We start from the raw sequence: 576,716 nt of genomic DNA on the forward strand, positions 1-576,716 counted from the left end.
CAATAAGTTGGCCAGACCCCATCTCAACCAACAAAAGCTGGGCATGGTGGCTCATGTCTGTCATTCCAGCTACACGAGAGGTGTAAATAGGAGGGTTGCAGTCCAGCCAGACTGGGCATAAACAGTGAGACTCTATTCAAAAAATAACCAAAGCAAAAGGGGTTGAGAGAGTGGCTCAGGTGTTAGAGCACCTGCATAGCAAGTGTGAGGCACTGAGCTCAACCCCAGTAACACCAAAAAAAAAAAGTCCTCAATGGATTGACCGATAAAGGATTTTCAGAAGAGCCATGTGTGAGAAGCAATTTAAACTGTTTGTTGTGACTGTAGAGAGAGGCATGGGAGCCCCTCCCTCCCTGTTCACAAACCTCCACAGAGCTTCAGACCATTGCCTTCCCACTTTCCTCTTTCCTACCCCTACTCTCCTAGGTTTTGAGATAATTTTGAATCTTAGCCAAGGCTGTTAAGTTTTTCCCCTATAATAAATCTCATCTGATTAAAATTCTCTTCATTCTTCTGCTCCTGGCAGTACTGGGGTTTGAACTCAGAACTTTGTGTGGTTGCAAAGCAGGCACTCTACCACTTAAACTATGCCCCTGGCCCTTTTTGCTTTTTTTATTTTTGAGATAGGTTTTGATTTTTTTTCCTCAAGGTGTCCTGGACTGTCATTCTCCTATTTGTGCTTTGTGCAGTAGCTTGGGATGACAGGTGCTACCCACCATGCCTAGCTATTGGCTAAGATGGGGTCGTGACTTTTTGCCCTAACTGGCCTCAAGCTGTGATCCTCCTGATCTCAGCCTCCTATGTAACTGGGATGTGCACTGAGATTATTTTCTGGAGTACTTTCTTAACTAATTTCTTCATATAGAACAGTGGGTAGTATATTTTCTGCCCTTTAGTACTTCTCTTTTTTTGTCCTTGTATGTTTTGACTGGATATAAGATTCTCAGATCACAACTCATTTTTTTTGCCTGGTAGCCTGTGAATATCACTCCTTTGCTTACCAAGAGCCTCCAGTTTTGCTAGTGGTGTAACTCCTTTGTCAATAACTTGTTCTTTCTTGCTGAGAATGAAAAATTTATCCTTAGAGCTAATAAATTTCACAGAACACTTCTTTGTGTGACAGTGTATCTTTCATTAACTGCATCTGGAACTAGCAAAGTCATTTAAACCTAAAGAAGCCAGTCTTTAGTTGTCCATATTTTCCTTTCTCCTCCTGAAATCCTATTATTAGACTCATAAGTCTCCACCTAACTGGTTCTCTATAATTTAGAAATTACACTTTCATTCCTTAATTTCATATTTTTGGTCTTGTCTTTTGTGGTACCAGGGATTGGACACGGGCCTTGTACATGCTAGGCAGGCAGTCTACCTCTGAGCTATATCCCCAGCCCCCATAATTTCATTTTTTATGCTCTAATTATAGCTCCTTATGTTTTTGTATGTCCTCATTACGTTTTTCCCCTCATCATGTTTGAAGTTCACTTCCGTTTCTTCCGTTAATTCTGCCTCTGTCGGCCACATCCCTCTGGTCATGCAATTTAGCCTTTTTCCTGAAAATTACATGTTCCCTTTGTAATCTTTTCTCTCCTCCCCCCACCCCCATAACTTATCAAGCCATCTGTTGGAAGCCCTCAAGCAGCAGTGGACTGGCTGCCACCAGAACATGGGTCAGCGGTTACTGGGACAGGAAGTGGGGACTTTTCTGCTGAGGTTTTGGGGGTGGGCTCTCTGCACTGGCAGCAGCGAACGGATCGGATTTTCTCAGATAGCCACAGCAAAGGGGAGAGGCAGCCAGACTTGGAGCCTCGTCCCTGGATGCCAAGCAATGAGCTCTTAGCTGGGTCATGACTCTTCATTTGGCGACTGAGTTGTCCTAGCTAGTGACTATACAGGGTGTCATGTTCTCAGAAGTCTCCAGGGCTGGGTCAGTGCAGCACTGCTGGCCTGAGCCACAGGGACTGGGAAGGACAGAGAGTGCCGCCTAGCTTCATCTGGTACCTCTGGCTCAATGTCATTAGACACAGTCATGGCGATCTCCCATACATCTGCCCCCACACTCTGGGCACTCCATGAAAACAAAGCAAAAATGTCAAGTTTCAACCACCCTGGTGACAAACTTCAAAATCCCAGGTTCTAAGAAAAGCAGCGTTTGAAAAAGAAAAATTTGTTACCTTTCAATGAGTTTTTCTCTGCCTCTACTTTCCCAATCTGGTACTAGTCCTCTTATTGGCCAGTCAACACCCACTCTTCCATATGGCATAGCTTGAAGACCCCTGGCTGTGGGAACCTCCGGTGAGCACACTTGTACTGGACCACTTCACCTAGAGATTAACAAAATGATGACCGAGTTCCTCCCATTCCATCTTCCTATGCAGCCCATGCTGGCCTTGAACTTGTGATCCTCCTTCCTCAGCCTCCCAATTGCTGAGATGATAGGCATGTACCACCATGCCCAGCTCCACTATTGTTGATCTGTGGAAAATGCATCCTCCTGGTGAGCCGTGTCTATGGAGATGGTCCTCGAACAGTGTCTGCATCTGAATCTCAGGACAGCTTGTATGGTGCCGAGTCCTCGGCTCCATCATCCTGTAGTAGGGCACTGCATTTGACATTGAAAACAATTCTCATTCATAGAGTTAGACAACCATTAAAGCTACCAAGCCAAATGGAAAAAAGTCCATTTCAAGTGGAGAGTTCTAGAAAGACCTACACACCCCATGCTTGCTTCTCTCAGTGCCCAGAGTTAGAGAATGTGTGGGAATAGTTTTTGAATCACACAGGACCAGTTGTCCATACAAAGAAACATTAGCTGGAAACATTCCAGCCAGGTGAGATTGCTTGAATGTCGCCCATGCATCTTTTTCCAGGAGACATATGCAGAGCTGTGCTGTAATGCATTTGTCCTCAGACACTGGAGACTACTCTTGTAAACACAGATTGTGCAATGAGGTCCTATGGTTGTTTCTCAGGTTTTGCAAGGCAATCCATTGATTCTTACACTCCAAACATTGTGATGCTGGCTGCAATAGCATTATTTGTCATAGTTCAAATGAATCAGATTGATTTTCTCTTGAAGAATAAGATTTTTTTTGGGGGGGCGGGTACTGGGGTTTGAACGCAGAGCCTACACCTTCAGCCACTCCACCAGCCCTTTTTCATGAAGCGCTTTTTCAAGCTAGGGTCTTGTGACCTATTTACCCTGCTGGCTTTGAACCTCTATCCTCCCCGATCTTTGCCTCCTGGGTAGTTGGGATTACAGGCGTGAGCCACTGGTACCCGGCAACAATAAAATCTTTACTGTGAAGCACCCAGGGCTGAGGGTCAGTTCCTTTAGAAGAGGTCGTGCAACCCTCTCCAGCAGATGGTGAGCAAGTCTGTTCCATGATCCTTGAAGGAAGCAGAGATATCCTCTGGGAAATCATGATTTTTGTTTGCAGTGAGGACCATAACCTAGTGCTTGCTACCCAGCCCATGGCAACCAACACTGTTACAGAGAATGTGGCTTTTCAAGGGCATGACCCCCTTACTCCTCACACCAACCTGGAGAAGTTGCTAACACTGGTGCCCACTGAAGCAGCACCTGGGAAGTGGACTCCGACCGCACAGTGTGTACTCCTTGCTCCTGTGTGACTGGCTGTAGGCTAATATTAATGATATGGGCATACTTATCTTTATTTGTTCAATAAAAAGGACTTTGTGTCAGGTCTGAAGTTAGGCGCTTGGGACACAGAGTTGGGACACAGAGTCATTACCGACACTCCCTAACCTTCACATTCCAATCTAAGATGAACACAAACAATGACCTGGGCAATTACAGTAATGAATGTGTTAAGAGCTAGGGCCAAAACCAAGGGCGAGGCTGTGGAGGCACAGACAACTGGGATGCACCATGTGAGGGCATGAGGAAAACCCTCAGGGAGAAACTGGCATCTGACGTAAGTCCCATGGGCAGAGTGAGGGTTGGTTAGAGGAACTGGGGACCCAATCGAAAAAGCAAAGATCAGAGCAGGAAAGCAAGATGTCAGGAAACAGCAGGGAGCTCACTATGAGGAGTGGATATGAGTGGATTAAGGAAAGTGGTGAGAGGTGAGGCAGGAGTTGACTGAGACTTAACCTAGCCATGAGAAAAGCACTGGCTTTATCTTGAAGGCAACATCAAGCATGAAGCTTTTTAGAGGCTAGGGCTAGGCATGATGGTTCACGTCTATAATCCCAGCTACTCCAGAGGCAGAGAAGGAAGGATTGCGGTTTGAGTCCAGCCCACACAAGAGTTAGAGGTCCTGTCCTAAAAAGCAAGGTGGCACACAGTTGTAATCCCAGCTACTTTGAAGGTAGAGGTAGGAGGATCATGGTTCAAGGCTGGTTCCAGCCAAAAAGCACAGGATCCTAACTGAAAAAGAACAAGCAAAAAGGGGTCGTAGCTCAAATGGTAAAACATCTGCCTAGCAAGTGAGGCCCTGAGTTCGAACTCTAGTGCCTCCAAAAGAGGAGGGGCAACAGGGCTAGGTTTTCTTGCCAGTCTGAAGACACAGATAGGAATGAAATGGACGACATTGTGGGCAACTCTACTCTCAGACCAGGGCCCAGGTTCAATGTGCAAAGGGCTGCACAGCACCTCAGAAAAAGAAGACACTTGAAAAGAATTCTGACAATGCTATGTGCATCTGCTATAACTGAAATCAACTTCTAAAATGTAGGAACTATGAAGCCTTTGGTATCAAACAAATAAACTGAAAGCATGGATGTGCCAGGCCCATTCCATTTTTACAGATCAGTTCCTTTAAGCTTTTAAGGATCAGAGAATGACTACATCATTTTTTTCCTAGCGCATAGAGAAAAAAAAATAGACCAACTGACTTTGCAGTTAACATGCTCACTCTGAAGCTTAGAAAACAGATCAGAAAATACTAGCAAATACAATTTGGAAATGAACTGAAAAAAAAAAGTTCAGAGGCCAAGCATGCTTTATTTCAGAACTGCAGAGATGTACGGACATTGCTAAAGGTTTTTTCTTTTTTCTTTGTAAGCAGTACTGGGGTTTGAACTCAGGCCCTTGCCTTTGATAGGCAGGCACTCTACCACTTGAGCCACCCCTCTACCTGAAATATGTACAGACTCTGAACATACTCTCACCTGAAAGCCAAACAAGGTTTCTTTGGAAAAGAGGGAGGGAAATCACCTATGAGGAAGATTGATCTTTTTGATCTGGACTTTTGTGGAATAAACAGTTGCACAAATGCCAATCAAGTATTTGTATGCCTGCCCATCTTGCCTTGGGGAAATATTACCCTCTATACAAAGGATTTTGAAGAGCGAAGGATTCTGTTTGGTCCTATAAATTTTTTATATGGTTAAAACGATAAGAGATGTGGAAAAAACAGTAAGAAGCCATTGAGAGCCTCATTTAAGTAAGATTAAAAATGGAAGAAATTTCAACGGCTAGCAATTATACACACAAAAGTAAATTCTACCAGTCACTTAAAAATTCCCTATGTTTAAACAATGAGATCAAAAAGAAGCCAAAGTCAAAGGTTAAGCTTAGATCACTGTGAAGACAAGGCAGGAAATGAAACAAACAACATAGGCAAAAATAAGCAAATCAGAACAAAATAAAATTATGCACCGTGGTCAGAACTGTTTTTAGCCTAGCATCACTGGGACCTTGGGTGGGAGTGTCATTGTGGCAGTGTCCACATGAGTGCACAGCTTTCTCTCCTTCTTCCCACTCCCAAGCTGAGCCATCTGACTTCTGCCACCATCCTGGAAATGGCTTCCAGGAGCAGACGTTTTTCAAAGGTTTCTTTGACACACAAGCACATGGGCACTCTTCAGGGTAGGAGCCATTCCTGACTCTCAAAGTCTCATTCCTTCCTCTTTCATGGGAAAAAGTATATCATGAAACAAGAAAAGTCACTCATAAAGAAGCAAGGTCACTCCCACACGGATGCACCTATCTCTTTCTGGCAGCACTGGGACTTGCACTCAGGGCCTCACCTGCCATTCTTTTTTATTTTTGGCTGATACTGGGGTTTAAACTTAGGGTCCCACACTTGCTAGGCAAGCACTCTACTTCTTGAGCCATGCCCCCAGCCCTTTTTTTTTTTTTTTTTTCATTTTTCTTTTATTATTCATATGTGCATACAAGGCTTGGTTCATTTCTCCCCCCTGCCCCCACCCCCTCCCTTACCACCCACTCCACCCCCTCCCGCTCCCCCCCTCAATACCCAGCAGAAACTATTTTGCCCTTATCTCTAATTTTGTTGTAGAGAGAGTATAAGCAATAATAGGAAGGAACAAGGGTTTTTGCTGGTTGAGATAAGGATAGCTATACAGGGCATTGACTCACATTGATTTCCTGTGCGTGGGTGTTACCTTCTAGGTTAATTCTTTTTGATCTAACCTTTTCTCTAGTTCCTGGTCCCCTTTTCCTATTGGCCTCAGTTGCTTTAAGGTATCTGCTTTAGTTTCTCTGCATTAAGGGCAACAAATGCTAGCTAGTTTTTTAGGTGTCTTACCTATCCTCACCCCTCCCTTGTGTGCTCTCGCTTTTATCATGTGCTCATAGTCCAATCCCCTTGTTGTGTTTGCCCTTGATCTAATGTCCACATATGAGGGAGAACATACGATTTTTGGTCTTTTGGGCCAGGCTAACCTCACTCAGAATGATGTTCTCCAATTCCATCCATTTACCAGCGAATGATAACATTTCGTTCTTCTTCATGGCTGCATAAAATTCCATTGTGTATAGATACCACATTTTCTTAATCCATTCGTCAGTGCCCCCCAGCCCTTTTTTTTTCTGGCATAGGCCTTGGATAACAATCCTCTTACCAAATGCCTGCTGTGTAGCTGGGATTACAGGCATGAACCCATATGCCTGGCTTGTTGAGATTGGGGTTTTGCTAACTTTATGCCTGGGCTGGCCTTCAACTGTGATCGTCCTAATTAATCTCTGCCTCCTAGGTACCTAGATTACAGGCATTGACTCTTTTTTTTCTTTTTTGCAGTACTGGGGTTTGAACTCAGGGCCTATACCTTAAGCCACTCCACCAGACCTTTTTTGTTAAGGGTTTTTTCAAGACAGGGCCTTATGAAGTATTTGTACAGGTTGGCTTTGAACCTTGATCCTCCTGATTTCTGCCTCCTGAGTACCTGGGATTATAGGCATGAACCACAGGCACCTTGCAACTATTTCTTTCTTGAAACTTCTTTCCAAGGTAACTTCATGATACTCCTACTATTGTTCTTTTTTGGAAGCAGAAAGGAACTGTCACTATGCATTGTACACATTACTCATTTAAATTTCTCTAATCTCAGGAGGGCTTTAATACCCACCGTTCTATGAGGTAATAAATTTAGGATCAGAAAGGTTAAGGAAGTTGTCCAAAGACCCACAGCTACCAAGATGTGCAGTTCAACCCCAGGCTTGGCAGCCTCACTTCCTGACTTTGTCCCCAAGATTCTGTCCTTACAGGTCATCTATTGACACTGTGGTTATAGCATTCACCATCTTCAGCCATGAGCTCTACGGAAATGACTCCTAAGCCTTCGCCTGAACTCTACCACTGGAGCCACACCTCCATTCCTTTTTGCTCTGGTTATTTGAGAGATAGGGTCTCTCTTTTTGCCCAGGCTGGTGTGGACCATGATCTTATTTTATGCTTCCTGCCATAGTGAGATGATAGGTGTATTCTAACATGCTCAGCTTTTTTGTTGGGATGAGATCTCAGTAACTTTTTTGCCCAGTTTGGCTTTGAGCCATGATCATCCTGATCTTGGTCTCCCAAGTAGCTAGGATTACAGTCATGACTCACTGGTGCCAGGCAGTGGGTCACGATCCTTCTGCCTCAGCCTCCTGAGTGCTGAGACTATAGGTGTGAATCACTATGCCCAGACCCAGACCCCACATCTAACCCCACTCTTTTCTCAGGCTCCAGAGCTGCACCAGTCTGCTAGACTTCTCCAACTTCCTGCCTCTCTCCCTCTAGCTGTCTGATATCCATCAGGGGAAATGATAGATGTCCCAGGGCTGGTGACAAGGGCCAGAAAGCAAAGGTGGCTTGGTCACAAGGTGGGTGGGCACAGACACTTGGTTCTGTAGGGAAATATACACTATTCCTAAATTTAAGTTAGATAATTTAAATGAGTTAGATAAGTTTAAATTATTTAGTTCATGCTATTAGCATCGATGTCTTAATGACTAACAGTCTAAACAGCATAAGTGCACGAAACCACCCCAGACACCCAACTCTGCCACTCTTTCCTAGGGCATGTGCAAGTTTAGCATATTTTGGTTCTTAGGCAGCTTGCTGGGTAAGGGTCTGTTAAAGACATGTATTTCTACCTGTTCATAAAATGCTGAGCGTGGCCAGGTGCCAATGGCTCATGCCTGTAATCCTAGCTAATAAGGAAGCTCACAGTTTGAAGCCAGCCAGGGCAAATAGTTTTTGAGATCCTCTGTTGAAAAAAACTCATCACAAAAAAGGGCTGGTGGAGTGGCTCAAAGTGTAGGCTTTGAGTTCAAATCCCAGAAGAAAAAGAAAACGCTGAGTGATTTTAAACTCTCTTGCTAGATGCTGATATTTGTAAAACAAATTCTCTGAGTAAGGGCCTATCCTCACAGTTCTGCAGGAATAACTGCTCACCATTTGGTAATGGTGTTTTCTTTCCACAAAAAGGAAGTTTAGGTGGTCTATAACTTAATGAATAAATAACAATGCAAGCACTAGACCACACTATTTTCAGTCACACGAACACAGTATCATGGCTTGTCCTAATCTCTACCAATAATGTGTATAAATTATTTTACCTAAACTAGCTTTGTAACAACTTACCTGCTTGTTCTGCAGGTTTGAATCTGGTTCCCTACAAAGATTTTTAAGAGTTAGAATACTGATATTTATTAAACCTATGGACTCTTAGCAAGGTGTGGAGGCACATGCCTGTAATCTAGCATGTAGGAGGCTGTGGCAAGATAGTGAGTTTGAAGCCAGCCTGAGGTACACAGCAAGACTCCATCTCAAAAAAGACTTAAAACAATAAACAAAACCTTCCAAAACAACAACAAACCCCAAAACACTTCAAAAATCTATGGATTAAAAAAGTATGTTAAGGTACATATAAGTTTTGAAGCTGTGGCTGAACTCCCAGCTCTACCTCTAAGATCATGGCTACCTAACACTTAACATTGTGCTCACCACTACACGCATCTCAGCTTCTTCACTCTAACAAGGTTTAGGGATCTTTCAGGTTTGCCTCACTGTAAAATTCTAAGACTTACTCATCTTTTGTTGGTTACGTCTTAAGTGCTAAGGTTAGAAGTACATAAACCAAAAGGAATGAGCTTGCTTACTGGGTCAAAGTGCTAGGAGTGGGGCCTGTGACAGTCAGGCAGCTCTTTCGAATTCTACCTGTCAGGCCTGCTGTAACCAGGCCCCATGGACTGGGTGGCTTACAAACCACAGGAATTTATTTGACCATTCTGGAGGTTGGAAAGTCTAAGATCGTGGTACTGGAGTAAGGGTCCACATCCTGGTGCTTTCTCCCTGCATCCCCTAATTAGTCACCTTCCAAAAGCCCCACCCTGAACTATCCTCACATTGGTATTAAGCTTCACCATGAATTTTGGAAGGCGACACAAACATTTAGTCTATGGCACATTCCTTTTCTCCCTGGGATTTGGTCTCCAGTTAAAAGCACTGCTTCTCAAGAGCTGGTGGTAAAACAGGCCTGGGAGTGTCTGCAGCTTGGGAGGAGCCAGCCCTGGCCAGAACATGGGGCAACTTGGTCCATCTCCCACTTAGGCCTCAGGCAGCAATGCCAACCCAGTTCTTCCTTAAATTTAACCTTCCTAGCCATGGGAGAGGCAAAGTCTAAAGGCTGAGTTCAAGCTTTGCCCCTGGGGGAGAGGGGCCAAAGGGAACAGAATCTCTCCTACATGTTATTGAACAGCCTGTGATTCTCAGAGTAGAGCCACTGGCAGAGCTCAGGCCACACCCAGAATGATTATGTACCCATGTCTCTGTGGGTAGGGCCCAGGCATTTGTATTGTTTTAGAGTTCACTAGGTGATTCTATCTTGCAACCCATACAGAAAACCTCTCCTTTGCCATAGGACTGCTTGCTGCACAGGTAACAGCAAAATTTCAAAGTTAACACCTTGACAGAACACTTCTAACAATTCTGGTGTGAATAGTGGAAGATGTTAGATTATTTATAAAAATATGCAAGGAAAGGAAAAAGACAGTGAACAAAAATGTTTTGATTGTATTCAAATTTTTATTTTTTTGAACAAAAAACTTAAGACAATGATTTTAAATAATAAAACATGGCATATTCTAGACACTTTTTTTTTAAAGATGGCTTATAATAAATTTGGACTCCCCAGTTCTGTTGTGAGGCTTTCTTCAACATTTATATTATTTCTTACCATTTTATCTTCACTCCAAACTTGCTTAACAAAGAATCACTGTCTGTTTACGGGAAGTTTCACTTTAAGGGAATACTCCACTACCACATAAAACACACAGGACAGTAATTTTTTTTTCATATTTACAGAACACAAGAAGTCTGTCCAGCCATTTTGGTTTTGTTGTTTCTTTGCCCGTTCTGAGATCAGCAAAAAAGCCAATGAGCAAGATTTCATTTCAGCCGTGCAAAGGATGGTATCAACCAAACTTCATCAAACAAATCGACAAATCACAAACACAGTCAGCAACATTCAACTCATGTAAAGGGACTAAAAAAACCGAACATGTAGTGGGTCACAACTAGACTGGTTTTTACTGTGAAACTTTCCTCAGGGAACACTACTGCCCATTTCACATAAAGAAAGGAACATGCATCCAAGCCTTTGTTCATGAAAAATGCCCTTCAAACAAATTCATCATAAGGCAAAAAAGAAAAGAAGAAGTATGGAAAAAAAAAAAAGATGAAGCAGTTTGGCCCAGAGAGAAACTTAAATAAAATGCGTATACACAGTATATACACATTTACAGACATATTGCAATTTAAACCAGGTATCTAGTCATTAGACAATTAAATGAACTGGCTCAGTAAAGTGAAAAAGTATTGTCTATAAATATGTAGTTATTGCTAATGTGCCACACATTACGCGTTGATGTGGAAACTGTAGTAACGCAGAATTTGAAGCTGCCATATTGTCAGTGTTAGCCCTGCAGTAGGCAATCCATCCCATGGTCAACATGCTGCCTGATCCTGGAAAAAAAAGCAAAGTGCCACTACGAGAGAGAGAGAGAGAGAGAGAGAGAGAGAGAGAGAGAGAGAGAGAGAGAGAGAGAGAGAGAGAGGAGAGAGAGGGAGGGAGAGAGAGGGAGAGAGGGAGAGAGAGGGAGAGAGAGAGAGAGAGAGAGAAAGGCTTTGCACCATCCCCTTACATTTTTGCTTTTTTTTTTTAAAAACAAAAACAAGTCCAGTTCACCACGAGTGAAGTGCAACCTGACGAGCAAGTTAGTCACACAATGGGGAGAGAAGAGTGAAATACAGCATGCATGCACAGCTAGCGCTGATCTAGTCTACTTGTCATACAAACCGGAGTACAAAAATCCAATTTAAATAAGACTAGACTGTCATAGTAAAAAAAAAAAAAAACACACACAGTAGACTTAGTTTGATACTGATTGATTTTAAGAGTAAAATTCATTCTGCCAGCTCCTAACACTCTACTGCAATTTATTTATTAATGGCTAGAATATTTACTTACTTAAAAAAGATATTAAATACCTGTATCATGAAATTACATTCTTATTAACAATAAGACATACTGTGTAAGAAAATAGGTCATGTGTGAAATGTGTCTGAAATGCATTTTTCCTTACAACTATCAAAAACATCCACTCACACTAAAACAAAATAGTCCCCTATACCCGCCTCCCCCCTCCCCCCCAAAAAAAAGTTAAGGAAAGACTGGGGTAGGCTGGGCAAGGAGCAGGGAAGGAAAGATTTAGCTATACTAATTATAGCACAGTGATTAACAATGGTTCAAGACAGAACCAACAAGAGTTGGTCAAAAAGATGCCTTCAATACATGGTTACAATTAAAAACCAAACTCAGCCACTTTTGGTTCATTGCAGTGAGACCAAAAAAAATATCTCTTACAGATTCATATAAATATTAGACTCCAGCTCTTGTGTTATTATTTTTTAAAGTTTTTTTTCATTGTTTTTGCAAGGCCTAGCTACCTTATTAACAATTTATATTTGCTCTGCCACAACTACAAGAGGTAGGCAAAAAGCACGAAAAAGTTTCTCAGTTAGTACCTCGCTGAGGGCTGCTCGCTGCACACTGCCGTCCATTTTACACAACTAAGGCCAGGACTTTGTTGCCACCCACCCCTCTATGTTCTAAAAAGTGTACTCACAAGTAAGAAACTTTTCCTACTGAAGGATACTGTCATAGTGTGTTACAGAGCATTCATATATGTATATATAGATATATTTATTTGTTTAAAAAAATAAACAAACAACAACAAAAAACAAACCGGGGTTCCTAGAACCAATTCTCTTGATTCTCTACTTCCACAAAAAAAAGTGTATCATTTAGCCAAGACTACAGATGTGTTTTTTTTTTTCTTTTTCACAGATGCAAGTGCCATGCAAAATAAATTAAAGAACAGATACCAAAAACATACATGTGATAAAACTATTGAAGGTAGATCTTTAAAAGCATTTATATAAACATAATTTATAATACTTCTCTTTTCTCCTGTATATACAGTCACAAAGCTGTAGTTATACATCTAGGATTTCCTCTGCCGTTCCTCCACAGCGCAACCTGTAGCGACCAGTTCTCCAGCTTATAGTAGGGTCCCATAATGCTGACAAAAAAATGTATATCGTCATGGATTCGCGGATGAACCAAGCGACGGCATAATCAAGTTTTGAAAAACACAGCGAGCCACCCTAAGAGTTAAAAAAACAAACAAATTTACTCATTGTCACACTAAAGACACAGTTAAAAAAATGAAGCGCTTAGATCTCACTCTTCTCAATACAGTACAGAGTCTGTTTCCTTGGGTAATTTCACTGTCATGCAATACTGTTTAAGAAAATGTTGCCGGGCTCCAGTGACTTGGGGAGGCTGGGGTCAGAAGGATCAAGGTTCAAGACTAGTTTAGGCAAATAATTTGTGAGACCCCCATCTCTAAAATCCCTAGCGCAAAATGGACTGGAGGTGTGTCTCAAGTGGTAGAGTGCCTGCCCAGCAGGCCTATCAAGCGTGGGGCCCCTGACTTCAAACTTCAGTACCTCCAAAGGGTGGGGAAGGAAGGATCTTCTAAATCCCAGCCCTACCAAAAAATAAATAAATAAATAAATAAATTTGGAGGAGGAAGGGGGAGGGGAAATGAAAATAAATATATTGGAGGGAGTGAGCATGTTCAAGATACACTGTATGCATGGAATTACCACAATGAAGCCCCCTGGTAATACAATGTATGCTAATTTAAAAATAAAATAAAAAAGAAAAGGTTGACCATTACTAACAGCAGCATTTAAATAACTATTGTTGTGTAATCTTAGTTTGAATGCCTGCATAACCAACTGAAAATTCCATTTTCATTTCACCACATGACTGTCAACCTTCTGGTGCCTGTCCACATACCTGAACACCCCTGAGTTGAATGTAGTCAAATATAAACCATGCCAGGCAATGACACATGAAAAATACCATAATATCCCATCTGAATACATGGTGAGCCGCCCATCCAATAATTAAACTGGCCACAAAGCATTCAGAAATTGGCTCACAAATTATTGTAGCAGGAAGCATATTAATTCGTAGTTTGGTCCACCTAAAAAAATAAAAAAGGATTTCAAGACAATATCTTTGCTACAAGATTAATCAAATTTTCCCCAAAATGATCAACTTTCTATCTTGTTATATAAGTCCTCCTTGTTAAAGATTTTTTTTAGGGTTTTGGGTTTTTTTTGCTATGTTTTGTTTTTATGAATCTGTCTTCCACTTTTATTTATTATATCAAAGAGAAAAGTTTATAAATTCACTTGCATGGCCTATATCCTGAATATAGATTTATAACATTTAACCAAGATGTAGGAAGTTAAAAAACAAATTACCATATAAAAAATTCAAAATCTCAGTATCTGTTTTGAAAAATTCAGTGTTACACAGCAAAGTAAATATATTAGGCTTTCAATTTATTTTAATACAGAATACTTTCTGGAACTAAACAAAAAATCTGACTTCTGGATACATTTCTCAAATCACGTTTAGTCATATAAAAATAACCCCTTCTCCCTTTTCTTTTAACAAAGTATAAAAAGACAGCTGATTTACCTGATCATTCTGGACTGAAACTGAGAAATTGAGTATGAACCAGAGTTTTGCATTGCAACTTGAGTGGACATCGCAAACCTCCAACCTCTGAAATAAAGATAATTACAAAGTGATCTGTGATGATGAACACTCACGAGTTGACAGGCTATGCGTTCCTAATTACTGTAACAGCAAGCAGCTGCCAACACTCAGGGTGACCCTAGCTCTCACAATTAGTGCACTCATGCTATGAATGTTTCAGTCCAAGTTGGCCCAAGACGTAAGTACAGTGTGCAAACTAGACGGGACTACAGCCCTCTTACTTTACAGCTGAAGGAACTGAGTGCGGTCATTCATTCTGTCACTCAGATGGAGAGGATTCTGTAACTAGCAGTTTAGTCTCTAATCACTACTACCCACCTCCCCGGGAAATTCGGTAGGGGTGTGTGTGTATTCAACAAGAGATGTAAACAAGAACGGCGTGCCGTGTCTCGTGGGAAATATTAGGTGGCCTTGAAGCCTGTGAGCACCGTCATGACAGAACTTTAAAAGTATACTTCATTTTAAAACCACACTTTTAATAAATGATCATACAAGGCGGCGATCTCTTTTAAAAGCAAACAAGCCCCTGTGAGAGTGAAATGACAAGGCAATCGTGAATCATTAAGTGGTTTACTAGCAGAACATCAAATAATTGGCTGAGAAGTTCCAAATTCTAAAATGATACTTTTTAAAATTTCACCTACTGAGGGCTTGCGACTGTACGAATAACTTTAATTCTAAAATGGGTGGAAATCTTTAGCTAGACTAATGAAAATGCGTGATCAGAGACCCTTCTTTTTAATCACTTCAAGCCATGTCAATCTGAGTGCAGATGAATGCATTTGCTCCATCAGTACATATCTATGAATATTTAATGTGAACTGTTTTGCCAAGATTACTAACCTAGCAAAAAAGTAAAGTGAAATGAAAAAGTCCTAATCCATGGTTTGAACGAGGCAGCAAAACCACTGGGGCTTAATTTGCTTTTCTTACCTGTCCGCTATTGCTTTGGCCATAAAGTAATCTTCAGCAATGTACTGGGCAAAAGCTATAAGCCCTCCTGCTTGGTCTAACACGTCTTTCCTCATTAAACAAGACATTCCTGTCACACACTTGAAGCCAGTCACATTGGCAGAGATATAGGACCTTGGATGTGAAGTTCCAAAATATACCTGTCCAAAAGCACACACAAATGTATACAATTACAATTTGATGTTAAAAGTATTAATTTCATAAACTCTTTCCTAATAATTTTTCTTTAAATATAAATTGAGTGAATATCCTATTGTTCTTACATAAACTACCTGAATAAAAAGTGGCACACAATTGTGTTTTCATACAGCAGGCAGTTAAAAAAAAAAGAGGCAAATTTACTTGTAGGAGGAAAAGCATATTCTACTCTCAAACAGTACTGTCTTTTTTAAAACTAAGAGTCAAAGATTTATCCAAATAAAACTTAATTTGGATACAAAATAAGACACATAAAAATACTACCGGCATATGCAATATTAACAAATGTTTACTGCACCCTGCTCTCAGGATGTTCATATGAAGATATATAAGACACAAATCTACTTACTTTATTTGGTCCATATACCTACATATATGTACATAGTTTCGGTATGTATGTACCTATAAGTACACATATGCATGTGCAAACAGACACATACCACCCATATCAACCTTGGGGACGATCCTATTTCTTAATTCCCTTTCTTGCAACCTTTCACTGCTAACTGGTTTCTGGCCCTGAGTCAGTGAGTTTCCTCCCAATTTCTCCAATTTTGTACACACACACACACACACACACACACACGTATATTTATGTAAATAAGGAAGATGCTAATTCTACCCCCCATCTCTTGTGTCCTTTCTCTAAATGTACTTTGAAGTAATGAGATATGGCTACAGACTGAAAAATCAACAGCCAGAGAAAGACTGTGATCATCCTCTCAATAGACACAAAAGCCCTACTTATTATTTATTCCTCGGATATGCTGCCTTTTCTAATTAGCTTGAAATAAAGAGCAGTGGTCTTTCCAATGGCAGTTATACACACAATGCAGGACAGGAGAATTTTAAGGGGTAAATAAGAATGATTCCCTCTACCTACCCTAAGCCCACACTCCACAGAAGTGAGACTGAAGCAAAACTAATTTCTAACACCAGAGCATACATCTTAATCCCTTAAGCACTGTTTCTTGGGTTTTTTTTTTTTTTCCAGTCTCACTACCATTTGTCTGGGTTTGCCTCAAACTTGTGATCCTCCTGTCTCTAAGCAGCTGGTATTACAGACATGTACCCCAGCTCCCTTAAGCAATAATTAAGAAAGGTTTTAGGACTAGGTGGGACTATGGACCAGGTTGATGATTTCCTTACAGTCTAGAGAGATGCTGGTCTCTATTTGTTCTAAGTATGGCAGACTGACTTCCAGCAATTCTGCCTACAGAAGAAAGTGGGTATGTTCTGGGAAATAGTTATTATTGACATATACATCATCTTGGATAGTTCTAAAAAAACAGTTCAATATGCTATATAAGAAGATAGAGCATTTTATTTTAAAACAGTGACCCAGTGTTTCTTTTACTAACCAAAAAACTTAGGAATTTAAGACTAACAATTACTTGTGGTAGGAGAACTGTATTGATGGGCGACGTTTAAGGAGAGAGCATGATTTGATCTGGTGCAGCAGCTCATGGCTGTAATCCCAGCTACTAGGGAGGTAGAGAGCAGGAAGATCAAAGCTCAAGGACAGTCCAGGGAAAAAAACCAGTAAGATCCCACCTCAACCAGTAAGCTGGGCATGGTGGTGCAGGGTGGTTGTCCCAGTAAGAGGGAGACAAAGGAAGGAGGATACTGATGTGGGCAAACACTCAAGATCCTACCTGAAAAATAACTAAAGCAAAAAAAAAAAAAATGGCTGGGAAGAGTCCCTCAAGTGGTAGAGTACCAGCCTAGCAAGCAAGGGCCCTGAGTTCAAACTCCAGTACCTCCAAAAAAAGCAAAAAACAAAAAACAGAATATGGTTCAAACTGCCAAAGGTCAAATACAATTTCCTTCTGTGTACCTAAACTCCTTCAGATCTGTGGCAATCATATGCTTAGGAGGAAGTTGAGGGCTGGTGGAGTGGCTCAAGTGGTAAAGGTGCCTGTCTAGCAAGCATGAGGCCCTGCGTTCAAACCCCAGTACCACAAAAACAAAACAAAACAAAAACCTTCTAATTAGTAGGGCTATAATTTGTTTATTGCTCTTTATGCTTGACTGTAATTTATAGTTTCCTATACAAGTTAGTATTTCTGTTTTAAATTGAAAAGAAAGGGCTAGGGATGTAGCTCAGTGGCAGAGCACTTTCCTAGTATGTCCAAGGCCCTGGGTATGATCCCCAGCACTGAAAAAACTACAACAAAAAAATAATTGAAAAGAAAAAACAGAAAATATGTTTCTCATAAAATTATTAGAATTTTGTTTTAGCAGGAATCAGTGGACTGTATAAGGGCTTGTGTGAACAACTTCTTTTGTGTATTTGAAATTCTTCATGATACATAAGAAAGCTTTTTCGGTTTGGATTTTCACCCTTTTATGCAAGTCAGTAAGTGTAGAAGTGAAAGGGAGGATCGTACGTAAGTGTTCAGCTGGCCGTAGGACCACAGGATGTGTGAGGTCAGCTCAGCTCTGTGGTCAGGGATGGGAGGACTCCCTCATTAATGAAGACAGCTATGCCCGCCTGGAGAGTTCCTTCTAGTTCACCTGAGCTCACAGATGGATTCTCAAAATGGCCTGCAGGCTCTAGTTTAGCAGTCATTGTTTAACTGCCATACTCACTTGCTCTAGAGTGGCTGCAAAGCCCTGTCTGTCCGCGACATAAGGCAGCCCATGGACCAAGCCAACTTTTTCTGTCATTTGATTCACCATGTCAGTTAGCGTATCTGGAATTACTAAAAATTATATTAAATTAAATTAAAAAGTAGGAAAAAGGGAGAGCAAAAAAAACCTTTTTAGTAAAATGCCCACCAACAGAAAGTACTGTATGAATTATAATAAAGACAAATTATCTTAAACCTTTTGGACTTAATAAGGCGAATCTTGATTACTTTCCTGAGTAGGATACAAAATTTCAAAAAGGCATACGTTATGGTAAGCTAATTTACTCTACGCATTTTTAGTCCAGGATATGCCACAGCCTCCAAACTGGAGTAAGGACAATGTGTCCCAGGGAAAAGGTTCAGGAGCAGAGTCAAGGGCCTCCGTTCTTGTCTCTACTCTTCAAGTACAGGGAGTACCTGGACCTCCCCTCATCTGACTGCTGATGGGAATGGAATGAGATTACATCTAACAGATTTACACACTGAAACACATAACTATGACAGTGAATAACTTAAGATAGCAAATGTGAAGAATGATCATTATCTCAGACCATGAGGTGATGGCAGTCCTGATTAATGGTAGAGTACTCCCCCTGTTAATTTTTGAATTTTCATTGTAAGCTAATGAAAAATTTAAATCATTGCCCTGTTTGCAAATAGCAAACATCTCAACTTGTCTTTAAGACCCAAGTTCACTGTCTAAAGCAAAGCTGCTCTGCACCTTAAACATTCCTAGTCAAGGTCAGTGGTTCTTGACAGGAGCAATCCTCTCCATAGGGGACACCTGAAAATGTCTGCAGACATTTTTGGTCATTCCAGCTGAAAAGGATGGTGCTAGTGGTATTTAGTGAGCAGAGGCCAGAGGCCAGAGAGGATGGTAACATTTCCTGGAGGACCACCCCATCATAAAAATTTATAAGGTCAAAATGTCAATAGTGTTGAGGTACAGAAACTGAAGGTAATTAAAATATAACAAAGTATTATTATAGGAACTAATGTAAATATAGGAAATAGAGGAAAATGATAATTTCAGCATATAAAAGGCTTTTTGCTTAAACCACCTAAATGAACAGACATCAATGCATCCTAGTAAATATACAAATCCTAGGAACACATGCACTTGCCGATTTCTGCCTCTCTGTGTGAGACAATGTATTAGGCAAGCCACGACGGATTCAAGCAAAAGAGTCACAGAAATGAGGGAAAAGTTACACCTGTGAGAAAATGTGCACATGACTCTTTTTAAGGGCTGGAATTTTCTCTTCAAAATGAAAAAAACATAACATTCTAGGTCAAGATAAAAACAATTAAAATCTTAGTAAGCGTAACTCTATCACCATGAAATAAATTACTTTATTAGGCAAATAAAAAGAATTGGCGAATTTATTTTTGGATTGTTTTTGGAATTTTATAGTCAAATGAATAGTTTAATAAAAGAAATAAGGAAAAAAACTCACCTCTTATTCCACTATCACATATCCATATAAGATCATACTTTGCAACTTCATATCCTGGCATCAAATTATTAATTTTAGGATTAATGCCAACCTTTTTGCCACCTAAAAATGTAAAGGTACAGTAGTAGGATATTTATGTAATATTGAAAATACTTTATTATAAAGATACATGGTAGGGAGAAGTATTAAGAACTTTCATATTCAGTAATTTAAACAGACTTACCTTTACAGCTTTTACATTTCCTATTATTCATAATAATGTATGTAGACAAATCATTCATTCTCAAAAGGAGACTTATTTGCCTCTAAAAATTCACTGTTTACTTTTTAAAATCTTAAATACTTGCATTAACAGTGAATGTGAATCAGTATTTAAGGGCAATTGTAAAACTGCTGAGGGTAGTTTTCACCATAAATAAATAAATAATAAATAAATAAATACGTGTTTGAGGTATGTACATGTTAATTAGCTGATTTAGCCATTCTGTCGTGCACACACAGTTCAAAACATTACACTCTAAACCACAAATACAGATAAATTTTAGTTGCCAATTTAAAAAAAAAAGTGATAGAAAAAAAAAAGCGATAGGACTTTTCTGAAGGTCTGGTAATTAAGACAGAATAGAGAAAATGACCACTAGGCTAGAACAGAGAGTTCACGTATTTATTTTTAAAAAGGGCTGAGGATGTAGCTCAGTGGTACACACAGTGCTTACCTAGCATGTACAAAGCCCTGGGTTCAATCCCCAGGACTGACAAGAAAAAAGAAAGAAAATAACAAATATAAGTTTTAGAATTAAGCTTGTAGACTTTTGAAAAAATACTTTTTGCAATACAATAAAAGTGAACTTCTGTTTTCTCTCAATTTTAGTCCATGGTATATAAAAAAGGCTGCACACTGAAGATATTAAAGAAACAGAAAAGAACCTCTTATGTCTGATTATTGAGCAAAATGTAACATTTTTCTGTTTTGTTAATCACAGACATGAAAAAAACTTGGTTTTACCACTTTTCTCCAAGGAATGTAAACATCTTTCACAACTCCAAAAAACATGTTAGAGAAAACATGCTTCATAACATGGAGTGGCTAATGCTCCAGTCTATGGTTTAATACAGAAAGGATTACTGATACTTAATGCTATCAAAGCAGAAGGGTCAGTGTAGATTGTATATGCTACTTACCTATAAATAACCTAGCATCGACATTTGGATATTTCCCAAGCAGCTTCTTACATACATCGATGGCTGGGTCATCATGATCTTGCACACAAAGAAGCACTTCATACTAGTCAAAGAAGATGTTTTATGTAAATTAACCTCTCAAAACAATAAGTACGCATTAAGTTTACAGATTGATCACAATGCCTAAGAAAAACAAGCAAGTGTATATACAAAGTTAAGAGTATAATCATAATGGATGCTAACACAGGTAATGGTCTTGCTTCGATGGAGGGGATGGAGGGATGGAGGGGACGGAGGGGACGGAGGGGATGGAGGGAGCGTCTTCAGGACAGAGGCATGTATGCAAGCAGAGGAATGGAGAAGACACTGGCAGTGCAGAAGACTGAAGTCTGAACACAGACTTAGGCTACTGGGTAGACTGGATCTAAAGCTTGTCCATGACCTACGTCATTGAAGACTTAGGGTGCCCAGTGGAGTAAAAAAACACCATTTGAAAGGAAGCAAAAGAAATACACCCTCCATTCTCTAGAGGCTTTGTCTCCAAACTTAATGTTATTTCATGAAGATGCTATAAATTAAAATAAAATCCATAATGATAAACTTAAAGACGCAATGTGACTAGACTTTTTTGTATAATTCTTTTGAAATAAAATAGAATTTGACTGAACATGTACCATCCTGAAAATCTTCACCAGCCTTCGCTCAGTGCTGTGTGTAGTCAGAACGCCACATCTTGGATGGCCGTGTAAAAATCACCCTGGGACATTTGCTTTGGAAAGAGAACTGGGCGGTATTGTGAGACTTCCGAATCAGACCTCTGAGAGGACTGACACACAAAGTGCCACGTTCATACGATCTGGAGCTAAAACTCCAAGTACCATTTAGTAAACTAACAAATGTTGAAAGTGTTTGCTTTCACATACAAAGATGCTACTCCGCTGTTTTGTAGGATACGGATTCTTAAGTAATTTTTTTTCAGAGGTGGTGATAAATTCACGCTGACTCAACAACAAATTTCCTTCCAAATCCTCTTTATAAATAACTAGCTGAACACTTTAAACACAGAAAGGAAGTTAATTACACTTATGAAAAATAACAAGCCTATGTGCTCTAAAAAAAAAATAAAGGGCCAAGGATGAAACATTTTAAGTGCTTAATGTCGTATAAGGACTAACTCAGGAAGGCCTCTGTTATTTACTTCTATGGATAAGTATACATAAGTAAAAAGTGGAAATGAAATGTCTACAGTGCCTTTAAGCATAATAAGTAATTCCTGCTTGCCAATACTTCTTATCTCACCAAAATTCACTGAAGAATCTGGCTGGGCGTGCTGGAACACGGCTATGATTCCAGCACTTGGGAGGTGGACGCAGGAGAATCAAGTGTTTTGAGAGCAGCCTGGGCTACCTGGACTACATAGTGAAACCCTGTCTCAAAAAGCAAAACCAAAACCAAAAATGACTTACTTTCCAAAAGGCAAAAGTAACAATTAGCTCACCCACCACAGTAAACTGCTTAGCCAGGCTTCCTGTAAAGAGCTCTTCGTTATTTCAAATGGCAGTTTATTTAATGCTGCTACAGCTCAGGTTATTTCACTGGTATGAGTGAGCATAATGAAAGATATTTCTAAGCAACCCAAGTCCACCTTGGTATTTTTCCTCTAGCAAGAGAAAATTTTGTAAAATATAGTACTAAAGATGTACTCAAAGAGGGAAAAAAAAAAAACGGCTAACCTGGCAAATGGGTTACAGGAAAACTTTAGAGAAGTAAATGAAGTATACAGTGTTAATAAGAGAGGCTGCAGGTAAGGGAGGTAGTTTATGCCTATTCAAGTATAAGCCTCAAGGATTTAGTCGTTATTATACTTCTTAAACTTAATTCCAAAATAAAAACAACCTTCTGACTAGCCAGAGTGAAAAATGAAAACTCAATTCATATTATCCAAAACACTTGCAGGTTCTTAAACGCAGAGCTTTTAATTCTTGTTTTTTGTTTTTGCAGTCCCGATTGAACCTAGGGCCTCACACGTGATAGGCAATTGCTCTACCACTGAGCTACATCCCAGCCCTTTAAGTGTTTCTGATAATAAATTGGAGGAAGCATTCCAAGTGTCTTCTAAAGTATTGTACTTTAATGAGGAATCTTCATTTCTCAGCTAAGATAATCACCTCTGACTCCAGTTTTATTAAAAATTTTATTTGCTAGGGATCCTTGCACTATAACTCCACCCACCAGCTGCAGTGCAACTGGCAAAACATAAGACATTAAATTGGTTAAAGTCCTTCTTGACTAACACAAAAAATTCTCAGGTATTTTTACACTCTCTAAAGGATTAGCTATAAATAGATACACTAAAAATTACAGTGTGGATTAAAAATACACATTTAAGATATTTCAAGAATATCTTTACAGACACTTAATATTTATTATCTTTTTATTTGTTTATTCATTGGTGGTACTGGAATTTGAACTCTGGACCTTTTGCTTGTTAGGCAAGCACTTTTTTAAAAAATTTTTTTGGCAGTACTGGAGTTTGAACTCAAGGTCTCACCCTTGGCTAGGCAGGAGCTCTACCACTTGAGCCACTCTGCCAGCCTAACATCCCCAGAACTTTTTCCTTAGTTTATTTTAGATAGGATCTCTCTTTTTTTTTGCCCAGATCAGCCTTGGACTATGATCCTCCTACCTCTCAAGTAGCTGGTATTATAGCTGTGTACCACAACATCTGGCTTGTTTTTTGAGATCATGTCCTACTAAATTTTTTGCCTAGACTAGCCTCAAGCTGAGAATCTCCTATCTCCACCTTCTAAGTAGCTGGGATTTAGATATGCACCACCACCCCCTGGCAATATTTAATATTTTTAATCTTGCAAGAGTAAATTCTACTCTCAACTAACATAGTTTATCTATAAACTCTAAACTAAGGAGAAGGTCAGCCTCCATCAAATCTTTAGTAAGAATGCTAAACAAATAACTAAACAGTATAACGTCCCCTTTTGCTTTTCTTTGCTTTCCTTCTTTTTTTTGGTGGCACTGGGGTTTGAACTCAGGGCCTCACCTGCTAGGCAGGTGCTCTACTACTTGAGCCACTTTGCCAGCCCCTTTTGCTTTTCAAACAATGAAATGATTAAAAGGCTGGACAAGATAGGTAACAACAATCAAAAAAAAAAAAAAGAGAAAATCCTCAATCGGAGAACATTCAGCCCTTTGATATTTAAAAAACGATCTAAAATGCAATAATGATGACTTGCTTTTGCACTCATGAATAAATTTAAGTGCATAAACAAGAATTAAGTGTATAAATTTTTTTTAAATCTCAATGATTCAGTCCTGTAGACCTCAGGAATGTAAACTTTTTACTATAGTAACCAGGATAAATATCCTGTTAAAATAGATTTGTGTGTGTGCTGGGACTGATGCCAGGGCCTTGTACACGCTAAGCGCTCATTCCACCCCTGTACGGCACGCAGCCCTGAAAAATGTCTCAATAATGAATTAATTATACTGCATACCAAGGAGGAAGAACATCTCAAAATATCTTCAATTATTACTTATAAATAACTACACATTTATAGGAAATTTTATAATAATAAGATATACAATAAATAAAATAAAATCATAAATATAGTCTAATATGTTACAGAGCAGACCTAGCTCCCCATCGCCTACATCATTTGCTGGTCCTAGGTCAGTGATATGTCGGTGAAGTTCATACCTTTGTTCTGAGAAACATCTTGTAAAAGAAAGATGACAGAAGAGGATGTTTTAGAAGAAAACTGCTCTAAATTCAAAGTTCTAGAAGGTAGTGTTGAATGTTATCTATTCTGAAGAACTGTATAGTTTATACAGTTTTTCAAATTTATTTGATAAATTCCTAACCTTGCAGACTGTTTCACTACACCATATTAACAACACTCATGCATCACCTTTCAACTGATCCTGTTTTTAAGCCTTTAATTCTTTGTTAGAAGACTACCTGGTTAGGAAAAAAGTCCTTGAGGTTAGCTACAACTCAAACAATGAGGAATCCAAAACATGGCTCTGTAAACATTTCGAACTATTGTATGATTAAAAAAAAAAATCACAATTACTATAGCCTCGCTTTGTTCATAACTCTGACCATTCACTTAAAATTTCTTCACAGGACTAGAATTTGCTGGCATGCAGCCAGAAAGCCACTTACTCATTTTCCCACTACTGCTGGGTCTCCCCAGGTTCTTTCTATGCTGACACCAAGTGACAATCAATTTTGCAAAAAATGAATCATGACATTTTTTTCATTCTTATATTTTTTTCTCCAAATACTATATATCAATGTAAAGGTCGATTTATAAGATACTTAAAGCACAGAAATCTTCCAGAGCAGTTGGTACAGTCTCACCCAAATTGAAGCCTGGAAATTCAGAACAAGTACAAGTCATAAACATTCTTGCACATGTCCAAAATTAAATAAAGTTTTAAAACTCAGTATATATTTTCCAACCCCCTCCCCATGGCTTTTGATGTTCCAAATCAAATACTAGGAAGAGAAATTTATGTCCAGAATGAAGGTCTTCCTGTGCTCTGTAAAGCGACGTTCACACCCAATGCAAAACAAGATTAAAGTACGCTGGGCAAGGCAGTCATGTGAGTGTTTGATTTGTGACTACCTGCTTCTGTGGTGACACAAGTACCTTATTTGCTCACACCCCAGTTGGTGTAAGTTCAGTGGGTTAACTTCAGTCTCTGTGGAACATTTACCACTGTGTTTGGTTTTTTAAAAAGTAAAAAGTTGCAAGGTCAAACATTTCCCTTAGATTGTAGGTGCTTTGCACTTTCCCTTGCTATTTACACAGCTGACAGTACTTTTATAATTAGAAAATAAAAATTGTGTCTTATGAAAGAATACAAACCATCCCCTGCATATGCTGTTACTCATTTGATAATGAGCAGCGACCTAGCTTTCTCTTCAACAAATCTAAAAGCCACAGTGATATGGCGTAAATGGGAGCAGGACTGTGTGAAATGAGAGCTCGAGATAATCCTGAATTGTAATCGTTAACAAAATCTTTATTCAGGAGAACAAATCAATTATAGATTCATCCCAAAAGTTCCTAATTAATGAATACATATGTCCCAGGGTTAGTTTTAGAAACACTTTCTATAACTAACGGCAGCAGTGACTTCCCCAATCATCTAAATCCCATGACTCTCATATCACAAGGGCTACAGCAGAAAATGACTGGGGGAAGACAGTCAAAAAACTGAAGCGCCAGATCACGTTCCACCATGACAACTGCATATGACTCTATGCTATGTGCTAAGATTTATTCATAATGAATGAAAACATTCTTTTCATTTCATTCATAAAATAAACTTTCCTTTGCATTTGCTGATATAATATGGGACTGGAAAATTTCTATTTTCCTTATTGCAAAACTTACTATGTTATCAATTTTATTCTCATCCTTCTTTCTGAATTATAAAGGCCACATTTTGCATTTTTAATTTGAAGAAAATCATGCATAGACTATTGCATGTTCTTTTTTAAAAAAAAAAAGTTAATTAATATAATTCAAGTCTCTAAAATTATTAAATATAAACACATGTAAACTAGAAGACATGTAATCTTATACTTTAAATGAGGTTCCAATACCTAAACCCCAAAACAAAAAAATATCACACAAAGTGATATTTTGAAAATAACACTAAAAAGTAACTGAATGACACTCATGTTCACAGACCTCATAATGTCTGCCTTGGGGCTTTCATGTCTGTGTCTATTCATTGTTGCTACTGAGAAAAATAAGGGTCAAAGGGAAAGAAAGAAGAGCATGAAAGCCAGTCACCACGTGAAGTGTGGCGTTTTCCATCTTCCTTCTGGCTACATTGTCCTAAGAAAATATGAGGGAAGAGTCTTCAAATAGCAAAAATAATTGAAAAAAACCTGAGGCAATGGGCTAAAAATCGAGGCAAGTGAGTAGAGACCCCAAAGGAGAAATTAAGCTGCACTGAAAACCAAGCAGGGAGAAATGTAAAGACACATTCTTCTCAAAAGCAATCTGTCATCACCAAAATACCCTGTCAAAAGCAGAGTCTCAAACAGGCAATATGTAAAAACTCCAGTAATGCTAAATACAAAAATAAAGGCATATTAAGTTCTTCAAAGAAACTAGAGGTGAAATGCTAAAGAGAAGCCATAGAAAGAATACTCCTATCTTAAGAAAACCAGAAGTTCTCCAATAAAGGGAGTACACTGAATTCACAGATGTATGTGTTGTGTAGATAAGCACTATGAGCAATACAATTAGCCACTGATAACCAGAACAACAAAGATACTAAAAATTAGGTAAGATGAAATACCTCGCCTCTAACTATAAGCTATTCTCTTGGCTTAAAGCCAGTTTGCCAAGGGGATTCATGTCTATTCTAGCTGTCTTTCATCCCATCTCAAACCATCGAACACTTTCCTCACTCTCTGCCTCTTCTTCCTCTCCACTTCTGACTCACACGGATGGTCACATTCAAACTTCCAGCATTGATAATGTCTGAGCTCCAGGAGGTTTTTTTGGGAATTTCTCCTTCAGACAGACATGCAGGTGGCCAGAAAGGAAAGCCCACTAGTGTTCTGTGATCACCACTATTAAAGCTTAAGTATCACAAGACCAACATCATGGTCAATTTTCTAAGCCTCCATCTTATACTGTGTTGACATTTCTAAGTGTTTACAATGAGCAAAAAGTAAAGTCATGGTCCAAGCCCATCTCATGAGTACAACACTGTACTTACTTTGGGATAATCCAGTTCAAAGAATGTTTCCAAATTGTTGATTAGGTTAGGATCCACTCCTTTCAGTGGCTTCAGGAGCGAGACACCTGGTAGTTTGCTATATGGCTGTTTGTCTGTGGCCTTCTTGTTGAGGTGTAATCGTCTAAAAAGAAAATGACACGTAAATTATCTCTAGAGAATTCATTAGTTCCAAAAGAAAATAGAGCACACACCAAACGATCACACAGCACTAGATTTTAAGATGAGATTCTGAAAAAATGACACCTTTCTAAATGAGCTGGAAGACTCAGCCATGCACAGAGCAGTTGACCAACGTTCGCCCTGCTTGTTCATGTCATGGGTGCTATAATACACAGCTCCTAAGTGAGGAAAGTCCCGCCAATCAGAGAGAGAGATGTGCCCAGGCAACATCAGGCTGTCAAAACTAGATGCCATCCAGCCAAGAGGAGAAGTTTAGGCTTCCTCCCTATTTCTTATAAGTAGGTCTCCAAGCATTCAGCCAGAATCATACACAAGAACAACTACGGGTTCATCTGTAAGATGTTCTCAGACACTCTTTTCCTGTACTTTAATATATCTGCAATCAATAGAATCTTAAAATTGCTGCCAAAGACAGTGGCATTGCTAACAGTACTGCAAAAACTAACCAATGAGACCAAGAAGACCCCAAAATTCCACACGTGCCAATGCACCTCTGACTCACTGTGAATCCGTGGAGCACTTTTAGAAGCACACGAGTGCAGCAGCTAGAGAGGATGGCCAACGAAGGCAGGGGCATGTTGCAAGGAACACCTAATACTTTCAATACTGCCACAGAACCAGCAGACACAAGAAAACGGGCTACCAAAAACAAATTGATGAGAACTCTAAAGAACATGGTGGTACTAATTTCTGCTCATTTTTGACCAAAATGCCAGAAAATAATGGAGACTGCTGGTGCTGGTGGCTCATGCCTGTAATCCTAGCTACTCAGGAGGCAGAGATCAGGAAGATCATGGTTCAAAGCCAGCCCTGCCAAATAGTTTGCAACACCCTATCTTGAAAAACCATTCACAAAAATAGGGCCAGTGGAGTGGTTTAAGGTGAAGTCCCTGAGTTCAAGGCCCAGTACTGCAAAAAAAGAAAATAATGGAGCACCATCTATATAGCAGTGCTACCCACTAGAGAGTGGACCACTACAGAGTGGGCTGGTCCATCAGTTGCTTTTTACTGGCTTGCAATGAAAACAAATTGACAAGCACTCACTTTGGCAGCACATATACTAAAATTGGAATGATATAGAGATTAGCATGATTCCTGCACAAGGATGACACACAAATTTGTGAAGTGTTCCACATTTAAAAAAGAAATTGAAAAAAAAAAATTTAAACAGCAATTTGAACTGGGTGCTGGTGGCTCACATCTATAATCCTAGCTACTTGGGAGACTGATTTGAGGAGGCTCATGGTTCAAAAGGCCAGCCGAGACCCAATCTCCAAAATAAACAGAGCAAAACGGACAGGAGGCATGGCTCATGTAGTAGAGAGACTGCTTTGCAAGCCCTGAATTCATACTCCAGTATCACCAAAAATAAAATAGAAAATAAATATAAGATTAAAAAAAATAGCAATTTGACATGGTCATGCCATCCAAGCATGTGGTCAGCAACTTTTTGTTACTGCAGTTTAGCAAAGTATCAGTCTGAAGTAGATTGGAATGTTGTAAAGAGCTAACACCTTACCACAGAGAGTTTGGAAAATACTGATTGACAAGAGTTCACATACAGTGCTTGCTACACAGAGGCAAAGCCAGGATCTAAAACTTACACAACCACAAAAATGACTGCTCTTCCATTTCTAATAAAATAGCAGACCAGATTTTGGAGAGACCTATCCAGTACAGGACATCTGGACTGCTACAGGAAAAGTTTATATCAAATATTTAACTAACTGAATCAGTAACACAGTCACATGGCTGAAATCACCAAAGCATTAAGAGATTCTCATAAAAGAAGTCTCCCTGTCACCCTACTCCCATTGACCCCATTCCAATCATGACTTTCCCAGCATTATTCAGTTCTTTCTTATCCTTCTTGGGATTTATTTATTTATTTATTTTTGGGGCAGTATTGGGGTTTGAATCCAGATCTCCCGCTTGCTAGGCATGCACTCCACCATTTGAGCCATGCTTCTAGCCCTTCCTGCTCTGGTTATTTTTGAGACGGAGTCTTGCTTTTTGCCCAGGCAGGCCTGGACTATGATCCTCCTACTTTATTTACACTTTTTGCTGTTGCTGGGATGACAGGTGCATGCCACCATGTCCAGTTTTTTTCTGTTGAGAAGGGGGTCTCGTAAACCTTTTTGCTCAGGTTAGCCTGGAACCACGATCCTCCCGAACTCAGCTTCCCAAGTAGTTAGAATTATAGGCTTGAGTCACTGGTACTTGACTCATTCTTGAGATTTTTAAATGTATATACAAGCTGAAATGTACATACAGTATGTTTATGAATATCTTTATGTGTATACATATAATGTATTATTATATATACATTTTATATATATATAAATAATTTTCTCCCTTTTTGAGTACACTAAAAGCTTATTTTTAAATACATGATTGAACTGTTATGAAAAAAACCATAAAGGCCCCAAATGTCAGAAATAAGGAGAAACTTCTCAGAGAAAGTGTCAGGGCCAGCTGTTGATCCCAGGTCACTTAGAGTGCAGAAAAGAATGAGAAGTAATGAATAAGAAGAAATTTGTTCTGAGAGCCTTATATAAATCTGGGATCCCTGAAAAGCAAAGCAAAAAACTCTTAGCCCTCAGAGGAAGATGGAGATGTCCCTTGTCTTAGATTCTGCCCTCTGGGTTGTGAAACAAAAGGAAAAAGCCGTCCTGGAAATCACCTCACCACATGAGTTTGGGGCCCAGACCTGCGTTGTCTGAACAAAGTCCAAGAGAAGGAATGAGAGAAACGGTGATCATGAAAAGAAGCAACAACGTGTAGAGATCAAAGGTATGCTCACTGACATTAGAAACTCAACAGAACACAGACTTCATACCAACAGTACAAGAGAGAACTGGAAGCTAGATTTGAAAAATTACCAGACTGCATCACAGAGAGAAGCAAAGACATGGAAATCATGAGCCTGAGCTGTGAAGAAGGTGGCTCACACTTGTAATCCTAGCTACTCAAGAGGATTGTGGTTTAAAGGCAGTTCTGGGTAAATAGTTCGTGAGACTGTAGCTTGAAAAAACCCATCACAAAAAAAAGGGCTGGAAGAGTGGTTTAAGCCACTGTTAAGAGTACCTGCCTAGCAAGCAGTGCCACCAAAAAAAAAAAAAAAAAAAAAAAATTTCCCAAGGTGAAACTTTCCATAATCTATACCCAGGTCATGAAACAAAAGCATTACCAGAACCCCAGAAGTCTCTGTATGTCTCCATCAACTTACTACTCTCCTTTCAAGGGTAATCACTAAACTAAATGCTAAGACTATAGACTAGTTTTACTAAATTTTAATGCAAATGGAATCCCACAAGATATACCTACCTTCTTGTGTCCCGGTTCTTTTGTTTAACATTACAGTAGTGAGACTCATCCATGTTGTTACATTTAGTTATAGGTTACTCATTCTTACTGTGTTATTCCTTATGTTAACATACCACATTTTGTCTATTTGCTGTTGATAGACAGGTAGGTTGCTTACAATTTGGAGCTATTACAAATAGATTATAATACAAGTATTAAAAACCCTAGATGTCCCCATCCCTCCAAGACTTCAACTTTTGGACAAAATACACACACACACACGTTATATGTATGTTTCAGCTTGTAGATACATTTTATAAGCTCTGGAAGGTAAGAAACAAATGAATAATGCCAGGGAAGAATTGTTGGAATTAGGGCAGATGGGAGGTAGGTGTAACAGGGAGATGTCTTTGATGAAAGCCCTTAATACTTTTGTGATTTTTTAACCAGGTGGGTTGTTTCCTACCTGAAACAACAACAAAAAAATCAGGCAAAATATAGGAGAAGACAGTTTTAAGACACTGAACACTAGGTAAAGGAGGACAGTAGTTCCTGAGACACAGAACACAAATGTGGTGAGCACTGTAATTACCCTGGCTTACTGCTTTAAGACCACTTCCAGGCTAGGGTGCAGGGAAAGAGGAACCCAGGCCGAGCACAGCAGAGTCCTCTAAATGGAGGTGAGAGCTGAATCCAGAAAAAACTACCAGCACCCAACTAAGTGAAATTCAAAACATCTGCCATTTAATAAAAATTGCCAGGTATGCAAAGAACTAGGGAAAGAAACACCAATAATGAGGGGGGGAAAAAATCAATAAATTGAAACCAACCCTGAAATGTCACTGGGACTAGAATTAGCCGACAAGACTGACTCACTGCTTTGTACTCCGTCTTCACTTCCAGAACATGGTGGATATTGTCCTTCTTATTTTTAGAATCTGTGTGTGTGTGTGTGTGTGTGCGTGATCATTACAGCAGTTCCATGTATTTGAGATAGAACAGGTGGTTCTCACCTTTGCACAAGCCACCTGTCATTCAGAAGTAACTTTTGTCCAAGTCACTGCAGTGGGATAGACTATCATCAAAGCATGCTTAGAACACTCTACCTTTTGCATTCTTTAAGACTTCTCACAATCCAAGTGTGGTCCATTGACCAGCACCCTTGTTACCACCTGGGAGATTGTGAGAAATGCAGTCTCAGCTCACCACCCTCTTCCCCTCCCCACAAACTATTGAACTAGAACCTACATTTTAACAGGATCTCTAGGTGATTCACAGCACATTCAAGCTTGGGAAACCTGCTTTCAGACTCCTCTCAGCTATAAACTCTTCAACTTCATAGGTAAGGATGAAAAGGCAGTTCACCTTCTGGCCAAGATAAAACCATGAAAGACTACAAGGAAGTAACAAGGATTATTTTTGCATTTGTACAAATTAAGAAGATAAAGTACAGGTAAAGCAGATGCAAGGTGGGAGAAAATGTTTTAAAGTTCCAGAAAAAAATAGGTGCACAGACCAAAAACGCAACAAAAGGAAGAGTCAAGAAAAAGTGAGAATTCAGAATTCAGGGGGCTTGGTTAATAACTGAAGAGAGGGATGGAGGTGATACATGAGAGTGTGAAGCAGACTAGAAGTAGGAAAAGTTTGGGGCTCATGTAGGTTGCCTGGGGATGGCCCAGACCACCTGCACCTGGCTGGAAACCGCCCAGGCCCCTCCCAACTTGCTCATTATTGGTGGGAATCACCTGAGTCTGCCCTCCCAATGGGTTAGTGTAGGTTTTAAAAGCATCTGAAAAAGAAAAGGGCCTTCTCTCTTCCAGCAGACTTCAACCTGCATCCACTGTGCTCCCTTTGTATTTCCTTTCCTAACTTTTAATATACCCCATTTCCACCCTCACATTCCGCTTGGATTCTTCCATGCTAGAACGCAAGACCAAGGTCTTCTGAAATCACCGTTTGCCATTAACAAGTGCACATGGATGACTCCCAAGTCTGAGCTTAAGTAACTTATAGTGCCATTCATAAAATCTGGACACAATGAGCGATGGAACAGAGTTTGAACACACTAACTTTAAAGTTACTCTTAAGACATCTCGTGGTGATGGCTTTGATCCAGGGGCTTGAACTCAGGACCACACACTCGCTAAGCAGGTAAAAATTTTGTAAGAGTACTTGAGTGCATGGGGAAGAGAGCTAGTCAAAAGGTAACAACAAGACAAGGGGGAAAAAAAGCGACACGCCAGGATCCACAGTGTTAGAAGTTAAGGTAATATGTCCGGAATGGGGTAGAATGGTCGGGGTTGACTAGGTCATGGGTAACAGTGCAAGACATAGAAAGCAAGTACTGCCAGAGAGCACTGCATGTTTAGCTGAGATCTGAAACTCTGAATGTGTGATAGTACTAACCCACATGGCAAGTGATTACCCCTGCATGATTTTGAAAGCTGAGAAGCTATAAATTACTGGATGGAGTCAGGACAACATGACAGACAGATATGAGGTGAGGCAAGGGGCAGCAAGGCAAGAGGCAAGGACAAACTGTGGGTTCTGTGCTAAAAGAATTAAATGAAGCCAGGAGGTGGCAGATGCAGGATATAACTGTGGATAAATAGCCTAGGGCAGTCATTCTCAACCTAGGCTGCACAGTGCAATCACCTTAGGAGTTTCGTTTTTGTTTTTTTTTTAAATCCTGATGCTGGGATCAATTAAACCAAAACCTCCAGTGATAAGAAGCAGACAGTCCTCCATGTGACTCCAGGGTGCAAAGTAGAAAACCTCAGACCCAAAAAGACTCAGTTACCAGAAGGACAGGAGAGTGCCAAGGTGGAAACATTTAGAAAGATCAACAGTCATGGGCTGGACTGAACTTGTTAAGACTGTGAGAGAACAGGACAAGTGATGTGAAAATGGGAAGAGAGCAGAGTAGGTAAATACCTTCTCCATGGCCATCTAAATGTTGCTAATTGTCACAAACTAAGCCTCTCAACAGGTGGAAAAATTCCCATACAGATATCCTATCCATAATGATTACTTCCGGGGTTATTTTTAGGTTACCTCTGGCAGTATATGGAATAGTATTTAAGAGTGTGAACTGGTGGCAGGTTGTCTGAGTTTCTATCCCAGCTTACTAGCTATGTGTCCTTGGACAAGTTACTTTTTTATCTTAAGTTTTGTTTTTTAAGTGTACATAGTAAGTACCTGCCTCAGCTGTGAGAAACACATGAGATTAAGTCACAAAATAAGCATTCAATAACAGCCATTATCCACAACTTAAAAAAAAAAAACTCTCAAGAACATTTTCCTTGAAATATAACTTCTCTGAATTACCATACTGCTGATAAGAGATGTAGAGATGTCAAATATTGAAGTCATTCCCCAAAATGGAAGGACTAGAAATTCACTTTAAAAAAAAAAAAGATTCACATGTATTTATATTAAGCATTTATGTTCACTTTTTAAAAAGAGAAAATAAACTCTTGCATATTAATAAAGATTAAAAGGGGTAAGGGAAATGATTTAAAGCAGTTTAAATTATGTTCAATATTGAGGTTAACACTAGATGGAAGTTAAAATTCTAGCCGAGTGCTGGTAGCTCACACCTGTTATCCTAGCTTCTCAGGAGGCGGAGATCAGGAGGATTGTGGTTCGAAGCCATCTGGGCAAATAGTTCATGAGACCCTATCTCAGAAAAAAGAGTTGGTGGAATGGCTCAAGGAGTAGGCCCTAAGTTTAAAAAAAAAAAGGCTCCTTAGGTGGAGTGGCTCAACTGGTAGAGCCTACCAAAATTAAGACCCTGAGTTCAAACTCCAGTATTACCACCCCCTCAAAACAACAGAAAAACAAACAAATGGGCCATTATTTTTGTTGTTGTTTTTGTTTTTTCTTTCTTCAAGCTAGTCTCTCCTTTTAAACTTAGATGGGTTCACAATTAGGCAGCAACTCTGCAGAATCCTGGCTTTTCTTAATCACTATATTCTTAAAATCTGACTGGAGATGCTGGATCACATGGACACAAGAACCTCCTTCAGTTGGCTCTAGTAGAAGGAGAGGGGCCCACCATGGGAGACACAAGACAGCTTTATTTCAGCTCTGCAGCAGATACAATGTATAAAGTAACTGCTGGTTACTATGTTAACTCTGAATGAGCAAGACCACCTTCTAGCATGAAGATGTTGAGAAGGATTGGAAGAGCCTGCAGAGACTGCATTCTGTTTCACTGTCCATTACACCCCTGTGTCTAGCACAGGCCTGGAGCAAAGGCTGTAAGTCAGCCTTCTCACTCCACTCCATGGGTGAGAGGAAGCCCCTCCCACTGCCCCCAATGCGCTCGCTCTAACAAAATAACACATGATCTTTCAATTTTCAGAAATCTGATTTTATTACATCTTCTGAATGCAGTGGGAATAAAGGAAATGGTCTGATTATGTAGCTAGTCGGTTAAACTTTTAACAAGTAAAGTGATCCTGAAACTTAAGTGGACAATTTGGGGGAGGTAAAAAACAGTTAATTTTCAATATGTGTATCATTTTTCTTGGAGATCACGTCTAAACTAAAAATTTAGGAGCTAAAATCACTCTCCATCAAAAAAAAAAAAAAAAAAAAAAGCATTCTGGTTATAAGGCAGGGCCATTCCCAAGGCTAGAGTGGAGAGGGGCTCCCAGGACCCTGCAGGGCTGACCTGCCAGCAGCAGGGATTGGGGGAGTGAGTAGAGGCACATCCAGGGTGCTTCCTCAGAGGAACTAACACTTGCTCAAAGTCCACAGGTTATGAGAGATAAATCACAGGCAAAAGAGAGAGGCCTTCAGCACCCTGTTTTTTCTGTTGTGAGCTCGAGGGACATCATTGAGGGAACACTTCAGAGAATTCCAAGTGACAGGAAGAAGTGTTCAGGGGTTCTGCTGGATTTTGCTTTGGCTTTCGGAATCCTAACTATTTCCTGAAGTGATGGGAGAGACTTGATTTTTATTTAACAGCATCTCATTATTGCCTTTTTCACTGTGTTAGCTGATGGCTTCAGTCTTCTTAGCTTTTAGTCTCACACCACCAACAGCTTTTGACTTACTGGTTTGTTCCATGTGTACTGGTTTCTCTTGCAGCTTTGTTTCATAACTTAGCTGTAGCAGCAGGGAAGTGTAGTAGAAAGGGAAACTGTTTGGAGAGTAGTCAGGAGGAGCAAGAGCGAGCCATGCTGGAGGCTCTTCCCCCTTGGCAGCTGGCAGCAGCCTCCTTGGCTGCAGCCTTCTACAGCTCTTCACCATCAGAGTCACAAGAATGTCACCTAAGGCTTGTGAGGGAGAAAATGGATTCTGGGAGGACAAAGGTCATGTACCTTTAACAGCCCCAGATTGTGCTGTTTTATAGTTCGGCTGTGTGATTCAGGAATTTACCTCCTCAGCTCCAAGCTTGTTAATATTTCACATAAAATTAGGCTGATTGCACTATCAGCAGGCACCTACTTTCCTTAGTCCATGCCAGCAGTTCCCAGTGATTGAAGGCCTCTGTTGCTATTTATGACCATGCCCCGGAAGGCTGTTGCTGTGTGCTTATGATCAATCAGTTATGTGTCACAACTAATGTTAACTGCCACTGAGTACTTATCACTTCAAAATAGTACACCCTTAACGTTGCTGACCTAAGATTCCCCAGAGAATGAAAAGTAACCAATGGTGAATTAGCTGTGTAGGAAAACGCAAACTATTTCTACCAGACAATGGGTTCACCTATTGCAGAGTATAACATAGAAAACAAGTATGATATCTTTATTGAGTTTTCAAACAACAAAATCACCAAAAACAAACAAACAAACCCAACTCACTAGCCTACTGGTGACAATGGCATTAACTCTAGTGCTCAGAAAATGGGTAGAGCATGGTGTTTTGCTGATAGCAACTAAGTAAGCAAGGTTCCCAGCAGGAGATATGGACCTACCAGATAGTGCTCAAAAACAGAACAGAACTCACCACACCATGAGCATCTCTACACAGTTCCCTCAAGCTACCCTTGTAAAGCTGACCTTAATGTTTAAACTAAAACTAATTCATGTCTGAAATAAAATTCTGTGAATGAAGGATAAGTAGGGACATTGTATGACTTGCCTCTGTAAAGGCCTTGGCGCTACATTCCCCAAAGGACAGATTTGAATGTAAAGATTATTTATTGCAAGACAATCGGTCCCTTTGGAAATTCAGATTTAACTAAGATGCTGAAGGTAAACAAATGATTGTTATAGCCCTGTTTCTATTTTAACCTGCAACTGGTTAGAAATAGTGAGATCAAGTATGGGGTGTGGCTCAAGGAGTAGAGGCACCTGCCTAGCAAGAGCAAAACCCTGAGTTCAAACCCCAGTCCCAGCAAAAAAAAAAAAAGAAATAGTGAGATCAGAGATTCCACTTGGGTCTAATTAATTTTATTAAATTCTATGTCTAATTATATATATGTATGAAAATAGCATAGTAAAACTGTTTGAAAGGAGGAAGATAAAAATGTTATTAGTCTTCTATTGAAGGGGTGAATTTGATGAAAGTACATTATATGCATGTATGGAAATACCACAAGGAAACCCCTTTGTGCAGCTTACACCAATACAAATTTATCTACCAAAAGCACCCCATTTTCTGACCATCTACCTCAAACTATAATTACCATCAGAGACTAAATTAATGAATGAGCAAAACTCTGGTAACACCACTGAAGAAACCCAGAGAGCATTCACTCAACAAGAAATAACTGAATGCTTAGGAGACTGTGGAGATACAATGGTAAACAGGACATTATCTGTACCCTCAAAAGCTCAGTGTAATTGGAAAAAGAGACAGTTATTTACAATTTAGATGGTTAAGTCCAAAGTACTATGGAAATACATAAGAGGAAACACCTAACATTGTAGAGAATGAAAGTCTAAATTGCCTTGAATGAGGAGGAGATAGTTAAGCTCAAAGAAAGAAAAAGGAAGGAAGGAAGGAAGGGAGAGACAATTAAAGAAAGTATATTCAGAGGAATGTCAGTAATTCAACATTGCTGAAGCCATGACACAAAGCAATGGCTGGGCTCAGAAGGGCTGTGTATAGGTCTGGCTAAGACGTTTGCATTTTTAACCTGAAAGCAATGGGGACTCATGGCAAGATTTGAAGCACATGATCCAAGATTAGTGCTCTAGCAGGATGAGGGGATGTACAGTAAGAAAAACAAAACAAAAACATGCTGTAGGTAGAGATGGTGGTGAGCACTGAGGTTCCCACAAGCTAGGGTAGATATGAAGATTCACTGAATGGTGCGGAGAAAGGGACGCTAATGAGTCAAGGGAACTATCAATTACAATGTTCATTTTAAACTTTTTTTTTTGTGCTGGGTGGGGTTACAATGTGGCATTTACAAAGGTTCTTACTATGTATCAAAAATATCATACTTGAACCCCCCCCTTCACCACTCTCTTTTATCCCCTCCCATTTTGAACTTTAAAGTTATCATATTATATCTTTATCTTCCAGGCTCAATTTAAAAGGGTTCAATTGCTGAAATGCCTCATTCACTTACCAAAAAAGTAGTCCTATAGCAATTATCTTGACTGATCAACAGTTGACCAAAGTCCAAGGGTATCCTCAGGATAAACCCATAAAAGAAGATTGCAATATACATTCCACCAACATTTAGCACACTAATGTATTCCCGAGTTTAAGGCCCAAATCATACCACAGCTAAATATTTGAAGTGCTAAAATCTAGATTAAAAATACAACCAGCTTCTGACAGGTGGTTTATCAGAATTATTCTGATACAATGCATATGTAGACTCCATTCAAAAGCTATGCAACAGGTATAGAAGCTGCTATACTAGAAATATTAGAAATATGTTTGTAGAAAGCAGAATTAACTTGAAAAAAATCTTTAAGAAAAGGACCTCTGCTTTACTAGCATATAGTTAGTATTTGTGTATACAAGAAATAGTTCCATACTAGCTTGGCACCTCCAGTCAACTAATAGACAAGATAAAAGCTTAATACTAAACGTGAGGACATTATGTATAGAGTGGAAAGTGATAATCCGAGGGAGAGGGTGGGATGGCAAAGAGAGGAGAAAAAGAATGGAGGCAGGCCAGGTGCAGTGGCTCAAGCCTGTAATTCTAGCTACTTGAGAAGAGGAGATCAGGAGGATGATAGTATGAGGACAGCCTGGGCAAAATGATACCCCACCTCAACCAATAAAAGCTGGGAGTGGTGGCATGTGCCTGTCATCCTAGCTATGCAGAGAACAAAAATAGGAGGATTGTGATTGAGGCTACTAGCTAGGGCACAAAACAAGACCCTATCTCAAAAGTAACCAAAGCCGAAAATAGGGTGTGGCTCAAGCAGTAGAGATCCTGCCTAGTAAGCATGAACCCGAGTTCAGCCCTCTCCCCCCCCCACACAAACAAAAAATGGAGGGGAGGAGAATAAGATATGGTGTTTTGCTCAAATACTCTTACTATCATCCAACAAGATGGCTTCTAAAAGAGAAGAAACAATTCTGAGACTTCTGTATGATTTCATCCTAGTCCCAACTATCAAAGCATACTCACTCTTACAAAAAAGAAACAAACAACCCATAAAGATCACCTAACTTACTCTGCCTACTGAGCTATAATCATCAGTTATTTTTAGGAAATTAAAAATCTGGGGAATAAGATCCTTCCTGCTCCAAGTACGTGCCACCTAGAAGACGTTATGAAGTGACTAAGCTTCAGTTCAATATTACAATTGAGAAGGAGCAAAATGGTAGAAACAGTGGTAAGTTTCTAAACACTGGAATACAGGGTTTCTTATAAGCTATCACTTTTTTGGGGGGGCACACTTATAGAAATTGTAAGACATTTGTGAAATCAGAAACAAAACAAAATAACTTTCTTCAGCAAGAGTTGCTCACTGTATAACAAGATTCAGCCCAATTTTTATTTTATTAGTTTTTTTGAGACAGTATCTATATAGTCTCTATGCACCCTAAACTGGCTTACCTGCTGAGTGGTAGGATTACAGGAATGTACCACCATACCTGACTTCCATTTAAATTTTTTTCTAATTTATTTATTTGGTGGAACTGGGGTTTGAACTCAGGGCTTCATGTTTGCTAGGCAGGCGCCCTACTCACGCCTCCACCCCCAGGTCAATACTTAGCTGGTTATCTAATTGTAAGAAGACACAGTAAGACATCAAGTCCAAACTCAATAGATGCCATTGCACACTGTATTTAATGTTTTTTAAATAACCAGTTTTCAAAATGCTTTAGTTTTTCTCGGTCATTTTATTACAAAATTGATCATTATGTGAACATTTTTACCAGTTAGAAGCCTACAGATTACACTCCTTAATCTGACACCCAGATGCAGAGCAGTTTTTGAAAATAGGCTCCATTTCCACCAGCTGCAAGCACAAGTTTCTGAAGGAGAGCATCAGTATTTGCTTACTTATGTCAAAAAGGCCTGGCAGGGATATAGAATATGTACTCAGAAAACTTACCCTTATAATATCACATAGGATATTTATCACATTGTTTTAACCAAAACACTGTTGTCAAAGTTCTCTAACTCTGCCTGTTAAGTGCTGAGGTTCAACTGCAATTTTACTAAGTAAGTAGGGAGAGGGAAAGGAAAAAAAATGTATAGTTCTCTGCCTGGAAACGACTCTTACATTAAACTGGGAAGTGTCTTTACTTCAGTAAGAAAGGTATCAAATCATACGTGTAAAAAAAAAAAAAAGAAAGATGGAAGGTGGGAGTAGACTAGAAGATACTTATCAAAAAAGGGTAAGATTCAATTTATACAGAAATTAATCTGTTCATTGCTTTATATTCAGTTATCCATTTCAAAAAAGTACTCACAAGTTTTCTATATTTAGCAAATCAGTCTAACCTATTATAAACTAATTGTTTTTTTGGGTTTTTTTTTTTTTTTTTTTGTCAGGACTGGAGTTTGAACTCAGGGCCTCTAGGCAGGCACTCTACCACTTGAGTCACTAGGTGGTCACTAGTGTAGTCACCCTGCCACTTGAGTCACTAGGCCAGCCCTTCTTCATTGATTCTCGTGGTGTAACTTTTCAGGAACCTGTTACTGTCAATAAAAATGGTATTGTTGTGGAGCATTAGAAAATAAATATGCAGTCTCTCTACAGTATCTCAACTAATCTAAAAGTTTTCACTATTCTCAAAAGCCTAAACTCTTTTAAGAAAAATGTTTGCTGCTATCATTAAGCACAAGAAATAAAACAATTCTGAAGTTGACTCAACTTTAAGACTGCAAACATTTCCAGATGGTTATTTGAAAGATTAGAACATAACAATAATGTTAATTTTAAACAAATAAGTGTCACATTTATTATTTTGTATACCTATTGGTGGAGGGTGGTACATTATGGTGCCATGTGGAAAGAAGTTGCTTTTCTCCCCAAATCCAGCTATAAACTTAATTTTAACCAAAATTACTTAAAACTCTAAAACAAAGATTCTAAAGTCCATCTCTAAGTAAAAATGTGTTAAAAAGTAAAAAAAAATCTGCAAAAGAATGAGAGGTTTGCCTCACCAGATAATAAAATTCCATTGGTCAGGAAAAGAACTAGTAGATATAGTGTAAAAACTAATAGATGTACAAAAATGCACTGGAACGTATGAAACACCCAAGTACAAAGCAGAACTTAGTCTATGATAAAGACAGTATTTTCAAAACTATGGAAAAACCAAATAGTCATGTGATAAATGATTTGGGGATAAGTGGCTAAATATTTAAATAAAGCTAAAATTAGAGCCCTAAATCTCATCATATTTCAGAGTAAGATACTGGGTGAATTACAGAGTGATATGCGAGAAAAAAAAAGTTAAGAAAGAAAACTCCCAAAACTAAAAGGAAACAGACTAACACATACAGTAATTGGGAATGAGGAGGATAAAAAAAAATATTACACCAAAGTCCGACATCAAAAAAGAAAAAAAAGACTTGTGTACCTACAACACACATACATTGTCGGGCACCGGGTGGCTAACGCCTGTAATCCTAGCTATTCAGGAGGCAGTCAGTTCGAAGCCAGTGTACACACACACACACACACACACACGCACACACACATTTAATGTTAAATATGTGTGAAGTTGAAAGACAATAAAACAGGCTGGGAAAAAATTACAGCACACGGGTAAAGTGCCTGCCTAGCAAGTGCAAGACCCTGAGTTCAAACTCCAGTACCACAAAAAAACAATTGCAATACATACAGGTAACAGAAGAATTACACTCATTACAAAAATAGATGAACTCAGCAATAGACTGCAGTACAGGCAAAAGATTATGAGCATGTAATTTACAACTAAATGTAACTACCACATAAATAAAAGTGTTCAATGGAGCTTGTAATTAAATGAATGAAAAGCCTGATGCAAGTAGGGGAAATGGGGACCAGCAAACAATGTTACCAGGACTATGAATGCATGTAGTATTTTTATAGGGCAATATTGTATCTAATAATTCCTCTTCCAGAAATGTAAACTCAGGAGATGCATTTTGAAGAATTCATCATAGGGGATAAGAATGTAGCTCAGTGATAAAGCACTTGCCTAGCATGCAGTAGGCCCAGGGCTCCATCACCTGGGTACTGAAAAACTTAATAAAAATTAAATCCTCACTGAGATGTTTGATGAACTGGAAAAAACCCAAATGTCTATCATAATAACACATAATAGTACTTCATCAGCTAAAATGTTATGCATTTAAAATGATGAAGTTCATACATATATTGATGTAAAAAAAATGGTGATGACATTTTACATGGCAGCTCTGTGTATGCAGCAGGCTTGGATGTTTTGCTCCTCACTCTTACTTCTTCTAGTACCTAGCACAGTGCCCTATACAAAACTGCTTCTCAGGAACAATTTATTAAATACATGAATTTTAAGGAAGCTACAGAATAATCATAATAGGGTGGCTTTCTCTCCTCTTCCCTTCCCGCCCCAAAGAAATACAGTTGGAAGGATTGTCACAAAAGGTTCACAATGTAATGCTGCTTTAGTATGTGTGTTATAATTTTTTATTCCACTCTGGATTGTCTAAATTCCTTATATAGTAAGCATTCTTTTTTTTTAAGAACCCATAATATTTAAAATGATCTCCAGAATGTGTCCAGTGACTACAACTCAAAAACTCCAAAAGCTAAAACCAACAATATTGAAGTGGCACATTTTCAGTATTAGGGAATGCCACACTGTATTAATAAAAACAAAACAGCAATAACAAAAAGCACACTTGTTCTGTAGTAAAAAGAAAACAAACAAAAAACCCTAAAAGTAACTAATTTCTTAAAGTTCTCCCCTCTTCTCTACTAATAATATACTCCTGACTCTGCTTGGTGGTAAAAATCGTTTTTTCTTATTATTTTTTGCTGGCTAAAAAGTCAAGTGAATCCATATCGGTAATGCTCTCTACACAATTCTTTCATTTATTTACACAGCCTTCATTTTAAAGACATTTAATTGAAGTATCAAAACTAGCTACATGGCTCATGTCTCTTTTTTTCCTCTCACCCTGTTCTATTTTATTCCCAGGCTTTATCTGGAATATCCTTACTTGGATTTTTGTTATGTTTCTTCCTTCTAGAATGAAAGCTCCATGAAGACATAAATTCTGTCCTGCTCACCACTGTGCCCCCAGCACAAGAACCGTGGTGAGTAGTATCCAGTAGGCCTCAAGAACTATCTCCTAAATGATGAAAGATGTGGAGGGCAGGGGAAGGGGACAAATCTAAACAAGGCAATAAATGAAGAGAAAAAAAGAAGAAAGGAAGAAAGCAACCATCCTGAAATATGCACCCTAACAGGACTCGAAGCTATAACGCAAGCTCGGAGGTTTGCTGGTTATTTTTCAAGGTGGACAGGTGCTCCACACCTAAGCGCACACAGCTCTTCCAGGAACAAAATCCACAGGGAGGTCCCCAGGTAGCTGGTAAGCAGCTGCCAGCAGAGTGGAAATGATCATCACAGAGAGAGAGAGAGAGACTGAAGAGAAGAGAGGGAGGGAGAGAGAAAGAGAGAGAAAGAGAGAGAGAGAGAGAAAGAAAGAGAGAGAGAGAGAGAGAGAGAGAGAGAGAGAGAGAGAGAGAGAGAGAGAGAGAGAGAAAAAAATACGCCGTACATCTTGGCCCAGATGAAAAACCACACGAATCCCCAACACAATCAGACCGAGCAAGCAACCTTCCGGCTGACACGTAGTAGCGGTCACCTCTCCCCTGGCTTTGCAGTAGCCTGCATCCCAGCAGCCCCTTCACCGGTCACTTTTCCCTCCCAAGGATCCCCGACCCCAGCGGTCCAAGGAGAGAGGAGATGGAGGGGACAGAGAATTTGCTTCTTTCACCCCCACCCGAGCCCTGTCCCCTCCAAAGCGCAAACGCCTTCCAGCCTCGCCTGTCCCCGAGGCTTGGCCCCTCGTCACCCACCAGCTCCTCCGGCTGCCCCTCACTCACGTGTAGATGATGGCCATGAAATGCATCAGCCACAGCACCAAGAAGAGGATGAACCCGAACACGGCCATTCCCTCCAGGGCCAGGTCCAGCAGCGCCATCCCCCGGCCCGCCGGCCCGGCCCGGCCCGCTCCAGCCGCCGCCGCGGACAGCGCTCCCGCCGCAGGAGAACAGGGTGGGCGCCCGGTGCGGGGGCGCGGGAAGCGAGAGGAAGGTGGGGAGAGGAAGGGGCGGAGGGGGTGGGGACGGAAGGGGCGGGCAGGGCCTGCGCGCCCCCGCTGGCGCGCCCTCGCCGGTGCGCGGGTCCTCGGCGCGCTCGCGGCTGCGGGCGCTGCGGTGGCCGGGCTCCGTGGTCTGGGCGGCCTCTGCCCCACGCTCCGGCTCGCGTCTCCAACCCTCGGCGGCCACAGCCCGGCCCGTGCGCCCCGCCGCCGCCCCTGCCTCCCTGCCGCCGGGCTTTGGGCGGTGCAAGTCCACTGTCCTGCTCTGTTGCCGCAGCTCCGCGCACTAATCGAAACCTGCAGCTGGCGCCCAGACTCGTCGGCGCGGCGCACCCCCGCCCCGCGGAACCGCGGTTCCCGCCCCTCAGAGGGGCGGGGCCATTGCCGATCCCCGCCCACCCCGCCGCCCGCGCGCCCGCTGCGTCGCCGGCGAGAGCGCGCCCCGGGGCGGCTGCTGCTGGGCTTGGGGTGGGCTCCGGGACTTCCGACTGCTAGCCCACTTAGCCACCGAGGCGCCACGGACGCGCAGCCCGAGCAGGACGCATGCTCGGAAGTACGCTCTACCCGTCTCTGGCTCGACTCCCGGGCTCCGCAGAAAAGGACAGCGGCAGCTTCCCAAGCTGGTCTCAAAATCCGACTTGCAACGCTGTGTGTGTCTGCAGTACCCCCCACCCGGCCTGGCTGTCGGAGCGGCTAGGCCCTGCTTCAGGCTACGTTCCCTGGCTGCCGGGGCTTCCCACACGCCTTTCCCCCAAACTGAACAGGGCTGCGCAATCCTGGATCAAAAGGGACCCTTGTGCCTCGCAGATCTCTGTGCACCTTAGAGACAGTGTGTAGTGTAAAAGAAATTCTCAAACTCAGAATCTAAGAATCGGTTGGTGCTGAGATTCCCCCCAGCATTGGGCTGTCCATCACCGTGGCTACATTGTGACTAAGAGAGCGCTTGAAATACAGCTAGCTGCAATGGAGATGCGCTGTTGGTGTTGACAACACACCACGGATGTCGAAGATCGTCTCCTTAATAAGTCTTATAATGACATGCTGAAATGATAAATGTTGTATTTATTGGGTTAAATCAATTATAAAGTTAGTTTCACTTTTTAAGACATTGTTAAAATGTGGCTAAGTAGAAAAAATGTGGACAACACCTAAGGTGGAAAGAAGAGTTTCCATAGTACTTTCCTGTAGTCCCAGCAACTTCTGTATTCCCACCTATTCAGGAAGCTGAGGCAGGAGGATTACTTGAACGTGAGTACAGGAGTTCCAGACCAGCCTGGGGCAAATAAAGAAACCCAGTCTCAAAAAGAAGAGTAGAAGTTCAAACTCCATCCAGTACCACCAAAAAAAAAAAAAAAAAAAAAAGTAACAGTATTTATACTCATTTTGCATCAGTCTGAGATGCTAGTAACTGATGCTTCCGTTTGTTTCTTTAGCCTGGGTGAGTTTATATTGTTGTTCGGTTGTTTCATATTTAAACAGTGTTTATTATTTCAAGTTATTTCCTTTTAAATAATCCATGACCTCCCTTGAGATTTCAGAAGTGAATTCAGTTTCGCAAAGAAGTTGTTTATTTTATTATGGCTATTTATTGTAGCTGATAATGATTGAGGTAACCCCGAAAGCCATGATTTAAATGATAAACCACAGTTAGGAAAAAGTTTAAGGTCTATACTGAGAACCAACCCTGGATTGATGACGTCTTTTTTTCTGCTGCTGTAAAAGTAGTAGAAAGAACAGTGATTAGAAATTAAATTCCCATTGTTGATAAAGTTATAGCAGGATAGAATGCTAATATTGACATAACATCACAAATTTTAAAGTGTCACTATTGTAGTGAATTGAAACAAATCTAAGACACTTTTTACAAAACACATTTTAACATTTCTGGAATGGGACTGCATCTCAGTCAATGGTGTCTTACAAATAGTTGGCTGCATTTTTTTTTTACTACTATGCATCTTAGATATAAAATAATGCTGCAGCTTATAATTAATGCCCCCTTACAATGATGACTATATCAATTGCTCAATTTTATCCATTTTGTCATATTCTGCATTTTCCCAAAATTTTTTCTGGAACCTTAGAACAAAGGATTTCATACAGGATGATCAAAAACACAAAAAAATGAGGCCAAAGAAAGTGGAAAGTAGACGTTTTTAAGAGGTAACAGAATTGCTGTAATTGGGTATCATCAATAGGTATACTTCACCCTAGTTAAATTAAAGCCAAACCTGGTTTTAAAACAACAGCATTAGAAAGTGAAATCTAATATTTTATACATAATGCACTTTCCAGAGTCTAAATTTCTCCTGTGGAATGAGGCAGTACAGGAGGCGAGCCAAGACCCTGATTGCTTAGCTAGCTCACTTTGGGCTGCTTTTTCCTTCTCCTCCTCCTCCTCTTCTTCCTCCTTCTCTCTCCCTCCTCTGTCCTTTCTCTTTCCCCAGTCCTCTTCCTCTCTTTTAGAAACACAATTCAACCAATTCTGATTTTTTTTCTAGTGTTGACAACACACTGCGGATGTTGAAGATCTGGCAATGTTTGGTATATGTTAGAATTCCTATATTAAAATTTTAAGGAGCAAACAAACCCCAAATTTGACTTATTTAATGACTGTAAATAGTTTATAAAACCTGAATGAGACAATAATTCAAAATGTCTACTTCAAACCAAGCAGTTGACATATTTTTGGTTTGAACCAAACCCAAACCAAAATTATTTAATTATAGCTGATTCTAACTGTAACTGAGATGAAAATTGTATTGTTTTAACATCCCAGAAAAGAACAAAAGGCTAGGAGAACACAGATACAAGAGGCATTTAGAGAACAAAACAGTTGAATCTTGATCAGTTGACACTCCTAGTTCTGTTTTGCCCTAAATACCTATAGTTATATGTTCATGTTACTTTTTTGAATTTATCATATTCTTAATGATTGGGATTTTTTTTTTTTTTTTTTGGTGGGACTGGGGTTAGAACTCAGGGCTTTGTGCTTGCAATGCAGGCACTTTACCTCTTGAGCCAGTCCATTTTGCTCTGGTTATTTTGGAGTTGGAGGTCTCATGCACTATTTCCCCAGGCTAGCTTCAGTCTCCCAAGTAGAGATTATGGACAAGAGACACCAGTTCCCATATAATAATTGGCATTCTTTACGTCTAAGATTGAGACCCTTCCATGAGATTTCTAAAAGAAGCCAATTTGAAAAATCTACATACTGTATGATTTCAATTATGTGATACTTTGGAAACATCAGACATATGGACAGTATGAAATATCAGTGGTGAGCTAGGCGCTGGTAGCTCACACCTGTAATCCTAGATACTCAGGAGGCAGAGAGCAGAAGGATCACAAGTCAAAGCCAATGGGGACAAATTGTTCTTGAGACTGTATCTTGAAAATAACCAACACAAAAAAGGGCTGATGGAGGGTCTCAAGCAGTAAGAGTGCCTGCTTAGCAAGTGTGAGGCCCTGAGTTCAAACTCCAGTACCAACATAAATATATCAGTGGCTGCCAAAGGGCAGAACAGATAGATGGATCTCATGGAAGATTTTTTAGGGCAGTGAAACTGTGATCCTGTGAGGCGGATACATGCCATATATGTGCTAAACCCCATAGAAAGTACACCAAGAGTGACTCCTAAGTAATCTGTAGACTTTAGGTGATAAATGATGTGTTAATGTAAGTTCATCAATTGTAACAAATAGCCACTCTGACAATGAAGGAGGCTGAGGGGAAATGTAGGGGTACATGGAATGCTGTATTTCCTGCTCAGGTTTTCTGTGAACATAAAACTATGCTAAAAATAGTCTGTTAAAAAAATAGTGAGTGCTACACTCACATATAATGTAAATAGTATTTAATATATTCAAATATTTAACCCAAAATGTATTTTATAAATTATATATATAATTGGAAATAAGTGTCCAAATAAGTAGGATAAACTAATTTGTCATGAGATTCCATGGCTTTGCACCTTGCAGGCACTCAAATATTTGTTCAGCACATGAATAAATAACCTAATTTACATTGACCCATGTTACTGGAAAAATTGTTCAGATTTCTCCTTGTTTGTAAATATTTTAAAACTGTTTTTTTCTTTGTGGAAAAAAAATATACCTTAGCCACCATATCTTTTCTTTCATCTTACAAAATGAAAACCTATAACAAAGCCCATCTTCTGTTTGACAGTCAATAGCAAAATTTTCATTTCAATATTGGCCATATCTTTTATTGCTGTCAATATTATTTAAAAATCCTTCATATAAGCATTTAAAAAATTAGAATTCAGAGCTGTGTGGTGTCGTATTTGTAATCCCAGCACCTAGAAAGAAGAGGCAGGAAGATTGCAAGTTTGCAACCTGGGCTACAAATTGAGACAATAAATAAATAGCATAATTTAGTTCCATATGGCTAACATATTAAAAGATAGGTGTGTTGTCAATTTTCAACTCTCTAAAAACTTTTAAAAAATAAGGTAGGAAAAAAAAGATGATTCCCCAGAAACCGTCTAAACTTAATGTTTGAAAAGCAAAGTTAGAATCAATTGACCTGAAATTTGTGATTCTAATGCCAAGAGAAACAATGATTGATTTCATTTATTCTTTCGTGAATATGTTTGGGATTAGGAGGATAATACCTTATCTGTCTATCAGCTCAGATGATTAATTTAACATTGGTTGGTTACCCAGAGATGGTAACTTTGTAAAAAGCTTTCAGATCCTAAAATACAGGAATAGCCTTCACATGATACAAAGATTCCAGGCAAATTGTCAGTTGGGGGCCTGATCTTGTTGATAAACTGCTGGTGGAGTGTGTTTATGCATATAGGTGTGGTCCAGGGGAGGGCCAGGTTCACCAGAGTTCATGTGATCTTCAGCTGCTTTGCTAACTCCTATTCCAATGCCTAATGAGATCTGTTTTACTGCATACTCATTTTTCTTTTGAAATTTCATACTTGGTTTTATTTTCATCCACAGCTTGCTAGGTTGAAGCACTAATGTTCATTCTTAAAAGAAGATAAAAGATCTCCAAATATGCCCCATATAAATATCAATGATGTTTTTAAAATGTTTTCTTTTTAGATAGGTAATCATGTCTTGATTGGGTTTATTTAGTAAAGTTCATAATGTTAAAATGCTCTTATGATATTTGTGTGTGTGCATGGGTGCACATAAACAAACTTGGTTAGCTTATTGTATCTGTGTGAGAGAGAGAGAGAGAGAAAGAGGGATTTTTATTGATTTATTGAACATGGCACAAGCTATGTGGTGCAAGGCAGTATTTTAAAATATTACCTCAATTTTTACAGCAATCATGAAATACATAATTGGAAGCCAAAGATTAAGTTAACTATCCAGCCGATAAGTGAAGGAGATGGAGTTTGGACCCAGGTCTGTCAGACTGCAGATCCATTGCTATTTATATAAGTACAGTATTGAGTTAGCTTAAATAATACATAGTAGATGTTCAACCCCCAAAGTTCTGTTTGCAAAGTAGATTTCTGTCCAGCATTGTTTCCTTTGGTATACATTGTTAAGTATAAGTCAATTTTACATCTGAGATTTAGGAAAGTGTATTTTAAAAGCTATGTTTTTCTGCTAATGTTGTGGGATTCTCAGAGATGAGGAACCCCGAAACAGTACAGCAGGAAGCAACGTTTTATTGTGCCAGCAGACTCAGCGAACTTGAGTCCAAGGGCTGAGCATGGAGACCAAAAGGGTCTCACCTTCCATACCCTTGCAAGCAGGTTACAGAAGCAAGACACACACACACACACACACACACACACACACACACACACACACACACAGACACACACACACACACACACACACACACACACACACACACAATGTGACCTTCCTCACATTTAGATTCTTTGAGTTTTTTCTCCCTGCTATCCCTGCTATGCCATCCCCTCCCCACTGCTATGTTATCAGAACACAGACTTGCTTGCTTCTTTTCTGGCCCTCCTCCCTGCTACACTAAGATTCACTGGCAATTTAAACATCTTGAGTTTTCCTTTTATCATATAATTTACTTCAATTAAGAGGAATTTCATGAGATACGGTGTCATTTCAAAATAATTCACTTAAGAGAGTAAGCAACAAGCAGAATTTAAGAGTGTCTTTTTCATAAATGCTTAAAATATGAATTTAACTTTTACTAAGGAACAAAGGTTGTTAAGATAAATTACATTTTCTGAGTTTAGTAGGATATCTACAAAATAACTTCTATCCTAAAAATGCTTTGTTTTAGGATACCATGTAGACTACTAGCTAAGCAAATATACCTTGAAAGTCTAACTGGCTATGTTTGAAGCACAGTTCCACATTTGTTTCCTATATGACCTAAACAAGTCATGCAACTGCTCTTGCCTTTGTTTACTTGTCTATAAAATGGGTTGTTGTAAGGAGTAGACAAGTTAGCATATATATAAGATAATAGTTCCAGGCATCATTATATTCTATGGCAGTTTATTATTATTCCTTAGTAAAGAAGATTGATTCAGTTTCATCTCAGATTACTAGTGGGTTCTTTTTGTTTTGTTTTGTTTTTGCTTTTTCTTGTGAGACTGGGGTTTGAGCTCAGGGCTTCATGATGGAAAATTAGGCACTCTACCACTTGAGCCACACCTCCAATCCATTTTGTTCTACTTATTTTGGAGATGCGGCCTCTTATTTCCCAGGTTGGCCTCGAACTTTGATCCTCCCAATCTCTGCTGCCTAAGTAGCTAAGATTATGGGCATGAGCCACTGGTAACTTTTGTTTTTGCCAGTTCTTTTACTGTTTCTACCTCCTTTTAGATTTAAATCTGATTTTTTCACTTTAGCTGTAGTTAGGAGGATATTTTTAAGCAAATCAACTGATCTGTGAGCGAAACATATAGTATGTCAGAGTTCTTGCTTCTTACTGAGGCAGAATATCCAATAAATCTTATCTTCTTGTTATATACATGGCTTAGTCAATCAGAAACAAATGCAATTAGATGACATTTGTATGAAATAGAAAAAATATAAACAATAAGGAACAAATATATTTTTATTTCATAGGGAAAATAAATATCAAATCTTATATCAAAATATTCTAGCTGGGTGTTGGTGGCTCACATCTGTAATCCTAGCAACTCAGGAGGCAGAGATCAGGAGGGTCTTGTTTCAAGCTAGCCCTGGCAAAGAGTTCGTGAGACCCTGTCTCAAAAATACCAACACAATAAAGGGCTGGCAGAGTGGCTCAAGTGGTAGAGCACCTGCCTAGCATGAGGACCTAGGTTCAAACCCCAGTACTGCCAAAAAAACAAATAAATAAACAAAATATTCTACACAAGCAAAGTATATGCTGAGAAAGGTACACATAGGGGCCTTCTGACACATAAGAAACAGAACTGTCAAATAGGTATTAATTTTTTTTTGTAAAAAAATGCCTTAGAAAATATTTAGAATAAAATATGTCAAGATTACCACAAGGCAAAGTTTCAGATTCAAATTTACATGAAAATATATTTTTAGCTCAGGATTAGGGGGAAAGTTATACCATTTGCATGAATGGATGCCAAATGAGCAATATATTTGTGAAAAATAGAGCTGTCTCCCAGTAACTTTCCAGGATGTAAGCTCATTAAATTCAATTATTTACATTAACTATGTTGAGATCATTTGGGCTTGGGAACCATCATTACCAGTCATTTGCTATACAATAGAAAATATTGAAAAAAATTATTTGAACATACTGTTAAGATGAAGTAAACAAATTAATGGGTTTCTTATCCAGTTATTTCTTTTCCTTTATTCCTCAACCAATACTAAAATATTATTACATTCCAGTTACACAGTGTTCTCACACTTTGGATAGAAAGTTAAAGATGACATAGTTCTTTTTTTAGAAGTTTAGTCAGCTATGCAAGATAGACACAAAAACATCACTGCAATTCAGCAAATATTGATCCAGAGATATAAGAATTGCTTGGGAGTTTGGGAGTTGTGTCCTTTACAGGAGGTTGCCTGGGTCCTGGAGAAAGAAAAAGAGATTGCCAGGCAAAGAGTGAGGAAAGCCAGCTGTTTTCTGTGGTGATTTTTTGAATCTCAGTTATTCAAACCACTGAAGAATCTGAGGGAGCATGCCAGAGGCCACCCAGAAAACAGCCTGATGGACACAATTTTAGAACAGCTGACCTTGTTTAACTATTACATTAATTGATAAGTGGATGGAAATCCAGTTGTGGGACATGTGACCACATGAGTGATTTATATAAACCAGGACACTTCTGAGAAAGAAAGGGAGCAGTATTAGCAAACAGGCCAGCAAAACTGCTGTAAACTGAGTCTGTTCCTGACAAATTAGTCATCTAGTCACACACTATTTAAAGGACACAAGGGTCAAGCTTGGCTCAATCAGGGCTCTTGCTCCACCATTTTGGTAGTCTTGCCTCGCTCCTTCTCTATATATTAATTTTCTGTTTAAGCTGACCCCCCTTTTGGCTGTAAAATGGCCTGCCAACAATGACATGTACTTCACAGTTGTCACTTCACACCCCAAAAGAGAGACTGTGTTAGTTATTCACAACCACCTAAAAAAAACTTTAAGCTTTCTTTTTTCCTAATGGAATACCTTTGAACATCTTTTACTCACAGGCTCAAGCTATGGGAAGGAAGACTAGAATGGTCAAATCAAGATCCAGTGAAGCTGGCACTACAAATGATCCCACTGACACTGTGGAGTGTCACTGTGGAGTGTCACTGTGGAGTGTCACTGTGGAGTGTGGGTGGGGTGGAAATGGTATTGGCTAATGAACCACAATACCCATGACACTGAGCTTTTCTAAACAGTGGGAAAGTTCCAGAAAACCTGAAATACAAAAGATCCCAGGTGACATCTTTCAGCTTTTACTCCTTTTTCCTTTTTGAAATAACAGCTTTATTGAGATATGTCACATATCATGAAATTCACTTTTTAGATCATACAATTCAGTGGTTTTAAATATATTCACAGAGTTGTACAAATCATCACCACCTAACTTGAGAACATTTTCATTTCAGCAAAAAAGAAACCCCACATTCCAAAGCAGTAATTTCCCATTTTCTTCTCCACCCAGCCCCTGGCAACCACTAATTTATCTCAGTGTAGATTTGCCAATCTGGGACAGTTCATCAAAATGGAATTATACAACATGTAACCTTTTAAATTTTTTCTGTTGACAGTACTGGGGTTTGATCCCAGGGCCTCATGCTTGCTTGAGCTGCTCAGCCAGCCCACATGTAGCCTTTTCTGATACCTTCTTTCATAGCATAGTATTTTCAACTTTCACCCATGCTGTAACATGTATCACTACTTCATTCCTTTCTGTATCTAAATAATACTCCATTGTATGGACATACCACATTTTGTTCATCCATTCATTAGTTGAGTTGAATTTGGGTTGCTTCCATTCTTTAGTCATTATGAATAATACTGTTATGAACATTCATGTATAGTTTTTTGTGTGTATTTATATCTTTTTATTTCTCTTGGGAATATACCTAGAAATACTGGGTTTCACGGTAGCTTTATAAAATTCTGAGGAACTAACACTTTCTTCTAAAGTGGTTGCACCATTTTACAATCTTGCCAACAATATATGTGGGTTCCATTTCTCCATATCCTCACCCAAATGTGTTGTAGCCACTTAGAAAACATGCAATGATATCTTGCTATGGTGTTGATTCTTCATTTCCTTAGTGGGTAATGGCACTGGTCATATTTTTATATGCGTTTGGCCATTTGTATATATTCCTTGGAGAACTGCTCATTAAATTCCTTGATGATTTTTTAATTGGGTTTTTATCTCTATTATTGAGTAGCAAGAATTCATTATATATTCTAGATTTGAGTCCCTTAACAGATAAATAATTTGCAAATGCTGTCTCACATCTGTAAGTTATCTTTTCCCTTCCTTGATGGTATTACTGGAAACATGGGGTTTTTAAAAATTTTGTTAGTCCAATTTATCTGTTTTCTCTTTTGTCTCTGGTACTTTCATGTCATCAAAGAAATCATTGTCTAATTCAAGATCACAAGGTTTATGACTATGTTTTCATCTAAGGATTTTGTATTTTTAATTTCTTTGTTAAGGTCTTTGAATAATTTCAGTTAATGTTTATATACAGTGTGAGATAGGGTTTAAACTTCATTCTTCTACATGTAAATATCAAATTGTTCTCAGGACTATTGTTGAAAGACTTTCCTTTCCCTACTGAATTTCTTGATACCCTTGTCGAAAACCAATGGACTACAGATGAATTGATTTATTCTTGACCTCTCAATTCTAGTCTATTGATTAACATATCTATCCTTATGATAGTAACATCTAATCCTGCTTATGGTCAATTTGTAAGTTTGAAATTGGGAAGTGTAAGTTCTCCAATTTTGTTCTTTTTCAAGATTATTTTGATTCTTCTGTGTCTTTTCAGTTTCAATATGAATTTTAGGGTCAGATTGTCAACTCCCACAAAAAATACAGCTGTGATTTTTTTTCTTTTTTTTTTTCTGGGTCAGAATTGTCATTTTATTTTTTTTTAATTTCTTTTATTCATATGTGTATACAATGTTTGGGTCATTTCTCCCCCCTCCCCCCCACCCCCTCGCTACCAGGCAGAAACTATTTTGCCCTTATCTCTAATTTTGTTGAAGAGAGAGTATAAGCAATAATAGGAAGGAACAAGGGTTTTGGCTACTTGAGATAAAGATAGCTATACAGGGAGTTGACTCGCATTGATTTCCTGTACATATGTGTTACATTCTAAATTAATTCTTCTCGAACTAACCTTTTCTGTAGTTCCTGGGCCCCGTCTCCTATTGGACTGTGTCACTTTAAAGTTTCTGCATTAATTCCTTTGCATTGAGGACATCAAATGCTATCTTGTTTTTTTTTGGGTTTCGTGCCTATCCTCATACCTCCCTTGTGTGCTCTTGTCTCATCATGTGATCAAAGTCCAATCCTCTTGTGTTTGCCCTTGATCTAAAGTCCACATATGAGGGAGAACATATAATTTTTGGTCTTTTGGGCCTGGCTAACCTCGCTCAGGATGATGTTCTCCAGTTTCATCCTTTTACCTGCAAATGATAAGATTTCATTCTTCTTCATGGCTGAGTAGTATTCCATTGTGTATAAATACCACATTTTCTTAATCCATTCATCAATAGTGGGGCATCTTGGCTGTGTCCATAACTTGGCTATTGTGAGCAGTGCAGCAATAAACATGGGTGTGCAAGTGCTTTTGGAGTAACCTGTTTTGCATTCCTTTGGGTATATCCCCAAGAGTGGTATTGCTGGATCATATGGCAGATCTATGTTTAGATTTTTAAGAAGCCTCCAAATTTTTTTCCAGAGTGGTTGTACTAGTTTGCATTCCCACCAGCAGTGTATAAGGGTTCCTTTTTCCTCACATCCTCATCAACATCTCTTGTTGTTGGTGTTTCTAATGATGGCTATTCTAACAGGTGAGGTGGTGGTTTTGATTTGCATTTCCTTTATGGCTAGAGATGGTGAGCATTTTTTCATGTTTTTTGGCCACTTGAATTTCTTCTTTTGAGAAAGTTCTGTTTAGTTTACTTGCCCATTTCTTTATTGGTTCATTAATTTTGGGAGAGTTTAGTTTTTTGAGTTCCCTATATATTCTGGTTATCAGTCCTTTGTCTGATGTGTAACAGCTGTGATTTTTTAAAATGAAAGTTGCATTGGATATGTAGATCCACATGGGTAGTATCACATCATGGCAGTATTAAATCTTCTGATCCATGAACATGGGCTTCCTTTCCATCTATTTTGACCTTTAATTTAATTCAGCAATGCTTTCTAGTTTTCAGTGTATAGGTCTTGAACTTATTTTCTTAAAACTGTTGCCAAATGTTTTAGTTCTCTTTGCTGCTATTGTAAATGGAATTATTTTTTAATTTTACCTATGGATTATTTATGGCTAATGTATAGACATACAATTGAATTTTGTATGCTGATCTCGTATCCTGAAGCTTTGCTAAGCTTTTTAGTTCTATACATCTGTAGGTGTTTGTGGATTCATTGAAATTATTTATGTATGAGATCATGTCATTTTTAAATACAGTTTTACTTCTTTCTTTGCAATCTCAGTTCCTTTTATTTTTTTTTCCTTGCATAATTGCCCAAACTAGAGCCTCTAATATAATGTAAAAAGAAGTGATAAAAACAAGCATCATTGTCTTGTTCCTATATAAAGGGGAAAGCTTTCAGTTGTTTACTATTAATTATGATATTAGCCATAAGTTTCTTGTAGATGCCCTTTGTCATATTGAGGAAATTGCCTTGTATACCTAGATTGTTGAGTATTTTTGCCATGAAAGAGTATTAAATTTTGTCATATGCTTTTTCACTGAGGTGATAATGTGGTTTCTGACTTTTATTCTATTAATATAGTATATTATCTTGGATTTGAGATGTTAAAACAACCTTGCATTCTTTAGAATAAATCTCACTTGATCACATTGTGTAAATTTTTTTTTTTGTAATACTGGGGATGGAACCCAGGGCCTCGTACATGCTAGGTGAGTGCTCTACCACTTAAGCCATACCCCCAGCACTTTTGCTTGTATTTGAATTCAGAGATTTGGGTCTCACTAACTTTACCCTGACTGGCCTCAAAATTCTGACCTTTCTGCCTTTACCTCCAGAGCATATGGAATGATAGGCATGCACCACCACACCTGGCCCTGAAGAATTCATTTTAGATACTACTTGACTTAGTTCACTAGTATTTTTTTTTTTGAGATAGGGTCTTGCTATGTAGGCCAGACTGGCCTTAAACTCAGCATCCTCCTATTTCAGCCTCCTGAGGAGCTGGGATTACAGGCATATGCCACTATGATGGTAGCTTGCTAGTATTTTATTGAAGATTTTTGTGCCTATATTCATAAAGGATATTAGTCTATGGTTTTATTTTCTTGCAATTTTGGGGGGATTAGTGTCAAGGTAATACTGGTCTCATAATGGTTGAGACCTGTTCCCTCCTCTTCTAATTTTTGAAGAGTTATTTTAAAATTCTGTTAATTTTTCTATAAATGGATAGTAGAATTCATTAATGATGCCATTTGAGTTTTGGCTTTTCTTTCGGGTAAGTTGTTTGTTTTTCTTATGGATTAATTAAATGTCTTTACTTGTTATAGGTCTATTCAGATAATCGATTTCTTGAATAACTTTCAGTGGTGTAGTATGTGTCTTCATAGTAATTTGTCCATTTCATATGGGTTATCTAATTTGTTGACAAATATTTGTTTATAGTATCAACCACCTTTTTTTTTTTTTTTGGTACTGGGGCTTGTACTCAAAGCCTCACATTTGCTAGGCAGGCACTCTACCACTTGAGCCATTCCACCAGCCCTTTTTTGTGTTGGGTATTTTCGAGACAGGGTCTTGGGACTACTTGCCCAGGCTGGCTTCAACTGTGATCCTTCCAATCTCTGCCTCCCGAGAAGTTAGGATTATAGGTGTATAGTATCCCTTAAAAACTCTTGTATTTCTGTAAGCTTTATAGTAATGTGTCTTCCTTCATTGCTAATTTTAATAATGTAAGCCTTCTCTCTCTCTCTCTCTCTCTCTTTAAATGTTTAAATGTCTGTGAATTTTTTAATTTTCTTGATCTCTTCAAAGAACCAATGTTTGGCTCTATTGATTTTCTGTACTCTTTTTCTATTCTCTATTTACATTTATTTCCACTTTAATTTTTACTATTTTACTACTTATGCTTACATCAAATTTAGCTTGCTCTTTTGTTTTCAGTTTTTCAAGGTAAACATTTAAGTTAATAATTCTTTAAATGTAGGTGTTTACAGCTACCCAGTTCTCTTTGCACTGCTTTAGCTATATGCACTGAGTTCTGGTATGTTGTACTTTTGTTTTCATTCACCTAGGACATGGAAATAGGAAGCATTAAAATTCCAGAAAGCTAACTGTTTCACCTAGAGTAAGAGGCTCCTTAGATAGTTGTGGATCTTTCATTTATTTTCCAAAGTTCTGAAAAAGTTAATTTTGACCATTTTTGCAAGTGGAGGAGAGGCTCTTCAGGGCCATTCCAAGGTATTCTCCTCCAACTTTTGTTTGGCACATTTTTATCTTGGCTAGAGTTTATTGGAGTTCCATTTAGCTAGGCACTAGTTGAGGACAGATGGTGGGTAAAACCGTTTAAAATAGTTAAAATAAAAATAATTTAAAATGATTAGTCAGTCATTGATAATAAATTAGGACAAAATTTTCTCCTCCTGGGTTTAAAAAAATATCCTTGGAAGGCAGCATCAACTAAGTTTAGAATATTTTCTTTTCTTTCTTTCTTTCTTTTTTTTTTTTTTTTTTGAATTCTTCTCAGGCCCTTTGTCTCACCACTTTTCATCACAAGGGAAAATGAACCTTTGGAAATTTTTTCTTTGGGTTAAAAATGATAATAATGATTTCCTTCTTGTCCAAAACCACCCTGCTATAGGAAGAGGACTAATTCCTATATAATCTAGAATGCTATGGATAGCAGATTATGAGACGCCTATGAGAACTGGATATAAGCAAGACGTGATGCAGCTCAGCTGCTTTTCCTAAAATGTTTATCTATAGGCTGAGATTGGCATAGCCCCAGCCACAGAAGCAGGAACGCAGGTTTCTCCTGTTACAATGTCACGCTCCTCTCCAAGAACTGCTGCTCCACCCTGTTTACCACTGGATATAAAAGACTTGCTGAAGGAGGATGCTAGGCTTTTTGCTTTTGGGGCTTTGGATATAAAAGACTTGCTGAAGGAGGATGCCAGGCTTTTTGCTTTTGGGGCTTTTGCTTTGGAGGCTTTTGCTTTGAGGATTTTGTTTTGGGCTTTTGGGGTTTTGACTTTTTGATACGGGAGGGCTTTGGAAGGGAAAAGGATTGCATTGGGAAAAGGATTGCTGAAGGGAAAATGAATTGCTGAAGGGAAAGTGCTGAAGGAAGATTGCTGAAGGGGGAAAATGAATTGAAGGGAGGATTGCTGAAGGAGAATTTCTAAAGAGGAATTGCTAGCAAATCTGAGGCCTGAGACTTTAAGAAAGCTAAAGAGAGAACATGGGACAGTGCACGTCTGGGGGCAAAGACTTTAAGAAAGATTATGCTAAAGAACAGCTAAGAGAAAACATGGGACAGAGTGAGTCTAAGGAAAGAGACTTTAAAGAACAGAAAAGAAGACTTTAAAAGCAAGGTTTTAAGGAAAGACTGTGGAAGCAAGGTTTTAAAGAATTGCAAAGGAGTAAGACCTTAAAGAATAAAGATAGAGAAAAGAAGCAATGAGGATTGTGCGTCTCCACCCAAGTGCCCAACACACCTGGTCCCAACTTTCTGTCTGTCTGCCTATCCTGTGTCTTTTCTGCATCTCCAGTCTCCCCCAGTTAGGCCCAGTTAGGTTCAGTAATAACCAGGAGCAAAAGAAAGCTCACTCCGACAAGGGAGCGAGAAAAATCTTGTTTTAGGATGCTACTCTTTTGGCACATTATATTAGCTATTTTCACCAACTTTATTCTATGTTCAAGCATTAGACATAATTAATAAATTTGTTGAGCAATTTTCTGTTTAGATTGACTATCTCTAGATCTCATTCCCCATGGTTAGACACAAAGCCCTGTTGGACTCATCATTAGTCCTGATATTCACTTACCAATAAGCTGTTAACTTCATAGTGAGATAGATCAAATACATAAAAGTTAACATGAACTGTATGACCATTTGACAGGACAATGCAAGAGGAGAAGAATTACAAATAATCCATAGAGTTGGCATTTAGAATTTTTCAGATACTTTGTTGATAGCTACATTAATAAGACATAGAGAGTTAAATAGCTTGCCCCACGTCAAACAGCTAATAAATGGATCCAGATGCTTATATATTTTTTTTAAATTTACAAAGTGAGAGCATTAAGGAGTGTCTTATTTCAATAATTTCACTGCTTTGGGAGAAAAGGAGAGCTTTGGGATTCACTTTGGCTCCTCAATGCTCATTGCCAGCAGCCTAGGCCAGAGATTCTCAGACTTCAATGTGCAAGTGAATCACTGGTATGCTTGCAAAATTCAGATTGCAATTCAATGAATCTAGGGTATATAACCTGTGAGTCTATATTTTTAATAAGGACCCAGGCAATGCCCAGACTGGTGTACAATATTGCCCACATCTGGATTAACAGCAAGATAGTTCTAAGTGGTCTGCCGTCCAGACCTAGATCTAACTCAGGGCCTTGCCCATGCTAAAATATTCTCTATCACTGTTAGCTACAGCCCTAACCCCTAAAGTTTGATACTTTATATTAACTTGAGATAGTTTAGTGACCATTTACCATACATGGTGCTGTGGGAGTTAAGCTATTTCCTTACTTAAGAGTTATGGAGAAACAAAACTTTCATGAACATTGATAAACTCCCATATTACAGTCCCTTTCTCAATCTCATCTCATCATAATCTTCCATCACTTTGACCAGCATATGTGATCTATGGGCCTTGATTTACTCCATAATTTACAGCACTAACTAGCCTTGGCTAGTACATACATTAATCAGTGGAACTAGACTCTTGCCAGAGGGGTATAAAATGCATATGCAAGAAAGAGATAATAGATAAATTAATATTCTGAAAGAGGAACAAGAAGAAAGTCATTGCATTATGTTTGGCAATTCACAGCTATTCTAAGAGGAGCTATTATTAAATCCCTAGGATAAAATGAAAAAAGGCAGATTCAAAAATTTTATGCCTTTCTTTGATTTGCAATTGAATCACTTCATGATTAATAACAGGGGAAGTGCTAGTCTATACAGATCCAAATTATCCTACAGATTTTGTTGAACATCCTCTCTGGCTTTGGGTGTTGGAGCACCCAGCAGGCTAGACACACTCATTTATTCATTCAACAAATATGTATTGGGCATTAATTATGCCACAGGTGATGTTTTGAGTGATGGGGAAACAGAAATAATAAGGCTAAGCTCCTGCTCTCATAGAACTTATCTCCTAATGTAGCAAACAGGTAATAAAACTAATACCTAGGATAGTGTAAAAGAGGAGATACAGAGTAAATGTTGGTGTTCTCCAAAGAAAAGTTATTTGAGCAGAGTCCTGAATGAAGCAAGGGTGTAAGTCATGTCAATGTGTAAGGAAGAAGAGTTGTATGTAAGAAGAAGTGCAACTTTAAAGGCCCTACAGAGGAGCACATATGGCTCTGAAGATCATTTGGACTTCACTTGGAGATATCATGCCACCAGAACATTGTGTGCACAAGATGACATGATTTGACTTACCTCTAAAAGGATCTTAGAGGGTATGGCACAGAGGAGTTATAAAGATAAGAGTGGTAGGTGATAATTCAGCTGAGGGACTATATGAATATAATCTAAGAAAAGGATTATAGTGGATTGGATAAGGGTGATAACAATAGAGATGGAGAGAGTGAGCAGTTAGATTGAGGATGTATTTCAAAATGGTCCCACCAGGATTTGCTAATAAAGTGCATATAGAGTATAGGACAAAGAGGACAGTCACTGACAAGCCAAGAAGTGGAAGCTGAGCAACTGGTCTGAGTTACTGGGGTGATGATCATCAGGAAGGAACAGAGTTTGAGAGAAAATTAAGAGCTTTTGTTTGATTTGTTATAAGTGATATTAGGCATCTGTGATAGATTATATATGGCCACAAATTCATTGTTTCTTTTCACTTTGAGAAGTTGAAGCTAATTCCTCTGCTTCCAAATCTGGGCTGCTTTACATTTATTTGACCCATAAACGATGGTAAAAGTAATATTTTTGGGACCCTACAATTAGGCCTTAGAATCTTTCCATTTCAACCCAGGCCTGTTTGGTGCCTTGAGCCATCATGTAAGCAATATTACCACTCCAAGACCACCATGCTGGAGAGGCTACAGTAGGAATTTCAGTCAATGGTTCCAGGTAAGCTCAGCTTTCCAGACACCACTACCAGTACCAGATGTGTGAGGAAGCTGTCTTAGATTCTGCAGATATGGCTACCTGCCAACTGAATGCTAACAAGTAACTCCTGTCAACATCAAAGTCCTCACTTACAAAATGTTGAGATTTAAAAAAAGTTGTTTTATACCATTATTTTTTTTTAGAAATTTGTTATAAAGCAGTAAATAACTGGATTAAAATTCAAGTGCTAGAAATATAAGTATGAAGATCATTTAAAGACATGAATGAAATTATGTGGGCCTTTTAACATTTTTTTCTTTCTCTATTTTTTTTTTTTGTACTGGGGTTTGAACTCAGGGTCTTGCACTCACTAAATAGGCAATCAACCCCTTGAGCCATGTCCCCAGCTCAGGTGTCTTAGTGTTTCTTATGCTGCGATAATTGAGATTCCTATGGACTTCCTCACAAAAAAAGTTTTTGGATGCAAAATATAAAACATACATGATTATAAGAAAGCCAGTTATATTGAAATAGCAGTCCACTGAGTATGTCTCTGCCCTGTGTGTGAACACACGTACACTAGTACTCTATTTCCTTTGCATTCATATAAACTTGTACGTAACCAGAATAGAAACTTTTCTGTCCAGTGAAGGAAAGATGATCATTTGGTGATTTAAAATATTTTTTAGTTAAAAAAGGAAGTCGTTAAAAATGATATATTTAAACAAATTAATTAATTTAATTTTTAACATTTTTATTAGTACATGATAGTTATACAGGGGTTTCACTGTGACATTTCCATAGATATAAATATTATATCCCAGTTTGTTTTATCTCCTCCATCATCCTGCCCAAGACCAAAAATTTACTTAAAACCTTTTTTTTGGATTTACGTGTACTGATTAGTTGCATATTCTCTTTCTTAGATAAACTAGACATAAAATGCATTTTCTATATTCTCCATTTAAAGTAAGTTTTTAATTTTAAAACATTATTATGATTACATAGGTAGAATAAAGACTTTGAAGCAACCTCAGGATAAGTTCTTTTTTGACTTTTCAGTTTTTCCCCAATAATTTCTTTCTTTTCTTTCTTTCTTTCTTTCTTTCTTTCTTTCTTTCTCTCTCTCTCTCTCTCTCTCTCTCTCTCTCTCTTTCTTTCTTTCTTTCTTTCTTTCTTTCTTCTTTCTTCCTTTCTTCCTTTCTCTTTCTCTCTCACCTTCCCTTCTTTCCTTCCTTTTTTTTTAGCAGTACTGGGATATGAACTCAGGGCCTTACATTTGCTAGGCAGGTGCTCTACCACTTGAGCCACTCCACCAGCCCATCCCCAGTAATTTTTACTTGCTTCTCCCACAGCTAATTTGATACATTTTTTAAAAAAAATCCTCATCTTTATCAAGTGTTTCCAAAGCACTTTGTATAAATGATGCAAATTTTGCATTCATTTTCATCAGTTTATGTAAAAATCAATTGAATTACTCAAATAGAATAATAACTACAATCGGCATAGACGAAGTTAGAATAAACACAAGTTGAATTTTGGTAAGCATGATACTCCCCTGGTAGAAGCAGACATGTGGATGTTGTAGACACTCATTGTGTTTTCCAGAGAAAGTGAAGAGTTTTGACTTATGAGTCAGCTAAGTGGAGGTTTGGTTATGAAAGCATCTATTTTGAGTAAAGGTACATGTTTGTGTGTGTATGTGTTTGTATATGCAGAGAAACTTTCTGATTGAATATTCAGGAAATTGGTACCTATGACTACCTCTGAGGAGGCTGTCTAGAGCATGACAGGAGGGAGAATTTCTTCTCATTGCATACTCTCATACTGTTCAAAATTTTTTCCAGGTAAATTTATTAGTTTCCTTTTTTTAACTAAAAATAGTTTTGAAAATGATTTGATTTATCTCATTACTGAGTTCTTTTGTTTGTTAGACATTCTTTGTCTACGGCCATACCACCCTGAACACTCCCGATCTTGTCTGTTAGACATTCTTTCTATCCTTTCATTTGGTGAGACATCCTGAGTCTCTTGTCACCATCCCAGGTGAGGCTGATCATAGGATCCTTCCCTGTGGTACAGTGATGGGTGCAGTGATTGATGAGGGTCAATTATGACTAGGTCAACCAGATTCTTTCCTGGTATCTTTCTTCCTAATTAAAGCATCTTTCTGGTGAAGAAAGTATTTTAGGATGTAGAAAGCCTCAAAATAACATGACACCCACTATAGCAACACTAAAAAGCCAGATAATCTACAAATTATTTTGTCTTCTTGAGATTATCACATAAGCCCAAAATGCAGTAGTTATGCTATAACTAGTTTGGCTATAAAATGGCTCCACAGGCCCACACGTTGAAGGCTTGGTCTACAATGCAATGTTCAGAGGGAAGTGATTGGATCATGATGGTTCTGACCTAATTAATGGATTAATCCATTAAGGGACTGATAATTGAACGGACTATTGGGAAGTGGTAAAAACTGTAGAAGGTGGGGACCCTGGAGGAAGTGGACCACTGGGGTTGTGCCTTTCAAGGATGTGTGTTGTCCCTGGCCTCTTCCTCTCTTTGTTTCCTGATTATCATGAGGCAGGCATCTCTGCTCCATCACACCCTGTCTGCCTTGCCTTGGGCCCAAAGCAATGATACCAGCCAACCATAGGCTAAAACCTCTGAAACCCTGAGACAAAAGAAATCTTTCCTCCTTAAAGTAGTTTTTCTCAAGTATCTTATCATGGCAATGAAATACTGACTAATACAGCAACTAAGTAAATTAAACTCCCAAAAGAGTAACAAGCTATTCCAAAGAGATATGAGACACACAAACTCATCTGTGGCAGATCACAGGAGAAAGAGGATACTTCAGTGTAAAAAGGTAAAAGGAAATTGGCTAAAATGTTAACAGTTCCTAAAGGATATATGTGATCTACTATATGTCATTTTGGAATAGTTAAAAGCCACAGATATAAGGGGGATTTGCACTTGCTAGCAAACTCCATTCATAGCCTCCTTTGGTTGCTCACAAGAAATATGAAGGGCAGAATAGGACACTCATGAGAGCTCTCTTAGGTGCTCCAGGTGTGATGAAGATGATTAATTGCCATTAGAGACTAGGCACAAAAGCCCTACCCAATTCCCCAGGTCTTTTTCTCAAAGGAAACAAAAGCCTTACAGCACTGGAAAGGGGCAGTAAATCTTTTTTTTTTAATTTGCAGATAATAATTGTATATGTTTATGAGGTACAATATGATATTTTGATACATATTTACATTGTGGAATGATTATATCAAGTTCATTAACATACACATCACCTCAATACTTATTATTTTTGTGTCACAAAAATTTAAAAATCTATTCTTAGCAATTTTGAAACATACAATTATTTATCTTAGTCACCTGTGTAATAGATCACTAAAGATGACTCTGTCTACCTGAAATTCTGTACTATTTGATCAACAATAACTTTTCATATCCACCCAGCTTTCCTAGTCTCTGGTAACCTCTGGGCCAAGAAAAATACCATGGTTTCTGCAAGAGGAGTAAAAGCAAAATCGGTTTGATTCAGGAATAAATGAAGAAAATCTTCTTGCCCCTACAACAAAGGCAAAGACCTGTTGCAGCTGGGGGAATGGATAAGAGCAAAAATCCTTTCCCTTTGAGAAAGGAACAAGAAACCTCCCATGGGCCTAGGATTGTGCACTGAAATGAAGCAGAGGTCTGCTACCCCTAAGGAAGTAAAGGAAACTCTCTCATGCCCAAGACTAACCACAGATACAGGGCAGAGCTTAACTACAAAGGTTAAGGCATAGGAAGAAGGAAGACAGGGCAGGATACTGTATTCAGGAACATATGGCCTGCATAAACCTGAGGCCGGCTCAGGACAACAGAGAACTTTCCCTGTTCTGATGAGCCTAGTACCAAGCAGCAAGCAACAGCAATCTACTATTAGAGAAGTACATAGAGACTCTTTCTGTTAGTACTGATGCACAGGAATCATCAAAAGTTGAGAATGGAGAAAGAAAACTGAGATTAAAATTTCAGCATGCTAGGCCATACTATGTACATAAGGTAACAGCAACCAACTACTAGAGGAATATGAAGACTGTGTACAGTTAGGATAATAGACACACCAACAAAATCCAAACTCATCTCAATTCCTGATTAGATTGATTCAATCCTCCATATTAATAGCCTAAGAGAATCAGAGCTGTATAAGAACCACAGAAGATATGTCAGTAGAAATTGTCCAAACTGAAACATTGAGAAGGAAAAAGTGAACAATATAGAAGAGAGTATCCAAGAGCTGTAAAACTGAAAGTTCACCTGAAGTACAACCAGAGTTCCAGAAAAAAAGAGGACAAGGCAGAAGAAATATTTGAAGAGATATTAGTCAAGAGATTTCTAAAGTTATTGAAAGATAATAAGCCATAGACTCATAAATCCCAGAAAAACCACAATCAGACCAACAAGAAAACAAAAGAACCCTAGAGACTTCATAGTCAAACTTCCTAAGAATGAAAAGTTAAAAAGGAAATCTTGAAAGTAGCCAGAGGGGGAAAAATAGCATTCAGTATGTCAAAAATAAGAAGTACAAGAAAAAAAAATGGATTGGAAAAGAATTACAGCATATTTCTAATTAGAAACTACACTAACTAGCAGGCAATGGAATGACGTTTTCTGTTCTTTTCTTTCTTTCTTATTTCTTTTTTTTGCATTGTTAAGGAAATAAAAGATAATACAATCCTATAATTCTGTAAGGTTAGAATTCTATATCCAGCCAAAATATCTTTTGAAAGTAAAGGCAAACTAAAGCCTTTATTTCAGACAAACAAAAAGCTAAAAAGATTTATTGCAAGAACTCCTACACATTAAGAAATGTTAAAGGAATGTCACCATGCAGAAGAATTATGATAGCAGATGGAAGTTTTGAGCTAAAAAAAGAAGTCAGAAATGAGAAAAGTTATAGTAAATATAAGGCATTTTTAATTTATAACTACTTTATAAGAATGCATAAGACCATAATTCTATAACTGCTCTTCACCTTCATTGGAGAAACTTGAAAGAATGAATTCAATAAAGAGTAAAGAAGTGGAGATGAGAGATGAAAAAGGAGTGCATACAACAGCATTTAATTCCTTTGTTCTAGGAACCCTTAAGACAAGCATCATTCCCTTTCCCATGATTTGGTTATTGAGCTTATGAATTCTCTTTATTCTGTTCAGCAGGCGTAAGTCCGATTTCAGTCACTTTTAATCAAAGATCATCCAACTTTTCACCGTTTTCCTGTATATTTGCAACAAGGTGACTCTGGGTGAAACTGGACTCCAAGGTTCTAGAATTCTCAATTTAAAAAAACACTGAAATAGAACAAAAGTAAATTTTACATAGACTCAGAGATAACCCAGATGTTGAAACTATCAGACTACCAGACTTAACCTAAACTGATCCAAAATATAATCTTTTTAAAAAAGATTCAGAAAATTGGGGATTATAAACATTGAGAGCATGTATCTTACTGGTTCCACAGATGCCAATCATATGGGTTATCTCCCTGCAGTTAATTCATTGTCAACTATCTTAGGATAATTCCCTTTTTGATGTGAAAAATAGATTGTAGCAGACTTCCATGGGGTTTAGAATGAAGTAGGAGGAAAAATGACCCTTCCTTGTGAGACTAGAGGACCAGTTTGGCCTTAACATTGAGGGGCACAGTTAGCAACAATGATTCCAGTGGTAGAATTATGGAGTCAGATGCGCTACCATTGTGCCATGAGGTCACTAATGGTAGAATTATGAACTAACCCTTCAGCCATAGAGTACATGAGCAAAGTACACAAGCTGACCCTGTCAGGAAGAAACCTCAGGACATTTGTGATGGTTTTAAGATGTTCTCATTATTGCATGATCCCTTCATAATCCCTGAACCATTAATCATATCCCATTAAAAGTTATTGACTTGTCTCCTCTGAACTGTTTTACATTATACAATTTCCAAAGTGTGTTCTATACCTTAGAAAAGTATCCCTTACCTTGAGGGTCTGTGTGATTTCCAAGAAAGAACCCTGTGGCCTGGTATGGTGGCACATGCCAGTTATTCCAGCAGTTGGGAGGCTGAGGCAGAGGATTGTGTTTGAGGCTATATAGTGAGACCCTGTCTTAACAAACAGACAAACAAACCAATCCTGTGTCCAGTGGCTCAGCTACCCATAAAAGTTGAGAGTTGTAGGTGGCAGTCTGCAGTGTGGACAGCTCAGGAGGGGACCACATGGAAGATCACGATGAGCCTCTTCCTGACCACACATGAGGCAACACCCTGGATAATGCCCAGGAATTCATGAAGAATGCACTTCACTTCACAGAAGGCCTCTAAAAGTAGAACTTAGGACAGGGCCTTGGATGCAGGTCATTTATTTGGGAGATGATCACAGGGATCAAGAGTGAGCAGGTTTAGTATGTGTGTAGCAGGGTAAAATTTGATATTAAACAATGTGTTTTTTTCTCTTCCTTTTGCTAAGGCTATTCTTCTCACTATCCAAGAGCAAAAAGACACACACATACATATGCAGAGTTGTATTATTTGGATTTGAGCTTTTGGGTAGAATTTTGTAAATCTATGGCAGAGACGATGTTGAAAGTCACATTTTTCAACTTCATAAGCCTGATGGTTAAGAAGGAAAATAATTAAGAAATTAGCTTTAAAAACAAAGGTAGGGCAAGGAATGTACCTCAGTAGTAGAGTACTTACCTAGAATGCACAAGGCCCTGGGCTTAACCCCAATATGGCAAGAAAACAAACAACAACAACAACAAACTCCCAAATCTAAAAACCAATGGCAAAGCTTGGAAACTCAGACGATAGAATTCTTCCATGTGGCTTTTTTTTTTTTTTTCCTGGTTCTGGCGAGTGAACCCAGGATCTTGTGCTTGGTAGGCAAGTGCTCTACCACTGAGTTACTCCCCTAGCCTCTCTGCCCCCCTCTGGCCCACCATACGACTTTTAATCAATGTAGGATAAGTTAGGGTTAGTGCAAGAGTTATTTTTCCACCCAAAGTAGTAAGAATGTGACTTTCTAGCAGAGAAGGGAAGGAGATGTGATGAACCTTACATACTGCCTGGATCCTTGGGAAGTTTCCTAAAACAGTACCTGCTGGTGGTGGGTCAGAGGAGGCCCAGGGAAAGAAAGCCCTGACAGGGCCAAGGAGATGGAGAACCCAAAGATGCTAACCTTATAAAGAAGTGTAGAATCTAACATAGGACTAAGAGGCAGTTGGGGCTGGGAAGATAGCTCAGGGTAGCGCACTCAGAGACCTTAGAGAGAGAGAAGGTGAGGGGTAAGGAGGGAGAGATAGATTGAAAGAGAATGAGAGTGGGACTCTTGGGGATATACCCAAAAGACTGTGACACAGGTTACTCCAGAGGCACTTGCACACCCATGTTTATTGCAGCACTATTCACAACAGCCAAGTTATGGAAACAGCCAAGATGCCCCACCACTGATGAATGGATTAAGAAAATGTGGTATCTATACACAATGGAATTTTATGCAGCCATGAAGAAAAACAAAATTTTATTATTCGCTGGTAAATGGATGGAATTGGAGAACATAATTCTGAGTGAGGTTAGCCTGGCCCAAAAGACCAAAAATCGTATGTTCTCCCTCATATGTGGACATTAGATCAAGGGCAAACACAACAATGGGATTGGACTTTGAGCACATGATAAAAGCGAGAGCACACAAGGGAGGGGTGAAGATAGGTAAGACACCTAAAAAATTAGGTAGCATTTGTTGCCCTTAATGCAGAGAAACTAAAGCAGATACCTTAAAAGCAACTGAGGCCAATAGGAAAAGGGGAACAGGAACTAGAGAAAAGGTTAGTTCGAGAAGAATTAACTTAGAAGGTAACACACATGCACAGGAAATCAATGTGAGTCAATGCCCTGTATAGCTATCCTTATTTCAATCAGCAAAAACCCTTGTTCCTTCCTATTATTGCTTATACTCTTTCTACAACAAAATTAGAAATAAGGGCAAAATAGTTTCTGCTGGGTATTGAGGGGGTGGGGGGGAGAGGGAGGGGGCAGAGTGGGTGGTAAGGGAGGGGGTGTGGGCAGGGGGAGAAATAACCCAAGCCTTGTATGCACATATGAATAATAAAAGAAAAAAAAAAGAGAGAATGAGAGTGGGAGGATCAGCCTCACCTTAATCCTACCCTGTCCAGTGCAAACCGGGGAAATTAGGTGAAAGGTCCTGAGTACTCAAGGGTGTGGCACATGAAGTGCTGAGTTTAAGTCAGTGTTCTCAAAAGGACTTGGAGTTAGCATAAGAGGCTATAGAATGGATAAATGGCCTCATCCAAGGTCATGCTTCCATCCCAGGACTGATCAAGACTGGGTGGGATATAAAGACCCAGCTCTCTCACCCCAACTTGGGTAATTCTGATTACTCAAATGTTATCCCAGTGTCAGTTGGGAACATAATAGCAGCTGGGGCCTTCTTGCACCTGCATGTCAGTTTAACTTCTTCTATTCAAACCACTTCCTTCCCTTCCATTTTATAGCTGTAACACCAAAGAGGACTCCCTGAGAAATCTTCTGCATGCCCATCTCCATCTGAGTCTGCTTCTTGGGGAACCTACTCTGTACCAGTCTTTCAGCCTACTTTGAGAATGAAAGGCTTGATAAGTCAAATGAAGAATTTGCACTGTATTATGCAGACAAAGTGAAGTCACCAAAGGGTTTTAAGTCTGGGTGATGACAACAGTTTGGGTGTTAGATCACTTGGCCAGAGTGTGAAGAGTAGACCCCAAAGAGCAGGAACCATCACATGGGTGGCTATTGGATTATACAGACAAGATAACAATGCCATGAATTTGGAGATGTAACCAATATTGATGGAAACAAGCTTATAAATTCTAAAAACATTTAGGAGATGCAATCAAAAGGACTAATTGATTATATGTGGGAGTAACAGAGAGAGAAGAATCAGAGATGATGTCCAGGTTTCTAGATTGAGCAACTAGTGATGCCATTATTGACCCCAATTTAAGTCATGATTCTTAAAAAAGAAAAGAAGGACACTTCTTACTTGTTTCCTCCTATTTGCTAGGGCATTTGAGCCTAATAATTATCTAGACCCTGTGTATGACAACTTTCTCCCTATCACATCCTGATAGGATATTTTGCCAGCTCCCCACAACCTTCCACTTCCCCCCTGCCATAAGCAGAGAAAAGTAGAACTAAGCCCAACTACTGAAGCATCCAAAACATACATCTAATTATTTATGACTAGAAAAGAAAGCAAATTAAACATACGGGGAAACTGAGGAGAAGCCATATAGTATAGAGATTAAAAAAACCATACTTACTGGAGCTACTTGACCTGTATTCAAATCTTCCACCAATCATAATAATGTCAGTTATTGGAAAGTTATTAAATTCTCAATGCCTCAGTTTCCTTTATCTACAAAATACAGGTAAGGGTAGTACCTATCCCAAAGGATTAGGGATAGGTACTCAAATAAATTAGCACAAATAAAATTCTTAAGATCATGTCTAGCATGTATTAATCACTTAATAAGTGTTATCTCTTATTCCACTAGAATGTAAGCTCTGTGAAGATAAGAATTTGTTCTTTTTTTCCCTTGATGTTAGGAATAGTGTCTAACAAAATTTATATCATAAATATTTGTTGGATGAATAATATCCTTGAGAAGAGAAGACTAGTTGCTTACCTCAACATAGATTATTCTTTTTCTCCATAGTAGCAGAATCTGAATTTCAGACTGGGCATCTTACTACCTGGCATTGTTTTCCAGCTTCCCTTGAAGTTAGTTTTGGTCAATGAAATATAAACTGAAATGTTTGTGAAACTCTCAGAAAGGCCATTGTAAAGAAAACTGTCTCATCTGAAAGTGCCCTTTGTTTCCCTTTAAGCCTTTTCCTTCTGGCCTGCAACTAAGACAAGAGGCCTGAAGCTACAGCTGCCATCTTGAACCATAAGAAACTCTTGAGGATGAAAAACTAGGTACTAAGATGGTGGACAGACAGAGTAGTTTGAGGTTTCTTATGTTTCTAGACTGCTGCCAAGCCAACCCATGAATGCCTGCTTCCAAACTTCTTTTACATGAGAGAGAAATACATTTCTGTATTTTTGAGCCACTGTTGTTTTAAGACTTTTGGTTAGATACTGTCAGACTAATCCTAACATATATTTCAAATTGATTTGAAACTACAGCAGTAAATGTGATTGTTCAAGTTGGGTGTTGTCAACCAATTTTTAATAGCATTTTAGTGAAAGATGGAAGATGAAAGATGGAATAACAACTAAGAGTGCATTTTAGAGGGCAAAGATGACTACTTGACACAATTAAGAAAGATTGTAAAATAGGATTTTGAAAAACAGTTTATAGAAAATATTATAGTATTTGGTGAAGTGCTCCGAGTATGCTGGTTTGCCCCTCAGGACTGATTATTATGATGTGAACAAGGGCCACACACCTATCCATAACAAGAGAAAATTTATGTAAATTGAATAACTATAATGGATTAACCTTTCCCATATACATGAATTTGTTTAAACATCACATCTATGAATGAGAGTATTATTTGAGACATTTTACAAATAGAAAACTAAGGCTATGAATGTTTGATTGACTTGCTGTTGGTCATATTGTAAGTTAGTAATGAAGACAGGATTTGAACCTCTGACTGTTTAACTCTGGAGCCCTCATTCTTCTTCACACCCCTAATACTGCACAATGATGCAAATGCATTCTCAAAGTCCCCAGAGCCATGTTCTTCTTCACTTGGTGAAAGATGGTTGGTATATTTATTTGCTTTGGCATAATCTGCCCTTACCTTTTCCTTTCCTGACATTTAGAAACTAGAGGCCCATTATTTTAAATCTCTCTCTCTCCCCACATAGATCTTGTTTTCAAACCACAGATTCCTATTCATGAGGTAATATTGACTCCTTAATTCTCCCCTCAACCGCTCTGACTGGCTCCAGCCTGTTCTTCCAGTACCAATATAATACAGGTGGCTCAAATTAAGATTATGAACATCTCATCAGACCAGCTGGAGAGAGTGGATGGCCTGTCTTGGCCACACCCAGTTTTTCTTCTCAGAGTTTTCCTCATTTACTAAATATGACTTCAAGCCTGCTCCACCTCCCATGCTCCTTATTTCAGTGAATGTCATCCACATCCATCCTGTTGCCTAAATCAGAATCTTCTGAATCATTCTTAGCACTTCCTTCCCCCTCATCCACCACATACAGGAAGTACCAAACCCTTTTCTTACCTTTTCTGTGTAAAATTCATCTATCTCCTATGTGAGGCCACCATAATCTCTTATTGAGATAACTGCTAATTTTCTTCCTTGCCTCTTGTCTACTCTATAACTAGAGTGGCCCTCTAAAAAGCAAACTGTGTTATGTCACTCTCCTTTTAATTTTTATATATATAAGTTATCTTGCATATAGGAAAATGCCCAAGTGGCTTGATATGCTTTAAAATATGTATACCAGAGAAAATATGGAACATTTCCAGCCTTCCAGAAGTTTCCCTCACATCCCTATTTGAGTCATACCCCACCCATGAGGTAACTATTTTTCTAACTTCTGTCACCATAGATTACTTTTGGTAATTCATTAAAAATTCATAAAAAATTCATATTAAAAAATTCATATAAGTGGAATCATATAATAGATTCTTTTGCATGTGACCTTTTCATGTGACATTGTTTGTGACAATCACCTAGTATATGGTATATGTAAATAGCTTATTATTCCTTATTGCTGTATGAATACATCTCAACTTATTTATCCTTTTTACTAGTGATATTGTTATATATTATAAATAAAAGTATTACAAATATTTTTGTGTGCATTTTTTGATTGACATCAGCACTCACTTTACTTGGATACATAATCTAGGGAGGAATTGTTTGGTCCTGGAGCCTCCACCTCCTTATCACCTCTTGGTGTTGTTGGTCTTGGTTTTAACTATTGTGGCAGCTTTAAAAATCTTTCTATGACACCCTACCTGGACAAAACCCAAATTCCATACATGATACACAGGTGTTCTCCCTCCCCTGCCAAGGTCTGTCTTTTGCTTACACAGTCAATCTTATCTCTAATCACTACTCACCTTGAATTTTAAGCTGTGGCCATAGTAAACTACTTATGATCCCCGAATATTCTTTGTTGTTTGGTTTTGTTCTGATCACATCACATCCTCCCTCTTTGGGCCCTTGTGGTTAGAATTCTCTTGTGTCCTTTCTTCATTTAAGTCCTTCACATTCACTGAGCCTCAGTTAAGATCCTTTCTAACACTTTCCCAACCTCCAAGATTCAATTAAGCCTTCAATATGTATCCAGAGTTCCCAGTGCTTACTCTTTTCTTAATATACATCACACTATATTGTAATTGCTTTTTGCTTTGTCAATTTTTCCTGAGGGCAGGGGCTGTATCTTGATCATTTTGCATCCCCAAGGCTTAGATGAGTATAAAAAGTGATTAGCAACATGTTGATTTAATGAACAAATAAATGACTGAAATTACTGAGTATCAATGGAGTAATTCAAATTATCATTGCTATTTTTAGGAACCCAATTATCAGGATTGGGTTGATATGATAGTTTCTAAACTCACATTCCTTAAGCTGGGCTTTTCATGAATGTTAGAAAAGAAAAGCATGTATTACACAATGAATTATCCAATCCATAGAACTATGCAATCTTAAGTCTTATTTTAGTAAACAAATCTTAATGGGTAAGAGGGGATAGAATTTTTCAAAATACACATGATTCCATCAATTCAGTTCTTGTAATTCTCAATGAAGTAGATCATTTGAATATTTGGGAGCTTCAAAAAATACCTATGCTAGAGACCCACTTCTGGAGTTTCTAATTTGGAATAGATTGTGTCTTTTTGAGGCTTGCTCAAAAGTAAAACAATATGGGCTATGATCAAAAATTCCTGGGAAGAAAAGTAGTTTATTGACCATAAACAAAAATAGAACAGCCAGTAAACAGTTACCTGGCATGCTATGAAAGTATAGAATCTGTCATAGTTCATATTGAGCCATTGTTTCTTATGGGAAATCTATAATGTGAGGTCAGGTAGAAAGAAGAGAATTATTTATGTAAGGCAATACTGTAAACATCTGCTCTTGAACTGGAACTTCAGTAATATAAATAAGAAATTTGGCTATTTAGCTGAGATCTTGAACTTGATATAGATTCTAGTTTTTTGAGTGTGACATATTTGAAGTGTGACAAATAATAAATTTAGGTAGGGATCTGAGAGAATTGGGTAGCAAAGTATTTAGATGGAGTGTTCTGAAGCAATGGTTCATATCAATCTAATGCATTCTTTCTTCCTCCAACTGCTCTTTTAGCTATAAATTGGATGTACTGGCAGGATTCTACCCTACTCCTTCATGGGACCCACAAGGACCTTCCAAACAGGATTTATAGTTCATCTTAATCTGGTTCTTAGATGTGAACTCCTGGATCCTTCAGAGCTGAATAAAACTGGTTCAACTGTCTTCATTCCATGATCAGCCAGATCCTAGAGCCCTTTGTGAGGTCTGCACCTTCCAGACTTACAGCTCATTGCCTCTTCTGCATCCCAGGCTGCTGCTTCCTCTGACATATTTTCTATTCTGAGCAGGATAATCTATACATGCAAGCCAGCCACTCCATTGGTTTCCACAGCAACTCCACTAACACACAGACTTTACATAAGAGTGGGGGTTCACAAGGGAGAGATTATATTACATAGAATGTCAGGCTCCATATTCCTGTCTTAAAAAGTCCCTCTCCATTTGCTGACTTAGGGATTTCGCTCCTGACCATTTTCCCCGTGCAGAACCCAGTCTCATATCTTCTTCCCCAGGCTCTCTCTTTTCCTCTCCCATTACAATCAACTATGTTCTCCTGCTTTGCTGTCTTCTCCTGTAAACAATTCCTCTCTTTGACCAAAGTAGCAAGGTTGGTCCCCAAAGCCTGACTACCAGTCAATATATACATTCTTAGGTCCACCTTCTGTCTCAAACAGTTTTTTCCATGCCATCGTTAACTTACAATTTTCTCCATCTTATTACAAACCTTTGCCAGGTGAGAGGTGGGCTTAAAACAAACAGCCTTGCTCTCCTCCCCTTGATCAAGCTTAGCTACCACAGTCTCATCCATCCTCCATTGTGAGCTGTGGAGAAGAGAGAGGGAAAGGAAAGAAGAAACCTAAAAAGATTGTTAACTTCAGGGGAAGTTGGGGCTTGGGAAAGAAAATACAAAAAAGAGACAGGAAGTAGAAGGGTGCTGCTTCTCCTTGCTCTCTCATTTTCCTTCCCTCTTACTTTTCTCAAACAGTATCTCTGGTCCTGAGATCTAGAATCTGGTGTCCTTGGGTTTGGGAAGGTTCTGATCCAATCCTTATTTTCATTAAAATTTTGATATTTTTTTCATCATGCTATTTTTGTATTCATTTTTACTGTAGCTTTATTGAGGTATAATTCACATGCCATAAAACTTGTCCCTTTAAAATGCCCAATTCATTGGGTTTTTTTAATTCACTAATTTCAGAACATGTTCATCCTCCAAAGCATTAATTATTATTTTAAAAGTTACATTAAACATTGTGTATCTTGATCACTAAATATTTAGAAATGTCCTTTAATTCTGTGACTGAGCAAAGCATGCCACTCATCTGACTCTACTGGGCTCTATTGGGCAACCCTGGCAGGTGAAGTTTGAAGTGTTTTCTGCCTTCATTGTCTCTACTGGAAAAATGGAGGCCAAACATCATGGCTCAAGCTAACTACTTGGGAGGCAGAGATCAGGAGGATCATGGTGTAAGGCCAGCCTGATCAAAAAGTTCATGAGACCCCCCATCTTAACTAATGCCTGGGTGTGGTGGCATGCCTGACATCCCAGCTACACAGGGAAGCAGAAATAGGAAGATGGTCCAGGCCGGCCCAGGCATAAAGTGAGACCCTATCTCAAAAATAAACAACACAAAAAGGGTTGGCAGAGTAACTCAAGAGGTAAAGCACTTGCCTAACAAGTGTGAGGTCCTGAGTTCAACCCCCAATAATACCTCCCAAAAAATCAGCTGGAGAGAGAAACAGGACTCATATTCACTTGTTGCATCTTCTGGCTATATATTTAGCATATATATACACCATTTAATTTTTAGAACTAACACAGTTGTTGGTAATGTACTGTTTTAAATATGCAGAAACTGAGATGCAGAGAGGTTAAGCAACTTGCCTTGGGTCACATTGCAAGAAATGGAGCCCAAATTTAATGAAAGATCTGCTTGTTTCTAAATTATGGGTTCTTTTTCAGTGTTTTATTTTTTGAGCAGTAAGAGGAATAACCTTGGGATCAAAGAAAGCAGAAAGGAAATGACAGATAAATTTAAAAGGCTTAGAAAATGTTTATCTCTAAGTTTTTTAGCTAGATCTGAAGGCCAATGTAGGAAGTGAAGGCAAGTTGGGGAGGCAGGACAGATGGGAGAAATCCTATTGCCTGTTTTCCTACTTCTTCTCAGGCACACAGCTTCGTAATTCAGGAAAAACAAGAGTCTCTTCTTAGGACACATATTGATACATTAAAATTTTTCCCACACCACCTGATATTTTTATCCATTATGAATGCATATTTCATATTCACATTCAAAATTGCTCATCTTTCAGGGTTTTTTTTTTGTGGTACTGGGGTTTGAAGCCAGGGCCTCACCCTTGCTAAGCAGGTTCTCTACCACTTGAGCCACTCTACCAGTACTTTTTTTGTGTTGGGTATTTTTGAGATAACGTCTTGTGAACTGTTTGTCTGGGCTGGCCTTGAACAATGATCCTCCTGCTCTCTGCCTCCTGAGTAGCTAGGATTATGGCGTGAGCAATCAGATCCCAGCTATCTTTCAGATTTTACTGAAATTTGGGTAGCAATTTATGATTTCTCCAATGTCCCACATTATGTTGTAGGAGATAGTTGTCTTTGTTTAATTAACCCCCCAAAGAATGTTTACTTAATTCAGGTGTTACCTTCAGAGTTGGACAAACAAAACTAACAAAAAGTAAGAAGTAACCAAAGGTTACTGTCTTACATGGGTACCTCAGAAGACAAAAATCCATGCTGACCCTGCTTTCCTTTTGTCGTGAACAGGATACTCACCTTTTCTGGGTCTTACCACTGCATTTCTGAGATAAGAAGATTTTGGACCAGAATAGTGTTTCTATAGGAAGAAAGAGTGACGTAAGTGATCTAAGGATCATTTTTCAAAACTCCCTGGAAACTAAGCCACCCTCCCATCTCCATTCCCAATCCAAGTCTCAGATTCAATTGTACTACTGCTTCCCTCCTTACCCTGAGTGAGAGCTACAGCTAGAGAATCTCTGAGGATCTTTTCCTAGACAGTGTTCTAAGAGTCTACACATTGCAGGACAGAAGTGAACAAAATATTAATACTGTACATAAAAATGAGGCTGTGTGTCATGTGACTCAACCTCAGGGATGCCGGGACATGAAATGAAGCCCCCAGGGTGGGAACATTGTGAGGGGTCTCCTTCTCTCCTGAGCTCCGGGGAGCATGGAGAAGGACACATCCAGGGTGTAACTGAGGAAGCACTGTGTTGGAGTCTCACTGCCCACTTGTCTTTTAGGCATGACTAATCCATACAGAGGGGACTAAGGTCCTCTTTTATTGTAATTAGCAATGAGTACCTTCCTGGTCCCTAAAGACAATGGAAACAGGATAAGCAGGTCAGACAGAAAAGCTGCACAATGGTGACTTGGCTTTCTAATTGTGACTTGGCTTTCTTTCTTGTAGGGTCTCATTGTCATTGTGAGGCCCAAACTACACACACAGTTACCAAACACACATACTTGTCATAAACATATGGGCGTTGGTCTACCACCTGCCAACATTCTAGGGCTCCATGGGTAACATGTATGCTTGCTCTTGTCCTACTATACTGGCGCATGAGTGTGCAGGCACACACACACACTCTTTTTCTCTCATACCTTGTCCAAATATCAACAAATAACCTATCCAAATACAAATAACCTTGTTTGTATTTACAAATGCCTCAAAGCTGCCTCCCTGTATCCCCCCACCACAATGTGCTCACATTCATACACACCCATACACATATTGCATCTACTCCTCACCTTCTTGAATACCCTGTTACATTTATTTATAGACTGTTCCCACCACTTTCTCCACGCTTCTCACTTAGCTACCACCAACAGCTTCTGTCTCTCTCTCACACATACAAACCAAACATGCTCATACTCAGTCCATTCACACAGACTTATTTCTCTTCTGTATCACATATTTAAGATTCCTACACCATACCTTCTCAATCATATAAACCCTGACCATACACACATACACACTTTGTACCACCATCCTATCTACAGCACATACTTGCTTTCCACTAACCATCTTTATTCTTGCTCACACAGGCACATTCTCTTTTAATATCTCTCTCTCTCTCTCTCTCTCTCTCTCTCTCTCTCTCTCACACACACACACACACACACACACACACACACACACACACTGCCACTGCTTAGCCTTTACAGATGATGTATGTACAATACACTGAGACACCAGATATTCCCTTTCCTAGGCCCATGAACATAACATTTCTTGCTTCCTCCACCCATACCTCTCTGTTTCTGCTCCACACACACCTCATGCACTGCTCAAATTTGCTCTATAACTCCACCCCAAAATATTGCCCTCTCCCTCATATATAGCAACATTAAAAGATGGAATGATATATAAGAATTCTGGGGTTATTTGGGGGATGATTATACTTATCACACATACAATTTTTCTTTCATGTTGAAGGACTAGCTTGGGCTTTCCACTAGTAACTGTATTTCTGGGTAACACAACATTTCCCCTATCATCAGTTACCACAACTTTTAAATTGCTACACCATGTTCTTTTTGAAAAAGGCCAAGGAAAGCTTGACCACACACATACAGAGAAACACATAAAGCAATGATAAACTGAAAAATTAAGATATTTTTAAACTTTTCATTAAGAAGAACTACTACCTTGACTTTGTGCTCTGTGAAGTCCAAAGCCAAAGGTAGTTGGCACCTCATGATACGTCCTAGGTCTCAGAAGAGCAGAATCCAGTAACATATGCAATTTTAGCTGAAAAAAATTATGTGCATGCATGCTTAAATCTTAGGTTCAGAAGTAGCCTAATAATTAATTCTCACTGTACCCAGTCTAGGAATTCAGTCTGTGGTGGCAACTCCATACCAGGTGAAAATTCAGCTTCCTGAGCATTGCCAAGAGTGCTAAGCTCTTGACCTCTCAGTACCACCACTGACCTCTGATGCTGGATCTTGAAGTCAAAATACTTTCCTAAGTATTAATGTTACTGCCCTAGTCCCTCCCTCTGAAATAAAATAGACCTCTCTTTTCCATTTGTCCTAATAAACAGTCTGTTGGGAATTTATTCTTAATTAACTCATTTTACAACTATTTACTGAACTCTGTTGGATGCCATGCACTAGAGTAGCTACTGTGGATATAATGATGAAAAGAACAGACACCATCTCTGTTGTAAAGTCTAGTAACTGTAACTTGTACTTGCATCATTTGCATGTACTTGGAACATCATTATGAAAGAGAACTTGAGTAAGTGGGAACAATTGGCAATGTGAATTGGGAAAGAGACATGATTGTTAAATAAACTCAGGATCTGGTAGTCATTTCTGCTGTTTTGTTGTAATGAAGGCAGGAGACAGGAGCAGCGGAAGCATAGGATTTGATATTAGATGAAGTCAAAAGACAGTTTTAATTTCAGAAAAAACTGAAGAGATGCCAATAGATGCCAGGGAAATTACATGGTAGGCATCTCCTGGACACTTGGGGTTCCTGTGATGCTAGGTTTCCAAGACAGAATACAGAACATTTTATTACATTTTAATTTTAGCTAGATATATAATTTTAGTATAAGTATGCATCATAGAGTACTTGGAACACATGCTAAAATGTAGCTACTATTTATCTAAAATTCCTGTGTTCTGTATTTTAATTAGCTAAATGTGGCAAACTTACATGGTGCCAATGACAGGTAAGAAGCCAATGTTCTCCAATTTGTGTAACTAGACTTTTCATTTATCTAGAATATAGATGTAAAACAAATGGAGGCACACTGAAGAAGCCAGCACTCCATAGATCTTCAGGGTAGACAGAGGTTAAAAGAGGAGGTCAGAGACAGGAAACTGACAAGAGGTGATGGAAATTATAGAGCCAATTACCTAGGGTCCACTCCTAGCATGGATCCCACACTACAGATCCTACAGTTTAGTTTTGTTACCAAACCAAAATCCATCTCATATCATGTGGATATCATAATTTACCATTTAAGGCAGTCTAAAAATGATATGGAAAGGAACCAGAAGCTATGGACCCTCTTAATTATGCTAACCAATTGCATTTGGGGCCAGGTTTTAGTTTACTATGGGATTAATCTGTAATAAGAAATTTTTTTCTTGCTAGCTATCACTGTAGCCAACATGATATCTATTTATTTTCGTAGTACAACTCCTTTTGGAAAACTCAAATTGGTCCAAGAAGAAAAGGATATTTCAACATCCAGCACTGGCTATATAAGGTATGGAACTCAGTGCAAAATGAAAATGCCAGGTCTATGGTTCAAAAGCTGTTAAGAATTTCAAGAAGTTTCAAGAGATCTATTATATAACATGGTAGCTGTAGTTAACAGTAATGTATTGCATACTTGCAAATGCCTGAGATTTTAACAACAAAAAAGAAAGCATGTGAGGAAATCAATGCGTTAATTGGCTTGATTTCACCATTCTACAATGTATACACATATCTAGCATCATATTGTATGCCATAAATATGTACAACTTGTATTTGTTAAAGAAAATTAACTTTTTAAATTTGTAGTACTGGGGTTTGAACTCAGACTTCACACTTGCTAGGTAGGTGCTCTATCACCTTGAGTCACTCCACCAGCCCTTTTCTGTGTTGGGTATTTTTGAGATAGGGTGTCTCGAACTATTTGTGTAGGCTGGCTTCAAACTATAAGCCACCTGATCTCAGCCTCCTCAGTAGCTGGGATTACAGGTGTGAGCCACCAGTGACTAGCAAAGAAGATAAATTTTAAAAGAAAGCATTTTAGGGAGATAGTAAACTGAGCATGGAGTCCTTCTCCTTCTAACCACGGGGTCCTGTGCAGTAGCAGATCATGTACCTATGAAGTTGATCCTGTCCATACCTTAATCAAGATGGAAGGCTAAATCTGTATGCTTAGAGGTAGAGATGGTGATGGGAGAAGTTTAGACTCCTTTCAGAACTCATAGGGGTAGAATGAACTGGGCAGAGAGAGGGAATAGGGGTAGGACAGAGATGGGGGCCAACAAACTATTGCTATATTCTTCTTGATTTCTGTTCTCTGGCTCACACTGACCTTGGTGAAGACATCTAGCAGGTCTCCTTCTACCTTTCTCCTTTATTCTGAAATGGTTTTATGGACCCTTTTCTAGTTTTTTACCTCTCATTGTCGACCCCTCTCCCTCTACCTCACCAGTTCAGGCTTACCATAGAAAATCACATTTCTAATATGGTATATGAATACACAGTATGGTATATAATTCCTTATTTTGATTTAAATTCTACTTTTTACATCATAGTCTAATAACATGTTAGGCTTTTCAGTAGTTGCCTTATGCTTTGGGCTTACATTAAGCTAATATTCCATTAGAACCCAAAAAACCAATCCATAAGACTTGAATTTCTACACAGTGGTCTATACATTTGATTTAAATTTTATTTTATTAGTTTCACAGCAGCATTCCATCCCATTGAATCATGTTTAAAACTGATTCTGTCATCTTAGCTATCCTTTCCGACTTTGAGTCACCTGTAGATTTGGTAATTCTGTCACCTATGTCTTCATACACATCCCTGTTAAAAATGATGAACTGGGCAAGGCCAGTGACAGACAGGATCCTCCACAAAAGATACAGACTTAAAAGGCACAGAAACAATAATCTCTTCTTTCTAGGTGTGGCTCTAACAAGTGTAGGAAAATGTGGAACTCAGAAAAGGAAGTTATGACATTCTTTGTTAAGTGAACAGTCTGGAGAATTATTTGAAATTATTTTTGGTAGTATGTTAGAAGCCCAAGTATCACCAGAAGACTATTTTAAATCCCCACAGAGATACTGGGAATCATAAGATATAAATTAAGACAAAAATTAGAGAACAAAAGAAAAAGAAAATGGGCAAAGAGGAAGGAAGAAGATCAAAAAGGACCGATCAAGAGAGATAGACGGAGAGAGACTGTCAATGACATCAGTTCTAAAAGTCATGTGATCTTTGTTTTAAGATTTATCACTTCCTGTCCCTGAGTGCAAAACGAAGTAAACAGCCAGACCTTAGAAAGCCTTTCTTGTGAATACAGTAATTTGACTTATGGGCTACATCAGATAAAAAAGGATTCCCTGAGGCTGATCCAAGCTGATGTGGTTTGGAGTCTATTTAACACAACTGGTCATGCTTTCCTATTTTATGAAAAATGGAATTAACTTAATTGTGATTTGAATGAAATACTGCCTGGAAAATCAGCTGAGAATAATTGAGAAAGTATTTCTTTAACTATTCCTATTAATAATCATTGCCCTCAGCAAACAGCAAGAGTAACTACTAAAAGAAAGTTGACCGAATGAAAAATTTCCTTCAAGTTTTCTCCCCTTGAATTGGTATTAATATGCTTCTGATTAAATGACATAGAATCAGATTTTATTTTTAGATTTTAAAGGATTTTACTATAAAGAGGGTTAGAAGTGTGGGGTAATTTCATTTTCCTAAAATGTGATCATCAGAATGAGTGCCCTGTGCTCTTCCGTATCTAATCCTACACAATGTCCTCCAGCTGTGCCTCTCATTTACAGATTCACTCTGTGCTTTTAGTTACCCATGTGGGTGTTTATGATGTCTCTTTTGTTTGGATGCTCATTCCCCTTTTCTGCTTAGCTAACTCTACTCATCAGTTAAAGAATGAGTTCAAGTATCACCTCCACTGATCATCCAGTTGAAGTTAGGAAAATAAATGTCCTGCCAGGCTCTTGGATGCAGAAACATTCTTTTCTCTACCTGACAGAGCTAATGGTGGAAATTGATTCTTTTTTTTTTTTTTACTGGGGTTTGAATTCAGGGCCTACACCTTGAGCCACTCACTCTAGCTTTTTTTGTGATTTTTTTTTTTTTTTTGAGATAGGGTCTCACAAACTATTTGCCAGGGCTGGCTCCAAACCACAATCCTCCTGATCTCTGGCCTCCTGAGTAGCTAGGATTACAGGTATGAGCCACTGGTGCCCAGCTGGAAATTGATTCTTGTTCATTACTCTTTCCTTAATATAGAACCTAATGTATTGTGGATGCTTGGTACAAGCTTATGAAAAGAGGACAAAAAGGAAGAAGAAAGAAGAAAGGGAAGTTGCTAGGAATAAATTATAAAAACTTTTATAATTCTAGTCTATCTTTTCATTTACAGGTTTTCATCCATCTAAGCTCTGTATGACCCATGATTTGAAGAGAAGACAGATGACTGTTTAGCAGAACTGCACTGCAGATGTTCAAGTACACTGAACAATGTCATTCTGCTCATTCAAGAAAATCTTCAAGTTTCTGATGAATGTTCAAGCACACGTTGCCATAATATTTATAACCAAAGTGTATTAGAATGAAAGAGTATATTGACTATGGTAGTTCAGAACAACATATGATAAATTTAAAGTATGTAATGAAGCTATTGAGACTGACAAGCAAGTGTGTTCTATTTTATCAGGAAGAATTTAGAATATGATAAAGTTCCCTGAAGTCATTTCACCCAAAGACCAAAGACATGCTACCCAAGAGTTCTCCAGCTGCTACCTCTCCCTACTATTAGTGTAGCATGTACTCGCTAAGGAGGCAGTACTCAAAAGGGAGGGTGAAGTATCTGTAGAAGAGAGGTCACTTTGACTCCAGAGAGCATTTCTTTTAATTGTCTGCACATTGTCCTTAAATTGTTCCACAATGCTATAAAAATATAGAAATTCAGAGTGACATTGTCTGTTCTTTCCTCTCAAATCTTAAGATTTGAGAATTGTTTTCTAGTCATATACCTGGAAGTTGGGATAAAATTCAGTTATAACATCTGTGCTTTCAGTGTTATAGAAAGCTCTTTGAAATAAATGTGTTAAAGACCCTTTGGAGAAAAGCTCAAGGATAAGAAATACCAGGGATATTCCCATGCTAGATAATGGCTAGTTACAAATCTTTGATGTATCAGAGTTAAAAACCTGGAACTCTGGAGAGTTTTATTTCCAGGGTTGATCATCTGTCTTTGCATCTTTACACCTCCTACTTGACTTTTTCACTGGCATGGCCCATCAAACCTTTCATTTTAAAAAGTAAAGTACCAGTTCCTAATTCTCATTTTAAGATAATTTCCCTTTTCTGATTTTCCTACTTCTGTCAAAGGTGGTCCTGAAAACATACTCCAAGAAGACATTTCTCAGGCATAGGAAAGACCTAGTAACAAGGATTTACTTGGGGCAGAAGCTTCTTCTGAGATGCAAGCAGAGAGGGAGGCATTAATGATACCAGAGAGCTAGCTAACAAAATTAGGTCTATGAGGAGGTAATATAAAAGGCTTTAATTTTAGATTAGCTTTAAATCAGAGAAAGGAAGAAAGGATTTGAACAGATGAAAGTAAATTTGTACTCTGGAGATGAAGGGCAGACAATTAAGTAATTTACTCTTTAATACTTTTTTCTTAGCTAGAGATGTGGCTCAAGTGATAGAATGTCTGCCTATCAAATGTAAATCAAACCCCAGTAACACCAAAAAAATAAATAAAAAGAAAGAAAAGAATTCTCTTTAAGTTATTAAATGAAGCCATTTTTGTAAGAAGAGGTAGGCTGGGATAGAGGAGGGAGTTTGAGAAAAGTAGAAAAGTTTGAAATAACTACTACGGGGCCTTAGGAAAGAGAATGACCAGGGATGTGCCTTATGGAAGGTTACAGGGATAAAAGAACAGATGCTTTTGTCAACACAGCACTGATATGAAGATCTAAGGATTTAAGTTAGATAGGGGAGAGACAGACAGCCTGGACAAAAATAGGAAAAATCAAAGGCTGAAAGATTTTGTTAAGATCAACAATCAAGTCTAGAAGGCACAAGGAGTGAAATGGAAGGTTTAAGCCAGGAGATAAGATACCACAGTGTACACTTCTGGAGGTGGAGTACTGTGCAGCAACTGACAAGATCCAAGATTTGTCTGTGAATGTGTGACTAATGTTACACAGAAGCCACAGGGTTGAAAAGGTCAAGGAGTTTTTGGACAGGTCATCTACCTGTACGTTGTGACTGCTCATAATGATTGTGAGGCTGGAGGTAAATCAGGGGCTGGAGGTAAGCATGGAAGATGGCCCTGTAAGACGGTGGTCAGAGTCAAGAAAAAGAGCTGTGGCCTTGTGGACTGAAATGCAACAGGAGGATTTTTTTTTTTTTTTAACTTGAGGGTATATGTGATGTGTAATGGTCTACAGCAGGCACTGAGGTGTAAGAAGAATGCTTTCCTTACTTCTGGGCCTGTGGTTGGTGGAATATGGAAAAAGCAATAGGGAAAGTAGTGTCTCTAGATAAGAACCTGTGTCAGTTATGTCAGAAAGAAGAGATTAAAGATGTACAGGACCTGAGTTATCCTGTTTTGGATTATTCAGGAGTGAAAGGGAGAGAAAAGTAGGAAGTTGGCCTTAAAAGTGGAAGCAGAGTATATGGACCACTTCCTCCCTCACAGGAACTCTTCCCAGTTCATCCAGTCTTTATTTATCCTTCATTCTCTGCACCTTAACAATTGTTATCTTCAAGTGCAGAAACTGAAGGGCATCCTTCAGCATTCTGATTGCCTGAGTCCTTCTAGAGTGCTACATCCTCTGGGCCTCCTCCTAGCTTTTGACAAGGTTACCCAATTCCCTAACTTCAGACTGTGCAAAAACCCCAGATGGTCCAGCAAGTTGAAAAGGATCAGGCAGGAGTGGGCAGTGATTGCATGCTCTGACTGCCGAGAAGCCTCAGTAACCGGAACTCATCCTGATTCCTGCTTTTTCTCTCTTTTTTCTTTTCTTTTTCTCCTTTGGGCATGCAGAGTAACCCAAAAGCCAGAGTAATCCTTGCCAACAGATTCTCTGCAGTCCTCTCTGAGGACTCAGAGCTTCTGCACCAAAAGTAAATGTACTCTTAGGACTTGTTAAAGATATCTGGGCCTTGCAGAAGGCACATCTCTAGTCATTTCTCTCTCCTATTCTCCCACACAAGTTATTTCAAAATTTTCAAACTTCTAATTCCTACCCTACCTCTTCTTACAAAACAGACTGACTTAATACGTTACAGAGAAAATCAAAAAGTATTAAGGAATAATTATCCTGTCTCTGTCTTTCATCTCCAGTACACAACATTACCTTGATGTGTTTAAATTCTTTCCTCCTTCCTCTGGCCTAAAACTAATCCAAAGCAAAAAGCTACTTGTATTCTGAGTTTCATGTTTAGGATTTATGCCTGAGCTCTTTTATCTTTTTCTCCAAGAAATTCTTTCGGTCAGGTACCCCCAAATCCTGGAAGAGCTAGTTGGTCATTGACACAAGTTGTATATAATGTTCACAGTAGCAGACTGAGGGAAAGGCCATGATCTAGGGGGTGGTTGATCATGACCATCAAGCCAACAATGCAAAGATGGCAGATGACCAGGAATTCACAACCTTCCTGACTATGCTGTGCTCTGACATCCCACTTGGCAGGAAGAAGCACCTGGACTCTCTTACATGATCAGGCAGGAGGCTAACAGGCAGAAGGCTACCCTTCACACTGAATAGTCCTACCTTCCATCTGCTGCCTATGGTTTCCTTCCAGTTGCAGTGAAAGCTGAGGTTTGTAGGATCCATAGCTAGATACATCTCTGAAATGGATTGTTCAAGTTTGAGGTCATCTCTATCTACCCTATTGTTCTATTGTACTTAACTGGGCCATTCTTAGCTTTGTTCTTATCATGTGGAGAAGAGATCATTGTCATTATCAATAATAATAACCACTTATAAGAACTTATTATTATATACCAGACACTTTGTATATATTGACTCATCTAATTTTTTTTTTTTTTGCCATGCTAGGGATCAAACTTGGGGCCTTGTTCATGCCAGGAAAGCACTTTACCACTGAGCCACAACCACAGCCCCCTGAGTCATTTCATCTTTACAACAAACTTTTTAGGTTAGCACCATTTTTCAGATGAGGAAACTGAGAAGTTAACTATTTTACTGAATGTCACAAAGTCAGTAAGTAGCAGAGCCAGTCTGAATTTTGAGGCCTTGGTCTTAACCAAACATACCAATTTCCTTGTTTTATACAGTACAGACGGGGAGTGTGTGGTTGTTGCAGATTGTACATTGCAGTAAAAGAAAACTCTTCACAGATGGGACAACATAGTTGGGATTTTGGGAGACAATCAACTTATCAGAGAGCACTGAAGGGGATTTCTCAATGCCCTCAAGTGTGCCCACTGGGTTCTAATCTCTCCCATGCACACACATGCAGGATTATCACATCCAATAAAACTGGAGGCACCTATCACTTCAGAGAGAAAAAAAAATTTTTGTCATTCTAATGAGACATCTCTTCAGATGAAACTGATGATGGGAAAATGTCAGGGGTGAGATTTTTCAAGCCACAGTCAAGTGCATACTTGTTTCATGCCTGAGCTTATGTCATTAGCCCATCCACAACAGGGTACAAAATTGCAATAGTTCATACTGACATGTGCATACATTGGCACTCTAGGAGTAGGGGAGGGGAAGAGGAAGAAAGAGAAGAGAAAAGGAAATTAACATGATCATCTAGGTTTTGCACCAAGTGCTTTTTATAGGGAATCTCATTTAATCCTTATGGCAACTCTATGGCATGGCATTATTATCTCCACTTTACAGATTAGGAAACTGAAAATCAGTCACATAACTAACAAGGGGTGGAACCAGGACTTCAAAGCGCCTGGCTTTTTTACTATAGCATCCTGCATACTCATGTACAGGTGGGAGGATTGGCAACTTCCACAAGGGCTTAGTGAACAAAAGGAGAAACTACAGGTGAAGTAAGTACAGTAATGTTTGGTATGCCAAGGACAATTACATCCTTGATAAACTTGGCATGAACTAAGTAGGGAGAGGTTCACAGAGCTCTTTGCCCTATTGGCTCAGCCATGATCTCTTCCAACCCTACGTTCCTTCACCTTCTAGATGCAGGCTACACAGGACTTTTGCTTGCTGTCAAACCCATTTTATGCTTCCAACCTCAGGAAGCCAAGTGTGTATTATAATCCCAGCCTGACAGAAAAGGGCTTGTTGTACAGATCAAGAGAATGAAGCCCAGCAAGATGTAATGATTTAATCAAGGGCAGGCACAGATTTAAAACCACAAATGGAACTTGGATCTTTTTTTCTGGGAAGGTTGTTCAAGAGACAACAAGGTTAGCCCTGGGAAATCAATATTTCTATGCCTCACTTTCTTAAATTCTTAGTGTTTAAGTTGAGTTGCATTTTTCTGGGCATTCTCTAGAAATTTTTTCAATGAAAATATCAGTGAGGGGCTGGCAGAGTGGCTTAAGTGGTACAGTGCCTGCTTAACAAGTATGAGGTCCTGAGCTCAAACCCTAGTACTGCTGAAAAATAAAAAAAGAAAATATCAGTGAAGACAAAGAGCATGTATCTACTTTAGGAGATATATTTATTTGGGACATAAAAATTAATAGGACTACTGTGAGGAGGGACTGGGAAGAAAATAGAGACCCCTTTGTGAAGTCTAAATCTCAAGTTAGAAATGTTTCTGGATTTTCAAATGTATACCAAGAAAAATCTTGCACATCTGTTTCCAAGAAGGGGACCTGATGTGGATGGTGATGTTCACTCTTTACCTTGCTCTTTTAAGGCCTGCACCTCTCCACAGTTAAGTTTCCACTATGGATTGCATATTCCCTAACCTTCCCACAAGAGGATCTGCTTTCTGGAATTTACAGTACACTTGGGGGAATGGGAAAAATGTGCCTGTCTTCTGGGTCCCTAGCCTCATGGCTCAGTGAGCGGACTGTGTGCTAGATTTCTGTCCTGACTTACTTCTTTGTATGGCCTGACTTGTGCAACCATACTGGGCAGTGGCCTTTACTAGCACTCCTTCAAAGAGCACAGATAAAGCAGGGGAAATATTTCCATTTGTCATACTTATTGTTACCCACAGAAACCTATCAAACAAATCAAGTGTAGGAGAGGGAGTTACTCAAGAAGATGAAACTCTGATGCAAATTGCTCAGTTTTAATTAGTATTTGTTTTATTTGGTCTTGTGGTGGAGTCTGACAAAAATTCACCCCATGTCCCAATATTGAAGTCTTTCATACTTTCCTAAATTTAAAGTTGGCATAGGATGCTTGACACCTTCTTATTGGAGTAGTGCCTGGCACACATAGTAAAAATGTCTGGTGAGTGAAGGGAGGATAAAGGGAAAAAGGGAGAAAGAAAGACAGGGAGGGAGGGAGGAGCAGGGACAGAGAATCCTTTGTGACAAAGATCATGTCTATGTGATGAAGTGTGGAATTTCATAATCACCCTAGGGCCAGGTTATATTCAGACAACTGATTCATGATTAGTTAGGCTAAGTGCTATGTCTAGGTGGCAATGATTTCCATATATCTCTCCCCACAACCCCCAACTACAGGCCTGCAATTGCCAGATAATGCCTCCGTGGATGTGTTTGGCATCTAAGAGATAAGAACACATCATTTAATAATACATTTTGTGCACATGATGCTTAGTTTTACTAGGAGCATTTATAGCTCCCTGAAATGTTGGTGCCTCCCAAATACACAGGTTACTTTCCACCACAGCTCCCACTTCTGAGTGGAGAGAATTCCTAGAGTCAGGGCTGATGACGAGGTATCCAGCAGACCTACTTTGGGAGATCAAATGCAAGTGCAGAAAGAGAATATAGCATATCAAGGATAGTGCTTAGCCTTCAGGAAAGTTGACAATGGCATTGTTGATATGTCATGCTGGGGAAACCAAAATTTTGATTTTTTACAAAGCTCCAATGCTTTGGCTTATAGAATGATGAAATGGATGGTTCTTGATGAAATGGCTGACTTTTGCCCATTTCATCATGGTAACTCAGAATCATTTTTATTAACACCATCAATGATATCAGCCAATATTTATTAGGTGTGTTCTCTATAACACTTTCAACCATATCTTTGGGTTTAGGCTCTGAAAGCCCTATTCTTAAAAATCCTTGTACAGAGAACCTTAAAATGAACAATATATCAATTTAAGAGTGCAAGACTAAACCTGATGGTTTAGTCCTAAATAAAATACATGTCCCAAATTTGAAAGATACAAAGTACATACTGGGATAAGTATATCTTCCTCTTACTTCAGTTACCTAGCCTTCTAATTCCCTTCAAAATGGCATTTACTCCTTATGGGAAACAGAAGAGTAGGTTTCTAGCCAGACAACAAAACTCATCAAAATCTTTTCCAGGTCACCCATATGTTTTCTGGCCAGGCTTCTTTATGTTTAAGAATAAATCATGGCTGGGCATGGTGGCTCATGCTTGTATCCTCCTAGCTACAGGACGATCATGATTGCAGGCCAGCCTGGGTAAAAAGTTTACGAGACCCTATTTCAATCAGCTGGGTATGGTGGTGCAGGCCTGTGATCTCAGCTATGCAGGAGGAGTAGGTAGGCGCATCGTGGTCCAGGCTGGCCCTGGGCAAAAATGCAGACACTACTTGAAAAATAACTAAAGCAAAAAGGGCTTGGGGTGTGGCTCAAGTGGTAGAGGAGCTGCCTAGCAAGCTCAAACCCTGCCTGAGTTCTAACCCCAGTACTGCCAATAAACAAATGAACAAACAAATAAATTAAATAAATCCTGATGAGTGTTGGCTGCTGCCCCCTAGCAGAGAAGCAGAAACTCAGATGTGCCTCTGGAGATAGAAAGGATCCCAATACCATTGACCTCAATGTTAATCAGTGTGAGAGTTTGTGGTGGTTGTTGACAATGGTAGAGCCAAAATTCCAGTGTCAAAGTAAACACCAAAAATAGTCACAGGAATCCCATGGAGACATAGCTCCTCTCAAACCACACACACCCAGTGTCTCCAGTGTATACCCCCCAACAATTTGTTCAGGCTGCATGTGTTCTTCCTCATGGGAAAATGAAGAGCAGTGCAGACCCAAAGAGTAAGAATTTATTTATGGTACAGCTGCTGTATTTAAATTTCATTTTAATTTTTACTTTTATTGAAGTCATGGATATGCTAATTAGATAGTTCCACTGATAAAGAAAAACACTATCCCTTTCTTCCCTCAGTTCTGTTCTCCAGAGGCAGCCTATTCTAAGAGTTTAGAACTTTTACTGTTATCTCCATCATGCTGTACATACATTCTTACACCTCTTCGTCTTGACTCACCATTTTTAGGTATTAACTCCCATTTACATTTATATTAATTCCTATGCACTTTCTTCCCCATTCCACCATCTGTCTTCACACTTTTATTTTCGCTTCATCAGGTTGTTAACATATGCATTCTGCTTGCAAATACAACTGAGACATCCTTGGTTTTTCCCTGAGATGATGCTAAAAGTCACAAATCAATCAACAACATTTTCATTAGTATGACCATATAAATATTGTCCAATACTGGGGCAGGTAGCATATTAGGACAACATTCTCTCCTCTAGTGTTCCTAGGAAATATAAATTATTGTCAACCTCATAGTTAAATGGCATCTATTTTCTAATGCTATCTCCAACTAAAACTATGCTATGTTTCCCTTTGTTTACGTAATGTCATATTTGTCTGATGTTAATGTTGCTACCCTAGCTTTTAAAGATTAGTAATTAAATGACCTATTTCCATCTACTTATTTCTAACATTTCTGAGTAGTTTTGTTTTAGATGTGTCTCTCAGACAGATTAGATTTTCCTTAAAAAACTCAATTTGGTAATTTTTATCTTTATACACGTGAGTTGAATTCATCTTTATAGTTTTAATTGACATATTTTAATCCTACCATCTTATTTGTGTTTTCTGTTTATTATAATTTTTCTTGTTATTTTTCCTATTTGATACTTGATAAAACTTCCAGTATTTGCTTTTCTACTCCTCAATTATTAAATAAATAATTATTATGGATATTTCTATTCTTAAACTTTTATATACATCATGAATTATAAATTTTTCCAATAAAGTTTGTGATAATTCAGTGTTTCTATTGTATTTCTAACCCAAGTATCATACTTTCATGACTCTTTGAATACTAGCCCCATCTTCTTATTGTTGTTTACAAGAATAGCTTTAATAATTTAAAAGACTCAGAAATTAGGGTTTGTTTTATAGAAAATAGTTAAATTTAGTGTTATATTCTATTTATTATTTATTTTTAAATGTATTTTTATTTTAAAATCACACACTAGTTGTACATATTTATGGGGTACAGTGTGATATTCATATTTATTGTTTATTATGTTCATGTTTTCTCTGTATTATTTCCTTGATAATGTACAGTTTTAATAGTTCTTTTAATGAGGTTATCTGGACGATAAATTCTTTTGTTTTTTATATGTCTTGAATTTACCCCTCCTCATTAAGGAATCATTTTGGGGTAAAAAATTCTATGCAGGTGATAATTTCTCATCAGCACCGTCAATATTGATTTCTGACTCGCAGTGTTATTGGTAATCAATCTGCACTGATCTGTCATTGCACTGTGGATAATCATCCATCTGCCTCTGGAATATTTTAAGATTATAACTTTATCCTTAAGTGTTCTGAAGTTTTATTATGGTATAACCCTGTATTTATACTTTTCCTGTTGACACTGAAAATGTACATCTGAGTGAAGGCCAAGACTTTCTTTTGTTCACTGTTATGTTTCCAGTGTCTGGCATAGAACAGGAGGCACTTGATGAATATTTCTTAAGTAAAGAGAAGTCTTCAGGCTTTAGAAATTCTTAGCAATTTTTACTTCAAATATTGCTTTTCTAACCAACTTCCATACTCTTCTGGAACTTTCATCAGATGGTTACTGAATCCTCAAAATCTGTCGTGTGTGTGTGTGTGTGTGTGTGTGTGTGTGTGTGTGTACTGGGGTTTGAACTCAGGGCCTGTGTTTGCTGGGCAGGCGCTGTATCACTTGAGCTATGCTCCCAGCCTTTTGCTTTGGTTATTTTTGAGACAGGGTCTTGGGTTTATGCCCAAATTGGCCTGGACTGTGTTCTTCCTATTTATGCCTCCCCTTCCCCCAGCCAGGATGACAGGAGTGCCACCACGCCCAGCTTTTTATTGGTGTGTGTGGGCTTATGAACTTTTTGCTAGGGCTAGCCTTGAATAACAATCCTCCAGATCTCCACCTCCTGAGTAATTAGGATTATAGATGTGAGCCACTGTGCCCTTCTTTCTTCCATGTCTTTTAATGTTCTCTCATATTTAATCTCTTTCCCTGTACATACTGAGTTACCTGTAATTTTCAATTGCTTCCAGTTTAGAGAGCTTAAATATAACACTTTTTATTCCAATTAGTTTTTCACAACTTGAGGGTTAATTTGCATAACATTTAAGTACCATAAACTCACCCACATTAAGTGTGTAGTTTGAATGTTTTAGTATGTTTTTAGAGTTATTGCTTCCTCTTCACAATCCATGTTTAGAACATTTTCATTACCTCAAAAAGATCCCCTGGTGTTCAGCTGTACTCAATCCTTGTTCCCATCCTCAACCCCAAGCAATCAGTAATCTAATTTGTATCTATAAATTTGCCTTTGGGGACATTTCATATAAATGGAGTCATACAGTGCATGGTGTTTTCATCTGACTTTCATTTACCCTAATGTGTTTGAGGTTCATGCATGTTGTAGTATGCACCAGTACTTTCTTCCTTATTCAAACAATTTCTTTTTTGTAATTATTTTGAATTTGTTTTTTTGAGATACCCGTCTGTTCTAGGTTAATTTGTACCTACTTTATTTTATAATCTCATGATGTTTTAAGGGGCAGTGATGTCTTAATTTATATTTTTAAACATCCTTGATATATTCATGATTAAGGCTTTGTTAGATCTATAAAGAATTCTATAAAGATTCTATAAAGAATTAACTTGGATTGAATTCTTATTCTTGAATTTAATTAATTTGGATTGAATTCCTATTGTTGATTTTATTGGCTATCTTCATTAGCAATAAGTTTGTGTTTTGGAATTTTGCTTTACATGTTCAAGTGATAATTTATTGTTTATTTTATATACTTGTCTTTCTATCCATCTTCTAATCCTTCCTCGTCTATCAGTTTTTAATTACCTCTACTTAGCACTCTGGGACCCAAATTTAAAACTAGGTCTCACAGTAGTGGATCAGAGGTGATACTAAGGATAGGACAGATCTAGTTACAACCATTGGTGTCTTGGCTCATTGCCTGGTTGCAAGGCTATGACCTTGACCTTGGCCTCCTTAAGCCTGAAGCTTACTAGACATTATCCCAGGCAGCAGCTAGGAGCATCTCATTTTCATTCTTTCTTCATTGTTGTTGAGGATGCCCTACCATGGTCCAGGTCTTTGAGCTGTGTACTTGGCTCCAGACTCCTGTCTCAAATATAGCATTTTCAGTCTACAAAACTAAATGTTCAGTTGTCCCAACTTCAGTCATTTTCACTATTTTGAGTTTCTGTTCTTTTATGGATTTTGGTATTTTCATTTGGTATTTGAGTCTGACTACATCTTTCCTTTTTCTTCTTTTATATTTTATTTTTATGATTTCTATGTATGAGAAAACAAATGGGTTTTCATGATATAAATGCACTGTACCATCTTGATCTGAAAATTTATTTGCTTCATATTTGATTGGGACTTTCTCCTATATTTCTTGGAATTCCTAATTTTTTAAAGATTCATTTTCATTTGCCTTTTCCTCAAAATTTCCAACTTTTTAGACCTTGTATGGAGATGGACACACATTCTGGAAGCTATCACAGGGACATTCAGCGTCAGAATTAGTGAGCAGTTCCTTAGGCCTTTGGGAGTCTATCTCCACATCTGGTTCAACTGCCATTAGTGACAAGTGACAGAACGTGACAAGTCTCTCTATAGGGAATAGTCAGGGTTTGGAAAATCAAGAGTTTGACTAGGTTTATTTTAGGACAAAGACTATAGACCTGCATATTGACTTTTCTGGCCTGGATTTAATTGGTTGTTCCTGGTTAAAACAAATCCTTTGTGAATTCTGCATTCCATTGGCTCAGATCTGGATAAGTAGGTGGTTAATAGTCAAGCTCAGATGTAGAACACTTGCTTATTCCTCACAAGATAGAACCAGTCCACTTTACCTGGGGCTGCATCACTGAGATAACTTTAGGGATGCAAAGACTGAGGAATAGATAAGTGTTTTATCTGCCTTGTTTGTAAAGTAAGGCATCATCTTCCTGCCTGCCCAGTGCCAAGGTAAAGAAGCTCAGCCATCTGTACCACAAGTTTCAAGGTCTATCTCAGTAGCTTTTAAGATCATCCTCTGCTTATAAGGCAATCTTTAAAGCCATTAACTCTCACTACCACAAGAAATAATGTGGAAGTTGCAGTTACTTGGCTCCCCTAGGGATAGGAAACCCCCATATCAGAGGGATAGAGGATAGGTTTCCAATGATATGAGATGAGGAAGGCTTAGGATGATGGGAATTTTTCATATCCTGAAGATGTAGCATGGCATCATGTAATATTCTCTTTTATGTGATAGTTTGGATAGAATTGGAGGGATGTGCTCATACTACTAGTAAATTCCAAGGTATACTGAATGCTTTCTACAATTTTTTTTGTGGTATTGGAGTTTGAATTCGGGGTCTATACCTTGAGCCACTCCACCAGCACTTTTTTGTAATGGATTTTTTCAAGATAGGGTCTTGTGAACTATTTGTTGGTGCTGGCTTCCAGCCATGATCCTCCTGATGTCTGCCTCCTGTGTAGCTAGGATTACAGGCATGAGCCACTGGCATCTAGCTGTTTCCACAATTTTAAGAAAGTTGTATTTCATAATTTTAAGAATGTCTTAGTTGGATGTGGTGTCACATGTCTTTAATCTCAGCACCCAGGAGGCTGAGACAGAAGTCGAGATAGCTCAAGGCCAGTCCAAGTAACATAACAGGACCCTATTTCAAAAAAAAAAAAAAAGAAAGAAAATAATTTTTTTACTAGATACAAAGCAGAAGCCTTTTGTGTGGACCAGTAATCAACCTGTGAGTCCTTGAATACAGATCTAGGAGTTGAGCCAATTCTTACTACACTGCATCCAGAAACATTCGTGTCAGTGATGTGCATGAAGTCAGATTTTCAGAATGCATAGGAGAATGTCCCCATAACAAGAAGCAATGTCACCAGCCGCCCTTGAAGTTGGGTTTCTATGTTCCTTCTAGCTCTGCCACTTACTAGCAGTGTGGCCTTGAGCAGGTTATCCATCTTCTCTAACCTTCAGTTTCCTTTTCTGCCAAATGTGGTTAATAGCACATTTACTGTCGATACTCCCCAAAGTAATCTACATGTTTAATGCAATTCCCATCAAAATTCCAATGACATTCATTAAAGAGATTGAAAAATCTACCGTGAAATTTATATGGAAACACAAGAGGCCACGAATAGCCAAGGCAATACTCAGTCAAAAGAACAATGCAGGAGGTATCACAATACCTGACTTCAAACTATATTACAAAGCAATAACAATAAAAACAGCATGGTACTGGCACAAAAACAGACATGAAGACCAATGGAACAGAATAGAACATCCAGATATGAAGCCACACAACTATAAGCAACTTATCTTTGACAAAGGAGCTAAAAATATACGATGGAGAAATAGCAGCCTCTTCAACAAAAACTGCTGGGAAAACTGGTTAGCAGTCTGCAAAAAACTGAAACTAGATCCATGTATATCACCCTATACCAAGATTAACTCAAAATGGATCAAGGATCTTAATATCAGACCCCAAACTCTTAAGTTGATACAAGAAAGAGTAGGAAATACTCTGGAGTTAGTAGGTATAGGTAAGAACTTTCTCAATGAAACCCCAGCAGGCACAGCAACTAAGAGATAGCATAGATAAATGGGACCTCATAAAACTAAAAAGCTTCTGTTCATCAAAAGAAATGGTCTCTAAACTGAAGAGAACACCCACAGAGTGGGAGAAAATATTTGCCAACTATACATCAGACAAGGGACTGATAACCAGAATATACAGGGAACTTAAAAAACTAAATTCTCCCAAAACTAATGAACCAATAAAGAAATGGGCATGTGAACTAAACAGAACTTTCTCAAAAGAAGAAATTCAAATGGCCAGAAAACACATGAAAAAATGCTCACCATCTCTAGCAATAAAGGAAATGCAAATTAAAACCACGCTAAGATTCCACCTCACCCCTGTTAGAATAGCCATCATCAGCAACACCACCAACAACAGGTGTTGGCGAGGATGCGGGGAAAAAGGAACCCTCTTACACTGTTGGTGGGAATGTAGACTAGTACAACCACTCTGGAAAAAAATTTGGAGGCTACTTAAAAAGCTGGACATCGATCTACCATTTGATCCAGCAATACCACTCTTGGGGATATACCCAAAAGACTGTTACTCCAGAGGCACCCGCACATCCATGTTTATTGCGGCACTATTCACAATAGCCAAGTTATGGAAACAGCCAAGATGTCCCACCACAGACGAATGGATTAAGAAAATGTGGTATCTATACACGATGGAATTTTATGCAGCCATGAAGAAAAACGAAATGTTATCATTCGCTGGTAAATGGATGGAATTGGAGAACATCATTCTGAGTGAGGTTAGCCTGGCTCAAAAAACCAAAAATCGTACGTTCTCCCTCATATGTGGACATTAGATCAAGGGCAAACACAACAAGGGGATTGGACTTTGAGCACATGATAAAAGCGAGAGCACACAAGGGAGGGATGAGGATAGGTAAGACACCTAAAAAACTAGCTAGCATTTGTTGCCCTTAACGCAGAGAAACTAAAGCAGATACCTTAAAGCAACTGAGGCCAATAGGAAAAGGGGAACAGGTACTAGAGAAAAGGTTAGATCAAAAAGAATTAACCTAGAAGGTAACACCCACGCACAGGAAATCAATGTGAGTCAATGCCCTGTATAGCTATCCTTATCTCAACCAGCAAAACCCTTGTTCCTTCCTATTATTGCTGATACTCTCTCTACAACAAAATTAGAAATAAGGGCAAAATAGTTTCTGCTGGGTATTGAGGGGGGGGAGAGCGAGGGGGCGGAGTGGGTGGTAAGGGAGGGGGTGGGGGCAGTGGGGAGAAATGAACCAATCCTTGTATGCACATATGAATAATAAAAGAAAAATGAAAAAAAAAATAGCACATTTACTTATCTAATAGATTTGTTGTGGGACTAAATAAGATCATAGTGTGAAGTACTCAGCACAGTTCTAGCAGAGGAAAGTAACTGGTTTAGGAGGCCCTTTTGAATCACTAGGATTAGTCCTGGAACATGATTATGGTGGGGTTATCCAATAGTCCAAATAATATAAAGGTTTTCTCCAAGGCCAAGGTGCAACATGGGACCTGGAGAGCTATGTTTGTTCCCCAACTTAATAAATAACATGTTCTGAAGTTGCTCTAGAGATTTCCCCTTCACGAGACTTTGTGGCCATCCCAGAGAAGAAGCAGTTATTTTTTTTTTGTCTTTTCTTTTTTGGTGCTGGGATCGAACCCAGGGCCTCGCACATGCTAGGCAAGCGCTGTACCACCGAGCTACATCCCAGCCCGTAAGAAGCAGTTATCTTGAACCAAGCAGGACTCCCTGACCCTCACAGAAGGGCAGTATTATTGCCATGAATTTGAGAAGTACCTTAGTTTTAGGTTTGGATATGGTATATATCAGTGTAGTGGGAACACATCTTAGTTACACACATTCATGCATGCAAAATGGAAATGATTTTCCTTATAATTCATGGTAGCTCAGGAGTTTCTATGTCACTGATTATGGAAACCCTAATTTGTAACCTGAAATAATCTTATTTCCATTTTAAATTCAAACTTTTGAGGATAGTCAAGTTAGGATTTTTTTCATTTCCCCTATTCCCATTCCTTCTAGGAGCAATTCAAATTCTGAATGATCCAAGCCCTGGATGATCTATCAACATGACTTTAGGAGAGAGGACTATGGCTCATGGTAAACCACCTAGTTGCCTTCTTCTGAGACAAAGAACTCAATTTTGCCTTGCTTTGGTTACTGACAGATCTGTGCCCCCTTGGTTCAGTGATCACAAGACTTCACAAGTCACTCTATATCCTCCTTGTCCTGAATGCTTCCAGTCCACTTGCACTTTTGTCCTCTTTTTTGGGGACATAGGTTTTTTTTTTAAACTTGGTTTTTAAAAAATTGTGACAAAATACACATAACAAAATTTCCATTTTCATCATGTTTAAGTGTGTAATTCGGTGGTATTATAGTTCATATTTATATTGTTGTGCAGCCATCAGCACTATCCATCTTTACAACCTTTTCATCATCCCAAACTGAAACTCAATACATGACCTATTAAATAACTCCCAATCTTCCTTCCCTGCAGCCCCTGGTAACCTCTGTTCTTTCTGTTTCTATGAATTTGGCTGTTCTAAATATTTCATTAGTGGAATAATACAGCATCTATCCTTTTGCATCCAGCTCATTTCATTTAGCATGTTTTATCAGTTCATCTATGTTGTGTGTATTCCTTTTTATGGCCAAATAATATTCCATCGTATGGGCATGCCACTTTTTTGTTTATCCATTCATCTGTTGATGGACATTTGGCTACTGCAAATGATACCATGGGTATACAAATATCCCTACTCTCAATGCTGTAGGGACAGGAAAGGGGGTGATCCTATTCCTGCTGACACCCATATATCAAAAGACACTGTAATAAAAGCATAACAAATTCACTTGATTATACTTTCACAGAACATGAGAGCTTTCAGATTGAAAATCCAAAGAACTAGGGAAAGCTGAATTTTTATGCTTAGGTTAAATGAAGCATGGACAGTCAGGTGGAAATATGACTAGACAAAAATGGAGAGATTTAATGCTAACAGACTGAGAGAGAAGACCCAGCAAGTCTTGTCTGTTCAGATTCTCCTTGGCCTCTCAGTGCAGCACTCCTTCTTTGCCAGTATGGGGCAGGACCCTTTTTGAAATGGGGGTCTTAAGATGTATTATTAGACAATGTAGATCAGATAAGTTCTTTATTGTCATCTCTAAAACAGAAGGGTGGGGAAGATTAGCATAATATTTTTAGACTTTTTGGCTTGCTTTGGAGAAAGGAAGTTCTAGTTTCCATGACCTGTCTGGTGGAAGAGAAAGTCTAGTTCCTGTAGTTTGCCATGGAGAGGAAGAGAGAGGAGTAGGAAAACAGGATATGGCAGAGAAGAACTTTGTTTCTGAGACTGTCATTTTGGGGTATTGCTTTTTGAGCCCCAGTAATACCTAGAAGTGAAATTGTTTAATCATATGATAATCCTACTTTCACTTTTTGAGAAACCACCATACTGTAGCATGAGAAGGTTCTTCCAGAACACACTGGGTGTGCCAGACCCTCAAAAATGTCCTGCCATAGACTGAGGCTTCACCACAAATTGTACCCTCGCACCAGTGACCTTCTGGGGAGTTTGATGGTAGCTCTGATCAATCTCCCAAACCTCAGCCAAATAGATGTTTCTTCTATCTCTCTGGACTTATCTTGAAGAGTACAAAGGATATAAATTATACCTGTGAGGCCAAGTTCCTACATGTCCTTTCCAATTCCCCTTCTCTTGCCAAGTGATAGAAATTTTACTACTTCCTAGCTAGGAAAATTGCTCTTTCATCATCTTATATTCTTTCAGAGTCTGACAATTATGGTCTAAACTTTATGTTTGGATTTTGACTCTTGATTTTTCAATGCCATGTTTCTGAACTTAAGAATACATTCCCTTTCAAAGAGCCCAACTACTAAAATTTAAGTCTCTACTTTCAAGCCTATTGTTTTTGCTATAAATTTCAAGAAACTGCTTTAGAATTCAAAGCCAAGAATTTGACTTTTTGTTCTTGACTGTAGAGGCAGTATCTTTGGAAGCTACTGATACCATCCCACTGACCTGAGTGGATGGTTTGTTCAAGAAAGAACAACAGTCAAAAGGAAAACAGTCCTCAGCATTTTGATATATTATATAGCTGTTAGCTTGGCTATAACACAGATCATGGCTAAAAAGTCTTTTACTTAGTATTATTGAGTGTATGAGATCAGTCAGCCAGAAAAGAGACTGAGATAGTTTCTCAAAAGCATGGTATAATCTGAGGACAACAGAGAGTGGACAACTCACAATAACTGGATCCTTATGCAGGTGGGAGAGAAGATCATAAGCAAATGCGTCCAAAGGAAATGCCAGCTCTTATACTGGTAGCTGTCTTTGACATGTTCTCTATAGGCTGGCTAAATTGAAAGGGCCAGCAATAGGGTAGCATATACATGGATGTGAACTACCTTACATCTTTTTTTTGCCCCACCCTCACATTTACATCTTGAAGTATTCCTTTTTTTTCCCCCTGAGGTACTAGGGTTTGAACTCAGGGCCTCATGCTTGTTAGGCAGGTACTCTACCATTTGAGTCACTCTGCCAGCCTTGTTTTGTGTTGGGTTTCTTTGAGACAGGGTATCTCAAACTATTTGCCTGGTGCTGGCTTTGAACCGCGATCCTCCTGATCTTGGCCTCCTGAGTAGCTAGGATTACAGGTGTGAGTCACCAGTGCCTGGCTACTAGAATTATTTGACACAGTATTTTAGCCTGCAAGCTTCTCCAAAGGGAATGAGCAGGACTGTGTACACATTTATCCTTTGATTATCTAAAAGTACTTAGTAGTGTCAGTCAATTCAAATTCAGAAACTGAAAGGGCAAAAGCAATTTTATTTGAGATCTTAGGAATTACAGTTCAGGAGACATGGGTTCAGTTCTGAAATAGTGTTCCAAGGAGAGCATTTCTATGACAATAGAAATGATCATAGAACAGAAGTCTGATGACCTCTTGATATGGCACGATATAATTGTTTGGTTGTTCCAGTCATTCCAAATGTCCTGAGGTCAAAGAGTAAAGGTGACCAAAGTTCACATTTCTGGGCAGCTGGACTCATGCATAAGTCCTGTCTCCATAATGGCCTCCTGACTACATTTAGCGGTCTTTCAATGTTGCTTTCAACATAGCTTTCCTTTTATTTTCATAATGTCACTGTTTGAGAAAGAATTTTTCTCAATAGATTCATGTACATGTATCTGCGTGTGCACACATGTGTATAATTTTAAAATATAATTCTCTTTGCTTTTGTTAATTATATTACATCAAGGAACAATAACAAAACTCACTTCTGAATCCCACTAGTACAGCCACAGAAAAGCAGCCTAAATTACTGAAGGTTGACAAAAATTTACTGAACAAGGCATTATGATTTGAGATTCAGGGTTCACTGATTCTAGTCTTCATCCTTGCCCTTTACAAGCTGTGGCTTTGGCAAGATCATATAGTTTCTTTCTGTGCTCGTGTTCCTTCCTTCAAACTCGGGTTAATTATAGGTTCACTTTCAAAGAAGTTTCCTGATCCTTATTTTAATTAAAAAGCCTTTTAGTACTAAGACTTATCAACATAAACCATCTATACAATTTATTGGCAGTGGATGGAGGTACATCTATTGCATATCTGAAGTTTTTAACAAAAGGAAACTATGCATGGAGCACTCTATTTTAGTGAGTGCCAATTCATAACAAATAAACATTTCTGATGATGTACTGCAGACAATTAGGTATCCCTCCATGAAAGCCCTTCTGGGAAAATAAAACCTTAAATCTTAGAACCCTGAAATGAAAGATAAATTAGCTCCTGATGGATATTTCATAATATTTAATCTTTGTCATTCTTAGTAGGGCTTCTTTGGTTTTGGTGAATCCTATCAGGCTCCTTGTTCCCATGCTTCCCAATGTTTGTAGAAAATGGTCATATAAATGGGGACTATTTTTCCCCAAGCAAAAAGAAGTACTCAATCTTCTTAAAGTTAATGAGCATTCATGGGGATGTCCTGTAGCATGTCATATCAGAACGACTATTGAATGACCTTCAGAAAATCTTCACCAAATACATTTGCTTGTGTTGAGTGCCCAACACAAGAGGAAAAGAACAATTATGTGCCAGGACCCTTTGGTTTTTGTGTATTCCTGATCTTAATCTGTTTCCATAACAACCTTAAAGGTATTTCATATTTGAAGAAACTTAATAGTAGAGAAACTGAAGAATCTTTTTTCCCTGTGACCTCATAGCTGCAAAGTGACAGAACCAGGACTCAGATTCAGGCCTGTGACTCCAAACTCCAATTTTTCTGAGATAATATATGAAAAGTTCTCATAACAGTCCTTGATTCACAGTAATTTCCATATAAGTGTTGGCTATTCTTTAAATCATTATTATTACATTACAGGGTCTCTCAAAAGAATGCTTCCTCTTTTGTCTGACAATGATTCCCATGTGACTGAAATAAATTTGAAGACACTAGATCTCATTTACCCAGCAACTTGGGAAGAGCTATTAGTCTAAGTTGTAGGTAAACACATGCTCTTTTCCACAGTAAAAGTCAGTTTCCAAAAGTTATTTAAAAGTGTATCTTCTTCCCACTATTTGCCCTCCCTTTGACCTTTCTGTAGCTGACGTGTTCTTGAAGTCTCTAGACATTGGACCAGCCACTGTAGGTTTACATCCATAACACTGTGAAGACGTCATTATGTCTTGTGACACGCATGGTGTATTTGTCTCAGGCATTAGGTACAGAAATAAAAATTTATGAATAAGGCAGACTTGTCCATTTGCTTGCGGGATATGAGAAGCCATGTGACTGCCACATAAGATAGAATCAAAAGAAGTTTGCCATCTGCAAGCTACTCTGCATAAAACTTCATTCAATTTCTAATTAACATTCTAACACTGTTGCCTTTTCATATGCCAGAAAAGGGTATGAAGTTCCTTCTCCAAAGGAAAAGAGGAAATACAGATTTTTATATAAAGGCTGTGTATCTAGCAGCCTTATTGTAGTTCTACCAAAACTATGCTTGTTTTGCTGCCAAGTATAGATAGCAGTCGATGTTCAAATATGTATGAAACTAGTTTTAGTGTTTTACTTTTAGGTTAAATTCAACTCAGAATGAGAATAAAGTGGCTCTGGATGTTGAAAGAGACATCAGGAAATCCTAGGGAAATAAGGAAGAAAAGTGAGAAAGTATATATAGGGGAAGTATATATAGGGAAAGAAACTCTCCAGCATCCCTTCTCCTGCCACTGGGGGGAAATTCTGAACATGTTCACATAAAATTATGCAATTTATAATTGGGGTGACCATCCTCCCTGCTCTGACAGAGGCAGCTGCAGTTTGTTCTTGTTGCCTTACAGTGAGTATTAACTTGCTTCTTTCTTTCTCAAGAGTGTCTGCTTTCATCAGGAAGTTAGTCATCTTTTAATCTAATCCCCAAATTCTGGCTTAAAATCAATGTAGCATTTTTTAACCATCAAAGATTGTATTTTAACAAATAGTTTTCACTTATATCCAAACCTCTTTATAGTAGGTAACTAGAGAAATACTGTTAGCACCATTCCAAGAAGGTTCTGACAAACATCACAAAATTAGTTGAGTTAGAAAAATTAAATATGGTACAGTAGAATTTGGTTCTGAGTTATTAGGGAATGAACTCAGAACCTCAAGCTTGATAGGCAAATGCTCTACCACTGTGTCATACCTCCAGTCTTCTGATTTTTAGTTTATTTTTCAAATAGGGTTTCACCCTTTTGCCTGGCCATGAACAATCCTACCTCCACTTGCAAGTAGCTGGGAAACCACCATGCTTGGCCTCTATCATGGAATTTAAACAATCATTCACTGTTTTGTCATGTAAAATGCTCTGTGTTCTTAGTTGTAATATGAAATCCAAAATCAGATTGTGTGGAGGGTTAGTGAGAACTTTCTCATTTTTTGGTCATGCCTTCTTCCTTCTCACCTGATTGGTTGAAGTAGGATGATATAAGAGTTGTGAACAGCCCTATTCTGTGAAAATAGATATACTTGATGGAATGGAGTAAGTACTAGATGGAAGCCCAGCTAAACAGTATAGCTCAGCAATAAAAGAAGTATAAACAATTTTTGTTGTACAAGGCCTTGTGTCAGCCTCTTCTTGTCAGGTAGTCCTCTTAAGATAGTTAGTTAAATCTTTCAGCATTCACACCTTAACCAAGTAGAAACTAGCGAGATAAAACTGCTTTTAAATAAGTGGAACCTTGACACATATCAAAAGTCATAGTGTGATTATATGACAATGTCCCCTAAAGTCCCTCAATTCTGAATTTAGTGGAAGCCTAAAATCATAAGAAATCAGTAGGCTGGGGATGTGGCTTAGCAGTAGAGTGCTTGCCTAGAATACACAAAGCCCCGGGTTCAATGCCCAGCACCAATAAATGGCTCAATAAGCAATAAGAAAGAAATCAGTGGGACACTTGAAACTGGTAAAAACATTGTTTTATTTGTTTTTCCTAACCAGAGTTTTTGATTAATTACTTAGAAATTATTCCAAGGGTGAATGTGCTGCAATTTTTTGGGGGGTGGTAGGGAGGAAGAGATATTTCCCAGGTATATTTGGTATAATCCTTCCCAACTTCCTCTCATCTCAGGCATCATGATATGGATCAGCAAATCAATTAACTTATTTTCATTACATTTTTCAATTGCTGTCTCTACATTTCCAGACATCCATACCCTGTTACTGCAGCTAAATTCCCCCCAACTATCCTTGTTCATACTTTTCACTTTGCTACTTCTGTTAGAAGTCACCCATCATTTGTGTTAAATAAGAATAGAAAATAACAAATGTTATAAACATGAGAGAGAAGACTCAAAGGTAGGAAGACAAGGAATAGAAATAGAAAGAAAAGAATTAAAGGAGAAAATGTTAGTGGAAAAGATAAAAGAAGAGAAGGAGGACATGGGAAATAAAAGCCTGTTCTTGAAAAGACTTGAGAGAGTAAGAAAGCTGCTCTCAGAGGATCTTAAGGATGCTTAACTTTGTAAGGGGCAACTAGAGACAGAAGTACTGACTTCTGAGCAACTTAGTGCCCATGCCCATCTATACCAGGACATTTTTGTATGGCAAATATAGTCTTCTAAAAGTCACAGAGTAGTGACAGTTTTAAATTTAGTCATTGGGACTGTGATTGGGGTGTCTCAGGTGCATGCAACAGAAGAATGGCCTTGTGGGACTTGCAATGCACTTGGTTGGATGTTAAGAAGCCAGTATCTGGAGCCAATACATCTCTTCTGTGCTAACCCCTGGACCAGATTAATACTGAAGGAAGGGAGCCAATCCAGAGACATTTGTATTAGTCACTAAGGAGTCTCCTAAACTGAATATAACTAGCCAGGGTGGAAAAATGTAGGCTCTTTCACTCACATGACCGATACTTGAGCTGAGATGGCCTGTACTCAGCCTGTGATGTAATTTGACTTCTCATGGCTTGGTGGCTTTGGGCTAATCAGACTTATGTGGCTTAGCACTCTAAATGTGTCATGGATGTCCCACAACATCATTTATTTCTTACTGTACTGATTGAAGCAATAATATACCTACCTACATTCAAAAGGAAGGAACAGCTAGGCATGGTAGTAGTACATGTTGTAATCCCTGGAAGGCCCAGGAAGGAGGCCAGCCTGGGCTACATAGTGAGATACTATCTCAAAAACAAAACAAAAATGAAAATAAAAGAACAAGAAAAGGGACGGGACATAGACCTCCATGAGAGCAGCATCGAAAGAATTTGAGGATATGCTTCTAAATCTCATACTTTGGTGATCTCTGGTTCTACATATCCAGCTTCTGGAAATGTTTCTACCCTCCTTTTTGTATTTGGGGACATTCCAAACTTGTTTTCAAACTTATTAACACTGACACATCACTCTACTCGGTTTTTTATGCTTCCTTGACTTCAGCATCTCTTCCAGTCTTTGGTAAGAGGTTCTTTCCATTGGCATAGAGCTACAGAATGCTCACTAGCTATATTATAACCCTAGCTCTCTCCAAGGACAAGGATTTTTATACAACATAACTAGGACTAGAGATTATTGGGGCACTTGGCAAATCATAGGTCTGTCTGTACAGCTAAAGGTACTATTACCAAAGACAAATAGGAAGTTACTAATTCTGCACCTTCAAGTGATTCATTTGCTGGCAACTCACCTCACTGCTGGAATAACAACATGCTACTGTATCGTTAGTTCATAAGTTTCAGTATGCTGTATTTTTGTTTTTGTTTATCTCAAGGTATTTGTATTTCCCTTTTTGTTTCTTCTTTGATCCACTGGTCGTTGGGGAGCATATTGTTGAATTTCTACATATTTGTGAGTTTTCTGAATTTCTTCCTGTTAGTGATTTCTAGTTTCATACCATTGTGGCACAAACAAACAAACAAAAAGATATGATAATGATTAGAATCTTCCATTTGTTAAGACTTGTTTTGGGGCTTAAAATACCTATTCTGGAGAATGTTCCTTGGGGTTTGAGATGAATGTACACTCTTCTGGTTTGGATGGAATATTCTATATTGTCTGTTTGGTGCCTGTAGGGTATCATGCTATTTAAATCTACTGTTTTCTTACTGATTTTTTGTTAAAAGTAGGGTACTGAATACACTACTATTATTGTATTGCTATTTCTCCCTTCAGTTCTGTGAATGTTTTCTAAAAACAGGTACTTAAAAGTTGGGTGTATACATATTCATAATTATTATATCCTCTTGATGATTTGACCCCATTGTTCATAACATAGTGACTTCCTTTGTCTTTTATGTGATATTTTGACTGAAAGTCTATTTTGTCTGATATAAGAATAACCATCCCTGATCTCTTTCAGTTATCATTTGCGGCTGTCTTTGGTGACTTGATGATCTTTTTTTTCTTTTTTGTAGTGTATACTTTGATTCCTTTCTCTTTTGTGCATCACCTAGAGGTTTTTTTCTTTGTGGTTAGCATATGCTTATGTATAACATTTTATAGCTATGACAGGCTATTTTAAGCTGACAATCATCTTCAGTCATTTATAAAATATCTACTTACTTCTCCATCCCTACATTTTAAGCATCTGAATAGATGAATACATCTATTGTGTATTCATAACAAATTAATGTTACTTGCTGTAGTTATCTTTAGTACTTTTGGCTTTTATTCTAGAGTTAAAAGTGATTTATGTACCACCATTACAACAGCAGAGCCTTCTAAATTTAACTATATACTTACCTTTAGGGCGAGCTTTATTCTTTCATAGTTTTCATGTTACTTGGTGTCATTTTGCCTCAACTTGAAGACCCCTCTTTAGGTTTTCTTGTAAGGCAGGCCTAGTCCCTCATCTTCTGTTTACCTGGGAATGAATGTCTTTGTCACCTCTGAAGCTCATTTTGAAGAGTATACTCTTGACGGGCAGTTCTTTTGTTTTGTTTTAGTACTTTGAATATATCATCCCAGTCCCTCTTGCCCTGCAAGGTTTCTGCTGAGAAAACCATCAGTAACTCCCCTTATATGTGCTTTTCCCTTGCTGTTTTCAAATTCTCTTTGTCTTTGACTTTTGATAACTTGATTATAAATATCTTGGAATAATCTTTGGGTTGATATTGGTTGAGATTTTTTGAAATTTATGAATCTGTGTCCATATACCTTCCAAGATTTGGGATGTTTTTAGCATTGTATGTATGCTGGTACTAGGAATTGAACACAGGGCTTTGTGCTTGTTAGGCAAGTGCTCCATCACTTGAGACACACTCTCAGTCCTTTTGCTTTTAGTTTATTCTTCTGATAGGGTCTCATGCTTTTCCCTATGCAGGCTTTAGACTGCCATTTTCCTTCCTTTGCCTCTCAAGTCACTGGGATTACAGGCATGAGCCACTATGCCCAATTTGTTTTTGAGAAATGGTCTTGCTAAATTTTCCCCAGGATGGCCTAAAACCATCATCCTCCTTTCTCCACTTCCCTTCTAGGTAGCTGGAATTACAGAAATGAGCCATCACTTCCAGCCAACCATTATATCTTTAAATATACTGTTTCTATCTCTTTCTCTTCTCCTTCAGTTTACTTGATGGTGTCCGTCCCATAGGCCTCATATGCTTTATTCACTCTCATTTTTTCTTCTTTTTGTTCCTCCAACTGGTTTAAATAACCTGTCTTTGAGTTTAATGATTTTTCTTCACAAATTAAATTTATTGTTACTTCTTTATGGTTTTTACTTCATTTAGCTTCTCATTTTATGTATGCAGTGTCTTCCTGATTTTGTTCAGTTGCCTGTGTTTTAACACTTGAGTTTAAGATGATTATTTTGACTTATTTCTCAGGCAGTTATGTAGATCTCCATTTCTTTGTTCGGATATTAGAACTCTTACCAGTTCCCTTTGGTGGTATCATGTGTACCTGATCTTTCTTTCTTCCTCACTCCCTCCCTCCCTCCCTTCCTTCCTTCCCCTTCTCTTCCTCCCTCCCCTTTCCAGTACTAGGGCTTGAACTCAAGGCTTCATGCTTGCTAGGCAGGAGCTCTACTGCTTGAGCCATGCCTCTAGCCCTGATTCTTAGTGATATGTGTATCCATGTGTTGAGATCAACATTTGGAAGAGCTATACCTCTTCCAGTCTCTACATTCAGACTGGTTTCAGCAGAGAAAGACCTTCTTCAGTTGGATCCTCAGGCTGATGGGGTTGCCTCTGGGATCATAGTCAAGTGGAGTGGAATGAGGTCATGTTGCTGCTGCTGGGTTCACAGTGGGGCCCATGGATGGCAGGCCTTTTACTAGGGTCTCAAGCAAGTTGGACCTGTGTGGACAGAATTGCCTCTATTGGTCTCACTGGGATAACAGTCTGTGTTAGGGCTCACAGGTATGTCTGTTATTAGGTGCACGGATAGATGTGTCTCCTGCTGAGTCTCCAGAAGAGTTTCCACCAACTCACTGGGTAAATCCCTGAATGGGCAGGACTAGTCTCAGACTGTGGCTGAGCAGAGCTGGATCCAAATCATAGGGTATCTTTCAGGGTCCAAAGCTGGAGCCAAGGTCTGCAGGTCTACAATTAGGAGCACATGGACTTGTCTTTCAGTAGTCCCTGGCAAACAAGACTACTACTACAGCACAGCTGGGAGTGACTGGAGCCAGGTCATGGGTCACTACAGGCTCCACAGTCAGGACCGAGGTCAGCAGGCCTGTTATCTAAGGCACAGATGGGTATGACTGTTCTTGGGCACTTGGTGGATGCTGTTGGTGGCAGGATCAAGAGCAAGTAACTCTGTAGTCAAGTCCACATGCAGTTAGGGTTGTTTCTAAGCTTGTCAGCAAGGCTCACACCTCAGGTGTAGGTCTGTCTTCTGAAAACAGCACTTTCTGGTCTCGAGTGAGGTTTTGTAAGCTCCTTCCTGGATCCAAAGCTCCTACAAATGCACTTCTGCCCATGAATGACTGCCATTATTGTTATATGTGGGGATACGATCGGGAATGCTCCTATTTCATCTTGCTGATGTCACGCTCCACTAAAATACCAGCATTGGGTTAGATTGATTTTCTCTTGATTTTTTTCCTGTTTCATTCATTTCACTATTATTTCTTCTGCTGCTTTCTTGGGTTTAGTTACTCTTCTTTTTCCCAGTGTCTTGATTTAAAAAACAAAATACTGGCATTTTTACAGCTATAAATACAGCTGATTTAGCTTTCTCTCTCAAGTTTTCATATGTTTTTATGTTGCCCTTTCACAGGCAGGTTTTTTTGGCTGCCTGCCTTTTGCGCTCTGTGTGAGTCCCATCTCTTTACATGCTTCATAATTTTTTTCTAAAATTCAACATTTTAGGTAATAATGCAACTTACAATATAAATCTCCCTGCATTCTCTTGGGATCGCTTTTGTTATTGTGTGCTGCTCACTATTTAGTGGCTTGACTATCCGGTTTTAATGAATTCTGTTTTCCCCAAGTTCTATGTTCCTGAGGGTACAACTTGGGCACCCTGGGGCAATAGTGGCTTTGGCAGGACAGTCTCAAAGAGTTTCGTCCTCTGATTTCTGTTAAGCTTTCTGCCTCTGCTTGTTTCACACTGAGCTGTTAGTTTCCTCTTATTGCCAACTTACTGTTCTCTTGTTTTCCACAATGCTGTAGGACACAAACTGTTCCATGTTTAACTTGGCCTATTTGCAGGGGCGGTTTTATAAGCAGGTCTTTAAAGTTTGTAGTGATTCCAGGATGGCTCGTCTTACCTATCTCTTTTCATGGTTCTCATTGGAAAACTAGTAAGTGGATAGTTTCGCTTGCTGAGCTCATGGAACTACCAATCTCTTCTTAATTGCTTACCATAAAAATCTCCATTGGTTTTGAGAGCATCTTTAGGCTTGAACTTCCCACGCTGTTTAAAAAAAAAAAAAAAGACAGTTCCTTTGAAGAGAGCTTAGTAACTCTGCATTCTTTGCTCTACACTTGGGCAAAATATCTGAGCCCCTGAACTAGTTATGGAGGTTGAAATAGTGGCCTGGAGTGACACCCCTGCTTGATGGATCATGGTACTGGGTGGAGGTAGTAATCTGATCTTTTCTATTTGCATCCTCCCAAGTGGAACTTTTAGTCTATGAGCAAAGTGGGGCAAGAATAATAAGGGCCCAAATATTCTTGACTTGCCATGCACGGAGTAGAGTCTCTGCCATGAAAATGGGAGGTGGGTGGAGGAAGGAAGCTCCCAATCTTGGCCATGTTTTCCTCTGCAATTCAAAGCTGTGTGTGTGTTGGCGAGGGGGGTGGGGTTCTGAGAAATGCTGCTTGCCTGCTCCTCATGGTGAGCTGCTGCATTTTTTGACTGGGAGCTGAGGGGAGAAACAGCCAGATTTTCTTGGCCACACCTGGGGCAGAGTGGCAGTTTTGTTACTCTTTTCTGAAGCCAGTGGGGAGGTAGCAGGTTGTGGTTCAAATACAACAGACTCTGCTATTTTTGCTAATGTTCAGAAGATTTTCTCAAATACATGTTTCTTTTCATGCTATAGTCCTTAGCACAATTTTCAGAGATTTTAAAATGATTGTTTTAAAAATAATACTCAGCAATTATAATGTTTCACTGGTGAGCAGAATGCACTGCCATTCTGGAAGTAGGACCTTATTTTATTTTAGATACTTGGATAAGGGATTAGCAAACTTTCTGTAAGGTCAGATACAGACGTTTTTCACTTTGTAGGACATAGGGTCACTTGCAGCTATTCAAATCTGCCATTGTAGCACAAAAGTAACCAGAGATAATGCATAAATAAATGGGCATGGCTGCGTTCCCTAAAATTTCTTTATAAAAGTGGATAGTGAGCTAGATTTGGCTAGTGGGCCATAGATTGCTAACCCCTGCTTTAGATTAATAGGTCATAATTTAGGGGGAAATGTTGATTATACCAACATAATTATCAATTTTGCATAAAGAAAACAAGATTATTAAACATTATGTAGTATTTCCCTATTACATGAGTCTTTATCTTATTGTTTATGCAAACATCACTGGTCCATCAATAGAACACTGATGTATGCATTAACAATTAAATTCAGTTATCTTTAATAGGTTACTGCTTGTTAATTAAATAAAATCCATATTTTCACCTATGTTTTTTATTATCATGGTTAAGGTATATTTACAAGGGTACAAGGAAAAGGCATTATATTTAATAGTTTGTTAGCTTGATATTATAACCTTTAAGTGTTTATGGATTTGATATAAGGACCTCCATTTGTACTTTGAGCCATGCAAATGTTAGGAATAGGCCTGCATTTAATGACAATCACAATTAAAAAGTCACCCATTATGTCATCTTATGTGATATTACAATGATTACAATGACCATGTTTTTCCAATTAGAAGCCATGGGAAACTAAAAGAAAGTAGAATATCTTTAAAGAAGTGAAATAATAATTTCCAACCAGAATCATAGGGCCAGCAAAAATGTCTTTTAGGAACAAAGGCAAATAAAGATTTTTCCAGATGAAGGAAAGTGAAAAGAATTTGCTATGAGCAGCCTTACACTATAAGAAATGCTAAGGAAAGTTGTTCAGGTTGAAAGGAAGTGATACAAGAGAGACACTGCACCTTCAGAAATGAAGGATGAGCAACAGAAATTGTAGAGATGGGGAAATGCACATGTCTACTACCCTCGTTTCTTAAAATCTGTTTCAAGCAAAACTACAACACTGCCTGGTGAGGCTTTCAAAGAATGTAGGTGTAATTCACATTTTAATAATCGTATTAGTTAGTGGGAAGGTAGATAGATTTATATGGTTCTAAGTTTTCTGTGTTTTTCATAAATCGATATTATGTTAACTCTAAGAAGGCTGTGATAGTTTAGTTGTGTATGTTATAATCCATAAGATATCCACAAAAAACTAAAAAAATACAAAAAGATATAGCACCAAAGTCAATTGAGAAATTAAAAATTAGACTGGGCATGGTAGCTCACGCTTGTGATCCTAGCTATTCAGGAGGCAGGGATCAGGAGAATCATGGTTCAAAGCTAGCCCTGGCAAAAAGTTCATGAGACCCCCCCCCCACCTCTCAACCACTAAAAGCTGGGCATGGGGGCACATGCCTGTCATCCCAGATACATGGCCTAAATTGAAAGACTGGGGTCCAGGCCTGCCTAGGTATAAATGTAAAATATATAAAAATAACTAAAAAAAAAATTACTCCAATAACCCAAATGAAGACAGGAAAGCAGGAAAAAAAGAGACTATAAATGAAAAATACATAATAAAATAATAGATCTATATTTAATCATATCAATAATTATACTATTGGTGACCTAATCATTCTAATTAAAAGGCAAAGACTGACAAAGTAGATTTTTAAGCAGCAAGATCCTACTATATGCTACATGTAAGAGATACATTTTAAGTGAAATTACCCAGACAGGATGAAAGCAAATGGATACACCATGCAAACAGTAAGTACTGGAAAAATGGAATGACTATTTTAATATCAGAAAGAACAGATTTCTAGTTAAAAGGTATTATTAGAGAAGTTAAGGATTATAAGACTCAAATTATTTAAATGTAAAATTTCCCCAGTTGGTTTATAGATTCAGTGCAGTCTCAATTAAAATTCCATTGGCTTAAAAGTTCACACATAATAATCATGCACATTTTGGGGATACGCTGTGTTACTTCAATATGATATGTTGTGGTCAAATCAGGGTAATTAGCACATCAATCACCTCAACCATTTATCACTTCTTTTTGTGGAAATACTCAAAATCCTTTCTTCTAGCTATTTGAACATCTACAATAAGTTATTAACTATAGTCACCTACTGTGCTATAGAACATTAGAATTTATTCTTCCTATCTTATTTTTGTATCCAATAGTCATCCTCTCTTATCTCCTCTGGTTAGCCCCTTCCCAGCCTCTGGTAAGCCCCTTCCCAGCCTCTGGTAACTACTACTCTACTCTTTTCTTCCATGAGATTAATTTTTTTTCAGGTAAGGCAGTACTGGGGTTTGAATTCAGGACCTAATGCTTGCTAGGTAGGTGCTCTACCACTTAAGCCATACCTAAAACCCTTCTTTGCTTTAGCTATCTTTCCAAGAGGATCTCATGATTTTGCCCAGAGCCAGCCTTGGACCATGATCCTCCTACTTATGCCTCCCACATAGCTGAGATTACAGATACACACCATTATGTCTGGCTCATTGGTTGAGATATGAGTGTCACTAACTTTTTGCCTGGGCTGACCTAGAAACATGATTCTCCCAATCACTACCTCCTGAGTAGTTGTGGTTATAGACATGTACCACCACATCAGGCCTGGAGATCAATTTTTTTTAACTTCGAAGCATTTGAGTGGAAATATGAAATATTTGCCTTTCTATATGACTTATTTCATTTACCATAATGTCCTCCAGTTCCATCCATATTTTTTGCAGAATTTCATATACTGATTTTAATGTTTATATGGAATATAAATAGCTTAACCAATTCTAAAAAGAAATAACAAGTTGGAAGAATTATTCTATCTGATTTCAAGACTCCCTATAAAGTTCTATTTGTTTGGTTTTGAGATGGCATCTCATTATGTAGTTCCAGCTGGCCTTAAACTCATGATATACTCTTGACTTAGCTTCTAGAGTGCTGGGATTACAGGCACTTGCCACCATTCCTGATGACAAAATATTTTTTTGTGGGGGGGGGAGTACTGAGATTTGAACTGAGGACCTTGAATTTCATAGGCAGGAATTCTAACATTTGATCTATACCACCAACCCTCTTATGTTTATTTTTAAGATTAAATCTTAGTGAGTAGCCAAGTCATTTTTAAAAAAGAATAATGAATGAGATTGTTACACTAAAAATTAAAACTTTAGTAATCAAAATAGTAATATTAACTCAAAATTAAATCATCAACAGAGTAAATTAAAAATCTAGAGATATACATTATATACAATATTTAGCATATGGGAATAAAAAATGCAATTGAAAATCAGAAGGAAAATTAATATTGGGGTAACTCACTAATCTAAGAAAAACATTAAGTTATAAAAATATTTCAACACACACACACAGTCCTAGAGGTTCTAAACATAAAAGAATGACATGATAAAGTCAGGTGAAAATATATTTCAATATTTAAACAATTTTTGGGATGGAGGTGGCTTTTCTAAAGATGGCCCTAAAGCAGAATCAGCAAGGAAGAGAATAAAAAATTAAATTTCTCTATGTAAAACTGAAAAGCAAAAATATTGAAAATGAATCCCCCAGTTTTCTAACTATTTCCTGGTTCTAGGTAACATAACAATTATTTGTTAAAGGTGTGGTCTTAAGTGGATAATAAAAGATCTCAGCATAATGTTGCTTAGGATATTTTATTAGTATGGGAGGATTTGTTTTCCTTCTACGTAAATGAACAATGAATGCTGTGTGTGAAGATGAGTCATATCCTAGAGTACTCTTATTTTTGATGACCAATAAATCTCTCAACCTGAAAGAATATGTTCTTAACATATACTTACTCAATGGTTGAACACTTAATCTATATCTAGTAAGATCAAGGTATAAGCGAGGACATTGAGGGGTGGGATGGCAGAATGCTGAAGCTTTAGGCAGCATGACAGAAGAAATCTCAACTGGAGATAGAACCACAGTTTGGTGCTTAAGTCATTCCAGAACACTTGTGCACTTGGGCAGTCCCTTAACTTCTCTGAGCCTCAGTTTCCTTATGTGCTGATAAAGTATAGTAGTATCTTGGGGAGTTGTCTTGAAGGTTAGAACCAAACAAGGAAGCAAACATCTACTGAGCTGTGACTCTGTGCCAGATTCTAAAAATGTATGAAAAAAAGTATTTACAAAGAGCTACACAAAAATGCTACTATTACAAAACTAATTTGCAGCTCTAAAGAAGATAAAAGTAGAGGAAGGGCAAAATAAGCACATACATTTGAAAGTGGGAAAAGCTGTATTAGAAAAAAAAGGTCAAAGGACCAGAGAAGACCAGGAAATTCAGTTAGAAAACTTAAGCTGGACTTTGGAAGATAGGTAGGTATCTGAACCTACAGGATGTGTGAGAAAGATCATGTAGACAGAGGGTGTTGTATGAGGGGGAGCAAGTGGAAAAAAGAAAGCACTCAGAGTATGCAGAGAACAACTACTTTGACAAGAGTATGCACTGGATGAAGTAAACAGTAACTGGAAAAAGTTTACACCAGGTCACAAAGAGTTCTGAAAGTCAAACTAAGGAGTTTGACTTGACTTCTTAGGAGAATGAAGAGTTAGTTGTATAAAGTATGTAAACTTTGGCATAAGACTGACTCCAGCTTGAATTCTGGCTCTTCTAGATATGTAATTTTGACTAAGTCACTTAGCCCCTCCTAAGACTATTTTGTCTTCTACATAATGGACATACAAATACTAATTTAAGTCAAGTACCAAACTCAGTACTTTGTACTTAGTACATATTATAGTAGTTACTATGTACAGGCATTGCTTGACTACTGTTAAGATTTTGATAAGGACAGTGGACATAATCTAAATTCTACAGCTTTGGTTAGACTAGATTAGAGGCTGGAAGAACAATGCAGATAAATTACTGTGGTCTAGGCAAGAGATAATGGATTCATAGGGAACATGGAAAAGTTAAAAAGAAAAGTTTCATTATAAAAGTTTTAGAGAATATTTTAGAATAGAACAGAATGAAGCACTTTTAGATACAGAGAGAAAAGCTATTATTGTGTAATGGAGAGAATGAAGGCAGACATGAGAGGAAACACCTATGGACTAAATTCTGAAAGAGCTGAATGGGGATGAGTTAATGATTCAAGGGGAATGTACTCTGCCTGGTTTCTTATCTGCTTTTATCCTGTGACACAGAACACATTCTTGTTGATAATATGAATAACTTGATGAATAAAGTAGAACATAAACATTAAAAGAGATGCCAGCATTCCTGGCACCTACCTATTAGATGCTAGTAGTGCCTCAGTCTTGATAAGCAAAATATCTCCAAATATGCCCAAATGTCCCCTGGGGGAGAGGGACAAAATTACCTCCAATTGAGAACCACTGGTCTAGATGTTGGAATATGCTAAGAGGCCATTTAGAAATAGAGATATGTAGTGTCTTGTTTCAGAGTATTACACCTAGAACTTTGCTGGCACCTACTGACACTCTTTTCTATCTTGAGTGAATGGAAATAATGATTGACAGTTGGCATAGAATAGTACATATTTGTACTGAGACTAGTAAGCCTAATTTTGTGGTCTGGCTATTCTTTCTTTCCTGTAAAAGACAATTTCTCTAACCTCCTATTAAGATGGTACATGCTAAGCATATGGTAGGTGTTCAAAAATTATTTGTTAATTGATATCTCTGGTATAAGACTGGCCCTAAATTAAAAATATGAAGTGATGATAATTGCTGCTTTTTAAAATCCTTTGATTTATGGAAAGGCCTACCCTCAGCTTTTCATAAATTATTTTTCCTGCATATGGAAATATTATTAATGTGATATCCTCCTTCCAAAATTTAGCCCAATGTCCCATCTCCTCTATTTTTTTAATATAAGAATATAAGCAATCAATGGTACCACAAACATTAAGACTTTTTGGAGAGAAAAAGAGAAATAACATTTTCCTCACATTTTACAAGAATGATGTTGGCATTCTGGATCCCTGAGATATTTATTAAAACTTATTCTAGTTCAAATTTACAAGTTTAGACCTTTGATTTTTATTTTGTAAGTTGGTTCCTTTTCTGTTAGGTACACAATGGTGCCATGTCATGGCTTCTATGAGCTAAACAACTAGATTTCCCACAGGTGTGGTTAATCTGGTAAACTGTAACAACTGAATAATCTTATCAATTATTCTCTTGTATCTTTACAACTTATTTGTTAAAATAATAAAGCATCATTTCCTTTTATACTCCCATATTCTCTTTGTGTTTGAACACAGCGCCTCACTATTGCTAGGCAGGTGCTCTACTGCTTGAGCCACTCCATCAACCCTTCCATACACTTAGGACATTAATTTCTTCAGAGAGTAATTTATGTAATGTATTCATTCCCCTAACACATTGACAGAGTAGGATTCATTTGTTGTCTCAGATTATCACAGATATTTTCATGTAATATGTATTTTAAAAGGCTGAATAAATTAATGAATGATTGATTATACCTTACTAGGTAGAAGTCAGAAGACCTGAATATAAATTGAGTGTGGTGGCTCATACCTGTAATCTCAGCACTTGGGAGGCTGTGAGTTCAAGGCCAGACTGGGACTACACAGAGAGACTCAGTTTTATCGCCGCCCCCCCCCCAAAAAAAAAGAAGACCAGAGTTCAAGATTTGCTCATTTAATTTTGTGCAAATCACTTAAACTTCTTTGGACAATGTGAGAACTTCCAGGATAAATAATTCAGGGAAATTTTAAAATGCACTTAGATTTCCGTTTGTCCAAAGGAAATGGCAACCCAATTATCACTATTTATATCAGCCAATAGGCTCTTCTGGGTTACAGAGTCAAGTCCCATCATGAGTAAAGTCAGTCTGCTGGCCAGAATCTTAGTTTCTGTGAATTTTTAAAATGTGTGTAAAAGATTCAGATGTGAGATGTGAGATAACTTGTAATTAAAAAATGTTAAGGGGTCAAACATGAGAGAAAGTGATAGTGTTCAGAGACAAATACTACAAAAATAGGCCATAATTACACTTAGTTTCTTGTACTGAAAAAATAAAAAAAGGTAAACCACGTGAGTATGAAATGTGAGGGTTTTTTTGGGGGAGATTGAACCCAGGACCTTATGCATAGTAGGCGAGCACTCTTACCACTGAAGCCACACCCCAGGCCCTTTTGTATTTTGTTTTTGAGACAGGGTCTCACTGACTTTGTCCATGTTGGCCTTGAACTGGTTATCTTCCTGCCTCTACCTCCTGAGTAGCTGGGACTACAGGTGTGCGCCATTGTGCCTAACTTGAAATGTTAGGTTTCTCTTCCATCCTTGCAAAATTTTCTTTGCATGCTGATGCTACCAAAGCTCTCTTCCAGCAGTAATTATCTAGTATAACCAGACTGACTATGTTGTGCTAAACGTTTCTTTCAGTCTATTGATGCAAATCAGTCCCTAAAGAATGATCAAAAGATAGCATGTGTGGTAACGCCTATAAGTTAGCACTGACAAGACAATAAATTACTTATGCAACACATTTGTGCAATACTGTTTTCATTCCAGACATCCAGATTTTCTGCATATCTGGTTTTAGCTCATTTGCAATTCTGTCTCAAGCTGAGTATCTACTATATTCATGCCATGCTCACTTTATCATGCATGTGTGCATGTTTGTGTAGTATTTTGTACACACCAGTATCCCTGAAGACACCCAAAACCTACATTTAATAAAAATGTAACAAAGTAATATGTCATTTCAATACAATATGGGGCCCAATTTTAAGAAGTGAATTAAATATTCATTTCAGTGCTTGCTCTGGATAAGGCATAAAGATAATCAAAACATGGTCCATGGCCCATGACTGCAAGATTACAGTCTGGTGGGAAAGGCAAACCTGAGCAAAACAATTACTATGTGAAGCAAGAAAACTGCACACAGTGGGACACAGACAGAAACTGTAAGGAATGACAAACAGTGCCAACTGAGTCTCAACAAGACTTTCAGTGGGAGGAGGAAGAATCTTAGAGCATAAGTAAGGTTTCAACATGTGATTGGAGCGCAAAATAAGATAGCAGTACAAAGACTCGGGAGTGGGAGAACCTGAGACATGTTTAGTGAATGCCCAATGGATCAGTCGTTCCTTAGTAAGTAGGTTTGTTCCAAGCTAAAGATTTCTGATTTTATGCTACAGCAGACAGCGTTGAAAGAGTTTAAGCAGAGGCATGATAGTTTATAGTTATATTAAAAATATCATTCTGGCAACAATTTTTACATGTTACATTTACAATGTCTGAGGGATGAAAGAGAAAAGCAACTTCAGACAAGGACTTGTGAGCTTCTTAAAGCAAATATTTGTTTCCTTTGTTTTATTTGCATACTCGGTGCCTAATACTGTACCCTGCACAAAGTACATTCTAAATAAACATTAAACATTACAACCAGGGCCTCAATAGCACAGCCTGTGAAAACAACATGAAGTCTACTATCATTGCAATAGATTTCCACAAATGAGTGGAATTGGTCTGAACAGGAGCTGGCTTCCTCTTCCATTATGGCTCCTCAGCTTAGCTATGTTCAAGTGTGTGTTCAAAATAACAATGGTGCAAATAATGGTGCATGGAAACTTACAGGAATGCCAGGAGCAGTGGTTCATGCCTATAATCCCACCTACTCAGGAGGTGGAGATAGGGAGGATAGTGGTTCATGACCAGTGCAAGCAAAAAAGTTTATGAAACCTCATCTCAACCAATAAAAAGCTGGGTGCAGTGGCATGTGCCTGTTATCCCAGCTACATGGAGAACATAAATAGGAGGATTACAGTCTAGACTGGCCCAGGCATAAATGCAAGACCCTACTTTTAAAGTAGCTACAGCAAAAGGGTCTGGGAGTGTGGCTCGTAGCAAAAAAAAAACCTTTTAGGAGAAAGTAATTATTCTATGATTCTCATCATATGTAAAATTTTAGAAATAATGTGAAACATAATCTACTGAGGAAAAAATACAAATGACTAGGTCACTAGTTTTTATTTATTATCTTTGGCATTGGGATTTGAACTCAGGGCCTCACACTTGCTAGGCAGGTGCTCTACCACTTGAGCTATTCCACCAGCCACACAGATGACTAGGATATAGAAAAATTCCCTATATATATATATATATATATATATATATATATATATATATATATGTAAAAAAATGAAATGTCATGAAAATAACATATATGCATATATATAAATAAAATCATCTTTAGAAATTTATGAGGATAAACAAGGAGAAAACATTTGTAACACATATGACAGACCAAAAGCAAAACATTTCTTTTAGATAATTCATGGTCTGGTTAAGAGCTTGCTCTCTGAAGCCAGACTGCCTGGGTTTGCAATTCTGTCTCATACTTTCTAGCTAATCTTGGGCAAGATACTAAATCACTCAGTGCCACAGTTTTCTTCTGTGTAGACTGGGGCTTGTAACGCCTGTAAACGTCTAGCACCTAAGTTGTTGCAAAGTGTTTAGAATAGTGCTTGGCAAACAGTAGGTGCTAAGCACGATTTAGCGTTTTAAAAATTATTCACCTTGATGTGGCAGATCCCCGTATGTTTCTGAGTATCTGTTCTCTGCTCTTATTAACAGAATCTCCAAGTTATAATTATGCACACAGCTGTCCAGGATAAACAGTGCATCTTCTGGTCTTTACTGTAGCCATGTGTGACCATATGACTAGGGCCTGGACAATGAGATATAAGAAGAAGCATTATGCAGAGGCTTGTGAGGACCTTCTGGAAGAGACAACTGGACAACTACCAGAGTCTCAAATTTAACAGTATGAAATTACTAAGGGTTGGTGAAGACAAAGAGCAACAAGAACTCTTAAACATTGGTAGTGGGAATATAAAGTGATATAATCACTTTGGAAAACGGATTGTCACGTATTGAACAAATGCTAAGATTCACATATTCAATAATCCAGAAATGTCCAAGTGTAGTAGCCTACGTGTACAGGATACCGGTAGCAGCATTATCTGTAATAGTAAAAAACTGTAATAATCTAAAGGTTCATTGTGTTAGTCAGCTTTCTATTACTGTAGCAAAATGCCTGAGCTTATCAATTTAAAAGAAGATAGATTTATTTTTGACGTTTTGATCCATGGTCTGTTGGCACATTTAATTTTAGGAGCACACCATGGTGGGGAGGTTGTGGTGGAATAATACACATCTTATGGCTAGGGGAAAAAAAAAGGAAGAGGAAGGGGCTGGGATCCAATGTTCCCTCAAGGGCATGCTTCCACTAACCTAACTTCCTCTCATTAGGCCCGTCCTCCTAAAGGTTCTATTACCTCTCAATAGGGCCAAGGGGTGGGGACCAGGCCTTTAACACATGGACCTTTGGAGGACTTTGATCCAAACTATAGCATCCATCAAGAGTAGACTGGACAAATAAGTTGAGGTATATTTATACAACAGAATGTTATTTAGCAAGGAAATTCAATTAGTATATGTACATACAACAATATCCACTGAATAGAAGAAGCAAGAATCAAAATAACACAAAATGCGAAGACTCAAAAATAGGCAAACTATGTCATTTAGAAGTGCATACTTGGGTGGAACACTTTAAAGAAAAGCAAGGCAATAATTACTTTAAAGTCAGGATTATAGTAATCTCTAGGTTTAGAAAGACACTTCCTGTAGGGAGAGTTGTGATTAGAAGAGGAAACACAGGGCTTCTGAATTTCTTGCAATGTTGTTTCTTCACCAGAGTGGAGGAGGGTCCATGGATGTTTCTTTATAATAATATTTTAAACTATACATTGTTTTATATTCAATTTTGTTTTTTATTACTTTATATTAATTTACAAAGGGGTTTCATTGTGGTATTTCCATTCATGCATATAATGTACTTTGATTATATACACCCCTCTATTACTCTTTCTTATCCCCTCTTCTCTCTCAGTGACCCCTCCCCTTTTACACAGTTTTAATGGGTTTCATTATGTCAGCGTACTTTGAGCATATTCACTCCCCATCATTTACCCTGTCTTCTCCCCTAGTTCTCACTGACCAAAGTCATCCCCAATTCACATTCATGTCTTCTGTTTCTTAGGCCTACATCCCACATGTGAAAGAAAATGTGATATTTTTCTTTGCAAGTCTGGCTTATTTTGCCTAATATGATAATGTCTAATTCCATTCATTTTCATGAAAATAACATTTCATTTTACTTTATGGCTGAATCATAGTCTGTTATACCTATATACAGATACATATCTATATATCACATTTTCTTTATCCATTCATCTGTTAATGGACACCTGGCTTGGCTACTGTGAATAGTGTTGCAACTTACATACTTTTCTATATGAACATTCTATTTTACAATTTATAGTTATACAAAGAGATACAGATTCTTTAGCCTCTGTTGTTTTTTTATTCTTTCTTCCAGTCTGCTGCTTGGATATAAATACTACCACCTAAGATCATGAAACTAAGGACCACAACAGAAATACTGGAGTAGTAAGATGAAAGGAAGGTAAGTTCCTGAGGACAGAGAACTTATGGCAGAGATGCCATTATCAGTCCTGAACTTTTACCTCTGGATTTCACTTATGAAAAGGAAATTTCATATTATTTTGGAATGTTTTGTTATTTATACAGCGAAATCTGATTTTAACAGATTTTCATATACCCATATACAAGTTTTTCCAAAAAGTCAATTTATCAATAGAAAAGCTGCTTAATCTCATACATGCTTGCAAACATGCCCTACAAGTCTGCATACATGCATCCACATTTATATATACATAATATAATTAGGCAATTCATAGAAGAAATCCAAAGGATTCATACATCTCAGTAGTGAGTTTTAATGTCAGCAATAATCCAAGAAATGAAATGAGAGTGTATTTCATGTGTCAGACTGGCAAAAATTTCTAAAGAGCAATACATTCAGTATTCTTGTATATTCAGGAAAATGATCTTTCTTGGCATAGTTAATATTACTAATACCACTATAAATTTTTGCAAGGTAAATTGGCAATATCTACTATATCTGAAATGCTTTTACAACTTGGATCAGCAAATCAAAACAAATCTATGCCATAGAGATTATTAAAGACATGTCAAAAAAATCATTATGACATTATTTGTCAAGATAAAAACTTGAAAACAATCTGCTAATCCATTAGTACTGGAATATTTGGATAAATTATAGCACAAATTACTATGAAATGCTGTAGTAAGCATCTGTTTAAAAAAAATGGCTTAGACATCTTGACCAGCAAGGCTGTTCATGATGACTATTCAGTGAGGAAAGTAAGCTACCCATTTTTATATCAATGGCCAACCAACTTTGTGTGTTCTTATTTGTACATATTTGCATGCAAATACAAGATGTGAACAGATACAATCCAGATTATTATTACTGATTACCTGGGAACCGGGGTGGTAATGGAGATTACTTTTTCTGAACACTTCTTTGGACTGTTTTACTGCTTACAGTACACATATAGTATACGCTACTTTAGTAACTTTTACAGAACTTTTTAACATTGGTTTTAATGAAATATATAACAAGATAATCAATTTACCTCAATGCCAAATGAAACTGATTATTGACAAATGTTAATCCACAGTACAGAAGCACAAGCCTGTACAAATTAGAATGAAGTAGGTAACTTAAGAAAATAATGTGAATTATCCACTGACATTCCACAATTAGTATTTAATAATCAGCTAGAAAGACAGCACGTGTTACTAAATTAAGTAAATGAATGTTACTTCCTACAAGCTTCTGGGAAGGCATTCACTACGAAGCTGTGTCATGGAAAAGAGACAGAGGTTAAGAAATACAGCGAAAGCTCAGTTCTTCCTCATCAGGTAGATAAATGACTTCTAAATGAGAATGTGTGAGGGGGGTGGCTGTCAATCAAGACTTAAACCCGTGAGTCCCAATTCAAACTTACTGTTTTTCCTGCCGCTCCACAAATGGTCTTCCACCATTAAGGCGTAACAGCTAGCGGGATACCTGAGGCATGTTTGCCTCCTCCCTTTGCTTTCCTCTTTCCCTGAATCCCTTTAATTGCTAAACCCTCTCAGTATTTCCTCTAGAAGCTTCTACCCTTGCCGTCCATCAACTCTTGTCACGTAGGACTAACTAGAAACATGGCAGCCACCACTACAAATAAACCCAGACTCCTGGGTCTCCCATCCCTTTGCACTCCGCTCTCTCTGACTTCCGGCTGCCGCTCCCCCTTGCTCACGTGTGAGGACCAGACCCTCTAACACGGGTCTAGACTGTAGGCATGCGCACAATGACGTGCCAGGAACCCGGTGGGCGGGACCTGGACTGACCAATGGGAACGAGCGTGCGTCAGGTCACACGTCCAGTGCGCGGGAATTTACACCAGCGTGGTGGAGGTCGTTGTAGCGGGTAATGAGAGATTTTGCCTCAGCCTGGTGAGACAGCAGAGGGAAGGTGTTTTCGAGCTGAGCGTAAGGAACGACGATTCATACTTCAGTATGAATGCCAGGGAAACAAATTCGTGGGGCCTGGCTTTTGTGGCACGTGGGGAGGAGACCTCAGGACCACCCTACCTAATTAGGTGACAATGTGGGTGCAATGGTCTCAGGAGAGGCCGGTGGGATTTGAGCCCACCTACAACAGGTTGTGTGGGTTGAACTTAAAAGAATAAAGGCACTCTAGCTCCTCTGTGGTTTCCGCTTTTAAAATGTGGTTTCTATGCGAGGGAGCGAAAAGGAGGGAGCTAGAATGGAGAGAAAACGCCTGATGCCGAGGCAGCAGGAGGGAAATGAGGTCCTTAGAAATGGGGGTGGGGCGGGGGGGAAGTGCTGGAGAAAGCAAAAAATAAAGTTGTCAGATTTTTAAAAAAGGGAATAGGCAAGAGAAAAAATTAGGGAATTGCAGCAATTGAAAAGTTAGACAATAAAAAATATGATTTTGCCTGTTTTTTCTGTGTCTTTGATTTTAGCAATTAGGCCAATTTACCTTTATACTCAGCTACCCACTTCATGAGTTCAGATATATGTAATTCAATTAAATTACAGGTGACATTCTGGTAATGTATGTAAGTGGTGGAATCTTAAGTGCCACCTATGTAGCATGAATTTCAGTGATTTACTTGAATACACAAGTAATTATTTTTAAGGTAGTTGATGAGTGATGAATCTAAAGATAATAGAAATATTAGGCTTTATGAAAAACGAAGATTGAACAAAAATGTATGTCATACACTAAATGGATAAACTGAGTAGAGTTGTGTTTGTTTTTAGCTTTCTCAAAAGACTTCTAGATTGAGACCCTGTCATACAGTTTTGAGAAAATGTGCTATCAAGAAGTGGGAGTGGAGCAATGTCTCAAATGGTAGAGCGCCTGTCTAGCAAGTATGAAACTCTGAGTTCAGACCCCAGTACTGCCAAAAAAAACCACAAAACATTGAACCCAAAACAAACAAAGATAAAGGAGTTTCTATCCATACAAGAAATTCAGAGGTGAAAAGCAGCATCAGGCATATCCATCACAGCTCTGATCACTAGGCTTGTGGCTCAAGTGGTAGAGTGCCTGCCTAAGAAATGCAAAGCCCTGAGTTCAAACTCCAGTACTACAAAAAAAAAAATGAAAGAAGAAAATACAAATCAAGAAATAAAGGTTGGGCATGGTGGATCACATCTATAATCATATCTACTCAGGAGGCAGAGATTGGGAGGATCACGGTTCAAGGCCAGTGGGGACAAAAGGGCTGTGATACCATATTAACCAATAAAAAGCTGTGTATATGTTGACATGCACTCAACCTGTCCTCCCCGTTACAAGGAAAGCATGACTAGGAGGATCACTGTCCAGGTTAGCCTCAGCATAAAAGCAAGACCCTATTCAAAAACTAACAAGTGAAAAGGGCTGGGTTGTGTCTCAAATGGTATATCTGCCTGGTGAATGTGAGGCCCTGAGTTCAAACCCCAGAACTGAAAAAAAGACCAAACCAAAACAACAAAAAAAGTGTTTTAATTCACTAATAGTTATAGGAATTAATATGAGAAAATGTAATTTTATACCTGTTTATTTTCATATTAGGTTTAAAATTATAGTAATGTTATAGTCAGAAGTTTTATTCATAACCCTTTAAAATGTGGGTGAAGCAGGGTTTTGTGATGAAGATAGATTTTCTGCTCTTGGCTTTGGTGTTTTACCAACATTTAATTTTTATATTTTCAGATGTTGAAATTTGTATGGACTTGAAAGACAGAAGCTATGTTTTCAGCATTCAAATATCATGCAATAGACTATTTATATGAGGTAGTGTTACTTATCTATTTACTAAGAATTATATTCTAAAATGTGTCATTTGCATCCAGTATATGATAATTTGCAGTAATCCTTAGATTAATCCATACTCTACTCTCAGATTCATTTAAAATTACTTACCACTTTTAATATACCATTTTTGGAAGGAAAATTAATTAAAAATAATTAATTAAAATGAATCTGAAGTCATAAGAAGAAAAAATGAACTCTTGCAAGTTTGTAGTGTCTTTATCAACACTCTCAGGAGGAGAGGGAGTGGAGTTAGCAAGACCCCATCTCAAACAACAAGCTAGGCACAGTGATATGCACAGTAATCCCAGCTATTAGGAGCATAGATAGGAGGATTGCAGTCATAGGCCAGCCCTGGGTAAAAACATGAGACCCAATGGGAAAAATAACTAAAGAAAAAAAGGGAGGTTGGAGGGAGCAAGAGTGGTAAAAAGCATGAGGCCCTGAGTTCAAACCTCAGTATTGCCAAAAAAAAAAAAAAAAGAAAGAAAGAAATGTATTGGGATAGCCATACAACAGTTCATTGTTCTTATGACCTTAATTGACTGATTGAATTTTCACCTTCATTATGACATTGACCTCCATCTACCAGGACAAATTCCTGCAGTAAACTAGAATTGTTACATTTTTGCAGAAAATAGAAAAGACAGGCATCTTTAGGTTTTATTATTTCCTCATAACTGAGGGATGCAAATGTGTGGTTATAAGATATGCATGGTAGAAAATCAGATGTTATGACACAATTATGAATATATTGATCACTGACAAAAATAGACTATTTTCAAACATCCTCAAACTTTTATCCTTGTTCATGGTATCGTATCTTAGTTTCTTGCTGGTGTACTCTACCTCATGATATAAAATGTACTAATCACTGTCAAATCTTGCAAAAGATGCAGGACTTTGTAAAGCTTATAAAGATAATATTAAGGAACCTCTCATAACAAGGCTATTATCAAATGAAGGTCTTACAAAATTAAATCAGTTAGGGCTGGTGGACTGGCTCAAGTGGTAGAATGCCTGCCTAGCAAGCACAAGGCCCTGAGTTCAATCCTTCGAGTACCACCAAAGAAAAAAGAATTAGATCAGTTAACAGACAAGAGAACAGATGATTTGAATATCAAAAGAGTCAGTCTTGCCTCCTCAAATATTTTCTCAAAATATTTTTATGATAAAAGGTAAAGTATAACTATGTCATATATATAGTCATAAAGAACCTTAAACATTATGACAAAAGCAATTATAAACTATAAATAAATTTTATTAGCTATAGTTACTTTTTATAATTTTAATTCTTTTTTAAAGTATTAATAAAGCTCTTTCCCTACTCACTGTGAATCTTTGGTCCTCATTTTACATAATTACCTTAAGTGATCTTTTCCTATACCATTTATTCTTGGATAATGACAACCTTTGATTTTTTTGCTTGTTTGTTTTTTGAGACATGGACTTGCAGTGTCACTCAGGCTGGTCTGGAACTTGCTATGTGCCCAGACCGGCCTAAAACTCTGGAACCTCTTACCTTAGCTTTCCAAATGCTGGGATTATAGGCATGCACCACCAAGCTCAACTGGATAACCTCTTATTTGACATGTTATAATACCATCAGCAAACATAAAACTCTTGGGAAATACTTTTGGAAGCTATCATTGTCCAGGTGCATAGAATAATGAAGTCTGTGGGAAGTTAGAGTTACTGGGGAAAGACTCATAGAAGAGATAGTGCTTTCATAGAAGAGATAGTGCTTAAGATGATGAAAGATGAGTAGGCTTTTGATAGCTAGAGAAGAATAACAGGGTTTTTTTCAGAGGCACACTGTAATTGCATCTTGATGAGGAAGTGACCCCTGAATGTTAAGGGGTAGATGGGTAGAGAAGGGACTAGACTAGTCTATTTAGAGAGAATAATTAGAGTAATGAAAGTTAAAGTTGGAAAGCAAGGCAGAGCCAAATGAGAGGAATTTAATTTACAAGTTTACTCAAGTGATTTAACATCCAGTTTTCTTCATTAGATGTATTTTTTAAAATTAGAAACTTATTTGCAGGTTGCAGCAAGTGAAAGACTGCAACGACAGAGAAAGCAAAAATTAAGACATTATACTAGCTACTGGAAAAAAATCACATTGCTAGAAAAAAAATCACATTGCTAAATTATGTATAAATGACATGATCCCTTTTTTTTGGTCACATATACTCATAGCCTAGCCTAACATGGAAAAAAATTGGGGGGCAGTACATCAAACTATTACTGATATTATTAGGGACCTTTCTCAGTTATGTGATTCTGTGTTTGCTTCTGTGTTATTTGATATTTTATAGCAAGAGTGTATTATTTTTAAAGAAAATTTGTATAAGCTTAAAACAATAGTTTTAACATCCTGAATATTGATAAATGGTGTATGTTAAAAGTTTTTATCATCTTACCTTCTTATGCAGGATGTAGTTAAAAAGAAGTTTTGCAGAGATGTTTTATTGCTTCAAGTCCCTTCATGTTTATATCAAGATGAAAATTATATTGATGATAAATACAGGAGGCCATGGACAAGAGGTATGCTTTATTTTTATTTCTCAAAAATGTGTTTTAAAAATTATTTCAAAGTTTAAGAAAATACTGTGCTTTACTCATTATAGGCTCATTGTATTTATTCATATCAGAATACCAAGAAGTTTACAGGTTGATATTTTTTATTAAAAGATTTATGTGATTGTGTAAGGAATTGGATAACATACCAGATATAACATATAAGAGATGTAAATGATGAAGTAAAAAATGCTAATATTGTAAACATTGATTTTATCATAATAAGACTTTTCTTGTCTCTCTGAGGTTTAAGTTGTAATGATATACTGAGTATGAAATTACTTTTAAATATATTTGTATAAAATATCATCATTTGTTTCTATCAAATCATAGACTAGCAAAGAGATAGCCTCCTTGGAGGAGTCAAGTCAGTTAATATATTTGTTTGGTATATACCAAGCAAGGTACTAAGGATACAGCTACTAATAAGACATAGAAATAGTCCTGGCCTTTAGTGGTTTTGGAGACTGATAAGGAGAATGTAGCAATGAAGCCATTAAATATGTAAACTTAGATCTGGAATGTATAAATGTAGGAAAGACGCAATAATAAGATGAAATTTCAGTAGTGGGGAGTGCTGTGTCCTACATTGGTTAAGGTAATGCCTCTGTGAAGAGGTGTACATTGAGTTGAGATCTGAATTATGACAAGGAACAGCCATGAAAAGACATGAGGGAAAATCTTTTCAAGCAAATGCAAAGTGCCTGACTCCGGAATGAACTTGATCTGTTTAAGGACCAGAAAATTAGGCTATTATGACTGGGTAAGGAAAAGGGGGAGATCTGATATGTAAGCAGGTTTTGAATTACATAAGGTTTTGTAGACCATAATATGGCCTTTATTTATTTATTTGGTTATGGCTGCAATAGACTGAATGCTTGTGTCCTCAAAATGCACATGTTGAAACCCAATGTGATGGTATTTGGAGGTAGGACTTTTGCGAGGTGATTAGGTCATGAGGATGGAGCCTTGATGAATGTGATTAGTACCCTTATAAAAGAGACCCTAAAGAGCTTCCTTGTCTTTTCTGTCATGTAAGGATCCAACAAGATGATGAACTCCAAATGGAACCCTCACCAGACCCTGGTTCTGTTGGTGCCTTGATCTTGGACTTTCCAGCCTATAGAAATGTGAAAAATAAATGTTTTGTTGTTGTTTTTGGTTTTTGGCAGTACTGGGGTTTGAATTCACGGCTTCACACTTGCCAGGCAGATGCTCTAGTGCTTGAGCCATGCCTCCAACCCCAAAATATAATGGTTTTATTTGAGCCACCCAGACTACAGTATTTTTTATATAGCAGCTAAAACTCACTAATAGAATTTCAGATATTGGAAGCCAATGGACAACTTTTTAAAAGGGAGTGACATACCCTTTTATGTCTAGAGTATAAAAGGGGTAGAGATTAGGAGTCAAGAGGAAAGATGAAAATCAATCAGGAATCTATCATAATGGCCCAGAATCTAGACCTAGGTGAATCTAGACTCTAGATAAAAGATAATGGTGGCTTACTCTTAAGCTTATGGTAATGGAGATTTGAGTAGTCAAAACTGAGATTGTTGTAGAAGTGATAAGGCTTTAAAACATAGAATAATGAAGAATTTCTTCTCTATTTTTGACCTGAATAACTGAATGAATGACAGTGCTATTTCCTAAGGTCAGGAAAGGCTCATGGATAAGCCAGTATTTATCCAGAGTCAACATTTCTGCTTTTGGCCCATTTATTAGACATCTAAGTGAAGACATTAAGATGGTAAATGATTACTTTAATCTTCATCACAGTGAGGCAGAACAGTTCTTTAGGTGGCCTTGGACCAACTTAGTTTACCCCTTTCTCACTTGTAGTTCTTAAGAATAACAGTAAAATATACTGGAAAATGCAACTCTGAAACAAAGGGGAAACTGGCTGGAACAGCCCAGGCTCTGTTCTAGTCTCCTAGAAATAGATGTCCCTCAATGCTTTAGCCCAGTGAGCCCTACATCACAGGAACATAAAACCTAGGATAGACATCTATCTGGGGTCCCTCAGCTGCTGTGGGAGTAGAACATGTGAAGACAAGATTCAATCCACCCTGGGCACCTTTCCTGAGCCTTACAGGACCAACTTATAAGGAATCCTAGACTTTTGTTATCCCTTACTGCCTGTCCATAAGAAATACCTTCATGTAACTTGTGTGTGGGTATTTTATCCCACCCTTCTCACAAAAGTTGGTAACCAGTAAACAGAAACCTGCTTCACACATTGGAGTTGTCAATATGTAAACTGCACATAAACTTATGAAACTGAATGAAACCACCAAGAACATACATATAGATAAACCAGATAGCCTAGGACAGACTCCTGGAACACTCCAGTAGCTAAAAATCTTTTGTAGAAGAATGAACCAGCTAAGAAGTGAGGTAGAAAAGCCAGATGAGTATGGCCTTGTAGAATTCTAAAGAAAGTGCTTAAGAGGGAAGTAGTCAAATGCATTGGCTCCTGTTAAAAGTCAAGTTGTCAACTTACATGAACAACGTTACTTGTCTAAAAGTAGGTCATAGATAACCTTGATAATGCTTTCCCTGGAATAATGGTTATGAACATGGTAGAATATGACTGGAATGTGATTAGAGTACATTTGAATATGATTGGTGTATGTTGAGAAGAGAATGTGAAGTAAGGAAGAAATATAGTGAATTTGGACAACTTTTTGAGGAATGTTTTTATGAAGAAAATTTTAAATGAAGCACTAACTGAAGGGAGAATTTTTTGGTTTTGTTTTTAGATGTATGATTCTTAAGATGTATGATTTTTAATGTATGGTAAGAGACTTAAAATGTTTGCCAATGAAAATGGCAATGTAATGGTTCTCTTGTATAGATAGGAAGATTGTGCTTGAAGGTACTTACGGTAGCAGGTTGGTAGAATTGGTGGTGGAATATTAATAGTTTCTTTTTATTTGTACCAGTTTTGTATGTGAAGGCAAAGTCATAGAAAAGGAAGTAGGGGATAAGCATTGAAAATTTGAAGGGGGAAATGTAGGAAATAGCTGAAAGAGCAAGAAAGGCACTTTTATTAGGAGATATTCTGCTGTCACCTGTCTATGTGAATGGACATTTGTAATATTATAATTTGAAATTAATTCATTCAGCATGGCTGGATGATTTTTTCCCAGTAATTTTCAGCTGTCCTATGGAACATACATAGAAAGTAAAGAGTAATGGTTAACCTAAGTTAATACAAAGGAAGGAGAGGCAAGGTAATCAAGTCTTTGTAAGGCAGTGCTTTTGGAACTTACCATGGAACCTACTCTGTTTGAGAAAGGAAGTGATGACATGAGAAAGCATTATGAACATTGCAAAAAATTGGAAGGGTCGATGAATTAAAGTCTCAATCAGGCTGGAAATACAGAATGGCTTTCATCAAACTGCTGCTCCAGAAGTAGAGGAGGGAAGAATGTTTACCATTTCTTTCTCTTTCTTTTCATTTTCTTCTTTTTAAAAATAATAGCAACAAAAAATGAAAATGACAATAACAGCCCAATTTTATTAGACATTTACAAAAATGTTAGACATTGTTCTAAGTAATTTGTATGTATCATCACATTTAATCTTTGCAATAACACTATGAAATGCCTGTTATTATTCCTCATTTGCACATAAAGAAAGTGAGGTACAAAGAGGTTATGATTTACCCAGGATCTAAAAATTAATAAATACAGTATAAAGATTAGCATCTAGACAGAGTGATGATAGAACCTGTGCTCTTAACCATATATTCTCATATCTTTTCAATAAGGCACAGATTCAGATGGTTAAATGATTCACTTAAAACAAAACTAGTAAGAAGTAATTCTGACAGTAGAATACCGTTTCTACTGGTGGTAGAATTACTCAGTTGCGAAGTCTACTTCTAGTACTTGATGTAGTCGCTTCTCCTTAAGGAACCAGGGGTTTAACTTCGGAGACAAGTTACAGATTCATAAAGAATTGAATATAAAACTGTACCTAAGTAAGTACCAGAATGCTGTTGGCAACATTGTAGAACTTAAAGGAGAATACATGAGAGTGAGCTGGACTGGTTAGTGAACAAAAGCCTTATGAAGTGCAGCATGAGCTCTTAAATAGGACTATCTGGGATGATAGTGCTTTCTAAGCTTCTCTTTTGCTTGAAAGCGAGGATGGTATGTTCAAGTGATACTGTTCTGACTATGGTTGAGTTTGGGGAAGACAGTTTGCAATAATGAAATTTGAAATCAAGTATCACTGTGGAAAAAGTTGTATTTGTGAACAAATAAAGATAACATAATGTAAAAGGTGAATGGCTAGCTTACTTATATTAAATATAAAAAATTTCCTTTCTAGTCTCAGCTGTTTCAGTTCGGGGAATGACAGATAACTCAATCTTGGATCAGTGGAAAGCAAGTTTCTTTATGGAGGATTTCCTTGAGAAGTATGTTTTCTTAACCTCAAATTTCCCTTTACAACTGTAAGATAAACAGTTAAATTTTTCAGACACCTGTAAAGGGAAAATTCCTTTCCTGTATGCCCTCACACATTTCTTCTTTATCTGGAAAAAAAGCTCTGATTTTAATCACAAAGGAGAGGTTAATTTATAAGTAATTTATATCCTTTTTATTCTCCCTTCATTTGTCATATTTTAATTATTCTCTATTCATTAATGTTGCAAAAGACATTCAGAAACAAACCAAATGTGTTATTATGCTCTTAATCAATAAGTATGCCTTCCGTGGAAAGTGTTTATAGAAAATTCTTCATATTAAGATCTGTCTTTTTTTCCTGTAGATTAAATGCAGATTTAAGGCTATTTTCTAATGTATTTTGTCAAAATTATTTATTTTTAGTTTAGTAATTCATCAACCATTTGTATATTTGTGTGTTGTATACTGGGTATGAAAATGAGTAAGATGTAGTTTATACCTTCAAAGAAGGTAAGAAAGCCGGGAATAGAGATTAATAAATAAATAATTACAATACACTTTCCAAAGTACAATGACATAAATAGGCACACAGAGCATCTAATAGGAGGAAGAAGGTCTAACCTGTTCTACATTGTTAATGTAGAAATAAATTTGAGACTTACGTAGATAATTTACCCTCTTGCTTCACTTTGTGCAGAATGCTGATCATACTCATGAAAGATTTTATTATTATCTATTAATATATCTTTGGAGAAATAGCTATTCAAGTCTTTTGCCTGTTTTTTTGGTCTGGGCTATTTGTTTTATTAGTGGGCCTTAAGAGTTCTTTATATATTCTAGATACAAGTCCCTTATCAGCTATATGGTTTGAAAATATTTTCTCCCGTAGATTATCTTTTCACTTTCCTTATGGTACTCTTTGAAAGTCAGCATCTTTTAACTTTGATATAATCTGACTTACTTATTTTTACTTGTGTCACTTGTGCTTTTATGTCACATCTAAGAAGCCTTTACATAATGCAAAGTCACAATAATTTATTCCTTTCTTCTAAAAGTTTGCCTGTCATTTTTTAAGGACATAAATCAGATTATAAAATACCTCTATTATAGCCCACCAGTGGTGTCCCGCTGAATGTAGAATAAAGTCCAAAGTGCTTACCAAGGAATATAAGGTCCAGAATGATTTGATCTCTGCCACCCTGTCTAACATTACTTTGTTCCAGTCACTCTAACCTGCTTGAACTATGGCAACCTTGTTTCCCCCCTTTAGGCCTTTGTATGGCTCACTCCCTACCATTGTTCAGATAACTGTAGAAGTATCAGCACTCCATGGGTCTTTCACTAACCATATTCTCTAAAATATACCTTTTGCCGCACTGTGGATGTTATTTGATATCCACGTAGCTTGTTTTATTTCATCCATAACAGTTTTTACCACTTGACATTGTTATTTACTTACTTATTTGTCTATCTTCACTTTAGTGAATTAACTTTGTGAGGGCGAGAAATTTGTTTTGTTTTCTAGTCCATTCCCAAACCTAGACTAGTATTAGCACAATGTAGACACTCAACAAATATTTTTCCTAAGTAATGAATGGCAGTGGATGAAATTATTCAGAAAGAATGATAGCAAATGAAAGCAAAAGCAACCTAGATGGAAATTTTCAGTAATAACAGTATTTACAGGTTAAGCAAAGGAGAAGGCTGTAGTTAAGAGAGAGTGAGTAACATTGGTCAGGGGAAGTAAGAGGAAAGCCAGGAAAACACTGATCTTCATAGATCATATGGATCAATGCATAAAGACTTGACTGTGTATTCTCAAAACTGTAATACCAAGTATTATTACAAAGTGCCAACTCTGTCAGCAGTGCTTATTTTTAAAAAGACAACAGCTAAATGAGGATTAAATTCAGAAGTCTATAAAGATCCACATAAAAATCAATGCACTTCATGTGCAATATAGACATGGGAGAGTTGTAATATTTCTTCTTATGTCTGCATTTTCTTTAAGAGTAAAGGAGACATTTCAGAGATTTTTCTACCTATGATATTAAGACATGACATTTTCATTCTTTTTTTCTGATTATTTTGGGGGGAGTTATATTGATTGCAGATCTTTTGGTCTGTACCAGGGACTTATTAGGGCTAAAATATCTTAGGATATTAGAAGAAAGGTTTATTTGGATATATGACTAAATTGCCAGTACTGTGATTATCTGTTAGAAGATCTCTCATAATGCCAGTATCTTAATGGTATAGACAATGGCAGCTATGCCTGTATCAATTAGGAGACAGGTGTGGTAAGGTTAAGGGAGACAAAAATAAACACACACAAACAAATATTTATCTCCAGCACTGGAACAAAGGAAGTTGTTACCCCAGTTAAGTTTGAAGAAAGGAGACTGAACAATTACTAACCTAGTAAGAACTACAGCTATAGGAAAAGGGCTGTCTGATAAGAGATGTAACCTTTGGTGGAAGAGTACAGCTACTTCCAAATGGTGGCCCTGCAAAGAAGGATATGGGAGAATAATATTCTAACTTGTCTCTCTTTCCTACCTTTGATTTCCTGCCAGAGCTTCCTGGTTGGCTGTACCCAACCAGAAGCCAAAGGGCTTTTATGAAAGTTTGGTTGGTTTATAGAGATCAGCTTTCCAGATTGCAGAGCAGAATAAAAAAGTTTGTATAATGCTGTTGAGGAGCAGACATTGAATATATAGCACAGGGTCAGGGGTGTGGCTCAAGTGGGAGAGCACTGCCTAGTAAGCAAGGGGCCCTGAATTCAAACCCCAGTATTGCCATTTAAAAAAAAATCATGCTTTATGAACACAAAAAGTCTAACACATCTCCAACACTGCCAAAAAAAAAAAAATGAAGGCCAAAACCCACCGAATATACAGCACAAAGGCAGTTTGACAACGAGTGGCAAAACTTTAAAAAATCTAAAAGCATTTAACTTCATCATTTCTGTTTTTAGGAGATGTATTTTGAGAAGATGATTAGATAAGTGCACAAAGATATTCCTTGCATTATTGCTCAGAATAACAAACAATTATAAGCTTAAATTTCCCATAATAGGGAACTGGTTGAATACATTATGGTTTAGTGATTATGTTAGTCAACTTTCCATTACTTTAACAAATTACCTGAGGTAATCAAGTTATAAAAAGAAATGGTTGTTTTGCCTCAAGTTTTGAGGTTCTAGTCAATGATCAATTGATTGGCCCCACTGCTTTTGGGCCTGTGGTGAGGCAACATATCATGACAGGAGCTACGGCAGAGCAAAATCACTCACCTCATGGACTGAAAGTGAAAGAAAGGAAAAGAACCAGGGTCCCACTATCCCTTTCAAGGGTATGCTCCCAATGACCTAAACACGTTCCACTAGACCCTACCTCTTAAAAACTCCACTACCTCCCAGAAGTGCCACTCTGGGGATCAAGCCTTTTAACACATGGACCTTTGGGGGACATGTAAGATCCAAAATACAATACAGTAATACAATAGGATTGTGTTCATCCATTTAAAAATAAAGTGAATGTCCACTGAGTGAAACGTAAATATGTGCCATGCTTCATTATTCAGCAGAATAATGAATGTACTTCATTGTAGAATACTATATATTTTGTTTTAAAATATTCAAAACTAATTGAAATTTGCATAATTTTTGCATCCATCTTGAGTGGTGGGACTATGGATGATTTTTCTTTGTATGTGTTGAAATTTGATGATTTTCCAATAATTAACCATGCTATATACTAATAAAAATGTTTTAAAATAGGATATGTATGTCTATATAAAATTAGTAACTTTGTAATGTCATAGAAGAATGGTTACAGGAATGGTGACTCAGATTAATGGTGAATTTGAGGAGGTCGTTCCAAGTTCAAATCCAAACTCTCCTACTGAAGTACAAGAGGACAGCTTATATATCCACAAGGACTACAGTGAAGTCTTTACACCTATCACATGTTTAGAAAAATATACAACACTTCAGGCACAGGACCAAGGTATAGCATTTGTTATTTCAATTATTATAAAATATTTCTACTAATATACATATTTTCATTTCAGAGAGTTTTTGTTTGATTGTATTTTTAATTTTGTTAAAGATAACTACCTACATAATTATGTCTTAAGTTTTTCCATGTTCAGTAAATATTTCTTCCTTTGTAATATTAATCCACTTTTTTTGTAAATTAGGTCTTTTTAGTAGTTTAAGTTTGATAGCTTTAAAATTACTTCCAGAGATTTTATTTGATAATCGTGTGCTCACAGATACCTTGCTGCAATGACATTGGCATCTGGATACATATCTCATCACATAGCAATGTAGTGTAACACCAAATTACTAGTCTCTGAAGTTATGGAATTATGAAGTTATAATTTTCAAAATATGCTAAAGATTTTTTATCTTATCTAATGTACGTGAAACCAGAGTTCAAAGTGGAGATGGAATAGTTGCAGTATTAGGTGAAGAACTAAACCAGGTTTTTATATTTTATCCAGACTTCTTCTTCTCACTAGAGGGTGTTGAATTTTTCAAACCATATAAACTTGCTGAGAATTGACTTTCTTATATGTTCTATTTTTAATATAAAACTTTAGGCTAGATATTATATAATTACTCCTACCATTTAAGAAATGCTATAGCTTGAGCATGAAAAAATAATTTGGTTATTTTCATTATTTTTATGTAGATACATGAAGTGTATTTAAAACATAAGTCCCTCACAGTTTGAGGAGAGACAGAGAGAGAGAGAGAAAGATCAAAGATGAAACTTGAGAGGACGATATAGTAGAAAAAGAATGCTGAATTTGAAGTTAGTAGATTTGAATTTCCAGTCCAAGTCTACTTTCTTTTCTTTTTTTTTTTTGATGATTCTAAAGTTTAAATTCAAGGCTATATGCTTGTTAAGCAGTCAGTCTACCACTTGAGCTGCACTCCCAATTCCCTTTGGTTTAGTTATTTTTCAAGTAGAGTTTTTTGCTTGGGGCCAGCCACAGACCACAACTGTCCTATTTATAACTCCTATGCAGTTGGGATTTTATTAACATTTTCTACATAAATATTAAAATATCTACATTTTAATTATATAGAATACCCCTTTACTTAAAATTTGTAATCCTATAGTTCAAAGACAAATTATTTCACTGATATAATCATACTGTAGGTGCATTACATTATTTTAATGTTAGCATTATCTTTGGAAAATATGCTTAAATTTTCTTTAAGAGCATGACTTTTTCTTTTTTTGTGACATTGGGGTTTGAACTCAGGGCTTCATGCTTGCTAAAGCAGGTGCTCTTACCGCTTGAGCCATTCTACCAGCCCTAACAGCATGACTTTTAATGACTAATTTTTCTTCTGGTGGTGCTGGGGATGGAACGTAGGGCCTAGTGAGCACTAGGCAAGCACTCTCACCACTAAGCTGCATCTGCAGCTCAGTTTATAACTAATTTTTAATCTTAATCTTAATATATCATACATTAATTTGAGAGCACTCATGTTAATTTCAAATATGTACATAAATGTATTCTCTCCTTTCTGATTATTTCATTAAAGTGAATTCTGTATTGTGGAATCATTTGGTATTAATATTTTTTAGCTATGTTAATAAGTAAAGTATGCCAGCCTTGTCATGATTAGGTATATTACTGTTGTTGTAGTAATATACTTAAACAAATGTAATGGGCAAAAAGGTCTATTTTACTGCATTTTAAAAATTACTGGTATTTATTGGTTCTGTGTATCTTTTTATTTTGTGAAATGATTCTCTCTTTTGTCTTTTTCTATTCATATGTATTATCTTTGTATGTAAAGATATCAATAAGTCTAAATGTATTTAATTAGTTCTCTTGATGTTTTCCTTTATGGTTTCTTTCATTAAGTTTATACTTAGAAAAAATCTTCCTTTATTAGATAACTATTTATTTGTGCTCTAAAGGTTTTATATTACTTTATTTCAGATTCTGGTATAGGTCTAAAAGTAGAAAAATAGTTTTTCTAAATGTTTTGGCAGTTGTCCCAATATCATTTTTGGAATAGTCCTTCCTTTCCCACTGATTAGAAATGCCTCTTACATCACATATACTAAATTCTTACCCATTTTGATAGTCTAATCCTGAGTTTTCCATTATAGTCTGTTGTTTTCCTTATTACTGTGTCTATCATACAGTTTTAACTATTTAATACATAATTATAACATATATTAACAGTCTCATCTTCGTATTAGTTTTTTTTCCTACCTTTGTTATTCTACATATACTTTGTAATCACTTCCAAAAAGTTCCCAAACAAGCCAGGTGCAGGTGGCTCACACCAGTAATCCTGCTACTTGGGAGGCTAAGATTAAGAGGATTGAAGTTCCAGGCCAGCCCAGGCCAAAAAAAAAAAAGTTTGTAAGGCCCAACTCAATTGAAAAAAAAGATGAGTGTGGTGGCACACATCTGTCACACTACATTAGGAAGTGTAAAGAGGGGGATGGTGGTCCAGGCTGGCCTGGGCAAAAGGAAATATACTATCTCAAAAATAACTAGAGCCATAAGTCCTGGAGATGTGGTTCAACTGGTGGAGCACCTACCTAGCAATCACAAAGCCCTGAGTTCAAACCCCAGTACCTCACACACATAAAAAAAGGTTCGAAACATACTCCTTGGGAAATTAGTGTTGAGATCCTTATCCAGGTTACTTTTTAAAAAAACGTTTAGAAAATCATTGATTTAATATTTTAAGTCACACAGCTTACTGCACACATTTATTTTCATTTAGTTAGGTTGGGTTATCTAGGGAGACAAAAGTATCTTCTACAAAGAATAAGCCTTTCTACTTTCCTATTAGTGGGCTTCTATTTTTTTTCTCTTTTTGTTATTAATGACCAAAAAGTATGTTTCCTTGTGACAACACACCTCTACAATAGAGGGAAACAACTTCTGTAGTTGTTATGAAGTAAGAACTCCAGAGAATATCATATAGCCATAATACAAGAAAGCAGCACTCTTGGTGAAACAGCCTTTGTGTTAAAATAAACAACACTGGTTGTGGTGAGATGCTGCCCTCGAGTGGCTACATCAAAGAAGGGCAATTGACTCCTCAGCACTGAAGGAAAACAAGACCTCATAACTTTATTTTTTATTTTTTTTATTTTTTATTATTCATATGTGCATACAATGCTTGGGTCATTTCTGCTCGCTCTCCCCACCCCCTCCCTCTCACCCCCACCCCCTCAACACCCGGCAGAAATTATTTTGCCCTTATCTCTAATTTTGTTGAAGAGACAGTACAAGCAATAATAGGAAGGACCAAGGGTTTTTGCTAGTTGAGATAAGGATAGCTATACAGGGAGTTGACTCACATTAATTTCCTGTGCGTGTGTGTTACCTTCTAGGTTGATTCTTGTTGATCTAACCTTTTCTCTAGTTCCTGGTCCCCTTCTCCTATTGGCCTCAGTTGCTTTTAAGGTATCTGCTTTAGTTTCTCTGCGTTGAGGGCAACAAATGCTATCTAGTTTTTTAGGTGTCTTACCTATCCTCACCCCTCCCTTGTGTGCTCTCACTTTTTCATGTGCTCAAAGTCCAATCACCTTGTTTTGTTTGCCGTTGATCTAATGTCCGCATATGAGGGAGAACAAATGATTTTTGGTCTTTTGGGCCAGACTAACCTCACTCAGAATGATGTTCTCCAATTCCATCCATTTACCAGCAAATGATAACATTTCATTCTTCTTCATGGCTGCATAAAATTCCATTGTGTATAGATACCACATTTTCTTGGTCCCTTCATCAGTAGTGGGGAATCTTGGCTGTTTCCATAACTTGACTATTGTGAATAGTGCTGCAATAAACATGGGTGTGCAGGTGCCTCTGGAGTAACCTGTGTCACAGTCTTTTGGGTATATCCCCAAGAGTGGTATTGCTGGATCATATGGTAGATCAATGTTTAGCTTTTTAAGTAGCCTCCAAATTTTTTTCCAGAGTGGTTGTACTAGTTTACATTCCCACCAACAGTGTAAGAGGGTTCCTTTTTCCCCACATCCCCGCCAACACCTGTTGGTGGTGGTGTTGCTAATGATGGCTATTCTAACAGGGGTGAGGTGGAATCTTAGTGTGGTTTTAATTTGCATTTCCTTTATTGCTAGAGATGGTGAGCATTTTTTCATGTGATTTTCGGCCATTTGGATTTCTTCTTTTGAGAAAGTTCTGTTTAGTTCACTTGCCCATTTCTTTATTGGTTCATTAGTTTTGGGAGAATTTAGTTTTTTTAAGTTCCCTATATATTCTGGTTATCAGTCCTTTGTGTGATGTGTAGCTGGCAAATATTTTCTCCCACTCTGTGGGTGTTCTCTTTAGTTTAAAGACCATTTCTTTTGATGAGCAGAAGCTTTTTAGTTTTATGAGGTCCCATTTATCTATGCTATCTCTTAGTTGCTATGCTGCTGGGCTTCCGTTGAGAAAGTTCTGACCTATACCTACTAACTCCAGAGTATTTCCTACTCTTTCTTGTATCAACTTTAGAGTTTGTGGTCTGATATTAAGATTCTTGATCCATTTTGGGTTAATCTTGGTATAGGGTGATATACATGGATCTAGTTTCAGTTTTTTGCAGACTGCTAACCAGTTTTCCCAGCAGTTTTTGTTGAAGAGGCTGCTATTTCTCCATCGTATATTCTTAGCGCCTTTGTCAAAGACGAGTTGGTTATAGTTGTATGGCTTCATATCTGGGTCCTCTATTCTGTTCCACTGGTCTTCATGTTTGTTTTTGTGCCAGTACCATGCGGTTTTTATCGTTATTGCTTTGTAATATACTTTGAAGTCAGGTATCGTGATACCTCCATGGTTGTTCTTTTGACTGAGTATTGCCTTGGCTATTCGTGGCCTCTTGTGTTTCCATATAAATTTCACGGTAGATTTTTCAATCTCTTTAATGAATGTGATTGGAATTTTGATGGGAATTGCATTAAACGTGTAGATTACTTTTGGGAGTATAGACATTTTTACTATGTTGATTCTACCAATCCATGACCATCGGAGATCTCTCCACTTTCTATAGTCTTCCTCAATCTCTTTCTTCAGAAGTTTATAGTTTTCCTTGTAGAGGTCATTCACATCCTTTGTTAGGTTTACACCTAGCACCTAGTTATTTGATTTTTTTTAGAGGCTATTGTAAATGGAATTGTTTTCATATATTCTTTCTCAGTTTGTTCATTATTAGTGTATAGAAATGTTAATGATTTTTCTATGTTGATTTTATATCCTGCTACCTTGCTATAGCTGTTGATAGTGTCTAGGAGCTTTTGAGTAGAGTTTTTTGGGTCTTTAAGGTATAGTATCATGTTGTCTGCAAATAGAGATATTTTGACAGTTTCTTTACCTATTTGTATTCCTTTTATTCCTTTTTCTTGCCTAATTGCTCTGGCTAGGAATTCCAGTACTATGTTGAATAGGAGTGGAGATAGTGGGCATCCTTTTCTCGTTCCTGATTTTAGAGGGAATGGTTTCAGTTTTTCTCCGTTAAGTATAATGCTGGCTGTAGGTTTGTCATATATAGCTTTATGATGTTGAGGTACTTTCCTTCTATTCCTAGTTTTCTTAGAGCTTTTATCATGAAATGTGTTGGATCTTATCAAAGGCTTTTTTTGCATCTATCGAGATGATCAAGTAGTTTTTGTCTTTGCTTCTGTTAATGTGGTTTATTATGTTTATTGATTTTCGTATGTTGAACCACGCCTGCATTCCTGGGATGAAGCCTACTTGGTCGTGGTGAATAATCTTTTTGATGTGTTGTTGAATTCGGTTTGTCATTATTTCATTGAGGATTTTTGCATCAATGTTCATTAAGGAGATTGGCCTATAGTTCTCCTTTTTGGAGGTGTCTTTGCCTGGTTTTGGGATAAGTGTAATACTGGCTTCATAAAATGTGTTAGTCAGTTTTCCTTCCCTTTCTATTTCATGGAACAGTTTAAGAAGGGTTGGTATCAGTTCTTTAAAGGTCTGATAGAATTCAGCAGAGAATCCATCAGGCCCTGGACTTTTCTTTTTGGGGAGACTCTTGATTGCTGCTTCAATTTCATTTTGTGTTATAGTTCTTTTCAGGTGATTAATATCCTCTTGGTTCAGTTTTGGATGATGATATGTATCTAGAAATCTGTCCATTTGTTTAAGATTTTCAAATTTATTTGAATATAGGTTCTTGAAGTAGTCTCTGATGGTTTCCTGGACTTGCATGGAGTTTGTTGTTATCTCCCCTTTTGCATTCCTGATTCTACTAATTTGGGTTTTTTCCCTCCTCATTTTAGTCAGGTTTGCCAGGGGTCCGTTGATCTTGTTTATTTTTTTAAAGAACCAACTTTTTGTTTCATTAATTCTTTGTATGGTTTTTTTGGTTTCTATTTCGTTGCTTTCAGCTCTTATTTTTATTATTTCTCTCATTCTATTTGTTTTGAGATTTGCTTGTTCTTGCTTTTCTAGGAGTTTGAGATGTATCATTAGGTCATTGATTTGGGATCTTTGAGTCTTTTTAATATATGCATTCATGGCTATAGACTTTCCTCTCAGGTCTGCCTTAGCTGTGTCCCATAGGTTCTGGTAGGTTGTGTTTTCATGTTCATTCACTTCCAGGAACTTTTTAATTTCCTCTTTTATTTCATCAGTGACCCATTGTTCATTAAATAATGAGTTATTTAGTTTCCAGCTGTTTGCATGTTTTTTGTCTTTACTTTTGTTGTTGAGTTCTAGTTTTATTGCATTGTGGTCAGATACTATGCATGGTATGATTTCTGTTTTCTTTTATTTGCTGAGGCTTGCTGTGTGCCCTAGGATATGATCTATTTTGGAGAAGGTTCCATGGGCTGCTGAGAAGAATGTATATTGTGTAGAAGTTGGATGAAATGTTCTGTAGACATCAAGTAGGTCCATTTGATCTATTGTATATTTTAGATCTTGGATTTCTTTATTGATTTTTTGTTTGGATGACCTATCTATTGATGATAATGGGGTGTTAAAGTCTCCCACAACCATGGTGTTGGAGTTAATATATGCTTTTAGGTCTTTCACAGGGTATGTTTGATGAAATTGGGTGCATTGACATTGGGTGCATATATGTTGATAATTGTTATTTTCTTTTGGTCAATTTCCCCTTTTATTAGTATGGAATGTCCTTTATCTCATTTGATCAATGTAGGTTTGAAGTCTACTTTGTCAGAGATAAGTATTGCTACTCCTGCCTGTTTTGGGGGGCCATTGGCCTGGTAAATCTTCTTCCAGCCTTTCATCCTGAGCCTATGTTTATTTCTGTCAGTGAGATGGTCTCCTGTAAGCAACAAATTGTTGGATCTTCCTTTTTAATCCATTTTGTCAAATGGTGCCTTTTGATGGGTGAATTAATTCCATTAACATTAAGTGTTAGTATTGATAGGTATGTGGTGATTCCTGTCATTTAGTTGTCTTAGTTGTTTGAAGGTTTCATTGTGTGTACCTAAGTTGAGGTTACTCTCTACTTGCTTTTTCTTTTCCTGTAGTTTGGTGCTGCCTGTCCGTTCATGGTTAAGTTGGGTTTCACTTTCTGTGTGCAGAATCCCTTGAAGAATCTTTTGTAGTGGTGGCTTTGTGGTCACATATTGTTTTAGTTTCTGCTTATCATGGAAGACTTTTATTGCTCCTTCTATTTTGACTGATAGTTTTGCTGGGTAGAGCATCCTGGGGTTGAAGTTATTTTCGTTCAGTGCCTGGAAGATCTCTCCCCAAGCTCTTCTTGCTTTTAATGTTTCTGTTGAGAAGTCTGCTGTGATTGGGTTTACCTTTGTATGTTATTTGTTTTTTCTCTCTTACAGCCTTCAATATTCTTTCCCTAGTTTCTGAACTTGTTGTTTTAATGATGACATGCCGTGGGGTAGTTCTGTTTTGATCTGGTCTGTTTGGTGTTCTGGAGGCCTCTTGCATCTGTATGGGAATAGCTTTCTCTAGATTTGGGAAATTTTCTGTTATTATTTTGTTGAATTCACTTCGCTTGCACCTCTTCTCCTTCTTCGATGCCCATGATTCTCAGGTTTGGTCTTTTGATGGAGTCGGTGAGTTCTTGCATTTTCTTTTCACAGGTCTTGAGTTGTTTAACTAACAGTTCTTCAGTTTTTCCTTTAATTACCATTTCATCTTCGAGTTCTGAGATTCTGTCTTCTGTTTGTTCTATTCTGCTGGATTGGCTTTCCGTTTGTTTTGCAATTCTGTTTTGTTCTTTTTTCTGATGTTTTCCATATCCTGGGTCGTTTCCTCTTTGATGTTGTCTATTTTTGTCCTGAGTTCATTTATCTCTTTATTAATTGTGTTCTTTGTTTCACTTTGGTGTTTATACAGTGCTTCTACGGTTTCTTTTATTTCTTCTTTTGCTTTTTCAAATTCTGTATTTTTGTTGTCTTGGAATTTCTTGAGTGTCTCCTGTACATTTTGGTTGACCCTATCCAGTATCATCTCTATAAAATTCTTGTTGAGTACCTGTAGTATTTCTTCTTTTAGATTATTCTTGTGGGCTTTATTGGGTTCCTTGGCATAGTTTATCTTCATTTTGTTGGAGTCTGGATCTGAGTATCTGTTTTCTTCATTTCCCTCTGGTTCCTGTACTAATTTTTTGCTGTGGGGAAACTGGTTTCCCTGTTTTTTCTGTCTTCCTGTCATTGCCCTTGGTGTTGTTATTGTCCCTGTATTGTGTGCAGTTTAGTATTTTCTAGCTTGTAATAATAGCACTGGTGATATTTAGAATGGAAGGGTGAGAGGAGATGGGAAGCAAAGAAGTTAAAGGAAAAGGGAAAAACAAGCAAGTAGAAAAAAACTAAACAAAGAAACAAACAAAAAAAGTTTCAAAGATATAAACAGGGAGAGACAGCATACTAATCAACCGTAAGCTGAAAAGGCATTAGAGAAACAGAGAGAGGATTGAAAATAAAAAAAATTTTTAAATAAATTTAAAAATAACATAAAATAAAAATAAAAATAAAAAATAAATAAATGAAAAATATATATATATAAAATCTCCAAGTGCAAATGCAATAAAGCTTCAGCCTTAATAATTTTGGTGTTCATCCCTCAGCGACCAATCCTGGAGATGGTGCCTCAGAAGTAGTTCTGTGGTTGTCTCATCAAAGGGGAAAAAGAGTGGAAAAACCAAAATAAAACAAAATTGCACAAAACAAAATAAAACCCCACAAAGTGTCCCAAGTTCAAATGCAATACAGTTTCAGTAAGTTTTTCGGCATGCAAGTGTAGTTTGGTTGTTGTCTCATCAAAGGTAGGGAGAGAGAAAAGAAAAAAAAAAAAAAAGAGTCTGGAGACAGTTCTGTGAATGGCTATCTGTGGCTGTGGCTCACCTGCCCACTGCTGTCAGCCTGCTGTTGCTGGAGGCTTTATTTATGCAGATCTCAGGGGTGAGCTTAACACTAACCTGGCCCTGGAGGCTTTGCTTACTCAAAGTTCTCCTGTGAGCGAGCCACTACTACAAGCTTTCCCCTTTCCAAACACACTGGGGGAGGTGACACTGCACCCGCTTTCTTAGGCTAGCGTGTTTATTTACAGCCCACAGGGGAAGTGGGCCTTCCCCCCTCTCCTGTGGAGTTTTCCTCCCACCACTGCTTTTACAAGCTTTCCTGCTTCTGGTTGCTGGGCATGTGCTGCTGCTCCTGCCTTCTCCAGCCCAGCTTGTTTGTTTACAGCTCATATGGGAAGTGGGTCTTCCCACCTCTCCTGTGGAGTTTTCCTCTCTCCACCACTTTTACAAACTTTCCCGCTCCTGGTTGCTGAGCGTGGGCCACCACTCCTGCCTTCTCCAGCCCGGCTTGTTTATTTACAGTTCTGTGAGGGATTCCCCTCCCCCCCTTCAGTGCTCAGGGTGCCCCACCCTCTTTGCTAAGTGTCTTTTTTGTTGTTATTGCTTATATTACTCAGTTTCTCTTTTTTCCCTGGGTAGGGGTTGGTCTTTCCAGGGGGCTATGCTGATCTGGCCCAGGGTTGTCTGTGGGAGTACTGTGTACTGCTTAGCTTACTTTGTCCGGTCTTCCCAAGCCGTCTGGACGCTGGCGTCTGGCGGCGGCACAGGAGCCCTCCTGGTTTCTCCGTTTAACGTGAAGTGGAGATGCTCTGTGCAGGCTGGAGGTGTAGAGGAGTCAAAGTTTTGCCTCTTCTCAGTGGTTTTTCCTGTAAGGTGTGTCTCCAGTGTCTCTCCCAAGATTTTACTTTAGGAGTCATGCTTTCTGCTTCTTCCCTCTAGCCACCATCTTGAATTTTCCCTCATAACTTTATGTCATGAGATGTCCCCATATACTCCTAGAAATATCAGAATGTGGCACTAGGTTGGAAGATGGCTGGAGGGTCTCTGTTTAGAACAGGAAAGTAAGGTTCAGATAGAAACTAGTGCTGTTTTTACTGCTAATATGACTTCATAAATATTTGCAGAATGGGTTGTGTGAACAGACCAGCTTTAACTTTCTTAGATAAGCACTCCTTAGTCATAGATCTGATTGACTGGTTTTCCTTAGTATGTCATGGAAAGCTTTTATTTATGAGATTGTCAGAAACTCAGGTTCAGATAATCTTTTAAGCTAGTTTATATCTCAAGTTCTCTTTTGACATATCCATTTAGTACTAGTCAAATGAATGTTCCCTGCCTGCTCGCCTTACACCATGTATTTATTAGGCACATGCATACCACTTATAGAGATACCATTGCCTGAAACGACATATTGTTCCTCTCATGACATTCTACCATCACATCACTGAAAGACTGTCCCCATTGCCCCTATCACCACCACCCAAGGTGGCTTTTACATTGGAGTTTGGCTTTTTTGAGTAACCCATTGTCTGAGCATATATTTTTATTTTTTATTTTTTCACTCAGGAGCTTACTGGAGAAAGGGGGGAGGTTTATGTTCCCTTCCACAGCTCAGAAACTGTTAAAGATCTCGCAGTTAGCCAAGATTCTAAAGTAACCCAAACACAATAGGGAGAAGTAAAAAGGAAAAATTTAGACCAGCAATTAACTATTAGCAGTAGTGTTTCTTAATATGTAAGATATATCTTCTCAACAAAATACTTTGCTGTATAATTGTCACTATAATTAACTTTATGTACATATCTTTATAATGTTAGGATCAGGGTTGGTTTCATTTTCAGGCGTTGTAGGCCATCTCCATTCCCCACATGAGAGTCTCTGAGGGAAGAACTGGAGATTTGCAAGTTAAAATGATGCAGAGAAACAGAAGACCAGAGTTAGCCAAAGTCCAATGCTTTTATTTCTTTAAACTGTTGCTGCTATTTTGAAGCACAGATTTTTTTCCTCCATTGATTAAACTAGTCTTTTTCCAAAGTGTAAGTCATTATAATATAACTGTTTCAGAATATTTGGCTACTGCTCAGTGTAATATTAAAATTTATTGAGCTTTTTTCTGTGTTCCAGGACTATGTTACATTCTTTATAGGCATAGTACAGTGAAGAGCTAAAGGTTAAAATGTGTTTGATGAACCCAATTATAACTTAATGGTTGATTATAGTAACTGTCTAGTTTCATTTATATAACTTTCAGACATTTTTCCTTTATTTTTCTTTTCAGATTCATGTATTGATGATCAAGAAGTAATGTTTGTAAATGATTTGATGACCTATAAAAGTCACCTACCAACTTTGAATCCTCTTTTGAGTAGACAAAAACCACATTTAGTAAAGGACCCCCTTTTAGATATCAAAGGACAGATCTGCAATGAAGCTAATTTTTTTAGGTATGTAATTGCCTAATGCTGTAATCTTTTTGACAGTACTAGGGATTGAATTTAAGGCATTGCACTTGGTATGCAGGCAGTTTGCCACCGAAGCCACTCTACCAGCCCTTTCTGCGTTGGTTATTTTTGAGATGGGGTCTAGCTTTATTCCTAGACTAGCCTGGTCCTTGAACCTCCTATTTGTGCTTCCACATGTAGCTGAAATGACAGGCCCAGACCACTGCAGCCAAACATTGGTTGAGATGATGTCTTGTGAACTTACTGCCCTGCTGGCCTCCAACTCTAGTCCTACTGATCTCTTTCTCCCAAGTAGTTAGGATTAGAGACCACAGCACCCAGTCCAATGCTATAAATATTTTAATAGAAGAAAATATTCTTTGTACAATCACAAGTTTAGATGTTAACCTCTACTTTTATTTTAATCATCGTGTGTCTTGATTGGCTCTATTTGTTTTTTAATTTGCTTTAGTAAGCACTAAATAATGTTTATTTATTGTTTTAAGGGAATGTTTCTCTTTTCAAGAAGATTTGGAAAGTTTTGTGAAAGAAGATTCTTACATGGATAACGAAAAATTTTGTCTGGAGAAACTAGTAGGTTTAAATGAAGTAAAGAAACATGCTTCTATAAATTTTAGTAATTTACATTGTTTACAGTTGTCATTTTAAAAAGATTTGACAATGGGTTGAATATGTATCAGTTAAGGAATCAAATTTACTTCTAAATAGTGATTCTTGTAAAGATCAGTTAGAGTTGAATCAACATGGGTTGTAACACATGGGTACATGAAAGCAATAATAGGAATCTTTCTGTATAGCTATGCTTAACTCAACTAGCAAAAACACTTTGTCTTTCTTATTATGCATATGTCCTTTCTTCAACAAAATCAGTGATAAGGGCAGAATGGGACCTGCCTGAAACTGAGGAGAGGAGGAGGGGAAGGGTGGTGGAGGGGGGCAGGGTGGAGAAATGACCCAAACAATGTATGCACATGTGAATAAATAAACAAAAAAAAAAGTGGTTCTTGGCCTTAGCTGAACATGGGAATTACCTTAAGAATTAAAATAAAAAGGTTGAAGCCTGGGTCCTACCCAAACATTTTTATTTAATTGGTCCAATGTGCAGCCCAGGTGTAGAGAATTTTTAAACTCTCTCTCATAATTCTAAGGAAATTAAATAGTCGTATCTAATTTAAAAATTGGAAACTGGAGCTAGAAATGTTGTGAGTTATGTACAAAGCAGATTGTACTTAAGTTAGAAGAGAAGTGATTTCATTGGGGAACTAAGAATATAGATTGTCTAAAACTGAATTTTAAGTGCTGCCAGTGTATAATAAGGAAAACAGCATCTTTGCATATTAAAGGTGAAACTTCTCAAATATAGCCTCTACCCCCCCTTTTTTTGGCTGTACTAGGGCTTGAACTAGGGGCCTTTTGCTGGATAGGTGCTCTACTACTTGAACCATACCCCCAGAAACCCTGCTTTTTTTAGCATACAATTCTAGTAGCTCATAAAGTTGTTATGGTATTAGTAGATAAAGAATTCTAGCAATTGGGGCCACAAATTGCAGTTAAACAAACTTGAAAATTTAGACCCATATAAAATAGATTCATTCACTACTTAAAAAAATTTTTAGAACTAAAAATGTTTTATATTTGGGGCTTTTAATACATTCAAAGGACATACATATAATTCACTTAAGGCATTTAAAGGGCTTCGTTATAGTTAAAGTTGTAACATATTTGGGGAAAATACTGATTTGACTATTGGCCTCTCCTGTAGTCCTCCTTCCTTTCCCCTGTTAATCGTGAGAGTGGCACACAGTCAGTCATTCCCATGTGTTGAGGATTCTAGTCTGTAGGGATGAAAAAAAAGCATATTCCATGGGGTACAATAAATATTAATTCAGTTCCATTATATCTTTTCATTTCTCCCCATTTTCCATCTCTCATTTGCTGTAGTGATTGTTTTTAATTTAGAATTTTAAACTTTTGCTGTTAGCCAAAAAGAAGCTACTTCTACAGCTAGAGCTACTGTACTTAGATAATGAGTAACCATAGAAGACATTACTGAAAGAGAACATTGCTTGTAATAAGAATATATTTTGGTTGCTACACTTCCCTGTTTTTTAAAAGTATGTGTAGCATTTAAAAATTGAGTGTGCGAGCTGGGTGCCAGTGGTGCATGCTTGTAATCCCAGCTACTTGGGAACCTGAGATCTTGAGGATCACAGTTTTAGGCCAGCCTGAACAAATAGTTCATGAGGCCCCATTTCTAAAATACTAGAGCAAAATTGGCTAGAGGTGTGGTTCAGTGGTAGAGTGCCTGTTTTATAAGCCTGAAATCCTAGGTTCAAACCCCAGTCCCATCCCCTCAAAAAAATTTGAATGTGAACTTAAAGTTTAGTATGTGAACTAGAGGTGTATGCTCTGCAAGCATGAAGCCCTGAGTTCAAACCCCAATCCCACCAAAAATAAATAAATAAATAATGCGAAATTTCATATGCTATGTAAGCAAAAACATACTAACTTATGAATTCAAAAATATTTACTTGGAAAACCTCCCTAAGTACTTCTTTTAATTTTATATTATTTCAGCCGTCAACTTTTCCTTCTGAGTTTGAATTCTTAATGTCTACAAGCCTCAAACAAGAAATTGATATTCCATCACTCTCAGAACCGAAGCCATCATTAAACTTAATGCCAGAAATCATATATTATGTAAATGAAAATGAAAAACTTTTCAAAAGAGGTGAGAATTACTTTTAAAATGTATTTCTTATAAAAATCATTTACTCTTATTTACTAAAATACTTTTGTAAAAAGATTTTATAAAAATTTTTAAGTGTCAGAATTGTTATTGATCAGACTCTTTTAATATTGTTATTCTTTTCTTCCCCTAATACCAGAGATTGAACCCAGAACCACGTGCGTGCTAGGCAAGTGCTCTACCACTGAGCCATATCTCTAGCCTTGTCATTCTCTTTATACTACTTTCAAACTTAAAGCTGCTCTAAAATTGATCTAACTTTTTCAAAATAATTATACAAATAAAGCTAAAACACCTGTGACTTATACTGATTTTTGAATAATTGTTTTCTTATGTATAATGAAAGCTCTCGACTTCTGTATTAGGCCTTGGTTAACTATGGAGCTACTCACAAGGAAGATGCTCAGAATAAAGATTTGTGGAATCAGATGACTGAAAGAGTCATAAACTATAATTTAGATTTCATCCCAGTTAGTCTTAGTAAATATTTTTAATATTATTTTTAATGACAATTTGAACCCAAATAAATTCCATTTGAGATTAAAGATATATACCATCTGGAAGGAATATAAGGAGAATCTGTGATATCCACTGAGAACAGGAATAGTTGCCACCAACTAACTATAAGAATTCTTGCAGATAAAACTAAATCCAGTCCAGTATGATCATGCGTGCCTGTAATCCCAAATACTCGGGAGGTGGAAGCAGGAGAATTATGAGCTGAGGCCAGTCTGGGCAAAGTTAGCAAGACCCTATCTCAGAAACAAAATATAAATAAAAGGGCTGTGGATATGACTCAAGATGTGGAATGCTTGCCTCACACATGTGAGGCCCTGGGTTCAATCCCCAGGACCACACACACACACACACACACACACACACACAAAAGAAAGATGAAATTAAAGGAGTTATTAGCCTGTAAGTCAAAGAAAAGGAATGCAAAGCTAACTAAATAAGTGGATCAAATCCATACCAAAACTTGAAAATATGTCAGAGTTCAAAACTGCAGGATGGGCTGTGTGCCAATGGCTCACACCTGTAATCTTAGCTATTTGGGAAGCTGAGACAGGAAGGATCGAGGTTTGAGGCCAGCCCAGGCAAATAGTTCCAGAGACCCCATCTCCAAAATAACCAGAGCACAATGGACTGGAGGTGTGACTCAAGTGGTAGAGCACCTGCTTTGTAAGAGTGAAGCCTGAGTTCAAACCCCAGTCTCATCAAAAAAATAAAGAAAAAAGAAAACCAAAACTGCAGGGTGGACCATAGGCTTTTTAGCAGGACACAAATCTATGTTAATAGAACAAGTGACTTTACTGAGTAACTATACTGTCATATTCCCAGCCTTCACTAGGCTCAGATGTTATATTAAGAACAGAGAAATTGCCAGAGACCCTCTAACAAGAAAAGTTATATAAGCCAGTAAAAGGACAGGGGATGGGCAGAGTTCCAGGTACCTTTGGGTTGAGTCAGCAACACAGATTAACTGCTTAGTACAGCAGTGAAGTTGCCCATTACAAGGATATCTATTTCCCATGGTCAAATGATAAATAAAATTATCTTAATAAAAATGGAATCACTTCATATATGGTCTTTCTGTGACTGGCTTTTTTCACTTAGCATAATATTTTAAGTTTATTTATATTATAGCATGTTATCAGTACTTCATTCCTTTTTATAGCCTAATAATAATACATTGTAGGAATGTATCACATTTTGTTTTCCATACATCTATTCATGGATGTTTGGGTTGTTTCTTCCCTTTAGCTATTACAAATAATCCTCCTTTGAACATTCATGTACAGGTTTTTGTGCACACATATATTTTCATTTTCTTGGGTATTTGCCTAGAAGTGGAATTGCTGGATCGTATAGTAACTCTGTGTTTAATTTTTTTGAGGAATTGGCAGAATGTTTTCTGAAGTGGCTACACATTTTTTCATTCCCATCAGTAATGTATGATGGGTTCTAATTACCCATTTCCTTGCCAAAACTCATTAGCTAACTTTTTCATAGCTCTCTAGTGGTGTGAAGCAGCGTCTCACCGTGCCTTTGATTTGCATTTCCCAGATGGCTAACGATGTTGGGAATCTTTTTTTTTTTTTTGGTGGTTCCGGAGTTTGAACTCAGGACTCATGCTTGCTAAGTAGGCACTCTACAACTTAATCCACTCCACCAGCCCTTTTTTTGTGTTGGGTATTTTCAGGATAAGTTCTCACTTTCATTTTGCCCAGGCTGTTTTGTACCATGATCCTTGAATGTCTGCCTCCTGAGTAGCTAGAATTGTACATGTGAGCCATCGGTGTCTGGCTATGCTGAGGATTTTTCCATGTACTTATTGATCATTTTTATATCTTCTTTGGAGGAATGTCTGCTTATATTCTTTGCCCCATTTTTAATTGGGTTATTTTTCTGTTTTATTCAACTACTTAAATTTTTAAGGAAATTTTTTAGAAAAAATTATATATATTTAAGGTATGGATCATGATTTTTTGATATATGTATACATAGTGAAGTTATTACCACAAGCAGGCTAATTAACATAGCCATCACCTCATGTCATAACATTTTTATGAGTGTGAGAATCCCTACAATATGCTTTCTTAGCAATTTCAAGTGTACATCATTAATTGTAGTCACTATGCTCTAAATTCTTACATAAACTTTACATCTTCTAATTGAGTTTGCTCCTTTAACCATTATCCTCTCCTTTCCCCACCACTAGCTCCTACAACCACCTTTCTAATCTGTTTCTGTGAGTTCAGCTTTTTTACACACCACATATGAATGAGATGACAGTATTCATATTTCACTGTCAGCCCTGTTTCGTTCAGCCTAATGTCTCCCAGTTCATCCGTGTTGTCACAAATGGCAGGATTTCCTTCTTTTTATGGCTGAATAATATTCCATTACATGTGCACATGCACTCCTTAACTCATGATGGGATTCTGATAAGCCCACCATAAGTTGAAAATATTTTAAGTGGAAAATGCATTTAATATACCCAGTTACCAAACAGAGTAGCTTAGCAACACAGTATACTGTATTGTATTTGTTTACCTTCATAAATCACATGGCTGAGAGTTGTAGCTTAACGCCACTGCCCTGAATCCTGACAGAGTCTCCTACCACACATCACTAACCAATGAAAAGATAAAAATTCAAAGTACAGTTTCTACTGAACGTGTATCATTTTCACACAAGTTGAAATAATAACTGGATCATGTGAGCTCGGAGTTGTCTACATTTCCATTATCTGTCATCCACTGACAGACTCCTTGGTTGGTCTCATATCTTGCTAATGTGAATGCTGCAGTGAATATGGAAGTCAGCATATGTCTTTGAGATAGTGATCTTATTTCCTCTGGCTGTATATGCCCAGAAGTAGGATTCCTAGATCTTACTGTAGTTCTGTCTTAATCTTTTGAAGAACTTCCACAGTGTTTTCCACAATGGCTATACTAGTTTACATTCCTACACACAATATGTGTGTTCCCTTTATTTTTTGGATTATCATTAGCATATAGAAACAAACTGATTTTTTTAATTTTTGAGTTTGTATCCTGCAATTTTCCTGAATGCCTTTAGTAGTTCTAAATTTTTTGGCAGAGTCTTTAAGGTTTTTTATATATATATATAAATCACAATGTCTGCAAAGAATTTAACTTCTTCCTTTCCAACTTGGAGGCCTTTTGTTTCTTTTTCTTACCTCATACTCTGGCAGTACTTTTAGTGCTATGTTGAATAGAAGTGATGAAAGTGGACATCCCTTTTCTTGTTCCTGATCTTAGAGGAAAAATTTTCAACTTTGCATTGTCAAGTATGATGTTAGACTGTGGGATTTTCATAGGTGGCTTTTACTTGTTAAGTACATTCCTCTGTATCTAGTTTGTTGAGCGTTCTTGTCATGAAAGGGCATTAAATTTTGGCAAATGTCTTTTCTGTACTCTTGACATGATTGTATGGTTCTTGTTCTTCATTCTGCTAATGTGTTGTATCACATTTGATTTGTGTGTACTGAACCATCCTTGCATCTCAGTGCAAAACCTCACTTGATCCATGGTATACAATCTTTTTAATGTGCTGTCAAATTCAGTTTTATAATGTTTTGTTGAAGATTTAAACATTTTTATCTTTTGTATTTGGATAATCATGGGACTAAAATCTTCCTGTTGATACAGTGCATTACATTAACTATATTTGAGGTATTAAATCAACTGTGTATTACTGTACTAAATCCTACTGTGGTTACTAGGTTATTGATTTTCATGTCTATACCTATAAGAAGTATTGGTCTGTATTTTCTTTTGATGTCTTTGGTTTGGATATCAGGAAAATACTGGTTTCATATGATGACTTGAAGATCATTTACTCTTCTATTTTTAGGATTGACTGAATAATTGATGTTAATTTTTCTTTAAATGTTTAGTAGAACTCATCCACTGAAAGCAACTGAGCCAAAGGCATTGCTTTCTGAGTAGTTGATTACTACAGAATTCTATTTAATTACAAAAATGCCAAGATTTATAGTTAAAAAGTTAGATGGATAAATTGTCCCACAGATTACTAAATCTGTTAATTTGTATGGAGTCTTTTTCTTGTTGCTTTTTGGATAGGGTAATTTCTATTGCTCTGTTTTCAATTCATTGACTCACGTTACCTCTAATTTTCTGTTAAGCTCATCCAGTGAGTTTTTTATTTCATATATTCATTCTTAGAATTTCCATTTGTTCTTTTTTATAGTTTCTCTTTCTTTTCTGAGGGTTTTTTGCCCCTTCATTATAACAGCATTTTATATTCATTAATATAATGGTTACTGTGTGATGTTACTACTGCTTTAAAATCTTTGTATACTAATTTTAAAATCTGAGTCATTTCCTGGTTAATGTTCAGTGACATATTTTTGTTGATATGAGTCCCCTTTTCCTGTTTGTTCATTTTACTAAACATACCTAGATTGTATCCTGACATTGCACCTTGATACATTACTGAAATTGTATTCTGCAGTGTTCCTCTGAAAAAACTTGATTTTTTGTTGTTGTTTGTTTGCTTGCTTGTTGTAGTAGGCTGTTAACTTGGCTGAACTCAAACTACAAAATTTTTCTCCTCTGTGGTGGGAAGAAGCTGAAATCTCTAGTATGTATTTTTAGCCCTAACCTGATGTTCTTGGAGTCTTCCGCAAACATGTGCAGTTCAGTGATCAGCTAGAGATTTAGGTAGTTTATATAAAGTTTGAGGCTTCTTCTCTGTTACTCTCTCCTTTCCTGAATTCCCCCCTTCACTTTCCAGCTGCTGTGGTAACCACAAACTCTTGTTCAGGTACAACTGTCTTCTAGTTCAAGACAATAAGAACTCAAATTTTTATCCAAGTTTAGTTGCCCTAGTCAGTACCAACTAGGTCCTCTCTTAAAGTGAAAAGCTGTAAAAATGGGAAAATCACTCTGGCAATTCCCTTCCAGTTTCTGCCTGCTTTAGATTGTGGTATCTCTTGATGGTCATTTTATACATTTGTTCAGTTAGACATTTTATCTGCAGGAGGACTGGTCCAATAGGAGCTATTGTAGAAGCGAAGTTCCCTTCATACTGTTTTATATATTATACTTCAACTTTTTATATCCTAGATTTCTCTTAACTCTGGCCCACAAATGAGTTTTCCTTCTCTTTGTCCTTATTTCACTTTTAAGTCTACTTACTGTCATTCTAATAGGATTTAGAAGAGAAAAGTAATATGCATGTTTTATACTATCTTGAAGCAGAATATAGAAATACAATTTTGAAAGAAATTCTTTATAATCACCTGATTTGAATAAAAGCTAAGATCTTAGAGAAAGAGAAAGTTTTTGTGGAAAATATGCAAACTTCAAATCTTAATAGGGGTTTGAGAGTCTTCTTTTTTATTTAATTAATTTATTTATTTATTTATTTATAGTACTGGGGCTTGAATTCAGGGCCTACACCTTGGGCCACTCTACAAGCCTTATTTTGTGAAGGGTTTGTTTTGAGATAGGGTCTCATGAACTATTTGCTCAGACTGGCTTCAAACCAGTATCTTCCTGATTTCTGCCTCCTGAGTAGCTAGGATAACAGGCATGAGCCACTGGCTCAGGAAAAATCAAGATTAAAAAAGTTTTAATTAATGACAATGCATAGATTTGAAAAAAGATGTACAAATTCCAAACCCATAGAGAAGAAAAGCTCAACACAATAGAATTAATTGTATGGAAAATAAAAGTAAAGAACCAAAAGGAATTGGAAGTATAAGATTATAAAAGTACCACTTTTATCTGAATAAGTGAGTGGGCTAAACTTCTCTGTTAAAAGAGAGATTAGTTCTTAGATTAAATAAAAAAATCTAATTGCCATATTTCTGTTATTCTAAGATCCCAGCAACTATAAAACATTATCAACTTATTAAAAATGTTTAAGGGAAAGAAATATTATTAATGTACATTTCTGATTATAAGATAAGTCACATTCATAAGCAATAAAATATGGAAAGCTATCTTACATTCAAAGAATTACTATGTAAGGTGTTTACTTTTTAAATTTTTCTTTAAGATCACATTTGTTTATTTATTTATTTTGGAGGTACCAGGGTTTGAACTCAGAGCTTCTCGCTTGCTAGGCAGCACTCTGCCACTTGAGCCACTCCACCAGCTCTCTGTAGTTTTCATAAGGTTGTGCCTAAAAAGAAAAAAAGGACAAAAGGTTTATTTTTTTTTTAAGAGGGATAGGCAAAATGTGTCAGCTGAAAAAAGAAAGAAAAAATGGCATTATAGACATGGGCTAGGGATTTTGCTCAGTGATAGAGGGCCTGCCTACCATGTGTCAGGCCTTGGATTAAATGTCCAGCACCATCAATAGAACTACAACTAAATGGGGCTTATAAAGTTATCATGTGTTGATGAAGGTTAAATTTTTCAAAGTGACCTCATTCCTTAAACCTGGTAACTTATGGATTGCCCACTCTATCTTAGATTCTGATGATTATGTGGATTTTCCCACTTCTATATTCCCTTGATAATTTTGACAAATTAAATAAAAGGAAGTGTACATGAGGAAATAGTTATTAGCCTATGAAGTCTTCGGAAACCTAAATCTGCACTTCTCTCTAAAAGGAATACAATAAAGCAATAAGGATACTTTAAAAAACCACCAAACAGTGTTACACAAAATGAATTTAATGGTGCTTTTGTTGACAGTAGTTTTTTTCCTTTTTCTTTCAGATCCTCCTACCAAGCATGGAATTGATGTTGAGGATATAAAATGCAGCTCCACAGAGATTTTGACCATTCACAATCAGAGTGAACCACTGTCCAGTGAACCAGGTAGAAATTTTGAACAAACCATTGAGTTTATCAACATTACCTATATATAGATAAATGTGAATACATTCACCTAGGAGTCAGTTTTCATGTTTGATTATCATAATCCTGGTTGTCATTTTTCTCTTATCTGCCCTTCTGCATTCATCCTTTCAGAATCCTGTCAGTCTCAAAAGTAAGTAATTCTATGGAGGAAGTAGCATTAATATTAAAAGTAGAAATCTTAAAATGTAGCTCAGTACGATTTTATATTTTATGTCAGTGTTAGCAATTCTGTTGATCTTTACACTTTTTAAGTTTGACTTTTTAATCTCCTAGATTTTATTCTCTGCATGTCATTAGTGCATTATTATCTTACCAACCTGAAACCTGAGAATCAGCTTATGTTCCAGTATAATGCTCAATTATGTTGCTTTTGAAGTCATATTGATGGTACATTTATGATTAGATCACATTAATTACCTATTTGGAAGCTTGCTGTTTTGTTTATTAAAGTAATGAAACTACACTGATTACTTATAAATAAATGAAGATCCAGTTTTCAAGCTCACTCTATAAATTTATACCTCTGTGTCAGGCCATCTAGAGTCCAGACTCATGAAGGAATTACTCTTCATAGTACCATTTGCTTAACATCGCCAATATTTATTATGGTGATAAAAATAGTCCTAAGTTCTGACAACATAAACTGCCAGAATTAAAAAACATTATTGCACATAAAACTCTTAGAACTTATCTAAGTAAATTCAATAGTTTAGCTGTTGCTATAGTTTTTTTCATAGTTGAGATACCATGTGATAAATATATAATTCATTATAATAGATGGAAATTTAAGATTGTTATTTTGTATGTCAAGTGACCCACATTTCTTTTTTTGGTAGTGCTGGGGTTTTGAACTCAGTGTCTTGCACTTGCTAGGCAAGCAGTCTACCATTTCACCAGCCCTGTTTTGCTTTTTAGCCATTTTTCAGATAGGGTCTTGTACTTTTTTGCCTCTGGCACCTCAGCCTGCAATCCTGCTACCTATACCTCCTATATAGCTGGGATTACAGGCATGAAGCATCCACACCCAGCTTGTTTGTTGATATGGGGTCTTGCTAACTTTTTGCCCTGACTAACTTCAAATGGTGCCCTCCCAATTTCCTCCTGAGTGGCTGGGATTACAGGGATGAGCCACTGAGCCCAGTCCCCAAATTTCCTTTTTATTGAAATATTTTTGTTGTAATAGAATGACCAAACATAATAATTGCTTACCAAAAGTTCTAAATTTTACTCTTTTATATAATGTTATGTAAATTTATAATTTTCATATATTCCAGGAGATTTAGAACTACCACTAATTCAACTGAACTTAATAAGCCATCATTCTTCAGTGAATTCATTATGTGCAGGATTTCAGACATTTTCATTTCCTCCTCTTTGTAAAATGTAAGTAAAGATTATATGTAGAACCCAAGTTGCAATTCAGAACAAGCAGTTTTTAATTAAATTTCTCCACATTGAGGTAATTTCCATGATACTTATATGAAAAAATAAGGGATAATACAGTATCTACTGTAAGCAACTGGAGGCTGGGAATGTACCTCAGTGGTTGAGTGTTTGTCTAGCATGGATGAGGCTCTGGATTTGATCCCCACAACTGGAGGGAATACATGGTTGTATACATACATATTTGTTTTTATGCATAGAGTATCTTTAGAAGGGGATACAAGAAACAGGTAACATTGGTTGTACCCAAAAGGGAACTGGGTAATATGGCAATACGGAGATTTTTCACAACATGACCTTTTATAATAACTTTTAGAATTTTGAATGTGAATATGTTACCATTAAAAGTAAATAACTTGAAAATATTCACAGACTGACATTGGCTAGTATACTTCAGACCTTTCACTGGGTCCTTGCTGACAGCACTGCCTCTACTGACACCCATTACCATGAAAGGCAGCTGTGGTGTGTTAATTCTTTACGGCTGTCATAACAAATACACAGACTGCGTGGTATAAACAACAGAACTTTATTTCCTTATTGTTCTGAAAGCTACAAGTTCAAGAACTAAATGTTTAAAGGGTTGTTTTCATTCTAAGGCCTCTTGTCTTAGCTTATACATAGTTGCCTTCTCCCTTTGTGTTCCTAGTCTTACTTCCATCTTTGTCAGTGTCCTAATGACCTCTTATAAGGACACGTCATGTAGAATTAGGGTGCACCTTAGTGACCCCATTTAACCCAATTACTTCTTGAAAGGCCCTGTCTCCAAATATAGTCACATTCTGGGTACTGACATTAAGGATTCAACATATGGTTGGGGGGAGGGTACAATTTAGCCTATAATAAGTGATTTAACACTCTGAATTAGAGCCAGATTGCCTGTCCCTATCACTTACTCTGTGAATTTAATTGTTCTGTGCCTCAATTTTTTTGTCTGTAATACTGGGTAACCATGATGTCCATTTCAAGGAGTTTCCAGGAGATCTTATAAAAGATTTTTCATAGATCTCATGCCAGCAATAGCCAAGGATCACTGAATAAAGTGCATAGTGGTTGATCAGTAGATGTGGCTACTAACTTATTCCCCATAGGAGTACCAGGTATCATATCCCATGTCAAACAGAGAATATCCACTGGTCTTGTTCACCTCTGGCAGTGTGGTCTTAGTGTTTGGAAAACCAAACCTGTAGAACCAAAATGTAATTTAATGTTTTCCAGGATAGTCTTTTATCTTGGAATAAAGCCATTCTATTCTTGCTTCTTATTCCAGTTAGAAAACCAGGAACATAACCAGTACAGTTCCCCTTTTCCCTACTACAAACCTAGAACTTATTGTATCTGAAAATAACATTAAGGAGAATGTTAAGGAGAATTACAGGAATGTTTATAAGTCCCTGAAGAATTTTCCTAGGACTGGAAACTGTAGGACCTATGTGCTAGGTTTTGAGTTCTTAGTTATAATGGGCTGATCTTCTGGAGGAGAAGACTTTTGGATTATTGAAGCAACTAGAGTCAGAGCTCTAGACTCACCATTGGCCGCGTAGGTATCTGTAATGGTCTGTGTGGTGTCAAACTATAAAATGAAAAAGTGAACATTGAGGGCCGCAACCATGTTTACATTTTCTCTGTAAGAATTATTTACACTTGTGGGGTAGACCTGTGCTACACAGGACACATGGACTAGGACTGTCCACATCACATAAGACACCTAAAAATAGCATGGGAATAAGTATGGGACTTCACATAGCTTCTTTAAATGTCATTAGTCTCTTAGCTAAGGTGAAATGCAAAACATGCTGTATGCATTAGGCTTTTAAACTCTGCTATTACCCTAACCCTTCTGTTAAGGCAAATTAGCAATTAGAAAGACACTATCAGAAGTTAGTTTAATCTTGAATTTCAATTTAATATAAAATCACGCAGGTTATGTACCTATTGTTCTAACTCAAGTACCTAATGAGAATTTATGAAACAAGTCTTATCTGATGCATTATTGTTTGGCAAAATTGAAAGAAAAAAGGCTTTTTAATGAGTTAAAAGTAGAGCCATTTGGAAGCTGTCTCACCACTCCCTCATTCACCAGTAAGGAGAAACCACTTCATTTGGTACGCGACTATATAAACTTAAAGATAGGTACTTTAAATTGATTCAGGGCTGGGGGTGTGGCTCAAGCTCTGGAGAGCCTTCCTAGTAAGCCCAAAGTCCTGGGCTGCAGCCCCAGTATTGAAAATTGACTTATACCTCACCTATAAAACTAAAAACAAAAGGAGAAAGTATTACAAAAATAAAGCAGAAGTAAACAGTGAGTAATATATTGTACCTTTAACTTGTAGTCATTTTCATTTCAAAAACATGTTGGTTGGAAATAATACTCCATTAACAAATATTTTTAGTGCCTACCACATGTAGACTCTATGCTAAATTTTAGGGGACTAAAAGAAAAGTCCTTATGACAAAAGATTTTATTTCCATACTAACTGACTATTTATAAACATATTTTTGTGGCCAAAGAATGTATCAAATTCAGATGTCTTCAGAAAGCCCCATTAACAGCAAAAATATCTATGTTGGATATGGCTGACAGAAATATTTCCCTTTCCTTTTTTTCCTTATAATAATTGCCCACCAGTACCAATGGCTCACGCCTATAGCCCTAGCTACTTGGGAAGCTAAGATTAAGAGGATTGTGGCTCAAGGCCAGTCCTGCAAAATAGTTCATGAGACCGTATCTCCAAAAATAACCACAGCAAGATGAACTGGAGGTGTAGCTCAAGTGGTAGAGTGCCTGCTTATTGTAAGGATGAAGGCCTGAGTTTAAACCCTAGTCCCACCAAAAAAATACAGTAAATAATTACCTATAATCTTAGGTGTTTAATTGTCAAAGAAGCCTTGGTAAGATTCAAGAATTGTATAGATTCTCAAATTTTCTACTGTATGACCAGATTTTTTGATTATGTGGGTAAACTGGGTGGTTTAGATATAAAAATCTAGCTTTCTACTACCCTAGACTGTCAGTTTAACTAGCAGTACTCATAACTAGCATCTGCATATGTTCCATATGGTCAAATAAATGGAATACAATCAATGCTCAATCAGTGAAAATAAGAAGTTTGGTGCATAAGGAGCTTGTGAATCAGTGGTCTCTGCCCTACCAAGGATGGTAGCTTCCTAGCTACTGATGAACTGTGATTTACACTATCAAGCAGATTTTCTTCCTACTCCCCTTAGCAACCAAAACACACTGACATATACAACACACATCACTACTCACACATTACCAACATTGAAGGACCTGAACTACACATTAGGACCTAGGACTTTTGCATAGTGCTGATTCTTAGCTAGTAGAGGGTCCAGAATTTCTGTGTAAGTTGGACTGAGGGACAGCAGTTTTATAAAAAAGAAGAAGAAGAAGAAGAAGAAGGTACTATGTGCATGGTAAGCACAGCAGTTTTATTTATTTTGTATTTTTATTTTTGGTGATTTATAGGATTAGTATTATGATAGTTTGTGAACAGAAGTGCTAAAAATATCCCAAGTCAGTACATTGAAGGAAGTAGAGGCAAAATAGTTTATAAGCAAATGGTAATTACATAATGAAGTAATTAAGGAGTTTATAAATGACCAGACCTTCTCAGGGTTAGAAGAAGTACATGAAATTTGGTCTATGGAACTCTATTTTAATTAATACATTTAAAAAATAAAGTTAAGTTTTCTTTTTGTGTATGAAAATACTTAAAACATAATTTTTATGCAAAAGACCCAGTATTTTTTAATGAATTAAACTAATTCTTCTTTTCTAGTAGTTTGTATACTGCAGAAGAATCGGCTAAAAAGTATTGCATGCTCTGGCAATTTGAAAGCTGCAGAGGCTCTTTTAGCTCATTTTTGCTGACAGGTAAAGAGTGATTGCTTTTAAATGGTAAATAGTAAGCATAGGTGAAAACTACAATGAATAGAAATGTGGGATATTTTTCTTTGACTCTTTCTTAACACAAAATATATAGCTTAGCATAAAGCTATCTGTATTCTACAGCCAGCATTATACTTAACGGTGAAAAACTGAAACCATTCCCTCTAAAATCAGGAACGAGAAAAGGATGCCCACTATCTCCACTCTTATTCAACATAGTACTGGAATTCCTAGCCAGAACAATTAGGCAAGAAGAAGGAATAAAAGGAATACAAATAGGTAAAGAAACTGTCAAAATATCCCTATTTGCAGACGATATGATCCTATACCTTAAAGACCCAAAAAACTCTACTCAAAAGCTCCTAGACACCATCAACAGCTATAGCAAGGTAGCAGGATATAAAATCAATATAGAAAAATCATTAGCATTTCTATACACTAATAATGAACAAACTGAGAAAGAATATATGAAAACAATTCCACTTACAATAGCCTCAAAAAAAATCAAATACCTAGGTGTAAACCTAACAAAAGATGTGAACGACCTCTACAAGGAAAACTATAAACTTCTGAAGAAAGAGATTGAGGAAGACTATAGAAAGTGGAGAGATCTCCGATGGTCATGGATTGGTAGAATCAACATAGTAAAAATGTCTATACTCCCAAAAGTAATCTACATGTTTAATGCAATTCCCATCAAAATCCCAATGATATTCATCAAAGAGATTGAAAAATCTACCATTAAATTTATGTGGAAACACAAGAGGCCACGAATAGCCAAGGCAATACTCAGTAAAAAGAACAATGCTGGAGGTAATCACAATACCCGACTTCAAACTATATTACAAAGCAATAGCAATAAAAACAGCATGGTACTGGCACAAAAACAAACATGAAGACCAGTGGAACAGAATAGAGGACCCGGATATGAAGCCACATAACTATAACTAACTTGTCTTTGACAAAGGCGCTAAAAATATACGATGGAGAAATAGCAGCCTCTTCAACAAAAACTGCTGGGAAAACAATTAGCAGTCTGCAAAAAACTGAAACTAGATCCATGTTTATAACTCTATACCAATATTAACTCAAAATGGATCAAGCATCTTAATATCAGACCCCAAACTCTAAAGTTGGTACAGGAAAGAGTAGGAATACTTTGGAATTAATAGGTATAGGCAAGAACTTTCTCAGTGGAACCCCAGCAGCACAGCAACTAAGAGATAGCATAGATAAATGGGACTTCATAAAACTAAAAAGCTTCTGCTCAACAAAAGAAATGGTCTCTAAACTGAAAAGACCACCCACAGAGTGGGAGAAAATATTTGCCAGCTACACACCAGACAAAGGACTGATAACCAGAATATATAGGGAACTCAAAAAACTAAATTCTCCCAAAATTAATGAACCAATAAAGAAATGAGCAAGTGAACTCAACTTTCTCAAAAGAAGAAATTCAAATGGCCAAAAAACACATGAAAAAATGCTCACCATCCCTAGCAATAAAGGAAATGCAAATTAAAACCACACTAAGATTCCACCTCACCCCTGTTAGAATAGCCATCATTAGCAACACCACTAACAACAAGTGTTGGCAAGAATGCGGGGGAAAAAGGAACCCTCTTACACTGTTGTTGGGAATGTAAACTACTACAACCACTCTGGAAAAAAATTTGGAGGCTTCTTAAAAATCTAAACATTGATCTACCATATGATCCAGCAATACCACTCTTGGGGATATACCCAAAAGAATGTGACACAGGTTACTCCAGAGGCACCTGCACACCCATGTTTATTGCAGCACTATTCACAATAGTCAAGTTATGGAAACAGCCAAGATGCCCCACTACTGACGAATGGATTAAGAAAATGTGGTATTTATACACAATAGAATTTTCTGCAGCCATGAAGAAGAACAAAATGTTATCATTCGCTGGTAAATGGATGGAACTGGAGAACATCATTCTGAGTGAGGTTAGCCTGGCCCAAAAGACCAAAAATTGTATGTTCTCCCTCATATGCGGACATTAGATCAAGGTCAAACACAACAAGGGGATTGGACTTTGATCACATGGTAAAGCGAGAACACACAAGGAAGGTATGAGGATAGGTAAGATACCCAAAAAACTAGATAGCATTTGTTGCCCTCAACGCAGAGAAACTAAAGCAGATACTTTAAAGCAACTGAGTCCAATAGGAGAAGGGGACTAGGAACTAGAGAAAAGGTTGGTTTGAGAAGAATTCACTTAGAAGGTAACACACACATACACAGGAAAGCAATGAGAGTCAAGTCCCTGTATAGCTATCCTTATCTCAACTAGCAAAAACCCTTGGTCCTTCCTATTATTGCTTATACTCTCTCTTCAACAAAATTAGAGATAAGGGCAAAATAGTTTCTGCCTGGTAGCAAGTGGTTAAGGTGGGTAAGGGGAGGGGAAGGGGGGAGAAATGACCCAAACATTGTATGCACATATGAATAAAAAAAAAAGCTATCTGTATTCTAAGCTCAGAAGTATAAAAGAAGATCTTGATCTTGTTGGTTTTCTAGGTAATTCCTATGTATGGGGGTAGAGAGAGAAAAATATACAAGTAGTACTTAAAGTAGTCTCATATGTATAGTTTGTAGTTCCAAGTCTGTGAATTGGCTGCAAAAAAAATTCCACATAGCTAATGTGAAAACTGTCAAATTTTTTAATTTCCAAGCTTTCCAAAAAGGATATTTAAAAACTTTTAAAATTTTTATTTCTAATTTAACAAAGTAGTATTGAGTTGAATATAAATTTCATTTATACATTTAAAATTTATCTAAGTAAGTTAAACTCTTCTGTGTCTGAACTACTCTGTTATGGAAATGGAGCTAGTCTAGATAAAGTATTCTTTAAATTTTTTAAAAATAAATTACTGAGTTGCATATGATGGCCAAACCAAAGTTAAAGTAGGAGCCCTAAAAACAAGAAAGCACTAAAGTTACATTTCACATCATAGATTTCTACTAACCCCGGAGACTCTGTGCTTCTGTTTTGATGTCTGCATAGAGTATAGGGTCAAGAAATATCCTACATAGTGTCTGTTAGGGGATCCCTATATAAAATGAGAGCCCAACAAAGTATATTGTCAAAATAAAAGCAGACACATAGAAGGTGACACTCAGTAAATTTCTCTATTTCTGTCCTGTTAAAGGAGAGGAAAAAAAAAAAAAATCTCCCATTTAAACCAGAATCCAGCCATCATGTTACATTGTCATCTGAATTCAAAAACCACATACATAATTTGAAAAACAGATAGTGCTTTAATTTGAAGTGTCCCATGTTGACAGTGCCTACTCCCCCCCCCCAAAAGAAAGGTAGGAAACAAGCAGATCCTTTTTAGAGGAAAATAAGTCACTTCTAGGTAAATATAGTTTAATCCATGCTGAATAGAAACTTCTACAAAGTTCAAAGAAGCTAACAGCCAAAAATTAGGTATCATCACTCAGATCCAGAAGAGACAGCAGATATCAAAATGAGATTGTGTATTGGAATTATCAAACACATAGAGTAATATTTGTTTAAAGCAAAAAGGTAGGGAGGAGTGGGAGAGAGAAAACAGATATGAACAGAGAACAAAATGACTAAGCAAATTTGCAAAAGAGCCATGCAAGTCCTCCAGAAATAAAAACTAAAATCAAAAGCTTAAACAGATTTAATAGAATATTGGGCATAGTTGAAAAGATTAATGAACTAAAAGACAGATGTGAAGAAATTATCCAGAATCTAGTAAAAAAGAAGCAAAGAGAAATGAGAGGTTAAAAGACCTGAGGATTGAGTGAGATGCAAAATATATCTATAATCAGAGATTCGGACAGAGGTAAGAAAGAAGCCACCTTTTTGAAGAGGTGATGACCAAAGATTTTCCAGAACTGGTGACTGGTATCAGTTCTTAGATTCACCAAACTTACTGATTTCCATATAAAATGCATGAAAAATAATTCTACTTCTAAACACATCTGTTATGGTTTGAATCTGAAATGTTCTAAGTTCATGTGGTGAAGGCTTGGTCTCCATCTGATAGCAGTATTTTGGGAGGTGGTAAAAACTTTAGGAGGTGGGGTCTGGTTAGAGGAAATAGGTCATTTAAGACATGCCTTTGAAAAGTGTCTTGCCCCTGGTCCCTTCCTGCCTCTTTCTCTGCTTCTTTTCTGCCATGATGTGAGCCTCTGTCACATACTTCTGCTGCCCAAGGCCCAAAGCCATGGATCCATCTAACCTTGGGCTAAAACCTCTGAAATCATGAACCAAAATAAATTTTCCTCCTTTAAACGTTTCTCTCAGCTATTTATCACAGCAATGAAAAAATTAACATAATGTCACGGTGACTCTGTACATTACCAAAGATGGCAAAGCGATCTTAGTAAGTAAGAAAAAGAAAGATGAAAAGTGACTTCCCAATAACACCAATGAAAACCAGAAAAGAGTGGAATAATATCTTTGATATGCTGAGAATAAAATCCTATACCCAGAAAATCTATCATTTAGTAACAAGGGTAAAATAAAGATATCTGCAGAGAAGAAAACAGCAGCCAGGCATAGTGACACATACCTCTATAATTCCAGCACTTGGAGGCAGAGGCAGGAGGACTGAAAATTCAAGGCCAGCCTGGGCTACGTAGTAAGACCCTGTTTCAAACAAGCAAGATTAGAGAGACCTTCTACAGAATGTACTTCAAGTTAGAAGGAAAGTGATCCTGATGGAAAGACTGAACCTAGGAGGGAATGGATGAAGGAAAATGTGTGTGTACAAAAATATATCCACATTACATCAATAACAATAATATCTGCCTAGATTTTTTACAAAATTTTTGTTAGGATATATTCATTATACATGGGGCATTCATAGTGACAATTCCAATTAGGCTTGTATTGTACATTAGTTGCATCACCCCCATCACATCTCTCCCTCAACCCCTGCCTGCCCCACTTAAAGCAATTGCAAGAGGTTTCTTTGTTCTGTTTCATATAAGTATGTGAAGTTCATCCACCATATACCCTCACCTTGCTTAGATGTTTTTAAGGGCAAACACTTCTGGGCTAATAAAGGAAATATGAAATGAAAGCCTTACAAAATATAGCTTTAAAATGGCCATAGTGTTTTGGAGAAGGGTAATGTTTTCTTTGCTTGGTAATAAGTGCACAGTTGTTCATTTTGTTTTTCTTTAATGAATTTACATATACACATAGACCTCTGTATGTATAATTGTATATTTCACAATATAAGAATGAAAATAAAACCAAAAATAGACAAGTTCAAATACCACCACTTAGCTAATACAATGCTAAATAAATAATTTACCTCCTCTGAGCTAATATAATGCTAAATAAATAATTTACCTCCTCTGAGGCTATTTCCTCATACAATGGAAATGATAATAATAATGTCTTATTTCCTAAAAGCCTATGTCCATACAAAGCTTTATACACAAATGTTCAATTGCAGCTTTATTTGTAAGAGCCCCAAACTGGAAATAATTCACATATCCATGAACAAATGAATGGATCAACAATTCCTGACATGTGTATATAATGGAACACTACTCACTAATGAAAAGAAATGAACTATTCCATTTATATATTTGTGAAATAGCAAAATTTTAGAAATGGAGAACAGATGAGTGAAAGCCAGGACTAGTGACAGGAGGGCAGGTTCAGGAGGGAGGTAGGTGTAGGTAAGACAAGAAGGAGGAGCCTATGGTGTTGGTACTTTTTTGGGATGCTGAGTGTGATGAGGGGTACACAAATCTAAATAGGTGATAAAATTGCTTAGAACTTTTTACACATACGCAAATAGGTAAAAACTGAGAAAATCTGAGTAAGATTGGTGGATTGTTAGGAAGTCAGTCTCTTACATGTGCTATTATACAATAGTTCTAAAATGTTACTATTAGAAGAAATCAGGCAAAGCGTATCTCTATTATATTATACAAGAGATGTATCTGTATTATTCCTTAAAACTGCATATGAGTCACAATTACCTCTATCTGAAAAAATGATATATTGATTCATGTAGCAACATGAACTATTCACTGAAAGAAGACAGACAAAAAACAGTTGATACAGTACAGTATCTTTTCATTTACATAAAATTCTAGGGAAGTGTAGTTTTATCTACAGTGGCAGGAAGCAGAACATTGGGGAAGAGGAAGATATGGGGGTTAAAAGAGTAGCATTATAAGGAGGCATGAGAAAACTTTGGAGGGTTATAGAAGCCCATTTCTTGATTGTGGAAATGAATTCATGAGTGTGTACATAAATTAAAGCTTAAACTTTTACTCTATGACAATTGTACCTCAATAAAGCTAGTAAAATAGTATCTATGCCATAGGATTATTTTAGGGATTACTTAAGAATAGTGCATATAAAGCACTTAGCATAGTGTCAGATTGTTTTAGTAACTAGTAATTAGTATTTTTAATATTAGTACTTGTCAGTTTTAAATTTTTATTATTACTATTATTGTCATTTTAAAAAGCAGCATTCCAAAATTAAGATATCAAAAATCCCAGTTTTGGGTGGATGTCTATCATGCAGGTAATAATAATCAGTAGTTGTGCTACTTCATTTCCTCCACATGTTACGATTTTTCCAATTTAGGCTAAAAAGTAATGAAGCAGTAAGCTCTGTATCACAATATCTTAGATGATAATCACCATAAAATCTCAACAAATATGTCTTTAGGTTCATTATAATCAGTTAGAGTTTCTGATTTAATAAATCTTGTATTTTCACAATGTTACCAAATATTTTAGTAGTTGAAAATGGTCAAACAAAATATAGTTCTTTATCCTACTAAATATAGAGTAATTTTAACTTCTTGGTGTTTCCAGGGATTTAAATAATTTATGAGACTTCTGTTATAACTTGGACTTTTACAACAGTTAGCATCTTGGAAACAAAATACCAGACTGAACTTCAAGTTTGACTTTTTTCTAATGTGTGAAAATGTATTTCGTTGAGAAAGCCCAGAATGATTCTGTTTATTGTGTTTTCATTTCTTTTGCCCTATAAACTGTTCTGTTTGTGGTGGTTGTTCTTTTAAGTGGCAAGAGTTCAAGAGCCCAACAGTCAATGTTCAGTTACAGAGTTGACAAAGATCTTTTCTATCAACGAAGAAAGACTTGCAATTAATCCTATAAAGGCAAAGTGGTGGGAACAAGTAGGACTAAATCTAATAATGACAGAAACTTTGGAACATCTGAATACATATTTGTGTCATGATAATCCATCTTCTAATGACACTAAAATGGAGATATGTTTGCCTACAAAAATGCTTCAACTGCAATGTAAGTACCTAATAGTAAGTATAATTTGTGTAAACATTTTTTATAGTGGGAAAATGTTGGATACTAGATTTCTTCTCAGTGGTTAGAAAAACATAACTAAAAGTGCTAGCATTCAATATTGGCTTTGGCTCTGGCTCTGCCAGAATTTGTTTTTTGGTTTTTCTGGGCCAAAAAGTGAGAAAAAGTGAGGATGTTTGATTACTGATCCTAAAATTCCATTGTGTCCTAAAATTCTATAGTCTTTTTTAAAATTTCTAGCCATTTTGTTTCTTTGTGTAAATGCTAGCACAATTCCTATTTATTAGCAGCCTAGGCACAAACCAGCATGTTGTAGTAACTTGTTTTCTGACCTAAAATTTGAGCTAAACTTCAGAATTCAATGATATCTAGTAATCTCTTCAATAAATATATTTTGTTACTACAAATTTTACTAATTTGCCTTTTTATTTATACAGCTTTAAAAAGACAAAAATATTAAGTGTCTTATATCTTGTTGGTTTCATTGCTATAGTAGTAAATAGGCCTTATTTGGGTTCATATTTGAATTATACCTTTTTTTTCTCCCCTGCAGTACTGGGGCTTGACCTCAGAGCTTTCACCTTGAGTCACTCCACCAGCCCAATTTTTTGTGATAGGGTATTTCAAGATAGGGTCTCTCAAACTGTTTGCCCAGGCCGGCTTTGAACTGCAATCCTCCTGATCTCTGCCTCCTGAGTAGCAAGGATTATAGCTGGAATCACCAGCACCTTTTTGAAGTACATGTGTTTTGTTTTAAAATTCATTTCTGCAATAACTCATAAATTTCAATCTTAAAGGGATTTGAGAAAGTTTATATTTAGCTTATTATAGTCTGATATATTTAAAAGTGAATTTTAGAAATAATTATGTCTTGGGAGACTGGTTTAAAGACAAGGACTTGGGATAAAATTATTACTAGCAGGGTATGTTTCAATATAGAGGCATAGAGTACTTTGAATGTGGTAGGAAGGAAAACAGACTTACAGATTATACCAATCAAAGATGAAGAAAAGAAAGAAGATCTTTATGGGGATTTCAAATATCTAGATAATGTATTAAATCTATAAATCTATGTAAAGTGTCCTGATACATTTAAATTTGAGGGGAGGGGTAGAATAAAAGAAGGAAATTAAGAACTTGAATATGGTTGATTATACTCTATACAAGAATGAATACAGAAATCTTAAACCTGTTGAAACCACCATCCGGTTTAAGAAAGGGACTAAGGTACAATGAACAAAATTAGAGGAGATAAACCAATTGGGGTCATAATACATAGATGCATGGAAATATCACAAGGAAATCCTGTGTAGCTATCTTTATCTTGGACAAGCAAAATGTCATGATTTTTTTTTCTCTTTTTTCTTCTACAAAATTAGAGGACAGAAGGGCAGAACAGGTCCTGCCACTGAGAGGGGGGAGGTGACGGGGAAAAGGGGTAGGAGGGTGAATAAAAATGTGTACACATGTATGTAAATGTAAAAATGATACCTGTTGAAACTGTTCTAGGAATTGGGAGAGGGAGGGATGAACAGCAGTATAGGGGGTGAATTCAAGTATAATATATTTGATACATTGTAAGAGCCTTTGTAAATGCCACAATGTACCCCACCCAGCACAAGAATAAAGGGAAAAAGATAATAGTAGATGAAAATAATCAGAAAAGTGAAATAATAAACAGTTCCTATTTACCTACTAACTGGATTATTTCTAGAGAATAACTCAGAGGCTACAAGTTGGTGTCATTCAGGTTCTATTCTATTCAACTCTTACATTATTGACTCATATAATATTTTAATTAACAGTATTTAAATTTTGGGGGATTTCATATTAATCTGTACGTTATTTGTCTTTAAAATTCCAACTGGACTCAGATTCCCATATAGCAATTGTCTGGGACCCTTAGCAGCTCACCACTTTAAAAAGAACACATACTCTCCAGCTCACTGTGGTTCTTAGCACCCAGAAATTGAACACAAGTGTTATTTGGTATTACTCTTGGACTTTTGTCTTAGGTTTAATAATCTTAAAAGAAAAGTAAAATATTTATTTCACCAATATTTCTAACAAAAGCAAAAACAAACCATACATCCCCTTTTAGAGGAAAAGAATACTAAGTTTTATCTTTCTGAAGATTATGATTTAAGCATTCCCATATACCTTGCTCATTTATATTATTTACATGACCATATAGGAATATCTTTTTTCAAATCAACTTTATAAGGTGTAATTTACATGTAATAAGTTGCACCCATTTAATTGCATAGGTCAGTGCATTTTCCCGAACTGTGAAATTACCACCACAATTAAGATGTAATAGAATATTTCCATCACAAAATTCTCTTTTTTTGTCCATTTGTAGTCATTTTTCCTCCTTATCACCTCTCTCCCCCACCATCCTCCACTCCAGCCCTGGCCAACCCCTAGTCTAATTCTGTCACCTTAGATTAGTTTTCCCTGTTCTAGAATTGCACTTATGGAATCATATAGTATTAACTCTTTTGTGCCATAATTATTCTACTCAATGTAACATTTTTGAGATTTATCCATTTTATGTGTATCACTAATTCATTTCTTTTTATTACTAAGGAATTTTTTGTTGTATGGATGTATCAGTTTTTTCTAATCACCTCCCCAGGATTTATTTCCAAGTTTTTTATTATAGTGAATAAAACTGCTGTATTATTGTACAAGTATTTTTGTGGATATGTTATCATTTCTGCCAAGTGAATATCCAGAAGTAGAATTATTAAGTCTTATGATAGGTGTATGTTTAATTTTCTAAGAAATTACTAAATTATTTCCAAAATAATTTCACCTTTGTGAAATGTAAGAGTTCCAGTTACTCTTTATCCATGTCAACATGAGCAGTACTATTCTTATGGGTATGTTGTAGTATTTAATTTTGGTTTTATTTTGTACTTCCCTAATGACTGATGATGAGTATCTTTTATATATTTTCTTTTAAAAAATAGTAGTTTTATTGTGATATAATTCACATGCCATATAATTAACCCATTTAAAGCACACTATTCAATGGTTTTTAGTATAACCAATGTTGTGTAATCATCACCACAGAACATTTTAGAATATTTATCACTCAAAAGAAACACCACATTTATTAGCAGTCACTTCCCATTGTGCCCAGCTGTTGAACTACTAATCTGTTCACTGTCTTTATAGATTTGCCTCTTCTGGACATTCTATATAAATGGAAATCATGTACAGGTAATATGTGACCTTTTGTGACTGGATTCTATAACGTAGCATGTTTTTACAAGTCATCCATGTTGTAAAATATACATCTCTCATATGAAGTGTTGTTAACATCTTTTGCCAATTTTTAAATTGGGTTGCTTTTTAAATATTCAGTATTAAGAGTGCTTTATATATTTCAGACACAGCCCTGTATCAGTTATATATATTGCAAGTATTTTCTTCCAGTCTGCAGCTTGCTTAGTTCCTGTTTTTTGGTAGCTATAATCTCCAAGACTGAGTCATTGTGAGCCTATAGCAATAGAGCTTTCTGTAATTTCTTCTTTGCCTGGTAACCAAACCCCTCTAGTAAGAAAAAGAAATGCTACATTTTTATCTTTTTATAAATTTGTTTTATTTAGACCAAAAGTTGACTTTCAAAACAGTAAACAAACTACTTCTATAGATCAAATTATGTTAAGAAATTACAACTAAATGTTATCTAATGTTGTACTAGAGTGCTCATTTAGGAATAGAAGTTATCTGGCTTTTTTTCTTTTCTGTTTTTAGCAAGACTAGAGCATAAAAGTTGTTCTTTACCTATTGTACTTTCTAATGACAAATCTACAAATGATCACACATCACTTCCACAAAAGAATCCATCTCTAGCAAAAGAAGTACCAGATCTGTGTTTGTCTGATGAATGTGTCTCTGTTAAAAGACCAAAAAAAGAGAAACTAAAGAATGATGAAGAACTAGTTGATAGAATAATCCAAAGGAAAGAAAAGAAAGATAACTTTGAACTTGACTGCACAGTACCATCTGTTAAATCATCTTCCTCTTCAAGAATTAATAAAGCATCTTTTGAACATGGGAAAAAATGGGAAAATGATTTGGACCTTTTGAGCGACTTTATTGTGTTACGAAATAAATATAAAACTTACACCTTAAAGCCTGAAGTCGCATACCAAGATAAAAAAGATGGTAAGTATTTTACTAATATTTTGGTATGGCTATTATAAGTTCAAAAACTAGGTGCATGAACTATTATAAAAGGCAAAGAAATAAAAGCTCCTTTAGATAAAATTATATTTTTTTCAAAGTCAAAGAAAATGCCATTGATTCATGATGTTTCTTGTATGTGGAGATGAATATGGATATATATAGGTAAAGATTTAGATATAGATATGTTTTCAAAAAATACATTTTACTTTATAACAAAAGCTACTTGCTTCCTACAACTTAGCCATATAAATTCAGAATATTTTTAACTTGTGTTGATCATTCTGCCATCCTTTTTCCTATCTCAGTATTTTAACGTATATTTTAATGTATACTTAAGGATTTTCTTTGCCCATTTAATTGCTTATTATTCTTTCTATTGTCACCAAAGAGTTTTTGTTTGAGCTGTAATTGTCTTATATTTCCTGCTTCTAACCATCTCAAAGGAAGTATAGTGTTTCATGTCATTTCACTTCTGATATAAAATAGTCATTCTAGAATAATTTTGACAGACATTATCCTGATAAAATTAATACAAAAATATTTATGAGACTTAAGAGCATAGTTAGGTCTTACTGTCCTATATACTATTTATGGACACAGATCTTTAGCTCTTAATAATGGTTGTATATACTTGTCCAAAAGGTTTAATAAACTTTTATAGATCTCCTTGCAGTTATATTATTTTTTCAGTGAAAAATATGCTGAAATGCAGAATAGTCATTAAAGATTTCAGAATTGTGTGATCTTTTATGTTTCTATAAAAACACCTTAAAGAGTTTTTTATGTAATAATTTAGCCATCTTACAACTTACCTTACTAGGTGGCAATTCTGTATGTAACTGAGATCATTCTAGCCATATTTGCCCCAGAATCCAAGCATAACTTCTACATAAAAGAATTTCCAAAATGATGGGAAAAACAGGAATTTAAAAAATATTTTCAAATATGTTAATGTTTTCAGGTTCTATTTATATTTGTGTTAAAGGAATTAACACTAACATCCTTTTCTGGTTGCCGTACTTGTAGTATTAGCTTATAAAGGGCGATAATAGCAGCATTAAGTGAGGAAAAGCAACAAGAAAGGAGAAAAAGATTTAAAGCTGGGTTTCTTTTGTAAAAAAAAATAGCCATTAATTTACTAAACAATTAATATTAATACTAGATTGGAATGTTTCCATACTTCTGATGTTTCCCCAAATAGTGTTATGTTCTTGCTTCTTTGCTCCTGTTTACGTTTTCCTTGGAAGGGGTGGAAATAATTACCTAAATTGCAAATATGAAAAAAAAAATAAAGTGGAAGTAAGCTTGTGGGAATAAACTCCCCAGAGAGAGGAGATATTCTTCTTCACCTTCTCATGTTATGACTCTCTTTTCCCAACAGGGAGTCCTCCCCAAGTCCAGCACACCCTAGGACCAGGTAGGTAACTGCCTAATTATGGTCTTTAGTTAGCAAGCCCATTTGTCTCTCAAATTAAGCTCTATTCTCCAACTTTGCCTTTATTAGTAATAAGGGTAATATTTTACTTCTTGTCTTACTTTATAGTTGAGTCAGGGACAAGAAATGTTATAACTTATTAGGCCCCTCAAAAATTCCAATCAATAATTATTACTTGACTATATTTATTCAAATTATTCATAATTAGCTGAAAGTATTACTTAAAAATAGTAATAATCTAGTTTAGGATATGCTCCATTATTACACTGTTTTTTGAGGCAGACTCTTGATAGTTTGTAGTCCAAGCTGGCTTTGAACTCTCAATCCTCCTGCCTCAGCCTTCTGAGGAGGCTGGGATTACACATGTGTGTCACACACCTGGTCTCCACTATTACACTTTTGGCCATGTATTTAAATCTCATATATTAAAATATCTCAAGATGGGAATTAGAGATATGGCTCAAGTACTTGCCTAGCAAGTATAAAACCCTGAGTTCAAACCCCAGTACCAAAGAAACTCAAGGTAGTAATATATTTCTAAAATTATTTTATAAGCATATTGTTGATGGATGACTACTGTTTAGTTACAATATCTCTACATATAGCTATATATATATATATAGTTATATGAATCTTCTATAATATCTAGGAAAGAAGAAAGAAAACTAACATCTATTCAACACTATTCCAGGCACCAAATTGCATCTTAGAGATAAAGATGGTGTGGTTGCTGACCTTGAAAAGCTCACAGTGTAATAGAGTAGGCCAGACATACAGTTAGATTATTTCAATATTATGCACAGAGGACTGAAGAGGCAAAAGAGAGGGGCGCTTTGCTGTCTTGGCAGTAGGGTAGGCAGTCACACAAGACTTCATGTAGAAGAGCTTGAGCTGAACGGTGAGTAGTAAAAATTGGCCTATTTAAGAAAGGATGGAGCCAGGGAAGGCTTGGAGCACAGGATGGACTGGGAGCAGAAGGAAAGGTATGGGTAAAGTCAGAGAAGAGAGAATGATATGTGCCTTCTATGTGTCAGGAACTGTACTTGGTGTTTAATCCTTAGAAGGGTATTTAAAGTAGGTATATTTATTCATATTTTACATATGAGTAAACTGAGGCTAGTGTCAGAACTGAGGTGAAACCCTGATTTGATGCCAGAGTTCTTTCCATTTTCATCATTCCTCTTTATACCCAGCACAGTGTTAAGAATATGAATATTTTGTCCAGTTTAATACTGATGTATTATTAATATGAATTCAACTTAATACTTATGTATTTCAATGAAGATATTTAACAGCTATGATCATATTTTAGAAGAAAGTGTTAAAGTGACATTAAGTTTCTCCTGAATGATGCAAATTAATATTTTTGTTAGAATTTCAAATTAAAGAAGAATGTTCTTTGACTCTTCAAAAAGAAAGTCCTAGTGTTTCTACTAACAAAACTCCAGAGAAAATAAATCAAGAAAGGGGAGCAGATAATGTCATTGAAATTCAAGCATCAGGTATGCAGCATGGTTTAAAATGCATTCAAACATACTTAATTTGAAAGCTCTGTCCTGGGTATCTAGGTCATACCTTATTTTCCATGTAATTTTCTTTATTTGTTTCAGAAATTACTTCATTCCACTTCTACTTTCAAGTTATTTTTAGACCTGAAATGATCTGTTCACTGCCCCTGCTCCTCCTCATTTGTTCTACTCCAGTCTACTAATTGTTATTTCTTCTTTCATTGAAATTGCTGCTGCCTCCCTGCATTCATCAGAAAAATACAAACTGCAGTTCTTTTGACTCTTCTGTCTTGTCTGTAAAATGAGTTGCTAATGATTGTTCTCTCTGTCCTTTTCCCATAATCAGGACAGTATAAGTAAGTTACTATTGATTACTGTATGGATTAATTTTTTATTCTGCTATAAAAAAGAATATTCTTTTGATTTCTAAAACAATCTATATTTAAGAAAATCATGCTCATTAATAAACTCAATAAGGAAATATGACACTATTTCTCAAATACCTTTTCATTTTTAAATTCAGTTTTATTCATGGCCTCTAGATGGCTGTTGAAATCTTTAATGTTATTCAGTGAAAACTAGAAACAAGTCATTTTGGCTTTTGACTTAGGTTTGTAAGCTAATAATGGAGAAAGAAAAGAAAAATATTATGTGATTCTCTTTGTAAGGCTCTTCCTACTTGCCATGTTAAATTAGTTACTGGATAAATCCTTTCTAATAAGTAAAACAGTAATTCAGCTATATAATTCTATGAGGGATTTTGTTTGTTTTTAGTAGTCCATAGAATAAATAGCCTAAAATAAGTCTCTATATAATCTCATGATTTTTGACTCATAAAATAATTTTGATAGAAATTCATGTTTCCATGATGTAACATTTTAATTGGTTTACCACAAAAGAACATACTATCCTTATAAAAACTGATTTTGATACTTTTTTTTTCAGATACCCAGTGCCAAGCCTATTGTTTCCTAGAAGCAGCAGCTACTCCTATCTTAAAAAAACTTGTGTCCCTCTGTACTCTACCTGCTGCTAATTGGAAATTTGCCACTGTTCTTTTTGACCAAACAAGGTTCTTCTTAAAGGAACAAGAAAAAGTAATGAATGATGCTGCTCACCAAGGTGAGTACAAATCAAATTCACATTATTTAAGAGGATATAAGTTTATGGATTATTATATCAAATTGGTAAGAATTTAGTATGGATATGCAAAAATTAGACAAGATGAAGGCTTTATTTTAATTCAGTTTACAGTACCCATCCCCAAACAAAGACTGGAAAGATCAGTTAAGCAAGGAGAAAAAGACAAGAAGTGATCATCGGCACTGCTTTTTAGTGAAGCTCCTAACTGTTATATATTACTTGACAGATTCCTGTTGCAGAACTTAAATGAACCCTGTTATTGTTAACATCTGAACTACTTGGTCTCCTCCATAAAAAAGAGTCCAAAATAGGTTAATTAAAGTCAACCCTGGACTTTTTCTTCTGACCAAGATGAAGTAAGAGAGATTAGATTTACCCTCTTGCCAGAAATAACAACAAAAGACAAAATACATGAAACCAGTTTTTAAGATACTGGGCATGAGGCAATGAAGGATAGTGGTTTCTGAGAGAAGGGCAACAAGTGAGGTGAGCCCTGTCACCACCCTAACTTATGGGGCCATAGCATGCGAGGAGAACCTGAGGCAGAACATGGTAGATAATGTGAGTTGAAGAAACAGAGCTGAGAGTTCAGGGATACAAGGAAGTTTAGAGTAGAATATTAGAGAGCAGAAAGGGCTGGGATGTAGCTCAGTGGTATGGTCAAGGCCCTGCAAAATTTAGAGAATAGAGAGCTTCACATAGAGGACCTGAAAAATCTGCAGAGGAACACTCTCAAGTTTTCAGCAGATTATATATGAGGAAACTACTTGAAGTCAAGACACAAACCATTTGAAAGGATTAGCGGGAATAGTATACTGCACTCAGGCAGAGCAGGGCATCACGTCTATTCTCAGCAGCTAGACTGAAAACTCACTGTTCATGGCACATTAAGTGGAGTACCTACAAAGTCCTGCCTTGGTAGAAGGGAGTAATTATCCCTAGATTCATGACTGCTCTGAATTTGCCTTAAAAATGATAAAAACAAGATTCAAAGACTCCAACTATTTCCAAGGAATTAACTGCATCACATAACAAAGCTTAAGAAGGTTTATATGAACACAGAAACATCCATCAAGGTAAAATTCACAATGTCTGGCATCTCATCAGGTCACCAGGCATACAAAGATGCAGGAAATACAACCAATAATGAGAGAATAATCAAAACAAACCAAGGTCTCTCAAAGATGCTAGAATTATCAGAGAGAAACACTGTAACTTACTATAAATGTTTTTCCTATGTTCAAAAGTATTTTAGGCACCTGCCTAACAGCCATAATTACCATTGCCACTGATGACCCCAGTATTCTGGGCCTGGGATGAGAGAGAATGGAAAAAGGATTTAAAACAAAGCAACACAAGAATGTTCTTTCATCCATAGTAGTTCCCTTTCCCATTTCTCTGACCATGGATTGAGGATATCTCTTAGACGTTTATCCCTATAGTGGTATGCACTTCTGGATTTTTGGGCTACCATCCCATGCCAGGAAATACTAACAGGGAAAAAAGTAGGAAACTCACCATTTGTTCAGTAGCATTCATTAAACTTTGGCCTGAGGAGATGGCTCATACCCATAATCCTAGCTATTTAAGTGAAGATTGGAAGATTGGGAGGATTGCTGTTTGAGGCCAGCCTGGGTAAAAAGTTAGCAAGATCCCACCCCAACATATAAACCAGGCATGGAGGCCATAGGTAGGAGGAGTACAGTCTGGGACTGGCCTTCAGCAAAGCATGAGACTCTATCCAAAAAATAAGCAAAAAAAGGGCTGGGGGTGTGGCTTGAGTGGTACAGTACCTGCCTAGTAAGTGAGAGGCCCTGAGTTCAAACCTCAGTACCACAAATAAATAAATACATAAACTCATTAAATTTAGATGTCCTATATATTCTTTTTTTTTGTTGTTGTTGCCTGTCTTTGTCGATTTGTAAGAGAGCTGTTCATGTGAAACATATGAATTGTGTTGTCCAATATTACATATATTGTCTTAAGCTTTCAGTGCTCCAATCTGTAGAGGTTTTCTTCCTTACGGTATCTGGCTTTTTTTTTTTTTTCCCTAGTCAGGCAGGGTGGCATGCAGCTGTCATCCCCACTACTCTGGAGGCTCAGGCAGGAGCATCACTTGAGCCTAGGAGTTCAGGGACATAGTGAGATCCCCATCTCAAGAGAAAAAGAAAAGATTTCCTCAGGCCCAAGATTTTAAAAAGCTGTAGCTGAAATATCTTCTGTGAGTTTTATGGTTTGATTAATTACCCAAGGATGTATTTTTAATGGATCTTGTTTTTGGAGGGAGGGATCATTTTAGATTCACAGTGAAGTTGTAAAGACCCACCCTCCTCTATTGTTGTTTTTTGTTTTTTTTTTTTTGGATTGATATTCTTTTTTTTTTTTTCATTTTTCTTTTATTATTCATATGTGCATACAAGGCTTGGTTTATTTCTCCCCCCTGCCCCCACCCCCTCCCTTACCACCCACTCCGCCCCCTCCCTCTCCCCCCCCTCAATACCCAGCAGAAACTATTTTGCCCTTATTTCTAATTTTGTTGTAGAGAGAGTATAAGCAATAATAGGAAGGAACAAGGGTTTTTGCTGGTTGAGATAAGGATAGCTATACAGGGCATTGACTCACATTGATTTCCTGTGCGTGGGTGTTACCTTCTAGGTTAATTCTTTTTGATCTAACCTTTTCTCTAGTACCTGTTCCCCTTTTCCTATTAGCCTCAGTTGCTTTAAGGTATCTGCTTTAGTTTCTCTGCGTTAAGGGCAACAAATGCTAGCTAGTTTTTTAGGTGTCTTACCTATCCTCACCCCTTCCTTGTGTGCTCTCACTTTTATCATGTGCTCAAAGTCCAATCCCCTTGTTGTGTTTGCCCTTGATCTAATGTCCACATATGAGGGAGAACATACGATTTTTGGTCTTTTGGGCCAGGCTAACCTCACTCAAAATGATGTTCTCCAATTCCATCCATTTACCAGCGAATGATAACATTTCGTTCTTCTTCATGGCTGCATAGAATTCCATCGTGTATAGATACCACATTTTCTTAATCCATTCGTCAGTGCTGGGGCATCTTGGCTGTTTCCATAACTTGGCTATTGTGAATAGTGCCGCAATAAACATGGATGTGCAGGTGCCTCTGGAGTAACAGTCTTTTGGGTATATCCCCAAGAGTGGTATTGCTGGATCAAATGGTAGATCGATGTCCAGCTTTTTAAGTAGCCTCCAAATTTTTTTCCAGAGTGGTTGTACTAGTCTACATTCCCACCAACAGTGTAAGAGGGTTCCTTTTTCCCCGCATCCTCGCCAACACCTGTTGTTGCTGGTGTTGCTGATGATGGCTATTCTAACAAGGGTGAGGTGGAATCTTAGCGTGGTTTTAATTTGCATTTCCTTTATTACTAGAGATGGTGAGCATTTTTTCATGTGTTTTCTGGCCATTTGAATTTCTTCTTTTGAGAAAGTTCTGTTTAGTTCACATGCCCATTTCTTTATTGGTTCATTAGTTTTGGGAGAATTTAGTTTTTTAAGTTCCCTGTATATTCTGGTTATCAGTCCTTTGTCTGATGTATAGTTGGCAAATATTTTCTCCCACTCTGTGGGTGTTCTCTTCAGTTTAGAGACCATTTCTTTTGATGAACAGAAGCTTTTTAGTTTTATGAGGTCCCATTTATCTATGCTATCTCTTAGTTGCTGTGCTGCTGGGGTTTCATTGAGAAAGTTCTTACCTATACCTACTAACTCCAGAGTATTTCCTACTCTTTCTTGTATCAACTTAAGAGTTTGGGGTCTGATATTAAGATCCTTGATCCATTTTGAGTTAATCTTGGTGTAGGGTGATATACATGGATCTAGTTTCAGTTTTTTGCAGACTGCTAACCAGTTTTCCCAGCAGTTTTTGTTGAAGAGGCTGCTATTTCTCCATCGTATATTTTTAGCTCCTTTGTCAAAGATAAGTTGCTTATAGTTGTGTGGCTTCATATCTGGAGCCTCTATTCTGTTCCACTGGTCTTCATGTCTGTTTTTGTGCCAGTACCATGCTGTTTTTATTGTTATTGCTCTGTAATATAGTTTGAAGTCAGGTATTGTGATACCACCTGCATTGTTCTTTTGACTGAGTATTGCCTTGGCTATTCGTGGCCTCTTGTGTTTCCATATAAATTTAACAGTAGATTTTTCAATCTCTTTAATGAATGTCATTGGAATTTTGATGGGAATTGCATTAAACATGTAGATTACTTTTGGGAGTATCGACATTTTTACTATGTTGATTCTACCAATCCATGAGCATGGGAGATCTCTCCACTTTCTATAGTCTTCCTCAATCTCTTTCTTCAGAAGTGTATAGTTTTCCTTGTAGAGGTCTTTCACATCTTTTGTTAGGTTTACACCTAGGACCCCAAGCAGCTTTAAAAAAGAAAAGAATTAAACACTAAACACAACATAAAAGACTGTAAGAAAATCATGTGTGTGTGTGTGTGTGTGTGTGTGTGTGTGTGTGTGTGTGTGTGTAAAATAAGTACCCAGTCTTTTGGGGAACAATATTTTAGTAACCAAAACTTTGAGGTCACACATATTATTACTGAGATAGAGTACATGATCTGACAGGAAGGTCTTAACTCATAGATTACTACTTGAAATACCCTTGAGCCACAGGAAGAACATAGCAGTGTAACCATCAATTAAAGAATCAAGATTTATACTTTGGAGAACTGGCATTGTGGTAATGATTATGCTATGTAGAAAAGAATACAGTAATTGTCCACAAGCTGCTCTTTATGGAAGAAGACAAGATTTCCACAAAGAACTATTTTTGTTTCATTTTTTTAAATAGAATCTTCCTATGTATCCCAGGCTGGCCTTGAACTTAGAATCTTCCTGACTCTACCTCCCAATTGCTAGGATTACAGTGTGCACCACCATACCCTGCTCACTTCCATAACATTAAAAAAAAACCTTCTGAATATAGTTTTGTGTGTGCATGTGTGTGGGGGGGTCGGGTACTAGGGACTGAACACAGGGCCTTATGCTTACTAGGCAAGAGTTCTATCACTCAAGCCATACTCTCAGACCTCTGAATGTAGTTTTGAGTCCTGTAATTCTTAGGTTTTAAATTAGTTGAATATGGGTTGAGATTCTAAAGGCTTTGAATGCTACTAAGCAGAATGATGATTATTATACAATATATAGGCATAAGTATTTTTGAAGTATAATAGAGGACAAGAAAGGGAACATGGGTTTGGGTGTCCAATTGGGCCATAATGCCTTAATCATGCAAATAATATAGTTACTGTACTTGATAGTCTTCATTGGCTCCAGAATTGAGATAAGGCTAAACCTGCAAATAACAACTAAGCAAACTTAGAAGTCAGACAGGCCACTTCCTACCAGTTGGTCTAGTCTGTACTAGTCTATACATTCCTCAGATATGGGGTTTTTTAAAAATTTTTTTAACCTGTTTTCATCATTTCTGGCTGTGATTGACTGGTTCCTACAACTACTTCCAAGGGCTGGATATACTCCCTGCAATTTGTATTCCCAGTGACTACTACATGTTTGTCTAGACTTTATTTGATTGTATCAGCAATTTGTAAATTTTTTAGCAGAATTATTTGTTCAAATAATTATTTCTCAGGATCCCACAATATATGAAGGAAGTAGAGCTTCTCTGGCTAAATTGGAGCAGTGGACCTAGAGTCCTGTCATCTTGGTTACACTTTTACATAAAGAAGGGTGAACTCACTCAACTTCAGAAAGCTCTGGAACTACATAGAACACATTAATTAGGCAATTTACTGTCCCTGTGAATATGTCTCTTGTTTGAATCATCTCTTCCCAGGTGTCCATCTCCATTTCACACTTCTTCATGTTGTGATCCTATACCCTTATCTTAACGAATTGGCAAGTTATGAATTTAATTTTCTTCTTGTTTCATAACTGGGAAATCATTTATCTTTTTTCTAACAAGAGTGGAAATAGCTGGGTATGACAGCTTATGCCTGTAATCGTAGAGAGGTGGAGATCAGAAGGATCACAATTAAAGGCCAGTCTGGGCTAAGTTATTGAAACAGTGAAACCCCATTTTTACCAATAAAAAGCTGGCATGGTGGTATGTACCTGTCATCCCAGCAATGTGGGAAACATAACTAGGAGGATAGGGTCCAGGCTGGCCCAGCATAAACTCAAGAACCTGTCTCAAAATTAACCAAAGCACAACAGGCTAGAGACATGGCTCAAGTGGTGGAGCACCTGCCTAGCAAATACAAGGCCCTGAGTTCAAATCCCAGTACACCCCCCAAAAAAAGAATAGAAAGAATTGAATATTCTTGGAAGCAGCAAGGTCCCGAGCTGTAAGGTTAGTTATCTGGTTTAAGAGCCAGCTTCACCACTTGTTTACTAATTGACCTTTGAAAGTTACTTAACCTCACTAAGACTGTTTCCTCATTAATAAAATGAGGACAATAAGAAGCCTTCCTGATAGGATTGTTATGTGTTCAGTGAAATAACCAGCTTCTATACAGCCTGGCACATAGTAAGCACTCAACAATAATTGTTAGCTGTTATTAAGCAGATTCTGACATGCATTTTAAAATTCTAATATACTGTCTATGTTTTTAAATGTTTTTGCTTATACAGGTACAAGTGATGGAGGGGAAATTATGTACAAGCATGCTGCTATCTTACACCTTCTGGTAACAATTAGAGATGTCCTTTTAACATGCAGCTTGGACACAGCTTTGGGTCGGTGGAGAAAATTTTATTTCTCACTTTCTTACTACTGAAATATTTCATCAGAAATAATTTTTCTGAAAAAGAAATACCTCTTAAGAAATTATGTAGCCTTCTTTTACTATTACACAAGCATGTTTACATTTTGACATAATTATTAATGGAATATATTTTTCTGTGCTAGATATCAAACCCAAGATCTCTTGTGTGCTAGGCAAGCACTCTTAACATTGAGCTACACCCCCACACCAGAAGGTGTTTGTTTTTTGTTCTGATTGTGTTCATTAAAAGAAATTATCCTTAACAAGTTCTGTCACCTAGAAAAATAAGTTTAGAGTTCTGTAATCTAGGTCTGAATTATAGAGTCCTAATGGCCTTATATAGATTTGATTGTATAATCATTATGCATTACTTTTTAATGTAAGATATGACATTTTGCCATGTACATTTTAAGTCCATTTTAGCTTTTAGTCTTTACTAGATAAAATACAGCTAAATTATCAGGAATAAAATCTTTGCAATTTCTTTTTTGTTGCATGTGTAAGCTAGATGAGTTACATGAATAATAAAAATCAAACTATTTTTAATTCTACCAGACTCTACAATTTACCCTAATAAATTATAGAGTACCCTGGGATTAAATGAAATCATTGAGAGGTATATTCTTGGGCTGAATTTTTTTTGCTCCTGAAAGGAACGGATTTATTAAATCACATTTTGGCATTACTATTTGGCTACCTAGAGGAAGAGTATAAAAACAATATTATTGTTAGAAAACTAATTTCTTAAACTGTGCTTACAAGGCCATATGGATAATCTGGCTGTCTCAGACATTTTTAACAGAAGACTTTCTCACTCCTCTAACCTTTCCAAAGCAAAGATGAAGTTGGGGTTTCCTCCTTTCTTTTTCTCTGTGTAGTAGCTATATTAATCAGCTTTATGTTACTATAGTGAAATACCCTAGACAACTGACTTTATAAAGGTTTGTTTAGCTAACAGTTTTGTGGTTCAAAGGCATGGTTCCTGCATCAGCTCAGTTCTGGTAAAAGCAGCACATGGAGGCATGTAATGGCAGGAGTGTCTTTAGTAACACATAGGAGTAGAAAGAGAACTTGACACAGCCAAACTCAGGCTTTTATAATAACTTTCATGGAACATAATCTCCACAGACATGTCTACAATGACTCAAGAACTTTCTACTAGGCCCACCTCCCAAAGGCTCCACACCATTTCCAAACAGCTCCACTAGGGGACCAAGCCTTTATATATAGACCTTTGGAGAGCACTCATCCAAACTATAATGGAAGCATAGGAATTCCAAAAACTGAACATGGTGGTGCACACCTGTAATCCCAGCGCTTTGGAGGTTGAGGCAGGAGAATTGCAAGTTCAAAGCCAGCCTGGGCTACATACACTGTCTCAAAAAAAAAAGAATTTATTGTATTATACTTAGATGTATATAAGTGTATTGTATACTTAATGTGCAGAGGATAGGGAAATGCTGAAATAGGGATGCTACTGGATTAGATTTTTTTTTTAAAGTTAAGTCTGATGGCAGTGTGAGGAATCAATGGGAGTTTGAAAATTGGTAGACAGAAAGAGCATAAGTCTCATAAATTGCACCTCAGTCTAGCAATACTAACATAAAATTATCATTAATAGGTATTTACACATAAAACATAGGAATATAAACATTGAATTTTTTGAATTTATTATTTCATTTATTACCCAAATACTCCTTAAATATTGGACCTACATAATTTACTATGCCAGGTGCTTTATGCAATAATTCACAAAACTTGCTGTACAGAAGAATCACAAGGAGAGCTTTTAAGACAAAGAAATCTTTGGGACACAATCTAAATTGACTGAATGTGAACAAGGACAAGTCTTAGTAACCTACATTTTTAAAATTGCCCTTAATAGATGGGTGCAGGCAAGGCATTGTGGATCAGTATACTGACCAGTATACTGAGAGGCATAGGTAAGAGGATTGCAGTCTGAGGTCACCCCTGGAAAAAACACAAGATCCTATCTGAAAAATAAAGCTTGGGGCATGGCACAACTAATAGAGTGCCTGCCTAGCAAGTGCAAGGCCCTGATTCAAACCCCAGTACAGAGAGTGGGGCGGGGAGGGGAGGAGAGGGAAGGGCAATGAAATAGCATTTTAAACTGATTTTCAAGTGTAGATTCTCAGATTCAGGAAATTTAAATAACAAGCCAGGAGGCAGGGAAGGGCAGGCTATATTCAAAGAACATGTAGTACTGGCACTATATTAGCTTAAAAAGAGATGAGGTACATTTTTCCGGCTTCACCCAATTTTAAAGAAATGATGTGTTTGAGGAGATAAATATGTTTGATCTGATTTAAACATTACATAGGTATACAGTTGTCAAAATGTCAGATAGTACCCTGTAAGTATGTACATTTAAAATATTTATGTATCAGTTTAAAATGTAAATACAAAATTTTGAAGGTTTTTATTCGTCAATTTCCTTCATCACAGTCCAAATACAATTAAATTAAATTGTAACTGTCACTATTATGATTCATTTCCTTTTAGCTTTTTTATCATGCAGTTTCTCACAGAACAAAAAGACAAATTTTTTCTAATTTTTCTTTAACAGGGTATTTGTCCAATGCAAAAGATATCTACAAATGCATTTTAGGCTCCTATTTGGATGATATTTGGAGACAGTTGAAGATTGTACAGTTTATTCGAGGGAAAAAGCCTGAAACCAACCATAGGCTACAAAAACTGCGATGTCAGATACTAAGTTGGATGCACAGTCAACAGCAAATTAAGGTTAAGTGTTAGAATGAAGCATATAAAAGTAATAAGTATAAATAAGACTTAGATGTAACATGAATTTTTGCACTAAACTTTGAAATTATGAAATAATCTATACTATTTGGCCCCATCTTCTTAACTAAGGTAACAACAAACTCAGAGAATGGATGACTTTTATCATTATTCATATGTCTTGAATTTAAAAATACTTTAATTTTTATTATAGACATTTTTTATGGACTAATTCTCCAAATGCCAATTTTTGTCTGAACATGAACATATATACCAATAGAACTGCAGTAATTTATTTTTAGATATCGAGCCAGAATCTCATTTGACATGATTGTATAAAAATGAACTTAGTTTATACGTTGGCTTATAATGGAAATTATTTACTCATGCTACATCAAGGATATGAAAGTTGCACTAATGAAAATTTAAGACAAAATGCTTTTTAAAAAAATATTATCAAGCAGAAAAAACATTTCAAATGGTTATACTAAATCTGGATTTATGGGCTTTTTCTTTACTATTCTTCCTTTATTTTTATCTTCAACTTCATAGTTTATTGAATAAGTTTCTTAATTCATTAAAATAAATTAGGTCAATAAGTGATAAATTAATTTTTTGATTGTACTGGGATTTGAACTCAGGACCTCACACTTGCTAGGTAGGCATTGTACCACTTGAGCAACTCTGCCAGCCCAATAAATGACAAATTTAAAAATGAAACTTATTAGATGTTCCCTTTCCAAAAAAAAAAAAATCCTGCAGTGGTAAGTAGGAAAATGTAGTAACAAGTCATTGGTTTTCCACAACAAATTCAAACTTGTCTGTGTTGAACTCAACACTAACAAAATAGCAGAGGCAATGTTATGACAGTTATATATATAGGAATACTTGAAGAATGCCAAGAGTACCTTACCCCAGAGGATTTTCTTCATCCATCAGTGCTACCCGAATTTATTTCTTAGTGTTTAAGCACTGGCATCCTTTACAACACAAATACTTACTTTGTAATTTTTTTGGTGGTAATACATTTTTAAGACAGGGTATCAATGTGCAGTCCAGGCTGGCCTCAACTCTAAGATACTCCTGCCTCAGCCTCCTGAGTGCTGGGATTACAGGCCACAACTCTTAGTAACTTTGTAATTTTATTGTCATAAGTTTCACATGACCAGTTAAGTTTGTTATTTGTCACTGTAGCAAAAGTGTGGAAAATAATCATTCAGAGATAAATATGAAATTCTTATTTTTGACTAGGTGCTGATTATAATAAGAATGGACTCAGATGGTGAAAAATACTTGCTTATTAAAATCCTTAACAAAATAGAAGGTAGGACCTTTTAAATTATGCTTTTCTCTTTTTTTTTTGGTAGGACCAGGATTTTGAACTCAGGGCTTCTTTGTGCTTGCAAAGCAGGTACTCTACTATTTGAGCCACTCCTCCAGTTCATTTTGCTTTGGTTGTTTTAGAAATAGGGTCTTGAAAACTATTTGCCCAGGTTGGCCTGGAACCTCAATCCTCCTGGTCTCAGTCTCCCAAGTAGCTACGATTATAGGCATGAGCCACCAACACCCAGCAAATTATGCTTCATTTGATAACAAATAATTGAACATATAAAAATGTATTAAGCTAACCAGCTTTTGAAATTAAAATATTGTTAACATACCATAAAATTCATCCTTTAAGAATATACAACTCAGTGTGTCTAACCAATTTTTAAATCAATCTAGACTATAAGTCTGCAATATAGACTATAATGTACTTACATATATATATTTGTTATTAATAATTAACAAATTTCTATTGATTGCTTACTAGTTACTAAATAATACTGACTGCTTACAACAACTCTATAAATAGGTTTTATCAACCCAGTTTTACAGATAAAGGAAGTTCATAAAGTGGGGCATGGTGGTGCATGTCCATAATGCCTACTGCTCAGGAGGTGAAAATAGGAGGATCATGAGTTTGAGGCCAGCTCAGGCAAGGTTTACAAAACCCTATCTCAGAAACAAAATATAAAACAAAAGGACAAGGTGGGTAGTTCAAGTGGTAAAGCAGAGGCTGGCAGAGTGGCTCAAGTGGTAGAGCACCTGCCTAGCACTCTTGAGGCCCTGAGTTCAAACTCCAGTGCCACCAAAAAAAAAAAAAAAGATCAAATAGTAAAGCACTTGCCTAGCAGGCACAAAGTCCTGAGTTCAATACCCAGTCTGAGCAAAAAAAAAGAGAAAAGTTCATAAAGGTGATGTACCATGCCAGATCTTACAGCAAGTGAAAGAATCAACTTGAACCTAAGTTTCTCTTGTTTCAATGTTGTTCTTCAGCCCTGTGCCCACTGCTGCCCCATTCTCTCTGTCAGTCTTTTCTGCTTTGAGCTGGGGAACCTATTGCTTATATGCAAATTCTTCACCTCCCTTGTCTTAATTGATACTAAACTCTCCCCCACACACATAGGATACTGCTGTATGCTGTTTCTCCCTCAAATGGAAACTGACCATTTTCTCTCTCCTCCCTTCCTCTCTCTTTCCTTACTTTCTATTATCATTTCCAAAACATTCCTTAGTCTTTTGAGGCTGAACCATATTTCCATATCATTCTCTACTTTGAAGTCCAATCTTTAAACTTTCCTCTCTATGTGTACACACACACACACACACACACACACACACACACACACACACACACACACACACACACCAGAAATACTGCTTATGGCTTAAACTTTGTGATATACTACACTTAGAAGGATCATCCAATAAATTGTCTTTTAAGCAATTTCCTTGTTCACAGATTTTTAGTTCATTTTTATGGGAAGGAAATATATGACACACTGAAAAAAAAGTTGTACACAAAACTCTGAAAAAATCTTGTTGAAAAATCTCTTTTTTCTTAACAGGTTTAACATTGACTGTTTTTCATTCAAATGCAAGAAAAGATTTTCTGGAATCTAAAGGTGTTTTAAATGGGTAAAGATATGTTTCTTTAACTATGGGGAACAAACACATCAATTCCATAGGAAAAGCAAAATTTCTCTTATAATTTGAGCAGGGGATGTAGCTCAGTGGTAGAGTGCTTGAGGTCCTGACGTCAAGGTCTCTATCCTCTTCCTAAAAAGAACCTTACATAGAACATGTTAACTTTGATCATTGCCTTGTGTGTAATATAAAATTAGTGCCCATAAATTTAGTTCAGTCTTACTTTAATAACCTCAGATTATCATTATTTTGTTAAGACAGAAGTACCTATTCAAACTTACCCTTCTTTTTTACCAGTTTCTTTGCTCAGCATTTTTTTTCACTATCTCCTTGCTTTTCTTTCTGAAGTTTTTGTTTGTTTGGTTTTTTTGGCGGCACTCAGGGCCTTTCACTTTCTAGGCATGTGCTCTTACTGCTTGTGCCACTCTGCCAGCCCCTGAAATTCTTTCTGAGGGCCTGCTAATAATAAAATTAATACTGCTTTGTTTCATGTAGAAATTATTCATTTCTAATATTAGGACCTATGTAATTAAGGGAGATATAAATCAAATAGAAACCCATAAAAACTACACATAAGTACTTAACTAACTTCTAGATTGCTCTAGATAGAAAGCAGCAGTAAAGATTTTTAATTATTGTAGGTGTTATGTTATGTGAAATTTGATGATGAGAAAGCTAAACTTATAATATTTAAGTGTCCATCTTTTGTTGTTAAAAAACTTAACGAAAATCCCATTGAGAAAAAAAGACCCACATTTCAGACTTGTCAGAATATATTCTACTATGTACATTCTCAAAAATTCAGACTTTACATTTGTAAGAAAATGAGATTGTGGGCTGAGGGCATGGCTCAAATGTTAAGCACTTGCGAGCAAGCATAAGGCAAAAATGAGATTAGTTTCTCATGTTGAGTTCTGCCACTGACAGTACTCAGGTAATAAAATCAGAATCACATTTGAGTTATGAAATAGCCTACAGTTCTGTATATCCTGGCATTAAAAAAGTATGGTCATCAGAATGAAAGAGATAATACAACTAGAGAAGAAGTAAACAGAAAACACACCAGTGCTGTTCCAAGTTGAGTAGACATAAACTGGAGGAGAATGGCCAGAAAGTCATCCTTTAGCATTCCAGTTAAATAATGGCACAAGTGTAATTTCATTTTCTTGGCTTTCTTTTGTTTTCAGTACAAGTTCCTGTATAATTGTACATAATGAAAGTATTGGAGCCAGTTTCCCCTGGAGAAGTTTCTCATTTGTTGTGGAATACAATTACGCAGGACACTCTTGTTGGACTAAGCACTGCGAAAAGTTGAATGTGCCTTTCTTGGCCTTTAAAGTAATGCTTCCAGACACCGTTTTAAAGAGTAAGGAGATAAGCCAAAAGCTCTTGTTTGTTCCATTAGAATAAAAATTTTCTAATTTCTAATTATGATCTATAGAAATGAAAACCTTTCTTTATTCAGATTTTTATTTTTCATGGCAAATACTTATTTATTTATTGGTGGCACTATGCTTTGAACTCAGGGCTGTATAGTTGCCAGGCAGGCACTCTACCTTTGAGTCACCTCCAGTTCTTTTTTTGCTGCGGTTATTTTGGAGATATGGTCTTGCTTTTTGCCCAGGCCAGCCTAGACCACAGTCTTCCTATTTTAGGCCTCCTGCCATTGCTGGGATGACAGGTATGCGCCACCACATGTTCCATTGAGATGGGGTCTTGCAGTCTTTTTTGACCAGGTTGTCCTGTAACCATTATCCTTCCAATCTCAGCCTCCTGTGTAGATTGAGATGACAGGCAGGTACACACTACCACACCCAGCTATTGGTTGAAATGGGATTTCCCTAACATTTTTGCCCAGGCTGCGCTCAAACTGCCATCCTCCTGAGATCTCAGCCTCCCAACTAGGTGAACCACCAGTACCCAGCTGTGAATATTATTTTTATACAACTTCTTGAATATTCATCTATTATTCTCATGTTTAGTAAGAAAGAGAAGGAATTAGGATATAAGAAAAATGTAAATATTTATAAGTTTTCTCTTATTTAGGAAGCAATGTACTGGATAGATTTGGTGGTTTTCTTTTGGAAATGCAGATTCCGTATGTGTTTTTTGCATCTGAAGGACTTCTTAATACTCCAGAAATACTTCTGCTACTAGAATCTAAGTAAGTTAATTGACTTTATAATTTTAATAAATTATTATTATATAATTTGTGTATATTTTGATGTCTAAATATTATGTATCTTTCTGACCTAAGCCTGGAATTAAATCACGTAAGAATCATTTCCCAGAGACTGTATCAATTTATACTTCTTTCCCCATAGTATACCCTAATAATGATTGAATATTTTCTTTTTTATAATATTTACTAATTTTATAGACAAAAAAGAAAATTTAGTTATTGTTTAAATTTATATTTTACTTATATTTCTTTTGTTACTAATGAATATAAACATTTTGTATGTTATTTTTCTGTGAATCATATGTTCATATCTTTGAGTCATTGATGATTGAGAATGAGTATTCTTGTTTAGGAGACTTTAAATACTTCTTGGGAAACAGGACTATGAAGTTTTAAATGAATTCTTGAGTTCTTAGGACTTATGATCTTATTTCTAAGGTTATACCAACATTGAGTGTTTTAAAAATCAAAAACCCTTTATCATAGCACACACGTTGTCATAGGCATGTCAGGCCTTATACTGCTTATCAAGGAAGGCTAACTGAGCTATGACCTTTGATAAAGTGGAAATTAGTTTGTCATGCTTTTGTTTTGATATCTTTAAGCTTTAGGGTATTCATGGAAAACCATGAACTTATAAAAAGTTGCTAAAACCTAGGTCAGAGACTGTGGAGTGTAGAGGTTTGCTTAGTATATATAACGTCCTGGGTTCAGTCCCAAATGTACTCCCCCCAAAAGTAGTCCAATTGTAAGGAAAAGAAAATTATGATAAATGGGGAATAGTTTAGTCTCATAACACAGTGTTTTAATTTCACAAATATTACTTAAAGAGCTAAAATGGTATTTGTAATGTATTATGGGCCATAATGTTCGGGACAATACTGAATGGAACACACATCTCAACTGTTTGTTTTACATATTGAATGAACCAAATTTCTTCCCTCTGGTCTTAAATCTGAAAGAAAAATACAAGAATTCAAATAATTTAATGCACAGGAGGACAATATAATGTTCCTTGAAGAATTTTTCTTAGCCATCTCATTTTTACCCAGAAATACTGTATTTTACAGTTGTAATATCACACTGGTGGAGAGATGCTACAGTGAGTCATTGAAACTGTTTGGAAGTACAGAGCATTATGTAGTGGTGACGATTGATGAGCACACTGCTATAATTTTGCAGGTAAAGCTATGTAGTAAAAGTATAAACTCAAATATATTAAAATACATACAACTGTATAATTTGTTACCTTTCTATAGAGAGCTTATTAGTGATTTCTGCTGAATTTTGCAAATGGGCCACAAGTGCCAAAATTATCACTGTGGAAGGCAGCTATTATCAAACTTCTATGATGCCTTATAAATTTTTAACATACTTTAAGAAGACAAGGTAAATACAAATATTTAATAGTGTATATTGACCTATTTTAAAACAGTTATAGAATAATTTAGTGTAGGAAGCCTTAAAAATTGAATCCCATGAGCTTAAGATATAGCTCAGTGGTATACCATGTAGAGAGTCCTGGATTTGATCTCCTGCACCAGAAACAAAAAGAAACAAAAACAAGAGAGAGAGAGAGAGAGAGAGAGAGAGAGAGAGAGAGAGAGAGAGAGAGAGATTCTCTTCAAACTTATATATGGTTTGGAATTTGTGATGTATAAATTCTTGGCTGAATTTTCCTTATATGTTTGCTTTATTGGAGTACCAAGTACAAAGGAATTAATTTAATGGGGTAGGAGTGGGGAGCAGAAACCAGGTTTAATGGTACAGCGTATAAAATTTGGGCAAATAGAGTAAGATGCAGTCTGATTTGATGAGCAAAATTTACAATGTAAGAATTATATGATGGAATAACACAACTACTAGACTTTTAAGAAATACTGTGTCTTGCATATTTAAAGTTCTTAATTATTTTTCCACTTGATAAAACTGTTTTAATCCACAGTTATATAACTTATTGTTAGAGGAAGGACAATTTCCTGAATTACTCTATCAAAAAATACTTGTGTTAAAGGAAAAGGGGATTCCAGACCATTAGGTAGCGATTTCTAGGAGTCCATTAACTGCTGCTTTCTCATCTCCCTTAAGTAAGCATGCAGTGCAGGTGATTCTACAGGTTTTTAAACATTTTCTATTGCCTTTGGAATAACCAGATCCCAGTCCACAAAGGACATTGCCAAAATAGGGGTACTCTGTAGGCTGCTTTCTTCATATATCTGGGACCTGGGGAGACTCATGAGCCTTTCTTGCTAAAGCTGTCATTTGTTTTATTAGGTCTACTGTAGGTTTTCCCCTACTACCAGTAGTATAATTTTAATTTTTCCACAAAATGGGAGTCCATACCCATGCTTCTTCTTAAGTTACCATTTACATATTATAGATTCTTGAAATATAATAATTTTGCAACACTATCTAACCTAATGAATCTGTTCATTTTCTTTATTTTCTAATAGGACCTAGAAGAACTGAATTATGAAAAAGCATCAGACAATATCATTATGAGATTGATGGCATTATCATTTCAGTACAGCTATTGTTGGATAATATTTTACACCAAGGAAACATTAAATTCAGAGTAAGTAAACATTTCTTCGTCTAAATTCATGTTCTTATTTCTTGTTCATTTCTCTCCTTTGAATAGAAATAGTTATGCACATTTTCTCCTTGCCCATCTAGTTTGCTTTAAGTTAGGGATTCTTAATATGTAGGCATGCTAGGAAAGCAAATGAGAACTTAGATATGACACATATTCCCCTGGACATTCTGTGCTACTCATCCTCTCCTTCCCCATCTCACTAAGAATCACTGCTTTAAGTGTTTTATTACTTTGTAACTCTGGACTTGTCTGCTAGAAGATAAATCATTTTTAAATTACATCCTTCTAAATTTCATTAAATATATCTTATACTTTCTTTCATTGATGTGCTTAATTGGTGTACTCCACTGATGGAGTATCCTAGTTTGCAGGCTTTGGTCCATAAGGCTAATAAGGGGATGAATTAAATTTTTCTCCTCACCCCACACTTCCCCCCACTACATATCCTTAGCATTCCCTAGCTTTAACAGTACTGTTAAAGAATGGAGGTGAGTATGTTTTTTCAAAAGAGTACAGAATGCACAAAAAAGCATGAGTCTACCATACTAGGATTGTCTTAGCCGGTTTATTCTACTAATATTACAAAATGTGGAAAACAGTGAATTCTTAATAAAAACAGTCATATGTCAAGTGAGTAGATGCATGGTAATATAATTCTTCTTAGGTACTATCTTACAGAAAAGACACTTCATCATCTAGCACTGATTTATGCAGCTTTGGTTTCCTCTGGTCTTAAATCTGAAGAACTGGATGTAAAGGTATATTTTCCTGTATGTTTGTTCATAAGCACTTTTCACAAACCAAAATTATACTCACACTCAAGTGCCCAGTAGGAATAACATTAAATAAGCAAATTAAAAACTGTTTAAAAGTTAAATAAATAACAATTTCAAATTTATAAATACTTTTACCACTTTAACTTCTGTTTTAAAGGCTTTTGGGTTAGACTGGAGGTGTGGCTCAAGCAGCAGTGCCTTCTTTGCAAGTGCGAAGCCCTGAGTTCAAACACCAGTCCCACCAAAAAAAAAAAAGCTTTTAGTTTAGTTAATTTAAAAACAAATCAAATTTTATATCTGAATTACTATTTATATTTTTCAAATACATGTCAGAATACAAATAAAAATATCCACTCATCAAAAAATTTCATTATGAAAAATGTACTAAATTTTTATCTGCTATGTAATAGAAATGTTATGACATATGAGTAAGGTAATATACATTGGTGGTCTCTCATCAGTCTCCTTTCTTGGCCCCTTTTTTCAGTGTCCTCTGAAATTTAGACATTTGTCTATATTCAGGCCTTAGCATTCATATCTGTTATCACTTCACATTCTTTCTTTTAAGAACTCGGCCATTCTCACAGCCTTAACTTTAATTTCTGAGTACAATACTTAATTTTTTTCCCTGATACTTCTTAATGTCTGTGCCTGTATTCTAGTAGTCAACTGGAAATCTCCACATAAATATCCCACAAATACTTCAAATCAGCATGTCCAACGTACAGTTCATTCTCCCTCCAGCTTAGTTTGTGGATCACTCTTTCAGTTTAATCAGTAGCTAAGTCCTCTTTTTAATTCTGCAGTATTTCTAGAATATGTCTCTCCTTCTACTCCCAGTGCTATTTCTCTATATTCAGGCCTCCATTGCCTCTCATTTGAATTTGTAAGTACTTTCCTAACTAATCACCATTTTTCTATTCTTCCCCACTCCATCATATATAAATAGCAATTACATTTCTGATGCACAGCTGTAAAAATTTCACTCCCTAGACTATCAGCTTCTGAAGAAGACATGTCTGTTCAGTGTCGTATGACTGGAACCTGGCACAGTGCCAAGTCTTGATGAGCATTTGCCCTAAGTTGAATTTTCTTGCTCAAAAACCTTCCATAGTTTCCTAATTCATTCAAAATATGGCTTAAACTCACCTGGATTCAAATTCCTCACAATTTGGCCCCCTGTTAATCCTTCCTTTAACATCATTTTACTCACCATTTCCTGCACATATTCCCCACATCAGCACCCCCCACCCACTGCATGAACATCATTCTGGCCTGCCTTCCCCTGGGAATGCTATTCTTCATGCCCTTACAGCTGCTTGTCAAGGTTCTTTCACACACAGCTCAAACACCATCTTCTTTTTTATTATTATTATTCATATGTGCATACAAGGCTTGGGTCATTTCTCCCCCCTGCCCCCACCCCCTCCCTTACCACCCACTCCGCCCCCTCCCCCTCCCCCCCTCCCCCCCTCGATACCTGGCAGAAACTATTTTGCCCTTATTTCTAATTTTGTTGTAGAGAGAGTATAAGCAATAATAGAAAGGAACAAGGGTTTTTGCTGGTTGAGATAAGGATAGCTATACAGGGAGTTGACTCACATTAATTTCCTGTGCGTGTGTGTTACCTTCTAGGTTCATTCTTTTTGATCCACCCTTTTCTCTAGTTCCTGGTCCCCTTTTCCTATTGGCCTCAGTTGCTTTTAAGGTATCTGGTTTAGTTTCTCTGCGTTAAGAGCAACAAATGCTAGCTAATTTTTTTAGGTGTCTTACCTATCCTCACCCCTCCCTTGTGTGCTCTCGCTTTTATCATGAAACACCATCTTCTTAAAGAAATTTGCCCCAGCCATACCCTCTCAGAATAAATCTCACTTACACTCCATGTCTTTATTATAGCATGAAGTGTTATTTATACGTCCTCTACCCTGAAAGGTAAGAAGTAGGTCCTTCAGAGGCAGCTAGCACAGTACTTAAATATATTTAACAAACATCTACTAAATAGAATTAAATCATAGCACAACTTGTTAATATCAACAAATGAACTGTTAGAAACAGAATTCCAGATAATTTTGATCTCATGATGCATGTTAAGCATAGGAATAAAAATTTTAGAAAAGTTAACAAAATAAACAAGTGGCAAATATAAATTTGTCTTTTATTCATTCAAGTGAGGCTTCACCCCTTAACTAGCATCTCTCAGTACATGGTAAAAATTGTATTACAGTAGAGTTTAGAAATTATTTATTCTTCTATACATAGGACATACCAGTAAATAGCATTGTACTCAGGTACAGTGACATGGTCCAGAGAGGGCATTTGGGAATACTGTCAAGGCACAATCCATCCCAAACAAAGGTCTGCTTCCACCTAGATGAAACTACCCAAATTTTTTTCAGGTTTTATGTAATAATCTAAAAAGTGGGTTAAGTTTTTCATGAACTTTGAGAAGCAACTATGGTCAGTTTGCTCTTATTCATAAGCCTTTTCTTGCCCTGAGTTGATGACATCATTATATTAAAAGAGGCTCCCTGGTCTCTTAAGAGGACATCAGTATGATGTCCTGTTTTCAGACATCTGAAGAGCTTACCCATAAAAGAAGAATCAGACAGTGTAAGTACATTTTCTTAAAAAAGAAAATGCTGCTCGTAGTGTCCTGTTAAATGTTACTCTAATTTTTAGAAAGTTCTATAAATTTCTTATGAATCCTCTTTGTAGAAAAAAGCATAAGTATACATATGCAAACTTTTGAAAATAATTTAAGAGTTTGAATTATTATCTTATTATCTTGAATCACCCAAGTCTAAGAATGAGCCCCAGAATTCCTGCCCTAATTAAGGTAATGCTCACTATCACAGTTATAAAAATATTCCTTTTAAAATAAAGTTTATATTTAAATGACAATGTCATATCTTCTCCAAACATCCAAACTCGAAGTAAAATATAATATTAAGTTGTGTATCTGTGCACTCTATGTATTTTTATAATTTAAAAGTCCTCTTTTAGAATATAGACTCTCCACGTATACACTAACAGTTCTATATTTGTTATTCTATGGAATAGAATATGATCATAATTATTTTCTAGATTTGTACTATGTGTGTGTGTATATGTCTGTTTTGCTGTGACCCAAGACCAGGGCCCTGGGCACACAAGGCAAACACTCTACCATGAAGCTGTGTTCCCAATCCCCTTGAACTTTTTCCTTAAATTTCCACTACAGTGTAGGATTTCTTTTTCTAAGATGGGGTCTTGCTGTGTTGTCCAGGCAGGCCTTGACTTGTGATCCTCCTGCCTCAGCTTCTCAAGTAGCTGGGATTTAGGTGTGTGGCACCACACCGCTGACAGGATTCTTACATTTCTAAGAGCTAATTACTTAGGGCAATGTGTTCTCTGTCCATGTTAAACTGTTAATCTATGAACTAGCTTTCCTTCAACTGAATATTTATGAAAGGTAATTAAAAAGAAAAAGATAAATAAAAGCAGAAAAAAGTTGACATTTATGAAGAGTGAAGGGCCCAGAGAAAAACAGTGGCCGGCAGGGAATAGATATTACAAAGTTCTTTTTTAATAGTTAAGTTTAATATTCACTCACACACACACACACACACACACAAAAACACACTCTCACACTCTTACTCACTCACTTGCACTCACACTCTCTCACACACTCTCACAGTGTTTCAGCAGGTGTATCTTAGGATAATATTAGATGAACAATTCCCAAAACACTGGAATGACTACTCCAAATTAAAATCTTAATTCTTTTCTTTGTGAACACAACATCAAATTTATTTATGAGTATCTTTTATTTTTATCTTTGTTTTTGAAAAATATTGACTATATTTTAAAATTATTTTTAGATGAGAGCTATTAGGTTTAACCTAGTTATTAAAAACCATAATTTTAAAATATTAACTAATACTGTAAAATAGTAAATATTAAATTTAATAAATATTAATGAATATTTGGTTTAAATACTATATATTTTAAAATATTTTATTAACAAATGAAAAGTAGAAGTGAAGAAAACAATTTAGTTCCAAAATTAGAAGATACCAGAATGTCATATTTAAAGAAAATTGGTTATCCTCACAAAATATTGTGGGTTTCACACAGATACAGTAATAAATTATATCTAAAATACTGTTAACCCACTGTTTTAAATTTCAAACTATTTTTGAATGCTGCATTTTAAAATCTAACATATGAAAATGTATATTTTAGCTTATCTTTACCCCAGGAGTCAAAGAGACTGCATTGATAATTCGTCAAATTGCTGACCACAATTTGATGACCTCGAAGAGAGATCCTCATGAATGGCTGAATAAGTCCTGGCTTGAAGTTTCACCGTCTAAGGTTTATTTTTCTAAATGTATAAATCAGATGTTTGCAAAGCAAAATATAAATATATGTATTTTAATTTCCTTTCTTTTTTTGTGGGGGAGATACTTTTCTTTGGGAGGTTTGAACTTAAGGCCTCACACTTGCTAGGCAGGTGCTCTTCTACTTTAGCCACACCCTCAGCCCTTTTTTGCTTTACTTATTTTTTGGAAGGCTCTTTTGTTTTTGTCCAGGGCTGACCACAGATTGCATTATCTTCCTACCTGTGGCTTTCCATATAGCTGGGATCATAGGCTTGCACCACCATGCCCACTTGCTTGGTGTTGGGGGCGTGTCTTAACTAATTTTTTGCCCAGGCTGGCCTCAAACTGTGATCCTCCTGATTAACACTTCCTTTTTTTTTTTTTCTTTTTCTTTTATTATTCATATGTGCATACAAGGCTTGGTTCATTTCTCCCCCCTGCCCCCACCCACTCCCGCCCCCTCCCTCTCCCCCCCCCCACCGCCTCAATACCCAGCAGAAACTATTTTGCCCTTGTTTCTAATTTTGTTGTAGAGAGAATATAAGCAATAACAGGGAGGGACAAGGGTTTTTGCTGGTTGAGATAAGGATAGCTTTACAGGGCATTGACTCACATTGATTTCCTGTGCATGGGTGTTACCTTCTAGGTTAATTCTTTTTGATCTGACCTTTTCTCTAGTACCTGTTCCCCTTTTCCTATTGGCCTCAGTTGCTTTTAAGGTATCTGCTTTAGTTTCTCTGCGTTAAGGGCAACAAATGCTAGCTAGTTTTTTAGGTGTCTTACCTATCCTCACCCCTTCCTTGTGTGCTCTCGCTTTTATCATGTGCTCATAGTCCAATCCCCTTGTTGTGTTTGCCCTTGATCTAATGTCCACATATGAGGGAGAACATACGATTTTTAGTCTTTTGGGCCAGGCTAACCTCACTCAGAATGATGTTCTCCAATTCCATCCATTTACCAGCGAATGATAACATTTCATTCTTCTTCATGGCTGCATAAAATTCCACTGTGTATAGATACCACATTTTCTTAATCCATTCGTCGGTGGTGGGGCATCTTGGCTGTTTCCATAACTTGGCTATTGTGAATAGTGCCGCAATAAACATGGGTGTGCAGGTGCCTCTGGAGTAACCTGTTAACACTTCCTTAATAGCTGGGATTACAGGTTTGAAACACTGTGCCCATCTTATTTCCTTTCTGATAACATTTATTTTCCAGGTGCCCTAAATTAAGCAGAAGGTTAAAAGACAAAAATTTTAATTTGCTGGAATGAGTAAAGTAAAATGGATCACTTTCAAAAGACTTCTGGCTGATTATTCCTTAAACTTTTTTTTTTAGGAAGAAATGTACTTACTTGATTTTCCGTGTATTAACCCATTGGTGGCTCAGCTCATGTTAAGTAAAGTACCTTCACTGCATTGGTTATTATCTGCAACTCTGTGTCAACTTCAGGAAGTCCTACCTGAAGTTCCAGAAAAAGTGTTAAAGGTTAGTTAAGATCCATGCACTTACATGAGTTTACTTCCTTTCCATTTGAGTATCTATCCAACTTTGTTTTGGACTTCACATAGCAAAGAAATGATTTACTTGAACTAAGTTTCCCATAGAATTCTCATTAACTGTCAATCACATTTTACATTTTTAAGCTATTTTATATAGATAATTCAGTAAAGTTTATCATACTTTGAATCATTTTGAAATAATATTGTGCCCATAAATATTCAGTTATGTACCCTATTCACACGTGTTTACACTACCTCTTCCAAAATTCTGAGGTTCTTTCATTATAGCAGGTAAGAGAACTTAAGTCTTATTGGTAATATTTAAAAATTCTTATCAAGGAAATAGTATGCATGTATGTATAACCTGTGTGACTAGAAATTCTGTTGCATTTTCTGGGAACCTAAAACTGCTCTAAAAAATAAATTCTATTACAAATTCAATTATAAGTGATTAAAAATAGATGCAAATTATAAAAGTATTCCTTTTAATAGAGCCCAGATATTTTATTCCTAACACATGGATCAATATATTGTCTATGAATAGACTATTTATATGTTGCCTTCTTTCCACATAGATAAGCATCATTATCCATATGATATACTTTCTGTATGATAAGCATCATTTTTTTAACTAGGCTGATGTTTGTGTTGTATTGATTAATTTTTTAAATTTTTTTAGCATTTTTGTAGCATCACTTCCTTATTCAAGATTAGTTCTTCCTCCATAACAAAATCACCTCCAACTTCATCACCTCAGGAAGGTAGAAATCAAACTAGTGCCTTTACTTCTCAGAGTTCAGCTTCTGGTTCTTCAGACTCTGTCATTCAAGAACATAGTAGATACCACTCATATTCAGAATTAGAAGAAACAGTACAGGAAGACATAAATGCTACTTCAAACTATAACTCTTCTTTTATGGAACTAAGAGAAATGTCATGCATTTTACCACCTACAACATCCTGCACTAAGACCAGCTATTGGAAAAACTCCAGTTGTAGCCCTAACACGGTACAAAATAATCCTTTTCTGATTAATACAGACTCTAAGAAAGCTTTTGGCAATGCCTTTCCAGACCAGAATGATTCAGAGTCTGATGTCTTTTCTTTGGGTGTAACACAAATAAATTGTGACAAAAGAATATTACCCGATGACACTCAGAGGAGAATTATCCCTAATTTTATAAATTACCACGAAAAGGGACTCCCTCAAGCAAAAAGAACCACAAATAAAGAAGTGTCTGCCCCTATTTTTTCACTGGAAGGGTCTCAGTCTCCTCTTCATGGAAACTTTAAGAAAAATGTATGTGGAAGACAGAACCACTCATTTGACTTAAAATATGGAGCAGAGACTACCTATGACAAATGGTTCTCTCAAAAAGATAATGTACTTACTAATCAGCAAAAACGTCTATCTGATGAATTAGAAAGCTTCACGTGTGAAAGTTCAAGTGCTATGACTGAAAAGACTTTCCGGAGAAAATTGCCATCTGTTCCCAGTTTGGATTTATTCTGTACTTCTAATTCTGATGTAAATGAAGAATTCAACAGTCTTTACTTGTACCAAAGAGCTGGAAAACATTTAGGTCAGAAAAGGCACTCTGAATCTTCGTCTAACTCAGGAGACAAGGAATCATTGACAGGTAACACTTAATAGTCGAAAAAACTACTTTCAATTTTAATTTTAAAAGATAGAACCATCTCCAAATTTTAATAAAATTTCTGTTTTAATTATCACACTTAAAATTCTCCAGTAACTTTTGAGTCAAAGAGAAAAATCAGAACTTGTGGATTAAGAAAATAAATGCAAAGAATATATGTCAAATTGTATAGCTTTAAATGAACTAAGCATTCAGTTTAAGAATTTAAAAATAAAAAGCTGAGCAAATCTAAGCAGGAGATTAAATCAACAAAGATTAAACAGAAGAATCAGTGAATTAGACAATTAGACTCTGTGGGGTCCATATATTTCATTGGCTGTATTCATTAAGATGTTACAGCCAGGTGTGGTAACGCAGGTCTATAATTCCTGCTACTTGGGAGGTTAAAAATAGGATCTCATGCCTAGGACAGCCCTGGGCAAAAGTGTGAGACCTATCTGAAAACAAACTGAAAGCAAAAAGATTGGGCTAAATGCTTGCCCCAAGTGGAGAGGGGGAAAAGACTCCAGACACTATTCTAAGCCCTTTATGCAAATCATTAATGCTAACAATTCTATTACTATCTAATATCTAATTAGATAATACCATTATTAAATTCACTTTGATGTTTCTGGCTTGTCTGAACATTTTAGCATTATCAACTTTTAAAAAGGACACTTTTATACATTTTCTTTCTGTCATTTCTTATTTTCATGGCCACATAAATGTGGCCTTAACATGATGGAAAAGAGGTAGAGGGGTGGAAAAAGAGAGGAATTTAAATTTCAAAACTTCTCTTTTTCATGAGCCCTGAGAGAAACCCAGGAAAACTTGCTTTCTTTGTTTTATTAAAAGAGGGCCTCCCAAAGTGTCCATGCTCTGGAACTCACAAACTTGAATTTGTTCCCATTTAATAAATCATAACGTGTTTTGTTCCTGATTTTTATAGGAAATGTTCTATCCCTAGTTTTTTTCAGTATCTTTGGTGAGGAATAGATGCTGAACTGTATCCAAAGTCTCTTTAGTACATACCTATTGGGAAAAAAAAATCAGATGTGTTTTTTCCGTTGATCTATTGCTGTCAATAATTATAAGGTTACTAATATTAATACATTATGTAGTATAATATTACTAATATTAATATCATAGAATGTGTGCCAATTCTATGATAAACCTAATTGAATTTTAAGGTATGGTCCTTTTAATATGCTGTTAAATATGGTTTCTAATATTTATTAATGATTTTCATATCCATATTCATGAAATAAGTCTATTGTGCTCTTTATTTGTGCTCTGTCTTATTTTGTTGTAAAGGTTATGTTTGTTTCATAAATTAACTACTTAAAAAATTTCATCCTTTTTCTACTCTGCAACAAATTAAACATGTGAATTACTATATATGCATGAACACAGAGGACTCCTATGTATAACATGACTCTCCCATTTTCTCAATGGGAAGATCCCAGAAATTGTTTTTAAATTCTAACATTAAAGCTTTTAGGTTCATAGATGAAACAGTAAAATATATACCTTTATTTTAATTAATTTTGTTGTAAATAAATATTTTAAATCTCATATATAATGTTCATTTAGAAATAGTGCTAATTTCTAAATATTTCCATAAAGTAATTGTATTAATATATTTCACTTGAACCTTTAATGCTAGTATCTATACTCTCAGTATGGCAAATGTTGTCTTATTTACTGTGCTTTTCCATAGCACGTCACTATGTCCAAATTCACTGTTAAGATTTAACACTTTTCAAATTAATACTGGCACAGCCTTGGAATTTTTTCCAAAGCCATTGCCATGAACTTGAAATGATTTTCTGTTTGTCCTGTAGATTGTGTTTGTGATGTTTATGACATAGTTAATTACTATACTGCTTTTTAAACTTGCTTATAGTGGCATCCAGTTCTTGCAGTTATGAGATGATGTCCCTAGGAATGATTATAAAACTGTTTTTTTTTTTACTGAAAAAAATCAATCAGCCTCTGTAAGTATCTAAATCTAGGACATTTTAGGGTAATGTGTCATGTAATAAGGACATGTAAAGTGGCCCTCACCTCCTGTCATGCCTCAGGGCTTATAAATTCCACAACATTACAGGTATAGGATAAGGAGCAGACTTACTGAGAGAAAACTTGAAAGCAAAGAGTCTTTAAAATGGTATGTTAGAAACTGGAATGGAAGCTGGAAAAAAACTTCTAATACTATTTTTTAACATGGTGTTCTAACTTTTCTAATTAATCTGTTGTTGTAATTTTACTTTGTGTCAATAGTAGGAGTTTTATGCTATTGCAGGTTTTTTTCTTTTTTTTTTTTTTAATTTTGTTATTTCTAACATAACTACATTGTGGTCAGTTTGTGTTGAATTCCTTCCATTTATTCTTGATGACTCTTTATCATGCCACCTTGGCAAATATGTAGTGAACTTTTTTCATACTCTCCAAAATGCTAGCACTTTCTTCAAGAGTATTTTCATCTGTGAATCTATGAGGGATGCTTTGTGTTAGTTAACTTGGGATTTGTGGGTGCTTTCTATATTTGAATATATGGATATACATTTAGGAATAATATATAGATAACAATAGATGATAAATGAATGGGAATTACTAAGTTGGTACAAAAGATAAATTCATTTCATAGGAAAGTTTCCTGTCAAACATAGAAAAAGAAGTTTAAGTATTTTTACAAATATTAGACTTGGCTGTCAGGACTATTATTCAGAAAACAACTCAATTTTATCATGTTAATACTTGAAATCAGCCATGATAGGAGTCTGTATAACACAGAAACTGGCAGTCACTACAAATCAGGCCTTCCCTCCTCACCTGCCCTCCCTCCCCAATCTCACTCCAAGAGCTGGTTGCTAAACATTTACCAGCACACTCCTGGTGCCAGCACAGGCTCTCCCACAGCTTTACAGAGAGGAACCAGGGTCCTAGCATCATTAACACTGTGATTATTCGTATGTGTAAACATATTCCTTAATTGAAGCTAAAGATCTATTTTCCACACATGAATTTAGATTGATCTCTAAACACAGCATTTAGTGAATATGATCCCCCCATACTAAAGGCTATAGATGTTCATGAGAAGAATAGCCAAAGTGACAAAAGAACAGAAATGGGAAAAACAAAACAAAAAAGAAACTGACAGAAAGAATTGCATCACTTTCACAACACAGACTGAAGGTATACAGATACCAGGGAATATGTCTTTGATTGAGGTTCAGAGTCAATCAGTGAGCCTCTAACTTGTATTCTAATCTATGAGGATGCATTGGAAACCTTCAGGAGCCAGGAAGCCCTGCCTGAGTTGATTCCTAAATCATTTCAGAAAAAATACTAAACCAGGAGAGACCTTAAAGATCATATAGTATAATTCCTCAGAAGAGGAAATTGAAAATCCAGGGAGATTTAACTATTTGCACAAGGTATGTGCATACTAATTTTTAGTACTAGACCAGTAGCTATAGGTATATTTATGTTAAGATGTGATTATTAATATTTATTTATCCCAGTTTGGAAATTGTAATAGTATATGTGGATGACAAAGAGACAGTGACCACTTTAGTAGCTGGGGAAAAAAGCTACACTTTATTATTATATGCAGTAAATGTATTTCATTTTTCTCCTTTTAACAGGTTTAACATACTCACAATTACCACTACTCAAAAAACGACGTCTAATGTATGAAAAAGTCCCTGGACGAGGTGATGGACAAACTCGGCTAAGGTTTTTTTGAAAGGGGGAAGAACAGTGTTACATGCCATATTCTACTGCTTTTCATAATAATCCAGTAGCAAAATTATCTAGATTTGCTTATATATTAAAGAAAATACCATTATTTTTAGATGTTCTCAGTGTTTCTATAATTAAAATTTCATAATAAATATTCAGTTTTAAAGCTGGCATCTTTATAAGTAAAATATTTTGATTTATCAATTAGCATAATAATATTACATCCAAAATGTCTTCCAGATTAACCTAAACATCACAAGCCTTTCAATGAATACCTATCACAGTCTTGCCTTTTGAGTCAAGAAGTTGGTATCACCACAGTCAATCCTCTGACATCCAAAACTAGGGCAAAATTGGTTAGAGAAACTTACAATTTTAGTGTAGTCTTCTGTAAACAAAATTTAGAGACAAATGACTAAGAGGAAATGTTTGTAACCCAAATTATAAGAAAAGGATTTGCATTCCCAATACACAAAGAATTCCTACAAATTAGGCAGGTGAAGAGGCTCAAGCAGCAGAGCACCTGCCTAGCAACCACAAAGTCCTGAGTTCAAACCCCAGTACCACCAAAAAAAATGCCTATAAATTGATAGCAAAAGGCAACCTAATAGAAAAATAGGCAAAGTATATTAATAGATATTTCTCAGGAAAAATACAAAAATAGCCAATAAACATATGAAACAGTATACAGTTTCATTCTCTGTTAGACAAATGCAAATTAAAACACTAAGTTACTGTTTTACCTACCATATTTGCAAAATTTCGAAAATTCAAAAATATCCAGGGTCAGTATATTGGAGAAAAGAACACTTTATTTTATTATATATAAAACTTTTTAAAGCCCAGTTTGTGTTACACCAAGATAAAAAATGCACGTATATTTTGACTCAGGAGTTAAAATTTCTAGGAATCTGTCTTAAAGAAGTGTTCGATTATAAAATGAGGTCTATTTTAAGCACAATTAATAATAGGTAAAAATTATAGACAACAAAAATGCTATCAGGAGGGGAGCTACAGAATACCATGAAACCATTATGAAGAAAATCTGTGTGCTCTGACAAGGAAAGGTGTCTATAATATAAAGAGTGAAAAATGAAAAAAAAACAACAGAAAGCATTGTAATTACATTTCTTTGCTTTTTTCAAAAAGAAATCTTTGAAACTTTGAATTTTTTCCAAAAAGACAGATATATTAGGGAACAATTTGAGCATAGATGAATTTCACATTTTCTGATACATGATTTTGTTCACAAGAAAAACTAGGGGAACTCAAAAATTGTCCCCAACTAAAATGAGCCAGGAAGAAATACACAAAACACAAACATGTCATAAAGTCAGTGAGCCACTTCTAACCCAGCTCAGTGCCACATCTGGTGCTTCCACTTTCTGACTAGATAACCCTTTTCCCACCACCTCACAGTTAACTCACAAGTTACAACTTGGCCTCGAAGTCTGCACCCTCCTCTTTCTTTAATCACCCTCCTTTTCTCTCAGTTCTCTGCTGTTTTCTCTGTCTCTATTCTCTAACTGCTATCTCTTGAATTCTTCGCCTTGAGCAGAAGGGATCATAGCATGGTAGCTGGGCAGGCTGGCCAGTGGGAGACTGAGGCCTAGAGGTCCACCAGCAAATTTCAGGTCTTCTTCAAAACAAAGAGTCATATTTATTATAGTACAATGTAGTATAGTATAGTATAGTATATATACTGGAGTTTGAACTCAGAGCCTCATACTTACTTAAGCAGATACTCTACCACTTGTGCCATTCTGCCAGCCCAAGCTTTTGGTTTTTTGAGATAGATTCTCACTGTGTAGCCTAGGCTGGTCTCAAAATCATAATCCTCCTGCTTCTGCCTCCTTAGTGTGTGTGTGTGTGTGTGTGTGTGTGTGTGTTTGTGCGCGTGCACGCGTGTGCGCGCCACCATCCCCGGCTTCCATGCATTTTTTATAGTATTGTGAAAGTGGAAATGGTATATAGTTTCCATTTCCATTTTTAACCAGCTACTGCCAGTGTAGAAAATGTTTCTTATTTATACATACATATTTTGTATACAGCCAGCCTCCCAATATCTATTACAAATTCAAGTATTTTATAAACATAAATACACATAATATTTCATCTAAAATGTTTAAGCCATTCCATCTTCTTATCTTACTATATTACCTAAGACTTCCAAAGTAATGGTGATACATAGTGGTGATTAAAAATACCTTTGTCTTATTTCTGATATGCACAGTGTTTCAGTGTTTCACCATGTAGTACATCTGCTGTTGATTTTGATAAATTGTCTTTAATTTCTTTTTGCTATTTCATCAATCCACTTAGTTTTTATTCAGAATATTGAATTTTATCAAATAACTTTCTAGTACATTCATGTAATGAATTACATTGACATGTTAAATTAGCTTTGCCAGGTGCTATTTTCTCTTGATACACTACTGAATTTGATTTGCTTATATCTAGGACATTTACATCTGTATTCGAAATGAGATGTCTTTAGTTTCCCTAAACTATCTTACCCTGTTTTTGCTGAAGGGAAAAGTATAATCAAGAGAGAATTTTGTTTTTAATACAAATTTTGAAACATGATTATTATAAAGATGAGACATGCTTAAATGCTGATAGAAAGAATGAAATAGGTAGTTGAAGATAAAGCACAGGAAAGAAAATTGGTAGTATGAAATTTCAGAGAAGATAAAACATCCAGAGGAAAAACAAAGGGGGTGGAAAAAGAATATGTGAATTATGATTGGACAGAAGGTATCCAGAAGTTTAGTGGCTTCTAAGGGAAGGGAGAACCCCATCTGATGACTTCTGTTTTCTCTACTGTAACAAATATCTTTGACCTATGCTCAAAGATATTTCTTAATATTTGTGGGTTTATACATAGCTGTTTCAAAGAGCAGATGTTGCTAGTAATTGAGATATTTTTACATGTTATACACCTATCTGCTTTTCAGGACACTTTACAAAATTGTACAAAGACTTAACCACGATTTCACATTCCACTTCCAGCACTGAACACCACAAATAGAAATCCATGAAACCTTAAAAAACAAAATCAGACACAAAATATTGCTGTCATAGAAAATGATGAATTAGACAGAAATTTATTTCCAAGCTCTTCAACGATTATTGCAAACACAAATAAAGTATCCTCCTAAAACTGTCCCAAATTAAATCAAAGGCACATCATCCAAGTAAAATACTTGTGACATGAAGAATTCTTTTAGGTTGTAACATTTTCACATTACTTTGTTTTTAACCATTTGCAATGTTCTATATGTAGGTCACATTTTAAACATTCCTTAAAGATATAAAATAATGTAGTTGTCTAAAGATACAACCATGACTATAAAGTAAAGGAACTTAGGGGAAAAAAGATCAAACCTGCTTCATACACAAGATGGGGCAACCTAATACACAACATAACATTTTTTCAAACAAGTTTGCAAAGAAACATCTCCCCTACTTAATGTTAAAAATAAAACAAGTGAGAGTCTCATTTAAAAATTTAAAAATGAGAATCTTCTCATGTAAAAAATCAAGACATCATTTGATTAGTAAGCCTGTTCTTCTCCCCTAATTTTAGCTTTTCATGTTCTCATTTAATAGTTGTAAATTCATGAGAAAAGAACAACTTTTATTATAATACAAAAATCTTAGGAACAAGTTACAAATACTCATTTTTCAATAAACAAAAATGTTTTCCTTCCTAAAATGTAAACATCCAGTAAATAAAACCTACATGATAGTTCAGGTTTAACACCACCAGTAAACCACTCATAAAAGAGGTGTATTTTGGTATGTTTGGTAGTAAGGTTCTTTGTCTTAATAAAAAGCACTTCAGCAAAAAGAACTAGGCCATTATTATTTAAAACTATACTCCTTCACTTTGTTTCCTTGTTTAAGTAGAAAACCATTAATTCTGTAGAATGTTGGCTATAGGACCAGGCCACAGAAAAAGTGTGAAATGTCTAATAGTCATTTGGCTAGAGAAAAGTGTTTTCTTGAAACTTGGAGGCAGTCATTCATCACTTTGTGCTTGAAGGCATTCCTCACCGAACTTCCTCCCTACTGGAAAGAGAGTATGGTTGGTTTTCACATTGTAAGATTTATTCACAAAAGTAACTATTCATTAATTCATAAGCCACTTGTTATTCACACAGTAGAAAGTAACATTAATACCATAAAACATCCAAACAAAGGGGCAATGCTTTGTAAAAAAGAAAAATGCTGGAGTGGAGGCATGGCACAAGTGGTAGAGCACCTGCTTACTAAATGGGAGGCCCTGAGTTCAAGGGCTGTGGCTCCCCAAAAGAAAAGTACTATGCCAACATAAGACTATTATTTTAATACCTTAAATATATATACATTTTCCATTAACATGTACAACTGTACCTGGTAACAGAATTACTGCCTTCTTTTAAATGGGAACAATTTCCTTTTAAAAATATGTGAAAAAAGACCTAAGTAATCATCTTAAAAAAAAACACCTAATTTGAAATATGTTGGTCCCAAAACACTCTAACAATCTATAACCTTCTCCTCTTAAAAATAATAGCAGAAATATGAATAAGTCCTCAATATAAAATAGACTCATGACATTTCTAGTATGTCACCAGAAAAGGTGTTTTCATTTGTTATCAACTGTTAAATCTTTTTTTTAACTATTCACACCTTTCCCCAGTAGCTACATTTCTTCTTCCATTAAAACAAAGAAATATATTCTGAAAGCCATAGCTCTCATAGGCACAAGTGCATATCTCTGTAGAGTCCTTAGCTCAAGAGGCTGGTAACACAAAGCAACATATCACAACCTTGAGATGGTGAAAGGACAGAGAATGGGATTAAGGTCAAGAAATTACTACTAGTCTACTCATTACCTGACTATCAGCTCATCCGCACCAAAGATAACTGAGCTTCTACTAACTACCCTTCAAGGAAAGTTGTGCATTTTGCTAGTCTTTTAATTTAATTCCCCCAACAATAGTAGATATTCAACCTCAACTGCCCAAATCCTTTGGGAAACCCTGTGATAATGCCATGGCCCCAAGACAGCATGACATAGCACTACTCACCAGTCTTCAGAGTAGAGCACATGGTCTGTGGTCCCGGAAGGGATTGCTTCCAGCTGGAACACCAACCAGCAGGGCATCCTTGCAGGCGTTCTGAATGCAGTACTGCTGAAGCTCTGCAGCTGCCTGCGAGACCTGAAACAAAAGCACAACATATGACACACTGCTCACAGACAGATCTGGCCAGTAGTCATCTGATACCCTGAAAAACGATTATACAACCTGATAAAGGTTACACTTTTTGCAACATCCAAGTCTCTTTTATGCAGACTCTAATACCTGAATTCCAAAGAGGAAAGGCTATAATTTCTGATTGAACTTAGGATATTCTTGGCTTATTAGTTGTTTACAAAGGTAAGAAAGAGCTGTGTCTTTAATGCATTTAGAATCCTAGTTTTGAGACTGAACTAATAAAGAAATAGCTCATTCTCTATGAGAATGATTGATATAAAGTATGCAATGATATATCCAAATTTGCCATGTAAACAAACTGCTTTAATGTTTACAAGGTTGGAGTCTTACCCAGTCTGCTCCAAACAGGTGATAAAGTTCTTCCACCATGCCTATGAAATAATATAGTGTATTGGTTAAGAATGCAGTCTCCAGGGCTGGAGGTGTGGCTCGGTGGCAGAGTCACATGCCTAGCATGTGTGAAGTCCTAGATTCTACTCCCAATACCAAAGAAAAATAATAATACAGTCTCTAGAACAGGACTGCCCGGACTCAAATCCAGCTGTCACTATCCATAGAACCTTGGCCATGTTGCTTCTTACTACTTATTTCTCACCTGTGAAATGTTTTTAGTAATGGTATCTACCAGCTTGGGTCAATATGCCAAAGAGAGTGAGTTAACACAAAGTTCTTTGAATACTAACTCATAATTAGCAATACATTTGTTGCAAATTGCAAACATGGTCACAATTATTTTGCAGTTTTTTTCCACCAAGAGGTGAAACCTAGGCTGGTTTTGTGACTTGCTTTAACCAATAGAAAGTAGCAGAAGTATGGGCAAGTTCCTAATATAGACAAATTCTCAAAAATTTTTGTAGCAACCTCTTTTGTGACAGTTGGAACTCTAAGACCACCACCATCTTGAATGAACCCAACCTAACCTATTGGAGGTCTCATGGAAGAGAACCAGCCAGCCAATCCCAGGCACTCACCTACCAACCTCAGGACAGTGAATGAGGCTCCCTAGATCATGTATTAGACACCAGCCAAGCCTTCATCTAATTGCAGATGTACAAGAAAACCCAGCAAAGATAAGCAGAACTGTACATTTGAACCTAGCTCAAATTGTCGACCCAAGAATGTGACTTAAATGTTTTAAACTACCTAAGTTTTCAAGTGGCAGCAAAAACTGATGCCTTTTCCTTACCTTCTACTTGATGCATATTTCTTCTTGAAAGCTTTCTTCTCTATTTTTCTTGAAGTAAAAAGGTGTTTTGTATAAACTCACCCATACTGTACAAAAATGGCTCAAATTACTCTTCAAATATTACCTGTGTTAATTTTCCAAGCCCCCAAATAAGTGAAATATTAACTGCTGCTATGGCTTAGATATGATTTGAGTGTGTCCCTCAAGGATTCATGTGTTGAAATTTAATCCTTATTGTGAGGAATTAAAAGGATAGAAACTTAATCCAACTATTGTGCTTAGAGGTATAGCCTTTGGGAGGTGTTTAGGAGTAGATAATGTCATCAGGGCGGGGCCTCATGACTGAATACTGGAGTCTTTATAGGAAGAGGGGGAGAGACCAGAAGACACACATACACACACACACACACACACACACATGCTTGTCTCCTTCCATGTTGTACCCTGTGCCACCTTGGGAAGCTGCCGGCAAGAGGGCCATCACCAATAACGGCCCCTAGACCTTGGATCCTCTAGAACCATGGGCCAAAATAAACCTACCCAGTCTGTGGTATTCAGCTATTAGCAAGAAAAAACAGACTTAATTTAACTGCTTATGTTGCAGTTGCTACCAAGTTTCTGAAATGCCTTAGAAATTTTGGGTTTAACTAATGTAAAAATAGTTTAGTTTGTAATATATAAACACATACGGACTAATGTTTAAGGTTATTGTCCCTCAACAGGAATGCTGATATTTTCATATTAATCATGATTAGTGTTTTTATGTTATTTTAAAAGAAATTGAGAACCAATCATGCTTACTATTTCTGCATCAAGAGACTAGGTGAAGTGGAACTCCACACATGGTTGGATAGGAGACTATTTCCCAGGACACCTGGAGAAATGGGACTAAGTGGACCCTAGCCTAAAGATCATGGCCAAAAAGTCAAGGGCATATGTAGAGAAAACAGGAGTGGTCAGCATCTCTCTAGCAATATCAAGGGAGAGAAATTCTGGGTGGGGACAGACTGCCCGAACACCTGTAAGCTGTCCCCTGCCATGGAGGGAGGGGATTGTCTGACTCTGGGCTTGAGCCCAGGCTGCTCCAGAGGAGCCCTTGAAGGACAACAAGCATTCCAGTCAGTGGGAACGGATGTACTCTGTCATATACTAGAGAATTGGTGCTTAGTTTACTGACTTGATAGCAGGTCTGTCAAAGAGATGACATGTCTGGGTGTGCTAAGAATATCTGATGTTGAGCCCTGAAATGAGGTCGACCAGATTCTAGAATGTCGTGACTCCCTAAAGTGCTGCCTAAGAGAAGCCTGGCCAAGCACCATAGACCACACTACCATGAGTACACCACTTAAGCAAGCTTGTTATCTTACTGTTAAGTGCACTTGTTGAGACATTGTGCGTTTCACTTGAATTCCCTGGGTCTGGATCATCATTCACAATTATTTTCTAAGTATAGATATGATTATCTCCCCTAGCTACTTCACAGGGGAGGCAGGCATTTGAGTCCATTTTCCTTTCGACCTAGGTCTGCTGGGTCTTGAACATTTTTAACAACTGTAGTTTCAGTTCCCAACTTCCCCTCCTCAAACAACCCCCTCAATACAATCTGTACCTGCTCCACTTATGAAAGTATACAGTCCAGTACTGAACTCCAGACCACAACCTCTCCAACTCATCCAGGGTGATTCCTTTGTTCTCTTGCTCTTTGATGTCAGTGGGACAACAAAGCCATCACCTCAACTTTCGTTCCCTGTCACCAGAAGGCTGACTCTCTCTCTCTATCCAGTCCGGGTTCAGTCTCTTTCTGGCCATTCAAGCTCCTTGGCCTCTGACCCCATCCATCTTTCTGGCATACTTCTGCTCACCCACTACTCAGACCAACACCATCTACCTTACACACACACACACACACACACAGGACAATCTCAAGCAACTGGGCCTTCAGAGTCAAACACAATGTATCTGTCTATGGATGTGACTTCTCAGAGGGGCCTCCATTCCAACAGCCCTGCCCTCCCCCGGACACACACTTTCTACGCTAAGGCTCCACTAGTTCCCTTTCCCTTGTCCTAGCACACTTCACAAAGAAAATGTCACCACAGTTCATACTGAGAAACCTGTCTTTCCACATATCCCTGCCTCCTTCCTTCCTGATGCAGACGTGCCCTGCAATCCCATGCCCCACAGACTGCATGGTTACTTCTCCATTTGTTTCTTCCTCTTGACCTAAAAATATGTTCCTTCCTCTCAACTCCAAAATACATTTCCTAAATTAAAAAAAAGCTAGTTCCTCTTTAAAACTAGAGTTTTAAAAATCTGCGGAGTGTCTTCCAGTCCAGATTCTGCTTCTACTGTGACAGGGCCCTGAAACTCCTCAGTCCTAACTCTATGCCGTTACCTTGTGTTATAATAGTCACACCACTTATGTGCACTTTATTAACTTATCTTCCCCCATTAGAATCACCCTATCCCCTAGAACAGTGGGTACAGAGGAAAGGCACTCCTGAAGAAACAGACCATCAATGCACCTGCACACGCAGTCCACATATCCAGTGAGGCAAAACCAATGCCAACACTTGCTCACGGACCCTCCGCCAGAGGACTAGAACACGACGGGTCGGCCTCGGAGTTTAAAGCTCCCTCCTTCCTCGCCTTCTCCCGCTTCCTCTCCATCTGTTCCTCCGGGCCATCTGTTTCTGACTGGTGTCCTACGTGCAATGGGCCCCGCCTTTTCACACCCATCTGCCGCGTGCTCCAGGCTTCTGTCCATACAGCCCAGGGCCTCTCGGGAACGCCCACCAGCCCACAGATCCTAAACGGGGCTCAGTTCCCATCTCCCCCTTAGCATGGCAGCGCCATCCGTGCTGTCGCCGCGCAGAAACCTGCGCGTCCCTCCTCTCCCCCTCGCTCTCGTCCCATCCATCCATCCATCCATCCACCACCAGGGCTGTCCACTCAGCGGCCTCCCCGGCTCTGCTCCCCACCCTCCCGCACCGGCCGACTCCAGGCCGCCAGGACGCCGCCTGGGTTCCTGGTCCCCTCCGAGTCGCTGTCCACGCCGCAGCCCCCAGGGCGAGCCTCCGGGCGAGGGACGAGGGAACGCCCCTGGGGCCCTGGGAGCCGGCCACGCCCGCGGGGCCGCTTCGCCGGGCCTCCTCGGACGCCTGGGTCCGGCTGGGCCCCCCCAACCCCCGCCGCCCGCCTGGCCCTCGGACCCGGGTCCGCGAGCCGGGGCGGCCGTCACCTTGATGCGCTCCACGCCGGCCTCCAGCTTGAGCTGCTCCACCAGGCGCTGCAGGGCGCTCACGCTGGCCCCGGAAGACATGGCGGCGGCGCTGGCTCCCAGGGCGGCTGAGCTCGGCCGGGCTGGGCGGAACCGCCGGGCGCCGCCCCGCTCCCGCCACCCCCCTCCCCCTTCCCGCCGCCCGCCTCCTGCCTCCCCCTTCCCGCCGCCCGCCTCCTGCCTCCCCCTTCCCGCCGCCCGCTAGGCCCGCCCGGCCGTCCGCAGGACGCAGTGCGGCTGCGCGGCCGACAGGCGGCGCCTTGCCTCTCCCCGCGCTGCGCAGCCCGGAGGACCAGAGGCGGCGACCGCTGCGCCCAGAGGACGTGAGGACGGCTGTGGGATCCCACGAAACAGACGCGTGCCAACTTACGAACCTGTCTCTGTGTCACGGAAATCCTACCAGCTATCTGTGGGGTGAGGAAGGTACAGTCCCAGCCTTCTTCCCACGCACCGCTTAAGGTGACCATTCTCCTGCGTTTGGTTTGGTTTGGGGTTTGGAGTTTTTGAGGAGGGGGTGTTTCGCTATGTAGCCCAGGTTGACCTCCAACTCGCCATGCTTCTGCCTCAGCCACCTGAGTGCTGGGATTACAGATGTGCACCGCCTGGCTCAGCATTTCTTTCTTTCCTTCCTTCCCCCTTCTTTCCTGCCTCCCTCCCTACCTCTCATCGCGCACCTTGGTTTTACAAATCTGGGTTCATAAGCTAGGCATGTGGTGCCCGCCTGGAATCCCAGCATTCAGGTGGCCGAGGCAGGAAAATGGTGAGTTCGAGGCCAGCCTGTGCACATAGCGAGACTGACTCAGACCCCCCCCAAAAGAACTGAGATCATTACTGTATGTAAACTTTTGGGGTTTTCCCCTTAACGACTGTGTCATTACTTTTGTACACCATTGTATTTTTCAGAACCCTCTTAAATTGAGGAATGCAAAAAAGGAAATCTATTGGCTTCTGTAACTGAAAAGTCCAGGGACTTAACTAGTGGTCCGTTTATCTAAACAATAGCCTAGAGGCTCATTTCTATCTCTGGCTCTGCTCTCTCTGAGTGTGGCCTCAGTTTCTCCAGTGGTAGCTTGACTCTCAGTAGTGTGGTGAAGAAGAGCACCATACTGTCATTGTCCTGGTCTAGCTATCTCAAGAGAACCAGCAAAAATCCCCGTCATGGATGTCCCTGACTTGAGTCTTGGGCCTAGTCCCGAACAACTACTACTTAAGTCAAAGGATTTGTTGGAATGCTCAGATCAGTGCAAGGCCAAGAGCAGGAGCAGGGCTCCCATCAGCACCACCCCTAGGGGGCACTGAGCTGTGTCACCCACATTCCCCCTGGGGACTGAGCCACCCACAACCCCAGCTGCTGGGGGTGGTGGCACCTGAGGACTCTTGGTGAGTCCTCTCTGTGAGCTGCACCTAGCTAAGGTCACACCCTCCCGGTATCAGCCCTCATCCAGTGATTGATGTAGAGAGTGTATACAGGAAGTCCTGAACCCCAAGCCCTGGTCTCAAGTTGGGGCAGCATTGAAAGATGGATCTTCCCAGCTCTGGGGCTGCTGCTGGGATCATGGGAGATTTGGTTTTGGTTTGTTTTGGTTTTGTGTGCGTGCTAGGCACGTCTGTGCTACCACTAACCTTATATCCCCAGACCTCCTTTGAGGTCTTTATGGCAACCATACCACAGGTCACCTCCTCCCTCAGCCAGTGCCCACTTCCTGCACTCCCCTACAAGCAATGATTTTAACAATGTGCCTCCAATGAACTTTGACATGGAAACCTCCATTTCAAGGAACTTTTGCTCATGCAATTTTAAAATGCTGTGTTTCCACTGACATACGGGGTCGATAGTATGTTATGATGCCTCTATTTTTTTAAAAGGAGTGAAACAGTCTGTCCTTAAGCCAACATGGGACAGAGTCGTGACACTGAGGCCCAACCCTGGAAAGCACTCACCTACCACCACTATCTTGGGCACTTCTCCATGAGCCTTTATTGTTAAATGTGACCCTGCCAGCCCTGCTCACCTTCTCTCCTCCCCCATCCCCAATCCAACTTGGGCCAACTCCAATTGAGAAGGCATCCAGGGGAGCTTTTCTACTTCTTCCTGGCTTTTTGTTGGGGCTTTTTATTTTGTGGTATTTTTTGTTTGGGTTTGGGAGGCATTTTCTTCTCTATGTGCTGTTTTCAATAGCAGACTACATATAAGCACAAGGTTTTAATATATTTGCACAAGACATCTTTACATAGGTATTTAATGGGCCAGCATAAAAATTTAATGCTCTTTTTACTGCTTTTATTCAGTTTTGAAGTATGAATGTGTTAGGACAGAGAATGTTTGTTAGTGTAGGCAAGACCCTAAAGACTTGTCAGAAAAATTAAGCTTCTAGTTGCCTTCTCATGTTTCATGCAAAATGTCTGTGGTCATCTCGGGCGTGGGGAACAATATGTTTGCTAAACAGGGCTTTCCTCCATTGCTGTGCACTTGGTACTTGGACTTGGACTTGGACTTCCAGCATGCTCATCAGGAGGAAGAAAGACCTGTAGGAGTTAAAAAGAAAGTTTGTAAATATCTCAGTGCTTACTTTTAGTCCTTGTATGTTGTGAAAGTACATGGTGTATAGTTTAGTGCAAAACGAAACCATTTCATTTCAATGTTATTTTAAAAAGGTTTGTTTTATTAGGAAGTAAATATGTTGCTGCAGTGTTTTGTGCCTGTTTAAAAGCTTTTGTTTAGCAGAATGAATGTAAAATACAGTAAAATGTTAAGATTGTCATCTATTTTATGAAATACGCCAATTTGGATTTTTTTTAAAGGCTCTATCAAGGAAGTGAGGTGTGCAATAAGGTGGCAAACACAGCTGTGTTTTTATGTCATCAAGATCCATCAACTCTTTCCACTCACTGGAGTTTTGTGGATGGCTGAATTCTTATTGGTGGATTCATAACAGGACCACGCCCTTAGCAAACACTTTTAGGTTTTTTTTTTTTAATGAAGAGATTGCAATGTCTTCTTTCCCCTCATCTTAATGGGATGAGCTTTTAGATACAAGGAATATTTTTTAACTATTCCATAAAATTACTGAGTGCCTGCTAAAACCTTTAAGCATTCCTGATGTTCCTTTCCACTGTTCTTATGTGACAGTAAGTAGTTGTGCGATGTTTCTGATGACATACCCAGCAAGCTGCATCCACATGCAAATGTGCTGGACCAAGAAAGGCAACACAAAGTAGTTTGGGTCAGATCCTCATCCCTTGATCTGTGTGAAAGAAGTCTTCTCCATCCAGCAAAGGATTGTTCCAGAGGTTCGCTGGATGAAACTCTGACCAAGTGTTCTTACTGTATTTTACATGTGCCTATAAAATATTTGAAAGAAAAAAAAAAAGCACTGTCTTAGCATGGCGACTACCAAACTACCTTAAAAACGAATGTTGGTAGTACCCAGTAAAGTATCAGTGAGTCTCCTGTTCTGTTGTTTCAAAACCAAGTTTATAACCTGAAATGTGAACCTTTTTTTTTTTTTTTTAGGGCTAAGAACAAACTATATAAATGTTTAAAAAAAGTTTTAGAATATTGTTTTCTAACATTCTAGTGATGTTGTTATCTTTAGTTGTTTTGTATTTGAAAGCTATTTAGATCTTTCTCCATTTACAGTACATTCTTAGGATGTACACAGTAAATAAAGCTTTCTTTTAAAGCAATTTCTAGACAAAAAAAAAAAAAAAGGAACTTTTTCTCTGGGAAGCCCAAACCAAGATACCCAAAGCACATGGACTGGCAGGGAGGTAGTAGGCTGTGTGTGGAGTTGTTGCAGGAGGGCTCAGAGACGGAGAGGGCACCAAAAGCTTTCAGGAAGCAAGTTTAGTAAGCAAGCTGGCAGCGACTCAGCAGACTAATCCAAAGGTTGAACCCCAAGAACAAAGGGGGCCTTCCTTATATACCATTTAGAGCAGGTTACAGAAATGGGGGGAGGGTACAGGTTGTCCCATACATAATCACATGTCATTGCATTGACAGCTGTAACCTCTGAGTCAAGGTGACCTTTCTCTGGTCTCCAGGTAACATTCCCAAACTCCAGTTTGTCTTTGTTTCACTGTAGCATTCATCATCCCCCTTCCCCCTCCCTGCCTTCCTGCCTCATTCTCCCCTCTGATGCTCTGACCCACCTTTGGGTCAAAGAGCATCACCTGGATCTAGGGGTTTATATTTCCATGGCACCATTACATAAGCAGCTGTCTTTCTTCCTATAGTGGCTTCCATAATGGTCCTGAAGGTCTGCAGTACCAGGAGGACCAGGCAGGGTAACAGCAAGCATGGTCCTTAGACAAGGAATGGTGCCCCTGTTAAGGTGTTGAACCCACCTAGGGTTGAGAACCAGCCCCAAACAGGTTATTGGGACTCCATCCCTTCCGGGTCTGCACAGGGACATGGGCATGCTTTGTCATCTTGTCAGTAATCTCTTCAGTTACCTTTCCCTCATCATCAATCTGTTAACAGCAGTTACTCAGATTGAACTTTCTACACACTCCATCCTCTGAGGCTGCAAATAATGCAAAGCCAAACAGTTTTGGTTCGTGGTGGTGTATATTTTAGTTTGCTGTTTGGCTAATATGTTGAGGGCTTTAGCTGTTTCATTAATTACAATTTCAACCACTACCTGAAGCCGAATGATGCAGTTGAGCGTATAGATTGGGGTGCAGTAGCCCCAGGAGCCCATCTTCTTCCCATGTAATGGGACCATAACATTGAATGATCCGCTCTGGAGGCCGTTCATCGTCCTTCCAGTCCCCTGTTTACAAGGCATCTCACTTTTCCTGTTTATCCTTTCTTCATATATGGAGGCTCCTAATTTTTCACCTTGTCTGAGGGGGAGTAAGAAGAAAGAAGGCTGGAGGGTGCCCTGCAGAGGATCTGAAGCAGTTATTGGGACGGAATCTCATTCCCCACAGATCCCGTGTAGCCCTAGGCGCCTGCCATGCTAAGCCTGTGGTTATTCAGCCAGTGGGTGAGGTGGGGGCCCCGTGTGATTGGGAGCCCCCCACCACTGAGTCTCCTGAGTAGCATCATTGTAAAACTTTTGTCCCAAACAGATCAAGTCCCCTACTGGGGCAGATACAGTAATTCTCAATAATAGAGGTTTTTAGGAGCCAGGCGCTCTCCCCAAGGCTAGAGAGAGTGGTTTCATCAAAGGGCTCTTGTGCATTTAGCTCTTTCACCTCCCATGGCCAATGGCCTCTCATATTCGTTCCCCCACAAACACAACAAGAAGTGACATTCAGAGTTTGTGCTGTGGACTCAGCTAGTGAGAGGAACAGGTTTTTGGCTTTAACTGAGATGGGAAACTCACTTTGTATCTCCTGGGAAAAGGAGTGAAAGACCTGGTATGAGGAGCTCTCATGAGTGATTGTGATTAGTTGAAAATGCAGCAAAGTGCCAGGCTCTGTTCCTTCTCCGTAGATTAAAATGCCAAACTTTTTTCCAACTTCCCAGCCTGTTTCATTGAGGTTGAAAATAGTGAAACTGGGTTACAGGCACCAAGAGTGCAGTTGGGGGTGGCTTCCCCTTTTTGTAAAAGACAAGCAGTTCCATGTGAGGTATGGACCTCCCCTTTAAGCCAAGTTGCCCACCTTTCATAACCCAAATAAGGGCAGTAGAGTTTTCGTAGTACACAGAAGCAGATGTCCCACTGTCATCTTCTGAGCATATATACTTGTCATCTAACCTGTAGGTCCTTTCCCAGGCTTGCCCCCTCTCCCAGTTGCCCCAAGGCTCAGTGTTTTCAGCTATTGCGGCACACACATCACAGTATATAGACACGGGTTTGTTGGGGTCATTAACCCAGATGTGGTTAATGGGCTTCCCGGTGCTGGTGAAGCTTCGGACCTCTAGCCATTGCTCCTGACAGCAATAGCTGGGGTTAAAACAGATACACTGACCATCATGAAAGCACACTGAGTAGGTGGTATGGTTGTGGGTGCATGACCCAGCAATGGTGCCTGCACAGGAATAATAAGTATGGAAAACCAGAGTTTTGGTAACAGCACTCCCTGCTTGGGTAGTGTGTATACATGAGTCACAGTCCAAAGCCTGGGACTCCCTAGGTAGAGAGCTGACCAAGATTAGCAAGAGAATATATGGAATGAACTCATCCTCAAAGTGAAATGGGTGACTCCTCAAGCTTCCGCTGTGCAGAGACTAGTTAGCTTCTGGAGTGACTAGAGCAAGGCTGATGTCTTGTTGTCCGTGGTCTCCTGTTGTTTCCTGGGAAGCAGGGTCCTATCAGGGAAGGGCACAGCCGTTCTGAAGGGTGATTTTGCATGGTGAGGCTGGGTCAGGGAAGCACTCCCATTCAAGGGAACTTGATCGTTCCAGGGACCGATCTCTGCTACTTTAACTGCAGTGGAGGTGGACAAAACAACACAAAAGGGCCCCTCCAGTGGGTCTTTAGTAGTTGAACATTCCATTCCTTCACCCAAATGGCATCCCCTGGTTTATAAGGGTGCATGGGAGTTGTCAGGCTAATGGGGAGTCTCTCTCTTACCCAGTGTTGATTTTTTGAGAGTCAACCCAAGAGCCTGTATCTGGTTTCTCAGGGTGAGGTCACCTATTTCCTTAAGGTACTTTCACAGGCCCTTGACTAAAGGGGTTGGATATCCAAAAAGAACTTCAAAAGGGGAGAGACCTGTACATTTGGAGGGGCTGGACCTAATCCTGAGCAAGGGTACGGGCAGTAACTGATCCCATTGTAGGTGGGTCTCCTGGCATAGTTTTCCCAATTGCAATTTTAGAGTCCTGTTCATATGTTCTACTTTCCCTGACCTCTGGGGGCAGTAGGCTGTGTGCAGCTTCCAAGTTATTCCTAACCCCTTAGCTATCAACTGTACCACCTTAGCCACAAAGGCCAGCCCATTGTCTGACCCAGTAGACACAGGTATTCCGAATCAAGGGTTATTTCCTTCAACAGGCACCTGGCCACTTCTCGGGCTTTCTCAGTCCAAGTGGGGAAGGCTTCCGCCCATCCTGAGAAGGTGCAGACAGACACCAGCAAATATTTACATCCTCTGGGCTATGGCATCTCAGTAAAGTCCACAATCAGGTTTTCAAAAGGAGTTCCTCCCAGCACCTGAGGCGATGCTCTCAGTCCTTGTCAGGGATTGTATCTGGCACATAAACTGCGCCTCTCACTTACTATCTTACTTATGCTGGAAAGCTTGGGGATATAAAAAATGCTGGGCCAAGGTGCTCTTGAGATCTGTTCCTTCATGGAACTGCTTGACAAATGTGGGAGCCAGCGACTCAGGTATGGCAATGCAATCATCAGTAAACTTCCACCATACGTCCAGTAGAAAATTTCCTCCTTCAGTCTCAAAGCAAGCCTGTTCTTAAGAAGTACGCTGTGGGTCCCACTCAGATAAGGAACATGGGAACAAGGCAGCTGTCAGTGAGGCTGGGATTTGTCCTCCTGTGAGGGCTGCTCACTTGGTCTCCCTGTCAGGCTTTCGGTTTCCTCCTTCTGGTGTCCTCGGCAGTGCATGACCACTACTTGCTTAGGGGCCCACACAGCTTCTAGTAATTCCAGAATTTCCTGTTCATACTTAACACTTTTTCCTCCTGAGTTAATGAGCCCCCTGTCTTTATACATAAATAGTAGTGAAGGCATATTTGGAGTCTATGTAGATATTTACTTGCACTCCTGCAGTGGGCTGGAGTGCCTGTGTGAGAGCAATAAGCTCAGCCTTTTGTGTAGAAGTCCCAACTGGGAGTGGTCGTGCTTCAGTGACAGCCTCTGGAGTCACTATGGCATAGGCAGAATGTGTGCCCGAACAAAGCTGCTATCATCCCTGAAGTACTCAATGTCCAGATGACTCATGGGCTGGTTGGTCAAGTCTGGCTGACTGGAGAACACCTCATCCATAATCTCTTTTAAACAGTCATGCTCCAGGGGGCCCGAATCAACTGGTGATTGGGTGGCTGGGTTTAGAGTCTTAACAACCTCTAGCCAACACACGTGTTTTTCACCTAACATGCTTTGATATTTGGCCATGTGGGAGTTTGTTAACCAGTAATTTCCCTTATATTACATGAGAGTCAGAACAGAGTGGGGAACTCAGACTGTGAGTTCCCCAAAGTAAGTTTGTCTGCTTCAACCACCAAGACAGCAGTGGCTGCCAGGAAGGGCAGCCAGCCCCAGGAAACTGCATCAAGTTGCTTTGATAAATAGGCCACTGGGCAGTGCCAGGAACTTAGCAGCTGGGTCAAGACTCCTGTAGCTGTCCCCAGTCTTTCATGTACATATAGGAAGAAGGCCTTCATTACATCTGGCAAGCCCAGAGCAGAGGCGTTTGTGAGTGCCCTCTTAATTTGTTTAAGGGCCCTTTTTTGTTCTTCTCCCCATACCATGGGTTCCTGCTCTCCCCCCCTTTGTGGCTTCATAAAGGGATTTTGCCAATAGAGAATAATTGGGGATCCAGATCCAGCATATACCTGCAACTCCTAGAAATTCTCTAATCTGTTGACAGGTCTTGGGGGTTGGAATGGAGCAGATGGCCTGTTTCCTCTCAGGACTCAGTCTGTGTTGTCCTTGTGACAGGTGAAACCCAAGGTATTTGACAGCATCCTGGCAAGTCTGAGCCTTCTTTCAGGAAACCTTATATCCTGCCTTCCACAAAAGGGAGAGAAGGAGGCAAATTCCTTCCATACAATTATCCTTAGTTGGTCCAGCCAACAGAAGGTCATCTATATACTGGAGGAGTGTGCAGCCATGCTGGCAGGTCAAAAAAGCCTTTAGGTCCAATGCCAGGGCAGTCCCAAAGATTGTGAGAGAGTTTTTGAAGCTTTATGGCAACTGAGTCCAAGTCAATTTTCCCTTTTCTCAAGTGTTAGAATTTTCCCATTGGAAGGCAAAGGTGGGTTGGCTCTGTGGGGCCAGGTGGATGCAGAAAAATGCATCCTTAGGATCCAGGCAGGTAAAGAATTTTACCTCAGCTGTGATAAGGCCCCAAAGCATGTATGGGTTTGAGACTACAGGATGTAAGGTAACAGTTGCTGAATTAACTGCATGGAGGTCCTGAACTGGCCTAAAGTCTTCAGTTCCTGGTTTTCAGACAGGCAGTACTGGGGGTGTTCCAGGGAGGTTGACAAGGCTGAAGGATCCCACACTTCAGGAGTCTGTCAAGATGCTTTTGGATCCCAATCTGGGCCTTGCAGGGATGTAGTATTGTCTCTGGCTAACAGGGATGGCTCCCAGCTTTAATTCTACCACCACTGGAGGTATGTTCTGAGCCAGTTCAAGGAGGTTGTCCTCAACCCATACTCCTAGAATCTTAAAGGGAAGCTCAGGCATCTCAGGAATCTCTTTCTTAGAGGCACAGAGTTGCCATTCTTCCTCCTGTGCAGTTGTGAGGGTCATAATCTTGGCTTCAGGTCCTCTCAGTTTTAAGGCTGCTATGCCATCAGAGTCAAAGGTTATCTGTGCCCTTAGCTTGCATAACAAGTCTCTGCCCGTCAAGTCCACAGGGGAATCAGGAAGGTAGAGGAACTCATGCCTTACTTCATGCTTTCCAAGATTGCATTTTCTGGATACGAGGAAGGTGTGGCAAGTCTGATATCCTGTGGCCCCAACAATAGTTGCATGTCTCTGTGAGAGAGGGCCCACGGGTTGGGTTACAACTGAATGGGTCATGCCAGTGTCCCCCATTAGGTCAATGGGATGGTCTCCTATCTTTATTTGGATCATAGGCTCCTGGGGGCCCAGTAGAATGGAGTCTGGTCTGTCCTAGTCCTCACAATCCTCAAAAGTGGCCAGTCCAATGGCGTCTTCCTCCCAGGGGCCGTTTCTCCCCTGAGCAGGCTGATACTTCCCTTCAACAACTTCACCTCTGCCTCTGGTCAGGGGGATACCTTCTGGGGGGTCTCTGGGCCATTGGGGACACTCATTTTTCCAGTGTCCTTCTTGATGACAGTAGGCACACTGATCCCACCTTAGCTCCTCTCTAGGGTAAGGCCATTCTGGAGACACTGCCATCCATGGGGATTGCCACCCCCCTGCCATGGTCTGCATGCTGGGGCCTGCCCGACTATCTGGCTAGAGCTGCAGCAAGGAGGTCCACCTTCCTTTTCATCTTTCTATTGGCCTCCCATTTGGCCTCCTGGTCTTGCTTGACAAAGACTTTTGTGGCCACCTCCAGAAGCTGGCTTGTGTTCATACCAGCAAAACCCTCAAGCTTTTGCAACTTTCACCTTATTTCCCCCTGGGCCTGGCTGACAAAGGCTGCACTAATCATCCTCTGGTTTTTGGCTGCCTCTCGGTCAAAAGGGGTGTACAGGCGGAAGGCCTGACATAACCACTCATAAAACTGACTGGGGCTCTCATCTGGCCCCTGGTGGACTTTTGTTGTCTTATATTCATGGCCTTTTTTCTTCCTTCCTTCATAACTCCTATTAATGCCTCCTGATACCACTCAAGCCACTGATAATCTGCATCATAATTAGGGTCCCAGTGGGGGTCCTCCTTGGGGAAATGGCCCTGAGCGTAGGCTTGGGCATTTAGAGTGTCAGCAGGGGCATGGTCTTCCAGCCACCTCTCGCTCCTCAGTATTAAATAGAGTCAGAAGAAGCTGTCAACAGTCTGTCCAGGTGGGCTTGTGAGTTTGGATGATGGACTGCATTAGATCAATCAGAGCCTGAGGCTTTTCCATGAAGGAGGGATATGGTGCTTCCAACTAAGGAGGTCTGTGGTGGTAAAGGGCTGGTAGATGAATGTTCACCTTCCTCCCTATATCTGACCATGCTGGTCATAATATATTTGGCCTTGGACCTCTCTCAGGGGCATCTGCAGGGTGGTGGGTTCCAGGAGAGAGGCTTGGCCCATAGTGGGATTGTTCAAGTGTTCCTGGGGCCAGTTTCACAGGGGGCTGTGGAGTGAGTGTTGGCAATAATGGTGCTGATAGGTTTCGGTTCTTACTGCACCCTTAAGCTTCTGTTTCCCAGGTACAGTCCTGCCTCAAGTCTAGCTTGAATTCCCCTTCTGCCCCAACCTCCAATCAGCATGAACCATAAGATCCTAACCAATTAGATCATGCCGAGTCTCACTGAGGGGTATTTAAGCCCCTGCCCTTACCTCTCTCTCTCGGCTCTCTCCCTCTCCCACCCGGCAATAAAGAATCTCTTGGCCAGATCACTTCTCTCTGTATGGTCACTTTGGGGCCTATGTTTGGTGCTGTGACTTGGATCAAGTCTCCCCACTAATCCTGGTGGGACCCCAATTCCGACTCACCCTACAACCACCCTGGGATGTGACTGGCCAGGACTCATCCTCCCGATCACCCTCGCTTGCATCCAACACCAGACATCCTTTTGGTGAGTCCATATACCCTTATTAGGCTCCCTTTGCGGTCTCTCCCTTCGGTGTCTCTGGGGTTTCAGCGTTCCCTCTTTCTGATCGTCTCTGGGACTCAGACGGTAGAGGAAAGACCTCTTTCCCAATCAGCCTCGGCTTGGGTCTATTTCTGTTGTTTTGGTCTCAGAGACCGCCCTCCAAAAATCCCAGTGCTGTGTGACCCACAGCCCCCTCGGCCTTTGGCCCTACAAGCCACTAGAACACAGTGACAACTGCTTCTCATGCTGCTTGTACCGTTCTCAGATTATTTGAGCTGCATGGGGATGCCCTGCAATTCATAATATCCTCCCAACCCCTTTTTGGGACCAGGTCCCAACATGGGGGCTGCCTCCTCTTTGCCATCTGACTTCCCACTGAGATGCCTCCTTAATAATTTAGACACCTTGGGTTTGACCCCAGATATAAAACCAAAAATTTGATCCGCTTTTGCACTCAAATCTGGCCCTCTTATCCTGTAGACAACCAAAGTCACTGGCCCCTTTTTGGGTCTTTAGATCCCAACCTTTTACAGGACATATAACTACTGTGAGTGATCGGAATGATGGGGAGAGATTCCATTATATTCAAGCTTTTCATACTTCTGCCTAAATCCAGCCCTCTGCACCACTTGCAAGCCAAAACATGTGCTTCTTGCCCTCAAACCCTCCCTCTGTACTTTCTGTTCCCCTGCACAGATTCTATTAGCCTGTAAACAAGTTTCTAAATCAGCCAATTCCTCTCCCAAACCTCCTCCTTCCCCATGTAAACAGACTTCTTGCACTGCTTACCATACCTATCTCCTCCTATCTTCCTGAAAAACTTTCCCCGTCATGGAGTTAAGCTTGCCAATTCTGGCCTCAAGGCAGTTCCAGCTCTGGGAGAGCTCATGCTCCCTTCCTGTGGGCTGAGACCAAGCCCCGGATTTATTCGGTGACCAGAGAGTGGAGGTTTCGTTTTGCTGAAAGCTTGCCAGTACCAATCAATGGGAGCAACCTAGAGACACAGGTGATGGCTAATCCCTTAAGCATACGTCATGCCTCCAGGCTCTGCCTTCCCCTCCCTTACCTAAGATGTCAGCACATCTTTCTGCCTCCTCCATGGTCCCACCACATGTCCTTTGTCTCTGTCTGCCTTCCCCTGCTTGGGGCTTACTGGGACCCTGCCACCCATGAAAAACTTGTAGCATGATATCTTATGACTTAAGTTATTCCAACTAGTTTGCCAGTCTTCTCAGTCTAAAGTAACTTTAAGTCAGCTGCTTTACAAAACCGCTTACAAAACCCTGCAGCTGCCATGCTTATGCTCTAACTCCACCCCCACAAGGGGAAGAGGGAAAGCAAACAGGTGCACCTGTGCACAGGATGCCAGCTTCTGGACACAGCAAGAATGCCTGCCATAGTTAAGAAAATCCATAGAGAGGACCCAGCACATCCTGGGCCGCCAGCCACACGTGGTGATGACTGTGGCCCGCCACCACTTCCCCTAGAATAAACGTGCGCAGAGTACACAGGAAGGGGGGAGGGGCGACAGGCCACAGGATCAGGCCTAGGCAGTCAGGGTCATTTGTCCCAGGTGTGTGTGGAGGGAGTGGCGCCTTGCACAAGTCCTGCTCCTAGCCCCACCTCACACCTCAGGGCATCAGACCCAGCCCTTGTAAGCCAATTGTTAGTTCAAGGTTATAGTTCCAGAAATAACAAAATAGACATTACTGTGGTCTCTAAACTTCTCATTTAAAATTTTCTATACCTTTGGCCTTAACATAAATTTTTCCCTCCAAATATTAACATTAGTTGTCCCATATGGTACTGTTATTGGCTTGAAATGCCCTCTGAATGCCCTTCTCTAACTTTACAAATGATTTCTTTGTTAAAAAGGTAACCTTTATTAAAGAGGCTGCCTGCTGTTTGCTAAAAGACAGGATCCTAATGTTTTGTTCTTTCTAGATGGGACTGCGTCTTCCAGTGTTCTGGCTTGTAGATGTTGAAAGCTTTGTACTGAGGTCCAGCCTCAGTATGCCTTGGGTGACCAAGAGAAGTGGCCTTCACAGGGTTCCTTAAATTACAATACCATACTCCAATTAGACCTTTTCTATAAAAGTAAAAAAGTAAACTGAGGTCGCCTATACAAATTTCTACCTTCTAAGCCACTCCAATACTCAGAACCTCTTAACGAGTGCTTCCCTTTTCAACAGGCAATGGTAGGAAGAAGGCAAGTCTTATGTCCCCTTCCAGTTATCAGATCTAAGGGAAATTTAAAAACATCTGAACAGCTGTTCTGATGCCCAGACAAATACATTCAAGCCTTTATCTCTGTGATCCAGACCTTTCAACTGACATGAGAGGATATTATGCTTCTACTAGACAGACTCTTATCTCATTAGAAAAGCAATGGGTTCAGACCCAGGCCACTCAGGTTGGAAATGATTATAAGGCTCAAACAGTAGAGTGCCACTTTACAAGCATAAAGTCCTGAGTTCAAGCCCAGAACAGCCAAAGTAAAAATAATAATAATATTTGGGGCTGAGGAAGTAGCTCAATGGGAGAATGTCTGCCCAGCATGTGCAAAGCCCTGGGTTCAATTCCCCAGCATTACTAAAAAAATTTTAAAAATGGTAAAGAAGATAAGTGGCATTAATGTCACTTCAGCCATCTCATAGTAGAAAAACGTAGTTTAACCTAGACCAGATCCCTCATTCTTCAAGTGAGGAAACAGGCCCAGAACAGTGCAGAGATTTGCACTCTGCCAGGTGTCGATGTAAAATAACAACTTTACTTTACAGCAACAACTTAAAAAAAAATCCTCTTACCTTTCTACAGCATCTTAAGGACGCTGTCAGAAAGCATACCACGGTGGACTCAGAGTCACAGGTGAGAGAGGTTCTCATCAAAGATAAATTTCTAACAGTCAGTTCCAGCTATTCGTAAAAAACTCAGACAGTGGCTAAAGGGAAAAGTCACTGAACCAAGTAATACAGCTAGCCACATCTGTATTTATGGCTATGTCTGTATGTCCAGGACCTTACTAACAGGAGAGAAAAAGATAAGAGACACCATGGCCTCATTGCTGCTCTCAGAGAGGGCCCCACTCGACTGGGCCCATATCCTGAACTTGCTACCGTGGTGGGCAGGAGGGGCACTTCTGCAGAGAATGCTTAAGGGGGGACAGCCCGGGAGACAGCCCTGCCCCCAACCGGGACCCTGCCCTCTGCAAGGGTAACCACTGGAGGTCTAAGTGCCCCCATCACCAGATGGAAGGTGAAGTGCCACCTCTTATGTATTGATGGGTCCCAGCCTCCTGGCCACACTCCACTTCTTGGCATCAGTGTTGAGGAGCCATAATGGCAGAAAAACAAAAGGCCATTTTCCTCCTAGACATTGGAGCCCATTTCTCTGTTTTACCTTTTTCTCCTGGTCCCTGGTCCAATGACAAAAGTTATCATTCGGGGCAAATCTGGCTAGCCCCTAGAGCACTAGTTTACCTGGCCTCTGGCCTGCTCCTGGGGAGACCTCCTCCTCTGTCACTCTTTCCTCATAATACCTAAGACTCCAGTGTCCCTGCTGGGACAGGATTTACTATCTCAATTAAAAGCTCAACTTCTCTTCCCCCCCAGGCAGCTATCTCTGCTGCCCCCTCCTTCAGGAACAAAGAGATTCCACAGTGTGGACTGATGAAATGAGCGTAGGGTAAGCCAGGACAGCCCTCCCTATTCAAATAAAACTCAAAAAAATCCCTCACAGTTTCCACACCTAAAATAATATCCCCTCAAGCCTGAGGGAAGATGAGGCCTTAAGCCTATTCCTTAAAACAATAAGGGCTACTAATTAGTTGCTCCAGCCCCTATAATAAATTTAAAATTCTTATAAAAGTTATTTTTAAAATACAAGTTACAAAGTAAACAACTGGAAAGGACATAGATAGGTAATAAATGTATTTTTTGAGAAATTAAAGGAAAAAGGAATGGTTTTTGGTTGAAAAGGGATTTTGTAAAGAAGGGTTTGTCCTAAAGATTGTTTCAAATAGGAAGGATAAGGACAAACCATCAAAGGGTTTAGTATGTTGTATGAAGGTCTGAGTAAGTTTGAAAAGTGTATAATAAAAGCTTCAGTGTGTGATAAAGTTAAAGTTAAATATAATCTAAGAGTTGCCTAAAAGATTTTTAGGGTCACATCAAACTAAAATCAAATCCTCTATGTCTATGAAATAACAAGGTTATCTTAATATTGTTCTGCTCTGAGTAACATCTACAAAAAACCATTACAGAGAAAGATTTTATCAAAGAAATTATTTGTGTTTTCTGCTGATCTTGTCAAGCTTTAAGTACTACTAAATCAGAGTTCATTTACGTATTTGCTTATGTGCCTTAAATGACCACCTGTAACAGTGTTATGTTATACTTTATCTAAATATGGTACAAATATTTAAAAAGTTAAAGGTGTCAATTTATATAAAATAATTAGCTAAAGCTCTCTTTTATCCAAGAGTGTTACATTTAAATCCTGACAGCCCCTGCTTCCCACAAGTCACCTACCTAGGTGTGGCCTTAAAGGGACAGATTCACTCCCTGAGTCATAAATGCATCAACCCAATCTTCTGTTTCCCAACCCCCATACCATAAGACAGCTTACAGCTTTCCTGGCAGTTACAGGATTTTGCAGAATTTAGATCCCTAGGTATGCAGTCCCTGAACAGACACCTTTTTATGCTCCTAATATTCCTTTGGGTCTCAGATAATGTATGGCCACCCATTTCCCTTAGAAAACTTTCCTCCAACAGACTCTGCTCCTCTGGCTGACTACCTGCCTTCTCAGGGAACTTCTCAGAGAGCATGCAAACCAGATCCTGCCCCACCCTATAACAATTTCTGTTAAACCAGGGCATTTTGTTCTCCAAAAGTCTCCATTGGGACTTCGACGGACCAGCACTCATCTGGTCATTCTCATGACACCCACTGCTGTCAAGCTCAATGGGTTTCCCAATGGCGGCACCTCTCAAGAAACAATTAGAAAATTAACAGAGAAGGGAATTGGAGGACTCTTGAAATTGTCTAGGGAACAGCATTTCGCAGTGGTTCTCCTGGCCAATGCCCATCCCAATGCCTATGTTCTTGCTCTCCTATTCTTAACCTTCCTCCCTTGTATCACACTGCATGTCTGCTCTTGCTAATCAAAAACTTAACCAGTTGTACCTCCAGGGATACCAACCTCTCCAAAACCGTCCAGAGGACTGCTACGAGGGCCCCTACCAGGACACAGGTGCCTGAGGATCCTGCCCCATACAATGCCCCCTGCCAGCAGACCTCGTTGCTTGGCTCTTACCCCTCCTGGGACCTATATTCATGCTGATTGCCTTTTCCACCCTCCTACCTTGTCTGTTAAAGTTTCTACAAACCCAGGTCAACAAAATCTCTAACTAAACCTTTAACCAGCTTCTCCTTCAAGGATACCAACCCCTGATAGCACAACCAGAGGACACCTATAATGGACCCTACCAGGACACCGGGTTATAAACATCAAGACCCCCTTACAGGATGCCTGCTACAACTCCTCAACTCCCTACACGAGGATAGTCGGCTGATACCCACCATGCGGAGGTCGGAGGATTGGCTTGAGACTCTTTACGACCTGTGGCTGCAAGGGACCTTCATCAACTTCAGGGAAGAAGAAATTTTCATTTTCGGAGCCTGGGTGTACGCCATCATGAGACTCACCACCCCAACGCTGTTTGCCAACTGACCCTCCCTTCCCCTACGCCGCCCCTTGCCAGCTTGAAGAAGCCAGAGCGAGCACAACGCCCCCTTCCTTAACAAACAAAAAAGGGAGGAATGTTGGCAATAATGGCACCGATGGGTTTCGGTTCTTACTGCACCCTTAAGCTCCTGTTTTCCAGGGTCACGGTCCTGCCTCCCAGGGTCACAGTCCTGCCTCAAGTCTAGCTTGAACCCTCCTTCTGCCCCAACCTCCAGTCAGCATGAACCATAAGATCCTAACCAATTAGATCATGCTGAGTCCCACTGAGGGGTATTTAAGCCCCTGCCCCTCTCTTTCTCTCTCTCCTCTCTCTCTCTCTGTCTCCTCTCTCCTCTCTCGGCTCTCTGCTCTCTCCCTCTCCCACCTGGCAATAAAGAATCTCTTGGCCAGATCACTTTGGCGCCTACAGTGAGGACTGGTGGGCTCAGGGTGAGCATGAGGCTCATGGGGCCTGAGGAAGGTGGGGTTGTTGCCGTCTCACGGACCCCTCCTCGGCTCAGCCTTGTAGGCGTATTTGCTGCTGCGCTTCCCCATGAGATGCCGCTTCCCCTTCTGAGGATGGAGGCAAAGAGGCGGATGGTGGTGGCAAAGGTGGGTGTACAGTGGGTGTACAGTGGCACATAAGGGGTTGAGGTCTCCTCGGGGTCCCCCACTAATGTGGGTTTCTCCGGCTCTTTACATTTTTCCCTGCATTTGGAAGCTGCCACCCTGGCTACCATGACTCTACGTGCTTCCTGTAGGTGGGCCACGCGGGCCACCTGAGGACTGCACCCTGCCAGCAATCAATATAAGGAAATTGATCTGGGTGTCTGGGTTCCCCTATAACATTTCAAAAACTTTATTTTTTAGACTATGGCTTTATCTAATGACCCCTCCAAAGGCCATCCTACTGTGAAAGCAGGCCAGTCCATTTTATAGAAGGTCCTAAATTCACCAGGAGTCAGCTTGACCCCGTAATCTCCATTAAATCCCCTTTTAAAGTTTTTAAGCATGCACTCTAGGAGGGCGTTCTTACTCTGATCTCCTCAGGTTCCTCCTGTTTGCCAGAAATCATGACAAAGATAAAGACAGAAGGGATAAGGACTGTGGAGAGGAGGTAAGGGGTCCTCCTCTCCAGCACACAGGGAAGAACAAATTACACCACTTGCTTCATCCATCTCTGGCTGCTCCCCTTGCAGGGATTTAGGTGTCTCTTGGTTGTAGAGAGTCCATATAAGCCTCAGAACAGAGGCCCTGTTAGGGCTTTACTAGACCTCGAGTTCACCACAGACCTACGATTGGGACTCCGCACTCGCCTCGTAACAAGGCTTGCACTTTCACACTCACACAGCACAGTACTTCCGCCCTGAACCTGAAAGATATGGTTTCACCCCCCCAAAAGGGCATTACTCGGGTGTCTTTGGAAGGTGATCCCCCTCTGCCCCCTGAGGCAGGCCTGAATTTGAACCTGGATTCTTACCAGTCTGATGAGCAGGGCTCCCAGGTTGTTTCCTGGGCCTTTCCAGTTTCCTTTCTGCAACCAGACCTCACCTCCTTGCCTCGCTGGGAGAGGCTCCCTCCCCTGGATCAACACATCTGGTGGTACCTGGCAGGGGTGGCCCTCCCAGCAGGTCCAGGATGCCCAGCCACAAACAAGGAGGTGAAAATACTGCCCTTCAAATCCCGGACAACTCCCCCAGAAGTGTTGCAGGAGGGCTCAGACACAGAGAGGGCACCAAAGCTTTCAGGAAGCAAGTTTAGTAAGCAAGGCGGCAGCGACTCAGCAGACTCAAGTCCAAAGGTTGAGCCTCGGTAGCAAAGGGGGCCTTCCTTATATACCGTTTAGAGCAGGTCACAGAAATGGGGGAGGGTACAGTTTGTCCCATACATAATCATATGTCATTGCATTGACAGCTGTAACCTCTGGGGTGAGGTGACCCTTCTCTGGTCTCCAGGTAACCTTCCCCAACTCGTTTGTTTTACTGTAGCATTCACCATCCCCCTTCCCTCTCCCTGCCTTCCTGCCACAGAGTGACCTCCCAAAGGAAAATCAAGATGCTGCCACAAGAAGGGAAGGAGGTGGTATTTTTTTTAAAAAATCATTTAATTTTTAAAAAGGCCCTACTCCAGTTTTTTTTCAGCACTAGGATTTGAACTCAGGGCCTCCACTTGAACCATGCCCCCAGTTCTTTTTGCTTTAGTTTTTTTTTGGGGGGGGGTACTAACTACAGTTTGAACTCAAGACCTACACCTTGAACCACTCCACCAGCTCTTTCTGGTGAAGGATTTTTTTCGAAATAGGGTTTCACGAACTATTTGCCTGGACTGGCTTCAAACCATGATCCTTCTGATCTCTGCCTCTGGAGTAGCTAGGATTACAGGCATGAGATACCAGTGCCTGGCTTTAGCTTGGTTTTGATAGGGTCTCATGCTTTTGCCTGAACCAGCCTTGGACAGTGACCCTCCTACTTCCACTTCTTGAGTAGCTGGGATTATAGACATGTACCACCACATCGTCCCAATTACTTTTAATGGCTATATAGTAATCCATTGTACAAATGGATAATTTATTTGCTTACTACCCTGTTCTTTAAGGCCATAATGACCACCATAAACAGCTTTGTGTGTATTTTTTTTTCTTTTGGTGGTACTGGGGTTTGAACTCAGGGCCTCATGCTCAAAGGCAAGTACTCTACCACTTGAGCCATGACCCCAATCCTTTTTACTTTACTTATTTTTCAGATAGGGTCTGTGGGCAAGCCTCCTACCTATGCTTCCCACTGTAGCTGGGATTAAAGGTACATGCCACAATGCCCACCTGCTGCCCCTGCCCACCTCAGTGTTCTGTTGTGAGTCCTGTAAGAGGAGTGGTCTGGCTTTGACAGAAACAGACCAGCAGTGACCCATGGACAAGCAGGCCAGGTGCTGGCTGTACTTGGGGAGGGACGGGCACCTGGGTGATGCACTTAGCTTCTCCAAAATGACTTCTCCTTCATGACTTTAGCATGATAGAACTTCAGAGTGGAGCGGAACTGTCAGAGATGAGAAAACTAACAACCACTATGGAAAGTGAAATCATGTGTTCACTATCACAGAAAGTGGGGACAAGAACCTTCATCTTGGCGTTCAAGAGAAGTCACCGTTCACCTGGAGGCCTACAGGCTTTCCAATTACCATGATTTCCAGAGCTCTGGGAAGGAGGTGAGACACAAGGACCTAAATTCAATAGTACTAAAAGTATTTAGTATTAATTCACTAAATCTATTTTTTCATGTAACATTTAGATAATCATATATACCAGTTAGTGTTTAAGATTCTACGCAGGGTATCAAATAGATGTGTTGTGAAGCTGCAACCTGTAGTTTGCATAACTTGGAGAACTCATAAAGAAGTAAGACCAACGAGGAAAGGGGGTGTAGTGCAATCTGCTGAGATTTGATATGAATATTTATGAGGATATTTGATATGAATATAATGCAAAGGGTAATTTTTGCAGACCATAATTACATGAAGTGATAGCAATGTACAGCTATGCAGAACCAATCCATGAATACCTACCAAAAAGAAAATGGCAATAGCCCTACAATGAGGCACAAGAAACATTTTCTAGTTCTCTATAACTATTAGAGTTTTGGGGTCTTTTACTCAGGATTCTTCTCCAGATGTTTCTAAGATGGAGGCTTGGGAGAGTTGCTGTTATTTTTGGTGGAGAATGGGCAGAGTATGGTGACAATAAAAATACCCAGAGTACTTGAAAGACACTTGTGGTGACAACAGCTCTTCTTTGTGCTGGGATTCTGAAGCCCAGAGTTAGTGTGCTGACAGAGGGAAAGAAGAATCAGTCCTTCTGTTAAGAAGAGTCCATTCATCTTGAGTCATGCAATGACTGCAGCTCCCAGAGACAATAAACATTACCAGGTGAGCAGCCTGTTGGGGACAAGTCTACAGACAAGACTTCTAGAAAGACAGGAAGAAACACAGTAACCTGGGATATAGACAAAAGGATATCCCAAAGATACACTGTCCTCACCAGTCAACATTTACAAATGAAAACACCTCCCATCCTCTACTTTCCTTGCTACTAAGTATAAGATACAGGCAATCAGAAATTTCCTTAGAGATTCTGAGAGGCAAGTACCTGTATTTCTTTTTGGTTCTCATGGCACACATTTATGTTCTTAGATGATAAATGGCAATGTATGTTAATGCTATAATAATGCATTCATTAAAGATAAAAGGACTGTTGACACTACAGACAACCACAGCACCTTCTTTTGTTATTGCTGTTTTTTGGTGTTACTGGGGTTCAAACTCAGGGCCTCGCTATTGCTAGGGAGGCCCTCTACCACTTGAGCCATTCCACTAACCCACCAAAGCACCTTTGAAAGGCATTTGTTTCTGGTTAAAGTTGAGCATTGGAGGTTGGCAACATAGCTACCTAAAATTTAGTCCTGTACCTTCTTCACAATCCTAAAAAAGAATGATGCATAATACATTTTCATCTAAAAGTTTAAAAAAACATAATTATATCATTTCAAAATTTTAGAAATGTAAAAACAGCCCTGTCATTAATAGGCTGGTCAAATTCTTTCCCTAGTTTATAACTGATGCAATAGAAGCTGTCAATCACATAGTAAATAAACTGGCCACAGTTTTTGGCTAAATTAGCAAACATGGAACTCTACATAAATCATGTATTTAGACTGAGATTGCATTTATGTGTTTATTTACTTATGGTCCCAGAGTATGAACTCAGGGCCTCCTGCTCTTACCACTTCAGTCATGCCCCAATCCCTTTTTGCTTTAGTTTGTTTCCGATAGGGTCTTGTGCTTTTTGCTTGGGGCCAATCTTAACTATGATTCTTCTACCTCCACCTCTCAAGTAGCTGGGACCACTGCTGTGTAGCCACCATGCCCAGCCAAGGGTTGAGCTTTTAAAAAAGACTATAGTTTGCTTTAGCTAGAAACAAAGCATGCATACCCGTCACAATTTTTTTTAATTATATAATACAAAACTAATATGTTAATCCTTAAAATGCCGTAACAACAAACATGACACATTGCAACCATTTTATTAATATGAAGCTGTGGGATAAATGTTTTAAAAGGAGTATTGATTCACTGCCATGAACGTGTATTGATACTCTGATGTGCTATCATGTTTGATTCAAGTTATGTGTCACTGGTTTTCACTTCCACAGCTATAAAAACATACATATTTCAGTGGCTGAGAGAACAGCACACAGCCATGTTTACCTTCTTTCTAGTTTAATGCATGTCAATACTCTCATGTACAATGGCTTCTTAACTACTTAGGGACTTCCTAATATATGAACAACTCTTCGGTATACTATTTTTGTCCTGCTATTTTTGTTTTAATTGAAGAGAGGACAAAAGAAAAGAAGAAAAGAAGAATCTTGTGGTATAAAGAAATTTTTACAAGTTCCCCTTCTGCAGAAATGTTTGAGAATACAGTTGTAGTCCTATAATAAGACTGTAATCAAGATTGTCCTATAAGGACGCAAGAGCAGACCCACTCTCCTGGAGAGTTTCTGATCTTATTAAGAGTATTATAATGATGGGGGTGAGACTTTCAGGAGATTCCAGCAGAAGACTCTCCTAGAGAGATTCTTTTGAACACATTTCAATCTTATAATGAAGATAGGACAGCTAAATAATTCTGAATGTGTCCAGAAAGACATAATGTAATTAACTACTATTATAATTTCCTTATGTTTTGTGAAAATATAGAAGTTGTGAAAGAAGAAAAATGGTAGTACCATGACAAATAAGGAAACACTCTTAAAGAATACTTAACACAAAAAATTTTAAATGGTGTCTAATAAATTTTCATGTCACATTTTTTTAACATATAAAATTTTTAAAGGGCAATAAATCCTCATGCCAAATCTTTTAACAAAATACACAAATAGATTATAAAAACTGAACAATCATAAATGTCTTATGTATAAAGTTTTAAGGGAAAGTTTAAATTTCTACATTATTCTGTTTAACCAAATACTTGAGGAATTTTACTGCTGAGGGGCTGTTGATAAATTTTTAAAATAATTCAGTTATGAAAATAATATCACGATTAAGGTTTGGCATAGTAGTATTTCATCAATCTTCAATCATCCACAAATGTCAACCGTCCAGGTCCTTCATTCTTCATCCACCTCCTGTACCTCTTCCATCTGGGGTCATTTGCCAGTTTTTTCTTTAATTCTTCCTCTTGTTCTTGTTTGTAAACCTACAGACATAAACAACACTGTATGACTGTACAATGTAAAGAGAAATATTTGCCATTAGCTTTATGGCAGTCTTGCATTTTTAAAATACAACTTTAGGTAAAAGTTTCCAATGAATACACTGATTTGTCTTCTGAAGACTACTCATTTAAAAATACTAAGCAAAATTAAACAATTCAACATTCAGTGTTAAATAAAGAAAGAACAACCTGTACAAGAATAGACTTTTTTTTTAGATAGGGTCTTACTAGTAGCCCAGGCTGGCCTTGAACTCCCAATCCACCTGCCTCAGTCACCCCTATATCCCATCTGAACTAGCCCCTTTTTTGGTCATCAATTTCTGTTTACTTAGGAATGCATTCTTTTCCTCAGTGAAATCATACATGAGCTGAATTTAAATGGTGTAATGTTTCCTCTTTATAATGAATGTCCAGTATTAAAGAATCAACACTTTTTTCTTCTTCTTACCATGGTACATTGGGTAACAGTGTAAATTTAACTGATGACTTTCAGATTTATTGATTTAACCTAGGAACAAACTGACTTTAAATATATATTTGCCTCCAGACTGAACTAGATCTATTTTTATCTTCAGAGATAATTATTTGTTTTTCTATTTTTATTTTTGTTTTCCTTTTTCTTTTTCTTCTTTCTTTTTGCAATACTGGGGATTGAACCTAGGGTCTCCAACATGCTAGGCAAGTGTTCTAACACTCAAGCCACATCCTAGCCCTTTTGTTTGCATCTTGTTTTTGAGACAGCGTCTTGCTAACTTTGCCCAGTCTGGTCTGGTCTTCCTTGCCTATACCTGAGTATATGGGATTACAAGTGTGTATCACCATGCTAGGCTCAAAATTTTTTTTATTAAAGTCTTCAAAGAAGGTTATTTCTATAAACCACACAGGTTAAGAACAAAGAACATCTGTATTTCTTTAACTTTTAATGTATGTCAACTGAAGCCAAATAGGCAAACTGTCATAGCCAGTTTCAGAGAAACATCAAATTTTATAAAGAAATATAACGTCCAAATAATATGAAGTGATGACTAAGATAACTTCATATAGTATCATGTGATAACTCAACCCCATACCGCAATCTATAAGACACAGTTTTAGAAAAGAAAACTTTTCAAATAGCTTAAGAGCTAAATAATATATCACCTTTCATATTTGTATTATTTATAAACAGGCTGAATATATTTACTTGCTTAAATATCTGGCAACTTGTAGTAAACTAATTCACTTAAATATAATTCAGACCAAAATTTCATTTTCAGTAAAATTGGAATATTACATGTTTAAAGGCATGACTGAAACTAAACAGAAAAAGCAAACAAAAAACCTAACATATCTCAATTTTCTTAAGGTTTCAGTATGCTCATTTTACATTTAATATATTAACCAATTAATGCACACAGATCCTAGAATGGTATCATTGTGAGACTGCAGGTCCCCTCAGCACTGTACAGCCTTAAAGTAATTTCTGCAGTCAGCAATTATAGAATAAAGCTTTTAATAAAATGCCCAAAGTTTAAAGGCATCACAGTAAATCAACTGAATTAAAAAGTAAAATGAAACTTTCCATACATACCATAGTTATTATGCAGAAGAGTCTGTGCTTAATTATTCTGAAAGTTATGTTAACAAAATTCCCATGTTTTAATCTCAGATTTCCTTCCTCACTCCCTCCCTGTTTGCTTTTTGAAAAAGTCTCCCTGTGATTAGGTTTACATCACTGGAAGAAGACTTGGGAAGGGCCAGATTTTATTTAAGTCATACTTTCCCTAAAAGTAAGATCTTTATTCATTATTTAACTCTTGGATTTCAGAAATTCAAGCACACTTGCACGATCCCGCATCATAGCTAGAATTGTGACTCGGTAAGGAAGATGACACTAAAGTCACAGCAAAGTCATTACTCACCTCATAATTTTCCTTTATCCACAGCTCCCGTTTAAGGAAAGTTTCTTTCTGATGATCTTCTAGGCTATCAAACTGAGACTGTGACATCTTCATAGATTTACGTATAATATATAGTCTCTCTTCCTCCCCATACTCTTTGCCTTTGATGTTAAAGTTATAGATCCACCGGCAATACCAGGCTATATACGAGCACAGATGAAAAGGAGCTAAGACAATTTGAAACAGGAGAAGATCACGTATCTGAGGTTTCTGGTAGCCTCCTTTTATATCTATTTTACTTTTGATAATGTTCTTGATGATGTTCTCCTCCTCATCACGCATTTCCTCTTTGGATTTTTTGTTTCTGCCTTTCTCTTTGGCTTTTTTGAGCAGTCCCTGCTCCTTGGCAATCTCTATTGCCTGGATACGGTACTTGGGCACTGTGGCTAGGTAGCTGATTGCTTTATTGTAGCTATTCCACCAGCTGAAATACTGGAATATTAAACAAAGAAAAATGGGTCACTTGTATTACCAAAACTCATTCTAAAGAAACAATAGAGCTCTCTGAATGTCAACACCCAAGAAACGCATGCTGATTAAAAATAGGAATCTCAACCAGGTATGGTGGTGCCTGCCTATGACACCAGCATTCGGGAGGCAAGAGGATGGCAAGTTTGAGGTTGGCCTGGCCTGTACAGCATGACACTGTCTCAAAAACTGTAACAAAAAGAAAATAATAATAACAGAGGTCTTAAAGATCGTATTTTATTAGTAAAAAAAATTTATCTCTGTCTCTTGAACTACAAAACTAGCTGGTGAGAAATTTGTTTTAAAAGTTCACTCTTCCAATTTTTCCTAACCAGCTACCTATACTACAATGATGCTTATCTTATTCTGAATTTTAAAATTCAAATATGTTTGAATTCTACTTATTGGGACAGGAAAACGTTAACTCACTTCATAATATTTAACTACGAAGGGTTTTTTATTATTATTATTTTTGGTCAGAAAAAGCCTTCTTCTCAAATACAGCCTCCATACATTTCAGCTCCTGTTTCACTGAGCGAGAACGGCAGTTACACTACTAATATACTGAAATATTACAGTAAAAATATATTACAGCTGGAAGGAAACGGAAGGGAGGAAAAGGAAGGGAATGAGGGATGAAGAGGTTACTAGGGTAGTACACTGTCTAAAACAAGAAAGTAAAATTATCCCTGCTCTCTCCTTTGAAAGGGCAATACTTCTACAAAAGCTCACACATTTAAAATGTATCACCTTAATCTTTTTTTAAAATTCATTTATTCACATGTGCATACACTGTTTGGGTCATTTCTCCCCACCTTAATCTTTAATAGGAATTGTTTTGCTATATAAATTGAATATCGTTTCTGCGAATTAACCTGGAGTAATTTCTCAAACTTGCAAATTGCTTCATTCTACTCACCTGACTTGCTCTTTTCGCTAAAGGAGCACAACAGTTGCAGGTAGTTTAAGCATAGTAACAGCAAAACTTATTACAGGCTGAAGTTAAATTTCTGTGATATTTTAAAACAACATAAAAAGTCACTGTACCTTTTCTGATCTATTTCAGTGGTTTTCTCCTGAGCGGTAGCACCTTTAAGGTACACACAGATTGCAGGTCATTTTGTTACACAGATGGCAAGTACTACTGGCATTAGTAGATGGAAGCCAGGACTTTAAGGCCATGTTACAGAGTTTTTACTTTTCCCAAGGTTATGGGAAATCACTGAAAAGTTCTACAAAAGTAAATGATATAATCTTCCTGTTATGTGAACAGATACTGTAGAAGAATCACAACAAAAGATACAGATTTGCAGTTTTTTTGGTTTTTGTTTTGTTTTTGTAGTTATCTAACGATATTCACCATCAGTTTCTTAGATTTCCCATGGACAAAGATTCCAATACTGTTAGTTGTTGGAGTAAATGAGAATTTTTTTAATGTAAAAATATTAACCTCTACTGGAAGTAAAATTTTACAAAAAGGTACTAGTGCAGTTTTAATGATTACCACTAAGCAACATGTGTGCATGTATATACATGGAAATACACATACCCATCAATACACACCTGAAACACTGAAATAGCACACACACTGACCAAAATCACTATCCTAACATCCACTTTGGGGGCTAGACGCCTGCTGTAGTAGTGGTAGTAATGGCTGTAGTACTCTTCTGGATGATCCAGCATGTAGTCATAATCTTTTCGTGTCTCTTCATCCTGTAAAATGAAAAGATAGCAATTTCACTTACGTTTCATTAAATAGCCTCACTTTAGAACCTATGAAGTCAAATCTAAAATTTTATAATTATGAAAGATAATTATAATTGCAAATTGCTTTATTCTACTCACTTGACCTGTGAGTCACTTTTATTCTAAATAAGAGTTGAAATTAACAAAACAAAAAATTCCGCAATACTCTTCTCCAACAGCATATGTAAATTTGGACTTTTAAAAGTATAATATTTCCCAAAATCTTCAGTATTACTAGCCTTCCTACAAAACACAAACACTTTAACAATCAGCCACTCCTTCTTAGCTAAAGCTGTGGTCTAGTATGAACGGCATCACAGTCCCATAACTTAAGAGCATGTTGACACCTTTGCAACAACTATTGACAGAAAAATATGTTTTCTTCTGGTATATTTTCACAGTCAGATTTCAGCCTTGTGTAGAAAGTTTGCTGTGGAAAACAATGGCTAAGACTGCAAAAAGTAAGCCAAGCCTGTAATCCTAGCTACTCATGAGGCAGAGATCAGGAGGATCACGGTTCAAAGCCAGCTAAGGCAAATAGTTCACTATACCCTACCTGGAAAAAACCCATCACAAAAAAGGGCTGGTGGAGTGGGCTTAAAGTGTAGGCCCTGAGTTCAAGCCCCAGAACTGCAAAAAGAAAGAAAGAAAGAAACACACACACACACACACACAGAAAAAAGTAGATGAAGTCAGTATGTGCCTACAATTACCTCAAAGAAACACTAAGAAGTCAGTGCAGTACAATGTCAAAGTCTAGCTTTGTGACCTTGAGCAAAATACTAAGCCTTTCTCAGCCTCATGTTTTTCATTTGGAAAAAACAGATACTATCTTACCTAATTTTTTTATACTTAATATCTAATGACATACATTTTACAAAAACATGTTACAAATATGTAGTTCTTTACTATTATAATACATTGTCACAACCCAGTTCATAAATAATGTAACATATCTTTGTTGCACTGGGGTTTGAACTCAGGGCCTCACGCTTGGTAGGCAGGCACTCTATCAATCACTTGAGCCACTCCATCGGCCCTTTCTTTCATTGGGTATTTTCAAAGTAGGATTTCTTGAACTATTTCTCTGAGGCTGGCTTCAAACCTCGAATATCCTGATCTCTGCCTCCCTCCCAAGTAGCTAGGATTACAGGCGTGGGCCACTGGCACCTGGTGGTAAAGTAACTTTCTTAGTCACAGAATTAAAGCATTCTGAACATTCTGAACGTTAAAGCTCAGAACGTTCACAAACATTTCTTGAAATCTTCTCTAATTCTAACCAACTTCTAACAGAGATAAATGTCAGTGTTTTATTGAGCTACCTAGGTTGAGGAGCTATTAAATTACATCATGATTGTTTTTTATCCACCAGGAAACCTATTTTTCAACTTGTCTAATTTCACAGAAATATTAACAACTAAGACCAAAATGAATTCTTTGCTTACTATATGTGAGTGCAACAGAAACTATAACAAAAACAAAAGTCTTATTTTAACTTCAAGGATTTCCTTCTAGGTTCAACTATTCAACATTCATGAAGTTGTACCCTCTGAGCTAAAGGCACTTCAAAATCTAACCAAGTGCAGACAGATGCTCTGAATCTGTTTAGGATCTCCTTCTGGGTCCTTCAACATGTAGTTTCTGAGATTCAAAATAAGAAATTTGCTAATGATAAAAATCTTCCCTGTGTTCATTAAAATCATCATTTTCTAGCAAGAATTTTGAACTTAAGTGAGACCATCCAGTAAACATCATCCTACATTCAAAATATTTTTAGTTTATGAGATGACATAGCTAGTATTTACATTAGCTACATATTTAAGGGTTTGCTCATGACACTATATGGAGGACCAACATGAGGACTGCCTGTTATAAAAAAGGAGGATGGTTCTCACGCCTGATTGTTTTCAAATCCACTTCTAGTTGTTCTCTTTTGTCAGAATTTTCTTGGACAATTGCCATCCATCTATCTCAATTACCAATTAATTATTCCTTTGTTAAGTCATCATCATATTCCACAGCTTCTAACCTAAATCTCTAAATCTCTCCAAATCTTTAGAGAGCTGTCACATAGACAGCCCTGAGGACTAAAGCCCACACCTCCTGAAGTGTCTCACTTTGAGTAATTCAAGGTATCCTTTCAGAATTTTTCTATTCTCCTGCCTTTTTTTTTTTTTTTTTGGTGGTACTGAGGTTTGAACTCAGGGCTTCATGCTTGCTAGGCAGGTATCCTGCCATTTTTTGCTTTTGAGGGGGTAATTTTATAGAAATGTCATATCTGGGTCTCTGAAGCCCTTGATTTTTAGTTCACCCTTCCAATCGTGGCAAATGTCTTTTGAAATGTATTTCTTCCAACATGATTCTTCTTGCTCCAACCAGATTACATGTAATTTTGAAACTAAATGCCACAGTGAAATCAGAGTCCTATCACCCTCCAGCATCAGTGTCTAGTCAGAGCCTGGTGTCCAGCTTGGTTGGCTATACTCCTGTCTGAAGCATACCACAAGATCTGCAAGTGCCATTGAAACCTAGTATGTGGAAGCCATGTGTCCCATGGCTATTCCTCTCTTCTTTGTTCTCTTCTTGTAGTGAGGGTGGCATTCCATAGCATGCAAATGTCATTGCTCTTTAAGCATTTCATCCAGATCTTCCCCCAGGGTTACCATCTTCTATTTTTACATTTGTGACTTCACCAAGCCCTGAATTCCTCTAACAGGGTGATCAACTAATGCTCCAGCACCAGCAACAACTAAATCTGTACCTTGTGTCTGGCTTCTACTCAAGGGTCCCTTAGTAAGTTCTCCAACTGCCTAACTCCTACAAAAGATCACAGGGTCAAGTCTGACTTCTGTTAGGATGGTTTCTTTTCCTGGGGGTAATTATAAATTTATGGCCCTATTTTGGTCATCATTAGAAACTAGAAAATTAGCTACCTCCTTGTTATATCACTTATTTATTGTATTTCATTTTTACTCTAGTTTATAGTTTTCTCTCAAGAGGGAAGAAAATAGTGTTTAAGTGGAAGCACACATACAATTTAGAAGATATTCAAAGTTGGCACAAAATGGTAAAAGGAGTTCTCAACAGCCCACAGTCAAAATCCTATTCTTTAGTAACTACAAGATTTAAACACAAGGATACCAGGAATAATGACCAAAACAAGACAGAATAAAAAGGACCACCTTTCTTTTTTGGGACCCAATTAGAGAGCTGAGGTACACTGTTATTGTAACATACATATATTTTTTTCTCCTACTCATCTTAGAACTAAGGTAACCCCATAATTTTTTGTTTTTATCTCCAAGGCTTCCCAGGGCAAAAGTTAAAATTTCCTTGGCATGCAATAAGGCTCCACAGCAGGCCCCAAATTACCTACCTAGCAGTAACTCTTATCATTTGTCTCTCTTTCAAACATAGCAGACGTTCAGATAGAAATTTCTGGCATTTGGTGTGTCCATCAGTACAACATGCTTTCTTATACCTAAGTCTTTGAACATATGATCCTCTGTCACTTGAAGCCCAACCTTAACTCCAACCTCACAAGCTCCTAAAGGACATGAACGTTATTGTCTCAAACAGTTATTCTGCAGTGCTAGCGATCGAACCCATGGCCTTGTACATGCTAGGTAAGCGGCTTTACCACTGAACTACATGCCCTGTCCTTGGAACACTCTTATTACACTTAATACCTATTTGTTATAGCACTTATCACATTGTAATCATCAGGATTTTTTGTTTTTCTTTTTCTTTTACTTGAATGAGTATTTCTAGAAGCAGGTAGGGTGACTCATTAACCTCTGTATATCCTGGGCCTAGCACAGTGCCTGGCATTCAGTAAATGTCATTTCAAAAATATGAAGATTTTCCCTCACTTATACACATCATTCCAGCCACACTGGTCTCCATCTCACCAGTAAGGCTGGGTGGGGTTGTGATTATGGCACAAAAACTTTAGCTTGACAGAAATGACTACTTGAATTCATAGCTTATGAAAATATGCTAATGTGACTAAAATACCTCAAACCTTAAAACAGTTTAATAGCTTACCTTTCAGTAAGGTAGTACTTTTTCTTTCAGCAATTTTGAGGATCTTAAGGTCCCAGGGTCAGGAGAGTCCAACTTCTTTTCAAAATCAAAACCTTTACACTTGTTTCTTCCTCCTCTCTGTCCTGAGCCTTGACAAGCATGGCAATAAACTCCTTGTTTCTAATCTCTACAGGAATAAATGCTGCTTCTGCTGGTGTCCATCCATCCCCAATCCTCTTGGGCATACGCAGGAGGACTGGAACATAACCACCAATATCTAGATCAAAAGTGAACAAGAGGAAACCCACAAACAAAGAAAGCACTGAATCCTTCCTTCTCTTATGAAAATGGCTGGCCCCCTCCCCAAGAGGCAAAAGCATTATATTCTTGCCCTTGAAGTTAATAATGCATTGTTTTGTCTTAATACACATAAACTGTAATAGTAGACAGTTTTGTATCAAAATTTTATATTACACAGAATGCAGAAACTGTTTTCAGATGGTAAAGGCCAGGAGTCAATAATATATGAAAATATAATCATATTTTGTTCTTAAAATATGTATATATATTAATCTTATTTTTAAAAGAAACACACATAAACACACACCCACACAAATGATGCTTCAAAAATATAACCACTGTTTCCTTAAATTTTTTTCCAGGACATTACATCCTACTAAAGAGGAAGAAAATTAACTGCTATCAGTTTTATTTCCTTTCTTGTTCCCTGCACACCAGTCAGTAGAGCAACTATCTTCTAATACTATATGTAGTCTCAACAACTTCCAAGATTTGGATTACTACCTATGTACTAGTGACACATCTATTTTCCTGCCTCCTCCTCCTTTCAACTATGTCTTCCCTACATATTCTCAGTTTGACTTCTATAGCTGCTTTCTAAAACAAACATAGGATTTTTTCATTTCTCCACTTTAAAACCTGTGGTAACTATTCCATTCCTGAGCAGAAATTTAATGTCATTCATCATTTAATCTGAAACTATGTTGCAATCTCCTTAATAGTCTTCCTGGCATGCATTCTACAGGCTTCCAACCTAGAAGTGTCAAATCTATGAAAAGAAGTCTATGAAAAATGCAAAAGATCTTTGGTGCTCTTGTTATATCTCAGAATGTTCCATTTACCCATGATAAATCTGCAAAAACTAAATATTAGCTGCTGGGGATGGGCTCAGTGGTAGAGCACTTGTCTATCATGGGTGAGGCCCTGGGTTCAATCCCCAGCACTAAGGTGGGGTGAGGGGGTCAGTTGCTCTGTTTCTAGCTAGAATTATATCAACTCAGTAGTTTTGGGGTTGGACAAACTGATTGGTTGCTGATAAATTTTATGTCAGGTAGTCATAACACCAGAATTAAACACATTTGGTACATAATCAACCTCGGCCATAGTAGTAGAGAATAACAACTGAAATTAAGGAATTGGTAAAAAAACTAAACAAGAAAAACATGATTTCACAACAGAAAGAGTTAAGTGTGGCACCTATGCTACCACAACTTCTGAACCCATGGGAAAAATCTGTATTAAACACGTTACTCCATACTAACGCCATGGTCAATTAGAGGAGGCATATGAAATGTAACCTATAAGTTTTTGATAAGTTTTTGATTGTTTCTCAACATAACTGTAATAGAAAGTTATATAATATTTTTATGAATACAGTTGTCTCTCAGTATTCACAGGGGATTGGTTTTAGCACCACTGTGGATACCAAAATCTTCCAATGCTCATGTCCATTATATGAAATGATGTAGTATTTATATATAATCCATGCCTGTCCTCCCTTACATATACTTTAAGTCACTGGTAGATTACATGATACAATTTAAATAGTTGATACATTGTATTGTTTACAGAATAAAGATAAGGAAAAAAAAAAAGGTCCATACATGTTCACTACAGACCCAATTTTTTTTTTTTTTCAGTTAGTTGAATCCCTGGATGCAGGACCTATGGACACAGGAGCAATTATTGGACTCAATTATTATGAATGACTGATTAAAATCTGGATAGTTGAAAAGAACAGGAATGCTAATAAATGCAGTATTTTTTTTTCTAAACCAAAGAGTCCCTGGGAGAAATATAAGTGATCTTTGGTGGAGAAAATACCTATCACCATGCTTCCCAAATTATATATCATCCTGAAACAAGCATTGAACGCTCATGTTTCTGTTGGTATCAAGTTTTCCTTCAATCAGAAATATCCCTTCACTAACAACAGGGACTTTTTTCCAGATTCAGCTCAAAAGGTATATTTTTCTCTAATCCCCCCAAGGAGAAATAATTGCTTCCTCTCCATCCTACAATATAATCTGCACATATTTTTATTGGATAAATAAGCAATAGCAAACAAAAAGTATCATTCACCATTGTTATATTAAAAGCTTAAAATTAGGAATGGTGCCTTTTCCACTGTTATGGTCTCCTTAGCACCTATGTCAGTGCTAGTTAGAGAAAGGACTAAGTAAAAAAACATACGAAGGACCCCGCCGAAATAGCTCACTTGGGAGAGCATTAGACTGAAGAACATACTAAGGAATTAACAGGAACAGTAGCACAGCAGGGCAGGGAGTTCAGAATGTCCTTTATGTCTAATTCTTCCTAAGTGCTGAAGCCAGCCATCTCCATCAGACTGATAAAAAAGAAACTGAAGTGCTGTTGTGATGCCCTGCGCCAAAGATGAGTCTGGAGTAGAGGGTTTTCTCTCACCACCCCTTCAACTTAGAACTTTCAGGCCAGCAATATGCCCAATACCTTTTTCTGTGCTCGTCTTGTGATCTTGAGAAATGCTGTCAAATTCTACTTTCCCATTTCTACCAATCATTGATTTTCTTTTGTGTTTGTTTGTTTTTCAAAGTACATCTTTTCTAACTGTCCCTGCATCTGCTTGTTTCTATTCCATTTCTCATACTTCATCCATGTCATCCAATTGTTATCTAAACTCAAAAACTGTTCTCATTTAACCCTCAGAACATTAGAAGTGCAATCTTTCTCTCATGCAAGAATTTTTCATTCATAACCATTCAATTTACGTATCTATACCACTCTTTAAAATAACAATTAATTTGAGTAAAATAGCAAAGTAGCTTGCACACAGCAATGTCAAAATGCCAGATACTCACTTTCAATTTCCATTCTATCTAAATCTGTCTCCAGATGTGAGTTTAATTAAATAATATTTGTTATTTGATGTGCCAGACACTGTGTTAGGTGCTATGGATATGCACCCAGAAAATAAGAAGCATGGTTTCCTGGTGCAGTGTGATAAGTGCTATAGCCACATAAGAACACATAGTGGGACTAGAGTGTTCCACCTCCCGAGATCCAATATTGACACAGTAAGAAAGAGTCCATTTACTTCCAAAGTCTAGGATTTCCCTCAGTCTTTAAGAGTCAAATAAGCTAAACACTATTGCATGGTATAACTTACACAACAGTGTGTCATAATGAGTTGAAGTCTTGCTGAGAGCTGGAATTGTAAATTACTTGGGAATATGAACTAGGCATGACTTGCAAAATTACCTGACTAGTGCCTTTCATGAGTACTCAATCTGCTTTCTTTTCCCTACTCTCTCCATGCACAGGCAGAATCTTTTGTTGCTAAAATAGCAATGACCAAGTGTCATCTTCTTGTCTTATCAGGTATACTTAAATCCTGTTAATGTACTTCTTTTTTTTTAACAACAAGCATCTAAAAAAAAATGTCTCTCTCAAAAGAGCACTTATTTAATCAAAATAACCTCAGAATCATAAACCTATTAATGTCTTTCCCACTGTGGTGGTGTACTTATTCTCAACATTCAGAGACATGCTTCTACAGGCCATTTTTATTCTGTAGCCACTGGAACGCAACTTCTCCCACTATTCTAACGGCCCAGCTCTCAGCAAAGTCCACCCTGGACCTCTTCTCCCTCATGAACCCTTTTTCCAGCCTGAGGATACCATAAAGCAAAAACAGTGCTTACATCTCCTTTGCCTCAATGGGATAATCTGGCAGACAGAAGACCTCCAAACTGGACAGCCCTAGGTCATTCAATCTCTGCATAACCCAGAAATTATATTCTCTGGCAACTTTCTCACTATTCTCTCTTATGACAAAAGTAAAACCTGGCCATCTGTTTGTTTTCAATGACTTCTTCACACACAGCAGTGAAAGTCCTTTTCTTTGTTCCAGGTGAGGGCAACTGCAACAAGGAAAACAGATCCTGGGAGTGCTCCATTTGAAACTGAATCTATGTTCATCTCTATAAATTCAAAAAGGAGTTTTCATAGCATTCGACTGAGTCTGATTTTCAAAGATCCAAACTATCTCCAGATGTCCAGTTTCTCTCACAGAATTTCCATCCTCTTGCAGTAATACAGTATGGAGGGGAACTGTAGAACACTTCCCTGGTTCCCCCTCCATTAGCAGGACTCCATTTCTAGTTCCCTGTTTGAAAAACATTTGTAGTACCACAAACATCCTGTCAGAATCAAGCCAAAGTGTGCTACGTTCTTTGGACGTATTAATTTTTAACTGCCTTAAAATTCCTTTTCTTGAGTGGAAAAAATATTTCATTTAGCTTTTTACTATCTGACATGTCAGCTCTAAACTTTTAGAGGTTGAAATCTTTAGAAGCAGCCACACAGATTCACCAGATCACTCCTCTGGAATTGTCTCTTCAAGAAAATAGCAAAAATATTTTGTGTCCTGGTGGCTCTCCCAGTGAGAATTTATCTGTCACTGTTCCTACGCTCTAAGCCTGGCACTTGTTTTCAAAGTTCTTACCAACACGCCCACCATTCTCTCTCTCTTTTTTTTTTTTTTTTTTTGTGGCACTGGGGTTTGAACTCAGGACCTCACACTTGCTAGGCAGGTGCTTTTTTACCACTCAAGCCACTCTGCCAGCAACGCCCACCATTCTCACGCCAAACCTGCTCCCTTCCAATCCCATCAAACCCAGCAGAAGGCACTTCTGCTGCTCTCTCTTCTGGAAGTTCTCCCTCTGGGCAGAACTAGCTCCCTTGTGCACCAACAGGACTGTGGTGCACCACCAGCACAAAAAAAAAACAAAACAAAAAACAAAACCCTGTTGGAGCTTCACATGCTGGGCTGCCCTGGATAAAGAAGTGCTCTCTCCCATTTTCCTGAACTCTGTTCTCAATCACTCTTTCCTTGCCCTAAATAACGGACACCTAAGACTTCTAGCTTCAGCACTTTCCCAACTCCCCACCCATGCCTCAGTTAATTGGCAATAAAAACTGCAATCTCACTAATGCTAGGAAGACAGAGTGAAAGTGGCATGCTTATTGCATGGCTCCAAATTACCCAAACTGCTCTGGAAAGCATGAAGGAAGAGTCAAACTCCTTGACTCTTGGCTCTGTAAACTAATCTGAATAAACAAGCCATGGTTAAATTGTAGTATATCCATGGTTAAGTATAGTACAGTGTATATATTATATCCACTCAAAGTAGTCATTAAAGCAGACTATATAGCAACATGGAAAACTCTGCCTCAAAAGAAAACATTTAAGAAAAGAAACACAACTACAGTTGCTGTTGCTTTAGCATGATGGGGACCCTTGAAGCAGTAATACCTCCATCACTCCATCAAGTATGACTTGTACTTGATGACAAGTACAAAAAAAGACAACAAAAACTAGGGTAGGGTTTTTGTGTGTCCCATCCCCATTCTCACAGGACTCAAGATCTTTGTCAATGACTAAGCACATATTCGGAAAATATTTCCTATTAGAAATTCTCAAGAATCTCCTACCCCAAGTTATGAAGCACCTGTGTATGGGTCCTGTATAAGGGGTTTCTCACACTTTTCATTTTTTATCTTTTTAAAATTAGTATATATCAATTATATAAAAGGTATACATCATGGTGTTTACACATGCATATATTGTACATTGATCAGATTAATCAGTTCCCTATATTGCTCTTTCTTTTCCCTCTCTCCCCTATTTCCTCACTCTTCTCATTAAACCCCCATAACAACCCTGTAAAGAGATATAATGGCCTTCTTTGTGCTTATGAAAAAACAGATATCCAAGGTCACTCCAGGATGTCAGAGCCAAGAGTCAAACATCCTGTCTTCTGGCAGGTTGTTCATTGCTCTACTTGGTGTTTTTCGAGTTCTTTTAAACCCAACCTAACTGTCATCATTAATACCATCCCCTGAAACTCCAGTTCTGTCGTATCAAATTGGCACGACCACTGTCACTCAATATTCGAGGCCTTTACTCTGCCCTATCCCAGATCCTAGCACTGACAATCACCCTGTTTTCCAAGCAAGAATAGTCTGTTATCAGAATGTTTTCACGAAATCCTAAAAACGCCCAACGCTTTGCATAACCACGTCTGTCCCCCCCTCACCCCGCCCAGGACCGACGGGATTCCCTTTTCCCATCCTGGTCAGTGGGCCGACGTGGCTCTGTCGTGGGGACACGTGAGCCTCGTAAAGGTCGAGGTGGAGGCTGCATTCGGCGCAGGGTTCACAGTGGACTTAGTGGCGCGGCCCAGGAACGAAGGCGCCAGGCAACCCCTGGCCTCCCCCGCGGGCCTCACCTTGAGAGTCTCGTAGGCGGTGGCCACCAGCAAGAACGCCTCCTCGGCGCTCTGGTCGCCGGGCTCGGGCCGGTAGCGGTCGGGGTGGTAGCGGCGGGCCAGCTGGCGGTAGGCTCTCGCGATCTCCGCCTTGCCGGCCGAGCGGCTCACGCCCAACACCTCATAGCAGTCCCGCGTGCCGCAGTACAGTCCTTCCACCAGGGCGCCGGCAGGACGGGCCAGCAGCGGCACCAGCAGCAGGGGCGGGAGCAGCACCAACCAGCGCCGACTCGCAGCCCCGGCGCCCCGGGGCCAACCGAGCGCCGGCGCCATCCCCGCCACGCTAGCGGTTCCGCCACCCCAGCGGCTACCGCACTCCTTCAGCGCGGCCGGCTCGGCCACTCCGGCGTCGCTCCACGTCAGCGGGCGGCGCTTCCGCACAGGCGCATAGGACGCAGTGGCGGCGACCACTTCCTTCACAACGCGTTGCTAGGAGAGAAGGACGCCGGGGCTACAGGGCGGCTTCCGGTTCCGTCACCAAAAGCCTTCCTAGTGTCAGCAGCGGGGGGAATCTGTTCTCGCAAGGACCTACCGGTCTCTGCTGGGAGCGCGCTCAGCTGTAGTGTGAGCGCTTTACCATCTGCGATGCGCGGCAAGCGCCACGCGTACCTTTTCCATTTGATGACGTCAACCGCTGCAGTAGGTAGTCTGGTTCCCTTGTGTCCCGTTAGCGTCAAGAACTTTACATTCTATTTATTTTTTTTAAATTTGGCTGTACTGGGATTTGAACTCAGCTTCTAGAGCTTGCTAGGCAAATACTGTGTGCCGTTTGAGCCATACTCCTGCCCATTCATGGGGTTTTTAAAGCCAGGTCTCCAGTCTTGGACACCCGACCTTCACAAACTCCTTTCCAAAACGTAAGATGACAGTTCTGTCGTAGCCTTCCAGTTCAGGGCTTCTCTGCTGTCGCACAATCAGCATTGTGGTTTTAAAAATTCCTCATCTCAGAGGAGCTGTCCTATTCATTCTAAGACTTTCAGCAGCATCCCTGGCCTCTGCACACTAGACAACAGTACCACCACCACCATCCTGAAAAATGTGGCTCCGGTTCTTGCCAAATGTCTCCTGGCAGGAGTGTTACCAATAATGATAATAATACAGGACGCTCCATTAAATTCGAATTTCAGATGAACAACAAATAATTGTTTTGCCTAAGTATATCCCAGAAATGCATGTGACTATATAGCAACAACACTTTGTGATTGGCAACTTGAGCACAACTGTATTTCGTAATCTAGGAATTGGTCTGTACAGCATTTTTAAGTTTTGATAAATATTGGAAACTCATCTGGAATACTGTTACATTTTCTAGTATCGGATGGACTTGAGACTTCCATACACTTAGCTTTAATTATTTCATTTGATGTTGATTTGAAATGGACCAAGCACAAAAACTCAGTCAGAAGTGGAACTCTATTCATACTCACATTTGTAGCTTGGCAACTGCATGCACAGTTAATTCACATACATTGCAGTAAACCTCCCTTCAAAATGGAGAAAGAAATGTTTTTATACATACAAAAAGACATAATATGTTTTTGGTGGGACTGGGGTTTAAACTCAGGACTTAGAGTTTGCAAAGCAGGCTCTTTACTGCTTGAGCCACCTTCCGTCCATTTTGCTCTGATTCTTTTGGAGACAGGTTTCAAAAACTATTTGCCCAGACTGGCCTTGAACCACTATTGTGACCACAAAATCTGCCTGGCTGTGAACACAGTATCCCACTGAAACAAAATGAAACCCAAAACTTGAGGAGATGTGAATCCTTAACAAAAATTTTAATACTGAGCCTCTTTAAGTTGAGAAGCAATAGAATTTTTTCAGAATTGATTACATGAAATATGTGTATTCAAATTCACACTACTAAAGGACAAAAGACAAATTTGAGGTAGGAACAGAATAAAATGACAAGGATTAGTATTTTAATGTAAAGAGTTATGTAGAGTATTTTAAAAGTGAAAAGATGCAATTTAAAATCATGCTCTCAATAGATAGCTTAGAAAAGGAAATCAAACCAGTTGACAAAAATGGAAAGAATTAATTTGGTGAGTAATCATAGGAATGGAAATATTAACTTCCAAGTATCATCTGACACAATTAGCCATACTGGGGATCATACATGGTAGGTTGGGGCTCTACCACTTGAGCCAGGCCCCCAGCCCACAAATAGAAGAGACTAATTAGTCTTCCTTAAAAGATGTGAAAAGAACCCAGGCTCCGCATCTCACATCTGTAATCCAAGCTACTCCAGAGCTGGAGATTGGAAGGATGGCAGTTCAAGGCAGCCTGTGCAAAAAGTTTCTCAATTCCCCATCTCAACCAATAAAAGCTGGGTATGGTGGCATGCACCTCTCATCCCGGCTATGTGGGTTATGGAAATAGGAGGATCGGGGTCCAGGCCAGTCTGGGCAGCAACATGCTAATGAGATAATTATAACTTGCATTTTGCAATTTTACCATTGTCTGAATATTCTGGGATCAATAATGCAGATGGAGACAGAATAGGTAGGGTTTTGTGGAATTAATTCATGAGTGGGTGGGAAGGGTGAGAAGTTTAACTTATGCTTCCACAATAGTTACTACCCTCCTGAAACCTTACTTGGAAGATGGCACATACAATTCAAGTACAAGTGCCAGAGCTCCTGGCTCCATTCCATATATCACCACCCCCAACCTCTACATAATTCGATTATTACTCTCCTTGGATTTCCACTCTAGAACAGTACTGGGCACAGCTATCCTGTTGTTCAGGCTTGTTCTTCCCTAGGATGCCTCTGCAACTACCTGGTTGTTGAAGAACAACTGCATTGTTTCATCCACCTTGTCCTATGTTTCCAGCTTTTTCTAGGAACAACTCTTTCTCTTAAAATTCTATGTTGGCAAATGCAGGAGTGTGAGCTATCTTCTATGTGCCCTTGCTCTAATATTTTCTGCAAACAATTTTTCCAGAAGAAGTGCCCATTCAAAGTGTTCCTGTTGTCTGCCTGAATCGCCAGCCTCAAACCTTCTGCTGGCCAACAGCTCCAGTTCCATGACCATATCTGTTTCTACCACATCCTTCTGGTTTGGCATGGAATTCCAAGCCCCTAGCCTCTTCCTGTTGAATTACTTGCACTTCGCAGTCCACGTTTGCTAGCAGTTTAGATGTCACAGTGGACATTCCTGGCTATGCTGTGCAACATGAATGTCCCACCCCCAGCTTGCACTTTAGTGTTTATCTGTGTACATCAAAGCTAGCCTGCATGAGCCCTAGCTATCATCTTGAGATGAGCAACCCATTAGGAAGAGTTAATCTTAGCTGTACTTGCAGGGACAGGTGGCAAAAGAACTAATTACCTACTCATTGTAGTTGGCTGCATTCTTTTTCCTTTGCCCTCACTTAAATATTTTTATTGAATGTAGAACAGTTAGAAGGCTGCCAAGCATTAAAACATTCAGTCCTAATTTCTGTATGTATATTGCAAAGAATTGGCATTCCACTGGGAAATTTCTACTGGGCAATTTCTGTTAAGGATTTCACTATTGCTAGGGTTTTACTGATAAACAGAAAAGAGCCAACATAGTGGACCTATAACTGCTGTCCTGAGACAGACTTCATTCCAGTGTTGGCCTAGTGTCGGTGAACTTGGATTTGGAGCATTTTCATCACTCTCAGTAGTAAGTGTGGCTCATTGTACCATGGTACGAATAATACACTTCACACTGAACACCTGCTTTCCTTCTGTGGTCTGGAATCTTGGTACATGCTAGGCAGAGGGTATTTATGTGAGCAGACCCAAGCAAAAACTTTGAGTGTGGGCTGCAGGGGACTAGCTCAATAGTGGAGCACATGCTTAGCTTGCACAACGCCCTGGTTCAATTCTCAGAACCAAAAATAAAACAAAAGAAGTGATTTTGTGTGCTGAGGCTCTAATAGGAATCCTTAGGCAGAAACATCAAATGCGCATTGATGAGGAACTACATCTTCATTGCCGAGGAAAGAATGCACTGTGTGATCCTTCATGGGAAAGAGTATAAGGCTTCTCTCTGTGGATGTCTCCAGACTCTGCCTGAGTCTTTCCCCCTTACTACATTGCTTTTACTAAGTCATTGTCATGATAGCTATGTACTAAGTACTGTACGTCCTTCTACTGGCTTTCCAGCATGGCAGTAATCTTGGACAACCAATTAAATTGATTCACCTCAATGTTTCCAATAAGGTCAAAGTCACTGGTGCCATTTCCCATCCAAGCTACTTAGTACCAAAGCTGCTCAGCATGTCACATAGAATTTAGTGACACCATATGGATAAGTTTTCACTTTTCTTTTGTTAGAATTTCCCTAGGCATGAGCCCAAGAGTCTGAGCTCAAGTGAAATGCAAGTGACCGACACTTGCTCTTTCCCTTTGGCCATGAATGACCCCAGTGCTTTGTAAGTCTTGACTTCCATACAATGCATTTTTTTCCTACAAAACTCTCTACTTATCCAACTCCTCCATTCCTCTAGCTACTTTTATTTCTGGAGCTCTGTTTCATCTGATGACAACTAGGATAGGATATTTAACCCCTTCATCAGTTCCCACAAACAATTAATGTCCAACATTTAGAAAATTTTAAAAATACTTTGCATATGATTAAGGAATCATGGAAGGGTTCTACTTTGTTACACAGTTATACTCCCCACTCTTCCCTTAGTTTTTCCTTCTAAAATGCAGAATTCTAAACTCTCTTCTCTTAGGCGGAGCCACTCCTCTCTTCTATGGCATTTAAGCATTTCCTAAAGGCGTTCAATTCTTTGACTTCCTAAGTAGTCCTTTCCAAGCTTTTCACTGGCAACTATTATTGTCCTTTTAGAAGAATGCTGATTCCAGTCTTTTAGAGGACAGGGTGGAATATTCCATTTCGCTGCACAAGAAGTGAGGATTCTACAAGCCCCTTGACTATATTCACAATCAAAACTAATTCTTCCTCAGTTCTTGTCAAGAAAAACTGTGAGGGGATTCCAAGATGGTGGCTAGAGGTAGGAAGCAGAAAGCGACCCTCCTATAGTGAAATCTTGGAGAGACGCTGGAGACACACTTTGCAGGCATAATCACTGAGAAAAGGCATAACTTTGACCCCTCCACATCTCCAGCCGGCGCAGAGAATCTCCACTTCACGTTAAACGGAGAACTGAGGAGGCCCCCGGGGCCGCCAGTGGCCGGCGCCCATACGGCTTGGGAAGACGCGGACCAGGTGAGCTTCGCGGTACCGCGGTTCCCCCACAGACAAGCCTGGGCCAGAGCAGCATAGCCCCCTGGACAGACTGACCTCCACCCGGGAAAAAAAGAGAAACTGAGTACTAAGCAATAAGAACAGTTAAGACACGCTGGAAAGAGGGTGGGGCGCCCTGAGTGCTGAAGATTGGGGGAAGGGAATCCTTCCCGGGACTGTAAATAAACGAGCCGGGCGGGCCAGAGAGCCTCTGGCGGGAGCGGGGCGCGCACCCAGCAACCAGGAGCGGGGAAGCTTGTGAGAGGAGGGAAGACCCACTTCCCACGTGAACTGTAAATAAACACGCAGGCCTGACAACGCGGGGCAGTGTCGCCTTTCCCAGTGCTCAGAAAGGGGAAAGCCTGTAGAAGAGGCTCCCGCACAGGAGAACTCTGAGCAAACAAAGCCTGTGGGACCAGGTGAGCGCTAGCTCACCCCAGAGATCTGCATAAATAACGCCGCCAGCTACAGGCTGAGAGCAGCAGGCAGGCAAGCCACAGTTGCAGATACCACTCTCAGAACTGCCTCCAGATGCTTTTTTTTCATTTTCTCCCTACCTTTGATGAGAGAACAACCGAATTACACCTGCAAGCCGAAAAACTTACTGAAACTGTATTGCATTTGAACTGGGGACACTTGGTGGGGCTTTGTGTGTGTGTGTGTGTGTGTGTGTGTGTGAGTGTGTAGTTTTGTTCTACTTTATGCATCCCCTTTGATGAGACAACTACAGAACAACATGTGAGGCACCAACTCCAGGACTGGATATTGAGACGGACACCCAAATTATTAAGACTGAAACTGCATTGCATATAAACTTGGAAGTTTTTTGGTTTTTTTTTTTAATTTTCTATTTTCCATTTTATTTTAATTCATTTTTATATATAGATATTACTTTCATTTACTTATTTTTTATTTTTTTATCTTTGATTTTCAATCCTCTCTCTGTCTCTCTAATGTCTGTTCAGCTTACTGTCGATTAGTACACTAACACTCCCTGTTTATACCTTTGAAACTCTCTTGTCTGATACCTTGTTCTGCTTTCTCCCTCTTGTCTGTATATTTGTTTTCCCCTTTTCTTTAACTTCTTGCTTTCCATCTCAGCTCACTCTTCCATTCTAAATATTACCATTGTTATTATTACAAGCTAGAAAATACTTAATTACACACAGTACAGGGACAGTAACAACACCAAGGACAATGACAGGAAGACAGAAAAAACAGGGAAACCAGTTTCCCCACAGCAAAAAATTAGTACAGGAACCAGAGGGGAATGAAGAGAACAGAAACTCAGATCCAGACTCCAACAAAATGAAGATAAACTATGCCAAAGGACCCAATGAAGCCCACAAGAATAATTTAAAAGAAGACATACAACAAGTAATCAATGAGAATTTTATAGAGATGATACTGGATAGGGTCAACCAAAATGTACAGGAGACACTCAAGAAATTCCAAGACAATAAAAATAGAGAATTTGAAAAAGCAAAAGAAGAAATAAAGGAAACCATAGAAGCACTGTATAAACACCAAAGTGAAAGAGAGAACACAATGAATAAATGGATAAGTGAACTCAGGACAAAAATAGACAACGTTAAAGAAGAAAACTGCCAGGATATGGAAAACCTCAGAAAAAAGAACGAAACAGAACTGCAAAACAAAACGGAAGGCCAATCCAGCAGAATAGAACAAACAGAAGACAGAATCTCAGAACTTGAAGATGAAATGGTAATTAAAGGAAAAACCGAAGAACTATTAATTAAACAACTCAAGACCTGTGAAAAGAAAATGCAAGAACTCACTGACTCCATCAAAAGACCAAACTTGAGAATCATGGGCATCGAAGAAGGAGAAGAGGTGCAAGCGAAGGGAATGCATAATATATTCAACAAAATAATAACAGAAAATTTCCCAAATCTAGAGAAAGATATTCCCATACACATGCAAGAGGCCTCCAGGACACCAAACAGACCAGATCAAAATAGAACTACTCCATGACATATCATCATTAAAACAACAAGTTCAGAAACTAAGGAAAGAATACTGAAGGCTGTAAGAGAGAAAAACCAAGTAACATACAAAGGTAAACCCATCAAAATCACAGCAGACTTCTCAACAGAAACATTAAAAGCAAGAAGAGCGTGGGGTGAGATCTTCCGGGAACTGAATGAAAATAACTTCAACCCCAGGATACTCTACCCAGCAAAGCTATCATTCAAAATAGATGGAGCAATAAAAGTCTTCCATGATAAGCAGAAACTAAAACAATATGTGACCACAAAGCCACCATTACAAAAGATTCTGCAAGAGATCCTGCACACAGAAAGTGACACCCAACTTAACCATGAAAAGGCAGGCAGCACCAAACCACAGGATAAGAAAAAGCAAGACAGTAGAGAGTAACATCAAGTTAGGTACACACAATCAAACCTTCAAATAACTAAGACAACTAAATGGCAGGAATCACCACATACCTATCAGTACTAACACTTGATGTTAATGGACTTAATTCACCCATCAAAAGACACCGTTTGACAAAATGGATTAAAAAAGAAGATCCAACAATTTGTTGCTTACAGGAGACTCATCTCACTGACAGAAATAAGCATATGCTTAGGATGAAAGGCTGGAAGAAGATTTACCAAGCCAATGGCCCCCGAAAACAAGCAGGAGTAGCAATACTTATCTCTGACAAAGTAGACTTCAAACCTACATTGATCAAACAAGATAAAGAAGGACATTCCATACTAATAAAAGGGGAAATAGACCAAAAGGAAATAATAATCATCAATCTGTATGCACCCAATGTCAACGCACCCAATTTCATCAAACATACCCTGAAAGACCTAAAAGCATATATAAACGCCAACACAGTGGTTGTGGTAGACTTTAACACTCCATTATCATCAATAGATAGGTCATCCAAACAAAAAATCAATAAAGAAATCCAAGATCTAAAATATGCAATAGATCAAGTGGACCTAGTAGATGTCTATAGAACATTTCATCCAACCTCTACACAATATACATTCTTCTCAGCAGCCCATGGAACCTTCTCCAAAATAGATCATATCCTAGGGCACAAAGCAAGCCTCAGCAAATATAAGAAAATAGAAATAATAACTTGCATACTATCTGACCACAATGCAGTAAAAGTAGAACTCAACAACAAAAGTAAAGACAAAAAACATGCAAACAGCTGGAAACTAAATAACTCATTACTTAATGAAGAGTGGATCATCGCTGCAATAAAAGAGGAAATTAAAAAGTTCCTGGAAGTCAATGAAAATGAAAACACAACCTACCGGAACCTATGGGACACAGCTAAGGCAGTCTTGAGAGGAAAGTTTATAGCCATAAGTGCATATATTAAAAAGATTGAAAGATCCCAAATCAATGACCTAATGATACATCTCAAACTCCTAGAAAAACAAGAACAAGCAAATCCCAAAACAAATAGGAGAGAAATAATAAAAATAAGAGCTGAAATCAACGAAATAGAAACCAAAAAAACCATACAAAGAATTAATGAAAAAAAAGTTGGTTCTTTGAAAAAATAAACAAGATCGATAGACGCCTGGCAAACCTGACTAAAATGAGGAGAGAAAAACCCCAAATTAGTAGAATTAGGAATGCAAAAGGGGAGATAACAACAAACACCATGGAAGTCCAGGAAATCATCAGAGACTACTTTGAGAACCTATATTCAAATAAATTTGAAAATCTAAAAGAAATGGACAGATTTCTAGATACATATGATCATCCAAAACTGAACCAAGAGGAAATTAATCACCTGAATAGACCTATAACACAAAATGAAATTGAAGCAGCAATCAAGAGTCTCCCCAAAAAGAAAAGTCCAGGACCTGATGCATTCTCTGCTGAATTCTATCAGACCTTTAAAGAAGAACTGATACCAACCCTCCTTAAACTGTTCCATGAAATAGAAAGGGAAGGAAAATTGCCAAACACATTTTATGAAGCCAGTATTACACTTATCAAAAAAACAGGCAAAGACACCTCCAAAAAGGAGAACTATAGGCCAATCTCCTTAATGAACATTGACACAAAAATCCTCAACAAAATAATGGCAAACCGAATTCAGCAACACATCAAAAAGATTATTCACCACGACCAAGTAGGCTTCATCCCAGGGATGCAGGGGTGGTTCAACATACGAAAATCAATACATGTAATAAACCACATTAACAGAAGCAAAGACAAAAACCACTTGATCATCTCAATAGATGCAGAAAAAGCCTTTGATAAGATCCAACATCATTTCATGATAAAAGCTCTAAGAAAACTAGGAATGGAAGGAAAGTTCCTCAACATTATAAAAGCTATATATGACAAACCTATAGCCAGCATTATACTTAACGGAGAAAAATTAAAACCATTCCCTCTAAAATCAGGAACCAGACAAGGATGCCCACTATCTCCACTCCTATTCAACATAGTACTGGAATTCCTAGCCAGAGCAATTAGGCAAGAAGAAGGAATAAAAGGACTACAAATAGGTAAAGAAACTGTCAAAATATCTCTATTTGCAGACAACATGATACTATACCTTAAAGACCCAAAAAACTCTACTCAGAAGCTTCTAGACATCATCAATAGCTATAGCAAGGTAGCAGGATATAAAATCAATATAGAAAAATCATTAGCATTTCTATACACTAATAATGAACAAACTGAAAAAGAATATATGAAAACAATTCCATTTACAATAGCCTCAAAAAAAATCAAATACCTAGGTGTAAACCTAACCAAAGATGTGAAAGACCTCTACAAGGAAAACTATACACTTCTGAAGAAAGAGATTGAGGAAGACTATAGAAAGTGGAGAGATCTCCCATGCTCATGGATTGGTAGAATCAACATAGTAAAAATGTCGATACTCCCCAAAGTAATCTACATGTTTAATGCAATTCCCATCAAAATTCCAATGACATTCATTAAAGAGATTGAAAAATCTACTGTTAAATTTATGTGGAAACACAAGAGGCCACGAATAGCCAAGGCAATACTCAGCCAAAAGAACAATGCAGGAGGTATCACAATACCTGACTTCAAACTATATTACAAAGCAATAACAATAAAAAAAGCATGGTACTGGCACAAAAACAGACATGAAGACTAGGGGAACAGAATAGAAGATCCAGATATGAAGCCACACAAGTATAAGCAACTTGTCTTTGACAAAGGAGCTAAAAATATACGATGGAGAAATAGCAGCTTCTTCAACAAAAACTGCTGGGAAAACTGGTTAGAAGTCTGCAAAAAACTGAAACTAGATCCATGTATATCACCCTATACCAAGATTAACTCAAAATGGATCAAGGATCTTAATATCAGACCCCAAACTCTTAAGTTGATACAAGAAAGAGTAGGAAATACTCTGGAGTTAGTAGGTATAGGTAAGAACTTTCTCAATGAAACCCCAGCAGCACAGCAACTAAGAGATAGCATAGATAAATGGGACCTCATAAAACTAAAGAACTGTTCATCAAAAGAAATGGTCTCTAAACTGAAGAGAACACCCACAGAGTAGGAGAAAATATTTGTCAGCTACACATCAGACATAGGACTGATAACCAGAATATATAGGGAACTTAAAAAACTAAATTCTCCTAAAACTAAAACCAATAAAGAAATGGGCATGTGAACTAAACAGAACTTTCTCAGAAGAAGAAATTCAAATGTCAAAAAAACACATGAAAAAATGTTCACCATCTCTAGCAATAAAGGAAATGCAAATTAAAACCACACTAAGATTCCACCTCACCCCTGTTAGAATAGCCATCATCAGCAACACCACCAACAACAGGTGTTGGTGAGGATGCGGGGAAAAGGAACCCTCTTACACTGTTTGTGGGAATGTAAACCACTCTGGAAAAAATTTGGAGGTTACTTAAAAAGCTAAACGTTTATCTACCATATGATCCAGCAATACCACTCTTGGGGATATACCCAAAGGACTGTGACACAGGTTACTCCAAAGGCCCCTGCACACCCATGTCTATTACGGCACTATTCACAATAGCCAAGTTATGGAAATAGCCAAGATGCCCCACTACTGACGAAGAGATCAAGAAAATGTGGTATCTATACACAATGGAATTTTATGCAGCCATGAAGAAGAACGAAATGTTATCATTCGCTAGTAAATGGATGGAATTGGAGAACATCATTCTGAGTGAGGTTAGCCTGGCCCAAAAGACCAAAAATCGTTATGTTCTCCCTCATATGTGGACATTAGATCAAGGGCAAACACAACAATGGGATTGGACTTTGAGCACATCATAAAAGCGAGAGCACACAAGGGAGGGATGAGGATAGGTAAGACACCTAAAAAATTAGCTAGCATTTGTTGCCCTTAACGCAGAGAAACTAAAGCAGATACCTTAAATGCAATGGAGGCTCATAGGAGAAGGGGACCAGGAACTAGAGAAAAGGTTAGATCAAAAAGAATTAACCTAGAAGGTAACACACATGCACAGGAAATCAATGTGAGTCAATGCCCTGTATAGCTATCCTTATCTCAACCAGCAAAAACCCTTGTTCCTTCCTATTATTGCTTATAGTCTCTCTACAACAAAATTAGAAATAAGGGCAAAATAGTTTCTGCTGGGTATTGAGGGGGTGGGGCGGAGAGGGAGGGGAGGGGGTGGGGGGAGGGGGGAGAAATGACCCAAGCCTTGTATGCACATATGAATAAAAAAAAAAACGAATTAACCTAGAAGGTAACACACATGTACAGGAAATTATTGTGAGTCAACTCCCTGTATAGCTATCCTTATCTCAACTAGCAAAAACCCTTGGTCCTTCCTATTATTGCGTAAACTCTCTCTTCAACAAAATTAGAGATAAGGACAAAATAGTTTCTTCTGGGTATCGGGGTGGTAAGGGAGGTGGTGGGGGCAGGGGGGTGAAATGACCCAAGCATTGAATGCACATATGAATAATAAAACAATAAAAATTAAAAATTAAAAAAAAAAACAAGATGAATGTCAAGTTAATTCCTACCAAACAGATTACAATGACTTTTGCTTTTTATGGTTTACACATCTGTATCATCTGAATTTTTTGAAGTTTAAAAATTCTTTTATTACTTATGAAATTTTATTATAAGTGAATTGTTCCTTCATGTTGCTAGACCAGAGCTCCTTGAAACCTAAGATCAGAACACTGAATTAAATGATTTTATTTTACTCTCAGAGAAAAGCAAATGAAACCTTTTTTCTTGATCCTTTGGTCCAAATTCCACCTCTGAATGTGATTATGTAATCAGATGTGATTTAGCCTACTCACCATGACTTGGCTAACTGCATTCATTAAGAGATACTGAGTCAATGATTGCTCAAAGAACTTGTTTGACTTGGGGTGGCCAGAGCTTGTTTTTTTTTTTTTTTTTCCTTGTGGAGCTGGGGACCAAACCCAGGGCCTTGCACATGCTAGGCAAGTGCTGTACAAGGAGCTGCATCCTTAGCTCAGTCTGGCCAGATCTTCTCCATACTTTCTGTCTTATGTCAAGTGAGTTAATGTTTGAGACATCTGGGCTCTTGGTACCTTACTTCTCTAATTCTTAATTTACAAAGTCTGTTCACACCTGCATTTTTATTAGCTCTTATAATATCCAAAACAACAGATGTTTTTTTCTCATATTTGATTACCTGATATATCTGAAATGTGTTTTGCTCACAATAGGTGCTCAGTAAGTATATTTTCTGAATGAAAAAAAAGCAAGGAATGGAAGAGGGGAGGAAAATGCAGATGTCTGAGGGCTGCGCTGTTAGCCAGTACTTTACGCCCCATGTCACACTTATCTTTACCATAACCCTGTTTGGTAGCTTATTGGTCACTGCAGTTCTGCAGACAGTGCTCTAAAATCCAAGCCAAAGGTGCCAGGCTAGCTTTGGGAGCTCTCACCCCACCCTACATGGCCAGGGGAATTCTTGACCAATGGCCATGACAGTCCTCCCCTCAAAGAGGACTGGAAGAAAGATGGACATGGTGAGATTTCAAGGGGAACCCTGTGCACAGGCTCAGCCTGGTCCGTTCCCAGTTGAACCATCACTCGATGGTTCTGGAAGCCAAAGCTGCTGTGCGACTGTCCCTGCTGCCATGGAGCAAAGTCCAACACAGGAAGTCTAGTGCTGGCTGACTGCTCAATAACCCAGATGTCTTTCAACTTCTCAACTGAGTGGCTTTCTTTTCTATAGGTGCAGAAAGTTTGTTCCACCACCAGCAGCACCTCCTTATTCCAGGCAGGGAAGGGCAAAGGTAAAAACATGGATGTCTACTGAATCAGTTGCTTTTTATTTTACTTAGGAAAACAATTGTTTTCTGAAAAGCTGTGGTGCCTAGGCTAGTGTCAAACTCACTATCCTCTTGCCTCTGCTTGACAAGTGCTGTGACTATAGGAGTGTACCACCCTGTTCCACTTCCTGTTTATGTGTTATTGGCTAGAGTCATATCATGACCAAGCCAAAAAGAAGGCTGGAAAGTGGAGTTCTTTAACAGCACAATCTGTCACACAGAAAGAAAATTGGTTATTTGTGTGGTACAGACAAAAAGAGAACTTGGATATTAATAGGAAACTGGCATGGTCTACCTCTTGGATACACAAGCATGAGATGTTTTCTAAAGCCCTTATAGCTGGCTCTCTACCTTAATCACATGTGTTTGTTACATTGCAGTACTCTGGTAGAGAATAAAGGAAGCTATAAAATCTGTGCCCCAATTGGGAAAGGACAAGTTTTAGTTGGATCTCACCACTTGGGCCAAATGTCAGAGAAAGTGGAAGGCTGGATTCACGTATCCATTACAGAATCTTACTTTTGTGTACCCTGCTAAGAAGATGAGAAGGGTGTTGTGATTTCTTCATTGTTTGTGTTTGATTGTGGTAGGTTCTTCATGCTCATCAGAGTTTGTGGTTCATTATAATTCTCTCTCATTATACACCTTAAACATTCTCATTCCTATAGGGGGATTAATGTTGTATGATTAGTATGTGTTCAACATGTGTTTTTCACATGTTCTTATACAATTTGCAGAGTGGGCAATATTTTTATTTATAGAAATGGTATTGAGTATGCACGTCATTCTGTTTCTCGCTTTTCTACTACGGCCTTGCTCTCAGGATTCGTCCACAGTGCTTTACCTATGACCAGTGCTGCTTTTGAGTGCTACATGGTACCCTTGTGTGCATCCACCTAATATCATCCACACACTCTGTTATAGGCTGAGTTGGGTTGTGTTCCCCACACACACACACAAACCATGTGTTAAAATCCCATTCTACTACCTCAGGATGTACCCATGTTTGGAGAGAGGTCTTTGAAGAGCCAATTAAAGTTAATGATGTCAGATGAGTGACCCCAAACCATGTGACTGTATTTGAAATAGGCCCTCACAGGAATGATTAAAGAAACCAGAGGGTTTCAGGTGGGATTCTACTCCAGTGTGACCAGTGTCCTCATTACAAGTTAGATGCCAGGGATGTGCAAGACAGAGGAAAGGCCAGGTGAGGACATAGGCAGAAGGTGGCCATCGGCAAGCCAAGGAGCACATCCTCAGGAGAAACCAAACCTATACCTTGATCTTGAACTTTTAGCCTCCATTACTTTGAGAAACTAAATTTCTGTGGTGTAGACCACCCAGCCTTTGGTATTTTGTTATGGCAGTCCTAGTAAACTGAAAAATACACTCTCAGGGACACCCAGCTTTCTTTCAATTCCTTCATTAAAAATCTTTTGAAGTCAGCAAACAACTTTTGCTGTGAAACTGACAAAACTGTCCAGCTAACATCTGATCAGTACTTAATGCTTCCTCACAAGGAAACCTGAGAAGTCTCTCTTGGGTTTTCTGATCTTTCTCTTTGTGACTTGTTAATTGCAAACCTGTCAAGGAGAAAATAGGAATCCTACATCCAAGGCACACAATAGGGCTAGGTACCCTGGCACAGAGGTAATTTGCTCTCATTGGATTGACAAAAGATAAAACAATGTCATCACTCCTGACATGGGCTTATCTCAGAACTGTAGATATGGACAAACACAACATTGAGGAGTAAATTCTCTTATGCCCAAAATATGGAAATACAAACTAATGAGTTGTTATCTGTTTATTTGGAGAGAGGTCCATGTTGTTAACTGGGAGGGAGTGGGTAAATACCATCTTTAGAATAATCTTATTTGTGTAAAAATGAGGGGGAAGTCTTCTCTGTACATTTCTGAAGGATCAGGAAGAAGGGCGTGAAAGACAAAAGGGAAAATAGTAACGGTAGTTATCTCAAGGAGGGGTAAAAGGAGATTGGGGGCAGTTTGAAATTCCGTGCGTTGTTTCACTTTCTACTACATGGCTGACAAAGGCTGGGCTCGGATTTGGTGGTATGTAATTGATTACAGTGTGAGTTGCTGAGGATTTATTTGGGCCAGCGGAAATGTCAAAGGCTTACTGGGATCTAGTTTACTGAACATTGACCGAATGCCTGTACTAATCTAAGCACATCTAATCTTGATGCTTAACTCCTTTTATTCTGTAAAAAGACACTTAATTTTATTCTTCAACACACACACACACACACACACACACACACACACACACACACACACACACAGGAGCACTTGTTCCAAACTTCCAGAAGTAGCTCCGCCCTGCGGAAGCCCCACCCTCTCCCAACCAGCTAGAAATCCTGTTCCTGGGACCTGTGCAGCTCAGTCCACAAGGTTTCTCTGGAAGTGGCACGTGCGGACTCTGTGAGTGAAAACAACTTTCTTTTCCTCCCTCTCCTGCTCCCGCCCAGCGGGGACGCCCCTGTGGAAGAGCGATCGATCGCACTTGGCCCTCCTCTGGTGCTGGGTACTGGCTGGGAACGGGGTGTTCCCAGCCTCAGGTCTCTGCAAGGCCTTGTGGAGCGTGGAGCCTGAGCTGGGCTCTGCAGGGACAGGCGAGGCCCTCTCGCCCTGCGAGTGCAGCCGCTGGGACGCGCCGACTGCGAACTCCGGGTGCAAAACTGTGGCGGGTGCGGAGGGGACGGGTCTGCGGGAACTCGGGCGCGCGCTCTGTCTGCGGGGTGGAGACTCGCGCCATTGCGCTGGCCCTTCCTGGGCGGGCAGGACAGTCTGGTCCCCTCTGCCAGGGAGCTGCGGGCTTGGGGCGAGGCCTGAGTCACCAGCGGGGGCCATGTTGGGGAGAGACGCAAAAGTGTGTGGACTCTTGAATCAACAAGGCAGTAACAAAAAGGAGACCCAGAAGGGGAGGAGAATGATGGTTCCTGAGGCGGGGAGGGGAGTTGTTGGTAAAGGTCACAAAGTGTCACATAGGACTATTGCGCAGCAGCGAACACAACAATAACAATGTCATTACCCGATGTAGAGTTTATGGAACTTACTGAATATTGACCATGTGTCTGTACTAAGCTAGCACTCGATTTATCTCTAAAATGTCGTTTTATTTTATTCATAATATTTTATTTATAAAATAATATACATTTCACAATAAAGAGGTGAGTTTCAAATGTCTCACCATAGATGTGGTGGTTAAGTAATGGGTGTGTTACTTGGCTAGGTTTAATCACTCTGTGATGCTTTCTTTCAAGCTAGGGTGTCCCAAATTATTTGCCTAGAGAGGCTTCCAACCCTGATCTTCCTTATCTCAGCCTCCTGAGGCACCTGGCAAGAATAATATTTTTTTAAGAAGAATGAGCTAGGTTTGGATTTTTCTGCCCCCATTACTCCGCTCTAGCTTGGAGTAACCCCTTTGTCCTGTCCATTGTTCCCTCCTGCCAGGAGAGTCCTCTCTGTCCTGTCCACTGTCCCCCCCAGCCTGGAGTGTCTCCCATGTCCTGTCCAGGGTCATCTCCAGGGCTTGTGCATGGTACTAACTGGAGAGGCAGACGTGGCTTTCATGTGATGTGGGGTAGCTCAGTCCTCAAAGCCCTGACCCCAGCAAACATGACAGCCTTAATCACCATCTGGCACTGTTTTTCTTTCATTGTTTTTACATTTACTTACATGTGTATACATTGTTTGGGCCACCTCTTCCCCCACTTCCCCGCCCTCAAGAAACTGATCCACCCTATTGTTTGCTGATTTTGTTGAAGAGAAAACATAGGAGATAATAAGAAAGACACATCGCTTTTGCTAGTTTGAGATAAAGATAGCTATACAGTGAGATTCCTAGCATTGCTTCCATGCACTTAATTACTTTCTCTGGACTCTGTATGGAGACAAGTTTAAAGTCAGGTCCTTCATTTCCTCATTGGGGCCAAAACCAGGACATTCCTCCTGAAAATGAGGGAACAGCAGTGTCACCCAAGGGCTCTCGGTGTCCCGAGGCCGGCTTAGGTTGAAACGCTCCTTCCATCTGAAATAGGAGTGTGGACTGTGTGTGTGGTCCTGTGTGTTTGTCCCTTTTCTGAGGATTCACTTCATGATAGGTGAGAAACAGAGTATTTGCTGTTCAGTGCCCTAGAGAAACTCTAGCCCAACCCTGCCTGGGAAGATGTTCTGTGTTGGTTTACATTTTTCCTTACCTTGGAGGTTTCTTTATGCCTCAGTTTCCCCATGTGTGTACCTACAGTGATGACAAAGTCTCATGGGGAAGTCATGGGGATGAAATGCAATCATAAAGTGCTTGGCACAGCCCCAGAAGCAGTGATTACTAAAGCTGTGTGGCTGAGTTAATGTAAAACCTGAAACTTAGAGAGGCACTGATGGTGTAATCCTAGCTATTTGGGAGGCTGAGAGTGGGGTATCATGGTTGGAGGGCAGCCCCACAAGAGGTTCATAAGACCCCATCTCCAAAATAGCCAGAGCAAAATTAACTGGACATGTTGTTCAATGGGTAGAGTGCCTGCTTAGCAAGCAGGAAGCCCTGAGTTCAAACCCCAGTCCCGCCAAAAAACACTCCTGTAATATAGAAAGTACTACAGGAAAACACTTCAAGATATAAGCCTGGACAAAAGCTTCCAATAGTAGTAAGAATTGACAAATGAGATTGCATCAAATTAGAAAGCTTTGGCACAGGAAACGATTACCAAAGTGAAGACACAGCCTACAAAGTTGGAGAAAATATCTGACAGCTATTCCCAACAGGGGATTAATACCCAGAATATGTAAAGAGCTCAAAAATTTAACACCAATCAATAAACGGGTAATGAACTGAACAGATACTTCTCAATACAAGTACAAATGGGCAATAATTACATGAAATAAGTTCAACCTCTTTAACCATCAGGGAAATGCAAATCAGTGGTACACTGAGATTCCATCTCACCCCAGGCAGAATGGCTATCATAAGAATACAAAAGGAACTTAAGACTGGCAAGGATGTGGGGGAGAGGGAACCTTTACACCCAGTTGGTAGGAATGTAAATTACTGCAGCCTCTATTGGAATCAGTATGCAGGTTCCTTCATAAAGCTAAAACTAGAACTAACATATGATCTGCTTTACCAGCATAAAATAGACATGTGTGCAAACCAAGCTTATTGTGACAGTAGTCACAATCGCCAAGTTACGGGATCAGCCCAGGTGCCCATCATGGATGAACAGATAAAAAACATGTGGTAACATACACAGTGGAGAATTATTCAGCCGTACAGAAGAAAGAAATATGTCATTTGCAGAAAAATAGAGGGAACTAGAGATTATGTTAAGTGAAGTAAGGCAAACCAACAAAGAAAGTATCACATGTTTTCTCTTAAATGTGAATCTGAGAGAGAGAAAGCATGAAATTGAAGGGGTACTATTACAGAAAAGGAAGGGGATGGAGAAGGGGAGGAGAGGATTGTGGGAGGTTGGACAAGATCAAAATGTGTTATATGCATGTGTGAAGTCACAATGAAACTCATTACTCTGTATAATTAATATGTGCTAGTAAGAAAGAAAAAGAATTTTGGTTGATGTTAAATGATCACATGACGAATGGTATGGTTGTGCTCTCTGGTCCACACAATGACTAAGGAACTGTTAAGACCAGCCACTGTGCAGCACTGAGCATATGTTTACTGTGTTCTAGAAGCTTCAAGATGGTGCATGCTAAGAGCTGGACCCTGAAGAAGCACTTTGAAGGCCCCCCTACCAGTAGTAACTTTGAGCTCAAGACTACTGAGCTCCCACCCTTAAAAAATGGAGGTAAGTCAGACCCCCAAAATTTCAGATCAAAACACTGTCTCAGTGAGCCTTTTTTGCATCAGAAACCATCTCAAACTTAGTGACATCACACAACAATTGCTTAGTAGTTTGCAATTCTGAGGTTTGCAGTTTGGCTTGGGTTAAGTTGAGTGATTCTTCTGTAGGCCTCATCTGGGTGATAGTAGGCTTTCTGCTGAAGAGCAGGCCTCAGTTATCTATTAGGTCCTCAGGCCAAGTTCATTTGAGCTCTATTCTCATAGAGGTCTCACAGATCTAGAGTGGCCTGAGCTGGGAAGCTTCAATGTGCAAGCACTTCCAAACCTCTCCTTGTGTTTGGTTTTTGCTAATGTCCCATTGGTCATGCAAGTCACAGAGCCACAACCAGATTCAATGGGTGGGAAATACATTTCTTTTTCTCATCTATTTTCTTTCTTTCCTTCCTTCCTTCCTTCCTCCTTCCCTTCCTTTCTCCCTCTCTCCCTTCCTTCCTTCCTTTTTTCCTTTCTTGCTTTCTTTCTATGTGTGTGTTGTTGCTGAATATTGGATTCAGTGCTCTGCATGCTAGGCCAGTGCTCTACCACTGAGTTACATCCTCAACCCCTCAACCTCTGCAAACACATTTCTTGCTGGGAGGAGTACCCAAGAAGCCAGCACACATGGGTGGGAGGTATTGTACAATCTGCCACTGAGGTTTTTGAGGTCCTCTAGATGAAGTCTTCATGTCATCTTGGAGGACCCCTTCCTTTCTTTGATGATAGAAATTCATGCTTTTGTGCATTGCCCAGATAATGGGAAAGGTGTTCTCTCTGCCCTAGTCATCCAGCCCAGCAGCCCTGTGTAGAGTTCGGACTACAAGAGGTGTCTATGAGGGATATTTATTGGTAGATGAGCTTTTGAGAGAAGGAGATGCAATCCAGTAGCATGGCATAGGTACCAATGTCATTTAAGTGGTGCTGACCGGGACTTGGATTCAATATTCCAGCAAGAGTGTACATGAGGATTACTTCAGCAAAGAACACATTCTTTGGCCCTAACTGGAGTTGCTAATGTAATCCTAGGTGAGCATGGTGACAGTGGTTGCAGATGTGGCCCTGAGCACGTTACTCCACCTAAACTTCTATGGAATGGAAACAGTAGTTGACAGGGAAATACTCATGTAATGCCATGTCACTTCCATTTTTCCTTTTCTTATCATCATCACCATCACCAAGAATTTGGCTAGGCCAAATGTGAGAGCCCTTGTGTCTTCAATAGAACACACAGATGAGGGGCTGGGAATGTAGCTCAGTGGTGAGTGCTTGCCTAGCATGCACAAGGCCCTGGGCTTGATACCCAGCACTGCAAAAGCAAGAAAGAAAACAGCAAGCAAAGCCACAAGTCAGCACAAATGACAGGGAAACCCTGAAGCAAATGGATAACCTGTGTTTATTGAGAATGTCCAAAAGCCACAGGCCTCAGGCTTTGCACTTCTAATTTGCTATGACATGCTTTGTTTTTTAGAGGTGCTGCTGGAAGCTTTGTTCCTCACTGTGGATCCTTACATGAGGTATTACCTCCCTCCTAAAATTCTTATATTTTTGTGTCTGACCATATTTAGAAGTATTTTTAAAGTAAGAGCCAACTGAATCAAAATCTATCATTTCCCACTTATCTTAGTACCCGATCAGTGATGGGATTTCTGCCTGCTCATCCTTTGCAGGACAATGTATGACAAACTGGTGAGGGATTTTCCTGGTCTCTTTATTTTACAAATACAATTTGCCTTCCAGAGTTGCTTCCAGAGGGAAACAAAAAACAGAAAAGAAAAACAAATGTAAATGGTAACTCTCCACTTTATTGCTGACAAATAACTTGAGCATAGGTCAGATTATTTGACCAAAATGGGCTATTCTTGCCCTCGGTTGACCTGTATTCACTTAGGTAATCTGCAGTTCACTCAAACTTATACAAACTCAGTAAATGACTCCGGGGGAGAGTGGATAAAAGCCTTTGAAGGACCACTAATGCCTTAGTGACTTTCTGCCCTCCATAACTAATATAGCCATCATCCTTTTAAATATTTTTTTTCATAGCTGATCACTGAAGATTCAAATGTTAAGTTGAAAGCACTGCTTAAAGGTGTAAATTAGCAGCTTCTCATTGTGGTTCACACCTGTAATCCCTGCACTCAAAAGCTGAGGCTGGAAGATGACAAGTTTAAGGGCCGTCTAGGCTATACAGTAAGACCCTGTTTCAAAAAACAAACAAGACACTGCACATAACAAAATGTTGATTACTGTCCCTTTTCTTGTGGCTAGTGTTTTGGGGAACAAGAACCCAATAGATCCTGTGTTACATTTTTAAAGTCATGAATAGAAACACACCTTCATTTGACTGTAGTACCAAGTTTCTTCATAGAAAAGTACTGCCCAACACATCTTTATGGTCACAAAACAGAACTCTGCCAGCTTTTTAACTGGCTGTGCTGCCCTCATGTATCTGGGTTCCATTTCTCCACATACTGCTATGCCCATAGTTTTCAATTTAGTTTAAATCTCAAGCCAGTTTGTCCAAGATGCTCTTAAGTACTAATAATGGATTTCTTCTTTTCCCAGAATAGCGGCCAAAAGATTGAAGGAGGGAGACACAATGATGGGTGAGCAAGTGGCCAGGTAAGAACTTAGGTTTATACCAGTTCTTGGAAAATCTGTCCCTTCTTCATTTCCTGCTCGGCCCTGTCTCTGTTCATTGAACCTGTAATTCCTTCAGCCTGTGTGGTTTACTCACTGTGTGATCCTGGAAATAATATGGGAACTCCTGCCACCTTCCCGACTAATTGAAAATGAGGAAAGGATGTTGTATTACTCCAACATTGATTGCTCTGACCAAATACCTAAGATATACAACTTAAAGGAGGAAGTATTTATTGTGGCTCATGGTTTCAGAGGTTTCAGTCTCTATTGATTCTAGGCCCATGGTGAGGCAGAACATCATGGTGGCAGGATGAGGTGGCAGACAGGATGCAGAGAGAATGCCTGCATTAACAGCCTTTTTCTTTTTCCCTTTTTATTCCATCTGGGCCCCCAGCCTACAGAATGGTGCCACCCACAATCAGTGCAGATCTTTCTCCCTTATCAATCCTCTCTGGAACTGCCCTCACATAGGCACTCACAGTGCTCTTCTAATCTCTCAGGTGATTCTCAATCCAGTCAAGTTGACAATCAAAATTAACTCCCACAAGCCCATCCTTTGTCAACTTGACACTGAAACATATCCCTCTAAACCATAACATTTCACATCCATCTCCAGAAGGCTCATGTTCATCTTATAATGCCAATTGTATTTCAGTCCATTCAGTCCATCTCCAAGAGTCCTCTTTTTTTTTGTCAGTACTGGGGTTTGAACCCAGTGCCTCACTCTTGCTAGGGAGAGTCTTTACCATTTGAACCATGCCCCCATTGCCTTAACAGTTGGAACACTGGTCCAAAGCCCAATTTCAAAGTCTGCTCTGAGACTAAAGGCAAACTCTTAGCCGTTAGCTCCTGTGAAGTAAAAAACTTAAGTCACATTCTTCCACAATACTGAGTAAATATTCCCATTCCAAACATGAGCTATAGAAGAATAACAAGGAAGGATTAGACCATGGCAAGACTGAAACCCCACAGGGAAAACATTAAATCCTATTGTCTGGCATCTGGGGCACATAGTAATATGATCTGGGCCCCAATGACCTTGGGCAACTCCGACTATAGCCTTGATTTTTTCAGCCCATATGTCCTCTCTCTTGGCCTGGCTCCATTTGTTGCGTGCAGCTTTCCTTGACAGATGTTCCTGGCATCTCTAACTTCCTGGGTTCTCCACTGCAACTTTGACTTCACCCTCACAGCTTCACACATCACTTCAGGGCTGCCTGCAGGGTCCTGACCCTGCCACATATTGCCTCACCTCTCAGATCATCCTTTGAAATATGGGTGGAAGCTTCCATGACCCTGTAACACTTACATTCTGCACACCGGCAAAAATACATCATGTGGGCAAAGCCGAGGTTTGCTGTCACCTTGAGCAGTAGCCAGGCCCTCTTGGACCATGGAGAGTAAAGTCTCAGTGCCTACGTGGTTGAATTGGAAAATAATTCCGTAGATGTCTCTGCACGAGCAGGGTGCACTGGAGTTCTCCTCTCAAAGCAAAGTCTCTCCAATGAGTTAAGTCTTTAAACCCTTGGTTCTGCAATGGGTAGGGCCACATTCCTGAGATGGCCTCTATAGTCCTGATGCCATTTGGCTTCTTTTTAATGACCCAGTTTCTTCAACAGCCACACCCTCCTTATCTTCATTATTAAAGGGGCTCCTTTTCCGGCCATACCACATGTTTTTAAAATCTTTCCCCTGTACTGTTTGCTCTCAGTTCTCACTATAAATGTGGCTAAAAGCAGCCGACAATAACCATGCCACAACCTGAGTGCTCAGCTGCCTTGAAATTTCTTCTGCCAGATGAACTAGCCCATCACCTTTATTTCAGTCTCATACAAACTCTCAAAATGGAGCAGATGTAAACGGATTATTTACCAGAATGTTGCACCAATGGCCTCTAGCCCAGTTCCCAGTAGAGTCCTTATTCCCATCTGAAACCTCAGGAGCATTCTGGTCTTCTGAGCTCCCACCAGAATCACCCAATAAACCCTGCTCACAGCATTCTAGACTTTCTCTAGCATTCTCTAAACTTCCCCAAATTCCTCCTGCAAACCAGTTTCAAAGACTTAGTTGAACCTCATGGTCAGGATTAGTCACAGCAACAATCCCACTCTTTGTATCAATTTTCTGTATTAGTCAAATACCTGAGAGAAACTTCTTAAAGGGAGGAATTATTTATTTGGGCTCATGGTTTCGGAGGTTTCAGGCCACAGTCCTTGGTTTTATTGATTTGGGGCCATGGTGGGCAGAACATCATGGAGTCAGGAGCTTGTGGCAGAGGCTTCTCTCCTCATGGCAGACAGGAAGCGGAGACACAACGCCTACACTAGTGGGCTTTCTCCTTCTCCCCCTTTACTCCATCTGTGCCCCCAGCCAGTGGGAAGGCTACCACATTCTGGGGGGATTCCCTTCCCCTCAAAGTTCATTCCTTCTGGAAATTCCCTCTCATGGGTGTGCCTTGTTTGTATCCCAGTCCTCCTTCATCCAAACAAGGTTAATTACAGATGTGTCACTCTTCATTTCAGCCTTACTCCGCAATGCTTACTTTTATTTACTTAAAGTGGTGTTTATTCAAGTCCTAGTTATTGTAAAAATTCAAGTAAAGAAAAAATTTTCTTCTTGAAATGGAAAGTTCCTCTTCATCTGAACCTTAAAATCAATTGTTAATGTAGTATTTCAAAACTTGTTCAGTATCCATACTTGTATATATTTTTGAGTGGGATTATATGCCCATCAGCAAATTGCCTTTTCTCTGTATGTCATACATATCACTTGTTGACATAATATATACACATATATATCTACCTTTATTAAAATCTATACATTATTCTAATATGTTCTTCCATTTAACTAATCTAGTACTAATAACTATTTCTAATTTTTCCACTACAAATAATTATTGTTCAGGGAGCATGCACATATCTACATATGTATGGCTGTGTATTCTTTGCCTACTTGGATAAGAATGCTTTATATTAAATACCCAGAAGTATGAATTCTCTAACAAAGGAGGTACATGTATTTTTTTATGGTATTGCTCTCCAGTTCTGTTAATATCTGCTTTATATATTTTTCTTTCTTTTCTTTTATATATTTTTCTAATTTCTTTTCTGGGTGGGGGCACATTGTGGCATTTACGAAAGTTCTTACAATGTATCAAATATATTATACTTGAATTCACCTCCTTCCCCTGCTCTTCAAAGGAGATACGTACTTAATTTGAAAAGGTGATGATAAATTTCCCTTCAAAAAGCTATTATGAGTGTCTGCTCACCCCCATAGTATTGCAGAACCTGCTTCCCTGTCCTTGGACTCCTCATTTACCAGCAGAGTTGGAGATCAGAGATGAAGTGGCTGGCTCTCAATATCCAGTATAATTTTCTTTTATTTCACTACCAGTGATGTTAGCCTCCTTTTTTAAGTTCATTATCAACTTCCTTCTGTGAATTATCTTCATGTCCTTTGCCTTTTTCCTTTAGACTTTTACCTGTTTTATTAATTGGTAAAGGCTTCTTATATTCAGGGATATTAGTGTTGTGGATATTTAGGTCCTTGTTTATCTTTCTCCAGTGTCCAATCATAGTTTAAATTTTTTATGTGGTAATGGTGCATGCCTGTAATGCAGTACTTGGAATCCTGGGATGAGGATCATGAGTTCAAGGCCAGTCTGAGTTATATAGTGAGACCCTTTTCCAAAAAATAAGAAACCATAGCAAACAAACAAAATTCCATCATTAATTTTTATGTTGGAATAGGAGTGAGATGTTTATGTCTAACTGACTAGTTACTTATTACACCATTTGTTGAAATCCTATTTAGATTTAATTGGAATTTCAGTAACTTTTATAGATTTGTTAGAGTGTGCTTATTTGTGGAGGAAAGGATAATAGAGACGAAAATGTTAAAAAATTCAGGAGAAAGCAAGGCTAAGCAATAAAGCCTAGCCCATGGAGGAGAGAAAAGGGTGGTGTCCTGAGTGCCTTGAGCCAGAGAGTGGAGGGCTTTTGCTTAAAAAGAAGAGAAGCAGGTGTGGACAGGAATGGATATTGGACCATTTGAGAGACTTCTATGATGACCTCAAACATACGGCTAAGAGTTAAGGTGGAGAATATCCACTTTGGTTCCCCTGTGTGAACCTTATATCCTGAGCATCCTAACTCTGATGATAGGGAAGAGGTGTCACAAGTCTTAATGTGCTTTATCTTTCAGAGTCGTGGAAAGTAAAAACTCAGCCTTCCCAACAGGAACTGTTGTACTGACTTTTTCTGGCTGGACAACACACTCCATTTCTGATGGGAAAAAATTGGAAAAACTGTCTGCAGAATGGCCCAAAACGTTACCACTGTCTTTGGCTCTGGGGACAGTAGGTATGCCAGGGTGAGTTTCATGGGTATATTTTATTCATTGGAATGCTTGACTCTGAGATTTCCCAAAATAGTTCCATCTGGAATTTGGTCAACAAAAAGGGACTTGGGGCATTATAGGCCTTGGGACTGATTAGAGAAGATGATAGTACTAAGAAGGGAAGGAGACCAACCCAAGAGTCCATCAGTGGAATATATATTGCCTTACAAATGAAGGAAATCCTGATATTTATAGTATATATGAACCTGAAAGACCTTAAGTGAAGTAAGTCAGGCACAGAAAGGCAAATATACAATCTCACTTCTATGTTGTGTTAGTTTCATGTTACTCTGACAATATAAAAAGATAAAAGGTTTATTTGGCTCACAGTTGCAGAGGGTTCAGTCCATAATTGGCTGACTCCATTGCTTTGGTCCTGAGGTGAGGCAGAACATCATGGTGGAAAAGATGTGATGGAGAAGAAGTGCTTGCCTCGTCACATCCAGGAAAAGGGAAGACTGGAAGGGAGTTGGGATAGCGTGTTTTCTTTCAGGACACACCCCAATGACTTACTTCCTTTAAATGGTTCCATCCAATACTGCCATCATATTATGAATTCATCAAGGGATTCATCCATTGATTAGATCAGAGCCCTCATGATCTGATCACCCCTCAAAATTCACCCCTCAGAACTCTGCTATATTGGGAACCACTCCCTCAACTTCAATCCTTTGGGGGCAGGATCCCTTATATCTAAACCATAACATGTAGAATCTGAAAACCTTGAACTCATAGAAGCAGGGAGTGTAATGACAGTTACCAAGGGCTGAGGGGCTGGAGGGCTGGGGAAGCGTTAATCAAAACATACAAATTTCTAGACACATTTGACCAACCAAAATTGAACCAAGAGATTATAAATCACGTAAATCGATCTATAACAAGTAATGAAACTGAAGCTGCAATAAAGAGTCTCCCAAAAAAGAAAAGTACAGGACCTGATAGATCTGCTGCTAAATTCTGCCAGACCTTTAAAGAAGAACTAATACCAACACTCCTCATTCTTTTCCATTAATTAGTAAGGCAACTAACACTGTGAAAATCATTCTATGAAGCCAGTATTATACTCATTCCAAAACCAGACAAGGACACAACAAAAAAAACCCCAGAATTATAGGCCAATCTTTTTAATGGACTTAGATGCAAAGATTGCTAATAAAATACTGGCAAATGGAATTCAACAAAATATCAAAAACATCATACATCATAATGAAGTCAGTTTCATCCCAGGGATGTAGGGATAGTTCAACATGCAAGAATCTTTAAATGTAATACAGAATATTAACAGAAGCAAAGACAAAATCCATATGATCATCTCAAAGGATGCAGGAAAAGCCTTCAACAAAATTCAGCATCCTTTCTGGATAAATATTCTGAGGAAACTAGGGATAGAAGGAATGTATCTCAACATAATAAAGGTTATAAACAATACACCAATAGTCAACATCATACTAAATGGGGAAAAACTGAAACCATATCCTCTAAAATCAAAATGACACAAGGGTGTCCACTCTCTTCACTCTTATTCAACATAGTCTCAGAATTCCTAGCTGAGCAATAAGAGAAGAAGAAGAAATAAAAAGAATTCAAATAGGAAACAAAGAAGTCAAACTATCCCTATTTTCAGATGACACAATCTTATACCAAAAAGACCCGGAAAACTCCACCAAAAAATTCCTACACATTTCAGAAAAGTAGCACTACAAAATCAACTTATGAAAATCAGTAGTCTTTCTATAAACAACAATGAACAGACTGAGAAGGACTATAGGAAAACAATTCCATTTAGATTAGCCACAAAAAAAAAACCACTTAGGAATAAACTTAATAAGGGAAGTGAATGACCTCTACAATGAAAACTATAAACCACTGAAGAAAGAAATCAAAGAAGACTACAAAAGACAGCGAGATTTCCAATTATCATGGATTGTCAGAAACAATATTATGAAAATGGCAATTTTACCAAAAACAATCTGCATGTTCAATGCAATCCCCATCAAAGTTACAATGATGTCATCGTAGAGACTGAACAGTCAACCCTGAAGTTCATTTGGAATCACAAAAGACCACAAATAGCCAAGGCAATACTGAGCAAAAAGAGCAACGCTGGAGCTATCACCATACATGACTTCAAATTATATTACAGAGCCATAGCAATAAGACATCATGGTACTGACACAAAAACAGACATGAAGACCAACAGAACAGAATAGAAGGCCTAGATGTGAATCCACACAGCCATGTCCACCCGATTGTTGACAAAGGTACCCAAAACATACAATGGAGAAAAGGCAACCTCCCCAACAAATGTTGCTGGGAAAATTGGATATCTGCATTCAGAAAACTGAAAGTAGATCCATGTCTTTCATTCTTCATAAGTATCAACTCAAAGTGGATTTGGATCTTCATAAGACCTGAAACTTTGAAGCTAGTGCAGGAAAGAGCAGAGGATAGGCTGGGAATTACAGGCATAGGCAATCTTGTCCTAAATAGAACTCAAATGGCTCAGAATTAAGAAAGGATTGACAAATGGGAATACACAAAGCTAAAAAGCTTCTACACAATACAAGATATGGTCACCAAATGACTTAGATAACAGATGATTAAAAGGGAAAGTACTTTAGCGGTTCCAGTTGATTGCCCTTGAGCTCTTGGACCAGGATGAGGCAGTACAGCATGGCAGGACAATATGATAAATGCAGTGGTACATGACAGAGTCAAACTGCTCACCTCTGTGAGAAAGTGAGAGACTGGAGTCCCACAATCCTCTGCAAGGTGATTCCCAATGATCTAAATATCTCCTACGAGGCTCAACCTCTTAAAGGCTAGACCACCTCCCAAGGGTGCCACCCTGGGAAATAAGTCTTTAATACATGGCCCTTTGGTGTGATATTTAAGAACTGTTTAAGAACAGTTGGGTGTGGCGGCACGTACCTGTATTCCCAGCCTCTTGGAAGGCTAAGGCAGGAAGACCACAAGCTGAAGGCCAGTCTGAGCAACATGGTGAGATGCTCTCTCAAAACAAAATGAAACCAAATTTTTTAAGGATCCAAACTGTGTTTTGCTGTCCAGGTTGTTGATTCTCTTAAGTCCCTTTAGTCCAAAGACTAAATTTAATTTCCCCTACATTTCTTTTTCTCCTTTTCCATATTATGTCCATTTTATTTCTGAAAGGAAGGATACTTAGGAGAGGCCTTTTGTAACTTAGGTTGGTATTTCTAATTGAAAGCTGGAAATCCCAAAAAGGTGAGTAGGGAGGGAAGTGCTGTTTTCATAGGTGTAATGACACAATTGGAAAATGTCTTCTCTGCTTCTGTTTCGTGGTTAGACCAGAAAGCTCTGGTGTCAGCATTCATTCGCTGAGAACTAGGCCTGAATCCGTACTATTCCGTCTGGGTTACATTTTTGATGGCCCAGTACTTCTTTCCCTCCAAACTAACTTAAGCATCCACTTGTGGTGACATGGGAAATTCAGAAGCTCTTCCATACCTCTTTGGAAATACTCTCTGTGACCTCTCATACCGAGACACATCATAGCATCGTGTCTACTTTGTGGCTAAGGCATGGTGATGACAGGGAGACTTTCTCCATGAAGATCACACCTCCATAGGACTTAAGGTAGAGACAGGTCACAAGCTCTCCATTCCTCTTGGATCCCCAAAGTTTAAGGGGAATCTATCTACTTTTACCCCTGGGACCTGATGTGGACATGAGCAGGATACTCCCCTTTCCTGTAAAGTCTCCACTCCCTTCCTAGTTCACATCAGCTTTATTCCCAGCACTCGAGCCTGAGGCAGGAGGATATTGAGTTCAAGAGTTCATGTAGTATGAGCTACATAGCAAGTTCCAGACAAGCCTGGGCTACTTAATGACATAATGAGACCCTATCTCAGAGGCAGGGAGGGAGGGAGGGAGAGACAGAAACAGGCAGAGAGAGAGAACACACTACTTACAAATCCATGTTTCTTCCCTTAGCCTAACTGCCTACTTTGGCCTACTTGAAGTCTGTGGTGTGAAGGGAGGAGAAACAGTTCTGGTCAATGCGGCAGCAGGAGCAGTGGGCTCTGTTGTTGGGCAGATAGCAAAGCTGAAGGTAAGTATCTTCCTCCAGGAAATTTATGCAGGACTCACAGTGTGTACTGGGAATGCAACAGTCAACATGGTGAGCCTTCCTTGGCCTCAGGGAGTTTACAGTGTAGTTGGTGGATCTTCTTTAGAATTTAGAGATACAGAAGTGGGGGGAATAGGGAAAACAGTGTTCCCATCTTTTTTAGGATAAGCTGAACATAGCTCTTTGATAATACTGAGTTAACAAGTGAGGAATGGCCTCCATTGGGAGTAATGAGATTGTAAGCACTTTCCTATTTTTTACTGAACAGTCTCTTGGTATAGCTTCACTTCCTATCTTCATGATTGCCCCCAACAACAGAGAGACTTGAGATCAGCCAAGCTAAGTGTCATGGCGCCATTGCAATGACTGCTGAACCAGAAAGAAATAGGGCAGCCAGCACAGAGCAGTGGGCCCATGGCTTGTAACTCCTGGGAGGTAACCAGAAATTTTGCCTCTGATTTGAGCTGGTCTGTGCTTAAGAGATCCAATCTAACAGCGGGTATAGAGGGCAGCAGGCAGCTCAGACTAGGTCAGGGTTTGTTATAGAGTGGGAATGTGCCAAGGGGCTCTCACTTGGCTGATCTAGCTTCACCAAAGGATGTGAGCATGACTTAGGACCTAATTCCTCAGGACAAGGTAGTGGAACATCACTGAGGACAGGACTTCACCCAACAGCCAAAGCCTCAGGCTATTCTCCAAAACTATTGTGGGCTTGTAATATAAATATGGGGCTGCCATAGAGGTTGTAGAAATTATTTATCTGAGTAAGTAAGTAAGTAAATGAATAAATAGGAGTAGAGGTTGAATTTTATAGATCCTATTTCCCCTTGTTAACTTTGTAATCAGTAAGTTTTCTGTTCCAACAGAAAGCTGTTATATTATTCCTAGAATAAATTTTATTTACATATGGTATATTTTATATTTATATCTTTGGAACTTGTTTGATGACTATCTTTCTTTATTTGGTGCTGCAGAATGAACCCAGGGTCTTGCATATGCTCTGTCACTGTCCTTTATCCTCAGGCCTGATTTGATAAAAATCTTAAAGAGTTTTTGCATTTGTATTTATTGGTAAATTCGCTTTAAAGTTTTTCTTTAAATTTTATTTTACTGTTTTGTTTTTACATTTACTTACATGTGTAAACATTATTTGTGCATCACCTCTTGTCAGATAGCTTGGGGTGGAGACGGCTAGAGGGTGTTTTTTCTTTTTTTTCCTGCTTTTCTTGGTCTTATGGGCCATCATCCCTTAGAAGTGGGAGCTCTGAAGTGGTCTCACCAGGTGACTGACTTTGAGCAGTATTTGGTTCCTTCTGTCCACAGGGCAGTTTGCAACTGGGACCTGAGATAACTCACTGCTCATTCATGCAAGGTGGTCAGATCTATTTCTTTCACCAGGCAGCAGCTACATTGCCCTAAAGCTGTCCTACTCTGGATGGTGAGCTCCTCCCCCTGCAAGGTGGGGCAATTCAGTTTTGGGTACAGCCCTCGGTCCCACAAGACTAGCTCAGGGATCCACCATAGCCCTGCTTTGTGAGGGTGGCTTGTCACCCCACTCCAGCTCTCAACCTTTGTTACTTTTTCCTTCTTCATTCACTGAGAGTTCAGCTCCTTGCCCCAACCCTGTTCTCTGGGACAGGTTCAGTGTTCCACCCCAACCCTGCTGTTGGTGTTAGACTACAGTTCGCTGTTTATGCTTTTCAGTTTTGTTGGGGAGAGGGGGGTTGTTCAAGCTGCCCAGAGATTGCGCTGGATTATGTTCCCGGGGGGTGGGTAGGGGAGTAGCGTGTGTTGCTCACCTGTTGGATCTGAAGGTTTATGCAGGCATCTTTGAAGCTGGCTGGCGGGGAAAATTGTGTGTCAGTTTTCTTAAGGCAGACACTAACTGGGACTGGGTTCAGTATGGTGGGACGTAGGGAGGCTTTCCATGGGTTAGGGGTCCAGGATGTCATAGAGTTTAATTCTGATTGATTCTCTATCTTCTACTTATAGAAAGGGGAAAGAAATGAGAAATGGCCCCTAAGTCTTTGTTCCCAGGGCAGACACTCCCTATTGGCTGTACTGTGCTCAGATTTTTCCTGTGCTCAGATTTTCCCGACTGTTAGGTTCAATTAAAAGCTGTTTTAAGGATCAGTCCTTGAATTTTATGTGCACCTAATGTGTTGGCTGTTATTATTTTGTCTAGAAGCAATCAGAATTACTCAAGGGTAGCTCCTATGTCTCGAGATGGTTTCTGCAGTCACGGAGCTCTGGAATTCTCATTCCTACCTAACTCCTATCTTGGATCTCCCTCTTTTTTTTTTCTTCAAACCAGATTATCTAGCTACATTTAGTTTATATGAGACTTACATAATTAAGAAGTATTTCCTATGTTAAATTTTAAATGTTTTATTAAAAATAGGAGGGAGAGCTGAGGGTTAGAGCTCAGTAGTTGCATTTTTGACCCCCCGGGTTTGACTCCCAGCTCCAAAAACAAACAGAGAAAAAATTAGAAGGACTTTTATTTCCAAGTTCTAGTAGCACCAAAAATAAAAACAAAGGAAAACCCAAACTGGAATGTTTAGTCATATATATACCATTTAATTTTGTTTAGTTATTTCTCTATTTCTATATTACTTTCTGTCTTTTTCTCTAATTAGTTAAAATCTAGGTTTTATTTAGATTCTGCTGGTGTTTACATTTTATTTAAAATCTGTCTTGTTTATATCCTGCTAGGGTATGTGTACATATTTTCTATTAAAAAACAATAATGTTACATGTGTTTATGAAGTTCTAATGTAGTATTTATACCTCTCTGTTCCACTCCCATATCTTATATTTTGTTTCAACAACCTAACTTTAAATTTAAGACTCCTATTAAGGTTTGTTGGATGAGACATCTGAAGATGTGCTGGTTAATGTGGCAGCAGCACCGTTGTTGAACTCTGTTGTTGGGCAGATAGCTAATTTTGCTGTGGCTAGATTCCCAAGGCTCTAATCCCTTACCTCAGAGATTCCATCCTGACTGCTTTTCAGAATAATCCCCCATTCCTCTGTGATAAGTCAGTATCTGTGCAAAGACCTTGGACCAAATTAAAAAGTAGGGGGCAGTTTCCAACAGAACTGTCTGCAGCATGGGCTGAGCCCAAATCATAGTCTAAAGAACCACTACACCAAGAGATAGCATGCACATCATTTGAAAGGAAGAGAAGTCCCATATGAAGAACCGAGGACATCAAATGAATACAGCAGCAGGTGAAGAGAACTCTGTACCAAACAGAAGGGATCCTGTGGGGTGTCAGGCAAGCTGAAGTGGGTTGTAGGCTGTTTACAGACCATTTTCACCCCAGAGGTCTGTGAAATGTCCTCTGAAGGCTGGTGTTTTGAAGGCTTGGTCCACAATGCAATCTTCAGAGGTAAGGCTTTTGGGACATGATTGGATCATGAGGGTTCTGATCTAATTGATTTATGGATTAATAATATGTTGACATTGTTAGGAATGGTATTAACTAGGAGGTTGGCCTCGCTGGAGGAAGTAAGTCAGTGGGAGAGGAGGGAAGGGGGGATTTGAAAGGGATCTCCTTTTCTCAGAAACCTGCCCTGTTCCTGGCTGTCATGAGGAAGAAGCATTCTATGTCTTTCCACATCAGTGCACTGCATTACCATAGCTCCAGAAACACAGCGGCAGCTAAAATAAGTCTTTCTTCCCGTAAGGTGTTTTTTTCTCATGTATTTTGTCATGGAACGAAGCATTGACTGACATAAGGTTTGTTCTTAGGAAGTGTGACCATATAAACGAGGAAAACAGAGCCATACTTCTGGCTCATTAACCGTTCCCATTTTTCTTTCCTTTTAGGGCTGCAAAGTTGTTGGATCAGCAGGGTCTGATGAAAAGGTGGCCTATCTTAAAAAGATTGGATTTGATGTTGCCTTTAACTATAAGACAGTAGAGTCTTTGGAAAAAGCTTTGAAAGAAGCCTCTCCTGATGGGTATGATTGTTATTTTGACAATGTAAGTACAAACTTCATTCATCTGATTTATTAACAATAGAGTGTTATATAAAGGAATATATTTTTACTTTCTTTTTTTGGTGGTATTGGGGTTTTGAACTCAGGGCATTGCACTGGCTAGGCAGGGGTTCTACCACTTAAGCCACTCTGCCAACACAAAGGAACCTATTTCCAAAGTTCCCACCTAAAATGCATGACAAAAGTACATGTGCCTTTAAGCTAAAACTTCATTAGGATGTAATTCACACGGCATGTATTTCATTCATTGAAGCTGTAGAATTCTGGGCTGGGGTATAGTTCAGTGCAGTGCTTGCCTAGGGAGTACACATGTGAGGCACTGGGTTCAATCTCCAGCACTGCAACAAATTAAAAAAAAATTAAAATTAATGTGTAGAACTCACTATTTTTAGTACATTCACCAAGTCATAGAACCATCACCACCATCACTTTTAGAATCTATCCATCATCCCAAGAGGAAACTCTCATCACCAGTCACCCTTCATTTTTACCCTGAAAAGTGGTGTTTTTGTGACTGTCTTCTTCCACTGAGTAAAATGTTTTCAAGGTCCACCCATGTTGCAGCATATGTCAGTTCTCATTGCTTTTTTGGCTGAATACTATGCCACGATACAAATGTGTCACATTTTCTTTATCCTCTAGTCAGCTGATGGGCATCTGAGGTTTTTTTCCCTATGTGGCCATTCTATAACTGCTGCTGTGAATGTCATGTACAAGTTTTTGTGAGCACATGTTGTCATTTCTCTTGGGAATTCACCTATCAGTGCAGTGGACAGGTCACACAGCAACTTCATGTTTGACATTTTGAGAGACCGCCAAAGTGTTTTGCAAAGTGGCCACACTTACTTCCAACCACAGTCTTTGAGGATTTAACTTTTCCACATCCTCACCAACACTTGTAATGACCCATTTTCTTATTACAGCCATCTTAGCCGGTTTAAAGTGATAACTCATTGTGGTTTTGGTTTGCATTTCCAAGCCAAATGGTGGCTAATGATACTGATGATCCCTTTGTGTTCGTTAAATTGTGTCACGTTTTGGAGAAACGTGGACTCAAATTCTTTGCCTGTTTTTAAATGGGTGGTTTCTGAATTCCCTGTGTACCTGGCTACAAGTCCCTTATCGGATACAGTTGATTTTCATTATTGTGGAACACTGAACCATAATAATGCTCCTAGAGAAATATGTACATATGTGTGCTTTTCTCAAATAAAGTAAAATCTTAAATGCTAAAAACAACTACTCTAGTAGTTTCTATTTTCTTTATTTTACCAAAGAGAGACTGAGGCCCAGAGTGGTAAATCAACTGCCTGGGGTCCCTCCACTTCTGACCCTCACAAAGTTGGTATCCATTTGTCATCCAACTCTGCCCAGAGCCAGAGCTCTGGAAATACACTGCCCTGCCCCCTGCTGTCCATCCTTTGTCATCTCTCTATGAGAGTTGGAACAAGAGCTTCACTTTTCTTGTTCTGCTGGGAGCATCTGTGCCTTTTTCCTTGCTCAGTGCACATCTGAAAATGACCTGGGAACGCTCTGAGTGTGGATTTTGAAGGTACAAGTAAATTTTAGCAAGACCAAGTCACAAACCTGTAATTGACTAAAACTGAAGAACAACTGTATGTGATTTGCAAACATTTTCTCCTGTGAGTTGTCTTCTCCCTTGATGGTATCCTTTGAAGCACGGTGTTTAAATTTTGATAAAGTCAAATTTATCTTTTTTTCTTTTGTTCCTTGGGCTTTTTGGGTGTCATGTCCAAGTCGGTTTTTGCCTTACTCAGGGTTATCGAGATTGACTCCTGTTTTCTTTTAAGAGTTTCATAATTTTAGTCCTTACATTTACATCTATATTCATTCTAATTTTTTTGGGATTTGAACTCAGACCTTATACTGCCTAGGTTAGTATTCTGCTACTTGAGCTACCCTCTAGCCCTGTATTAGATTTTAAGTAAATTTGTGTGTATGGTGTGAGAAAGAGGTCTAATTTCATCTTTTGCTATATGGATATCCAGTTGTGCACCCTTTATGAAAAAAACTGTTCTCTCCCCTATTAAATTTTTGGCATTCATGCAAAAGACAATTGACCATTCTTAGATTCTTAATTCAATTCTATTGAATTATATTTGTGTTTTATAATTGGGAAGTGTGGTTTCGTTAACTTTGTTCTTCATATGCCTTTTGAATATTTTTCCCTACTCTTAGATAATAGGGTAATAAGACTACTGGACTGACTAGAGAACCCCAATATTTAATACCCTAAAGTAATATAAGGTATATTCCTAGAGTTAAAGGTTAAATGTCCACTTCTAATGTCTTTTCCTAAGTCCAATTTTCTGCACCGTTGTGCTAGTTCAATTTTATTACTGCTCAAATAATAATGTGAAATAATGATTGTGACTTAATGATTCTCCTAAATCTGGTGCTAGATCATTTAAGATGTTTGTTTGTTTCTCCTGTCTATTTAGGTTGGTGGAGAGTTTACAAACACTGTTATTCCCCAGATGAAAACATTTGGAAGAATTGCAGTGTGTGGGGCCATCTCTACCTATAACCGTACTGGGCCTCCTCCCCCAGGTAATGAATTTGTGTAGATGATCTCAGGTAGAGGAAGTCCAGACAAGGGGAAGGTTCACATATAGGGATAGACCAGGAACTTTCGAAATATTATACTGATTTCCTGATGAAGTATCATGAAATTGAATTTATTAAAATAAAAGTAAGTAATTTCACATATTTTACACTATTTCAGCTCGCAGAAGACTTCAATATTGAAAAATAGAATTCAAAATTAGAAGACACACAATTATTAAAAGTTTTAGGTTTTGACCTATTCTTTTTTGCAAAGTTGTGTAAAGATAGCCATGATTTGAGTTGGAAACAGAGCACCTTGGTTCTTCAGATATTAGATCTATTTCTGGGGGTTTGAGGGAGGTTGGAAGGTAACTTGCTATGGTTGAAGTGAGGTGCAGGCTACATTTTCCTTCACAATCTTGGGCAGTAACTTCTGAAACAGCAAGACATCTGGTCCTGATGAGGCTGACCATTTTCACTAAAAGGATAAGGGACATCTAATTCCACCTCCATTCTTTGTTTGTCTTTGTTCTGTTTCTCCAGTGCCCTGGTGTACCCTCCATCTTCACTTCTTCACGCTCTTATGCTGAAGTCACTTCCACCTCCCCCTCCACAGTCCCCGAGATCCAGAAGCAGTAACAACAGAGGGCCATATGCATTACTTCAGTCCTATGACAGATATTGTACAGGTCTCATTTTATGGATGGGAAGATGAATGACTGAGACAACCAGACTCCTTAAATCCTAGTAGCAACAAAGACCAGCATGCTGAATTCTTAGACTCCTTTTCTGCTGCCCCAATACTGTGCTCTTGTTGAACTTACGTTTAACCTGGGTTCCCAAAAAGGAGAAAGAAGAACAAAAGGGAATCTTCTACTCTGTAATCAAGATCTAAGCAATCATTTGGTTGCTTATTCCATGACAGGCTTAACTAATGGGAGTGAAATATTATAGCTCACAGAATAATAACACAAGTGCACAGAGACAGCTGGGCTTGGAGAAGAAGGAACTAAGGACAACTTATACATACCTTCTTGGGGCATGAAGAAGCAAAGTCATTATCTTCTCCAGAAAGGAAACTCAGATTCACTTGACAATCTTTCTTATAAGAGCTTTTATTTCCCTCTATGTTTTTCCAATTTATGATAAGCTAGAATCATGGGAAATCAACTCCCTGCCAACTGAGTGGAGCTTCAGGTTTTATTTTCTGAACCACAGTCCAATTAGGTGGAGCCACATATTTTGGATGTAGTAACTTGATCTAGTCTATTTAGCAATTAGTGTTTGGAAGCTTAGCTGAATGTTAGGACTTGGAGATGGCAGCTGAACGTGTCCATTCCATTTTAATCACATGGGATTCTGCCTTGCCTCTGATCCCCAGCAGTCCTAACATGTCCCCTATCAGGAGGCAAGTAGGTATTCCCACCAGCTTTACTGCCACCTTTGCCTATTTGGTCTCAAAAAACAACCCAACATTCTCACCAGGATGGACAGCCCAGCAACAGTATGTCACTGCCTTTCAAGGAAGTGAGGTTTCCAATTCTTAACTCAAAGAGGAATAGAAATGACATGGGCCTTCTGGAGAAGGATGCTTTCCCCATGACCAGGCTAGCATTTGGCTGTTATTCATCAGATATCAGTTGCTGTTGGTTCAAGACAAATCTTCCAGGAGCCTAAGGATGGATTCTACCACTTGTCTTGTTTGGAAAGGACTGGATATTTCCTATACCTGTTCTCTTGGCTTCTTAGAACTTGTAAGACTATGCTCAGTTATCATTCTCTCAGTTTCTCATCACTTAGCATGCCTGGGTAGATAAGCTAGGTAGCCAGTACAACCTTTTGTGTCTCACACAGAGCAGTTCCACTATAAGGCTATAGGAGAACCTTGTGCTCTTTCTAGGCTGGTGGCTTTCCATGGGTGGGTCTAGGAATAGCAGCATTAGCATCTCTAGGAATGGTTAGAAATACAAATTATTGGGGCCCACTCTAGATCCACAATGAGAAATTGGGGGGAAAGTCTGAGCAACTCTTTTCACAAGTCCTCACCTGATTCTCATATACACAAAATTTGAGAATTACTGTCAGGCTTAATCTTGGCATCCTGAAATGGCGAGGCCAGGGGCACATGTGGTGATTTTTGAGTCACTAGATCTATTGTGTCTTAGTGGCACTTAGACTTGGGAGTGGACAATGGCTTTACATCTCTTAGAACAAAATAAAATGGGTTTATGGTCCAGAATAAGTCATGAAGAGGAGCATCCTATATACTGGGAATATCAGGGCAGTCAAAAAAAAAAACTCATTTGAGCAGTGCAGAATATTTTTCATATGTTATCTTTGGGGCCTCTTTCTGTTCCATGGTAGAAGTTTTTGGTGGGCTTTGCTTCCAGAATATGAGAGGTGAATGCTCCTCGGCTGCCTGGTCTATGCAAGGACTCCTGTGTATATTAATATCGTACTGCTTCTAAACAAATTATCACCAACTGAAGTGCTGAAAACAGCACAAATTCTTTCTTACAGTTCTGGAAATTAAAAGTCTAAAATGCGCAGCATTTAGACTGGGCTGCATTCCTTCTGCAAGCTCTAGAGAGTGTGTTCTTTGCCTTTTCCAGCTTGTAGAGGCTGACACATTCCTTGCATTTGGCCCCATTTCTCTATCTTCTAAACCACTAGCATGAAATCTTTCACCTTTTTCTACTCCTCCTTGTTCACCGCCATCCCTGATTTCTACCATTGCTTCTTTTTTTTTCCTGATTGGAACTTTCTTGAATCCCTCTTTCTCTTGCAAGAATGGTTGTGATTATAACGAGACCACATGTACATACAATGTCATCTCCCTGTCTGAAGAATCCTATGGATTCACAAGTGCAAAATCCTTTTGGCTTCATAATGTAACATATTCACAGGTTCTGGGGCTTTGGATGGGGAGCTCTGTCTTTAGGGCCATTATTCCTACCGCAGAGCTGATGGTGATAGTCAGCTGGCCCCATAGGTCAGTGGGAGAAAAAGGAGGGGAAAGCACTTGGGAGAACACTGACAGTGACTTGTACTGCCAGTCTTCTAACCGTGGACACCTCCATGGAGCCTGTCACCAAAATGCACTTTCTTCTTTCAGGCCCACCCCCGGAGATTATTATCTATCAACAACTCCGCACAGAAGGGTTCATCGTCTATCGCTGGCAAGGAGAGGTCCGCCAGAAAGCCCTGAAAGAGCTGATGACGTGGGTGTTAGAGGTAAGAGGCTCCAGATTCACCCCTTCCATCATACTCCAGATCCCTTTGGCTTTTTGCTATTCAGGCCATCACTTCACCAATTCTCTCTCTTATGCAGTATCATCATTTTCTCTGTCTGCTGAGTCATTGCTTTATAAATACAATCATTCTGTTCTTCTCATCTTAAAAAGGAAAACAAACAACTCTGTCTAAATTTCTTTCTTTTTGGGGGAGCTTGGGGGACTTGGAGGTATAGCCTTGGTGGCCTCAAACTCATTCCTCTTGTCCCAGCCTCTGAGTGCTTTGATTACAGACGTGCATCCCATACCTAGCTCCTCTATATTTTGTTTCCACTCAAATACAAATCCTTTTCACTCTTTCCTAATGTATGTATATGTATGTATATACATACACACATAAACATACCTGGAAGTGTTCACACCCGTGCATGCAGTTCCTCTCTTCCCATTGTTTCTTGAACCCATGTATCAGGTTTTGTACTGCTAATATTGCACCAAAATCGCTTTTATCAAGGTCAGTAATACCTCTCACAGTGGGGTATCCAGTAGTTGAGTCTTCACATCTCTTGGCTGAGGGGAAGTGCTTGACAGTGATCACATTCTTGGTGTACTTTCTCCCCTTGGCATTCCTTTAGCTCTTGGTCTTCCTCTCCGGTTAATCCTCCTCAGGTCCCCTTCCAGCTTCTTTCCTAATTAGTGATGGAATGCCCCGGGCCTGATCACTGGGCTCTTTTCTTCTCTATCCACACTTTTATCTATGCTTTGCTTAACTTTTCTAGGCTCACACACTCACAGTCTTCAGTACACAGACAGCTCCTGCATTTCTTTCTCCAGCCTGGACCTCTCCCTTGAACACCTGACTGGTGCATTCAGCTGGTCAACAGCTGCACCTGGATGCCTAACACATGTCCTCAACTTGGCATGTCAGAAACAAATTATGTTTCAATCTTTCCCGCCAAACCTGGTGCATATGCAGTCTTCACTATCTCAGCTGTGACAGTTTTTCACGGCTAACTGCTCAGTACAAAAGCCTGAAATCCTTAATTTCTTTCTTTCTCTTACATCAGTGCTACATATGTCAGTAGACTCTGGTGTCTCCATGTTCAAAATACATACAGAATCTTCAAAATATGTACCCATTCTTCAACCTCCTATGCTACCACCCCAGTCCAGGCTACCACCCTGTGTAGCCTGGATGTTTGTAGTAACTTCCATTTGGTCTGACACTTTTACTTTTTCTACACACATTTCCCAACACAGAAGCAGTGTGATCTTTTAAAGCATACACCAAATTGTCATTCTTATATTCCAAACTCTGCAAGGCCCCTCTTACACTGGGAAGAAGTCTAAATGCTCATAGTAACCTACAAGGCTGAACATGATCTGCCTCCTGCTTCCTCTCTGATTCCATTTCTTAGTGCTCATTCACCCCTGGCTGACTCTGCCATTGCCCTGGCCCACCTTCTGAAACTGCTTCCTTAATTCTCACACCTTCTTCAAGTCTTTGCTAAAAAATAAAATGCCTTGTGGATGAGATAATGTTTTTACTTTAGGCTTTGAACCCTGGGCCTTGCACATGCTAGGCAAGTGCTGTACCACTGTCCTACATCTCCAGCCCCGAATGAGACAACTCTCAAAATTTTAATTGACATATAATAATCATACCTTTATGAGGTAGAATCTAATATAGCAGTACACATATACAATGTGTAATTATTCCATCAGGGTGATTGGGATGTCCAGCACCTCAAATATTTATCATTTCTTTGGTTGGAACATTCATATTGTTTTTGAATACTGTTTTGAAATATACAATTAATTGTAGTCATATTAATTATTATGCCATAGAACATTAGAATGAATGACCTTATTTTAAGCTGCAATCTCCCTTTATGACTGATCTTCCTTATCTTTTTTCCACAGCAATTAAAGTATTTTAATATATAATTCACTTACTCATTTTTATGTATTGCCCATTTCCCTTCCATGAAAGTATAACCTCCATGAGGACAGCAGTGTTCATGTGTTTGATTTTCTGGTGTACTCCCAGGACCCAAAATAGTGTCTGAGTCAATGTAGGCACCAAAGGAGCTGGGAATGTAGCTTGTGGTAGAGCACATGCTTAGCATGGGTGAGGTCCTGTGTTCAATTCCCTCTTCATCCCCCAAATTGTGGGTACTATATAAACATTGTTGAATGAATAAATATTAGTAGGGCATACAAATGGATCAAGGTTCTTCCAGGTGCTACACTGGAAAAAGCCTTATAGCCATACCTTTTGGATCCAGAGGAAGAAGCTAGTCCCTTGTCCTGTACTGTGACCATTTTTCCATCTTACCATGTTTTAGTTAAAGAATCTGAAGAATGGCAGTGCATTCTTTTAATTTTAAAAGTGATACAGTGCTTCCTAATTCCTGGCCTGTGGTCATCTCCCAATTCCAAGCCATAGACTGCTCCTCTAGCAGTTGCTGGAGTTTGGTCATCTTCCTATTGTAACACTTGGAGTGCTGCTGGGCTCTCTCTAGACAGCTGGAAAGAGCAGAACTGGTTTTTAAGTTCCCAGGGTGTAGCCTCTTTGTCCTTACTGGTGAAATTAAATCCAGCCCCTCCATGATCACAGCTGAAACAAGAAACTACTGTGTCGATGTCATAGTAGCTTCCTACTAGCAAAGTGAAGCTAAGTTGGCATTTTTACTTCCTAATCATTTTTGGTTTTTTTCCTCAATTTTTCCTCCCATTTGGTGATGGCAGTTAAACCCAAAATCTCTGAAATGGTAAGCCAGTACTCCACCATTATCTATACCCCTATTTATTAAAAACATACATTATTTTATTTATTTATTTATTTATTTTCATTTTTCTTTTATTATTCATATGTGCATACAAGGCTTGGTTCATTTCTCCCCCCTGCCCCCACCCCCTGCCTTACCACCCACTCCGCCCCCTCCCGCTCCCCCCCAATACCCAGCAGAAACTATTTTGCCCTTATTTCTAATTTTGTTGTAGAGAGAGTATAAGCAATAATAGGAAGGAACAAGGGTTTTTGCTGGTTGAGATAAGGATAGCTATACAGGGCATTGACTCACATTGATTTCCTGTGTGTGGGTGTTACCTTCTAGGTTAATTCTTTTTGATCTAACCTTTTCTCTAGTACCTGTTCCCCTTGTCCTATTGGCCTCAGTTGCTTTAAGGTATCTGCTTTAGTTTTTCTGCGTTAAGGGCAACAAATGCTAGCTAGTTTTTTAGGTGTCTTACCTATCCTCACCCCTTCCTTGTGTGCTCTCGCTTTTATCATGTGCTCATAGTCCATTTCCCTTGTTGTGTTTGCCCTTGATCTAATGTCCACATATGAGGGAGAACATACGATTTTTGGTTTTTTGAGCCAGGCTAACCTCACTCAGAATGATGTTCTCCAATTCCATCCATTTACCAGCGAATGATAACATTTCGTTCTTCTTCATGGCTGCATAAAATTCCATTGTGTATAGATACCACATTTTCTTAATCCATTCGTCAGTGGTGGGGCATCTTGGCTGTTTCCATAACTTGGCTATTGTGAATAGTGCTGCAATAAACATGGATGTGCAAGGTGCCTCTGGAGTAACAGTCTTTTGGGTATATCCCCAAGAGTGGTATTGCTGGATCAAATGGTAGATTGATGTCCAGCTTTTTAAGTAGCCTCCAAATTTTTTTCCAGAGTGGTTGAACTAGTCTACATTCCCACCAACAGTGTAAGAGGGTTCCTTTTTCCCCGCATCCTCGCCAACACCTGTTGTTGGTGGTGTTGCTGATGATGGCTATTCTAACTGGGGTGAGGTGGAATCTTAGCATGGTTTTAATTTGCATTTCCTTTATTGCTAGAGATGGTGAGCATTTTTTCATGTGTTTTCTGGCCATTTGAATTTCTTCTTTTGAGGAAGTTCTGTTTAGTTCACTTGCCCATTTCTTTATTGGTTCATTAGTTTTGGGAGAATTTAGTTTTTTAAGTTCCCTGTATATTCTGGTTATCAGTCCTTTGTCTGATGTATAGTTGGCAAATATTTTCTCCCACTCTGTGGGTGTTCTCTTCAGTTTAGAGACCATTTCTTTTGATGAACAGAAGCTTTTTAGTTTTATGAGGTCCCATTTATCTATGCTATCTCTTAGTTGCTGTGCTGCTGGGGTTTCATTGAGAAAGTTCTTACCTATACCTACTAACTCCAGAGTATTTCCTACTCTTTCTTGTATCAGCTTAAGAGTTTGGGGTCTGATATAAGATCCTTGATCCATTTTGAGTTAATCTTGGTATAGGGTGATATACATGGATCTAGTTTCAGTTTTTTGCAGACTGCTAACCAGTTTTCCCAGCAGTTTTTGTTGAAGAGGCTGCTATTTCTCCATCGTATATTTTTAGCTCCTTTGTCAAAGATAAGTTGCTTATAGTTGTGTGGCTTCATATCTGGATCCTCTATTCTGTTCCACTGGTCTTCATGTCTGTTTTTGTGCCAGTACCATGCTAAAAACATACATTATTTTAAAACAGGTTTGCATTTATAGGAAAATTGAGAAGATGGTACAGAGAACTCCCATATACCAGCATCCTATACCTTAATTTCCCTGTTACTAACATTTTACACTATTATTTTATTAATTTTCTTGGACTGCCATATACAAAACCACCAAAATTGCTTTTCTCTTAGTTCTGCAGGCTGAAGTTCAAGATCAAGGTGTCAGCAGGGTTGCTTCTTCTGATACCTTTCCTACATCTTCTCATAGTCTCTCTGTGTGGCTGTGTGTCTTACTGTCCTCATAAGAACACCAGTCCCATTGGATGAACACCTACCCTCTGACTTCATTGTATCTTACTTATATCTTAAGGCCCTGTCTCCATATACTGTCACATACTGAGGTACGAGGGATTAGGATTTCAACCCAGGGATGTGGCTAATACTGGACCACAACAGCATTCATTCTCTGTTTTTAATTATTGCTGTGAATTTGGGTAGTGGGTGAGACACATTCAGTCCATAACAATATTCATTCTTTTAACCATTCATACTTTTAACCATGAACCTGGATTCTGGCTTTCCATCCCTGTCCAGGCCATCTGTCCTTTTGAAGAGCAGGAATGAGTTAGGGCTTATCAGTCAAGGGTTCAATCTCAGTTTTTCTACTTTATGAGTGGCTTCAAGCCAGTGATTTTGTCCATAAATCTGTAGAGGTCCTCAGCCATTACCGGGATACATTATGAAAAAATACCATCAGGTAACTCAGGTCTCTAAATAAGACCCTTAAAAAAACCTTGAAAATGTAAATTAGTCAGACGGAGTAGACCTTGTAGAAGAAAAGAAAATGAAAAACCTTTCCCACTGACATGAACCCCCCCTTCTACACTTCTAAATAAATGTTAAGTCTTCAAAGAACCTTGGCTTTAATCTACATGTTTAATGCAATTCCCATCAAAATCCCAATGACATTCATCACAGAGATTGAAAACTCAACCCTAAAATTCATTTGGAAACACAAGAGACCACAAATAGCCAAGGCAATACTCAGCAAAAAGAGTAATGCTGGAGGTATCACAATACCCAACTTCAAACAATAGCAATAAAAACAGCATGGTACTGGCACAAAAATAGACATGAAGACTAGTGGAACAGAATAGAGGACCCAGATATGAAGCCACACAACCATGCCTACCTTATTTTTGACATAGGCACTAAAAATATACGATGGAGAAAAAACAGACTCTTCAACAAATGTTGTTGGAAAAAGTAGTTATCCGTCTGCAAAAGACTAAAACTAAATCCATGTTTATCACCCTGTGCTAGTATCAACTCAAAATGGATCAAGGACCTTAATTTCAGACCCAAAACTCTGAAGTTGGTACAGGAAAGAGCAGGAAACACTCTGGAAGTAATAGGTATGGGCAAGAACTTCCTCAGTACAACCCCAGTAGCTCAGCAACTAAGAGAAAGTGTAGACAAATGGGACTTCATAAACTAAAAAGCTTCTGCACAACAAAAGAAATGGTCTCTAAACTGAAGAGACCACCCATAGTGTGGGAGAAAATATTTGCCAGCTACACATCAGACAAAGGACCGATAAGCAGAATATACATGGAACTCAAAAAACTAAACTTTCCCGAAATCAATGAACCAATAACGAAATGGGCAAGTGAACTAAACAGAACTTTCTCAAAAGAAGAAATTCAAGTGGACAAAAAAACACATGAAAAAATGCTCACCATCTCTAGCAATACAGGAAATGCAAATCAAAACCACACTAAGATTCTACCTCACCCCTGTTAGAATAGCCATCATTAAAAACACCACTAACAACGGATGTGGGGAAAAAGGAACCCTCGTATACTGCTGGTGGGAATGCAAACTTGTGCAACCACTCTGGAAAAAAATCTGGAGTCTTCTTAAAAATCTAAACATAGATCTGCCATATGATTCAGCAATCCCACTCTTGGGGATATACCCAAAGGAAAGTGACACAGGTTACTCCAGAAGCACCTGCACACCCATGTTTATTGCAGCACTATTCACAATAGCCAAGTTATGGAGACAGCCAGAATGTCCCACTACTGATGAATGGATTAAGAAAATGTAATTTATACACAATGGAGTTTTACCTAGCCATGAAGAAGAATGAAATCTTATCATTTGCAAGTAAATGGATGGAACTGGAGAACATCATTCTAAGCGAAGTTAGCCAGGCTCAGAAGACCAAAAATCATATGTTCTCCCTCATGTGTGGACTTTAGATCTAGGGCAAATGCAGCAATGTGGTTGAACTTGGGTCACATGACAAGGGGAGAGCACACATGGGAGGTATGGGGATAGGTAAGAAACCCAAAACATGGTAATATTTGATGTCCCCACTGCAGAGGAACTAATACAGAAACCTTAAAGCAACAGAGGTCAATATGAGAAGGGGATCAGGATCTAGTGAGGAGGTCAGTTAGAGATGAATCAACTTGGTTATGTAACACATTTGTACATGGAAGCAATGCTAGGAATCTCTCTGTATAGCTATCCTTATCTTAACTAGCAAAAACGTTTTGTCTTTTTTATTATTGCTTATGTCTTCTCTTCAACAAAATTAGTGATAAGGGCAGAACAGATTCTGCCTGGAAGTGAGTGGGGCGGGGGGAAGAGAGAGCGGGTGGAGGATAGGGGGGAGAAACAGCCCAAATAATCTATGCACATATGAATAAACAAAAGAAAAAAAGAACATTAGCTTGAAAGGGAGACAAATTACTAGACTGCCATGGTGTTTCCATTTCCTGACTAGGCCCTGCCTCTTCAAGGCCAAAGACAGTCAATGATTCTGCATCTTCTGGTACCAGAAGTGAGGAAGCCAGGTGCATCTGGCAAGGCAGCTCCTTTCTTCATGCACTTTTACTTCTTCTGAGATCATTGTGTTATTAAACTTGCCTACACAATTTTCTTAGATACTATACTTGATCTTAGCCCAAAGACCGAGAACCAATACAATTTAGTTAGAAATTGCTTAATTATAGCCTGTGACATTTCCCCTGCTGTTACCCTGTGATCTGATACCTACTATTGCATTCTTCTTTGAGTTTTGTAATCTGCTGTATACACCGTGATGAGAATTCTGCCCACATATTGACTTTTGAGTTATTGTTCAGATAGGGTATAGAGTTTTTGCCTTGAGTCAGCCTCTGACTGAGATCTTCCTGACAATGCTCCCAAATAGCTAGGACTGTAGGTGTGCAATACCTTATCCAGCATCCAAATGACTTTAAGTACAGAAAATAGGCTTCCATCTCATACTTTCAAGGTTCCTGTGATGTCCCTGGTAAACCTGCTTCTAGGAGGAGGAAAGAATATGTTTTTCCAAATATAAAATCAACTTCCTATATTTGTTGTTGTTTTGGTACAGGGTAAAATCCAGTATCACGAGCACGTCACTGAAGGATTTGAAAACATGCCAGCAGCATTTATGGGAATGCTGAAAGGAGAAAATCTGGGGAAGGCAATAGTGAAAGTATGAGAAAAATGACACCTGGAATCCTCATTGGATGTTCATCTCCTTTTCTCCTGCTTGCTCTAAATGTATACTGCCTTAATCATCTAAGAATTAGTCACTGTAATGAGTTTAATCTACCCAAAAACCACATGTAAGTGGTTTGTAATTAGTGACAGAGCATGAAAATTATCTGATGAAAACCACCACTCACCCTGCTACCCACTACAGCTCCTCTTGGGGTAGCATAAAAAACAGTGGTTTGGGGTCCCAAGTTCTACTGTAGACTTCAGATTTTTCCTCTGTAGAATGAGAATAAGGGTTAGCTCACTCCCTGCAGAAATCAGTGGATTTGAAGTCATAAGATCTCCACCCCTGTTGCTTATGATGACACCAGAACCACAGCTGATGTACAGTGGTCTGTGGACCAGCCACAATGGTGGTGTGCACATGAGTCTAATAATATAACAGACCAAGGAAGGAATCTGCCCTTCACAGCAGCTGCAAAAAATATGATAATACCTGATACATAAAAATATGCAGAATCTAAAGCTTGAAAAAATTTTGAGGAATATAAAAGATTTAAACATATAGAAATGCACAATGTAGTAAAAAAAAGATAAGGGGCTAAGACTAATAAAAGGGATGAATTTGATCAAAGGACATTATATGAATGCATGGAAACAATGACACCCTTTATTACCATTAATATATGGTAATAACAAAAAAACAGAATAAAATTTGAAAAAAGAAGGAAGGCTACCATACTCTGGACCAGGAGGATTCAATATCAGAAAGATGTCAGTTTTGTTGATCAATTCTATCATCATAGAAGGGTTAAATAGAATTGTACAATGAAACAATGGGGCAAAACGTGTGGTTATATAAAAGCTCTGGAATGATGTCATGAAGTTCTAACATGGTTTGACTTCAAGGAAGAGAACTGAGGAGTACCAAAAGGACAGGGATAAGAGGAAAACTTTCTACTGTTTGAATTCTGAACCTTATGAATGAATTTACTGACAAATACAGTTAAAACATAAAAGTCTCTGCTTTTTTTGTATTCAATCCTATAGACAGATGGGAGGGAACGTGGTGCCTGCCTTTTGGGGTTGGGATGGAAAAGCTTCTGTAGCCCAGAGCAGGGTGAGGAGATCATGCAGGGAGGCTGGGTGTCTGGAATGAGGAGTCAGAGTGTGCACAGAAGGGGCTGAGTTGTATGTTGTTGCCTGGTGATGGGAGTTGGAGCTCAAGCAAAATGAATATGAGTAGGGGTTCTCAACATGGCATATCAAAGGCCAAGAAGGGTGAAGAAGCCATCGATGTAGGTGGAGGAGGGAGCTCCTGGCCTGATCAAGTGTGTCAGAGTCCAACCAGGGTGAAGAGGGCTTTGGAGCAGGAAGAGTGACTGGATGACTCCAAGCACAGTGAGGAGGGCATCATGCCTGATACACTCTGGCTCTAGGTGTAAGAGCTCAGAGCAGAGTAAACAGGGTGTCCAACCCGGGAGGTAAGTGATCCCAAGTGTGGTGAGGACACCCCCACCATGACCCTCAATAACCTGGTACAGGCAGTTGGATCCCCAAGCAGTTTGAAGACTCACACATGGATTAGGCTGGTGTGGAGGTCAAAACCTGAGTGGAGCTTCTGTGTGGCAGTGGGGCCAGATGACCCAAAGGAAACATCAGCCTTGAGAAGCAAAGATGGTGGCCAAGTGCAAGATGTCAGAGCTGGAGTGGAAGGAAGGAACATCTGCACAAGAGGGAGTGATGGTGATGGGAGATGGTTACAAATAGATGGTTACATATTTGACCAAAGGAAAGCAATGGAAGCCAGAGGTTCTTACTGTCAGAGAAGGGAGTTAATGAGAAGAACCTTGTGGTATTAGATTAGAATCAGAAGTATTGATGTGAACTCATGAATTCTCATGTATATGAGATTAAATATAGATGTAAATGTGTATATTATATGTATACATTTACTACATTCATACATGTGTATGATGTATATATATATATTTCCTAATTCTATCTGAAGGAGCAGAATAACAACAAGCACACCAAAATCCCAGAATACGCCATTTAAATACCATTTTCTACTAAAAGGAGCCAAAGCTTCTTGGAGAAATGGCTTTTTGGGGGCTGCGGAAGGGAGTTACAAGATGAGCCTTGAATGACTTACCACAGAAAGTGAGGAAGTGGTCAAGTCATGTCAAAAGAATACAGAGGCCAGTTTATTTGGGCTCCCACTAGACAAATCCTGAAAATTCTGAGCTCCAATATAGGCAAAGTCATCTTCTGCTGGGGGTGGTAGCGAAATCCAAAGATTTAGGACATGGAGGCACCAGGTTCTATTGAAGTGAGGAAGTAATCAGGGGCTAAAAACAGAGTGCTTGAAAATATACATCAAGGAAGAGCAGTTGGAGCCTCCTACCTTGTTGGTCTGGTAATAATCACTCCCCCAACAGGAAAGGAGAGGTATTACCTTCCACTAAATGGAACTTAAGGGCTATTAACTTGGGGACCCCAAGCCTGGAGAATGTAAATGAGATGTGAGACTAAAAATCAAAAATTAAGTGGAAGCCTGTATAACAAGAAGAAACTAAAATCCTATCTTGCCATACGGCTTTCTTCTGCCTGCTCCAGAAAAATGGTAGCCAGGCTTGTATGTCCCAGGATGATTAGGAGATTCTGTCTGAACAAACTACAGATCCTGCTGGAGAAATTACATGATTTATAATGGCCTATGTTTCCCCCAATCTCCCTCAGAATTCATAAGTGAAGCACTTTTTAAAACCAAGTACCTCAAAAAGGACATAATCCTTTGCATAGATTAGTTGCATAGATAAAAGTGGAGGTGGGAACCATGTCCCTGTGTCTGTGATCCCAGCTACCTGGGAGGCAGAGATAGAAGGATCGCTATTGGGAGACAGCCTGGTCACAAAGTTAGTGAGACCTTATGGTAACAAGCCAGTTGTAGTTCACACCTATAATCCTAGCTGTTTAGGAGGCAAGTGTAGGAGGATCTCAGTCTGAGACTGGCCCAGGCAAAAGCAGAAAAGCCTTATCTCAAAAAATAAATGAAGTTAAAAGGGCTTGGGACATGACTCAAGTGGTACCACCAAGCACAAGACTCTGTTCACACCCCAAAAATAATTAAATAAGGTTAAATCCAGTTTAAAAGGAGTAAAGATATTTGCAAAGAAAAGGTCTTCTAAGCTTAGTTGAGCCAGCCATGGTGACCATGAAGTCTGCCTGGCTGTGAGCACAGTCTCCCACTGAAATAAAATGAAACCCAGAACCCGAGGAGATGTCCATCCTTAACAAAACCTTTAATACTGAGGCTTTCTAAGTTGAGAAATTTAATAGAGTTTTATTCAGAAAGGTTTACATGACATTTGTGTATTCAATTCACACTAGTAAAGGATGAATGACAAATTTGGGATAGGAACAGAAAAATATGACAAGGATTAGTATTTTAATATAAAGAGTTATGTAGAGTATTTTTAAAGAGTAAAGAAGCTATTTAAAAATCATGATCTTGGTAGACATCTTAGAAAAGGAAATGAAACCAGTTAAGAGAAGTGGAAAGAATTAATTTGGTGAGTAATTGTAGGAATGCAAATATTAACTACAAAGTATCTCCTGACACAATTAGCAAAGATCATAAAATTTGCAATAGCTACTTGCTTTTTTGGCAGTAATAGGGAACGAACCCAGGGCCTCATGCATGCTAAGGAATCATGAAAGGGCTTCTGCTGTGAAACAGTTATATTCTCCCCTCCTTGTTTAGATTTTCCTTCTAAACACTGTTTCTTCACTTAGGCAGATCCCTCATCTCCCTCTATGACGTTTTAGCATTTCCTGGAATACAGAAAAGAGTCAAGGAGGCAGAACTGTGAGTGCTACCCTGAGACAATCTTGATGGCAAAGTTGGTCTTTGGTTTGTGACTGTGAACCTGGATTTGGAGCATTTTCATCACTCTCTCAGTAATAAGTGTGGCTCATTTTGCCACTGTCTAAACAATGTTCTTCACACTGAACACCTGCTTTCCTTCTGGGGCTGTGAACTTGGTACATGTTAGGCAGAGGGTATATGTGACCAGACTCCAGCAAAAACTTTGGGTGGGCTGGAGGGGACCAGCTCTGTAGTGGAGCCATGCCTAGCATGCACAAGGCCCTGGTTCAATTCTCAGCACCAGAAAACACAAAAAGCGATTTTATGTGCTGAGGCTCTAATAGGAATCCTTAGGCAGAAACATCAAATGCACATTGATGAGGAACCACATCTTCATTGCCGAGGAAAGAATGCACTGTGTGATCCTTCATGGGAAAGAGTATAAGGCTTCTCTCTGTGGATGTCTCCAGACTCTGCCTGAGTCTTTCCCCCTTACTACATTGCTTTACTAAGTCATTGTCATGATTCCTATGTACTAAGTACCATAAGTCCTTCTACTGGCTTCCCAGCATGGCAGTAATCTTGGACAACCTTGACTCAAGCAATTAAATTGATTCACCTCAATATTTCCAATAAGGTCAAAGTCACTGGTGCCATTTCCCATCCAAGCTGCTTAGTAGCAAAGCTGCTCAGCATGTCACAGAGAATTCAGTGACACCACTGGGCTGGAACTTGGGCACGAGCCCAAGAGTCAGCTCAAGCAAGATGCAAGTGACCAACACTTGCTTTTTCCCTTTGGCCATGAATCCCCCCGGTGCTTTGTGAGCCCTGACTCTTCTATGCAATGCGTTCTTTCCCTACAACATTCCCTACTTGTCCTATCAGTATTTTAAAGTTATTCTGAAAGAAAATTTAGCATATCACTCACAGTTACTAACATTTTCCGTAAGGGAAATCCAAGTGCGACAATGTCCCTACCACTTATCCACTATTTTGCCTTCCATGGTTTCAATAATACACAATCTACCATAGCCAAAACTATTAAGTGGAAAATTACGGAAATTAACAACTCGTAAGTTTCAAATTGTCCTCCTTTATGAGTAGCATGATGAGATCTGTGGTATCTGCTGTATACTGCCCACGTGAATCATCCCTTTGTCCAGTGTATCTATTTTGTATATACTTGCCTGCCCATTAGTCACTTAGTAGGTATTTTGGTTGTCCAATTGACTAGTATAGTATAGCAGTCCAAATAACCTTTATTTTATTTAATGACAGCCCCAAACCACAAAGTTTTATTACATTATATTTTTATAAGTGTTATATTTTATCATTACTTGTTGATCATCCCTTATCGTGCCTAATCTGTAAACTGAACTTTATTGTAGGCAAGTACACGTAGGGAAAAACATAGAGTCTATAGGGTTTAGTACTATTCACGGCTTCAAGCATCCACTGGTGTCTTGGAACATGCTCCCCTCAGATAAGGAGGGACTGCTGTGAATAATTCATTCCAGCAATTCCTGCATATCCTTGCTTCTCCCACATAACTCACAAAAGCAGAGTTGAAAGACCCCAGTTAAGGAATGGCTCTCATTTCATAGTTCAGCATGACTAACAGGTAGTATCTAACAACGCCCCTAATCTCCCAGATAAGACCCAAATACAATCCAAAGCCAGGTATGGGTGCTCTTGTGCCTTTCAGATATCTGATGAACTTCATTGAACTCAATCGTTATGTGTCTATAACTGTTCAAAGTCTGCCCACAGTATCTGTGACCTCCCTGGACTTCCACCTCCTCCATTCCTCTTGCTACTTTTATTTCTGGAGCGCTATTTATCTGATAACAACTTAGATAGGATATTGAACCCCTTCACCAGTTTCCACAAACAATTGATGCACTCCAACATAGAAAATTTAAAAATAACTTTGCAAATGATTAAGGAATCATGGGAGGGTTCTACTCTGTTAAACAGTTATACTCTACACTCTTCACTTATTTTTTCCTTCTAAAATGCAGAGTTCCAAACTCTCTTCACTTAGGCAAAGCCACTCCTCTCTTCTATGGCATTTAAGCATTTCCTAAAGCCATTCAATTCTTTGACTTCCTAAGTAGGCCTTTGCAAGCTTTTCACTGGCAACTATTACTGTCCTTTTAGAAGAATGCTGATTCCAGCCATTTATAGGACAGGGTGGAATATTCCATTTTGCTGCACAAGAAGTGAGGATTCTTATATGGAGTCCCTTGGCTATATTTACAATCAAAATCAATTCTTCCTCAGTTCTTGTCAAGAAAAACAGTGATGCCACTGCACTTGAGCAAGTCTGCCTATGAGCTGGAAGAGCTGTCATGTACAGTGCTGAGAGATGGATGTACTCAATGAATCTGAACTAGGAAACTTCTGTGTGTCAGGCCGTAGGTATCAAATGTATAAGACAACTGTTGCTGCTGCTCTTATGGATTATGGGGACATGCACAATAATAAATAACCAAATATCTAATAAATTGCAAAGTATAGTTAGGTTTAGAGACAAAGAGGAAGTGTAAGAAGGACTCTAGGTTGACATTTAGGCTAAAACCTAAGAGATGAGAATAAGTCACTCAGGCAAAGGAAAAAGAAAGAATATTCTAGGTAGGATAAACAGTATGCTCAGTGACACTGAGGTTTGAAAGAGTTCACTTGATGACATGAATGAAAGCCATCATGGGTGGAGAGGCTGAGTGGAGCTGGGTGGAATGACATCAACACTGGAATCAGTTGGAGCCATGAAAACCACTTTCCAATATACCCTAAGTGCTAGGCAAGGAGGGGCAGGGACGGAGGACACCGAAGTAGTTTAAGAAAGGGAGGTGCATGACATGCTTTGCATTTTGAAAGTTTCTTCTAGCTATAGATGGTGAAAAGATTGGAAGAAGGTGGGTGGATTCAAGTATTTGGGAGAAGACAATGGCTTGGAGCAGAGAGTAGCAGCGAGTAGCAGCAGTGTTAAAGCAAACGCATGATTAAGGAATATTTGGAGGAGATTCCACAGTACTCACTGATAGATCAGGTTGAGAGAGAATACCCAGATGATTTCCAGGTAACTGGATTTGGGGGAACAGGTCCCATTGCTGAGGGTGGAGAAGACTAGAGAGAATTAGGTTTGAGTGGCTTACAGCTAAGGCTTTGTTCAGCTGCATGTAACAAAACGTGATGTACACTGTGGCTTAAACAAGTACGAGGTCATTACTGTACCATGCCTGAAACAATGTGGGGCCCTCGTGATGCTGTGGGTTTCCCAGGGTCTTTCTAACGCTCCACTTTCCCACCCTTAGACTGTGCACTTCAGGATTACAAGGTGGTACTCCACCTCTGTGCATTTTCTAAGCAGAAAAGAGGCAAGGGGACAGTTCTACTCACTTTTATCAAGATTTCTTAAAAGCCGTATCCAGTAACTTCTATTTATATCTCTGGGTTCGTCATCTCTCACAATAAGGGAACTTGACTTATGTGATTTTTTAGCTAGGCTTGTTCTATTCCTAACAACATTAGGATTCTTGTTCTCAAGGAAACAAGGGACAATGCAGCTAGCAACATGTGTCCCAGGTGTAAATAAAAAATTTAATACAGAGCATGTTAAAATTGAGATGCCTGATGAAAATGTTCAGAAGATTCTCGAGCACATCAATAGCCTGGGCAGGAGATATAAATCTGGGTGCCTTCAGTCTACCAGGGGGGAGGGGTTTGTTTGGTTCAGTTTTAGTTTTTACTTGGGGTGGAAAGCATTCTAGTTGTTCCAAAAGAAGTTGATTATGTAAGAAAAAAAAGGAATAACCTAAGTCTCTGAAGAGGTTTGAAGACGTGATCCCAGCACAACAATCTTGGCAATGCTTCCTCCCTTATTGCAGGAAGAAAAGAGAAGATGGATGCCTATGCAGAGACGTTTGTAGTTTTGACCATGAGGCAACAGGATGCTGGGCTAGCTTCAGTGTTGTCAGTGAAGCATAAGGGAAGACCATCGGCTGAGGAGGGAGGTTTGAGGACAGAAGTGGAAGTCCTGTTATCAATTGGTATGAGAAAGAAAATTTATTGGAGAATCCTGGGGCGGCAGAGGAGCAGAGTGTGCCTGTATGTTCTTGGTGATTAGAGTAAAACCAATCAGCCTAGTTAGTTATGCAATTTTCTCCAAAAATGTTCAGCTGCTCTTGGAAGGTGTGGAGAAGGCAGCAGCTGGGTTCATTCGGGGTTAGGGTTCTGTCAAGGGGTGACTGATGGAGGGAGAGAAAAGCAAGGAAGCTGAAGGCATTTGCCAGGGAGAATTATATCTGAAGTAAATAGTAAAATTCATATTCTAATAACAGTAATACACAGCCAGGATTTGGGGGTGTGACCCAGTCGTGGAGTGCTTGCTTAGCATGTGTGAGGCCATAGGTTCCACTCTTACCAACCCACATCCACCCACCAACACACACCCATACCCACCCATACATACACGCCCACTCACACACACAAAACTCATCCCATACTGTTAGAGTTGAGCTTTATGCTCATCAACTGGGCCAACTCCCCACTCCTGTTTCCTTTCCTGGCAATAAACTGTTCACAAAGCCTGGAGAGTGCAGTGAGGGCATTAGCAACAGCAGCACTGCAGTGCAGCTACAGCAGGCAGGCCCAGGAGTGTCCAGGCAGTAGCTCAGTTTCTGCTATGGAGACCCAACCAGAGATGTTTCTTCCTCAAGGCCTTCCAGAAAGATGGACTACCCACTTGTTAGTTCACCTCTTCCTTGCTGAAAACTTCTCACTGAGAGGGAAGCTCACACTAGCAGAGAAGTGGGGTTGTTGTGAACTTCACTCCCACACAAGCAGAATTTGGGGGGAGGGGTGCTGGTATGGGACTATGGGGCACACATAGGATGAAGTTGTTCTATGGCTGGCACAGGTGAGGAGATGCAAGCTGGGAGAGTGTGGTGCAGACAGGTCAGCATCAGAGAGATGAGAATTTGGAACAAGCAATCAGAGACCCCAGGACAAGTTGTGTGAGTTCAGAGTGCCGGGCAGCTTCCTAGGATAATGGAGTGTAACCCCAGGGACTTGAATGATGTGTGGAGGGAAGGGTTAGGGAGAACAGAGCCATTGAGGTCACACACATGTGCACACACTTCCCTCACACCTGGATCACCACCAACAAAGCAGGACCAATATTTCCCTGAGTTTCCCACTGCTGTTGTCTAAATATTTGTGTAACACCCCCCCCCAAAAAAAACGTACATGTTAAAATCCAAACCCAAAGGTGACGGTATTAGGAGGTGGGACCTTTGGGAAGTGATTAGTTCAGGACTGGACTAGTGTCCTTACAAAAGAGTCTTGAAAGGTAGTCTAACCCCTTCCACCATGGGAGGACAGAAAAGGACACATTGTATTCAGAAGATAATCCTCCCAGACACAGATTCTGCCAATGCCTTGATCACGTACTTCCCCGCATCCAGAGCTGTGAACAACAAATATTTGGTCTTTGCAAGTTGCCTAGTTGTGTGCTTCGTGTGCTAATAAAAATGTTAAAAAAGAAAACAGACATATATATTTATAAATTATATATCACATAATTATTACATCCTATAGCATATATAATATGCATTATTTCAAAATAATATATAATAGTCATATTAACAAAGTAGTGATTTATGTGTGTATATCTATTTTGCTTATATATATATGATTTTATGGTGTATGTCAACAGTCCTTACACACAGAGTTTGATGAAATGAAAATAAAAGCAATAATAAGTAGGGTTTTCATTTTTTTTTCTGTATGACTTTTTTTTTTATTCATATGTGCATACAATGTTTGGGTCATTTCTCCCCGTCCCCCACCCCCTCGATACCCGGCAGAAACTATTTTGCCCTTATCGCTAATTTTGTTGAAGAGAGAGTATAAGCAACAATAGGTTGGACCAAGGGTTTTTGCTAGTTGAGATAAGGATAGCTATACAGGGAGTTGACTTACATTGATTTCCTGTGCATCTGTGCACAGGAAAAATAAATCCAAAATGTCCGCCAGCTTCAGCTTGGATAGATGTGGAATGGGGTGTGAGGCCCGAGCAGTGTCCTCCACTTGGATTTTCTCTCAGGAGCTGGTGCCAGTCATCCTACCCTCATGTTTGCCCTTCGTAGGACACCTGGATGTCCTCCTTGGTAGCTTGCATTTCTCTTAGGATCAGTCAGCCATGGGGAGGTCAGTGGCACTGGGTTGAGTGGGTTGAGAAAATACTGGGCACAACCATAGTTGCCATGCAATAGGGTGTTCTGGAAAGCCGTGCTGGGAATTGTCCCCGCTTGCTGGGATGGTGAGGAGAAAGAAGGGCTGAGTCAGGCACTCCTTCTTCTCCTTGGGAGTGAACGTTTTCCTGTCACTTTGGTTCCTAGAAGGACAATAACCAGCCATTTGAAGTTGGGAACAGTTTTCATACGACTGTCACCATTCTGTCGGGGATATGAACATGTATGATTGTCGTGTGCTGTGGTCAAGTGAAGCAGCTGTTCCTGAGAAAGAAAGGGCCTTTTGCAGGTACAGAGCAGGTCAAAGCACAGGCCAGCATCACGTCCAGGTTTTTGCTCTCCCACCACAGAGACTTGTTCTTCCCACACAGTCTTCAGTGAGAAAAAAAAGTGTTACTTTCATGCCATCACAATTCACAACAAACCACTTACGCAAGCAAGGTGATTTAAAAAATCTTTTTTATTTATTTATTTATTTATTTATTTTTTCTTTTATTATTCATATGTGCATACAAGGCTTGGTTCATTTCTCCCCCCTGCCCCCACCCCCTCCCTTACCACCCACTCCACCCCCTCCCAAAAAATCTTGCTTAACCTGATTCCTGATTCATTCCCTAAGTGAATTTCCTTCATAGAAAATTGCCAAGTTGGAGGCTGCTTCAGAGAGATTTTGCTGAACTTGATGAGAACACCAGGAGGCTCGAATTTAAACTGCAATGAGTTGTCACCTCACACCCATTAGAATGGCTGTGACTGGGAAATTGCAAGCGTTGGCTATGACACGGAGAGCCTGGAACCTTTGTTCACTATCGGTGGGTACGTAAAATGACACAGTCACTGTGGAAAATAATGTGGAAGGGCCTCAAAAAATTTTAAATAAATTACCATTGGATCGCAATCCCTTCTTTGTACAATTAGTGTGCACCAATACAAACAATTTTTAAAGAGTATTGCCATCTTATTTGGTACCCCACTTCTGGATATACAGCAACAAATTTGAATGCAGCTCTCAAAAGGGATATTCGCACATCCACGTTCACTGCCACATCATCCACAAGAGCCAAGAGGTGGAAGTAAGCTAGGTGTCCATGGACAAATGGGTACAGCAAATGTGACACACACACACACACACACACACACACACACACACAGTCTTAAAATGAAAGGAAATCCTGTCAAATTTTCCAACATGGATGAAATTTCAGGTCATTATGCTAAGTGAAATAAGCCAGACACACAAGGACCAAGTGCCTGATTCTACTTCAGTGATGTAGCTAGCTGGATGCTGGTGGCTCACACCTGTAATCCTAGCTACTCAGGAGGCAGAGATCAGGAGGGTCGCCATCCAAAGCCAGCAAGGGCAAATAGTTCTCGATACCTTATCTTGAAAAATCCTATCACAAAAAATTGGGCTGGTGGAGATGGCTCAAGATGAAGGCCCTGAGGTCAAGCCCAGTACCAAAAAAGTCACCAGACCCAGAAACGAATAGCAGAATTGAGGTTGCCTGGCTGGGGAAGGAGGAAATGACCAACTGGCCAATGGGTATCGAGTTTCTGTCACACACGATGAACAAGATGCACAGATGTGTGCACAACAGTGTGAATATAGTAAATAATACCAAACCACACATTTAAAATGGTTGTTGAGATGGCAAATTTTAGGTTGTCTTTTGCCAAGTATTTTTTGGGGGGGAGGGATCAATACTGGAGTTTCAACTCAGGGCCTCATGCTTGCTAAGTAGGCACTCTACCCACTTGCACCATTTCGCCGGCCGTTTTGTGTTGAGTATTTTTCAAGATAAGGTCTCCAGAACTATTTGGCCAGAGCTGCTTTTGATCTGTGCTCCTCACGATCTCTGCTTCCTGAGTATCTAGTATTACAGGCATGAGTCACTTTTTAAAATGTAAAATGTATTCTCATCCTGTAGACTTACCTATCAGGAAGATCTTTTCCTTATTTACGAACTCATGATACAAAAACAGGTAATGGACTGAGTTAGGCTCGAAAGCTTTCTGTCCTTTGCCAACTCCTGCTCTAAGCTGCAGTCCATATTCACATTTTGCAGTTACTTGCATCACATCTGCCCTAGTGATCCTCCCACTCCTCACCCCCAATCTAGTTCAGGTTCATCTCCTGTTGTGTCTCTTTTGTCTCCTCTGAACCAGAACTGTTCTTCAGTCTTTCTTTCACTTTTAGAACCTCGACTGACATCTTTAAAGCCTATATTGCAAGCCACTTATTATTATAAGTTTTTTCCATTTGGATTTGTCTGCTACTTTCTCATTTCAACCCAGATTATGGAATTCTGTCAGGATACCATAGAATGTGTGTGTGTCTCTCTGGGGACAGATATCAGAAAGCACAAGATGACATGCCAATACTGGCAGTGTTGACTTTGGTCATTTGTGTTCAAGGTTTACACACTGTAGTTACATTTCCCCCTTTAACAAATAATCCACGAAGAGATTCAGGTGAGTATTTACTGTGTAAATATCCTGCTCCTTGTCAGACTTTACCTATTTCAGTTTTTGTCTGAATCAATTAACATAAGTGCAAAATGATATTGATCTAATTCCATCATCCCACCTACCTTTAGTAGTGGGCATTTGACTGCCAGGAAGACTTCTGTCTTACTTCTCCATGTATGAACTCACGGTGATTGATTTTATGGGCTAACATGTTGACATTTTAAAATAATTTCACTATTCATTTGGATGTTCAATTTGTCTTCAGTTTGTCCCCTGGAAGCTCTTTAAGGTGGCTTTTGTGTCCCTCTGGCATGCCCCATTCTCTTTTGTTTCCATCCTACTTTGTATACTTTGCACACTTTTGCTTACTGACGGGAAAAAGACACTCAGGTCCCTCTTGTCCTTTCTATGACCCACCCAAGCTACAGCCATTAAGAGTCACCACGAGCCCAAGCACAGAATTACATCAGACACTAGCCAAGAAGATAGGAGGGGGAAGGGGGACAAAAAGGGGAAGCCAGGATAGGAGAGGGACATTCCAAGACACTAGCGTATTTGTGTTAATGATGGAACTTTATAGAAATTCCATGTGTGAACTTGTATGCTTCTTCTTAACTACCAGAGGAGTCCACCTCAACCTGTTTTGGGAGGTAGCATGGCACAGAGAAAAGTGTAGGGTTTTGAAATGACTACATTTCTGATCACAAAGCTGCTACCGACTAGCTGTCTGATCTTGTCAAAGCTACTTTACTTTTCAGTTACTCAAGGCTATGAGGAAAATAATATAAGTTGTGCTTCTCAGGGTGTTATAAGAAATACCAGACACCAAGTACCACATTCGATTTCTAGTGCAGGGCTCACAGTTGGTGCTGCACCAGCTGTGTCTCTTGCACTGGGAGGCAATAATCATCCTCTCTCCAAATATCCAAATATAGTGTTCCCCATGCACAAAGGGATTCTTGCAATTATGAGAATAGCGTCACAATAGTTTGCGATGGTTTTGCATGCATCTTATCAAGCCAGTGGAATGGAACGTGTAACGAAGAAGAGGGGGAGAAGTCTGTCTAGTTTCTAAATGCATTGCTATAGAAACACACCCTGAGAAAGGGTTGGGGCGTGGCTCAAGTGGTAGAACACCTGCCCAGCAAGTGCAAAACCCTGAGTTGAAGCCCCAGAACTGCCAAAACAAACAAACAAAAACAGGGAAAAGAAAATCCAAGAGCACTGTTGAGTTTACAAGATGAATGTCAAGTTAATTCCTACCAAACAGATTACAATGACTTTTGCTTTTTATGCTTTATACATCTGTATCATCTGAATTGTTAGAGGTGAAACATTCTTTTATTATTTAGGAGATTTTATTATTATAAGTGAATTGTTCCCTCATGTTGCTAGACCAGAGCTCCTTGAAACCTAAGATCAGAACACTGAATTAAATGATTTTATTTTACTCTCAGAGAAAAGCAAATGAAACCTTTTTTCTTGATCCTTTGTTCCAAATTCCACTTCTGAATGTGATTATGTAATCAGATGTGATTTAGCCTATTCACCATGACTTGGCTAACTGCATTCATTAAGAGATACTGAGTCAATGATTGCTCAAAGAACTTGTTTGACTTGGGGTAGCCAGAGCTTGTTTTTTTTTTTTTTTTTTCCTTGTGGAGCTGGGGACCAAACCCAGGGCCTTGCACATGCTAGGCAAGTGCTGTACAAGGAGCTGCATCCTTAGCTCAGTCTGGCCAGATCTTCTCCATACTTTCTGTCTTATGTCAAGTGAGTTAATGTTTGAGACATCTGGGCTCTTGGTACCTTACTTCTCTAATTCTTAATTTACAAAGTCTGTTCACACCTGCATTTTTATTAGCTCTTATAATATCCAAAACAACAGATGTTTTTTCTCATATTTGATTACCTGATATATCTGAAATGTGTTTTGCTCACAATAGGTGCTCAGTAAGTATATTTTCTGAATGATAAAAAAACAAGGTATGGAAGAGGGGAGAAAAATGCAGATGTCTGAGGGCTGTGCTGTTAGCCAGTACTTTACGTCCCATGTCACACTTATCTCCCTGTTTGATAGCTTATTGGTCACTGCAGTTCTGCAGACAGTGCTCTAAAATCCAAGCCAAAGGTGCCAGGCTAGCTTTGGGAGCTCTCACCCCACCCTATATGGCCAGGGGAATTCTTGACCAATGGCCATGACAGTCCTCCCCTCAAAGAGGACTGGAAGAAAGATGGACATGGTGAGATTTCAAGGGGAACCCTGTGCACAGGCTCAGCCTGGTCCGTTCCCAGTTGAACCATCACTCGATGGTTCTGGAAGCCAAAGCTGCTGTGCGACTGTCCCTGCTGCCATGGAGCAAAGTCCAACACAGGAAGTCTAGTGCTGGCTGACTGCTCAATAACCAGGATGCCTTTCAACTTCTCAACTGAGTGACTTTCTTTTCTATAGGTGCAGAAAGTTTGTTCCACCACCAGCAGCACCTCCTTATTCCAGGCAGGGAAGGGCAAAGGTAAAAACATGGATGTCTACTGAATCAGTTGCTTTTTATTTTACTTAGGAAAACAGTTGTTTTCTGAAAAGCTCTACTTTACCTATTAGACTTCTGCTTATGTCTTTTTTTTTTTTTAAGATTTATATCCAGACTGGGTCTCACTGCATAGCCCAGGATAGCCTTGAACTCACAATCCTCGTGTCTATGCCTCACAAGTGCTGTGATTACTGGTGTGCACCACCATGCTCCACTTCCTGTTTATGTGTTATTGACTAGAACCATATCATGACCCCAGCCACAAAGAAGGCTGGAAAGTAGAGTTCTTGAACTGAGCGCCCTACCACAGTGAACAGAAGTTGGTTATGTGTGTGGTACAGACAAAAAGAGAACTTGGATATTAACAGGAAACCGGCATGGTCTACCACTGGATACACAAGCATGAGCTGTTTTCTAAAGCCCTTATAGCTGGCTCTCTACCTTAATCACATGTGTTTGTTACATTGCAGTACTCTGGTAGAGAATAAAGGAAGCTAAAAAATCTGTGCCCCAAATGGGAAAGGACATGTTGTAATTGGATGTCACCATTTGGGACAAATGTAAGAGAAAGAGGGAGGCAGGTTGTCTCTGGTCTATGGGCTGGACCCTGACAGAATCTTTCTGTGTGTACCCTGCTAAGACAATGAGAGAGGGATCTTGTGATTTCTTCATTGTTCATGTTTGATTGGGTGGAGTTCTTCATACTCATCAGAGTTTATTGTTACTGCTCTGCTAGATAATTCTCTTTCTTTCTCTCTCTCTCTCCCATGAATTTATATACCTTTAAAATGCCCATTCATACAGGGAACTATTGTGATATGATTAACATGTGTTAATCGGTCATATGTTCTTATACAATTTGCATTGTGGGCATGTATTTTTAATTTATAGAAATGGTGTCAAGTTACATGCCTCATTCTGTCTCTCATTTTCTATTACAGCCTTGCTCTCTGGATTGATCCACAGTGACTTACCTACATGCAGTGATGCTTCTGAGTGCATCATTGCATCCTCGTGTGCATCCACCATATTACATCCTCGTGTGCATCCACCATATTACATCCACACACTGTGTTATGGGCTGAGTTGTGTTGTGTTCCCCCCACAAAACTGTATGTTAAAGCCCTAGTCCTAATCAGCTGTGATTTAGCCTATTAACCATGACTTGGTTAACTGCAGTCCTTAAGGCTTATTGAGTCATAATGATTGCTAAATGAACTTTGACGTGGGGTGGCCAGATTTTTTTGTGTGTGTATGAAGCTGGGGAACAAACCCAGGACCTTGCAAATGCTAGCCCCTTGGGTCAAATATCAGAGAAAGAGGGAGGCAGGTTTTCTTGTCCATGAGCTGGACCCTGACAGAATCTTGCTTTGTGTACCCTGCTAAGAAGATGAGAGAGAGGTGGGAGGAGTTTTCACACTCATCAGAGTTTGTGGTTCATTATCACTACTGCTCTGCTGAGTAATTCTCTCTTTCGCCATCCATAGAGGTAACTATTGTGATGTGATTAACACATGTTAGTTTTCATATATTCTTACACAACTTGCACTGTTTGCAGGTGCTTTTAATTTATAGACATAGTATCGAGTAACATGCCTCATTCTGTCCCTCATGTTCCTATGATAGCCTCGCTCTCAGGATTGATCCACAGTGCTTTACCTACTGCAGTGCTGCTTCTGAGTGCTGCATTACACCCTAGTGTGCATCCACCTAATATCATCCACACATTCTGTTATAGGCTGAGGTGGGTTGTGTTCCCCCACCCCCCAAACCATGTGTTAAAATGGTTCTACCTCAGGATGTACCCATGTTTGGAGAGAGGTCTTTGAAGAGTCAGTTAAGGTTAATGAGGTCATATGAGTGGTTCCAATTCATGTGACTATTTGAAATAGGCCCTCACAGGACTGATGAAGGAAACCAGAAGCTTTTAGATTGGACTCTAGTCCAATGTGACCAGTGTCCTCATAGCAAGAGAGACTCCAGGGATATGCAAGCACAGAGGAAAAGCCAGGTGAGGACACAGGCAGAAGGTGGCCATCGGCACCAGAAGGTGGATGTCATCACTCGTGGACTTCAGTCTTAATAGGAGTTCTAATAATGATTGGTAGTATAGAAACTGCTGTTACATTTTTTGAATGAATCTGGCATCCTCATAAGGATTAACCTTAAGGAATTGCTATTTCTTTAGGTAAAAGTGGCTAAATATTAAGTGTCATTTCATTCAATCTAATACATTAAGAACATATTCTTTGACTCACTAATGTTATGTTTGGGAATCTAGCTTGTAGGAATAAAACCACTGGAAATGTAAGACAGGCTGGGGACACAACTCAAGAGATAGAATTATGCTCTTCATACAAGGATACTTATCTCAGAATTCTGGATAGAAATGTAGAAATGACTTCAACATTGAGGAATAAATTCTGTATGCCCAAATTATGTAGTCTTACCCAGCAACTAATGAGTTGTATTGTTATCTGTTTATTTGGAGAGAGGTCCCTGTTGTTAACTGGGAGAGGGTGGGTAAATACCATCTTTAGAATAATCCTATTTGTGTAGAAATGGGGTGGAAGGCTTCTCTGCGTATTTCTGAAGGATCAGGGAGAAGGGAGTGAAAAAGTAAATGGGGAATAGTAACAGTAGTTATCTCAAGGAGGGGTAACGAGATTGGGGCAAGTTTGAGGCTCCTTTAGACATCTGTGCATTGTATCACTTTCTATTACATGCCTGACAAAGGTTGGGCTAGAATTTGGTGGTATGTAATTGATTACAGTGTGAGTTGCTGGGGATTTATTTGGGCCAGTAGAGATGGCAAAGGCTTACTGGGATCTAGTTTATTGAACATTGAATGGATGCCTGTGCTAACCTAACCACTTGATGCTTAACTCTTTTCATTCTCTAAAAAGACACTTAATTTTATTCTTTAACACACACACACACACACACACACACACACACACACACACACACACTCAAGTATTGCTAGGTTCCTAGTGCCCCTCCTGTAACCGTCGCCCTAGGGGTTTCCACTCTTCAAGAAGTAGCTCCACCCAGGAGAGCCCCAACCGCTCCCCAGGAGTTAAAAATCCTGGTCCTGGGCGCTGTGCTGAGATATCATCTGGGTTTCTCTGGAAGTGGCACGTGCGGACTCTGTGAGTGAAAACAACTTTCTTTTCCTACCTCTCCGGCTCCCGCCCAGCGGGGACGCCCCTGTGGAAGAGCGATCGATCGCACTTGGCCCTCCTCTGGTGCTGGGTACTGGCTGGGAACCTGTCCCTGCCCGTCCTTGTGGAGCCTGAGCTGGGCTCTGCAGGGACAGGCGAGGCCCTCTCGCCCTGCGAGTGCAGCCGCTGGGACGCGCCGACTGCGAACTCCGGGTGCAAAACTGTGGCGGGTGCGGAGGGGACGGGTCTGCGGGAACTCGGGCGCGCGCTCTGTCTGCGGGGTGGAGACTCGCGCCATTGCGCTGGCCCTTCCTGGGCGGGCAGGACAGCCTGGTCCCCTCTGCCAGGGAGCTGCGGGCTTGGGGCGAGGCCTGAGTCACCAGCGGGGGCCATGTTGGGGAGAGACGCAAAAGTGTGTGGACTCTTGAATCAACAAGGCAGTAACAAAAAGGAGACCCAGAAGGGGAGGAGAATGGTGGTTCCTGAGGCGGGGAGGGGTGCGGAGAATGGACTTGTTGGTAAAGGTCACAAAGTGTCACATAGGACTATTGTAGTAATTACATTTACCAAATGGCTGTACTAATCTCAGCACTCATGTTGTTCTCTAAAATGTTTTATTTTATTCGAAATGTTCTATGTATGCCAATGATGTACATTTCACAATAACAAGGTAAGTTTCAAATGTCTCTCCGTAGAAATGGTGGGAAAAGGTGATGGGTGTGTAAATTGCTGCATTTACTCACTCTACATTGGATGCATATATCAGTTCACATTGTTCCCCAACATCATACCGTACAACGATTCGTCAACTCAAGAGAATATTAAATATTTTTAAGAAGAAGGAGGAGCTGGGGTTTTGATTGTCTGCCTCACCTTTGTGTTTGCGATGTGGAAGTGTCCCCTCCAGCCAGAAGTGTCCTTCTGCCCTGTCCACTGTCCCTTCCAGCCTGAGTGTCCACTCTGTCCTGTCCAGTGTCCCTTGGTCCTGTCCAGGACCAAGCTGGGGAGGGGGGGAGCGGGCTTCTCCTTGGTAGTCACTGGAGGGACAGGCGTGGCTTCCACGTAATGAGGAGTGGCTTGGTCCCCAAAGTCCTGACCCCAGAGCACAGGACAGCCTTAATCATCTTTCTTGGCTCTGTATGGAGACAAGTTTAAAGTCAGGTCCTTCATTTCTTCACTGGAGCCAATACCAGGCCATTCCTCCTGAAAGTGAGGGGACAGCAGCGCCACTCAGCGGCTCTCGGTGTCCCGAGGCCGGCTTAGGTTGAAACGCTCCTTCCATCTGAAATAGGAGTGTGGACTGTGTGTGTGGTCCTGTGTGTTTGTCCCTTTTCTGAGGATTCACTTCATGATAGGTGAGAAACAGAGTATTTGCTGTTCAGTGCCCTAGAGAAACTCTAGCCCAACCCTGCCTGGGAAGACGTTCTGTGTTGGTTTACATTTTTCCTTACCTTGGAGGTTTCTTTATGCCTCAGTTTCCCCATGTGTGTACCTACAGTGATGACGAAGTCTCATGGGGAAGTCATGGGGATGAAATGCGATCATAAGAAGTGCCTGGCACAGCCCAGAAGCAGTGACCACTAAAGCTGTGTGGCTGAGTTAATGTAAAACCTGAAACTTAGAGAGGCACTGATGGTGTAATCCTAGCTACTTGGGAGGCTGCGATTGGGAGGATCATGGATGGAGGCCAGCGCCATAAATAGTTCATGAGATCCCATCTCAAAATTACCAGAGCATAATGGACTGGGGGTGTGGTTCAGTGGGTAGAGCGCCTGCTTTGCAAGCGTGAACCCCAGTTCCACCAAAAAAAAAAAAAAAAAACATAAAACAAAAAACCCTGAAACTTTGAAAATACTACAGGAAAACATGGAGGAAACACTTCAAGATATAGACCTGGGCAAAAGCTTCCTGAGTAGGACTCCAATAACGGTAAGAATTGACAAGTGAGATTGTGTCAAATTAAAAAGGTTCTGCTTAGCAAAGGACACGATTACCAAAGTGAAGAGACAGCCTACAGACTTGGCCAAAATCTTTGACAGCTATTTGCCCAAAAGGGATTAATCCCCAGAATATATAAATAGCTCAAAAATTTAACACCGAAAGAACAAGCAATAAATGGGTAATGAACTGAACAGCTACTTCTCAACACAGTACAAATGGGCAATAATTACATGAAATAAGTTCAACCTCTTTAACCATCAGGGAAATGCAAATCAGTGGTACACTGAGATTCCATCTCACCCCAGGCAGAATGGCTATCATAAGAATACAAAAGGAACTTAAGACTGGCAAGGATGTGGGGGAGAGGGAACCTTTACACCCAGTTGGTAGGAATGTAAATTACTGCAGCCTCTATTGGAATCAGTATGCAGGTTCCTTCATAAAGCTAAAACTAGAACTAACATATGATCTGCTTTACCAGCATAAAATAGACATGTGTGCAAACCAAGCTTATTGTGACAGTAGTCACAATCGCCAAGTTACAGGATCAGCCCAGGTGCCCATCAGTGGATGAACAGATAAAGAACATGTGGTAACATACACAGTGCAGAATTATTCAGCCATACAGAAGAAAGAAATATGTCATTTGCAGAAAAATAGAGGGAACTAGAGATTATGATGTTAAGTGAAGTAAGGCAAACCAACAAAGAAAGTATCACATGTTTTCTCTTAAATGTGAATCTGAGAGAGAGAGCATGAAATTGAAGGGGTACATTTACAGAAAAGGAAGGGATGGGGGAAGGGAGAGGAGGATTGTGGGAGGTTGGACAAGATCAAAATGTGTTATATGCATGTGTGAAGTCACAATGAAACTCATTACTCTGTATAATTAATATGTGCTAGTAAGAAAGAAAAAGAATTTTGGTTGATGTTAAATGATCACATGACGAATGGTATGGTTGTGCTCTCTGGTCCACACAATGGCTAGGGAACTGTTAAGACAAGCCACTGTGCAGCACTGAGCATATGTTTACTGTGTTCTAGAAGCTTCAAGATGGTGCATGCTAAGAGCTGGACCCTGAAGAAGCACTTTGAAGGCCCCCCTACCAGTAGTAACTTTGAGCTCAAGACTACTGAGCTCCCACCCTTAAAAAATGGAGGTAAGTCAGACCCCCAAAATTTCAGATCAAAACACTGTCTCAGTGAGCCTTTTTTGCATCAGAAACCATCTCAAACTTAGTGACATCACACAACAATTGCTTAGTTGTTTGCAATTCTGAGGTTTGCAGTTTGGCTTGGGTTAAGTTGAGTGATTCTTCTGTAGGCCTCATCTGGGTGATAGTAGGCTTTCTGCTGAGGAGCAGGCCTCAGTTATCTATCAGGTCCTCAGGCCAAGTTCATTTGAGCTCTATTCTCATAGAGGTCTCACAGATCTAGAGTGGCCTGAGCTGGGAAGCTTCAATGTGCAAGCACTTCCAAACCTCTCCTTGTGTTTGTTTTTGCTAATGTCCCATTGGTCAATGCAAGCCACAGAGCCATGACCAGATTCAATGGGTGGGAAATACATTTCTTTTTCTCATTTATTTTCTTTCTTTCCTTCCTTCCTTCCTTCCTCCTTCCCTTCCTTTCTCCCTCTCTCCCTTCCTTCCTTTTTTCCTTTCTTGCTTTCTTTCTATCCCTCTCTCCCTTCCTTCATTTTTTCCTTTCTTGCTTTCTTTCTATGTGTGTGTTGTTGCTGGATATTGGATTCAGTGCTCTGCATGCTAGGCCAGTGCTCTACCACTGAGTTACATCCTCAACCCCTCAACCTCTGCAAACACATTTCTTGCTGGGAGGAGTACCCAAGAGGCCAGCACACATGGGTGGGAGGTATTGTACAATCTGCCATTGAGGTTTTTGAGGTCCTCTAGATGAAGTCTTCATGTCATCTTGGAGGACCCCTTCCTTTCTTTGAAGATAGAAATTCATGCTTTTGTGCACTGCCCAGATAATGGGAAAGGTGTTCTCTCTGCCCTAGTCATCCAGCCCAGCAGCCCTGTGTAGAGTTCGGACTACAAGAGGTGTCTATGAGGGATATTTATTGGTAGATGAGCTTTTGAGAGAAGGAGATGCAATCCAGTAGCATGGCATAGGTACCAATGTCATTTAAGTGATGCTAACCGGGACTTGGATTCAATACTCCAGCAAGAGTGTACATGAGGATTACTTCAGCAAAGAACACATTCTTTGGCCCTAACTGGAGTCGCTAATGCAATCCTAGGTGAGCATGGTGACAGTGGTTGCAGATGTGGCCCTGAGCACGTTACTCCACCTAAACTTCTATGGAATGGAAACAGTAGTTGACAGGGAAATACTCATGTAATGCCATGTCACTTCCATTTTTCCTTTTCTTATCATCATCACCATCACCAAGAATTTGGCTAGGCCAAATGTGAGAGCCCTTGTGTCTTCAATAGAACACACAGATGAGGGGCTGGGAATGTAGCTCAGTGGTGAGTGCTTGCCTAGCATGCACAAGGCCCTGGGCTTGATACCCAGCACTGCAAAAGCAAGAAAGAAAACAGCAAGCAAAGCCACAAGTCAGCACAAATGACAGGGAAACCCTGAAGCAAATGGATAACCTGTGTTTATTGAGAATGTCCAAAAGCCACAGGCCTCAGGTTTTGCACTTTTAATTTCCTATGCTGTGCTTTATTTTTTAGAGGTCTTGCTGGAAGCTTTGTTCCTCTCCGTGGATCCTTACATGAGGTATTACCTCCCTCCTAAAATTCTTATATTTTTGTGTCTGACCATATTTAGAAGTATTTTTAAAGTAGCAGCCAACTGATTCAAAATCCATCATTTTCCCTTTCTCCCAATATCTGATCCATGATGGGATTTCTGCCTGCTCATCCTTTGCAGGAAAATATCTGAGATACTGGGAACCTTTATTTACAACTGTCTCCTATTTGCTCCACACATCTTGCCTTCCAGAGGGGGTGAAAAAAAGAAAGAAAAACGAAGCTATACCCCAACTTTCCACTTTATTGCTGATAAATATTTTGAGCAGAGATCAGATTATTTGACTAAAATCACTATTCTTGCCTTCCATTGACCTGTATTCTTTTTATGTAGGTAATCTGTAGTTTACCCAAACTTATAAAACTCAGTAAACAACTGGTGGGGAGAGGTAAAAATGCTTCAATGGGCCACTAATGCCTCAATAACTTTCTACCTCAGTAACTGACATAGCCATCACCCTTTTAAATATTGTTTTCATAGCTGACTGATAGTTGAATCTTAAGGAAAATTACTCTTTAAAGGTGTTAAATAGTAGCTGGTCATGGTGGTGCGCACCTGTAATCCTAGCACTCAGAAGCTGAGTCTGGAAGATCACAAGTTCAAGGGCATTCTGAGCTACCTAGTGAAACCCTATTTCAAAAACCAAGACACAACACAAAACAAAATGTTAATTACCATCCCTTTTCTTGTGACTAGTGTTTTGTGGAACAAGGACCCAGCAGAGGACGTGTTACATTTTTGAAGTTGTGAATAGAAGCTCACTTTCATTTGACTATAGTAGTGAGAGTCTCCATAGAAACATACTGCCAAGTGCATCTTTGGGGTCACAGAGCAGAAAGACTTCTGCCAGCATTTTAACTGGCTGTGCTGCCCTTGTGTATCTGGGTTCTATTTCTCCACATGCTGCTACACCCACAGTTTTCAGTTTAGCTTAAAACTCAAGACAGTGTGTCCAAGATGCTCATAAGTAGTAAAAATGGATTTTTTTTCCAGAGTTGTCGCCAAAAATTTGAAGGAGGTGACACGATGATGGGTGAGCAAGTGGCCAGGTAATAAGTTACATTTCTACCAGTGCTTAGAAAATCTGTCCCTTCTTTACTTCCTGCTGGGCTCTGTCTCTGTCCATTACCCCTATAATTCCTTCAGCCTGTGTGGTTTACTCACTGTGTGATCCTGGAAGCAACGTGGGAACTCCTGTCCCCTTTGTGGCTAATCGAAAGGGAGTGAAGGATATTGTATTAGTCCCACTTTGATTGCTGTGACCAAATACCCAAGAGAAACAACTTAAAGGAGGAAGTATTTATTGTGGCTCATGGTTTCAGAGGTTTCAGTCTCCGTTGATTCTGGGCCCATGGTGAGGCAGAACATCATGGCTGAAATGGCAGACACTCCTCACTTCCTTGCAGACAGGAAGCAGAGTAAATGCCTGTCTTCTGACTCTCTCCTTTTTCTGCTTTTATTCCATCTGGGCCCCCAGCCTATGGAATGGTGCCACTCACAATCAGTGTGGATCTTTCTCCCTTAGTCAATCCTCTCTGGACCTGCCCTCACATACTCGCTCACAGATGTGCTCTCCTAACCTCTCAGGAGCTTCTCAATCCAGTCAAGTTGATAATCCCGATCAACTATCACAATCCCAGCTCTTGTCACCTTGACATTGAAGCATATCTCTGTAAAGCATGACATTCCACTCCCATCCCAGAAGACTCATGTTCACCTTATTATGCTAAATTCAGTCCATTCAGTCCATCTCCAAGACTTCTCATAGTCTATTTTATTTTTTTCTCAGTAGTGGGGTTTGAACTCAGGGGCTCATGTTTGCTAGGCAGGCTCTTTACCACTTGAGCCATGCCCTAGTCAAGTCCCTCTAGTCTTAACAATTGCAACATTGGTCAAAAGCCCAAGTTCAAAGTCTCCTCTGAGATTCAGAGCATCTGTACCCTCTCCTGGGTAACTTGGGTCAGAGGGTGGAGGCTTTCCCTTAAAAAGAACAGAAGCAGGTGAGGACAGGGATGGGTGCTGGACCATTTGAGAGAGTTCTTCTCTGATAGTCCCTATGCCAGCTGCTAAGAGAAAATCCACCTCAGTGCCCATGGATGAACCTTAATCACACATCATCCTTAACTCTGATGATAGGGAAGAGGTGGCATATGTCATAATGTGCTTTATCTTTCAGAGTCGTGGAAAGTAAAAACTCAGCCTTCCCAACAGGAACTGTTGTACTGACTTCATCAGGCTGGACAACGCACTCCATTTCTGATGGGAAGGGATTAGAACAGCTGTCTGCAGAGTGGCCCAAAAAGATACCACTGTCCTTGGCTCTGGGGACAGTAGGCATGCCAGGGTGAGTTTTAGGGGTATATTTCACTTGTTTGAATGCCTGACACTGAGGTTTCCCAAATTAGTTTGTCTGAATTTGGTCAATAAGAAAGGACTTGGGGTATTATAGGCCTAAGGCTGATTAGAGAAGATGGTAGGACTAAGAAGGGAAGGAGACCAACCCTAGAGTCCATTGATGGAATAGTGTATCACCTTAAAAACAAAGGGATTCCTGATATTTATAACATGTATGATCCTGGAATATGTTAAGTGAAGTAAGTCAGGCACAGAAAGTCAAATATGCAGTCTCACTTCTATGTTGTGTTAGTTTCTTGTCACTCTGACAAATACTTGAAACAATATAAAAGGCTCACAGTTTCACAGGGTTCAGTCCATGGTTGGCTCACTCCATTGTTTTGGACGTGAGGCGAGGCAGAGCATCATGGCAGAGAGAGTGTGATGGAATAGAACTGTGTGCCTCATGGCATCCTGTAAAAGGAAAGATGGTGAGGGACTTGGGAGAAGGTAGTTTTCTCCATGATACACCCCAGTGACCTACTTCCTCCAAGTGGCCCTATCCAATAATGCCATGATATTATAAACCCACCAAGAGATTCATCCATTGATTAGATCAGAGTCCTCATGATTCAATCACTTCTCAAAAGCCCCACCTTGAAACCCTGTATTGGGAGCCGAGCCTTCAACACATGAGCCTTTTGGGAAGACACCTCACATCCAAACTGTAGAATATAGGTGGAATCTGTAAAAGTTGAACTCATGGAAGCAGAGAGGGAATGACAGGTTCCAGGGGCTGAGGGCTAGGGGACTGGGGAAATGTCAATCAAACGATACAAATGTTTACTTAGAAGGATAAATTCAAGAGATGTGTCATGAAATGTGGTGACTATAGTTAACAACAATATATTGTATTTGAAAGTTACTAAGAAGGTAGATTTGAAGTGTTCTTGCCACAAAAATGATACCTATGTGAGGTCATGTGTATGTTAACTGGCTTAATTTAGCCATTCCACTATATATTTCTTGAAAAAATATGTCGTATACAATTTTAATTTCTGAATTAATGGATGGGCTAGAATTAGCTTTGAGGCTAAAGAAAAGGGGGAAAACCAGGCCAGGGACTGTGAGGTCTGAAGAGAAAGTAGCTGTGAGAAGTGACATTGTCCCTCCAAGCAGGTGACAGATGGTGATATCAAGGAACCAGCTCTAGTTGAGTGCAACGGTACATACCTCCAGTACCAGCTACTCAAGATGCTGAGATGGGAGGATCCTTTGGTCCCCCGAATTTGAGACCAACCTGAGCTATAGAGCAAAGCCTTTTCAAAAAAATAATTATTTAAAATAAAATGATAAAAAATAGCAATTTTTAAAAAGGAACTAATCCTGTGCCTGGGAGGCTCTTGGCTTCACTCACTGCTCATCTTTGCCTTCCCCTTAGAGTATAGAAAAGGAAAGAAAATTCTGTCTATCCTAGTCTATTTGCGCTTTTGCTCCTTCCTCACTGTTCCCTACACACATCAGAATTTCCTGCAGTGTAAGAAGATCTGGAGTTTAAATAATTGACTTTGTACAGTTGCTCAGCTTGGAACTAACTTCCAACAGTCACACTCTCATGGCTTTATCACTCAAAAGACTCCAGGTCTTCCGGTGTCTCCTCGCCAGTTCCCAACCAAATGTTAGACCTCAGGTTTCCTTTCATGCCTTGGCAAAGCTTTAGGGATCCCCGAATTCACTTCTTTCCTTTCTCTAAGTTGTGTGATTTTTTTCTTTCCTGTTGTTTTCAGTTTTAGTTTTTCTTTTTCTTTTCTTTTTCCTTTATCCATCTTCCTTTCCTCTTCCTTTAAGGAATTCTAAAGAGTAAGGTGGAAATATATAACCCCGCCAAGTGATTAGCTTTTCTGAAACAACTTCTAGATACCACAAGTTCATAGTCCAATTAGCATTTGAATTCAGAATAGTACTGCAAGAGCATCATTGTGAAATTAGTGGATCCTTAATACCTTCTCATGTTCCATTTCTGGACACTGGCCAGAATTACGGCCCTTTCTGGTATGTCCTGTGCCCTCTCCTGGTGAGAGGTCTTCCTCCCTCCTTGTCATCCCACCTGTCCTCTCTAGACTATAAGGCAAGTGTAGGACCACAGAAGTGAGGGTACATAATGAGGAAACTTCATGACTTAGCAGGGGAAAGTAGTTTGTAAAGTATTAGGACACTTTGTCTCCTAAAACTGAAGATTATTTATTCATTTGTGCATATTTCTTCTTCATCTGTTCATGTGCACTTTTACTGTACTCAATCAACTTTGTGCCCATGGTTCTCAATGATTCAGGGGAGGAGTTACGTCATGCCTGCTTCTAAGCTGGCTGTAGCCACATGTCACCCATTCTTTGAGACTTCCTGCCATTATGGGAACTTACCAATGGTATGGGTCAACTTTCAAGAATTCTGGGACAGAGACAGCCATAGTGGCATAATCCCAGTACTCAGGAAGCTGAGGCAGGAGGATCTCAAGTTGAAGATCAGCCTGGACTACATTGTGATTTTTCTAGGTCAACCTGAACTACAGAACAAGACCCTGTCTGAAAAACAAAAACAAAACAAAAAGAATGCTAGAATTGCGGCCATAGACTGTAAAAGCAGTTGACTTTGAAACCAAGATGTCATTCAGGTGTCCAAGCTCCACAGATTGAGCAGTTCCCCCCAAATATTGCATCATTCTCATCAGTGCAGTTGGCAGAGTTCATATGTTTTACTCTCCAAGCAAAATTGATTGTATTTCAGTCCCCTTTGGTCCAAAGTAAACCTTTCACTTTCTCCCAAGGATTTCTTTTCTGTTGAATCCTCCATCTTGTCTCCATTTGCTAGGCAGCTTTCATCACCATAGCAAATAATTGAGATAACCAACTGAGATAACCAAAAGGGGTATTTTAGAGGTTCCAATTGATTGGCTTTGAGCTTTTGGACCTGTGGTGAGGCAGCACAGAATGGCAGGAGCACATCGTAAATGGCAGTGGCACATGGCAGAGTCAATCTACTTACCTCATTACCAGGAAATGAAAGTGAAAAAGAAGAAAAGGCTGGAGTCCCACAAGCCCCTTCAAGGTGACCCCTCAATGACCTAAATACATCCCACAAGGCACAACCTCTTAAAGTCTCCATCACCTCCAAAAGTGCCACCCTCGGAAATAAATCTTTAATACATGGGCCTTCGGGGGGACATTTAAGAATCAAACTGTTGAGTGTAGTGACACATGCCTATAATCCTAGCACTCAGGAGCCTGAGGCAAAAGGGTTTGGAGTATTGAGTTCAAGTAGTATGAGGTATGTAGCAAGTTCCAGACAAGCCTGGGCTACATAGTGACATAGTGAGATTCCATCTGAGAGGGAAAGAGAGGGAGACAGAGGGAGAGTGGGAGGGAGGGAGAGAGAAAGAGTTAGGGAGAGAAAGAAAGAACTACTTAAAAATCCTTGTTTCTTCCCTTAGCCTAACTGCCTACATTGGTCTAGTTGACATCTTTGATGTGAAGGAAGGAGAAACAGTTCTGGTCAGTGCCGCAGCAGGAGCAGTGGGCTCTGTTTTTGGGCAGATAGCAAAGCTATCTTCCTCCAGGAAATTTATTCAGGACTCACAGTGTGTACTGGGAATGCAACAGTGAACACAGTGGACCTTCCCTGGCCTCAAGAAGTTTTCAATATGTTGGATCTGCTCTAGAAGTTAGAGATTGAGAAGTGGAAGAAATGGGAGAACACTGTTCCCAATCTCTTCAGAATAAGCTGAACATAGCTATTTGATAATACTGAGTTATCAAGTGAGGAATGGGCTCCATCAGCAGTAATGAGGTTGGAAGCCCTTTTCTGTTTTTTACTGAAAGTCTCTTGGTATAGCTTCACTTCCAATCTTCATGATTGTCACCAACAACAGAGAGACTTGAGATCAGCCAAGCTAAGTGTCATGGCGCCATTGCAATGACTGCTGAACCAGAAAGAAATAGGGCAGCCAGCACAGAGCAGTGGGGCCATGGCTTGTAAAACTACCTCTTGGGAGGTAACCAAGGCCCAGAAATTTTGGCTCTGATTTGAGCTGGTCTCTGATGAAAAGATCCAATCTGATGGTGGTATTCAGAGCAGCAAGCAGCTCAGACTGGGTCAGGGTTGTTATTACAGAGTGGGAATATGCCAAGGGGATTTCACTTGGCTGACCTAGCTTCGCCAAAAGGCTGTGATGCAGGACACAGGAGCTAGGTCCTGAGTCCTAGAGGACAAGGTAGTGGACTATCAGTGAGTACAGGAATCCACCCAACAGCCAAAGGCTCAGGCTATTCTCCAGTACTATTGCAGGCTTGGAATATAAATATGAGGCTGCCATAGAGGTTGTAGAAATTATTTATCTAAGTAAGTAAGTAAATAAATAAATAGGAGTAGAGGTTGAATTTTATAGATGCTATTTCACCTTACTAACTTTGCAATCAGTAAGTTTTATTTCTGTTTCAACATGGAACAGTTATAGCAATCCTAGAATAAGTTTTATTTATATGTGGTGTATTGTATATTTATATCTTTGGAATTGGTTTGATTTTTTTGTGTGTTTTTGTTTTTCTTCTTAGTTTGGTGCTGGGGACTGAACCCAGGCTCTAGCACATTTTAGGCACATGGACTACACCCTTAGTCCTGATTCAATAACATTTTATAGAGAGTTCTTTTTAAGTTACAGTTTTTTTTTGGAGGCATGGAGGTTTGAACTCAGGGTCTCATGCTTGCTAGGCCAGTGCTCCTAACTGCTTGAGCTACTCTGCCAGCCCTACAGAGAGTTTTTGCATCTTTATAAGTGAATTTGGTTTAAAGTTTTGGCTTTTTTTTTCTGAACCAGAGTTTCTAGCTAGATTTTGTTTATGATGGATTTACAAATCTTCCAATTGCAAATATTTTCTTAAAAATATGAGGAAGAATGCTGGGGGCTATACCTGAAGGTATAACTCAGTTGTAGGTCACTTTCCCTATTGTATGTGAAGTCCTGGGTTTGGGCCCCAACACTCAAAACAAATAAACAGGCAAAAAATTACAAAGGATTTTTAGTCCAAAAATCTGACAGGATTTGCCATTAAAATTATTCCTTTCACAATCCCAAGTACCACAAAGAAAAAAGCAAAACTTATTTTATAGTCAACCCTTCTGTTCATTTTATGTGTATTTCATATCAGTAACAGATAACTGCATTTTACTTTTTACCCCATCTGAAAGTCTTCATGTTTTAAGAGGTAAATTTAAGCCATTTATAATTAATTGTCAAAACTGGAATGCTGGGGATGGGAGTGTAGCTCAGTGGCAGAGCACTTCTCTATCATGTGATAGGCCCTGGGTTTGATCCCCAACACCAAAATTAAAAACAAAACAAAATCCAAGCTGAAATGTTTAGCCATATGTATGCTATTTTATTTTGTTTAGTTAATATTTTTCTCCTTATTATTTTATTTTTCTCTAATTACTTAACATCTAAGTTTTGTTTAGATTCTGCTAGTGTTTACCTTTTCTTTAAAATTCTCTTATTTATATTTTGCTAGTATCTATATATACATATTTTCTATTAAAAACAATAAGTTACATGTGTATATCAACTTCCAAAGTAGTATATTTTACCCTTTTATTCTACTGCCATTTCTTAGATTTAGTTTCAACATCTTAGGTTTAAATTCCAGACTCTTATTAAGGTTTATTGGATGAGACGTCTGAAGATGTACTGGTTAATGTGACAGCAGGAACAGTGGACTCTGTTGTTGGGCAAATGGATTAATAATTTGATAACATTATTGGGTACTAACTAGGAGGTGGGAACAGCCTGGAGAGTGTAGGTCACTGGAGGGGGTGTGTGCTTTGGAAGGGTTCATCTTTTCCCAGACACCTGTCCTGTTCCTGGCTGCCATGAGGGGAGAAGCTTTCTTCTGCCATGCCCTTTCTCCATGGTGTTCAGCTTTACCATAGGCCCAGAAACACAGAGCCAAGTGGCCATGGCCTGAAACCTCTGCGACCATGAGCTAAAATAAATCTGTCCTGCTTTAGTTGTTTTTTCTTGCATATTTTGTCACGAAAAGGAAACATTGACACAAGGTTTGATATTGGGGAATGTGACAGTATAAACTAGGAAACAAGACTTGGGCCATGCTTCTGGCTCATTAACCGTTCCCATTTTTCTTTCCTTTTAGGGCTGCAAAGTTGTTGGATCAGCAGGGTCTGATGAAAAGGTGGCCTACCTTAAAAAGATTGGATTTGATGTTGCCTTTAACTATAAGACAGTAGAGTCTTTGGAAAAAGCTTTGAAAGAAGCCTCTCCTGATGGGTATGATTGTTATTTTGACAATGTAAGTACAAACTTCATTCATCTGATTTATTAACAATAGAGTGTTATATAAAGGAATATATTTTTACTTTCTTTTTTTGGTGGTATTGGGGTTTTGAACTCAGGGCATTGCACTGGCTAGGCAGGGGTTCTACCACTTAAGCCACTCTGCCAACACAAAGGAACCTATTTCCAAAGTTCCCACCTAAAATGCATGACAAAAGTACATGTGCCTTTAAGCTAAAACTTCATTAGGATGTAATTCACACGGCATGTATTTCATTCATTGAAGCTGTAGAATTCTGGGCTGGGGTATAGTTCAGTGCAGTGCTTGCCTAGGGAGTACACATGTGAGGCACTGGGTTCAATCTCCAGCACTGCAACAAATTAAAAAAAAATTAAAATTAATGTGTAGAACTCACTATTTTTAGTACATTCACCAAGTCATAGAACCATCACCACCATCACTTTTAGAATCTATCCATCATCCCAAGAGGAAACTCTCATCACCAGTCACCCTTCATTTTTGCCCTGAAAAGTGGTGTTTTTGTGACTGTCTTCTTCCACTGAGTAAAATGTTTTCAAGGTCCACCCATGTTGCAGCATGTGTCAGTTCTCATTGCTTTTTTGGCTGAATACTATGCCACGATACAAATGTGTCACATTTTCTTTATCCTCTAGTCAGCTGATGGGCATCTGAGGTTTTTTTCCCTATGTGGCCATTCTATAACTGCTGCTGTGAATGTCATGTACAAGTTTTTGTGAGCACATGTTGTCATTTCTCTTGGGAATTCACCTATCAGTGCAGTGGACAGGTCACACAGCAACTTCATGTTTGACATTTTGAGAGACCGCCAAAGTGTTTTGCAAAGTGGCCACACTTACTTCCAACCACAGTCTTTGAGGATTTAACTTTTCCACATCCTCACCAACACTTGTAATGACCCATTTTCTTATTACAGCCATCTTAGCCAGTTTAAAGTGATAACTCATTGTGGTTTTGGTTTGCATTTCCAAGCCAAATGGTGGCTAATGATACTGATGATCCCTTTGTGTTCGTTAAATTGTGTCACGTTTTGGAGAAACGTGGACTCAAATTCTTTGCCTGTTTTTAAATGGGTGGTTTCTGAATTCCCTGTGTACCTGGCTACAAGTCCCTTATCAGATACAGTTGATTTTCATTATTGTGGAACACTGAACCATAATAATGCTCCTAGAGAAATATGTACATATGTGTGCTTTTCTCAAATAAAGTAAAATCTTAAATGCTAAAAACAACTACTCTAGTAGTTTCTATTTTCTTTATTTTACCAAAGAGAGACTGAGGCCCAGAGTGGTAAATCAACTGCCTGGGGTCCCTCCACTTCTGACCCTCACAAAGTTGGTATCCATTTGTCATCCAACTCTGCCCAGAGCCAGAGCTCTGGAAATACACTGCCCTGCCCCCTGCTGTCCATCCTTTGTCATCTCTCTATGAGAGTTGGAACAAGAGCTTCACTTTTCTTGTTCTGCTGGGAGCATCTGTGCCTTTTTCCTTGCTCAGTGCACATCTGAAAATGACCTGGGAACGCTCTGAGTGTGGATTTTGAAGGTACAAGTAAATTTTAGCAAGACCAAGTCACAAACCTGTAATTGACTAAAACTGAAGAACAACTGTATGTGATTTGCAAACATTTTCTCCTGTGAGTTGTCTTCTCCCTTGATGGTATCCTTTGAAGCATGGTGTTTAAATTTTGATAAAGTCTAATTTGTTGTTTTTCTTTTTTTGCTTGGGCTTTTGGTGTCACATCCAGCAAGACCTTTGCCTTAGTCAGGGTCACTAAAATTTATTCTATTTCTGTGTTGTATTCTAAGAGTTTCATAATTTTAGTCCTTGTATTCACATCTGTGTATTTAAATTTTTTTTGGGGGGGTGATACTGGGATTTGAACTCAGGCCTTTCACTTGCTAGGTTGGTGTTCTGCTTCTTGAGCCATGCCACAGCCCTTTATTGCATTTTAAATAAATTTGTGTGTAGGGTATGAGAAAGAAGTCCAATTCCATTCTTTTCTACCTGAGTATTCAGTTGTGCACCATGTGGTGAAAAAACTGTTTTCTCCCCTATTGAATTGTTTTGGTATTCATGTAGAAAATCAACTTGATCCATTTTTGGACTCCCAATTCAGTTCTACTGATCTATATTTCAGTTCCTTAATTGGAAAGTATGGGTCTTCTAATTTTGTTCTTCATATGCCTTTTGAACATATTTCTTTTTTTTTTCATTTTTCTTTTATTATTCATATGTGCATACAAGGCTTGGTTCATTTCTCCCCCTGCTCCCACTCCCTCCCTTACCACCCACTCCGCCCCCTCCCTCTCCCTCCCCAATACCCAGCAGAAGCTATTTTGCCTTTATTTCTAATTTTGTTGTAGAGAGAGTATAAGCAATAATAGGAAGGAACAAGGGTTTTTGCTGGTTGAGATAAGGATAGCTATACAGGGCATTGACTCACATTGATTTCCTGTGCGTGGGTGTTACCTTCTAGGTTAATTCTTTTTGATCTAACCTTTTCTCTAGTTCCTGGTCCCCTTTTCCTATTGGCCTCAGTTGCTTTAAGGTATCTGCTTTAGTTTCTCTGCGTTAAGGGCAACAAATGCTAGCTAGTTTTTTAGGTGTCTTACCTATCCTCACCCTTTCCTTGTGTGCTCTCGCTTTTATCATGTGCTCATAGTCCAATCCCCTTGTTGTGTTTGCCCTTGATCTAATGTCCACATATGAGGGAGAACATACAATTTTTGGTCTTTTGGGCCAGGCTAACCTCACTCAGAACGATGTTCTCCAATTCCATCCATTTACCAGCCAATGATAACATTTCGTTCTTCTTCATGGCTGCATAGAATTCCATCGTGTATAGATACCACATTTTCTTAATCCATTCATCAGTGGTGGGGCATCTTGGCTGTTTCCATAACTTGGCTATTGTGAATAGTGCCGCAATAAACATGGATGTGCAGGTGCCTCTGGAGTAACCTGTGTCACAGTCTTTTGGGTATATCCCCTGAACATATTTCTTATATTTCTTAGATTATAGGGCAATAAGACTACTGCACTGAGTAGAGAACCCCAATATTTAATACCCTAAAGTAATATAAGGTATACTCCTCGGGTTAAAGATTTGTGTTCATTTCTGATGTCTTCTCCTAACTCCAATTTTATGTACCGTTGTGCTAGTTCAGTTTTATTACTGCTAAAACAGTATTGTGAAATAACGATTGTGACTTATTGATTCTCCTAAATCTGGTACTAGATCATTTAAGGTGTTTGTTTGTTTGTTTCCCCTGTCTATTTAGGTTGGTGGAGAGTTTACAAACACTGTTATACACCAAATGAAAAAATTTGGAAAAATTGCGATATGTGGGTCCATTTCTACCTATGACCGTACTGACAACCTTCCCCCAGGTAAGGAATTCGTGCAGACGATCACAGGTAAAGGAAGACTGGACAAGGGGAAGGACCAGAGGTAGGAAATAGAACAGGGGCTATCAAAATATTACAAAGACTTCCTTATGAAATAATATTTATTGAAATAAAAATAATCTTATATATTTTGCACCAAATTAGCTTGCATAAGATTTCAATATTGAAAAATAGTAAAGTCCATAAGTATGGAAGAGACACATAATTTTTTGAAGTTTTAGGCTTTTACCTATTATTTTCTACAAAATTGAGATAAGATAGCCATGATTTGATTTGGAAACAGAGCACCTTGGTTCTTCAGATATTAGACCTATTTCTGGAGATGTGGGAAGGTTGGAGGGTCACTTGCTATGGTTGAAGGGAGCGGCAGGCTGCATTGTCCTTCACAGTCTTGGGCGTTGTACTTCACCTCCTGGAACAGCAAGACACCTTGCCTGACCAGGCTGGCCATTTCCACTGAAAGAGAAAGGAGCATGCAATTCCTCCTTCATTCCTTGTTCTGTTTCTTCAGTGCCCTGGTGTACTCTACATCCCCACTTCCTCACACTCTTATGCCAAAGTCACTTTCTTCTCCCCCCTTTACACTCCCAGAGATCCAGAAGCAGTGTCAACAGAGGGCCATATTCATCACTTCAAGCCCTATGACAGATATTGTACAGGTCTCATTTTATGGGTGGGAAGATGAATGGCTGAGACAACCAGACTCCTTAAATCCTATTAGCAACAACTCAAAACAAAGACCAGACTGCTGAGCTCCTCATGTAGACTCCTTTTATGTTACCCCAATTCTGTGCTCTTATTGAGGCTGCAGATTTACCTGGGTTCCCAAAAAGGAGAAAAAGAACAAAATGGAATCTTCAAGATTCAGGAAGTCATAAATCAGATGGTTACTTATTCTATGACAAGCTTAACTAAAGGGAATGAAATCTTATAGCTCACTAATTAACAACTCAAGTGCTCGGAGCAGAAGGGACTAAGGACAATTTGCAGATTCCTTTTGGGGGCATGAAGAAGCAAAGGCACTATCTTTTCCAGAAAGGAAACCCAGATTCACTTGATAATCTTTCTTATAAGAGCTTTTATTTCCCTCTATGTTTTTCCAATTTATGATAAGCTAGAATCATGGGAAATCATCTTCCCATCAACTGAGTGGACCTTCAGGTTATATTTCCTGAACCACAGTCCAATTAGGGACAGCCACATATTTTGGATGTAGTAACTTGATCTAGTGTTTGGAAGCTCAGCTGCACATTAGGACTTGGAGATGGCAGCTGTACTTGTCCATTCCATTTTAATCACATGGGATTCTGCCTTGCTTCTGATCCCCAGCAGTCCTAACATGTCCCCACTAGGAGGCAAGTAGTTATCCCTGCCAACTTTACTGCCACCTTTGCTTATTTGGTCTCAAAAAACAACCCAACATTCTCACCAGGATGGACAGCCCAGCAACAGTATGTCACTGTCCTCCAAGAAAATGAGGTTTCCAATTCTTAACTCAAAGAGGAATAGAAAGGACATGGGCCTTCTGGAGAAGGATGCTTTCCCTGTGACCAGGCTAGCATTTGGCTGTGTTCCTTTTCAGACATCAGTTGCTGTTGGTTCAAGACAAATCTTCCAGACTGCTAATGCAGCTTTCATTAAAGTAGTCAGTGAGGATGTAGGCTGGGGCGATTCCAGTTATCCAGGAGCCCGAGGACGGATTCTACCATTTGTCTTGGCTGGAAAGGCCTGGATATTTCCTAGACATGGTCTCTGGTCTTCTTAGAACTTGTAAGACTATGTTCAGTTATCATTCTCACAGTTTCTGGTCACTTAGCATGCTTGGGTAGATAAGCTAGGTAGCTAATACAACCTTTTGTTTCTCTCACAGAGCAGTCCCTCTTTTTTTGTTGTTGTTGTTATTATTGTGCTGGGTGGGGGTATATTGAGTATTTGCAGAAGTTCTTACAATGTATCAAATATATCATATTTGAATTCAGACCTTTAAGGCTATAGTTAGTTCTCTTTGTGGTCTTTCTAGGCTGGTGGCTTTCCAAGGCTGGGCCTAGAACCAGCGAGTGCCATTAGCATCTCCTGGATTGGTTAGAAATACAGATTATTGAGAACAACTCCCCTGATTTCTCATTGTGGATTATTTCTCATTCACAGTGAGAAATCAGGGGAAGGATTCAGCAATTCTTTTCACAAGTCTCCACCTGATTCTCATACACGCTACATTTGAGAATTACAATCAGGTTTGCTCTTGGCACCTGAAATGGTGAGGGCAGGGGCACATGTGGCAATTGTTGAGTCTTTTGATCTATTGTGTCTTAGTGGCACTTAGACTTGGGAGTGAACACTGGCTTTACATCACTTAGAACATAATAAAATGGGTTTATAGCCCAGAATAAGTCATAAAGAGGAGCATCCTATATACTGAAAATATCAGGGCAGTCAAAAAAAAAAAACCCTCATTTGAGCAGTGCAGAATATTTTTCATATGTTGTTGCTGGGGTCTCTGTCTGCTCCATGGAGGAGGTTTTTGGTGGACTTTGCTTCCAGCATGTGAGAGATGACTGTTCCTTGACGGCCTGGTCTGTGCAAGGCCTCCTGATGTGCATTAGTTTCCTACTGCTGCTGTAACAAATGACCAGCTTAGTGCTGAAAACAGCACAAATTTACTCTTATAGTTCTGGGGGTCAGTGGTCTAAAATGGGCAGCATTTAGACTGGACCGTGTTCTTCTTGAAGCTCTAGAGGAGAATATGTTCTTTGCCTTTTCAGAATCCAAAGTCTGACACATTCCTTGGCATGTGGCCTCTCTTCCTCCATCTTCCAAGCCAGCAACATAGGATTTTGCTTCTTTTCCTCCTCCTCCTCATTTCTGCCATCCCTGATTCCATCATTGCTTATTTTTTTCCTGACCTTCTTGAATCTTTCTTTTCCCTTACAAGAAAGCTTGTGATTGTATTGAGGCCACCTGTATCTAACATTGCCATCTCCCATCTCAAGATTCCTATGAAATCACAAGTGCAAAATATTTTTGCCTCATAATATAACATATTCATAGGTTCTGGATGTGGAGGTCTGTCTTCAGGGCCATTATTCCTACCGCAAAGTGGATGGTGATAGCTGGCCCCATGGATCAGAAAAGAGTGGGGGAAAGGAAAGGGGTAAGCAATTGGGAGAACAGTGACAGTGACTTGCTCTCACCATGGACACGTCAGTAGATCCTGTCATTCAAATGCACCCTGGTCTTTCAGGCCCATCCTCAGAGGCTGTTATCACTCTACAAACTCGCACAGATGGATTCAATTACACCCGCAGGCAAGGAGAGGATCGCCAGAAGGCTCTGAAAGATTTGATGACTTGGGTGTTAGCGGTAAGGGGCTCCAGAGCCACATCTTCCATTGTACTCCAGATCTCATTGACTTTCAACACTCAGGACCATCATCCACTAACTCTTCTCTCTCTTTTGCAGTCTCATCATTTTATCCATTTACTGGGTCATTGCTTTGTAGATACAAACATTCTTATTCTTCTCATCTTAAAAAGGAAAACAAAAAACACTCTAAATTTCTTTTTTTTTTGGGGGGGGTGGAATGTGGGTATAGGAGGTATAGCCCAGGTGGCCTCAAACTCACCATCCTCCTGCCTCAGCCTCTGGGGAGTGCTGGGATTACAGACATGCACCCCTTACCCGGCTCCTTTAATTTTCATTTCCACTCAAATTCAAATGCATTTCACTCTTTCCTCATACATTATATGTATATAAATATATTTGTATATATACATATATATACACAAATATATATATATATATATGTATATACAAAAAAAACCCCAAATACTTGGAAGGTCCATGTCTGTGCATGCAGTTCCTCTCTTCCCATTGTTTCTTGAACCCACGTATCAGGTTTTGTACTGCTGATATTGCACCAAAATCGCTTTTATCAAGGTCAGTAATACCTCTCACAGTGGGGTATCCAGTAGTTGAGTCTTCACATCTCTTGGCTGAGGGGAAGTGCTTGACAGTGATCACATTCTTGGTGTACTTTCTCCCCTTGGCATTCCTTTAGCTCTTGGTCTTCCTCTCCGGTTAATCCTCCTCAGGTCCCCTTCCAGCTTCTTTCCTAATTAGTGATGGAATGCCCTGGGCCTGATCACTGGGCTCTTTTCTTCTCTATCCACACTTTTATCTATGCTTTGCTTAACTTTTCTAGGCTCACACACTCACAGTCTTCAGTACACAGACAGCTCCTGCATTTCTTTCTCCAGCCTGGACCTCTCCCTTGAACACCTGACTGGTGCATTCAGCTGGTCAACAGCTGCACCTGGATGCCTAACACATGTCCTCAACTTGGCATGTCAGAAACAAATTATGTTTCAATCTTTCCCGCCAAACCTGGTGCATATGTAGTCTTCACTATCTCAGCTATGACAGTTTTTCACTGCTAACTGCTCAGTACAAAAGCCTGAAATCCTTAATTTCTTTCTTTCTCTTACATCAGTGCTACATATGTCAGTAGACTCTGGTGTCTCCATGTCAAAATACATACAGAATCTTCAAAATATGTACCCATTCTTCAACCTCCTATGCTACCACCCCAGTCCAGGCTACCACCCTGTGTAGCCTGGATGTTTGTAGTAACTTCCATTTGGTCTGACACTTTTACTTTTTCTACATACATTTCCCAACACAGAAGCAGTGTGATCTTTTAAAGCATACACCAAATTGTCATTCTTATATTCCAAACTCTGCAAGGCCCCTCTTACACTGGGAAGAAGTCTAAATGCTCATAGTAACCTACAAGGTTGAACATGATCTGCCTCCTGCTTCCTCTCTGATTCCATTTCTTAGTGCTCATTCACCCCTGGCTGACTCTGCCATTGCCCTGGCCCACCTTCTGAAACTGCTTCCTTAATTCTCACACCTTCTTCAAGTCTTTGCTAAAAAATAAAATGCCTTGTGGATGAGATAATGTTTTTACTTTAGGCTTTGAACCCTGGGCCTTGCACATGCTAGGCAAGTGCTGTACCACTGTCCTACATCTCCAGCCCCGAATGAGACAACTCTCAAAATTTTAATTGACATATAATAATCATACCTTTATGAGGTAGAATCTAATATAGCAGTACACATATACAATGTGTAATTGTTCCATCAGGGTGATTGGGATGTCCAGCACCTCAAATATTTATCATTTCTTTGGTTGGAACATTCATATTGTTTTTGAATACTGTTTTGAAATATACAATTAATTGTAGTCATATTAATTATTATGCCATAGAACATTAGAATGAATGACCTTATTTTAAGCTGCAATCTCCCTTTATGACTGATCTTCCTTATCTTTTTTCCACAGCAATTAAAGTATTTTAATATATAATTCACTTACTCATTTTTATGTATTGCCCATTTCCCTTCCATGAAAGTATAACCTCCATGAGGACAGCAGTGTTCATGTGTTTGATTTTCTGGTGTACTCCCGGGACCCAAAATAGTGTCTGAGTCAATGTAGGCACCAAAGGAGCTGGGAATGTAGCTTGTGGTAGAGCACATGCTTAGCATGGGTGAGGTCCTGTGTTCAATTCCCTCTTCATCCCCCAAATTGTGGGTACTATATAAACATTGTTGAATGAATAAATATTAGTAGGGCATACAAATGGATCAAGGTTCTTCCAGGTGCTACACTGGAAAAAGCCTTATAGCCATACCTTTTGGATCCAGAGGAAGAAGCTAGTCCCTTGTCCTGTACCGTGACCATTTTTCCATCTTACCATGTGGAGTTTTAGTTAAAGAATCTGAAGAATGGCAGTGCATTCTTTTAGTTTTAAGAGTGATACAGTGCTTCCTAATTCCTGGCCTGTGGTCATCTCCCAATTCCAAGCCATAGACTGCTCCTCTGGTAGCTGCTGGAGCGTGGTCATCTTCCCAGTGTAACACTTGGAGTCTGCTGGGCTCTCTCTAGACAGCTGGAAAGAGCAGAACTGGTTTTTAAGTTCCCAGGGTGTAGCCTCTTTGTCCTTACTGGTGAAATTAAATCCAGCCCCTCCACAATCACAGCTGAAACAAGATATTACTGTGTCAATGTCCCTGAAGCTTCCTATTTGCAAAGTGATGCTAAGTTGGCCTTTTTTCTCCTAATCATTTTTGGTTTTTTCTTATATCCCTCCCGCTCAATGTTGGGGATTTGAACCCAAAGGCCTGGGAAATGCTAAGCAAGCACTCTACCACTGAGCTACACCTCTACCCATTTTTAAAAAATATCCTTTTTATTTAAGAACACTTTTAGATTTATAGGAAAATTGAGAAGATGGTACAGAGAACTCCCATATACCAGCATCCTATACCTTAATTCCCCTATTATTAACAATTACATTAGCATTTTTATTAACTTTTTGGGCTACCGTAACAAAATACTTTAGACAGGATGGCTTAAACAACCAAAACTGATTTTCTCATAGATCTGTAGGCTGGAAGTCCAAGATCAGGGTGTCAGCAGGATTGTTCCTTCTGAGGCTTTTTCCTGCATCTTCTCATAGTCATTGTGTGTGGGTCTATGTCCTAATCTCTTATTAGAACACCAGTCTGTTGGATAAGGACCTTCCCTTCTGACCTCATTGTATCTTACTTAACTCTTAAGGCCCAGTCTCCAGGTACAGTCACATGCTGAGGTACAGGGGCTTAGACTTCAACACAGGGATGTGGGTAATACTGGAGAACAGGTCATTCAGTCCACAACAGCATTGATTCTCTATTTTTAATCTTTGCTGTGAATTTGGGTAGTGGGAGAGACACATTTAGTTCTTAAGAGTATTCATTCTGTACCTTTAACCATGAAGCTGTATTCTAGCTTTCCATCTCTATGCAGGCTCTCTGCCCTTTTCCAGAGCAGGAATGAACTGTGCTTTGTAGTCAAGGGTTCAATCTCAGCTTCCCTCCTTTAGGAGTGGATTCAAGCCAGTGATTTTGTCCATAAATCTGTAGAGGTCCTCAGCCATTACCGGGATACATTATGAAGGAACGGTATCAGGTAACTCAGGTCTCTACATAAGACTCTTTAAAAAACACTGGAAAATGAAAATTAGTCGCACTCAGTAGATCTTGTCATAGAAAGGACAATAAAAAACCTTTCTCACTGACATGAACCCTTCCCTTCTACACTTCTAAATAAATGTTAAACAAGTCTTCAAAGAACATTAGCTTGAAAGGGAGACAAATTACTAGACTGCCAAGGTGTTTCCATTTCCTGACTAGGCCCTGCCTCTTCAAGGCCAAAGACAGTCAATGATTCTGCATCTTCTGGTACCAGAAGTGAGGAAGGCAGGTGCATCTGGCAGGGCAGCTCCTTTCTTCATCCACTTCTACTTCTTCTGAGATCATTGTGTTATTAAACTTGCCTACACAATTTTCTTGGTTTTTTCGTAGGCAAAAACCAAGAAGTGACATAATTTAGTTAGAAATTGCTTAATTATAGCCTGTGACATTTCCCCTGCTGTTACCCTGTGATCTGATACCTACTATTGCATTCTTCTTTGAGTTTTGTAATCTTCTGTATACACCGTGATGAGAATCCTGCCCACATACTGACTTTTGAGTTATTGTTCAGATAGGGTATAGAGTTTTTGCTTTGAGTCAGCCTCTGACTGAGATCTTCCTGACAGTGCTCCCAAATAGCTAGGACTGTAGGTGTGCAATACCTTATCCAGCATCCAAATGACTTTAAGTACAGAAAATAGGCTTCCATCTCATACTTTCAAGGTTCCTGTGATGTCCCTGGTAAACCTGCTTCTAGGAGGAGGAAAGAATATGTTTTTCCAAATATAAAATCAACTTCCTATATTTGTTGTTGTTTTGGTACAGGGTAAAATCCAGTATCACGAACATGTCACTGAAGGATTTGAAAACATGCCAGCAGCATTTATGGGAATGCTGAAAGGAGAAAATCTGGGGAAGGCAATAGTGAAAGCATGAGAAAAATGACACCTGGAATCCTCATTGGATGTTCATCTCCTTTTCTCCTGCTTGCTCTAAATGTATACTGCCTTAATTATCTAAGAATTAGTCACTGTAATGAGTTTAATCTACCCAAAAAACACATGTAAGTGGTTTGTAATTAGTGACAGAGCATGAAAATTAACTGATGAACACCACCACTCACCCTGCTACCCACTACAGCTCCTCCTGGGGTAGCGTAAAAAACAATGGTTTGGGGTCCCAAGTTCTACTGTGGATTTCAGATTTTTCCTCTGTAGAGTGAGAATAAGGGTTAGCTCACTCCCTGCAGAAATCAGTGCATTTGAAGTCATAAGATCTCCACCCCTGTTGCTTATGATGACACCAGAACCACAGCTGATGTACAGTGGTCTGTGGACCAGCCACAATGGTGGTGTGCACATGAGTCTAATAATATAACAGACCAAGGAAGGAATCTGCCCTTCACAGCAGCTGCAAAGAATATGATAATACCTGATACTATAAAAATATGCAGAATCTAAAGCTTGAAAAAATTTTGAGTATTGCAAAAGATTTAAACATATAGAAATGCACAATGTAGTAAAAAAAGGTGAGGAGGGGATAAGACTAATAGAAGGGGTGAATTTGATCAAGAACATTATATGAATGTATGGAAATGACACCCTTTGGTACCATTAACATATGCTAATAAATAATAGAAAAATAGAATAAAATTTGGAAAAAGAAATAAGGCTACCATGCTCTGGACCAGGATGATTCAGTATCAGAAAACTGTCAATTTTGTTGATCGATTCTGTCATCATAGAAGGGTTAAATAAAACTGTAGTACAATGAAACAGTTGGCCAAAAGGTGTGCTTAGAAAAAAGCTCTGGAAAGATGTCATGAACTACTAACGTGGCTTGTCTTCAAGGAAGAGAACTGGAGAGCACCAGGACAGGGATAAGAGGAAAACTTTCTACTGTGTAACCTTTTTTATTGTTTGAATTCTGAGCCTCATCAATAAATTTACTCACAAATACAGTTAAAACATAAAAGTCTCTTTTTTTGTGTTCAATCCTATAGACAGATGGGAGGGAACATGGTGCCTGCCTTTTGGGGATGAGGTTGAAAAGCTTCTGTAGCATAGAGCAGGGTGAGGAGATCATGCAGGGAGGCTGGGTGTCTGGAATGAGGAGTCAGAGTGGGCACAGAAGGGGCTGAGTTGTACGTTGTTGCCTGGTGATGGGAGTTGGAGCTCAAGCAAAATCAATATGACTTCTAAGTTCAGTAGGGGTTCTCAACATGGCATATCAAAGGCCAAGAAGGGTGAAGAAGCCATCGATGTAGGTGGAGGAGGGAGCTCCTGGCCTGATGAAGTGTGTCAGAGTCCAACCAGGGTGAAGAGGGCTTTGGAGCAGGAAGAGTGACTGGATGACTCCAAGCACAGTGAGGAGGGCATCATGCCTGATACACTCTGGCTCTAGGTATAAGAGCTCAGAGCAGAGTAAACAGGGTGTCCAGCCCGGGAGGTAAGTGATCCCAAGCATGGTGAGGACACCCCCACCATGACCCTCAATAACCTGGTACAGGCAGTTGGATCCCCAAGCAGTTTGAAGACTCACACATGGATTAGCCTGGTGTGGAGGTCAGAGCCTGAGTGGAGCTTTTGTGTGGCAGCGAGGCCAGCATGACCCAAAGGAAACATCGGCCTTGAGAAGCAAGGGTGGTGGCCAAGTGCAAGATGTCAGAGCTGGAGTGGAAGGAAGGAACATCTGCACAAGAGGGAGTGATGGTGATGGGAGATGGTTACAAATAGATGGTTACATATTTGACCAAAGGAAGGGGATGGAAGCCAGAGGTTCTTATTGTCAGACAAGGGAGTTACAAATATGGGAAGAATCTTGTGGTATTAGGCTGGAATCAGAGGTATTGGTGTAAAATCGTGAATTCTGATACATTATGAGACAAAATTAGATTTATTATATATGTACATACTATATACATACATATAAGTATAATGTACACATATATTTCCTAATTCTGTCTACTAAACGAGCCTAGTAGTGACCTCTCAATAGCAACGAGACCCCAAAATACCAGAATGTGGCATACAAATATTTTTCTAAAAGGAACTAGAGCTCCTTGGAGAAATGGCTTTTTGAAGTCTGAGGGAGGATACAAGATGAACCTGGAATGGCTTATCCCAGAAAGTGAGGAAGTATTGAAATCATGTCAAAAGAATACAGAAACCAGGCTGGTGGAACGGTCTGCCTAGTAGGTGTAAGACCTTGAGTTCAAACCCCAGTATATATATATATATATATATATATAGAGAGAGAGAGAGAGAGAGAGAGAGAGAGAGAGAGAGAGAGCGCACCAGTTTGTTTGGGCTCCCACTAGACAAATCCTGAAAATTCTGAGCTCCAATATAGACAAAGCGTCATCTGCTGAGGGTGGAAGCGAAATCCAAAGATTTAGGACATGGAGGCACCAGGTTCTATTGAAGTGAGGAAGTAATCAGGGGCTAAAAACAGAGTGCTTGAAAATATACATCAAGCAAGAGCAGTTGGAGCCTCCTACCTTGTTGGTCCAGTAATAATCACTCCCCCAACAGGAAAGGAGAGGTATTACCTTCCACTAAATGGAACTTAAGGGCTATTAACTTGGGGACCCCAAGCCTGGAGAATGTAAATGAGATGTGAGACTAAAAATAGAAAATTAAGTGGAAGCCTGTGTAACAAGAAGAAACTAAAATCCTATCTTGCCATACGGCTTTCTTCTGCCTGCTCCAGAAAAATGGTGGCCAGGCTTGTATGTCCCAGGATGATTAGGAGATTCTGTCTGAACAAACTACAGATCCTGCTGAAGAAATTACAAGGAAGATTAACATGTACTGACACTTGGGGTCTCAAAAGCAAAACCTAGGTGAGACACAAGCTTCTGATTGTGAGACCCTGAACTTTTGAGGTGGAAAAACTGATAAAGTCAGACCATTAACTATCCTCTTAGGGAGAAAATGTATATTTTTTTTATTGGGAAGAACAAAAGGGTCTGTTGATTAAGAGAGACTGATAGAAACAATCTATGTGCTCAAGACAATAAGCATAAGACCACTTCCCAGCCTCCCCTGCAATTAAATTAGGACCATGTGACTGATTTCTAGCCAATGGGAAGAAAGAAGTGGTTTCTAAGCTGGAGGTTCCCATACTTTCTTGGTTACAGCATCCTCATTTTTCCACTGTCCCTAGGCCATGAGCAACACCTACCAGTTCCATTTACTAGTTACTTCCAAACAACATAGTAGTAATTTGTGCTGTTTCTAATAGTTGTATCAGGGCTAGATGCCTAGGAAGCCTATGTTTTCTCTGAAGTACCCTAGGACACCTTGGCACCCAGTTGTGACACATGGCTCTAAGTTTTTCTAAACCAATATTTAAAAACGTACAATACTTTCTCCCTTTCCCTGCCTCTCACACCTAGGAGGTATGTGTTCCAGGTAGCATGTCTAGAAAATGTTGAACAGCAACAAAACGTTCAAAGTCTGCCTGGGAAGTAAACTTTTACTGAGTTAAGCTACCATGACTAGTTGGCTTTTCTGTGGTTACCATTGCTTTCTCTAACTTTGTACTGTCTAATATGGTAGCCGCTTGAGGCTGAGAATTGGAAATGCAAATAATGCCATATTTCAAAAATTTAAAAACTGAAGCAAAGTGAAGTACTTTTTAAATTAAACACCACTTTATTGTTTTAATAGAACTACAAATCACTTTAACCACTTTGTCGCATAGGACATTGTTGTATTATACTGCCTGTACAGGAATGTGCATTTTTAGTATACCACTTCAACACATCACCAATTTAATACCAATGGGCTGATAAAGTTCAGATGACTTCTCTATGCACAGATGGAATATCACGATGGGCTTACTTGGATATTTTATGCAGATAGCACAAGTTAGAGTATACCTATGCAGACACAGTGTTACATATGTAAACCATAAGTTAATTTACTATTTTGATTACAATTACTTTCTAGGTAAAAACAGGAAAATATTTAAATTTGAATCAAAGGCATAATACTGAGGCAGAGTTCAGTGCAGATACAGAAGCTTGTACCACAGCTGGTACAGAAGAGGGAAAAGGGACTGGCAGAAGATAATGCACATTCAAGAAACGGCAAGTGCAATTTACAGCAGCAGCAGAACAAAGCAGCTGTTTGTTCAATTCAAGTGTTAAAGATAATACAGTTGACAATACTTGGGACAATATTTCAGATCTATGTGATTTTTCCAATAACTTAGTCAAAAGAATCCACAAAATTCACCAAATGAAATGAGAATTACGTTTTTAACAAAAACAATTCAAAAATTTTAAACCGGATCTGAGTTTGTAAACTAGGCCAGCTATAAAACAGCTTGATCCCTGCACATGCACTCAAACACAAAACAACCCTAGATGGAAAGATAAAAAGAAATTATTCTAGGTGTCATAATTTACTTAAAAACTGTGAAAAGACATTTTTAAAAACAGCCACAAAAACTGAAATTTTCAATTATAGCACTAAAACAATTTTGCTCATAGAATATAAACAAGCAAATTACATTTTCTCATAGAATATATATATTTTTCCTATTATCAAAGATCAATTGATTCAAAATTTGAAAATTTTCAAGTATTTTTCTTTAGCTTTAGATGAATTGTGTGATGTAAGACACTGCCCAAGGAAAACTTGGGGCATATTCTGTCTCAAAGAAGATCCAAATTTATAAAGAAATGCCAATTCATTGCCTAAAATCTCAAATTCCTGATATGTTTTGAAAATTTTTCATCTGTCAAGAAATTTTAGCTAGAAAGATGTTTCCCATCATGAAGATAGGAATTCTAGCTATGTTAAGCCAAAAGACCAGTTGTATCAGAATTTTAAAGCAATAATTTTTTCTCATTGCTTTTTTCCAGTGTATGATTCACACTGAGAATATTCTTGTTTTCTGAAGCAGACTCCAAGAAGAGTCGTGGACATAGATGGTAAAATTCTTCAATACAATGTGCAAGTCATTACCAGTTATGGAAGCAATGAAGCAGAAGAGAATGTATGTGATGATCTGTGTTCTTTACCAATGTTATCTGGATGACTTACAGAAGAGTTGAAGACTTCATGTACTAGAAAATCCAATTCAAGATTTCTTTCAAACAAAAGTAAGTGAAACAAGCCAGACACACACACACACACACACACACACACACACAGCCCCAAAAATGTGAGTTACAAAGACCAAATTTGTAGAGAAAGAATGGTTGTTACCAGGAGCTGGGGAGGGGAGAGACTAGGAAATTATGTTTTAACAAATAGGGTTTCACTTTAGGTGATGGAAATTCTGGAGACAGACAGTGATGACTGTACAACCATGGATGAATTTAATACTGAACTGTACAACCCCAAAAGGGTTAAGATGGTTACTTCTATGTTATGTATATTTTACATTAAAAATAATTCTTAAATAAGCGAAATAAATAAAAGTGAATTCACTGACAGAAACCTTGTCTTATGACCGAAAGAAATTTGGCAATGATGTAAAGAAACAGAAACCTCATACACTAGTCAGAATGCAAAATGAGGTAATCACTTTGGAAAACAATTTAGCAGTTTTCTAAAATGTTAATCCAAAATTTACCACATTACCCAGCAGTTCCACTCACAGACTTCTAAGAAAAATGAAGGCAAATGTCTACATAGACTTACATATTAATGTTCACAGCATTAGTCGTAACACCAAAAACCTGGGATGGAGAAACTCCAAATGTGCCTTCACTGGTAAGTGGACAAAGTATCCATATGATGAAATACTATTTAACACTAAGAATATAATAAATAAAAAATAGAATCTTAGCAGTAAGTATGTGGTATGCTAACACACAGATAAACTTAAAAACCATGTTAATGAAAAAGACACAAAAGATCCCACTAATATAAAATAGCCAGAAAAGGGAACTCTAAAGCTAGGAAGTAAATTAGTAGTTGCCTAGGCGTACAGAAGGGAAAGGGATTGAGTGTAAGTGGATATAAGGATATCCATTAGGTATCTTTTGTTAGGGTGAGGGTTGCACAAATGATTAAGTTTACTAAAACTTACTGAACTACATGCTGGAAATGGTTTTTAATAATCTGTAATTTATATTTCAATAAAGTTATAAAATTTGTGTTTTGGATTCTCTACAGATATTAGAGTAAAACACTCTCTTATGAAAGTTAGGAAGCCTAACCAATACTTTCTTCTCAAGAGAATACTTTTATATATCTCCTAATTCTTTCTATAAATTATATCTTTTCATGGAAATCTTCTACTCATGGCTAGAATGTGTTTGGTTAGCCCACTCAGCAATGACAAATGTAAACTCTGCACATTAATTTCATAACACAGTTATATTTGAACTTCAGGAGAGTGGGGAGGGAGCACTAGGAAGAAACCAAAAGCCTTACACCCAGAGGTAGCATTTCAAACCAAAGCACATTAAACTACAGCAAGTGTTCCTGAGTCTCAGATCAGTATTAAGGATCTCTTCACTTCCATAAGTCCAGAATATCTGGATTCTTTTTATAGGAGCAGTCTCAAATTTCAACTTTTGGAACTTCTGTGTCACTGTTGAGTCAGCGGTGCTCCTCTGAACCCCAATGACTTGAGTTCCCAAACTAACTCATTTAGGGTCTTTAGTTCCTTTTTCAGTTAGAAATTACTCAGACTCCATCAGTTACATTTTAAAGAAATATTTACTGATACCTGTATATTCCATTCCTTCAACATCTAATTCCACACCAGAAAATATAACTGAAAGTTTCTTCTCTATCAATTCTTTTCTGATTTTTACTTGTTATCAATGGGGTCCCTTTAAATTTTAGTGTGTATATTCTTCAAGTGATTAGGGATCAAACTATATTCCTGCAGTGCAAAAGTTAGGTTATATACAAGAACTTGATATGTAGGAGAATAGATTATCCCTCAAAGGGTGGCAGCTACCACTCAGGACCAGCTGAGTGTACCACAGAAGTGAGAGCCTGGCATTGTCAGCCCTTATTAATTTTTTTTGGTGGCACTGGTGATTGAACTCAGGGTCTCATGCTTGCTAGGCAAGCGCTCTACCACTTGAGCCACACCTCCAGTCAAGCCCTTATAGTTTTTTTAAGGTAAGTCTTGTGATTTAAAAAAGCCATTAAATTCCCTAATTTTTAAATAGTGCCAACTAAGTGTACACTTCATACCATCACCACCATCAGGTAGACTAAGGGCCCAATCCGACCCAATCTAACAGCTGTGACCTTTGTTATACAGAATGCTTACTCTGCAATTGCAGGATATGTTACAGGTGAAAAAAAAATCAAATATAATTCTATTTTACAAAAGAAAACCCATCCAGAACAGCCGTTTTCAGCATGTTTCTATTTTCCTAGTATTGTTACTCTCATGTCTGAGGTGGTTCAAGTATAAGTGCTCTAGATTCCCAATCCCCTGAGCCAATACCCACCCAAAACAAAAAGAGAATGAAGTGCTTTGTCCAATAAGAACATTCCCTGAAGGCAAACTTGTTTCCCTGACAAGTTCCTATTTGTCACATTCTTGGGATTCCTGCATCAAGTACTCAAAAAGTATATCATATTCTCACTAAGCTCTAAGTCCAGTCAGTATCCTGTAAGGAGTAGTTTTCTACTAGACAAGAAAATTCCAATGAATCAAAAATGTTTAACTTACTCCTACAGTATCAGAGATACAAAAGAAAACTCAGAAATCATTAGTCCCATCTCTTCATTCTACTTGTAAAGAAACAAATTCTGAAGGGTCAAGTGATTTCTGCAAGATGAGTTGGCTGGCAAACTGGGAAGGAACCCAGATTATCTTAGTCAAGTTCTCTTTCCATCCTGCTGGAGGAAGAGTAAGCAGAGAGGGAAATCCGTAAGTGCTTCATGAATTTGTTTGGGCCTTTTACAACCATGTCACTTCACAGTTTCTTCACTTTTCACGTGCTTTTACCAATTCTTATTACTATTTTCCAGCAGTTGACATCCTTGAAGAGAAGACAGATGAATGGGGAAAGGTATTTTTCCTAGCTGCCAACCCACGAAAATTTCAGCTTCTAATCAATGTTGTGGTAGTTTGTAATTTTTTTAAAATTAGGACACAGTTTGGACTAAGTTCCCCTTCCCCGTTTACTGTTTTCTGAGAATTACTCTGTGGTGTGAAATAACCGATGTCTTAGAAGGCCTGAATTACTTTTAAATATCTTATCACATTTATTGCACTCATATTCTCTACTTCTTGTGTGAATTTTGACGTGCTCTACAAGGATTGAGCTTCGACTGAAGGTTGCCCCACAAAAGTCACATTCATACGGCTTCTCTCCAGTATGAACGCGGTGATGTTCATTGAGAGAGGAACTCTGACTGAAGGATTTCCCACATTCTTTACATTTGTAAGGTTTTACACCAGTATGGATTCTTTGATGACGACTGAGGAGAGAATGGGTGGGGAAGGCTTTCTCACATTGGTTACATTTGTAAGGCTTTTCTCCTGAATGAAGTCTTTGATGATAAATGACAGATGTAAAATGGCTGAAAGTCAGTCCACAATCAATACACAAATATGGTTTTTCTCCAGTGTGAATTCTCTGATGTCGGGTAAGACAAGAGTTCTGTCTAAAGGCTTTTCCACATTCATCACATTTATAGGGCTTCTCTCCAGTATGAATTCTCTGATGTTTGGAAAGGGAAGAGCTATGACTGAAGGATTTCCCACAATCGGTACACTTAAATGGTTTTTCTCCAGTATGAATTCGCTGATGTTGATAAAGAGATGAACTGTCACTGAAGGGTCTCCCACAATGTTTACATTTAAAGGGTTTTTCTCCAGTATGAATTCTTTGATGTTTAATGAGATGGGCAGTCAGGGCAAAACGTTTTCCACACTCATCACACTTGTGAAGCTTTTCTTCATCATGATGTGAACTACCACCCAAAGCTTTTCCACACTCATCACACATGTAGGATTTGTCTCCATTGTGAATTTTATGTTTGGTGAGTGAGGCAGTATACTTAAAGGCTTTTCCACATTTACTACACTTACGAGTTTTTTCTCCAGTCTTAGGTCCCTTCTCTTTATTTAAGGTTGTATCTTGACATAAATTCTTCCGACATTTTTCACACATAGAGGTTTTGTTCTTAGAATGAGACAAGCTTTGAGTAAAAGCTACCCCACACTTACTGCACTTCTGGGATTTATCCCCCAAATGAATTTTCTTATGTTCAGTATGAGAGGAAGACTGACTTAGTCCCTTCCCACCTTCACTATATTTCCTTGAATTTTCTGCAGTATGTTCTTTGTGGTTCAAGACAAGATCTGAATGAAAACTGAAGGGTTTCTTGCATTCATTATAACTCCGAGACTTCTTCCTTAACTGGGCTTTCAGATGTTTAATTGAATCAGAAGATCGTTTGAAACTCTTTCCAGAGAGGCTCTTTTCTGGGTCAAATTCTTCACCCTTACCGCCTTTCCTATGACTTTTCTTCTGTTTTTCTTTCGAATGTCTCCGTTTGCCTTGATCCTTCTCAGATCTGCCATGTTTTTTCTGGAATTCTGCCATCAACCCGTAACCATCATCCTTGAAGCATTTTTCTATTATTTGTTCTAAAGTGAATTCTTCCATGAAAACTTCCAACTGACCTCTAGGCTCACCCTCTAAAAAAAATAACAAATACAGTATTTCCTGTTTGCAATAAAGGAAGCTGCTGTTCTTAGGACTGAAATAGAAACACAAGAAGTAATGATTATAAGAAAGAGGGCTTGGATAATTCTCAATGAAGTTTTATAAAACAGGGAAGAGAAAGACAATATAAAAGTACAAGATGAACAGAGATTAGGAAAAAAGTTAAGGAAGATGAAAAGTTTGTGCTTTATAGTAAGAAAAGCAAATTCTCACCCTCATTTTAATTTCTGTAGTAGGCTTAACCTATTCTCCCTACGTCCAAACTTTCCTTATCATTTTGTTAAGTACAAAATGATAATATACTTAACATATGCAAGGTTCTACACCAAGTACTTTATTTACATTGTTCACTAAATCTTCACAGAAACCCAATGAAGCAAGATCCAATATTGTCCCAGTTTTATTAATGTCACAACTGGGCACATAGAGTGTAAATAGCTTGTCCAAGGTCACATATATTATAAGTGGTAAAATCAGATTTTAGCTTGACAGAAAGGCTCATGCTTTTGAACCCTTCTAATCATTGATCCTTGAAGCACATAGCACTAATTTTACAGAAAATGTTAACTACCTCATAGATATGTAGTACCATGTATATTAGACTTTCAAAGATTACTACAATGTGGTCCTCAACTCTAGGGACACTGATATCTATTTCCTGTCCTACCTACACTGTAGCACTTTCAGTCCTATTCTTCTGGTCATAAAACTTCCTACTGCCTAGAATGTAATCCCCAGCACCCTCACTGTCACAAACATATTTGACAGGCCCTAAGGTTCAAGTCCCACAATGTCATGGATCTTTTTCCAATACCATATTCTAATTGTGCTTTTCTTGAAAATTTGAATTCATCTATTAAACATTTTACTCATCCTGGTTTTTAATCACAAGGTTACATTATGACTTTTACAACTGTTTTAAATGAATGAGTTATAAATAAAAAAATCACTTAAAATCCTATTACCCAGAAGTTATGTGAAATTTCTTCTAGACCTTTTTCTGTATAGCATGGAGTAGAAAAAAAAAGCGTATGTACTATTACATTTTTTCATTTATATTTATTTCCTATCTCATTGGTAATTCTTCATAAAATGATTTTAATCTGTTATATGGTAATCCATCACATAATATAGTTAAAGTATTTCTTTACTGAGTTGTCCATCAAATAACTAACATTTCTGGAGCTAGGGGTACAATTCAGTGGTAAAATGCAAGCTTAGTATGTACAAGGGTCTGGGTTCCATCCCTATCACCAAAAATAAATAAATGATTAGTATTTCCTTAGGAGCATTATAAAAACAGAATTACTGAACCAAAAGATAGAAAGGTTATACCTTTACACAATATCTAAGGAGTACAAACACCTGAATACTCATCTCGGATCCAATGATCTTTTTAAGTATTTGCATATTTGATTAATAATAGTATTGTTACTTTAAGTATATATTCTACTAATAAGCACTGAGTTCAAACTTTATGTTCACAAGCTACTTAAAACTGTTTAAATTTTGTCAGTTACCTGCTCAAGTTCTTTGCCCATTTTTCTAATGATACTTAGTGTACCTTACTGATCTGTATGAGTTTTTGAAAAATTATGGCTATTGACTCTGGTTTGTCTGTCAAAAACTTTTTTCTCCGATATGTTATAAATGACCTTTTTTGTGGGGAGTCAGGGGTGGGGAGAGGACTGGAGTTTAAACTCAGGGCTTCATGCTTGCAAAGCAGGTGCTCAATCACTTGAGCCACATCTCCAGTCCATGTTGCTTTGGTTATTTTTGGTGATGTGGCCTCAGGAACTATCTGCCCGGGCTGGTCTCATAGTCTCAAAGCTTCCCAAGTAGCTAGGGTAACAGGTGTAAGCCACCAGCACCAGCTATAAATGACTTTAAAAAAAAAACAAGGTGAGCGTCTCCATGATCAGCTTTCTTGACATAAGCATCTTGGGCAAGGGACATATTTCTATGCCAGTGCTACTGGAATTCTAAACAGTGTTAGAATCCATTTTTTAAATTACTCTAAAAATGTTGCTTAAACATAGTAAGACAAGTTAACTACATTAGAAACAGACAAGAGGTTGACCAAAGTGAATGTGTCAGAAGATGAAATAAAGAAAGATGAATTATTGATTTTTCTTTCTTTAAAACAAATGAAGGTAATGTTAAATTTTAAGAAGACACAGGAAACGAAAATCTAATCCTTCAAAGGTAACAAGTGTATAACAAGTTAACATGAGTGTTTTCCAGTTATTAAAAATCCCTATGTTTCACCTATATATTTAGACATATATCTCTCTCTATATATACATTTTCCCTTTAACAAAAATGGAATTATTAAACATGCTATTTAGTGGGTGAATTCCTACTTCTCCAAGATTCAATTAAAATGCCAATCAAGTCTCCACTCCTCCATACAGATGCTCCTTGTCTTATGGTGGAGTTAAGTCTATCCAAGTAAACTCATTGAAAGATGAAAGCATCCTAAGTGGAAAGTGTCTTGAATACACCTAACTTACTGACAATAACTGTTCAGCAACACACCCACTGAGAACATGGGTTCTGACTGTGTAGCTGAGTGGAAGCTGTGGCTCACTGCTGTTGCCCAACCTTATAAAAAGAGTACTGGACTGCATACTGCTAGCCATGGAAAAGACAGAAATTCAAAATTCAACAGTTTCACACCATTATAAAGTTTAAAAAAAAAAATCCTGCTGGGTGCCAGTGGCTCACACCTGTAGTCCTAGCTACTCACAGATCCGGGGGATTGCAGTTGGAAGCCAGCCCCCAGAAAATAGTTCAAGAGGTCCTATCTTGCCAGACACCACCCCCCAAGTCCCCCAGCAAATAGTTTGGCAGCTCCTATCTGGAAAAAAAAACCATCACAAAAAAGGCAGAGTGGCTCAAGCAGTAGAGCATCTGCCTGGCAAGTGTAACACATTTAGTTCAAATCCTAACATGTTCTGTTTGGATGATCTGTCTCTTTGGTGTCCATAAAAATGTGCCTCTCAGATTTCCTGTGGGAAGTTTGCCTGACAGCCCCTACTGCTATTGCTACAAAACTACCGCTGCATTCACAGCAAAGCCATGTTCCATGGGCTGCTCCCCATCGATGATGGAGCAGAGGGACACCTAGGACTCCTCTGAGACCCGGGACTCCTCTTACAGGTTACTCTAGTTCAAGGACTCTTTTATGGCCTAGGCTTAGACCTGCTCTTCAGTTTAAGATTCTTCCTCTCCAGCCATCCATCCTCCTCCCTCTCGTTCACAGAAGTTAGACCTGCATCATGCTGTGATGGCTGTCCCAGTTTGTTTCAGCTCCCTCCCCACTTTTCTTCAGTTGGAATTTTCCTCAGTAAATCTCTTGTATGATGAACTATATCTTGGCAACTATTCCTCAGAGGACCCAAACCAACAGTCTGTCCCATTAAAAAAAAAGAACTTTCCAAGAAGGCAAGGGCTCTCTTCTAATCAGTTCTGTATTTCAGCAGTGGGCCTGACCAATACTTCAAAGGTTCTTTTATAACTGACTTGGTAAACAACTGTTAACATTTCCTTATCTACTTTTAACCAACTCACCTGGTCTGGAACCTTTTGAGACTTCTTTTTGCAGCATCTTTGGTAACTTAACCCAGTTTAGCTGGGAAATCAAATCTAACTTGGAAACTGGAAAACCTGCTCACAGGGAAAAAGAATGGGAAAAACATTATTGATGCATGGAATAAAGATGTAGCAACATTTATACATAGCCTCTGGTTCTCCAGGGAAAATAAAAGAGGCCATTAGGTACATAGATAGCCATATTGGAATTTGAGGAGGAAATGGGGGAAGGTACAGTACTGATGTCAACAAAATGATATTCCACTTTTCCAATTTGATAAAACAAAGACCTTGTTTTAGAGAAAATATTGCAGAAAGTATGTTTTTCGTGTCCATTTTCAGGGTTAGATCAGACCCTGGATACCCAGCAAAGACAAAGTTAGTAGTAGTCAGTTAGTGACTCAAAACAAAACAAAGTGAAAGCATTTCACATAGCACTTATCTTTCAGTAACAGGGGACAAAAAGATATACCACTTAGACGGTAGATTATGAAGAGTTGATGTCTTTACCCAGAAATTCCAGGTTCCCCAAGTTTTCCAGTAGCACTTCCTTACACAGCTCCTTCTGAGAAGGCTCCAGCTTCTTCCACTCTCCTCTGGAAAGGTTCACAGCCACATCCTGGAATGTTAGAGATTCCTAGAACACAAACACAGTCTTTTTGCATTATATTATCTCCACCCAGACCTCAAGGATTCTGAGAAGTGGTTCAGATATAAAGTAATGATTTTGATAGTAGTCAAACTTTCAAGAATTCCAAGGCAAGCTACAGAGTAGCTAAATTATATGACTATTACAAGAGATACCTAACAACAGTATTTATAATCTCTCCTTCCCCTCAGAGTTCAGTGTTAAATGCTGAATAACAATTCTCTAGATTACCTAACATCGATCAAGTGAACCTTAACAACGTTGATTTCTAAAATTAAAAAGGAAATTAGAAACGAAGGGGATGATTTACATTCCTAACCCCACATTTGCAGAAATAATGCTAGCAACTGCACTCTAAATTTTAACTTGCAATTACATGCGACAATTTTTTATATAATCAAAGAGAATGTGTTCAGTAACATACTCACACTTCATTAAATTCGCTTTCTACAGCATCCTCTACATAACATTTTGAGAGGTAGTATAGCAGAGAGCCTATTAGCATGGATGAAATGCCATATAACAAATTACATGACCTTGGTAGCTTAAAACAATAGAAATAAACCCTCTCATAGTTTTGAGGCCACAAACTGGAAATCAAAGATTTGGCAATGTGCACTTCTTTGAGATACTCTGGAGCTGAATCTGTTCCTTGCCTCTTTCAGCTTCTGGTGGCTACCATCATTCCTTGGCTTGTGGCCCTGTCACTCCAAACTGCCTCCATCTTCACAACATCATCTCTTTATGTGTTCAATCTCCCTTTGCCCTTCTCTGATAAAGACACTTGGGATGGCACATAGGGCCTACTCATATAATCCAGGACCAATTCCTCATCTTAAAACCCTTAACTTAGTCACACCTGCAAAGATCTTTCTTCCAAATAAAGCAATGTTCACAAGTTCCAGGGATTAGGAAGCAGACATTTTTCTGAGTCATTATTGGCTTATATTACTCAGTATTATGAAAAGAAGTTTTTCCCCAACTGGTATTTTTATGTAAGAAACTTACTATCTGTAATCACATGCTTTTCCCAGCTATTACATGAGTGCTAGTACTTGTTGATTCTGAAGTTTTCTAAATAGATAATATTGTCTGCAAACCATATACATTCACACCGATACTTGTATCTCATTTCTTTCTTACCTTACTGGATCGGATATTCAGGAAATACTGATTAATAGCAGTGATTCCTTTTTTTACTGACATTGTGAGGACTGCTCTCTATTTTCCAACACTATCTAGGCTAGAGATCTTTACCATAATAAGGCAACCAATTGAGTAATTTTATCTACTGTTAAATTTTGTTTTTGTTTAGTGTCAGACTTGTAATAGTCTGTGAACTTGAATATGAACTATAAGTTCCTCATCTTAATTATTTTTGTATCTTTAGTAAGAGACCAGTTAAATGATCATCTAAGAATGAAATCTAGGGCTGGAGGCATGGCTGAAAGAGTAAAGCACCTGTCTAGCAAGCTTGAACCCTAAGTTTAAACCTCAGTACTGCCCCCCTCCCCAAACCAAAAAAAAAGGATGAAATAGAGTAAAAGGAAACTTACACATGACTCAGTGTTTGGAAGAGCAGCCACTATTTCATCATCTCCCGAATTCTCCTCTTTACAAACAGAATCTTGAGTAATCAGATCTAGGATGCGGGTAAGAAAGAGTCTGGTTTTTTAGAAGATTCTTCAGACTAAAAATCCTTAGTATGTTTCCAGATGTACTGGGGGTGGGGAAACAAGTCAGTTTCTCTTATTATACAACAAAGCTCTCCTGTGACCTCAGATATGTATGTGTGTGTGTGTGTGTGTGTCTGTGGAGGGAATCACAATTTTGCAGCATATTCTCCAGGGACACCAGCTTGGTGTTTTCTAACTCAATTTAATTCTGACACTATCCCCTTTGAGACATCAACAGTCCAGTAACACTATTCCTTAACTTCAGGTGCCAGTCTTGGCTTCTGGAATTTCTCACCAATTGCTACAAGAAAGAGTTTTCAGGGACCCTTCCTTGGGTTGGATTAATCTGCTGGAATGGCTCACAGAAGTCAGTGAAGCACGTTTGCCTGCATATTATAAAGCTTATTATAAAGTCTATAGATGAACAGTCAAATGGAAGAGAACCATAGGGCATATAGAGTTGCATATAGGAAGAGGCTCAGAGCTACTGAAATCAGCTAAGGTCCAGACACACCCGAACATAAATTCCTTCCATGCCCTCTTCAAGTGCACCACCCACAGGAACCTCATGTTCAGCTATATTCAGGAGGCTCTCCTGAACGCTGTCTTTCGGAGTTTTTTTAAGGAGGCTTCATCATGTAGGCAGGATTGATCATGTCAGCTCAATCTCTAGCCCCTCTTTCAAGCTGGGCCTTGGGGCTGTGAGTTCTAACTTCTTAGGCTGCAGGTTGGTTCCCATGGCAACTTCAGATCCCCATGCTGAGGTCACTTAGGGAGTTTCTAAAACACCCCTTATTAAAAAGCTTAAGTATGGTTTTAAGGGGTTTGTTATAACAGTAAGACTGTCTTTCACCTTGACAGTTCTAAAGCTGTAGGTTTCAGGAACTAAGAAGAAATGGGCAAATATTTTATTTTTTTTGTGGAACTGGGGGGTGGTTTGAACTCAGGGCTTCACACTTGTAAATAAGGCACTCTATCCCTTGAGCCACACCTCCAACCCATTTTGTTCTTATTATTTTGGAGTTGGGGGTGTCGAGAACTATTTGCTCAAGTTGGACTTGAACCACAATCCTCTCGGTCTCAGCCTCCCAAGTACCTAAGATTACAGGCCTAAGCCACCAATGCCTGGCAAGGGCAAATATTTTAATAAAAAATACTGATTATTCCAATCACTTGGGAAATTACAAGGGTTATAGCACCCGTGGGCCAGGAATGTGAATGAAACTCAAATATAGATTTCATAATATCACAATGTTGCTTGTCTTTCTGGAGAAAAAGGTAAGAAACAAAACTTTCCCCATTCTTTGAACAGAGAACAAGCACAGAGTTGGTCATTCACATCTGTAATCCTAGCTACTTGGGAGGCTAAGATCAGGAGGATCACAGTTTGAGGCCAGCCTGGGTAAACAGTAGTTCTAGAGACCCCATTTCCAAAATAACCAGACCAAAATGGACTGGAGGTGTGGCTCAAATATAGAGTGCCTACTTTACAAGTGTGAAGCACTGAGTTCAAACCCTAGTTCCACAAAAATAAATAAAAACAAAAAAAGAGAACAGAGATGGTGTCCTTTTAAAATCCCCAGTTTTTCCTACCTCATCAGAACATTCCTCCAATTCCTAAATTCACAAAAACTGAGTTCCTTCCTTCCATAAACCCTCAGCTTTAAAATACTTAATTTTCACAATAGTGAGTTTAAATATTTGTAAGATGTATTAAGGTAAAAGAGTATTTTCTTTTTATCTGTTAATTTACTTCTTTGCTCAAGTGTCATCCAAACTTGTTTACTGAGTGAAAGGACCAAGCTGACCTGAAGAACAACTCTGCCTCTGGGATCACCAGAGAGCCTACAGACTCAAGAGATCTGAACTCATAGGGGCTAACTGCATTAAACATACTTAGATGTCAACAGCTGTTTTTCAAATAAGGGGAAAGCAGTTTTTCAAATCATACTCTATCTCCTTAGGAAAATAATTTTAGGTAGTTTTATTGGTTAGACAATTGGTAAAAACTAAGAATTAGAATTATAGAATCAAAGATCTAAGAAGATTAATTTAAGGAAACTATTCTTCCTTACAGGAGTCTCCACACACAGGCCTTAATTTTGGAGAAGCACCATGCCAGAGTGATTGACAGTATTCTGAGTGCAGAGACTGACAGGGAAATAGTGTTCATTTCTATAGACTCAATTTGTGGTCACACAGCTAACTAGTGTGTCTAAAATGTGGGTCTCCTAACTCCTGCCTGATTTGTCTGTCACTGCAACATGTTATCTATCCAAAATTAGGGTCTCTAAGAGGAAGCTTTTACAGTACAGAATTGATAGGCAGCATTCTGTAAGACAGACCATTTTTCTTAAATGACTCCTCATTTTTGATTACATAATTCTAATTACATAAATTTTAGTTTTAAGACTCCTCCTTAGCAATAAATTGCTTCCTTTAAGGAGTTTACTTTCATACTTTGAAAATTCCCCCCACTTACTCCCTTTATCTGTAATTCTCACCTTCCTTTTCTTCAAGCATTTGGCTCAAATCCTCTATCAAGGTCACCACCTCCTCACTACTGTCAGGATGTTGTGACTTTACCCAAATCCTCATCTCCCCAGGCAAAACAGTCAGGAACTGCTCAAACACTAAGAGCTCTAAAATCTGTTCTTTCGTGTGAATGTCTGGTCTCAGCCACTGTATACAGCGCTCCCAAAGTTGGTTCAGGGCTTTCCTGGGTCCAACCTCTCCTGAGTAACAAAACCACCGGAACTTCTGCCTCAAAGACTCTATGTCAGCCATGGCTCCTCTTAAGAGAGCTTCTTGGTCCCCAGGAGTATGCACTCTTAGGACCTCGTTTTTTTCACTTAAGGCCAGAGTCGGAGGGTCTGGGGAGGTGGCTGTCATCTTGTTCAAGGGCACTGCAGCTTGTATTGTTTATTTTGTGCAGGAATCCAGTTCCTTTTAGACTATCTGAATCTCACTACAGTCCACCAACAGGCACTGTACACAGCGAAATATCAAAGGCTCCAGGGATCCAGTTTTCAGTCTTGCAGAAACTGTCAAGAAGAAATATAAAACATTAAAGAAATGAAACAAATTATTGCTAACCCTGAAAACACTGGTTTGGTTCATATATATATATTCACACACATACTCTCAGAAGATTAGAACAGCCCCACCCAACTATTCTGTTAAAAGGATAATTTGCTTAATGGGTCAAAAACCAAGGAGTTACTGGAAAGTAAAGATACTCTTCCAGGAAACAGTTACTTCAGACTTAATACTACTTTTTTTTTTCTCCTTTATTCATATGTGCATACATTGTTTGGGCCATTTCTCCCCTCTCTCCCTCCCTCTCCTTCCCTTCTCTTCCTTCTCCTCTCCTCCCCCGCCCCCCTCACTTTCAGGCAGAATCTGTTCTGCCCTTATCTCTAATTTTGTTGAAGAGAGAGTATAAACAATAATAAGAAAGACAAAACATTTTTGCTAGTTGAGACAAGGATAGCTATACAGGGAGATTCCTAGCATTGCTTCCATGTATAAATGTGTTACATTCTAAGCTGATTCATCTCTAACTGACCTTTTCTTTAGTTCCTGATCCCATTCTCCTATTGGCCTCTGTCGCTTTAAAGTTTCTGTTTAATACTACTTCTTGTAGACAAAATTTATCAGTAAGTGTTCCCTGTCCCAAAGAGATACAGTGCCTGCCCTCTCTCAGGGAATAATCACATGCTTCCCACCTGTGGCTCAATTCTGAAGCCATATTTGACTATCAATTTTCTCATCCTCCTTACTTTTCACATAATTAAGAACCAAGCTCTGGCAACTTCCTTTCCTAAACCTCTCTCCATCCTACCCCCCGGAAACTACTCAAGGCTTCTTCAATCTAGTCCCACACTGCAGCCAAAGAATGACTCGATCCTGTCACTCCCCTGCTTATACTCCCTCACAGGCCAGTTGTCTCAGATAAAGCAAAGCCAGGGGTACCACATAACAATCTGGAGACATGCCTGGATGACTTCGCCTCTTGAGCGTTGGCTATTCTATTGGCACTGCAGCCATAAACAAATGTCCTCATCTCAGACCACCCCTCTCCCAAAACACATACCATTTCCAGTGTCTATACTTCATTATTCTTTGCGCTAGAGCTATTGTCTCTCCTTGGAATGCTTCCTTCCTCCGTTCTAACGAACTTTTATTCACTCTTTAAAACTTGCCTCCTTTCAACTGTCACCTCTGTGTGAAGCCGACTTTGACTCCAAAATACTCCCCTGAACATAGCCTGTGTTGCATGAATTCATTCTACAGACGATGAGCATCTACCATGAGATGGCAACGGGGCACTGTACGGACAGGTGTGCACAGATCAGGCCAGGACCCCATCCTCACAGATACATCTTGAAATGTACCACCAGAGTGCAAGGGAGAAGATACCTCGTATTGCAATTACTGTAATAATAACGGATCTCAGAGCAAAGAACCCCCTGCACACAGCTCGCATGACGTCATTTATCCCTTTGCTTAATATTAGGCGCCCCCCAGGTGCCCGGCTCCGTGCTGCGCACCTGGGAATGCACGGTGACTCAGGCCAGCGGCTCCGCCTCCGCCGAGCTTGCAATTGAGGCTCAGAGAAAATGTGACGCAGGTGGAGTTTCTCAACCCGGGGAAAGAAAGTAAGGGGCGATTCTACCCCCGAGAAGTCACCTGGCAAGGCCTGGTTTTGGTTACCAGGACTGGATGATGCTAGTTTCTGAAGGATAGGACCAGAGATGCTGTTAAGCATCTAGCAAAACGGAACAGTCATCCCTCCACTCCCCCCACCCCGATTCCCGGCCACACACACCCATCCACACCCATCATACCCAACAAGGGATTATCCAACCCAAATACACACGGTCGAAGTTTCGAACCCCTGGCGCAGGGAGGGCTGGAGGGGAGCCGATGGCTGGGTTGCGCAGCGGTCCACAGAAGCAACAGCATCCGCAACAGATGGCCAGCTCGGTCAGATGCTCTGGGTCCCCGCTCCGCCCCGCCCCAGCCCCAGCCCCCAAACCAGGGACCCCGGACAAGCAGTACCTGCACCAGCATCCCCAACCAGCTGCACCGCAATGAGCTTCTTTCCAGAACCTTGTACCGCAGCGGCTGCGCGCGCAAGCCCGCGGGAGCCACTGGGCCTGCGCAGAGCCTCAGAACTACAACTCCCGGAGTGCACCGGTCCCGCTCTCACGAAGTCCTGGGCCTTCCATAGGCTCCCACCTGGCCTGTTGCGCATGGCCACTGGGAAGCAGCTGGGTGGGGCTCAGCTGTAGAATTATTGCTGCGCCAGAGGCCTAGAGGCCTAGAACCCTCTGTCAGCTTTTCATAACTGCGCGGCTCTGTCTCCTTGGCAACCTCAAAGCCTCTTCACCTGCTCCCTATTCTACGGTCCCCTGAAATCCGAAGTGGAAAAATCCGTTGCAGATGCACATTATTGATGCATTCAGCGCAAACACCACCACCACGAGGAATTAAATCTCAATCTCTGCCACCATGGTCTGAAGCAAAACCCCATCGAGTGGTTGCGATAGCTTCTTGTTTTCACCTTTCTTCTCTTGTCCATTCGCCACATCACCACCGGGCAGACATTTAAGAAAACATCAACGAGACTTTGTCCTTCCTCTGCTTGAAACCCTTCTCATTTCACTAAGAGTAAAAACCCAAGTCTTTACAGTAGCTTATAAGGCTTGATGGATTCTGAGCACCCATAACCTCCCGGACCTCTTCTCGCACTTCCTTGTCACAGTCGTTATGGTCCCACCCTGTTCCTCCAGCTAGCTTGGCACCTCTGACTGTTGTGTTCCTCCCCTGGGTAGCCATACAGCCCACTAGCCCACCCCTATGGGTCTTAATGAGCTAACTCCCCATCATTTCACTTAAACAGGAACCCATCTCCTCCTATTTCTGCTTCTAAAATGCCATGTAATTTTTTTGCTTGTTAACTACTTACTGTCTTCTCCACCAGAATATGAACTCCACAAGGATAGGGATTTTTTTTTAAATCTGGTTCCATATTGTATTTCCAGTCTCAGAACAGTAATTGTAGTAATGCCTGTAGTAACTCAAGAGATACTTGTGGAACATATATCTACATTTGCATGGACAATTTTCAGAAGGATTATTTGGTAGGTTCTAATAACTAGATGACTCTTGAAGCGATGGAGGTGGGACAGGCATTCTAGACTGGAGAAGCAAAGTCCCAAGACTTTAAAAGGTCAAAGCAAGCTCAACTAAATGAGCCACTGTGTTCACCTCACAGGCAGCAAGTGAGTAAGGAAACAGTCAAGAAGAGGTTTCCCCTAAGGAAAGAATATTGAAGGCTGTAAGAGAGAAAAAACAAGTAACATACAAAGGTAAACCCATCAAAATCACAGCAGACTTCTCAACAGAAACATTAAAAGCAAGAAGAGCGTGGGGTGAGATCTTCCGGGCACTGAATGAAAATAACTTCAACCCCAGGATACTCTACCCAGCAAAGCTATCATTCAAAATAGATGGAGCAATAAAAGTCTTCCATGATAAGCAGAAACTAAAACAATATGTGACCACAAAGCCACCATTACAAAAGATTCTGCAAGGGATCCTGCACACAGAAAGTGACACCCAACTTAACCATGAAAAGGCAGGCAGCACCAAACCACAGGATAAGAAAAAGCAAGACAGTAGAGAGTAACATCAAGTTAGGTACACACAATCAAACCTTCAAACAACTAAGACAACTAAATGGCAGGAATCACCACATACCTATCAGCACTAACGCTTAATGTTAATGGACTTAATTCACCCATCAAAAGACACCGTTTGACAAAATGGATTAAAAAAGAAGATCCAACAATTTGTTGCTTACAGGAGACTCATCTCACTGACAGAAATAAGCATATGCTTAGGATGAAAGGCTGGAAGAACATTTACCAAGCCAATGGCCCCCGAAAACAGGCAGGAGTAGCAATACTTATCTCTGACAAAGTAGACTTCAAACCTACATTGATCAAACGAGATAAAGAAGGACATTCCATACTAATAAAAGGGGAAATAGACCAAAAGGAAATAATAATCATCAATCTGTACGCACCCAATGTCAACGCACCCAATTTCATCAAACATACCCTGAAAGACCTAAAAGCATATATAAACGCCAACACAGTGGTTGTGGGAGACTTTAACACCCCATTATCATCAATAGATAGGTCATCCAAACAAAAACTCAATAAAGAAATCCAAGATCTAAAATATGCAATAGATCAAGTGGACCTAGTAGATGTCTACAGAACATTTCATCCAACCTCTACACAATATACATTCTTCTCAGCAGCCCATGGAACCTTCTCCAAAATAGATCATATCCTAGGGCACAAGCAAGCTTCAGCAAATATAAGAAAATAGAAATAATACCGTGCATACTATCTGACCACAATGCAGTAAAAGTAGAACTCAACAACAAAAGTAAAGACAAAAAACATGCAAACAGCTGAAAACTAAATAACTCATTACTTAATGAAGAGTGCATCATCGATGCAATAAAAGAGGAAATTAAAAAGTTCCTGGAAGTCAATGAAAATGAAAACACAACCTACCGGAACCTATGGGACACAGCTAAGGCAGTCTTGAGAGGAAAGTTTATAGCCATGAGTGCATATATTGAAAAGATTGAAAGATCCCAAATCAATGACCTAATGATACATCTCAAACTCCTAGAAAAACAAGAACAAGCAAATCCCAAAACAAATAGAAGGAGAGAAATAATAAAAATAAGAGCTGAAATCAATGAAATAGAAACCAAAAAAACCATACAAAGAATTAATGAAACAAAAAGTTGGTTCTTTGAAAAAATAAACAAGATCGATAGCCCCCTGGCAAACCTGACTAAAATGAGGAGAGAAAAAACCCAAATTAGTAGAATCAGGAATGCAAAAGGGGAGATAACAACAAACACCATGGAAGTCCAGGAAATCATCAGAGACTACTTTGAGAACCTATATTCAAATAAATTTGAAAATCTAAAAGAAATGGACAGATTTCTAGATACATAAGATCATCCAAAACTGAACCAAGAGGAAATTAATCACCTGAATAGACCTATAACACAAAATGAAATTGAAGCAGCAATCAAGAGTCTCCCCAAAAAGAAAAGTCCAGGACCTGATGGATTCTCTGCTGAATTCTATCAGACCTTTAAGGAAGAACTGATACCAACCCTCCTTAAACTGTTCCATGAAATAGAAAGGGAGGGAAAACTGCCAAACACATTTTATGAAGCCAGTATTACACTTATCCCAAAACCAGGCAAAGACACCTCCAAAAAGGAGAACTATAGGCCAATCTCCTTAATGAACATTGATGCAAAAATCCTCAACAAAATAATGGCAAACCGAATTCAGCAACACATCAAAAAGATTATTCACCACGACCAAGTAGGCTTCATCCCAGGGATGCAGGGGTGGTTCAACATACGAAAATCAATAAACGTAATAAACCACATTAACAGAAGCAAAGACAAAAACCACTTGATCATCTCAATAGATGCAGAAAAAGCCTTTGATAAGATCCAACATCATTTCATGATAAAAGCTCTAAGAAAACTAGGAATAGAAGGAAAGTTCCTCAACATTATAAAAGCTATATATGACAAACCTACAGCCAGCATTATACTTAACGGAGAAAAATTAAAACCATTCCCTCTAAAATCAGGAACCAGACAAGGATGCCCACTATCTCCACTCCTATTCAACATAGTACTGGAATTCCTAGCCAGAGCAATTAGGCAAGAAGAAGGAATAAAAGGACTACAAATAGGTAAAGAAACTGTCAAAATATCCCTATTTGCAGACGACATGATCCTATACCTTAAAGACCCAAAAAACTCTACTCAGAAGCTTCTAGACATCATCAATAGCTATAGCAAGGTAGCAGGATATAAAATCAACATAGAAAAATCATTAGCATTTCTATACACTAACAATGAGCAAACGGAAAAAGAATGTATGAAAACAATTCCATTTACAATAGCCTCAAACAAAATCAAATACCTAGGTGTAAACCTAACAAAAGATGTGAAAGACCTCTACAAGGAACACTATACACTTCTGAAGAAAGAGATTGAGGAAGACTATAGAAAGTGGAGAGATCTCCCATGCTCATGGATTGGTAGAATCAACATAGTAAAAATGTCGATACTCCCCAAAGTAATCTACATGTTTAATGCAATTCCCATCAAAATTCCAATGACATTCATTAAAGAGATTGAAAAATCTACCGTGAAATTTATATGGAAACACAAGAGGCCACGAATAGCCAAGGCAATACTCAGTCAAAAGAACAATGCAGGAGGTATCACAATACCTGACTTCAAACTGTATTACAAAGCAATAACAATAAAAACAGCATGGTACTGGCACAAAAACAGACATGAAGACCAGTGGAACAGAATAGAGGATCCAGATATGAAGCCACACAACTATAAGCAACTTGTCTTTGACAAAGGAGCTAAAAATATATGATGGAGAAATAGCAGCCTCTTCAACAAAAACTGCTGGGAAAACTGGTTAGCAGTCTGCAAAAAACTGAAACTAGATCCATGTATATCACCCTATACCAAGATTAACTCAAAATGGATCAAGGATCTTAATATCAGATCCCAAACTCTTAAGTTGATACAAGAAAGAGCAGGAAATACTCTGGAGTTAGTAGGTATAGGTAAGAACTTTCTCAATGAAACCCCAGCAGCACAGCAACTAAGAGATAGCATAGATAAATGGGACCTCATAAAACTAAAAAGCTTCTGTTCATCAAAAGAAATGGTCTCTAAACTGAAGAGAACACCTACAGAGTGGGAGAAAATATTTGCCAGCTACACATCAGACAAAGGACTGATAACCAGAATATATAGGGAACTTGAAAAACTAAATTCTCCCAAAACTAATGAACCAATAAAGAAATGGGCAAGTGAACTAAACAGAACTTTCTCAAAAGAAGAAATTCAAATGGCCAAAAAACACATGAAAAAATGCTCACCATCTCTAGCAATAAAGGAAATGCAAATTAAAACCACACTAAGATTCCACCTCACCCCTGTTAGAATAGCCATCATTACCATTACCACCACCAACAGGTGTTGGCGAGAATGCGGGGAAAAAGGAACCCTCTTACACTGTTGGTGGGAATGTAGACTAGTACAACCACTCTGGAAAAAAATTTGGAGGCTACTTAAAAAGCTGGACATCGATCTACCATTTGTTCCAGCAATACCACTCTTGGGGATATACCCAAAAGACTGTTACTCCAGAGGCACCTGCACACCCATGTTTATTGCAGCACTATTCACAATAGCCAAGTTATGGAAACAGCCAAGATGCCCCAGCACTGACGAATGGATTAAGAAAATGTGGTATCTATACACAATGGAATTTTATGCAGCCATGAAGAAGAACGAAATGCTATCATTCGCTGGTAAATGGATGGAATTGGAGAACATCATTCTGAGTGAGGTTAGCCTGGCCCAAAAGACCAAAAATCATATGTTCTCCCTCATATGTGGACATTAGATCAAGGGCAAACACAACAAGGGGATTGGACTATGAGCACATGATAAAAGCGAGAGCACACAAGGAAGGGGTAAGACACCTAAAAAACTAGCTAGCATTTGTTGCCCTTAACACAGAGAAACTAAAGCAGATACCTTAAAGCAACTGAGGCCAATAGGAAAAGGGGAACAGGTACTAGAGAAAAGGTTAGATCAAAAAGAATTAACCTAGAAGGTAACACCCACGCACAGGAAATCAATGTGAGTCAATGCCCTGTATAGCTATCCTTATCTCAACCAGCAAAAACCCTTGTTCCTTCCTATTATTGCTTATACTCTCTCTACAACAAAATTAGAAATAAGGGAAAAATAGTTTCTGCTGGGTATTGAGGGAGGGGAGAGGGAGGGGGCGGAGTGGGTGGTAAGGGAGGGGGTGGGGGCAGGGGGGAGAAGTGAACCAAGCCTTGTATGCACATACGAATAATAAAAGAAAAGTGAAAAAAAAAAAAGAAGAGGTTCCCCATTTCCCAGCCTGAGTGCTTATTATCCTCCTGTATCTACCTTCCCTTGGCTAGCTGAAGATGGAAGGAACATCAGGGAGAAGTTAGAGAAGGAAGAGGATCATGAAAGGTCATTGGTTCATTATCTTAACACTTTAATTAGTGGTTCTCAAACATTGGTGTACCTTAGAACCACGTGGTGTTCTTTACTTGAAAATACATGTTGAGACCTTCCTGCCCTTCCACCTTCAACCTGTTGCAGTGATCCTTGCACTACACTTTAAGAAACACAGCGACTAATTGAAATGTTGCATAACCAAATGATATTCTGATGCAGCGGTCCAGTCTCAGGTATGCTGCTGTAGTTGCCAGGAACTTTGTCTTATGATGCTATCAAAGAACGAAAGTCATGGACAACAATGTGAACAAAAGAGCAGAGTTTATTTAAGCAGAGAGGAAAAGCAGAAGTATTTAAGTGGAGATTAAAGGAGTAGAAAAGCTCCTATACATGTGGGAGGAGTCTCAGAAAGGCTGGGTCTCGGAGGCTCTTTGTCTAATGGTTTTTCTAGACACTGGTTGAAGGGAGACGGGTTGTGTTTCTGTGCTATTAGCCCATTTAGGGGATGTATGCCATCACCAGCCAATGTGTTCCATGGGAACATTGTGCATGCCCCTCTTTCACGTTGGGAAAATGACTGTCAGTTCCGGCTAATGAGCCGGGCATCTTATCAGGGCATGGCCCATGTATCATTTGTATGCCTCAGTAATTTCAAAGCCTGGCTGAATAGCTTTAAATTTTCCCAGACTCCCACACATGTTTATCTCTTCTGTGTGTCCTTGGTAGATTTCCATCAAGTTCCCCTGTCCCTGTTCTGCCTGACCATTTTCCATCTCCTAACTTTTAGTCTCAATTCTACCTATGAATAAATTACTAGAAAAGAATGAGATCTTTTGGGAACCAAATTATAACTTCTGATTAAAAGTAACCATCATGGCTAAGAGTGGTGGGCTGTGCATCGGTGAGGAAATAGGAAAGTACAAGCCAACTGGCTCCATTTACTGGTGATGTGGTCTTTAAATTAAGCATACTTAGGAATACATGAATGGGCTGTGTGTTTATTTATTTTGAAATGTTCTGGATTCAGTATGAAGAATAGATCAGAAAGATGTAAGGCTGGGCTGGAGGTAAAAAGACTAACCTTGTTAGGAGGTTGTTGCAATCATCCAGGTTGGATAATGGCAACATGAAATAAAGTTAGTTTGAATGATAATGGCAAACAGATTCACAGCATAGGGGTATCAAGAGATAGTAGCATTAGGATGTGAAGATTTAGTGTAACTATTGATGGGTAGGAACAAAGAAAAGTTTAAAGATAACGCACTATGCAGATTGGAAGTGTGGCTCAAGTGGTAGAGCACCTGCTTTGCAAATGTGAAGCCCTGAGTTCAAACCCCAGTCCCACACACACACACAAAAGATGGAAATAATGCACTATGCGACAGATAGCATTTTGTAAAGGTGGCTGCACCAATATATATCCCATCCTGTAAGTTTTGACAATGTAATATTGATGTACCTCCATTGAAAGGAGATATCTATGTTTCTTCCCCTTTGAAGGTAGTTTGACCTTTATAACTACCTAAGCCAACAGAATGCAGTGTGTGTGTGTGTGTGTGTGTGTGACTCAGTGATAGTGTACTTGCTCAGAATGTGTGAAGCCCTGAGTCTTATCCCCAGCAGTAAATAAAGAAAAAGAGGGAGATGGACTGGGAGATTGAGAGCACACTGGGAAGGATTCTTCCTGACTTTTAAAGCTGAATACGTCAAGAAATAGAACATGACTAGCATCCCAGAATTCCCACCTGTCCTCCCTTTTAGTCACCTTCCTAAGGGTCCACTTTTCTCCTTGTGACAGAGTGAAATCATTTGACTTGTTTTCTTGATTCAGTCCTAGAATCTGGAGTCTAGAAACTCGAATAAGATGGTATGTACTCTGTGCATGGCTTCTTCCATTCAACATTGTATCTACGAAATCAATATTGACACGTGGTTATAAGTCAGTTATTTTCATTGCTGCCTAGTATTCTTTCATATGACTTCTTATTTCTATCTATTTCCTATTTTCATAGGCTTTAGCTTTGCATCTGCACCCCTATATGGAGGTGGGGAAGAAGTGTGTGTATGCATGTTTGTGGGTGTGCGTGTTTGAAGGGGAGACAGTTTCCTGCCTTCCTTCTAGAACTACTCCATTTTAAGGAAACTGGAGAGCCAAGGTTCTGACCACCCTTCTCCACCTCCTGTTTTATAGAAAAGAAGAGACCACAGGCAAAAAACTTGCCCTAGCTCCCTCAGCTGGTAAAGTGGCTGCTGACCATCTCTGAGCAGAAGACTTTTAGGAGAAGGGAACACCTTCCTCCATCTCTAGAGGGGAAAGGGTAGGTTAGGACTCCAATCAAGAGTCTAAGGCAGCTATTTTAAAAGTTGTTGCTGCTAGCTGGATGCAGTGGTTCATGCCTGTAATCTAATCTGCTCAGATTACGAGTTCAAGGCTGCCTGGGCCACATAGCAAGACCCTGTCTCAAAAAGAATATGTTGCTGTCCAATAACAATAGTACAGATGACATGGGGAATTCCTGACTGAAGCCCTGGCAGCCTTTGAGGTATCTCCTTAGGAAAAATCCTAAGGGTTCTTGGGGATACTGTCTGAGGTCCCCTGAACTCTAAAGGTCTGAGCTCCTTCTAGGACAGCAACTCCTCACTTCCCTGGCTTAGCTGGGACTCCAAGGTCTTAGAGCCAGTAGGAACCCATGATTACCTCTTAGGGAGAGCTGGCTATCTCTGAAAGAAAAAAAAAAAAAAGAAAGAAACCTTCTGCATGGCTGTGTAGAGCCTCAGGCGGTGACATGTTCCAGAAAGAAAGATGGACAGAAATAGGAAGCACGATAGCTATAAGGAATGGTACAGGAGAAAGGAGATGAAGATGTAGAGCAAAAATGCATTTTCCAGAGAGACTGAGGACTCTAAAAGGAAGTACAGATGGAGATGGCAGCCTTAAAGGGCCAGAGCAGGGTCCACTCTTCCTTGTAATAAAGAAAAAGTGCCAGGAAGTGTGTAGACGCTAGGAGATATGTAACTGGTCATGTCTGAAAGATTATCTTCTGAGGTCTCAGCAGAAGGAGATAGGGCTGGGTGCTGAGGCCTAGTAAAGTAGATTGGCTTGTGATAGCTGTTAGGGAGAGTCTGAGTTGACCTGAAAAACACAGCAAGATTTATGCACAGAGTTAAGTGTCCATCTGAGGTTAGAGACCATCAATTCTTGTTGCCCCTACTCACTTAGACAGTGAATGACTTTTCTCAAGGTACACAAATTAACACCACAATAGGCATAGGAAAGAGGGGGATAGTTAATCCAGGGAATGGGATTTTTATAAGGTGAGCTTGACATGAGGGTCATGGGACAAGCAGTTGAGTTGTGTGTCAAATTATGAACGATGGAATCCAATTTAGATAAGGAAGATAAAGATAAGGGCAGCTAATATAAAAGAAAGTAGAGAGAGGTCAAAGAATAAGAGAAATAAAACTGAATAATGTAGTACTTCTGGGATAGCAGAGTGGCTCAAGTGGTAGAGACTAGCAAGTGTGAGGCCCTGAGTTCATATGCCAGTACCACCCAAAAAAATGTCCATCAAAAATTTAGTACTTCTGAAGTTAAACATACACTTACTACAAGACCCAGGAGTTTCACTCCTAAGTATTTTCTCACTAGAAATTTGAACATACTAATTTACTGATGATTGTCAAAAAAGTGAAAACAGATCAAATGTTAGTACTGGTGTGTTAGTAAGACTTTTAGTTGCTGTGACAAAATACCTGAGAAAACAAATCAAAGGAAGTATTGTATGGTGGCTCATGCTTATAATCCCAGCTATTCTGGAGGTGGAGATAGGAAGGATTATGGCTTGAGGCCAGCCTGGGCAAAATGTTAGCAAGACCCCAATGAGCTCATCATGGTGGTGCACAACTGTGGTTCTAGCTACATAGGAGGCAGTAGGTGGGAGGATCATGGTCTGAGGCTGGCCCCAGGCAAAAACATGTGTTCCTACCTGAAAAATAACTAAAAGCAAAAAAGGGCTGGAAGCATGGTTCAAGTAATACAGTGCTTCAAGACTCTGAGTTCAAACCCCCAGTACCCCCACCCCACAAAAAAGAAAACAAATAAGCAGGAAAGATTTTGTTATGGTTCAAATATGAAATGTCTCCTACAGGTTCATGTGTTGAATGCTTGGTTTCCAATTGGTGGTGCTATTTTGGGAGGTGGTGAAATTTTGAGACCCAGCTGGAGGAAGTAAGCCGCTAGGGTGGTACCTTTGAAGATTATATGTGGCCGCTGGTCCCTTCCTCTCGTCTCTGCTTCCTGTCTACCATGGGATGAACAGCTTCCCTCTCCAAAGGTTCCCACCGCCATGAGGTTCTGCCTCACCATGGGCCCAGAGCAAGAACTATGGACTGAAACCCCTGACACCGTGAGCCAAAATAAATCTGTCCTACCTTAGGTTATTTCCATTAGGTATTTTGTCACAGTTATGAGAAAAGCTAACAAATACAGGTTTATTTGGGCTCAGGATTTATTTCAGAGGTGTAAATCCATGGTTGGTTGGCTCCATTGCTTTAGACCTGAGACAAAGAAGAAATATCATGGTGGGAGGTTATGGCAGAGGAAACTGCTCACCTCATGGCAGCTAGGAAGCAGAGAGGAAGAAGGGGCACACCCCAGTGACATACATCCTCCAATGAGGCTTCACCTCCCAATAATGTCATGTTATGAAACTGTTAAGGGATTAATGCACTGATTAGGTCAGAGTCATCAGGATCTAATTTCCTCTCAATAGTGCTACCAGCTAAGGGGGCCACACCTTCTACACTTGAGCTTTTTGGGGGAATACTTCATATCCAAACCATAACAACTGGTGAATGGATAAACAAATTCCTACATTCATATGATGAAATAGGACTCAGCATAGAAAGGAATGCAAGTTATAAGTGGAAAAGATGGCTGAATCTCAGAAACAGTGCGTTAAAAGACACAAAAAGGTACAACCTGTATGGTTCCATTTAGATGACATTCTAAAGAGAGAGCTCTAGAGACAGAAGTCAGATGGGTGGTTGCTGGGGCTGGGAAGGGAGACAGGTGCTCAAGGGAAGATTTTTGGGTAATGGACATACTTCCTGTCAATTGTATACTGCATACATTTGTCAAATAGATGTGTACACCCTAGAAGTATGAATTTTATTATTGGTGAGTTATACTTCCATGGCAACGAACACATATTGTTATGGCTTGAAGGTGGTTTGTCACTCACATGCTGGAACTTTGGTCCTCACTGTGGTATTGTTGAGGTGGTGGAACCTTTAAGAGGTGAGGCCTAGTGGAAGGTAACTGGGTCATTGTGGGCGCTGCTCTCAGAAGGGATGGCCTTGTAGAACTTGTTAGTTCCCAAACGATGGGTGTGTTATAAATCAAGACCACCTGTGTGCTTGCCCCCTTCTGTAAGCAGCTGGTTCCCTTTCCACTTCTCCACCGTGTTGTGACACTGCCACAGGGGCCTTCCTCAGGGGCTTAACAGATGAGGTTGCCTGATCTTGGACTTTTAGCCTCCAAAACTCTGAGCTAAACAAACCTCTTTTCTTTGTAAGTACCCAGCTTCAGTTATTTTTATTACAACAACAGAAAACAAACCAATACACACATTTTCATGTAAAGACTTGTATATAACAGTTAGCAGCAGCTTTATTTGTAATAGCAGAAAACTGGAACTAACTTTAAAGTTTATGAACTTTAATAGATAAACAATAATGGTAAATTCATGTAACACACTACTACTCATCAATAAAAAGGAACACAGCATCAACACATGCCACAATGTGGATTAAAATCTTTAAGTCAAAGAAGTAGTAAAAAAAAAAAAACAAGCTGGGTATAGTGGTGTGTGCCTATAATCCCAGCTTCCTAGGTGGCTAAGGCAATGAATATAACAAGACCCCAGGGAATATAACAAGAGCCATCTTGGTGGCTCAAGCCTATAATCCTAGCTATTTGGGAGCCAGAGATTGGGAGGATAGAAATTTGAGGCCAGCCCTGGCAAAAAGTTCACAAGACCCCATCTCAACCAATAGCTGGACATGGTGGTACATGCCTGTCCTCCCCAGGTATGCATAGCAGCTCAAATAGAGAATCTTGGTCTAGGCCAGTCCAGGCATAAAGAAATACCCTATCTCAAAAATAACTAACACATAAAGGGCTGATGGAGAGGCTGAAGTGGTAGAGCGCCTGCCTAGAAAGTACAAGGCCCTAAGTTCAATCCCCAATATTGCCTCCAAAACAAAACAAAAAAAACATATGGGCTGAGGATTTAACTCAGTGGTAGAACACTTGTCTAGCAAGCACGAGGCCCTGGGTTTTAACAGCAGCACACACATACGAAAGTAAAAAATAAAAATTACATTAAATAGTACATAACAAAACATTATTCCATTCGTTAAACATTTAAAAATATATATGCTGGGAGTATAGGTCAGTGGTACAGCATGTTTTTAGCATGCAAAAGGCCCTGGATTCAATCCCCAGCACCAAAACAAATAAATAAGACAAAAATTTTTGAGAAAATATAAATTAATTGACAGAAAGCAGATCAGCTATTGCCTGTGAGGGAAGGAGGGATGAAGATAGAGGGGGAGAAATTATGAAGAGGCAGGAGGAAACATCTGGTGATAACAGATATGTTCATTACATTATTGTGGCGTATGGTTTTACAAATAAACACATGCTTCAAAACTCATCAAATTGTACTCTTCAAGTCAGGTATGGTGGTGCAGGCCTATAATCCTAGTTACTCAGGAGGCTGAGGCAAGAGAATACAGAGTTCCAGGTCAGCCTGGGCTACATAATGAGTTCAAAGCCAACCTGTTTTAAAATAAAATAATAAGTAATTTATTATTTAAAAAATTATTAAATTTTTAAATAAGTAATTTTTTTAAAGGGGCTGCTTACTACGTGCAAGACCCTGGGTTCGATCCCCAATACCTAAAAAAACCTTGTACTCTTTAAACATGTGCAGTTTGTTAATTAAACCTAGATCAATTTTATACCTCAATGAATCTGACTTTGGGGAAAGAATGAATATATTGGAATAACTAAATAAAAGAACAGCAGGCAGATGGGTGGCTGGAAGGTGGGTAGACTTGAGCAGTAGAAGAGTTGTAGGTAGAATCAAGTGTAAGGTGCGCCCTTGGGAGGGGGCCACATCAATGGGGAGAAGGTAGAGGGGACTGGAGAAGAAACATTCAAGGAAATGAAAAGCCAAAGAATGGGATGGCTCCATTTGTGGATGTGCACATCCAAGATGCTCAGGACTTAGGATGGAGAGGAAGACATTAGCCAAGTGGAACAGTGGTCTGTGAGCAGCAGTGAGGAGCAAGGATGCTGGGTACCATCTGTCCCAGTAGAACAAGGTTTGAGAGATCCCAAGTTCTGCATGGAGAAAAACATTATCAGATAGGTAGGTAGTGAGAACAGTGATAAAAGAAAAACTTTAGGCAAATTATTTAACAGAGTTAATTTTGGCAAAGAATAATTCATAGTGGTGTGTAGTCACACTAGCTGTAATCCTAGCACATGGGAGGCTAAGGCAGGAGGATCTTGAGTTCAAAACCAACCTGGGCTATGTCGGAAGAACCTGTCTCAAAAAAACCAAGTGCTGGGTTTTATGGCAATGGTAGAGTTCTTACCCAGCATGCAAAAGGCCCTGGATTTAATACCCAGAACCACAAGAAAAAATATGAATTGAATAGCCCTAGGATAAGAAGAGGTTCATAGAGCTTCATAGTGTGGAACCAGATACAGACAAAGCCTGATGGGTTACAAGTCTGCATTTGCCTTTTGATGGTAGCCTGTGATTGACTGATGTTTGGCTACTATGATTGACTGAACTTTACCTACTTGTTACAACAGTGTACCTCTTAGGCTTTCAGTTTAAGAGCCAAACTAGGTTGCTGTTCCCTCTATAGAGACTCAAGGTATGAGAACAGCCTCAGGATAGATTTAGTGTTCCAGTAGGTTCTGTGAAGTTGTTGAGGATGTAGGAGAGTTAGTAATGGATAGACAAGTTTCTAGAAACCACAGTGGAGGGTGTGATTGTGAGTGGTTGGAACAGCTGGGAGGAATGCACAGCAGCATAGAGTTTATAGTGCAGGACTAGAAGTATCATATCTTTTCTTGGGCAGAGCTGAGTATTAAAAGACAGATAAGGCAGGTCCTAGTCTGGGGTAAATTCATGCTGAAGGTTTTCCCCCCCTCTGTCTGATAATATCAGTAGTATTGCTGGGAATGGGAGCGTAGCTCAGTGATAGAGGGCTTGTCTAGCATGCACAAGTTGCTGGGTTCAGTCCCCAACGCTGCCAAAACAAAAAAAGTGTTGTTTGCTTACAGTCTTCTCTGCCTCATGGATATTGTCTCTGTGCTGTTCCAAATTTAATCTGAGCAGAGGCATAGGGTATCCAGGTGTGCTTTGGAATTAAACAATTTTCTGAGGTCCTGGACTTCCCCTGAAACATGCAGGGAACTCAAGTTGTCCCTGCATTCCCTGAGTTTCCTTGACAGGAGTCAGTTCCCATGCTTAGAGTTGGATGCCAGTCCTCCCCAACAGGTCACATTGGCTGTGCCCTCGTCTGTGTGGGGACAAGAGACACAGGCATGCTGCAATGTAGCCAAGTGATTTTTCTGTGTGTCTCTCACCAATCAGCTGGCTGAGGTCCTTTTGCTCTACCCACATAGAAAACAGGCAGGTGAGGAGAAGCTGGTGATCCCAGGTCCTCGAGTGCACAAGGCCTTGGGGCTGGACTGGCAGACCCAGAAGCTTGCAGCTCCAAACTCTGATAGCCAGGGGTCTATTGCTCCAGGCTTTAGATACTTGGGACTTACGGCTCTAAGCACTCAGATTGGAGGGTTATTGCTCTGGGCTTTAACCACCAGTGGCCCTGGCACTTTGCAGCTATTGTAATCCTTGGCTTCTAGCAGCAGTGAGTGGTAGCAGCAGTCAGCATCAAGCAGAACCTGTTAGTATTATAGCTGTCCTACAATCTTCAGGTGTTGGGACCCTCAGCCTTACAGTGACAAGTGTTACTGTTCTCAGGCTCAGGATGTCAGGATCCCCAGTCCTTGACAGCAATTAGTGTTAACTCCCATGGGTCCAAGGTGTCTGTGACCCTTGGCCTTTAAAGCTCAGCAGCTCCTTGGAAGTGTTTCAGTGACCAGGACCCACAGTTTCTCGTTTTTAGCTCTTCACAGCCCTTATTGTCTCTGTTGCCTCTGCTCTCCACTGTTTATACTCTGAATACTCTCTGGAACTCTTCAGGTGCCCTCTTGTCACTTCTGCCATTGGGGTAGTGACTGCTGCTACCACCTCTACTGCTGCCGCCACTCTGCTGCCATGTCCTGTGTCCCCTCATTAGTACAGCTCAGCCTGCTGTACTAATGACAAAAGTAAAAAGTAGGCAAGATAGAGCAAGGTGTTGTGGTACAAATCCAGCACTCAGGAGGCTGAGGTAGGAGGAGCATCAGTTTGAGGCCAGCTGAGCTACAATAGTGAGTTCCAAACCAGCCTAGGCAATTTAGCAAGACTGTCTCAAAAAAAACCAAAACAATAAATAACAATATAGTATGGAAGAAAAGACCACTTGAGAGGAGCCTTTTGTTCAGCCTAATGTTACACCACCAGGGAGCAGTGGAGGAAGGGGTGGGTCTCTCCCCACTGGCTAAAAAAAGTGAGCTGAACAGCTGGCTGGAAAAGGGCTATGGCAAAGGTATTTGCACCAATTGCAGTAGACCTTTATGCAAACAAAGGACTGTGTTTCCACCAGTTACAGACCTTCTGCTGGTCCCCCCACTCCCATTGGGTAGAAATGGCTAGAGTACACCAAAGCTTGTGATGGCACAAAATCCAGTGCCAGATGTTTGAAATAGTTGTGACTGGGACAGAGCCTTCAGGAGCCAGGATTGTGCTTTGGCAGCAAGCAATATGCAGAATGGAACCCTTACATTTGGCCTAAAGTTGCCAAGTTAACTTTGGCGTAAAAACTTCTTCATACATAGTGAACCGTAACCTAACTTGATGTGTACATAGATTATAACATACTGGCAAGAAGTAGCTAAGTCTCAGCCAATCACAAGTGGCTAATTGTTCAAACCATGTTCAAAGAAGATAGATGAAAACTTTAACCATTCAGGTTATCTCTGTACTTCACTTCCTCTTCTATAAGCCAATTCCTTTCTCTGTGTTCAAATATGGCCCAACCTTGTGTTGGTACAGGGCATTCTGAACCATATTTGGCTCAGACTATTACTGATTCATGAATGCGAAATAAAACCAATTACAATCTGCAAAGGTAAATTTGTTGTAATTTTATCTTTTAACAAAACACATGGACTATCTGTCCACTGTGTCCCATTAAATCTGGATATATTGCTTTCTGGAAGTACAACTCATTCCAGATTAGATGCCTCATTCCCTTCAACTCATTTCACTAGCTCTTAGAAGTAAGGCCTTAGGCTTTTACACATGCTCACAGAGCTATTTTTTAAATTTCCTGGGGGAAAAAAGAGCAGGGGATATAGCTTGATGGTAGAGCACTTGCCTGGCTTGCACAAGGCCCTGGGTTTGATACTCAATACTTTTTTAAAAATCCAAAAATGAAAATGTACTTTAGGAAATTGACTAGTATGGTCTCAATGTCATTTAGGCAAGGAATAGGCTCTCCTAGAATTCAGAGCCAGGAAAATATCTGTTTCTTGGGAAAACTTCAAGGTTTCCTTGCAATAAGAATTAAGTAATTAATTTGTGATTCATTTTTTTTGTCTCATCTATTGGTTCCCATGGCATTACACTGCCATACCATATTAAATTCATGTGTATACTCAGATGTTTCATAAATGTGAGTGGAAGGGAAAGACAAAGGGAAGGCAACTATTTCAGCAGCTGTTGGAATATTCTGGATGAAAGTAACAGAGATGGAGAGTTAGATTTCAAATTCAAGGGACAATTCAAAGACAGATAGGATTTAGAGATTCAGGGACAAAGAGGTCATAAGCAAGGTTTCTGGTTTAGAAAACAGTAAGAGAAGATAAAGCCACTAACCAAGGTAGGGGAATGGGTTTGGAAGCTAGGGAAAAGCTAAGATGAGTTTTAAATATGTTGGGCTGTCAAAACAAACATTAATTATTTATCATTTCCCCCCACCTACCCACTTACTTTCACAAAATAGTAGGAGTACCTCAGCATAAGAGAAGGAATACAGAAGAGCAAAGATGATCAGTAAAGAACAAAGTTGCAAAATAAATGGGAACACTCCCAGCTGAGCTCAAAGCAAAGATAAACACCAACTATGACCAGATAAGGTCAACATAGAACAGATTAGAGGGACCTAACACTCCCTGGAGCACTAGGGCAGGAGTAGCATTGTTACAGCACTATTAAATGCTGTTAAATGTTAGTGATAATGATATGTCTTTATTGTAAGCACCCCTTTTCATGTTTATTTTTCTTTGAAATAAGCAAGGATGTTGTGGGCTGGGGCAGTTTGACTCCCTAATTGACAACTCTTAGACCCTACCCTGGTGCCCCAGCTGCCTTAAGCAAAGGACTATCAGCCAAGCAGTCAGCCCCACTTCCCTCATGCCAGCACTGGGGTTTGAACGCAGGGCCTCACTCTTGCTAGGCAGGTGCTCTACCACTTGAGCCACTCCGACAGCCCTCCATCCTGCATATCTTAATTGCAACCATCTCAAGTATGTTTTGATGGATACAATCTGAACAAGATTGACTTCTCAGACAAATGCCTTAAGGGAGGACCTTTTGTAAGTTTGATTGTAGAAATCCATAGTATACCAAATCTATAGTGCATCAAATGGTCAAGGAATAAAGGAATAAAGTTTATGAGTATTATAGGTAGAACTGCCTATATCTAGTGAAGTGCCAGTATACAGATCCTCACTCCCATATAAGCCCTTTTAATGCCCTTAGTGCTTTTGGTCCTTTCATATTCACCAAATGACATATTATTTCCTTCCACTGTACTTCTCTGAATCAGAGGCTTCATATGTTCATATATACCTTAGTTATGCTAGAAAGATGTATAGATAGTATTACCATAAAGAAATTGACCAACAAACATATACAGAATCTATAGGACAAACAGCTGAGTATAGTGTTCATTACATGTGTTGTATATATTAATGTGTTTAATCCTCATTGCAGATCTTTGAGGTAGGTGCTATTATTATCTCATTTTACCAATGAGGAAACTGAGCACAGAGAAGTTAAGTGACTTACTCAAGGCCACTCAGCTACTAAGCTTTAAACAACTAACAAAGAGATAAAATTGGGATTCCAAGGTAGACAGTACAGCTCCAGCACCTATGTTCTGCATATACCATATGCAGTGGTTTTGGGTTTTTGGTTTGCCTTTTGTTGTTTTTAAGGTTTCTCTTCATTGAGCATTTTGAAACCCTGCTTCTCTCCAATCATCATTCTTTCTGCCTTTCTCAGTAGTCTCCTCTGGGATTTCTACTCACTTGAGGTAGGTAGCCACAAGGTTCTGAGATCAAAATGAACATTCCTCCTGAGAGTGTAGCCTAGATATTCTTTTCCTAAAGGAGATGGCTTAGGTCCTTGAGAGTGGGACACTTACAAAACAAACCCACTTTGGAGTTGCAAATAACAACTGCATTATATTACTAACAGATTATTTCTTTCCACCCAGCAGAAGGGAGGATGGAGAGCACTGGATAAAACAGATGGGAAATTCCCACAGGGTATAGACTCCACTCTGGAGGTGTGCCACAGTTTCTCTGTGTCAAGTTGAACTTTGTTCCTGGTTCTTACCTGAAAGGGCAGCCCAGATCCTTCTATCTCTAATAGGAGAAGGATTAGATTGTTCAGATTCCTCTGAGTAAGCATCTACAGAACAGATTATTGTCTTTATAACTTTGATGTGTTGTTATGCTACTGAAGTCTACTTAGCTATTAAATTGAGGTAATAGGATAAATCAATGTCATATGTATTTCTATGTAAGTTTATCCTGTTGTGACAATTATATCCAGGATTTGCCTCATGGCACATTTTCAACTACTACTTATAAATTTATAGTCATCACTTGACCTAATCAATCAATAAGAAGGGAAATAAATTAAACCAGTTGTTATTGTTTGGATCATAAATGTCCCCTGTTGTGGTTTGGATATAAAATTTGGGCTTGCTCCCCAATGTAATGTTCAGAGGTGGAGCTTTTGGAAAGCCATTGGATCATAAGTGCTCTGACCTAACCAATGGACTAATTCATGGATGATATATAAATGAGTGGACTGTTGAGAAGATTATTGAAACTGTGGAAAGTGGATCTGATAACAGGAAGTGAGTTGCTGGGGCATGTCTTTTAGGGGTAGTATATCTTGTCCCTGGCCTCTTCCTCTCTCTGTCTCTTTCTGCTTCCCAGCTGCCAAGAGGTGAACAGCCTCTTCCACCACATGCTCTTGCCTCCAGGATATACTGCTTTGCTTCAGACCCAAAGCAAGGGAGCTAAGTGACCATGGACCAAGAACTCTGAAATTGTGAATCAAAATAAATCTTTAAGTCCTTAATTTGTTTTGCTTATGTATTTTGTCACAGTGACAAAAAGTTAACACATCACCCAAAGGCCATGAGCTGAAAGTTTAGTCACTAGCCTTTAGCACTATTGGGATACAGTGGAACCTTTAAGAGGGAAGACCTAGTGGAAAGAAGTTAGATCATTGGGGACATTCCCTTGACGGTGATATTGAGACCCCAGATCCTTCTTCTCTCTTTCTTTTGATTCCTAGCCAATATGAGTGAGCACCATCCTCTGTCATGCACTCCGTCATGTTCTGAGCCATCACAGCCCAAAGGCCACAGAACCCCGTGACCATGGACTGAAACCACTGGTTACAATGAGCCAAAATAAACCTTTTCTATTTTAAGTCTATTTTCTCAGGTATTTTGTTACAGAAACACAATCTTGTGTTAGCTAGCTAGCATACTAATAATTAGATTATTCTGTGGTAATTCCTTAGGGGTATAATCTTATAATTGCAAATTTTGGGTGTAATTATAAAAAAGCCTTATATTTTATTTGTGAAATAAAATACTCATAATAAATTTCTGTCCTTAAGAATAATTGAAAGGATAGTACAAGGAAAGTCTTTTATCTGGTATTGCCCAATGACATTATGACATTTTTCTTCTTTCTCTTCTTCCTTTGTGTGGCAGATGAAGCTGATTCCCCAGTTCTCTCACTGGTGATTATGAGCCAGTCATGATACTGAGTATTTTCATTAAGTGGAGGTCACATTATTTAATTGGGTTTAATGAGATAGGCCAGAAGATGAGGCATTTCCTTGGGGATGATAGAATAGAAGTTGTTCTTTTATGAGACATGTAACAGAAGAGACACTTTTTCCATTGCACTGTGTAGTTTAATGATATGACATTTAGAACTGATACAGCCATTTTTGCTAGTGCTGAGTGATAAATACAACATATGAGGAGGGGAAAGCTAGGACAATAAAGATGACATGAATCTCTCAAACAGCTTTACTTTTAAGTCTAAAAGTTGTTGAGTTTGATGAGCCACTAAAATCCATTTGTTGATTAAGTTGTTTTGATTTGGGGTTTTCTGTTACAAGCATCCTAAGTGACATAATATTTTTCAAAGTAGTAACCAACTTCCTGTATTAGTCCATTTTCTGTCACTTAAAAAAATGCATGAAGTTGGGTAGCTTACAAAGAAAAGAGGTTTATTTTGTCTCATGGTTCTGGTCCAAGGTTGAGGGCCTGCATCTGGTGATAGCTTCCTTGCAGGCAGAGTCCCAGAGTGGCACAGGGGATGACACGGCAAGAGACGAGGAGTACACATGTGTGTCTATATCCTCTGATCTCTCTCTCTCTCTCTCTCTCTCCTTATACAGCCACCAGTATTCAATCATGGGGACCCTGCCCTATGACTTTATCTAATCCTAATCATCTCTCAAAGGCTCCACTTCTTTTGTTGTTGTGCTGGTGGTAGTAGTGGTTCTGGGAATTGAACCCAGGGCCTTAGGCAAGCACTATACCTCTTTTATTTTATTTTGTGACATGGTCTCACTAAGTTGCCTAAGGACCCACCTGTAAACACCATGGTTGAATTAAGTTTCCACCTTTTTAATACCTCACAATGGATTAAATTTCAACGAATGAAATCTTGAGGAATTTACTTACATCATATCTAAATCATAGCACCTCCCCAAAGGTCCATTTCCAAATGTCATTATGATATGAATCTGGGGATTAAATTTTCTAAGACATGATTATTGATGGATATATTCATACCACAGTGTTCTTATAGAAGAGACCCTGAAGAACTCCCTCAACCCTACTGCCATAAAAGGACAAGCAAGAAGACTGCCACTGGAAATTGTTTGTGATCCAGGAAACAGGTTCTCACTAGACAGCAAAATCAGTCACATCTTGATCTTAGACTTCCCATGATCAATTTACTGTTCGCAGTACATTTCTGTTGTTTATAAGCCATTCAGTCTATGCACTTCCAGGAGCTACCCTGAGAATATTCCTCCTTTAACCTTAGTTAGGGAGCTTAGAGGACTACAGGAAAAGACAACCACCAACTACTATTTAAATCAATCTAAATATATCCCAACAGATGTGCAAATCATAACATAAACACATATACTCCCCCCCCAACACACATGCAAAGCAGGCAACCTGACTCCTCCAAAAGTTCCTAACTCCTTAATAATTGAATTCAAAGATGTTCAAATGATTGAAATATTAGACAAAGAATTCAAGAGGCTAGTTTTAAAAATGATCAATGAACTCAAATAGGATTCAAAAAACAGATGAATGAAGTAAAGAAGTCAAAGAGAGATTCTGAAAAAAAAAAACAGAAACCAAAGGAAAATCTTGAAAATGAAAAGCTCAATAAGTAAAATAAAAAACTCAATGGAAACATCACCAATAGACTAGACTAGAAAGAAGATTAGAGGGATTGGAGACAAAGTTGAGAAATTAAAAAAAAAAAAAAGATCATGACCGCAACATCCAAGACACTGGGGACTTGATTAAGAGACCAAACCTACAAATCCATGGTATAGAGGAGAAAACTGAGATATAGACTAAACACATAGAAAATCTACTCAATCAAATTATAGTAGAAAACTCCCCAAATCTAGGGAAATAAACAGTCATCCAAGTACAGGAGGCATTTACAATCCCAAAGATATGACCAGAAAAGAAACTCCTTCAGGTCATATGATGGGTAAAATGCCAAGAATAACAGGAAACTTCACAGAACAAACCCTAAATGCCAAGACAGCAAGGACTGATGTATTTCAAGCCTGAAACAAGGTAACTGTCAATCAAGGTTACTATAGCCAGGAAAGTTATCCTTTAAAAATTGAATAAATAAAGGCCTTCTATGATAAGCATACACTAAAGCAATTCATGACCACTAAGTCAGCATCACAGAAGGTACTTGAAGGAATACTACACACAGAAGAAGAGCAAAACTCTTTTCAAAGCTCTTCTCAATGCTCTCAGCAGGAGAGTTTGGAAAAGAATAAATCTCTCTAGAAGAATTGATAAACAAATGAGAATTGCAAAGGAATCAACCAGTATTAACTCAGCAAATGTCTAAGATGAAGACAGAGGAAATTAATACACACCCTTAAATAATCACCTTAAATGTAAATAGTCTTAATTTTCCAATTAAAAGACATAGACTGACTGAGTAATTAAAAAACAAAAAAACAAGATCCAACTGTTTGTTATCTGCAAGAAACTTGCCTAATTGGCAAAGACTCACAGAGACTGAAAAGATGGAAAACAGTATTCCAAGCAAACGGAATCTGAAAGCAAGCAGGAGTATAGCTATACTCAGATCTGACAAAGCAGCCTTCAATTCAAAATTAGAAGAGATAAAAAGTGTTCACATATTAATAAAGGGAACAATCCATCAAGAAACTATGATTGTAAATATAAATGCACTGAACATTGATGTACCTAATTTCATAAAGCAGACACTACTCAATATAAAGGGACAAGTGACTTCAACGTCCTACTCTCATTAGCAGGTAGATCATCTAGATTTAAAAAAATCAAGAAGAGCTGGGTGCTGGTGGCTCTCACCTATAATCCTAGCTATTCAGGAGGCAGAGATAGGAGAATCAAGGTTTGAAGCCAACCAGCCCAGGCAAATAGTTCACAAGACCCTATCTTGAAAAAACCATCACAGAAAAGGACTGGTGGAGTGGCTCAAGGTATAGACCCTGAGTTCAAACCCCAATACCACACATACACACACACAAAAGTCCACAAGGAAACTTCAGAGTTAAACCACTCTATAGATCAAATGGACTTAACAGACATCCACAGAATATTGCATTCAACAGATGCAGAATACACATTCTCTTTAGTAGCTCATAGAACTTTCTCTAAAGTATATCACATTGGAAATTCTCAATAAAAACAAAAAGCTAAAATAAATTCTTGTATCTTCTGAGATCATAATGGAATAAAATTAGAAACCAACAGCGATAATTTTAAGAACTTTTGTAAATATCACAATACACCCCTGTATAAAATAATATGATAATTACAAAAAGAAAAAATTAAGTATCAGCCAACAACAAAACAACATAAAAACCCAAGAGAAACTATATAAACACATGGAGATTTAACAACACACATCTGAATGATTAGTGTGTCAATGAAGAAATGAGGAGGAAATTTAAAAAATTTCTAGAATCAAATGAAAATGAAAACAAAACTTACCAGAACCTATGGGATACAGTGAAGGCACCTCTAAGAGTGCCTACATTAAAAAACAAAAACAGAGAGATCTCAGGTAAATGATACACCTCAAAATCTTAGAGAAATAAGAATAAGATATAGCTAGAAAGAAATTATAAAAATCAGGGCAGAAATGAATGACATGGAGACTAAAATACAAAGTTAGAGTTGGTTTTTTGAAAAGATAAACAAGATTGACAAATGCTTAGCCAAATTAACCAAAAGAAAGACAGAGAAGTAATCCTAGCACTTGGGATGGGTTAAAGGCCAACCTGAGTTACAAACTGAGACTCTGTGTGTGTGTGTGTGTGTGTGTGTGTGTGTGCGAGAGAGAGAGAGAGAGAGAGAGAGAGAGAGAGAGAGAGAGAGAGAGAAATAAGTGTATATTAGAATAGATACCACTGAAATCCAGAGAAACAAAAAGAGTAATTATACTATACAGCCACAGTAACAAAAAACAACATGGCACTGGTACAAAAATAGATATGTAAACCAATGTAATGAATAGGGAACTCCAAAATCAACCCACACAGCTATAGCCATTTGATTCTTGCTTGACAAAGGTGTCAAAAGCATAACATTGAAGAAAAGACAGCCTCTTCTACAAATGACGGTTGAAAAACTGAGTATCCCCATATAGAAGACTGAAACTAGACCCCTATCTCTCACCTTGTACAGAAACTCAATTCAAAATGGATCAAGGACCTCAGCTTAAGGCCGGAAACTTTGAAACTACTAGAGGAAAACAGTTTAAGACACAGGCACTGGCAATGCCTTTCTGAACAGGACTCCAATCGCTCAGGAAATAATAGGAAGAATCAACAAATGGGATTGCATCAAGTTAAAAAGCTTTCTGCACAGCAAAGGAAACAATTACCAGTGAAGAGACAGCGTACAGAATGGGAGAAAATCTTTGGCAGCTATTCAACTGACAGGGAATTGATACCCAAGATCTATCTCTTTCTCTACCTCTATCCACCTCCTTCTCCATATCTATCTAATTTAACATCAAAAGAACAAACAATCCAACAATAAATGGGCAAGTGAACTGAAGAGACAGTTCTCAAAAGAAGTATAAATGATCAATAAATACATTAAAAATGTATCCTTAGTTGTCATGGAAATGCAAATCAAAACTACACAGAGATTCTACCTCACCCCAATTTATAATGACTATCATTAAGAAGATCAACAACATTTTCTTAATAAAATAAGAAATAAAATGCTGGGAAAAAGGAGCCCTTCTAAACTCTTGGTGGGAATTTAAAGTAGTCCAGCCACCACAGAAATCAGTAGGGAAGTTCCTCATAAACTAAAAATAGAACTGCCATATGATCCAGCTGTATCAGTACACAACAGAGATACCTGAACAACCACGTTTATTACAGCACTATTTACAAAACCATGTCGTGGAATCAGTCTAGGTGCCCATCAATGGGTGAATGGGCAAACAAAGGTGATATATGTATATAATTAAGTGTTATTCAACTGTAAAGAAAGATGAAATTTTTCTGTTTGCAGGGAAATGAATGAAATTGATAATTTTCATATTAAGCACAATTAAGCCAGACTCAGAAAGACAAATATTCATATTTTCTTTCATATGCAGAATCTAAACAAAAAAGACATGAAAGTAGAAGGGGGCTATTTGGGAAGAGGAAGTGGACCAGTGAAAGGCGTGAAGGTGGATAAGAGAGAGATAAGAGAAGGGTGAATAAGATCAAAGTACATTACATGCCTATATTGAAATGTCACAGTGAAACTGATTATTTTGTACAATTAATATAAGCTAATAAAAAAGGAAAAACAAATACAAAGGTTGCTCCCTAACCCTCCCCCCAAATCTGAACAGAGATTTTAAGTACATAAACAGAGATCAAAGAAAAATCAGAATTTGAAATGCGAAAGTTATCAAATAAATGTGTATATTTTAAGAGAAGGTTTTAAAGACTAACAGACATTTTACAGGTCTATCTCTTTCGTCTTCTCAGCACATTTGGACCCTCTTGATGAGTTCACTTCTGAAGTATTATTTCCCAGGCTTTCCTTTCTCCTCTATTGCTTGTTCAATTTTGTCTTTTCTGGTTCATTCTCTGCTGAGTTAAATCATGGTTGTAGACTATCTCGTGTCTTCTGTACTCTTCTCCTTTTTGTTCTTTTGCAGTACTGAGGATTGAATCCAGAGCCATGATCATGCTCGGCAAGCACTCTACCCATTGAGTTACATCCTCAACCCTTTCTGAGTTATTTTGAGACAGGGAGTTGCTAATTTGCTGGATTGATCCTCAAGTGATTACTATCAGGGGAGTCCAGTTGTTTGAGGAAAGAGGGAAAGAGTAAAAGTGTAATTTGACTATGAGCATAGAAGCATGCTCATATTAGTTTCTTGTTATTTAGAGGAGACACTAGACAAAATAGGATAAGAAGAACAAGTATGGAAGATACACTGTTCTGGAGCAAAGGTCCCCTGGGAGTATATGATTTTCTTAGGATCCAAGGGCGTAGTTACTGTCAGGATGACCTGTCTCTAGTTTGCATATAGTCTCTCTCCACATTAATTTGTCTAAGATCATCTTTCAGCAGGATGTATCCCATTTTATAGCTTTGCAAAAGCAAGCCATTCTTCCTAGTCACCTCCAGCCGAACTGTGCTTCACTGCTCCCTAGAGCAGAAACTCCAAGACTGCCAGCTGAGGGACAATTTGATATACCACATAGGTAGTGAGGAGGTGAATAACAATGGCTGGGCATCCTTTTTTGTATGTGTGTGCAAAAAGCCCTATCATTTTCACTGAGACACGTTTCCAATAAAATTTCATGTTTAATAACTTTCTAAAGTTACAACTTAAAAATATTAGCCTCTACAAGTTTGAACTCTAAGAAAGTTTGTAATATATGTATAGTCTTTTGATACATTATGTATTACTAGTAATTATGATTATTCAACCCAAAATAAGTTTTAAGTGCTCAAGAAAAAAAATTCTTAAATAGTTTATATACATACTTTTGTTGAAGGAAAGCATGGTAAAGTGAACAAAACTTTTAAGGTTAAAACTCTATTACATCAGGGCTGGGGTATATTCAGTGGTAGAGTACACATCTAGCATGTGCTGTGTTCAATTCCTAGCACAAAAAAATAAAACCCAAACCAAAAACCCAAGTTCAAAGAGAAAATTCAATTATGTAAAACTTCTGATGAATTTCTCATTTATTTTTTTACTGGCAGTACTGGGGTTTGATCTTAGGGTCTTCCACTTGCTAGGCAGGCACTCTACCATTTTAGCCACTCTCTCCAGCCCTTTTTGCTTTGGTTATTTTTTGAGATAGAGTCACATTTATGTCCAGGCAGGTCTGGACCATGATTCTCTTTATCTCTACCTCCCGGATAGCAAGGATTACAAGCATGAGCCAATGTACATTTGTGTATTTTTTAAAGAGATGGTGGTAGGTATCAAATCTATTTCTTTTTTGCAGTGCTGGAGTCAAACCTAGGGCTTTGCTAATGCTAGGAAAATGCTCTGTCACTGAACTATACCCCCAGGTCAAACCAATCACATATGGAAAATTCTAAAGATATAGTTAAAAAATGATAAAAAGGCCTTTACTTTAAAATGCTAGTATTTGCAACATAAATTATTAAAATTTCTCCTGTTCAATTATTTAAGTTATGAGGAAACATTTTAGATGGTAACCTAAAAATGGGTGAAAGAGTACATTGTTTTGAAAAACAATTGTTTTGAGACCACATGAACAAAAAACTTTTAAGATCTTATTCAAAGGATATCAGGGGAAGAATGATATTCAGGTACAGATTTAAATCTTCAAAAGAGGGAAAATTGCATGGTTTAGTTTTATATTAGACAAAGTTAATCTTTTGCCTTTTTTCCCAATGGTATTTGGGAGAAAAAAAATAAAGTGGATTTTATCCAATATTGGGAATTGAACAGCAATGTCTAGAAGCTAGAAGCACAGGAAAGAACTTATTCCTGATCACAAAGGTTAAAAATACAGATTTGAGGCAGGTATGATGACTTATTCCTGTAATCACAGCACTTGGGAGGCTGAGGCAGGAGGATCATGACTTCCATAGGAAGACCCTGTCTAAGTAAGTGAATAAATAAAAACAGTATGGCAAGGCTAGGATGTAGCTCAGTGGTAGAGGGCTTGGTAGTTTTACCATTAGTGAGACTCTAGCTCAAACAAAACAAAACAAAACAATAATAACAAAAAGAGCACACATTGAGATCTGAGAGTGGTAGAAACCTGTTTAATGTGCCCTAGGTCCTGGGTTGTATATGTAGTATCACAAAACAAAAAAGAATATAGACTCAGGATCTATTCTGTCTGGATTAAAATCCCCATCCTATAGTTTATTTTTGAGTTTGTGTTACTGTAAATATGTTTCTCAACCATCCTATGTCATATAAATCCCTACTTTATTATAAGATTTTTGGGAAGATTATATGAATTTATTTAAGGAAAACAGAATGGTGCCCAGAACAATGAGTATTATATTAGCTACTAATATTACTGATATGGAAAGACAGCTGTGATTTATCATCTGATAAAAAGATATTATATGAAACTCAGGGCCTCAAGCATGCTTGCTTGGAAGGAGCTTTACCACTTGAGCCATGCTTCCAGTCCAGGATTTCATTTTTTGCCAAAACAAAAATCTCTGTGTACACACATATGGGTAACTTGCACATGTAGAGACAGGAATTTGTATGTATGAGGAGCTAAGGATTTGCTAACTAATCTTGTCTGGGAGCAAAAATTGCCTAACAAGCTTATTGCTTGTTACTTACATTCTACATTTACTTGGCATGGCTTTGAAAGGATCCATTTGAAGCGATGGGAAATCAGGTTCCCCAATCAGTCTTTGTGAGATGGGTAGGAAGGACCCAACTTTCCTGAAGGTTATTTGATGATGGGCAAGCACTGTTAAGTACTGTTGAGAATGTTAATTCCATGACAAGCCTCTATTGTGAGCACCCTTTGATGTTTTTCTTTTTTAAATGATCAAAGCTGTCATGGAGAAGCCACTTGGCCATCAGATAGCTGTCAGACCCTTCCCTTGTGCCTGGCTGCCTTGAGTGGTAGCTGTGTCATCATGGCAGCCTGGCTGGTTGGAACACTTCACAGATGCTCCAATGAAATGCCACTCCAGTTGTGAAGACCATTGTGACCATAACTGCTGCTGAAGCCACAACTTTTGTTCCAGGAGGCCTTGCTCCAGTCATGACTGGCTCTGGGGACAAGCCTTGGTGACCTTTAGATGATCCTGCCCATCTTGCAACTAAGGACTTAAAGCCAAGGGGGTGTGTGTGTGTGGTGGTGGGGGAAAGTACTTTCCCATGTGACTCAGCACAAAGCTCATGATTGGTGCAGATGCAAGGCTTGTGACTGGTGGAACTAGAAGGCATGTACATGTAGGCTGACAGGTGGATCTAGAGGCTGTGCACAAGCACCCCCCCTTTCTGACTATATAATCAGCCTGTTCCTCAGTACTGTCACATCGGTCCAAGGAGCTTCCCTCCTGTGTACTTCCTGCCAGTGTACCAACACTGGACCCCACTAAAAGTGTCTCCCCAGACACTTTAGTCCAGAGTACTAAAATAAAACCCAGGGGGGTTTTATTTGCTTACTTGTGGTCTTCAACCTGGGAAGAGGGAGTGAAATCCTGGGGCTCCCAGCCCCAGCAGTGGCAGCAGCAGGGAGAAGGCAGGTGAAGACCTGTAGAGAGCCCCAGAGCAGAAAATAGCAGAGAGCTGAGAATACAGAAGGTGAGAGGCTGTATAGAGTTGAGGGCAGAGAGCAGACACAGCAAGAGCTACAAGTTCTGTTTGCTGGAAGAGACCCTGAGAGTCACCAAAGGTTAAGAGCTGAGGGTCCATGTTACCAATGAGTGGTCTCAGAAGACCCTGGTAGAGAAGATCTTAGGTCCTTGATGTCGGGAACAAAGAATCGGACAGAGACGTGCAGATTGCAAAGTAACAGTTTTATTGAGAGTGAGAGAGAGAGCAGGAAAGCACTCCTCTAGGAAGAGGGGAAGGAAGCTCCAGTGAGCTGGCTTCAGAGCTGCACGTGAGGCTCAAGAGTGTGGGTACCTTGGTTTGGATGGGTATTTATACCCTGCAAGGGTTGACAAGGGGAGATGTGGGTGATGTGGTTTGAGCGGGTATTTACATACTGTAAGGGTGAGCAAGGGGACACGTGGGTGGTACCTAGGAGTGGCTTTTGGTGATTGACAGATTGATTGTGCATGTGAATTATGTAGTCCATACTCATTCCATAATGAGGGACCCTGTGTGCATGCCCCAGTTTGGGTCCAGATGAAAACATTATTTCAAAAGGGGCATTTGGGGTGGTTCTGGGTGGCGTTAGACCACCTGTTCCTGGTGAGATCACCTGCCACCTGTAAAGAGGCTACCTGTTCCTTATGACCTGGTTTGGGTACTTTCCTTGAATTTTCTGCCTCACTGATATCTGAAGTCAGGAGCTGTAACACATTAGCTGTTGGGTGCTGGATCACTGGCAAAGTCCAGAGTACTAAGCCTCTGACCTGAGCCCCTAGAATCTCTGGTTTTTAAAGCTTGGAGACATAAGCCTCTAGTTTTCAGGGCCTAGAGTTATAGGCTGCTGGGTTAGAAAGCCCAACCTATAAACCTCGGCTTTCAAGAGCTCAGGACTGACAACACTGAGGGAGTTGCTCCTTGTCCATTCACAATTTTCATACAAAAGGCATTTGGAACAGCCACTTTATGTAGTCACAGAAACAGGAGAGTTTGTATGTAGCAAACAGTTGACAGGGATTATTTCTAGGGAGTGGGAGAAGGGGACGGTGGACACGTGGGGCGGGGCTAGAGAGAGACCTTTACACACTTCTGTACGGTTTGTAAATATTTCATTGCACACTTATTACACTTATTTTGGAAGCAATGTCAAACAGAAGTGTCCATAAAAAAAGGGACTGGATTCCAGCATGGTGGGACATCCTATCTAGACTACTAACATCTGAGAGGCTGAGACATTAGGATCTCAAGTTCCAGGCCAGCCTGGGCTATATAGCCAGACCCTATCACAGAACAAAAACAAAATCTCCTCCCCTTTAATACCAAACAAGATAGACAAAAAAAAGGGATTGGGGCCCAGTGTCAGTGCAGCTTCTGTAATCCCAGCTTCCTGAGGGGCTGAGGCTGGAGGATCACTTGGCCAAGGAGTTGGGTAACCAGCCTGGGTAGCATGGTGGAACCCATCTCAAAACAAAAATAAAACAAAAGATTAACTTAGTGTATTTTTAAGTCGTTAACAGAAAAGGGTGTTATTGGTATTGTGAAGTTCTTTGAATTAACGCGGAAAAATGTTTATGGAGAAAATATTTATGCAAACTCCCACCCTATCAAAGCTGCTTATAGCGGGAGGAAGGAGAGGAGAATGGGAATATAATGGAGGGGTGAGCAAGGGACACTGTACACCCCGCACCTATGGAATTACCACAATGAAATCCCCTCGAATTTTTAAAATATACGAATTCAAAAATAACAACAAAAATCTGTATATGGGGCTGCATAATTATGTACAGAGACAAGGTCTTAGGATGCATCCTTTATTTTCCAAAATTTTCTTTAGGGAGGGAGATGGCAGAGCTGGGAGGAGAAACGACTTCCCTTAATTACATGCTATTGTGACTCATTTTCACTCTTTACGAAGATGATGCAAAGTTCTGTAAAGGAAAGCAGAGTATCTCCAGTACTGTGTGACTGTGTGTTTTGTACTTCCCTCTGTTACTCGTGCAATGACATGAATTCGGTTTCCAAGACGTTAATTAGGGCTTAGAGATGTCTGTTTTGAGGAATTAAATGTAATTTCAGTTCATTTAAGGACCTTGATCTCTTTCTCTTTGTTAAAAAAAAAAAAGAAGAAAAGTATCTGATCTTGTACCTATTGTGTTATGACAGAACCATGGCTTCAAGTACAGCAATCATGCAATCCCTTTTTTCAATTCCATTTTTACAGGAGCCCAGGGCATTATGGACAAAAGGAAGGCATAAAGTTCGAATCGGGAGATAAAAAATAACTTACTCGGGCTCAAAAGCTATCATCACAGCTCACCTAAGTAGCTCAATCACAAGTGAAGAAGCCTCTGGGCTGCCTTAGCTTCCCGGGGTTGGGGACAAGGACAACCCAGCCCTCGGGCGCGGGTCTCGGGTCGGTCGCCGCGGCCGGGGCCTGGCCTGAGTCAGCGCGGAGCCCACAAGTTCGGCGGGCGGCGCAGGGCGGGGCTTCCTCCCGCCGCCTCGGAGCCGGCCGCACGCTCCGAGTTCACGTCTCTGCCTTCGGACGGGCCGGGCCGACGTGACAGTCGCGGACTTTGAAACACCGGGCGTGCGGGGCTCCGCCTGGAGGCTCCGCCTGGGCCCCGCGCGGACGGCGGCGCGCGGCTCGCCCGCCCCCCGGCGCAGCATGGAGACCGGCTCGGACTCAGGTCAGAGGCCCGCGCGTGGCGGGGCGCCTAGGCCGGGCGGCCGCGTGCCGGCGGCAGGTGGGCAGGACGAGTGGCGCGAGAGAGCGAGCGAGCAAGGGAGGGCGGGCGCGCGAGGGGCCGGGCTGGGGGGGTGCGCTGGGAGGATGGCTCAGCTCTTTCTAAATATAAAACCGGCGTGAGTTGGGGCGAGCGCAGCGCGGAGTCGCAGAGCCGCTGCGCGGGGAGTCGGTCGCACAGGCGGTGGCGGCGGCGGCTTCGCAGAGTCGCGAGCTCGCGGGGGGCGGCGAGAGCGACGCTCGCCGCGCGGAGGACGCAGGCGGCGGCGGTGGTGGTGGCTGACGGGCCTCGTGGACGCAGTGCGGCCCGCGCGAGTGACCGCGGGCGGCTCCGGGCCCCTGCCACCCCGAGACCCGCGAGCCCCCCGCGCCGCCCGTCGGCGCCCCCCTCCCCCACTGCTCCTCCTCCCTTTCCTCCCTCCCTCGCTCCCTCGTTCGTTCGCTCGCTCGCTCGCTCGCTCGCTCCCGGGCGCAACATGGCTGCGGCCGCCGCCTCCGCCTCCCAGGACGAGCTGAGTAAGTGCGGCCGCGAGCCCGAGCCAGCGCCACGCAGGGCCTAGGGACCGGGGCCGGGGCTTGCCGGAGGACGAGGCCACGCTCGCGAGGGCGCCGGGCCGGGAAGAGAAGGCGGCCGAGGCGTGCGGGGAGCTAGGGCGTTCGGGGGGCGTTCGGGCCTGGCGGGCGGGGCGCGGGACGCAGCCGCGGGCGTTTGTAGGCCTCTGGTTTGCACTGTCACTTTGCGAAATTGAAACCAGAGCCCCAGGCGGAGCCACCTCTGCCCGAGATCCGCCCCGGTCGGCCGCGGGGTGGGGGAGCTCGACCCCCCTCTCCGGTGCCCCGGCGCTCCGTGTTGGCAGACCGGCTGGGGAGCGGGCGGGCCGGCGTTCCCAGGGTGTCCAGCACTATCCGCCAGTCCCGTGCGACCCCGTGGGGTCCCCCCCTCCCCAGTCTTGACTGTTGGGCGAGCTCTGGCAAGGGAGCTTTTGGGAAGGGGAGAAGGTGCCTTTCCGGGACACCCTAGAGCTCAGTGGAAAGGTCACGGGTAGGAGATGATCTCCCGGTTGGAGTAGGCGGGCGAAGGGCAGCCGCGGAGAGGCCGGGGGTGACAGCGCTGTCGCGCGCGGGGGGACTCGGCCCCGCGCCGGACCGCGGGGGACACCCGGAGCCCCAGGCCGCCCGGTCCGCCTCGGTGCGTTGTGGGAAGTGTAGTCCCCGGTGCCGCGGCCCACGCTGGGGTCGTGGCTGTGCAGTTTTCATAGGACATGGAGGGCGATGTCTGTGGTTGGTTCAAGAGCTTTAGGTTGAGAGCGGCACCTCACGCCGGCCCCCCCCCCCCCGCTCAGTCCACTCCAGTGCTGCCTGCCCTTCAAGTTCGTGACCAAAACAAGAAAGGTGTCATTGGGGGATGATGTGTATGTTAAAGAAGCATGGGTGAGGTGTTGCAAGCTTATGTTTGTGAGGCTCATGTTGTTAAATCTTCTGAATCTCTATATAAAGTAGTTATAAACATAATTTATGTTTCTGTGGTGCTCGGCAGTTTAAAGCTACTTTTATGTACATGATCTCACTTTTGCCCTCCTAACAACCTGCGTGGCAGGTAGATGGGTATTATCTTTGTTTTAAGGAGGAGGCAGGTTTAGAGGGATTAAGCTCTTTCCTGCTTTGACACAGAACTGGTGGGGCATGCATACTGTTTGCCTTTTTTTGAAGTTGAACTAAACACTTGGTGATCCTGGGCAGGATGGAGAGTCAGAGACAAGGTGTCATGGTGTGGTTAGACATAGACGCAGGTAGTAGCCATAGAGTTCGTTGCTTGTCTGTGAGTCCCAATGAAGTCTTGTGGGGGATCAGTTCTCTTATTTTCCATGCTTTTATTGTGTAAGATACACATATAAAATGTACCATCTTAACCATTTGTAAGTGTCCAGTTCAGCGACATTAAGTGCACTCACACTGTTGTGCAATCGCCACCACCATTCATCTTCAGGACTCTTCAACTTGCAAACTGAAGCTCTGTACTCATTAAACAGCTCCCATTCCCTCCTTCTCCCAGCCCCTGGCAACCATCATTCTGTTTTCATCTCTTTGATTTTGACTGCTCTAGCCACCTCATGCAAATGGTGTCATTCTGTATTTGTCTTTGGTGATTGGTTTGTTTCAGTCAGCATAATGTCTTCAAGGTTCATCATTGTTGTAACATATGCCAGAATTTCCTTTTGAAGACTGAATAATATTCCCTTGTATGTATCTACCATATTTTCTTATCCATTCATCTCTTTATAGTCACTTGGGTTGTGTTTAAGTTTTAGCTACTGTGAGAAATGCTGCTGTGAACGCAGGTGTTCAAATATGTCTTTGAGATGCTGTTTTCAATTCTTGTTAGGTATACACCTGGAAGTGGAATTACTGAATCTTGTGGTTATTCTATTATTGCAGGTTTTTTTTTTTTTCCTTTTGATAGTGCTGGGGATCAAACCCAGGACCTGGTGTATGCTAGGCAAGAATTCTATCACCCCAGTGCTTGGTTATTCTATTTTTAATTTTTGAGGAACCACGTGGGTTTTTTTTTTCTTTTTTTGTTGTGCTGGGATTGAATGCAGGGCCTCATGCACGATAGGCAACAATTTACTGTTGAACGACATCTCCACTCTACCATACTGTGTTTTTTTTTTTGGGGGGGGGCGATAGTGGGGTTTGAATTCAGGGCCTCACTCTTGCTAGGCAGGCACTGTACCACTTGAATCATACTCTTAGCCCTCTGTCATACTTTTTTTGACAGTTGTCCTACCATTTTACATCCCTGCCAACGTTGCCTAAGAGTTCCGCTTTCTCCATATCCCTGCCAACATTTGTTGATTTCTGTATTCTTTGTAGTAACCATCCTAGTGGAGGTGATGCTTTAAGTGTTGACAAGCTGCATGGTATGAGTTCTTGTGGTAGCACTAACCATGAGAAGGTTTCAATTCCCAGGAGGAATGGGAAATAAAATGTGAGGAAGAATTGGCTGTCATTTTGAAGCAGCCAAAATATTCGTGGATATGCAATACACAAATATCTGTCTATCAGGTACCTGTTAAGATGCTGGTAGTACTCCTGGTGAAGGGATTCAGTGGATTTAGCAGCTAATGGAAAAGCAAGGAACAGATAATCCAAGCCTAGTTTTCCCACTGTTTTTTTTTTTGGTCACATCACCTCAGAAATTTGTTAACTTGGTTTTTGTTTTTCTTCAGGAGAGATTAAATACTTGGCAATTGGTACCTTAGAATAACTTGAAATTATATACATGGTTACTGGTTAAGACATTTCAAGTAAAGCATTTTTTAGTTTCAAAATGGCTAGAATAATAGGAGAGATGCAGGAAAGAAGTAGTTATCTGAGTATTTGCTAGTATTTTTGTTATTTTTGAAACGGGGTCTAAGTTGCCTGGATTGTCTCAAACTAGTAGGCTTGAGGGATCATCCCACCTCAGCCTCTGAGTGCTGGGACTACAGGCACTCACCACTGCACCTGGTTTCCTGTTATTTCTCACTAGTAGATGAGGAGAGAAGCAAACCTCTGGGTGCCAGCATTGTTTTCTTCCCCAGATATTTTATTGTGAAACTCTTTAAATGTATAGAAAAATTGAAAGTGAATGTTCATACACCTACCACCTAGATTCTACCATTGATAGTTGAAGAGCCTTAATCATATTTATTTGTCCATTTTCTTTATTTAAAAAATTGTTGACTTTAATCATTTTTTAATTTATAGTAAAATATTTAATATAAAATTTACCATCTCAACTGTTAAGTGGTATTAAGTACTCCATCTTTTAAATTCATAGCCATTTTTGTTTCTGTGCACCACATTTTGCAGGAGCTCCTGAGAAGTAGGATTGACTGTTAGGTTTCTTTTTTCTTTTTCTTTTTCTGTTTCTTCTCTTTTCTCTCTTTTCTTTTTTTCTTTTGAGTTAATATCACTGAACATGAAAGTTGCCAAAAGATGGAAAGGCAGGTTAATCATGGGATGAACTTTGTTAAAATTTGTTCTCCTTGTGTAGATCTGTAACCTTTACTTTGAGTCAGATGATTATAATAGAATAATAATTTATGGAGGGTTTGCCTGTGTTCTAATCACTTTGCTCTTGTCACTGACTGAGTCTTCTCAGCAACCCCATGAGTTTGGTACTATTATTGTCTCAGTGGTGGAGCTACCCTCATTATGCAGTTAGGCTGGAACTCATTTTCTCTGATTCCAAAATTTATGTTAAGTCTGCTATTACTGCATTAACTATATACAGTTTATAGCAAGATTTAGGTAGCTTTTTTTGTTTGTTTTTTTCTTACTGGTATCTAGAAGGAATCTCCTGCTTAAAATGTGGCAATGTTTTGATGTCTGCTGACTACAACATACTAGATTTTTGTATTGTATACCAAAAAAGAGACAATTAGTTCAGACTTCTGAAATCTAATTTGTAAATTACTTAAGGTCAGAGTCTGTGGTCTTTATAATTTAGGGTCGAATTTTCAAATGAAATGAAATTCATTGCAGGACAGCTGACTAGTTTTTCTTCTAACATTATCCTCTCTCAGTTCATGGAAAAGTTGACATTGTAGTTCTGCTTCAGCATCAGGCAGAGAGGCTTCTGACAGGGAAGGAAGCATTGAAGATGGTTCACCTGGCCAGCTGCTTGGTGGTTTCATATTCTGGACTTTATAATTGTAAGGTAGCCTTAGAATCTGATCTTTGTTGATATGAAACATCTCATGAAGGACCAGCAGCCTTTAATCTTAAAGCATGTACTGTTCAATTTGACCATTTGACTTAGCCGTGGGAAACTTCATTTGTACAACTTGGTCAGGTAATCAGCATGTCAACTGTCTTCTGAAAGAGCCTCTGCTAATGCCAGGAAGTCTAGTGGCCCTTTTAGCAAACACTTAGGCAGCTGCTTGTGTAGTGGTGTCACTGAACATGACTCTGTGGGCACACTGAAGTAGTTCCAAAGAGGTGACCACTTTAATGACAAGCACACATGCTGTTGAGCTGATCTTTGTAGAAAGGCTGTTCAGCCTGTATCATTTCAGTTTTGGTTATTTAACTAAACAGGAAGGTTAAAATGCAAATGTCAGTGGAATTTATGGTTTTTTTTTTTTTTTTGGCAGTACTGGGGTAACTCAGGGTCTCATGCTTGTACTTCCATTTTTTAAATCAACTTCCATTCCAGTCTTTCACCTTTATCCTATTCTGTATTGAAATATGCTTTCAGGAAGCTGTAATGTTTAATAAGGGACAATGTCAACGAAAGTAGTGACGTTGGGGCATTGATCTTGTTCAGAAGAGATGTTCAGATTGTAGCCACTGCCAGTGTGCTTAGCTCAGATGGTTTGATCCGGTAGTTGATTTCTCCTTTCAGTCCTGGCCAAGTCTCTCCTTTGAGGCTTAACATCTTGTATGTTATGTTTTACCCACATATTTTCCAATTCAGTAAGCAGAGTTTTAAAATTGAGTGAACAATTTATGGTCCTGTCCTCAGAAGGCTTATAATTAGAGACAGATTTGTATATCAGTGTAGATTTATGTATCAATGTAAATAGCTAATATGATGTGAAAAATGCCCAGTATGGATCTTTGAAAGCCTAAAGGAATAAGCATAGTATTCCATGGCAAAGGAACCGTAGTTTGCATTGAGACGTGGAGGTAGGATAATAGTGTGTGTTTCTAGAAACAGTTAAGTAAGGAGAATGTGAAGAACAGTTCTTACAGTTGTGTGAAGAACTGGGTAAGCAGGTGAGCTTTGGAGCCTGAGACTTGAACCATATCAACTCCATGATTTGGGATCTTGGGCAAATTACCTGGCTTTCCTGAATCTCAGTTTCTTTCCCATAGAATTGGGATAATAAGAAACATTCATAGTGTTGTTAAGATTAGTGTGTGTGTGAAATGCTCTGTATTCATAATTAAGGTATCTATAAAGTATCAGTATTTTTGGGGTGTGTGGGACAAGAGTAGATGACCCTGGGAAGATAGGTTAGGACCAGTGTGTTGTGGGAACACTAGCATAAATAGTTTGGACTTTGTTCTGTAGACTGTAGAGAATCACCAAAGGCCCTTAACAGGGGTGTAACATGAGTAGGTCTGTTTTCTAAGGATAACAGGTGGCAGTATAGATACAGAGACCAAGAGCAGCAAGGAGAATTAGGAGAACATCACAGTGACTAAGTAAAAGAAATTTAGGGTCCAGATTGGGACAGTGGAAGTGGATTTAGCAATGAGGTGATGTTAATCTAGAATCCCCAAAATAGGAGAAATTATTGACCTGTAGATGAGAATTATTAAAGAGAGGGAGTTAAAGTTAGGGATGACACCAAGAATCCAACTTGAGAAACTGGGGGGTAGGGAAATAGGGGAGAGTATAGCCTTTTAACACATTTAGGAAATTGCTGAGTGAATGAATTTTGAAGGCCTCCATGTTGAGTTATTTAGGGAGAATGTTTTGAATAGTGGCTGGTGCTTCTGAAATTGGAGTCGGCTGATTTTGAATTCTGGCTCTGCCACTTTTTGGTTAACGTGTGTTTGAACACAAAACCACCCAACTTCTGGGCCTTGCTTTTCTTATCTGTAAAAATGGGATAATAACAAAACCAATCTTATAGGCTTATTAGAAGAATGTATGTTAAGAACTTGTCATAGTGTTTGGCACATGGATTGCAGGTGTGTGGGAACTTTGTTTCTGAAGCTTGGGAGAGTTTGGGAATAATGATGGAATCAAGGAGTGGACAGATTGTTCAGAAGACAGCTGTTTGGAGGCTGCATATATTTAAGGGTGAGAGACCAGAGCCAGGGAAGGAGATGAGGAGTGCTGGGAGAGATCATAGGCTACTGGGGTTTTGACTTAACTTTGTTATTGTTGTTTTTTGAGACAGGGTTTCACTATGTAGTTTAGGCCAGCTTTAGCTTTCTACATAGCCCAGGCAGGCGTTGAACTCTCTATCCTCCTGCCTCAGCTTCCCAAGTGCCTAACATTTATATTTCTCAGTTGTAATGTCCTAATAACGTGAATACATACAAACACTCTTCTTGTAAACCTATTGCATAATTGAGACACTTTCTTATATTTTAATGTAAGATTTTATTATGTTTATGGTGTATATATATATATATATATATAATACATATGAAATATATGTTGTATTGGAGTTTTTTGTTCTTCAGTGGAAAATTATCAATGTATTTTTTGAAACATTAGCATAGGCTCAATAATTCTGTTTATGGACATATTCCTTATTTTTTCCCAAATTTGGTAATTACTATATTTTTTCCTTTCATTGTGAATTTGCAAAGTAGGACATTAAAGATCTCAGCAAGTAATGAAAAAAGTGCTTATTTTCTTCTTAAAATGGCAGCTATCTGTATAAATCTTTTAATTGTATTTTTTTTGGTGTTCTAAATAATAGATTCTTTATACAATTGCATATGTGCGAGTGGATGAACATACCATTGGTGATCCAGAGGATTTTTGCCAAGATTGGATAAACCATGTATCACATTGATTGTAGAGGTTAGTAGATTTAGTTTCTGAGGATGTGTGCATTTTTTTGTAGTAGCATTTAAAAATGCATAGGTTATCAGGTAGCAATTTTCCTTTTCTTAGCTATCCTGAGAGAATCAGTGAAGTTCATGTTAGTTTGTATATGTGTGATGTGTCTATTCTCTATGACGATAAACATAAAAAAAAAAGCAAGAAAGAAGAAAAAGCTAAAATTTGAATATGTTGCTTAGCAGTGTGCACAAGAATGACATTGGTAACTGTTAGTTTACAAATAACACTGTCTGCCACACACAACAGGTTTGACATGCTTCAGGACTATCAGTATGTGGTTAATTGTTTTATTTGTGAAAAGAAGTATTATAGGATGCCTCATCATGGTAATTGGATATTCCTAATTTTGCTACTTTGACATGCAGTGTGACTTTTAAAAAAGCCGTTTATTTCTGCTTCATCGTGAGGCAGAACAAGAGTATGGTGTCAGTTTCGCTCTTGGATGATACTGTATAATCCTTTGACTGACCCTCTGTGAGTTCAGATTGTAAATTCTGTTATCAGGGACTATATATCCAGTGACTACTTGGGATTTTGTAATTTCAAACCAAAAGTGCATTTTGTTGCTAGTTTCTAATTTAACTCTTAACTACTCCCCCCTCTGTGTATTGTTGATTATGGTTTCTAATCCCTTAATTCATTTATGTGGAGTTTTGTATTTTCAACTTTAGAATAAATTTTGTTTGTTTTTGCTGTTTCACATATTTTTATCCCTGAGATGTGTAGAGAGATAGAAAGGTGGGAGAGTAGAAAAATTGTGTAGAGGAGCGATGAGGAGTTGATTCCTTCTTAAATTCTTTATCTGTTAAGAGTTTTGGGCTTTCAGAGATGTATCTCTGCCTTTATGATATACTGAAGACAAGCATGTCAAGACAAAAGTCTAGGATTTAAATAAAGAACATTTTAGAGTTTTCTCATCCAAATGAGCATTGTTCTTTTTAGTAATTAATTGCTTTGGGCGGATCATAACTGTTCTACAATTGATTGTTACAGAATCTGAACTCTCAGAATGTACAGTCTGTCCTTATACTGGCTTTCACAAGCTGAAATACTCCTTCTCATCACCTTGCTAAAACTGATTTCTAACTGGGCATCTGCCAGCTATTGGCTTCTTGGAGAAGGTCTTACTTGGGAGGTGGGAGTGTTTGTGGACTGCAAAGTGTTTGTGTATGGAAGCCTTACACTTACGCATTGCATCCGGGGTACAGATGAGGATTCCTGTTTTACCACCTGGTCCAACTCTGTCAGGCTGCCCCTATGACTTCCCTCTTTTCCTTTGTGTGTTCCTGTGTGTAATAACAAGATGTGAGATGGGGTGAGCAGGGAAGGGTAGCCTTATGATGGCTGTGTTGAGTTGATAGGGGATTTAAAGTTGTCTGGCATCATGCATAGAAGGCTAAGATTCCTTTTTCCCTTTCCTTTGTTTAGAGTGTCTAGGTCTAGACATTAGTGCATCTAAATGCAGGGGTTTCCTGACAGCAGTGTTTTTTTTTTGCCCAGGGGAGAGGGGTTGGACCAGTGGACAGCCCCTAGGACAGGAAGGTATCTGTGTGGTCCCCTTGCTCAGGACTTCATTGTGAAGGTTCTTATGCTGCCCCTTGGGCTACCCTGGCTGGAAGGAGACTACTCCCATAGAAACCATGATGGATTGTTTCAACATAATTGGATTTGTGTTTATTGCTGGGCTGCTTGATTTTCACATTTTAAGTACATCCGCATTTAATTGAGTTCCTTAAAAAAGAGGCTAGGGTAGGGCAAGCCTGTATTTAAAATCATAGGAGTAAAGTCCTTTTTTTTTTTTTTTTTTTTTTTTTTTTTTTGTGGCACTGGGGTTTGAACTCAGAGTCTCTCACCTGCTAGGCAGGTGCTCTACCACTTGAGCCAATCTGTCAGCCCAATCATAGGAGTAAAGATGAGATTTCAGCCATTAATTTCTAAAACTTCTTGCTGGCCTCCTTTACATTTTGTCAAGTATTAAAGTATTGTATTTAGGAATCAACAAATAAGGTGGACTTAAAGGGACAGTTCCTGGTTAGACTTACAACTCACAGAATTGGACAGAAAACATTGAGGATTACTCACAAAATCATCTAGACTAGCCAGCCAGGTCTTCCTTGTTCTTCATAGTGTTAGTCTCAAAAGTACTAATTGCCAGGATTGTCAAAGTTCTGAGGTACTCATTCTCTTCCCTGCCCCTAGCCTGTGACTTTCAATTGTGTAATTTAGTTCCTCATGCTTTTCCTATGTTCAAGGCTCCCATTTATGAAATGCTGCTTTGGTTTCCCTATATCAGCTCAGATATAAACTCCATCCACCTATTTCTCTGATTTATACACTCACACATAGCCCCCTTTACTTGAGCATTCCTGGAGGGAAGTCTTGAAGATAGTGAGTCATAGGGAAAGAAAGGCCTCACGTGAGAGCAACCGCTTTTCTGTGCTTTCACTGGTCACTCCCCACTTTCCCTCTTTTTTTTTTTTCTTCACACTCTCTTTCTCACTGCAGTAACTACTGCAACCTTCCTTATTTGGAGCAGGACAGTTCTGCACACAATCACACCTTTTGGAATCTTATGCTTTTATTTTCTTAAACCCCCTAAGTGCTTGTTATGGTATTAAAAACATAATTTCTTTTCTAAGAGATTCTGATTTATAAATCAGAAGGGATTTATAAATCCCTTCCCCTCCTTACTGTACTACAGATATTAGATGTATAAACTTCTAAATAGCCTTTGCGATACATTAGGAATTTGTATTCCTTCATTCAACAGGTATTTGAGCATCTACTGTCTGTGAGGATCCGTGTTAAGTGCTGGGATTAAAGAGACTAAGTCATAGGTTCTGAATTTGAGCTGGAAGAAGGTGGCAACAAAGGAGAATCACACTTTACCCCAGTTGCTGTTGGGGTCTCAGGAAGGGAAGATGGGGCAGTTACATAGTATGTAGCAAAAGATAATATAATGCCAGGAGAGGTCTGTGGGAGTCTGTAAGGCTGGGATGGGAGGGGGGATTGTTTCTGTCTGTCTGTCCCTCTCTCTCTTTGGGGCAGATTTGGATGTGTGGAGATGTAGAGGTGGTGAACACTTGGGAGAGTAGTCCTTCCTGTTCAGGTGACTAGCTTGGTCAAAAGAATTGGGCTGAGAACGTAGATGTGGTGGTAATCCCAGAACTCTGGAGGCCGAGGCAGGAGAATCTCAGGTTTCAGGCTAGCCTGGTTTACATAGCAAGTGTAAGAACAGCCTGGGCTACATAGGAAGACCCTTCTTATACTTTTAAGAAGCTGTTGGGGTTTGGATGGTTTTTGGGGAGTGATGGCTTGTGCAGTTGAGAATGTTCCTTGGGGGTAGATTGGCATATTCTTATGAAGGACTTCCTTTCTGATCTGACAAGGCATTGAGAGCTGCTTATTTTTTTAATGAACTCTTACGGAAGTATGTCTTTGTTTTGTTGGTAAAGGCCTTCCACTTATATTTGGATTTAGTTGTGAGCTGGCTTAAGCAAAAATGGGTACTTATAAGGAATCAGGAAGTCTTGTGGAACCAAAAGGTACCTTCAGGAGGGATTTGGAATGAGTGTCTAGAAGTTACTCAGATTTTCTTTCAGCTTTTCTGTGCCTCCATGCCATTCTTTAGAGCAACTTCCTCTGATTTTGTGCTCTTTAGGGTAGGCTGAAGATGCCATTTCATATTTGCAAGCTTACTTTTACAGGCCCAGTCACTCAGAGGAGATCCCAACTCTTTGGTTCCAATTCTGAAGAAAGTGGCATCAGGGACCCATCCCTGACACTTTGGCTGTGGTCAGGGTACGAAGTCATGTTGCCCATAGTCGTCTAGTAAGACGCAGTGTCTTCACCTGCTTCCTCTGCTGAAACCATGCTGAAACCATTTAGAAGGAACATTGTGTTTGGAAATGGACTGCCACTTACCAGTCTTGGTCAGTGTAATTTTTTCTAGGTTATTAGTAAATTGGAGCTAATTTTACTACTTCAGTAGGTAAGACTGGGGGAGGGGGGAGGTGCTGTGCTCTAGTGTGCATCTGGAAGGTAAAGATCTCTTTGGGTTCAACATCTGATTCTTTGTGATTAATTTAGTGACTTTTGATGAGCCAGTTAGGTCATGAGTCCAGTTTTTTATCTGCAAATGCAGACAGTGTCCATACTACACCATGTTTTTCTGAAATTCAAAAGGCCATGTGACTATGAGCTGTATCATATATGTTGAATCAGAAATAAGTAAATACTACCAGGAAGAATGTGAATTATTCTGTTATGGCCTACTATGTTTCTTTAGTAACTTGATGGATTATTTAAAAAAAAAATCCTGTAACTTTAGATTACTCATTTATTTAGGATGTGATCGTTATTGGTCTAGGTATTTTCAGCTTTGCTTTCAATCTCAGCATCTACTCAAGGTCCCCTAAGCTCATTAATTATAATTTTACTTAGCGTATGTAGGTAAGCATACTACCACTGAGGCTCAAAATGTAAGTTTATTTTGAAATTTGTATTTTGAATTACTTTCATATTCAGAAAAAAATGTCCTTGTACAATTTTTTTTTTTGGCAGTACTGGGATTTGAATTTAGGGCTTTGTGCTTGGGAGGCAGGTGCTGTACACTTGAGCTGTGCCTCCAGCCCTAGAAAATTTAATTGACCTTAAAAAACCTGAAACCTGTTGCCTAGAAACTGTTTTCTCTTTCCAGTTTACACAAAGTAGTTCATGCTCATAAAGTAAGTTAGTAAATGTTAGTGAACAAGCAAACGGAAAAGAATTCTCTGAAATTCTCCCTCACAGGGATGGTCTTTCCTCTGTTCTTTTTGACAGTTCTGTGCTTTTTCATGTGTTTTCTAAGGAATGTTTTTTGATGTTCAGGTTGTCCTGAAAAGGAGATAACATCTAAGGAAACTGATTTATTGCTTTTTCTTTTCTTTTTTGGTGTGTTTTTCCCAGAAATAATGAAATGAGTGAAGACCCAGTACTATAGGTACAGTCCTGTGGAAAAAATAGTTTTTCCTCCTTAACTCAGAATTCAAAGCTGCATTTTTTTGGAGAGAGTTCTAAAGAATTAGGGACTTTTGTGGACAGTTTTATTTCTCACAGCTTAATGTTTTCAGAAACACCAGTGGCTCAGGCGGCTAACAATGGAGCAGGGTCCTTAAGCTTGTCTTTTCTTTCTTTGTGCTGAACTCTTTTCTAAGCAGTGCTCTGCCATGGAGCTGCCCTAAGCTCCATGTCCTCACAGTTTTACTGCTCTTTAGTCCTTGGAGGTAGAAGAGGGAGGGCTCCTCTTTGTCTTTAGAGAATTACATAAAGGAAAGCAAATGAGTAGATTTCCATGTTTAGTAATTTCTCTACATAAATGTAATAGTTTGTATGAGCTAAATTGGAAATTGCTTTTCTTTTTGGGATTTAAGATTCTCAGGATTTGATATTTCTCCTTTGAGACCAGATATTATTTTGTTCTTACATATTCTTTAAGGTTCCTTGAATTCAAGTTTAAAAGTTCTGAGATTAAATTTTTTTCTTTATCTTTGAAATAAGGATTCTTGTATTTTTTATTTTTTGGTGGTACTGGGGTTTGAACTCAGGGTCTTGTACTAGGCAAACCACTCTACCACTTGAACCATGTCCTTAGCTCTTTCTGTTTCGTATTTTTAGACAGGATCCCATTTTTTGCCTAGGGATGACCTCAGATGGGTTATTTTTCAGGCAGGGTTTTGCTTTTTGCCCATGCCAGCCTGACTGCAGTCCTCCTTACATATACTTCCCATGTAGCTGGAATTACTGATGTACAGCACCACACCCAGTTTGTTTGTTGAGATGGGGTCTCACTAACTTTTTGCCCAGATTGATCTTGAACCTTGATGCTCTTGATCTCTGCCTCCAGCTAGCTGGGATTACAGTTATGAGCCACTGTGCCTGGCTAAAACATGGATTCTTTAAAAAATCTGTTTACTCTTTTTTTTTAAGTCAAAAAAGAAATATATTTGTACTAAACAATATTTGAAAAGTACATTAAAATATACAGAAGAAAAATCACTGATGTATTTCCTTTCCATTTTTATAAACAAATTATTATTGTGTATATGTATCCTTTTAAATTAATGAAATATTTCAAGTAAGAAAAGAAGTACAGAGAGTAATCTTACGAAGACTTTTTTTAGTGATTTTGGAGATGGACCCTCTGCAGAGGTTTGTGTGAGCTAGGCAGTTGCTGTACCACTGAGCTACACCCCTAGTTCCTTTATAAAGACTTACGTGCATTCCACTCCTGCTGTTAGCTTCAGGTCTTTTATTTTTTTTTAAATTCATAATATTACAGAGACAATGGAAATCCCCTGTGTTACCTGTTGCCATTTCATTTTCTTTTCTTCCCTTTTTTCCTTTTCCTTTCTTCTTGCCTGGAGGTTGCCATTCCTGAGATGTATGTAGCTACTGCTTTCCTTGTTGCTCTTGGGTTTTTCAGATGTAGTCTTCTTGGCTTATGTGATACTTAGATCTTGCTTATCTCCATTGTCGTATGACCTGCCACAATTTCTTTGTCCATTCTCCTATTGACCGACTATTAGGTTGTTTTCAGTTTTTACTTTTCCTAACCCCATGGCTATGAACAGTTTGATGTGAGTGTTCTTGTGCTGATCTTTCCTTAGGAGAATTATTTTTTGCAGGACAGTGCTATACAAAGTGTGGTCTGAGGACTCTAGCTTCATCAGAATGTAAAACATCATCAATTTATTTAACATTCTGAAGGAAGAAGGGCTCTTCATTTCTTTGTTAGCTAGTGGCAGTTTTTCCTCTTCTGATTCTGTGTGTGTGTGTGTGTGTGTGTGTGTGTGTGTGTACTAGGGATTGAACCCAGGACCTCCTGCACTGGAAGCACGTGTTCTGCCATTGAGCCATATCCCCAGTCTCAGTATCATTTTTATAAATCTCAAGGTTCATACATTTCCAGTTCTCTTTCTGTGTTCTCCATTTCAACCCATTGATTTGTCTGTTTATGCAGTTTTTCTGCACAATCTTAATTACTACAGATTTATAATAGATCCTGAACTCTATTAGAGTCATTCACTTTTGTTGAAAAGTATCAGTTATTCTTCTCTTTGATAGTCCACATTGTGTTCCATTCATATTTCAACTGAATTCTATAATCAGCTCTTCAACTTCCATGAGCTCTTGTTTACACTGAATATTTGGTTATGGGGGAGCCTGCTATCTTTGTAGTATTGAGTTTATTCATAGGCATTAGTGTTGTTTACCACATATTTTTGGTTCTCTCCTCTGGTCAGAAAATAGATTTTAGTACCTGGTTTCTTTTTGGTTAGGAACTGGGTGGGTGATGAGTTTAGCCAGTGGGTGGAGCAGAAGTGTTTGGGATATGGCTCCAGCCAGTGTTTGAGTTGGTGTTGGCGCTGTTAAACCTGACTACTGAGCAGAGTCCTTCTTGTGACTGTGATTGGTGAATGGTATAAGTGGGAAACTGTTTCTTTAAGCCATGCAGAGCTTTGCATTATTATCACAGAATCATTTAACCTATGCTCACTGATAGAGAATATTACCCATGAATATTACTGTTTTCCATCTATTCTTGCCTTCTCTTATGAATTACAGTTACCTGTGAAGGACATATTTTCTAGACTCATTTCTAAATACCTTATAGTTTTTATTGCCATTGTAAAGTACACATTTTAAAAATTATGTCTTCTGATTCTTTGTTCTCAGGTATCTCACTTGATTTCCATTTCATGCTCTTGTGTGATTTACTTACTCTGCATACCCTGGTTTGTGAATATCCTTCCATCTGTGAAACGCTGAGAGTTTTTCGTATCTACAATTTATTTCTCATCCTGCATTTTCTCGAACCTCTGGTTGAGTTTGCTTGGAGGTGGTGATGCTGTACATTTGTGTCTTGCCCCAGATTTTGTGAGCAGTATGGTGTTTGCCATAGGTTTTACATGGATATACTTTGTCACTTTCCTTCAGGATAAACTCTACTCCGGGAGACTGGGTTTCTGCCAATCAGATTTCCAGACTCCTTTACCAACTAGCTTCCTGTTTTAAGATAATTTTTCCTATCTCAAAGTAATGAGAATTTCTCTTTTCTTCCCCTAGAAACTTCCTTGTTTTACCTTTCATATTTATACCTTTTTTGTGCTCTAGATTGAATTCAGGACCTTGTGCATGCTAAGCACATGCTCTGTCACTACTGTAGACCCCAACCACTTTCCTTTAGATCTATGATCTGTTAGGAATTGGGTTTCTTTTATGTATGATGTGAGGTAAGAATTAAAATTTGTTTTCTCATATTGCAGTACAATTGACTTAGCACCATTTGTCGAAATACTAAAAGTTGCATTGGCAGTTTTGTTGTAAATCAGATGGTTTATGTCTGTATTTTTCTCTTAAGAATTTTCTACTTTTTTAAAAGTGGTCTCTTTATTTTTGTACTATGCTGTGTTTTCAATTATTGTAGCTTTAAGTAAGCCTTGAAATCTGGTCATCTAAACTGTTTTTCCTATTCAGTATCATCTTGGCAAATTTTCCTCTAGCTCTTTTTTTTTTTTCTCCCAGATCATCTTGGTAAATCTTGGCTCTTTGTATAAGTTGTAGAATCAGCTTTTCATTGTTCCTCAAAATATCTGCTGGATTGTTATTGTCTGTAGATCAATTTGGGGAGAATTGACATCTTACCGATATTAAATTAAGTAACTCTTATCTGGAACGCTTGGGAATAGAAATGTTTTGGATTTCTGAATTTCTTTTTTAGATTTTGTAATACTTGAATATATATGATGACCTGTTTTAGGAATGGGATCCATGTCTAAATACAAAATCCATTTATGTCTTATATACCTTACCACATAGCCTCAAGGTAATTTTGTACAGTATGTACTTGCATTTTGACTGTGACTCATCCATCATGTTAGGTCAGGTGTGGAATTTTTTATTTGTAGCATCATGTCAGCACTCAGAAAATTTCGGATTGTGGAACAGTTCAGATTTCGAAGTTTCAGATTAGAAGTCCTCAATTGTATTGAGTTCTATGGTCCTTGAAGATCATGTATCCTTTTAGTTTTTCTTACTTTTCCACACTAGTGTATTTTAGTTTTCTGCACAGAGGTCTTGTACATTTTTCCCTAGGTTAATTTCTAGGTATTTGATGTGTTTGATGACATTGTAATAGCTGTTTTCAAATTGTTACACTGTGTTATGATATGTTATGTTACATTATTTGAGACAGGGCTTTGGCTTTGTAGCCTGGGCTGGCCTTAAGCACATGATCCTCCTGCCTCAGCCTCCTAAATTCTGGGATTATAAGTGTGCACCACCATGCCTGGCTCTCAAATTTTGTTTTTTAATGGTTTGTTGCTGGTATATAGAAAGCCAGTTAATTTGTGTATTTTGTTATTTTAGTAATTTTTCTATAGATTATTTTGGATTTTCTATTCGCTAATTATATCATCTACAAATAATGAAATTCTTTCTTCCCTTCCAATGTTAATACACTTTATTTTTCTTGTCTTGCTGCTCTGAATATAATTTGCAGTACAATTTTCAGTAGAATTCTGAATAGTGAACATTTTTGTTTTGTTCTGAAACTCAGGGGAATGTGTTTGGTATTTTACTATTAAGTACAATGTTTGCTATAAGTTTTATTTTAAGCTTCCTTACCAGATCAAGGAATTTCTCTTCTTTCCTAGCCTATTCAACATGGATAATTTATTTTAATTTATTCAACATGAATGCCTTTTCTGAATATGTTAAGATGGTCACATGATACCTTATTCTGTAACACTGGTTAATTAAAATCATTTTAAATACTAAACTAACTTTTCATTCTTGGAATAAATCCCACTTTAGCATGATGTATATTTTATGCACCACTGTGTTTAACTTTTTTTTTTAATCTTACTTACAACTTTATTTTATTTACTTCTATATTCCTGTGAAATGTGTCTTACTTCTGTTTCTTTCTTGTTTGGCATCAAGGTTATTCTTGCCTCTTAAAATAATAGGAGGGAACTAATTGCCTTTGCCTCCTTTCTGTTCTCTGGAAGAAGTTATGTTCTCTGGAAGGAGGATGCCCCAGTGAATTTCATAAGATCTTGGCACTTTTCTTTATGGGGAAGTTTTTAAATCATACATTCAATATTTGGGAGAATTTAAAATGACTCACCTGATTTTTGAGGCAGAATTTAGATTCCAAGTTGTGTCACTGTGGTCTGTCTTTGGAAGTAATAAATCATATAATCATGACTTTGTACCAAGTTATGTTTCCTTCTGAGGAGCCCTTGTGTGTTTTGCCACATGGGATTTTGGTGTTCTGGCCTGGCTGTTACCTTTGGTAATAGTAAAATGGGGATATTAACATATGCAGTATAGAATTCCTATTGTTGGTGGGATTCTACTAATTATGTTTTGTTCCCAACTGATTGATTGTGAAATATTTGATAGATTCCTACCAAATATATTTATAGGAATAGTAGTAGTTAGTTTTATTTAAAAAGCAGGTAAAATTCAAGGCATAATGTATTCTGGGAGATAATAACTACATATGATTTTATATATATGTTATTTTATATGATATATTTGCCATACCTAACAGGATAGGGCACAATCCTCCAGCAGTCTGTGCATACTTTAGACACCTCTCACAAATTCAGGTATTCCCAGGGCTGTCCTCATTTCTCACCAGCTGGCTATAAACTTGGGGTCCCCATGGACTATGCTCAGGTTCAGTAATTTGCTAGAATGACTCAGAACTCAGGAAAGCCCTTATACCTATGAATACAGTGTCATAGCAAAAAGATACAAGATAGAACCAGGCAAAGGTAGATACATGTAGGGCAAGGTCTGGGAAGATTCCAGATGCAAAGCTTTTGTCCATATTACTCTTCTAGCACATGGCTGTGACAGTCAGTGCACAAAGGTATTGCTGACCAGAGATGGTCAGGATACTTTTGTCCAGAGTGTTCTCTTTCTTTTTCTTTTTCTTTTGTTTGTTTCTGTCATCCCACTCCCCCCATCCCCTTTTTTCCTCTTTTTTTTTTTTTTTGATAGAGTTTCACTAAGTAGTCCAGGTTGGCCTAAAACTCTTGATCCTCCTGCCTCAGTCTCCTGAGTCCTGGGATTACAGGCATCTGCTTCACCCAGCAAGGTGTCCAGAATTTTTCTTTACCAGGCACTACCTATTGAATCATTGCTCATGACTCAATTTCAAGCCCCTCCCCTTATTTCCTGACTTAAAACTACAACCTTCTAATCTTATATTAGGTCTTTCTCAGTCCCCATTCTGAGTTATGTCTTAGCATACACTATCTAGACTCCTTCCCCCATTAGCTACTTCCTTAGCATAAGACCTCAGGGATGGTTAGTGGCCTAGCACTGAGCAACAAGGGCACTCCAATCACTGCTAAAGTTCCAAGGATTTAGAGTTACTGCCAGAATTATTATTACACAGTAATATAAAAATCACATGTATGATAGCTAAATATAGTAGTATATAATGTTTCATATGTACATTTTATCCTTATAATCTCCTTGTGAAGCACTTGTGCTTTTTTTTAATGTGCCATTATTTATAGGTGAGGAAAATAACATTAGAGAGGTTTAACTTATGGATTAAAACCAGTTATGTGTCTGACATGAAAATATAGGTCTGTCAGTTGGGCTTTCACATGGCTATATTAGTAATAACTGTATTGTTTATACATAACTGCCTATTTAAAAATTGTTCCCATAATATGTGGAAAGAAGACATTGTGTCATTTTTAATGCATGTTTTTCACTATGCGTATTTGTATGTATGTACAAAATCTAGATGCATATTTGACAGAAGTTGTCCTTAATTGGTTAATATGAAATAGAGGATATTTTCCTAAATCACATTTGAAACTGAAGATTTGGAAAACTTTGGCTTTATATGTTTGTATTTTTTTAAGTCCCTTAGACACTTGTAAATGCTATGTGGGAAGGGGCAAGAAAGGGTTAGGAGTGTTGATTTGTCACTGTTGACCTGTGCTGCAATAAGTGCATATTTGCTAATTGCAACTTTCTCCACATTATAGTTTATTCCTTACCCTTTTGCTACGTGTCTTTACTGTTGTCACATCTCTGATTTGCCCTCTGTTCCCCAAGTCTCAACAGAAGACATTCTATTTTGCAGCAACCATAGAAGCCATCAGAAGGAAATTCCTTCATGCCCTTCTGAGACAGAGAGGAAGACCCAAAGGCATCAGGCTGTGAGAAGTCTGTGTTGTTGGACAAAGTTTGCTGATGAAAATGTTGAATCTGTGTTGTAAATACCCCTAAGTGTTTTTCCTTAGAATAATTGAAGCTATTAGAGGTGACCCACTTGGTTGATAGCTGTCAGACCCTCCCCTTATGTCTGGCTGCCTTGAAAGGGAAGCTGTCAACACAGCATTCCCTTCTTCAGTGACTTGCAGGGTCATCATGGCAGCCCTACTGCCTTGAACATTTCATGGACACTCTTAAGAAAACACTACTATTGCTGTTAGGACCACTGTGATGATGATTGCTGCTGAAGCCACAACTTTTGCTTCAGGAGGCCTTGCTCTAGTCACAGCTGTTCTAGACAGCTAGTACTGGCTGTGGGAGATTTCACTTTGCCAGTGACAAGTCTTGATGACTTTTATATGATCCTGGTCATCTTGCAGCCATTCCCTACTTGGCGCAGGAAGGGGAAGCACTTCCCTTGGTGACTTAGCAAAAAGCCTGTGATTGTTAGAAAGACGGTGCACATTTGAGGCTTGGGATTGATGGAACTAGAATCAGTGCACAAGCCTGCTCCATCCCTTTCTGGTTGTGTAAACAGCCTGTTTCTCAACCTTCTCAGGCCAGTTCAGGAGGCTTTCATCTTAGGTACTACCCCTCTGTATTGCAACATTAAGTCCCATTGAAACCTTCTCACGAATGGAATGGTCTTTTACCGCCTACTTGACTGGAGCAGTTATTAGGCTGTTGGGGAGTGACTCTGGGGGCTATCCACCTCTGGGAACTCTAGGGCTGTAAGCCCATGGAATACTCACCACCAGGAGGTGGGGAAAGAGTACCAGAGAGCAGTTGTGAGCAAAGACTACAGAGGACTTCCAAAATGCTGAGAAGACAAGAGGTGACAAAGAATTGAGGCTGTGGAAGACTTCAAGAAGCTGAGCAGAAAAACTACAGATTTTGGATTGTGTATGAATTCCAGAGGGTTAAGAGCTGAGGGTCCCTGCTCCCAAAGCTTAGAGCTGTAATATTTGCTGATGGGTGCTGGACTCAAAGCCTAGAACAATAAGCCTCTGACTTGAGCAGCTAGGGCCATAAGTCTTTGTTTTTGAAAATCTAGAGCCATAAGCCCTTTGTTCTCAAGACCTGTAGCTCTAAACCCCTGGGTTCCAAAGTCCAGCCCTTAAACCTCTGGAGTTCAAGGTTGCCAATGCTAAAGGAGCTGCTGCTTGCCTATTCATGATTTCCTTCTGAATCGAATAAAAGAGTCCCGAGCTGTTGTAACACTTCTCAAAAGTTTATGACACTGAGTTTATCAGTTCCGGTTCCCTTGTGTTCCTTCTAATACAATAGCAGAGATGCTCTTCCTCTTGTCTAAGGTAGTTGTTGAAACCTTGTGCTAGATCCTGACCCCTCTCTTATTCTTAGGCCCCCAGGAATTTTCTCCTCACTTCAGTTTTTCCTGTTTTATTGGCTTCCCCTTGCCCCCCTTGTTGCTGTTGAAGCATGCTCAGACCTGTGATTTGATTGAAATAATGAAAAATAATTATCAGTCTCTTAATTTTTCCATAGCTAATGTTTTATCACTGTATTCCTCACATCCATTTTAGTCTTCATCCATTCCATCACCTTATACAGTCTACTTTTGCCCCACCACTTCACATTGAAAATGTTTGAATAGTGCTCAGGTGTCACCACACTGTTGCTAAAAGCACTGGACTCTTTTCAATTCTTTTTTTTCTTCTTCTTCTTGTTGGGACAGAGTCTTGCTGTACAGCTTAGGCTGGCCTCAAACTCGTGATCCTCATGCTTCATTTTCCTGAGTGCTTGAATTCCTGATGTGCATCACCATGCTGCGCTCTTTTCAAATTTTTTTTTCTTGTGGGAATGGGGTTTGAACTCTGGGCCTCATGCTTCCAAAGCAGATATCCTAGTGCTTGAGCCACAACTCCAGTCCATTTTGCTCTGTTTGTTTTGGAGATGGGGGATCTCATGAATTGTTTGCCTGGGCTGGCCTTGAACTGTGATCCTCCTGATCTCAGTATCCCAAGGAGCTAGGATTATAGGTGAGAGCCACCAGCACCCAGCTTCTTTTCAGTTCTTAATCTTGCATGGATATCTTTACATCATTTGAAATGATTTGACTTCTGTCTTCTTAGAAAGTCCCTTCCTTAATTCTTCTGATCTCATACTCACTTTTCTTCTTCTTCCTCTTCTTTTTTTTTTAATTTTTTTTAGTGGAGAATCCCAGGGTTTAAACACAGGACTCTGTGCTTCCTAGGCAGATGCCCTACCGCTTGAGCCATGCCTCCAGCCTGTTTGCTTTGATTATTTTGGAGCTAGGGTTTTGAGTTTTCCTCAGGTTGGACTGCCTGAATGAGACACATTCTTACGGACCTTTGGACAGTCTCTCCAACAGAACTTCTTGTGTAAAGTATAGTACTTTATATAGTGTAAGTGCCCAATGGAAAGCAGGATCATTGTCGTAGACGGTGGCATCGTGTAGGCAGGGTTTTCGGACTGCAGGACAGAAGACTTACTTTGGTTCTTACTCTGTTTCTAATTACCTGTGTGACCTTAGGTGAGTGCTCAAAATTCACTGCTTTTTGTTTTTGGCTTCTTTTTGGTGGTATTGGTGTTTGAATTCAAGCCTCTTGCTTGCTAGGCAGGTGTTCTACTACTTGAGTCTTGTGTCATGCTCCCAGTCCTCACTGTGGTGATTTTCTTTCTTTCTTTCTTTTTTTTGTTAATGTTAGATAATCTTTCATTTCCTTCCAACTCTGTGTTTCTAGTACAAATCTTTTTCTTCTTTTGAGTGCTGGGATTTGAACCCAGGTCCTTGCAGTGGTAAGCATGTGCTTTACCATTAAGCTATACCTGTAGCACCAGATCCCTCCCTCCCTCCTTTCTTCCCTCCCTCCCTCTCCTCTCCTTTCCATCCTCCTTCTCTCCCTTCTTATATCCTTCCTTCCCTCCCTCCCTTCCAGTGTAACCCAGGCTGGCCTCTAATTGTCCATTCTCCTACCTTAGCCTTTTAACTGCTGGAATTACAGGCATGCACCATCTCGCCCTGCCCGAGTCTTTTCTTTGTATTTCTTTCCTGGATATGGGTGACAATTACATGAGTATTTGTAATAATTTATTAAACTGTACACATTTCATATGTTTTTCTGTATGTTTTATTTTACATTGACAAAAGTCTTTAGTTTCTTACATCCTCCCATATAGCAACAGAAAATTGTAGATCAAAGACTTTAATACAGAAAGCAAAACCATAAGCTACTGGAAGAAAACAGATAAATATACATGTCAAATACCTCCAAGACCACCCCACAGGTTCAGTAATTCTCCAGGAAGACTCACAGTGCTCAGCTGCTCCTGTAGCAATACCTGGGAAAATACCTTTTCCCAGGCATATGGGGTGAGGTCTAGGGAAAACCAGGTGCAAGCTTCCAAGAATCATCTCCTGCTAGAGTCACACAGGACTGACTTTTAACTCCTGTAGCAACAGGTTTTGACAAAAAATGTGAAATGTTTTCAACCAGTGATACCCATTAGAGACTTAGGGCCCAAAGTTTTTATTTGGAGCTAGTCATGTTGGCACCTTTGCCTAAAATGTACCAAAATCCTTCCAGAAGGAAAGCTAATGTTCAGCATAAAGCATATTGTTTGTACAAATGGTTCAGCATACTGAGCCACTCTTAGCAGTTCTGGGAGTGGGGAGACCTGTCCTCAAATCCAGCGTCCCAGATGGCAGCCTCAGGTTTGCTATGTTAACTCTTTCTGTACAGTGTAATATTTTTTGTAATCTTGCAATGTAGAAGGCCTTCTAAGCATCACTAGGAAACTAAAAAAGAAAGGAATAGTGATTTAACTGTATTAAAAAAACTTAGATATGGAAAAGAAAAAAAGGTGCTATTGAGAGTAAGAAGGCAAATTAGGAAAAAGTATTTGTAACATATAAGAGGAAAAGTGAAGATTTTTTCCTAACATAAAAATTCTTACAAATCAGCAACTAAGCTGGGCATAGTGGTGCACACCTGTAATCCTCGTGCTCTGGAGACTGAGGCAGAAAGAGGGTAAGTTGAGACTTACCTGGGCTACAATGCAACATCCTATCTCAAAAAAAAAAAAATCAAACAACGAAAACAAATCAGAAAGTAGTAGAGCACTTGAGGCCCTGGGTTCAATTCCCAGCACTGCAAAATAAAAACAAGTCAATAACTAAAAGGAATAATGGGGTAATTTGCTAATGAAGATATTTAAAGTGACACCTAAATGCTTGAAAAGATACTTTACCTCAGTAGGAAAAACAGATAAAAGTAAGAACATCTGTCATACACCTGTCATATTCAGCTAGGATTGATGAAATACAATCTTCATAACATTGATTACTTAGTATAGGAGAAGGGATCAAGAAATTGGTACTATGTACAGATATATGCATCTAGTGGCATAAATAGCCTTTTTGAAGGGCATTTTTCCAAAATCAGTTTAACTAGGTGACATTTCTACCCTTTGACTCAACAGGTCCATTTCTACGATTTTAGCTTACAGAAACCCATATGTGCAGACCAGATACAAATGGATAATGGTGTTCTTTGAAGTGTTATTTAGGTAGGATTATAAAATTGGTAATGACGCAAATAGAGGGTTAGTTAATTAGAATTTTCTACTTCCTTAGACTGCAGGGCTATTTAAACTATGTATTGTATAGAATACTTTTGTAAAATCTGAAAAGTTCTGAGATGTTGCTTTGAAAATTTCAGATAAAGAATTAATATTAATTAAAATAACTGAATTAGCATTGTCATGGCCCAGTTTTGGGGTTATGTAGTGCTGGTATATGACTAGGAAAAAAGATAGTTCAGAAATATTTTGTGCATTAAACCATGATAATCTGAAGAAAGTAGTAATTTCTCCAATTATCTCATAAGTGCAGTTGATATGAGTTTGAATAGATAAGTAATATCAAAAATGTGGGGAAGACAGAATGTGCTCCTAATTTGCAAGTGTTGTTTGTCCTGTTAAGCTTTTTCCGTGATGACCTGGAGAATATCAGTTCCTACACCTAAAAACAGTCCTTAGGAAACATGAGTTTTAGAGTTCCTTTGATCTTCAGAACTTAGTGTTCCATCCCTTCTTGTTTCTGAATAGATCCTTTTGAGCTCCTTGTCTGATTTTGTTGCTATAATAGTATACTTGAGAGTGGGTAATTTGTAATGAAAAATTAATTTTTTTATAGTTTTGAAAGCTGGGAAGTCCAGGATTGATGGTCCTGCAACTAGTGAGGGTGCTTGTATTACATCAGCTCATGTGGAAGGAGGAAAGGGCTAACTCTCTCCTGGGATAGCAGAGCCCTCGTGACGTAATCACCTCTCATGCGGCTCCATCTCCCGATACTGTTGTTTTGTTGTCTGCGGTTCTAACACAGACCTTTAGGTATATATTCAAACCATAGCAGAGTCCTAAGCCTAATTTGGTTATTTCACTTGCAGTGCTGAGGGTGAAAGACAGAGTTCATATTCCTTCTGTGCCTTTGGAACAGGATTGAGGGACCATACTGGTCCTCTAAAACTTTGTTGTTTACTTTTCTAACTTTCACATGACAGTTGGTAATATCTGTACATGTTGAAATTTATTCATTTTTATGAAGCTTGGTCATGATTGAGTTGTCTTTATTTGGCAGAGTCTCACAACGTAGCTTAGACTGGTCTCAAATTCTCAATCTTCCTGCCTCAGCCTCCCAAGTGCTGGGATTACAGGTGTATACCACCACACCTGACTTGATTATCTTTTATTTAAAGTACAGTTGTAGCTCTAAAGATGACCTAGGAGGGTTACATGGATCTTCCTCATTGGATGTGAAAGCTTTAGCTCAGCATGATTCAGACACCCCCTGCCCCCACCACACACTTGATGTTTGCTATCTTTCTTTCCATGCCTACTTTCCCTTCTATCTAACTTTATCGTAGTTAGGATGTTACACTTAGCTTTGTGTGAGAGAGCAGAAAGTGTTAGTATTTTACAGGCGGTACATTGGAAGCACCCAAATAATTGTATGAAAAATGAAAGGGACCGGGATATCCCCTCCATTTCTTTAACTCAGTGTATTTATGAAGACTTTGTTCCTTCATCCATAGAAAAGTTCTTTTACGAGTTCTGTAGTTCAAATGTGTAGGCAATTTCCACTGCCTAAGAGCTTCAAGGCACTAAGGCATATGCCTTTTACTGCAGCTTCCACAAATATTGTGGGTTGGATTCACCATTCCTAAGAACTTTTACAACAATACTCGATGTTTATCCAATAAAATTACTTGGTCTCATAATCTGAAGCTGCCTGCCTGCCTATCTTCCTTGTTCTTTTCATCTTTTATTACTAATTCCTTAAATTGAACTTAACACGACTGTTGGGAGTATCACTAGTTTTTCCATCAATGTTCTCTTTTTCTCTGCAGGATGCTATTCATGTCTTCCCGGAATCTTCTCGTCTGGGACAGTGTTTTAGTCTGTTATTTTTCATGATCTTGAAAGTCTTGAGTTACTGGCCAGGTGGCCTATAGAATGTCTGTCAATTTGAGTTTTTCCATTCTTTACTCATAATTAGACTGGAGTCATGGGTTTAAAATGCCTTCCTTGTTGTATCGTATTAGGAGTACATGGTATTCACATGATGTCTCTGATGGTATTAACCTTCATCATTAGGTTAAGACAGCGTATTTTTAGGTATTTCCACTTGAAGTTAACATTTTCCGCTGTCTGTTCTTTGTAAGGAGTCACTAAATATATTCTTCCCTGAAGAGGGGAAAAGCTCCATCTCCTACAGAGAGAGGTACCCACACATGTAATTTTGAGTTCTTCCATAAGAGACTTACTTTTGCCCCCAATGTGTTTAATCATTTAGTCACTTTCTTATATCAGTATGGACCCATGTAGATTTCCACTTTGGCTTTTAATTCAGTACTGTGTTATTTCATTCCTTCAGTTCATCCAGCTTTGGCCGTTAGGAGCTCCTTCAGGTTGGATCCTGTATCCCTTTGACATTTCCATGCCACTTCGTACTACAAGATGTTTCAGGCTTATCTTGGTTTTTTTTTTTTTTTTTTCCTGTCTCAAGCCCTAAGATTGCCATTTTCTTAAGATGTCTGGTTCTTTTTACTACAGAATGGTATTTAAAAACAAGATTGGTGCTGGGTTGCTTGTGGCTACTAGGGTCTTGGTGCTTTTGGTCCTTTCAGGACAGATGGATCAGTCCTTCTGTCTTCTTTTAGAAGAATATTATGGGACTTTTGAGGCAAACACAAAAGTAATTCTCAATATCTATCATGAAACTTGAATAATTATCAATCATTGGCCAGTCTTTTCTTTCTTTTATAGATCCCTTTCTTGACTACACATCCACCTATTATTTGAAATAAATCCCAGTAACTGTATTAGTTCACCTACACATATTTCAGTTTATCTCTAAAAAGTAAAGACTTCTTTATAAATGTATTCTTAAATCGAGGTATAGTAAGTACAGTTCAAAGTGTAGAACTTGATGAATTTTTATAAATGTATATAGGTAAGTGTTATGCAAATCAAGACACAGAATAGCCCCTTTGAAGGCAACCTCATTGCCATTAATAATTTTTGTAAGAGCCTTTAAAAAAAAACAAAACCTAAACACAATAGCATTATAGCACCTAATTTTTTTTCCCAGTACTGGGGATTAAACCTAGGGCTTCATACATGCCAACAGCACCTAAAAATTTAACTACAGTTCCTTACAAATCAATTATGTAGGTGTTTGTTTAGGTTCCTCCGCTCTCATCTTCTTCTCTGCCATGCAGTGCATTAACTAAAGATACAGAGTTGCTTGCTCTGTAGTTTATAACAATTTGGGTTTTACTGAGTGCACACTCATGGTCTCACCTAACCTGTTTCTCACAGTAGCTTTCTTGAGGGGAACTTTTTCTAGCTCAGTAGCCCCAACACAGTAATGGACAGTGATTCTATCTCTGCAGATATTTCATCAGTAAGATGGTTTCATCAAAGACCTGTGGTGCCTGGTATCTGATTGAAGTTCCTTTCCCTTGCTTTGCTAGGCAGGTCTAGAGAGTTCTTTAAAAATCTTGCGTCCTTTCTAACAGTCAGGTCCTTTGGAAAAACTGAGTAACTGTATGGAGGAGAGAGTTTCATTACTCTTGGCTTTATTTTCCTTCTCTCTTTAAGACTGACCAGAACAGTTGTAAGATAGCACAGTTAGGTAGGATATCTTTTTAGTGTTCCTTCCTGTCAGAATCATCTGTGTACAGGGTTAAGCTAACTGGTTAAAGTTCCAGCTTAAGAATCTACATTATAGAATAAAGGAGTAAGGTAAAAAATTGTCTTACTGTATTTGATTTTCCAAGTTCTCTTTTTGTTTTCTTTTTGTATTATAGATCAGCTTGAACGGGTCTTTTTACGACTTGGCCATGCTGAAACAGATGAACAGTTACAAAATATTATATCTAAATTCCTTCCTCCTGTTTTGCTCAAACTGTCCAGCACCCAAGAAGGAGTACGGAAAAAGGTAAGCGATATGCTGGGAGTGTTGGGAGAATTAATTGGTGAATAAATACGTACATATTATGAAGTGAGTTTTTTTTGTTCCTATTGTTGAAATCTAGGTCCATAATCCTAATTATGGTCTTTCAAAATAGATAAGTCTAGAACCAGCTTTCATGATTTAAAAGTAGTTTATGTGTTAACACAGCTGCATTTAGCACCAACCATATACTTGTCATCAGTGTCAGATAACATAATTGAGACAATTATTGTGGACTATATGCAGACCTGATCTAAAATCAATGTGAAAGTGACAGAGGTAAGGGGGCAAAGTCACCATTGGCCAATGGTGAATAGAATCTTAACTAAAACTTAACAAAGTTATTCTTAAAAGCAGAATATTGTTGTACAGGTTCTGTCTTAAGTTCTGCAAAGTACCGTTTCAAAAAGCTAGGCCACGTCATTTTTTTTGGTGATGGTTGGATTTTAGGTCAGGGCCTTCAGCATGGCTGCCACTTAAGCCATGCTCGATATTTTCAGCCTCAATATGTTATGTTTTAAAGTAGTTGTTCTACATGGGACATTTTCCTCCTGTGATTTGTAACACAGCTCGTTAGTATTCTTGTGGTGTGTTTATAATACTGCTCTGCTAAAAGCTGCTTTTAGCTATCATCAGGTTTCGTTTTTTGGGGTACTCTAATTAGGTGGTAGTAACTTCCTGGAGGTCTGTCTTGAGAGGGATTCTGAGGCCTGATTTGAGTTCAGTCGGGGAAAGAGTATCTTAGAACATCTGTTACATTTTCAGGAGGGAATGACATTCTTGTCATATATTTGTCATGCCTGCTGTTAATCCTTCTTTACTGAGATAGATGTGTATTTGGTCATGTCATTCTCCTATTTAAAACTCTTCCACGGCCTTCTCTTACCCTCAGGATAGCAATGCCTAAATGAGTTGTTGTCTGTTTACTTAGTTTTATCAGTTCGGTGTGCCATGTGTTAGGGGAGTGCTAGTGAATGAGAGAAACACTTACCCCAGAGAGACCAATATTAATCAGGTAAATAGTCATAGTTATAATTTATAATATATGCTAAGATGGAAACAAAGAATTAAATGAAAGAATGCATTTGAAGGCATGATGTAGCTGGAAGGGAGGCTTCTTGGTGTATAGGAAAGAGGCAGGCTGAGAGATTGGGGAGACCAGTAAAGACAGAGACTCGGTACAGAAGTTCTGAGCTAGGACAGAGTGTAATACCTTTAAGGGAACTGAAGAAGGCCACAGTGATTCCCACAGTAGGTGAGATGAAGAAGGATAGGAGGAAATCTAGAGTGTAGGGGGCACCGATTTGCAGTGGTATAGATAGTGACAGTTAACCTGGCTGCTGGTGTGAAGCCACAAGAGGACGGTCCAGAAGAGAAAGTAGAGAACCTGTGTATGCAGACTACTTTCAGTAGGGTTTTTTTTTTTTTTAAGAACTCATTTACTTATTCTAGGATATTATATTTCTTTGCATTTTATTTTACTTTCATTGTAGAAAACTATCCATCTTCAATTATCTCTTTAAAATTTAAATTTTAGGTTACTATGTATTGTATTATCATTCTTCTAAATGCAGAAATTCCATTCTTTCCAATTTTATTAATACTAGCAGATTTATATTTTATTTAATTTTTTTATGGTGTTGGGTATTAACCCAGGGGCTAAGCATGCTACCACTGAGCTATATCTCCTGCCCAAGTTTAAACTTTTTTATGGGGCATTTAAAAAGGTAAGCCAGCTTTTACATTCATTTTACTTTGTTATGTGTATTATTTTCCTGTTTTTATTCAAATTACTTCCCTTTTCTTCTCATATACGATTTTAATTTATATAGTAATATAGTAATGGTTCTTAAGTATCAAGAAAAGTGCTAAGGGGCTGTATGTTTACAAGATAATGTAAGGCAGATTTTTTCTACATTTTAACATGTGAAGCCGAGGTTTGGAATAATGGATGAACTTGTATAAGACCAGATTGCAAGTGTGAGCTTCAAAATGTAAGCTTGGCCACCAAGTTAAATATTTTTTCTTTAATTATAGTATATATATATATTTTTAAAAAGCTCAGAACCAACAACAAGCTCAGTTTATGAGTTTGTCTTTGATTCATATTTTGGTTATTTCCTCTAGTTACATTGATAGGTAGTGTTTGGTTTTACTTTTGAGTTAATTAATTACTAATTTGTAAGAGCATTGTTTTTCATTTAAAAATATTTGATATAAAATTTGCCTGGCTTTACTGCATTCTGGTCTGACATCTGCTGTGTGAAAGGTGGTACTGGGATCAACCCAGAGTCTTGCCCATGCTCAGCACATGCTCTGTTACTGAGTTACATCTCCAGTCCTAAGGTATATTTAATACTCACAAGAAAAACCTTTCCTAAGATTAGAAAAAAATTCTTGTTTCTGGGACTGACCTCAGTATGTTCTGAGGTGGTTACTCATTGGTAACATTGTATGTTTATTTCTTGAGAACCTGTCTTCCAGTCCTGTTGTATATTGGTAGTATGATTTATAATCTGCTTTTATTACAGCTTTCTTTTATGTTTTTGTAATTTTGGCTCGAAGTACTTCAATGTACAAGTTTAACATCTTTTATTAGTAATTACAGTATGTAATATATGTATTTTTCTGTTGAAAGAGGGGTTTGCTGTTAAAGAAATTTGAAAACATGTAGAATAAGGGAATGAGGTCTAATAATCAAAACACAATATATTTTGAGCTATATTGTGCTAGACTCTTGGTATCTTTTCATTAATCTTCATAGTTGCCTTTGAAATATTATTGTTTGAGTTCTGCAAATGGGACAGTGATCATGACATTAACAGTAATAGTTCAAAACTGTGGATGATCATGTGGATGTTATTTCAGTTCATTTTAACGACTCTATGAGGAATAGGTACTCTTATTCCAGTTTCATAGATGGGAAACAAAGACGTAGAGAACATAAATAATTTGTCTTTATGCCCCGTGACTAAAGATGTACTTTACAGATTTAATTGAAAAAGTGAGCAGGTTTCTTTCAGACACTGCTTCTATGTAAGGCAAAACATGTTCATTTGTTTATGTGTGAAAGTAAATTCACTACATAAAAGACCAGTGAATGAAAGTAGATAGAGAATAAAAGAATGACTTTGAAAGCAGTAACATAATTTTTCTTATGTGTTGTTTTGTCTCTAAATAGTGGACTCTTGATAGACATTTCATTTTTATTTATTTCCAAGTATATCTACTTGGTCAGACTTGTATAATTTGCATATGTCATATACTAATATCACTTGCAAGTTATAGAACCAGTGTAACAATTGGCACTCTGAGTGTTACGTCATTGTTAATAAACAAAGGCTATAGTTATGAGCACAGATTTAGAATGCAGTTCTTTCTCCTTTTCTACTATATTAAAAAGAGTGTAAAATGACAGTAAATACTTTTTAATGAGCTCATTTGTACACAGTCTCAATATGTAATTTTTTCCTTCAGTACTGGGGATTGAACTAAGGACATTCTGCATGTTTGGCAGCCACTCTACCACTGAGCAATGCCCATCTCATGTAAAGTTTTATAATTGATGAAACTAGAATTAATTGTGCTGTATTTTATCTATTTACTTTTAGTTAAGAAAATTTTGAGTCCTTACTACCAGTTTCATAATACATGTTAGATTTAACCAAGATATTATATAAGATAACCGGCAACTTATGGATAAATTGGGTGCAAGAGAAGTAAGTTTTAGATTTCTACTGACAGATGGTGAGTGTACATTTCCTGTTTAAAAGAAAATGAGGTTTGTTATGCAGAATTCTACTTTATGTAACTTTTCGTATTCAGACTCATCAGATTAGCTCAAAATTAAAGCTTGACCGTACTCAATGTTGGCAAGACACTTGTAGCTTTTATATACTGCTGGTAGGAGTATAAATTAGCATAATCACTTTGGAAAACTGTTTGAAAATACTTATTAAAGCTGAGCATACGTACACTCAACTCCATGATCAAACATTTCTAGTCCTGGTTTAAATACAGCAGAAGTATGTACATATGTATGTCAAAGGACTCACCAAGAATGATGCTCATTCCAGCGTTGTTCATAGTAGACCCAAGATGGAAAAAAATCTCATGTTTATCAATATTAGAGCAATGAAAGTGAGCTACTACATGGAAGACTCTGAAATACAATGTAGAATGAAAACAGTCCCAGACACGTGATCATCTTATATGATTCCATTTATCCACATTTAAAAATGGTGAGGCTGGAGGAGTAGCTCAAGTGGTAGAGTGCCTGCCTAGCAAGCATGAGGCCCCGAGTTCAATTCCCAGTGCCGCCAAAAAAAAAAATTTTTTTTGTGTTAGAATTCAGGATAGTGGTTTCCTTTAGGGAAGAGGAGTGGGAGGGGGCTTGCGTATAGGGCTTTTAGGATTCTGGTAGTTAGGTAAATGTATTCATTTTTTGAAAATTTTTGAGTTACATGCTGTCAATTATGCACTTTAGGTATGTATTATATTTCATTAAAAAAGTTTAGGTTAATAACCCCCCAAATGAATGAGTAATAAAACTAATGGACAAACTACAGTATACCAGAGGCTGACACTACTGTAATCTTACTGATAGAGGTTAACTCTTCTTTATTTAGTGAAGACAAAGGATTCCTTCAGCTGATCTCTTGAGTTTTCTGGATTTCTAGAGGATTCTTTGTTAGCAATGGATAACCAGTTTAGAAAATTCATCAGTATTTGAAGTGCTACTATTGCTAGAGGATGTTTAAGTAGTTAATCAATTTAAAATACAAAATAAAATTATTATAAATTTGAGAAAACATGTAATTGTGGACATGGTTTATCTACCATCAATAATAATTTTCCAAGGACTCCTTCCAAGAACCAGCCTCGATTAACATGTAGAGAGGGTTTTTCCTTTAGCCTGGTTCTTCCTGATTTCTCCTGTCATCTAGCTGTTTCAGAGATCAGGATCAGGTAGGAAGTTTGGATGAAGTATGAGTGGTAATGCAAGTTTCTAGGTTCCTGTAAGGTATCTTGTCATTTAATGTAGCTGACTCTAGCTTAAATATCAGTGTTTGAAAAGATTAAGATGCTCTATAGTTATATTTTGGTTTTCCCACTAGCTGGCTTATTATCTTAGGACAAGTTACTTTACTTCCTTGAGGCCTCTACTTCCTCTTATGTAAAATGAGAATGATAACATCACCCACTGGTTGTTATGAGAATAATATTAGACAAGGAACCTACAGTGCTGTGCACAAATATGGAATGCATTAAAAAACTACTTGATAAATGTTAACTGTATTATTGTTACTGTTATTACTATCATTTTGGAACTCCTCTGTACTGGGGCATTGTGCTTTCTAGACAAGTGCTAATTTTATTATTTTATCATTAGTTTTCTAAACATTGATTATAGGTGTGTTTTTATTCTTAATCATAATTCTCCTGTTTTATTATTCCTCTAGATTCTTTAGAACTTTTGCACATCCTTATAGCTTTCATTAATGCTTGCACACATTTCAGAAATGATAGCGAATAATGTAGACTTGGCTCTCCAGAATAGTTATCTTAAAATCTTGAGTCTTGCTTAGATGAGACTTCTTAAAAATCTTACTTCTTGATGCACAGTTTGTTTTCTCTTAGCATACAGTCTGTGGAGTAAGATTGAGACTGTTTATGGTAAGCCTTTATACCTCTCTTCCCATCTATGGGAATCATTGATGGATGTGTTGATTCCTCTTTTTGCTTTCCTTTTTCACTTAACAGAGGGGAAGTTTGTTATTTCTTTCTTAAATTTTTTAGTAGTATCAGATGATCTCTGGAATAAAGTAAAATGCTTCAGTGTTTTTTTGGGCCAAAATCCTTTTATAATTCAGGATTATAAAAGTTGTTCTGGGCTTCATACCTATAACTGATTCTCTGCTTGGAATTCAGCTGACCTCTAGGGGCCAGTGTCCTGTCACTTCTTTCCTGAAGTGCCCCTTGGTTTAGCAGACCAGTTGGAACTGGAAACCAATAGGATCTTACATTTCTCTTTTTATGGTCTATGCATGATGCAAGACTGATAATACATACTAGCTTTCTGAGATGTTAACTTTACATTCTTTAAGAGAACAAGGGACTGGGCACGATGATTCACACCTGTAATCCCAGTTACTCAGGATGTGGAGGTAGGAGGATCCTGGTCCAAAATTGTCTTGGGCAAAAGCCTGAGACTATCTGAAACACTAAAGCAAAAATGAGTAGAGGTGTGGTTCAAAGTGGTAGCCCACTTGCCTAGGAGGCACAAGACCCTGAGTTCAAACCCCAGTGCAATAACAACAACAATGACGACAACAAAGGTAGTTCACTAAAATAAGTATTATCTGAGAAATGAATTTGTTTTTAAGATATGATTGATAACTTCTGTCTCTATTTTAGGTAATGGAACTGCTGGTCCATTTGAATAAGCGTATAAAGAGCCGCCCCAAAATACAACTCCCAGTAGAGACACTGCTGGTTCAGTACCAGGACCCTGCTGCAGTTTCCTTTGTCACAGTAAGTGTTCTTTTGGAATATTTTCTTAATGTTTATTCAGTGTCATCAGTGTATTGGCAAGCTTAGAATTCCACCTTAGATCATTACTAAGTGAAACTCAGCATGTTTTCTCTAAATGATACCACTGTTTTCTCAATGAGTACTATCCAAGGGAAATACTATTTTAAAGGAAATGGTAGGAACAAGGCAATGATAGCAGTTTACACTGGGCAAGGAATGCTGGTGGGATGACTTGTCAGATATGTCCATATAAAAGAGAATGATCTTATTCACATAGAATCTGAAAGAGTAGAATAGTGCATCCTAGAGGCTGGGGAGAAGAGGGGGAGAAAAGAATGGGGAAAGATGGATTAGTGGGTATTAAGTTACAGTTAGAAAGGAGCAAAAATTTCTGTGCTATTGCACAGCAGGGTGAGTTATAGATAACAGTAATGTACTGTACATTTCAAAAGTTTGAAGTGCCAAGTATAGTGGTATGTACCTGTAGTCCTATCTACTTGGGAAACTGATGTAGAAGTCTCACTTGAACTCAGGAGTTCAATATTGGCCTGGGCAGCATAGCAAGTCCCTCTCTTAAAAATCAACAACAACAAAAGCCAAAACAAACAAACAGGTAAAAACTTAGAAAAAGCTAGAAGAAAGGATTTTAAAGGTTTTGCCATGAAGAAATAACTGTTTGAGAAGATACGTCTAACCTAATTTAAATAGTATCCTGCACATGTATCAAAACACCACGTTACTGCATTGATATGTACATTTTCTACTTAGTGGTTTAAAATAAAGTTCAGTTACAAGATGACTAGATTCTTAGTAAGAGACAATAGCTAAATCTGAATAGAGAAAAAGGTTATGTAGCATAGGCTTGAATAAAAGGATAATAAGAGGAAAAAGGAATACAATGGCAAGAAGACATGAAAGGTTGAAAGAAAAAAACCTGTTTCTGATGTGTGGACTCAGGTATCCTTTTCAAAAGTGGAGTAAATCTGAGGCTGCTAAACATTCCTGTTAAATCGTCATCTTCATGAACATGAAGTGTAAAATGTGTTGATGCATTGTAGAAGACAGGTGATGTTCCTTTCCTGGTCCTTGTAGTTCCTAGCATTGAGGCAGAATGTATTAAATCTTATTTAACATCATGAGTCACACAACTTTTGGAGGCCTTTAGTGGTCTAGACATCTTGCCTGTGCCTGTTCTGGGCATAGAGCTACATTACAGATATCCCTTTCTTTAAGCAAACAGAAACACTGTGTGCCAGTAAACATGCCAAATAGAAGGTATTTAAAGTGATAATCTCAGGCAGCCTGTTTTTGAATCCTTCAAAATAGCAAATCTTTATCTTATGTGTAAATCTAGATTTGCATTCATAGCCTTGCTTCAAATGTGGCTTTTGTGTAGATTATAGAGATTCAGACATACCCAAGAACTCGGCTTCCCCTGACTCATCATCCACTGCTGAGTTATTAGAGCGAGGAACCACAGAATGCTGCAGTATGCTAAGGTTATTTGAGTAATTGACCAATTGGGAAAGGAAATGAAAGCCAAGGGATTTGTTAACACACTGTCTTCTCCAAGCATGGAATGATTACTGCAGCAAGCTGGGTGATATGAGGCTAATTGTGGTGTGGAGCTTTAGATAGGTTAGATGATAATTTTTTTCTTCTTAGTGATAAGTAATTACCCATGAGTGTTTTAGGTTAGGTTGTCTTTCTTGCAAAAGCCCACTTTAGAGGTAAGCAGTTTGAATAATTTAGACTTGAAATTTTCCTCTGTAATACAGTAGTTGGTCAAGCTGTAATATAATGTTTTTGTTATAACTGTATCTCCCTATCAGTATGTTTTTGGTAAAATTATGGAGTATTTCCTTCACGCTCATGTGCTTTTCTCTCATTGCATTAGAATTTTACTATAATTTATGTTAAAATGGGCTATCCTCGCCTGCCAGTGGAAAAACAATGTGAATTGGCCCCTACGCTTCTTACTGCCATGGAAGGGAAGCCTCAGCCACAGCAGGATAGGTATGGCTTGTTCATTTACCTTATTTCTCACCTGTAAGAGTCAACAATTAACCTTTCAAAAGCAGGTTCACATTTCGTTTCACTTGGCAGGTGGGAAGACTTGAGCTCTTTAAGTTGACCGATGGTCGAATTTTCTGTGGTGCCTCAAAGTTGCTATTTTATTAATACTATTAAAAATTTCTTGATGTAAACATCAAATAATGTACAAGACTAGCATTTTAAAAAATCTAAATGCATTACTTTTTTTGGTCAACCTTCTACTTTCTCTCCCCCCAATACTGGGGTTTGAACTCAGGGTCTTGTGCTTAGTAGGCAGGTGCTTTTCCACTTGAGCCACATATCCAACCCTTTTTAAGCAGTTTATTTTATGTGGTAGCAAAGCTTAAAAATCCTTCTTGGGGCTTGGCGTGGTATCTCAAACCTGTAATCTTAGTTACTTGGGAGATAGAAATTGGGAGGCTCATGGTTTGAGGCCAGCCAAGGCAGAAAGTTTATGAAACCCCATCTCAACCAATGGCTGGACAAGGTGGTGTGTGCCTGTCATCCCAGCTGTGCCAGGAACTACAAATAAAAGGTTTGTGGTCCAGGCTTGCCCTGGGATAAAGCAAGACCCTATTTCAAAAATAACTAAAGTGAAAAGGGCTGGTGGCACGGCTAACATGGTAAAGTACTTGCCTAACAAGCATGAAACCCTCAGTTCATCCCCCAGAACTGCAAACAAACAAGAATCCTTTTCACCAAAACAGTTCTATGTTGGAAGATAAAAAGTTTTGGAGCAGTTTTCATAGAAAGAGCACTTGTTTGTTTTAATATGGGCATTGGAGAGGTGGAAAAGTTTAGATAACATCATTCATTTCTAGATTTAGCCAAAAGATCTGGTATTTTATTCCTGTCATAATGAGTTACTATAAAAAGAGTTCAGAAGTTGTCGAGGAATGATAGAGTTAAACGATGCTTTCAGTTCAGATTGATTGATTGGGTGATTGTGGTGCTAGGGATTGAACTGAGGGCCTCATGAGGCCTGTATTAAAGACTGTAATACAGATTTTTATGAATAAAATTAATAATTATCACAAGCAGTTTGAAATTGTTTTCATGTGTTTTAAGACTATCAAAAGGTACTAGTAAAAAAAGGAATTGTTAAAGCTATGTTACTTAAATTCAGAGTGGATATTTGATACTGTGTTCAAAATATTGATATTATTTAAAATGTTTTGAAGTCATTTCATTTTAAAGAAAATTTTTAACGAAAGGATATGTTATAAGTTGAGATTTAATATAAAATCTTTTTTGGTAACTTTAGATATTAACATTAAGCTTATTTTATGCACATTTTTTCCAGATGTTTTTAGTGATGAGTCAGGTTGGCTCAATGTCAATTATCACTCAATATACTGACCTTTCTAGAAGAAAGAAATCAAGGCCAGTGTATAGATTAGACTTTATGCGTTAGTGGTGCTGGAAATGAATGGCTCTTAGTAGAACTGCCCATTTTTGTCATGTGATTTTAGTTTTGTCTGTTATTTGCATGTATAAAAACCTTATTTTTTAAGTAGTTGCAATAAATGTAATTGTTTTTTCAGCTTAATGCATCTTTTAATACCAACCCTTTTTCACATGAAATACCCTGTCGAATCATCAAAATCAGCTTCTCCGTTTAATCTTGCTGAGAAACCAAAGACTGTGCAGCTGCTTTTGGACTTCATGCTAGATGTCCTTTTGATGCCTTATGGGTGAGTTAAAAAATAAAAACAAAACTAAGCAACCTTGTTCTCGACTATTTACCTGTGTGGAAGTTAAGCACTGTTTTAAATGATTCAGCTTTTATTTGTAAATGGATGCATCTCAGAGTTTTTTTGCTGCAATTCCAACCTCCTTTAAATTTTAGTTCCACTGCTCATTGTGTTATAGTTGCCAGATAGCTTTGTGAGTTCACTAAGCCTATCCAAGCACTTTTTAAATGCTCTGATGATTTTCCTAGTCACCTTGCTGCACAATTAATCATATCCGGCTTTTCCTTCTGCCCTATCAGTTCTGTAACAGCTTCTATCTCCTTAATGTCCTGAAATCATCTTTGAAAGAGCAAAGAGTTGGCTCTTTCCAACTTGTCACAATTTCTTTCTCATCTTTTCTTCAAGCCTTTCTACACTGCTGTAGAGTTTCCTGATTTTTAAAACAGGTTTTAATCAGGTCACACCTAAAAGCGTTGGGTTCTCATTTTCTAGTTGCTGAATAGGCTCATATATGTAATGTGCTCTTATGTGTCTTTGCCTTCTTGTTTTTAAAGAGAATGCTGTTCTTTATAAAAAGTTATGTTGAAGAACATTACAGGTCAACTCTGTTTGTCTCTGATAGAAATTTCTTACCCTAGGCAGATACTTGCCCTACCTTCCATATCTTCATAACTAAACATCTACCTGTGGCCACTTTGTGTTTGTATCACATTGGTGACATTTCCCTCTCAACTAATAGACTGTCAGCTCCTTGTAATCAAGGTGTACATTGTCTGATTTTTGAACCTGGCCTGGCACCCAGGTTGTGGTCTGCTGCCAGGGACAGTTTTCTAAACTGCTTTCATCAAGTTTTCCCCAGATCACTAGTATACACATGTACGGTAAGCTCTGCATGAGGGGCCACATATTCACCTGTCCCCTCAATGCTTGAGAGTTCAGACTGTCTGATTCCTTTCCTCTCTAGTTTGCTCTCCTCCTACTCCTGCAGTTTGGCAGTTTGATTTTGTTTTAGGGTTTTCAAACACTTCATGTTGACCCTCATGACCTCTGTTGTATTATTTCTTATTTCTGTGTGGTTTCTTTGCATCTGATAACATGGCACATGCTGTTCCTCATGTTACATTGTTACTATCTCAACTTGCTCCAGAGGGTAGATTGAAATTTCACACTATTTCTCTTCCTCTGGCAGTGCTGTGTGTTCGCTACTTACTGGTTGATTTGCTTAACGCCACCAGTCTTGCTGTAGGGAGAAATAGATGAGAACCTTCTTTTATAGTTGTGAATGAGGAGCAGCCAGAGTTGACAGGTGATGATGGCATTGGTAAATAAGCCTTGAAACCCAAATTTAGCTTAGGAACATAATGTACTCAAGGGATTTCTCACTTTTCTTTTTTTCTTTTTCTGGGAGGGGGGTTAAATTCTCACATTTTTCTTACCAGTGAGAACTTACTTCATGGATATAAAAATATTAAAGGGATTCCTTTAACATTTAAAAAATAGATGACATTAGGGAATACTCATTTAATTGGATCAAGATTTATTAGACAACTTCCTTCTTTTTTGGCAGTACTGGGGTTTGAACTCAGGGCCTTGTGCTTGCTAGGCAGGTATTCTACCACTTGAGCCTTGTCCCCAGCCTACCCCTCCCCCCCCTTTTTAAAAAGTTTTGCGTTTTTACCTGGGGCTGGCCTTAGACATCCATCCTACTACCTACAGCTTCCCGAGTAGCTAGGATCACAGGTGTGTGCCACCATTCCTGGCTTGTTGGTTGAGATGGGGGAGGGTCTTGCTTTTCACCTAGACTGGCCTTGAACCTCCCATTCTTTGCTTCCTAAGTAGCTGAGATTACAGGTGTGAGCCACTGTGCTTGTGTGTAACCCCCCTACACACACATTCTTACTTTGAGATAGAATCTTGCTACTTTTTTTTTGCTTGGCTGGCCTCCAGCCTGACCCTCTGCCTGCCAAGTAGCTTGGATTATAGGTGTTAGGCACTGCTCCTGGCTTAGAAAATTTATTTCTATTTTATACAAGCTAAAAAATATATAGTATGATTTATAACAAGGAGGTACAAAGGGCTTTTAACAGAAGGGAAAAATTAATTTTTATCTTTTACGACTTTTCCTCTTTGGCTCCTTTTGATTTTTTTTCTTTTTTTCACTTTTGGAGTGTTAGGTACTTGTGTGTTAGGTGGTTTGGAGGCTCCAGTGTGTTTTCTAACATAGGAATATAAAGAGTTCAAGGAGAATTGAAACCGAATTACAACATAGCTGAAATGAGGATGAGTGTAAAAACACTCAGTTTCAGGTTCTGTAACCATAGTGATTTGCCCCTTCCCTGGCAGTCAGCAAACCTGTCTTTATATTTGCCAACTAAAAGTTCAAAATACTGTGAGGTCTTAGTGACTCATAGAGCAATAGCTTGTAAATCAAGAGTGACCAAAATATTTGTAGTCATTGTTGGTAATGACTGTAGTTCATTTATATCTAGCTTGAGTGATATTCTCTTTTGGTTAATTTGCTAATGATACAGATAACCTTTCTTTAGATTCAGTTAAAATTCTTCATGATGAAATATTTGTTTCAGGTATTTATTCTTCTAGAAAAATATTGTAGGAAACAGTATGTGATTGAATGCTTGTGTGTGTGTATTATATGTAAATGCAGATATTTTTATAGAGGGTTAAACTTTTATTTCCTTTCCAGATATGTGTTAAATGAATCCCAGAGTCGCCAAAATACATCTTCAGCACAGGGTTCTTCTTCAAACAGTGGGGGAGGTTCTGGAATCCCACAGCCTCCTCCAGGAATGAGCTTTTATGCAGCTAAGCGAGTGATTGGTGATAACCCCTGGACCCCTGAACAGTTGGAACAGGTATCGCACACTGGCTGCTCACTGTGGGACTTGGCCCTGCACACCTGCCCTGTGAAGTTCATGGAGGCATGTGTGACATCCTTCCCATGTGTCCAGGCTTTCCAACGAGATATGCTTGGAAGGAGCAGTTGATGTAGTTTGCTCTCTTCACCACAGCAATTATTTGTGAGAGCCCTAGAGAGGGGAGGAGTGGGAAATACTCTAACGTTGCTCACGTATTTCAAGTTATCAAGCAGAACCCATTTTTAAACTATGATTATATTTAATTTCTCTCATTTTAATTTTTAATTGTAGGTTTTATAATTATGAAGCTCCTTTGGCCCAGTTAAAATACAGTTTATCTTACCTTGTTCAACTTTCTAGGGCTGTACATTTTGTGTAAACTGAGGAGGCCCTGTAACTCCAAAAGTGATAACGTGGGGAAAGCATGACTCCCTTTTATATTTCTTCCTGGGAATTTACAAATTGGCATTAAGAATTTTATTCTGGATTTAAACAGGACACAGATGTTCTCTGAGCAGCTTTTAAAAATGCCTGGTGCTCCACAGAGAAGGTGCCTCACTGTGTCTATGTCATCAGGCACCTCAGGGAAGAACAGATGAGATCAGTATGTAATTATTTTGGAATTCAAGCAACATGGGTTAGTCTTCTAATCCTTCCTTTATTTCTCCATGGCAGTCTCAATGATTTGATCCTTTTCTTTTTGGGAATGTAAGTGACTATTGATCAAGTGTTCCCAGGAGAGGGAAAAAGAGGCAAGTGACCATTCTTGCCACTCACAAATTTATAGTTGGTTTTATTCAGTGAGGGTTATAGTTGGTTAGATTTACTTCTTCATGTTTTATGCATCTTTTTTCCCCCCTCTGAACCATGATGTAAGTAAGGTAAATAGTGACAGAAGCTACTCTTTTCTGAGAGTGATTTGTAACAGGCACTGAACTGAGTACTTTGAATCCCTCATCTCATTTAATCCTCACAGCATCCCATGAGGTACAGAAATTGTTAGTTCCAGTTGTAAAAGGCACTGAGGCTTTCAGATTCAGCAAGTTCTCACATCTGTTACCAGACTGAATTAGGTCTGGGGGTTTAAGACACAAATGCTGGAGAGTAATTGTAATCTTATGTTGGTCATTATTTGCTAAAGGACAAAGGCCCTCATATTATTTCATAATCTGTTGCTGAAATAGTTTAGTTTTAAAATGAAAGCTGTTTTTTCTCCTAATTTTTAAATATCTCTATGTTCATACTTTTTCTTTGAGATAAAACAGCTTTTATTTTTTCTAATTATGAAGTTAAAGTTTTAAGTGATCAAGAATAGGATTTGGGGTGGAGTGTGACTTACTGGTGAAGTGCCTAAGCACGTGTGGGGCCTTGGATGAGTACCTAGCACTGCAAAAAGAAAAGAAAGGCAAAAGAAAAGTATAGGGAGAAATGAAAAAATTGCCTGGGATTCTGCCACCCTCATTTGTTCGTCGGTAGCTTGTTGTGTGTGTGCTTGTAAATGCACGTTTACATAACGCAAGTTCACTTGTCATGGAATAGTTGCAGCTTACGTTTTCACTTAATAGTAAAAATTTCATCTTTTTCAATGTCTGTATAAAATTAACTATATGTAATGTTTTTTAACTAGTCTCCCATTGATGGATTGCTGTCATTTTCAGGTTTTTTTTTTATACTTTTTTTGGAGGTACTGGGTTTGAACTCAGGGTCTCATGCTTGCTAGGCAGGTGCTTTTATTGCTTGAGCCACTCCTCCAGCCCTTTTTGTGTGAGGTATTTTTGAGATAGGGTCTCACGAACTATTTGCTGGGCTGGGCTTGAACTGTGCTCCTCTTGATCTCTGCCTCCTAAGTAGCTAGGATTACAGGTATGAACCACCAGCACCTGGCTTTTATACATTTTTTTAATGTTTTTATGTAATTGACTTCCCTAACTGCCCTTTTTGTAGGTTATGTAAATGGGTCTTTTTTTTTTTTTTTTTATTGTAGCTCTTGTAACAATAAGTTGTGTTGAGCAGGGGAGGGAAAGTAGGCCTTACCTGCTTTTTCAATATCTTTTTAAATTGTATCTTATTTAATAATTATAAGCCTTACCAATCCCTAGTCATATACATAAAAACTGTTATGTGACTGACTTCAAAGTGAAGGTACAGTTATACTTACCAGGTTTATTTATCCCATAGTGGTTTGTAGTGAAATTTGTAGCTTCTTCACATTGCATGAAAGTCTACTCAGAATCTTTCTTCAGTCTGTGTTTTATTTCAGCTAATTAGATTAAATGCTGTTTGATTAGAATTGTAGATGTATTGAGTAGTTTGAAGTGTATGAAAACCACATTCTTTTAGTATCTAAGATTATAGAGCATAAGAATTTGTAACTTAGCAAAAGAGTGAAACTCTTTGGAATATGAAGTGTTTAGTATTTTTTGAACTGTTACAAAAACCTATAGAGCACTTTATTAATGTACCATCCTTTTACCTGGAGGTCTCAAATGTAGACTTCAAGTCTACTCTGGGGAGGCTGTGTATGATAGCATATTTGTTGTAGTCACACTTGGACTTGAATCCTGCTTTCATCACTTAACTATATGTCTTGCTCTCTTAAGCCTTGCCTCAGTTTCCTCATCTGAAAAATGTGTGTAATACTTAATAGATTGTGATGGTTAAATGAACCATCACAAATATATATGATTTAGTATAGTCCCAGGCACATTGTAAATCTAAATAGGAGCTGCTACTGTTACGTTAATCCTTGATTTATGACCACAATGATATGTTAAACAGTACTTTTAATGGGTATTCTTTGTTTTCCTGACCACTTTTTTCTCCTTCCCTTCATTTATCTTCAGTGCAAATTGGGCATTGTGAAATTCTTAGAAGCGGAACAGGTGCCTGAACTCGAAGCTGTTCTCCACCTGGTGATTGCTTCTAGTGACACACGCCATAGTGTGGCAACAGCGGCAGACCTGGAATTGAAAAGCAAGCAAAGGTAGCTCCTTCTCTGTTAAGCTTTCAAAATTGAAAGGGGCATGCTTCTAAAAGCTTCACACATGTTTATATATTCTTAGGGTTTTATGAAGTAAGATATTCTATTTTAGGAGATTATGAAATACACCTACTTGGTAATAAAGTTTCCTCAAGAGCAGCATTCTGTATAAGATAAAGAAGAAAAACTGTTTGGAGATGCAGTTTAAAGTGGAATAGGTTAGGAATGTCAGACAATAAATGAAACTTTTGGCTAGGCAAATGAACTTGAAGAATTAATACTAAGAAAAGATGTTAGATCTAAGAAGTTATTTTATCCATATTTGATTCTTCTTCTGCCTCAAACTTTTTGAGATTGCTTTTAATAAAGAACATGCATATATTATAGTTAATAGGGTGAAAACCGGTTCATGGAAATAATTGCTGAAAAGATCCTCAGTAGACTTGTAGAAAATATTCTGTATAAGAAATAAGTTCAAGGGCTGGAGATGTGGCTCACGTGGTGAAGTACTTAGAGTAGGCCAAGGCCCTGAGGTCAAACTCCATCTCCACCAAAGAAAAATAAAACAATGTGTAACAATTTGTACCTATGGTAATAAAATTGTATAGCATTTGAGGCTGCTGTTCTTATGCCCTGTTGATTGACATTACAAATTGTAAGTAATGAATCATAAAAATATTTATACACTTTTACATATAAAATCTTCTGCAAATTTACTCTAAAGAAATTATTCAAAAGAAGAAAAAGATTATATTTAGAAAACATAGATTTATTCATTGTATCATTACCTGTAATTATTAATTTAAAAAAAAAAGTAGGTGCAAAATCAATTTTCCACAATAGGGATAAATTTCTGTATATATCTTTATGGACTATTACATACCTGCCAAAATAATTATAAAAATAATACGGTAGCATGTAAATTGCCCCCAAGTAATGGCAAAGAAATAAAACAATGTAAAATGGTCGGATACATTGATTATAAAATTTAAAAATGACACGTACATAGAGATTGAAGAACATTAACGATGAAGATATTTGGTTAAAAAATTAAATTATAGGGAATTTTTTTTGTTGATTTTTTTCAAATTTTTACTTGTTTGTTTGGATTTGAGCTAGGGTCTCACTATGTAGCCCAGGCTGGCCTCAAACTTGAAATTCTCCTGCCTCAGCCTCCTAAATGCTGGATTATATGTGCCACCATTCCTAGCAGGTCAAATTTATTTTAGTGCTTTTAATTTATAAGCTAGAAGACAGTGGGATGTAGATAAGGTTATAAAACTTTTTAAAGGTTGCATGTATTGTCATTTTCCTCTCTAAGAAAACAAGTACAAGTAGGTGTTACAAAACAAGGAAATTGACTTCATGAGGTACTAGTTTGCTACTGAAATGTGTGTGATGATGGTGGTTGGGAATGGCAGATGAGGTGGCTTAGCAGGGGTTACTTACATGTCATAGGCTTGTTCTGTTCATGGCTTGGGCTGATGGTAGGAACTTGAGAGACTGGCTTAACCTCTCTCAGCCTTAGATTCTAGAATAAGAAAGTGGACTAGATTGTATTTAACATTCTCCTCAAGTCTAAATTCCATCTTGCCGCATGTAACTGAAAATTTCTGGTATCTACTCAATGATTTGGTTTGGAAGTATCAAAAAATTCTTCCTTTAAAATTTCCTGTGTTTGAGCTGGCCCCATTTTTTAAAAATTTAATTTAATTTTTTTATTGTTCTGCTGGGGGTACATTGTGGCATTTACAAAAGTTCTTATCAAATATATCTTACTTGAATTCACTCCCCCTATTATTCTCCTTTATTCCCCCTCCTCCCATTCCTGGAATAGTTTCAACAGGTCTCATTTTTCCATTTACATGCATGTGTACATGGTATTTGCACTATATTCACCCTCCTACACCATTGCCCCACCTCCTCCCGCCTTCCTCCTCCCATTGGTACCAACCCCTCCAAACAGGACATGTTCTGCCTTCCTGTTCTCCAATTTTGTGAAAGAAAAAAATGACATTTTTGTTTAAGATAGCTATACAGGGAGTTTCCTTATGACATTTCCATGTATATATGTATTATATGCTGAATTAGTTCATCTCTATTTTTCTATTTTCTACCTTGTCCCCTTCCTAGGGTGATTTCAGCAGGCTTAAAAATTCTATTTTCATTCTTGTATAGAGAGTACATCAACCATATTCATCTTCTTAACTTCCTTCTTTTACTTTCTCTCTTGCATGTGACCTCCCCTTAGCATGACCCGTGTTTCGTAATATTTCTATGTTTGTATTAGGTCTATATTCCTCATATGAGAGAAAACATGCGGCTTTTGCTAACTGCACTTAAAAATTTTTTTACTATATTTTTGTACTGAGGGTACATTGGGACATTCACAAAAATGCTTATAGTATATCTTAGTTAAATTCACCCCTTCCCTCCATCATTCTCTTTTACTCTCCTCCCCTTAGAATAGTTTTCAGCAGGTCTCATTTTTCCATTTTTATACATGAGCACACAATATTTCTACCATGTTCACCCTCTTCACCCCTTCCCCATCTCTTTCCCCTGACTGGTACCAACAGCAAGTAGAACCTGTTTTACCTTCCTGTCCTCTGTTTTTGAACAGAGACTTTTCTGTATGTTTATGATAGCTACAGAGGAAGTTTCATTATGATATTTCCATGTGTATATGTATTATATCCCAAATTGATTCATCCCCTCCATTTTTCTCCTTTCTACCTTATTTCCTTTCTTATGGTGATTTTAACAGGTTTAAAAATTCTGTATTTATTCTTAGATAGAAAGTACATCAACCATATTCACCTTCTTAACTTCCTTCTTTTACCCTTCTTCTCCCATTAATGTCCTTTCCTTAGTATGACTTGTTTTTCATTCTTGTCCTTCCTTGTTTAGGTGTATGGTCGTTTTCAGTGGAATTTTTGCATTGGTTTCATACCTTAAATGCATTGTTTTTAAGTCAATATAACCCCTCTCCACTGCAGTTCCTTGCTCTTTTCCCCACGCTGTATCGTTCAGCAGTTTTCAGTGTGCTTCATTTTGTTTGGTCCTACACAGTTGTGATGTATGCCATTATTATTCCTTATCTTTCTTTCCTTCTTTTCTTCCTTCCTTGGTCTCCTCTACCAGGTCCACTTTTGGGACATGTTCTGTTTATATTTGTATGTATTATATAATATTGCTTATATTTGTAATGGGCCTGTATTCTACATATGAGAGGAAACGTGGCCTTTGGTCTTCTGAACCTGGCTAACTAAACTTAAAATGATGTTCTCCAGTTCATTTACCTACACACAACAAAATTTCATTCTTCTTTTTTTTATTATTGTTCTTTTATTCACATGTGCATACAATATTCTTCTTTATAGCTGAATAAAGTTCCATTATATATAAATATTACATTTTCTTAACTCATTCATCAGTTGTTGGGGTGTCTTGGTTGTTTCCATTGTTGGATTGGCTGCACTCTTTATACCATATTATGGATTCATTTATTGGAAACACAAATATGGTGCTTCAATATTTTAATTAGCTTTGTTTTCATCTATTAAAAATGAATTTTTTTCCATAAAAATAATATATTGTTAAGAGATAAAAAGCCAGTTGAGAGCACTATGTAGATACTCATTTTGTGAGTAAAAAAGTCCCAAGTGTCTCTTTATGTGATGCATCTGTTTATTTGTCTATTTCTTTATCTATGTGCCTGCTGTACCTAGCTACCTATTTTACTTGCAGAGAAATTGCAAAAAAGATAAAACAGGGGCACACACCTGTAATTTTATCTACTCAGAAGGCAGAGATAGGAGGATCTTGGCCTGGACGGAAGTGTGAGACCGTGTCTGAAAAACAAACTGAAAAGCAAAAAGGAAGCCAGGTCCTAGTGGCCCACATCAGTAATCCTTCTTACTCAGGAAGCAGAGATCATGAGGATCCTGGTTCATAGCCAGCCTGGGCAAATAGTTTGTGAGATCCTATCTCAAAAAAAAACCCTTTGCAAAAAAGAGCTGGTGGAATGGCTCAAGGTGTAGGCCCTTCAAACCTTAGTACCAGCAAAAACGGAACAAAAAAAAAAAGCAAAAAGGATTGGGGGTGTGGCTAGAAGGTCCTGAGTTTATCTCTAGTACTACTAAAAAAAAAAAAGATACACTAAAGTTAGTGATTGCATTGAAAGGCAGTGTGGGGATATGGTTCAGTTTACAAGGAATTTTATTTTCTGTATTATTCACTTTCACAACAAATAGGTAATCAGAGAACCAAAACTAGAAAGTTGGGAAGAAGCAAAATAAAACAATGGAAATTATTATCACTAAGTAACTACTACTAAGCATTTTGTTTGTTTCACTAAAGTGTTTCTGTATTTGTCAAAAATGTCTACTCCTGAAGTAGTATAAAAGAGCAACAGTGGTGTAGCTTGAAGATGAATCAGTAGTGATCTGCTGGTTTTCTCAGCTGAGAAAAGATGTAGGTGAATAATGCTTCAAATAGAGTTGTAGAATGTCCTTGAGAATAATGTGATTGTAGATAGCTAAAGAAGAGGCAGATTGCTCACCTATGAAAGAGGAGATGAACTAGAAAAGCATTCAAAGCAGCAGGATAAATTGTGTTTGCACCAATAGCTTGAAAGAAGAGCCAATGTCAGAAGGCAGAGAGAAGACTTAAGCAGTCGAGAGATGAAGCATTGCATTATTGCTAGGTTTATAAAATGAATGGATGAGGTCTATTGTGTGGGGTAATAATATCCAGTCACTTTACGGCATAATTCACCTTCTTGTGGGGCCCAAATAGGAATAAGTCTCAGTGACAATTGGCAACATGACTGCTCTGAAGAATTAGGTGCTGAAGCTGTGTGTACTGATAGACAAGTAGGAGGGGGATGCTGGGAAGCAAATGACACAATATTAGAGAAGTATAGTGGGATACAATAAAAATATTTGTGTCACTTAATCACTTTTGAATTTCTAAGTGGTTAAACAGAAGAATCATCCCCTGCCCTAGTGCTTTTTGAACAACTGTAGTGTAGTTCTGTTGTTTTGAGCTGTTCATGGCTTTGGCCCTAAAAGCTCATCTATGTAGGAATATAGTCCAATTTCCTTGTGTGGTACCACAATTGGGCCACTGGATACAATAATCTGTTGAATCAGGGTAGAATAACGATCTATATTTTTTCAAGCTAACTTTGGTAGAAGTTAGTCCCCTTCATTTCTCCTCTTCTGCCGTGTTGACTGCCCATTTCATTTGTGTGGTAATAAGTATTTTCCTTTGAATAAGTATTAGGGTTATGATTTTTTGAAGTTACTGAAGTTGGAGAAAAAATAATTTTAACCTGTATTGAAACCTTCTGTAGCTTAATCGACTGGAATAATCCTGCCATCATTAATAAGATGTACAAGGTATACCTTGGAGATATCCCACTGAAGACAAAAGAGGTACGTTGTTTTCATTTATTCTTTCATAAAGTATAATAAGTGTTTTATTGACATGAACTGTATATTTTTCTCCTAGTGTTTTGTTTTTGAGACAGGGTCTCCTTATGTAGCCCAGGCTGTCTTGGTCTTACAGTTCTCCTGCCTCAGCTCCTGAGTGCTGGTATTATAGGTGTGTGCCTCCTGCTTCTTCTAGTTTCGATTTAAGCTGAATTTATATTTTATGAGATACTAACTTTAAGCCTTGGTAATGTAGGCACACTAAAATCTATTCCAGATGGGTTCCACATGAATGTGTTAGGAGGAGAGGGTTTGGCTAATCATAAAACTTCTCTGACCCTCATATTGTTTTTCTTTCCCTTTCCCTTCCCCTTTCTTTCCCCCTGTTCTTTTCTTTCCTTTCCCTTCCCTCCCCTCCCCTCTCTTGGCTGTACTGTGGTTTGAACTCAGCCTCAGGCTTGCTAGGCAAGTACTCTGCTGCTTGAGCCCCTCCCCAGCCACCTGTCATGTTCTTCTATGTAAATAAATGAAGGGTTCGGATTAAGTTAGCGGTTCTCATTCTGTAGTTCATGAGCTTTTGAGGATCACAGAGCTTTTTAGGGGATACATAAAAGCAAGAGATTATTATTATTTTACTGTGGTAGTATTTGTATTGATGGTTCAAAAACAACAGTGGCTATACATATTAGGATCCTGTCACAAATTGAAGCAAATATGTGTCACTCTATGTCAGTCTGTGGTTATTGAGACAGGTGTTTGGCAGATATTTTCCCTATAAAGGAAATAATAACGAGGTTACTTCAAGGAAAAGTTGAATTTTCAAGAAAAAATTAGAATTGTGGGAAATTTGAATTCACCACAGTGACTCAGCAGATTAGCAGTACTTTTTCTGAAACGATTGGTGGTGATATGGACACTTTTTGTGTGTGTGTGCGTGTGTGTGGATGTATGTGTATGTATGAAGCAACATTTGCTTAAGTGGGTGTGCCAATATTTTCCAGATGACCAGTGATGTTACAGAGACATGTAAGCTAAGGAAGCCATCCAAAGTTCAAGACAGACCAGTGGAATTTAGTGTAATGGTGTGTCCCAAAGCTCAGCTATTGAGCTTAAACTCCCAATTGCAGCTGACCTTTAAGCAACAGTTATTTATCAAGTTTTGACCTAGTATCAAAAAATCCACAATACCCAAAAATGCTAAAATCATCCCCAGTTTTCTAACTGAATTTCTGTGCGAGCTGGGTTTTAGCACATACTTCAGCCAAAGCAACACATTGCAGCAGATTGTTGTGGAAGAATATGCAGGTGTCCAGCTGTCTTCTAGGAAGGTGGAAGTTGAAGATACTTGTGAAACACAGGCCACTTCCTCAGTGCAATGTTAAGGACGATTTTTTCATAAAAATGTTACTATACCGATAAAAATAAAAGCTTTTGGAATGCAATAATTTTTAAAAGTGAAAGGTGATAAATGATTTTGAAATACTTCGTTATAATCAGATGTATTTTCCACAGGGAGCAGTTCTGAAACCAGAGCTGAAAAGAGACCCTGTCAGCACCAGAGTCAAGTTAAAGATTGTCCCTCATCTCCTTCGTTCTAGACAAGCTGCTGAAACCTTCCCAGCTAACATTCAGGTATTTGTACTTTACAGAGAAAAACAGCTGATTGGAAAATAATGTCTATTTAATTAGAGAAAGAACTGTTGATTGTATGTTTTTTTAGCTTAAGTTTAGCTGCAGAAATGATTTTTTAAAATTAATTATAGAATACCGCTTATTATTTCCATTCATCCTAAATGTATGGTGATAATCCCTTTTAATCTAGTTGTTCGTGTGTGTGTGTGTGTGTGTGTGTATGTCCAAAAATGATAGCATCAGGAACATTTTAAAGTGCAAAAACTGGTCATCCTTAAATGAAACCCACACGAAGGCAGTGGCTAATTCCCCTTGATTTTGTCTTTCTAATTAATGTCTCTCTCTCTCCTTCAGGCCCAGTGCTGATACTAATTCAGACAGACTGTGATTCTAGTTTTGGTTTTTGCAGAAGTCTTCTACCTTGTCTCTCAGCCTCTACTCTGGCCCACATTTAGTCTGTTTTCTGTGTTGTTACCAGAATTATCTTTGTAGTTGAGAATTCTTATATTCTATGTTGGCAGAAGAGGCAAGCTCTTCCACAAAAGACCTTGCCTTTAACTAAGTCATGAGCACCTCAGTTCTGGAGCCAAATAACTTGGGATAGAATTATCTACATTATTTCTTTTAAAATTGTGATAAAATGCACATCAAATTTTCCATCATAATTATTTTAAGTATGTAGTTCATTAGCTTTAAATGCATTCAAAATGCATAGCCATCACTCCCATATCTATAATGCTTTTCATCTTGTAAAACTGACACTCAGTGTTGTTCAGTAGTAACTCTTCATTCCTGTTGTCCCATAGCCCCTGGCAGCCACTGTCCTGCTTTCCTTCTGTATGAATTTGACTACTCTAGGTACCTCTTAAGTGAAATCATAGAGCATTTGTCTTTTTGTGACTAGCTTGTTTCACTTAGCGTAATGTCTTCAGGGTTCATCCATGTTGTTACAGCATATGCCTAAATTTGCTCCCTTTTTAAGGCTGAATGTCTTACTTATCTCTTTGGGTAAAAATGCTTCCACGTTTTAGCTTTTATGAATAGTGCTGCTATGAACATGAATATGCAAGTATCTCTTTAAGAACTTGTTTTCAGTTCTTTCGCATATCTTGGATCATATGGTAATTTTCATTTTTTGAGGAATTGCCATACTGTTTTACATGTTGACTATATCATTTTACATCCCCATCAACAAGTACACAAGGGTTCCAGATTCTCCACGTCCTCAACACCACTTATTTTCTGCTTTTCTTGACAGTAGCCTTCTTAATGGATGTGAGGTATTATCTTTTTGTACTTCTCTTCTGCTTCTTTGGTTCTCTGTCATTCACTCACTCACTCACTTGCATACATTGCTGTATTTTTGAGATTGGGGCTCTTGCTATGTTGCCCAGACTGGTCTCTAATTTCTGGGGTGCAGTGATCATCCAGCCTCACTCAGCCTCTCGAGCCTTTTTGTTTTGTGGTACTGGGATTTGAACTCAGAGCCTTGTGCTTGCCAGGCAGGTTCTCTACACTGCCACCCTGTGTATGTTTTTGTTATTTTTTGAATAGAGTCTCATGTTTATGCTCTGGGCAACATGGACTGCAATCCTGTTTAAGCTTCCTGTGCAGTTAGGTTGACAGTTGTGTGCCACCATGCCCAGCTTTTTATTAGTTGAGATGGGATCTCACTAACGGTTTGCTTGGGCTGACCTGGAACCATGATCCTCTCTTTGTCTACCTCAGAGGCAGCTAGAATTATAGGCATGAGCCATAGCACCTGGCTCCCAAGGCTATTTTTCTTTTTCTTTTCTCTTTCTTTTTTTTGGAAGCCCTGGGGTTTGAACTCAAGGCCTCATACTTGCTTGGCAGGCACTATACTGTTTGAGCCATTCCACCAGCCCTCCAAAGCTATTTTTGAAGAGCTGTTTAGTTTTAGGAGTTCCATTTACATTCTAGATACTAATCCCTTATCACACACAATTCTCTCTTTTTTTTTTTCTATTCTGTGAGTTGCCATTTTTTTACTCTTTGGATGTTGTGCTTTGATACATAAAATTTTTTAATTTTCACAAAGTCTGGTTTCTCTTTATTTATTTTTTTTGTTTCCTGTACCTTTGGTATTGTATCCAAGAAGTCATCAAATCCAATACTGTGAAATTTTTATCCTATGTTTTCCTTTAAGAGTTTTCTAGTTTGAGGTCTTAAGTGTAGGTCTCTAATGCATTTTGAACTGATTTTCGTATATGGTTTTAGGTAAGGGTCCAACTTTATCCTTTTCCATGTGGGTATTCAGATTTCTCAGTACCAGTTGTTAAGAAGAATATCCTTTCCCTGTGAAATGATATTGACACCCTGGTCAAAAATCATTTGACCATATATGTGAAGGTTTAGTTTTAGGCTCTCTAAACCAATTCATCTATTTGATAACCTGTGCTGGTATTATGAGTTTTGTTTGTTTTTTGCATTGTTTGAGATAGGGTCTCTTATTTGCTATGGAGTGTGCAGGCTGGCCTTAAACTCAAGATCCTTCTTCTTTAGCCTCCCAAGTGCTGGAATTACAGAAGTGAACCCCCATCCCCGGCTTACTTATTTTTAATGACACCTGATAATTGCATATAATTATGGGGTACAGTGTGATTTTTTTCTATACATTTAAGAAGGATTCAATCAAGCTAAGCAACTATATCACTCCACCTTATTTTTTTGTTTTAGCAGTACTATGCTGTTTTGATTACTGTACCTTTGAGGTAATAAAACTTGATATTAGGAGGCATGAGTCTTCCAGTTTTCTTCTTCAAGTTTGTTTTGCCTATTCAAGATCCCTTGAGAGTCCATGTACATTTTGGGATGGGCTTTTCTGTTTCTGTAAAAAATGTCACTTGGATTTTGGTAGGGCTTGCATTAAATCTGTAGATTTCTTTGGGTAGTAGTGATAGCTTAATATTAAATCTTTTAGCCCATGAACATGGGATGTACTTCCACTTCTTTGTTTTTAAATTTTTCTTGGACTGGAGGCATGGCTTAAGTGGTAGAGTGCCTGTCTGGCAAGTGCAAAGTCCTGAATTTGAACTTTAGTATTGCCATAAACATAAATAAATAAATACATACATACATAAATAAATTCTTTCAGCAATATTTTGTAGCTTTCATTGTACAAGTCTTTTACTTCCTTGGTTAAGTTAATTTCTAAGTAGTTTATTCTTTTTGATGCTGTTGTAAATGAGAGTTTTTGGAATTTCCTTTTTAGATTATTCATTGTTAGTGCATAGAAATTCCAATTTGACTATCTTTCTTTTTCTCTTTTTTGCCTAATTGCTCTGCAAGATCTTTCAGTGTTCGTTTGGGTAGAAGTGGCAAAAGCAGGTGTCTCTGCCTTCCCAAACATGAAGAAAAGGCCTTTGGTCTTTTTTCCATCAAGTATGATGCTTACTGTGGGTTTTCCATATATGGCCTTTTTATTTATTTATTTTTTTTTGTGGTGGTGGGGCTCTGTCTTAACTGTGTTTCACAGTGGTAGGCCTGATTCTGGTTTTCAGTTCTAAGCCCTGGACTTAATATTGTCAGCTCTCTCCCAAGTGGGAGACCTTTGTCTTCATTCTGATAGCTTGAAGTTGGGGCAGGGGTGAGGCTGGCAACTCCTTCCTGAGTGCCTTCTTCAAGGCATCTTTTCTTTTGTTACATTAAAACCAGGCACTATGGTCTTTCACCTTACTTCCTTAGCTCTTGTGAGAGCAGTTTCATGTGTGAATAGTTGTTCACCTTGGTGTGTCTATGGGAGGTGATAGGTGGAGGACCTTTCTCTGGCCATCTTGCTCTTCTTTCTTATAGGTGGCGTTTATTATGTTGATATAGTTATGTAGTTTTATTTCTGATTGGTTAATTTTTTTTCTATTAGGCAAGTATGTTGACTTTTATGTTTTTTCTTCATCAGTTCATATAATGATGTGTTTTATCCCTCCTCTATTCTGTTAATATAGGCTATTATATCAATTATTTTTAATAGATTGAACTTCCTTACCTTTCAAGAATAAATGCCATTTGGTTATGGTGTATAATTCTAATATGCTTTGAATTCAGCTTAGTATTTTGTTGAAGGTAGTGTTTATTTTTTGCATCAGTGTTTATAAAGGCTATTGTCTATAGTTTTCTTGTAGTATCAGTTTGCTTTTGTTCTTAAGCCTTAGATTTTTTCTGTTTTTTTTTTTTTTTAAGCTGAATAACACTTGTCTCATAACAATGAGGAGTGAATGGAATAATGGATAAAAATTCCCAACACAGAGTTTGGTACTCATTAAGTTATTAAGTTCTTATTAAATGGTGAAATGTTAAAGGTTTTTTGCCTTCCGGTCCCATTTCTCACCATCCCTTGCCCTGCATCTTGTGCTCCAACAAAAGATTTTAGTCCTGTAAACACACTGTTTCATGGCTCTGTGTCTCTACTCATAATGGCCCCTCTGCCTGGCATGGAGATTCCCTTTGCCCTTTCAGCCTAATAAACATCTATTCAGGTTTCAGTATTTGCTTGAGTGTGCCACTCCTATGTGAAGTGTTCCAGATCCCTACCTCTTCTCCTTTGCTGTTCCTGAATGAGCATGCTCCCCCTGGTGCTTTCACTGTAAGGTGGGCTTAGACTTCTGTTTTAGGATCTCTCTGTTTTAAGGCTAGTGATTATTGGGTTTGAATTCAAGGCTTCACACTTGCAAAGCAGGTGCTGTACTGCTTGAGCCACACCTCCAGTCCATTTTGCTCTGGTTATTTTGGAGATAGGGGGCCTGTGAACTGTTTGCCCAGGCTAGTCTCAAACCTTGGTCCTCCTGATTTTAGCCTCCCAAGTAGGTAGAATTACAGCGCTTGGCAAGGCTGATTGTTAGTGTGGCTGCTTCATCCTTTTAAATGATAAAACTTTAATTTCTAGCATCTGGTGTATAGTAGGAACTTTAATATTTGAATTATTTCATATATTCTATTCTATGTTCCGTAAACATAAAATTTCCACACAGCTTCTAAGCTATCAGTTTCCAAGTACTATATCCCAGGGAAGTATCTTCATAATTTTGATTGAGAAAATATTACATAAACTGCCAGAATTTCTGGGCAAAATATCTTTTTCCCATAGGTTTATACATTATTTCTAGTCACTGATTTTTGTTGTTATTGTTTTGATGTGCCTCCGGTTTGAACTTAGGGCTTTGCACTTGCTAGGCAGGTTCTTTACCAATTGAGTCACATCTCCAGCCCTTTTCTTTAGCTACTTTTCAGGCAGGATATCATGTTTTTGCCTGGGGCAAGCCTCATACCATGATTCTTCTACCTATGACTCCCTGCATCTGGGATTATAGTGTGTGCCACCATGCCTGGCTTGGTTGAGACACAGGTCCTGCTAATTTTTTGTCTGGCCTGGCCTCAAACTGTGATACTCCCAATTTCTTGTCTTCTGAGTAGGCTGGGATTACAGGTTTGAGCCACCATGCCCAGCTATATGTTTTGAAAATAAGACCAGCTAAAATTGAGTGTTTTCAAAGACAAAACATTGTCTGCCATCCCTAAATATTCTTATATTACCTTTTTAAATGATGACATTACCATTTCCTGCATAGTTTTCCCTACCCTTTTCTTCTCTTGTTTGCCAGGGTGTCTGTCAGGTGAGTCCCTTCTTTCTGATATTGACACCTTTAAGTAGGTGTGTGTTATATCACCTCAGTTTTGAACACATAAACATACTCAGCACAATTCTTCACATATGATATGTGCACAATAAATTGTATTTTTTCTCACAGAACCTTAGCATTCGAATTAATCTTTTTGCTTTTATTATCTTACCATATTGTTCTACATAATATGACCATCTGTTTAATGTTCTAAGAAAAAAAGTCTGAGCCAAATAATGTAGCACTGGAATCTACTTTGTCATATCATTTTAATTGTAATTCTCAATAAGACCAAGTGTCTTGATGCTTGTTTTTTACATCTCATGGGTACGGAACATAGTGGCAATTATGAAGCTAGAGACTCAGTGCTGGTGTCTTACTCATATGTTTTTGTTAAATAAGAGCAGAGTAATGCTAGTAGTTTTAGTAATAATGATACAAAGATTTTTTTTTTCCATGTAGAATAATCCTTATAGTTTTAGGAACAAGGGTGTGTAGAGTTTTTTTGAGTGTAAGAGTAACATTTCTCTTAGATGCAGGAATTTGAGGGCTTACATATCTTTGATCTTGATGTTTACTATTCGTACTTGAAGCATGCTACACAGGACTCAACTGCGTGTTTTTGCATTTTAGGCATAATTTACACAATATCTGGAACATTTCTAATCCAACTGCACACTTGTAGAATGTTTTAATTTTGATGTTTTCTGTGAAGCTTTTATTATTATTTGTTTGAAGTGACTACCTGATTGCCCCCAACTGTGTGGTATGGGATGGCAGTGATGACCCACTCTGATGTGAACTCTTTATTGCCCCCTAGTGGTAGACCACAAGTTTTGCAGACTTGTGAGATGAAACGTGTTTATTACATCACAGACTATTGATAGGACTCCTAATTGGCTTTCCAAGTTTGTTAGATAATAATGATTATATGTATAAAAAAATAACAAAATATAGTGTAAAAGGTCTACTGTTGGATCCTGAGTTTAATTCAAAAATAGTGAATTGTTGCTTTGTTAATTGGTGTCCTTGACTTTGTTCCTTTTACATAGGTGGTGTATGATGGACTATTTGGTACAAATACAAATTCAAAACTAAGAACATTATCCCTGCAGTTTGTACACCACATTTGTATAACGTAAGTCTTTTGAACTATTTTAGCTACAGTGTTTTCAACTGCTGGAATGATCAGATGGCTCAAGTATATCTTTTTTTTTTATCTTATCTAGAAAGCAGTCAGGTTTGTTCAGCCTAAAAATTTTCAGTTTTAATAGAGTGATTATTTTGCTTGTCTCTAATTTTCTTAAGTAATTATCTGAAAAGATACCTAATTCTTACCTCGCTTTGTGTATATGTGTTTTTTTAAAAGCTGTCCAGAAATCAAGATTAAGCCATTAGGTCCAATGCTGTTGAATGGCCTCACTAAGCTAATCAATGAATATAAAGAGGTAAGTGATTTGTGTTTTAAATTTTAACATTTTATGATTTAAAATATTTTCTGTAATAAACCTTTCTGGTCTACATATTGATGTAGTTAACATTTGATATTATTCATCGTTCATTAACATTTTTACGTGAAATGGTGCAAATTTCAGAAATGACTGCCGTTTTTGCCTTTTTTTAAAAAAAGAAATAAGTATTAAAATTGATATAAGTCTTGAGGGGTCTTACCACTTCTTTAAGTTACATGTTTTAAAGCATCTGCATTTTTTGTTCCTTCTATGCACTAGGCAAAAATGAAATTAATGAAACTTAATTTTATGATTTATTTCCATATGGGACTATTTGAATTTCTTGTATACTGGGAAACAATGTTGATTCTTAGGGGCTGAAATTTTACTAATTCAGAATTCTATCAAAACATGCATTCAGTAGATTTTTGATTACTTAAACCAAGTGGGATGAAGATTCCTTGGATTATAGGTTTTTAGAATCCTGTTTTTCCTTTCTGTATTTTTCTCATCATCTGTAATATTTCAGGAGAATATGCTTTAAAAAGATAAGATTTAAAGAAGTCTAGTTAGCATTAATTTTCTCAGACCTAGCTAAACATGAATGCATGTTTGTGATAGTGCAGTGAGGTCAAGATCTTGCCATCTGAAGTTAGAATTGAATTTGAATCATAGTTTTGTCCTTTGGTGAGTTACTTAGATGATTTGGAATTCTGCTTTTTATCAGAAAAATGAAAATAATCTACCTTACCTGGATTATTGTGAAGATTAAATGAATTAATACAAAAATTATTCAGCATTGTCAAGGCACATAAGGAGATATTATATTATTAATGAAAAACTGTTCATTTATGTGCAGCTGTGCTTTGGAATAAGTGGTAGGACTGGCTCTCCTAGCTTTTTTATCCAATTGAACAATGCTTGCCTGCTTTTTAAGGTTTAGGAAACCTTTCACATCATTTTATGGCATAGATAAGCAGATGCTTTTGTGTGGTTGGTAGGAATCATGCTTGGAGCTTTTGGAGAGAAACTGTATATTTCAAAGTAGGTTAGAGAATCCATATAAACCACAGGACCCTCCTCCTCCTCCCTCCAGATGATGTCTGCATTCCTTCCCAATGGTTAAATCCTTGAGAATGGCTGTTCAGATGTAGAGGGTGAATCCTAGATTGAATGTATAAATTTCATCTGGCAAAGTTTATTACTGTGTTCTGAGTGACTAGTCAGACTTACCAGTTTTCATGAAACCATGTAAAGTTCTGTCTCTATCTTCAGGAGGGAACCTCACTAATTCATTTGGTGGCTCTGACCCCTTAATTTGTTATTGTGGAAGAAATAAGAGGAAGTTGTTTATTATAGTGCAGATTTGTAGAAAGTTGTGCTTCTGCATATTGCAATTTTGGTGTGAGGAGGACCCTTTTCTGTCAGACCAGTGATGATAAATTAAGGTATTTTCCTAGTATATAGAAGATAAATTTTGGTGTTTGCAGGATACATGGTATTGAAAATATCCTGAACTTAGCACCAGCTAAGAGAAACCCTTTCATACATGCCCATTGCATTTTCCTCTTGGAATGAGTTGGGGATTCAAGGCTTGGTTTTGTTTTACCTTTAGTAGTGTGATGGGTTCTGGGTTTAGACATTCTTGTTGCTGTTCAGATACCATTATCATGTGGCTAGGCAGAGCGAGACCTAAGTTTAACAAGGGGTAAAATGATGCATGTAATTGCAGCAGAAAGGTTTTGCTGTTTACTGTATTTTTTGTTTTGTCTGTTTTTTGTTATTTCTTTTTTTCCTTTTCTTTTTCCTTTTTTCTTTTTTAATTTCAAGGACCCTAAACTACTGTCAATGGCATATTCAGCTGTTGGAAAACTCTCCAGGTGAGTAAACTCTTTTTTCAGTGAGAGATAGATATCCTGTTGGCAAACTGAGAAAGTATTTGTGGCATTTAATAATGGATGGAGAATAAATCTGTTGTGATTGTGAAGGGAATGTATTTAATGACCATAGATTGTTTAGAGCTGTCTTCTTTGTAGAAGAAAAGAGATGTGAGACATTTTAAATTATATTTGAAAATATATTACCATATTAAATGTAGTCCTGAAATGAGATTTTGAACTGAATTGTGTCATAATGGGTTATAATTTTTGTAACCTAGAGACATTTGGTTAATCTTAATTGTTCTTATTGTTACTTACCACCAAATTTATAATCCCTAAGGTTTATCTAGTGAGTCCTTTTCCTGATAGTGTTTATTACTATGAGTCTGAGTGACCCTGTTTTCAAAGAGGGATTTATTTTCTTCTGCTTAGTGTGACTTCCTCATTCTGATTCCTCCTGGTTTCATTTTTCTTCACCATGTTTTAAGCAGGGAAGTAGAGAGGATGTGTCCTCAGTGCCACCATGTGGTGCTTCACTGTGTCGCCTTTAGAGACTGGGTCTTACTCTTCTCTGTGCCAGGGAAAGGGCTTTGTGACTCAGAGGAACACGACCCCAGATAAACTACTTTACAGCATAGAGATGGTGGCAAACCTTGTCCCTTATCTGCTGGCATGAAGTAGTAAATTTCCTGACTGTGATAGGTTTTAGTTTAAGTAGCATTTTGTTCGTATCTCTTTTCTTCATGTTAAAATCAGAAATGTTAACTGAATGCATGGAATATTGTGAAGGGAATACCTGGAAAATATATATTAATCAATGGATTATATACTTGAATAATTAAATATTTACTTGTAAAAATATTGGGTTCTTAGGGGAAGTAATCTGATGATGCTAACATATTCAGAGAGAGGAGAATGCAAGTTCAGGGCAATTTGTGTGTAGTTTCATTCTCTTCCTTTCTGTCTCATGGAAATGTATGGTAGTAATGACACTCGTGTTCTCTTACAGTCGAATGCCCCATTTATTCACTAAGGATATAGCTCTTGTTCAGCAGCTTTTTGAAGCCCTATGTAAGGTAGGGAACAGCTTGTAAATTTATACTTTCTGCTTGGATACTTAGCAGGAAATCAACTGGAAGGGAAACACTGTTTTTATCTTCTTTATAGGAAGAACCTGAGACTCGACTTGCTATCCAAGAAGCATTATCTATGATGGTTGGAGCTTATAGTACTTTGGAAGGAGCACAGCGAACTCTGATGGAGGCACTTGTGGCTTCATATTTGATAAAGGTAGATCCAACTGTGTGAATGACAGTAACTGGTGCAGTATACATTATGTTAAATTTTTTAAGTTGACCCATAAAAATTGTACATATTTATGAGGTATCATACGATGTTTCACTACATGAATACATTATATACTATTCGAATCAGGGCAGGCATATTCTCAAATATTTATTACTTCTTTGTGATGGAAAGTTAAAAGTTATTCTAGTTTTTTTGAGAAAAGTAGTGCATTATCATTATTGTAATCACCCTGTTATGCACTAGAACACCAGAACTTACTCTTTCTGTCTAACCTAGTGTCTGTAGACCAACCTTTCCCCACCTCCCCCTGTCCCCTCCTCCCCCTGTCCCCTGCTTTCCCTCAGACTTTGGTAAACACTATTTTCAACTTTTATGAGAGCAACTTTTTTGGATTCCACATATGAGTGAGATCATGTGATCCCTGTTTTCTTTGTGCCTGGCATATTTCACTTATCATCATTTCCCTGTCCATGTTGCTGCAATACTTGTTTTTCTTTTTGTATAGTGATAGTTTGCATAGTAATTTTTTTTATGTCTACTGTGTGGGAAAACTATGTGTAATGCCATGCCTTCCAAGTTGGAAGTGTTTTGTCTTAACTGGTAGTTGAGTACTCAGTCCATTAGAGTAGAGTTCTAAGGTAATATTGGCAGAGAAAAAGGACAAACTGAATATGTCAAAGTGAGTCTATAGGAAGTAAGCCAACACCATCATATATGCCTCTTCTAGTCCTCTATACTTAGCTTTCATGGGAGTTTGCAGGAGAATTTGGAATGTCGGTAGACACAATTATACATAATATGTAATACATGGTATAAGTTATTATATATTTGCTTTAGTTCTTTGTCCTCCATTTCTAGAAAGAGGAAGAGATTAGAATATGGAATGATGTCCCCACATATTGGTGAAACTTATATAAGTTATTCTTACTAAAATTAGACTGACATGATTTAACACAGTTATATTGAGGGAATTCTTAGAGGTTCCGAAGGTATCTGGTTTCTATTAACATGACAGGATTAAATTTTGCCATTATGTACATTTTAGAAAGCTGACAGTTAGAGAGTCCCATTGTCAAATGCTTCTGGTGTCCAGTTCATGTAGTTTGTGGTCATATATTCTATGAATTTATGTGGAAGCTCACTAGAATATAATACTTGAAACTTTCCCTAAGTAACCTTATAAGCAAGTGTTGTATAATGTGTGCAAGTCCTGGTTGTACTCATGCAAATGAAATGATGGAGCAGTATTACCATGCCAAAGCTAATTTCTTTTCATAGACTACACTTAAAGTAACCAAACTCTAGGCTAAATCATAATTTAAATGAGTCCTTAATATCATTAATCTTTACTTTAGCTCAAGGAATGCTAAATAGCAAGAATACCCGAACAAATGGGAGAGTGTATATTTTTTAACATCTCTTATATTTCACCTATGTTTGTGGTTGGAGGAATGAGCCAGGGAGAAAGCACATGAAGATAAATGTTCAAGATCAGTAAATCCTAAAAGTGGTTGAACTTTGTATTCGTAAATTATTAATGTAAATTAAATGAATATATTTATGTAGATAAGTCTTTGCTCTGGAGTCATTGTTAACTTTAGAACTAATCTGAGAATGTCAAAGGCATTTTTTGCTTCAAATTTGTAGGGATTCCAAGTAATCTGTGATTGTATTCCTCACAAAACACTTGAATTTCACTTGTGTGACTAAGGAGTTTGAGAGTTGAGGAGGCAGGAATAGTGACAAAAAACTGTTACATTGAATCTTAGTCCTAAGGTTTAGGCTGCAGATGTGCATGCACAGAGAGACTCTCTAGGTGGGGTTTTTGTGGGTCTTCCCTGCTTGAACAAATTATTTTTCTTGATTTAGGTACATATTTATTAAATATAAACTGAAATTTGGAATTGTTTGCAATTTTGATGACTTATCTTGTCTAGACTGTATTACTGGTAATTGAAATCTTTTGTTTTTTGAGGGTGGGTGGATTTCTTTTGTTTTTATTTGTTCCATAGCCTGAAGTTCAAGTTCGACAGGTGGCTGTGAAATTTGCCAGCACGGTGTTTCCTTCAGATCATATTCCTTCAAGATATTTGCTCTTACTAGCTGCAGGAGATCCGTAAGTTTCAAAAGGTGTTAATTTGAATTTGAGTTTATTTTAAATGTATTTGAAAATTACAAATTTATGTCATTTGCAAAGTCGATATATGAAATTTAGAAGCAATTTATTAAGCAGTTAAAAGTATGATCCTTGCTGCGACCTGCAGTCATACAGCTATAATTGAATTAAATGTATAAATTACAGGTTTATTCGTATGATACATATAGGTTACATATATATCTGTAATGTGTCACATTAGATAATATAAAAAATGTTGATGAAATAATCAAGTATAAATCAAATTATGTAATTGTATATGTAATGTAACTTTATGTCTAAAAACAGCACATCCTGTATAAGGTGATAAAAAGAATTGTCACTGACCATTTAACATATTTTGATATTTTATTATGTTGATGATTATTTTATATCTAATATGCTAAGGTTTTTAAATGAGGTGTACGTATTGGATTTTAGATTGATGAATTATATTTCTTCATTTCTAGAATATATAATTCCTTTTTTCAAATCATTTAAATGTTTCTGAAATTGGGACATCCTTTGAAAGCTATATGTATATAAAATGAATGAGGTATATGTGTGCATATTAAAATAACTCATTAAATCTATTGTGTATCTTACATTCAGTATTAGCTTAAAATCCATGATGCACTCTAGCATAGGTCTAAATTAAACCATTATTGCATTTGCTTTTTAGAATTTTTGTATCTTTTAAATAAGATTCTCATATTTTTGAAGACTAATTTATATTAAATAAAATAATGTATTCTTTGATCATTTGAATACTATTTTCATAAACTTTTATGATATGGTCTCTTTTTTTAAAGTGGGCAATTCCTTGAGGATTGGTTTGGTATTCTATTGACCCACCTGTGTGCCCTTGATGTCATTTGTACCCCTATAAACTATATTTTGGTATGATTTTTCAGGTTGGTATTTTAACTGATATCATAGGTATTACCAGGTCTTGTCTTTGATTTCCGATCTTGGCTGCTGTTTCTCATCCATTCACATTTAGATTTTGTTAAAGTGGTTTTGGATTATTTATCTTGATTCTGCCAGCTTGTTTCTCACTTTTCTACCTTAGCTTCCCAACCACAGATCAGACATCCCAGGGCCTGGGAACTAAGGTAGCTGTTCATGTTAGAGCAAGAATTTAAGTTCAGGGAGTTAAGCAAAGCTCTTAACCAATGATCCTTTGTCTCTTAAGTACTGGAAATTATTTTTATTTACAAAACCCAAACTAAAGCATAACTAATTTCAGCAGATTTCCTTCTTTAGTTTAGTTAAAATTGATCCAAAGGAAAATCCTCTGGCAACTTGAAGGTTTATTTTGTAATTCTTTTCTGCTTAGCTCTTTATAAGGTGCTGTTAGGAAAACAAGACCTAATCTAGAGACAGTTATGGACTTAAAGGAACTTTATATGGTATCTAAATAAAACTAATGTTGAGGTCATTCTCTGTGTGGTCTGAAAGTGAATGTCACTTCTCAATTACCAGTTGTACAGAATTGTAGCCGAACTGCATAGAGGTATAAGAATTTGAATGAGTGTACAGAACATTCGGCAATTACTAAATTTTAAAGTGTGTATTGCAATTGTTCATTGTTCATGATTTGCCTCTACTAAGGATAAAACATACACCTAGATATTTACATAATGAATTTTAGTAGCCTATCTTGTTTTATTTTTTCCTGTGAGTAAAAATCAAATATGTAAGCCAAATGACTCTCCAAATCTCATTGTATTTCTAAAAAGAAGTAATTTCTTATAATGCATTATATTGGTGCTTTGCTTAGGTAGCCAAAAATATATTTAAAACATTTTTTCAGAGTTCCAGCTGACAAAATTCCTTTTTTTCAGTCTTCAAATGATCATTCTCCAGTTGGTGAAGTTTATTTTTTTCTCTTACTTGTCTTTCTGAAAGACGAGAAGAAGTTCACGGAGAAGCACAGCGAGTATTAAGGTGTCTTCCTGGTAGAAACAAAAAAGAAAGTGCTTCCAAGCAGATGCCTTCCTTTCCAGAAATGGTGTATTATATCCAAGAAAAGGTGCGGCTTTTAATTGTAGACAGTTTGATTGGAACATACAGTGGGTGATGAAAATAAAAATAAAAAATTTTAAAAGTTTAAAATGTAATCTCTATGTTGAACAGTAAAGTTTCTAGCAATGTTAATATTTATAATAAGAGAGAGGTACAAAGTGAAGAAAAATATAATTCTTAAATATAATGGATTTGTTTCACCTAATCTGAGTGACTGATTCCTTTTATGCTCACCAACATTTTGGCTATGTTTAAGATTTTTCCCTTGTTATCACATACTTAAAAATACATCTTTTGTTTCTGTTTTACTTTTTATTTTTTGTTGCTCAGGTTATTAAATCCAGGTCCTTGTTAGGCAAATGTTCTACCACTGAACCATATATCCCAAGCCCTTACTTTTTATTTTTTAGGATATTATTTAGGGTACCATAAATTTAAGAATGCTTTAGGGAGAAGTCAAGATATTTCCACTATGATGGTCCTGTCTGCTTTTGCACAGGGTTTTCTGCTGCTGAGTACTGGCAGTAATGATCCCCAGTTCTGGCTGTCCCACTTTCTACATTAGTAGTTCTTTGGCTATGTTGGAGCATACTTTACTGATGTTTCTAGGTTTTGGCTAGGTAGGCACCATAGGGAGTGATCTGGAGGTCAGTATGCAGCAGCCATTATTCTCTTTCCCATAACACAGTCGTAATTTGTGGTCTGAAGATAGCCTATGCTGCCTCCATTCGTTATGACGTTCAGTGGCCTGGGGTTGACCAGTCAGTAGATGTCTGGAGTAGCTTTGTTCTTTTTAAATAAACCAGGAAAAACCATATGGAGAAAAGGTAACACACCTGTCATTTAGGGTGTGAGGGATATACATAATCAGCAGAATTAATGGGAGAATGTTTTGTATAGAAAGATACAAACTGTTGACAATAATGTAGGCAGAAATACAGTTATTTTGACTTGAGGAGAGGGTGCATGTGCTCCGTTATTCAGTAGTTGTGTTTCTTTGGGGTTTATGTTTATTAGGCTTCTCATCGAATGAAAACTCCAGTCAAATACATGACCGGGACCACTGTCCTTCCGTTTAACCCAGCAGCATTTGGAGAGGTAGGACTTTTATATTTTCTGTTTGCTTCTATAAAGGTTCTAAAAGATAATACCATATCCAAAGAGATGTGTGTGATCTTTTTGTGTCATTGCTAAACCCATATTAAGGTGTCATTGTTTTTTTTCTGGGATGTTTATTTAGTATAATTCATAATTATACTATTATTATTATATTGCAGTGAGGGTTTTTTTTTTTGGCGGTGCTGAGATCAAACCCCAGGCCTCATTCATGCTAGGCAGGTGCTGTCCCATGGCTGTACATTCCCATCCCTCAGAGAGATGATGGTTGGGAAGGATCCAGGTACTTTGTGTCAGTTACTGTTGAGCTTTTGCAGCAAGTTAGATTTGACTTTTAAAGCAAATACATTGTTGAAGTTGTTAGGGTTTTCTAGGCTTAAAGTTTAGAGAGGATAAATTCATCACATATATTAAAGGAAGTTTTGTTTCAGATGACTGATGTGCACTAATTAAATTACAAGAAGCAATGTTGTTCATAGTTGAGTAAAAATAGAGATAGGGTATTGCTCAGTGGTATAAGGCATATGCCTAGTGTATGAAAGAACCTGGTTCAATATCCAGAACCAAAAGAAGTTGAGTTTGCATTTTAACTTCATTAAGAAAACATCTTTTGGATTTGTGAAAGCTTGTTATATAAATTTTGCTTCATTGTCACTTTACTGACTTTCATGAGAATTTGAAAGTCTTTATGAAGGAGGGTGGGGATGTCAAAACTAGAAATTGTCACTTCGAAGAGGACTTTCCCATACTGATTTTTTGAGAAGTTTATCTGGCATTCCTTTGCCTTCTGGTTTTAGATTGTTCTGTACTTGCGCATGTGCCTAGCTCATAGTGCAGGGGTGGTGCCCACTTCTCAGAGTTTGGCTGATATGCAAGATCACGCTCCAGCCATTGGACGCTACATACGAACTTTAATGTCAAGCAGCCAGATGACAGCTCCATCATCTTCTAATAAGAGTGGAGAAACCAACCCTGTTCAGATCTACATTGGCCTGCTTCAGCAGCTGTTAGCAGGTGTTGGAGGTAGGATGTTATGATGCCAAGAAAAGGTATTAAAGCACTTAAGCAAAAATTTAAATTTACATTCAGCTAAGAATTTATAGCATTTAATCTTCCTCTTCATTTCTCTGATGATTAGTATTTGCTTCTTTTTTAAACTTATCTCAGTTATTCCTTGATATATATTTTTTCTTCTTCTGCTTTTTTTTTTTTTTGACATAAGGTCTCATTTGAAGCCAAGCCTGGCCTAGAACTTGTGATCCTCCTACCTTTGCATCAGGAGTGCCCCAGCAAGCCTGGCTTTTGATACAGTATTTCTCTTTCCAGAAAGAAATGTTGACAGTGGATATACATTTTTATTTTGGAAGTGGATGTGAAAAGCAGGATATCCTTTGATAGACAACTAATCTGTAAATTTACCCTATTGAATCACATCCTATATTTAGCAGAACTGAGGGAATTTGTGTGTAAGCAATAACCTCACACTTAAAGGAATTTGGTAATCCCTGTATATTCATTCCTTTTCTTGAAATTTAAACTGGCTCTCAATTCTTATTTAGGTTTGCCAGTCATGTACTGTCTATTAGAAGCTGTGTCAGTGTATCCAGAAAAATTGGCTGCCAAATTTGTAGACAAAACAGAATGGATAAAGGTATGTCCTGTGCCCATGTATTTCTCTTTAAATCCAGTTATTTCAAATGTTACCTCATGATTTCTTTTTCCTACCAGTGTTTCTGTGACGTTTTCTACTTTAGGTCATTTTGAAAGTTCCCTATAATCAAATACGTAGTGGAGAACATGTAAGTTAATACAGCTCATTGGTCTACCTTGATGAGGACGGAAGATGAAATTGAGAAGTCATATTTGTAAAAAGAATTCTTTGTTGCAAGTGTTTTTTAAAAATAAGCAAATAGAGTTGTGTAGTTAAAATATATGTAAAATGTCTGCTTTTCATAAATGTCTTCTACCTACCCAAATTCCCCCAAGTGTTCTATCCTTTCCTCTCCTGCTCTGTCAGATATACATAGCATATTCCTTATTTTTATGTGATGAGCCTTCTAGAATTTATTCATACATGTACATACAAAACATTGTGTTTAAATTTTTTTTCCTTTCTTTTACACAAAAGTTAGCATACTATTCACACGGTTTTGTACCTTCCTTCTTTCACTTAACAGTAAAACTTGGAGCCCCTCTATATGGAAAGAGCTCCTGTTTATTTTAGCAGCTTCATCATTTTCCATTCTGTGATTTATTCTGGATCCTTATTGGTGATCATTTAGGATACTTCTAGTCTGCTGCAATGAATAATGCCATTTTGCATATGAGGAAGTATGACTGTTAGATGGATTTCCCAGAAATGGAATTTCTGGCTCAGAGGATGCATGCTTTTCTAATTTTCTTTCTTTCTTTCTTTCTTTTTTTTTTTTTTTTAACTCAGGTCTTTGGATTTGCTAGGTAGGCACTCTACTGATTGAGCCACACCTCTAGCCCTCTTTGCTCTGGTCATTTTGAAGATAGGGTCTCACTTTCTGTCCGGGCTGGCCTGGTCCACAATCCTCTTATTTTAGGCTTCTTGCTATTGCTGGGATGACAGACATGCAACACCAAGCCTAGCTTTTTTCCATTGAGATGGGATCTCTCAGACTCTCTGCCTCCCCCGAGGCTGGCCTGAAACCATAGTCTTTCTGATCTCATCCTCTCAAGTAGCTAGAATTATAGATGTGAGTCACTGATGCCAGACTTGCCTTTGTAATTTTGATAAATAATGCCACACCCTCCATGTGGGTAGTAGTACCAAGATATGCCTCCATTAGGCATGATGAGAGTATTCTTGTCCAGTGGTCATATCAAGAGCATTACCAGGCTTAGCAAATAAAAATGTAAGTTAAATCTGAATTTCAAGTAAACAGTGATCAAATTTTTTGGTATATATATGTATGTACCAAATGAGTTAAAGTCAATGATAGAGATATATATGTAGATATATATATGGCTCATACCATTTTATATACTTCTTGGGCTTTGTAATGCAGTTCTTGCTGGGAAATGTGCTTGAGTTACAGTAAAATCTAATAAGACTATATCTTTAAGTATGAAAATATGAGTGTAATTTACCCAGAGATGTGAATTTTGCATTTTTCTAGAAAATCTGGTCTCATCAAATTGCTTGTAGTTTAAGATGGATTTTAATTCTTTATGAGTATTTCCTGACTTAAAAATAATCCTGTAGCTTTTGAGTTTTGATCCTCTAGTAAAAGGTGAAAGATTTACGTAATATGAAGAGAATTCAGAGTATGAATTTCAGTCTTGTGTATAATGGTCCATGAGCTAAATATGGCTTGACTCCTGTTTTTTATGATATGGAAGCCAAGAATGCTTTTTACTTTTTTTTGTTTTCTTACTTATTTTTTATGTTGGGATTGAAACCCAGGGCTTTGCACATACTAGGCAAGCACTTTACCTGTAAGCCACATCCCCAGGCCTTTTATATGTTTAAATGGTTGAAAAAAATTTTATGATGTGAAAACTGTAGTAGTCATAACTTTTTTGAACACAGCCATGCCAACTTGTTTACATATCGTCTGTGGCTGCTCTGGTGCTGCAGTGGCAGAATGGAGTAATTTTAGTCTTGACCACTTGGCTCACAAAGCCTGTTTGGTCCTGTGCTGAAAAAGTTTGCTGACCTCTGTTTTAGATCATCTGTGTATTTATTTCACTTGTGTTGTACTTTTGTGTCTTTTATGACAATGTACCTAAGAGTTTGATATTTAATTTAGCTTTCATTATGCTTTGAAATAATAGCATACTGTATTTGTTGCTCATAGATACCAATAGATTGAACACTAAAATGCATCACTTATTTTTGTAATTTTAAATGTTCGATGGCAGTAGGAAGATGGCTAAATATCATGGATATATTTCTTTTCTTTCCTGTTCAGAGTCTGATGAATAGCAGTAAAGAAGAAATGCGTGAATTGGCAGCATTGTTTTATTCTGTGGTCGTATCAACAGTGTCAGGAAATGAATTGAAGTCAATGATAGAGCAACTTATAAAAACTACAAAAGACAATCATGTATGTTATCAGCTTTGTCTTCATTCATTTTTGAAAAAAGATAGGGTTTTACAAGTGTCTAACCTGTTTTTAGTTTTTGAGTTCCCATTATAAAATGAACTTATACATTCCTTGCTTCTATGGTTATAAAGATTAAGTGAGGTAGATAATATATTGATTCAGTTTATTTAACAGATTTGAATGCTGTGTCTGAAAAGCACTAATTTAGATACTGTGAGTACAGTGGTGGGGAAATATGTGAGAATTCCTAGTACCTGGTACTTAGAAATGCTGCCTCCTTTTTTCTTCCACATCTCCTGCCACTGACCACTATGCCTGTAACAAAAACAAAAACAAACAAAAAACCCTGTGCTTTCAAGTAGTTTTATTGGCTACTTTGTGTTTGGAGTTTTTAGCAGTTAGAAATAGAACCTATTTACTCATTGTATGTATTTTGTTGGCAATAGGAAGAGCTCATGCTTGAATATTTCGATAGGGTAGCTACCCATGGAACAAACTGGAAGAAAGCCTAAGTGTCATGGATGTGTATGAGATTATCTAAATCTTGAAGTAAAGCAAGTCTGAGCTTAACTTCTCAGCATTCTCTGTTAGGAAACTCTTCAGTTTTTCTTGTTCCCTAAGTTTGAAGCATTAACATCCAGCAGAATCCAGAGTGATCACTTTATTTTTTAGCCTCATGTTTTATCAGAGACATTATAATACAATTGTTTCAGTGTCATCTTTCATGTGTGAGAGACAGACGTATGCTATTGTGTTATTAAATTCAGAGCCCTGAGGTACAGCATGGATCCTTGCTTGCATTGGGATTCACAGTGGGAAGATACTTGGCTAAGAAGAAAATGAGAATGACTGAGCAGCAAGAACGAGAGGCAGATGCTGACTTCCTGCCTGATCAAGAGGAGCTTATTCAGAGTGCCACGGAAACAATAGGTCTTTAATGTCTATGCTGATTTACTGTTGCATGTTTGAATTATGTTAAATTTTAATATAGCTTTTTAATTTCTTACTACAGTTCTTCCCACCTCCCGTCTTCCTTCTTCTTTCCTTTATTGATTGATTGATTCATTTTTTGATCTGTTGATACGAAGTCTAATTATGTAACTCAGGCTGTCCTGGAACTTGCTATGTAGCCCCAGCAGGATTTAAACTTGTGATCCTCTTGTTTCAGCCTCCACAGTGTGCTGGGATTACAGATTCGTGCCACCATTCTGGGCTCAGTGTTATATTTGAAATGCACAAGTTTTCCCACAAAATACTGATACTAAATAATTCTGTATTTTTAGTGAAAATGAAAGTATTTTTTTATTGTACTTTTTTCCTGTGTGTTTCCATATGTCAGTGGTGAGTCTGTTGCCCTGTGACACGGTGACTTACTACTGAATAGATGTTATCAAGTAGTCAATTAGAAGATGTTGTAGACTTTGATTTTGTTTTACTGTCTTAAAAAATCTAATACATTGCTGGTTGTTTTAGATAACAAGGATAAATAATATATTATTCTCTATTTTGTCTAAATATGCTTACAGGTTCATTTTTGGACAGTACGTCACCCCTCTTGGCAATTGCTGCCTGTACAGCCTTGGGTGAAATTGGCAGAAATGGTCCACTCCCAATCCACAGTGAGGGATCTGGTTTTACTAAGTTGCATCTTGTAGAAAGCTTACTAAATAGAATTCCTTCCAGTAAAGAAACAAATAAGGCAAGTCTCTTTCTTTTTTCCTTTCCTTTCCTTTTGGAATTCTGTCTTTCTATTCATAGATATGTAAATGAACAAAACCAAATTTTAATGAGGATACATGGCATTGCAGCTGGAAGAAGTACTTGCTAATGTAAAAAGGAATGGTAAAGTTGAAGGAGAAAGCTTAAGTGTTTGCTTTTGAGTTAGGAATTTGTATAAATGGTAGTGTGTGCATCTTTTGACCCAACTATTCATTCCAGTTTAGGCCCTCAACTGTTAAGATTTAAGGGAAAATTAAATTCATCAGGAAATCTCTTTTGTCATACAAACAGTAGATAATAAAACGTTAAGTAGTTTTATGATTTTTCATTTTTAAATCTCTCATAGTCAGTATGGTTTTTAAGAAGTCTGGACATTAAGAAGTAATGAATAATCTGAGGGAAAGGACATGTATAGTTTTTAATGTTTATATAAATGTTTTATAGACTTTAAATATCTTTGTGTTTAAAGCACCTCAATGTTGAAGAACAAGAAGATTTAATGAACAGAAAAACCAGTTTACTACAAGTTTACAAAACATGATCATCTTGTTCTTTGACTAGCCACTGTTTAAAACTTTCTGAGACAATCACACAATATAGTTTTTATTGGCTATTACTAACCAGTCATCATTACCAACCACTGTTAAGCACGGTAATATGCCAGGGAGTGTGCTAAGGACTTGCCACACATTAAAATTGAGTCCTCCAAAAGGTTTAGTGAAGTGAGCACAGTTGTCATCTCTGTGTTAGGTAACATGAGGAAGGGTCACAGAGAGGTGAAGTAACTAGTCTAAAGACTACTAAATGGTGGCAGGTGACTTGGTTCCAGGTCCTCTGGGCCCAGAGGATATTTCTAGTCATGACATTTTAAAGGATAATAAACATAAAGGCTTTCTTCTTTCTTTCTTTTTTTTTGTAGCTTTGGGTTCTTTTTTTTAAATTTTATTTAGGATATATTTGCTGAATGGGGGATTCATTGTGACAATTCTGAATAGGCTTTCAGTGTACATTGGCTGGATTGCCCCCATTATCCTACCCCTCCCCCCCCCACCCCATTTAAAGCAATTCTAAGAGGCTTCATTGTTCTGTTTTGTCTAAGTATTTGAAGTGCTGTGGGTTTTTAATGGACTCAGTTTTATGTCTTTTAGTCTTCAGTATCTTGTAGACATAATACTGTAAAATTAGCTGCTTTTGCAAAAACTATAGGTATCAGTGTGTTAGATAGACTGCCTCTCCCTACACTGTTCTGGGGGTGGATAAAACTTTTAAGTACTTTGTTTAAAAGAAATTCTATGTTTTTCCAGATGAAAGAACGAGCAATCCAAACATTGGGCTATTTTCCAGTTGGGGACGGGGATTTTCCTCATCAGAAACTCCTCTTGCAAGGCCTAATGGATTCTGTGGAGGTATTGGTACTGCTATTTGATTGTTGATCGAATAGAAAGTGTATTTTAGTTTTAATTTTGCATAGGAAAGCATTTATCACAGCTTCTGTTGCCCACTAGGCTGAATGTGGAGTCTGTTTTGTTCACCATTCTAAGTGTCTGGCAGTGGTAGGGTCTCATAAATATTAGTAGAGCAAGTAAGTGAATAGGGAGGTGTTTGCACAAAAGGCAGGCGAATCCCAAAGGAGCAGAGCTTGTTCTTGGGCCTTGAAGGATGGAAGTTAGAAAAGAAGAGACTCAAAGCTAAGGACTGAGGCAGCCGAATAAGAGCTAGTGTTAGAACTCAAGCCTTTGGATTCTTAGTTCAGTTTGTTTTTTTTTTTGGTGGAATGAGGCATTGAACCCAGGGCCTTGTCCATGCTAAGCATGCTCTCCACCTGTGATGCATCCCCAGCCCACTCACTGTTTTTAAAGTGAACTTTATTCATATCAGATTCTCCCTGGATGTTGGTAGCATTGTAACCACTTGGAGAGAAGCTTATGATCTCTGCCTTTTCATGTTTTTCCTGTGTAAAATTTGTTGTAGTTTTGTTTAAATAAATAAAGTCTTGCCTAGATTCTTAACTTGATTTTCATGCTGTTATTTTAAGAGTTTAGAAATACAGAAATACATGAAAAGCTAGAAACATGGAAATGATATGAAGATATGGATAATGAAGGAAAATGTACAAATCAAAGAAGACGAGTATCTTCACAGTTAATGAGTTTAAAGTGCTAAAGTCTTTTTGTTTATTTTAACTTTTTGTTTTGGCTATTGTTTTTTTGTGGTACTGAGGATCAAATACAGGGCCTCAAGCATGCTAAGCAAGTGCTCTACCACTGAAAACATGCCCAGTCCCTATTCTAACTATTTATTATGGAAAATTTCAAATATATACAAAAGTAGAAATATAAGGAGTCACCATGTGCCTGTTTTATTTGATCTTTTAACCTCCTATTTCTGGGATATTTAAAATAAAGCTTACATATCATACTATATTGCCCATATATTTAGTCATGATATATTGGTTTTGTTTGTAATACAGACTATGTTATTAACAATAGGAAATGCGCAACAACAGGCACATGAAGTGAATCTTTGATGAAGATCCTTTGTTGAAATATCTTTTCTTATCTTGAAGGTCCCCAGAGAAGCCTTTCTGAGGGATGCTGTAGAACTAAAAGCCCTTAAATCCCTTTTCCTACACTGGGAAGCATGTGGTATTAGCATCTGATGCCATGTCAAGACTAGACGTTTAGTTGACTGAGCCCAGGAATCAACAGACTGTGTGTTTTGTGGGGTCACTGTCCATGTCTTTCACATGCTGCCAGTTTGTCATTCCCTTTTTATTCCTCTTGTTCTTAAATTTCTTCTGATTCACAGCAAACAGAGAAAAATGCCAGATGGAACCTAGGTCCAATTCCATGTTGGTCAGTGATTCATACTTCTAAAGCATCTCAAAGCTTCTAAATCATATTTTATAAATTTATTTAAATATGAGTATGTACTATGTAAGATTTTTAATGTTTATCCTTTGAAACAATTTCACACTTAAAGTTGTAAGAATAATGTAATAACCTTTATTCAGATTTTAACATTTTACATTTGATTTGTCACTATTTTTTTCTAAATCATTTGAGAATAGCTCACAGTTACATAATTTAAGAAAGTGAAGAGTTCTAATAAAGTAAGTAATTGTTAGTAAACTCTAATGGCTACTATTTATTGTGTAGTTACTACAATCAGGCATAATGGATAGTAGATGTTTTATATAAATTAGCTTCATTTAATCCTTATGGCCTGATGGTACCTTGCTCATTTACTAATGAATTGTTGATGCTCGGAGTTTAGATAAGGGAATGTAGCTGGTGAGAGACAGAGCTATAGTTTGCATTGAAATATGTACAGCTTCAAAGTTGATGGATGATCTGTCCTTCTAGGTGAACCATGTCATATTTCCAAAGGTTAAAAAATCATGGTGTAGTAGTTATGTCCTGAGAGTGAGAAGCATAGGGTAGACCTGCCAAAATACCTTGAAGTTATTCCTACATTCTCCATTCCCTCACTCTACCCTGCTTTTGAATCACTGAGTTAGATGAAAGCAACTAAAGCAAAGAATGAAAATAAAACATACTGAGAAATAAGTTATTAAGCAGCTTTCTACAGAAATGAATCTTTTGGGGGAAATTTTCTCTCTCAATCATGGCTTTTGTTTTTCATTGCAGGCCAAGCAGATAGAACTTCAGTTTACTATTGGTGAAGCCATTACCAGTGCTGCAATAGGAACTAGCTCCGTGGCTGCCCGAGATGCCTGGCTGGTGACAGAAGAAGAATATACTCCTCCTGCTGGTACCAAAATTCACCTAATCAATTTGTAATCACCAAGTAACTCTTTTCTGTTCTCTTTTAATCACATTCGAGGCAAAATGGTCTTGAATTGACTTCCTTACTTCATGTATCTGTTTGAATCCTCATGGAGGTCATTGATCATTTTAAAAACTAGACTTGAGTTTTTTTGCCAGGCATTTCAGCTATTTCATTATCTCTGTTATTGAGGAGTTACGAGTTTTTAGAGGAGTTATATTGCCTTGACTTTTCATATTTCTTGTGTTTCTGTGTTGCAATTAGTGCATCTAGTGGAATGGATATGTCTTTCAGGGTTTTTTCCCTTTTTATTTTAAGAGGGTCTCCTTAGTGGACAGCCTTCACTTTGGGTTATGATACCCTACTACTACTCAGATGAGAGGAAGCAGATAATGGTAACAAAAATAATAATTTGAAAACAAACTAGATATTTAAATGTAGTAATAAACAAATGGAAACATCAACTATACCCCCAATAAGGTTAGAAAAGAAAGGAACTAAGGTACTTAAAGGATAAACTAGGAGTTTAAAAATTATTAACGCTTAAGGGGAAAGGAAAAAGAAGTAGCAAGATAGGACAGAGAGAAAAAAATGTATGGGATAAAGATATAAGAAATAATAGTGAGGGAGAACACAATAAAATAAGTATGGAGAAAAAACAATCACAGATAAGAAAGAAACAAAATGCCCACCAGTCAATATTTCTTCCTTGCTGAGAGGAGAGTATAAATCCCCCCATTCTTGTCTTTTTGCAGTTTACTTTTTGTGGTGGGACAGCTGTTGTTCTTTCTGAAGTCCAAACAAGTTAGAGCAGAAAGAGTTGTATGTAGCCTGGCCCCTAGCCTGTCTTCCTTGTTGGGTAAAACTACTATGCAGGAACTGCCCTCACACTGCTCCCACCAACTGAGCCTGAATCTCTCCAGTCCTCAGGAAGTATTCAAAACAGTCAAACCACAGTAGTTTGTGCTGGCTGGGCAAGGCATGGGGCTGTGATTGATTCCGTCCCTGGCTCTGCAGTTTGCCATCCTAGCACTGAGGCTCATGTTCACACACATCTGGTCTCTTTCTTCTTAGCAGAATTTTTGGACTGCAACTTTGACAAAGTTTTCACCCTCTACTTCCTTTGTGGTGACCTTCAGCTTCCTTCTGTGACATGGCTAATACTTTCTAGCCACATAAATGTGTGTTCGTGAATCTGAACCCAAGTCACAACCAGTTTCCTGGGTTCACAGATTGTTGGGTGGTTGCTTGCTTAGCCAGTGGAATAGGGGAGGCCTTTAATGTTTGGAGTCCTAAAAGTGCAGAGTCTTCTTACTGTCTCCGGCTGAGGTGTTTGGCCATAAATTCTCTCCTAAGATGATTTCCCTCTATGGCACCAGTGAGCAAACGAGGACGTGTGGGGGTTCCTTTTCTGGCTTCTGCTTGCAGTGTTGGTGTTCAGATCTCTTGTCTTAAACTTTATTGTTTGCACAGTGCCAGCTGATGCACCTGTGAATCTTCTGAGGCTTTCCTTTTCATTTTTGCTTGCACCCCTTCTGGGGGAATTCTACCCCTTCCCTATTGTTTTGCTTAGCACTCTATGTTAGAGTTCCTTTTTCTTTTATAAATCTAAAGTATTTCTGGATTTCACTTGATTAGTGTCTACTGTTTGCTGTTGCCCTCCTTTGCCCTCCTACCACCACACACCTCTCCCTGCAGCCACACCCCTGATGCTTTCAGATTTGTGGAGATGCAGGCAAGTGGTGTGTGTGTCTAATTTAGCATCTTGCTACTTATGCTAGGTTCTTAAGTGAATAAAACTATACTTTAGTCTTTTGGATTTTAGTATGTTATAAGATTATTGTATTGAGTAATGTTGATATAAATTTTTTTTTAGGAAGCTACACTGAATTATTTTAATTTTCTTATTTATTTGCGTTTTCCCAGGAGCCAAAGTGAATGATGTGGTTCCGTGGGTATTGGATATTATTTTAAATAAACATATCATCAGCCCAAACCCACATGTGAGACAAGCAGCCTGTATCTGGCTCCTTTCTCTTGTGAGGAAGCTAAGTACACATAAAGAAGTGAAGGTAAGCCATGCTGTACATGTGATTATCCCTGTTGGGAGCTACACTATTTATAAGTAGAAAGTGGGAGGCAAAGTGAGGGTGAGGGCTATTAAGCAATATCAGGATTTTGGAATAACTTACATGTGAAGGATAAAGGATGAAGGCCTGGTAAGCGTTGACAGGAAGGTGACCTGAAGTCCAAAGTGCTGAGGATGGGGAGGTGTGGATTGCAGCATTGCTTAGAGTGTATGTGTGTGTTACATGACCTGTAAGGGGCATGACTTCAGGTATTTAGGACATCTATGAAGATATGGACACAGAAGGGCTCGTGACTACCTTGATCATAAGATTTCACAACCTTAAGAGCAAGATTCTTACTTCTCAGGGTTCTAATGCCTTTTTTCTTCTTTTAGTCTCATCTTAAAGAAATTCAGAGTGCATTCGTTTCTGTTCTCTCAGAAAATGATGGTAGGTTGCTGGTAAATACTTGCAAACCTTATTAATCTTTTTAAAAAAAATTTTTAAAGTATGGATTAATGAACCACCACCACAACAAACATTTTGAGCTCCATGAGTAAAAGGAAATTACCAGCCAGGTATGGTCGTGCATGCCTGTAATTCCAGCACTTGGGAGACTGAGGCAGGAAGATCACGAGTTTGAGGCCAACCTGGGCTACATTAGTGAGTTCTAGGCCTGCTTGGCTATGTCACAAGACCGTGTCTTAAGTGAAACAAAACAACAAAAAAGAACTTAATTAGTATTAAGGGTAGTCATGTCAGTGGCTAAAAATAAAAAGAAAAATTCTAGTTAAGGTACAGGAAATTTGAATTCTTTTTTAATATAAATTAGAACTTGTTTTTCATCTTTCCATTTAAAAATGGAGCTGAGGCCACCTGTAACATTAGAGCCTCTCCTAACTAAGAGTGGTCTTGTACTTCTAGTTACTTTTCCTCTCTGCTTGAGACTGGGAGAGTGAATGTGTTTGACATTTTAATAGTGGCAGTTTTAAGAGAACCTTTTTTGAAATCTATGGTCTTGTATTACCTTTTCATTTTTACAGAATCAGATGTGGGTTTGAAATCCTGTGGAGGCTGTTTTATCTGTGACTGTACAACTGAAACTGCTGTTCTGTCACTGTGCAGCTCCATATGATATGGATCTTCTGTGGTGTAATTCTCTTTAGTGACTCATGCTGCTATACCCACTAAGATGGTTTCGTATGTTTTTAGCAAAGTAGGCAGAATGATTCTGTTTTCATAGCTTTTACCCTGATATCATTTTAGATTAACTTAGTGGCCAGGAGACAATTTATTTTTAAAGTAATATAATTTTTTTTGACTTTTCTGTAGAACTTAGCCAAGATGTTGCCTCAAAAGGCCTGGGGTTGGTTTATGAACTGGGTAATGAGCAGGATCAACAGGAATTGGTATCTACACTTGTAGAAACACTTATGACTGGCAAAAGGTACGGAAAATTTGAAAATTTCTGATTTGAATACAGGCCCTGTATGTGTTCATACTGAGAATGTTTGGAAGAAGGAAAATTTGCTTTCCATTTTCTTATTTACTAAGCCTGCAAGTCAGTGATTGTTACTTTTATTATTCCAGTGTGTAGTTTTTACTTTAGAAATGTGCCAGTGTGTTTCAAAAGTTGAATGGCCCCAGGACAATTAAAGTATTGGATTAGAAAATGCCATAATTACTTCTGGTTAAATGAAAATGGAGGTGTGGAGAAGCAGCTTGCACATCATTGATAGTTTGGCCTGTGACGTATAAAGTGGGGGAAATCGCTCTTGTAATTGGTTGCTACTTTATATTTGCCTTCCTTGTAGGAAGAATAGCTTTTAATATGTGACCACATTCAGTGCAGTGTAACTTTGTATGAAATGTCTTTTATATCTATTAATTTGTTCAGTCTACATTTTCTCTAGCCTGATGGAAAAGAATAGTTTACTTTTATATCTTCCACGTAAGAGACACTTGCCAGGGAGTTGAGTTTTATCAGTTTATTAGTGAAATGTATCCATTTGTTGAATGCTAGTATGGGAAGTTTGACATTAATTTAAACTCTTTGTTATTTTGGTTTAGAGCTAAGCATGAAGTTTCTGGAGAGACAGTGGTATTTCAAGGGGGAGGCCTTGGCAAAACACCTGATGGGTAAGTGTGCCAAATCCATTGATCAATTACTAATAAATACCTTAATTTTTTTTTCATTCTGTTAAGTAGAGCAATCATAAAGTTGATTTCTACCCTGTTAGGCGATGTTGTTTGTTCGTGGAAAAAGAAACACACAGAAAAAGCCTTCTGTCTTAAATTAGGTTTCCTGGGAAACAGACTCTGAGATAGATATTTGGATGCAGGAAGTTTTTTGAAGAGTTCCCAGGGGGTTGTTTAGGGGAGTGAGCAGGTGGGATAGAGCTGATGGCAGAGGACAGTGCTGAACTGCTGCCCTAACCTCATCAGATATTGAACTCTTCAGGAGCTGTGAGCGGGATGGAATGCCCTTCAGCATTGTCCTGCTTTGCGGCACAGAGCCTGGGCCTTTGTGTTCCCCTCATAGGCTTTGTGCCACCTCAGTGACTAGCCGCTAGTAATGGGGTTCTTTTAGGGGGTGTGGTTGTGGCCTCAGGCTGAGGACAGTTCTTGGAGACTAGGGTGAGAGCTGTCAGCTCTCAGGCAGCTGAGTCCTGAGCAGGAACCTGGCAATATAGCTTGGCCTTCAGTGCACCTAGTTTTTTAAAGGGGAACTCAGTATTTTAGAATCCACTAATTGAGTTTTTCAGTTTTATTCCTGGAGCTTTATCACTATTCCAGTGTGGTTATACTATTACTAATTTTTTCCTCTAAGAATTGTCAGGCAATGCCAGGCTATTCAGGAAGCAGAGATCAGGAGGATCATGGTTCGAAGCCCGCCTAGGCAAATAGTTTGCGAGACCCTATCTCGAAAAAAGCCATCACAAGAAAGGGATAGTGGAGTGGCTCAAGGTGTAGGCCCTGAGTTCAAGCCCCAGAACTGCAAAAAAAAAAAAAGATTGTCAGGCAAATGTGTACAACTTTCTCTGTTTTGCTGTGGTGTCTGCAACAGGAGAAAGGTGCAGGTTGGTATGTCTTTATGCTCTCCTATAGCTCACTATTCACGTCAGAAGTTGCTCTCATTCCACTTATTCTTATAGATGCCTTCTGAGGTGTTTTTTTTTTTGTTGTTGTTGTTGTTTATTTTGTTTTGATGGGTCTTGTTATGTTATCCAGGCTGGCCCCAAGCTCCTGGGCTCAAGTGAGCCTCTCCTGCCTTAGCCTCCTGAGTAGTTGAGACTAGAGGTGCAAGCCATTGCCTCTGGTTTCCTTCAGAATTTTTGAAAAGGGCTCATTTGTCATAACACAAAATGATCAGATATTTGAACAAATACTATTTTTCATTCAGGACTCAAATACTGTTTTTCATTCGTTAACAGGACTCAAAGTTATCATTAGGATTAGAGTGGTGGGGAGGACGGATGTTGTCTTCAAATGTCTCTCATGATTCTGAGAGAGATTTATGCATAATATAATGAATTATTGAGTTGTCCTCCAAGGTGATGAGAGCTCCACTTGCATGGCACATGCAGGTGCATTTAGATTATTTATCAGCAGCAGTTTAGAGGGTGTCAGGAATTGTTGGTAATTAAAGTATATGGTTTTTATATTCTTCTCAACCTACTGGTCTGTCTCCTTAGTGATGAGAAAACTAAATATTATAAGTTGAATTGAAAATACAATTTTTAAAGGGTGTAGTGTTATTGGGGTGTAATTTGGATTAGGCAGAAGTTAGAGAAATATCATATTGCATACTTCTTTTTGTTTCCAAGCCAGGGCCTTTCTACGTATAAGGAGCTGTGTTCTTTGGCAAGTGATCTTAGTCAGCCAGATCTGGTGTATAAATTTATGAATCTGGCCAATCATCATGCAATGTGGAACTCAAGGAAGGTGAGTTGCCATCACAGGTCAGTTTTCTGTATTTAGTTGTGTTAGAGATTGAGCCCAGGGTCTCACTCATGCTAGGCAAGTGTTCTACCACTGAGCTATACCCCAGCCTCACTGGACAGTTTTATTTTTTACTTCCTCTACAACTAGGCATGCTACATTATCAGATAGTCCAGTTGGTGTGTAGTGCGTTTTGTGAATGGCTGTACCTGAGAGGTAAACTACCACACAACTGCTAATATTGGGGAAGTTAAGACACCCAGTAAATTAGACTGTATTTAGGAACAAGGTTGGGAGGAAGGATTTTGTGGTCCTCATGTATTTAATATGTTCCATTTGATCATTTTACTGTTATTTTTAGGGTGCTGCTTTTGGGTTTAATGTAATTGCTACCAGAGCTGGAGAACAACTGGCTCCTTTTCTGCCTCAGCTGGTCCCTCGTCTTTATCGTTACCAGTTTGATCCCAATCTTGGCATTCGACAGGCCATGACAAGTATTTGGAATGCATTGGTCACTGACAAATCAATGGTAAGTAGCTATGAACCCCTCCCTTGTTTGTGAGGAAAATACAGTAGCTTGTTTGTGGTCCCTCAAGGATTTAAACCCTGTACTCATCTTCTTTTCTACTTTGTATACTTATTTGTTTAAAATAAATATACCTTATTTCATTCCTTGCTTTTTTCTTTCAAAGCAATCTCAAAAAAGGAAGCAATCTGAATGTCTTGTGGGTGGGTGTTAAGGGAATAGAATGACAGTATATTTACACAAATGGAATACTATGTTGATAGGTATTATGGGCGCCATGGAGAGCTATTTACAGTTCTACCTTTAAGGAATTTTCTTAGTTGGGGAAACAGGCAAGGAAGCAGGCAGTTCTCGAATATTGTTTTCTCTCTTGGTTTTCTATAATCTGCCTGTTTCCCATATTCTGTCCCACTTTTAAATATTAGAATTCCTCAGGGCTTGCCCCTGAGTAGCTGTTGGTCTTTTAGTTTTCTTTATATCAATTCCAAGGCTTATAAATGTCATTGTTATTGGGATGTTTCTCAGTCCTGTATTTCTGGCTCAGAAGCAGTATATGTTCCAGACTAGCATATCTAATTGTCTGCTTGACATCTTCATTTGAGTATGAAGATATCATAAACCTAACATGTCCAGAACAGGACTTTATAAAAACAACCTTCCTACTCCATTTGCCTCACTGTTCACACTTTCACCCAAGCCAGGGGACTTGGTGTTACCCTTGATTTTTGTCTGTATCTTACTCCTTTCCACACCTGGTCCATCTGCAATTTCTGTTCATTTTGCTTCCAAAGTGTTCCTTGAAGCACCTCTCTTTTTTTCCCTAATTCTTTCCTGATGACTAGATAATCATCATCTTTTTCTTCTGTTTGCCTTCCTTTACTTAACTGTCTGCACAGTAGCAAATGTGATTTTTTAAAAGTAGAAATTGGATTGTGCCATTTTGAGTTAAAATCCTAGAGTGGCTTTGTAGTTCACTTTGTTCTTGTGGTGCTAGGATTTGAACCAGGTCCTTATACATGGTAGGCAAATGCTCTACCACTGATCTACACCCTGAGGCACCCCCATCCCCATTTTTTCTAACAGAGTCTTGCTATATTGTCTTGGCTCACCTTGAATTTTTGAGCCTCCTGTTTCTGTCTTCCGAGTACTTGAGGTTATAGGCATGTGCCACTGTCTGTGACTTGCAGTTCACTTTAAATAAAGTCCATCGTCTCTACCATGGGTTACAAGCTCCTGCACATAGTGTAGACCTGTCCTCCTCTATCTGACACTAGGTTGAGTGTATTTTTGTTCATCATGGTAGGGACTTGAGCATTCAGCTTTGAAGGTTCAGTGAGTTCCCATTGCTCTAGGAGAGTATGTGGTACCTCTCAGTCAGCCAAGTCCTAATAGGTCATTGGACCATGTAGATCTGAGTTCAGGCCTCACTCAGCCTTGGGCTCTTGAGATGTGAATGACATCTCTGAGTGGATGAAAGGTGGAAAGCATTGTAGTGATGAGATTATCTATGAAGATAGAAGGGACATAGGAAAGCATTAGTTTGTTTAGTTTTAGTTAAGTTATTTACTTCTCTGTCTTGGTTTTTTAACATATAAATGAGCATAACAAAACATGTTTACAAGTAAAAATAAAAAAGTCATAAGTTATGAGTCTTTGGATTGATTAGTGTGAAAATAGTATACTGATTTTATTTATTACCAAGCTTAAAAGATCAAACTCACCTTTCATTCTGAGTAGTCATTATATTTCTCTTTGAACCAGACACTGTGGAAGGTACCAGGAACACAAAGATGCTTGAGATACTATCCCTGTCCTTGAGTTCTCCAGTGAGGTGGAGTGGTGAAGTTGTTGTATTGTCTAATATCTGCACCTTAAGGTGCTATGGCAACAGAAGAGAGCCTCGAGGCCAGTCTTCTCTGAGTGGCCTAGGAATCTTCAGGAACAAAAAGAATCAAGGAAGTAGGACATGATATTATATAGAGAGGTATTATGTGCCAAGGAGTGCAGGTGAGGCAGAATAATATATCTGTAGATCTAGATCAGTCATAGTGGACTTTATATGCATACCCAAGTTGGTGATGTGATTTTGCTCTCATGCACTGAGGAAAATAGGAGGATCAGCTTTGTATTTTACAGCGATTACTGTGACAGTAAGTAGGGAGAAAAATGTAGGCTGAGAGGCCTAGAGAGACACTTTGGCTGTTTAGTACAGAAAAGGGTCCGTATGGTTGAGAGATCAATAATTTGGCTGTTGGTAGATTTTGTATTTTTAATTTTATTCTTTTGCTTTCATTAGGTGGATAAGTATTTAAAGGAAATTCTTCAAGACTTGGTTAAGAACCTTACCAGCAACATGTGGAGAGTTCGAGAATCCAGGTGCCACTTTGGAAATAGAAGACTAGTTAAATAGAACTCAAATGTTTCCCTTGAATTTCTAAGTTTTTTACTTTGTGTAAGAAGATGTTAAGAGTACTAAAAAGCATATTTTTGGTTGAGTTAGACAGTTATTTTTCTTTAACTATTTAAATGCTGATCAGTGGTTTCCCTAAGTTATATAAGTATGAAATTTAAAAAGCTGAAGATGATTTGTTAAATTGATAGGTGTCAAGAAATATTTATGTTTTTATGACTTTATAGAATAGCATTTATATATGCAATTTATATTCATTCAGTACATATTACATGCTTGGCAGTGTACTTTATCCCCTAAGGGTACACTGGTAAGTAAAAAATGGTGTATCATTTCAAAGGGTTATATTATAGTTGTGGGAAACAAACATTTGATGTTTGTAAATGCCTAGTATGTGATATATTTAAGGTACTAACAGAATAGTTATAACTGTCTTGGGGTGAGGGCATTAGGTTTGGAAATATATATAGAATCTTACTTTATTGTTTGATATGAATGTCTCAGTAAAATATTAGCTTTTTTGATTATATATTTGAAATCAAACCTTTTATTTTCAGCTGTTTAGCTTTGAATGATTTATTGAGAGGAAGACCCCTAGATGACATCATTGATAAACTTCCAGAAATTTGGGAAACACTTTTTAGAGTGCAAGATGATATCAAGGTATTATAGAAATGAGTCTACATTTCTTTATAAAGTGGCTTAAACCCAAATTATTAAATGTTACATATTTCAAAATTCTATTTTCAGACAGTTTTAAGAACCATAATATCTTCCCCAAATTTTATCATTGATGTGTCTGTGAAGTTGCAAGGTTGGGTATCTTTAGATATAAATTGAATTGACGTTAAAAATAAATGTGGTTACAGCCTGTTTCACTTGAGATCTCATGATGCAATTGGATTAAGGACAAATAGCTATTTTGAAATAATTCATAATAGCTTTGCAATAAGCTGTCATTCACAGATTTTTTATACATGGTTTTGACCAAAAATTATTAAGTATTAAAAAAAGAAATTTCAAAACCAAAAATTTTTAATTACCATGCACATGCAGCTTAGTTCATTCAATGAAACTGTCAGTCAGTCCCATGATATTGTCAGCAGTGTTTAAATAATTTTGCTATCTGCTGTTTCCCTGCCCTTAAATTTGTGAAAATCTCTGTCCCAAAAAGCAGTTGTGCCTTAAAAAAAAGCAAGGTAAAAAAGCAAATGTGCTTAATTGAAGTGATAGAGTAAAAATTTCAGATTTGTTGAAAGGCAGCATGTCTTCAGCGGAACTTGGGTGGCATTATGGGAAAAATGATGGCATTCTCCTTGGAACCTTAGACTTTGGATACCATACTGTACTTAGATCTGTTTCATAAAATGAGCCAGTCATCCCCAAATGTGATTAATGAAGAATTTCTTTGAATTTTTCTTGAGTGTTTTAGTCAGCTTCACATTACTATAACAAAATATCTGAGATAATTATCTTATAAATGTTGGGTATCTTTAGATATAAATTGAATTGACCTTAAAAACAAATGTGTGTATGCTCATGTGAATAAAATAAAAATTAAAACAAACAAACAAACAAAAAAAACAAATGTGGTTACAGCCGGACTGTTTCACTTGAGAGCTCATGATGCTGTTGGATTAGGGACAAATAACACTCCTATAAAGAGAAAAGATTTATTTTAGCTCACAGTTTTGAAGGTTCTAGTCTGTGATCAGTTGGCCTCCTGCAGGGCCAACACATCATGATGGAAGTGTGTGGTAGAGCAAAACCACTCACCTCATTGCTATGAAGCAAAGAGAAGAACAAAGAGGCCTTAAAGGGCACACTCCCAGTGACCCGAGGACCTCCTACTAGGCCCCATCTGTCAAAGGTTCTATAGAGCCTCTGGGGTCCAGGCCTTTAACACGTGAGCCTTTTGGGGACAATCAGAACCAGACTATAGCACTGGACAATTTAAATTTTAGGTATTTTGATATTCTTAAAATTAGACACTTTTAGGCTTTTTTTTTTTTTTTTTTGGGATATTTATTAGAAATTTTGTAAGTCTTTCAGAATCCCTCCCAGGTCTTATATTTGTGTCTGAACTGTTATGCTTAACAACTAAGTTTTTGTAAGGTCAAATAGGTCATACCTAATTATTTAAAAATAGTAATGCAGCATGATAATATATTCCTTGATGGGCAAAGAGCCTAATGAAACTACACACACACACACACACACACACACACACACACACGAAAACATATGTAGGATTTGAGGCAATTAATTGTACACTGCAGGGTACAACTTGTTTGATGCTAGACTTTTCTCATTTTTAGGAATCTGTACGAAAAGCAGCAGAATTAGCTCTGAAAACTCTGAGCAAGGTGAGAACTCCCTTCTCACAGTAGATATGGAGTGGGGAGGGTTCTGTGATCTTGATAATGCTTTCTTTTTAGTCATGAGATAACATGTCATTGGCTGCATGGTTAGTTCACTGCTATTAACAAGGGATGAGAAAGAGGGTGCTGTTACACTGTAATACTACTATTTTGAGTACAGTACAGCCTTAGTCTCTTCAAATGGTGCTTCTTTCTGCATGCCCTTCCGTAAGGTATAACTTTCACCTAACCCTGGAGGACACATGGCTTACTTAGATCAAGTGACATCTATCTTTCCTCTTACCTCCTTTCTTATTTATGAGATTGGCAAGCTTTTTGAAACTAAATAGTCTGTCACTTAAATGTGATTTTGTGATTTATCAGGGACTTTTACATTGTAATCGCATCAATGTTGCCACAGGTCACATCATTAGTAAGTAGTAAAACTAAGTTTTCAAAGTGCTTTCTTGCACATTTTCTCATTTCATCTTTAACTCTTTGGTTCCCCATTACACAAATTAGAAAAATCAAAATTTAGAGAGTAAAGTGCAATCCACGCTTCTGTGTTTAGTCAGACCTAGGACTCAACACTCGTACTCATTCTTCTGTTATACTATATAGTGTCTTACAGAGTAGAGTTGTTCTCTTCCACTGATAGTGAAGTAAAAAGTGCTTTGTTAAAGGAATGCTTTATTGGTTGAGAGGTCAGTTTCACTAATGTACATACTTTTTGTATGTGAGGTTTGTGTGAAAATGTGTGACCCTGCCAAAGGAGTAGCTGGCCAGAGAACCATCGCTGTCCTTCTGCCTTGCCTTCTGGACAAAGGAATGATGAGTCCTGTGACAGAAGTTCGAGCTCTCAGGTGTGGATCAGTTGATAAAGTAAATGTATTGTTTTGACTTACAAATGGTGCTTGTTTGGATGTTAGCTTGTTAAAAACATGGATAAATAGATTGAGGAGAATCCATTGAGGTGACCCAAGCATTTATGAAAAATTGTGAGTCAGAATATTTTCATGGTAGCATTCTCATTAGGGAAACTTGTATGTTAGATGATAAGTAAAAGTTATTTAGTATTTTCAAAGTATGAAAATAGTGTTACACAGGCTCCAGTGACTCACATCTATAATCCTAGCTACTTGGGAGGCTGAGATTGGGAGGATTGCAGTTCAAGGCAAGTAGTTTGGGAGACTCAATTTTAACCAATAGCTGAGTACAGTGGTATGGTCCTGTCATCCCAAGCTATGTGGGAGACTGAGATTGGGAAGACTGTTGTTCCAGGCTAGCCCAGGCTAAAGAGTTTTTGAGACCCCATCTCAATGGAAAAAAGCTGGGTGTGGTGGTATGTGCCTATCATCTCTTCTTCAGCAGAAAATATAAAATAGGTGGATTGTGGTCCAGGCTGGCCTGGCCAAAAAAGTGAGACCCTGTCTCCAAAATAACCAGAGCAAAAAGGGGTGATGGTATGGTTTAAGCAGTAGAGTGCCTTTCTAGCAAATGTGACGCTCCGTGTTCAACCTCCAGTACTACCAAAAAAAAAAAAAAAAAAAAAAGGAAAAGAAAAAAAAATGGTGTTATGATTATAGTAAAAAAGTATTTGTCACTTAGCAATACGTACTGATGTTTAGTTACAGGGTATATTTTCAGATAATTCAATGACATGGGGAAAATTGTGCCTGAATATATAAGGGAGAGGTGCAAATGAAATAAAATTGGACAAATGCTAATTATTAAAATAGATGTAGACTATAAGGAAAAGTGGCAAAGGAGGACCACACATGGTGGTATACACCTGTAATCTCACCTACTTGGGAGGCAGAGACATGAGGATTGCAGTTCAAGGACACCCTAGGTAAAAGTTAGACTGTTATCTCAAAAACAAGCCAGGTGTGATGGTGCACATCTGTAATCTCAGCTGCTTGGGAGGCAGAGGTAGGAGGATCACAGTTATTGGCCTGGACAAAAGCATGAGATCCTATCAGGAAAAAAAAAAAAAACTGAAATCAAAAGAACTAGGGGCATAGCTCAAGTGGTAGAATGCTTGCCTAGCAAGCTTGAGGCCCTGAGTTCAATTTCTAATACCCCTGCCTCCTCACAAAAAAAGTGCCAAAATACTGGAGGCCCTGGGTTCAGTCTGAAGCACTGTTTCCCCTCCCATCTTACCTCCCCCCCACCACCCTCCAAAAAAAATTGCCAGGACCAGGCTGTGTAAGCATGTGAGCGTGTGCCTGAACGCAATAAACTGCAGAAGAGCATCATGATTGGAATTGTAAGGCTTCTTATTTTTGGTAAAAGGATTTAGGAGTTGTATTCTGTGTCTATAGCATTAACACCCTTGTGAAGATCAGCAAAAGTGCAGGAGCCATGCTGAAACCACATGCACCAAAACTCATTCCAGCTTTGCTGGAATCCTTAAGTGTACTGGAGCCCCAAGTTCTCAATTATTTGAGCCTCCGGGCTACAGATCAAGAAAAGGTGAGTCAATAGCACAAGTATGTTGGTAAGTACTAGTGGAGGATGACCCTGTTAAGATATGACGTCCGTGTGAATAAACCTTTAGTGTCCTCAGACAGCTCCATGACTGGAATAACACTACCACTCCTGCACACTAGGTGCAGTAGTGTTCTGTTAGTTTAGGAGGAATGGGGAATTTGGCTCATACATTGTTTTGAGAATCATGTGGAAATGGACATCTTCACCTTAAAAATGCATTAGTATAAAATAAATTTCACAGTTTTTTGTATAGTTTTTTTTTTGGGGAATGGGGGAGAAATTTGTGTCCACATCTTTAGAGTTCTATGGACTAACCCCTGCCCTACAAGTAAAAAGGATTTGTACCTAGACTTTGACATAGTCCACATTACTCTACTTTTCAAATATATTGGTGCTTATCTTATCTTTGATCAGAGTTATGTTTTGAAAACTATATATGAAACATTTCCTGAGCAAAATGAAAACAACACAGAAAGATAGAAAGCAGTCTCTCTTAGGGCTCTCACTGCTGGCAGTTCTTCTGGTTCTTTTCTCAAATTCTTTTATAGTCATAGTCAACAAAATCAACCATACATACTAATTTTAAGATAGAATCAGACTGAATTTTGTTCTACTAATCACTGTTAAAAATTTAGCAGTACATAATGTCTATATCTAGATTTGTTTCATTCTTTTTAATGTGTGTGCATAGTATTCTATAGTCAGATGATTTTAATTTTTGTAGGAGAGGTTTTGTAACATTAAAGACTATGAATGTTCTTGTTTCTCCACATGTTTGCTAACATTGAATGCTACCAATCTGATAATCAGCATTCTTATGGTTCTGTTTTACGTTTTCTTGTACATGTGGTATCTGTTATATTTCCTTAATGTGTTAGCCATTTAGATTTCTTTTGTGCATTGTGTTTCTATTCCATGCCTGTTTTCTATTTGGATGGCTTTTTTTTTTAACCCTCCCCTCCTTTATTAGACCTGTTAAGCCCCTGTCATATACAATACATTTTCTCTGTTTGCCATTTGATTTTTAAGTTACCAAGCTACTCTAATAACTTACTCTTTTCCTCTAATACTGTGTTCTCCATTCATCATTCTTCCAGCAGTAGATCACCCACCACCATTCCCATAGAACATTTACTTGAATGAGGGTACATAAGTTCTGCTTCAAACCTTGTAGCTTTAGCCAGGTCACTTCAGTATGCCTGAATTCTTTCATTTATGTATTTATTTTCTCTGAGTAGTATTAACCTTTTGTCCAGTGTAGTTGACTAAAATACCATTGTAGATATGAAGCCTCATTACCCAGTTAAAGAACTAAAGGTATAAATTTTTATTACTTTGACACAAACTTTAAAAAAATTTAGTCTATACCTTTATTTAGTTGGATGGAACCTGGGGCTCAGGAAGGCTGGTTTGACTTGCTCAGGGTCATACAGTGTTAAATTTTTTTTTTTTTTTTTTTTTTTTTTTGTAATGCTGGGGATTGAACCCAGGGCCTTGCGCTTACTAAGCACACACACTACCACTGAACTGTACCCTCAATCCCCATTCTATGTTAATTTCTGACTATTGTCCGAATTTCTGACTATTGTCTGAATTTCTGACCCTTAGTGAAAAGCTACCTCTACAGGTAAATTGAGTGTGAATCAGAAGGAATTAAAATTAGAAATATATTTGACTTTGTTATAGATTATTTTTAAAAAGTATTTTAAAAAGTTTTAAAATAAGACCCTCTCATTGGAACTTTGCAACTGATTCTTAACTAATTGACTATCCTGAGTGACTTGAATTTGTTCTTCAGGCTGCGATGGATAGTGCTCGACTCAGTGCTGCCAGATCGTCTCCCATGATGGAAACAATCAACATGGTGAGTGTCTATATGTAGTGAGAAGGGTGTAAGTCTTCAGAGACTTCAGGCCACATTAAATGGATGGGACTGAAAGAATACGTCCAACTATTATGATTCCAATCTTTTCTTTTAAAATACTTATTTTTAAATTTTTAACTGATGCATAAAAATTGGACGTCTTTATGGTGGCTTTTTCTTAAAGTAATTTTTTTCTTCTGTGTTACTAAGTAAAGTAAATGTTCAAGTACTAGAATTAGTCTAAATTTGAGTTACAGGAGAGAACAACATATTAACAGATTCCTTTGTAAATATATGTCTACTTATCTTTTGGTCTGCCTGTTTAGAAAGGTTCAGAGCTTTTGGCCTCTGCCTGAGAGTTGCCTTTGGTAAGCTAGAGGTACTTAGTGAAGCGGATGGCACAGAAGGTAGGTGAAGGGAACTGAGCAGTGGTGAGATGTTTTAGGCTTAGGAAGGATTTGCAGTGAAGAGCCGCATGGCAATTTGAGGTTTTGAGTTCTAAAGTTCCTAGAGTTTTGGCAGAGTTAATTCTGCTGGACATTCCCTACAATGGTTAACTAAGAACTGGTGAGCTACTGGAAACTGTTTTGCTAAGCAGTTCACAAAGCTGGACAAGAGGAATTGTTATTCTGTTAATGCCTGCTAGAGAACTATTAGACCAAAATTTGATCTAAGGACATTGTATCTTAGTTGGGTTTTTGGGGAAAAGTAAAGTTTAAAGAAATAGGAATAGTTAGCAAATACCACATGGGTATGCTATTAGTAATAGAATATGTGCTTGCATTTTCAAAAATAGAGCAAACTGTAAGGGAATTTATGTAAAAAGTTGACTTATTATGGGGTGGTTTGGTAGGGTAGGCCCACTGAAGAAGGTCAGTTTTAATATCTGCTTTTACCTTAAACATGGATTAATAAAGAAGGAGTAGGCCTAGAGAGATCCTTTATTCTTGGCTAGTCATTATCTTCTCCTTTTGTAAATTGATGTTTTACACTATTTTTGTTTTGTTCTGTTTTTAATGTTAAGCTATTGGTGAATGTTTGTAGTAAAATAGTGGTTTAAATATTGAAATCAGAGCAAAATCAAACCAGTATTTTTTCACCATTCTGTCACATCTAGTGGATATATATTTGATACTGGGTAGGTTGTAATTAAAGGTGTGCTACTTCATTATTTGGTAAGGTTTGTCTTTATATTTATTCTTTTCCCAAAGTGCCTGCAATATCTTGATGTGTCGGTGCTGGGCGAACTAGTTCCAAGGTTATGTGAACTGATCAGAAGTGGTGTAGGTCTTGGAACTAAGGTAAGACAGTGTATTTTTCACAAAAGGAAATGTGTACCTTTGTTAGTCTTGGACACAAAAAATTGTGTTTGAAATTCATGTTTCTATAAAACCTAATATTTCCATTAAGCATTTTGTATTGCACTATGGTTACACTAATTACTGAATTGAAAATAAAACATGTAACCAATTTAAGAAATGCTGTATTACTTTTTTAGTGGAATCATTTCTGTTCCCTGGTTACCATATATGTGCCCTTGGGTTCTCCTTTATTGTCATTTGATGGAGATGCTCACCCTGTTGTCGGGGAGTGATTGTTTTAGGTTGTAATTAGAATTTTTCATAGACGGGTTAGCAGCTATGTGGATAGGAAAAATACCTTTGTGAGATCTTACAAGAATCAGACACCCACCTTAATTAATCTCCTTTTTTTTTTTTTTTTTGCTATTTTTTTGGAGACAGGTCTTGCTACTTATATATGGCCTCAAACTCTGTCTTCCTCCCTCAGTCTTGGGAGTGCTGAGATTACAGATGTGCACCACCATGCCCAGCTTTGTCCTGTTTTAAAACAACATATAGCTCACATTTTTTCTCATGACAAAATCAGTTGCTTTTAGCATTTATATAACGAGAAAGTTAAATGTAAAAATGATTATAATTTTGCCATACAGAGAAAACTCATTATATTTTGGATTCCCTCCAGTATATTTTCTGTGCCTATATCTTCTACAGTGTCTTCTGAAATGGCCATATAACATTCTTGTTGTATGGCTATAACATTATTTTAGTCCATCAAGAAGCATCTGACTATTTCAGGTTTTTATTTTATTGATTGATTGATTGATTATTCATATGTGCATACAATGCTTGGGTCATTTCTCCCCGCCTGCCCCCACCACCTCCCTCTCCCCCCCACCCCCTCAATACCCGGCAGAAACTATTTTGCCCTTATCTCTAATTTTGTTGAAGAGAGAGTATAAGCAATAATAGGAAGGAACAAGGGTTTTTGCTAGTTGAGGTAAGGATAGCTATACAGGGAGTTGACTGACATTAATTTCCTGTGCATGTGTGTTACCTTCTAGGTTAATTCTTTTTGATCTAACCTTTTCTCTAGTTCCTGGTCCCCTTCTCCTATTGGCCTCAGTTGACTATTTCAGTTTTAAAAGAAAAATTAAACAAAGCCCTGCGATGAATATGTTTGGACACATGAAAAGCTACTTCTTTGTTATTCACAGTGTCTGATTACTCATTTTCCTGCTGGAGGTCTTGGAAAAAGTTTCTGCAATTACTACTTTAAAATAAGTTTTCCTATTTCTAGATTGAGTCCTGGAGGGGCTGTTAGGCTTCATTTGTTTCATATTTTTTAAACAAATGGCTTGATAGACAGAACCTTGTGACCATCAGATTTAGACCTTTGCTTTTGTACCCCTGAAGGGAGGCTGTGCCAGTGTCATCGTGTCTTTAACTACTCAGTGTCCCCAGGACCTAACACCTTATTCAGGTGAGTTTGTTATATGATGTGTGAGGATTTAAAAAATTTTTTTGCCCTATCATGTGTGACAAAGTTTTAAAAGGAAAAATACCTAGATACGCTTATGCTTTTTTCCCCTCAAATCCCCTCGCCCAGTCTTTGATTGTAGGAGCTGTAGACTTCAGCAAGTTTTCACTGTCTTGCAAGTGTTTGATTATTGTTTCTTATGGAATAAGAGGCAAAAGCATCTCTTATTCTGTAGGACTTGTGGACCATTTATGGCTAATGCTTAATCTTTCTCTCTCTCCACATACACATACACACATGTTCATTCTCTCTCTCTCTCTCTTTCCCCACACACATACATATACACACTTTTTCTTTTTGTTGTAGTACTGGGCCTTACACATGCTAGGCAAGCACTCTACCACTTGAGCCTGCAGCCCAATAGTGAGCATGACATCAGCATTTCCCTCTTCTTAGGTTCCTAGGTGGGGCTAGTGAACTTTATGTATCTACTGTCATTTTTGCAACTTTACTCACAATATTCTAGACACAGATTAATCTGTAATTTTATATCAAGTGAAAGGAAGCAAAGTAGATAGTATAAACAATAACAATAAAGAAATCTAAACTAATATGGAGTAAATAAAATAATTAGTTACAGGTCTTAGTTTTTTTTTTTTTTTTTCTTTTGATTTTGGGAATATAGAAGAACATTTGCTCAACCAAGTATCAGATTTTTATCATTTATTTCTGATAGGTAAACTTATGAGTGCTTTGCTTAGTGGTCTGACAGACCGGAACAGTGTGATTCAAAAATCCTGTGCATTTGCCATGGGCCATTTAGTTCGGGTGAGTAGAATTTCTTCTTTAGTTAAGTAAAACTCTTTGGTAATTATGAAGAAATAACTAGGATTGTTTCTTTTTCAGACCTCACGGGACAGCAGCACTGAAAAACTGCTGCAGAAGCTCAGTGGCTGGTACATGGAGAAAGAAGGTACCAGTCTTTTTCTGTTTTATGTCATCTTTAATTTAGATGTTAACCTAATAAAACAATACCTAATAAGGTCATAGAATTCTTACTCAGTGCCTTGCTAGAAACTTTTTCTTTTTTTATTATTGTTGTGCTGGGGGTACATTGTGACATTTATAAAACTTCTTATAATATATCTTAGTTGAATTCACTCCACTATCATTCTCTTTTATCCCCCTTCCCATTCCTGCTAGAAACTTTTCTAATAGACTCTACAATTGTTTTGCATTGAGCAATAGGCTATTTAAATCAGTTACCCTAAGAAATAGTAAGTGTCATAAGAATTTTGGTTTCCTCCTCTTCAGAACCTCTCTATAAGACCTCCTGTGCTCTGACTATTCATGCCATTGGACGATACAGCCCTGATGTCCTGAAGAACCATGCCAAAGAAGTTCTGCCCTTGGCATTTCTAGGCATGCATGAAATTGCTGATGAGGAGAAATCTGAAAAAGAAGAATGTAACTTGTGGACTGAAGTGTGGCAGGAAAATGTACCTGGTTAGTAAATGGTACCTGTGAATCAACCTGTTTCTTAGGAAACCACAGCCAGAATATTTTACACACATTATTTATGCATATATTCCTCTATAGTTACCTTCCCAGGACTTTAAGTCCATCCATACATCTAAGTTCACAAGATTGGCACTCAGGGCTCTTTGACTTGTTGCTACCTATGTGAGAGAATATAAACTCTGCCCAGCAAAGCAGAGCTTTACTTAATGTTAGTTAAGAGTCTAACAGTAATTTTATGTTGCTTTAAAGTATTATCTTATAGTAGTATTTCTAGGATGTGTTTTTATCTTGATACATATTAGTGGATGATAACCATTTGCATGGCACCCTCCTGAGAATATAGTAAAGTTTATGAAGTCGGAGTATTGTAAAGAGAAGCCATATCCTCACTGTCTTCCCCTTTGAGAGAGACGTATTTGGACAGTTGAAAAATCACTGCTTTAAAAGACTGATGCCACTGACTTTATTCAGATTTAGAAAAATATTCATTTGGTTTTTCCTGTCACCTTGGTGTTTTAAACTTAGGTTCCTTTGGAGGCATTCGATTATACCTGCAGGAGTTGATCACCATTACACAGAAGGCTTTACAGTCTCAGTCCTGGAAAATGAAAGCCCAGGGTGCAATTGCCATGGCATCGATAGCAAAACAAACCAGCTCTTTGGTACCTCCCTATCTGGGAATGATTCTGAGTGCACTGCTTCAAGGCCTGGCTGGGAGAACATGGGCAGGAAAGGTAAAGGAAACACTCGTGCCCAGTTAAAGTGAAGGTATCCTTACAGGATTATGACTTCCTCTTTCATTTTCTGTAAAAATAAGAATCTGGTTTTGTGACTTCAGGTAGATTATTTTGCAAGCCAGATTTCCTAGACAGTGGGTGACTTTGAGTAAACTTTGCCTGTTTATCTGTGACATTTCATCTCAAAGTGTGGCCCAGTGTCCATGAATAATGCATAGTAATGCTGGAGATTAAATGTGTGCATATTCAGCCTTACAAGTTACTTCTTAAACCACGTTACTGCCATTTTGGACCTTTGACTTTGTAAATAGGTCAGGATTGATGAGATGTGAAATTGAGTAGCAGGGAAAGCTGCTTCTTATCCTGGGGCTGAAAATGTGAATTAGAAAGTGTTGTTTTTGTTTGTTTGTGTTTTTTGGCTGTACTGGGCTTTGAATTTAGGATCTCATGCTTGCTAGACAGGCTTTACAACTTCAGCCACACCTCCAGCCCATTTTGCTTTAGTTATTTTTTAGATAGGGTTTTGCATTTTGCCCGGGCTGGCCTGGACTTTGATTCTCTTACTTATGCTTCCTGTGTAGCCAGGCTGCGAGGCATGTGCTACCGTGCTCAGCTTCTTTGTTAAGGTGGTGGTGGGGGGAGGGGGCTCACTAACTTTTTCCCTGAGCTTGCCTTGAACCACAGTCCTACTGATCTCTGCCTCCCAAGTAACTGTGACTACAGGCGTTAGCCACACAACCTGGCCAGAAAGTATTTTTTACATAATGGCTGTAGTAAGATGTGTACAGTGAGCACTCAGTGGGGAGTCTGGGATTGTGACAGTGTGTATTGAGCTGCTATATTTTGTGAAGGTCAGTAATGGCCCATACAGTGTTGTGTAAGTAGTACTAGATTGGGAGTCAGATGTAATTCTGATTGATACTCCTGCCATGTGACCTTGGTCACATCATTTCTCAGGTCTTTATAATGGAGATGAAGATAACTCACGGTTTGGAGTAAAAGTCGGTGGATGTGCCTATAACAGTGAAGTGCATTAATGATAAGATGAATCTTACTGATTTTTGTTGTCACCATTATGAAATATTCCTGAGGAAATTACAGTCATAGTGTAGAGAACGTGACAAGTGTGGGCTTAATATGTTCCCTCATCTTTCAACCCTTCAGGAAGAACTACTGAAAGCCATTGCCTGTGTGGTGACAGCTTGCAGGTAAATGTTCTTTGACAGAAGATGCCATTTCTTAACTGGAAACTTAAAGCACAGTCTTTATTAACTGTTCTGATGCTTTTGTGTGGATCTGTAGTGCAGAACTGCAAAAGTCTGTGCCCAATCAACCCAGCACAAATGAAATTCTTCAGGCTGTTTTGAAGGAGTGTTGTAAAGAGAATCTGAAATACAAGATTGTAGCAATCAGCTGTGCAGCTGATGTCTTGAAGGCCACCAAAGAAGACAGGTTCCAGGAGTTTTCTGACATTGTCATACCTCTCATCAAGAAGGTAATGACCACCTGTGTCCTCTCAGGTCTGGTTTATCCTTAAAAAAAATTAAAAAGATTTTCCAGTATTTTGATCACTTGTTTTATTAGGATTGTTTAGCAGAAAATCCCAAAATATCACAGCTTCAAGCAAGATAGAAATTGTCTCCCACTTAATAGTTGGGAGCCCCACAGTCTTCAGTGATGCTGGCTCTTTATAAGCTCCCAACTGCCGTCCCCAGTGAGTGTCCATCATCTTCCTGATCCCAAGAGGAGATGAAGGAAGGGAAAGAGATCACAGTGCTAATGTTGCCTGTCTTAACAAATGTTCTGGAAACTGCTACGTGGCACTTACAGTTATGCCCCACTGGCCAGTACTTATAATAACCTCATAGGCACACCTGGCAGATGAGGCTAGGAAAAATAGTCTTGTCTGGACGTTTATTTTCTCTCCAGAGGAGGAGAAGAGAGTAGGTTCATAGTGAATGAACAGTTTGTGTCATAATTAGCTTTGCCTTGCAAGCATCCCAGAGTGAAGGAGCCCCAGGTGTCACATGGATTATCTCTGCAGTACACTGGAGGATTTAGATTAAAAAAAAAAAAAAAGGCAACTTTGGTTTCATTTGGAAAATGGAGTAATCATTTTCCAAAGTTTGGATACAGAAATGAAAAGAAAGAGAGGTGCAGCTTACCTATTTGTGGGCATGATATATTTTAAATAATCTTTCTTGTGTTCCTAATTTATAGTTGTTTTCTGTGGTAATAAGGCTGCTTTAAGTAATTCACATCATGTACATAATGTAGTGTACAGATTTGTGAGACTTGTGTTTTAAATAGATTATGTCACCAGCTAGATGGTTGAATTACTTCTAGCTTGTTTCCTAATGGATCAAGAAAGAGTTTGCATTTGGATCATTACCGAGTTCCTTCTGTTCTTAAATTTTTTATTCAAATGCAGATCTCTTTTTTTTGTTGTGCTGAAAATACTACATCTACAGTATTTTTTTCCACTTCTGTTTACATAATTATTTTACAGTATTTCCCAAATTTATTAGAGATGTGTATTCCTATTACAGATTCTTATTAAAAATAGGAAAACTCATGGTAGAGAACTTAGCATTTAGTTCTCACTCAACATCTCCATTCTGGTACCCTGATTGCTTTTATAGGATACTTGTAACTTTGAAGAACAAAATACTAACTTTTGCTTTACTTTTTCTTTAATAATGTCCTAGAACTCACTTGAAAGCATGGGGGTTCGGACAACTAAAACTGAAGATGAAAATGAGAAGGAAAGGGAGCTGCAGCTGGAGTCTCTGCTGGGTGCCTTCGAGAGCCTGGGCAAAGCCTGGCCTCGGAACGTGGAAACCCAACGTAAGCACCAGAACTGCATTTGAAGAAGTGCCATAACCAGAGGTCACTCAGTGAGAACACAGATTTTCTGTATAGCATATTACTGTTTCTTACAAAGCCTGATTGATAAACAGTGAGAATTATCCAATATAAATTTTACTCTTGCAGCAGCAAATCTCATTGATCGTTACAGTTTTTAATTAGGTCTGCCTTAACAAAGTATCACAGACTGGTTGGGTTAAAAAACAGATATTTATTTTCTTACAGTTCTGGAGGTAGAAGTCTGAAATCAAGGTGTCAGCAGTTTTATTTCTTCTGAGACTTCTCTCCTTGGCTTGTGAAGGGCTGACAGTCTTCCCTCTGTGTCTCTCTGTCCTGTTCTTGTAAAGAATCCAGCCAGCCATATTGGATTAGTATTAGATTAGCACCCACCCATCTGACCTCTTTCGTAACTTTTTTGTGGGGAGGGAGTGGTACTTGGGGCTTGAACTCAGGGCATCACACTTGCTAGACAGGTGTTCTACCACCTGAGCTGTTCCACCAGCCCCCATCTGACTTCTTTAAAGACCATACTCTTCTAGTACAGTTACTTTCTAAGGTATGGGGAGTTGGGACTTCAGCATAGGATTTTGGGGCTATAACAACCATGATACATTTTATGTAAGTAGTTTTTGGGTATGAAAAGAACTGTTAACTCTTCTTTGTGATCCTAACTCTGTTCTGAGTAATCCACAAAATTTAATAATGTAGTCTTCATCTCAAAATCAGTGGCCTGTTGTCTTCAGTTAGGAAATGAAATGTACTTCACTGAGAAACTCATGAATAAGAAATGTTCAGAGCTGTACATATTTTCAGAGGATTAGATAAATTGTAACCCTGGATTGTTGGATCAGGTTGTAGTTTGAAGTTCTTTCACAAGGCCTTAAACCTCGTTTAAAGTTTGCGGTTCAAGGCCAGCCTGGGCAAAAAAATCACAAAACCCCATCTCACCGATGGCTGCGCACAATAGCTGGGCATCCCTGCCATCCTAGCTAAGTGGGGAAGCACAAATATGAGGATTGAGGTCCAGGCTGGCCCCAGCTTAATACAAGACTCTGTCTCAAAAATAACCAAAGCAAAAAGGGCTGGCCTAGCAAATATAGGGCACTTGAGTTACCCTCAGTATAGCCAAAAAAGAAAGAAAATAAACAGTATTTTGTTCATTATTTATGATTTGTACATCTTAAATCAGACTTTAGGTTTTCTTTGAGCATTTTTTTTTTCCTTTGGTGGTCACACTTGCTAGGCAGTTGCTCTACTGCTTAAGCCACTCCAGTAGCCCTAGAGCATGTTCTTGATGTGAACTTGCTACATATACAGCATACTTGCTATATGTAGGAACGATTTCCTAGAACATACTGTACAAAATATGTGAGTTGTGTTATGGACTGTAGTGGAAATCTACATCTTTAGGACTACTAACCTTTGGTCAATAGTTAAAGTTCAAGGGAAGTACTTAAAAATATGACAAACAGAAGGAGTTTATTTGAACATAAGACATAAAAATGTACAAAGCTTTCATTTGAGAATTTACTGTTACACACTAGTTATATACATCTTACTCATAATGTATCATCTGCAATTTCTGTGATTTTTTTTTCTTTAAAGAAATTACATTTATGAAGCAATTTTAGTGCAAAATTCTAAATTTTTACTCTTCTCCTTGTTTTCACATTTAAGTACTATTAAATTCTACGTCCTTTAAAAATAATTCCTTTGTTGAATTTTATATTCCTGATTAATCCCTTAGTATGATACTATTTATATAGTTATAATAACATTTGTAGCTGGCACAACTGGTTTGTTACAAAGGACTGTTGACTCTTGGTAAACCTACAGTTGTCAAAAGCTTGTGAGCCTCTAGAGGGAGCTCAAGAGTCCTGTTTTCTTTGGAGTCATTTACGTGTTTTAAAAGGAAAGGGGAACATTGTTAAGTTGCTGTCTCAGTTCCATGGAGAATGAAATGCTTTGAAAGCAAACACTTAGGAAGCATTAGATATACCTTTGTGGGTAGAAGATCTGATCAAGGAAATTTGTTTGGAAATTGGATAGCACATCATGCTGAAGGTTTGGAGGAAATTTCATGTCTTTAATTAAAGGGATTTATTGTCCCCCTCCCTGCACTTTTTTCTTTCTTCTTTTCCCCTATCCTCTCTCTCTTGATCACACGCTTCACCCCTCCTCCCCTTTGCACATGTTCATTCTTTCTACTCTTCTCTGTCCCTCATTTGTTTTTTTCATTCCTTCACTCTTTCCTCTTCCACTGTTTTTTTGCAGGTTGTTATCGTCAGGAACTGTGCAAGTTGATGTGTGAACGACTAAGACTCAGCACATGGAAAGTGCAGTTAGGCATCCTGCAGTCAATGAATGCCTTTTTTCAGGGGTAATTTGCTTCATGATCTGGTTTTATATTTTGCCTCCCCCCCTCGCCCAGTAGCATTCTATATATAATCAGCAGAATTCATATATATTTTCAAACTAGTAGCTAAAATGACATGATAAAGTAGCACACACAGAAATTGTTGCCACGGGAAGGTGTTTAAGTGGTTCTTCATAAGTCACATTCTTACGCTGTTTTTGACTCATATAGGTTAATGCTTTTGGAAGAAGAACACGCGGATCCTGAGGCTCTGGCTGAAATTCTCCTTGACACATGTAAATCAGTCACATATTCTTTAGGTGAGTACAGTAACCTGAAATTGACAAAGTAGTCCTGAATTTTCTTTTTTGCCACGATGGGGATTGAACCCAGGGCTTCACACATGCCAGTCAGGTCTTGCATCACAGAACCACATTCCCAGCACTCTGTCCTTTGAGACAGGGTCTCTGTGTTGTTCAGGACTCAAATTTTTGATCCTCTTGCTTCAGCCTCCTAAGTAAGTAGCTGGGTTACTTATAGGTGTGTGTCACTGCTGCTGACCTAAGTAGTCCGAATTTTAAAGCTAAGGAACTGAGCCTCAAGTGTCCCCTTCCTTTTCTCCGGGGCAACTGTTGAACTATTCTACTTACACACTTCATGTGTCCCCTAAACTGGAATATTTTAATCCGAATTTATTATAGATTTTATCACCTAGACTTGACCTTTGAGACAAATATTTAAAAAAATTTTACTAAGAAGTAACTTCAAACTTATGGAACAGTTACTACAATAATTCATATAATATCTGTATACACTTTACTCAGTCTTCGGTTAACATTTTATCCCATTTTCCTTTAGACCTCTACATACATGTCTTTTTCTGAACCACTTGAACATCGTGGCCCTTTATTCTTAAACTTTTCAATTCACATTCTTATTAACCACAGTATAGTTATTACATTTAGATATATGGATGCAGTATTTTCTTATCAAATTCTTACCATTCATATTTCTAACTGTTTCAATTAAATTAGTAATGTTCTTTATGGGATCCCCTTGCCCCTCCATTAAGGAGTACAGTCCAGGATCATTTATTAAATTTAGTTGTTATATCTTTTTAGTCTTCTTTAATGTGGAACACTTTTTCTGCATTTTTTTGCTTGTGTATGACATTGATGATTTTGAGGAATAAAATCTCCTCTACTTCCCTATTTGAAAAATAGAATGTTACATATTTGTCATTTCACATTTCCTCGTGATTAGATCCAGTTTATGAATTCCCAGTTGGGACATTACATAGATGATGTGTTTTTCCTTACATCAAGAGGCACACAGTATTTTATCTTCCCTGATTCGTGATGCTGACTTTGATTACTATTGATTTTTTTCTGTTGTGTAGTTGTTTGTATCCTTGTGTTTAATAAGCAGCCTGTAGGAACATACTTTAAGACCATTCAAATTATCTGTTCTTTGAAACTGCATCTAGTGAACAGTCTGTGAGAAGACACTATAAGAACATGCAAATACCTTTTCTTCTTCAAACTTCTAGAGTTAGCATGCATTGGTGATTCTTCCCTGAAGCAGTTTTTCTAAGATGATTTTTCAACTCTCGCAGTTTCTCTGCATGTACGAGAATGCTAGTTGGTATTCTGTTGTCAGCAAGATTCTTCTCCTCTCCCTATCTTTTTGTCTATTAGTTTCATGAATTCCTTCTGTTCCCCCACCTTCCGATGGTTTGTAATGAATTGTTTTTCTTAATTTGTTACTCAGATTGTCCCAGATTTGGCTAGTGGAATCTCCTTCAAAGATGATGACCTTTTGGCAGGTTGCCATCATTCTTTGTAGTACTTCCTTCCTTACCGTGGGCTTAGTGATATGTCATTGTTTTTGGTAGACAATTTCACTGTAAACTCGATGCTATGACAAAAAGTAGATTCCTGTGAAGTGTGTTTTAGTTGCAGGCCTTGGAGATAGCATGCTTTTTTTATGAATAGAAAGCTGGTAGCTAACAAATGTGTCTTTGCAGGGTTCTAGGTATCCCTGTGTTGGCCCAAATGCTAGGTTACACAGTGTTCATTGGTAAAATGAGGAGGGTCATGGGAAGATAACTGTGTGTTTCAGACAGTGTCTTTTGATCTTCCACATCTAAAATGGGTCCCTTAACTATTACCATTTGTTGTGGTGATTGGGTATAATTTGGTTGACAGTCCACCTAGCCCCCCGAAGCTGAACATGTAGTACATTTCAAATATTTGATGATAATTGGTAAGGGAAATCTTTCTTTAAAAAAAAGCAGCAAAACAGCCAGATGTATCTTTTCATGAAGTTATAATTTCTGAACATCTTTCTTTCAATAACAATTTAATCTTAGAAGCTCTGTCTTTAAGGCATATGTATGAACTGTATGATTTTCTTCTTAGAAAATAAGACCTACTCATCTGTGAGAACAGAAGCTTTATCTGTGATAGAATTACTGCTTAAAAAACTTGAAGGTGAGTTCTTGATAGCTCTAATTGGAGGACCAGCAATCCAGGACACTTTATGGCATATGTTTTAGAAGATTTTTGTTTTCTGCTTTGCTTCTACTTTAAAATACAAATTAATAAATTAACATGCAAATAAAATATATAAAGCTAAAACCATGAAAATTTGAGCATTTAAATTTTGTACTCAGTTGATTACCTGTAGTTAATTAGTAAGTTATAGTTATAATAAAATTTTTGTTTGCTTTGTGAATTCCGATTTAATATTGGATAATTACAGGAAGTAATTGGACATGTATAGTACAACTCACTGTGTACATTCACCAGCAGTGTATTTGTTGCTGGCTTCAGAATGAGGCCTATTTTCTTTTCCCTCTTCTTCTTTTTTTTTTTTTTTTTAATTTTAATCCCATGGATTAAGAATGTAGTAGATACAACAGTTTTCTCCACAACTGTATTTGCTCTTTCTACTTTTCTCTTTTTCTTGCTTAGTAATTAAAATACCTTTCTTATGTCTCCATCGAGCAGGCTGGCAATGCCAAACATCACATAATCCCTTTTTTACCTTTTGAAATAAAAGAGCCAGGCACTTAGCCATGTTACTGAGTTCTCATTTTGCCAGTATGTACTTTACGTGTCTTAGGTGAGGGAAGTTAGGTGAATGGCTAAATAACATGCTTAAAGCCATATCACTAGAAAGGGTCAGCCTTATAAATAAGATTTGATGTAGTTTCTTATTTTTAAACTTTCAGTATGTAAATAGTTCTTAAATGCTTTCTTTAACCAAAAAAGTAATAGTGTTATCTACTTAAACTGACACTGTGATTATGAAAGTTTTTCAGTTTTTTTTTTAACTGAGCATATTTTTTTTTACTGGCCTTTTGTCATTACTGTTGAAATGACTGTTTTGCTGGTGTGTGCCTTGCCCTCATACCTCCTGGACAGTCCTTCCCTTTTTGCTGACTGTAGTTCATGTCTCTTTGTTCCCACTATAGATGTGAGAAGGAGGGGATCTTCCCACCAATGTGCTTTCAGGCTATTGTCAATAACTGAGTTTTGAGACACGTATTGAACCTGTGATTATTATATACTGCTCTGTTAATCAAGGGGCTACTTTATGGTTATTTGGGGTGGGGGAGTGGTTTTCTTTATTTGTCTTATTCTATTAAGGATTCTTCTTTTTTTTTTTTTTTTCTCATTTAGAATCTAAACAGTGGGAAAGTTTGACATCTGAATGCAGAATGCTCCTGATTGAGTCTTTGGCCACTATGGAGACAGACAGCAGACCTGAGCTGCAGGAGAAAGCATCATTACTGAAGAAAACACTTGAAAATCTGGAGTAAATGAGAAGGGGAAGAATCAAACAAGTGCCATGTTTATTGGGGGTTGAAATGGTGGATTTTCTTTAAAAAAAACCAAGTGGGGAAAAGTAAAGATTAATCTGTAGCATGCATCATTCCTTGGCTGAAATAAAAAAAAAAAGCCTTAAATATTGTTCCTTATTAGTGTTCTTTCACTTCATATTTTTAAAGTACATGGGCTAAGTGAGCTTAATATAGAACCTTCGGTGTTTGAGAGGTGGGTGTAAGAATGGCAGCGAAGTTAAGAGAATTAAAACTGTTACATAAAAAGAATTCATAGACAAAATGGCAGGGAAGGTTGGATAAAAATCTTAGAACTACATCCAAGCCAAAGTTATTTTAGGAGAGGACCCTATATACATACATACATACATGTATGTATGTATGTATGTATGTATATATATATATCACTTAGTTTAACCCCTTCTTTTATACCTGAAGAAATAGGCTTGGAAATGACACATCTTCCTTTCTGAGGCCCGTGCCAAGGCCAGACCCAGGTGTTTAATGTGTCCAACCTGCTGCCAAATCAGTGCTCACCCCAGAAACTCCCAAGATGAGGTACATTTAGGGTGGCATACAACACTCCTTCTTTCAGAACTAGACTGCCTCTTAGCTTTGAGTTCTTGAAGGTTAAAAGCTGAGCCTTTCATGTGGTAAACTTGTTTACATCTTTACAGGTTGAAAGGATAAATTTGATATCTATAGAATTCTGATTGAAGTCCTTTTTCAGGAAGATGAAGATAAACTGGGATAAGATTGTTCGTTCTGTGTCTTTTGCTATATATTTTATAAAACCAAACCCATCAAAAACGAAACAGCAGACTGCCTTGGTTGTCTAAGCATTTATAAGCTTAAAACTGTAATTTTCTACTCACTTTTATGCTAAAAATATGACTTTGTAGGGCAAAAAGAAAGCCTTTTAATTAACTATCTGGGGATTACTCTTTTTTATTGTGTCTTCTCAAAATAACATGCTACTGCAAGTAAATAATTGTAGCCAGAATTTTGTTTTCTTCCTTCTGCTGCTTATGCACCTGTCAGAGGGTATAGGAAAGGTTTAACCTAAGTGTTTATGGTAAGCTGAGAACTCGCTACCTTGACTTGGATTCCAGAGCACAAGATTGACCTACATTCAGTACCACCCCTTTATTGACATGAATTGGGAAAGCCATATTTGCTTTTTTTGGTGGAAACTCCATGTTTACTAGTTTTGGTAGTCTCCATTGATCAGTGTATTTCAAACTTTTTTGACTATGACTCATACATAATAAAAATAACTTTTTATATCATGCAGAATGTGTGTGTATGTGTGCATGTGTGCATGTGTGTCTGTTTATGTACATATCTTTAATTGAAATAAATGTTTGGTGAAATAATTCATCGTTGCTCCATGGGATGCACTTTGATCTCTTTATGCCTTTTTCTGCTGTAAGTGTCCTTCAGCCCCACTAAATTTATTTCCTGACTCGCTGATACCTTGCGTGTAGTTACTCCTCACAGTTTGAAAAACAGTAGTAACTAAACTTGCCTGTATATGCTGTGTTTAGGATTTCTTCTGATTGGAAAAGGGTTTATAAATAAAAATTTCAGTGTTTTTTATCAAAACCTTCTGCTGATGCTCAAATATAGCTGTGAGTTTTCATAGTTTTGTGAATTTTAAGAAACCTATCATGGGCATGGATTTGAGAATGGCTTTTGATTAGAGAAAACAAATATTAACTTTGAATGTTCTTCAGAAGGCTGTGGCCTCTAAAGACTTGGTGTTTAAGATCAGTGTTTCCTTCCACTAAGGGCCTTGCAACTCTCACGGTGCCCAGGCAGGTCAGGTATGTGCAGAAAGTGGGCACCTGAGGGCAAGAATTGTGAATTTGGTCTCCATATATAGGCAAGTGATGAAACTGCATCAAATTTTGTGCTTTTTATGCTTTTTGTTATTTAATACTGGGAATTTTCTTTGGTGCTGAAAGTGGTGCTAAGACACTCAACCCTTAGTGCTGTTGAGTTACATTCTTTTTAGCTTCCTAATCACATTTCTAATTTTACATTCTAAATGCCTTCATTATGAATAGCCAAATCATTTATACAACTTGTAATACTAAGTTACTGTTTTACAATGCAGCTTATACTTGGTGTGCACACATTTATTTAAAAGGCTTAATAACTAAGAGTTTGTAATGATGGAATATTGATATTGGTGAACAAGTGGCAAAAGAATCCATGCATGTATAGATACCAGGCTTTACTAAATCTCGAGCAGATTTTGATGATTTTTCTTCCTACAAATACTCAGTGCTACTTGTCACACAAGCGAGTGATTTGTAGAATCTGCTACTGAACTCTATTGCTGGCATTAGTATACTAGTTATATCTTCCCAAATTTATGCATAGGTGAAAAGAAAATGCCTGAAATTTAATGGCTGGAAAAAACCATGAAATTGGTGTACAATTATGTTTTGGTAATGAAAAGCAGTTGATTCTGTGAAAATTTATAGTTTACAGTTCAGGGTATCTGCCTGTAACACAGTTTACCTGTACAAGAGTGCCACCAAGTCCCTATTGCCTCGCTTTTTCATCTTTTACCTATGTGTTTGCTAACAAGAAAAAGAAGAATTAAACCTATGGCTTCATTGGTCTGTGGTCTAGTAGCAGTTGAATGGTGTGAGCCCTGCTCTTTGTGGGACATTGGTACCTGCTGCTGTCACAGTATATTCATGCTGCTTGTTGAGTTCAGGGAGTTCTGTTGACATTGGCACTCACTGTAAATTAAATAGGTATATGAAACACATTTTTGTATTTCATATGCAAGGTGTTCACAGAGCGCGTTGCAGTGTATATTCAGCTAACTAAGCATGTGGTAGACTTATCTGATAGGATCCCTCCTTTTCCCAAGAAGATACTAAATGGTAAGCAAAAGCTGCATGGCCTCTTCTTTTGAAGTGATGGATGAATTTTTGCCTGTTTTCTAGGAAAATAGTCCAACTACTAAGGTGTTGACTAGTTATCCTTTAAAAAATTTTTGTATGCCCACTAGTGAGTAGAAATATAGGCTTAAGTATCTGGGAGTTACAAGGCAAAGCAGAAACAAGACATCCTGAACTACTGTTGCCAGATTTTGAATAAAAGTTGTTATTGGAAGATGATTTTCTGGTAAAATTAATTCCACAAGTATATAGAAACAATAGGTAGTTCTCATTTTGACCAAGATTAGTATACTGGGCAAATGTCAGAGGTAAAGACACTGCCTGTACTGTAAACTGCCAAACAAATGTAAGGTATGGAAGATGGGTGTGAAGGTGAGAGTTGCCTTGCTTTCCTGGTAGCAACTAAGAAACCTAAGGTGCTCCTTCCATGCTTTTCTTACTCTTCATGCAGGGGGTGAAAATTGCTTTTTGAAGTGGGGAATGTTTTAAGTAGGAGTGTTACAAAATAGCCTTTCAAATGATGTTTGTGGAAAGTTTTTACTTTTTTGTTGTCATTTTTGGTGCAACTGGAGTTTGAACTCAGGGCTTCACGCTTGCAATGCAAGTGCTGTATCACTTGAGCCATACCTCCCAGAGTTTCTTTACTTTTAAAGAAGTAGCATTGCTAAAGCCTTTGTTAAAAAATGCAAAGAACAGTGCGGAAACATCCAATATTAACACCATTTTTGTTTGGATATTTCTGAAACGAGTAATTTAAAACCAATTTTGAGTATTAGTGGTTAGATATCTAATTCTGTTATGTTACAGTCTTCAAATGCAAAATATTTTCTGAGCATTAGTTGAGATTTTTAAGAGTGTCATTTCTTCAGGTTTCTAGCCTTCAAGATTTCCAATGTGACATCTGTGGTCATTCACGTTGATGTCGCCGTGGATGTTGTGTGATCTTTTCATTTGTTTTCATAAAGTTTGGATTTTAGCACTTTTAACTATAATGTGCCTCAGTGTGCTTCTCTTTGTTTTTGTCCTGTTAGAGAATTGCTTAAGACTTTTGACTTAAGAGATTTATGCATTTCACCAATTTTTTGGAGGGGTGTTGGCCATTGTTTGTCAAGTATATTCTTTTCGTGCCATACTCTCCTCCCTTCCTTTCTGAAACTGCAGTTAAATTTGTGTTAGATCATTTGTTATTCTTCAGCTTTGAGTTATTTAACAGAAATCAATCTTTAAGTTCACTGACTTTCTTTACGATGGCCATTCTGATACTAAAGCCTTTCCAGTGAACTTATATTTAAGGTATTTTAATTTTTCTAGTATTTAGTTCTTTTACATATTTTTATTCTATTTTCATTCTTTTGTTAACATATTTTTGAAGCTTCATAGGTCATAACTCTAATCACTGCATTTAAGTTCATGTCTGATCTATACATCTGGGATCATCTTGGGTTTGATCATTGTTTATCGCATTCCTCCTAATCCCACTGTTTCCTCAGATATCCAGTTTTGGGGATTGTATCCTGTACCTTGAGAATGTTATATTGTAGAGACTCTAGACTATTTCTCTAAAGAATTTATTTATTTATTATTTTTTTAGCAGGCAGTTAACATGGCTTAACTCTGACCACAAATTATCACCACACCTTTGGTCATGGCAGGCAGTTCAGATCCCATTTTTTTTTCCCCCCCTTATCTGAGTTGTTTGCTATCTTCTCTGAAGATAGGTGGTTCAGAAGTCAGTTAGAGACTTCCACAGAGTTCCACATAGAAACTCTGGTTCCTTTTCTCATCCTCTTTTCTTTCCAGAATTTTTCCCTCATTTCCTTTGCCTTTCTCAAGTCAGAGTGATTCTCCCACAGTGTGCCACTTGCCACACTTGGTCTATGCCTCTTGTCCTTAGTACAAAGCCCTAAAGTCAGGAAACTCACTCTGTGCCTTCCATGTTTTGGTCCTCTAAATCTGCCTCTTCAGAGGCTTAGAAAATTGGTGGTGGTGTTTGTTTTTTGTATTTTGTCCAGTCTTTATAGTTCCTATACACATCAGTCTCCTGGGAAGTTACTTTACCATGTCAAAAGTAGAATTTGAGAATACAGAACTAGGATTCCAAGATGGTGGCTAGAGGGAGGAAGCAGAAAGCATGCCTCCTACAGTGAAATCTTGGAGAGATGCTGGAGACACACCTTGCAGGCAAGGCCACCGAGAAGAGGCAAAACTTTGACCCCTCCACACCTCCAGCCTGTGCAGAGCATCTTCACGTTAAATGGAGAAACCAGGAGGACCCCCCGGGCCACCAGATGCCTGCGCCCAGATGGCTTGGGAAGACGTGGACAAGGTGAGCTAAGCGGTATGTGGTACTTCCACAGAGAACCCTGGGCCAGATCAGCATAGCCCCCTGGACAGACCGACCCCCACCCGGGGAAGAAAAGAGAAACTGAGTAATAAGCAATAAGAACAATAAAGGCACGTAGCAAAGAGGGTGGGGTGCCCTGAGCTCTGAAGAGGGAGGGAGGGGAATCCTTCCTGGAACTGTAAATAAGCAAGCCGGGCCTGGCCGGAGAGGGCGGGAGTAGGAGCACGTGCCCAGCAACCAGGAGTGGGAAAGCTTGTGAGAGTGGTGGAGGGAGGAAAACTCCACAGGAGATGGGGGAAGACCCACCTCCTATGTGAGCTGTAAACAAACACACCAGCTGGCAGGAGCAGCAGCACACGCCCAGCAATCAAGACTGGGAAAGCTTGTAAAAGCGGCGGTGGGAGGAAAACTCCACAGGAGAAGGGGGAAGACCCACTGCCCATGTGAACTGTAAATAAACACGCAGGCCTGAGAAAGTGGGTGGTGTCACCTCCCCCAGTGTGCTTGGAAAGGGGAAAGTGTGTAGCAGCAGCTCACTAACAGAACTCTGAGTAAACAAAGCCTGCTGGACCAGGTGAGTGCTAAGCTCACCTCAGAGATCTGCATAAATGAAGCCTCCAGCAACAGCAGGCTGACAGCAGCAGGCAGGCAAGCCATAGCCACAGATAGCCATTCACGGACCTGTCTCCAGACTCTTTTTTTTTTTTCTCTCTCTCCCTACCTTTGATGAGAAAATAACCGAACTACACCTGCATTCTGAAAAACTTACTGAAACTGTATTGCATTTGAACTTCTGACACATTGTGGGTTTTTTTTTTTTGTGCAGTTTTGTTCTAATTTATGTTTTCCCTTTGATGAAACAACTACAGAACAACATCTGAGACACCATCTCCAGGACTGGAGCCTGAGGGATGGACACCAAAATTATTAAGACTGAAACTTAATTGCAGTTGAACTTGGAGTGTTTTTTTTCTATTTTTTATTTTGTTTTCTTTTATGTTATTTATATATATTTTTTCTTTCATTTACTATTTTTTATTTTTATTATTATCTTTATTCTTTTTATTTTTTATTTTCAATCCTGTCTCTGTCGCTCTAATGCCTTTTCAGCTTATGGTTGATTAGTACACTGTCTCTCCTGTTCATATCTTTGAAACTTTTATTGTTTGTTTCTTTGTTTTGTTTTTTTTTTCACTTGATTATTTGTTTTTCCTTTTTCCTTTAACTCCTTTGCTTTCCATCCCCTCTCACCTTTCCATTCTAAACATCACTAGTACTATTATTATAAGACAGAAAATACTTAATTGCAAACAGTACAGGGACAATAACAACACCAAGGGCAATGACGGGAAGACAGAAAAAACAGGGAAACCAGTTTCCCCACAGCAAAAATTAGTACAGGAACCAGAGGGAAATGAAGAAAACAGATACTCAGATCCAGACTCCAACAAAATGAACATAAAGTATGCCAAAGAACCCAATGAAGCCCACAAGAACAATCTAAAAGAAAAAATACTACAGGAAATCAATGAGAATTTTATAGAGATGATACTGGATATGGTCAACCAAAATGTACAGGAGACACTCAAGAAATTCCAAGACAACAAAAATAGAGAATTTGAAAAAGCAAAAGAAGAAATAAAGGAAACCATAGAAGCATTGTATAAACACCAAAGTGAAACAGAGAACACGATTAATAAAGAGATAAATGAACTCAGGACAAAAATAGACGTTAAAGAGGAAGCAACTCAGGATATGGAAAACCTCAGAAAAAAGAATGAAACAATTGCAAAACAAAATGGAAGGCCAATCCAGCAGAATAGAACAAGCAGAAGACAGAATCTCAGAACTCGAAGATGAAATGGTAATTAAAGGAAAAACCAAAGAACTATTAGTTAAACAACTCAAGACCTGTGAAAAGAAAATGCAAGAACTCACTGACTCCATCAAAAGAACAAACCTGAGAATCATGGGCATCGAAGAAGGAGAAGAGGTGCAAGCAAAGGGAATGTGTAATATATTCAACAAAATAATAACAGAAAATTTCCCAAATTTAGAGAAAGATATTCCCATAAAGATGCAAGAGGCCTCCAGGACACCAAACAGACCAGATCAAAATAGAACTACCCCACGATATATCATTAAAACAACAAGTTCAGAAACTAGGGAAAGAATATTGAAGGCTGTAAGAGAGAAAAAACAAATAACATATAAAGGTAAACCCATCAAAATCACAGAAGACTTCTCAACAGAAACATTAAAAGCAAGAAGAGCATGGGGTGAGATCTTCTGGGAACTGAATGAAAATAACTTCAACCCCAGGATACTCTACCCAGCAAAACTATCATTCAAAATAGATGGAGCAATGAAAGTCTTCCATGATAAGCAGAAACTAAAACAATATGTGACCACAAAGCCACCACTACAAAAGATTCTTCAAGGGATTCTGCACACAGAAAGTGAAACCCAACGTAACCATGAAAGGACAGGCAGCACCAAACTACAGGAAAAGTAAAAGCAAGAAAGTAGAGAGTAACCTCAACTTAGGTACACACAATCAAACCTTCAAACAACTAAGACATCTAAATGACAGGAATCACCACATACCTATCAGTACTAACACTTAATGTTAACAGATTTAATCCACCCATCAAAATGCACTGCTTGACAAAAAGGATTAAAAAGGAAGCTCTAACAATTTGTTGCTTACAGGAGACAAAAATAAGCATAGGCTTAGGATGAAAGGCTGGAAGAAGATTTACCAAGCCAATGGCCCCTGAAAACAGGCAAGAGTAGCAATACTTATTTCTGACATAGTAGACTTCAAACCTACATTGATCAAACGAGATAAAGAAGGACATTCCATACTAATAAAAGGGGAAATAGACCAAAAGGAAATAATAATTATCTACCTGTATGCACTCAATGTCAACACACCCAATTTCATCACACATACCCTGAAAGACCAAAAAGCATATATTAACTACAACACAGTGGTTGTGGGAGACTTTAACACCCCATTATCATCAATAGATAGGTCATCCAAACCAAAAAATCAATAAAGAAATCCAAGATCTAAAATATACAATAGATCAAATGGACCTATTTGATGTCTACAGAACATTTCATCCAACTTCTACACAATAAACCTTCTTCTCAGCAGCCCAAGGAACATTTTCCAAAATAGATCATATCCTATGGCACAAAGCAAGCCTCGGCAAATAGAAGAAAATAGAAATTATACCGTGCATACTCTCTGATCACAATGCAGTAAAACTAGAACTCAACAACAAAAGTAAAGACAAAAAACATGCAAACAGCTGGAAAGTAAATAACTCATTACTTAATAAGGATCATTGATGAAATAAAAGAGGAAATTAAAAAGTTCCTGGAAGTCAATGAAAACGAAAACACAACCTACCGGAACCTATGGGACACAGCAAAGGCAGTCCTGAGAGGAAAGTTTATAGCCATGAGTGCATATATTAAAAAGACTGAAAGATCCCAAATCAATGACCTAATGATACATCTCAAACTCCTAGAAAAACAAGAACAAGCAAATCCCAAAACAAATAGAAGGAGAAAAATCATAAAAATAAGAGCTGAAATCAATGAAATGGAAACCAAAAAAACCATACAAAGAATTAATGAAACAAAAAGTTGTTTCTTTGAAAAAATAAACAAGATCAATAGACCCCTGGCAAACCTGACTAAAATGAGGAGAGAAAAAACCCAAATTAGTAGAATCAGGAATGCAAATGGGGAGATAACAACAAACACCACGGAAGTCCAGGAAATCATCAGACTACTTCGAGAACCTATATTCAAATAAATTTGAAAATCTTAAAGAAATGAACAGATTTCTAGATACATGTGATCATCCAAAACTGAACCAAGAGGATATTAATCACCTGAATAGATCTATAACACAAAATGAAATCGAAGCAACAATCAAGAGTCTCCCTAAAAAGAAAAGTCCAGGACCTGATGGATTCTCTGCTGAATTCTATCAGACCTTTAAAGAACAACTGATATCAACCCTCAAACTGTTCCAAGAAATAGAAAGGGAAGGAAAACTGCCAAACACCTTTTAGAAGCCAGTATTACACTTAGCCCAAAACCAGGCAAACACACCTCCAAAAAGGAGAACTACAGGCCAATCTCCTTAATGAACATTGATGTAAAAATCATCAACAAAATAATGGCAAACCGAATTCAACACCACATCAAAAAGATTATTCACCATGACCAAGTAGGCTTCATCCCAGGAATGTAAGGGTGGTTCAACATATGAAAATCAATAAACGTAATAAACCACATTAACAGAAGCAAAGACAAAAACCACTTGATCATCTCAATAGATGCAGAAAAAGCCTTTGATAAGATCCAACACCATTCCATTTCATGATAAAAGCTCTAAGAAAACTAGGAATAGAAGGAAAGTACCTCAACATTATAAAAGCTATATATGACAAACCTACAGCAATTATTATACTTAACGGAGAAAAACTGAAACCATTCCCTCCAAAATCAGGAACCAGACAAGGATGCCCACTATCTCCACTCCTATTCAACATAGTACTGGAATTCTTAGCCAGAGCAATTAGGCAAGAAGAAGGAATAAAAGGAATACAAATAGGTAAAGAAACTGTCAAAATATCCCTATTTGCAGATGACATGATCCTATACCTTAAAGACCCAAAACACTCTACTCAGAAGCTTCTAGACATCATCAATAGCTACAGCAAGGTAGCAGGATATAAAATCAACATAGAAAAATCATTAGCATTTCTATACACTAATAATGAACAAACTGAAAAAGAATATATGAAAACAATTCCATTTACAATAGCCTCAAAAAAAATCAAATACCTAGGTGTAAACCTAACAAAAGATGTGAAAGACCTCTACAAGGAAAACTATACACTTCTGAAGAAAGAGATTGAGGAAGACTATAGAAAGTGGAGAGATCTCCCATGCTCATGGATTGGTAGAATCAACATAGTAAAAATGTCTATACTCCCAAAAGTAATCTACATTCCCATCAAAATTCCAATGACATTTATTAAAGAGATTGAAAAATCTACCCTGAAATTTATACGGAAACACAAGAGGCCACGAATAGCCAAGGCAATATTCAGTCAAAAGAACAATGCTGGAGGTATCACGATACCCGACTTCAAACTATATCACAAAGCAATAACGATAAAAACAGCATGGTACTGGTACAAAAACAGACATGAAGACCAGTGGAACAGAATAGAGGACCCAGATATGCTCACCATCTCTAGTAATAAAGGAAATGCAAATTAAAATCACACTAAGATTACACCTCACCTTTGTTAGAATAGCCATCATTAGCAACACCACCACCAACAGGTGTTGGCGAGGATGTGGGGAAAAAGGAACCCTCTTACACTGTTGCTGGGAATGTAGACTAGTACAACCACTCTGGAAAAAAATTTGGAGGCTACTTAAAAAGCTAAACATTGATCTACCATTTGATCCAGCAATACCACTCTTGGGGATATACCCAAAAGACTGTGACACAGGTTACTCCAGAGGCACCTGCACACCCATGTTTATTGCAGCACTATTCACAATAGCGTAGTTATGGAAACAGCCAAATTCCCCACCACTGATGAATGGATTAAGAAAATGTGGTATCTATACATAATGGAATTTTATGCAGCCATGAAGAAGAACGAAATGTTTTAATTTGCTGGTAAATGGATGGAATTGGAGAACATTATTCTGAGTGAGGTTAGCCTGGCCCAAAAGACCAAAAATCGTATGTTCTCCCTCATATGTGGACATTAGATCAAGGGCAAACAGAACAAGGGGACTGGACTTTGAGCACATGATAAAAGCGAGAGCACACAATTGAGGTGTAAGGCTAGGTAAGACATGTAAAAAGTTAGCTAGCATTTGTTGCCCTTAACGCAGAGAAACTAAAGCAGATACCTTAAAAGCAACTGAGGCCAATAGGAAAAGGGGACCAGGAACTAGAGAAAAGGTGAGATCCAAAAGAATTAACCTAGAAGGTAACACACACGCACAGGAAATCAATGTGAGTCAATACCCAGTATAGCTATCCTTATCTCAACTAGCAAAATCCCTTTTTCCTTCCTGTTATTGCTTATACTCTCTCTTCAACAAAATTAGAGATAAGGGCAAAATAGTTTTTGCTGGGTGTTGAGGGGGTGTGGGGGAGAGCGAGGGGGCGGAGTGGGTGGTAAGGGAGGGGTGGGGGTAGGGGAGGAAATGACCCAAGCCTTGTATGCACATATGAATAATAAAACAATAAAAAAATTGAATGGAAAGTTCAGGGAGTTCTCATATAAATTCTTAATTTAGGATTTATGAACTAAGTACTTGGTGTAAAATGGTTACCTAAAGAAAAGATTGATTTATTCTGTATCACAGCAATTAGAGCTGGTGTATTGTTGCTATAAAGATGGGTAATGTTGCTTCTTGTCAAAAATGTAGTTCTCCAAATGTGGTTTTAAAGTGTAGAGTTCAGATGTTTCTCTGCACTTGGAACTTGTGCCTGCTATTATTGGGATCCCTGGGGATTAGACTGATTCTGGTTTATGTTTCCTATAGATATATAATCTTTCTAATTTGGCCATTTCAGTAATTTTAGAAATAGCAGTTTTGAAGTGAATTTTTACATTGTTGAGAGCTATTCTTCAGGAATTAAAAGTGTAAAGGAAGAAGAAAATCATGAAAAATAATGTTTAGGGTTTCTTTCAAGGAGGGTTATTTCCAGTCATTTGTCTTCGTGCAGGGATTAACTGCAAAATTCATAACCCATAAAACAAGCCACAATAAATGTAAAAGGACTGAAACTAGAAATTGATTATAGTTATAATCAATTGAAAATAGAAATGAATAACCAAATGAAATTTTGGAAATTTATAAATATGTAAAGTTAAATAATAAACTTCAAAATGACCAGTGGAACAAAGAAGTCACTGCAGAAGTTAAAGAATACTTTGAGATGATGAAATTGAAGACACAATGAACATACTGAAACTTCTTAAAAGTATGCAGCTAAAGCAGTGCCTGGGGGAAAATTACAGCTGAAAACACCAGTATTTTTAAAAAAGTACAAATCTTAATGTCCTCACCATTCTCTTAGACACTAGGGGGAAATGAGAGTGAATTAAACCCAACGGAAGAAACAAAGATCTTCGCAGAGGTAGCTGATAGAATAGAAAAATTAGAAAATGAAACTTGAAATTGGTTCCTTGAGAACATCAAGAAAATTGACAAACCTTTAGCTAGACCAAAAAAGTTACTAAAATAGGAACAAATAAAGGGACATCATTACTTAATAGATCTATCTGTCTACATATAGTAATAAACAACTGTATACCAACAAATTCCTAGGAAGAAACAAAAATCAAATCTCCCGAAGAAAGAGAAAATATTAATAGAACCACATGAATTAAAGAAATTGAATTAGTAATCAAAAAGCTACCCACAAAGAAAAGTCAAGGACCACTTGGTAAATTCTACCAAATATTTTAAAAGACACAAAAAATAGGAGAGGGAATTTTCCTAATCCATCTTGTGAGACCAGTATTACCCTGATACCAAAACATGAGATAAAAAACTAAGAGCAATTTCTCTTATGAATATGGACACCAAAGTTGTCAACCAAACTAGAAGCTGAAAGAAACAATATATGAAAAGGATTATTCATATAACTATGTGAGATTTATGTCAGGAATATCAGATTGATTTAAGATATGAGAATTAGCATAGTACACCACTGTCATAAAATAAAGGACAAGCATCACATGATAGTCTCAATAGATGCTTAAAAAAAAGCATTTGATAAAATCCAAAAATCTGTGCAAACAAATACTCCACATTTAGGAGTAGGAGAGAACTTCTCCAATCTGGTAATGGGTATCATAAGCAGTTATGTCGTAATAATACTACATAATAGTACAAGCGGGGTCATATGTGAAATGGAAAAAGACTGAATGTTGCTCCAAAGTTAGGAATGAGATGAGAATGTTTAATCTTGCTACATCTATTCAATGTTATACTAGGAGTTCTGCTTGGGAAAATTAAGAAAATGAAGTTAAAATCCAATTTGGAGAGGAAGAACTAAAACTGTGTTTTCAGGTAATACTGTTTTGTCTATGGAAAGTTCCAAGGAATCCAAGAAAAACACTGAGAATTAAGTTCAAGGTTGAGATACAAGATTAATTTACAAACATCAATTTTATTTCTATAAAGCACCAATCGATAACCTGTAAAAAGTTAAAATAATTTCATTTGCCATAGAAAATGTATTCAAAAACAAAAAAAGCAAGAATGAATAATGAAACAAGTGTAAAAATTACACTCTAGAAATTACAAGGCACTGTTGAAAGAGATTAAGTGAGAGCCAAGTACCTGGAAAGACATCATATATCCATAATCAAAACACTTCTCCCCCAAATTTGTCTACAGATTCAATGTAATCCCTATCAAAACTCCAAGTAGATTCTTTGCAGAAATAGACTAATCCTAAAATTCATATGGAATGCAAGGAACCCAGATTATCAAAAGTATTTTGGAAAAGTACAAAATTGGATTAAGTTTATGCTGCTTGATTTCCAAATTTACTACAGAACCATGGTAATCAAGTACTGGCATAAGGATAGATATATAATCAAAGGAATAGAATTGCAAGTCCAGAGCTAAACTTTTGTATATATAGTCAGTTGGTTTTCAACAACATGTCAAATTCATCAGAGAAAGAAAAATGTCTTCAACAAATGGTGTTGGTACAACTGGATTTCTACCTGCAAATGAACTGAATGAAGGTGAACTCTTCACATTGTACCCAAAATCTCAAAGTGGATCAGATATAAATGAAGAAGCTCATACCATAGAACTCTTAGAAAAATATAGAAATAAATCTTCATGGCCTAGAGTTAGGCAAAGACTACTTAGATATGACACCAGAAGCTTTAGTAACAAGAAAAAATATATAAATTAAACTTCATCAAAATGACATTTTTGTGTTTTCACAGGACACAAGAAAATGAAATGACAACCTACAGGGAGAAAATATTTGCAAATCATATATCTGATAATGGACTTATATCAGAATATGTAAATAATTCTTACAACTCAGTAATAAAAAGACAACCCAATTTTTTAAATGGGTGGAGGATCTTCATAGATTATTTGAGGAAGATATACAAATGGTCAATAAGTATATAAAAATTGCTGAAAAGCAATACCCATTAGATTTGCAAATGCAAACCACAGTGAGATTTCACTTCAAATCCACTAGGAAAGGGGAAGGAGGTGGAGAGATTGGATCCCTTGTGCAGGGAGCAATTGCTTTGGGAACAATTTGGCATTTCCTCAAATGTTTAAACATAGGCCTAGCATATAATGAGGAAACTTTATTCCTTGGTATACAAGACAGATGAAAACACTTGTGCACATAAAAACCTATATATGAATGTTCATAGCAACATTATTTATAATAGCCCAAAAGTTTGAATAACCCAAATACCATCAACTGATGAATGGGTAAAAATTAAATGTGGTATGTCCATACAATGGAATATTATTTGGTAATTAAAGTGAATGAAATAATGATACATGCTACATCATGAATGAATCTTGATAATATGTTAAGCAAAAGAAGAGAATATAAAAGACCGTATATTCTGTGATTCAATTTATATGAAATATTCACAACAGACAAACCTATAGAAAATGGAAATTAGTGGATTCCTAGGGTTAGAGGGTTGGGGAATAATAGAAATGATTTATAATGAGTGGTATTTTTTTTACAGGTGATGACATTCTCAACTTTTGTGCTGATAGTTGCACAAATCTGAATACACTTAAAATTATACACTAAACACCTATTGAAACGGGCTAAAATTAAAAGAGTGACAGTTGTAGGCATTGTCACAGATATGGAACAGCAGGAATTCTCATTGCTACAGTGATTGCAAAATAGTGCAGTATCTTTGAGAACCAGTTTGACAGATATGTCAAATCACATTTTGTATGAAGTTAAGGATATACTTACCTATTTATATGGCGGCACTGGGGTTTGAACTCAGGGCTTCATGCTTGCTAGGCAGGTGCTCTACCACTTGAGCCACTCCACCAGCCCCACATACTCTTTATTCTGATGCAGAAGTTTTATAACAGGTTTACTGTAGTTTAGAAAACTGTCTCTCAAAGGTCCATGTGTTCAACACTTGGTCCCCAATGTAGTAGCACTAATGGGACATGGTGCCTTCAGGAGGTGGGGGCCTGTGGAAAGTCCTTAGGTCATAGGGTCATGCCCGTGATCAGGATTAGGAGATCCTTGCCCTTTCCTGGTGCTTGGTTTGCTCTTCCACGTGCTTCCCACCAAAAGCAAAGGGGTACATGTAATCTTGGACTGGAACCTTCAAAAATGTAGCCAAAATAAACCTTTTCTCTTTATAAAAATATATATCAGTAAATATATAAAGTATGCTTACATCAGTATACTTAGATCAGGTATTTCGTTACAGTGATGGAAAGCTGAAAGAATATTAATGCTATTATTTCTATTTAATATCAGTTACATATTTTTATGCATAACTGTATAAATACTGTATCAACATCGAAAGTGGTCCATTGACCCTTTGAAATTCTGCTTTTTTACTTAACATTGTACCATGAGAATTGTGGTAGACTTTTTACTCTGTTATTTTGTTATAACCTTTTAAATTAATCATCCCCCTTTGTTGGCCATTTATGTTGTTGCTCATTTTCCACTTTTCCATGACCAGAGATAGACATAGGAATTAGTAATAGCACTTATGGATGCAGCACTTAAACTGTGCAACTCACTGTGTTAGACACTTTGTCTCCTGGTCCTCTAAATGTCATGTATGGAAGCCCTTTTTTATGTCCATTTATAGATGAGTAAACTAAGGTACAGTGTTTTTAAGAACAAGGTAAGTAACAAGCAGTCAAGCACACAGTGCACACTCTACATTCCTAGTCACTATAGATAAAGGAGCAATTGCACAGCAGACACTGGTTTTAGCACCTTACTTATAAAGACTGTCTTAATCCTCCTGAAACCAACCAACCTTGGTGATGAGGGGGCCAGGTTTAGCAGCATAGACTTTCAAATTTCAACTTGAACTTTTTATTAGCTGTTCCACCTTGACACATGGCTTCTAAGTTTCATTTCCTCTTCATAAATAGAGACACTGCTACCTCATAGACTTTTGTAGATAGTATCTGCAAAGTGTGTAATACTTTGGCATATGGTAAGCATTCATAAATGATAGCTGCTAATATGAAAATCATTACTCTTAAAATTAGCTTAATGTTCACCAACATATTTTTCTAATTATTAACTTTTTTAGACTTTATTTTTTAGAGCAGTTTCAGGTTTCTAGCAAAATTGAGAGACTCCAATCTACCTTTTCCCCCTCTTCCATGCATAGTCTCCATTATCAATGTCCAATGAAGTGGTACATTTGTAATTGATGAGAAGGCATTGACCCATAATAATCATCCAGGTCCATAGTTGGCCTTAGGGTTAACTCTTGGTGGTGCACATTCTATATGAGTTTGGACAAATGTATAAGAACTTTGTATTTCTTTGTATTTGATGATATAATACAGAAAATTTTCACTGCCCTAGTAGTCTTATGCTCTATTTATTCATCCTTCCCTCCCCCTTTAATCCTAGCAACCATTGATCCATAGTTTTGCCTTTTCCAGAATGTCATATCATTGGAATCATATAGTATGGTCTTTTCATGGCTTGATAGTTCATTTCTTTCAAGCACTGAATAATGTTCCATGCCCACATGTACCATGCAATATTCAAATTTGGCCAGGCAATATCCAAATATTTACTACTTGATTTTATCTTGACTAGAAAACAAAGGTGCTTTGTTCAAAAGGCTCTTGATTGATATCTGTCTCTTGCACTTCTGAACCCTTCCCTTAATGCTTCATTTTTTCCCTTTATTTTATTGTTTTTACATTTATTTACATGTGTATACATTGTTTGGGCCACCTCCTCCTGCTTCCTGGCAGAACATGTTCCACCCTCTTGTTCTCAGATTTTGTTGAAGAGAAAATATAGGAGATAAGAAAGACATAGCGTTTTTGCTAGTTTGAGATAAAGATAGCCATACAGAGAGATTCCTTGCGTTGCTTCTATGCACATGTGTATTGCAACCCACATTGGTTCATCTCTGCCAGACCTCTTCACTACTTCCTGGTCACCTTCCCATAGTCGCTTCTGCCAGTTTAAGATTACTATATTCACTTCTATATAATAAGCACATCAACCACATTCAAGTTTTAGGGTTCCTTCCCTTGCCCTCTTCCTCCTGTGCATGTTCTCCCTTTAGTGTGTGACCCATGTCCTTTGATATTACTGCATTTGTTTTAGGTCTGTAATCCACATATGAGAGAGAACATGTGATTTTTGGCCTTCTGAGCCTGGCTAATTTTGCTTAAGATGATGTTCTCCAGTTCTATCCATTTACCTGCAAATGATAAAATTTCATTCTTCTTTGTGGTTGAGTAAAATTCCATTGTGTATAAATATCACATTTTCTTAATCCATTTGTTGGTAGTGGGGCATCTTGGCTATTTCCATAGCTTGGCTATTGTAAATAGTGCTGCAGTAAACATGGGTGTGCAGGTGCCTTTGTAATAACCTGAGTCTCATTCCTTTGGGTGGATCCCTAGGAGTGGGATTGCCAGATCATATGGCAGATCTATGTTTAGTTTTTTGAAAATCCTCCATATTGTATTCCAAAGTGGTTGTACTAGCTTGCATTCCCACCAGCAGTGTATAAGGGTTCCTTTTTCCCTGCATCCTTGCCAACATTTGTTGCTGGTGGTGTTCTTGATGGTAGCAATTCTAACAGGAGTGAGGTGGAATCTTAGTGTGGTTTTGATTTGCATTTCCTTTTTGGCCAGGGATGGTGAGCATTTTTTCATGTGTTTTTTTTGGCCATTTGGACTTCTTCCTTTGAAAAAGTTCTGTTTACTTCAGTTGCCCAAGTTGTTATTGGTTTATTAATTTTGGGGGAGTTTAGTTTTTTGAGCTCCCTGTATATTCTGGTTGTCAGTCATTTGATGTAAAGTTAGCAAATATTTTCTCCTACTCTGTGGGTGGTCTCTTCAATTTAGAGAGCATTTCTTTTGTTGTGCAGAAGGTTTTTAATTTTATGTAGTCCCATTTATCCATCCTTTCTCTTAGTTGTTGGGCTGCTGAAATTCTACCGAGGAAGTCTTTGCCTATACCTGTTACTTCCAGAGTATTCCTTGCTCTTTCATGTACTAACTGCAAGATTTTGGGTCTGATATTAAGGTCCTTAATCCACTTAGATTTGATACTAGCATGGGGTGACAGGCAGGGCTCTAGTTTCAGTTTTCTGCAGGCATATAACCACTTTTCCCAGCAACATTTGTTGAAGAGGCTGTCTTTTCTCCATTGTATGTTTTTGGCAACTTTGTCAAAAATAAGGTAGGCATAGCTGTGTGGACTCATATCCAGGTCCTCTATTCTGTTCATATTCTGTCTTCATAACTGTTTTTGTGCCAGGATCATGCTGTTTTTATTGCTGTGGCTCTGTATAGTTTAAAGTTGGTTATTGTGATACCTCCAGCATTGCTCTTTTTGCTGATCTTTTTGTGGTCTTTTGTGTTTTCAAATGAACTTTAGGGTAGCTTTTTGTGGTCTTTTGTGTTTTCAAATGATCTTTAGGGTAGATTTTTTAATCTCTGTGATGAATGTCATTGGGATTTTGATGAGAATTGTGTTGAACATGTAGATTGTAGTATAGCCGTTTTTACTATGTTGATTCTGCCAGTCCATAAGCATAGGAGATATTTCCACCTTCTGTGGTCTTCCTTGATCTCTTTCTTCAGTGGTTTGTGGTTCTCCTTGTAGAGGTCTTTTACATCCTTTGTTAAGATTCCTAGGTATTTGCTTTTTTTTGAGACTATTGTAAATTGTTTCAATTTGTTCATTGTTGATGTATAGAGAGGCTACTGATTTTTTAAGTTGTATTCTGCTACATTGCTGAAGCTGTTTATGGTGTCTAGGAGTTTTTGGGTAGAGTTTTTTGGGTCTTTAAGGTATAGGATCATATCATCTGCAAATATGGGTATTTTGACAGTTTCTTTCCCTATTTGTATTCCTTTTATTTCTTTTTGCCTAATTGCTCTGGCTAGGAATTCCAGGACTATGCTAAATAGGAGTGGGGAGAGTGGACATCCTTGTCTCGTTTCTGATTTTAGGGGAAATGGTTTCAGTTTTTCCCTATTAAGTATGATGTTAGCTACAGGTTTGTCATGTATAGCCTTTATAATGTTGAGGTACATTCCTTCTATTCCTAGTTTTCTTAGAGCTTTTACCATGAAGTGGAGTTGGACCGTTGGATCTTGTTGAAGGCTTTTCCTGCATCTACTGAAATGATTAAGTGGCTTTTGTCTTTGTTTCTATTAATGTGCTGTATTACATTTATTGATTTCTATATGTTGAACCATCCCTGCATCCCTGGGATGAAGCTGACTTGGTCATGGTTGATGATCTTTCTGATAATGTTGTTGGATTCTGTTTGCCATTATTTTATTGAGGATTTTTGCATTGATGTTCATTAAGGAGATTGGCCTCTTGTTCTCCTTTTTGGATATGTAATTGTCTGGTTTGGGGATGAGTGTAATACTGGCTTCATAAAATGAGTTAAGCAGTGTTCTTGCCCTCTCTATTTTGTGGAACAGTTTAAGAAGGGTTGGTGTTGCTTTGAAAGTCTGGTAGAATTCAGCTGCTTTGAAAGTCTGGTAGAATTCAGCTGAGAATCCATCAGGTCCTGGACTTTTCTTTTTTGGGAAACTCTTTAGTGCTGCTTCACTTTCATTACATGTTATAGATCTGTTTAGGTGGTTAATATCTTCTTGGTTCAGTTTTGGATGGTCATAAGTATCTTAAAATTTTTCCATTTCTTCAAGATTTTCCAGATTTTTTAGAATATAGGTTCTCAATATAGTCCCTTATGATTCCCTGGATTTTCTTGGTGTTTGTTGTTATCTCCCCTTTTTCATTTCTGATTTTACTAATTTGGGTCTTTCCCTCCTCATTTTAGTCAGTTTTTCAGGGGCTTATCAATCTTGTTTATTTTTTCAAAGAACTAGCTTTTTGTTTTGTTGAATTTTTATATGGTTTGTTGGTCTCTATTTCATTAATTTCTGCCCTTATTATTTCTCTCCTTCTTGTTTTAGGTTTTGCTTGTTCTTGTTTTTCTAGGAGTTTGAGATGTAGGTTTAGGTACTTTATTTGAGAGCTTTCTGTCCTTTTAATATATGCAGTCATGGCTATAAATTTTCCTCTTAGGACTGCCTTTGCTGTGTCCCATGGGTTCTGGTAGGTGGTGTTTTCATTTTCTTTAGCTTCCAGGAACCTTCTGATTTCCTCTCTTATTTCTTCTATGACCCACTGATTGTTGAGCAATGTGTTATTCAGCCTCTAATTATTTGCATATTTTCTGCTGTTGTTTTTGTTGTTGAGTTCTAGTTTTAATGCATTGTGGTCAGATAGACTGCAGGGGCTTATTTCTATTTTCTTATATTTGCTAAGGCTTGCTTTGTGCCCTAAGATAAGATCTATTTTGGAGAAAGTTCTATGGGCTGCTGAGAAGAATGTAAATTGTGCTGTTTTTGGATGAAATATTCTGTAGACACCAATTAGGTCCATTTAATTTATGGTGTGATTTAATCCTAGGATTTCTTTGTTGATTTTATGTTTCAATGACCTATCTATTGGTGATAGGGGGGTATTAAAGTCTCTCAGGACCATTGTGTTGGAGTCTATATGTGCTTTAGGTCCTTTAGTGTATGTTTGATGAACGTGAATGCACTGGCAGTGTGCATATAGGTTGATAATTGTTATTTCCTTTTGATGTCTTACCCCTTTTATTAGTATGAAGTGTCCTTCTTTATCTCTTTTGACCAATGTAGGTTTAAAGTCTACTTTGTCTGATGTAAGTTTTGCTACTCTTACCTGTTTTTGGGGGCCATTGGCTTGGTAAATCATCTTCCAGGCTTTCATCCTAAGCCAGTGTTATTTCTGTCAATAAGATGGGTCTCTTGTAAACAACAGATTGTCAGATCTTCCTTTTTAATCTAGTTTGCCAAATGGAGCCTTTTATGGGGGAGTTGAGTCCATTGATATTCAGTGTTAATATTGCTAGGTATGTGGTGATTCCTGTCATTTAGTTGTTTTTGTTGTTTAAGGGTTTGATTGTGTGCAGCTGACTCAGTGCTACTCTCTGATTCCTTGTTTTTTCTTCTCCTGTGGTTTGATACTCCCCATCTCTTGTGGTTTTGTTTGCTTTCATCTTCTGTATGCAGAATTCCTTGTAGAATCTTTTGTAGTGGTGGTCATATATATTGTTTTAGTTTATGTTTCTTGTGGAAGATTTTTATTGCTCCAATTTTGAATGATAGTTTTGCTGGGTAAGAGTATCCCAGGGCTTAAGTTATTCTCATACAGTGTCCTAAATACCTCACTCCATGCCCTTCTTGTTTTTAAGGTTTCCATCGAGAAATCAGTTATTTTGATGGGTTTACCTTTATATGTTATTTGTTTTTTCTCTCTTGCAGCCTTCAATATTCAAATAGTCAAAATCTCAATTTTTCTTGAGCTTTGGAAATTGTTCTGTTATTATCTTATTGAATATATTGCTTATCCCTTTGGCTTGCACCTCTTCTCCTTTAGTGCCCATGATTCTCAAGTTTGGTCTTTCGATGGAGTCACTGAGTTCTTGCATATTCTTTTCACAGCTCTTGAGTTTGACTAAGATTTCTTCTGTTTTTTTCTTTAATTTCTATTTTATCTTTGAGCTCTGAGATTCTGTATTCCACTTGTTTTAGTCTGCCTGAGTGATATTTCTCTGTGTTTTTGTTTGACTAAAGGGACTTTTTATTTCCAGGATTTCTGTTTGATTCTTTTTTCTGTGGTTTCTCATATCTTTGTTCAACTCCTCTTTTATATTTTGTGTTGTCATTTTTAATTCATAAATCTCTCTTTTTATAGTGTCCTTTGTTCACTTTGGTGTTTGTTGAAGTCCTCTTTGAGTTCATTTATTTGTTTCTTTGTCTTCTCATGTTCTTTATTTTTGGTGTCTTGAAATTTGTTGAGTGCATTTGTACATTCTGGTCAACCATATTTAGTTATCTTCTTCATGAATTCCTCAGTGATATCTTCCAAGATTTCTTCTTTTAGGGTTTTTATGTGTGTGTCACTAGGCTCCTTAGTGACATTTATCATTATTTTGTTGAGGTCAGGAACTGGGTATCCATTTTCTTTGTTTCCCACTAAATCCTGTATTGAATTTTTTTTTTTGAGGAGAGTGATTTCCATTCCTTATTCTTCTATTTGGTGCTATGCAACTATGTTCTTGATAGGCTAGTTGGTAGTTTTAATGGCCTGTTTTCTTTCTCTTTATTTAATTTTTGTGTTGTGACAGACTTGGTTGTTAGCTAGGTTGATGTGCTCTTTCTGTCCCTGGTGTGGAGGTGTAATTTAGCACAAATTTGCAGGTTGAATGCCAGACTAGTTGTTTACATATTATATAAAAAAACCCTTGATGAGAATATCTACAAATAGTGGGAGCTGGGGGTGGGGATAATTGTTATTAGGCTAGTTATAGATTTTGGGGAATTGGTAAAGGTGGCACTAAAAAGGCGGTGGGGGGCAGGAAAAGGGGTGGGTGGTTGGGGGAAGAGGTATGGGAGCTGGTGGGTTTTCTGGTCCCTGTGTGTTTGGGTGTATTTTTGCTGTTGTAGTGGAGGGTGGTTGTGTCAGGGATTGTAGGAGGCGGGGTTGTGTACAGTTGGTACAGTAGGCTAGTCAGCAGGTGGTGAGTGTGAACAAGGGAGGGGTGGTGTGGTGAGAGGTTGGGGAAGGCTGGGAAGGGGAGGTGAAGACAAGGGAAAGAGTGGATGAGAAGGGGCAGAAAGAGTAGTGGGGAGGGAGATCAATGGATTGTAGCACAGGAGAAGGAGAGAAAGTGAAGAGGGTAAGAATAGGGATAAGAGAATAGTGATGGTGAACTTACTAATACAGAATAAAAAAGAAATAATAAAAAATGCCAGGTTCAGGAACCACAAAAAGTTTAGTCTTTTGGTAAAAGTTCTGGAGTCATTCCTTAGGTGTCCAAGTGGAAGCTCTGAGGTGACTGGCTTATGAGTAGTGTTTGGTCCTTCTGTCCACAAGATTAGTTGGAATTGTGAGGTGAGGTAAGACTGCAACCTGTGCAGGGTAATCAGAACTGTTGTTTTTGCCAGGCAGCAGCTGTGTTGCCCTTTATCTGCAGTTCTGTTTGGTCAGTAGTTCCCCAGCAAGTTGGGGCAATTCAGTTTTGAATGCTGCCCTCTGTCCTAGAGATCAGCTCTAGGATCCATTACCTGCTCTGCTTTGGGAGGCTGGCCTATCACCCCACCCCTGCTCTCACCCTTTGTGCTTCTCCAGACCTCTCCTGGGTGCTAGCAGCTCCACTGGGAGTTTGGTATGTTGCCCCAACTCCACTCTCAGCCTTTGCTGCTTTTCCTGTGTTTCACTGAGAATTTGGTGCTGAGTGTTTGGCTCCTTGCCCCACCCCTGTTCTCCAGGGCAGGTTCAGCATTGCACCTCCATCTCTGCTGTTGGTGTTAGATTACAGTTCACTGTTTATGTTTTTCAGTTTTGCTTGGGGTGGGTTCAGTCTGTCCAGGGGCTGTGCTGGATTATTTTCCTGGGGGGTGGGTAGGGGAGTCATGCATGGTGCTTACCTGTTCTGCAGTTTCACACAAGCAGCTTTGGAGCCTGCTGGCAAGGAGAAATGGTGCTGCTTTTTTCATTATGGCAAGGTGTACTGGCTAGGGATCCAGGATATCACAGAGTCTGATTCTGATTGATGCTCTGTCTTTTGCTTGTTGGGAGAAAAAAAAGGAGGAAAAAAAAAAGAGCGAGAAAAACGGCTATGGGTCTTTTTTCCCCAGAGCTGGACATGCCTTGCCGGTTGGACTGCGCAGGATTTTCGTGGCTGTTAGTTGCAATTAAAGGCTGATTTAAGGGTCAATCTTTGAATTTTATCTGCGCCTAATGTGATGGTGGTTGTTATTTTGGGTAGAAGCAATCAGAGTTACAAAAATGTAGCTCCAATGTCTCAAGGAGGTTTCTGGTGGGGGCTTAGGATTTCTGAGTCCCTAGCTTAAAGATGCTAGCAGCCATCTTTAAGACCTACCCCTGTACCATGGTTTATGCATCACTCATCCACTCAAGGACATCCTTGATGTCCTTGACGTTTCTAAGTTTTAGCAATAATGAATACATCTGTTATAAACATTTATGTATAGGTTTTTGTGTGGGCACAAGTTTTTAGCTCATTTGAGTAAATTTTAATATTCACAGTTGCTAGACCACATGGTAAGAGTGTATTTAGTTTTGTAAGAAACTGCCAAACTGTCTTCCAAAGTGGCTGCACTATTTTGCAAATGAACTTCAGAATCAGTTTGTTGATGTCCACAAAATAACTTCCTGGATTTTGCTTGGAATAACATTGAATATATAACATTGAATATATAGATTAAATTGAGGAGAACTGACAATGTTTTTTCTTATCATTTGGGAACATGTACTAACTTTCCATATATTTGGCTCTTTGATTTTGTTCACCGGATTTGTAGTTTTCTTCATATAACTCTTACACATATTTATTAGATTTATGCTTAAGTATTTCAGTTTGGGGTTCTAATGTATAAATAGTGTGTTTTGAATTTTGAATTTCACTTTAATTTCTGGTACATAGGAGAGCAATTGACTCATCTATTAACCTTGTATCCTGAAACTTTATTGTAATTGCTTGATAGTTCCAGGAGTTTGTTGTTGATTCTTTCAGATTTTCTGTGTAGACACTTATCTTATTGTTGATTCTCTTGTAAAATTTGTATTGCCTCATTGTCTGATGATGGGAGAGATGTGGCCACTGACCTTTAAGAAAATAAAATCTCAAGATTAGTATTATTAAAACATGGAATCATTAACTCTATGAGGTTTCCTGTGGTTTACAATCAAATAAGTTTATTGACAGGTTTAACGATTTCAAGGTCATTCTGTGTGTGCCTCTCAAGCCAATTATCCCTCAAATATTCCACCATTTAATTAACTCCATTTAAAATTCTTGTATCATACAATCTAGTTATTGTATTTCTCTTCCTAATAAGGGGAAAATTGCTTATTCATGTGATGACCAAGTTTTCATAATGGTCATCTATCTTGAGCATCCATTTACCTTCAGTGATCCAGAGTAAATGAACTGTTGTAAGGACACAGAAAAGCCAGTGTGATGGTCCTCACCTGAAGTCCTAGCACTCTGGAGCCTGAGGCTGGAGGAACAAGAGTGCAAGGCCATCTTGGACTACATTGCAAGACCCTGTCTCAAAAAAGGCAAAAAATAGGAAGTGTGGCAACTGCATGACTGGTGATTGGTAATAAACATAACTTCTCTCCACACTTAACTGGGTGAACTTTTTTTGAGCAGGAGACATTCCTCCAGTTTTATTAAACCATAATGCTCTTACAACAAATAGAGAAATGTACTGATGGAGTGAAGAGAAAAGGGAGATAATAGTATCTGGCACACTGTGTGTAGTTTGTTTTTTTACCAAGTAGCTCTATTGCTTATCTGTGGTTGAATAAAAACAGAGTAAAGTCATGCTGTTTTCTATCTACTATTCCTTAGGGGACAGAGAAGACTTCAGAGGTGATCCTTACCAGAGATGCCCTTTTATCCTTTTAGAAAGGCTCTGTGTTAACTCTTTCTTTGACAGACAAATGATATGAAAGTATTCCTTGTGAGAAAAAATTTTTGCATATGGAGATTATGAATTAAAATGCCACTTGCTTAGAAATGGTTTAAGTGCAAGGCCTTGAGTTCAACCCAGTACTGCCAAAAAAATGTGTATATAAAATGTACACAGGTATAACACATAAATTTATGCCTAAAATGTTGAAATGAGTTAAGATTGTGTCCAAACTGGGGAGGACTATTAAAAAAAAACAAGTCCAGTGTTGAAAGAAGAGTGTTTCTTGGGGCAACTCCATGGGCAATCAGGGAGGACAGGACTAGGTGAACTTTTAAAAAACATTTTTTGGGAGCTGAGCTGTAGCTCAGTGGTAGGGAGCTTGCCTAGCATGTGCGGGGGGGAGGGGGGTTAGGTTAGTTTCCAGCTCTGAAAAAAAGAAATTTTATTTTAATTTTTATTTTTTTATTATTCATATGTGCATACAAGGCTTGGTTCATTTCTCCCCCCTGCCCCCACCCCCTCCCTTACCACCCACTCCACCCCTTCCCTCTCCCCCCCTCAATACCCAGCAGAAACTATTTTGCCCTTATTTCTAATTTTGTTGTAGAGAGAGTATAAGCAATAATAGGAAGGAACAAGGGTTTTTGCTGGTTGAGATAAGGATAGCTACACAGGGCATTGACTCACATTGATTTCCTGTGCGTGTGTGTTACCTTCTAGGTTAATTCTTTTTGATCTCACCTTTTCTCTAGTTCCTGGTCCCCTTTTCCTATTGGCCTCAGTTGCTTTAAAGTATCTGCTTTAGTTTCTCTGTGTTGAGGGCAACAAATGCTAGCTAATTTTTTAGGTGTCTTACAATCCTCATATCTCTCTTGTGTGCACTTGCTTTTATCTTGTGATCAAAGTTCAATCCCCTTGTTGTGTTTGCCCTTGATCTAATGTCCGCATATGAGGGAGAACATATGATTCTTGGTCTTTTGGGCCAGGCTAACCTCATTCAGAATGATGTTCTCCAATTCTATCCATTTACCTGTGAATGATAACATTTCATTCTTCTTCATGGCTGCATAAAATTCCATTGTGTATAGATACCACATTTTCTTAACCCATTCGTCAGTAGTGGGGCTCTTGGCTGTTTCCATAACTTGGCTATTGTGAATAGTGCCACAATAAACATGGGTGTGCAGGTGCCTCTGGAGTAACCTGTGTCACATTCTTTTGGGTATATCCCCAAGAGTAGTATTGCTGGATCAAATGGTAGATCAATGTTTAGCTTTTTAAGTAGCCTCCAAATTTTTTCCAGAGTGGTCGCACCAGCTTGCATTCCCACCAACAGTGTAAGAGGGTTCCTTTTTCCCCACATCCTCGTAACACCTGTTGGTGGTGGTGTTGCTCATGATGGCTATTCTAACAAAGGTGAGGTGGAATCTTAGTGTGATTTTAATTTGCATTTCCTTTATTGCTAGAGATGGTGAGCATTTAGAAACAAACATTTTTAATGAAGTACTTGAGGGCAAGTTGGAGACATTCTGCCTTTTTTTTTTTTTTTTTGGTGGTATTGGGGTTTGAACTTAGGGCCTTACACTTGCTAGGCAGGCTCTCTACCACTTGAGTCACTCCACCAGCTCACCTTTTGCCTTTGTAACATTAAATCCTTGAATATGTATTTGCTAAGAACAGGACATTCCTTTATATAGCTACAGTAGTTATCGGGATCCGGACTCCAACACTGATAAGGCTTCAAATGCCCAGACCACATTCCAACTTTTATCCATTGCCTAGGAACAGCTGATTATTGTCCTCCATTGTTCATTTTATCTAGACTAAGGTTTAATACTAGGTCACACATTACATTGAGTTGCCATGTCTCTTAGTCTCCTTTAGTCTGGAACATTTCCTTGGTCTTTTTTCTCTTTTTGTTTGTTTCCTGGTCTTGATATTTTTGAAAAGCATAAACTAATTTTTTTCCAGTAGTGGGATTTGAACTCAGGGCCTTGCACTTGCTAGGAGGTGCTCTATCACTTGAGCCACGCCTGCAGCCCCTGAGCTGAAGATTTTACAAAATATCACTAAATGTAGGTTCATCTGTTTTCCCTCATGATAGAGCCAGGGACTCATTTTTGATAGGAACAACAGAAAGAAATTGTGTCCTCATTGTGTTACATCAGAAGGTACATGGATTCCGTTTGTCCTGACATTGGTGATGTAAAGGTCTCCCCACTATAAAGTTATTATTTTATCTCTGAAATTATTAAGTAATTCATGGTGAGATATTTTGACACCATGTAAGTCTCCTATAGCTCAGTCAACTTGTACCTGCAACAAACAACTGTAGGTAAAATTTTTTACATTTTTTTACCCATGGTAATATATTACCTAAAATTACCTTTAAATGTGATTATTTTCTTTTTATTTCTTTTTTTTGGGAGGGGGCGAGGAACTAGGGATTGCACTCAGGGTCTTGTGCTTGCTAGGTAGGCTGTCTACCACATTAGCCGTGGTTCCAGTTTCCATTCTTAATGAACTCATCATAATGACCTCATGCTTTTTAACTTTTATTCTATTAATTATAATCCATTATTATGATTTTTTACTTTGATGCTCAAAATCATCTGTCCCAGATTTGGCAATGGAAGATTCCTCAAGTGGGTGACTATGGCCTTTTGATATATTCCTATTATTCTCTGCAGACTTTTTATATTCTAAGTTACTCTAAGTTAATCTGGTCCTTTTCCCTCCTGGTATAGGGCACTTTTCCAAGAAGTTGTGATTCCTTCTAGTTGAGGATGGTGTTTAGAAACCAAGATCTGGGCTGTGGGTGTTCCCACCTGAGGTTTTATTGCTTAAGGTCCTCTCCATCTGTGTAGATTAAGCAAAATTTCTGATCTCTTGGTGGGACATACAGTGATTTATTGTGACTTAAAAGAACAGCATTCGTCCCTTAATTTCTGAAAATTAGAAAGTAATTTCACAAATGGAAAAATCATATATCTTAGAGTTCTAGGGACTTCTGTATTCCATTAAGTATTCTATAATCATTACATATACACACAAAAAAGTCTTGACACAGCTAGGGATTGATGGGGGAAGGGGACTAGAAACTTCGTTTTTATGAAGTTCTTGCAAGTATTTTGGAGGAACTGTGGTTCACTTTCTGTCTGACTTTAAAAGTTTGATATAATTGGATCTTTGGGACATCATTCCTGAGGGATATGAAGTTTTAAACCTCTGTATACATAGCTGCTGAACTTTAAATTGTTCAGGGACAATAGGTATTCCCCCCCAACCAACAAATGATTTAAATTGATATAGTATTTCATTGCTATCCTTTGATATTTTCAGTAATGTTGGTAACAGTTGATAATTTTGAAAGAAATGAGTTGCACTATTAATTTTAACATTTTAAACATGGATGTACTCATTCTTTCTTGCATATGGCTGGTTTAATGAAGTACATTATAAAACTATTTTGTTTGGAGCTGAGGGAACTTGGGGATGGGGAAATTTTTCTTGGCTACTCTTTTTAAACAATAGAAAATATCAATTCCCAGGCAACTGGGTTGATTTTTTTTCATTCTAAAACATGTTTTTTTTAGTCTTACCACTAGCACGTAGTTAAGTAGTTCTTTAAAATAACCTTTTTAATCATTTTTTTTGGTCAGGGAATAGAAATCTGTAAGAGATAATCTTTTAACTAACAAATGAATAAAAAATCAACTGTTTTTGATGGAGGAAAAATGGAACTCGAGGCAAAAAGCAAAAATTATGTTTAATCAACCACAGAGGGAGTTGAGTTGAACTGGTAAGACTGATGTATTTCCTAGACTACTACAGGGACATTCAGTGTTATTGATAGTGTTCAGGTCTGTAAGGTAAGCTGCTTGGGAACTAATGTCTAAAACAGAAGAAAAAAAAAAACAAAGGAAAAGACTTGTTCATCAGCAGGACATGAGACACAGTGGGGAGAGAAAGGGAAGACACTAATGTGATAGGATGGAAATAATTGAAAAAATTTTATGCACCTACCATAAATAAGGTAAGATATTGGCCCAACATTACTATTTTCATCGTCACCATCTACATCTGCTTTGTAGACATGGAGAACTGTGGGAAGAATGATTTTACTGACTGAAACTGAAAAAAGAATGTCAATGAGGAGAAAGCGAGGAGTGAAATACTGTAACATTAACCAGCTGGCCGAGGGATTTGTTCATGGAAGAAAGAGCAAAACGAAGGTGGCAGTGTGCATGGCTGGGGCAACAGTGTGGGGGACATTTAAGAACGTGTGTATCTGAAACTAGAATGGAGAGAATCAGAGAGGAAGGAGAACCTTGAAGGTGATAAGGAGCAATGCAAGTGCAAAAGCAAGGTAAGTTTTGGGTAATCATTTTTGATAATAATGTGACTTATGAAAAAAACCCCTTAAGCCTCTTTTTATAACTATATGATCTTTAATCCTATTTCCAATGAAATCTTAAGGAAATGTTCCAAAAGTTTAATTTCTGCATTTCCTGGGTATTTGTGGGTTTTAATGCATAAGAAGTGTATGATTTTTGGAGCTTTTTATATACTCACAAGCATATGGGTTTCAATAATGAATGAAACTGTCAGTAGATGTTATCAGTGTTTAAATCACGTGGGTTATTTTGTGTGATTTATAAATTGGCTGTTAATTGTCACCATGATGCTTTAAGCAATGCTGTTTCTTTTGCAACAAGTATACAGACCCCAAACTGTTAGCTGGAAAGGACAGAGCTAATTTTCATTGAGAACTTCATAGATGTTGGTTTAAAGTTCACTTATGTCTTTCTGTTGATGTTCCTTCTGTTTTTCCAGTGAAAATCATTGCTGGTTTTCACTGTACATGATAAGCTTTCACTGACTTGTTTATGTGGCTTACTCTTCTAATTTGTGGTCAATAAGCATTTATATTTCCTCATTCAGATACTTTCAAATCTTTATTGAAAATCTACTGTGTCAAGGATTGGATTATGAGCTGAGATGAAGATGTCAAACTGATTTATTCTTATTTTCTGGTTCACTGTTTTCTTAATTTTATTGGTGAAGAATCAAATAGATCAAACCTACTTTTCCCCCACAAGTCAATAAATAAAACTGCCCTGTAACTTCTTGTGGTAAGATTGTGTTTGTAATAGTGAAAAAAAGCTTGAGAGGCCTTTTCTAACTAAACAAATGTTACATTTTATCCAATTGTTTATGTCCTCATATGAAATGAAGTGAATATCAGAATAACAACAGGTGAAAAAAGGGAAATGCAAGGAGAAAATTACACTATTTGGAGCTTTTTTTTCCTGGAAGGATTTTCCCGATACCCAAGATTAGAGATTGTCCTCTTTGTGCTCAGCCTTATAATGTATCTGATTATCCTCCTGGGTAACAGCACTCTTGTTGTAATCACTGTTCTAGATTCACACCTTCACACCCCCATGTACTTCTTCCTTGGAAATCTCTCTTTCATGGATATTTGCTACACCTCGGCTTCTATTCCTACCTTGCTGGTGAACTTGCTATCATCCCAGAAAACCATAATCTTTTCTGGGTGTGCTGTACAGATGTATCTGTCCCTTGCCATGGGCTCCACTGAGTGTGTGCTTCTGGCTGTGATGGCGTATGACCGTTATGTGGCCATATGCAACCCGCTGAGATATCCCATCATCATGAACAGGCAAGTCTGTGTGCAGACAGCCACTGTCTCCTGGATGATGGGCTGTCTGACTGCCCTGCTGGAAACCAGTTTTGCCCTGCAGATACCCCTGTGTGGGAATCTTGTCGATCACTTCACGTGTGAAATTCTGGCTGTGCTGAAGCTAGCGTGCACAAACTCCCTGCTTATGGACATGATTATGCTGGTGGTGAGCATTCTCCTGCTGCCCATCCCAATGCTCTTAATTTGCATCTCTTACATCTTCATCCTTTCTACCATTCTGAGAATCAGCTCAGCAGAGGGAAGAAACAAAGCTTTTTCTACTTGTGGTGCCCACTTGACTGTGGTGATCTTATATTACGGGGCTGCCCTCTCCATGTACCTGAAACCTTCTTCATCAGATTCACAAGAAATAGACAAAATCATCTCATTGCTTTATGGAGTGCTTACTCCTATGTTGAATCCCATCATTTATAGCTTAAGAAACAAGGAAGTCAAAGATGCTGTGAAAAAACTGCTGGGCAAAATACTATTGCATCACACACAACTCTGACTGGGTGCCTATGGTTTTAGTTAAGTGTGTGCCCTTGGCAGAACCTACTAGAGAAATTCTAGACCCCGTATAACCCCTTAGAACTTTGACTTGAACCTTAGCTCTGTAATTTCACAGTTACGAGGCATGTGTCCACACAGTAATTGCCTATGGATAATAGTAGGTTCCATTTTTCATTTATTAATATTTCCTATCTTTGGTGCTTCACAGTTGCGAGAATTTTTGAGCTATAGTGTCATCAAATGTTTTCTTCAGAAAAAAAACTTGGATAAACTTAGTGAGTATAAGTGCCAGAAGAAACTTGTGTGTCTTCTTTGCTTAAATATTTTCTTAAATGGGGTGGGAGCATAAAGTAACAAAAAATGAATATGGAAGTAAGAAAACAGAAAAACGGAAAGACCTGGTCAATATCACATGACTGCAGAACTTTGATGAAAACGTGCACTGACTCCGTGGTCAGAGTTTTTTCTACCACTTGGTGGTGTCTCCCTAACTACCCTTGTTATTCTACACTCCTGACTAAAGCTCCTTGTCTTCCCGAGTAAGGATCCCCTGCTTGATTTGTCTGCCTGCCAGCCCTTGCTTTTCTAGGTACACATATACTTGTGCAAATTCTGTCTGCTTCTATGCCACTATACTTCTTATATACTAAGGTCTTTTGCATGTATGTTTATATTTTTTCTTCATTGAATGGTCGACTCCATAAGGACAAGTATTTCTATTATCCTGCACCTTTTATGTTTATACCAGTCCATTGGGAAATTAATAAAGTTACTAGCTAAGTAAATAAAACATTCATTTGTGAAAAAAATGCCACTGTGAAAATTATGAAGAAGAAATAGCAAGGTATATTTGCTTTGTAAATATCTAAGAAGTTACAGTGGCAATATTTAATTTAACTTTTAATTCTTTATTTGTATAGAAGTACTGCTAATTTAAAATGCAGATGCTGCCACCAAATTCACCCTCCTACACCTTTTCCTCCTATCCTCTCCCTCACATTTTTATGTAGTAAATCTTTTATCCATTTGAATTACCTTATGTACCATTAAAGTGTTTTTTATATTCACATAATGGGAGATAAGTCCTTTGTTTCAAAAAATTTAATGCCGTGGATTCCTAAGTGAAGTTATCTGTGGCTTAATGATTATTTATTTATTTGATTTTAATGAAATTAATGAGTGAAAACAAAATTTGATTATGAAACAAATAATGTGAAAAAAAATCAAAAAATATTTAAGATAGCCAGAAACTGAGTAGTCATTCTTTTTTGATTTATATAGTAATTACCTCAGGGTTTGTCCCAGCTAGTAAAAGTATAGTTATGTTTTTTTTAAACATGTATCTTTCTATCAACCAAGGAATTTAATAGTTGATGTATGAAATAGCATTTTTTGTGTCCAAAAGATATTTCCCCATTTAAAAGACTTTTAAAAATGCCTTGCTTCTTAATAAATTGAAGACCCCTTCATTCCTTCATAAAAAAAAATAAAATAAAATAAAATGCAGATGCTGGAGCCGGGCACCAGTGCCTCACACCTGTAATCCTAGCTACTTGGGAGGCTGAGCTCAGAAGGATCATGGTTTGAGGCCAGTCTTGGTAAATAGTTTGCAAGACCCCATCTCTAAATTAACCAGAGCAAAATGGACTAGAGGTATGGCTCAAGCAGTAGAGTGCCTCCTTAGTAAGCATGAAGCCCTGAGTTCAAACCCCATTCTCACAGCACCCCACAAAATACAGATGCTGTGCCCTACTCCTAATTTAGTAGCACTAAGATGGGTCCCCAATAATCTGCACTTGTAATAGAGCTTTGGGAAATTCTGATACAGGTTGTATGATGACCATAATTTGTTCCTGGCAAAAGCTATCACTCCCAAAGAGAAGTCGGATTCATTTTTATTTCTCTCTTTTTCTTTCTTATTTTACCTTTCCCTCTATTCCTCATGCTTCCACGTGTGCATTCTCATCTGCCTACCTCCCCTTCTGGAGATCAAAAAGAAGGTAACACACACGCACATGAAATCAATGTGAGTCAATGCCCTGTATAGCTATCCTTATCTCAACCAGCAAAAACCCTTGATCCTTCCTATTATAGCTTATACTCTCTGTACAACAAAATTAGAAATAAGGGCAAAATAGTTTCTGCTGGGTATTGAAGGGGTGTGGGGGAGAGGGAGGGTGCAGAGTGGGTGGTAAGGGAGGGGTTGGGGGCAGGGGGAGAAATGACCCAAGTCTTGTATGCACATATGAATAATAAAATAAAATAAAAATAAAAATAAAGAAATTGTTGTTGAAGGCCCTTGGCACACTAAATTTGATAGAAATTCTACTGATTAAGATAGAGAAATGTACTCAGAATGAAAGTGTAATTCAAGTGACTCATAATTGGTTGATCTGATGAACTCTGGAAGAATGTTCAAAATAAAATAAATACTTGCTTGGTTCATGGAGAGGGTTCATGCATCAGATGAATGCTTTGTTTCATGTCTCTTATAGCCTTGATTCCTTGTTTAAAAATTATAATAGGCTTTTAGCATTCCTTTTTTCTCAGCAGTATCAATAGCATACCTTTTAGACCTACCTAAATGATCTAGCTTTAGAAATTACTCAATAGATACATGATAAAGGAGATAAGTGTCATTTGTGAATAAGTGACTTCAACATGAACAGAAACTCATCGTCTCTCTCCCTCTCTCTCTCTCTCTCTCTCTCTCTCATAAAGCACCACTCCCAAATGGATAGATGAAAGAAAAGTAGAAAGGGTAGAGTGTCCCTGGCAGAGGGGCATGAGGAGAAAAAGGAGGAATGGCAGATCATGAGCCTCTACAGGTAGGTCAGACCACATGGACCTTTTAAGGTGATAAGCACATTGCACAGCCATTGATATGGCTTGAGCAGAGATTTAGTGAGCAGTTTTAAAATAAATTTTATTTTATTCATATGTGCATACAATGTTTGGGTCATTTCTCCCCCTCCCCCTACCCCTTCCTTTATGCACTCCCACTCACTCCCTTATCCCACGCTACCAGGCAGAAACTATTCTGCCCTTATCTCTAATTTTGTTGAAGAGAGAGTATAAGAAATAATAGGAAAGAACAGTGTTTTTGCTGGTTGAGATAAGGATAGCTATACAGGGAGTTGACTCACATTGATTTCCTGTGCGTGGGTGTTACCTTCTAGGTTAATTCTTCTTGATCTCACCTTTTCTCTAGTTCCTGGTCCCCTTTTCCTATTGGCCTCAGTTGCTTTAAAGTATCTGCTTTAGTTTCTCTGCGTTGAGGGCAACAAATGCTATCTAGTTTTTTGGGTGTCTTACCTATCCTCACCCCTCCCTTGTGTGCTCTCGCTTTTATCATGTGCTCAAAGTCCAATCCCATTGTTGTGTTTGCCCTTGATCTAATGTCCACATATGAGGGAGAACATATGATTTTTGGTCTTTGGGCCAGGCTAACCTCACTCAGAATGATGTTCTCCAATTCCATCCATTTACCTGCGAATGATAACATGTTGTTCTTCTTCATGGCTGCATAAAATTCCATCGTGTATAGCTACCACATTTTCTTAATCCATTCATCAGTGGTGGGGCATCTTGGCTGTTTCCATAACTTGGCTATTGTGAATAGTGCTGCAATAAACATGGGTGTGCAGGTGCCTCTGCAGTAACCCATGTCACCGTCTTTTGGGTATATCCCCAGGAGTGGTATTGCTGGATCAAATGGTAGATCAATGTCTAGCTTTTTAAGTAGCCTCCAAATTTTTTTCCAGAGTGGTTGTACTAGTTAACATTCCCACCAACAGTGTAAGAGTGTTCCTTTTTCCCCCGCATCCTCACCAACACCTGTTGGTGGTGGTGTTGGTAATGATGGCTGTTCTAACAGGGGTGAGGTGGAATCTTAGCGTGGTTTTAATTTGCATTTCCTTTATTGCTAGAGATGGTGAGCATTTTTTCATGTGTTTTCTGGCCATTTGAATTTCTTCTTTTGAGGAAGTTCTGTTTAGTTCACTTGCCCATTTCTTTATTGGTTCATTAGTTTTGGGAGAATTTAGTTTTTCAAGTTCCCTATATATTCTGGTTATCAGTCCTTTGTCTGATGTGTAGCTGGCAAATATTTTCTCCCACTCTGTGGGTGTTCTCTTCAGTTTAGAGACCATTTCTTTTGATGAACAGAAGCTTTTTAGTTTTATGAGGTCCCATTTATCTGTGCTCTTAGTTGCTGTGCTGCTGGGGTTTCGTTGAGAAAGTTCTTACCTATACCTACTAACTCCAGAGTATTTTCTGCTCTTTCCTGTATCAACTTTAGAGTTTGTGGTCTGATATTAAGATCCTTGATCCATTTTGAGTTAATCTTGGTATAGGGTGATATACATGGATCTAGTTTCAGTTTTTTGCAGACTGCTAACCAGTTTTCCCAGCAGTTTTTGTTGAAGAGGCTGCTATTTCTCCATCATATATTTTTAGCTCCTTTGTCAAAGACAAGTTGGTTATAGTTGTGTGGCTTCATATCTGGGTCCTCTATTCTGTTCCACTGGTCTTCATGTCTGTTTTTGTGCCAGTACCATGCTGTTTTTATTGTTATTGCTTTGTGATATAGTTTGAAGTCGGGTATTGTGATACCTCCAGCATTGTTCTTTTGACTCAGTATTGCCTTGGCTATTCATGGCCTCTTGTGTTTCCATATAAATTTAACAGTAGATTTTTCAATCTCTTTAATGAATGTCATTGGAATTTTGATGGGAATTGCATTAAACATGTAGATTACTTTTGGGAGTATAGACATTTTTACTATGTTGATTCTACCAATCCATGAGCATGGGAGATCTCTCCACTTTCTATAGTCTTCCTCAATCTCTTTCTTCAGAAGTGTATAGTTTTCCTTGTAGAGGTCATTCACATCTTTCGTTAGGTTTACACCTAGGAATTTTTTTTTGAGGCTATTGTAAGTGGAATTGTTTTCATACATTCTTTTTCAGCTTGCTCATTGTTGGTGTATAGAAATGCTAATGATTTTTCTACATTGATTTTATATCCTGCTACCTTGCTATAGCTATTGATGATGTCTAGAAGCTTCTGAGTAGAGTATTTTGGGTCTTTAAGGTATAGGATCATATCGTCTGCAAATAGGGATATTTTGACAGTTTCTTTACCTATTTGTATTCCTCTTACTCCTTCTTCTCGCCTAATTGCTCTGGCTAGGAATTCCAGTACTATGTTGAATAGGAGTGGAGAAAGTGGGCATCCTTGTCTGGTTCCTGATTTTAGAGGGAATGGTTTCAGTTTTTCTCCATTAAGTATAATGTAGGTTTGCCATATATAGCTTTTATAATGTTGAGGTACTTTCCTTCTATTCCTAGTTTTCTTAGAGCTTTTATCATGAAATGGTGTTGGATCTTATCAAAGGCTTTTTCTGCATCTATTGAGATGATCAAGTAGTTTTTGTCTTTGCTTCTGTTAATGTGGTTTACTACGTTTATTGATTTTCATATGTTGAACCACCCCTGCATTCCTGGGATGAAGCCTACTTGGTCATGGTGAATAATCTTTTTGATGTGTTGTTGAATTCAGTTTGCCATTATTTTGTTGAGGATTTTTGCATCAATGTTCATTAAGGAGATTGGCCTGTAGTTCTCCTTTTTGGAGGTGTGTTTGCCTGGTTTTGAGGTAATTGTAATACTGGCTTCTAAAAGGTGTTTGGCAGTTTTCCTTCCCTTTCTATTTCTTGGAACAGTTTAAAGAGGGTTGATATCAGTTGTTCTTTAAAGGTCTGATAGAATTCAGCAGAGAATCCATCAGGTCCTGGACTTTTCTTTTTAGGGAGACTCTTGATTGTTGCTCAATTTCATTTTGTGTTATAGATCTATTCAGGTGATTAATATCCTCTTGGTTCAGTTTTGGATGATCACATGTATCTAGAAATCTGTTCATTTCTTTAAGATTTTCAAATTTATTTGAATATAGGTTCTCGAAGTAGTCTCTGATGATTTCCTGGACTTCCATGGTGTTTGTTGTTATCTCCCCATTTGCATTCCTGATTCTACTAATTTGGGTTTTTTCTCTCCTCATTTTAGTCAGGTTTGCCAGGGGTCTATCGATCTTGTTTATTTTTTCAAAGAAACAACTTTTTGTTTCATTAATTCTTTGTATGGTTTTTTTGGTTTCCATTTCATTGATTTCAGCTCTTATTTTTATGATTTTTCTCCTTCTATTTGTTTTGGGATTTGCTTGTTCTTGTTTTTCTAGGAGTTTGAGATGTATCATTAGGTCATTGATTTGGGATCTTTCAGTCTTTTTAATATATGCACTCATGGCTATAAACTTTCCTCTCAGGACTGCCTTTGCTGTGTCCTATAGGTTCCGGTAGGTTGTGTTTTCATTTTCATTGACTTCCAGGAACTTTTTAATTTCCTCTTTTATTTCATCAATGATCCTTATTAAGTAATGAGTTATTTACTTTCCAGCTGTTTGCATGTTTTTTGTCTTTACTTTTGTTGTTGAGTTCTAGTTTTACTGCATTGTGATCAGAGAGTATGCACGGTATAATTTCTATTTTCTTCTATTTGCCGAGGCTTGCTTTGTGCCATAGGATATGATCTATTTTGGAAAATGTTCCTTGGGCTGCTGAGAAGAAGGTTTATTGTGTAGAAGTTGGATGAAATGTTCTGTAGACATCAAATAGGTCCATTTGATCTATTGTATATTTTAGATCTTGGATTTCTTTATTGATTTTTTGGTTTGGATGACCTATCTATTGATGATAATGGGGTGTTAAAGTCTCCCACAACCACTGTGTTGTAGTTAATATATGCTTTTTGGTCTTTCAGGGTATGTGTGATGAAATTGGGTGTGTTGACATTGAGTGCATACAGGTAGATAATTATTATTTCCTTTTGGTCTATTTCCCCTTTTATTAGTATGGAATGTCCTTCTTTATCTCGTTTGATCAATGTAGGTTTGAAGTCTACTATGTCAGAAATAAGTATTGCTACTCTTGCCTGTTTTCAGGGGCCATTGGCTTGGTAAATCTTCTTCCAGCCTTTCATCCTAAGCCTATGGTTATTTTTGTCTCCTGTAAGCAACAAATTGTTAGAGCTTCCTTTTTAATCCTTTTTGTCAAGCAGTGCATTTTGATGGGTGGATTAAGTCTGTTAACATTAAGTGTTAGTACTGATAGGTATGTGGTGATTCCTGTCATTTAGATGTCTTAGTTGTTTGAAGGTTTGATTGTGTGTACCTAAGTTGAGGTTACTCTCTACTTTCTTGCTTTTACTTTTCCTGTAGTTTGGTGCTGCCTGTCCTTTCATGGTTACGTTGGGTTTCACTTTCTGTGTGCAGAATCCCTTGAAGAATCTTTTGTAGTGGTGGCTTTGTGGTCACATATTGTTTTAGTTTCTGCTTATCATGGAAGACTTTCATTGCTCCATCTATTTTGAATGATAGTTTTGCTGGGTAGAGTATCCTGGGGTTGAAGTTATTTTCATTCAGTTCCCGGAAGATCTCACCCCACGCTCTTCTTGCTTTTAATGTTTCTGTTGAGAAGTCTTCTGTGATTTTGATGGGTTTACCTTTATATGTTATTTGTTTTTTCTCTCTTACAGCCTTCAATATTCTTTCCCTAGTTTCTGAACTTGTTGTTTTAATGATATGTCGTGGGGTAGTTCTATTTTGATCTGGTCTGTTTGGTGTCCTGGAGGCCTCTTGCATCTTTATGGGAATATCTTTCTCTAAATTTGGGAAATTTTCTGTTATTATTTTGTTGAATATATTACACATTCCCTTTGCTTGCACCTCTTCTCCTTCTTCGATGCCCATGATTCTCAGGTTTGTTCTTTTGATGGAGTCAGTGAGTTCTTGCATTTTCTTTTCACAGGTCTTGAGTTGTTTAACTAATAGTTCTTTGGTTTTTCCTTTAATTACCATTTCATCTTCGAGTTCTGAGATTCTGTCTTCTGCTTGTTCTATTCTGCTGGATTGGCCTTCCATTTTGTTTTGCAATTCTGTTTCATTCTTTTTTCTGAGGTTTTCCATATCCTGAGTTGCTTCCTCTTTAACGTATATTTTTGTCCTGAGTTCATTTATCTCTGTATTAATCATGTTCTTTGTTTCACTTTGGTGTTTATACAGTGCTTCTATGGTTTCTTTTATTTCTTCTTGTGCTTTCTCAAATTCTCCATTTTTGTTGTCTTGGAATTTCTTGAGTGTCTCCTGTACATTTTGGTTGACCATATCCAGTATCATCTCTATAAAATTCTCATTGATTTCCTGTAGTATTTTTTCTTTTAGATTGTTCTTGTGGGCTTCATTGGGTTCTTTGGCATAGTTTACGTTCGTTTTGTTGGAGTCTGGATCTTAGTATCTGTTTTGTTCATTTCCCTCTGATTCCTGTATACATTTTTGCTGTGGGGAAACTGGTTTCTCTGTTTTTTCTGTCTTTGCATTATTGCCTTTGGTATTGTTACTGTCCCTGTACTGTGTGCAATTAAGTAATTTCTAGCTTGTAATAATAATAATGGTGATACTCAGAATGGAAGGGTGAGAGGAGAGGGAAAGCAAAGAAGGTAAAGAAAAAGGGAAAAACAAACAAGTGAAAAAACAAAACAAACAAACAAAAAACAGTGTGAAAGATATAAATAGGAGAGATAGTGTACTAATCAACAGTAAGCTAAACAGGCATTAGAGAGACAGAGAGAGGATAAAAAAAAAATCCCCAAGTTCAAATACAATAAAGTTTCAGTCTTAATAATTTTGGTGTTAGTCCCTCAGCCTCCAATCCTGGAGATAGTGTCTCAGAAGTGGTTCTGTCATTGTCTCATCAAAGGGGAAAAAAACAAAACAAAATAAAAAACCAAAAAAACCCCAAAACACAACAAAGTGTCCCAAGTTCAAATGCAATACAGTTTCAGTAAGTTTTTCAGCATGCAGGTGTAGTTCGGCTGTTGTCTCATCAAAGTTAAGAGAAAAAAAAAAAGAGTCTGGAGACAGCCTTGTGAATGTCCTTCTGCGGCTGTGGCTCACCTGCCTGCTACTGTCAGCCTGCTGTTGCTGGAGGCTTTATTGATTCTAGATCTCAGGAGTGAGCTTAACACTCACCTGGCCCCACAGGCTTTGTGTAGAGTTCTCCTGGGCACGACCGCCACTGTTACAAGCTTTCCCCTCTCCAAGCACACTGGGGAGGTGGCACTACACCCGCCTTCTCCGGCCAGCGTGTTTATTTACAGTTCACATGGGAAGTGGGTCTTCCCCCCTCTCCAGTGGAGTTTTCCTCCCACCTCCACTTTTACAAGCTTTCCCACTCCTGGTTGCTGGGCGGGTGCCTCCACTCCTGCCTTCTCTGGCCAGTTTGTTTATTTACAGTTCACGGAGGAAGTGTCTCTTCCCTTCTCTCCTGTGGAGTTTTCCTTATACCGCCACTTTTACAAGCTTTCCCGCTCCAATGTTGCTGGGCGGGGGCCACCGCTCCTGCCTTTTCCGGCCAGCTTGTTTTTTTACAGTTCTGTGAGGGATTTCCCCTCTCCCCCACTTCAGCACTCAGGGCACCCCGCCCTCTTTGCTACGTGTCTTTTTTGTTGTTGTTTATTATTCAGTTTATTTTTTTCTCTTTTTTCCCTGGGTGGGGGTTGGTCTGTCCAGGGGGTTATGCTGATCTGGCCCAGGGCTGTCTGTGGGAGTACCAAGTGCCGCTTAGCTCACCTGGTGGTCTGCATCTTCCCAAGCAGTCTGGAAGCTGGCATCTGGCAGCGTAGGAGCCCTCCTTGTTTCTCCGTTTAATGTGAAGTGGGGAGGCTATGCACAGGCTGAGGGTATGGAGGGGTCAGAGTTTTGCCTCTTTTTGGTGGTTTTTCCTGTAAGGTGTATCTCCAGCATCTCTCCAAGATTTTATTTTAGGAATCACGCTTTCTGCTTTCTCCCTCTAGTTGCCATCTTGGAATCCTCCTTTAGTGAGCATTTTGATAGAAAAGTTCTCTGGTTACAGGAAGGAAAATTGATTATAGAAGGTGGGTGTTGATACAGTTTGAGCAAACAGGAGAAAACTATAGTGGTCCAGGTAAGTGTTGTTGGAAGTTTGAACTAACATGGTAGCAGTGGAGAAAAAAAAAATCGTAGATAGATTTGAAAGCTATTTTGAAAAGTAACATCAGTAGTTTAAGAGGTAATGTCAAGAGGATATAGGTAGTGAGAGAGGTAAAGGTATCAAAGATGACTCTTAGGTTTCTGGTTTACAGAAACACAGGGAATGTACAAGGAGGACTAAGTTTGGGGTGAAGGGTAAATAGTGATTTATATTTTCAACAGGTTGAATTTTTCATGATTTTGAGACATACAATGGAGATGGCAAGAAATCAATTCAATAGGCTAGTCTGGAGTTAATGAGAAAAGTTAATGTGGAGATATAAGCTTTGCATGTACATAACAATTTAAGTAATGAACACAGTTAATGTTAACTAGAGAGTGTAGAGTGAGAACATTGTTTAAGATGAACCTGGAGGAATGCTAATATTTAAAGCCTGCAAAGTAAGAGAAGTTAACAACAGAGTACTGAAAAGGAGCAACCCCTGAAGGAGGGAGAGGATAAAACCAGAAGACAGCTTTTGGTCAAGATGAGGTAAGCTCTCTATCTACCACTCATAGCAATGAAAAGCCCTAGACAGAATGTACCAAGAAGTTGAGGACTCTAAAAAAGGAATAGCAGACAGATTAGGAAAGGAAAATAGAATTCCAGGTGCCAACAAACCTGTGGTGACTTTTCTGACTACCCTCAACCTAGTGTCTTGGCTGGCAGACTTCAGTACAATCTTAAAAGCACACCTCCACACTGGGTACACACAGAAGGAGTTTCAAGAGAAGTTTGGAAGGGCTGGTGGAATGGCTCAAGTGGTAGAGCACTTGCCTAGCTAAGCCTGAGGCCCTGTGTTCAAACCCCAGTACTGCCAAAAAAAAAAAAAAAGGAAAAAAAAGAGGGAGAGAAGTTTGAAGAAAAGATGATTAGTTACTAGAGAAACTCCCTAAAAAAAGGAAATGGGCCCCCTATTTATCAGAAAGAGTGAAATAATTTCCTTCACTTTTCTCTCTTTTTTTTTTTTATTATTCATATGTACATACAAGGCTTCTCTTTTTGATTAGGCTTAGCCCTCTAGGAAACCCTGTGGTGACATGGCAGTGTCATCAGTCGTGTTTGGCCAGGTACCTAAAATGCTCAGCTGGTCTCAAGAGAACTGGGGAGTCCCCATTGTTTCTTTCCCCCTTTATTCTCTCACTATTTGGCCCAGAGACAGATGTGGTTGTGAGATACACCCTGGAGAGTAGGGGTAAATGGATTTTCAACTAGGGAAGCAGGCAGGGTTGCTTTAGGAGGTAGAAAATGAGAGATCATGGAGAGGAGGGAGCTCAAGAAGACAACCCTAGAAAGTTGTATCTGAAATTCTGGGCTTTCGTTAGCTTGAACCTGCATGGATCTGATATGAACTCTGTGGGATTGGTCACTTATGTCCCCAAAATGTTACTGGATGGCATACATACAGGAAAGACTTGAATAACAATAGTGAAAAATCTTTGGAAACTTAGGTGATGGTAGAAACTTGTAGTCTGAACCTAAGCAGGTCAGTTGCTTGTTAACACACACACACACACACACACACACACACACAGAAAAACACACACTGTAATTTGCCATCAGATTTAAATATGTCCCAAAGCCAACTACTAATTCAAAATGTCCAGGATGCAATCAAGAATCACTCAAGATGTGAGGAATTAAGAAAATCTCAACATCTAATAAGGGAAAAAGACAACATACACCTACCCTCTCATGACAAAGATGTTGGAATAGTAAGACAAAGGCTCTAAAGTAGCTATTATAACCATGCTCCAAGTAGTAACACCAAACATACTTGAAATGAATGGAAAGATAGAGATTCCCAGTAAAGAACCAGAAGGTAAAGAATGAGACAAGTGCAAATCTTAGAATTGAAAAATACAACTGAAATAAAAAAATATACTTGATGGATTCAATCACAGAAGGTACATTACAGAAGAAAAAGACAATGAACTGGAAAACAGATCAATAGAAATTATCCAGTTTAAGCAACAGAGAAAGAAAAAGATTGAAAGAAAAAGGCATTAATCTGAAAAACTAAAGTTTACCTGCCAGTTTTCTTTGACGAGAAAGTGGTAATCCATGAAAAAAGTGATGGATTTAACTCAGAACTCAAACAACTGCATGAATGTGTTTCCTCACACACATGACACTTCCAGGTGTAGTTGAAGTGCTGTTTCTATTTTTTTCACAGTAATTTGTGCTCAAAAGTCAAGATTCAATCATGTCAATATTTTTCTTGCGTCATCAAAAATACAAAATTGACATTTTTAAATGAAAATGGATTTTTTTCTTGGACTGCACTGTGATAGAGAATGCAACAATTGGTTGTGTAGTGAGAAGTTGGTGCTTTTGTTTATGCTAAGATGCGATCAGTTTTATCTACCACTGCTTTGCATCATGGGAAACATCATGCTTTAACATCATGGAAAAATGGAAAAAGTCTGTATTATAATGAAAATTGACCTCACAGAAAAAGACTTGAGGGTGTTCAGTAGTTTGCATATAATTTGTATTAGTTTTCTACTGCTGCCATAACAAGTCATCACAACCTTAGTGATTTAAACAACACAAGCTTGTTATCTTATAATTCTATAGGGCAGAGGTTGACATCAGTCAGACACATTCCTTTCTGTGAGCGTTGGTGGGATCTGTTTTCTTGTCTTTTCTAGCTCCTGGCCACCCATATTTCTTGGCTCATGGCCCCTTCCTTAATATCCAACATTGGATTTCTCATATAGTCCTACTCTGACCCTGCTTCTCACATCTTTCTCTAGCTTCCTCCCTTTCCCACATTTTAGGACCCTTGTGATTGTTATAGGGCCAGGACAGATAACCTCTTATCTTGAAATCAGCTGATCAGCAACCTTCTTCATCTTCAAACCTTTTCCTTGTCCTGTTGCCTAAAATAATTACAGATTCCACTGATCAGATGTGGACATCTTTGGGGGTTTGTCATTTTCCTGCCACACCTTGATTTCAAAATCACTATGAAATGAAACACCAGAACCTTTGGATTTCTAGGCATTGACTCAAAGCCTACTCTAATTCCTAGAGACCCAGATGACATTGCATATATATGTCGGTAAGTCTGATTTTGAATCTCAAGCAATTAATTGATTTTCTTCTAAAGTTCACTTCATATAGACTCTGAAAGCATGCATGGTTACACACATGCAATTTCTGTTTAATATTTGGAACAGATATTATCAGAAAAGAGATCCCACCCTGACTCCACGAACTGTAGAATAAGGACCATTACAGCAGGAAAGCCCAGGCTGAAGTCCTTGGAACGTCCCTTTTATTACCAAATGATACCATTAAAGGTCAGACTGCATCCCGGTGGAGCCAAAGAACTTAAAGTCAAGGCTTGGAAGATGCAAGGGGTTTCCATGCCCTTAATTTAGAGACAATAAGCCTCAAAAATTAAAGTAAAAGTGAATGTGCATAATTTAAACCAGACAGTGAAAATTTTAGGGTTTTTTGGTAGGCAGATGTCTTTAGTGCATATTGCACAGTGTTACGGGAAAAATGAATCCATCACCTGCAGTACACCACCAAACATTTTGAGCATGGTGGCTTTTCCTCCATGGCATCTCTGTGGCCACACAAACCTGTGGATACCAAGGGTCTACTCCACTTTGAACCACACATCTCACAATAGTTCACTGTTGTTCCTCAAAAGAGAAATCAAAGTCACTTCCACTTCAAATTGCCCTTAGGAAACTTTCTGGGAAGAAAAGTTCTCTTGCTAATAAGTCTCAATGGTATTTTCAGAAGTTCGCTCCTCACCTAGTTTACCTGTGGGGCTAAGTCCCTTGGTGTCTTATTTAACTTGTGTGGACTTCAGGGCAGCACCACCTCTCGGGTCCTAAACTGTAACAAAGCCTCCTGAAGCCCAGTTCCCTCCAGAGCTGTGAGGATTTGTCTGTGACTTGAACTTGGCCTAGTGGGAGCAGTGTCCTCATGAAGAACTGAGCTCCTGCAGCGAAAGAAGAGCATCATGGCTGTCTTGAGTTGGTGACTTTTATTAGCAAGCCATGTTCTTAAGCCTAGTGGCTGCTTTCTCCAGAGGGCCATGGGAAGGTCTTCTCTGAGGGAGCTTCTGGAATGAGAGATGCTGAGCTAGCTGAGGGTGCGTTCCATGCACTTCACTGTCCCCTGAGTGAAGAAGCCCTTCCCAGTGTGATAACCGTTTCCATTTCCCTGTTTCCAGTGGGCATGCAGATTAGTCAAGGCATTTCCCTGTGACTTTATTCTCTGAGTCTTGCCTCATTGAAGGGAAAGAAGGGCTTCTCAACATTGAATTAATTGTCACAGTGCTTAGAACAAGTCAAGGGTGTCTCCACGCCACTCTGCGTGAGTGAGAACCTGCTAACTTTGGATGGAAGGTCCTACCCCTGTTCCCAGTTATTCTGTGCAGTCCTGACCCTCAAGAGGCTGCTGCCAGCTGTGCTTCCAGAAGAATTTAAGTATTTCATCAAAAATCCCTTTCCTTTTCCCTTCTAGGATTCGTTGACATTCAGCCACAGACAAAAATTAGCACTAGAAGGAACTTATATCTGGAGAACAGCATTCCCCTGTAAGAGACATATTGATAAATGGAGGCTGTGACAGTTTACACAAATGTTTCCTGAGTACATTATTAAAAAATTATTTCACATTTTGTTTTCAGTGTATGGTCTTCATTTGGATTTTCCTTTACTTTTTAGCATAAATTGTACAAAGTTGTTTCATTATGATATTTATAACATGCATGTAATATTCCCTGATCAAATTCACATCACTTATTACTCTTTCTTAACTATGCAGTTGCTACTACTTGAGCCAAACCTCCAGCCCTTTTGCTCAGTTATTTTGAAGATAGGGTCTCACTTTTTGCTTAGGTTGGCCTGGACCATGATCCTCTTCTTTTATGTTTCCTGCCATTGCTGGGATGACACGCATGTGACATTATCTCCTGCTTTTACTCCCACTGGCCTTGAACTACAGTCTTCCTGATTTCATCCTTCTGAGTAGCTGGGATTACAGGCACGAACCACTAGTGCCTGGCTTCAGAGTTTCCTTTCTTGAGTAATTTCATTTTGCTTAGTAGTCAAGGGGCAAATGTGTCCGACTGCTCTCTTCCTCAGCCTTTCTGTTTGTGTGAAGTTTAGATGATACTTGCTATTCTCTGTCTGCTTTGTTCTTTCTGTTTAGAATGGCCATATATCTGTTTCCTTTAGCAGAACAAAAACAAAGTGTTAATTCTCAGCGATTCTGCTTTCACTAGAGACAGTCCTAAAAACAGCAGCTTTTTTTAAAAAAAAAAATCTTTTATTCATATGTGCATAGAATGTTTGGGTCATTTCTCCCCCCTTCCCCCCACCCCTTCCCTTTTTTCCCACCCCCTTCTCTCTCCCCCTCACTTCCTTATTTCCAGGCAGAAACTGTTTTGCCCTTATCTCTAATTTTGTTGAAGAGAGAGTATAAACAATAATACGAAGGACCAAGGGTTTTTGCTAGTTGAGATAAGGATAGCTATACAGGGAGTTGACTCACATTGCTTTCAGGTACATATGTGTTGTATTCTATGTTGATTCTTCTCGAATTAACCTTTTCTCTGGTTCCTGGTCCCCTTCTCCTATTGGCCTCTGTCACTTTAAAGTTTCTGCATTAGTTCTTTTGCATTGAGGACATCAAATGTTATCATGTTTTTTTGGGTTTCTTACCTATCCTCATACCTCCCTTGTGTGCTCTCCCCTTATCATGTGACCAAAGTCCAGTTCCCTTGCTGTATTTGCCCTTGATCTAAAGTCCGCATATGAGGGAGAACATACAATTTTTGGTCTTCTGAGCCTGGCTAACCTTGCTCAGGATGATATTCTCCAGTTCCATCCATTTACTTGCAAATGATAAGATGTCATTCTTCTTCATGGCTGTGTAAAATTCCATTGTGTATACTACTGCATTTTCTTAATCCATTCATCAGTGGTGGGGCATCTTGGCTGTTTCCATGACTTGGCTATTGTGAATAGTGCTGCAATAAACATGGGTGTGCAGGTGCCTCTGGGGTAACCTGTGTCACAGTCTTTTGGGTATATCCCCAGGAGTGGGATTGCTGGATCATATGGCAGATCTATGTTTAGCTTTTTAAGAAGCCTCCAAATTTTTTTCCAGGTGGTTGTACTAGTTTGCATTCCCACCAGCAGTGTAAGAGGGTTCCTTTTTCCCCGAATCCTCACCAACACCTGTTGTTGTTGGTGTTTCTAATGATGGCTATTCTAACAGGGGTGAGGTGGAATCTTAGTGTGGTTTTGATTTACATTTCCTTTATGGCTAGAGATGATGAGCATCTTTTCATGTGTTTTTTGGCCATTTGAGTTCCTTTTTTTGAGAAAGTTCTGTTTAGTTCACTTGCTCATTTCTTTATTGGTTCATTAATTTTGGAAGAGTTTAGTTTTTTGAGTTCCCTGTGTATTCTGGTTATCAGTCCTTTGTCTGATGTGTAGCTGGCAATTATTTTCTCCCACTCACACAGCAGCTTTAATAAGCCTCATTACTCAGAACAGACAGACATTTTAACAGACCTTTGTGTTAGTTTGAAAACTGCTGAGGGCCTTTCAGTATTGTGCCTTACAGTTTTATGAGAGCAAGCAGATACACACAAATAGGAATTCTTTTAAGACAATGGTTCTGCTCACACTTTCCCCTTTAGGAAGATGAAATATTGAATATAATAATCAAATGTGGGTGACTTTGTCATATCTTCAAGACAGTTCATGGAAGAAGTCTTTAAACTTTTTTTTTGGTGGGATTGGGGTTTGAACTCAGGGCTTCACACTTACTAGGCAGGTGCTATACCACTTGAGCCACTCTGCCAGCCCTTTCCTGTGTTAGGTATTTTTGAGATAGAGTAGCCAGAAGTACTTGTCTTGACTGACCTCAAACTTTGATCCTCCTGATCTCTGCCTCCCCATGTAGCCAGGATTATAGGCGTGAGCCACTGGCATCCGGCCTAATTTTTTTTTTTTTTTGAGACAGGGTCTTGCTATGTAGCTCAGGCTGGCCTCAAGCAATCTTCCTGCTTTTGCCTAATGAGTGCTGTAGGTGCATAAGTCTTCAACTTATTGAAGATATCAAACAGGAAGAAAAGTATACATAATATAGCAAATACTGAACTTTAAGCAGAATTACATACAATGGAGCATAAATGGTATCTGGGGGTTCTGGTATTAACTTATGACTAGTGTGTAACCAAGAGTTTCCCTTATTCTACCACAGCTAGGTTCCTCACGTAATCGAGGTTCTTTTGGTCTTCTTTCACAGAGGAGCTGCCATGAAACTTAATGTGACAGAAAACCATTCTAAAAATTCCTCTTCAAAGTAGTGATGTGCATGTTGAAAGCAAGAGGACTCAAACAAAGAGGAAGTAAGAAGTCTGTATTAATTCTTGGTGAAACAAGAAGATAATGAAGACAGGAGAGCAAAAATGCACGATGGATACCACCCATTTGGGTCTAGTGAGGGGAATTCTTTTAAGTATGATGGACTCCAGCATTGTTAGGCAAAACCTTTGATTTTCCTGAGTACCTTATTGTCTGGATTCACAGCATTACTTCTTATATAATCTCAAAATAGTATGAATTCTTAGAGATCAGAAACTTCTGGAAAGAGTTATGATCCTTTGAGCAAAGAAGACTAATTTCCAACTTTAGGAGCAGTAGGGTAATGAAAGCATCGCCCATCACATAGAAAAGCAAAGAGCACAGGTGACCAGAGGTCATCAGTGTAGCAGGTAGTTGTTAGGAGATGTCTTTCGAGAAAACAGAACTGGGTATATTGGCTCAGAGAAAAATACCATATTATTATCCCCCAAGTTCTTGATAGTTTATCTCTCTGGTATTCTCTGAAGGCTATAAGAGTCTATTTCTCTACTCTTCTTCCTTCTTTTTCTTTTAAAATATGTATTTGTATTTTGCTTTATCTCTTCCCACAGTCCTTGGCCTCATTCCCTCCTACCTGAGTCTCAATTTTTCTGCACTGTTATTAATAGAAATTAATATATATCTTGATAAAGTAAGTTGGTTCATCCCAAACGTCAATTTTTTGATAGTTTAAAAGTACAAATGCATAAATGTCTTAACTTCTCTCTAGCCTGGTTTATTGTGCAGCTCAGGCTCAGGCTGATTTTTATACTCGCACTAGGTGGCACTGTTGAGTTATAAAAGCTCTCAGCAGCGTTTGCCTGTTTTCTATTAATGCTGAATCTGCAAGTCCTTTCATGTCTGTCAGTATTTCACCTTTTATGCTAACAGTAGAATATGAAAAAGATGTGTGGATTTGCTTCCACTGCAGAAAAAAAATGACTTAAAACAGTGCCTGTTGAAAGTTAGGGAAAGAAAAATGCATTATTTGTGAAGGAGTACTTGTTTTTTTTTTTTTTTTTCCCCCTTCTTTTTTGGGCAGTTTGGGTTATAAATTCACATTAGTGATACAGCTAATATACAAACTCCAGTTGTAGCAACCAGAGAAAGAAACAGGATCTGATCCCTTTTTTAAGATGCTCAAAATAGTTCCAAGGAGGCTGGGGGTGGGGAACTCCATTCATCTGCAGTTTCTTTTCTGTTACTTGTCGTTTTGGAATGGATTTCACTGCTGCTAAAAAGTTACAGGGAAACAGCTTCAGATCTAGACACCATCTTTTTCTTCATAAAACAAATTTGCACCAGATCCTCAGCAGTGCCAAACCCTCTGACCCCAAACCCTCTGGGTCCCATGTCTGTTGGGAGTCAGAGAATTCCTGTTCCAAGCTCTTCCTGCTGTTTCTCTCAAGTCTGGACCTGCTGTGACGTGAGTCCTTTTTCCATTTAAGCAGATACTGAAAAGAAGATGTGAAAATCCAAATCTATTCAACAGAGAATTTGGTGTGTGGGTTTGGGATAAAATCAGCCACAAATATTTTGCCAGTGTCATGATACACTATTGCAAAATGTTTTTAAAAACCAGATTGGGATGATTCGAGTTTTCTCACATAGCATGTAACCCATTTTCATCTTATTTTAAGCAGAACATCAAAAGATTCTCATATTTATTTTTTATCTTTTGTGGTAATAGAACCAGATCTAGGCCTGTCTTTTTCCATTTGCACTTAATACAGTTAGATCATTTAAAAAATATTTTAAGAATGGTGTGACCTCATTAATCTCCATTAAGAAGTATTCGTTAGATATACATTGATTACACCATTGGGTCAGCTGGTTATTGGCGATTCTTGCTGACCTAATCTCCATTGTCCTCTGAGAAGCAGTCCTACCCTGAGAAGTATCCTGGCCCTGTGGGTTGCTAGTCTGGGGCTACGCTGGGCAATGACCTTGATTCTTCCAGTCTCAGACTCACGAGGATAACTGTACTTCACCATGGTGGCTTGCTACAGATTAAATGATTCACTGAAGACAAGTGGTGGAGGTGGCAATGTATTTAGTGGGCCCTCGTGTGCTTCCTTTTGCGTCCAACTTAAGACGAGCAATGATGTAATAGAAACAGCAATAAAACTGTTCCCACATCACCCTGGAAAAGTATCACACATGCAACACGCTAAAAAAAGGAAGCATATTTCTTGCATTATGGTGTCAAGGAAGAGCATCGCTACTGTCCAGAACCTGGAGCAAGTCTGAGTTATTTAGAATCTTTGCAGAGTGCCAGGGTATTTTTAGAAACTTACAATTTTTGGCGGGGGGGGGGGGGGCGGTGCTGAAGATTGAACCAAGGGTATTATGCATGTGAAGCATGGGCTCTGCCATTGAGCTAGACCTCCAGAGAACTTTAATTGGTTTTGTGAATGGCTAGATAAAAGAAATGAATCAGATAACAGAAGTACAGTGTTCATTGTAATACTACTCAAAACACCCACGGCATGGAATCCACCTAAGAGACATGTTTATACAATGGAACACTACTTAGCCTTTAAAAAGGAGGAAATTGTTACTTGCAGCAGTATACATGAGCCTGGTGGACATTGTGCTAAGGAAACTGAGCTAGGCACAGAGAGACAAGATTGCCTGAGCTCACCTATATGTGGAACCTGAAAAAAATGGGTTCATTGAAGTACTTACTACAGGCTGGGGGACCCAGGGGAGACGGGGAAAGGAGACAGTGGTCAAAGGGTAGAAAGTTTCAGTGAGATATGAAGAATCAGTTTTGGGGAACCACTGCACAGCAGGGTGACGGTAGTTAAACAGCAATGTGTATTTCAAACTAGTGAAGAGAGAGGACTGTGTTTGTAACACACAGAAATGATAAACATTTGATGTGAGAACTCTGCTGATTAACCTGATCTGATCATTCTACAATGTATTCATGTGTCAAAATGTCATACTGAGTCCCAAAATGCATACAATAAAATTATAAAGGACTAAAATTCTCATTCTCATTGATTATCATGAAGGGAATGTTGAAAATGTGAAAAACAAATTTTGAAAAGGTGTCCAAGAGGAGACAGATGATATAAATGGCAGGAAATAGTTTCTCTTTCTTCTTTGTTCTCCACTTCCCAATACTGCCACCTTAGGGGATTCGTGTGTCCTTGGGGACACTCCACATCCAAACTCTAGCAGTGGTGGGTTTGTTCTTCTCACACATGTGGGTTATATCTTTAGGATAAATTATTTTGCTAGTCAAAGGCTTTGTTCATGTCTATGGACAAAATGGAGCCTATATATACAATGGAGTATTATTCAACCATGAAGAACAAAATGTCACTTGCAAGAAAATGGGTAGAACTGGAGGTCATTGTGTTAAGTAACTCAGGCCAGACTCAAAGAGACAAATATGTTTTCTTTCACATGCAGAATCTAGATTTAAAAAAGACATGAAAGCAAAAAGGAAGACTATTTGGGGAGGAAGGGAGAGACCAGTGGGGGTTGGGGTGGGGGGGGTGAGAGGGAGAATGAAGTATCAAAGTGTCATTTTGAAGCTCATTATTTTCCACAGCTGAGAAAAAGAAAAAATACAGTAAGAAAATTTTGTCAAGTCTCAAAAAATTAAGTATATTAGACTCAATAGCCCTTTTGCCATGATACAAAGGCTTTGTGCATTTCTAAATGGACACTCTGTAGAGATGATATATGTCTCCTTGCTGCATATCCTCCTCTCCTTACACACTCACTCCCACTCCCACTGACAGACACTCACATACACTTACACACTCTCAGACACTCACACACCCATACTGACACACACTCTCAGACACGGGCACACACTTGCAAGTCACACACTCACAATGACAGACACTGACACACTCACACACTCTCCACGCACAGGCACGCGTGCTTGCATGCGTAGCTCTCATCAGAAGCACCATGCCTGACAGCGCTACTGCGGTGCACCGGTCGTGCATGATTTGCTGGTGAATTGATACTGCGGCGTAGCTCTGCTCCATGCTTCTGTTCTGAGTGACTGCAACCGTCTTTTCTAATACAAAAATGCTCTCGTCATTTTCATTTTTCATCTGTGAACTGTCTTTTTTGGTTTTGGTGACACTGAAATCTTTGGTGGAACCGGAATTTGCTAGGCAAGCACTCTAGCACTTGAGCTCCACCCCCAGCCATTTTTTGCTTTAGTTTTTTTTCAGATAGGGTCTGGTGCTTTTTGCCAAGACTGACCTTGGAAGTGTGATCTTCTTACCTAGGCTCCTTTGTAGCTGGGATTATAGAAATGATCCACCATGAGTGACTTGTTTGTTGAGACTGAGTCTTGCTTTTTGCCCTGACTGGCCTCAAACCATGATCTTCCCAATGTCTGTCTCCCCAGTAGCTGGGATTGCAGTTGCAAGTCACTGCACCTGGTTGGCTTCTTTGCCAATTTTTAGTTGGACTCAGTCCTTCTTTTGCTGTATTCTTTTTCTTGGTTATTTAAAATATATTAGGAAAATATAATCTTTGTCTGTAATGTATGTTTGTGAATTTTTTCCAGTTTTTAAAAAAATTTACCCTTTGGCTTTTAAATATGAGTTTTAATATGCAGGCATTTAAAATTTTTTGTAACCAAATCACTCTAAGTTTATAAAACCAGAAATTGCTGTATACTGAATTACTGCGTATTTTCATGCATTTAGTGTTTAGAGCATTGTGTTTTAAGAGAACTTTTTCTTCTGGGATTATGTTCTTTTACTTAAAGAAATGTAATAAAAATACATTTCCAACAGAGGTAGGGGAGATCAGTATGGATTAGAACTGGATTGTATTACAGAACAATATCTAGCTCGTTTATGCTGTGGGACCTTGTTTGATGAATGACTCTAACTACTAGCATGTTAATTGTATGTAGTAAATGGAAACCTCTAGAGCACCTAGTCCTCTTGATCTGTCCTTGTAGGACAGTTGTGCATCGGGGACCTCTGTGAGGTGCTCAGTGCCAGCCTGAGGAATATCCCTTTGCATGGTTCATTACTTTTTAGCATTCCTGGGCATGTATGTTATAGATAATAGGTGTGTCTAATGCTGCCCAATAGCACAACATTACACCCTAACACAAGGTGATATACACACGTGTATGTCCATCCCTCTGTCTATTCATTATCTATCCATCCATCAATCCATATATTATCTACCTATCTATTCATTATCTATCCATTATCTATCTATCATCCATTTATTATCAATCTATCCATCTGTATCCATTAATTATTTATCTATCCATGTATCCATCCATTTATCTATCTGTTCATCTGTTAGCTACTTATCCTCTATTTGTCTATCCATCCATCCATCCATTATCTATCATCTATCTACCTATCTATCTATCTATCTATCTATCTATCTATCTATCTATCTGTTTTTCTACCTTCTTCTTAGGCACAATGACAAACATCAGTGAGCAATTTCTCCAAACCAGCTGAGTGCAACTCTATGAAGTTTCTCTACATTATTTGCAGAGCTTCAAATCATCATGGATTGTATTTGTAAATATTTAAGCAGTGTCCCTGAGGAAACTTCAGCTTATAAGAAGTTATTTTAGAAATGCACTTCAGATGCATTTACGTAAATATAAAAAGCACTTTCTAGTGATTACAAATGGTTGTGAAGGGCACAGGCTGGTTCTCTTTGCTGCTTTCTTCCAGCCTCTCTCAGAAGCCTCTGGCTTGGATTATAAATGGCTTACCTACAGCTTGACCTAACAGTTGTAATGTAAGCCTGTCCGGGCTGGTTTCTTTGAGTGAAGGCTGCTGGGCTGCTCTTTTTCCAATAAATATAGAGAGTGATTTTTTTCACGTTAAGCAGACAAAGATTCCCTTTGAAACATGTAGTCTGAATACCAAACACTGGCCCATTGTCTCTGAAACAATAAATGCCACATTCAGTCTTTAGAAATGGTGGCTAATTTGTTCATAGTCCAAAACCACAGACGTTTAACACATCTAGAAAAGTGATGTAGAGTTAAGCTTTTAGTGCTGCGTGGAAGAGTAGAATTTAAGCCTGTGATGTGTTTAATATTGTACCCTGACTACTAAATACCACCATGGATCCATGACAAACTGCTCACCATGAATCATTTGTTGTTTACAATGAATAAAACCCAATGACTTCGAGTGAAAATAGGAAAAAATCCTGTGCTTATTTTGTGTTGCCCAGGAACATAATGGATTCTATCTGGCATATACGTCCTGGATGGACCATGACAGTCAAAAGTAGGAGTTCCCTTGTATTAGGTTCTCCCAAAGCAGATGCTGAATTGAGGATTCATGTGCAAAGGGTATTAGGTGAGTAGTCCCAGGAGAGACAGGTAAGGGAGGAAGAGAAGCAGATCAGTGAGAGGGAACAAATCCAAGCATAGCTACAATTTCAGGCAAATTCACAGCCTTAGCTGTATCTCACAGAAGAACTGTGGAGATTAAATTACAGATGGGGATTTGTCCTGACTCCAGGCCAGGGAATAGGGCTTTTACAAATAAGTCATGGGCTGAGAGCTACCCAGGGGTTTCAAACCCTCAGATATTCCAATGTACTGTACAGGGGGGATCTGTGGCTGAGGGCTGGCTTCTGAAGACAGTCACAGTGTGGCTTCCCCATGCAAAAGCACAGAAAAGCTTGGGGTTAGGTGAAGTGGTTGCAAAGAAGTGGCAGAAGGGTTCCAGGAGGATCTGGGTCCAGTACCAATGGGTGTTTGCTAGAGGATTTTAATTTTTTTTGGTGGTACTAGGTATCAAATTCAAGCTGTGTGCTTGCTAGGCAGGCAGTCTACCATTTAAGACATGTTCCTAGCCCTTTTGCTTTTTTAAGTTTGTTTTTCAGATAGGGTCTTGCACTTTTGCCCGGGCAAGGCTTGGACTTTGATCTTCCTGCCTCTGCCTCCTGAGTAGTTGGGATTATAAGCATAAACTACCATGCCTGGCCACAGGGATTATTGATTAATTCTGAATGAATTCTGTTCAATAATTAAGAAAACTCATTTTGTGATTCTGATACATTTTCATTCTTTCTTTTTTCTTGCCCAGGCTGGGCTCAAACTCCTGATTTGAGTGAGTAGCTGGGACTACAGGTGTATAGCACTGTGCCCAGCTCCATTTTCTTTTGAAAAGAATTGTTAAAAGGCAAATAATTCTGATCAGATTTTCATTTAGTCAAAGGCTGAACTGGAGGAAGTTTTACTCTTTACTATTTTTCAAATACACCAGACATACTTCTGCCTCGAGGACTTGGTACTTGTTTCTTCTACAAAGGTCTTCCCCCGATACACTGATCTTTGGTAAAGAGCAGGAAAAACATGACTTTCTGACTGGGGAATTTGACTGTTTCACCTTGGCCCAGCCATCCCTGACTGGATGCTCTGTGCCCTACTGTGATGCAGCTTCAAACACCCAGCATCCTCATGGTATGTTCTTGCTCCAGACTTAAACAGAATCTCATTAAAACTCCCTACCTTTTCATTCCTAAGGTAAATGTTGCTTACACAGTCAGAGTTCTTTGGAATCTTTGGTTTCCCCATGTGTTTACTCCTTATCTGGCTCATTCTCCCTTCCTACACCTCAGCCCATCCACCTAGAGTCATTATCCAAGCTCCTCTAGGACAGTGCTGACCAAGATGGTGGCTACTAGCTCTGTGAGTGCTACACACTTAAACAGAACCAGTCCACATTGAGACCTGCTGTAAGTACAAAGTATGAACATACATACTTGGCTAAGAAGTGAAATAGTTCATTAATGATTTTGTGTTGATTACATGTTGAAATGGTCATAGTTTGGATATACTAGATTAAACAAACTATTAGTAAAATTGATTTGACTTTTTTTGCTTAAAAGATGTGGCTCCTGGACCATTCAAATTTATATATTGCTCATATCTTATTTCTATTGGACAACTCTGCTATAGAATTTTCTTTATTGGTGATCTAATAGTGGCAAATCTTCATTTTCACTGTGTCTGAAAAGATCTTTGTTTCACACTTGTTCTTGGATTTTTTTTTTTTTCTTCAGTAGTGGGTATCAAACCCAGGGCCTCACATGGGCATGGGCCACACAGACACTCTACACCTCCAGCCCTTTGAATTTTTTTTTTTTTTTTTTTAAGTTTTGAGACAGAATCTGTCACAATGTAGCTCAGACTATCCTGGAACTCCCTATGCAACAAAGGCTGGCCTCAAACTCATGACCCTCCTACCTGAGTGTTAGGATTAGAAATGAATTTTTTTTTTTACTAGATATACTGTGCTAGACTGACTTACTTTCTGTCACTATATTGAGGATATTATTTTACTGTTCTGTTTTCTATTTTTTGCTGTTAAGATATAAGTTAGCATTGTCACTTCCTTTATATGAATTTGTCTTTCTACTCTGGCTTCTGTTTGAAAAATCTTCTTCTAGTCTTTAATATTCCAATAAATTAATGATGATCAATATGATGAATCTAGGTATGGGTTTATTATTATAGATCCTACTTAAGATTCACTAAAACTGTGTATTGGTTTCTTCTAACCAGTTCTGAGACATTTCTAGTCATTCTTTCTTCAGATTTCACCTCTTCCTCCTTCTGTTTCTCCCCTTCTTCGGACACCCCAATTACACGTGTGTTAGACTCTTCCTTTATCATCTATACCTTAACTTCCATGTTTTCTATCTGTCTCTCTAAGGAGCATACCAAATTAATTATTCACAATTACATAACATTTTTCTAATACTTTCATCTGTGTTTAATCTTCTGATTCAACTCCATGGAATTTATTTCATTTCTATGATTTTATTTCATTTTGCTATCAGGAACACAATTTAGTTATTTTTCAAATCTGTTATTTTGTCTTTTGCTCTTTAATCAATTTGAAACACTTTATTTCTTATTAGAATTTAAGTTAACTTACCTTTTCACATTCTGTGTTTAACACAGAATCCAATAGCTGGATTCTTTTTAGGTTTGACTTTGTTGTCTATCATTATTGGAGGCTTTCTCTTGTGACAGGTGTTCGTAGTTTATTCTGTGAGTTTTTTTGACAGTATGCTGCTCATAGTTCTTGGAATAAATTTTGGTAGGAGTTCTTTGAGGGTTATGTTCAGGTTTGGTTCATTCAAAAGAGGTTTACATTTTAGGAGATTAGATTTCCTTCCAGGAATGTAGGGGCACTGAAAACCCAGTGAGACCACTTAATTCTCAGCCTCAGATGTGTTGGATCATTGAGTTGGTGAAAATTTCAGATTCTTGTGAGGGTCACTTGTTAAATGGGTTTTTTCTCCTTCTTTACTTACAGCTGGTGAGTGAGGTGAATTGGTTCAGGTCTTCTCACACTTGTGTCTGATACTATTTTGGGAACATGTTTGTTTCTGAGGAAGTTCCCACAAGGTTGTCCTGCTTTGGTGAGCCTTGTCTTCTGTCACCTGCAACTGTGAAAACAGAAGCCTAGGACACCTGGATGCACAAATTGCCTCAAAACAGACTCAGATTTGTTCTCTTTTTACATTTTTTGTTCTCGTATTTTTTGTTTTCTGTGGATTGTCCATTCTCTTATCACTGAGCATTTAAAAGTAAGTTTTTTTTAAAAAAATGCATTTTATCCAGCATTTTTAGTTGTTTTCATGAGGAGGCTCAATCATGTTTTTTTTTGTTTGTTTTCAGTACTGGAGAGATTACGGTGTTTAGTCCATTGAAATACCATAAATGTCAGTCTTATGTGCGCTTTGAATGAAATTTTAAAAGTTATGTTTGCAATACATTGCTCCTTACTTTCCATGTTATCTTGTCCGAATAACCACTACAGCCTTTGTATTTTGACCACTGGCTTCTCGAACCCTCTTTCAACTATTTTAGCTTTAGAATGTAGTTCAGGATATTTCTTCTTCATGATTTCTTTTTTGAAATACTGGGGTTTGAACTCAGGGCCTTATGCTTGCTAGGCAGGCGCTTTACCACTTTAGCCACTCCTCCAGCCCAACAGTTCAGGACACTTCTATAAAGGGTACATCTGTGGCGTTCTTACTTCATCCTTGCACAAGAAGTTCTGCTGACACTTTTGTTTGTGCAAAAAATAAGTTGATAAGTTTAGAATTTTGGTTGCCTAACTTTTTTCCCCTCAAAATCTTGCAGACATGCTTCCATTTTCTTCTGGAATTTATGCATGGGATGAAGACGAGGGCAGAGCTGAATTTTTTCCTTTCTAGGTAAAATTTTGTTCTCTTACGTCTTGTAGCATTTTTCTTTATCCACATCATTAAAATAGTTTGCCCTTTCATGTCTGGGAATGGTTTCTGTTTCAATCACTTTTCCCAGAGCATGGTGAACCTTGCTTTTATATACTCAGGACACCTTTTTTTTTTTAAAATTTCTCCTCCTCTTCTGAATTCTTCTTTCTTTTTATTTTGTTTTTGAGTACTAATCTAATGTCTATGACTTCTTTTCTTGAAAAACTATGATTCCTTGATTAGATATTTATTCACTGGTTTTTGTTTTGAGACAGGGTCTCACTGTGTAGCCCAAGCTGACCTTAAACTCACAATCCTTCTGACTCAGTCTCTTGAGTGCTGAGATTACAGGCGTGAACCACTACATCTGGCTTTGCTATTCTTAAAAATTATTTTTTAAAATATGTAATAAGTGAAGTTTTTGTTCTCAGTGCAGTGATAGTTGCTCAAGTTTGTCTTCAATATTATTATTCCAGTTTTATTCATGTCATTTGTTTAAATTTTGAGTGTGTGTGTGTGTGTGTGTGTGTACTGAGGATTGATCCCAGTGCCGCACATATGGTAAGCATGTGCTGTTCCACGGAGTTAATTGCTAGCCCAATGGAGATTTTAATTTTGTTATGATATGTTGGATTCTCTTGCTTTGTTTCTCACTTCATTTAATTCTTTCTGTATCTCTTCATTTATCCACCTTCCTCATTAAAGTTCATAGTGTCTGTTTTACAAAGGTCACATTTCCTTGTATCTTTGGGAACACAGGGAAAATAGTCGCTAGAATTTGATTCAGATTCATCTGGAAATTATTTTTTAGTATTTTTAGCATCTACTTTACTTCTGAGTATTCATACCTTATGTTTGGCTTTTTGCTTTGTTGCATTTGTTGTATTTTTTTTTTTTACTAATTGTATATTGATTTATTCATTGTTCACTTAATTTTGAGTATTTAGATCTATCTGGGTATGACAGGATTGCAATCAAGGTGGAAGCTATCTCTATCTCTGTCCCTCTATCTGGTATTTAAACAATTCAGGTTCTTTTAGCAGAAGTGATTTCAAAATATGATCTACAGTTTCCTGGATTTCTGGAAAGATCCTTCTGGGCAGCCTCAGGGGTCAAGAATGAGTGCAAGCCCCCCTCCCTCCCTCTGGCTTCTCACTTATGAAAACAAATGCTTTGCTTTTACTTGTTTTGCACATCAGAGTTCTGTGTTAGAGTTCATTTGAAGGAAGACACTAGTGCTTTAGAAATTTCTGAAAACTATTTTCTGCTGTATGAATAACAGATTCAGTAAATCACTTTTGGAAATTTCACTGTTTCAGGATATTAGAGTACTAAAATATATGACTGCTAGAGGAAATGAAATAGATTCTTAGAGAAAACAATGGATTAATATCTGCCTAAAAGGGTTTAAAAGAGGGCAGATTAACTAAGAAGAGGAAATAAATGTGGATTTCTTTAACAAAAATTAGCTATTAGTAAAAAACACTTGCTGTAAAGAAGTGCTTAACAAAATGAGATAGGGCTTGACCTCCATCCTGAAATAATGCATGGGCCACCATATAGGTTGGTAATCTTCTGACTCCTTTTATTTCTCTTCATATTTTGGTGACAGTGTCTGAGGTACAACTGCTCTTCTACTGGACACATCAGGATGTTGGTAATTTCCCTGATTGGCTGGGAGTGAGGAGATGATTTAGGAATGTCCATGGTGGGGGACTGGCGGAGTGACTCAAGTAAGTGGCAGAGCCCCTGCCTAGCAAGTGTGAGACCCTGAGTTGAAACCCCACTGCTGCCCAAAAAAAAAAAGAAAGAAAAGAATGTTCATGGTGGAGAAATGGTGGAGATCAGTGGGTGAAGGCATCAAGTTGGAAGACTATACTTAAGGAACATGCAGTTCCACAAAGAAAAGATATTTTCATACCCAGGTGTTTATGGTGTGATGGGATCGAGTGGAGTAAATACACAGGATTGCAGTTTGAATGGGTGACTACAATGATCATGAGTGTAGAGTTTGGGCACATGGTAGAAGGTGTAGATGGGGTGTGGTTTTGGAAGCTGTTTGTACCCCGTTCGGTTGATGTAGCTACCTTCTGCTAGAATTGGTGCATTTGTTGAAGTAAAAAAGCTCCCAATGCTTTTCTTTCCCTTGTTTTCTTCTTCCTCTCTACCTCATATTTTACCTTTCAGGTAATGACATGTTATTTTCCCATATGGGTAATCATAGGCTACTACTTATATAATCACATGTTTTTGTTTAAAGCCTTCCCTTTCTATGCAAAGAATTACTTTTGAAAAAAGGAACAAACAGTTTACCATAAGAATTTTAGAATGCGCCTATATGCACACATATGCACACATGTATTTGGGGCACTATTTATATATAGATAATTTTTGAATTCTATGAAATATTATGATATAAGGCCAGAAATAATTAAGGAGCCTTGAAAGAGAGTTATTGTAACTCTTTTTTTTTTTTGTGGTACTGGGGTTTGAACTCAGGGCTGTGTGTTTGCTAGATAGGGTCTCTACTGCTTGAACCACATCTCCAGCCTCCCCTCCCCACCTTTGTTTGTTTTCTCTTTTTATTTTGGAGATAAGGTCTCACTTTTACCCAGGTTGGCCTCTACTGTGATTCTCCTATTTTAAGCTTCCCACCATCACTAGGATGGCACATGCATGCCACCATGCCCAGGTTTTTTGCTGAGATGAGTCTTGCATATTTTTGCCTGGGTTGGCCTTAAACCATGATCCTCATGATCTCAAGCCTTCCAAGTAGGTAGGATTATGGCCACTTACACCTGACTTCAGGGCTACCTTTGAGGCATGTCAGAACAGTTTTTAAGATCTTGGAGCCTATCTTGATGCACCCCAATGCTCCCAGCCTGAAACAGGTGAGGTACAGGGATATCAAATGATCAAATGCTTCAAGATGTGCCTTCTCTCTTTGCGACACTGGACTTCTTCCCTGAAGAAGGGCCGGGAAGGCTACAAAGCCAACCAGGCCTTCTGACTGGATCATGAGAAAGAAAGCAGGGCACTTCATTATGAGAACCCTTCCACTGTCTCCAAAGGTAGCTCAGGATGCCAGGAGGGACTTGCTTAGCTGGAGTGGTTTATACTCTTTAGTAAGCCATATTGCTCCCCACAAAATGGTACCGCAGACTGCGATGAGTTTTAGTGGCCTTTCCTGATATGGTACTAGTTAACACAAGGTGTTTAAACTATGGCTACCCTTAAAAAATCACCCCGGAGTCTGTAGAGAACACAGGCTTGTGGGCTCCACCATACATCTACTAAATCAGAATGTCCAGGGGCAAGAGTCTGTACTTTCAATAAATGCTCTGGTCAATTTTGTAAAGAGAGACCAGCAGCTCGTTCAAAGATATCATTAATTTGGTACTTGGGCAACTGAAATACTTCATTTGCAGAAAGAACAGGCCTAGGGATTTAATAGGGGCTCAGTCCATTTGGGGATTTCTGGTTTTAGGTACCTTTCCTATCTGCTATGTATACTAAATATTGCAGTGAGCTTATAAAATTCAGGCACAGACAATGACTCCTGCTTCAGGTGTTTGCTTATTGTCTGACTCTTGATATTTTTCTCATTTTTCTGACTTTCATACTGAAGCACTTGATAACGGCTCCTGGTCATCACCTGTTTTGTTGAGCCATTCAGACTCCTTTTCTCTAGTTTCCTGATCCACTGCTCGGCTTACTTCCTGGATCTGGATGCTTGACTTCAGTTCCCTGTCATTACTGAGTATTTTCTAATGTGAAAGGATATGAGGCCTATTGTGACATATTTGTACCTTGTTGAGCATATAATTCATCTTGATGATGGGTTGTCATGAGGAAGTGAAGAGGTGGCATTATGGTAAAAGCACAGAGAAACTGAAGTGTAAACAGCATTCCACAACTGAATAGTTAAATGACCTCAGACATTTACTGAAACTTCAGAGATTCAGTTTCTTTCCTCTTAAAATGAGACTAATATCTTTCTCTTAAGATTATAGTGATAAAATTAAATAGTACACTTGGAATACCTGCCATGTACTGGGAACTCAAAAAAAGTGTAAGCTTTTCCCTGTTTGCCACAGAATAAGTATCTAGAATTTCACTGTAACCGTATGTACTGACTCAAGATATTCTCCAAGTAATATTCTATTGTGTTGAGTAAGAAGTTGTGATTTCCCAGATGAAGTAAAAAGATATTTTTAAATGTATTTTTATTTTAATTGATATCTAGTAAATGTACAAATGTATGAAGTATATATGACATTTTAGTACATATGTACAATTTATAATGATAAGATCAGGGAAATTCAAATATCTCTCACCTCAGATATTTATTATTTTTTGTTGGGGACATTAAAAATACACTATACTGGCTCTTTTGATATATTCAATTGTTGTCGATTGTAGTTATCCCACAGAATGTTAGATGTAATTTCTGTTGTGCTCCTGTACCCATTAACCATCATCTCTCCATTGCACCCACTTCTCAGGCTCTGCTAACCATATTCTGCTATTGTCTCCTTCTATGAGATCATGGGATCATGGAAGGTTTTTATTTCTCCTTCAGTTATGAAGGATAGCTTTTCTGGATCTAGAAATCTAAGCTAGGAGTTATTTTCTCTCTGGGTTTGAAATATATCATTCCATGCCCTCTTTGCTTTTAGAGTTTCTGTTGAGAAATCTGCTGTTATTCTGATGGGTTTGCCTTTATAAGTGACTTGATACTTCTCTTTTACAGCTTTCAATGTTCTTTCCTTGTTCTGTATATTTATTGTTTTAACTATAATATACCTTAGAGAAATTTCTTTTCTGATCTTGTATGTTGGGTGTCCTAAAAGCCTCCTGTACCTGTATGTCTATCTCTTTTTCAAGTTTGGGAAATTTTCTATTATTTTATTGAATATGTTTTTCATCCATTTAACTTGTACCTTTTCTCTTTCTGTGCCCATGATTCGAATGTTTGGTCTTTTAATGGTGTCCCAGAGGTCTTGCATTTTCCATTCATCCTTCTTAATCTTTTTTCTTTGTCTTTATCTGACTGTTCTATTGTATCTGTCTTTTCCTCAAGCCCTGATTCTTTGTCTTCAGTTTTATCT

At 38.6% G+C, this 576,716-nt stretch overlaps 9 protein-coding genes, 2 long non-coding RNA genes and 1 other non-coding gene across 22 annotated transcripts; 8 read left to right on the forward strand and 4 right to left on the reverse strand.

The window, feature by feature from the left end:
* Positions 1-10,255: 10,255 nt before the first annotated feature.
* Ugcg (UDP-glucose ceramide glucosyltransferase) lies at positions 10,256-44,796 on the reverse strand. Of its 2 annotated transcripts, none has more exons than XM_020173825.2 (9): positions 44,578-44,796; positions 27,605-27,746; positions 20,837-20,939; positions 19,655-19,756; positions 18,157-18,269; positions 15,328-15,506; positions 14,314-14,400; positions 13,621-13,810; positions 10,256-12,920 (listed from the first exon to the last, which is right to left on the reverse strand). In XM_020173825.2, exons 1-9 carry the CDS (start codon positions 44,673-44,675, stop codon positions 12,750-12,752), a joined length of 1,185 nt encoding a protein of 394 aa, XP_020029414.1. In that variant the 5' UTR covers positions 44,676-44,796; the 3' UTR covers positions 10,256-12,749. The 2 variants fall into 2 exon arrangements, with proteins under 2 accessions (XP_020029414.1, XP_073907360.1); XM_074051259.1 differs by lacking the exon at positions 44,578-44,796 and adding an exon at positions 32,360-43,756.
* Positions 28,842-28,945, forward strand: LOC141415923 (U6 spliceosomal RNA). Its single transcript, XR_012440875.1, has one exon. It is a non-coding gene; the product is annotated as a U6 spliceosomal RNA (small nuclear RNA).
* A 64,338-nt stretch (positions 44,797-109,134) lies between the features above and the next one.
* Shoc1 (shortage in chiasmata 1) lies at positions 109,135-212,750 on the forward strand. Its single transcript, XM_074051260.1, has 29 exons — positions 109,135-109,226; positions 125,528-125,614; positions 129,314-129,394; positions 131,848-131,959; positions 136,334-136,421; positions 140,236-140,420; positions 152,001-152,166; positions 152,670-152,757; positions 154,762-154,915; positions 162,157-162,258; positions 163,575-163,683; positions 167,547-167,641; positions 174,729-174,971; positions 178,755-179,168; positions 181,998-182,126; positions 183,078-183,254; positions 189,903-190,007; positions 192,624-192,802; positions 194,051-194,123; positions 195,691-195,760; positions 196,957-197,135; positions 197,816-197,933; positions 199,022-199,133; positions 200,405-200,526; positions 201,212-201,305; positions 205,548-205,679; positions 207,026-207,175; positions 207,869-208,829; positions 212,477-212,750. Exons 3-29 carry the CDS (start codon positions 129,350-129,352, stop codon positions 212,575-212,577), a joined length of 4,503 nt encoding a protein of 1,500 aa, XP_073907361.1. The 5' UTR covers positions 109,135-109,226; positions 125,528-125,614; positions 129,314-129,349; the 3' UTR covers positions 212,578-212,750.
* Positions 212,751-215,645: 2,895 nt separating this feature from the next.
* Gng10 (G protein subunit gamma 10) lies at positions 215,646-222,417 on the reverse strand. Of its 2 annotated transcripts, none has more exons than XM_020173824.2 (3): positions 222,268-222,417; positions 217,652-217,783; positions 215,646-216,644 (listed from the first exon to the last, which is right to left on the reverse strand). In XM_020173824.2, the coding sequence occupies exons 1-2, from the start codon at positions 222,346-222,348 to the stop codon at positions 217,658-217,660; spliced, it is 207 nt and encodes a 68-aa protein (XP_020029413.1). In that variant the 5' UTR covers positions 222,349-222,417; the 3' UTR covers positions 215,646-216,644; positions 217,652-217,657. The 2 variants fall into 2 exon arrangements, with proteins under 2 accessions (XP_020029413.1, XP_020029412.1); XM_020173823.2 differs by having other exon boundaries at positions 215,646-216,647.
* Positions 222,418-222,539: 122 nt separating this feature from the next.
* Positions 222,540-258,269, forward strand: LOC141415384 (uncharacterized). The gene is made up of 3 exons (XR_012440342.1): positions 222,540-222,765; positions 242,400-242,596; positions 258,036-258,269. It is a non-coding gene; the product is annotated as an uncharacterized lncRNA (long non-coding RNA).
* Dnajc25 (DnaJ heat shock protein family (Hsp40) member C25) lies at positions 244,449-260,822 on the reverse strand. The gene is made up of 4 exons (XM_020173822.2): positions 260,416-260,822; positions 249,635-249,787; positions 247,565-248,035; positions 244,449-245,645 (listed from the first exon to the last, which is right to left on the reverse strand). Exons 1-4 carry the CDS (start codon positions 260,725-260,727, stop codon positions 245,523-245,525), a joined length of 1,059 nt encoding a protein of 352 aa, XP_020029411.2. The 5' UTR covers positions 260,728-260,822; the 3' UTR covers positions 244,449-245,522.
* A 15,469-nt stretch (positions 260,823-276,291) lies between these two features.
* LOC109692881 (prostaglandin reductase 1) lies at positions 276,292-309,844 on the forward strand. Its single transcript, XM_020173818.2, has 10 exons — positions 276,292-276,446; positions 279,711-279,826; positions 281,327-281,372; positions 282,421-282,477; positions 286,705-286,872; positions 290,872-290,989; positions 294,843-294,998; positions 297,478-297,586; positions 300,699-300,817; positions 308,713-309,844. The coding sequence occupies exons 2-10, from the start codon at positions 279,721-279,723 to the stop codon at positions 308,821-308,823; spliced, it is 990 nt and encodes a 329-aa protein (XP_020029407.2). The 5' UTR covers positions 276,292-276,446; positions 279,711-279,720; the 3' UTR covers positions 308,824-309,844.
* Positions 309,845-323,083: 13,239 nt separating this feature from the next.
* On the forward strand, positions 323,084-331,845 carry LOC141415385 (uncharacterized). The gene is made up of 5 exons (XR_012440343.1): positions 323,084-323,192; positions 323,872-323,932; positions 324,892-327,102; positions 330,100-330,215; positions 331,758-331,845. It is a non-coding gene; the product is annotated as an uncharacterized lncRNA (long non-coding RNA).
* Positions 331,846-332,833: 988 nt separating this feature from the next.
* On the forward strand, positions 332,834-340,509 carry LOC109692875 (prostaglandin reductase 1-like). Its single transcript, XM_074051262.1, has 3 exons — positions 332,834-332,885; positions 334,013-334,180; positions 340,371-340,509. The coding sequence occupies exons 1-3, from the start codon at positions 332,863-332,865 to the stop codon at positions 340,462-340,464; spliced, it is 285 nt and encodes a 94-aa protein (XP_073907363.1). The 5' UTR covers positions 332,834-332,862; the 3' UTR covers positions 340,465-340,509.
* A 15,107-nt stretch (positions 340,510-355,616) lies between these two features.
* Positions 355,617-372,746, reverse strand: Znf483 (zinc finger protein 483). 2 transcript variants are annotated; one of them, XM_020173817.2, is made up of 7 exons: positions 372,634-372,734; positions 372,123-372,307; positions 370,074-370,613; positions 367,450-367,535; positions 365,755-365,881; positions 365,224-365,319; positions 355,617-361,622 (listed from the first exon to the last, which is right to left on the reverse strand). In XM_020173817.2, exons 3-7 carry the CDS (start codon positions 370,459-370,461, stop codon positions 360,115-360,117), a joined length of 2,205 nt encoding a protein of 734 aa, XP_020029406.1. In that variant the 5' UTR covers positions 370,462-370,613; positions 372,123-372,307; positions 372,634-372,734; the 3' UTR covers positions 355,617-360,114. The 2 variants fall into 2 exon arrangements, with proteins under 2 accessions (XP_020029406.1, XP_020029405.1); XM_020173816.2 differs by lacking the exon at positions 372,123-372,307 and having other exon boundaries at positions 372,634-372,746.
* A 32,113-nt stretch (positions 372,747-404,859) lies between these two features.
* Positions 404,860-511,682, forward strand: Ecpas (Ecm29 proteasome adaptor and scaffold). 8 transcript variants are annotated; one of them, XM_020173809.2, is made up of 50 exons: positions 404,960-405,013; positions 412,503-412,606; positions 433,297-433,427; positions 439,860-439,976; positions 441,874-441,992; positions 443,576-443,725; positions 446,430-446,598; positions 449,445-449,584; positions 454,941-455,022; positions 456,532-456,651; positions 463,337-463,422; positions 463,654-463,732; positions 465,566-465,615; positions 466,625-466,691; positions 466,783-466,905; positions 468,936-469,039; positions 470,969-471,092; positions 472,103-472,183; positions 472,999-473,224; positions 473,761-473,852; positions 476,143-476,277; positions 477,045-477,207; positions 477,804-477,976; positions 479,301-479,402; positions 481,647-481,770; positions 483,712-483,857; positions 484,250-484,304; positions 485,187-485,301; positions 485,925-485,993; positions 487,682-487,799; positions 488,158-488,325; positions 490,619-490,698; positions 491,290-491,395; positions 493,051-493,098; positions 493,834-493,955; positions 495,417-495,567; positions 497,384-497,449; positions 498,661-498,750; positions 500,164-500,230; positions 500,964-501,055; positions 501,134-501,200; positions 501,542-501,733; positions 502,274-502,482; positions 503,650-503,693; positions 503,788-503,980; positions 505,194-505,332; positions 507,628-507,733; positions 507,941-508,029; positions 510,130-510,201; positions 511,396-511,682. In XM_020173809.2, exons 2-50 carry the CDS (start codon positions 412,585-412,587, stop codon positions 511,533-511,535), a joined length of 5,523 nt encoding a protein of 1,840 aa, XP_020029398.1. In that variant the 5' UTR covers positions 404,960-405,013; positions 412,503-412,584; the 3' UTR covers positions 511,536-511,682. The 8 variants fall into 8 exon arrangements, with proteins under 8 accessions (XP_020029401.1, XP_020029398.1, XP_073907364.1 ...); XM_020173807.2 differs by lacking the exon at positions 404,960-405,013 and adding an exon at positions 405,463-405,585; XM_020173812.2 differs by lacking the exon at positions 412,503-412,606 and having other exon boundaries at positions 404,860-405,013.
* Positions 511,683-542,929: 31,247 nt separating this feature from the next.
* Or2k2 (olfactory receptor family 2 subfamily K member 2) lies at positions 542,930-543,874 on the forward strand. Its single transcript, XM_020173826.2, has one exon. The coding sequence runs from the start codon at positions 542,930-542,932 to the stop codon at positions 543,872-543,874; it is 945 nt and encodes a 314-aa protein (XP_020029415.1).
* The last annotated feature ends 32,842 nt before the right edge of the window (positions 543,875-576,716 follow it).

The sequence above is a fragment of the Castor canadensis genome, chromosome 13, assembly GCF_047511655.1.
Source record: "Castor canadensis chromosome 13, mCasCan1.hap1v2, whole genome shotgun sequence".
Lineage (NCBI taxonomy): Eukaryota > Metazoa > Chordata > Mammalia > Rodentia > Castoridae > Castor > Castor canadensis.

Bases quoted from the DNA above. Each gene is read 5' to 3' on its own strand.
- Ugcg (XM_020173825.2), bottom strand. From the start codon at position 44,675: ATGGCGCTGCTGGACCTGGCCCTGGAGGGAATGGCCGTGTTCGGGTTC. The intron at 15,507-18,156 runs GTGAGTATGGCA...GCTTTTGGACAG, and splicing joins TTGCAGCCACTCTAGAGCAA to GTATATTTTGGAACTTCACA. The intron at 13,811-14,313 runs GTAAATCAGCTG...TTATTTTTTTAG, and splicing joins TTTCAGTCCAGAATGATCAG to GTGGACCAAACTACGAATTA.
- Shoc1 (XM_074051260.1), top strand. From the start codon at position 129,350: ATGTTTTCAGCATTCAAATATCATGCAATAGACTATTTATATGAG. The intron at 152,758-154,761 runs GTAGGTTTAAAT...ATATTATTTCAG, and splicing joins AATTTTGTCTGGAGAAACTA to CCGTCAACTTTTCCTTCTGA. The intron at 174,972-178,754 runs GTAAGTACCTAA...TTCTGTTTTTAG, and splicing joins AAAAATGCTTCAACTGCAAT to CAAGACTAGAGCATAAAAGT.
- Gng10 (XM_020173824.2), bottom strand. From the start codon at position 222,348: ATGTCTTCCGGGGCCAGCGTGAGCGCCCTGCAGCGCCTGGTGGAGCAG. The intron at 217,784-222,267 runs GTGACGGCCGCC...CTTTTGTTTCAG, and splicing joins CCGGCGTGGAGCGCATCAAG to GTCTCGCAGGCAGCTGCAGA.
- Dnajc25 (XM_020173822.2), bottom strand. From the start codon at position 260,727: ATGGCGCCGGCGCTCGGTTGGCCCCGGGGCGCCGGGGCTGCGAGTCGG. The intron at 249,788-260,415 runs GTGAGGCCCGCG...TTCATTTTACAG, and splicing joins CCGCCTACGAGACTCTCAAG to GATGAAGAGACACGAAAAGA. The intron at 245,646-247,564 runs GTGAGTAATGAC...TTATGTCTGTAG, and splicing joins GGATAAAGGAAAATTATGAG to GTTTACAAACAAGAACAAGA.
- LOC109692881 (XM_020173818.2), top strand. From the start codon at position 279,721: ATGGTGCATGCTAAGAGCTGGACCCTGAAGAAGCACTTTGAAGGCCCC. The intron at 286,873-290,871 runs GTGAGTTTCATG...TTCTTCCCTTAG, and splicing joins GGGACAGTAGGTATGCCAGG to CCTAACTGCCTACTTTGGCC. The intron at 297,587-300,698 runs GTAATGAATTTG...TTCTTCTTTCAG, and splicing joins TACTGGGCCTCCTCCCCCAG to GCCCACCCCCGGAGATTATT.
- LOC109692875 (XM_074051262.1), top strand. From the start codon at position 332,863: ATGATGGGTGAGCAAGTGGCCAG. The intron at 332,886-334,012 runs GTAATAAGTTAC...TTTATCTTTCAG, and splicing joins ATGGGTGAGCAAGTGGCCAG to AGTCGTGGAAAGTAAAAACT. The intron at 334,181-340,370 runs GTGAGTTTTAGG...CTTTCCTTTTAG, and splicing joins GGGACAGTAGGCATGCCAGG to GGCTGCAAAGTTGTTGGATC.
- Znf483 (XM_020173816.2), bottom strand. From the start codon at position 370,461: ATGACAGCCACCTCCCCAGACCCTCCGACTCTGGCCTTAAGTGAAAAA. The intron at 367,536-370,073 runs GTGAGAATTACA...CCCGCATCCTAG, and splicing joins AATGCTTGAAGAAAAGGAAG to ATCTGATTACTCAAGATTCT. The intron at 361,623-365,223 runs GTGAGTTGGTTA...TATTTTTTTTAG, and splicing joins CTCAAAAGGTTCCAGACCAG to AGGGTGAGCCTAGAGGTCAG.
- Ecpas (XM_074051263.1), top strand. From the start codon at position 404,992: ATGGAGACCGGCTCGGACTCAGGTCAGAGGCCCGCGCGTGGCGGGGCG. The intron at 479,403-481,646 runs GTATTGGTACTG...TTTTCATTGCAG, and splicing joins GCCTAATGGATTCTGTGGAG to GCCAAGCAGATAGAACTTCA. The intron at 502,483-503,649 runs GTAAAGGAAACA...TCAACCCTTCAG, and splicing joins GGAGAACATGGGCAGGAAAG to GAAGAACTACTGAAAGCCAT.
- Or2k2 (XM_020173826.2), top strand. From the start codon at position 542,930: ATGCAAGGAGAAAATTACACTATTTGGAGCTTTTTTTTCCTGGAAGGA.